Below are 576,716 nucleotides of genomic sequence, written 5' to 3'. Positions count from 1 at the left end.
AATACTTGGTCGGGAATCCTTTGGCAGAAATGACTGCTTCAATGCGGCGTGGCATGGAGGCAATCAGCCTGTGACACTGCTGAGATGTTATGGAGGCCCAGGATGCTTCAATAGCGGCCTTAAGCTCATCCAGAGTGTTGGGTCTTGCGTCTCTCAACTTTCTCTTCACAATATCCCACAGATTCTCTATGGGGTTCAGGTCAGGAGAGTTGGCAGGCCAATTGAGCACAGTAATACCATGGTCAGTAAACCATTTACCAGTGGTTTTGGCACTGTGAGCAGGTGCCAGGTCGTGCTGAAAAATGAAATCTTCATCTCCATAAAGCATTTCAGCCGATGGAAGCATGAAGTGCTCCAAAATCTCCTGATAGCTAGCTGCATTGACCCTGCCCTTGATGAAACACAGTGGACCAACACCAGCAGCTGACATGGCACCCCACACCATCACAGACTGTGGGTACTTGACACTGGACTTCAGGCATTTTGGCATTTCCTTCTCCCCAGTCTTCCTCCAGACTCTGGCACCTTGATTTCCGAATGACATGCAAAATTTGCTTTCATCAGAAAAAAGTACTTGGGACCACTTAGCAACAGTCCAGTGCTGCTTCTCTGTAGCTCAAAAGTGGCTTTACCTGGGGAATGCGGCACCTGTAGCCCATTTCCTGCACACGCCTGTGCACGGTGGCTCTGGATGTTTCCACACCAGACTCAGTCCACTGCTTCCTCAGGTTCCCCAAGGTCTGGAATCGGTCCTTCTCCACAATCTTCCTCAGGGTCCGGTCTCCTCTTCTCGTTGTACAGCGTTTTCTGCCACATTGTTTCCTTCCAACAGACTTACCATTGAGGTGCCTTGATACAGCACTCTGGGAACAGCCTATTTGTTGAGAAATTTCTTTCTGGGTCTTACCCTCTTGCTTGAGGGTGTCAATGATGGCCTTCTTGACATCTGTCAGGTCGCTAGTCTTACCCATGATGGGGGTTTTGAGTAATGAACCAGGCAGGGAGTTTATAAAAGCCTCAGGTATCTTTTGCATGTGTTTAGAGTTAATTAGTTGATTCAGAAGATTAGGGTAATAGGTCGTTTAGAGAACCTTTTCTTGATATGCTAATTTATTGAGACAGGTTTTTTGGGTTATCAGGAGTTGTATGCCAAAATCATCAGTATTAAAACAATAAAAGACCTGACAAATTTCAGTTGGTGGATAATGAATCTATAATATATGAAAGTTTAATTGTAATCATTACATTATGGTAAATAATGAAATTTAACACTATATGCTAATTTTTTGAGAAGGACCTGTATATACCTCACAGGAGCCCATACCTTCTGCCGGCTCCAATACTATATACCTGACAGCAGCCCATACCTTCTGCCCGCTCCAATACTATATACCTGACAGCAGCCCATACCTTCTGCCCGCTCCAATACTATATACCTGACAGCAGCCCATACCTTCTGCCCGCTCCAATACTATATACCCGACAGCAGCCCATACCTTCTGCCCGCTCCAATACTATATACCTGACAGGAGCCCATACCTTCTGCCCGCTCCAATACTATATACCCGACAGCAGCCCATACCTTCTGCCCGCTCCAATACTATATACCTCACAGGAGCCCATACTTTCTACCGGCTCCTATACTATATACCTGACAGCAGCCCATACCTTCTGCCGGCTCCAATACTATATACCTGACAGCAGCCCATACCTTCTGCCGGCTCCTATACTATATACCTGACAGCAGCCCATACCTTCTGCCCGCTCCAATACTATATACCTGACAGCAGCCCATACCTTCTGCCGGCTCCTATACTATATACCTGACAGCAGCCCATACCTTCTGCCCGCTCCAATACTATATACCTGACAGCAGCCCATACCTTCTGCCGGCTCCTATACTATATACCTGACAGCAGCCCATACCTTCTGCCCGCTCCAATACTATATACCTGACAGCAGCCCATACCTTCTGCCGGCTCCTATACTATATACCTGACAGCAGCCCATACCTTCTGCCCGCTCCAATACTATATACCTGACAGCAGCCCATACCTTCTGCCGGCTCCTATACTATATACCTGACAGCAGCCCATACCTTCTGCCCGCTCCAATACTATATACCTGACAGCAGCCCATACCTTCTGCCGGCTCCTATACTATATACCTGAAAGCAGCCCATACGTTCTGGCATTTTCCCTAGTGAGCGGGTGGTATGTGCAGTGCAGTCTGCAGTCAGGACCTGGCAGGGGCCCATACATTTTACAGACAGTAATACCATACAAACTAGGGGTTTTGAATGAACACCCACCCGCCCAGTGACGCATGCGCAGTTTCCCATTCCTGACTGAGGCGTGGAGCTTTGTAGCTGTCATTCCAGCCGTTACCTTGGGAACCTGTGATGTCATCGTCACCCACCAATCACAATGCGGAGAGCTGCGTTCTCGAGGCAAATTTGAAAAGTTACTGTCTGCGACTGAGGACTGGAAACGGTTGTGTCAGAAGCGGCTGAGCCTCGTATACAGCGCAGAGCGGAGCGCCGCCGCCATGAGGAGAAGGTGAGCGGTAATTAGCTCATTAGCATTTAACCCGCTAGGTGCCGGCCGGTCCTGTGTCTGTATGAGCTGCCGGACACAGAGCATATAGGTGTGCGGAGGTCAGCGCCCGCTGTAGGGGCACGGTGCAGGTGTGCGACATGGTCACGTCTTGTGTCATCGACAGCTGTGATGGTACCAGGGGCCCAGTGCCACCTCCCGCCCTGCTGGCAAGGTGTGATCATAGTACGGGGCTGGCATCTCCCGGTTATTAACTTATGGTGGTTAATATCCGTGTATGTGGCCTGGTGTGGAACCACAAGTCCCAGCACGGGCACACATCATCCTGGTGCAGGTTGTACGCTGTGGGGCTCCATGCCACTCCCCCGAAACCGGGGCATAAAGACGTGATTGTAATACAGTGTGGCTGCATTCTGTGCTAATGAGGCCGGGAGTCGCCACCCAGGCAAGGTACAAAGGGGCAGGAGGGTGCAGTGGGGGGGCACAGGGCAGAATGGTACAGTGTGGTGGGGCACAGGGCAGAATGGTACAGTGTGGTGGGGCACAGGGCAGAATGGTACAGTGTGGTGGGGCACAGGGCAGAATGGTACAGTGTGGGGGGCACAGGGCAGAATGGTATAGTGTGGGGGGCACAGGGCAGGAGGGTGCAGTGTGGGGGGCACAGGGCAGGAGGGTACAGTGGGGGTGGGGCACAGGGCAGGAGGGTACAGTGTGGGGGGCACAGGGCAGGAGGGTACAGTGTGGGGGCAGGAGGGAGCAAGGGTTAGATGACACAAGGGGAATATGGGCATGATGCCACTGTGCACAGGGGGAATATGGGTGGAGGGGGTCACCTGTCGCCCAGGGACAACATGGTCCCTTTGTGCAGAATGTAGAGGCGCTGATTGTAGTCCCTGCTCTGCCCTGACTTTCCCTGCAAACATTGACCACAGAGGCAGTCACCCAGCTTTCCCAGAGTCCTGAATCTGCTGAGGGCTGAGTCCTACAGAGGAGACCCCACTGTGCAGCTATCAGCTCGTCTATAGGGGGCGGCCATTGCTGCTCAGGAATGTGACTCCTGGGTAAATATTAACACTAATGTAATGTACTTTGCAGCCTGGTCATCTTGTGCGGCCCTGCACGGTGTGTGATCATTGTCATATTGCTGAAGGAGAACCTGTCTACAGATTTTGTCAGTAGGCACAGTGCTGCCACTGGTATTCGGCCCTCCGAGTGTGCTCTCAGTACAGTCACTCAGGCCAGGCTGGTACAATGTGACTTGTATCATTGTGTTGGGTCATGCCTGGAGTCACTATGATGTCACCTGGGCCTTGTCATCACGAACTGCCCGAAGTCCTGCACATTCAGTGAACCGTTGAGTATCTACCTAAGATCTAGTGGTGGTCTACCCATCAGTAGGCGGTGGTCTACCCATCAGTAAGTGGAGACACTTTGTTTAGGATCTCACTTTTGTCACAAGCGCCATCACTTTTACCGGAAGTAAAAGCGCAACTTACAGCTGTTTCTTTCTGTTAGAATGATAAACAATAGTGATGAACGAATATACTCGTTACTCGAGATTTCCTGAGCACGCTCGGGTGACCTCCGAGTATTTTTTTTTAGTGCTCAGAGATTTGGTTTTCTTTGCCGCAGCTGAATGATTTACATTTACATGGTTGTAGATGACGAGGAAAAAGCTAACATATTAAACACCTTCTTCTCCACGGTATTCACGGTGGAAAATGAAATGCTAGGTGAAATCCCAAGAAACAATGAAAACCCTATATTAAGGGTCACCAATCTAACCCAAGAAGAGGTGCGAAACCGGCTAAATAAGATTAAAATAGATAAATCTCCGGGTCCGGATGGCATACACCCACGAGTACTAAGAGAACTAAGTAATGTAATAGATAAACCATTATTTCTTATTTTTAGGGACTCTATAGAGACAGGGTCTGTTCCGCAGGATTGGCGCATAGCAAATGTGGTGCCAATATTCAAAAAGGGCTCTAAAAGTGAACCTGGAAATTATAGGCCAGTAAGTCTAACCTCTATTGTTGGTAAAATATTTGAAGGGTTTCTGAGGGATGTTATTCTGGATTATCTCAATGAGAATAACTGTTTAACTCCATATCAGCATGGGTTTATGAGAAATCGCTCCTGTCAAACCAATCTAATCAGTTTTTATGAAGAGGTAAGCTATAGACTGGACCACGGTGAGTCATTGGACGTGGTATATCTCGATTTTTCCAAAGCGTTTGATACCGTGCCGCACAAGAGGTTGGTACACAAAATGAGAATGCTTGGTCTGGGGGAAAATGTGTGTAAATGGGTTAGTAACTGGCTTAGTGATAGAAAGCAGAGGGTGGTTATAAATGGTATAGTCTCTAACTGGGTCGCTGTGACCAGTGGGGTACCGCAGGGGTCAGTATTGGGACCTGTTCTCTTCAACATATTCATTAATGATCTGGTAGAAGGTTTACACAGTAAAATATCGATATTTGCAGATGATACAAAACTATGTAAAGCAGTTAATACAAGAGAAAATAGTATTCTGCTACAGATGGATCTGGATAAGTTGGAAACTTGGGCTGAAAGGTGGCAGATGAGGTTTAACAATGATAAATGTAAGGTTATACACATGGGAAGAGGGAATCAATATCACCATTACACACTGAACGGGAAACCACTGGGTAAATCTGACAGGGAGAAGGACTTGGGGATCCTAGTTAATGATAAACTTACCTGGAGCAGCCAGTGCCAGGCAGCAGCTGCCAAGGCAAACAGGATCATGGGGTGCATTAAAAGAGGTCTGGATACACATGATGAGAGCATTATACTGCCTCTGTACAAATCCCTAGTTAGACCGCACATGGAGTACTGTGTCCAGTTTTGGGCACCGGTGCTCAGGAAGGATATAATGGAACTAGAGAGAGTACAAAGGAGGGCAACAAAATTAATAAAGGGGATGGGAGAACTACAATACCCAGATAGATTAGCGAAATTAGGATTATTTAGTCTAGAAAAAAGACGACTGAGGGGCGATCTAATAACCATGTATAAGTATATAAGGGGACAATACAAATATCTCGCTGAGGATCTGTTTATACCAAGGAAGGTGACGGGCACAAGGGGGCATTCTTTGCGTCTGGAGGAGAGAAGGTTTTTCCACCAACATAGAAGAGGATTCTTTACTGTTAGGGCAGTGAGAATCTGGAATTGCTTGCCTGAGGAGGTGGTGATGGCGAACTCAGTCGAGGGGTTCAAGAGAGGCCTGGATGTCTTCCTGGAGCAGAACAATATTGTATCATACAATTATTAGGTTCTGTAGAAGGACGTAGATCTGGGTATTTATTATGATGGAATATAGGCTGAACTGGATGGACAAATGTCTTTTTTCGGCCTTACTAACTATGTTACTATGTTACTATGTATCTGTTAGCCAGCATAAGTACATGTGGGGGTTGTCTGGTTTCTAGGGAATCCCCACATGTACTTATGCTGGCTAACAGATGTAAATCATTCAGCTGAGGTGAGGGAAAACTAAATCTCCAAGCACTAAAAAATACTCGGAGGTCACCCGAGTGTGCTGGGGAAATCTCGAGTATATTCGCTCATCACTAATGGACAACCTGAGGGGAACCACATGGACTCCATTATAGTCCATACAGCCCATCTGGCTCTGGTTCTGTCCATCATGGGACATATCCATTTTTTTTTTTTTTTATCAGTTAAAGGGAATCTGTCAGAGCGTGATTGTTCAAACCAAGCAAAGCACGTTATAGGGGACATATCGCTAATAAAAGGTGCGGATTTGACACGTTTTTTTAATGCGGATTTTATGTGTTTTTGTTGCGGATTTTTCTGTGTTTTTTTTACCCCTGCGGATTTATATAATGGAAGGGGTCAGAAACGCTGCAGTTCCGCACAAAAGTAGCAGCATGATCCGCTGCATTTTTCATGTGGATTTTTCCTCACCATTAGCACAGTGTTTTTTTTTTTCATTGATTTACATTGTACTGTAAATCACTTTGCGGAACTGCAGCGTTTCTGCGTGGAAAAATCCGCTGCGGATCCGCACTAAATCCGCATCGTGTGCACACAGCCTAAAGGTCCATTTTTTGTTTGTTAGGGCTATGTCTCTACACGGTGCTGTGCTTGGTTTCGGCAGTCAGTTTGTGCTCACAAACTCCACAGAACTCCTAGCATTAGTGTGAGCCCGGCCTTACTATGGAAGCCCAGTGCCTCTGGGATAATGTGTTTTAGGAACGGTCTCTGTAGCCTGATAAACACTATGTGACGGCCTGTAGCAGCCATTATTATGTTTCGTATCCCTGGGAGCTGATCCATCCATCCATCTGCTCTGCAGGGTTGGGTAGAGGAGCGGAGAGAGCTGACTCTCTCCTTGTGAATGTCTCCAGCCTTGTGCATTGTCCCTGGTGAGACCCAGCACAAGTGGTCGGGGTGGGTGCAGAATCCCAGAGCTGACCTTACACAATGCCTAGCCATTCTGCAGAGCTGCCGCACCCAGGTACTGGCTTATCTAGGGTGAGATCCCACACTGCGGAGAAGAGTACACGGATGACATTTGATCTGTCTGTCGTTAACATTGTCATTTATTTACTCTCTGGTGGCAAAAATTGATGAAAGTCAGCTTCCAAACACTGATGATCAACGGTCTGTGTTTTTTACCTATGAAACAAATCACGGACATCTGAATAAGGCCTCACTAAGGGTATGTGCACACGTCAGGATTTCTTGCAGAAATTTTCCTGACAAAAACTGGACATTTCTGCCAGAAATCCGCATGTTTTTTTCGCGTTTTTGGTGCGTTTTTTATATTTTTTTTCCCAAATGCATAGAATAGCGGGAAAAACGCAGAAAATCCTCAAAATTAATGAACATGCTGCTTTTTTTACCGCGATGCGTTTTTTTTGCGGAAAAGAAAACGCATCATGTGCACAAAACATGCAGAATGCATTCTAAATTATAGGATGTATAATGTATGCATTTTTAATGAGTTTTTATAGCGTTTTTACCGCAAAAAAAAACCACGAACGTGGGCACATAGCCTAAGAGATGCAGGTTTTTGTTTTTTCAATGACCGGTGACAAGCACACCCCTTCTTAAAGTGTGGACAAAGCCTGAGTGTTTTCCTATAAGGTTCCCCAGGAGGCAGCCATAGATGCCACTAAGGCTGGGTTCACATTGCGTTAGTGGGTGTCCGCTGACGGAATCCGTTACATGGCGCAATTAACGCTATTTAACGGATCTGTTAGCGCACCCATTGACCCAATGTAACTAACGTATGCCATTTTTGGCATGCGTCAGCGATGTCCCGTTATTTTCTGACGGACCTCGAACGCTGCTTGCAGCGTTCGAGGTCCGTTTCTCGCTAAATGCGATCCCTTTTTAGACATTGCGTTAGCGCATTCCGTTAGCGTATGCGCTAAACGGATTGCACTAACGCAATGTGAACCTAGCCTTACAGGTGACAGATCTGTAGCAGAAATCTCTGAAAGAAATCTGTTCCTTACATCAGAACAGGGATATTTCTGCAGCATATGCAGTTTTTTTTTTTTTACAAAGTTAATTCAGATTTATTTGAAAAACACCAGAAATTTCTGCAAATGAACCCTTGGACTCTGTTCACACCCTTATTTTTGAGCAGATCGTCTCCATAATCCTCCTCAAAAACAGTTCAAAAACACCTCCCATTCTTTTCTATGGCACATCCACTTTGCTTTCTTTCAGATATGGAGTTTGTTGAGCTTTTTTTTTTCTTTTTCTCAAATAATTTTTTGACAAGTGATTGGTGGGGGGGAAAAAATCCATATCTTTTCATTGAAGCGGATGGAACCTGCTCCCAGTTGGGCACTGGCCAATCAAAAGGCTGCACTAACAGATTCAGGAAAAAAAATCTTCAAAACCTCTTCAGGAAAAAACAAACATTTTTTTGCTTTAAAAACTGTGAATATAGCCTAGGTCATAAGGATATTTTTTGGGGACAAGTCCTCAAGGAGCGAGGTGGTTATTGAGAATCTTGGCTATTTCTCATTTTACGTCTGGTCTTTTTTATGTTTTCTGTGTTTCTCAGTAACTAAACAGTGCCTTTAAGTTCCAAACCAAAATCTCCATGCATTGCTGTATGTATGGTGGCACATAGCCCTTGTAGATCCTGTAGGTCTGCATGTTCTGCCATGTGGGGCCTCAGTTGGAGATGTCTCAGCAAAAACTGTTCCCCTAATCTCCCCTTTATTATGTAGTGCAAAGGTTTTAAAATGGTAATGGTGTCTTCCCTGGTTTCAGCTTCGCTCTCATGCTCTTTTGACCACGTAACCTGAAAAACTAGCCAGATCACACAGTTTGTGTGTGGTGCTTTCTCAGTGTGAGCCTACAGTGTGAGTTTTAGGTTCTCATAGACCTAAAACTGGAAAAGCAGCACTGACCTACACAGTGTGAGCTGGCAAAGCTGAAGAGTAGTCATGTGGGCCAGAAGAGGACTTGAGCGGCCCTGGAAACTGGGGAAGACTGCAAACTGGAAGTACCGTAGTGTAATACACTTATTTATCCCATACCTTACATATGGTAATTAAGAGGATTTAGGGACCAATTGTCCTTATACTTCTTTAAGTATTTATTTCTCCTATATTTTATTATTTCTCGTATAGAAGAACTTTTTAGAATGTTGTGGTGCTGCAATTCCATGCATTTTAAGATCCCAACAATCGGCCCCCCACTAATTAGAAAGGGATTACTTATCCTACTAGTGCAACCTCTTCTCATTCCCCATGTTTGGCCTCGTTAAATAAAAAAAGCTTATACTCCCCTCCCATGCACCAGTGGTGTTGGCACTTACATTCCCGGGTATCATTATGACCCGTGAGCCCTGCACCCAATCTGCTCCGGTGTCGCTGTCTCTTCCTTCGGACAAATTGAACTTCGAGTGGAAGCATGAGAGCAGCCGCAGCCCTGACAACCTCTTGATAACCGCACTTATAAGTTGGAAGACAGGGCCAAACATGGAGAGTAAAAAGGAGTTGGCCAAGTAGTGAACAACCTCTTTCATAAAAAATAAAAGTCAAAGATTATTGACCTAATAAAATTGCTTCTGTGCTCCCCGCTGGTCCATCCTCCAGTGATGTCTGGCTACCACTGGCACTGCTGTGATGATGTCCTGGACTGCTTGCATGACTATACAGCTGATTACTGGTCTCATGTACGTGCTAAGGCTGGTGATCGGTTAGAAATCACCAAAGCAATCTTGTGTGGAAAAACGTAACTTTTATTCCATCCTTAAATTTACTTGGCAGCAAGAAAAAGCAACCTTTCAGCCATATTTGGCTTTTTCAAGCCAGAGTAACAATGATGAAAAATACAGCTACTCATTGTAACTTGGGGCCGCTGGATTTCTACTGTGTCTTTTGATCTGGTGGGAGGTCAAACTGAGTAAGGAGAAAAACTCCGCAATAGTGCCTGAGATCTGCCCAGCAGAGAGCACCGGGGTGTGGTGGATTTATCGGGAAAGCCATGTGTTATTGTTTTCTGTACATTTCCGATCCTGCACCCTAATTGGGGGTCTCTGAGGGAATAGTTGACTCTTTCTGCTCAGGCTCTCAGATCAATAACTCTTTTTTGACTTAAACATTTACTCATCATGGCGTTTGGACTTAAGACCGTAAGCTTCCAGTGTAGTCGGCATTCACCTTCTGCAGTGGACTGTGAATAACATGTGCATTAAAGGGCTTTCCCAACCTTTCCAAATTCTGCTTCAATGAACGTTAAATAGTAAGTCTGATACCTACTGTTGGATTTCTAATGGCTTTGGTGCCCCGTTGCCCTCTGAGCCTTGATACTCTCGGTTGCCTTTCGACCATCCTGCTTATTTTCATAGCTAAGCCAGCACCTGTTCTGCAAGGTATAAACCATGAAGAAGGCTCGCCTAGCTATTGAAATTAGCCGTCAGCCAGCCCCCTTCACTCACTGCTTCTGTCACGTTCCTGCCCCTGTAGTGATCTCGCTTTCTATCCAGTAGAACGTTGGAGACAGGTTAGACCCGTGCTATGGCCGTCTGAAGGTGGCCTCAGGTCGTATGGTAAGGGGATCTCCAATGCTCCTTTTCCCAGGTTGAAGAATTGTGCGATGTGAACTTGTCCTCTCCAATGTGAGAGGTTATTGATAAACCTGAATAGATCCTTCTCTGCAAGACATAATGAAAAGGGAATGTGAGATGACACTTTATGTATTACAGAAATAAACTGGTGGAATATTCGGAACCTAGGTAATTTCAGGAACAATGACTTTGATATGGCTTTTTTGCAGGGAAGTGGACACATATATTCTCTCTTGAGGTTTGGTTGGTTCAGGTGTAAATTGAATATTATTATTATTTATTGTTATAGCGCCATTTATTCCATGGCGCTTTATATGTGAGGAGGGGTATACATAATGAAAACAAGTACAATAATCTTAAACAATACAAATCATAACTGGTACAGGAGGAATGAGGACCCTGCCCGCGAGGGCTCACAATCTACAAGGGATGGGTGAGAATACAGTAGGTGAGGGTAGAGCTGGTCATGCAGCGGTTTGGTCGATCGGTGGTAGCTGCAGGTTGTAGGCTTGTCTGAAGAGGTGGGTCTTCAGGTTCTTTTATATAAACCTTTCCAGACAGACAATGAGGAGTGACGTGATCTTGTTACGGGTGGAGCAGAGCGCTGTTACAGTGTCAGTGCGGCCGTTACATTCCTGTGTCATGTGCTCATGTTCTGTGCACAATGTGATTAGTGTGCGCCGTCTTGTATCATTCCTTCCATTACTCATGATCTTCACTATAGTTCCAATATTAATTCCTCATTCAATCACGAGACTCTTAAATATTTTCTGCACAGAATGTTTTGGTCCACACACAGGCATCCACCTGGCGTCTAACAGACTGCTCTCTTATACAGTGGAAGATCACCTGAGAAATGGCGATGTGTGTGTGATGTCGGCTCCGACCCAGATGTGATCATAGTCTGGTGCAGGTCTCACAAGCAGAGACCTAAACGTTCCAGCAGGGCGAGCGCTGGCAGGAGAGCTGACACTCTGAAGTATACAGGGAGGACACTAGAGATATGGCAGGAAGAGGCTTTTTGTAAGGGAGGGCTTTTCAGCCTTTTTCTTCTGTGGCCTCACCAGCCTCTCAGCATTGCTGATTCCTAAGCTTCACCATTGCCAGTAGCTCATGGCAAAACAGTTACCCAGATTTTTCTTTAAGGGAACAAGTCGTGTAAAAATTAAATGCTAGTAACCTGCTGATGTGGGGTTAATCTGCAGGTTTCTAGTGTTCTGAAGGTGCCCAGCTACCAGGAGATGAGCTTCAGGCTATGTGCACACGTTGTGGATTGGCCGCTGCGGATTCGCAGCAGTTTTCCCTGAGTTTACGGTACCATGTAAACCTATGGAAAACAAAATCCGCAGCGCACATGCTGCAGAAAAAAGAACGCGTGGAAACGTAGCGTTGTTTATTCTGCAGCATGTCAATTCTTTGTGCGGATTCTGCAGCGGTTTACACCTGCTCCATAATGGGAAACCACAGGTGGAATCCGCAAAGAAATCGCGGTAATTCCACAGGAAACCTGCAGAACAGGTTACCTGCGGATTTACCAAAATCAGTCTGGAAAAATCCGCAAGACTTTCTGCAAACATGTGCACGTGGCCTTATGCTGTGTGCACACGTTCAGGATTTTTCACATTTTTTTTTCGTTATAAAACCGCGAAAAAACCGCATACATTAAGCATCCTATTATTAGAATGCAATCCGCAATTTTTGTGCACATGTTGCGTCTTCTTCCACGGCTGAATCGCATTCTGGAAAAAAACACAGCATGTTCATTCTTTGTGCGGAATCGCGGGGATTCTGCACACATAGAAATGCATTGATCCGCTTACTTTCCACATGTGGCTATGCCCAACATGCGGGAAGTAAGCGGATCTTGTGCAGTTGGTACCCAGGGTGGAGAAGGGGAGACTCTCCCCCACGGACTGGGCACCATATAATTGTAAAAAAAATGAATTAAAATAAAAAATCGTGATATTCCCACCTTCCAGCGTCCCCCGTAGGCTTCCAGCTCCTTGCGATGCTCCTGTTCCCAGTAATGCCTTGCGACAATGACCTGTGATGACGTAGCGGTCTCGTGAGACCACTACGTCATCTGGGGTCATTGCCACGAGACATTACTGGGAAAAGGAGCATCGCGAGGAGCTGGAAGCCTACGGGGGATGCCGGAAGGTGAGAATATCACGATTTTTCATTTTTTTTAAATTATTTTTAACATTATATCTTTTACTATTGATGCTGCACAGGCAGCATCAATAGTAAAAAGTTGGTCACACTTCTCAAACACTATGTTTGACAAGTGTGACCAACCTGTCAATCAGTTTTCCAAGCAATGCTGCAGATTGTGTGGAAAACGCTAGCATTCTGCAAGCTAATTACGCTTGTAAAACGCTAGTGTTTAGCGGGAATACGCATGCCAATTCCGCATGCGATATACCCGCGGCAGGAGTTGCGGAATTGCTGCTGCAATTCTGCAACGTGTGCACTTAGCCTTATTCCTTCCGGCAGCGTTTGGCTCTCAGTCATAGGGATGCGGCCGGCGTTGCTTCAGTCACCGCGCAGTATACAGTGAGCAGCAGCTGTAACCGCAGCCCGGCACTGACTGACAGCCGGCGCTGATGCAGGAATCCCTCTGTGTATAGCAGAGGCTGTAGCGCCATCATCCTCTCACCAACTCATTCAGGTGAACATATAAACGGTCATGGAGAGCCAAGGAGACCGCACGTGATCTCATTATAGCCGATGCACATGGACTGATTTCTGCCTGGAAACAATCAGCATGCATTACTCTTGTCCTTTTTTTGCCCCAGAATAACACCTGCAATGTAAAGGCCGCTCCGGCACCCGTCCGCTGTGCTCATGGAGCCAGTTCAATACTACTGAATGAGCAATAAGGAGCCACTACGTGACGAAATAAGAGATTTGTAAATCCAGGGAAGGCAGCAGTTCTGATAAAGATGCCTCAAAGTTTGACATACAATCCCATTCCTGGGTGTAGGCTTGTCGGAGGGTCATTAGTGGGGCGAGTCCTGTGAATTCTTTCTGCCTTCCCTCTCCTGGTCACAGCACAGTTCTAGCTGCTCTTGGTCATGGCGCTGTCTCCACGTCGCTGGCTGACCGGTAACCTTCTTGTCTCTTGTGTGTTGTAGCGAGGCGATTGCTGCAGAGTCTGTAGCCTGCTTAAATTCTGCATTAGCGCGTCTTCGAGATATCTGGGAAGAAATTGGAATACCAGAAGACCAGAGGTTGCAAAGGACAGATACCGTCAAGAGACACATAAACGTAAGGACTAAATTCACTTTTATTAAGAGAGAATACTCACAAATTTATTGTAAATTTGTATCTTGAGGTTCCCACAGAATAAAAAATTTGTCCTATATTTAATCATCGTATTACAGAGGTTTCCCCCAGGAGGATTGGATTAGGGGAGAATATCTCCATAATACGGGGTCATACAATCAGGTGTAGGGGGGCTATGCTGTTGTATAGGCTCCATGCACACTGCTTGGTCACGTTAGTTAGGCTGGAGTCACACCAGTTTATGGCATCGGAGGCGATATACTAAGGACCCTCGGCTCCTGCTCTGCGGCGAGTGTGAACCGTGTGTCTGCTCTGATCCTCTCGCATGACAGAATGGGAGCACAGGTGCGGAGGAGACGGAGAAAGTAATTCTGCGGTAATCGCACTGCACTCTGCTGACATCCGAGTGCAGTACGATGTTTCACACACACTGATAGACTTGTATGGGTGCATGCGATCCAATTCTCGCAGTATGCTGTGATTGTTTTCGTAGGCTGAATCAGCATGAGCACATAATTGCAGATGTGCACTGCCCCATAGTTTAACTCCGGACCGAGTGCAATCCGATATTTTTTTTTTTTAATCGGATTGCACTTGTCCGATTATTTGTTTATGTCATACATGGTGATTATCAGAGTTTGATGGATGATTAGTATTCTTATTACATTTTTAATGGTCTTGACTGGATTTTGGGGAGGCCGTACTATAACGAGGAATTGTTGCCTCTCCTGACTTGTCTGCTTAGTAACTACTTGTAGTATTTGTGAGATAACAATTGTGAAGTCTCTATTCCAGACCTCTGTGCTGTTCCTCTGATTGTCCTCATAGAAATGTATGAATGAAGTGACAAGTTTGGGTGTGTCCAGCATAGCCTGACTGTCCAATCAGTGATAGAAAGTAAATCATCTTCCCGCTACACAGACGGTAGTGCCACAATGTATCAACAAGAGACTGCAAAGTTCAGTGCACAAAATCCTTCAGGAGGGCACTCCTGGACACACAGCATGTGAAAATGAAACGGGGGAGGTAGGAAAGGATTTCATCCAGCACCAGTTAAGTAAGAACATATTGTTTATTGTAGAGTTTACGCCATTAAAAAATGGAGCAACTAGTATTCAGTCCGAGACGCGCAAGGTTCATATGTTCGCTACTTTGACAATTTTTTAATGGACCACTAAAATTCTGAAAAGAATAAAGTAATCGAAAAAAAACAAAGCACTATCTAAGTGTAGTGAGTGTGTACTGGTGTTAAGATAAATGCTTATGTATTTGCACTCCCCTATATCCATTGTGCTAATAGGCACAGATCTAGGAATGGTTTGAATGCCACATGAAATCCTTCGTCCTATGCTGCCATTCCAGTAGGTCATACAGGTCACGTCATTATATTCCTTTCAAAATATTTCCATACCATGAGATGATTGTTAATAAGATGAAAATTCTGGTAGGTCACACAGGCAGGTTCCCAGCAACGAGGATCGCCTTATCGTGGCTGCTGGATACACGTGAATTGGCCAAATTATGCGCTAACCAGAATTTTTCCTCTTGTTAACAATTTTTTAACGGAGTAAGATCTACAATGCACATATTTAACTGAGGATATTTCTTCCACAGTGCTGGATGAAATCCTTTCCCATCTCAGTTGTTTCATTTTCTCTGATGCTGATAATGTTGACATGTGCAGGGACAAGTCCATATGACAGGCAGAATGGTAATGCCCAGTTGCATATTTATAAATAAAAACCAAGGAGGAATAACAGAGGAACAGCATAATGTAAAAGAGTACTTCAGAAATGGTCATTTCTGGTCAAGAGGGCCTGTCGCTTGCACAATTCCCCTGAGCTCTCAGATTCTCCTGTTCTTGTCCATTTTGCACTATATTGCTCCATTGCAGAGATGTTCACGTTTGTTCCTTCTAGAGTGCAATATGTGAAATCTCTGCTTGCGGTCCAACTGTCCATTTTTCAGCCCTCCCTCCCAGATGCTGTCAATCACCGCATGGCAACTGATCTAGCAATCCTAGACACTACTGAACTATGGCAGCATCTGGGAGGGAGCGTGAAAGTGCATGTCCCCAGAAAAGTAGTAGAAGTATGTAATACCCAGTCGGTTTACACATAGTGTGATCCAAAAGCGACAAAAGAGCAGCAGAAACGGTGGAGTGCGGGGATTTTAACTCAATATTTTTGAGCAATTGAAAGGTCCTTTAGAAGATTTCAGATGGCGGTAGAATAAGTGTTTTACAGTATGACCTCTATGTATTAGATCCTTCTAACACAAATGATTGAAGAGGAGGAAAGGTTGAAGGATCGTCTGCAAAAAAGCATTGATGTCTGCCGAAAAGAACTGAATGGTCTTTGTGAGGAGCTGCACCTTCCTCCATTTGAAGTAAGTATATAATGTCTAGTATGGGAAATCTGTTCTTAAAAGGATTGTCCACTACCTGGACGGCCCCTACTCGTTCTGAATGTTTTGTGCCGATAAATTAAAAACACGTATACTCATTATGGTGCTTGCGGTGTTCCAGCAGTGTCGGCCCCCGCACTCCTGGGGCTCATGTGGTTGTTATGACATGAGCCCTGCGCCCAATCAGCACTGGCATCGCAATCCTTGCCATCTGACATATCGAATGTCAAAAGGAAGTCGGCAGGTGCTGCTGCTCTGACCTTGATGTTTGATTTGTCGGGGACAGTGAATCCAGCACTGATCGGGTGCAGGGCTCATGTGTCATCCTCACATGAGTGTTGGGTACACGAGTGCCGAGACGCTGGAATGGCACCGGAGGGGGGGTGAGTATAAGTGCTTTTATTTTATCGGCCCCAAACATTGATTGAGAAGGGTTTGTCCAGCAGTGAACAACCACTTTAAGAAGTGAATTGTAGACCTCAATGTCATCAGTATGTATGACTTGTCTTGGGCTGACCTAAAGATCATTTTGTATCAGCCCAGGATATGCGACCAACAATAAATTATTATTATTATTTATTTATATAGCACCATTGATTCCATGGTGCTGTACATGGGAAGGAGTTACAAATATCACATACAGTAAACAAACTAACAATGACATACTGATACAGAGGGGCGAGGACCCTGCCCTTGCGGGCTTACATTCTACAGGATGAGTATTGTAGAATGAGTATAGTAGTATAGTATATGTAGTATTGAAAATGAGTATTGTAGAAATCAAGGCCGCTTGCTCAATTTCCTCCTCTGTAGAGTTCGGGGGGCAGTCTGCCATTCCACAGAAATGAATTTGGATACCACTGAAAGGTTTCCTCATTAAAACATTGCTATGTTAAAGGGGTTGAACAAAAAAGTTTACTATTCTAAATATAAATATATAAAACTTGTATTATGAAAGCTGTCCTCAGTAGCTGCCATTGATGGATCCTGTCCTTTCCACTTTATGCTTTAGTTCGACACAGGAGGAAGTGTCTTGTGTCCTCACATCATCAGTTGTGTGTGTGACGGGGTCGGCCTCCTTCGTTATTACCATGGCTGCATAGACAGAGACCGGTCCTGGCTTATTAGCCCCCTTCACAAGCAAGAAAGCGTTTTCTATGTCCTCTTGTCATCAGTCTGGGATGGGCAGAATATCCCCAGATCAGGACATCTATAGATTATTAGCTTCTATATATTTTCTAGGTGGTGACCCTATTATTACAGCAGTCTGAGGGACACCTGCGCATGACATTTCACATTTTTAACGGTTTAATTACATTTTGTTCTGAAAAGCATAGTTGTGAATTGGTGTTGAGACCTTGGTTCTTTCTTTTTTTTTAGGAAGATGAGGAAAGCACCATCTTGCAGGTGGAGAAGGATTTACGTACACGAGTAGAAGTCATGCTGAAACAAAAGCAGGAAAGAATGCAAGAGCTAAAACAGTTAAAGCAGCGTGATCAAAGCTTGTGTGACATCCTGTGTACGCCGTCCTACTTCATAGACGGCCACCGCGTGCCAAGTCTGGACGAGCTGGATCAATTCAGGAGACATTTGTCAGCACTTTCTGCAGAAAAGGTTCACGCACATACTTTATGACAGCGTTTGTATATATAGTACAGACCAAATGTTTGGACACACCTTCTCATTTAAAGATTTTTCTGTATTTTCATGACTATGAAAATTATAAATTCACACTGAAGGCATCAAAACTATGAATTAACACATGTGGAATTATATACTTAACAAAAAAGTGTGAAACAACTGAAAATATGTCTTATATTCTAGGTTCTTCAAAGTAGCCACCTTTTGCTTTGATGACTGCTTTGCACACTCTTGGCATTCTCTTGATGAGCTTCAAGAGGTAGTCACCAGGAATGGTTTTCACTTCACAGGTGTGCCCTGTCAGGTTTAATAAGTGGGATTTCTTGCCTTATAAATGGGGTTAGGACCATCAGTTGTGTTGTGCAGAAGTCTGGTGGATACACAGCTGATAGTCCTACTGAATAGACTCATAGCTGCTTTTTTCTTGCCATAATACAAATTCTAAGTAAAGAAAAACAAGTGGCCATCATTACTTTAAAGGGAACCTGTCACCCCGTTTTTTGAGATTGAGCTATAAATACTGTTAAATAGGGCCTGCGCTGTGTGTTCCTATAGTGTATGTAGTGTACCCCGATTCCCCATGTATGCTGAGAAATAACTTACCAAAGTCGCCGTTTTCGCCTGTCAATCAGGCTGGTCAGGTCGGGAGGGCGTGGTGACATCGCTGGTTCTTCCTCAGCTTTACGTTGGTGGCGTAGTGGTGAAGACACAGCGCGCGATCTGCGCTGTCATCCCTTTCGTCGGTGGGGGCGGCCATCTTCCTGGGGCCGCGCGTGCGCAGATCGAGTGCTCTGCTGCACGGGGCTTCAGGAAAATGGCCGCGGGATGCCGCGCGTGCGCATTAGAGATCGCGGCGGCCATTTTCCCAAAGCCGAGATGCAAACTCGGCTTTGGGAAAATGGCCGCCGCGATCTCTAATGCGCACGCGCGGCATCCCGCGGCCATTTTCCTGAAGCCCCGTGCAGCAGAGCACTCGATCTGCGCACGCGCGGCCCCAGGAAGATGGCCGCCCCCACCGACGAAAGGGATGACAGCGCAGATCGCGCGCTGTGTCTTCACCACTACGCCACCAACGTAAAGCTGAGGAAGAACCAGCGATGTCACCACGCCCTCCCGACCTGACCAGCCTGATTGACAGGCGAAAACGGCGACTTTGGTAAGTTATTTCTCAGCATACATGGGGAATCGGGGTACACTACATACACTATAGGAACACACAGCGCAGGCCCTATTTTACAGTATTTATAGCTCAATCTCAAAAAACGGGGTGACAGGTTCCCTTTAAGAAATGAAGGTCAGTCAGTCTGAAAAATTGGGAAAAGTTTGAAAGTGTCCCAAGTGCAGTTGCAAAAAACATCAAGCGTTACAAAGAAACTGGCTCACAGGAGGACCGCCCCAGGGAAGGAAGACCAAGAGTCACCTCTGCTAAGTTTATCCGAGTCACCAGCCTCAGAAATTGCAGGTTAACAGCAGCTCAGATTAGAGACCAGGTCAATGCCACACAGAGTTCTAGCAGCAGACACATCTCTACAACAACTGTTAAGAGACTTTGTGCAGCAGGCCTTCATGGTAAAATATCTGCTAGGAAATCACTGCTAAGGACAGGCAACAAGCAGAAGAGACTCGTTTGGGCTAAAGAACACAAGGAATGGACATTAGACCAGTGGAAATCTGTGCTTTGGTCTGATGAGTCCAAATTTGAGATCTTTGGTTCCAACCACCGTGTCTTTGTGCGACGCAGAAAACGTGAACGGATGGACTCTACATGCCTGGTTCCCATCGTCAAGCATGGAGGAGGAGGTGTGATGGTGTGGGGGTGCTTTGCTGGTGACACTTTTGGGAATTTATTCAAAATTGAAGGTATACTGAACCAGCATGGCTACCACAGCATCTTGCAGCGCCATGCTATTCCATCCGCTTTGCATTTAGTTGGATCATCATTTATTTTTCAACAGGACAATGACCCCAAACACACCTCCAGGCTGACCAAGAAGGAGAGTGATGAGGTGCTACGCCAGATGACCTGGCCTCCACAGTCACCAGACCTGAACCCAATCGAGATGGTTTGGGGTGAGCTGGACCGCAGAGAGAAGGCAAAAGGGCCAACAAGTGCTAAGCATCTCTGGGAACTCCTTCAAGATTGTTGGAAGACCATTCCTAGTGACTACCTCTTGAAGCTCATCAAGAGAATGCCAAGAGTGTGCAAAGCAGTCATCAAAGCAAAAGCTGGCTACTTTGAAGAACCTAGAATATGACACAATTTCGGTTGTTTCACACTTTTTTGTTAAGTATATAATTCCACATGTGTTAATTCATAGTTTTGATGCCTTCAGTGTGAATGTACAATTTTCATGGTCATGAAAATACAGAATTTTCTTTAAATGAGATGTGTCCAAACTTTTGGTCTGTAATGTGTGTTAATATATATATATATATATTTTTTTTTTTATATATTTTTTTATGATTATTTTTTAACTCCCTGACACCATAGGACCTGCGTGAAGCCGAATTTGTGAAAACCAAGAAACACATAATTGTGTGTATGGAAGAACTGGATCACTTACCTGACACAAGTTTCGAGAGGGATGTGGTGTGTGAAGAAGAGGAGGCCTTCTGTCTCTCCAAAGAAAATCTTGCAGCTTTACATCAGCTACTTTTTCAGGTCAGAGCCTAATTTTTCCCTGTTTACTTTTAAATTCCATTTATCATTTTTATGGCAAACAATGCTAACAATGTCTTGTTTGCAGTTAGAGGAACAGATCCAACAAAATAAGTCCTTATGTGAGGAACTGCGGGCCAAAATAGCTGAATTATGGGAAAGACTTCAGATCTCTGAAGAGGAAAGGGAGGCTTTTTCAGTTCATATGACTGGATCGAAAGGAAAAACCATAAAAGCAGTAAGAATTCTTTCAATAAATGTTTTTAATGTGTCGGGTTAATAACTCCTATCTTTTGGCCAAATATGGACAGTACTTTTTATTTTATCGATTAAAGGGAATCTGTTGCCTGGTTTTTGCTATGTAATCTGAAAGCACTATAATATAGGAGCAGAGACCCTGATTCCAGGGATGTGTCATTTACTAGACTGTATTGAAACAGCAAATCGGTGTTTTGTCAGCAGTAGATTATTACTACAGGACAACTGCCCTCATGCCTCCTAGTCCAGCCTCGCCCCCAGCACTGATTACCAGCTCTCTGTCACTATGCTTTGTACACAGAGAGCTGTTGGCCAACAACTGAGATCTGCAGCAGAGAAAACTGACTCTATCATAACTGCTGCACCTAGTACACTAAGTGATACATTACTGGAATCGGGGGGTCTCTGTCATTACCTAATGTTGCTGTCGGATTTCATAGTAAAAACCTGCTGACGGATTTCCTTTAAATAGAACCTGACAGCTGGTAAATACTGCCTGATCCACGGGATGCATATATTGGAAAGTAGCTGCGCGATTTCAGCTATATATGTTTAACTCTGAATCACTAGCCAGACATGCTGTTCCTGGCAGCTAGTCTCCTGTCAATCACTGGCAGCGGCGGGAGAGGCCGTCGCCTGTCCGACAGAGGCCGTCGCCTGTCCAACATGTCTTTTGTGCAGCTCCGTGTCAGAATTAAACATGTGGCTCAAATCGTACAGCCAGTGATACCTGATGCCCAATCCACGGGCTGCATGTATCACCTCTCAGGTTCCCTTTAGCAGTTTGAGAAATCTATTTGCTCCATTTACCCCTTGTGTACCTGCTTTATCTTCTTGGCAGAACATCTTCCGCTTTACAGATTGGTTTCTTGCATCCATGATCCTTCTGTATCGAAGAGTCTTGTGCCCAAGATGTTAAAAATTCGGGAAAGTGAAACCACACGGCAATTGTACACAAAGGTTTCTTCACATAGATCAAATGTAACGTGGTTGTGTGTTTTCCAGTTACAAGATGAATTGGATCGTCTACAGGAGCTGAAGCTGCAGAATATTAAAAATGTTATTGAAATCATTAGAGCAGAGCTGTCGTCCTACTGGGATAAATGTTTTTATAGCAATGAACAGAGGCAAGCCTTTGCTCCGTTTTATGACGGTGAGATTGCGCATCTTCTTATTTTCCCCAGCTTTTTAAATCTATTTTAGTTTTGGATTATTCTAATTGCTGGCAGAATGTTACTGAAAGCTACTTGTCTCTTAGAGGACTTCAGCGAAGAACTATTGTGCCTTCACGATGCCGAAATCGAACACATCAAGCAGTATTATGAGACGCACAAAGAGATGTTTGAGGGGGTTCAGAAATGGGAAGAAAATTGGCGTCTATTTCTGGAGTTTGATGTAAGTAAATTCTATTGCGTGTTTAATGGTGTTTGCACTGTTGATCCCCTTATAGATCATTGATGCATTTATATGTATCCCCCAAACTTGTTATAGTTTTGATGTTTTTTTTGTTTGTTTTATGAGAGATTTATACGTTTAGTAGATAATGTAGCTATTAAGATGGATATTGATTATTTTTAGTTTTTTTTTTTTTTTTGTAATTTAGAAAAAGACGACAGACCCCAACAGGTTCACAAATCGGGGAGGGAACCTCCTAAAAGAAGAAAAACAAAGGGCAAAGTTGCAGAAAATGCTTCCAAAAGTAAGGAAACCCACATTAACACCTATTTAGTCCAATAGTCTTTTTCATGCACCACTGGCACTCCGTGCTGACTTGGTTAGACCCCCACACACCCAAGGTCAAAAGCCATAGAAAATGCCAGATTTTGAAGCACCAGAAATTCCAGCCTTAAAAATCACATGGTGAAATACAGTCGAGGTAGACAAGTGAAGCAACGTTTCACCCCAAAGGGGTACTTACAATTGCTCATTTTGCCTGTCTACCCAGATAATTCTTTTTTTTTTTTCCTCTGATCTATGTAGATATGCCTGACAACTCATACAGGCAAAATTGACCTCCTGTTTCTACATAGAGCTTAGAAGGATTCAGCTAGTCAGTTCTTAATCACGTGATGTCATAGACCTAAAGGAAAAGAGAAGAATTAGCTGGGTAGAAAGGCAACATGAGCAATTAGAAGTACATGTGTGTAAATGCCCTTCCATGCTGGCTAAATCCATACCTTGTTTGTAGTATTTTTAATTTGGAAATCCTAGAGAAATCCAGGCTTAAAGGTTTAATTGCAAGTGCAGGGGTGGGGGTGAACACTGCACTTCCAGCTCTCCTGTCTCTCTCCCCATTTCCCTGCCGGCCTTTTGTTTCTGGAGGACAGGTCTCATAGTGATGAGCGAATATACTCGTTACTCGAGATTTCTCGAGCATGCTCAGGTGTCCTCTGAGTATTTTTTAGTGCTCGGAGATTTAGTTTTTATTGACACAGCTGAATGATTTCCATCTCTTAGCCAGCTTGATTGCATGTGGGGATTCCCTAGCAACCAGGCAACCCCCACATGTACTTATGCTGGCTAACAGATTTAAATCATTCAGCTGCGGCAATAAAAACTAAATTTCCGAGAACTAAAAAATACTCGGAGGACCCCCGAGCGTGCTTGAGAAATCTCGAGTAACGAGTATATTCGCTCATCACTAGTCTCTCGTCTTACCAGAAGGGACAGCACATGACAAGTTCCCTTTGTGTCTTCTGAGGCCAGAATTAAAATAATTAAAATCAAAAGAGAAGGAATCGGTTCCTAAATGCTTTACTGCTGTGGCCATGGATTGGCTGCAGTGGTCATGCGCCAACCTTATTGGAAGGGGGAGACTGACGGGGAACCTAGGCAGTGCTGGGGAGGAGCAGGAGAGGATCGGTATGTAGGCATGTGTTTTTGTTTTTTTTCTCACCAACCACTCGCTGTGCTAGCTAGTTTGTGAAATTAGAACAACTAAATGTACAACCCCTTTACTATAAAGCACATATATCACTTATAAAATATCTAACCATCTGGCTTGTTTCCTCTTAGCTGGAGGAGGAGCTGAAGGGTCGCATTGCAGCATGGGAGGAGGAACAAGGGAAGGAGTTCTTCATGAATGGAAAGAAGTTTATGGACTATGTCTCAGAGCAGTGGAATCAGCTTCACATAGAGAAAGAAAGAGAGAAGCAAGAGCGGGTGAGAAGACGTATTCCTCAGCATAGTATGCCCGCACGGTCTCTGATAACGTGGCCTCTGATTTGTGGCATCTCCATACCTTTAGGCTATGTTCACACGTATAATGGTCCACTGTGGATTTTCCGCAGCGGATTTGATAAATCTGCAGGGCAAAAACGCTGCATTTTTGCTGCGGATTTACTGCGTTTTTTCTGCAAATTTCACTGCGGTTTTACAACTGTGGTTTTCTATAGGAGCAGCTGTAAAACCACTGCGGAATTCGAGGAAAGAAGTGACATGGTGCAGAATGTAAACCGCTGCATTTCCGTGCAGTTTTTTCCGCAGCATGTGCTCAGCGTTTTTTGTTTCCCATAGGTTTACATTGTAATGTAAACTCATGGGAAACTGCTGCGGAAACTCTGCGGACACGCAGCGTTTTCCGCATCGTGTGCACATACCCTTAGTATCCAGCATGCTGCACAGCGCCATGTACAGAACATAGGTGATTTGTTTAGGTTCATGTGTTTAACAATCTGTTTTGTTTTGATGCAGTTAATGAAAAAGAGTCGTCAGCTAGAAGAGGAAATGTTTTATGGAAGCGCCCCGAGAACCCCGAATAAGCGAAGAGTGCTTGGGACAACTACACCAAGTAAAGTGCGCAAGGTCCGCTCCACGCTGTACTGCGCTCATGATAGTGTAACCTTCCGTGTAGTGACATGTAACACTCTCCATACAGTGTGCAGTGAAGAGAAGTTTTTTTTTTATCTGGACGAGATTTTCAATGTCCAATTATTCAAATCCTATGAGAGGATCATCCCTTTTAGAAGACTCCATTTTATTTTATATTTTTTCCCCAACAGCATTTTCTCAATTTGTGGCTATGACCAGACTTAACACTGGCATGAGTTATAGGGGAGTTTCTGGAGATAAAAAAAGTATTAAGTATTCACATGGAAATACTTTTAGAAATCTAAAACTGACATCCATAGCACAGTTTCCTATCATCATCTGCTAACTAGTGGGACACTGGTTTTGCTCCTTAAAGGGGTATTCCTATCTCCAAGATCATATCCCAATATGTAGTAGGTGTAATAATAATATTACCAAATACCGCCACTTAGGCTAGGTTCACATTTGCGTTCAGGATGACTGCATACTTTCTCTCTTCTTCCTCCCTGAAGCTCCGCCTATGCCCAGCCTACTTCTGTATGCATCCTGCGTACCTATCTTTAACATTGGGTACGCAGGGACATGCATTGTATGCGGATGCGTCCGCATGTGGCGATTTGACGCGTGTGGCGACCGCACGGAAACACAAAATTTTATAGAGCATAGCTGTGTCATTGCAAGCAGCTCTCATCTCACAGCACTGTCTGTGCAGGTCTCACACAGAATAGGCCAGGTCTGATCATCTCTAGAACAATTTTTTTTTTATTTTTTTAATCTCATTAATGATGCCTCCTGCTTTTGATTGGTCATACTCATGCAGGGACAAACGTAAACTTTCGCTGGTTGAAGGGGAACTTAGAATCTAAACTTTACAAGCTAAAATCTCTACAAAGGAGATGAGGAAAAAAAGTTAAAAATGACTCTTTGTTAAACTCTGCAGCCAATATTCCATGATTTGGTCAGTTTAACATGCTCAAACAGGTAAAAGACCCTCTTTTTTAAGAATAAAGGATCCACAGCACTATTATCCACCTGATGTGCAGGGAAACGACATCACAACTCTTTTTAAGAAAAGTGTATTTTCAGGTTATAAGAAGCCCATTAATTAAACCTGATACCTAAGCTGCGTTCATGATGCTGACAGAATGCTTGCACTGCCATCCATCCTCCACACCAGTGTAGTGAATACGGAGTATGACTATATATTAACAAGTTACGTTGCGATGCATGTGCCGTTTGTTCCTACCTATTCTTTGCACTAACTTGCTTGCTTCTTCCCCCTCAGCTTAATGGCACATGTGTTACCAATTCTACCAACACCACGCTACGTTCTGCATTCGGTGGAACAATGTGCCACTCGCCTGTGTCACGTCCACCTCCCAGTGGCGGGAAGGTCAGTTGATCTCATTAGTATAATTTTAGAGTCTTATTGTATTTATCTATCACCTTCAGCTGCCTAGCTTTGCATGTCTGCATTTCATGAAGCTTATGCTGTAGTTTTACATATAAATTTAAGTGTACCTCCATGGGAGGCCTGTGCCAAATGTCCCTGCCCGCTTCTGTAAGCCTGGTCCTAACTTCTAGCCCGAACTTCCCTTGTGGTCAGCAGATTTAGCTGGCCAGAACATCTGATTCTTGGCCAGCCAAGTTTTCTGATATTTATTTTTTGCAACCTGTTCTGTGACTGAGACTGCTCCACTCCTTGCTGTGACCCTAACGACTCAACATAGCTCTGCTGAAAAACCTCCACTCTCCAGACTAATTTAGTGATAAGCAAAACAAGCCACTTTAGATTTGCACCAAATAGAATTTTCTGAAGGAAAAAGGATGTCATCTTTTTATATTACATATTTTATATGTTTATATTACATAAGATAACGGGGTGGATTGAAATATGCTTATCTTAAATTATTTTTATGTTTAACACGTACATACATACAACTTTGGTTAATGATATCACTTCTTCTTTTTAGCCTGGATTGCCTATCCGAACTCCAACCAGATCGTTCAAGACTCCACAAGCAAGGAGACTGGAAAAGAATAAAGAGAACATGTCGCAGTTAAATGGAACCGCCATGAGCGGTGGGTGCCTACTCACAATTCCTGCCCAGCGTAACCTCAGCGTTAATTCTGTTGCCAGCACCTATTCTGAGTTTGCGGTAATTCACCTTTTCTTAGACAAAACACAAATAACAACAGCAGAACAGTCAGGGAGGGGGTCTTAAAAAGAAAACTAGCATCAACAAACTATTTAAAGGGAACCTGTCACCCCGTTTTTTCAGATTGAGATAAAATACTGTTAAATAGGGCCTGCGCTGTGCGTTACAATAGTAAGAGAAGAGAGTTTGCATCTCGGCTTTGGGAAAATGGCCGCCGCGATCTCTTTTGCGCACGCGCGGCATCCCGCGGCCATTTTCCTGAAGCCCCGTGCAGCAGAGCACTCCATCTGCGCACGCGCGGCCCCAGGAAGATGGCCGCCCCCACCGATGACAGGGATAATGGCGCAGATCGCGCGCTGTTTCTTCACGTGCGCACAGGGGATTCGGAACTTGGACATGCGCACACCACTACGCCACCAACGGAAAGCTGGGGAAGAAAAGAGCGATGTCACCATGCCCACCTGACCTGACCAGCCTGATTGACAGGCGAAAACGGCGACTTTGGTAATGTATTTCGCAGCATAGGTGGGGAATCAGGGTACACTACATACACTATTGTAACGCACAGCGCAGGCCCTATTTAACAGTATTTTTATCTCAATCTGAAAAAACGGGGTGACAGGTTCCCTTTTAAAGAAGTGCAGAGTTGTCTGTGATGCCCTAGCCAAATTTTTTGATTTCTCACCCTTGAAGGGGTATTCTTATGTTATTAAATTGCTTATAATTAGTTAGGCAGCATGAAAATAAGCAAATGTGAAACTGACTTGCTTTTTCTGTCTGCTGTCATTCCCCTGCAATGAGAGCTTTTATCTTACGTAGTGTACAGCTTGTTTCCATGGAGGTTGGCCACCAGGGTGTGGCCATTGTATGCACTAGCTACATTACAGGAGAGGAGTTAACTCCTAAGATCCCAGTTAGATTTCTCCAGCAGTTAGATGCTCACCACACTCTCCCTGCATTTCAGCTCCTGACCAAGCTGCCTTTATCAATCCTGCATAATCACAATCCCTTTTCCCCAGTCTGGCCAGTTTCCAATTTTGTAATGTAAAGTAAAGACATGATTGTAATGACTTTTATATACAGATTAAATGGATACCCTTGTTGAAGAAATCCACTTTGTTGTTCTTCTTTAATCACCATTTGACGTTTTCTGTTAATTAGAGTTCTGTGCGCAGAGGCTGGAGTGTACTCCTCCATTTCTGTGCTTCCCTGGCCCCTCTACCTGCCTCAGGTCTTTGAATGACAGGTCACTGCTGAGATTTCAGAGGAGGCAGATGATTCAGACTGTACGCAGGCTGACGGGATGGGGAGTCGCAGACAGGCAGGAGAAGATCCAGTGCACAGTCCAGACCCTGTGCACCGAAATCAAATTAGCAGAAAACGTCAAAAGCTGATTTAAAGAACAACAAAGTGGATTTCTTCACCAAATATATCAATTTAATCTGCATTACAGTGCTATTACAGGCATGTCTTTACATTGCAAAATCATGGTGATAGGTTTTCTAAATGTACTGTAATCTCTATATGCAAATTTAATGATAACTGCGTAGACTCAGAACAATGAAAATAGCAGCAGGAAACTGACCAGAACTGTGTCAGGGAGGAGTGTCCCTCCGCATCCAAGAAGTAGGGGGACTGCAGAGCCATGAACGGCACAAGAGACAACTTTAGAATACACCTTTTAAGCATTTATAATATTCTCAAAGAAAGAAGTAAATAATATTGAGCGGTCATTCTGATATTGCCCTTCTAATGTAGAGCAGTAAGTGTTTTACCTCTAAAATGCTCCCTTTACTGGAGAGAATCCTACAGACACCGGAAACACTGCTTACATTCTTGCATACTGTTTGGGTAGACTTGCTCTTAAGTCCGGCTTGCTACTGTATTACTATAACTACTTTATGAAGGTTTCATAGTGGAAAGGAAAATATAAACCAATGGTTATTGCGACCTTTTAGAGGGGGTTACTGGTATTTACCAAAATTAGGCTAAAGATAGTATTTGAGATTAAATAACAAGAACCATTACATACATGGTGAATCCTGCCTGGTTCTCCTTGCTGATCTCCGTTTATCTCCCTGTAGTGGTCATGTTCCAGCCACTCACATCATGACCGCTGCAGCCAATCATTGGTCTTAGAGAAGGGCACTAAACCACCAGGATCAAAGTTTGGCTACAGTGGAAGACTGCATTTGTCTGCTGTAGGGAGGTGAATAGAAACTGGTCAGGAATGGTGGAACAGCAGGGAGTTCATCAGGTAGGGGATGGTGCTTTCTGCCATTTTTCTACCATTTATTTAAATTTTACCTTAATAAATTTTAAGTTTTGTTGATCCCTTAAGGCTATATTCACACTTTGCGGTTTTTACCGCGGAACCGCAGCGATTTTGATGCTGCGGGTCCGCAGCAGTTTCCATAGCGTTTACAGTAACATGTAAACCCTATGGAAACCGCTGTGCACATGCTGCGGGAAAAACTGCGCGGGAACGCAGCGGTTTACAACCCGCAGCATGTCACTTCTTTGTGCAGAATCGCTGCGATTCTGCACCCATAGGAATACATTGAACCGCTTACTTCGCGCATGGGGCTGTGCCCACGTTGCGGGAAGTAAGCGGATAATGTGCGGTTCCTACCCGGGGTGGAGGAGAGGAGACTCTCCTCCAGGCCCTGGGAACCATATTTGGGGTTAAAAAATAAAAAATCATGTTATACTCACCCTCTGAAGTCTTCAGCGCTGCACGCGGCCGTCCGGTCAGAGTTGCTGTGCGACCAGGACCTGCGGTGACGTCGCGGTCACATGACCGTGACGTCACGAAGGGTCCTTCTCGCACAGCATCTTTGGAACCGGACCGCCGGGTGCAGCGTCCAGGAGATCGGGACGTCAGAGGGTGAGTATAACCAATTTTTATTATTTTTAACATTACTATTGATACTGCATATTGCTGCATATGCAGCATCAATAGTATAGGCGGAAACCCGCAGCGGAAAACGCGGAACAAACCGCGATAAATCTGCAGGGAGAACCGCAGTTGTTTTGCCCTGCAGATTTATCAAATCCGCTGCGGGAGAACCCGCAGAAGGACAACGCAAAGTGTGAACATAGCCTAAAACCTATTTGAAATGATAAAACAATGTAAAAAACACATTACTATTAGTAATACAGACGTTAGGGTAGGCCATTGATGATCTGCCCCGTTTTACCGTAGTATGTTCACTCATGGCCCCGCAAATTAGTCGTCATACAGCAACATCCACAAAAATGTAACGCTATGGAGCTGATAGTTTTCTCGTTTCATTATGTCGGCACATGTTGTAGCATTGTTCTGTCCTGGCACATTTTGGACTGGTGACTTGGAGCAATTCTTAACCTTTCTTGTACCAACAATCCATTTTGAATTTACTAGGAACGTTTGAGGTCACAGACCGAGCTAAATGAGAAATCAGTCCCACAGAGTAGACAAATGCTCACAGCAATGGTGACAAGGGGTAATCAAACGTACAATGGGGATGAATTCAATGTCCACCGTCCAGAAGAGAACTGTGGCTTATGGCTACGTGGCAATGAGCCCCCTTAGGGTAAAGGCCCGGGGCACTGCCATAGCACTTGTGTATTCTTCTATTAAGGTAGTTCTACCTAGCATAATAATGGCGATAATGTAAGTCACATAATAAAATAACAGAACCCTTCTATAGACCCTTAAAATGGGCGAGGGCATTGGCATTTAGGGGTTCACAGACCTGCACGTTTTACAGTTGACATCGGGTATAAGGATATTACGTTATCACACAGAAAACACATTGTAAATGCACAAGACCAAATGTGTTGGCTAATCTCTCCATGTTCTCACCCGTGTTCTGTTTATAGAGGGACTCCACACATATTGACTCCACAGCCATAATCTCCAGGTCTGTATCCTACACATACCTGGTGCATGCAGGTGGGAGCTGCTGTTTCCCCTAAGGTGTCATCTAACCTGTCTAACCCTCTCTCTGGCTACCCACAGTGGTGGAGGGGTAAAGTGAGCGGGATATTAAGTGACCTCCATCTTTAACTCCAGGCATATATCACATAAGGCAGCACCCCACCTCCTCTGCTCACCGCAGTGACCTTCCTTATATTGTATGGAATGTAGATTATTTCTAGGCAGAGTCTCGGACCTGACTGTGTCGCTGTTTTTGTAACATGAGTTTTGTTTACTGTAGTATTAACCTTCTGTGTAACGGCTCTATTAACATGACTACCTGTGTTATTGTGTATTAATGCCGCTCTCTATTGTCTTATCTCTGCTTTTCTCACGATCTGTCACATCATCGTTATGTCCATTTCTCTTTTTGCATTGCTACATTGCCCCTAACCCTTACCACATAACCAACTCAGTGTATTAAACCTGCCCTTATAAAGGAATCTGTCAGGAGGTTTTTGCTTCTGATTGATTCCAGTGATGTTACTTAATCTGATGACAAAACACTTATTTTATATTGAAACAGCGACACAGCACGTTATCACTGCAGGACTAGTTGTTTGGTGTCTCCTAGTCCTCCTGCTCTGTGTAGCCCCGCCTCCGCCATTTATTAGCAGCTTTCTGTCAATGCGCGGTGTGCACAAAGCTGCCAATAAGTGGCGAGGGCGGGGTTACATAGTGCTCAGCATTCAGAGCACTGCTAGATCTGCAGCAGAGATGCGATGGCATGCAGACCAGCAAATGAAACATCACTGGAATCGGCTTCTCATCCCCTACATTATCTTGCTTTCAGATTACATAATATAAAACCTGCTGATTGATTTTCTTTAAGCACTGTTTTCCGTTTTTTACCACCTATATTATTGGCCTAGGCTTTTTTTTTTTTTTTTTATGTACCCATTTCTTTCTCATCATATTCATTGTTAGAATGAACTGTCGCTAGCACCACCGCCGTATCATTGCTTTTGGTAAAAGTGACAAATCTGCAGGGTGCTGGGTTTTAGAACGGAGTCATCACCATGAAACCCAACAGACCCACTCTTGTCATACAGGGGATCCTTCAGATCCTCGTGCCTTTTCTTATAAGTAGAGTGAACACAGTCTTGGGTACATTCATGCGCTGTGTATATTTTTATTAGATATTTTTTATTGGGCAGCACACTGATCCATTGAGTACATCATATTCTAGTCTCCAACAACAGATCAGTATAGCGCCTGCCCCATGCTCGGAGTTTCCCAGGTCTCCTTCTCAGGTCCATCATTTTTCCAGACATGTGATGGATTTGTGAGACTCTGGGTCTGCGGGTAAATGCTCCATAATAGGGAATTACCTGTGACCTAATAGTGCTGACATCAGTGTTATATGGAAGGTTTGTTAGACACGTGTGACCATTGTGTATGTTATTTCCCCTCGTCACATTGGTACATGGCTCTTCAGGATTTGATCACAAAGTCCTACAAAATCTTTGATGTAAAGAGGGTGGCAACATCTGACATCTTAATACACGTGCCTGCTTTACTGTACGGTCTATAGTCCCTGGTGTATTACAGCAAATAATCAGTAAGACTGCAAGAAACGGAGAGCCTTCTAACATTCCTGAAAGGACTATCCAGAACCGCACATTTCAGAAATGTTTGATGTACAAATCCCCCAAAAGAAATAAATACAGAATCTTTCTGGAACAGAAAAGTTAGGCTCCGTTTACTCTGCTTTTGGATGGTCCGAATATCATTCAAAGAAAAACACCGCTCAGACTTGATGCACCTGTATGGTTCGATGGGACCTTTACCGATTTGTTCCATTAGCACCGTCCCTGATATCAGAAGCCACGACTGCAGGGTAAACGGAGCCTAATTCCTTCTTGACATTTTATGTTTCTGGTAAGCTGTTACCAATGGCTTAAAAGGGGTTGTCTCATCTTTGAAATTCTGTTTGCAAAGTGCTTCTTATTTTACTCTTAATTTTATAATTTTCTGACTGTTGCCTTGGTTACCGGCCACCTCTGCAGTCTGTGGTAGCCGGCCCACTTGGCACTTTCAGCCGCTTTGCTATAAAGCGTTCACGTGACGCTGGGGGGCTGCTTCCTGCCGGCTTCAGTGCCCCTGTAAAGCTGGCTTTGCTTGCAGGATCACAGAACCAGCGACTCAATCATATACCGATGGTCCAAACTGTCGGTCATCAGGAGTGGCCCACCCACCCCGGCAAGCAGCTCCTGGAGATAGATGAGAAGACCCTTTTAAGCATCTGACCCCAATTTCATGAGCATTTTTCTTATACCTGCTTTGCATTCCCCCCTCTACCATGGTGCTCTTTTCTTGTACTTTTTGTCCAGCAGTAATTCATTTTTTTTCCTCCTCTTTTACAGCGAGAACTTTCAAAAGCTACAAGACCTAACGCCAACCCCCGAGTTCTGAACTCCACCATAACACACATGTAACACGCTGTCCAGACATCAGAGGACTGAGCTGGCCCTAACGACACGTGTACAGTCTGCATCGCTGTGAGGGGCCACAGTGTGTATATTAAGGTGGTCTCCCAGGATGAAGGCTGCTTCCCAGGACTCTGCTTTTGAGGGGGAACCTGCGCCAAAGTCCTTGCTAAATTTTGCACTGTAAATTCATCTCTTTTAGCCTCTGTTAATAAATGGCATCTGATCTTTCGGTGACCTCAGAAGATTGTCCGATCTCCCAGCCGGTAGTTAGCAGTGATATATTCTGTACTCCGCTTCTGCTTCTGCCGTCACCACGAGGTTGCATATTATATTTGTTTGTATATACGGTTCTTGGTTCGGCGACTATTATGAACACTTTGCACATGTATTTTCTTTTTCACTACAGAGGTGTCACAACATAGGTTTTATTTTTTAAATGTTAACGTCTTGTGGAAATGGCGTCTTTGGACACGTTTTAACACTACTTTATATACCTTTTTTTTTTTTTTTTTTTTTTTTTACCTCTCCCCCTCGGTGCCGGGACAGATCTAAGCTAGGAGTGACAAAGTAATACTACGCTGATCGAGAAGTCCATAGAGATGACTGGACCTAATGGGAATATACAATACAAAAACATTGAATAGTCTAATTTTAATTCTTTTTTTATTTATTTTTACCGCAAATTATCCCAGGTTGGCTGCAGCAATGCGCCCAATATCTGAGAGTCCAGGTCCCATAGGACCGTGATCACGGCTGGAACAGATCAGCGAGGGCCGTCCATGATCACCCAGGACCTTTATTTTATAAGCTGGCTTTTTATACAGCAATTTTTAACTCTGCAGTAACTCCATAATGTGTAAGAGTTACAAATCAGTAGAGCTGATGCTACATTAAGAAATGTCTGACTCTGGGTAATGAATGTTGGAACGCTTATATCAGTGCAGGCCCTGATCACATCTATTCAGAGTCTCCTTCACGGATCCAGCCATAAAACTGGTCAGAATAGCAGAGCATGACTGGTAGAACAAATGAAACCAGACAGACCCCTTTTATAGTCAAGGGGTCCAGTACTTTGGTTATTTTTATATTTCTGTTCCCATAATGGAACAAGAATACAGAGATGTGAACAGAGCCTTATTTTACACTTAAAGGTAACCTGTCAGCCCCCCAACACAGCAACATTCACCTATGTATGAGCAAATTCCCAGCCTGACCAGCCCTATATAATGTTGTTACGTGAAAACAAGGTATAAAAAAAATATTTATAATGTCTCCGTTTGCCATGATAATGATTGGCTGTGACTAGTAGATGGGGTGTTGGTTGCCGCAGACTAGTTAGTCAGCCCTCTTTCCATGTTATCACGCCCCTGTAGGTGTGATAACGTATTTTGCACGAGCGGCCTCATTGCCACTCATAGTAATCTCACGCATGCACGACGCTCATTCCGGCAGCGCCATTGTGTCTCCGAAGTCAGGTGTATGCTTCTCCGCTTCACACTGTGCATGACCGGAAGCCATCTTCTAAACTTCCGGACAAGCACCGTGCGTCAAGCCCTCATTATCATAGCAAATGGGGACATATACCTTGTTTTCACTCAGTAACATTATACAGGGCACTTGCTCATACATGGGTGAATGCTGCTGGGTTGGAGGACATGGGGGGCTGACAGGTTACCTTTATCAGTTTGTTCAGACATTTCTTAAAATCCAATTATGAGAAATCCGGGCCGGATACCTGGTGCAGGGTGTGACGTGACATTGGGTCTCTAATTGGTGTTTTCCATTCTCTGGCGTACAGGTTCTCCATAAGGCCTGCACAATGTGTCCGCTTCGCCCTGGGTTTTAATGACATGTATAGAAAAATGTAAATATCTGGCCCCAGATTAGGCATCCTATATCAGTAGGGAATAAGTTACAAATGGCAAAACTTGGAAATGTTATAAAAATAAAAAAAAATGTGTATTCTTCATGGTTTTGAAGACCCATTCCACAGCATCATTTAATGAAAAAAATACCTATCTTGGGGTAATGTGCCTGATGTATTGCTTTGGACATTTTGTACAGGTCTTGTATAGTAAATTAAATCTACCATGTTAAAGCGATCTCTGGTGATGACCATTTGTTTCCTGTGTGTGCGGTCTTCTCCCATCACCGCTGCTCTTTTTTTATTATCGGTGTCTATGGGTATTTAGCCTTTTAAAGAGCTTCTGTGATCAGGTCAAAAGTGGCCCGCTCTTACTTTATTCCTGCTACTCCTCCGAGTAATACTTTTTCTCCTACGCCTCATTGGGGGACACAGGACCATGGGTGTTATGCTGCTGCCGCTAGGAGGACACTAAGTAAACAAAAGATTAACTCCTCCTCTGCAGTATACACCCCTTCACTGGCTACAATTTCACCAGTTCTTGCTTAGTGTCTGTAGGAGGCACTTGGGTCTTTTTCAGACCCCAACTTTTTTTTTTTTTAATCTTTAATTTTATTTAAATTTTTATTTATCTAACGGAGTGAAGGGGGCGACGGAGTCTTTTTTTTAATTTTTTTTATAGGGCCCGCTCTCCCCCAGAACCAGCAACAGGCGAGTATATCTCCCCGTCCCTCTCCTGCGACGATGGAGCACGCCAATTTTTACTGGGGCGACGGTTCCCATCCTGGGTCCGAGCTCCCTTCCCCCCTGCTAAACGGCGAGCACAGAGCCCGCTCTGACGTCTCTCCGAGGGCCCCACAGACAAGGCCCACACTATGGCGATGCATACGGCTATTCCAGCGCCCTGCAAGACCTTCAGGAAGGCGCCAGCGTTACTTGGCAGAGGATCTGAGTGGAGTGCACAGATGACGGGGACCGCCGACCGGAGGGCTCTGTAAGTACACATCCCTCCTGCCCCCCGAAGCTCCAGGGAGGCGCCGGCGTTACCTGCGGGAGTCCCTGGGGAGAGACGCCGGCGGTCGGGGGCCTGCGGTGTCAGCGTCGCTCCTCGCAGCCGCCTCCGCCGCGCATGCCAAAAAATTTTGCTTTTCAGCCGGAGTAGGCCGCAGTGGGCAGGTCCCTCCCACAGCCGTAGCCCCGCCCCCCCTTATCGCCTTATCGGCGCTTCTCGTCTGGGACGAGAGGCGCCCTGCAGATCTTGGGGGCCATATTGCTCTACCTCTCTGCAAGGAGCCCAGCACTCCAGGAACTGCCACGGTTAATTCCTCCCCGGGACACAGGCACAGGATCGTGGGTAAGCTGCTTCAAGAAAGCTTAACCCCTTCCCTGCGTATACTGCCCGCTCTGTCTCCAAAGACACTATGTCTCAATCCAAGGAGACTAAAAAGGGTAACAAGAAGCACACAGTATTTTTCACTGTATGTGTCACTTGCAATGCGGCCCTGCCCCGAGCTCACACTAGCCCTTTGTGTGCGGATTGTGTCCCGGCCTCTGTGCAGCCGCCGATACCGCCGCCGACCCTGTGGAGCCTAGTCTCCCTGAGTGGGCAGCTTCTCTGTCACGATCTATGGATTCTCTAGTCAGGGTGGTTGATTCCCTCCGTGCCCCCCCTTCAGGTCGGTCCACGGTGGATACGGGCGACGGTACGGATCCGTCCACCAGCAGGGGGCGTAAGCTATCTCCTCGGGGTTCCAGAAAACGGGCCCATGTTTCTTCCCCTGACCACGGGCCACTTGGTTTTTCAGCGTCGGCGACCTCTGCGTCCCGGTCCCCTTCCCCAGACAACCCAAACGACTCTGAATATGAGTCCGACGATTCTTACGTTCAGGATTTCTCCCCCTCCCAAGAGACACTCGATTCTCTCATAGAGGTGGTTAACCAGACCCTGAAGGTGACCGAGGAATCCGTAGCTACGCCCGAACACGTGGTGTCGTTCAAAAAGACTAAACGTGTCCAAAAGTTTTTTGTCACTCATCCTGAGTTCAAGGAAATTGTACAAAAACATAGAGATCGTCCCGACAAACGTTTCATGGGTCAAAAGCCCATAGAGGCCAAATATCCTTTTTCTCAGGACCTAATCAAGGACTGGCTGCAGTCCCCCTCAGTCGACCCTGCTGTGTCACATCTCGCTTCCAAAACCATCCTGTCCCTGTCAGACGGCTCCTCTGTTAAGAACCCCTCTGACTGCCAGATTGATTATCTGGCTCGCTCCGTCTTCGAGGCCACAGGATCTTCCCTCTTTCCTTCCTTCGCTGCCTCTTGGGTGGCTAAAGGTACCGTCACACTGAACGATATCGCTAGCGATCCGTGACGTTGCAACGTCCTGGCTAGCGATATCGTTCAGTTGGACACACAGCAGCGATCAGAATCCTGCTGTGATGTCGTTGGTCGCTGCAGAAAGTCCAGCACTTTATTTGGTCGCTGGACTCCCTGCAGACATCGCTGAATCGGCGTGTGTGACACAGATTCAGCGGTAACCACTGGTAACCAGGGTAAACATCGGGTTACTAAGCGCAGGGCCGCGCTTAGTAACCCGATGTTTACCCTGGTTACCAGCGTAAAAGTAAAAAAAAAACCAAACACTTCATACTTACCTTCCGCTGTCTGTCCCTCGGCGCTCTGCTTCTCTGCCCTGTGTAAGCACAGCGGCCGGAAAGCAGAGCGGTGACCCGATGTTTACCCTGGTTACCGGCATCGTTGGTCGCTGGAGAGCTGTCTGTGTGACAGCTCTCCAGGGACCAAACGGCGACGCTGCAGCGATCCGGATCGTTGTCGGTATCGCTGCAGCGTCGCTCAGTGTGACGGTACCTTAAGGCTATGACCGCTTGGGCCGAGACGCTTTCCTCGACCATGCAAGCTAGAGACCTTCCTCGTGAAGCGGTCAACCTGGCTAACCAGATAGTCCAGGCTGGGGACTTTGTAGTCAATACCTCAATTGACGCAGCCAATTGCACGGCACAAGCAGCTGCGAATGCAATCTCCATCAGAAGAGCTCTGTGGCTCAGGGATTGGCGAGCAGATTCGGCCTCCAAGCGTTCCTTGACATCTCTGCCTTACCAGGCTGGTCGTTTGTTTGGAGAAAAACTAGACCAATTCATCTCGGATGCCACCGGGGGAAAAAGTAAATTTCTGCCCCAACAAAAGCCTGCCCGGCCGTTTCGGTATCAACAACCATCCCGATTTCAGCCTTTTCGTAACAATACCAACTGGTCTTCCACTCCCTCTACCTCCTCATCAGGACAAGGCACGCGCAGTGGCCGAGGTTCCCAGGTCTTTTACAGACCTAACCGTAATTGGAAACCAAGACCACCCGGGCCTAAGGGATGCACATCCCATAGATCCTACACGCAATGACTCCTTGCGTCCTCCGGGGGGCACCAACAGGGTAGGAGGGCGTTTACTTTTGTTCCGCCAGGCCTGGCAGTCGTTTCTGACGAGTGGGTCAGGGAACTGGTATCCACCGGATACAACCCCCCAAAGCCCCCCCCCCCCCGAAGCGCCTCTTCCAGTTTTGCCCTCCAAAATCAAGGACAACAGCTCTTCTTCAGGCCATACGGGCACTTCAGGGGGACGGAGTCATCATTCCAGTTCCCCTAGACCAAAGGTTCAAAGGGTTCTACTCGAACCTATTCATGCTCCTAAAGAAGGACGGATTGCTCCGTCCGATCCTGGACCTAAAACTGCTAAACAAATTTGTAAAAATCCGTCACTTCAGAATGGAATCCCTCCGATCTGTGGTCGCGTCCATGGAAAAAAGAGAAATCCTGGCGTCCATAGACATCAAGGATGCTTACCTCCACATCCCAATCTTTCCTCCGCATCAACAGTTCCTCCGCTTCGCATGTCGTGGAGAGCATTTCCAATTTGTGGCCTTGCCTTTCGGTCTCGCCACCGCCCCCAGGGTCTTCACGAAGGTCATGGCGGCTGCCATGGCCATTCTTCATTCCAGGGGAGTGGTGGTACTTCTGTACCTGGACGACCTACTAATAAAAGGTCCTTCTTACCCAGCCTGCGAAGAGTCCGTCGCTCTCACGGTGGATACTCTTTCTCGCCTGGGTTGGAAGATAAACTTCGAGAAATCCTCTCTGATTCCGGCCCCGTGAATTTCCTTCCTTGGAATGACTCTGGACACTTCTCGCGGTCTGGTCATCCTCCCTCAAGACAAGGCCTTGGCCTTGCAGCAGGGAGCCCAAAGTCTTTCCCGTCCAGTCTCCCACTCCATCTGGTTCAGCATTCGCATTCTCGGGCAGATGGTAGCTGCCATGGAAGCGATTCCATTCGCGCAATTTCACCTCCGTCCTCTCCAGCATGCGCTGCTGTCGGCGTGGGATGGCAATCCGTCCTTCCTCGACCGCCGCTTCATCCTGTCCCCACGGGTCAGAAAGACCCTCAGGTGGTGGACGTTGAAGTCCTCCCTAACCCAGGGAAGATCCTTTCTCCCTGTGCAGTGGCTGGTGGTGACCACCGATGCCAGCCTCATAGGCTGGGGGGCGGTTTTCAACCATCACACAGCTCAGGGGCGGTGGTCCTCTCGAGAATCTCGCCTTCCCATCAATCTGGAGATACGAGCTATCAGATTAGCATTGCTCCAGTTTCATCACCTTCTGGCGGGTCGCCCAGTCAGAATCCAGTCCGACAACGCCACGGCTGTGGCGTACATCAATCGTCAGGGGGGAACCTGCAGCAAGATGGCTATGCTCGAGGTGTCCCACATTCTGCACTGGGCGGAATCCAATCACTCGCCCATCTCGGCGATTCACATTCCAGGTGTGGAGAATTGAGCGGCGGGCTTCCTCAGCCGCCAGGGCCTCGCCTTGGGCGAATGGTCTCTTCACCCGGAGGTTTTTCAGCAGATCTGTCATCGCTGGGGGACTCCGTATGTGGATCTCATGGCATCCAGGTTGAACAACAAGGTTCCACAGTTCTTTGCTCGGTCACTCGACCCACGGGCCATCGGAGCAGACGCCCTGGTCTTACCTTGGCACCAGTTCCGTCTCCCGTACATTTTTCCCCCTCTTCCCCTGCTGCCCAGGGTCATCAAGAAGATCAGGGCAGAGGGGATACCAGTGATCCTCGTCACGCCGGACTGGCTGCGCCGGGCATGGTACGCGGAATTGGTTCAGCTGGTCGCCGACGCCCCCTGGCGACTTCCAGATCGCGTGGATCTTCTCTCACAGGGCCCCATTTATCACCAGAACTCAGGGGCCCTGTCTATGACGGCCTGGCCGTTGAATCCTGGATTCTAGGCCAAGCGGGTTTCACTCCCAAGGTGTCTTCCACCATGATCAGGGCTAGGAAACCTGTTTCCATGCGCTGTTACCACCGTATCTGGCAAATTTTCTTCTCATGGTGCGACGCACAGGGGCGATCCCCTCTGGTATTTTCTATCCCTGCCATATTGGAATTTCTTCAGTCTGGACTAGAGTCGGGACTTGCCCTTAGCTCTCTAAAGGGTCAGGTTTAGGCATTGTCTGTCTTTTTCCAGTGAAAGATTGCCAATAGATTGCCGGTGAGGACTTTTTTCCAGGGAGTCTCCCACGTGGCGCCTCCCTACAAAATGCCCTTGGATCCGTGGGATCTTAATTTAGTTCTCGGAGCTCTCCAGGAGACTCCCTTCGAACTGCTACAGAACGTTTCCCTGACCTTCCTCTCCTGGAAGGTAGTGTTCCTAGTGGCCATTACGTCCATCAGGCGGGTTTCGGAGTTGGCTGCACTCTCCTGCCGCCCTCTGTTTCTAATTTTTCATTCGGACAAGGCGGTATTGAGGACTTCTCCCGCTTTTCTGCCCAAGGTCGTCTCTTCTTTCCACCTCAATGAGGAGATTGTTCTGCCTTCGTTCTGTCCCGCACCGGTCCACCGCATTGAAAAGGCTCTGCACACTCTTGATGTGGTAAGAGCTCTTCGTCTGTACGTCTCACGGACGGCTCCCTTCCGCACGTTGGATGTCCTGTTTGTTCTTCCAGAGGGGCCAAGGAAGGGTTCTCCTGCTTCCAAAGCTACTCTAGCATTGGTTTTTGACATAGTTTGTCATTTGTTCATGCTCCTACTGCTTTACTACCGAACTGGTGAAATTGTAGCCAGTGAAGGGGTGTATACTGCAGAGGAGGAGTTAATCTTTTGTTTACTTAGTGTCCTCCTAGTGGCAGCAGCATAACCCATGGTCCTGTGTCCTCCAATGATTGGCTCGGAGAAAAAGATTTTATGGTGAGTACACAAAAATCTCCTTTTTTGAAAAAAAAAAAAAAAAATTTCATTTTAGCCTTTTTATTTACAGATCATTTTTCTGGTCTTTACCAAGGGAGCGTGGCTCACAGGAGTCTGGGAACGTCTTTGAGTTGCTCTGCATAATTAGAAGAACGCAAACAGCAGCAAATAAAAGGGTCCAGACCTCTGGAACAGTATGGCAGCACTCGGGGGGCAGAGGGTATATAATAAAAACTGGCCTGTAGACCTGGTAGCAAGTCCGCTTTAATACTAATAGATACAGATGTCATAACTGATTCCAGAATTGCTCATACACAGCTCGTCCAGAACTGCCACCCCTTTTACTTGTTACATCAGGGCTTTACATTGCCCCCATATTGTATAGCAATCTTTACTAACATTTTCTGCATCACTACTGAACTTAAAGGTTATGTTTCTTTCTATTTTATAATTGTATCATGTCTGAACTAGTGCTGAGCCCTTAGTTTTTGGAAGCTTTGTGCACGGTAAGTGGAGCACAATCTGACTATTCGGCATGAAACTATGGCACTCACACATACAATATTCATTGGGAGCTTTCCTTGTAAAATCTGTAGTTACCGGTACATTGTTTCAGTGCAGCCACTTGGCAGAGGCAAAGTTTAGTGTCTTGAGTTCATCAAAGACCAGATCTAAGCTTTGAATTCCCTTGTGAATTGTGCATCACAATGAAATAAAAAGGGGGAAGGTGGACGGGTTAATTCCATCTCACCGGGTGTGTGAATAAAGCCTCCGTCGTAGGCTGCGTGCACAGACTCCAGCCGGGCAGCATTTCTGCACCTAATTACTTAAAGGGCCACTGTCACCCCCCTCCAGCCGTTATAAACTAAAAGAGCCACCTTGTGCAGCAGTAATGCTGCATTCTAACAAGGTGGCTCTTTTAGTTTTGTGTTCAGGTATTACTAAAATAAAGCGCTTTGAAACTTTGCAAAAATATCTCTTTGTCCACAATCCCCAGCTTGAACGGTACTCTGCCGTCACTCACATCTTCAGGGGCTTTCGGCGCCGCCCCCTCCGTGCGGTTTTCTCTTCAAATCCGGCTGTAAGGCGGGGACCTGGGTGACAGTCTGACACACGCAGTGCGCATGCCCAGGAATCCCAGCCCCGCACTGTGCATAATGCATAACACAGTGCGGGGCAGGGATTACCGAGGTGGGTGGCCGCACTGCCCGCACGCGCAGTCTGCAAGCCTGGCTGGGATGTCAGACCGCCAGAGCTTACTGCGCCTGCCCCACAAAGATTTACACAGCGCAGGCGCCGGATTTGAAGAGAAAACCGTGCAGAGGGGGCAGCGCCGAAAGCCCCTGAAGATGAGTGACGGCAGAGTACCGTTCAAGCTGGGGATTGAGGACCCGCCTCCGTGGACAAAGATAGGTATTTTTGCAAAGTTTCAAAGCGCTTTATTTTAGTAATACCTGAACACAAAACTAAAAGAGCCACCTTGTTAGAATGCAGCATTACTGCTGCACAAGGTGGCTCTTTTAGTTTATAACGGCTGGAGGGGGTGACAGTGGCCCTTTAAGATAGGTTACTTACATTTTTTCCATTGTGTTTTTGTGCACATTTTTTTTTTTTTACATGCATTTTTTTGTCTCTTTTTGGGGTCTCATGCTTTAAATAAAACTGAACTGCTTTGATTTTGTTACTTCCTGGTATTTGGCTGTGACAAAACTTTGATATATGTAAGTGCGGGTTACATGCATTTTCTTTAATGCATTTATGCCATGAAACATGCCAAAAACACGTGTTTTTTTTTTTATATCTATAAACCCTGTGGCTTTTCCGTATCTAATGCAAGTCTATGGGGAAATTTACATAGAAAACTCGGCGAAACCGCATGAGAAATTGACACGTTGCAGATTTAAAACATGCACCACAGGTCAGAGGTTCCCTGAAAAATCTCCACAGGAAAATTGTCAATTGCAGCATCACAAAGTTTCAGATCTATGATATTTGAGGTGAAAGGTGAGGATGTTCACATGATGTGTGATCAGCTTGTGATTTACAGCTGACCTAGTGCAAAACTGTAAAAATGAAGATCTGTGGTTTGTAGCAGTCAGAAAGGCCGTACTGGGGGGGCCCACGGCACTTAAGGGGAGGCCACCATGACGGGGTTACTTGGGACCTGGGGAGCTGGAGCAGTTAGAAGGAATACAGATGTAAGGGTTAACTGGAACTCGAGGGGTGACTTAAGGGGCATTTTTTGAATGTAAGGGGTGGAACTAGGGGACTGCGGGGAGGGGGCACATAAAAAGGGGCACGCTCCTCACGCAGGCATCCATTTTAGGTACCTGCGTGACAAGTGAGGAATCTGTCACACTTACCAGCATGGATGTTGAAGCGATCCTCCAGCGTCTCCGGACGGCAGCCAGCTCTCAGGGGACCGACTGGCTTAATGCTTCGGTGAACAGCCTCCTCCAGGGTATATCCGTGCCACCTTCCCAGGCACAGCAGGACGGGCGCCGGCCGCGGAGGTCTAGGCCTCCGGCGCGCCTAAGCCCTGACGTGATCCCCAGGGCCCGGCGCCGAAATAGGAGCCCCTCTGCGGACCCTCCGGTAAGCAGCGCTGTTCCCTCCACCTCACAGCGCGGCGCCGGGAGGAATCCTCCAGTGCGGCGGGGCCTACAACGGGGGGGTGGATCCTTCCTCCCCTCCTTCTGTGTCCGGGCGACGTGGGGCGACAGGAGCAGGAGCCGGAACTGCGGCCGCCAGCATGTCCGCTGACGCCGCTCAGCGTGGGAGGCAGCGACAGCCGAGGAGATTGGGGGTCAGGTGCGGTGGCCCCTCAGCGCCGGGGATTATGCGGGCGGCAGTCGGCTGGCCCTGGCATCAGCGTGCGGCCTTCTGCAGCGCACAGCTCTGGAGTCTTCAACGCAGCTGCGCCCTCTGCTGGTGGTGGCCTGGATATTACAAGTTCAGCGCCCTCTGCTGGTGTTGGCCAGGATTTTCCTGCATCAGCGCCCTCTGCTGGTGATGGCCGGGATTTTCCTGGATCTGCGCCCTCTGCTGGTGATGGCCGGAACTTTCCTGGATCTGCGTCCTCTGCTGGTGGTGTCGGAAATTTTCCGGATTCCGGCAGGCGACATTCCGTCGCTTCGGGAGGCAGTGCCGGGGACGTATCAGTGGCAAGGAGCCGCACATCTTCCATCGGGCGGCACGATGCTGGCTCGGCCTATTCCCCTTCCGCAGCACCAGGGCAGTCGACGGCATCACCGGGTCGCCAGGATGCGGATACGGCCGCCAGGAGTTCGGTGGGCAACATAGCGGATCAAGCCGATCGGGATTCAGGACACCTTCGGCTGGGAGATGGATCTTCGGCTGCTGGGCTCACAGCACCCAGGCAGCTAGGTGAGAACATTTTTCCCTATCTTTAATATGCCAGGCATAGTTTCCCCTGAAGCTAGGAATACTGACATTACTTCAGGAGTTGCTAGCGGGGGTATGGGTTTAATCCTTAGAGGTTTAGGGGAGCTAGCGGGCTTGTGGGGGTCCGGTCTTAGCAGGGGGTCTTTGCCGTCAGCTGCTTGGTTGGGAAATACGGGGTCGTTTGAGGGGTCTAGACAGTTGTCTGAGGTTACGGGTACATCCAGCAGTGCGGGTCCTGCGTCAAACACTGGGAGCTCATCAAGGGAGAAGGACGGAACAGCACCAGCGCTATCCATAGGGCCCGGGTCAGGAATTGATGCATCAGGTGAAGGAGCTTTGCAGGATAAGGAAAAGGAGGATGTCCCGCAACTAGACGATGCGGCTAGAGGGGAGGTCTATGTCTGCTTCGAGGGCCCGTTAGGGGCACATTTAAAACAGGAGGTTGGGGAAAAAATCTGGAAAGGGGAGTATATAGAAATATTTTCTCTTTTACCCCTAGAGATTTAATTTGGATAGACCTAGAAGGGAGGACTCTAAAAAAGAAGATGAGCAGAAACAGAGATATAGGCTGATTCCCAGATCATTTTCAAATTGGCTGCAAGCTTTCGCTATTATGGCTAGCGTAATCGGGGAGAAGGCCCCGGAAAATTGCTCGGCGTTATTCTGTTACTTAGATGCCATAGGGGAGGCTTACAGGACCTACGGGGGACAGGGTTGGTTACGCTATGACGAACAGTTTAGTCAGCGTAAGGCTTTTAGGCCAAGTATCAGGTGGGATCACAAGGACATAGCGTTGTGGATGAGAGTTATGGTCCCGTCCCGTTTAGGTCAGACCAGCCAGCCTTTTCACGGGGGCGCCGGGAGTTCAGGGCAGTCAGGACACTCGGCGGCTTTGCAGAAGGGACTGTGTTTCGCCTTCAATGATGGGGTATGCAGATTCGGGAGCAAGTGTAAATTTAGGCACGGGTGTTCATCCTGCGGGGGGGTGCATAGCGCTTCAAAATGTTTCAGGGGTAACAGGCAAAAAGTTGGAGATTCAGCTGACAAAAGGGGTGACTCCGGTGCAGTGGGTCGTGATGGAGGCCTTTCTAAGTAGATACCCCGATAGGTCAGCTGCAGTTTTATTGCGCGACGGTTTTAAGGAGGGTTTCAAAATTCCTTATGTTGAGCAGGATGTTAGTTTAAAAAGAAAAAATTTGAAATAGGCGTTACAATTCCCGGAGGTCGTGTCGGAGAAGTTGAATAAGGAAGTTGCTCTGGGAAGAATGGCAGGCCCGTTTGTCGCCCCCCCCCCCCCCCCCAATTGCAAATCTGAGGGTGTCACCTCTTGGCGTGGTCCCTAAAGGTACCTTCACACTAAACGACGCTGCAGCGATCCAGACAACGATCCGGATCGCTGCAGCGTCGCTGTTTGGTCGCTGGAGAGCTGTCACACAGACAGCTCTCCAGCGACCAACGATGCCGGTAACCAGGGTAAACATCGGGTTACTAAGCGCAGGGCCGCGCTTAGTAACCTGATGTTTACCCTGGATACCATCCTAAAAGTAAAAAAAAACAACCACTTCATACTTACCTACCGCTGTCTGTCCCCGGCGCTGTGCTTCTCTGTACTGGCTGTGAGCACAGCGGTCGGAAAGCAGAGCGGTGACGTCACCGCTGTGCTTTCCGGCCGCTGTGCTCACAGTGAGTGCAGGAAAGCAGAGCGCCGGGGACAGACAGCGGTAGGTAAGTATGTAGCGTTTGTTTTTTTTTTTACTTTTAGGATGGTATCCAGGGTAAACATCGGGTTACTAAGCGCGGCCCTGCGCTTAGTAACCCGATGTTTACCCTGGTTACCAGTGAAGACATCGCTGAATCGGTGTCACACACGCCGATTCAGCGATGTCAGCGGGAGAGCCAGCGACCAAAGAAAGTGCTGGCCCTCTAGCCCCGACCAACGACATCACAGCAGGATTCTGATCGCTGCTGTGTGTCAAACTGAACGATATCGCTAGCGAGGACGCTGCAACGTCACGGATCGCTAGCAATATCATTTAGTGTGAAGGTACCTTAAGAAAGAACCTAATAAATTTAGGTTAATCCATCACCTGTCGTTTCCGAAGGGATCTTCGGTTAATGATGGTATTGATCCCAAGTTGAGTTCGGTGTCGTACTTATCATTCGATTCAGCGATGGAGTGGGTTCGAGCATGTGGAAAGGGGGCTAAGCTGGCAAAAACCGACATCGAAGCGGCCTTTCGTTTGTTGCCAGTTCATCCTGACAGTTTGCATTTATTGGGTTGTTTTTGGGATGGCGGCTTCTATGTTGATCGTTGTCTTCCCATGGGTTGCTCGATTTCATGTGCTTACTTTGAGGCTTTCAGGACGTTCCTAGAATGGGTGGTGAAAGATGTGTCTGGGATACGCTCATGTTCGCACTATCTGGATGACTTTTTGTTTATAGGGCCAGCAGAATCAGCAGATTGTTCGATTTTGTTGCATACAATGGAGAGTGTGGCAAAAAACTTCGGGGTGCCTTTAGCGGAGGATAAAACAGTTGGTCCGGTGACAGTGTTGAGCTTCCTAGGCATTGAAATTGACACGGTAGCAATTGAATGTAGGCTACCTGCAGACAAGCTTACCGCGTTGCGCCAAGATGTGGTTAATACGATTGGTTTGAAGAAGATAAATTTGCACAGTTTGCAATCGTTGTTAGGGAAATTGAACTTTGCATGTAGGATCATGCCGATGGGTCGAGCGTTCTGCCGCCGCCTATCCTTGGCAACAGTAGGGGTAAAGTCCCCTTTGCATTTCATCAGGATAAAGAAAGAGTTTCGGGACGATTTGAAGATGTGGGCGGATTTTCTTGACGAGTACAATGGCAGATCTCTGTGGATTCAGCCTGTGGCAGATGCTACCTCCTTGGGCATTTTGGTGCATGTCATTGAAATGAGTGGCTTTGGTCTTTTCTTTCATGGTAGCTGGTCAGCAGCGGCTTGGCCAGAAGAATGGAAGGAGGAGGGGTTAACAAACAACCGGCTACTGTTGCATTTGTTCCCCAAGGGTAGTTGCGTTGGCCCTGTGGGGTGACAAATTGAGGAATTTGAAGATTTCTTTTCATTGTGAGCATGTTGGAACGGTGACAGCGGTAAACTCGTTGTCAGCGGCTACGGCTCAAGTAGTGATGGTCTTGCAGCACTTGCTTTTCCTGGGTCTTAAGTTTAACTTATGGATTGTATCTGAAGTTAGCTTGTCAGCGCCTGATCCAATAGTTGTTGCTCTTTCTCAATTTCAGTGGCAGCTTTTCCGGGATTTGGCACCACAGGCGGAGAGCGCGGGTCTGGATTGTCCAGTGGAATTGTGGAACTTGCCGCCATGGCCGTAACAGAGTTATTTACCAAATCGCTCGCGGATTCATCTTGGTCTCATTATAATCAGGCTTGGAGCTTGTGGGAATCCTGGATGTCAAGTATGGATCAGGATATGGAGGAGGAGTATGGTTTGTTGTTGTTCTTAGGTCATCATTGGGAGGCAGGTTGGTCTGTGACACGTTTGAATAAGTTTTTGGCGGGGCTAGCCTTCAACCTTAAATGGAGGGGGGATAAGGATATAACGAAATCCTTCTTGGTTCGGCAAGTTATTCGGGGTTGGAAGAAAGGCTGGAAGGCTTCGGACGGTCGGCGACCCGTGTCTTATGAGGTGCTCTCAGCCATCGAGCGGAAGTTACAGGAGGTGTGTGTTTCTGAATGGGAAGTGGTTCTGTTCCGTGCAGCCTTTTCTTTGGCCTTCTTTGGGGCATTTCGGTTAGGTGAGTTGGTTAGCCCGTCCGTTAGTAAAAAAGGTATTTTGTTAAGAGAAAACGTGGATGTCGAAGGGAATAAGGTGGTGGTGTTTATTAAGGCTTCAAAAATGGACGTGTATGGGAAAGGGTGCAAAGTGGTGTTGTTCAATGTTGAAGGATCCCCGGTGTGCCCGGTGGCATCCGTGAAGAAGTACATGGCAAAGGGCGGGGTGTTAGACGAGCCATTCTTGGTGCACGAAAATGGGTCTTTCTTGTCCCGTTTTCAGTTTATTTCTGTTTTTAGGAAATGTTTGGCGGCAGCGGGCTTACCTGCAACACAATATAGTAGTCACTCCATCAGGATCGGGGCAGCGACTGAGGCCGCTAGGTGGGGCCTTGGTGAGGATGTGGTTCGGAGAATTGGGAGGTGGGAATCTTCAAGATTCCGGTCGTATGTTCGCCCAAACCTATTGTGAGTTAGAAGCTGTGTTAAGTTAATTGTTGCCTTTCTTTCTGTGTTGCAGGGCCTGATCCGATGCTCGTCTGGATCATGGGGCATTCGTTTGTTGTTTGTGCTGCGTTGCGTGCTGCGAAGTCCGGACTGTCGTCAATTGGGTCTTTCTCGAGAGACTGACTTTACGATGGATCGGTAAAAGGGGGATGTGTGGAAGGAATGGTTACCTGAATTTCATCGTTTTGTTAGACTGGATAGAGTGCCGGAGATCGTGGTGATTCATTTAGGGGGGAATGATTTGGCTAAACGGTCTTGTAGGGAGCTGATTAAGGATATTAAATTCGATATCCTGAGGTTCTGGGTCATGTTTCCAAAAGTGTTGTTGGTGTGGTCCGACATCATTCCGCGTAAAAGATGGAGAGGTGCTAGATCACATGAGGGGGTGAACAGGGCCTGGATCAAAATAAACAGGGCCATATCTCGGTTTATGGTGAGGAATGGCGCGTTGGCCGTGAGACATGTGGACTTGGAATCGGGTCAAGGAGCTTACTGGAGAGCTGATGGCATGCACCTGAACGTGGTGGGAAATGATATGTGGTGTTTGGCTATCCGCAGTGGCATCGAATTAAGCTTGAAGGTGTGGAGGGACATGAATGGCTAAGGTGTCAGGCCATTCGTGTTCGTGGCGGGGGTGGAGGTCCTCGAAGTCGGTGGAAATGGTAAATCGTGGTTCAATGGGGGGGGAGATCTTGAGAGGTCCTGGACACCCCATGAGAGAATTTAACAAGGCGCGGTACGGTTATCCCGCGTGAGGTGGATTTATGGGCCCCTGGCATGGGGGTGGGTTCGGTGGACCAGGATTGGTTGTTATCTATCCCTGAGCTGGTGCTTTACGGCTGGGGGTAAGACTCATCCTGGGCTGAACATTGTGGAATTTTTGGGATACTGAGTTTTATAACTTTGGGGCTTCGAGGACCGCCCCTCCTATTCTGGGTTGTTATAAAAGTTCTGTTATCTTTTATTTAATAAAATGGCTGCTGTGGCCAATTAAATACAACATATGTCTCCATCTGCTGTTTTGAGTACGTTAGAAGTTTATTCTTTAGATTGTTAAGAGGCCTGTTTAAGGGGGTTGGGGTAATTTTTCCAGGTCACGGAACTCACGTATACCCTATGTCAAGAAAGGCCGTACTGGGGGGCCCACGGCACTTAAGGGGAGGCCGCCATGACGGGGTTACGTGGGACCTGGGGAGCTGGAGCAGTTAGAAGGGATACAGATGTAAGGGTTAACTGGAACTCGAGGGGTGGCTTAAGGGGCATTTTTTGAATGTAAGGGGTGGAACTAGGGGACTGCGGGGAGGGGGCACATAAAAAGGGGCACGCTCCTCACGCAGGCATCCATTTTAGGTGCCTGCGTGACAAGTGAGGAATCTCCCACCCACCCTCCCTTTTTTGGTTAGGGTAATGGGGGGGTGAAGTCGGCACGTGGGCTTTTGGAGTATTGTTTTAAGAGGCGCCTAAATGTATTTATTTTGTTATGTGAATGCTGTCAGGGTATTGTCACGGCAGTTGGCGGGGGTGGAGGTCCTCGAAGTCGGTGGAAATGGTGAATCGTTGTTTAAATGTGGGGAGGATCTTGAGAGGTCCTGGACACCCCATGAGAGAATTTAACAAGGCGCGGTACGGTTATCCCGCGTGAGGTGGATTTATGGGCCCCTGGCATGGGGGTGGGTTCGGTGGACCAGGATTGGTTGTTATCTATCCCTGAACTGGTGCTTTACGGCTGGGGGTAAGACTCATCCTGGGCTGGACATTGTGGAGTTTTTGGGATACTGAGTTTTATAACTTTGGGGCTTCGAGGACCGCCCCTCCTATTCTGGGTTGTTATAAAAGTTCTGTTATCTTTTATTTAATAAAATGGCTGCTGTGGCCAATTAAATCCAACATATGTCTCCGTCTGCTGTTTTGAGTACGTTAGAAGTTTATTCTTTAGATTGTTAAGAGGCCTGTTTAAGGGGGTTGGGGTAATTTTTCCACGTCACGGAACTCACGTATGCCCTATGTCATGTCATTATCAGCAATAGATAGATCTAGTCTGCTCTCATCTCTCACCGATTCTGCCTTACTCCTCCCACCAGCCCAGAACAGCAGCACAATGCATGCAGAAACAGCAGCAGTATGATCCAGAGGAGCCATCACTGCTATCAGTACCCACAAAAGAATCACTATTATCTGTGGAGTTACATGGGACTGCAGGTCAGATCTAATACATTATCTCAGTGGGAGCCAGGGTGGATAAAAATCAATGTTTTTTTTTTTTTTTTTAATCAAAAAAATCGGATTTTTTTTATTTAAATCGGATTTTTTTCAATAAACTGCTTTTTGAGGAAAATATTTTACCATCCAAAGGTTCTTCCATCATGAGATAAAGCTGAGTTGTTTAACTCAGTAGAATAAAGGCTGTATATGTGTAACATTCACAATGCCATGCTCTTCCAGAGGTTTCTGTAGGATTAGTGGGCAGTTTCTCTCCTATATTATCACAGACGCTCGCTTTACTTACGCAGTTCTCAAAACTGAATTTGACTCCGCAGAGGTCCCAGCCTCTTCTTCACGGCAAAAAATGTTACAACATGAACAGAGTTGAGAAAAAGACCTTAATCCTATTGTTCTACAAACCTATGAATACAGAATCAACCCCTTCAGTGCCAAGTCCAAGAAGTTAGACAATATGTTTCTGATTGTTTGGAGTGGAATAGATCTGCACAACACAAGAAGAATGTGAATCTAAGTGTGAGGAGGAGGAAGGGCAAGCAGACAAGAAAATGAAAGTGAAACTTTGAGCACAATACTGCAGCATAGCCACAGACAGACAAGTCTGGATCTGTTTGTGTGTACGATCTGAGGTTTATTACATTCTTTCCTTATAATGGCAGCAGGCCGTAAAAGAGACCCAGTTTGGGAATATTTTAATGAAGCTCCTTCGCCTATCGGTAAGGCAGGCATGCGTGCAAAATGCAAACGATGCAACAAAGAGATGCAAGGCCTGTTGGCGCGAATGAGGCAACATCATGAGAAGTGCGGTGATGAAGATGACCAAAGAAACACTTCTGAACAGGCAGGATCTTAAGGTTGGTAAACATTTTTATTGAATCCTATTTCTAAAGACTGAACTGTCATGTGTGAGAAAAATTATATTTCTTATTATTACTGCATGTTACTGTCATTTGGTACAGTTATGAAGAAAAACAAATATTCCTTTTGGGGCAGGGGCAGTGATGTGTTGTGTACAATAAGCAGAAATTGTATAAACAATAAAATAACAGCATTGACTTTTTTTGTCTAGGGGAATTCATGGATTCTGGAAACTATCCACCTCCAAGATCACCATCATCCTGTTCTACAGTTTCAGAGTTATCCATCCAGGATAGTGCTTCATTAGCAGCAGCATCATCATCAGACACCCACAGCCACATATCACCATCACCCAAAAGGAAGAAAAAACCTTTACCTCCTGGAACCACCATAGATAGGTTTGTGATAAGAACTAGCAGATTAGAAAAAGAGTTGATTGATGAAAAAATTGCCCAGTTTATTTATGCAACGAACTCTTCTTTCCGTCTGACTGAGAACCCACATTTCATTAATATGGTTCAGTCACTGAGACCAGGATACAGTCCACCCAGCAGAGCTGATGTTGCAGGGAAACTGCTGGATCAAGTGTATGACAGAGAAATGGAGCAATGTGCAACAGCTCTGGAGGGTAAAATTGTTAACCTAAGTATTGATGGGTGGAGTAATGTCCACAATGATCCTATTGTATGTGCTTGTATAACAACAGAAGAAGGTAAAGTCTTCCTTGCACAAACAACTGATACGTTAGGAAATGCACACACAGCAGAATACTTACAAGAAGTGGCAGTATAAGTTTTCACTACATGTGAACAAAAATTCAAATGTCTAGTACGCAGTTTGGTCACTGACAATGTTGCAAACGTATCCAAGATGAGAAGAGATTTAGAAGAGCAGGGAGGGAATACAAAGCTGCTAATAACATATGGTTGCAGTGCTCATTTGCTGCACCTCTTAGCCAAAGACTTAAGTGTTCCAGAAATAAAGGCTAATGTTGTTGAAATTGCTAAATACTTCCGTAATAATCATTTTGCTGCAGCAGCTCTGAAAAGGATGGGTGGAACCAAGCTAACGCTCCCACAAGATGTTAGATGGAACTCTGTGGTGGACTGTTTTGAGCAGTATATCAAAAACTGGCCTATTCTGATGACACTTTGTGAAGAAAATCGAGATAAAATAGATGGCACTGTCACGGCCAAAATCCTCAACATTGGGCTTAAGAGAAATGTTGAACATATGCTGAGCTTCCTGAAACCCATCTCTCAAGCTTTAAACAAAATACAGAAAAATAGCTGTTTTATTGGGGATGCTGTTCAAATTTGGAAGGAACTGAGTGAACACTTAAAAACAGAACTACACATGGACAGAATTAAATTACAAGCAGTAAACAAACAAATGGGACAAGCACTGAGTCCAGCTCATTTTTTGGCAAATATTATCAATATCCAAAATCAGGGTCAAAACCTAAGTGCTGAGGAAGAGGAGTTAGCTATGACATGGGTATCCAGCAATCATCCATCTTTAATGCCAACTATAATAAACTTCAGCGCTAAGGGGGAACCATTCAAGAAATATATGTTTGTTGAAGATATTTTAAGGAAGGTCACACCAGTAAACTGGTGGAAGTCACTTAAGCGCTTGGATTTAGAGACTGTTCAAGTAATGATTTCACTTTTAACAGCAGTAGCTTCTTCTGCAGGCGTTGAAAGAATATTCTCTTCCTTTGGACTCATTCATTCTAAATTGAGAAATCGGTTGGGACCCAATAAAGCAGGAAAGCTTGTTTTTCTTTTCCAGATTATGAATAGGAACAAAGAAGAAGATGATGATGATGAAGATGACGACAAGTGAGCTACAGAGGACAGAAGGGACAGTAGTATTTAAGTTTTTCATGTGTCGGCTGGGCTGACAGTCTAAGTTTCTTATAATATATATATTTTTTGTTTAGCCAAATTAGTTAACAAACATGGATGTTTGTTTAAGCAAATAACTTATGCTGTAATGTTGTTATTGTTTCAGTTGAATAAATCTATTTAAATTGTTATTAAGGTCAGGATTATTTTTCTCCTTCCTAAGTACAACAGAACAGTGGTGTCCAAATATGAATGATTAAACCATTAAACTGGGGAGAAAAAAGTAATATAAAAAGTGATTCTAAAAATCTTTATCTACTTGCATGTTAAAGTAGCAAGTGTCATGTCTCACGACTTAGGAAATCATTCAATGTTTGCATTGCTTGTGTTCGATCCTTCTTTCTAGGCAGAAGTTGCCTTTCCCTGTATTTTGGCCCAACTTTCTCACTGTAGTCCTGTGATGTATGTTTGTTCTCGCCCTTATTCTCCATTTTGTCATCATTCCTCCATCTGTATGCATCCTACTACATGTCCTCTGTTGAATATTCCTTTTTACCTGCTACTTTCATCATAATACAAGAATTTCAGTTAAAGCAACCCTCTTTTCCTGGAGTCTTCTTACATGAGATCGTGGCTGAGTTAAGCTGTCCGATTAACCCTCCGTCACATACAACTGATCTGACAGGCGCTTCTCTTTTCCTTTCATTTCTCCTTCCTCACCAGATTGTGAGGAAACCCCCTCCCTCCAGGTAGTCTCCTGTCTCTTGAAGGTCTGTGAAACCTGATATCACAGTTGCATTTCAGAGCTTCAGGGGAGAGGATATAGCTGCACAGATCTCTCAGGCTCATTGTATGTGAATATGTCACATTCAGTAAGGTTGGTATTTTATGTTTTTATTAATCACAATAGTTTATTTAGCTTGTTTTATGAATGTATAGCACAAAATGTGAGGATATTTCATAGAAATAAGGGAGATTTTATAAAAGAAAGTGTGCTGCTCAGGCATATACAGTAGTTCCCTAACATATTCCTTCTCTTGCTTCAGATTATCTGCTGAAATGGAGAGGAAAATGTACAATTTATCCAAACAACTTGATGTTGAGGAAGTAACAAACATGCTGTTAGATGATCGAGACCTTGTCATAAAGCAATTTGCCTGACACATGCAAAAATGGTGGGTAATTCTTGCTATTTGCTCTGCAAGTGTGACTTTTCTGGGGAAGCCTCAGCATCTACTTCTGATTGAATATGTTTTTAATAGTACTTAAGGTACCTTAAAATTAAGTTTGTGTACAAAAATTTTCTTTGTACATATTTTTGAGAGAGTCGAACTGGGGACTATTTGGCGGGAGTTTTGAAAAGTTTGTATTTCATAGTTATTAGTTTTATGTTAAGTAAATGTTATTTTTTGCAACTGATTATGTGTAGTCTCTTTTATTACATCCCTATGAAGGTCACTGATCACTTTTAGAGCACTGAAATTGCAAACATTAGATATTATAGGTATTTTTCCAGCAGGCGCCTGACAGGCACATTGTATGTGAACTCGTTAGTCCGAATATTGTATGTGACGGAGGGTTAATCGTTATGAACGTGAGTACAGGTGAATACGGAAGCGCCTAAAAAGAAAGGTCTATCCAGACACCACTACGTTCTACATATCCATGAGTCAGAATAGTAAAAAGGAATAGCCTGCCTTCAGAGACAGTAACTCAAGGTCTGTGCTGAACCTCAGTGGAAAAGGACATTTCCCAGATAGATAGTAACCCAGTTCCCAGCCAGACCCCAGCGTGCATAGAAGCACACACTGCAGATAAACAGGAAGAAGTATAACCCTCATCCTCCACTCTTCCTGCCTGCAATCAAATCATGTCTGAAGCAAGGAATACAATGTCCCTACCAGACTTACAAACACAGGAAAGAGACCCAGATCCCCATCCACCAGCTAGTGAAAGGGGAAAACGTACAGTCAAACCTACATGGAAAGTCATGGAGAATTTAGAGACTGCAAAATGTGTCGTATATAGTGATGTGTCTTCACTGTGGGAGAAAGTGCTGAATCACATAGACACTGTATCAAGGCCTGCTTCTCATGAGTTACCACTTGAGGGAGCCCTAGAACAATTATGCACAGCATACCAAATGTATATGGAGAAGACTGACCAATACATTATTCTCCTGAAAAAACTGAATCTGCCAGAGACTTTAAACGAATTGCAAAGTTTCCAGCAGCTTAATTCTGAAAGAGACTGCACCGTACGTGACATTAAAACCAAGTTAGAGGCTAAAATTGCACGGACACCAGATGCATCAACTCGCTCATCTAAATTGTCCAAGCACTCAAAACGCTCATCTAGGTCAAGTTCATCAAAATATTCCACTCTCAGCGAGCAGCTTATAAGAGCACGTGCTAAGGCAGAAACGTCTAAGATACAAGCTGCCTTTGCGCAAAGGAGAGCAGAAATGGATGCAGCCACAGCACAAAAGAGAGCAGAAATGGATGCGGATGCAGCACGCAAGGAAGCTATGGAGAAGGAATGTGAGCACGCGACAGCCATGGCAGAGTTAAGGATCCTGGAGCGAGCTATCAGTGGGAGTCAAAGAGACAGCATCAGTTTGTGTGAAGTGGAGGCAGAAGACCCTATCGAACGCACAAGAGACTACGTGCTAAGCCAAAATGGCGAACCGCAGATCATTACTAACATTCCTGATGGCGTTCATGCTTCTCCAGGGCACCAGGATGCCGATCCACTTGCAGAACCCTGCATTCGAGGTCAGTACAATGCTCCCAAACTTGAACTTCCTTCGTATTCCAGTATGCGCCAAGACCCCGCATCTCACCAAACTCCACAGGCTAATATCTACACGCAACCCAATATGCCGGCAGGTCATTATACTCTCGACAACCGCGCAGTGCCAGCTCCGCATGTAGCAGAGACTATACCCACCAAAGCAGTTGCTGGACTAAATGCATATGCCACTCCATACTTACCCACGTTTCAAGGCCAGGACGTCTCCACCCCTATGTACAACACTACTCAGCCTACATTCGTGCATCCTAAGTCAGAAAGAACAGACATGTCCGACTTCGCAAGGTACATGATTCGCTGCGAACTTACTAAAACCGGTCTCACAAGGTTTGACGACCAACCTGAAAATTACAGAGGTTGGAAAAATGCCTTTAGAACCGTAACTAGTGACCTTGGCATCACTGCTACCGAAGAGCTGGACCTGCTAATCAGATGGCTAGGACCACAAACCACAGAGCGTGTTAAGAGACTCAGGTCTGTACATATCAGTAATCCAAAGGCTGGTCTCATGGCTGCATGGGAAAGACTAGAGAAAAACTTTGGCAGTCCAGAAGCCATAGAGGATGCACTGTTCAAGCGATTACAGAGTTTTCCAAAGATATCAAGCAAAGACAGTTCAAAGTTCCTAGAGCTCAGTGACTTGCTGTTAGAGCTCCAGCTGGCCAAGGCAGACACCCACCTACCTGGCCTCAGCTACCTGGACACTGCCCGTGGAGTAAATCCCATTATCTCCAAGCTACCGTACAACGTACAAGAAAAGTGGACTACACTAGGGTCAAAATACAAGAAAGACCATCAAGTGTCATTTCCTCCATTCTCCTACTTCTGTGAGTTTATAAAAGACGTGGCAGAGCGTAAGAACGACCCAAGCTTTTCCTACGAAGAATCCAGTGGTCCAGCTTCACCTCCTTCTAAATACGTCAGCGCACGCTCGAATGACAGAAACCGCAGGGGTCCAGTGTCAGTGAAGAAGACGGATATTCTTCCCTTACCAACATCAGCCCCAGGCAAGAGTAACAAGGGTGAAAGGATAGAGAACCCAAATCGTGAATGTCCCATCCACAAGAAGCCACATCCCTTAAAAAAGTGCATCGGCTTCAGGAAGAAACCGCTCTAAGAACGTAAGGAGCTTCTAAAGAAGTTCGGGGTATGCTACAGATGTTGTGCTTCTACTGAACACCTTGCTAAAGACTGTAAAACTACAATTAAGTGCATGGAGTGTGACAGTGAGGACCATGTACAAGCACTCCACCCATTCCGTCCTGATTCTACACTTACTCCTTCCCCCACCACGAGCCATGGTGGGGAGGACGCAGCTCAAACTGCAAGCCATACCACAATATCTTCTTCATGCACAGAAGTCTGCGGAGAAGACCTCTGGGACAAGTCCTGTGCGAAGATTTGCCTGGTGAACGTGTATCCCAACGGTCACCCAGAGAAAGCTGTGAAGGTGTATGTCCTTCTGGATGATCAGAGCAACCGATCACTTGCAAGGTCAGAACTCTTTGATATGTTTAACTTAAAGGGAAATGCTTACCCTTACACCTTAGGTACCTGCAGTGGTTTTACAGAGGTTTCTGGGAGAAGGGCCAGTGGTCTTACAGCGACATCTCTCGAGAACACCGTCGAGATACCGTTACCTACACTGGTCGAGTGCAACCAGATTCCATCCAATCGAGAAGAGATCCCAACGCCAGAGGCTGCTCTTCATCATCAACATCTCAAGAGGATAGCAAACAAGATACCAGCCCTCAACAACAATGCAGATATCCTGATTCTGCTGGGCAGAGACATTCTCCGGCTGCACAAGGTACGTCAGCAAATTAACGGACCACACGATGCACCATTTGCCCAACGCTTAGATCTAGGCTGGGTAATCGTAGGCAATGTTTGCATACACAAGATGAAGAGACCTAACAACATCTCCTCTTACAAAACACACATCTTGTCAAATGGTCGCAGCACCCATTTCCAACCATGCCCACATCACTACTGGGTGAAAGAGAAAGTGAGCAACACCAAGTGGCAACAAGAATCCTTCAACAACACGAACACGCACCAGCCTTGGGATGAAAACCTCGGGTCATCAGTGTTCGACTCTACAAGTAGTGACAACAAGTTGGCACCCACAAGGGAAGATAAAGAATTCATAAAGGTTATGGATAAAGAATTTGCTCAAGATGACTCCAACAGTTGGGTAGCTCCTTTACCCTTTCGTTTCCCAAGAGTGAGGTTGCCGAACAACCTGCAGCAAGCAACTGCAAGGTTCTCATCCTTAAAGCGTACCCTAAAGAGGAAACCAGAGATGGAGAAGCATTTCATTGACTTTATGCAGAACATCTTTGACATAGACCATGCTGAACAAGTCATCATCAGGTGTGTGCAACAAGAAGAATATTCACATGAGATTGGCAGTATTACCAAGGGAGTCAGTGTGTCCAAAAACAGCACCCTACTCGACTTGAACCCAGTAGTCGATCATCTCAAGTTTCTAAGAGTGGGTGGACGTTTAAGTAAATCAGACCTATACGATAAGGAGCAGAACCCTATCATCATTCCAGGTCGACATCACGTCACTACTCTGTTGATTCGGCACTATCACGAATGAGTACAGCACCAAGGCAGACATCTTACCGAAGGTGCCATCAGGTCTGCTGGCTTTTGGATGAAAAGGTGCGTCTCCTCAGTTCTCCATAGATGTGTCAAGTGTCGAAGGTTACGAGGAAAACACCAACAACAACAAATGGCGAACCTCCCAGCAGATCGACTGAGCACGGACCAACCGTTCTCATACGTTGGTGTAGACGTCTTCGGGCCATGGTCGGTTGTTACCAGGAAAACCCGTGGAGGAGCCGCGAACAGTAAGCGGTGGGCTGTCCTATTTACCTGTCTCAGTATCCGTGCAGTTCACATCAAGATAATTGAATCCATGGATACTCCCAGCTTCATCAATGCCCTAAGAAGATTCTTTTCCATCCGGGGACCTGCCAAGCAACTCCGGTCCGACTGCGGCGCAAACTTTGTAGGAGCCTGCAAGGAACTGCAGTTTGACACCTTCTTGTCCGACAATGGATGCACTTGGGTATTCAACCCTCACACTCTTCACACATGGGTGGATCTTGGGAACGCATGATTGGTGTTGCACGAAGGATCCTCGACTCCATGTTGCTGGACCATAAACTTCCCCTTACTCATGAAGTTCTGGTCACTTTCCTCGCAGAAGTGTCAGCCATAATAAATGCTAGACCTTTGGTTCCAGTATCATCCGACCCCGATGCTCCAGCGATCCTTACTCCAGCTACACTTCTTACACAGAAGACTGGAGCTGCTACAGTTCCGCCTGGGAATTTCGATAACAAGGACATTTACAAACGTCAGTGGAGGCAAGTACAACATCTGGCTAACGTGTTTTGGCATCGCTGGAAGACTGAATATTTGCACTTGCTTCAAAACCGTCACAAATGGCAGACTCCCAGTCCCAATCTCCAAGAAGGAGACCTCGTTCTCTTAATGGACAAAGAGGCTCATCGCAATGACTGGCCAATGGGACTTATCGCCAAGGTCCTACCCAGTGAGGACGGAAAGACTCGTAAGGTAGAAGTTAAGGTGACAAAAGGGGGCTCTACCCGAACCTTCTTCCGCCCGGTCACTGAACTCGTGCTGCTTCTACGAAAGGAGGACATCACATGAACTGAACATGCTCCTGGACGTTGCTCACGGCGGGGAGCATTCCTCCTCGTCCCCCAGTTTTATTGAATATTGACATTTTCCATTGGATTGAACTGTTAACATTCCCATTGAATTCTGGGTTGGTGGAAGAGTTGGCATGTTTGCGGCTTCCCCAATCTGAAGATGGGTTTAATATATTTGGACTTATCTTTCGGTTTGATCTACGGGTCGACAACAACGAGTTTGGACTTTAAAATCTTTGATGTTTATTATTGCATGCATGTTTTCTTTCCTCTTGTTTTTTCAGGTTCGAACGACTTCGAAGAATTACGGACATCGTGAAATCCAAGGACTTCAGATGGGGAGTGTCATGTCTCACGACTTAGGAAATCATTCAATGTTTGCATTGCTTGTGTTCGATCCTTCTTTCTAAGCAGAAGTTTGCCTTTCCCTGTATTTTGGCCCAACTCTCTCACTGTAGTCCTGTGATGTATGTTTGTTCTCGCCCTTATTCTCCATTTTGTTATCATTCCTCCATCTGTATGCATCCTACTACATGTCCTCTGTTGAATATTCCTTTTTACCTGCTACTTTCATCATAATACAAGAATTTCAGTTAAAGCAACCCTCTTTTCCTGGAGTCTTCTTACATGAGATCGTGGCTGAGTTAAGCTGTCTGATTCATCGGTATGAACGTGAGTACAGGTGAATACGGAAGCGCCTAAAAAGAAAGGTCTATCCAGACACCACTACGTTCTACATATCCATGAGTCAGAATAGCAAGAACTAGTTTAGGTAGAAACTTTGATTTAAATCACTGATTTAAATCAAGCCTTACTGACTAGTGATTTAAATCGTGATTTAAATCAGTTAGATTTAAATCAAATCCACCCTGGTGGGAGCCCACCAAAAGCAGGGTGCTGCTGGCAGAGATAGATGGTCCTGGAAGCCCAGAAGGCACTGCAGAAAGGTGAGATTCTATCAGAGGAGTGGAAGTGTCATAGCAGCACTGCTCTCCCATTGACTTCAGTGGCAGGGAATCTGGGGCCTGCATTTCCTTCCCTGTCCACTTATGACTACCAAGAGTAAGAGTGAACAGATCCTGTGTAGTTTTGTACCATACACATATACTGCAGGTGCAGGCAGGCATAGGATGGAAGGAAATGCAGAGAGGATTTGAATAAGGGTCTCTAGGCCCAGACACACCACAATGAGAGTGGAATAAGGGTCTCTAGGCGCAGACACACCGCGCTGAGAGTGGAATATGGGTCTCTAGGCTCACACACCACACTGAGAGTGGAATAAGGGTCTCTAGGTACAGACACCGCGCTGAGAGTGGAATAAGGGTCTCTAGGCCCAGACACACCACACTGAGAGTGGAATATGGGTCTCTAGGCCCACACAGAGTGGAAATGCTTTTAGCAAAGTGGAATGACAACTCGTAAGAACAGAATCCGTACTCTGGGACTAGGGATGAGTGAACCGAACCTGGAGAAGTAAACTGGGCCCAGAGACCTTTGTTGAAATCCATTCTGCATTTCCTTTGCTGCCTGTGTTGTGCTGTATTGTATTTCAATGGAGCCCATGGAAGTCAAGGACAATCACCCGGCAGCTAATTATTTGCAGGTTTGCAATGATTGTTTAACCCCTTCATGACCTTGGGATTTTTCGTTTTTCCGTGTTCGTTTTTCACTCCCCTCCTTCCCAGAGCCATAACTTTTTTATTTTTCTGTCAATTTGGCCATGTGAGGGCTTATTTTTTGCGGGACGAGTTGTACTTTTGAACGACATCATTGGTTTTAGCATGTCGTGTACTAGAAAACGGGAAAAAAATTCCAAGTGCGGTGAAATTGCAAAAAAAGTGCAATCCCACACTTGTTTTTTGTTTGGCTTTTTTGCTAGGTTCACTAAATGCTAAAACTGACCTGCCATTATGATTCTCCAGGTCAGTACGAGTTCATAGACACCTAATATGACTAGGTTATTTTTTATCTAAGTGGTGAAAAAAAATTCCAAACTTTGCTAAAAAAAAAAAAAATTGTGCTATTTTCCGATACTCGTAGCGTCTCCATTTTTGAGGATCTGGGGTCGGTTGAGGGCTTATTTTTTGCGTGCCGAGCTGGCATTTTTAATGATAGCATTTTGGTGCAGATACGTTCTTTTGATCGCCCGTTATTGCATTTTAATGCAATGTCGCGGCAACCTAAAAAACGTAATTCTGCCGTTTCGAATTTTTTTCTCGCTACGCTGTTTAGCGATCAGGTTAATGCTTTTTTTTAATTGATAGATCGGGCGATTCTGAGCGCGGCGATACCAAATATGTGTAGATTTGATTTTTTTTTATTGATTTATTTTGATTGGGGCGAAAGGGGGGTGATTTAAACTTTTATATTTTTTTTATTTTTTTCACATTTTTTTAACTTTTTTTTTAAACTTTTGCCATGCTTCAATAGCCTCCGTGGGAGGCTAGAAGCAGGCACAACGCGATCGGCTCTGCTACATAGCAGCGATCTGCTGATCACTGCTATGTAGCAGAAATGGAGGTGTGCTGTGAGCGCCGACCACAGGGTGGCGCTCACAGCCACCGGTCATCAGTAACCATAGAGGTCTCTAGGACTTCTATGGTTACCATCCAGACGCATCGCCGACCCATGACGTCATTTCCGGCCGCCCGGCCGGAAGCGGTAGTTAAATGCCGCTGTCTGCGATTGACAGCGGCATTTAACTAGTTAATAGGTGCGGGCAGATCGCGATTCTGCCCGCGCCTATTACGGGCACATGTCAGCTGTTCAAAACAGCTGACATGTCCCGGCTTTGATGCGGGCTCACCGCGGAGCCCTGCATCAAAGCAGGGGATCTGACCTCGGACGTACTATCCCGTCCGAGGTCAGATAGGGGTTAATAAACAAGTTGTTATTAGAACTCCTTAATACACTGTTCTTAAACTTGTGGATAGTTTTCTGTGAGGGCAAATTTTGCTGACATTCTGTGCCATAGAGCAGAGGTCCCCAACTCCAGTCCTCAAGGCCCACCAACATGTCATGTTTTCAGGATTTCCTTAGTCTTGCCCAGGTAATAATTGCATCACCTGTGCAATGCAAAGGAAATCCTGAAAACATGACCTGTTGGTGGGCCTTGAGGACTGGAGTTGGGGACCTCTGCCATAGAGCATATCCCCTATAACAGAGGTGTCAAACTGCATTCCTCAAAGGCTGCAGACAGGTCATGTTTTCAGGATTTCCTTGTACTGCACAGGTGATAATTTAATCACCTACACACATAATGATTGCAGCACCTTGTGCAAAGCTAAGGAAATCTTGAAAACACGCATGGTTTGCGGCCCTCGAGGAATGCAGTTTGACACCCCTGCCCTATAACTCTATATTATTCTCCTGCCCTGCAGAGCATCTCATGTATGCATGCATACTATCGCCCTGTCCTGCAGAGCATTTAACCTATAATGCTATACAGGGCTGGTTTTAGCACTGCCCGCATAGTATATAACGCAGCCTGCATAGTATATAGCACAGCTGACACAGTATGTAGCACAGCCCGCATAGTATATAACGCAGCCTCCCCCATAGTAAATAACAACCCGCACATGAGGGTGTAAACATACAATCCACACTGAGGGGAAAAAAATTTTTTTGCACTGGGGGTTCAAAAGATGCCATGGTAGGAATGCATACAGTGTGCACCGACAGGCAATAAGATTGGTATTTGGTTTTGAAATAAGGACATGTCTGTGTTTAAATGGAGATACTGTGCTGGTCGGAGTTGGTGATACAGTGGAAATGCTGAGATAGATATATCCAAGCAAGGAGGATTTATAGCCAACAGAGGGTTCGGAAACAAGTCCGTTGGTGGCACAGCTGTGCCTGCAGATCAGGCAGTTTCCCTGGAGTGGCTGCAGGAGCCAGCGTTGGTGGCTAAGTGGGAGATGCTGACACAGACGTGTCTGAGCAGAAGGAGCAGCTCTGCCCCCAACAAACTTGTTTCCAAACCCTCTTTTGGCTATAAATCTTACCTTGGCGTCTTTTGGACCACAGTGCAAAAAAATGTGTTTCCCTCAGTGTGGATTGTGTATATACACCCTCATATTTATCTACCTCAACGATGCTACATGTTCAAATTCTAGAAAAGAACCTACGAAAGGCGACATTGTGATCAAGGCCACTGATTGGCTGAAACGTTAATATTTTCCTGTCCCCTCACTTTTCACCAATAAATTACCCACTTGAAGCAAACCTTCTCCTGTACGAGTGCAGTGATTATAAATGTTATTATCGATGGGACTACTGGCCCCGTTCACTAGCGCCGTCACCTCCACAGAAGTCGAGTGCTAGCCTTCTTTTCCGCATAGTATATTTCAATGCGGGGGAGTCGGCGCTGGCAGCAGGTGGGCCCCCCGACTCACAGCGGCCCCATAGCGGCTGCATGATGTGCCGCTAGCTGGGGGAGCGGGGACCCTAGGCAGCCGCCTGGTCTGCCTGCCCCTAACACCGGCCCTGATTCTACACTATTCTCTGTCCTGCAGAGCATCTCACCTATAATTATATATTATTCTTCTGCCCTGCAGAACATCTCACGTATACATGCATACTATCCCCTGGTCCTGCAGAGCATTTAACCTATAATTCTATACTATTCTGTCCTGCAGAGCATTTAACCTATATCTCTTTGCTATTCTCTGTTCTGCAGAGCATTTCACCTATAATTATATATTATTCCTCTGCCCTGCAGAGCATCTCACGTGTACCTGCATACTATCCCCTTGTCCTGCAGAGCATTTAACCTATAGAGCTTTGCTATTCTCTGTCCTGCAGAGCATCTCATCTATAATTCTATATTATAATACTGCCCTGCAGATCATCTCACCTATACAAGCATACTATCCCCCTGTCCTGCATAGCATTTAACCTATAATTCAGCCTGTGGGCATTTTTCACCTTGCACCTCAAATATCATAGATCTGAAACTTTGTGATGCTGCAATAGGCAATTTTCCGTGTGGGCAATTTTCTGGTCACCCAGGTTAGATTATGCTTAATAAAATAAAAGCGCAGAGGGTAGGAGAGGGCAGGAGATTTCTATAAATCCCATCCACTTTACTGGAACTATAAGATGCTGCGTTGGTGCTGCAGCAAAAATATTCAGTGTCAGAATGTAACCAAAAGCTGGTTGTGGGAACTTTGCCTTAAGGGGGATGTTGACTGCAGTTTTTTTCCTATTTAATCTGAGAGTCTGATTCCAATTATGTTATTTGCTCCGCTGCTTGCTGTAGTTTCAATACAATGAGTGTTTTATCAGCAGGAGATTATCACCAGTGGACTATTTGTCACCTGCAAGCCAGTCCAGGTAATATGTAACCCTGCCCCATCACTGATTGGCCACTTCCTGTTTATACTGGCAGCTTGCTGACATTGTACAATCGGGCTGCACCTGATGCTCTCAGATAACATAGCAAAACATGCTGACAGATTCCCTTTAAGAATCCATTGAAGGTTATTTCATAAGACCACATTACCCCCATAGAAGTACTAATAACGACACTGGTATTTACAGCAGCAAGGCTGAAAACTTGTGAAAATGTTGCTACTTGTCTTTTACTACTGTGCACACTGATCATACACACAGAAATATCTCTACTTATTTAGTTAATGAAACCAAGTAACTGTGAGTGATATGACATAACTATTAGTGATGAGAGAGTATACTCGTTACTCTGGTTTCCCCGAGCATGCTCGGGTGGTCTCTGAGTATTTTGGCGTGCTCGGAGATTTAGTTTCGCTGCCCCAGCTGCATGATTTGCGACTGCTAGACAGCCTGAATACATGTGGGGGTTGCCTATTTGGTAGGGAATTGACTGACTGACTGATAAGAGGAGGTAGACAGACATATATTTTTTTTTCCTCTGAGATAAACTGATGAACCTTTGACTAAACTGTCAGATTTTCTCGTACTTTGCTTCTCCATTGGGTAAAATTATAGTATCAGTGGCACTGCTCCATATTGTCACTTATGTATTTTGTGCATGTCTTATCAAATTAGTTAAATCAGCAACATTTCTAAAGCAGGCTGTATAGACATTTAGAACTAACATAGGAATATGCCCACCAGCATAATGTTGGCCCAGCTTTGCCCGGGCGTAGTAACCAACTGTGGTTAGTTATAGCACCTTACGTCTCTCATTTTCCCCATCACACCTGTCATTTTCCGATCACTCCTCATTTTGCACTCACACCTCTCATTTTCCCCTCAGTATATACCTGTATGTCATCTCCCCCTGTATATAGTATATCCTGCTCTGCGGCTTGTGTTGCGTCTCACAGGTTTAGCAGTGACATTTTGTTGAAGCAAAAGTTGTTGTTTTTTGAAACACAATATTAACCCCTTAACGACTGCCGATACGACTTTAACGGCGGCAGTTAAGGGGCCTTATTCCTCCTGCACCTCATGCTCCATTTTACACAGCCTCCTCCTGCACCTCACGCTCCTCCTTTATACACAGCCTCCTCCTGCACCTCACGCTCCTCCTTTATACACAGCCTCCTCCTGCACCTCACGCTCCTTTATACACAGCCTCCTCCTGCACCTCACGCTCCTCCTTTATACACAGCCTCCTCCTGCACCTCACGCTCCTCCTTTATACACAGCCTCCTCCTGCACCTCACGCCCCTCCTTTATACACAGCCTCCTCCTGCACCTCACGCCCCTCCTTTATACACAGCCTCCTCCTGCACCTCACGCTCCTTTATACACAGCCTCCTCCTGCACCTCACGCTCCTCCTTTATACACAGCCTCCTCCTGCACCTCACGCTCCTCCTTTATACACAGCCTCCTCCTGCACCTCACGCCCCTCCTTTATACACAGCCTCCTCCTGCACCTCACGCTCCTCCTTTATACACAGCCTCCTCCTGCACCTCACGCCCCTCCTTTATACACAGCCTCCTCCTGCACCTCACGCCCCTCCTTTATACACAGCCTCCTCCTGCACCTCACGCTCCTCCTTTATACACGGCCTCCTCCTGCACCTCACGCTCCTCCTTTATACACAGCCTCCTCCTGCACCTCACGCTCCTCCTTTATACACAGCCTCCTCCTGCACCTCACGCTCCTCCCTTATACACAGCCTCCTCCTGCACCTCACGCCCCTCCTTTATACACAGCCTCCTCCTGCACCTCACGCCCCTCCTTTATACACAGCCTCCTCCTGCACCTCACGCTCCTTTATACACAGCCTCCTCCTGCACCTCACGCTCCTTTATACACAGCCTCCTCCTGCACCTCACGCTCCTCCTTTATACACAGACTCCTCCTGCACCTCACGCTCCTCCCTTATACACAGCCTACTCCTGCACCTCACGCCCCTCCTTTATACACAGCCTCCACCTGCACCTCACGCTCCTTTATACACAGCCTCCTCCTGCACCTCACGCTCCTTTATACACAGCCTCCTCCTGCACCTCACGCTCCTTTATACACAGCCTCCTCCTGCACCTCACGCTCCTCCTTTATACACAGCCTCCACCTGCACCTCACGCTCCTCCTTTATACTCAGCCTCATCCTGCACCTCACGCTCCTCCCTTATACACAGCCTCCTCCTGCACCTCACGCCCCTCCTTTATACACAGCCTCCTCCTGCACCTCACGCTCCTCCTTTATACACAGCCTCCTCCTGCACCTCACGCTCCTTTATACACAGCCTCCTCCTGCACCTCACGCTCCTCCTTTATACACAGCCTCCTCCTGCACCTCACGCTCCATTATGCACAGCCTCCTCCTGCACCTCACGCTCCTTTATATACAGCCTCCTCCTGCACCTCACGCTCCTCCTTTATACAGAGCCTCCTCCTGCACCTCACGCCCCTCCTTTATACACAGCCTCCTCCTGCACCTCACGCTCCTTTATACACAGCCTCCTCCTGCACCTTACGCCCCTCCTTTATACACAGCCTCCTCCTGCACCTCACGCTCCTTTATACACAGCCTCCTCCTGCACCTCACGCTCCTCCTTTATACACAGCCTCCACCTGCACCTCACGCTCCTCCTTTATACACAGCCTCCTCCTGCACCTCACGCTCCTCCCTTATACACAGCCTCCTCCTGCACCTCACGCCCCTCCATTATACACAGCCTCCTCCTGCACCTCACGCTCCTCCTTTATACACAGCCTCCTCCTGCACCTCAACATCCTTTATACACAGCCTCCTCCTGCACCTCACGCTCCTCCTTTATACACAGCCTCCTCCTGCACCTCAAGCTCCTCCTTTATATACAGCCTCCTCCTGCACCTCACGCTCCTTTATACACAGCCTCCTCCTGCACCTCACGCTCCTCCTTTATACACAGCCTCCACCTGCACCTCACGCTCCTCCTTTATACACAGCCTCCACCTGCACCTCACGCTCCTTTATACACAGCCTCCTCCTGCACCTCACGCCCCTCCTTTATACACAGCCTCCTCCTTCACCTCACGCTCCTTTATACACAGCCTCCTCCTGCACCTCACGCTCCTCCTTTATACACAGCCTCCTCCTGCACCTCAAGCTCCTCGTTTATACACAGCCTCCACCTGCACCTCACGCTCCTTTATACACAGCCTCCTCCTGCACCTCACGCCCCTCCTTTATACACAGCCTCCTCCTGCACCTCACGCTCCTCCCTTATACACAGCCTCCTCCTGCACCTCACGCTCCTTTATACACAGCCTCCTCCTGAACCTCACGCTCCTTTATACACAGCCTCCTCCTGCACCTCACGCTCCTTTATACACAGCCTCTTCCTGCACCTCACGCTCCTCCTTTATACACAGCCTCCTCCTGCACCTCACGCTCCTCCTTTATACACAGCCTCCTCCTGCACCTCACGCTCCTCCTTTATACACAGCCTCCTCCTGCACCTCACGCTCCTTTATACACAGCCTCCTCCTGCACCTCACGCTCCTCCTTTATACACAGCCTCCTCCTGCACCTCACGCTCCTTTATACACAGCCTCCTCCTGCACCTCACGCTCCTCCTTTATACACAGCCTCCTCCTGCACCTCACGCCCCTCCTTTATACACAGCCTCCTCCTGCACCTCACGCTCCTTTATACACAGCCTCCTCCTGCACCTTACGCCCCTCCTTTATACACAGCCTCCTCCTGCACCTCACGCTCCTTTATACACAGCCTCCTCCTGCACCTCACGCTCCTCCTTTATACACAGCCTCCACCTGCACCTCACGCTCCTCCTTTATACACAGCCTCCTCCTGCACCTCACGCTCCTCCCTTATACACAGCCTCCTCCTGCACCTCACGCCCCTCCATTATACACAGCCTCCTCCTGCACCTCACGCTCCTCCTTTATACACAGCCTCCTCCTGCACCTCACGCTCCTTTATACACAGCCTCCTCCTGCACCTCACGCTCCTCCTTTATACACAGCCTCCTCCTGCACCTCAAGCTCCTCCTTTATATACAGCCTCCTCCTGCACCTCACGCTCCTTTATACACAGCCTCCTCCTGCACCTCACGCTCCTCCTTTATACACAGCCTCCACCTGCACCTCACGCTCCTTTATACACAGCCTCCTCCTGCACCTCACGCCCCTCCTTTATACACAGCCTCCTCCTGCACCTCCCGCTCCTCCTTTATACACAGCCTCCTCCTGCACCTCAAGCTCCTCGTTTATACACAGCCTCCACCTGCACCTCACGCTCCTTTATACACAGCCTCCTCCTGCACCTCACGCCCCTCCTTTATACACAGCCTCCTCCTGCACCTCACGCTTCTCCCTTATACACAGCCTCCTCCTGCACCTCACGCTCCTTTATACACAGCCTCCTCCTGAACCTCACGCTCCTTTATACACAGCCTCCTCCTGCACCTCACGCTCCTTTATACACAGCCTCCTCCTGCACCTCACGCTCCTCCTTTATACACAGCCTCCTCCTGCACCTCACGCTCCTCCTTTATACACAGCCTCCTCCTGCACCTCACGCTCCTCCTTTATACACAGCCTCCTCCTGCACCTCACGCTCCTTTATACACAGCCTCCTCCTGCACCTCACGCTCCTCCTTTATACACAGCCTCCTCCTGCACCTCACGCTCCTTTATACACAGCCTCCTCCTGCACCTCACGCTCCTCCTTTATACACAGCCTCCTCCTGCACCTCACGCCCCTCCTTTATACACAGCCTCCTCCTGCACCTCACGCTCCTTTATACACAGCCTCCTCCTGCACCTTACGCCCCTCCTTTATACACAGCCTCCTCCTGCACCTCACGCTCCTTTATACACAGCCTCCTCCTGCACCTCACGCTCCTCCTTTATACACAGCCTCCACCTGCACCTCACGCTCCTCCTTTATACACAGCCTCCTCCTGCACCTCACGCTCCTCCCTTATACACAGCCTCCTCCTGCACCTCACGCCCCTCCATTATACACAGCCTCCTCCTGCACCTCACGCTCCTCCTTTATACACAGCCTCCTCCTGCACCTCACGCTCCTTTATACACAGCCTCCTCCTGCACCTCACGCTCCTCCTTTATACACAGCCTCCTCCTGCACCTCAAGCTCCTCCTTTATATACAGCCTCCTCCTGCACCTCACGCTCCTTTATACACAGCCTCCTCCTGCACCTCACGTTCCTCCTTTATACACAGCCTCCTCCTGCACCTCACGCTCCTCCCTTATACACAGCCTCCACCTGCACCTCACGCTCCTTTATACACAGCCTCCTCCTGCACCTCACGCCCCTCCTTTATACACAGCCTCCTCCTTCACCTCACGCTCCTTTATACACAGCCTCCTCCTGCACCTCACGCTCCTCCTTTATACACAGCCTCCTCCTGCACCTCAAGCTCCTCGTTTATACACAGCCTCCACCTGCACCTCACGCTCCTTTATACACAGCCTCCTCCTGCACCTCACGCCCCTCCTTTATACACAGCCTCCTCCTGCACCTCACGCTCCTCCCTTATACACAGCCTCCTCCTGCACCTCACGCTCCTTTATACACAGCCTCCTCCTGAACCTCACGCTCCTTTATACACAGCCTCCTCCTGCACCTCACGGTCCTTTATACACAGCCTCCTCCTGCACCTCACGCTCCTCCTTTATACACAGCCTCCTCCTGCACCTCACGCTCCTCCTTTATACACAGCCTCCTCCTGCACCTCACGCTCCTCCTTTATACACAGCCTCCTCCTGCACCTCACGCTCCTCCTTTATACACAGCCTCCTCCTGCACCTCACGCTCCTTTATACACAGCCTCCTCCTGCACCTCACGCTCCTCCTTTATACACAGCCTCCTCCTGCACCTCACGCTCCTCCCTTATACACAGCCTCCTCCTGCACCTCACGCTCCTTTATACACAGCCTCCTCCTGCACCTCACGCTCCTTTATACACAGCCTCCTCCTGCACCTCACGCTCCTTTATACACAGCCTCCTCCTGCACCTCACGCTCCTCCTTTATACACAGCCTCCTCCTGCACCTCACGCTCCTCCTTTATACACAGCCTCCTCCTGCACCTCACGCTCCTCCTTTATACACAGCCTCCTCCTGCACCTCACGCTCCTCCCTTATACACAGCCTCCTCCTGCACCTCACGCCCCTCCTTTATACACAGCCTCCTCCTGCACCTCACGCCCCTCCTTTATACACAGCCTCCTCCTGCACCTCACGCCCCTCCTTTATACACAGCCTCCTCCTGCACCTCACGCTCCTCCTTTATACACAGCCTCCTCCTGCACCTCACGCTCCTCCTTTATACACAGCCTCCTCCTGCACCTCACGCTCCTCCCTTATACACAGCCTCCTCCTGCACCTCACGCCCCTCCTTTATACACAGCCTCGTACTGCACCTCACGCTCCTTTATACACAGCCTCCTCCTGCACCTCACGCTCCTTTATACACAGCCTCCTCCTGCACCTCACGCTCCTCCTTTATACACAGCCTCCTCCTGCACCTCACGCTCCTCCCTTATACACAGCCTCCTCATGCACCTCACGCCCCTACTTTATACACAGCCTCCTCCTGCACCTCACGCCCCTCCTTTATACACAGCCTCCTCCTGCACCTCACGCTTCTTTATACACAGCCTCCTCCTGCACCTCACGCTCCTTTATACACAGCCTCCTCCTGCACCTCACGCTCCTTTATACACAGCCTCCTCCTGCACCTCACGCTCCTCCTTTATACACAGCCTCCACCTGCACCTCACGCTCCTCCTTTATACACAGCCTCATCCTGCACCTCACGATCCTCCCTTATACACAGCCTCCTCCTGCACCTCACGCCCCTCCTTTATACACAGCCTCCTCCTGCACCTCACGCTCCTCCTTTATACACAGCCTCCTCCTGCACCTCACGCTCCTTTATACACAGCCTCCTCCTGCACCTCACGCTCCTTTATACACAGCCTCCTCCTGCACCTCACGCTCCTTTATACACAGCCTCCTCCTGCACCTCACGCTCCTTTATACACAGCCTCCTCCTGCACCTCACGCTCCTCCTTTATACACAGCCTCCACCTGCACCTCACGCTCCTCCTTTATACACAGCCTCATCCTGCACCTCACGCTCCTCCCTTATACACAGCCTCCTCCTGCACCTCACACCCCTCCTTTATACACAGCCTCCTCCTGCACCTCACGCTCCTCCTTTATACACAGCCTCCTCCTGCACCTCACGCTCCTTTATACACAGCCTCCTCCTGCACCTCACGCTCCTCCTTTATACACAGCCTTCTCCTGCACCTCACGCCCCTCCTTTATACACAGCCTCCTCCTGCACCTCACGCTCCTTTATACACAGCCTCCTCCTGCACCTTACGCCCCTCCTTTATACACAGCCTCCTCCTGCACCTCACGCTCCTTTATACACAGCCTCCTCCTGCACCTCACGCTCCTCCTTTATACACAGCCTCCACCTGCACCTCACGCTCCTCCTTTATACACAGCCTCCTCCTGCACCTCACTCTCCTCCCTTATACACAGCCTCCTCCTGCACCTCACGCACCTCCTTTATACACAGCCTCCTCCTGCACCTCACGCTACTCCTTTATACACAGCCTCCTCCTGCACCTCACGCTCCTTTATACACAGCCTCCTCCTGCACCTCACGCTCCTCCTTTATACACAGCCTCCTCCTGCACCTCAAGCTCCTCCTTTATATACAGCCTCCTCCTGCACCTCACGCTCCTTTATACACAGCCTCCTCCTGCACCTCACGCTCCTCCTTTATACACAGCCTCCACCTGCACCTCACGCTCCTCCTTTATACACAGCCTCATCCTGCACCTCACGATCCTCCCTTATACACAGCCTCCTCCTGCACCTCACGCCCCTCCTTTATACACAGCCTCCTCCTGCACCTCAAGCTCCTCGTTTATACACAGCCTCCACCTGCACCTCACGCTCCTTTATACACAGCCTCCTCCTGCACCTCACGCCCCTCCTTTATACACAGCCTCCTCCTGCACCTCAAGCTCCTTTATACACAGCCTCCTCCTGCACCTCACGCCCCTCCTTTATACACAGCCTCCTCCTGCACCTCATGCTCCTTTATACACCGCCTCCTCCTGCACCTCACGCTGCTCCTTTATACACAGCCTCAACCTGCACCTCACGCTCCTTTATACACAGCCTCCTCCTGCACCTCACGCCCCTCCTTTATTCACAGCCTCCTCCTGCACCTCACGCTCCTTTATACACAGCCTCCTCCTGCACCTCACGCCCCTCCTGTATACTCAGCCTCCTCCTGCACCTCACGCCCCTCCTTTATACACAGCCTCCTCCTGCACCTCACGCTCCTTTATACACAGCCTCCACCTGCACCTCACGCTCCTTTATACACAGCCTCCTCCTGCACTTCACGCCCCTCCTTTATACTCAGCCTCCTCATGCACCTCACGCCCCTCCTTTATACACAGCCTACTCATGCACCTCACGCCCCTCCTTTATACACAGCCTCCTCCTGCACATCACGCTCCTCCTTTATACACAGCCTCCACCTGCACCTTACGCTCCTTTATACACAGCCTCCTCCTGCACCTCACGCCCCTCCTTTATACACAGCCTCCTCCTGCACCTCACGCCCCTCCTTTATACACAGCCTCCACCTGCACCTCACGCTCCTTTATACACAGCCTCCTCCTGCACCTCACGCCTCTCCTTTATACTCAGCCTCCTCCTGCACCTCACGCCCCTCCTTTATACACAGCCTCCTCCTGCACCTCACACCCCTCCTTTATACACAGCCTCCTCCTGCACCTCACGCTCCTCCTTTATACACAGCCTCCACCAGCACCTCACGCTCCTTTATACACAGCCTCCTCCTGCACCTCATGCCCCTCCTTTCTACACAGCCTCCACCTGCACCTCATGCCCCTCCTTTATACACAGCCTCCTCCTGCACCTCACGCTCCTCCTTTATACACAGCCTCCACCTGCACCTCACGCTCCTTTATACACAGCCTCCTCCTGCACCTCACGCCCCTCCTTTATACACAGCCTCCTCCTGCACCTCACGCCCCTCCTTTATACACAGCCTCCTCCTGCACCTCACGCTCCTCCTTTATACACAGCCTCCACCTGCACCTCACGCTCCACCTTTATACACAGCCTCCTCCTGCACCTCACGCTCCTCCATTATACACAGCCTCCTCCTTTATACACAGCCTCCACCTGCACCTCACGCTCCTTTATACACAGCCTCCACCTGCACCTCACACTCCTTTATACACAGCCTCCTCCTGCACCTCACGCTCCTCCTTTTTACACAGCCTCCTCCTGCACCTCACGCTCCTCCTTTATATACAGCCTCCTCCTTTATACACAGCCTCCACCTGCACCTCACGCTCCTTTATACACAGCCTCCACCTGCACCTCATGCTCCTTGATACACAGCGTCCTCCTGCACCTCACACTCCTTTATACACAGCCTCCTCCTGCACCACACGCTCCTCCTTTATACACAGCCTCCTCCTGCACCTACCGCCCCTCCTTTATACACAGCCTCCTCCTGCACCTCACGCTCCTCCTTTATGCACAGCCTCCTCCTGCACCTCACGCTCCCCCTTTATACACAGCCTCCTCCTGCAACTCAAGCTCCTTTATACACAGCCTCCTCCTGCACCTCACGCTCCTACTTTATACACAGCCTCCTCCTGCACCTCAAGCTCCTTTATACACAGCCTCCTCCTGCACCTCACGCTCTTCCTTTATACACAGCCTCCTCCTGCACCTCACGCTCCTCCTTTATACACAGCCTCCTCCTGCACCTCACTCTCCTCCTTTATACACAGCCACCTCCTGCAACTCACGCTCCTTTATACACAGCCTCCTCCTGCACCTCATGCTCCTTTTTACACAGCCTCCTCCTGCACCTCACGCTCCTCCTTTTTACACAGCCTCCTCCTGCACCTCACGCTCCTCCTTTATACACAGCCTCCTCCTGCACCTCACGCTCCTCCTTTATACACAGCCTCCTCCTGCACCTCACGCTCCTCCTTTATACACAGCCTCCTCCTGCACCTCAAGCTCCTCCTTTATACACAGCCTCCTCCTGCACCTCAAGCTCCTCCTTTATACACAGCCTCCTCCTGCACCTCAAGCTCCTCCTTTATACACAGCCTCCTCCTGCACCTCAAGCTCCTCCTTTATACACAGCCTCCTCCTGCACCTCACTCTCCTCCTTTATACACAGCCTCCTCCTGCAACTCACACTCCTCCTTTATACACAGCCTCCTCCTGCCCCTCATGCTCCTTTTTACACAGCCTACTCCTGCACCTCACGCTCCTCTTTTAAACACAGCCTCCTCCTGCACCTCACGTTCCTCCTTTATACACAGCCTCCTTTATACACAGCCTCCTCCTGCACCTCACGCTCCTTTATACACAGCATCCTCCTGCACCTCACGCTCCTCCTTTATACACAGCCTCCTCCTGCACCTCAAGCTCCTCCTTTATACACAGCCTCCTCCTGCACCTCACGCTCCTCCTTTATACACAGCCTCCTCCTGCACCTACCGCCCCTCCTTTATACACAGCCTCCTCCTGCACCTCACGCTCCTCCTTTATACACAGCCTCCTCCTGCACCTCACGCTCCTCCTTTATACACAGCCTCCTCCTGCACCTCAAGCTCCTTTATACACAGCCTCCTCCTGCACCTCACGCTCTTCCTTTATAAACAGCCTCCTCCTGCACCTCAAGCTCCTTTATACACAGCCTCCTCCTGCACCTCACGCTCCTCCTTTATACACAGCCTCCTCCTGCACCTCACGCTCCTCCTTTATACACAGCCTCCTCCTGCACCTCACTCTCCTCCTTTATACACAGCCACCTCCTGCAACTCACGCTCCTTTATACACAGCCTCCTCCTGCACCTCATGCTCCTTTTTACACAGCCTCCTCCTGCACCTCACGCTCCTCCTTTTTACACAGCCTCCTCCTGCACCTCACGCTCCTCCTTTATACACAGCCTCCTCCTGCACCTCACGCTCCTCCTTTATACACAGCCTCCTCCTGCACCTCACGCTCCTCCTTTATACACAGCCTCCTCCTGCACCTCAAGCTCCTCCTTTATACACAGCCTCCTCCTGCACCTCAAGCTCCTCCTTTATACACAGCCTCCTCCTGCACCTCAAGCTCCTCCTTTATACACAGCCTTCTCCTGCACCTCAAGCTCCTCCTTTATACACAGCCTCCTCCTGCACCTCACTCTCCTCCTTTATACACAGCCTCCTCCTGCAACTCACACTCCTCCTTTATACACAGCCTCCTCCTGCCCCTCATGCTCCTTTTTACACAGCCTCCTCCTGCACCTCACGCTCCTCTTTTATACACAGCCTCCTCCTGCACCTCACGTTCCTCCTTTATACACAGCCTCCTTTATACACAGCCTCCTCCTGCACCTCACGCTCCTTTATACACAGCATCCTCCTGCACCTCACGCTCCTCCTTTATACACAGCCTCCTCCTGCACCTCAAGCTTCTCCTTTATACACAGCCTCCTCCTGCACCTCACGCCCCTCCTTTATACACAGCCTCCTCCTGCACCTCACGCTCCTCCTTTATGCACAGCCTCCTCCTGCACCTCACGCTCCTCCTTTATACACAGCCTCCTCCTGCACCTCACGCTCCTCCTTTATACACAGCCTCCTCCTGCATCTCACGCTCCTCCTTTATACACAGCCTCCTCCTGCACCTCATGCTCCTTTTTACACAGCCTCCTTTTGCACCTCACGCTCCTCCTTTTTACACAGCCTCCTCCTACACCTCACGCTCCTCCTTTTTACACAGCCTCCTCCTGCACCTCACGCTCCTCCTTTTTACACAGCCTCCTCCTGCACCTTACTCTCCTCCTTTATACACAGCCTCCTCCTGCACCTCACGCTCCTCCTTTATACACAGCCTCCTCCTGCACCTCACGCTCCTCCTTTATACACAGCCTCCTCCTGCACCTCACGCTCCTCCTTTATACACAGCCTCCTCCTGCACCTCACGCTCCTCCTTTATACACAGCCTCCTCCTGCACCTCACGCTCCTCCTTTATACACAGCCTCCTCCTTTATACACAGCCTCCTCCTGCACCTCACGCTCCTTTATACACAGCCTCCTCCTGCACCTCACGCTCCTCCTTTATACACAGCCTCCTCCTGCAACTCACGCTCCTCCTTTATACACAGCCTCCTCCTGCACCTCAGGCTCCTCCTTTATACACAGCCTCCACCTGCACCTCACGCTCCTCCTTTATACACAGCCTCCTACTGCACCTCACGCTCCTCCTTTATACACAGCCTCCTCCTGCACCTCCTGCTCCTTTTTACACAGCCTCCTCCTGCACCTCACGCTCCTCCTTTATGCACAGCCTCCTCCTGCACCTCACGCTCCTCCTTTATACACAGCCTCCACCTGCACCTCACGCTCCTCCTTTATACACAGCCTCCTCCTGCACCTCAAGCTCCTCCTTTATACACAGCCTCCTCCTGCACCTCAAGCTCCTCCTTTATACACAGCCTCCTCCTGCACCTCAAGCTCCTTTTTACACAGCCTCCTCCTGCACCTCACGCTCCTCCTTTATACACAGCCTCCTCCTGCACCTCATGCTCCTTTATACACAGCCTCCTCCTGCACCTCACGCTCCTTTATACACAGCCTCCTCCTGCACCTCATGCCCCTCCTTTATACACAGCCTCCTCCTGCACCTCATGCTCCTTTTACACAGCCTCCTCCTGCACCTCACGCTCCTCTTTTATACACAGCCTCCTCCTGCACCTCACGCTCCTCCTTTATACACAGCCTCCTTTATACACAGCCTCCTCCTGCACCTCACGCTCCTTTATACACAGCATCCTCCTGCACCTCATGCTCCTCCTTTATACACAGCCTCCTCCTGCACCTCAAGCTCCTCCTTTATACACAGCCTCCTCCTGCACCTCACGCTCCTCCTTTATACACAGCCTCCTCCTGCACCTCACGCTCCTCCTTTATACACAGCCTCCTCCTGCACCTCATGCTCCTTTATACACAGCCTCCTCCTGCACCTCACGCTCCTTTATACACAGCCTCCTCCTGCACCTCACGCTCCTCCTTTATACACAGCCTCCTCCTGCACCTCATGCTCCTTCTTACACAGCCTCCTCCTGCACCTCACGCTCCTCCTTTATACACAGCCTCCTCCTGCACCTCACGATCCTTTATACACAGCCTCCTCCTGCACCTCACGCTCCTCCTTTATACACAGCCTCCTCCTGCACCTCATGCTCCTTTTTACACAGCCTCCTCCTGCACCTCACGCTCCTCCTTTATACACAGCCTCCTCCTGCACCTCACGCTCCTCCTTTATACACAGCCTCCTCCTGCACCTCACGCTCCTCCTTTATACACAGCCTCCTCCTGCACCTCACGCTCCTTTATACACGGCCTCCACCTGCACCTCACGCTCCTTTATACACAGCCTCCTCCTGCACCTCACGCTCCTCCTTTATACACAGCCTCCTCCTGCACCTCACGCCCCTCCTTTATACACAGCCTCCTCCTGCACCTCACGCCCCTCCTTTATACACAGCCTCCTCCTGCACCTCACGCCCCTCCTTTATACACAGCCTCCTCCTGCACCTCACGCCCCTCCTTTATACACAGCCTCCTCCTGCACCTCACGCTCCTCCTTTATACACAGCCTCCACCTGCACCTCACGCTCCTTTATACACAGCCTCCTCCTGCACCTCACGCTCCTTTATACACAGCCTCCTCCTGCACCTCACGCCCCTCCTTTATACACAGCCTTCTCCTGCACCTCACGCCCCTCCTTTATTCACAGCCTACTCCTGCACCTCACGCTCCTCCTTTATACACAGCCTCCTCCTGCACCTCACGCTCCTCCTTTATACACAGCCTCCTCCTGCAACTCACGCTCCTCCTTTATACACAGCCTCCTGTTGCACCTTACGCTCCTCCTTTATACACAGCCTCCTCCTGCACCTCATGCTCCTTTTTACACAGCCTCCTCCTGCACCTCACGCTCCTCCTTTATACACAGCCTCCTCCTTTATACACAGCCTCCTCCTGCACCTCACGCTCCTTTATACACAGCCTCCTCCTGCACCTCACGCTCCTCATTTATACACAGCCTCCTCCTTTATACACAGCCTCCTCCTGCACCTCACGCTCCTTTATACACAGCCTCCTCCTGCACCTCACGCTCCTCCTTTATACACAGCCTCCTCCTGCACCTCACGCCCCTCCTTTATACACAGCCTCCTCCTGCACCTCACGCCCCTCTTATATACACAGCCTCCTCCTGCACCTCACGCTCCTCCTTTATACACAGCCTCCACCTGCACCTCACGCTCCTTTATACACAGCCTCCTCCTGCACCTCACTCTCCTTTATACACAGCCTCCTCCTGCACCTCACGCCCCTCCTTTATACACAGCCTTCTCCTGCACCTCACGCCCCTCCTTTATACACAGCCTCCTCCTGCACCTCAAGCTCCTCCTTTATACACAGCCTCCTCCTGCACCTCACGCTCCTCCTTTATACACAGCCTCCTCCTGCTCCTCAAGCTCCTCCTTTATACACAGCCTCCTCCTGCACCTCACGCTCCTCCTTTATACACAGCCTCCTCCTGCAACTCACGCTCCTCCTTTATACACAGCCTCCTCTTGCACCTTACGCTCCTCCTTTATACACAGCCTCCTCCTGCACCTCACGCTCCTTTTTACACAGCCTCCTCCTGCACCTCACGCTCCTCCTTTATACACAGCCTCCTCCTTTATACACAGCCTCCTCCTGCACCTCACGCTCCTCCTTTATACACAGCCTCCTCCTGCAACTCACGCTCCTTCTTTATACACAGCCTCCTCCTGCACCTCACGCTCCTCCTTTATACACAGCCTCCTCCTGCACCTCACGCTCTTCCTTTATACACAGCCTCCACCTGCACCTCACGCTCCTTTATACACAGCCTCCTGCTGCACCTCATGCCCCTCCTTTATACACAGCCTCCTCCTGCACCTCACGCCCCTCCTTTATACACAGCCTCCTCCTGCACCTCACGCTCCTCCTTTATACACAGCCTCCACCTGCACCTCACGCTCCTCCTTTATACACAGCCTCCTCCAGCACCTCACGCTCCTCCTTTATACACAGCCTCCTCCTGCACCTCCTGCTCCTTTTTACACAGCCTCCTCCTGCACCTCACGCTCCTCCTTTATACACAGCCTCCTCCTGCACCTCACGCTCCTCCTTTATACACAGCCTCCACCTGCACCTCACGCTCCTCCTTTATACACAGCCTCCTCCTGCACCTCACGCTCCTCCTTTATACACAGCCTCCTCCTGCACCTCACGCTCCTTTATACGCAGCCTCCTCCTGCACCTCATGCCCCTCCTTTATACGCAGCCTCCTCCTGCACCTCCTGCTCCTTTTTACACAGCCTCCTCCTGCACCTCACGCTCCTCCTTTATACACAGTCTCCTCCTGCACCTCACGCTCCTCCTTTATACACAGCCTCCACCTGCACCTCACGCTCCTCCTTTATACACAGCCTCCTCCTGCACCTCACGCTCCTCCTTTATACACAGCCTCCTCCTGCAGCTCACGCTCCTTTATACGCAGCCTCCTCCTGCACCTCATGCCCCTCCTTTATACACAGCCTCCTCCTGCACCTCATGCTCCTTTTTACACAGCCTCCTCCTGCACCTCACGCTCCTCTTTTATACACAGGCTCCTCCTGCACCTCACGTTCCTCCTTTATACACAGCCTCCTACTTTATACACAGCCTCCTCCTGCACCTCACGCCCCTCCTTTATACACAGCCTCCTCCTGCACCTCACGCTCCTCCTTCATACACAGCCTCCACCTGCACCTCACGCTCCTCCTTTATACACAGCCTCCACCTGCACCTCGCGCTCCTTTATACACAGCCTCCTCCTGCACCTCACGCCCCTAATTTATTCACAGCCTCCTCCTGCACCTCACGCCCCTCCTTTATACACAACCTCCTCCTGCACCTCACGCTCCTCCTTTATACACAGCCTCCACCTGCACCTCACGCTCCTCCTTTATACACAGCCTCCTCCTGCACCTCACGCTCCTCCTTTATACACAGCCTCCTCCTGCACCTCACGCTCCTTTATACGCAGCCTCCTCCTGCACCTCATGCCCCTCCTTTATACACAGCCTCCTCCTGCACCTCCTGCTCCTTTTTACACAGCCTCCTCCTGCACCTCACGCTCCTCCTTTATACACAGTCTCCTCCTGCACCTCACGCTCCTCCTTTATACACAGCCTCCACCTGCACCTCACGCTCCTCCTTTATACACAGCCTCCTCCTGCACCTCACGCTCCTCCTTTATACACAGCCTCCTCCTGCACCTCACGCTCCTTTATACGCAGCCTCCTCCTGCACCTCATGCCCCTCCTTTATACACAGACTCCTCCTGCACCTCATGCTCCTTTTTACACAGCCTCCTCCTGCACCTCACGCTCCTCCTTCATACACAGCCTCCACCTGCACCTCACGCTCCTCCTTTATACACAGCCTCCACCTGCACCTCGCGCTCCTTTATACACAGCCTCCTCCTGCACCTCACGCCCCTAATTTATTCACAGCCTCCTCCTGCACCTCACGCCCCTCCTTTATACACAACCTCCTCCTGCACCTCACGCTCCTCCTATATACACAGCCTCCTCCTGCACCTCACGCCCCTCCTTTATACACAGCCTCCTACTGCACCTCACGCTCCTTTATACACAGCCTCCTCCTGCACCTCACGCCCCTCCTTTATACACAGCCTCCTACTGCACCTCAAGCTCCTCCTTTATACACAGCCTCCTCCTGCACCTCACGCCCCTCCTTTATACACAGCCTCCTACTGCACCTCAAGCTCCTCCTTTATACACAGCCTCCTCCTGCACCTCAAGCTCCTCCTTTATACACAGCCTCCTCCTGCACCTCACGCTCCTCCTTTATACACAGCCTCCTCCTGCACCTCACGCTTCTCCTTTATACACAGCCTCCTCCTGCACCTCATAGTAACATAGTAACATAGTTAGTAAGGCCGAAAAAAGACATTTGTCCATCCAGTTCAGCCTATATTCCATCCTAATAAATCCCCAGATCTACGTCCTTCTACAGAACCTAATTGTATGATACAATATTGTTCTGCTCCAGGAAGACATCCAGGCCCCTCTTGAACCCCTCGACTGAGTTCGCCATCACCACCTCCTCAGGCAAGCAATTCCAGATTCTCACTGCCCTAACAGTAAAGAATCCTCTTCTATGTTGGTGGAAAAACCTTCTCTCCTCCAGACGCAAAGAATGCCCCCTTGTGCCCGTCACCTTCCTTGGTATAAACAGATCCTCAGCGAGATATTTGTATTGTCCCCTTATATACTTATACATGGTTATTAGATCGCCCCTCAGTCGTCTTTTTTCTAGACTAAATAATCCTAATTTCGCTAATCTATCTGGGTATTGTAGTTCTCCCATCCCCTTTATTAATTTTGTTGCCCTCCTTTGTACTCTCTCTAGTTCCATTATATCCTTCCTGAGCACCGGTGCCCAAAACTGGACACAGTACTCCATGTGCGGTCTAACTAGGGATTTGTACAGAGGCAGTATAATGCTCTCATCATGTGTATCCAGACCTCTTTTAATGCACCCCATGATCCTGTTTGCCTTGGCAGCTGCTGCCTGGCACTGGCTGCTCCAGGTAAGTTTATCATTAACTAGGATCCCCAAGTCCTTCTCCCTGTCAGATTTACCCAGTTTACTCCATGCTCCTTTTTACACAGCCTCCTCCTGCACCTCACGCTCCTCCTTTATACACAGCCTCCTCCTGCACCTCATGCTCCTTTTTACACAGCCTCCTCCTGCACCTCATGCTCCTCCTTTATACACAGCCTCCTCCTGCACCTCAAGCTCCTCCTTTATACACAGCCTCCTCCTGCACCTCACGCTCCTCCTTTATACACAGCCTCCTCCTGCAACTCACGCTCCTCCTTTATACACAGCCTCCTCCTGCACCTCAAGCTCCTCCTTTATACACAGCCTCCTCCTGCACCTCACGTTCCTCCTTTTTACACAGCTATCTCCTTTATACACAGCCTCCTCCTGCACCTCACGCTTCTTTATACACAGCCTCCTCCTGCACCTCACGCTCCTCCTTTATACACAGCCTCCTCCTGCACCTCACGTTCCTCCTTTATACACAGCCTCCTTTATACACAGCCTCCTCCTGCACCTCACGCTCCTTTATACACAGCATCCTCCTGCACCTCACGCTCCTCCTTTATACACAGCCTCCTCCTGCACCTCAAGCCCCTCCTTTATACACAGCCTCCTCCTGCACCTCACGCTCCTCCTTTATACACAGCCTCCTCCTGCAACTCACGCTCCTCCTTTATACACAGCCTCCTCCTGCACCTCAAGCTCCTCCTTTATACACAGCCTCCTCCTGCACCTCACGTTCCTCCTTTTTACACAGCTATCTCCTTTATACACAGCCTCCTCCTGCACCTCACGCTCCTTTATACACAGCCTCCTCCTGCACCTCACGCTCCTCCTTTATACACAGCCTCCTCCTGCACCTCATGCTCCTTTTTACACAGCCTCCTCCTGCACCTCACGCTCCTCCTTTATACACAGCCTCCTCCTGCACCTCACGTTCCTCCTTTATACACAGCTATCTCCTTTATACACAGCCTCCTCCTGCACCTCACGCTCCTTTATACACAGCCTCCTCCTGCACCTCACGCTCCTCCTTTATACACAGCCTCCTCCTGCACCTCACGCTCCTCCTTTATACACAGCCTCCTCCTGCACCTCACGCTCCTTTATACACGGCCTCCACCTGCACCTCACGCTCCTTTATACACAGCCTCCTCCTGCACCTCACGCTCCTCCTTTATACACAGCCTCCTCCTGCACCTCACGCCCCTCCTTTATACACAGCCTCCTCCTGAACCTCACGCCCCTCCTTTATACACAGCCTCCTCCTGCACCTCATGCTCCTTTATACACAGCCTCCTCCTGCACCTCACGCCCCTCCTTTATACACAGCCTCCTCCTGCACCTCACGCCCATCCTTTATACACAGCCTCCTCCTGCACCTCACGCTCCTCCTTTATACACAGCCTCCACCTGCACCTCACGCCCCTCCTTTATACACAGCCTCCTCCTGCACCTCACGCCCCTCATTTATACACAGCCTCCTCCTGCACCTCACGCCCCTCCTTTATACACAGCCTCCTCCTGCACCTCACGCTCCTCCTTTATACACAGCCTCCACCTGCACCTCACGCTCCTTTATACACAGCCTCCTCCTGCACCTCACGCTCCTTTATACACAGCCTCCTCCTGCACCTCACGCCCCTCCTTTATACACAGCCTCCTCCTGCACCTCACGCCCCTCCTTTATACACAGCCTTCTCCTGCACCTCACACCCCTCCTTTATACACAGCCTCCTCCTGCACCTCAAGCTCCTCCTTTATACACAGCCTCCTCCTGCACCTCACGCTCCTCCTTTATACACAGCCTCCTCCTGCTCCTCAAGCTCCTTTTTACACAGCCTCCTCCTGCACCTCACGCTCCTCCTTTATACACAGCCTCCTCCTGCACCTCACGCTCCTCCTTTATACACAGCCTCCTCCTGCAACTCACGCTCTTCCTTTATACACAGCCTCCTCTTGCACCTCACGCTCCTCCTTTATACACAGCCTCCTCCTGCACCTCACGCTCCTCCTTTATACACAGCCTCCTCCTGCACCTCATGCTCCTTTTTACACAGCCTCCTCCTGCACCTCATGCTCCTCCTTTATACACAGCCTCCTCCTGCACCTCAAGCTCCTCCTTTATACACAGCCTCCTCCTGCACCTCACGCTCCTTTATACACAGCCTCCTCCTGCACCTCACGCTCCTCCTTTATACACAGCCTCCTCCTTTATACACAGCTTCCTCCTGCACCTCACGCTCCTTTATACACAGCCTCCTCCTGCACCTCACGCTCCTCCTTTATACACAGCCTCCTCCTGCAACTCACGCTCCTTCTTTATACACAGCCTCCTCCTGCACCTCACGCTCCTCCTTTATACACAGCCTCCTCCTGCACCTCACGCTCTTCCTTTATACACAGCCTCCACCTGCACCTCACGCTCCTTTATACACAGCCTCCTGCTGCACCTCATGCCCCTCCTTTATACACAGCCTCCTCCTGCACCTCACGCTCCTCCTTTATACACAGCCTCCACCTGCACCTCACGCTCCTCCTTTATACACAGCCTCCTCCTGCACCTCACGCTCCTCCTTTATACACAGCCTCCTCCTGCACCTCACGCTCCTTTATACGCAGCCTCCTCCTGCACCTCATGCCCCTCCTTTATACACAGCCTCCTACTGCACCTCAAGCTCCTCCTTTATACACAGCCTCCTCCTGCACCTCAAGCTCCTCCTTTATACACAGCCTCCTCCTGCACCTCATAGTAACATAGTAACATAGTTAGTAAGGCCGAAAAAAGACATTTGTCCATCCAGTTCAGCCTATATTCCATCCTAATAAATCCCCAGATCTACGTCCTTCTACAGAACCTAATTGTATGATACAATATTGTTCTGCTCCAGGAAGACATCCAGGCCTCTCTTGAACCTCTCGACTGAGTTCGCCATCATCACCTCCTCAGGCAAGCAATTCCAGATTCTCACTGCCCTAACAGTAAAGAATCCTCTTCTATGTTGGTGGAAAAACCTTTTCTCCTCCAGACGCAAAGAATGCCCCCTTGTGCCCGTCACCTTCCTTGGTATAAACAGATCCTGAGCGAGATATTTGTATTGTCCCCTTATATACTTATACATGGTTATTAGATCGCCCCTCAGTCGTCTTTTTTCTAGACTAAATAATCCTAATTTTGCTAATCTATCTGGGTATTGTAGTTCTCCCATCCCCTTTATTAATTTTGTTGACCTCCTTTGTACTCTCTCTAGTTCCATTATATCCTTCCTGAGCACCGGTGCCCAAAACTGGACACAGTACTCCATGTGCGGTCTAACTAGGGATTTGTACAGAGGCAGTATAATGCTCTCATCATGTGTATCCAGACCTCTTTTAATGCACCCCATGATCCTGTTTGCCTTGGCAGCTGCTGCCTGGCACTGGCTGCTCCAGGTAAGTTTATCATTAACTAGGATCCCCAAGTCCTTCTCCCTGTCAGATTTACCCAGTTTACTCCATGCTCCTTTTTACACAGCCTCCTCCTGCACCTCACGCTCCTCCTTTATACACAGCCTCCTCCTGCACCTCACGCTCCTCCTTTATACACAGCCTCCTCCTGCACCTCACGCTCCTTTTTACACAGCCTCCTCCTGCACCTCACGCTCCTCCTTTTTACACAGCCTCCTCCTGCACCTCACGCTCCTCCTTTTTACACAGCCTCCTCCTGCACCTCACTCTCCTCCTTTATACACAGCCTCCTCCTGCACCTCACGCTCCTCCTTTATACACAGCCTCCTCCTGCACCTCACGCTCCTCCTTTATACACAGCCTCCTCCTGCACCTCAAGCTCCTCCTTTATACACAGCCTCCTCCTGCACCTCAAGCTCCTCCTTTATACACAGCCTCCTCCTGCACCTCACGCTCCTCCTTTATACACAGCCTCCACCTGCACCTCACGTTCCTCCTTTATACACAGCCTCCTCCTGCACCTCACGCTCCTCCTTTATACACAGCCTCCTCCTGCAACTCACGCTCCTCCTTTATACACAGCCTCCTCCTGCACCTCACGCTCCTCCTTTATACACAGCCTCCACCTGCACCTCACGCTCCTCCTTTATACACAGCCTCCTCCTGCACCTCACGCTCCTCCTTTATACACAGCCTCCTCCTGCACCTCCTGCTTTTTACACAGCCTCCTCCTGCACCTCACGCTCCTCCTTTATACACAGCCTCCTCCTGCACCTCACGCTCCTCCTTTATACACAGCCTCCACCTGCACCTCACGCTCCTCCTTTATACACAGCCTCCTCCTGCACCTCACGCTCCTCCTTCATACACAGCCTCCTCCTGCACCTCACGCTCCTTTATACACAGCCTCCTCCTGCACCTCATGCCCCTCCTTTATACACAGCCTCCTCCTGCACCTCATGCTCCTTTTTACACAGCCTCCTCCTGCACCTCACGCTCCTCCTTTATACACAGCCTCCTCCCTTATACACAGCCTCCTCCTGCACCTCACGCCCCTCCTTTATACACAGCCTCCTCCTGCACCTCACGCTCCTCCTTTATACACAGCCTCCACCTGCACCTCACGCTCCTCCTTTATACACAGCCTCCACCTGCACCTCGCGCTCCTTTATACACAGCCTCCTCCTGCACCTCATGCCCCTCCTTTATACACAGCCTCCTCCTGCACCTCACGCCCCTCCTTTATACACAACCTCCTCCTGCACCTCACGCTCCTCCTTTATACACAGCCTCCACCTGCACCTCACGCTCCTCCTTTATACAGCCTCCTCCTGCACCTCACGCTCCTTTATACACAGCCTCCTCCTGCACCTCACGCCCCTCCTTTATACACAGCCTCCTCCTGCACCTCAAGCTCCTCCTTTATACACAGCCTCCTCCTGCACCTCACGTTCCTCCTTTATACACAGCCTCCTCCTGCACCTCATGCTCCTTTTTACACAGCCTCCTCCTGCACCTCACTCTCCTCCTTTATACACAGCCTCCTCCTGCACCTCACGCTCCTCCTTTATACACAGCCTCCTCCTGCACCTCACGCTCCTCCTTTTTACACAGCCTCCTCCTGCACCTCACGCTCCTCCTTTATACACAGCCTCCTCCTGCACCTCAAGCTCCTCCTTTATACACAGCCTCCTCCTGCACCTCACGCTCCTCCTTTATACACAGCCTCCACCTGCACCTCACGCTCCTTTATACACAGCCTCCTCCTGCACCTCACGCTCCTCCTTTATACACAGCCTCCTCCTGCACCTCACGCTCCTTTATACACAGCCTCCTCCTGCACCTCAAGCTCCTCCTTTATACACAGCCTCCACCTGCACCTCACGCTCCTTTATACACAGCCTCCTCCTGCACCTCACGCTCCTCCTTTATACACAGCCTCCTCCTGCACCTCACGCTCCTTTATACACAGCCTCCTCCTGCACCTCAAGCTCCTCCTTTGTACACAGCCTCCTCCTGCACCTCACGCTCCTCCTTTATACACAGCCTCCTCTTGCACCTCACGCTCCTCCTTTATACACAGCCTCCTCCTGCACCTCACGCTCCTTTTTACACAGCCTCCTCCTGCACCTCACGCTCCTTTTTACACAGCCTCCTCCTGCACCTCACGCTCCTTTTTACACAGCCTCCTCCTGCACCTCACTCTCCTCCTTTATACACAGCCTCCTCCTGCACCTCACGCTCCTTTATACACAGCCTCCTCCTGCACCTCACGCTCCTTTATACACAGCCTCCTCCTGCACCTCACGCTCCTCCTTTATACACAGCCTCCTCCTGCACCTCACGCTCCTTTATACACAGCCTCCTCCTGCACCTCAAGCTCCTCCTTTATACACAGCCTCCTCCTGCACCTCACGCTCCTCCTTTATACACAGCCTCCTTTTGCACCTCACGCTCCTCCTTTATACACAGCCTCCTCCTGCACCTCACGCTCCTTTTTACACAGCCTCCTCCTGCACCTCACGCTCCTTTTTACACAGCCTCCTCCTGCACCTCACGCTCCTCTTTTATACGCAGCCTCCTCCCACTCCTCCTTTATACACAGCCTCCTCCCGCACCTCATTTATATGCAGCCTCCTCCCGCACCTCACGATCCTCCTTTATACACAGCCTCCTCCCGCACCTCACGCTCCTCCTTTATACACAGCATTTTTCTGCAGCACAGCTTTTCTCCTTTAGGCTGCTGTCACACTAGCAGTATTTGGTCAGTATTTTACATCAGTATTTCTCAACCAAAACCAGGAGTGGGTGATAAATGCAGCAGTGGTGCATATGTTTCGGTTAGACTTTTCCTCTGATTGTTTCACTCCTGGTTTTGGCTTACAAATACTGATATAAAATACTGACCAAATACTGCCAGTGTGACGGCAGCCTTACATTCGCCTCCTCCGGCAGTATCTCACACTCTTCTTCTGCAGCTCCACACTTTTCTCTTTTAGACCTCGTTCACACATTATTTTGTCAGTATTTTTACCTCAGTATTTGTAAGCTAAAATTTGGAGGAAAAGTTTATTAGAAACACGTCACCACTTCTGTATTTTTCTCCCACTTGTCGTTTTGATAAATACTGAGCTAAAATACTGACCAAATACTGAATGTGTGAATGTGGCCTTATGCACAACCTCCACCTACAGCACCTCAGTCTTCTCATACTGCAGCAGCAGCTCACGTCTTTCATTTTCCCCCTCACATCTCTATTCATAAGGCTTCTCCCTTTCCCTTGACATCATACTTCACAGGAGCAACTCCATTCTAGACACGACTGAGCTAGATGTGGCCTGTGGCTGCTATGTGGGAGGAAAAAGTGGTAGAAAAAGGTGCACAAGCAACCGGGATAACCGCAGCCTTGAAAGGATTGATAAGAAAAGGCCATTCAAAAATTCAGGGGAGATTCATAAGGAGTGGACTGCTGCTGGAGTCATTGCTTCAAGAGCCACTACACACAGCCGTATCCAGGACATGGACTACAAGTGTCGCATTCTTTGTGTCAAGCCACTCATGAACAATATACAATGCCAGAAGCGTCTTACCTGGGCCAAGGAGAAAAAGAACTGGACTGTTGCTCAGTGGTCCAAGGTGTTGTTTTGAAATTAAAGTAAATTTTGCATTTCATTTGGAAATCAAGGTCCCAGAGTCTGCAGGAAGAGCGGAGAGGCCACAATCCAAGCTGCTTGAGGTCTAGTGTGAAGTTTCCACAATCAGTGATGGTTTGGGGAGCCATGTCATCTGCAGGTGTAGGTTCACTGTGTTTTATCAAGACCAAAGTCAGCGCAGCCATCTACCAGGAAATTTTAGAGCACTTCGTGCTTCCCTCTACCGACAAACTTTCTTTAGATGGAAATTTCATTCTCCAGCAGGACTTGGCACCTGTCCACACTGCCAAAAGTACCAATATCTGGTGTAAAAATAACAGTATATCTGTGCTTGATTGGCCATCAAATTCTCCTTACCTTAACCCCATAGAGAATCTGTGGGGTATTGTCAAGAGGAAGATGAAACACCAGACCCAACAATGCAGATGAGCTGGAGGCTGCTACCAAAGCAACCTGGGCTTCCATAACACCTCAGCAGTGCCACAGGCTGATCGCCTTCCATGCCACGCCGCATTGATGCAGTAATTGATGCAAAAGGAGCCCCAACCAAGTATTGAGTGCATTTACTGAATATACAATTCAGTAGGCCAACATTTCAGATTTTAAAATCATTTTTCAAGCTGGTGTTATAAAGTATTCTAATTTACTGAGATAATGACTTTTGGGTTTTCTTTGGCTGTAAGCCATAAACATCAACATTAACAGAAATAAACACCAAGTAGATCACTCTGTTTGTAATGACTGTATAATATAGGAGTTTCACATTTTGTATTGAAGAACTGAAATAAATTAACTTTTAGATATTCTAATTTTGTGATAAGCGCCTGTAAATATACATTTTTTGGTGCTAGAGTGGTGCCACTAGTTCAAGTTCTTTTACCCTATTATACTCACCAGCCACCATCTCCTGCTCTTCCTGGTGCCACTCTACATCTGATCCGCTATCTTGTAACCACAATTTCTGATTGATCTGAAGTCAGACATATTGGTCACAATCTCTCATTGTCCTGGCTCTCATAGACTTACATTGACTAGTCACTTCTGGATTGAGTGATCCAGCTGGTCACAAACTGCAGAAGATGACAGGGCGGTGCCGATAAATAAAAACGACAACTGGCAAGTGGAAGACTTCGGGGCAAGGACCTTACATTAACGGCACCACTCCAGTGCTAAAATGAAAACAAAAATGCTGAAGTGGTGCTTTAAGCACAACATTAACCCCTTACCGGCATCGGACGTACTATACCGTCCGATGCCGGCTCCCCTGCTTTGATGCAGGGCTCCGCGGTGAGCCCGCACCAAAGCCGGGACATGTCAGCTGTTTTGAACAGCTGACATGTGCCCGTAATAGGCGCGGGCAGAATCGCGATCTGCCCGCACCTATTAACTAGTTAAATGCCGCTGTCAAACGCAGACAGCGGCATTTAACTACCGCTTCCGGCCGGGCGGCCGGAAATGACGTCATCGCCGACCCCCGTCACATGTTCGGGGGTCGGCGATGCGTCTCCATTGTAGCCATAGAGGTCCTTGAGACCTCTATGGTTACTGATTGCCCGTCGCTGTGAGCGCCACCCTGTGGTCGGCGCTCACAGCACACGTGCAATTCTGCTACATAGCAGCGATCAGCAGATCGCTGCTATGTAGCAGAGCCGATCGTGCTGTCCCTGCTTCTAGCCTCCCATGGAGGCTATTGAAGCATGGCAAAAGTTAAAAAAAAAAAGTTTAAAAAAAATGTGAAAAAAATAAAAAAAACATAAAAGTTTAAATCACCCCCCTTTCGCCCCAATCAAAATAAATCAATAAAAAAAATATCAAATCTACGCATATTTGGTATCGCCGCGCTCAGAATTGCCCGATCTATCAAATAAAAAAAAGTATTAACCTGATCGCTAAACAGCGTAGCGGGAAAAAAACTCGAAACGCCAGAATTACGTTTTTTTGGTCGCCGCGACATTGCATTAAAATGCAATAACGGGCGATCAAAAGAACGTATCTGCACCGAAATGCTATCATTAAAAACGTCATCTCGGCACGCAAAAAATAAGCCCTCAACCGACCCCAGATCACGAAAAATGGAGACGCTACGAGTATCGGAAAATGGCGCAATTTTTTTTTTTTTTAGCAAAGTTTGGAATTTTTTTTCACCACTTAGATAAAAAATAACCTAGTCATGTTTGGTGTCTATGAACTCGTAATGACCTGGAGAATCATAATGGCAGGTCATTTTTAGCATTTAGTGAACCTAGCAAAAAAGCCAAACAAAAAACCAATGTGGGATTGCACTTTTTTTGCAATTTCACCGCACTTGGAATTTTTTTCCCGTTTTCTAGTACACGACATGCTAAAACCAATGATGTCGTTCAAAAGTACAACTCGTCCCGCAAAAAATAAGCCCTCACATGGCCAAATTGACGGAAAAATAAAAAAGTTATGGCTCTGGGAAGGAGGGGAGCGAAAAACGAACACGGAAAAACGAAAAATCCCCTGGTCATGAAGGGGTTAAAATTACTTATGGAAAGTGGCAAATGGATCGGCTATCTAGTGTCAACTAACAAGACTGAAGTATTCCTGAAGATATTTTTTGCAGACAAACATCACCAAGGATAACTTACTTGTCACAAGAGCACTTTAAAAATTGATCAATTTTTAAAAATACCATGGATATTTTCTTTTCTATCCAGAGATTGGTTTTGCTTGAGCCGGCTTTTGTGACTTATTAGAGCATGTTCCCATGTGACACATTGGTGTGGATTTTGAGTGTGGTATTTGCATAGAAAATAAACAATGCAAGTAAATAAGGTTTTAAAAACCCAAATCAAAACCTGGAAATGTGTTAATTTTCATGTCTGCAGCATGTTCTATAATGGAATTCACACCTGTCTTATCTTGAAACACAAATGAAAATATGGCCATTATAGATTTTAATACGTTTTATTTTCTCCTTTTACAAGCTAATTTCAAATGTACTATTTTTCTTGCTTGTTTCTTTAGCCAATAGCACCTTCACCCATCCTCCTCACCATTGGCCACGTTCTCTACCAGTCACCTAGCTCGCTCTCCCAACTTGTAACTGTTTTATCATTGACGTTCCATGTTTTCTGCTGTAAAAAGAAGCGAGGAGCCTGGTGGGGAACATTGGTATAGGTGAGGGGTTCCACTAGCTAACAGAATTCCTTGGTTACTCATCGTAAAATCTGTTTCTCGGAGCCTTCATTGGGGGACCCAGTAGACCATGGGTGTATACTGCTGCCACTAGGAGGCTGACACTGCACAAAAAAGTTAGCTCCTCCTCCGCAGTGTACACCCCACCGACCGGCACCAAGTTAATCAATTAGTGAGAAAGCAGTAGAGGGAGCATCATATAAAAGGGAGAATATAAATCAAAACCCAAAACTGTAACAATAGAAAGAAAACAATACAATTGTCTAACATTGGTGGGTGGGGTGTCCCCCAATGAAGGCTACAAGGAACAGATTTTACGGTGAGTAACCCAAAAAGTCCTGTTTTCTCTATTACTTCATTGGGGGGGACACATGAAACCATGGGACATCCCAAACCAGTCCATGGAGAGGGAAAACAATACAAACTTCATTAAGATATGATGCTTGCAAGATTGTCCTACCTAAGCTGGTATCTGCTAAAGTGAGGGTAGGAACTCTGTAGAACTTGGCAAATGTGTGAATAGAAGACTATGTCGCCGTCTTGCAACGTTCTAAGTTGGATGCCCAATAGCGAACAGCCCAGGAGGCATCCACCACTCGGGTAGAGTGGGCCTTAATCCCACGGGGAGGTGTTCTATTCTTAACCTGGTATGCCTCCAAGATAGCCACCCAGAACCAGCAAACAATCGTGACCTTTGATGCTGGAAAGCCTCTGTTACTGAAGGTTCTCGAAAAGATAATCGGTTTTCCAGAAATAAGTGGTTCTGGAAAGGTGAGGGTGAATCATCCTGGCCAGGCAAGTCAGTAGTCTGGGCTGAGAGACCAGAGCCCTGAAAACCTACTAGTATCTTGTCCACATACGAGACGCCTCTTCTGATTAGTAGGCCTGGCTTCACTGTTGTGGTGCAATGCAAATATGGCAAGGCCATAGTTCGGTTTTAAATAGATAATTCACAATTTTTTTTTTGAAAAGTAACAAAATAACAAATGTGATTATTTGATCAGAAATAGATTTATTGATTTAACATCATAACACAAATGACAAAAATCGAAGGACTATCCTAGTTCTGCTTGAATGAAAAGAATGGAATATAAATAAGCAGTGCATGGAAACATGAATGAAGAAAACATGGAACAAGTCAAATGTGAACAATTGCAGACAACCCAGGGAATGTATAGAGCTCGGACAGTGGAATAGTAATGGCAGTACGTACTTTTCATGTGCTAAAGCAAAATAAGTCATTTTATAAAATGCAAGGTGTATGAGGTCATGCAGCAGCCAGTAAGTGCACGTGGCTCTCAGCATTACTTCGCCTAGTACCACAAAGACAGCCCCTTGAAATGGTCGGTGTCGCGCACTAGATGCATTTATTCTTGGTACACCCTAAAGCAATGCGGTTTCTGCATAATTATTAGAAAGTGCAGCGAGTTATCTGCATGTGAACTGTCTGAACTTGACATATCGGAAAGGCACAATACTGAAAGTTCATTTATTTACACCAATTTTCATTTCCCACAAAGACGTAACCGTCCTGACAATACATCATGATTGTAAATAGTCAATTCTTATGATCACTCCTGTAATTATCATAATGATTGGGATAAAATAGTTAAGGGTGAAACTCTATTAACAAATATTTGTAGGGAAAAAAAACTTCACACTGCTTCCCTTCACACTGCTTCCAAATAAAATGTGATCCTGGCATTATGTATTACACTAGAGATAAGCAAAAAGTCTCACTGAGCTGCTACAGAACCCACTTTTGTGCTCCTTGGCAGCATCCTGGCTATCTCTTGTAACCTCTAGATTCCAGTGACATACATTACGACTATGCGGGGGTCCTAGTAACCACAAGAGGCATCTGGACCAGGATAGTGTGAATCTTTTTGCTTATCTCTATATATATATATATATATATACCACTATCTATGCCCTCTCCTGTTGCTGGTTATATTGGATAGGTGCCAATCTATTCATCTTATACAGGTGCATGCCCACCCATAGGGATATGTATTCTCACTGGTGACAGGGAAATTAATCAGACACCAAGGGTGGCAGCTAGTCTCCCAGAAGAAAATGATTGGGCATGTTGAAATCCAACTGCCCAATCCTTCAGGCATGTCTTGTCAGCTGAAGAGCCTCATACACATTATTATTGGTCTCACAAAATTCGGTGGGTTTGGTCACCATTAATCCATTGTATATGGCTAGCTTACACTATAGCCTGGAGGGATACCAGGCCTGTGCAAACCTCTTGCAGGGCATCTTTTATGCAATTTTGCTGAATATATATTGATATTGTAATTAGCTTGTCAGCCAGTAGAACAAGCACTATTGTACTGTGTGACCTGGAAGGCTATTTGGAAAGGAAAAAGCTTGGAAGAAAGGCTTGACTGCGCCCACCCCTTAGATTCAACAGAATGTATGTCGTATATTTTGATTACGCTGGCGCATGCCATCTGAAGGATGCGCAAAGCTTATTAAGGAGATGCACGTCTCTTGATGAAAAGTTTGATGGAGTAAGATGTGCCAAATTTTTTAGATTAGCGCACAAAACAGCCATCTTGGATGAAATCCATAGTCCTTTGAAATAAGGCAGCCTATGGTTTAGGTGGTATGAACCTGCTGACAGTTCCCTTTATTTGTCTCTTCTCAATTCTGCAGTTATTACCTTGGAGCTGTACAGCGTTAAGCAAGGAGTCAGTTTGGACTCTTTCCTGCAAAAATACAACCACTTAAAAAAAAACAAAAAAAAAAAACCCAACATCTAAAATGTATTTCCATTCCTGACTCATAACAGGGCTGATTATTGCTGACACTTTAATGAATAACCCAGACGGTACAGCAGCAAGAACTGCCCTAATGTGCTCAAAATTGCTGCAATTACATTAGCAGAAGGTACAATTTAGAAGAAAGAATTCAGAATGTAAAAAGTGCTATTTCTTTGGGGGGGAAAAAGCCTTTTGTAAGGTCACAAAACTCTGTATATTAAGACATATATTTGTAAACCATGGGTAAATGTTTACCTCCATGATCGCAACAAAACCACTCCGCCTTCAGCTAGGAAATTACTTGGTCACTGATTTTCATTTTACTGCACAGATTGGATTAAGTCAGAATGACCGAAGTATGTAAAAGGGTTTATATTCATGTAGAGTTGAATAATGAAACCGTTTCCAACATTACCTTACACTGTGGGTTTCAATCTCTTAATGTTTGAGATCACGGTTTGCTGTCTGTGAATAGCAAAATGTAAAAAATCTCTGCATAGAATGATAAGAGAGTAAACCAAGAGCGAGTCTTGAAGACTTAGTCCTTACTAGTCAGGTTGGGCTTAATAAGTCCATACTCAACAGCTTTGTTTAAAGACTCTTGTGCAGCTCGAGCCACAGGCCGCTTCTTTTCGTCTTCTTCGTTTTTTGCAAGAACAGTAAGAATTTCAAACATTTCGCTCTCCATCAACTTCTCTGCCAACGCCTTGTCTGCAGTCATCATGTTTAAGACCGTGACAGATCCACGATGCTGAAGCTCTGTATTCTCACTTAGAAGCAGGGTCTGAAGAATCTCTAACCAGTGGTCAGTCTGCAATGAGAAAGTTCACCAGTGATCGCAACATCAATAGCAGGCAAACTTTGTGGGGGTAGTCATCTACACTAGAGTTCTACAGTCAAAAAGTCACTAAACCAGTTTGCCCCTTTAGTGCCAGCCCCTAGAAAAATGTGTGGCTTGGCAAATAAAGCCGGGTCAACAAACTCTTGTCCAATTTAGTATAAGCTATGCCAGAAAATCGAACAGTGTAGAGAAAAGCTCTACCAGCTCACTGCTAGCAAAGAGTTCATTTTCTGGTGGATGGACAGTCCCAAAAATGCATCACATTCATTAAATAGGTTGTCCACTACTTTCCTTTCCTTGGGAAATGTGCAGGCGCACAACAAAGTGCAGGCGCCCGATGCACCATGGTGGGGCTAATCGTTTAACTACACCTTTTCACCTAATCATTTTCCAGCTATTGCTGGCTCTAGAAAGCCCTGTCAATAAAAGAATGGGAAGGTGGGTGAAAATGGAGGAAAAATACCGTAAGTACGTGGGAATGTGCAGTTAATTGTTTCTCCACACAAGGGCGCACCGAGCATCTATACTTGGTTGGAATAGTAACTGCACTAATACATTTGGTGCACCCTATTCCAAACTGCCATGTTGAACACCAATCCTGGGAAATACAAGTGTGCACCTTGTCTACAGATGTGACACATGTTCAGTATTTGCAGCAGAACGTTCTGCACCAAATGAGATTTCTAAAATCTCAGGCACAAGCTGCTTTATTTTTCCTTGCAGATTCTGCAGCATGTCACTTCGTTCAACGTTTTTGCAATGTTTTTCAATCATTCAAATGAACGGAGAAAAAAAAGCACAACAACCAAAAAGATTATACGCAGCATTTTTCCTGACAAAAGATGCATTTTTAGTGCAGTAATTTCTACTGCAAATATTTAACTTGTGCACCAACTAACATGCTGAAAGGCAGGAATACATCCAATAAAGATGTGTTACAAAGAATCAATTTTACATTTGCCAACTATAGGGCCGAGATTTAATTTTAGCCTAAATCTTCGGCTTAATCTACTGTAGAATTAGCATTAAAAGCTTTAGCTAATCCTTCCAAGGTAATTATGGTTTTGTATTCTTTACAGCTACTACATACTGGTCTAAGAACAGATCGCTCACACGTTCACCATCTGCTATGCTCCTCCAAGTGCAGCAGATAATACTCTACATATTAATCTGTGAAAGGTAAAGAAGCCAGGGGTTACACAGCTAGCATCCCAAAAACAACTCTCTGTGCTGGCTGTCTTCATGTCTAGAGTGAGACAAGACCAATATTTGTGCAGCACTGAAGCATCTAAATTCCTATTTTGCATCTGTGTTCTCTAAGAAAGCAATTGTAACATCAACTGAGCGTCACTGTGCCTGAAAAGGAATAAAAGAATCCACACTATCCATAAAGAAAGAGATGGTCAGGGAACTGAAAAGAGTTAGTGGAAATTGCAGAACCACTAGCCAAAATCTTTGAAAAAATCCTGGAGAACAAGATAAGTCCCAGAAGATGGGAGAAGGGCAAATGTTGACCCTATCTTCAAAGAAAGGAAAGAAGAGGAAGCCAGAAAACAACAGGCCAGTGAGCCTTACTTCTATACCAGGAAAGATCTTTAAACAAATTATTAAACAGTACTTATCCAAGTAAGTACATGGATAAGAATAAAAGCAACCGAATTGAAAGTGTTTCTGCGCTCTCTGGAATTACCGTATATACTCGTGTATAAGCTGAGATTTTTAGCACTTTTTTTGTGCTGAAAACTCCCCCCTCGGCTTATACACGAGTCACTGTCCAGAAGGCTAGCGGGGGAGGGGGAGCAGCATGAGCCGGCAGCAGAGACATCATACGCACCCTCTTCGTGCCGTCGCTGAACGTCCCTGCATCTCCGTTGTCCCGATGCTGCAGCACTTCCTGTGCTGAGCAATCACGTGGTACCGCTCATTAGGGTAATGAATATGCCTGCGTCTCCACTCCCATAGGCGTGGAGCGCATATTCATTACCTTAATGAGGGGTACCAATGGAGATGCAGGGACGTGCAGCGACCATGCGAGGAGGGCGAGTATGACAGGGGAGGACGGGGGGGAGCCAAGCCGAGCCATGCATACGAGGGGACGGGGAAGGGGGGGAGCCCAGCCATGCATACAAGATGGGACGGGAGGAGCCATGCATATAAGAGGGGGAGCCACACAGAGCAGGACGGGACGGGGGGAGCCACACATAGCAGGACAGGGATGAGGGGACAATACATGCCCGGCTTATACTTGAGTCAATAAGCTTACCCAGTTTTCCGTGGCAAAATTAGGAGCCTCGGCTTATACTCGACTATATACGGTATGACACAAGTTATAGCAGATAAAATTGCAGGTTTATTGTTGACGTGTTTCAGAATCCACTGACTCCTTCCTCAGGACAACCATACAAAAATATTGACTTTTTTTTATGGTTGTCCTCAGGAAGCAGTCAGTGGACTCGTCGACAAACTGGCAATTTTATCTACTATAACTTGTGTCATAATTCCAGAGAGTGCAAAAACACTTCCAATCCACTTTTACTGAAATTCTATAGAAGCTGCTGCATCTGGTCTTTAGACTCTTAAAGGGTTGCGTCTCACACAACCTTACATGGTGAGCGGTTTTACCTTTCATTCATGTAAACTCTAAACTGGATAAGACCCTATTGCGCTCTTGCATTTCTTTACAGTACTTGGATAAGAATAAAATAATTAACAAAAACCAGCATCGATTTGCAGCAAACAAATCATGCCAGACCAACCCAATTTCCTTCTATGATGGAATCAGTGACTGGGTGGATCAGGGAAATGCAGTAGATATAGTATATATTGACGTCAGCAAAGCATTTGATAAAGTATCTCATACTATTCTTATTGAAAAAATGACCAAGTATTGGATTGACAAGGCTACGGTTAGGTGGATTCATAACTGGCTTAGTGATAGTACTCAAAGAGTGCTAATAAATGGTTGCGCATCTAATTGGAAGAGTGTTTCAAGTGGGGTACTAGAGAGCTGTGTCCTGGCCCCAGAGGTGTTCAACATTTTCATAAATGATCTAGACAAGGGAACTGAAGGTAAACTAAATAAATGTACAGACGATGCAAAGCTAGGAGTGATAGCTGATACTAGAGAAGACAGAGAAAGGATTCAGAAGGATCTAGATAAGCTTGAACAATGTGCATTAACTAATAGAATGGTATTGAACAGGGAACAATGCAAGATTATACATCTGGACAGGAAAAAGGAAATTACATTAAAGAACGGGAGGAATAGAACTAAGCAACAACACGTGTGAAAAAGACTTGGGTATACGAATAGATCACAGACTGCACACGAGTCAACAGTGTGATGCAGCAGCAAAAAAGGCAAACACAGTTCTAGGATGTATTAAGAGAAGCTTAGTTTAGATCACATGAAGTAATTATCCCCCTCTACTCCTTGGTCAGGCCTCATCTGGAATACTGTGTCCAGTTCTGGGCACCACATTTTGAAAACAGATATTGAAAAACAGGAGCAAATTCAGTGAAGAGCTACCAGGATGGTTAATGGACTGCAAAGTATGTCCTACAGGCAATGGTTAAAGGATCCAGGAATGTTTACCTTGCAAAAAAGACTAAGAGGATCATCCTTATTCTCATTTGCACATGGAAACACGATAAGCAATAGAATGAAACAAAGTGAGAAAACACATAAGATAATCAATGGCCCCGTCAGCGCATAAGTCCAAATCCCGTTTGCTACTGAACAGGTGCCTAAACGCAATGTGAAAACACCATAAAAGGTACCGTCACACTCAGCAACTTTCCAACGATCACGACCAGCGATACGACCTGGCCGTGATCGTTGGAAAGTCCTTGTGTGGTCGCTGGAGAGCTGTCACACAGACACATCTCCAGCGACCAATGATGCCGAAGTCCCCGGGTAACCAGGGTAAACATCGGGTTACTAAGCGCAGGGCCGCGCTTAGTAACCCGATGTTTACCCTGGTTACCATTGTAAATGTAAAAAAAAAAAAAAAAACACATACTCACATTCCGGTGCCTGTCACGTCCCCCGGCGTCCGCTTCCCTGCACTCCTCCTGCATCCTGTGTAAGCGCCGGCCGTAAAGCAGAGCGGTGACGTCACCGCTGTGCTCTGCTTTACGGCCGGCCGGCGCTGACACAGGATGCAGGAGGAGTGCAGGGAAGCGGACGCCGGGGGACGTGACAGGCACCGGAATGTGAGTATGTGTTTTTATTTTTTTACATTTACAATGGTAACCAGGGTAAACATTGGGTTACTAAGCGGCCCTGCGCTTAGTAACCCGATATTTACGCTGGTTACCAGTGAACACATCGCTGGATCGGCGTCACACACGCCGATCCAGCGATGACAGCGGGTGATCCAGCAACAAAATAAAGTTCTGGCCTTCTAGCTCCGACCAGCGATGTCACAGCAGGATCCTGATCGCTGCTGCGTGTCAAACACAACGATATCGCTATCCAGGACGCTGCAACGTCACGGATCGCTATTGTTATCGTTGTAATGTTGTTCAGTGTGAAGGTACCTTAAGAAGCAAACCAAACACATCTGGTTACGGGTTATCAAACAGTCTAACTAAATGTCTGCGTCAACAAAAAGGTCAACCTCAATCTAGTGGCTAAAGGATGAAGAGTGTTCGTTGGGTTAAAGGGTGTAAATATGAAATTGGGCATTAATGATAAATACCATGAGTCCCATTGTGAATACAATTTTTCCAGTCTCTTACCACTTGTGTGACCCTCTGGCAAATCTTTGGTTCCAAAGAAGTCAACATTGCAAGAGTTCCAGCAGCGGCGCGGCGTAGACGCTCATCATCTTCACCACTGTACAAAACTATTAATTTCAGTCGATCGGATCCCTCTACCATGAACAGTTCTTGCACCTAGAGAAAGGTCAGCTGCTTGTATTTAACACAGATCTGGGTACTTAATTCCAAAAAGCCTCAAATAATACAAGATGTTCAGGAAAAAAAAAACAACACTTTTCTTGAACTGATTTTGGAGCAACATGATTGCTTCATCTTTCTTGTCTAAATCTAAATGCTGCTGCTTGTAGAACTACTGAAAAGCTCCTCATAATGGGAGGTCAGATGAAAGACACAGTAAAAGGCATAATTTTTCTCATATGTGACCACATGAACAGTAATGCAAAGAATATGGAAAGTTACTGAACTGGTGCAAATTTAAAGAGAATCTGTCACCCCCAAAACTCAAACCACTTCTCCAATGCAGGCAGCGCTCCAAAGCAAGCACCATCAATCAGCATAAGAGCACCCCTCATTACTTATGTAATAAAAATCTTTTAATATGAAAGTAAAATTGATGAAATCTGTACTGCAAGGATGATTTAAAGTCCTCTATATGAAGGGACAAGTGGTTTGAGTTGTAGGGGTGACAGATGCCATTTATAACTATAGCAGCATTATGTTGCCCGAACCAAGGGCAGGATGAATCTGAGTATGGCTACATTATTGCAGATGTGTACGTGTTACACTGGAATGTTGTAGTGTTTCAGAGAAAACAAACTGTGAAAAGCTGTCTCTGTGTTTCAGAAGACTAGTCTGAGGCAGGTCCGGGGGTCCTCTGCCCTAGATAGACAGGTTTCTCACTATACGCACACATAGGCAGACAATAGTGATGAGCGAACGTGTTGGGATAAGGCATTATACAAGCATGCTTGGGAGCTAAATGAGTGACTTTGGCGTACCCGAATAATATGCTCGAGTCACCGTGGCTGCATGTCTCTAGGAGGTTTGACAGCTGCAACACATGCAGGGATTGTCTAACAAAGAGGCAATCTATGCATGTGTTGCGATTCTCAAACATGCAGGTACGGGGACTAGGAACATATTTTCCAAGAGCACTGAAGACACTCAGCACACGAGCATGAGCAGATAACGCCTTATCCCAGCACGTTTGGTCACCACCAGCAGACACCGGTCAGTTATTGGAAGTAGAGAGAGAAGCTGCTGGGACCTGCCTGCAAATAGTCATCCAAGACACAGTCCATGGTCGCCTCTTGATCATTCAATGGAAAGCATACAGGGATGCAATAAGGCCATTATCTCATTCATTCCGCCCATAGCTCGGCAGCATGAGTCAGCTGCTAGGATTCCCTATATAACAAAGCTCTGTAAACCACGAGAAACTATGGTGGAGATTTACTAAGCTAAGAGCACTAGAACAACGGCTTCTTGTGACTAGCAACATATTTATGATCTGTTCTGAACACTGTTCATGCCTTTTCTGACAAAGGAAAGTGGTATAACCACAAAGATTTGGCTTAATGTGCAAAAATATGCCAACATTTTGGAGTAAATTTCTGGCACAAAGTAAACCAGTTAGCTGGTAGCCTAACCAATTAAGGATGCACCAAATTCATCAAAACAGCATGAAGCACTGGGATAAATATGGAGACAAGCCCAAGTTTGCCCAGGGTACCAATTAGTCAGCATTAATGAATATGCCTCCTCATGTAAAAAAGGAATAACCCATTACAAATCCATATTCCAGAATTGCTATATAACGGTGCTGAATCACAAATCATCAGCCAGTGTGACCAGACAAATACGAGTACGTGGTAACTTACTGGGACAACTGTTTAGGGGAACATATCAGAAACTGCAACCTGCCTGGAGTCATCTACAGTATATGACTGAGATCCTTTATAAGATAAGCCAGTCAATCCCTTTACGACCGCAACGTGCTGCTCCAGCAGCGAGAAATCACATTTTGAAGATGTCTGGAAGTGTTTTTTTGGCATGAATTCACTCACAGCTCTTTAGACTCAGCTGTATTCCCAAACTGTTTATCTCCGGCTTTGTCTGTGTAGAGGCCACATTGTGAACATGTACTTAGGGTACCGTCACACAGTGAAATTTTGATCGCTACGACGGCACGATTCGTGACGTTCGAGCGATATATCTGTGACGTTCGAGCGATATCGCAATGTCTGACACGCTCCTGCGATCAGGGACCCCGCTGAGAATCGTACGTCGTAGCAGATCGTTTGAAACTTTCTTTCGTCGTCTAGTGTCCCGCTGTGGCGGCATGATTGCATGGTGTAACATATATCGTATACGATGTGCGCATAGTAACCAACGGCTTCTACATCGCACATACGTCATGAAATTATCGCTCCAGCGTCGTAGATTGCAAAGTGTGACAGCAGTCTACGACGCTGGAGCGATATTGTTACGACGCTGGAGCGTCACGGATCGTACCGTCGTAGCGATGAAAATTGCACTGTGTGACGGTACCCTTACGCGCTGCATGCCTACCAACTTAAATTCCATCACCAAAAGAGACAGTGAAGTCACGAACACGATCAGATAAAATACAAAATATCTTTATTATAAATATTGCCAGGATAATTCCATACATTTAAAATAGAGTAATCTCATATTACAATTACCATAACAGGAACACATGGGCTACTTGCACAGTGAACAAGTCTGTAAGAACATGTTCACACACCACCAAGAAACCTGAAGACACAAAAGAGAATAGTAAAACCAAAAACACTCAGTTTGAAAAAATGTTTGCAGTAATCCGCAAGTGCTAGTAAAAGATGTAAATAACAGGGTATTTGGTTGATACGTTTTTTGCAAAAAATGTATACTAAGCTGCTCTACCAATCTTCACGGTATACCCTTATCAGAGCAGTCCTAACTAATGTATGCAATCCCTATCTGATGTATTTAAAAACCTGATCATCTGTATATAACCTGTGTGAACAGGGTTCAGAGAGGAAGACAAGACTGGGGAGTTCCACCACTCCTCTTGGGCTATCTGCACAAAAGCTGTTCTACCCTGTATGCACACATGGATTTTTCCTCTCTGAACCCTGTTCACACAGGTAATATACAGATGATCAGGTTTTTAAATACATCAGATAGGGATTGCATACATTAGTTAGGACTGCTCTGATATGGGTATACCGTGAAGATTGGTAGAGCAGCTTAGTATACATTTTTTGCAAAAAACGTATCAACCAAATACCCTGTTATTTACATCTTTTACTAGCACTTGCGGATTACTGCAAACATTTTTTCAAACTGAGTGTTTTTGGTTTTACTATTCTCTTTTGTGTCTTCAAATTACCATAACAGTATAACTAACCATATATGTATGCAACAGGGATGACTCAACACCTCTGCTGCTATAGGACTACAAATTACTAGCAACCAAGACCAAACATAGAGAAAGTGACCTATATATCACACTGGTAAGTAGTACCCTAGAGTATGAGTAACAATAACATGTATAGAGATAATATCAAAATACTCCTCACTATAAAGCTGCTACATATACCATACATAAGCCCAGTATAGATAAACTACATATCAAATATCACCTAATACCAAATATATGGACCGTGCCTATGATATAATAAGGCAATTACCTGCAGCCATAGTGATAGGAGGTATACCAGCGGGATAGCGGTCACAGAGGCCCCTCGACGCGCGTTTCACTGACACGGCAGCTTCGTCAGGAGGTAGCTAGCACACTGTGTGGCGCCCATTATATAATGGCCATAATTACCATAGTGCCTGCAGCTGTAACGGCGCGTCCCCGGCATGTTGTCGCCCAGCGATGAGCGCACCGCTCTGGGATCACATCTTCCGGCCACATGATCCGGTCAGCTGACCGGACCCGTAACCAGGACAACGCGATGCCTATGTAGAGCGCCGACACTCATCCCAGGCCACAGCGCATGCTCGGGTCGCGCTCAGATCTGCACAGGTAAATTAACTAACAAATAACAACAGAGAACAAAAGGTTGTCCTTCCAAGTACAACAGGAAATGCTGATGCTACAAAATTAGTGGTTTTAAGCTCTTAATTATATCGTGTTCGTGACTTCACTGTCTCTTTTGGTGATAGTTGTATCTTTGTGAAGAGGATCACAACATATAGTTTCTTTGTTAGAGGAACATTTTCGGTTATATACAACTTAAATTCCAGTTCATTATAGTGCTTTGGCACAAAGCACTATATTGTAATCCGATCGTAGTTAACTTCTTATTATAGTGCTTTTGTAAAAAGCACTATATTGTTATTCCACCGTAGACAACTTATTATTATAGTGCTTTTGTAAAAAGCACTATATTGTTATTCCCCCGTAGACAACTTATTATTATAGTGCTTTTGTAAAAAGCACTATATTGTTATTCCCCCGTAGACAACTTATTATTATTATTATTATTATTATTCAGTCCGCGATTAATGCGGCCCAAACCGCTGCACGCACAGACTCCAGTGAGGTGTCATTTCGAAGCCAGCGTCCCCAAGAGGTGTGCTAAGTATTTTTCGTGTCGATCGGATTTGTAGCTTTGGCGCAATTTGCGTTTTTCCCCTGATTGGAATGCAATTTCTCAATGGGTAAATTTTCCCATAAGGTAAAATGGCTGTTTTCTGAGGCAATTTCAAACTAACTGCCAACTGCCACCTGGCTGATTAGCTCAGTGCTGTGTGCAGTCACACCCAGTTACTATGGCAACGCCTACGAACTCTACATGACCCCACCAGGACACAGTTTTGCCAGATAATATCAGCTCTTAAAGTGACCAACCCACCAAATTGTTAAATTGTTACCTGAGGTGTCCAGCCCACCAAATAGGAGGCAGAGGGGCCCCGACCACCAAATCGGAGGCAGAGGGGCCCCGACCACCAAATCGGAGGCCGAGGGGCCCCGACCACCAAATCGGACCCTGAGGGGCCCCGACCACGAAATCGGACCCTGAGGGGCCCCGACCACGAAATCGGACCCTGAGGGGCCCCGACCACCAAATCGGACCCTGAGGGGCCCCGACCACCAAATCGGACCCTGAGGGGCCCCGACCACCAAATCGGACCCTGAGGGGCCACGACCACCAAATCGGACCCTGAGGGGCCCCGACCACCAAATGTGACCCAGAGTGACCCCGCCCACCAAATGTGACCCAGAGTGACCCCGCCCACCAAATCGGACCCAGAGTGACCCCGCCCACCAAATCGGACCCAGAGTGACCCCGCCCGCCAAATCGGACCCAGAGTGACCCCGCCCGCCAAATCGGACCCAGAGTGACCCCGCCCGCCAAATCGGACCCAGAGTGACCCCGCCCGCCAAATCGGACCCAGAGTGACCCCGCCCGCCAAATCGGACCCAGAGTGACCCCGCCCGCCAAATCCGACCCAGAGTGACCCCGCCCGCCAAATCGGACCCAGAGTGACCCCGCCCACCAAATGGGACCCAGAGTGACCCCGCCCACCAAATGGGACCCAGAGTGACCCCGCCCACCAAATGGGACCCAGAGTGACCCCGCCCACCAAATGGGACCCAGAGTGACCCCGCCCACCAAATGGGACCCAGAGTGACCCCGCCCACCAAATGGGACCCAGAGTGACCCCGCCCACCAAATGTGACCCAGAGTGACCCCGCCCACCAAATCGGACCCAGAGTGACCCCGCCCACCAAATCGGACCCAGAGTGACCCCGCCCACCAAATCGGACCCAGAGTGACCCCGCCCACCAAATCGGACCCAGAGTGACCCCGCCCACCAAATCGGACCCAGAGTGACCCCGCCCACCAAATCCGACCCAGAGTGACCCCGCCCACCAAATGGGACCCAGAGTGACCCCGCCCACCAAATGGGACCCAGAGTGACCCCGCCCACCAAATGGGACCCAGAGTGACCCCGCCCACCAAATGTGACCCAGAGTGACCCCGCCCACCAAATGTGACCCAGAGTGACCCCGCCCACCAAATGTGACCCAGAGTGACCCCGCCCACCAAATGTGACCCAGAGTGACCCCGCCCACCAAATGTGACCCAGAGTGACCCCGCCCACCAAATGTGACCCCGCCCACCAAATGTGACCCCGCCCACCAAATGTGACCCCGCCCACCAAATGTGACCCAGAGTGACCCCGCCCACCAAATGTGACCCAGAGTGACCCCGCCCACCAAATGTGACCCAGAGTGACCCCGCCCACCAAATGTGACCCAGAGTGACCCCGCCCACCAAATGTGACCCAGAGTGACCCCGCCCACCAAATGTGACCCAGAGTGACCCCGCCCACCAAATGTGACCCAGAGTGACCCCGCCCACCAAATGTGACCCCGCCCACCAAATGTGACCCAGAGTGATCCCGCCCACCAAATGTGACCCAGAGTGACCCCGCCCACCAAATGTGACCCAGAGTGACCCCGCCCACCAAATGTGACCCAGAGTGACCCCGCCAACCAAATGTGACCCAGAGTGACCCCGCCCACCAAATGTGACCCAGAGTGACTCCGCCCACCAAATGTGACCCAGAGTGACCCCGCCCACCAAATGTGACCCAGAGTGACCCCGCCCACCAAATGTGACCCAGAGTGTCCCCGCCCACCAAAGGTGACCCAGAGTGACCCCGCCCACCAAATGTGACCCAAAGTGACCCCGCCCACCAAATGTGACCCAGAGTGACCCCGCCCACCAAATGTGACCCAGAGTGACCCCGCCCACCAAATGTGACCTCGCCCACCAAATCTGACCCCGAGTGGCCCCGCCCACCAAATCGGACCGCGAGTGGCCCCGCCCACCAAATCGGACCCAGAGGTGCCCCGCCCACCAAATCGGACCCAGAGTGACCCCGCCCACCAAATCGGACCCAGAGTGACCCCGCCCACCAAATCGGACCCAGAGTGACCCCGCCCACCAAATGTGACCCAGAGTGACCCCGCCCACCAAATGTGACTCAGAGTGACCCCGCCCACCAAATGTGACCCAGAGTGACCCCGCCCACCAAATGTGACCCAGAGTGACCCCGCCCACCAAATGTGACCCAGAGTGACCCCGCCCACCAAATGTGACCCAGAGTGACCCCGCCCACCAAATGTGACCCAGAGTGACCCCGCCCACCAAATGTGACCCAGAGTGACCCCGCCCACCAAATGTGACCCAGAGTGACCCCGCCCACCAAATGTGACCCAGAGTGACCCCGCCCACCAAATGTGACCCAGAGTGACCCCGCCCACCAAATGTGACCCAGAGTGACCCCGCCCACCAAATGTGACCCAGAGTGACCCCGCCCACCAAATGTGACCCAGAGGTGCCCCGCCCACCAAATGTGACCCAGAGGTGCCCCGCCCACCAAATGTGACCCAGAGTGACCCCGCCCACCAAATGTGACCCAGAGTGACCCCGCCCACCAAATGTGACCCAGAGTGACCCCGCCCACCAAATGTGACCCAGAGTGACCCCGCCCACCAAATGTGACCCAAAGTGACTCCGCCCACCAAATGTGACCCAGAGTGACCCCGCCCACCAAATGTGACCCAGAGTGACCCCGCCCACCAAATGTGACCCAGAGTGACCCCGCCCACCAAATGTGACCCAGAGTGACCCCGCCCACCAAATGTGACCCAGAGTGACCCCGCCCACCAAATGTGACCCAGAGTGACCCCGCCCACCAAATGTGACCCAGAGTGACCCCGCCCACCAATTGTGACCCAGAGGTGCCCCGCCCACCAAATCTGACCCAGAGGTGCCCCGCCCACCAAATCTGACCGAGGTGCCCCGCCCACCAAATCTGACCCAGAGTGGCCCCGCCCACCAAATCTGACCCAGAGTGGCCCCGCCCACCAAATCGGACCCAGAGTGGTCCCGTCTACCAAATCGGACACAGAGTGGCCCCGCCCACCAAATCATCCCCTGAGGGGCCCCGCCCACCAAACCAGCGCCTGAAGGGCACCCAAGTGTGAAAGTCTTGCAGGGGCAGCCCGGGCACCTTTACAAAGCACTATCTGTAGTTCCTTCAGGAAATACCCATCTAGTTATTATTATTATTATTCAGTCCGCAATTAATGCGGCCCGAACCGCTGCACGCACAGACTCCAGTGAGGTGTCATTTCGAAGCTTGCGTTCCTGGCAGGTGTGCTAAGTATTTTTCGTGTCGATCGGATTTGTAGTTTTGGCGCAATTGGCGTTTGAAAATTTTGTCTCAATGCATTTCAATGGGGAAATGGCTGATTTCTGAGGCAATTTCAAAATAACTGCCAACTGCCACCTGGCTGATCAGCTCATTGATATGCGAAGTCAGACCCAGTTACTATGCCGACGCCTACGAACTCTACATGACCCCACCAGGACACAGTTTTGCCAGATAATATCAGCTCTTAAAGTGACCCGCACACCAAATGTGACCCTGAGGTGCCCCGCCCACCAAATTGGACACAGAGTGACCCCGCCCACCAAATGTGACCCAGAGTGACCCCGCCCACCAAACGTGACCCAGAGTGACCCCGCCCACCAAACGTGACCCAGAGTGACCCCGCCCACCAAACGTGACCCAGAGTGACCCCGCTCACCAAACGTGACCCAGAGTGACCCCGCCCACCAAATGTGACCCAGAGTGACCCCGCCCACCAAATGTGACCCAGAGTGACCCCGCCCACCAAATGTGACCCAGAGTGACCCCGCCCACCAAATCGGACCCAGAGTGACCCCGGCCACCAAATGTGACCCAATGTGACTCAGAGTGACCCCGCCCACCAAATGTGACCCAGAGTGACCCCGCCCACCAAATGTGACCCAGAGTGACCCCGCCCACCAAATGTGACCCAGAGTGACCCCGCCCACCAAATGTGACCCAGAGTGACCCCGCCCACCAAATGTGACCCAGAGTGACCCCGCCCACCAAATGTGACCCAGAGTGACCCCGCCCACCAAATGTGACCCAGAGTGACCCCGCCCACCAAATGTGACCCAGAGTGACCCCGCTCACCATATGTGACCCAGAGTGACCCCGCCCACCAAATGTGACCCAGAGTGACCCCGCCCACCAAATGTGACCCAGAGTGACCCCGCCCACCAAATGTGACCCAGAGTGACCCCGCCCACCAAAGGTGACCCAGAGTGACCCCGCCCACCAAATGTGACCCAGAGTGACCCCGCCCACCAAATGTGACCCCGCCCACCAAATGTGACCCCGCCCACCAAATTGGACCGCGAGTGGCCCCGCCCGCCAAATCGGACCCAGAGGTGCCCCGCCCACCAAATCGGACCCAGAGTGACCCCGCCCACCAAATCGGACCCAGAGTGACCCCACCCACCAAATCGGACCCAGAGTGACCCCGCCCACCAAATGTGACCCAGAGTGACCCCGCCCACCAAATGTGACTCAGAGTGACCCCGCCCACCAAATGTGACCCAGAGTGACCCCGCCCACCAATTGTGACCCAGAGTGACCCCGCCCACCAAATGTGACCCAGAGTGACCCCGCCCACCAAATGTGACCCAGAGTGACCCCGCCCACCAAATGTGACCCCGCCCACCAAATGTGACCCAGAGTGACCCCGCCCATCAAATGTGACCCAGAGTGACCCCGCCCACCAAATGTGACCCAGAGTGACCCCGCCCACCAAATGTGACCCAGAGTGACCCCGCCCACCAAATGTGACCCAGAGTGACCCCGCCCACCAAATGTGACCCAGTGACCCCGCCCACCAAATGTGACCCAGAGTGACCCCGCCCACCAAATCGGACCCAGAGTGACCCCGCCCACCAAATCGGACCCAGAGTGATTCCGCCCACCAAATGTGACTCAGAGTGACCCCGCCCACCAAATGTGACCCAGAGTGACCCCGCCCACCAAATGTGACCCAGAGTGACCCCGCCCACCAAATGTGACCCAGAGTGACCCCGCCCACCAAATGTGACCCAGAGTGACCCCACCCACCAAATGTGACCCAGAGGTGCCCCGCCCACCAAATGTGACCCAGAGGTGCCCCGCCCACCAAATCTGACCCAGAGTGGCCCCGCCCACCAAATCTGACCCAGAGTGGCCCCGCCCACCAAATCGGACCCAGAGTGGTCCCGTCTACCAAATCGGACACAGAGTGGCCCCGCCCACCAAATCATCCCCTGAGGGGCCCCGCCCACCAAACCAGCGCCTGAGGGGCACCCAAGTGTGAAAGTCTTGCAGGGGCACCATTACAAAAGCACTATCTGTAGTTCCTTCAGGAAATACCCATCTAGTTCTTCTTATTATTATTATTATTCAGTCCGCAATTAATGCGGCCCGAACCGCTGCACTCACAGACTCCAGTGAGGCGTCATTTCGAAGCCAGCGTTCCTGAGAGGTGTGATAAGTATTTTTCGTGTCGATCAAATTTGTAGTTTTGGCGCAATTTGCGTTTGAATTTTTTTTTCCCCTCATTGGAATGTATTGTCTCAATGTATTTCAATAGGGAAATTTTCCCATAGGGTTATAATGGGCTGATTTCTGAGGCAATTTCAAAATAACTGCCAACTGCCACCTGGCTGATTAGCTCATTGATATGCGCAGTCAGACCCAGTTACTATGCCAACTCCTACGAACTCTACATGACCCCACCAGGACACAGGTTTTGCCAGATAATATCAGCTGTTAAAGTGACCCGCCCACCAAATCGGCCCCTGAGGGGCCCCGCCCACCAAATCAGCCCCTGAGGGGCCCCGCCCACCAACCCGGCCCCTGAGGGGCCCCGCCCACCAAACCGGCCCCTGAGGGGCCCCGCCCACCAAACTGGCCCCTGAGGGGCACCCAAGTGTGAAAGTCTTGCAGTGGCAGCCCGGGCACCATTCCAAAGCACTATCTGTAGTTCCTTCAGGAAATACCCATCTAGTTTCTTTTGGTTTTTGTATAGCCGCACTAGCAGCACCCTGGCTGATTGCTCCAGTACATGGCCACTGACCTGTCAGTCAGCCAGGGAGGGTGCCGCTAGGTAGGAAGTAGAGGGTGAGGCTGAAAAACTAGAAGTGTATTGTCATCATGCTCCATAGATCTTCCAGGAATAACTCCAAAATGTAATTTCTCGCTGCTGAATTCATAAAGGGATCTACTGGCTACTCTTTTAGAAGCTACACAATCGTAACAATGGTTTGGGGATGGGGGTGACAGGTTCCCTTTAAATGGTATTCAAACGGCTCTTGTGTGTTTCCCCACAGTATATGTCAGGAGGCCTCTGCTGGTGAATGGGGCTTGGGGGAACCTTTACCATATACAATGAGAGCTTTCTGAACATATTCATAAAAACACAAATGAGACCAGAGCCTTACAAAAGGGCTTGAACCATCTGTGCCTCGCAATAATATATGTGAACGGTATTCATCCTCAGCATGAAATAACCTAGTCTGGAAACATTACTTTTTTCTGATGTAAGTAGATCCTACCTCTTTGCTCATGGCCATGTTACACATACACTCAGTAGCAGCTACACGAATCATTTCATGCTCTTCAAACATATAACCCTCAATCATGGGCACTGCCTTCTCCTTTATGATCTTACTCCTGCAGAAAACATTGCAAACCAGTAATCATCTGTTATTAAGTACTATGACATATTGTACCACCAATTGCAGACAAAAGTGGTCTGTGACCAGCGATAAATGTTACACATTACCCACCTCAGTCTTTCACTGATCCCTGCAAGGTTTGTTAATGCCATCAGGGACTCAAAATTCTGCAAGCCGGTGCAATTAAGGTGAAGTAGGCTGACCAGGGGTCGAACAATCTCATAAATCTGTTGGAAAAAGGAAAATGGATGATGGGGAATAAATAATGCTCCCAATAGTACTTGTCCTGTATCTGCTGTGGGAACTAAAGACTAGGCATGTTGAAATCCAAGGTTCAGTGGACCGCCAATTCACTGGGGAACACAATTTTTTAGGAGTTAGGTCAGACAACTGTTCTTAACTAATTTGTGGATGCTGAATCCAGAAATGATCTCAGTTTTTCTCTATCACGTCAAGTTTTTGAACTATAAGATTTTTGTCTTCTCAAAAATTAGTAAACTACTGTACCTAAAAAGTGTTGTTTTTTTTTTAAATAGTACAAATAGGCATTTACGACGAGAGGAAGAAGGAGCAGACATGATCTGAAACAAAGGAAATATGTACATGTGTAAATAAAACACTGAGATGGAAAGTTACAAGCTTTGAAAACGAACAAAGAAAAAAATCATAAAAGATATATAAATTACAACTAAGCGCCCAATGTAAAGAGAAAAGCTATCACAAATCCTATTTATTCCTACTATGATAATTTTTTTGTGTAAAGATATTGATAATTATGATGTATTGGGAGCTGCACACACCTCTCACCACACTGTCTCAGTTGTGACTACTCTTACAAGTTGCCACGTAGCTCTATATGAGTCGAATTGTAATCAGATAACAAGTCTTATTACAGATATCAGTGCAATTGTGCTTCTCTGGCAGGTAAGTTGTGGAGGAAAAACTTGACGTGCTAGAAAAAAACTGACTACATTTTTGGAATCAGCATGCCAATTTTAGTATAAATCAGCTCAAAAACCTAACTCAACAGAAATTTTTTTTCAAATTGTTCCCCTGTGATTGGGTAGGGCCACTTTGTAGTGACTTGCTCCTAGACGGCTGTGCTACCATTAGTATTGGCAATACACACATATGGGCTAAATTACAGTCAAGCATGTCTGCCTGACCACCAAACATGGACAAACCAATGGCACTTGTAATCACTTTCTCATTTTACACATATATTGTGAAGACCCCAAAAGAAATAATTTCTTTTATGCTTTTTCATCATTGACAACAGCTGGGATACACAAGCACATATAACTTCATTGCCAGCTCAATGTAGCAAGTGTCAATGCAAATATCTATCAACATTAATAAACACCGGAGAAAATAATATTGAGGTCAATTGTAGCCCACATGCATTGGGTACCTTTCCTTGTCAGATACAGAGGTGTTCACAGAGACCCCCAGACCAGATGAATTGAGGTGCAGTCCAATTATTTGGATGTTGTCGGCAGCTACCTACCCTTTCCCCTGGAAATGCAATTTCGGGGTTAGACGTGATTGTTATCTTAGCCAGCGCTTGAGCCGCCTTTGTTTTTCCAATTTCTGTTCCTTCTAAAGCCAATGGTAATAAAGCCTGTAACAAATCAAGCATAAGAGATTCTATCCAGTAGTGGAGCATATCTACTAACAGATTTATATATGTGACCACAGGGTTAACCAATACTTAGGCCCCGATTCATCAAGTGCATTATTTTGTTGTTTTTTTAAGGGAATCTATGGAAAATACTCACTCCACCCAAACTGTTAACACGATTTATGTTGCTTCCTGAGAGATAAATGTCAGACACAACTTTACTTTAGTATTCTCTTACTCCCTCAACAAAAATTAAAAAAAAAAAATCACTGTTTTAAAGTTATATGCAAATAAGGCTGAAGTGCTCTGGGAGCGATTGGAGCACTCCCAAGTTTTTGCCTCCCTGGCTCTTTTCCTTGCCTAGCGCTGCCTTCTTCAACTTGATTGACATCTCACCGAATCTGTAGTCAAGCAAGTGAGTGGTCAGTCAAGCAGAGAAAGATGGCAGGGGGTGAAAATAATGCCAGAGAAGCAGAGGTTTGGGAAGTGCTCTGATCATGCTCAGAGCACTTCAGCCTCATCTACATATTAATTAACACAGCAAATTTTCAGTCAGATAACAAAAGATTGCAGAAATAATAGGTATGGATGCAATTATCTTTCAGAGAGCAACAAGGCCATATTAACATTTTTTTTTAGGGGAAAGCAGGCTCTCTGCCAACAAGTTAAGATGGTTTTCTGTCTTCTTTCAGCTTCAAAGAGGAGTCTTGCTCCAAATTAATCAAAGTGGCATACAATGTTTTATGAACTTAGCACAAGTTAAAATATGGTGTGTTTTTTTTTTTTTTAAATACTTTAAAGATCCAGTCACCTCTGAGACAGCCCAGCTCACTCTCATCTGGCTCTTCTCAGCGCTGCTAGAGATGATTGACAGGTCTGTCTCTCGCCATGTACACGCAAGGGAGGGACCTGTGAATCATCTCTAGCAGGGCTCATAAGAGCCAGCCAGGGGCAGAGCCAGACTAGTCATCTCAAGCTTTGGTCCCCAGGCAGATCTTTACAGTACCTCTCTCTGAAGCTCTGGAGCAATTCATAGAATAATACACCTGCCTACAATCATGCTGCAAGGCTGCCTACAGATGAGACATGAATCAGAGCCAATTAAATAGGCCACCATCCCTGTTCGTATAAGTGCAGTGTGTAGGTGTACATTCACACTGTGGCCAATAACAGACAAAATACATAAAAATAACAGGTCACTTAGTTGACACTATTTTGATCAAAAGAGAGTAAAGGCCATTCCACCGCGACAAGGTGTACCCAATGATGGACCCTAACGCTAGTATCTCACCTTGCTATTTGCAAGCGCCCCAGAATAAACGGGGGAAGAGCAGGACCCAGACTTGACTGTTTTGCAGCTGCCGTGCAAAGTTAGATATACATAGCGAAGAGAGATGCTAAATTTAGGGACCATCCTGTTCGGGTACACCTTGTCGTGGCGGGATAGCTTTTACGCTTTTTTGTTCAAAACAATGTCAACTAAGTGCACTGTGTTATTTACATGTACCATTATTTATTATTTACTTACTACAGGATATTTGCTCATTGTACTCATCCTTGGTTTAGGCCAGTGTTCCACAACTCTGGTCCTCAAGAGCCATCAACAGGCCATATTTTCAGGATTTCCTTAGTATTGCCCAGGTGATAATTGCAATATTTGGGCAGGGAAGAATTCAATCACCTGTGCAGTATTAAGGAAATCCTGAAAACATGATCTATTGCTGGCTCTTGAGAACTGGAGTTGGGGGAACACTGGTTTAGGCAGTATGAATCGCCTGACAGGATGCCTTTAACATGTTGGACACTGGTCTTCAACTGCACAAAAAAAGGTCAGACTGATTTTGCACTGTAGTGGAGTGCTGCACAAAAAGGCTCTGGAGTGCTCCATAAAAAAAGGCACTGAAGTACTACATAAAAAAACAGGATTTTTGGTTGCTTACCGTAAAATCTGTTTCTTGGAGCCTTCATTGGGGGGACACAGGAACCATGGGTGTATGTTGCTGCCACTAGGAGGCTGACACTATGCATAAAAAAGTTAGCTCCTCCTCTGCAGTGTACACCCCTCCGACTGGAATTATGAACTTCAGTTAGTGAGAAAGCAGTAGGAGAAAAAACAATAAGGTTGAAATAACATAACCACAAACATGAGAACTGTAAACATGAGAACAGTCATAGAACACAGAACAACAGAAACTGAATAATATGGGAGGGTGCTGTGTCCCCCAATGAAGGCTCCGAGAAACAGATTTTAAGGTAAGCAACCAAGAATCCTGTTTTCTTTATCGCTTCATTGGTCGACACAGGAACCATGGAACGTCCCAAAGCAGTCCCTGGGGAGGGAAAAACAGACTTCCATCAGGTCAGAGGACTCCCCACTGCCGCCTGCAAGATCCTTCTGCCTAGGCTGGCGTCCGCCGAAGCATAGGTATGAACCATGTAAAATTTGGCGAACGTGTGGATGGAAGACCAGGTTGCCGCTTTGCAAAGCTGTAGGGCGGAAGACCTGTGGTGCACCGCCTAGGAGGCGCCGACTGCCCGGGTAGAGTGAGCCTTAATCCCAGGAAGGGGCACTCTGTTCTTGACCCAGTAAGCCTCCAAAATTGCCGTTCTGATCCAGCGAGCAATAGTCGCTTTGGAAGCCGGCAGGCTTCTACGCGTGCCATCAGGAATGACGAAAAGGGAATCCGTCTTCCGGAAAGTGGCCATTCTAGCCAGGTAGATCCTCACCGCCCTGACAAGGTCCAGCTAGTTCAACGATCGCTCCAGAGGAGGAGTCGGAGCTGGACAAAAAGAAGGTAGGACGATGTCCTCGTTGAGGTGGAAGTTGGATACCACCTTCGGAAGAAAGGAAGGCGGAGGCCTCAGGACCACCTTGTCCTGGTGAATAACCAGGAAAGGAGGCCGACAAGACAGGGCCGCTAACTCTGAAACATGCCGGATAGAGGTAATGGCCACAAGAAAGGCCACCTTCCATGAAAGGAATGGCAGGGAAACCTCCCTGAGAGGCTCAAAGGGGGAACCCCTCAGAATAAGATCCCATGAAGCCACAGGAGCCCTGTACGGAGGAACGGCATGGGCTACTCCCTGAAGGAAGGTCTTGACCTGTGGCCGAGAAGATAACGTCTTCTGGAAGAGGATGGAGAGAGCGGTAACATGGCCCTTTAGGGAACTAAGGGCAAGGCCAGCATCCAGTCCTGCCTGAAGGAAGGCCAAAATGGAAGGAAGAGAAAAGGACATAGGTGAAACGCGGTTGGACTCGACCCAACGGAAGTAAGCCTTCCAGGTACGATAGTAGATCCTGGAAGACTAAGGCTTCCTAGCCTGGATCATAGTGTGAATCACCCAATCGGAGAGGCCGGACGCTCTTAGAACTGCGGTCTCAACAGCCACGCCGTCAAAGTGAGCGACCGAGAATTCGGGTGGCAGATCGGACCCTGAGACAGCAGATCGGGTCTGTCTGGAAGCCGCCAAGGGGCGTCCGTGAGAAGATTGACGATATTCGCAAACCAAGATCTCCTGGGCCAATCCGGGGCAATCAGAATGACCGGCACCCCTTCCGCCTTGATCTTTTTCAACAGCTTGGGAAGCAGAGGAAGGGGTGGAAAAAGATAGGGGAGCCCGAACTGTGACCAAGGAATGGCCAGAGCATCGAAGCCCACTGCGAGAGGATCCCGGGACCTGGAGACAAACCGATGGACCTTCCTGTTCATTCGGGACGCCGTGAGGTCCACATCCGGAGTCCCCCATTGAAGACAAATCTGCTGGAAGACCTCTTGATGCATGGACCATTCCCCTGCCGGGAGGCCCTCGCGGCTGAGGAAGTTGGCGGCCCAATTGTCCATGCTGGGGATATGCACCGCAGATATCTCCGGGACCGTTGCCTCTGCCCAAAGGAGGATCTTGGATACCTCAGCCGAGGCCAGAGAACTCTGAGTCCCCCCCTGGTGGTTGACATATGCCACTGTTGTGGCATTGTTCGTCTGGATTAGAATTGGCAGACCTCTGAGAATCCTTTCCCAGTGAAGAAGAGACAGGAAGATGGCCCGAATCTCGAGGACATTGACCGGCAGAGATGACTCCTGCGCCGACCAACGACCCTGAACAGTCAGGTGACAAAACACCGCACCCCAGCCGAGAAGACTGGCGTCCTTCGTCACCACCTGCCAGTGAACTGGAAGGAAGGACCTGCCCTGGGAGATGAGAGGTGACGTCAGCCACCAGTTGAGAGACCGTTTGACCTGGGGCGAATGCTGAATCGGACGATCCAGGGAGAAGACAGACCTGTCCCACTGTGAAAGAATAGCCTGCTGAAGAGGTCTTGAGTGAAATTGGGCGAACGGAATCGCTTCCAATGTTGCAACCATCCTCCCCAGAACCTTCATGGCCGATCGGAAGGAGGGAAGCCGAGGACCCTGGAGCAAGCGAACTTCCCGACGAAGGATGGATCTCTTGTCTTCAGGAAGGAAGACTCTGGTCTGGCGAGTGTCGAAGAGCATGCCCAGAAATACAAGGCCCTGAGAAGGAATAAGACAGGACTTCTTCCTGTTGACAAGCCACCCGAAACGGGCTAGAGTGTCGAGGACAATGGACAGATTGTCGTGAGCCTGAGAAAAGGACGGAGCCTTGATGAGGATGTCCTCAAGGTACGGAAAAAAGTACCAGGCCTCTGACCCTCAAGATGGCTATCAGCGCTGCCATGATCTTCGTGAAAACCCTGGGAGCGGTTGCGAGACCGAACGGCAGAGCGACAAACTGAAAATGGTCCTGATGTACTGCAAAATGCAGGAATCTGTGATGTTCAGGGAAAATCGGGACATGGAGGTAGGCGTCCTGGATGTCTATGAAGCACAGAAATTCCTGTGCCTCCATGGAAGAGATACCCTGGTGAGGTCCGCCACAGATTGTGATAGAGATGAAGCCCACCCTGGGATTGGGGCCTCACTATCACCCGGGACAGAAGGAGGCTCCTGGGCAGTGGACACAGTGGGATTGCTGCAGTCCTGACAGAGGGAAGCGGACTGTCCTGAGGGAAGTCTGCATTTACAAGAAGAACACACAAAGTGTTTTACCAAAGCAGAGGAAGCAGAAACAGGAGGACGGGAACATTCTCCCTTAGAATTAGACATGTTGGACAGGCCCACTAACAGATGCCAAAAGGTTGGGGGACAGGATAGCAGAGGAGAGTGTCAGTCTGCAGAACAGAGCTACTCAAGGCAGTCCTGAGGTCAGCTTCCGGCAGTAGGGGCTGTGAAGATGGGAGACAGGTCCTGCAGGGGAATCACCGCCGAATCTAAAAGCCGGAAAATAGCGACCGCCGGGAAGGTTCAGGGCCAAACATGCACACTGCTGAGGGAGTGGAGTAAAGAAGTGCAGAAACCCGCTCTCTGGGGGAGGGGGGCAGAGTCCTCTGCACGATCCAGGAAGAAAGGATGTCGCTGATAGGAGCCAGTGCTGGAGCCAGAGGAAGTGGGTGAAGCGATCCGGGAGGACCAAGATGGTGCCGAGCGCAGTCTGACCAGAAGCAGGGAGGAGTGGGTGGAGCTATGTGCCGGGCGCAGGCAGAGAAAGATGGGCGGGAGAAAAGCCCGCCCGATTAGAGAGGAAGAGGGGCGGAGTCAAAGCGCCAGACTAGGCCCCGACAGAAGCCGGGGCCTCGATTAGAAGCCAGTGACCGCAGAGGGAGGAGCGGCGCGGAGGCCCAAAAGAGAGGACGAGAGGCGGACAACGCCGGGCTAGGCCCAGCAGAAGCCGGGGCCCAGACCATGAGCAGGCGACCGCCGGGAAGGAGACGCGGCGCAGAGATCCTGTAAGGTCTCGGCGCTGTAGCAGAGAATACCCCCTCCCCGAGAGGCCCAAAGAGATCCAGGGCGAGGTAAGAGCCCTGGGGCCCCCAAGCTGTGAGTCACAGTAACTTTTAGATACTTACCCTCTTCATCTTGCACTCGTCGTAACTTCTCCACCTGGGGAAAGCGAGAGATACCTCAGTATCCAGGGAATGTAAGAGACGTCCCGAGTGGGAGGGAGACGGGGATAAGACTATTCCGAGTCTTGGTCCTGCCGGTCAGACGTATGAAGATATGGGGTGGCAGTACACGCTGTACTTATAGTCTCTCTGTGGGAGTACAATAGTGCCCATTCACTGTATCCCTCCGTCATGGGTACCTAAAAGGGAACGACGCACACTGAGGTTGTTTTTGGTCTAATGAAAGACCAGTGTTCACCTCCTACTGACACTAAGCTAAACTGAAGTTCATAATGCCAGTCGGTGGGGTGTGCACTGCAGATCAGGAGCTAACTTTTTTTGTGCATAGTGTCAGCCCACTAGTGGCAGCAGCATACACCGATTGTTCCTGTGTCCCCCAATGAAGCGACAGAGAAAAGGCACTGGAGTGCTACATAAAAAAAGGCACTGGAGCGCTACATAAAAGGTACTGGAGTGCTACTGTGCAAAAATTAGAGAGAAAAAAAAAAAAAAAAAGAATGATGAATCTGGGCCATAATAGCACTAAGGGTTCTGCTGGTATCATAATAAATTGTCTACCATTCATTTAACCTTCTGTAGTCATCTCGTTTTCTTTTGGGTGTTCAATTGCTGATCAACATCTGAAATGTTAGAATCTGTGAGATGCGCCTTTTCTTTGCTAGTTCTACTTGGTTTTTAGTTGCTTTACATCTTTTGGGGACACATTACTGAAAACTATAATACAATGTTCACTTTCCTAACTAGAACACAGCAGCAGATCTATTCCCAGTCACTTTAATTATAATCAGAACGAGAGAACTCATTACCTTTCCTCCTCCTTGAGCTACTACATTCCCTCGGTCTTCAGATTTTTCCACTAAAGCCAAGAAAACCCTAGAGGGAGGCGACAATTATTTTTTAAGACAGATTGTCACTATCACAGATTTTGCAGACATTTTTACATTGGATAGTATGATCGGTATACAGTTTAGATGTAATCATTTAGTTGCTACCAGGGAAGCAGACTGTGCAGGCATCCGCCTCAGGTGACACTGAGGGGCTAGGGGGGGGGGGCAAAAATTATGTATTTAGTCCAAATTTAATTTAGTAGAATCATTAGAAGTTGTTTTTCTGTAAACCTTTTGTATGTGCCATAGAACGAGATTTGGCCCAGATGTGACACTTGTATTTGAATCTCATGGAGGTCATACTCGCTTTCCCTGTACATTATCAATTGAAGTCATTTAATAGGAACAATTATGGTTTGCATCTATAAAATCTGTCCTGGTCATGGAGAGCTGTGTGGAGTACCGATGTAGAAGGATAGGACTTTATTTCCTAAAAGTGAGCAATAACTGTAAGCAAAAATGTTGAAAACAGGGTAATTGATAAAGAATATTAGAATATTGTTGAACCTTCTTTTATACAATAAATATAATATTTCTGCTAAAAAGGCTTCCAGACCAAAAGACTTATCCATGCTGTATAAACAATAACTTTCTTACGCATTTTGTGTATGGATTCCTCACCATGTCCAAGTTACAGGTTCAGGGAAGGTGATTCTTATATCTCCAATATACAAGGGTGCTGTGATATAAGAAAAACTGTTGTTCTAGGCAGGATTTTAAGGGAGTGATTTTGAAAAGTGTGCAGTTGTGAAGGGAAAAGGACAGGTCAGTACATCTCCAAAACAGGAGATCTGTCTATGCATCTGCACTGACTGAGAAGGGGGCTGGCTTAGCTACTGAAATGAGTGGTCAATCACCCCCCTTCACAAACACTGGTCATGCGCTAACACCAGAAACTCACTCCTTGGCAGAGCACAAGCCGGAAGATGAGCAGCTGAACCAGAGCGATCTGGGCACCAGGTTTACGTTATATAATTTACCTTTTTATTTAACACATTTCTGAATATTTTTTCTTTCGAAGCAGCTACTGTGTTGGTGCCAGATACCACAGGACATTAGCGGTCTTGTGGAATCCACGGCTCACAGTGTTATTGTGGAGACTACACAATATAAGGAAGGTTGTTTTTTTCTATGGCTGCTTGGTTTACAATGATCACCTATATTGACATAATACAGATAAAAACCTTTAGCTCATTTTTTTTCTGTTTTGTGACATCTGATAAAGAAGTACAAGTATTACCTTGAGATCAGTTCCCTTGATGAATCTGTTAATGCTGGGCTTTCATTCTTCACCATGCAGGCTAGAGCAGACACCACCCCGGCTACCAAGAGCTTGCGGACCCTCGCCTCAACAAAATCTTTCTTGTCCTGACATTGCGCAGGAAAAAAACGTTGTTACATTATGTAAAAGGGTCACTGATATGTCATAGTATGCTTACAGCAATGGTTGTCTCCTCACCTTCGGATGCTCCTCAGGAACATGCTGTTTGGCATACTTAGCCAGCTCTAACATTTGGGGGTCTACTTCCTCTCGGTCGTAGCTGTTTGTACAGTTCACGAGGGTGGATGCAACAGCAAAAATCACAGTCTTGTCTTGTGACTAGGAAAGGAAACAAGTGTGCTACATTGTACATTTCTAAAAAAAAATTAAAGGGAACCTGTCACCCCGAAAATCGCGGGTGAGGTAAGCCCACCGGCATCAGGGGCTTATCTACAGCATTCTGTAATGCTGTAGATAAGCCCCCGATGTTACCTGAAAGAGGAGAAAAAGACGTTATATTATACTCACCCAGGGGCGATCCCGCTGCTGGTCAGGTCGGATGGGCGTCTCCGGTCCGCTGCGGCGCCTCCCATCTTCATTACAAGACGTCCTCTTCTGATCTTCAGCCACGGCTCCGGCGCAGGCGTACTTTGCTCTGCCCTCTTAAGGGCAGAGGATAGTACTGCAGTGCGCAGGCGCCGGAAAGGTCAGAGGCCCGGCGTGTGCGCACTGCAGTACTTTGTCTGCCCTCAACAGGGCAGAGCAAAGTACGCCTGCGCCGGAGCCGTGGCTGAAGATCAGAAGAGGACGTCTTGTAATGAAGATGGGAGGCGCCGCAGCGGACCGGAGACGCCCATCCGACCTGACCAGCAGCGGGACCGCCCCTGGGTGAGTATAATATAACGTCTTTTTCTCCTCTTTCAGGTAACATCGGGGGCTTATATACAGCATTACAGAATGCTGTAGATAAGCCCCTGATGCCGGTGGGCTTAGCTCACCCGCGATTTTCGGGGTGACAGGTTCCCTTTAAGTGACTTTTCTCTATGAACAAATTTCACAACCCACTGAATTAGCTCTCTAACTAAACTCCTTAGTCCTTGCACCATTTTTTTTTTTTTTTTTTAGGGAAAATAAACAAAAAAGTAGCATTTTTAAACTGTTGTAAAAAAAAAATTAAGGTTAAGCGATTTTTTAATAAGAATTTTTGGTGGCATTTTCAATTTTGCGCTTAAAATGTGGGAGATTTCTTCAATTTTTCCAGCACTGTAAAAAAATGGCAAAGAAAACAAGATTTTGGGTACTCACCATAAAATCTTTTTCTTGGAGCCTTCTTTGGGGGACACATTAGGCCGAAAAAAATTAAGTTCTCCCCAGCAGTATATACCCATCAACTAGAACCAAACTAATCAGTTAGTGAGAAAGCAATAGGAAGGAGAAACAGAGATAACGTTAACAAACAAGGGAACAACTGCTGTGTCCCCAATAAAGGCTCTGAGAAAAAGATTTTACGGTGAATATCCAAATCTTGTTTTCTCTATCGCTTTCTTGGGGGACACAGTAAACCATGGGACATACTAAAGCAGTCCCTCTGGTGAGAGAAATAGCTACTCACAGATCTAAGACTAGTCCACTGCAGCACGCAGAACCTTCCTGCCCAGGCTGACATCAGCCGAGGCATAGGTGTGAACTCTGTAGAACCTGGAGAAGGTATGGATCGAAGACCAGGTGGCGGCCTTGCAGACGTGCAATGCAGAGGCCTCATGGTGAACAGCCCAGGAACACATGTGGAAGTGAGCAGTGACCCCAAGTGGGGGTAGTATTCTCTTCACTCGGTATGCTTCCAAGATGGTAGAATGAATCTACCAGGCAATGATAGTGGGGAGACCTCTACGAGGACCTTCAGGAATCACGAAAATAAGAATCCGAACGTCTGAAAGATGCGGTCCTGGAAATGTAGAAACGTAGACCTTTGACAAGATCCAGTTTGTGTAGAGACGGCTCCAGAAGACAAGAGGGAGACGGGACAGAAGGAAGGACGATGTCCTCATTGAGATGTAAAGGAGAAACCACTTTAGAAAGAAAGGATAGAACCAGACATAGGTCAACTTGTCCTCGTGGAACACAAAAAAAGGCAAACAGGAAAGAGCTGCAAGTTTGGAGACACGTCTGATGGAGGTGATCGCCACAAGGAACGAAACCTTCTACTCCCAGGAGGGAGAAAAGTCCCGAATATGTTCATAGGGTTAACCCTGAATAAAGGACAAGACCAAATTGAGATCCCACGGGTCTAGGGGAGGGCGATAAGGAGGGATGGAATGAGGAACTCCCTGCAGGAAAGTCTTGATTTTGGAGCTAAAGGCCAAGTTCTTCTGGAAGAGGATTGAAAGATCAGAGCCCTAACCCTATAGAGAGTTGAGAGATGAGACAGAAACCAGGCCAGACTGGGGGAAACCAGTAAGGAGGGACGATAAAAGGACAGCGATGTGACCCGACTGGTCTCGCACCATCGAAGAAAGGCTTTCCAAGTGGAGGTATATGAGTAGGAAGCCTGTTTTCTCGCTTTGATCATGGTCTGAATAACCTGGTCTGCGAACCCTGTGGCTTTCAAGAATGCGGCTTCAACAGCCATGTTAAATTGAGAGACTGTGAATTCTGGTGGAAGAAGGGAATCTAGGGAATAAGATCTAGATGAAGTCAGAGCTTCCAGGGAATGTATGCGAGAAGATTGATTATCTCCACGTACCAGGCTCTACGGGGCCAGTCTGGGGATGTGAGGATGACTGAACACCCTCCGGTTTTATCTTCCTGAGGAGCTTGGGAATTAAAGGAAGGGGGAAAACAGATAAGGGAGCCTGAGCTGAGCCCAGGCTATTGCCAGAATGTCTGAGTCAATCACTAGGGGATTGCGAAACCTGAACAAGAACTACAGAACCCTGTTGTTTATTCTGGAGACCATCAAGTCAACGTCATGAGTGCCCCACCGGAGACAAATCTGGGAGAAGACAGTCGGATTTAGAGACCAACCACCAGCGGACAGACCCTCGCGGCTCAGAAAATTAGAAGCCCAGTTGTTCACCCTGGAAATGTGTACTTTGGAGAGAGAGTACATTCTGCTAGGCTCAAACCAGTATGCACTACACCTCTGACATAAATGGTCAGCTCTGCGTCACGCCCTGGTGGTTTATGTACGCCACAGCTGTGGAGTTGTCACATTGGATTCAGATGGGGCGGCCCACAGGTCCTGCCAAGGAAGGAAGCTAGGTAAATGGCTCTGATCTCCAGAAGGTTCATGGGAAGAGAAAATTTCTGGTCCTTCCAGCGGCCCTGAGCTATGAGATCCCGAAAGACAGCTCCCCAACCCAGGAGACTGGCTTCTGTCGACATGTTCTCCCACCAGATCAGTAGAAAGGATCTTCAGTGATGGATGAGGGGAAAGGAACTCCACCAAGTCAAGGATTCTCTTACCCAAGGTGGGAGAACAATAGTCTGGTCCAGGGACGTGATTGACTTGTCCCAATGTGAGATAAGAGTTAGCTGAAGAGGATGGGTGTGGAACTCAGCAAATGGAATTACTGCCATTGCCGCCACCATCTTGCCTAACAAGCTCATGCGGAGCCAAAAAGAGCAAGGGTCTCCAAGAATACCGAGAAGGGGCAGAGACCTTTTCCTTGGGAAGAAAGACCCTTGCGCAAACGGTGTCAAAATCCATGCCTAGGAATACTAGGTGTTGGGTCTGGATCAGAGAGAACTTTAATCTATTGATGATCCAAGATGAGCAGGGACAAGGTTTTGTCCAGATAAGGAATGGATATAATTAGTGATGAGTGAGTGTACTCAGGTGGTCTCCGAGTATTTGTAACTGCTCGGAGATTTAGTTTTTGTTGACACAGCTGCATGATTTATGGCTGCTAGCCAGCCGGAGTACATGTGGGGTTTGCCTGCTTGCTAGGGAATCCCCACATGTATTCAAGCTGTCTATCAGCTGTAAATCAGTGCTCGGGAAAACACAAGCAACGAGTATACTCGCTCATCACTAGATATAATCCCTCTGATGCATAGTATAGCCATTACTGCGGCCATAACCTTCGTAAAAACCCTGGGAGCAGTGGCTAGGATAAAAGGAAGGGCCGTACATTAGTCATGAGAGTCCTGCACCGCGAACTGGAGGAATCCATGGTGACCTGGAAAAATAGGAATGTCAAGGTAAGCATCCTAAATGACTAGCAAGTAAAGGAACTCCCCTGGTTCCATAAAAGCTCTCCGAAAGCGGAGAGATTACATCCTGAAATGGCGGAAGAAGATGTACTTGTTCAGTCATTTGAAGTTCAGTATGGGACAGCCTGATCCATCCTTCTCAGGAACTACAGATCCCGGAAAGCAAGGGATTTTTTCTTTGGTGGTTGAGACATGAAAAAAACAGTTTTGAGGGAGAAAAAATCTATTTTGTAACTGAAGTAAATTACCTATGTGACCAGGCGTTGACGACCACATAAAGTGAAGCGTCCTGGAACAGAAGCAGACGGCCACCCATCCTGGGAGAAACTCCAGGTGGGGGAGGCAGGTCATGCGGAGGACAACCTATTGGATGTAGAAGACCTGTGGTGTTGACCGCAGGAACACCCGGAAGGCACCAGTTTGAAAAAAGGCCTTTTCCTCGCTTGCCATGCAGGGGCCTTTTCCTGATGGTTGAAACCTCCGGAATTGGGGAACTGACAAAAAGAGCGAAAATATAGTGTACGCTGTACCAATCGGCAGATGTCTGAGCTTTTTGCTGGGGGAGCAAGGTGCTCTTTCCCCTTTAACATCAGAAATTATCTGATCTAGCATAGCCCCGAAAAGCCACAGGTCCAGAAAGGGAAGACTGGTGAGGGACTTTTTAGACGCAGAGTCTGCATCTCACCCTTTAAACAAAAGGACCTACGAACGGCCACGACGTTGCTGGATAGCAGAGCAGCACATCCAGCGGCATCGAAGCGGTGGCAAGATTTATGCATGGGCAATCTGATCTGCCAGATGGGCTAATTCATCAGGGGGGGGCCCAGACACAATAACCTGATGAAAGCATTTAGCCCAAGCAAAAAACCCTTAAGACACCCAGGTGGCGGCAAAGGATGGACAAAGTGCCATTCCAGAATCCTCAAAAATAGATTTAGAAAAAGACTCAACATGTCAGTGTGGTCCTTGAGAACGGCCCTGTCAGGGAGGAGAGAATAGTGTTAGAAAATAAACGAGACACAAGAGGAAGGGGGGGGGGGGAATCTACCGCCGGAAGGTCCAACAAGGCTATAATAAGGGTCAGCAGTAAATGGATATACAGTGGGGAAAATAAGTGTTTGATACACTGATGATTTTCCAAGTTTTCCCACATACAAAGAATGGAGAGGTCTGTAATTATTATTGTAGGTACACTTCAACTGTGAGAGACAAAATCTAAAAATTTAAAAAAAAATCTCACATTGTAATATTTTTAAATAATTAATTTGCATTTGCAATTTATTGCATGAAGTAAGTATTTGATAAAATAGAAAAACAGAAATTAATATTTGGTACATAAACATTTGTTTGCAATTACAGAGGTCAGACTTTTCCTGTAGTTCTTGACCAAGTTTGCAGACACTGCAGCAGGGATTTTGGCCCACTCCTCCACACAGATCATCTCCAGATCTTTCAGGTTTCGGGGCTGTTGTTGGGCCAAATTGGGTTTCAGCTCCCTCCAAAGGTTTTCTATTGGGTTCAGGTCTGAAGACTGGCTAGGCCACACCAGGACCTTGAAATGCTTCTTACGGAGCAACACCTTAGTTACTCTGGCTGTGTTTCAGGTCATTGTCATGCTGGAAGACCTAGCCTCGACCAATCTTCAAGGGAAGGAGGTTGGCCAAAATCTTGCGATACATGACCCCATCCATCCTCCCTTCGATATGCTGCAGTCTTCCTGTCCCCTTTGCAGAAAAGCACCCCCAAAGTATGATGCGAAGTGTAGGATTACAGGAGGAGCAGAATGAGATCGAAAGGTCCAAATTAGACATATATGTAAAAAGGGTTCCAGGTATGAGGCTGGTGTGGGGAGGCCTGTATGTCTATAGTAGAAGAGCCTACCCGTTCCTGAAAAGGCACAGACCAGATAAGAATGGAGAAGGAATTGACCACAGGAGCACACAAATGGAGCAGCGCTGGAGACCGGGATCTGATGACTGGAGAGAGAGGAGATGCAAGAGGAGGAAACCGATGAATACCGCTGAGAAATGGCGCCAGAAGAGGAGCTTAAAGTGCGCACCTTAAGCTGGATAGGCTGGAAAGAAGAATGCAGAAGATAGGCTGCTGCACTGGAGGCGCCCAGGGAGCAAGACGGGAAAAACGCCTGCAGGTGAGCACTGTTCGCTGGCTGGGAGGCGAGGCCTAATGGAGGAGTAGGCCTTGGTGAAGCCATGGACTACATTTTGACAGCAATTCACCAGAGAAGCCTGTGAACGCGGTCTGAAAAAAAACAAACAAAAAGCTGCGGTGCCGTGAAAAACCTTCTGAGGTCTTCAAGGCCCGGAACCCCACTGCCTGCAACACTGAAAGGAAGATTATGGGTCGAGCACAGAGCATTTCCATCTAGGTATGAGAGTATTTGAGAGCCGCTGTGCTGTCAACTTTCGTTCTGACTACTTCATATCATAGAAGATGTTCATCGAGATCTCTTTGCAGTCACTGGAATAGGTACATTTTCAATCAGTACACATCTCATTATGGTGGGCGAGCAGGCCAGAAATAGATGGCAAGGACCAGTCTGCCTGTTCCTCTGTGCAGATGCCCCAAAAACTCTCGATGTGTTGGGGGGGGGGGGTAGGGTCATGCCTGCTAGAGGGTACAATGTGGATCAGACCGCACTGTTAACTCAGTCCCTAGGTGGCATGAGAATGTGAGCAATTACACCCTGTTGCTTGTATTCACAAGTTACAACTCAAAAAAAAAAAAAAAAAGAAGAAGAAAAATAATTAATGAAACACAACAAAAAGGTAAAGACGGGTCTGAGTGCAGAACTGTGTCTGCGTCGTTTGTACTAAGCGAAAGTGAAAAAAGCAAAAACACAGTATATAGAGTTTTGAATAATTTACCGTAGACTTTGCCACATTCTTATTAAAAAAAAAAGACACTAATCAGAATGGTACAAGGACACTTCAACATGTATCATGCCCAACACAACCCACGTGATCAATGCAGTCAATGACCATTATTTGACAGCAGTGATTATGTTTCCTGGTGGCCCACCCATGCAGAACTTCAGCCAGCACTGGGGGCTTACACATGTAAGGTATGCTTATTGTAAAGCATTCGCTACCCCTGGCCTATTTAGTTTACTTTTTAAAAAGAACATAGCCTTTATGTTTTTTGGCAAGAACTCACTGTACAATGGTGGGGGAAATAAGAGTGTTGGTACTTGTGAGGGGCACTTAGTGCTGGACAGCCCGCCTGATCTAACAGTATGGATGCAACTAATACCCTGTTGGTGCACTTGGCCTTTTCTCAGTGATGTGAAGCTACAGCATATAGCAATAGCAGATCAAAACGGATTTAAGCTGCACATCTCACATCTATAACAAAGTCATAGAACACCTTTGTATTCTGAAACAGCAATCAATGGGCTTACAGACATCAGTAACTTGAGAATAACAAGGGTATGGAGATAACATACCTTTGCCAGACTGAACATTGCTTGCATAGCTGCCTTATCTTCTACAAACTCCTCTTTCACATCGGCATCAAACGTTAAATAGGCCAAGCCTTCCACAGCCCAGCGTCGGGTGCTGGCCTGGATGCCCTCATTGCACAGCCACCTGCAGGGTAGTGCAGAGAATACAGACCTTTGTCTTACCCCTTATTCACATATGTGTTGTGCAGAGAAGTAATGGATATGTAACTCACTTCCGGCACTGCTTTGCAAGCTTAAGAGTGGAGCCTTCCGCAAACTGTTTCATGCTGAAGTCAGTTCCTCCTGCTGATCCCAACTTACAGAGACCCTACACAGGAATATCACACAGCTTGTTATCAGACACTAAAGAGCAGAACACAGGTCCATCTTCAGTGTAACACACTCACCACCAAGGCTCGGATCCGGATAGCATCATTTTCATTTTTCTTGTATATGTCTTTGAGGAGCGTCACCCCATTGGCAGTGATGAAGGAGGCTCTCTTGGCTTTTCCAGCAGCATGGATGAGCGCTTCTACGGCCACCTGCTGATCAGTCTCTCGTTCTGAGGCGCAGAGAGATATAACGCTGTCCATTATACCAGAAAGCTCTAGAGTTCGGTTTCCAGCATCAAAAGGTCCTTGTAAGAGGCATGAGACGGTCTGTATGGCACGCAGCTTTCCGTCCATACCATGCTTCTCAAACAGGCTCCTGGGTATAAAGAAATGCAAAGAGAAAGTCATTCAGGAATCAAAAGATGCAACTTTTGTAACATCCTATAAATTAAATAAAGTACTTAGGATTAAAAAAAAAAATGCCAATATATTTCCTTTTCAGTAATAAAGGGGTTGTCCTATTAGTGCAGATAGCTGCCATTGATACGAGATGTAAGACTCTTGGTCAGCAGCTGGCAGAGTCTATGGCAAGGACAGATACAATTACAATGGTGAAATAGAAAACAGGCATGATTGCTGGCACCAACCAATCTCAGCACAGTCTTCACTTCATCACCCCAGCATAAAGGAAATACACTGGAGCTCTGAAGAGTTGATTCTAGCAACGAGGTCACATATTTTTTTTTAAAGGAAAGGTAAAACTTTTCTACTGAGTGATTTTGCCAAAAGAGGGATTTTTGGTTCTTACCGTAAAATCTCTTTCTTGGAGCCTTCTTTGGGGGGGACACAGGTAACCATGGGTGTATGCTGCTGTCGCTAGGAGGCTGACACTATGCAAATAAAGAAAAATAACTCCTCCCCGGCAGTATACACCCTCCGACAGGCACCAGGCAACTCAGTTGGTGCAAAAGCAGGAGTAGGAACAAGTATAAACAACTCAACCTATGTACCAACCCAAAACAACGGCACGTTGGCCAATACGGTACAACATAAAGGGAGGGTGCTGTGTCCCCCAACGAAGGCTCCAAGAAAGAGATTTTACAGTAAGAACCAAAAATCCCTCTTTCTTTCTCGCTTCATTGGGTGACACAGGTAACCATGGGATGTCCAAAAGCAGTCCCCCAGGGCGGGATAATAAGAATAGAGAACTAGGTCGGCCGGTGCGAAACCTCCGCCTGAAGTATCTTCCTACCCAGGCCTGCATCCGCAGAAGCCTGAGTGTACACCTTGTAGAATTTCACAAAGGTGTGGATGGACGACCAAGTTTCAGCCTTGCAAACCTGCGAAGCCGTAGCTTGGTGACGAACTGCCCAAGAAGCTCCCACAGCCCGGGTAGAGTGAGCCCTCACCCCCGGGGGAGGCTGTTTGTCTTGAACACGGTATGCCTCCAGGACCACCGAACGGATCCAATGAGCAATTGTGGACTTAGAGGCGGGGAGCCCCTTCTGACGACCTTCCGAGATGACAAACAGAGGGTCGGACTGACGAAAAGGAGCAGTTCTGGCAAGGTAGACTCGGATAGCCCTGACCACATTCAAATTGTGGAGAGATTTCTCCAAAGGATGAACTGGGGAAGGGCACAAAGGAAGGAAGGACGATGTCTTCATTGATGTGAAAAGCCAAAACCACCTTTGGCAGAAAAGAAGAGACAGGCTGAAGGACAACTTAGTTTATGAAGGACCATAAAGGGAGAACGACAGGACAATGCCGCCAACTCGGAAACTCTCCTGATCGAGGTGATGGCGACTAAAAAAGCTACTTTCCAGGAAAGAAGCGAAAAAGAGATGTCCCGAATCGGTTCAAAAGGTGTACACTGGAGGGCACAGAGCACAAGGTTGAGGTCCCAATGAGCGACCGGAGGATGGTAAGGAGGTGCAACATGAGCAACCCCCTGAAGGAAGATTCTCACCTGTGGGAGAGAAGCAAGGTCTCTTTGACAGAGAATTGACAAGGCAGAAACCTGACCCTTTAACGTGCTCAGGGAGAGGTTCAAATCTAGACCCGACTGAAGAAATCCGAGAAGTGCAGGAAGGGAAAAAAACATAGTGGATAGACCGTTGACGTCACACCATCGGAAAAAGGCCTTCCAACATCTATGGTAGATATGGGAAGATACCGGTTTCCTAGCTGTTATCATGGTTTGTATGACACGTTGAGAAAACGGCCATACCATTAAACTCAGAGACCGAGAAAAGGGTTTTTCGGGTGGAAAAGTGGACCCTGCGATAGAAGATCCGGACGGTCTGGGAGCCTCCAAGGTACGTCCGATAACATGTTCATTAGCTCCGCGTATCAGGCCCTGCAGGGCCAATCTGGAGCTACTAAGAGAACGGGAACCCCCTCTGACTTTATCTTCTTTACGACCCTTAGAAGCAAAAGGGAAGAGGCGGCAACAGGTAAGGCATCTGAAACTGGGCCCACGAGATCACGAGAGCATCGCAGCCGACGGCCCTCGGATCCCGGGATCTGGATACGTACTGGAGAACCTTGTGGTTTGCTCGGAGGCCATTGGGTCGACGTCCGGCACGCCCCACCTTTGGCAAATCTGGTCGAAGACAGCGGGCAGAAGAGCCCACTCGCCTGACATGAGCCCCTGACGGCTGAGAAAGTCGGCTTCCCAAGTGTCCACCCCTGGGATGTGGACAGCTGATATGGAGGGAACGTGGTTCTCCGCCCAGCGCAGAATTTTTGCCACCTCCGTCATGACTTGCTTGCTGTGAGTCCCTCCCTGATGATTTATGTAAGCCATAGCTGTGGCGTTGTCCGACTGAATGCGGACCGGTTTTCCCGAAAGGAGGGGCTGCCAGCGGAGGAGGGCTAGAAAAATTGGACCCTTTCCAAGGTGATTGTCGAGATAGGGGATTACGAGAATCCCCTTCGACCGAAGGATGCCCATGACTGCCGCCATTACCTTCGTAAAGACTCTGGGGGCGGACGCCAAGCCGAAAGGAAGAGACGTGAATTGGAAATAGAATAGAGAAAAGCTGACCGCACCACCAATCTTGCACACTGTGAACACTCTGGCTAATTAGCTGCAGCTGGCCTGCTGATCTCGGGTGCTTCAGCCAGAAGAAAAATGCTGACATAGATCATATCCAAGGAGAAAAAACGGCAGCACTCACCGATCTTCAGTGCAGGTTTCTTTATTACAACATCATCTTCACGGCACGGGGATGTATATACAGAGGAATGTGGAAGCTTAAACGACGGCCGTCGTTTAAGCTTCCACATTCCTCTTTATATACACCCCCGTGCCATGAAGATGATGTTGTAATAAAGAAACCTGCACTGAAGATCGGTGAGTGCTGCCGTTTTTTCTCCTTGGACGTGAATTGGAAATGTTGGTCCTGGATCGCGAAACGAAGGAAGCTCTGATGCTGAACACAAATCCCAATATGCAGATATGCATCCCGAATGTCCACAGAGCACAGGAATTCTCCCGGTTCCATGAGGCGATCACCGAATCCGGAGGTGGCGGTTCAACCATTTGAGGTCCAAAATCGGGTGAAGAGAGACGTCTTTTTTCGGAACTACAAATAGATTTGAGTAAAAACCGGAAAACCGCTGGTTGGAAGGTACTGGGACGATTACCCCTGAGGCAATAAGGGAATCGACCGCCTGAAAAAGCCCTGGGACATGGGAGGGCTGTTTGGGTGGGCGGGAGAGAAAAAAACGTCTTCGTGGGGCGACGAAAATTCTATTTTGTAACCTGATGTGACAATCTCCCTGACCCAGGCGTCGTTGACCACAGATAACCAGGGCTCTGTGAGCAGAAGAAGCCTGCCTCCCACCCTGGAAAGATTTCCAGGCGGGGGTGACCAGTCATTTGGAAGAAAATCTGTGGTCGCGAGAACTGGAAGATTTGGAGGATTGGCCTTTAACGCTCCAGTGAGGGGTAGACCTGAAAAAAAGGCTTCCTTCGGTCCCTTTGAGTGGAAGACCGGTCATGCTGAGAGGCACGACTCTGCAGAGCCTGAAGCAATGTGGTCAGTTAGGTTATCTATAGACTACATCATAGATTGCGACATCTGAGTGACCCCTTTCCGGCATGGCAGACACCGAAGTATTGGCAGGGGCTTCTTGGGGCTCTGACACAGTAGTCTGAGTGCAGCCCTGGCAGTGCGGGTACGTGCTGCCACTGGGGGGGAGCAGTCCCGCAGGCTGTGCAGAATGCATAATAGCAGTTCTGCCTGGTTTTCTTGGACCTTGAGCCCGGCATAGTGCAAAAGGGCTGGCTATGCAGAGGACCTTACAGAGGTAGCTATGCAGAGGAACCTATAGGGGAGCCTTATAGGGAATATAGATTCACAGCCGAGTAAAAACAACCCAGCTGTGATCTTACCCCACCAGTTTGCCCCTAGGTCCAGCACCGAAAGAACCACAGTCCCATGCCCCCCGGAGACTGGCTGGCCTGGTCCTGCTGACCGGGAGATGCAGGGTTAATCCTTGCTGCAGTAGAAATGGCCGCTGAGGAGAAGAGGAAGGGGGAGAAGGGGCGGAGAGCTGAGGAAAAAGGCGGCAAAGCTGTGTAAAAACGCGCCCTTTCTGTCTCGATCCGCCCCCTCTATGACACCGTAGAGTGTCATATTTGTCATCCGGGGGCGGGCCGGGGGGCAGAGAGGAGGCGGCAGCTTCAGTTAGGCCGAAGCTGCGGCCTAAATTAGATGCCTGATGCCCAGAAAGGCTCCAGGCCGGCGCGAAAGTCCGGGAGGGGGGGGGGGGTCGAATCTGAACCGGACCCCCCCCCCGGATTTAAAGGCAGGATAGCGGTAGGGCTATAAGCGGAAAGGGGGGGGGGGGGGGCCTGTAAGGCAGTATAGAGTTGGTGCTGCCGCAGAGACAGGAGTGCAGGAAGCCCTGTCTCTTTTGTGCCATGCCTGCCTGCACACCCCCCAGCCCCGACAGGAGCCCGCAGCTGGGCTGGGGTCCCTGGATGCAGGCGCAGTGTGCTGGCCAATTGCTGGGAGCTGTAGAATGCTGCCTGTACAGGCCCTACCTGAGGCGTCTCAACCTAATGCCCCCAGAGGGGAATTAGGGAGGGTACTCTTGTCATCTTCAGGGGCCTTTATCCTCACCTCGACCTCAACCCAGAAACCAAAAGGAATTGGGGAAGGAGGAGTCTCGACTTCGAACCAGCACCCGAGGGACTGGGGAAGGAGCGACATGGGGAATAGCCATCTCCACTTCAACCGGGCACCCCGTAATAGGGGGCCGAGGAAGGAGCCATGCCGGGAGTCTCGCAGGAGACCCACTTTTATCCATCTGTAATCCGTCGGAAAAAAACAGTAAAAAAATCTTAGGTGTGCCTCCTACGCGACACGAAGCAAAAACTGGAGAAGGCCGACGCCGTCCAGGGGTGTATACTGCAGAGGAGGAGCCACGGTTAATCTTTTTTCAGATTATGCATAGTGTCGCCTCCTAGTGAACAGCAGCATAACACCCATGGTCCTGCGTCCCCCAATGAGGCGACAGAGTAAGCGCAGACTGCGAGCGTCTGCTCGTGCAGAGAACGTGCCAAACAGTGGGGCGTGGCCGGCTGAAGAGAAACCAAGCGCCCGACAGGCCGGCAGGGAAAAGGGGGGTGTGTCCGCAAGAAGCGCGGCCAATACCAGCGCTGGGCTGCAAGAAAGGTGTGTCCAGCGCTGGGGATGAGGAAGAAGAAGGGGCGCGGCCTCCCGGGGCAGAGACTTGCCGGAAAGGAATATGGTGGAAAAAACGCGCTGCTAGGAAAGAGGCGTGATATTTAAATAAAAGAGTGTCCGATGGCCCCCGAATCCCCTAGCCCGGTAACGGAGCGCCCGTGCAGCGGCGACTGCTGCTGGATAATAAGGTTAGGTGCCCCTGCATGGAGATTGCGACGATGCAGGGACTGGGAAGGGGGAGGGGGCTGCTGTTACTTGAATATCTTCCTACCTGAAGATGAGGAACTCATCAGGATCCCTTGATGGCAGAAAGGGTCCTGGAAGATGTGGTCCTCCTTCCCGCGCTATATCAACCGGCGTAGAAGATGGCGTCAACCCCTTAAAAGGGGGGAGGTCACCGCAGGTGACCACAGTCTTCCTCTCAGCCCACTCCAAGGAGAGGGATGAGGGGGGAAAAAAGGCAAGGACTGGCCACCGAAAGTAAACATGAACACCCCAGGGTGACATGAAACAAAGTCCTGCCCAGCGGATCCGTGAGGGTGCGATGTGGGCGATACCACACTGCTCTCTCGGTCGCTTAATGCGGGGAATCAGGGTGAGAAACTTTGCACCCTGTAACCCCCAGACGTGTATCTGAAACGAAAGGGAAAAAGATTAATAAACACACACAATCCCTGAAAGAAAAATAAATGTGGATCTGGTGTTAGATCCAGGTCCGCCTCCTACAGACACTAAGCAAAAACTGAGTTGCCTGTCCGAGGGTGCATACTGCCTGGGAGGAGTTATTTTCCTTTTTTGCATAGTGTCAGCCTCCTAGCGACAGCAGCATACACCCATGGTTACCTGTGTCCCCCAATGAAGCGAGAAAGAAAAGGGCTTTATATCTGATTGCTGAGGGTGAAGGGGGTCCTTCTGCTGGGACCACAACTGACCATTGGAACTGGCCGCTATTCTCAATGCACGACTGAGGTGGAGAACTTTGCATAAAGCGACAACATGGGACGCATGAGTTGCGTTTGGTGACTGTCCGTCCTGTTGGCGGCTATGCAGAAAGTTCTTGCAGCCAGTTTGTGCCGTGTGTGGTCCAGTCATAGGCTGCACTTGTCATTACGAGCTGACTACCTCCTTACCGGACATAATCCTCACACAGCTTGTGGAAATTCTCTCGTTCAGCGTCACATTTAAGGTCATCAAAAAGCTTGTTTAGCAATACAGAAGCGCTCATTCTTGTGGTCTCTGTAACCGCCAGACTGCCAGAGATCTCTACCAGTGAACCTCCGACTTCAAGGATTTTCTTTAAACCTAAAGCAAAGAAAAGATTCCTTTACAGAGCACATTGCAAAAAAAAAATAATCAGCTGTTCAGCGAATGCATCCCAATATGTATAGCAACATATCCACACTAGTTGTTAAAAAAAATACAAAAATACACAATATAAAAATTATAATCTAAAATATATAAAATATCTAAAATATATACATACATTTTACTTAATCTAATTTTTTTTCTTTTTGTACAAGCAATATTGAATTGTATGTAAAAAGCATAAAACCATGATCTATATTATATACCGCATTTCAGACAGTTGTATATTTTATACACACACACACACATATAAGACATTTTTATACAGCTGTGTCTCTGGCTATCAGATATAAAATCAGTAATAAAGAAGAGAGGAGAGACACAAAAAGTGCAGTCAATGAGTTCCTGGTATCCAGGTCAGTTGGCCTTGGAGGATAGTAAATAAAATGCAGGGTGGGCTTTTTTTTTTTTTTTTTTCTTGTGGTACCCATCACACCATTCATCATAGACTCCCAGCCATGCACAACACTTATAACATTTCCAAAGTGGTATAGAGTATGCGTACCATTGTCTATCACCCACAACGTCATGCCATTGTTGGGATCCCGTAGTGATTTTCGAGGCACCACCTTTATGAGAAGGTTTAGGGAGTTCTCTCTGCCATGTGACGAGACGCTTGCTTGGGTCAGCATTTCTAACAGATGATGAATCATTGACTTCAGCTCCTTCGATGGATCTTCAATAAATAAAACATATTGTGTAACCCATATATAAGGGCAGACATATCTTCCTCTTTATGGTCATTATAGCACTTAAAAGCCTTTACCCAAAATGACTGCTCCTTCCTTCCCACGAACATCCTTAGTCATGCCTTCTTTCAGAGCATCAAACATTGCATGGAGGACACTGCAAGCAGCAAGAGACACCGGCTCATTGTCCATGGCCATCACTGCACAGAACGTCTCCATTCCCACAGCGCCCAGGACAGATACTGTCTAGACATACAAGAGGACAAAACTATACAACATGACCGAGAGTCATAAATCTGTCTGCAATAATATGAGCATTTCAACATATTAGTCCAAAAGAAAAAAATCAAGAACACATTCACCATACTATTACGGGGGCGTGTGAAGAATCTTTATCGAAACGCGCGTAGGGGTAACGTGCCGGTCTTGTGTGTTTGCAGAGGTAATTATGGCTCTTCATTAGGTTACTGCTGGGGTCTCCATGTGTAATACTTTTGTCACACTGAGTGCACAGAATTCGGGTGCATCTGTATATATGGTCCTTTGGCCATAATTAGATTGTGGTTTATTTGCAGTACTGATATAAACGACATAGGCCATTTTATAGCCCTTTTATACACTGTTACCAGCACCTGAGCACAACGGGTTTTCCCTAGCAACCATTTTGAGCATAAATATATATTTTAGCCACAGGATATAGGTCACATGACTAAATGGAAATGTTCTTTATAGATATCTTTAATACTATCATTGGCTAAATACCTGCAATGCACTTAGCACCGGTTATTGGATTTGAGGCATTTTTTGTTGTATTGTGATGTGTAAAAAAATATATTTTATTCTATTTATTATTAATAAATTTCAAATTTTTGAACATAAACATTCTGTGGCCTTGTTAATATATCTGTTGGGCTTTTGGTGTAATAATAATATAAGCATGTAGCAACAAAAATGAAGAATATGATTATTCCATATACATTGCATCCCAATATCTATCTAATAATACACTTCTTCATATGTCAGACTAGTCTGCAGATATTTCTAAATCACGCCCTCAATATATAATAAACCGGACTACACATAATACACAGTTGATTGTAGAACTCTTATATTAGTGTGAATCGTGTCATTTCAGGAGAGTGTGCACATAATACTCCATGGCGTAAAGAGCTGCTATACTGAAGACATTAATTATTAATGGAAATAAAAGCAATAAGTGCAAACGCCAATCAGCAATAAAATCTTGACAACGTTAGGCTACGGGCATTTACAACTTTAGGCTATGGGTACAAGCGACAATTCTCTCTTCCGAGAAAATCAGGTCAATAATGTAAATGCAACTCAGATAGTACTCTAATCAAAGTTTGACCAGAGTGTGATCTGATTCTCTCGGATAAGAAGATAGAGACATTTTTTTCTCTCTATCTTCTCCATTCTGTGAATTCGCGGAAATCTGACTGCACTCAGATGTCATCCGTATACAATCCAATGTTTTCCACGCACTCATAGCGACTTAAATGGATGAGTGCGTTCCGATTTGCGGAGCCACTCGAAGCATGATGCCATTTTATTCTCATGCCGAATTGGTATAAGAAAAAAAAAAAAAATGCTGATCAGCACTGCCACACTGGACCGAGTTCTACACTCGTGTGAGCGAGCGTTTATGAGAAGTATTTGTTCACAGAGTATGCGTCTTCTAGTGTAACACTGAACTAAACTTTAAAGTTTAATGATCAACAGGAGAAGAGAAAAAACTCTTTCGAACATCTTCCATTCTACATTAGTACTTATAAGCCAAAGCCACACAAGGACCCGAAACACAGAAGAGGTGCAACTCTTCCCATTATCAATTCTCTCTATCAGTTTCCATGCCTGGCTTTCTTTGGTTTGCAAATTTTAATGCAAAATATTGACCAGAATGTGCTGAATGATTTCTACATATAACTTGGTCCTGTGTTCTCCTGGATATACAGCCCCATATTCTGGACCCCTGCAGCTACTTCTACCAATGAGTAGAATATGGTTTATCTATCTCACACCGGCCATATGTGAACATACCCCGATGCCTATACTTATGTGATACTTACTAATATAGCACTTTAACTACACTTCCCGTAAATATCTTGAGAATAACCAAGTTGTGATTTATGGGACATTTGTTAACTAGATCTTAAAAGAAACTGGACAGAGATTCATCCGGCCCAAACCTCGGGCAGCAGGAATCAGAGGCTATGGCAGCAATGTTTCCGAAAAAACATACTTTGTAAAGACGGCTGGGGATTAGTGATGAGCAAACGTGCTCGGATAAGGTGCATCTCAACTAAAAGCCCAGATCCTTAGATCAAGAACAGAACACACATTTATAGGACATCTCATAACTTTCCCAAATTCCTATCAAAACAATTACAGCACATCCTGCACGGAACTACTGAACCAAATTTATTATATAATTTTAGGAATCGGTCCATTTTATACCGATTCGAACTCCGACTCCACTACTCCAAATTCACAGCCCTAATCAAAACATCTTATCTACCCCAAAATGGTATCAATAAAAACATCAGCTCTGAGCACAAAAAATAAGCCCATACACAGCCCCAGATCCCGAAAAATGAAAAACATTAACGGGTCTTGGAATATGTCAACAAAAGCAGAAAAAAGTTTGACAATTTTTTGATTCTTTGTTTTTCACCACTTAAAAAAAAAAAGAAAAAAAAAGCACATTGTTCAACTGCACTTTTTTTTTTTTTACAGTTTTACCGCACTTGGAATTTATGTACCCATATTCCAGTACACTATGTGGCAGAACGAATGGTGTGATTCAAAAGAACAATTTGGTCCGCCAAAAACAAGCCCTCATACGGCTATATGGCTGCAAAAAGTTATGGATCTTGAAAGCAGGGCAGAAAAAAAAACCAAAAACATGAAAAATTGCCAGTGTTAAAATGAAGTAGTATTCTGCAATAAAGGCTATGGACATGAAGAGGTTATATATCGTTGTCCCCGGACAGTATGTTCTCGATGCATAGATAGTAGAAATACAGATTTTTGTGCAGGTGAGCAAGCGCTTATTTTCCCAAAACATTGTGTTAAAAAAAATATATATATATATATATATGCCGGCTGCATGTTCTCAGAGTCCTACAATTCAGCTTGAAAGTCAGAGTGAAATCTTACTCGAGACTGATGACCAGTGCAGAGCCCAACTAGTGTCCTCAATGCCGCCAGCACCATGTCTGATTTTTTAGTTTCTAACATCTGCTGCAAAAGACGGACCCCATCACTCTGAAATATCTTCTCTGCTCCAGCGTCTTCTCGAGCCAAGACTACTAAATTTTGTGCTGCCTGCAAAAGTAAGGCATAGAATTTACTATCCTCCTAGGGCAGCATGACTTCCCATCATCTCCCAATCTATCACTACCTTCTGTTGCTTATCCACATCTTTCTCTTCAGGATCGAGCAAAATATGAAACATCTGGTCCACCCGAGAGTCTGTAGAGGACATGAGCCGCACCTACGGAAAATAATTTAAGATATTAGAAAAAGCAAAAGCATACTTATATTGCCTATGTAGAACAACTTAGATTATAAGTATAGGATGAAATCAGACGTCATTTACAGCTTAGGCAGTATTCACAAGGAGGTTTATGAGTAGTGGATCTGCTCCAAGATTGGTACTCCGTGACTAGAAAAATTGGCCTATTCATTTCAGTACTGTTATGTGATAAGTTTGAGAGTTTTTTTTCTTGAAAACGTTTTTAAAAACGCCTGGTGGGGGGGGGGGGGAGAGGGGGGGGGTATGACTTGTAAATCGAGGTGAGCGGACACCTGCATGTTTGGGTCTACTTGAACAGTTAAAAAAAAGTTTGGGTTCAAGTACAAGAACAGTACCGAAACCACATTCACTTGAATGGGGGGCCCGAACATCCAGTGTTTGCCGCACTGTCATTCACATGTCTTCGTGATTGGCAGCAAAATCATTGCAGCTGGCTAAACAGCAGCGGATCCCACGCTGTCAAATGATAGTGTGAGCCTGCAACTGTGATCGTAGATAAAAAGTTTACATTCGGTCACTGGCATCGGGCTAATGGGACCAAGATGCGGCCAATGAGGCCGAGAACCACTGAGGAATGAGCTGCTGGGAGAGCAGCATCAGTGAGTAGCGGTGACCTCATCGAGGTTACCATGGGTCACGGAGGATGCGTTCCCAGCTGGGCCAATGAACTGCGGTGACCTCCCTCCGGTGAAATCTCAGCTAGGACAGTGAGAAAGTCTCACAGTGCAGAAGTGAGTTCACCCAAGTTCAAATTCACCGCAGTGAAATTCTCAGGGTGAACTCGCCTCTGCACCATGAAACTTTTTCTCATTGTGCTAGTGGTGATTTCACTGAAGGTTGGTCACCACAGTTTATTGGCCTGACTGGGAAATCAGCCTCAGTGACCGTGGTAACCTCGATGAGGTCACCGCTGCTGCGTTCGCAGCATTTCATTTCTTAGTGATTCTCAGCATCTTGGCACCATCCAGGTTAAAATCTAGTAATCCCCAGACATGCATTACGGCATGGGACAGAACGACCGAGAGGTGAGGGATATTTTTGCTTTATTACAGGAGACAAGGGATTCAATGGGATGGGCGTTAGGCGAGTATAAGCGTGTTTGTTATTTCTAAATAAAAAAAAAAAAGTGTGTTTTGTCTTTATTTCAAACAAATGACTATGCTGGCTGTGTGTTTATTTACACTATACGGTACCTATAGGATTAGTAATGGATAGGTATCTTATAGACGAATTACCATTACTAATCCGTGGGCTTGATGTTACCGGACAATACAAAGGTGACATCAACCCCACAAATATGATCCCCTCTTGCCACCGCTACTGGGCAAATGAGAAGAGACGGGCAAAGTGCCAATTCTAATAGATGCACCTTTCCTGGGTGGCTGCAGGATGCTATTTTTAGGTTGGGGGCCAACATGCATGGCCCCTTGCCAGCCTGAGAAAAGCAGCCCTCCAGTTGTCAGTTTTGCCTGGCTGGTAATCAAAAATACAGGGGAACCATTTTTTTTTTTAATTACCATATTGAGTTAAGGTACCGTCACATTTAGCGACGCATGTAGAGGAGCTGCAGAGACACCATCACGTGTTTCTCAACGCAGGCAGTGAATAGCCAGGCCTTTCCCCGGGAAGGAACAACCAAGGGAAGGGCAGCATCCAATAAAGGAAACAGCTGTCTGTGGATGGATACCATGCTTGGCATAGGTGGTTTTCCTTTATTGGATGTTTTCCTTTATTGGATGCTGCCCTTCCCTTGGTTGTTCCTTCCCTGCGCTTAGTAACCCGATATTTACCCTGGTTACCAGTGAACACATCGCTGGATCGGCGTCACACACGCCAATCCAGCGATGATAGCGGGTGATCAGCGACCAAAAAAAAAAGGTCCTGATCATTCCCAGCGACCAACGATCTCCCAGCAGGGGCCTGATCGTTGGTCGCTGTCATGTATAACGATTTCGTTAACGATATCGTTGCTACGTCACAAAAAGCAACGATACCGTTAACAAAATCGTTATGTGTGAAGGTACCTTTAGAGCTCAGGCTGATGAACATTTTCATCAGCCACTGACTGCTCTCGCTGTTATTAATGGCAGCAGCAGTCCCATCAGCGGAAGCCAGTGACTGAAGGTACACTTTTTACCTCCGATCACAGCTGCAGGCTCATGTCATTTGACAGCGTGGGAACCATGGCTGTCTGATCGGCGATAAAGATTTTACCGCTGAAGCAGTATTTGCCGCGCTGTCATGCACATGACAACACAACAAACACCCGGTGTACGGGGGCTCAAACCCTAACAGTAACATAGACTTCCGGCCCAAACAGTTGGTGTTTGGTACAGACGCTGAACTTTACTGCTCGGATTCGTCCATTTCTACTTGTAAGGCTATGTGCACACAGAGTTTTAAGACTGTGAAAAAAACGAGTTTTTTTTTTTTTTTTTTTTAGTAGAAATCAGTTCAGGAAATTTTCCTTCTTTGGGGTGATTTTGAGGAGTTATTTAATGTCATGAAATGGTTTTGCAGTTTCTCAAGCATTTTTGGAGTTTTTTCCTGAACCATTTGTTTTTGCAGACTTTTTATTGGACAGTGCCTAGTTTGGGTGGATTCCATCAGAAGACAGGATAAACCATTTTAAATTGATTATTATTCTTTTTTCATAAAGAAAGTATTTGTCTGTAAACTGAATACCTTCTCCTGTGTCTGGACTCCTAAGTTCCTCACAGCATCCTGAAACACCTTATTTTTTGGTTCCAGAGTGAGACATCTCCGAAGATCAAGTATGGCCTGGTCTAATTTGCCTAATTTCTCCAAAGCTTGACTGCGCCTGAACAAAGCCTTCACATCACCTCCATCCACCTCAATTGCTGTCAAAAGAGTAAACTAATGTTAGTGAAACTGTCCATGGACTCGTCCCAGATAACCAAAGCTCAAGAAACCAACAGAACAGGATATGAAGAGAAGATTGTGTAAGGATGAAACTTTAGTTGTGGGTTTCCAAAAAAACAAAACAAAAAACAAATCACAACAGACGATGATGGTTTTGGTGCAAACATAAGGCCATTTGGGAAAAATTGAATGACATTGTATGAGCTCGCAGTATGTGCATTTCTAATACTTCACTTCCACTTACCTTTTGATGCATCTTCTTCCGCCTTTGCATAATCCTCCTGGAAAACACAGACATCTATATAACTGCCAATAACTCTGGACAATAGCGGCTCTGCCTTGGCAGGAGGAAACTGTGATAAAAGAAGGATGATCCAACCCAACGGACATGCAATCTTCTTTAGTCAAGTAGGTATCAGAGGGCGACTGGCAAAACATTCATAACTGAGGATGCTGCGGCACCTGAAACACGTAGATGCCATCTTTGTTTTTAACAAGAATGCTTTACCAGTCGTCCTCTGTATGATAACTACTTGAATAAAGAAAATTGCATGTCCGTTAGGCTGGGTTATCCTTCATCAAGTAAAAAGTAAAAGCTGTTCTATCAGAGCTGTACCCAGCAGTATGGTCACTTAGGCTACGTTCACACTAGCGTTCTGCTAGTGTGCGTCGCCTTAGCGTCGGGCGATGCAGCGGCAACGCACGCGTCATGCGCCCCTATGTTTAACATGGGGGACGCATGCGTTTTTGTGTGCTGCGTTTTGCAACACTTGCGTCTTTTTTGCCGCTAGCGTCGGACCAAGAAAACGCAGCAAGTTGCATTTTTCTTGCGTCCGATTTTCGCCAAAAAACGACGCACGCGTCGCAAAACGCAGCGTTTTTGCGTGCGTTTTGCCGCGTTTTTGTGTGCGTCGTGCGTTGCGTCGCCGACGCAGCGGCGCGCAACGCTAGTCTGAACGTAGCCTTAACTACTCTCTACTGCAATCTCATCATCCCCATCCTCCGCTGTGTACCCAGCACTCACATTAGTGCAGGGTGTGCATCAACTAGGAAGACACATGGTTGTTCTAACAATCTGACTAATGACTGCACAATCTTCTGTGTAAAAACAGTGGTGTAGAATAAGGTCCCTTAAAGGGGTTGTCGTTAATCTCGGTACTGATGGTGCTGGATATGCCAGTTGATGATACACAGCACGAATCATATGAGCACAGCTGAGTTGCATGCTCCATACACACCTACTGTGAACGGTGTGTGCTGCCCGATTTTTGTAGCCATTTTACTCATTAGGTCAGATGCAAAAAAAAAAAGTTGGGGTGGGGCAGTATTGGGACACTTCCCATGGATGCGAGCGCAGCCTCAGTGTAAGCTCCATTTTCCCTGTGATGTCTTCCCACTCACGCCAGGTCTTTGGTGTGTACATACCAGCTTCAGGTGGCAGGCGGCGCGGTTCCTATGAAGTACGGCTGCATCCTTCTTATCCGTGGATAGCTTCAGTGCTTTTGTGTAACATGACAGTGCTGTTTCGAAATCTCCAGATTTGAAGTGCATGTTACCATCTTCTCTGAGGTTTTCTGAATTCATCTATGGAAAGAGTCCAACATCAAGACGTGACAAAGCCAAGTAAGATACGGTACATTATTACCAGATCACGAATGGTTAATGTGCAGTTCACTGACAGGAAGAGTAATAAAGGATTTACATGGGTCTCCCAAGAACGGAGGTTTATTTTTTGATAAGCTGTCCAGGAAAAAAAAAGTCTAATTAGCCACTCTGGCCCTTAGTAGTGATGGGTTAACTTCAACGGTAAAAATCGGGGGCCGTGCACGGACGTCTGTGTTACTATTCGTGGTTGGCAGCCCAAACAAAACTTGTTGAAAGGCTGCAACGCAGCCAATGAACAAGCTTTTCCTGTGTGGGCACTTCCAGCTCAATCACAGTTATGTCAAGTCTTGGCATGGATGTGATTGGCCAGCACAGTATGTACAAAACAAAACAAAAAAAAGGGGGGGTCTCTCCTATTCTTGATAACCAGCCCAGGTAAAGCTGAAAACCAGCCAAGAAAAAGCTATCAAAATAGAGGGGTCCCCATGCTTTTTTTAAATTATTTAAATAAATTAAAATAAAACGGCATGTGGTCCCCCCAATCTTTGATAACCAGCCAAGCTGAAGCAGTCCAGACAGCTGGTAGCTGTTATTCTCAGACCGGGAAGGGGCCATGGACATTGGCCCACTCCAACATAAAAATAGCAGCCCCCAGCCTCCCCAGAAAAGTGCATCCGTTAGATGCGCCAATTCTTGTACTTTTCCCGACTTGACCTGATGAATTGACAAGTGGAGTAATAGCTTTGTGGTATATGTCAGCTGTTTTATGTCCGCTAACACCAAGCCCAGGGGTTAGTAATGGAGAGGCGTCTAATTAACTCACAAATATATTTATTACTATGGACAGGCGCCGGCTGGTGAATACTCTTATCAGTGTTGCCTGCTCTCATTGCTATCAGAGAGATCAGGAATGAAAGCAGTACTCCTCAGCGTATGCCTAACCAACAGTAACTTTTTCAGCTCTAGTAACAGGGATAAAGGGGATGGGGGAACTACAATACTCAGAGATATTAGCAAAATTAGGATTATTTAGTCTAGAAAAAAAGACTGAGGTGCGATCGAATAACCATGTATAAGTATAGTAAGGGGACAATACAAATATCTCTCCGAGGATCTGTTTATACCAAGGAAGGTGACGGTCACAAGGGGGCATTCCCTGCGTCTGGAGGAGAGAAGGTTTTTCCACCAAACACAGAAGAGGATTCTTTACTGTTAGGGCAGTGAGAATCTGGAATTCCTTGCCTGAGGAGGAGGTGATGGCGAACTCAGTCGAGGGGTTCAGGAGAGGCCTGGATGTCTTCCTGGAGCGTAACAATATTGTATCTTACAATTATTAGGTTCTTTAGAAGGACGTAGATCCCTATTATTACAGACCCTCTCATCCCTTGGCATCACAGACTTGGCCCTATCCTGGATCTCATCATACCTAACAGACCGGACATTCAGCGTCTCCCACTCACACACCACCTCCTCACCTCGCCCCCTATCTGTCGGAGTCCTACAAGGTTCAGTCCTTGGGCCCCTGCTCTTCTCCATTTACACCTTTGGCCTGGGACAGCTCATAGAATCTCATGGCTTTCAGTATCATCTCTATGCTGGTGACACACAGATCTACATCTCTGGACCAGATTTCACCTCCTTACTAACCAGAATCCCTCAATGTCTGTCCACTATTTCATCCTTCTTCTCCACTAGATTTCTCAAACTCAACATGGACAAAACAGAATTCATCATCTTTCCCCCATCTCACGTGACCCCCCCAACGAATCTATCCATTACAGTAAATGGCTGCCCACTCTCCCCAGTCCCACAAGCTCGCTGCCTCAGGGTAATCCTTGACGCTGATCTCTCCTTCAAACCACATATCCAAGCCCTTTCCACTTCCTGCCGACTTCAACTCAAAAATATTTCACGGATCCGTACATTCCTCAACCAAGAATCTGCAAAAACCCTAGTCCATGCCCTCATCATCTCCCGCCTCGACTACTGCAAACTCCGGCTCTGTGGCCTCCCCTCTAACACTCTCGCACCCCTCCAATCTATTCTAAACTCTGCTGCCCGACTAATCCACCTGTCCCCCCCCGCTATTCCCCGGCCTCTCCCCTCTGTAAATCCCTTCACTGGCTTCCCATTGCCCAGAGACTCCAGTACAAAACCCTAACCATGACGTACAAAGCCATCCACAACCTGTCTCCTCCATACATCTGTGACCTCGTCTCCCGGTACTTACCTACACCCAACCTCCGATCCTCACAAGATCTCCTACTCTACTTCCCTCTAATCGCCTCTTCCCACAATCGTATACAAGATTTCTCTCGCGCATCACCCCTACTCTGGAACCCTCTACCACAACACATCAGACTCTCGCCTACCATCAAAACCTTCAAAAAGCACCTGAAGACCCACCTTTTTTGACAAGCCTACAACCTGCAGTAACCACTGATCGACCAAACCGCTGCATGACCAGCTCTATCCTCACCTACTGTATCCTCACCCATCCCTTGTAGATTGTGAGCCTTCGCGGGCAGGGTCCTCTCTCCTCCTGTACCAGTTATGACTTGTATTGTTTAAGATTATTGTACTTGTTTTTATTATGTATACCCCTCCTCACATGTAAAGCGCCATGGAATAAATGGCGCTATAACAATAATAATAATAATTTATTCTGACGGAATATAGGCTGAACTGGTCTTGCTAATTATGTTACTATGCATTGTCACACAGATGACAGCATGGGAACCACTGAATGCTTGGGTCTCCCATTCATTTGAATGAGGACTGTGTTCGGATACTGTTGTGGAACCCGAACAGAACTTTTTTTTGCTTGTTTAAAGTTCGGCAGAACCTGACAGACCCGAACATCCACAGGTCTACCCATCGCCTGCAAAGTGGCATTGTGGAGGAGTAGGAGCACTGGTGCAGCACGTACAGATACACTCTAGTCAAAGTCACAGATGGGAAGAAAAGTAGAGCTGTGCGGCACCCGTCAGGCCATGTGACTTCTTCATACTCCTCCTCACTACGGCCATGGGCCAAAGTCCTACTTACTAGTGATCTTTGGGAATCTCAAGCTAAGTTCCCATGATGCGCATTTGGTGAGTTTGAGACGTTGCAGATCACTTGTGTAATCTAAATGAGTCAGATATATTTTTTTATTCCCATACTACTGTTTTGATGAAGTCATAATCAAGTATTTTTACTTTACTGGCTTGAAAAGACTTTTTTCTCAATTACATAACATCCCTTTACATTCAGGTCTATAAATGCGATAGTGACTGCGCTCTCCTCCTACTGAGTGTGCCGGTCAGGCTTCTCACAGGACTGCGGGGACCCACAATCTTCTGTCCTCGGGGGTCCTCACACCGATCAGACATTGGCCGGTCAGGCTTACCACAGGACTGCGGGGACCCACAATCTTCTGTCCTCGGGGGTCCTCACACCGATCAGACATTGGCCGGTCAGGCTCCCACAGGACTGCGGGGACCCACAATCTTCTGTCCTCGGGGGTCCTCACACCGATCAGACATTGGCCGGTCAGGCTCCCACAGGACTGCGGGGACCCACAATCTTCTGTCCTCGGGGGTCCTCACACCGATCAGACATTGGCCGGTCAGGCTCCCACAGGACTGCGGGGACCCACAATCTTCTGTCCTCGGGGGTCCTCACACCGATCAGACATTGGCCGGTCAGGCTCCCACAGGACTGCGGGGACCCACAATCTTCTGTCCTCGGGGGTCCTCACACCGATCAGACATTGGCCGGTCAGGCTCCCACAGGACTGCGGGGACCCACAATCTTCTGTCCTCGGGGGTCCTCACACCGATCAGACATTGGCCGGTCAGGCTCCCACAGGACTGCGGGGACCCACAATCTTCTGTCCTCGGGGGTCCTCACACCGATCAGACATTGGCCGGTCAGGCTTCCACAGGACTGCGGGGACCCACAATCTTCTGTCCTCGGGGGTCCTCACACCGATCAGACATTGGCCGGTCAGGCTCCCACAGGACTGCGGGGACCCACAATCTTCTGTCCTCGGGGGTCCTCACACCGATCAGACATTGGCCGGTCAGGCTCCCACAGGACTGCGGGGACCCACAATCTTCTGTCCTCGGGGGTCCTCACACCGATCAGACATTGGCCGGTCAGGCTCCCACAGGACTGCAGGGACCCACAATCTTCTGTCCTCGGGGGTCCTCACACCGATCAGACATTGGCCGGTCAGGCTCCCACAGGACTGCAGGGACCCACAATCTTCTGTCCTCGGGGGTCCTCACACCGATCAGACATTGGGAATGAGGCACAACCAGGAGCCGGTCACCGAGAAGCAATGGATCACTAGTGTCCCAGCCAGCATCGCCCCATTAATAAGTGGGTGTCTGGCCATAATGGTGCCCGTGCCAATGCCGCAGTGATGCAGGGAACATCACACAGTCACTGGTGGTCTCACAGTAATAATGGGGCTAAACAGTCACCGCTCTATCATCCATCACTACTCCAAAGAGTCATGTGACAAAAGTCGCATCAAAGTCGCATATAAATCGCAGGCGGCGCCGAGTGCATGAATGTGAGAAGTCCAGGACATTTAGCACCAGGCTTCTCTATGGAGCCGGATGTGCAGGGACACAACCGACAGCGCCGCACATTATCTCCACATCCGTCCTCGCCCACCGCGCTCCAGTTCTCACCTTGTCCGAGTTGGTCTCCCCCATCTCCAGGTGACGATGTAGGCCGGAGCCGCGCTCTTTCCCAGCTGCCGTACCCCGCTGTCACCTCACTGCAGCCGGCTCTCTGCAGCCCGTGCCTGGCTCCGCCCGCCGTGACGTCAGTACAAGCGCCTGCCAATACCTAATATGGCAGTGCTGTCACCTGCCCGGCCCAGATGTGTGACAATGCCGGGACCGCACACACAACTGTGGGCCCCGCACATGCGCACTGTACACGCACGCGCCTTTCCAGATGTGACAGATGCAGAATTGCCGACATTCGAGATTGGACATCTGGAAGATTGTAAAGAAGGAAGCAAAAGTGACCCCAGCACCATGTACTATCTTAGCCCCCTTCTCACTGGCTTCTTCCCCACTCTCAGTGGCCCTGTCAGGGCTTGTGTCTATATCCCCCACTAAACAGGATTCGGACTCATGAGCCAAGGGGCACATAGATGATAATGGTGGCGGTGGCGTTAGAGTGAACATGCGCTCTGTCATGCATCATTTTCGGGCTGTATACAACTACTGGAGGCGGACACACAGACAGAGTCCAAGCGTTCACCCCAGTAGGCGAATACGCCCGAAAATAATCCACAGTAGAGTTCACTCTGCCACCAGCATTATTGTGTATGGCCTGGTCACCGCATACGTCCGAATCCTAAATTTGGAGTGTTCAGACGCAAGCCCCAACAGGGCCACTGAGCGTGGGGAAGAGTCCAGTGTGAAAGAGCTCTATTTGGGCACACACCCAACCATCAGATGGGGAAGGGAAGCCGTCAGCACGATCTCACCCCCAAAACTATTTACTGTTAAGTTCATATATATTTGGACAGAGACAACATTTTTCTAATTTTGGTCAAAGGAGCTCTCCATGCAGGTGAAACAAGCCATCCTTTAGCTGCGAAAACAGAAAAAAACCATCCGAGAAATTGCTACAATATTAGGAGTGGCAAAATCTACAGCAGTTTGGTACATCCTGAGAAAGAAAGAAAGCACTGGTGAACTCCTCAATGCAAAAAGACCTGGGCGCCCACGGAAGACAACAGTGGTGGATGATCGCAGAATAATCTCCATGGTGAAGAGAAACCCCTTCACAACAGCCAACCAAGTGAACAACACTCTCCAGGAGGTCGGCGTATCAATATCCAAATCTACCATAAAGAGAAGTCTGCATGAAAGTAAATACAGAGGGTTCACTGCACGATGCAAGCCACTCATAAGCATCAAGAATAAAAAGGATAGACTGGACTTTGCTAAAAAAAATCTAAAAAAGCCAGTGTTAGGTCTCGAGTTCCCACTTCTGCACAGGGGGAATCTCGAGCCGTCTCCGCTGCGGTCTCCCATTCCTATCCAGCCGCAGTGGAGTCTGCTCAGCAGGGACGTCGGTCCCAGCGTCTTGCTCGGTCTCACTATGTACAGAGCGTTACTGCTGCTTCTTCAGCTCCTGCCATTAAAGTCAGTGCTGGTCAGCAGCGAGCGGACTTCTCTGGGACTAAGTCCTTGTTTGCGCACACTGAGCATGCCCAGGGCAAGATCTCCCGTTGGAGATCGAGGGTCACGTGCTCAGGCTCTGCAGCACATTCCATTGGTCCTCTTGGCAGGTCTTGGAAGGGCAAAGTTTCTGTGGCCACTTCCTGTCCTGCAACTATTTAAACTGCGCATGACCGCACAGCCATGCGCTAGTGTACAATTATTATGTGTGTGTGTAGATGGATGTATGTCGATGGATGAAAGCTCCTAAGTATCCCTCCCTAGAGTTGTTGACTGCTCGCGGATGATGGTAGCTCTCTAGCGCCCGACTATCCATCTGTATGTTACACACATCACAGCGACCTTTAGCTGTGCCTGCCAGTACGGCGCCGTGCGCTTGCCTTGCGCTTTCCATACCCAAGCCTGGGTGGTTAGTGGCGTCCGTTAGTGCGGCATCACACGCACTCTTGTGCTCATATATTTCTATAAGGTTCTCTACACACCCAGTTGCGGTGTTGTGCCAGCAAGGGTCTAATCGGACTTCAATCCCTTTTGGGGTTAAGTTCGCTGACTACTTGCTCGCGCTCTATGTGCGGTACCGCGGTCCTGTGACTTAACAGGATCGCTTTCTTCACGCTGGGTGAGGTTGAACCCACGTGTGTATAATTTAAAGTACCGCCATATAGTCTGTCATTTACTAGCAGCGGGTTTCGCCTGCACGGTGGACCCCGGACTGCGAACGCATCTATATCAGCTTTCTTGGTGCGTTCCGCCAGTCCTAACAGCCAGCACAGTTCTGGAAGAACATTCTTTGGACAGATGAAACCAAGATCAACTTCTACCAGAATGATGGAAAGAGACAAGTATGGCAAAGGCGTGATACAGCTCATGATCCAAAGCATACCACATCATCTGTAAAACACGGCGGAGGCAGTGTAATGGCTTGGGCATGCATGACTGCCAGTGGCACTGGGTCACTAGTGTTTATTGATGATGTGACACAGGACAGAAGCAGCCGAATGAATTCTGAGGTATTCAGAGCCGAACTGTGTGCTCAGATCCAGCCAAATGCAGCAAAACTGATTGGTCATTGTTTCATACTACAGATGGACAATGACCCAAAACATAAAGCCAAAGCAACCAAGGAGTTTATTAAAGCAAAAAAGTGGAATATTCTGGAATGGCCAAGTCAGTCACCTGATCTCAACCCAATTGAACATGCATTTCACTTGTTAAAGACTAAACTTCAGACAGAAAGGCCCACAAACAAACAGCAACTGAAAACCACCGCAGTGAAGGCCTGGCAGAGCATCAGAAAGGAGGAAACACAGCGTCTGGTGATGTCCATGAGTTCAAGACTTCAGGCAGTCATTGGCAACAAAGTACTTTTCAACAGGAGAAGTTGCACCATACAATTTGTTGTGCAATTTTTCCTGAGTACTCTGATAACCAATATGTGGCAGAAACCTACTGTTTGGGCACACAGCAGGGCTTGGAAGGGAAGGAGCGCCATTTAACGTTTTGAAAGCAAAATTTGCTGGAATAATCAGCGGATACCATTTTGCGTATGGAGAGCCCCTGATGTGCCTAAGCAATGCAAATCCCTTACAAGTGACACCATCTTGGAAAATAGAAACCTCAGGAAATTAATCTAGATGTGTGGTGAACACCTTGAACACCAAGGTGCTTCTCAGAAGTTTATAACATTGAACTATAATAATAATAACTATGAAAATTAAAACAATCACATTTTTCCCATGAAAATGTTTTTTAGCCCCACATTTTTTATTTTCATAAGGGTAACAGGAGAAATTGCATCATACAATTTGTTATGCAATTTCTCCTGAATACGTCTATACCCCATATGTGGGGGAAAGCTACTGTTTGGGTGTATGGCAGGGCTCAGACAGGAATGGGTGACGTTGTGGAATGCAGACTATGATGGAATAGTGTGCGGGTGTCATGTCATGTTTGGAGGGCCCCTGGTGTGCCTAAACAGTGGAAGTTCCCCACAAGTGACTCCATTTTGGAAACTAGACCCCTCAAGGAATTTATCTAGACAAGTGGTAAGCACCTTGAACCCCCAGGTGCTTCACAGAATATTACAATGTTGATCTGTGAAAATGGAAAAAAAATTCCCACAATGCTGTAGTTTTAGCTCCCAATTTTTTCATTTTCACAAGGATAGCAGGAGAAAATGGACCCCAAAATTTGTTGTGCAATTTCTCCTTAGTACACCGATACCACATATGTTGTCGAAAACCACTTTTGAAGCACAGTGCAAAGCTCAGAAGGGAAGAAACGCCATATTGGAGTTGGAGATTTTGCTGGACTCTGAGGTGCCAGAACAGAAGAAACCTCCCATATATGACCTCATTTTACAAACTACACACCCTAATTAATTCATCTAGGGGTGCAGTGATTATATTGACACTACATGTGCCTCACAGATTTTTCCATATTTCATCCCACAGAGTCAGGTGATGTTTTTTTTTTTTGCTTGATGAGTGGACGTTTCAATTGATACCATTTTCAGTCACATGACACTTTTTGATCGCATTCTATTCTGAGTTTTGGGAGACAGAATGAACAAAGACCAGCAATTGAGGAATTGTTTTTTGAGGGTTTTTTTTTATACCATTCTGCATGTGGTAATATTGATAAGGAAGCTTTATTCTTCTGGTCAGTACGATTGCAGTGATACCCCATTTATATTTTTTTTCATGTTTTGGAGCTTTTACACAGTATAAACTATTTTATAGAAAAAATAATTGTTTTTGCATCGCTGTTTTCTGAGAGCTATAACATTTTATTTTTCCACTTGAAAATCAAGGTCCCAGAGTCTAGAGGATGAGTGGAGAGGCCACAATCCAAGCTGCTTGAGGTCTAGTGTGAAGTTTCCACAATCATTGATGGTTTGGGGAGCCATGTCATCTGATGATATTCTCACTGTGTTTTAACAAGACCAAAGTCAGCGCAGCCGTCTACAAGGAAATTTTAAAGCACTTCATGCTTCCCTCTGCTGACAAGTTTTTTGGAGATGGAAATTTCATTCTCCAGCAGGACTTGGCACCTGTGCCCACTGGCAAAGCTACCAATACCTTGTTTAAAAACAACAGTATCACTTTGCTTGATTGGCCAGCAAACTCACCTGGCCTTAACCCCATAGAGAATCTGTGGGATATTGTCAAGAGAAAGATGAGAGACACCAGACCCAACAATGCAGACGAGCTGAAGGCTGCTATCAATGCAACCTGGGCTTCCATAACACCTCAGCAGTGTCACAGGCTGATCACCTCCATGCCACGCTGCATTGATGCAGTAATTAATGTCAAAGGAGCATCGACCAAGTATTGAGTGCATTTACTGAATATACTGTACAGTAGGCCAACATTTCGGATTTTTAAATCATTTTTTTCAAGCTGGTGTTATAGAGTATTCTAATTTACTGAGATAATGACGTTTGAGTTTTCATTGGCTGTAAGCCATAATCATCAACATTAACAGAAATAAACTCTTGAAATACATTACTGCAGTGTGCAGGCGCTGGGCCTCTCTGATCTTTCTCGGCGCCTGTACTTTGCTCTGCCTATATGTTTCCATCCTGCCCTATGATACTGCACCATGTGTCTCCATTCTGTCCCATGATCCTGCCCCATCTGTCTCCATCGTGCCCCATCCATCCCGATGCGGGCCCCCTCTGCTCACCAGGCCCCCACCAGGCAGTAATGCCCTGATTGCGGCCCTTTTTATCCACCAACGATGACTGTTCTTCACTCGAGTCACATCGTCTGGCTGACTAGTCATTTAGAGAGTCTTGTCAGTAGACCAATCAGAGGACTGGGTCAGATGCCAATCAGAAGTCCTGGAATCCTATAAATTCTAATTATTTTTGTTCTCGTTCTGTTTTTATCACTGTGTCCATTATTACAGTTAGGTCCAGAAATATTTGGACAGTGACAGAATGTCCATGATTTGGGCTCTACATGCTACTATATCGAAACAACTGAGGTGCAATTGAAGTGTACACTTTCAGATTTAACTCCTTCACCCCCAAGCGCCTGTTTTCACCTTCGTGACTAGGCCAAATTTACAATCCTGACCAGTGTCACTTTATGTGGTAATAACTCTGGAACGCTTCAACGGATCCCAACCGTTCTGAACATGTTTTCTCGTGACATACAGTAGTGTACTTCATGAAAGTGAAGTGTAATGATTTCTTTGATATGACTTGCATTTATTTGGAAAAATCGGAAATTTGGTAAAAAATTTGTAAAATGTAGCAATTTTCAAATTTTAATTTTTATGCCCTTAAACCAGAAAGATACGTCACACAAAATAGTTAAAAAATAATATTTCCCACATGTCTATTTTGCATCAGCACAATTTTCGGAACATAATTTTTTTTGTTAGGACATTTTAAGGGTTAAAAGTTGACCAGCGATTTCTAATTTTTCCAACAAAATTTCCAAAACCATTTGAAGTGACTTTGAGTTATTCTCCAGAGGTAGCTGAGACCCCGCAGAACATGATTCGGGTCGGTTTTTATCGTCCTCAGTGTTGCGATCGCCGTTATTTATAGAATAATGTCAACCGCAAAAAGAAAGTCCGATTTCCCATTTATTTCTCTCTCCTCTGATATGATCTATCACATCAGAGCAGAGAGAAATAGCGTCCCCCGGGCCCCCCGATACATCGTGCACCCCCCCCGGTCTTGTCCCCCGGCCCTCGGCATCTTGTTCCGGGAAGAAAGTGGCAGGCGCATGCGCCGTGCGCCCTCCGAGATCTGCCGGCTGCCACACAGCAACAATAGGAGATTTTTTCCTATTGGTTCATTGTGATCACTGTGATAGACCTTATCACAGTGATCAAAATATAAAAATGTAAATCAAACCCCCCTTTATCACCCCCTTAGTTAGGCAAAAATAATAAAATTTAAAAATTTATTTATTTCCATTTTTTTATTAGGGTTGTGGCTAGTGTTAGGGTTGTGGTTAGGGTTGAGGCTAGGGTTATTGTTGAGCTATAGTTACGGTTGGGGCTAGGGTTATGGTTGGGGCTAGGGTTAGGGTTGGGGCTAGAGCTAGGGTTAGGATTGGGTTAAGGTTGGGACTAGAGTTAGAGTTAGGGTTGGGGTTAGGGGTTTGTTGGGGTTATGTTTTTGGTGTTGGGGTTAGGGCTGTGTTAGGTTTGGAGTTAGAATTGGGGGGTTTCCACTGTTTAGGTATATCAGGGAGTCTCCAAACTTGACATGGCGCCCGCCATTGATTCCAGACAATTTTGCACTAAAAAAATCAAACAGTGCACCTTCCCTTCTGAGCGCTGCTATGTGCCCAAACAGTGGTCCATTTTCTCCTCATCCCTGTGAAAATAAAAAAGCTTGGTTCCCAAATACATTTTTTGTGAAAAAAGATAAATGTTCATTTTTTCCTTCCACATTGTTTAGTTCTCGTGAAGCACCTGAAGAGTTAATGAACTTCTTGAATGTGGTTTTGCGCACCTTGAGTGGTGCAGTTTTTATTATGGTGTCACTTTTGGTTATTTTCTGTTATATTGACCCCCCAAACTCACTTTAAATGTGAAGTGGTCCCTAAAACCTAAAAAAATGGTTTTGTAAATTTGCTTAGAAAAATTTTAAATCGCTGGTCAACATTTAACTCTTCCTAACAAAAAAAAAATTATGTTTCCAAAATTGTGCTGATGTAAGGTAGACATGTGGGAAATGTTATTTATCATTTTCTGTGACACAACTCTCTGATTTAAGGACACAAAAATTAAGTTTGAAAATTGCTAAATTTTTGCCAAATTTCAGTTATTTTCATATATAAACGCAAGTCATATCGAAGAAATGTTACCACTAACATGAAGAACAATATGTCACGACAAAACATTAAGTACAAAATTGGCTCTGTTACAAAAGGCTTAAAGTAGCAAAAATTTTGGTGCCAGATATGGCGTCATCACCATATCAAAAACCATCACCATATCTAAGTACATTGTATTCCGGCTTTTTACTCAACCTTGAACTCGGACATGAAGTGTATGGATATAAGTTCTGTATAGATTGCATCCTTCCTGTGATTTGTGTGGCTTTAGTGGAGGATTTCACCTAATACAAGGTTGAGGCCGGGGTGTGCGCTTCTCGAGGAGATGTGCATCCCGGTTTTTACTGTTTGGGTGGCCCCACTGTATGTACACGCACTCAGGTCTTTTGCTATTGGAGAGAATCTCTTATATGGTATGGAGCGACCCCGTTAGGGCAGTGGGGTACTCGGAGCCGGGCCCTTCGGTTCTCAAGGGGGATGTCACGGTGGCTGACCCGGTCCGTGGCCCTAGGGGCGTCCGTTGATAAAAGGGGGAAAGGTCTTTAAAGGGGAAATGTTCGTGACGGCACCTGTGGTATTCGGTCAGGGTGACCGACGCTGCTTAGGGGTCCGCTGGGGTGATGTTATGGCAGCTAGATGGTATACCTTCCCACAGGTGAATTATGTCCCCAGGGCTTCCCAGAGTGTAGATGGTGAATGGTGGATGCTGTAAGGCAAAGTGAATAACGAGGACACAAGGTTGCAGTCTCTTTACCTTTACTGAAGGCTTCAGCGTCCACAGTCCAAAGCACCAGATCACAGGGTAGGCAGAGTCCGGCCGGTCTGAAGGCAAATCCAAAGTCCCCTTATCCAGGTGGAAATCAGTAGCCTTCCTCTAGCTCCTGAGTGTTGTAGTCCCTCCCTGCTGAGCTTCTCGGTGAGGTCCTCACAACTGATGTTGGTGTTCTAGATGTTATGTCTCTTTCTCTCTGTCCCCCAGATGGTATGGATAGGACAAACCCATATGACTGATGGCCTGAGGCTTTTTACAGGGACCCTACGACGCCCCAGCCCCCACAAGTTGCCACCGTGCCTCCTGGGTATGGGTCGGGCAACTAATATGGAACTAGCTGTCCTGCCAGTCTCTGAAGCAAGGCTCCCTTGGTGGTCTGGCTTCTGCACCTCAGAAGGAGGCAGCCTTTTATAGGGCAGAACTCCTTCTGGTTTTCTCTCCTTTCGCTATGACTTTGTTTCTCACTCTCAGCAACGCAATTCCCTTCGTGTTCTTTCTTAGAATGCTGCCGCACGTGGGGCAGGCGCAGCTCCGTGGCCTTCTATCTAGGCCTCTGACAGGATCCCACCCCTGCCATGGACCTCTCTGTCTGCAATGGTTTGATGTTCCTCCTTTCCCCCTGTCTGCCTGACAGGTGCTGCCTGGGTGAAGCCCAGACAGCTTCTGACTTGGTCAATCCCCAGCCAGCTTCTGCCTGGGTCAATGCCCAGTCAGCTTCTGTCTAACTTCCTATCCAAGCCACCAGTTTTACCCAATTGTGAGGAGTGCCCTAATAGATAGGAGCATAGCTCCCCCTGGTGGACTGGAGTGTGAAGTGTGTTGTGTGGTTTGTGATACCTGGTAAGGTATATTGCCATCAGACTTAACATCACTCCCCCTGGTGGAAGAACGACATTACTGCAACGACCAGGACCCTGGGGCGTTGCAGCTGCAGGTACATTTCTGGGATGCCAATACTGTGAGGTCCCCTATATATCAGTATTTGAACACTTGACATGTGTTGTTTTTTTTTGCAAGATATGGCAGTAGAATTGCTCTGATGTTTTGCGCACAAACACTATGGAATCTCTTGAGGCAATTATGCCCTAGGCGCATGCGTAGTCTGGCTTGGTCGCAGCGTCAATAGTTAAGATGGCAGAATATGTGCCTTTATATCTTCTGCGCATGCGCGGGATGGCACCGCTTTTTGTCTAATGGATGTGATTTCCTGACATGCGCGGTTAGAACTGCAGGACGCCGAACAGCGCGTGTGTTTACATATTCTGAGTGGGGTGAGCCATGGCTATGATGATTTCATTAACAGAATACAGCTGTACGCTGATTGTTGGTTGGCTTGTAAAAATTTTTTATATGAAGTTCACTATATGCACTTTACGGCACTATATTTCATGTTGATGTAATTGAATTTGATACAAGTCACATTTTGCACGTTTTTTGTATTACTATATATGATCGAATATGCTCTTTTCAATGGGATTGATCTTAAGCTTTGTAATTACTTGCACCCTATATATACTTGTCACATGCACCTATTCATTGCTTGAAAAAGGTTCACATCTACCAGACCCGAAACGTTGCTGAGATGGGCTAATAAAAGTAGCTCCTGCTTTTTCCACTACTAATGATATGCTGCCTCTGTTTTTTGGATTCCTACATTTGAGGTTTGGCCTATGCCTGGGGGGCTCTGCACCCGACTCTATTTTTCTATTTTCGCTTTTGTGTTTTTTGTGCTGCATTCATCAAAGCAAAAGGTGGCTACTTTGAATTACCTAGAATATAAGACATATTTTCAGTTGTTTCACACTTTTTTGTTAAGTATATAATTCCACATGTTTTAATTCATAGTTTTGATGCCTTCAGTGTGAATTTACAATTTTCATAGTCATGAAAATACAGAAAAATCTTTAAATGAGAAGGTGTGTCCAAACTTTTGCTCTGTACTGTATATGTATTAAAAAGATATGTTATATAGGGTAAAAATTTAGGAAAAGGTTCTAGGAAAGAGGAGGCATGGAAAACTCACATAATAAAATAATTAGCAGAGAGATAATATGATTATAGATACATAGAACTGAATGTACTGCATTAATGAAAGCAGTCTTTTTATATAAAAGATTATTTTGATTATTAGCCACAAAATGGTGTTCAGAAATATAAAGTGCTTGTGTAAGAAACTGCTGAAGATGCAGTTAGAAGAAGCAGGTCGAAACTTGCGCGTCGGGGCCGGAGACAGAAGCTCCAGTAAACTTCTCCTTACAGTAGCTGACTTTTTGAGGTATATTAGTGAATTTATTTCCCACTTTGTGCTTAGCTCCATGTCAGAGACCTTCTCTACTTGCTGCTTTACCACTGGCTTATCAAGCATCTAATTTTCCACTCTGGCCTGTCTCTGTGCCAGAGACCTGTCCTTTTTGCAGCTTTATCAAGGGCTTAATACAGCAACTCTGCTACTGTATATACCGTAGTCTATAAGTACCTATTACTGCTGCTTTTAAGGACTAGGTCTCTGACACTGATTCAATATTTTCTTCTAACTGCATGTTCAGCAGTTTCTTACACAAGCACCAGCACTTTATATTTTTGGACACCATTTTGTGGCTAATCATCAAAATAATTTTTGATATAAAAAGACTGCTGTAATTGATGCAGTACATTCAGTGCTATGTATCTATAATCATATAACCTCGCTGCTAATTATTTTATTATGTGAGTTTGCAAATTGAGATTTTGGTTTTGGCTTTTATCCTAAGTCATGTAGCAAGGCTCGTTAGGGAGTCGATATTGACTTTTAGGATTGACACTTCCAGTAGGTGGCACTAGATTTCTAGTCCTCTTCCTCTCTGAAGAGACAATTTGCATAACACCTAAAATCATGACATTTTTGCGGAACTCTGAGTTAAGCCATTTTTTTGTGACTTTTCAAAGCTTTATATGCCAGCATCACTTTGAGTAACTGGGTTTGTTATGTTGAAAACACAAGATGTGTTAATAAGTAGATTGCCACAACTTCATACAAATTTCTTTCATTTTATTATGATCCATATCAATATTGAAATCCATAAATTAGTTTCCAATGGTTATTGCTAGAAATCACAAAACGGCATGTTCACCAGTTCTGAAGTACCCCTGCCTCAGTTACTTGGGAACAAGGCTCCAGGCCTATATTTTACATGGAATGATGATTGGTAAATGATTTAGCAGCAAGTGGCATATTGCTCCCAGGGCTGTGCTTACTTCATTTTCAGCTCTCATTCCTGCAGTTTACCTGCTGTGCCGTATCATTAACAACATAAATATCAAATATCCTTCAATTAATTAGTAAAGTTCAGGAATACAATTTTTTTTGATGAGCCGCCTTGTCGGAGAAATGTGCTGTTCTGTCTAAGAGTGATCAGAAGAATTAAGGTTGCTGAGGGCACATTTCGCTACCTTTGGATTCATAAGATTCTAGACTAATAGGCGACGTGCATCACATTACGAGGGTTCTGTACTCTTTCACCACAATGGCTTTGCACTAAGCTGAGAAATATTTAGCTATGAGAAGGTTAAAAAGCATCTACCTCCATAAAATGACCCAGTGATTGCGCCTTGTGGACATTCTGACCTGCTGTAAGGCACAGAGAGGAGCGATCAGCCACCAACTCGTCCCTTCTCCCGACATTAGCAGTACTCTACTATTTCTGATAATTGTATCCACATGTTTATTGGTATAATTTGCTGTAAACCCCTGATCCAAAAGGACAAAATGGATGGGCAATAAACAATATATTGCAATGTTTCCTAGTTTACAAGTCATAGATATATTTCAAATTGTGTCTAAAAGTTAACCTTTACTTTAAATGGAAAGTGTCAGCAGGTTTTTTGCTATGTAATCAGAGAGCACCCTAATATAGAGGCAGAGACCCTGATTCCAGGTATGATAAAACCACTTTTTTCTCTTTACGTGGCAATAGTCAGAATGTTGAGCTGTGCATAACCGCGTCCACTGGACTGATTGACAACTTCCTGTGTACACTGTGAACACTCAGGAATCTGCCAATCAGTGGTGGCGGCGGGGTTACACACATCAGCCTGACTGGCCTGCATGTGGGACCTAGTCAGGCAGTCATAATCTCCTGCCGATTAAACACTGATTGTATTTAAACTACATGGGGAGAACTAGATGGACTTAAAAGTCTTACTTCAACCTTAAATACTAAGTTACTATGTTACAGCACACATCCTAATAAGTGACAGGTCCCTGGAATCAGGTTCTCTGCTCCTACAATATGCTGCTCTCAGATTAAGGGTATGTGCACACGATACGGAAAATGCTGCGGATCTGCAGCGTTTCCGCAGCTGCGGGTCCGCAGCAGTTTCCCATGAGTTTACATTACAATGTAAACCTATGGGAAACAAAAAACGCAGCGTTTTTGCCCTGCAGATTTATCAAATCCGCTGCGGAAAAATCCACAGTGGACCATTATACGTGTGCACATAGCCTTAATAGCAAAACTATGTTGACAGATTCCCTTTAAAGGGAAGCTTTCATTTGATTCTTGGTGCCTGGCACCCAGGAACATTGGCACCCAGGAATGATTGAGCATCGCCTGAAGAGCTGGTCCGGGACTATTTATTTTATTTACGTTATTTTCTTATATATCACCATTACTTTCCACAGCACTTTACAGAGATTATCACAACTGACCCCATTGGTACTCACAATATAATGTCACTATCAGTATATCTATGGAGTGTGGGTGGAAATAGGAGAACCCGGAGGAAACCCACGCATGTAAACACATGGTAGAGACCTGTCTATCTACTATTGTAGAGCTAGGAAGCCAGGCTATGATTCATGCTACCTGTGGTTTGGCCAGCATGATTCAAGTGATAGTTTTGACATTATTCACCATAACCTACGGGGTTATGAAAGATAGTTCGGAAATGCTAGATTCAAGTTTACCAAGTTATCTAAAACTATATTGTTGAACGAATGCTTAATATCAAATTATTGTAAAAGGAAGGTTACATTTCAAAATGTAAGATAAATGTAAAAATATTATTTTATGATGGGTATTCAACATAAATAAAACACTTTAAGATTTAAGTTGATCTATTGGCAGATTTCTCAATACAAATTGCATGCAGTATTAACTAGATCTATGGTGTACTTACTTTGAAAAACTATTTGTCAGAATGGCCGTACAATCCACCCAGACTAACTGACATCTCCTCAGTGTCCCTCCTCCTCAGCTACTGAATCTCCATCGACACAGTGTGATTGACAGCTCTTCAGTGTCCCTCCTCCTCAGCTACTGAATCTCCATCCACACAGTGTTATTGACAGCTCCTCAGTGTCCCTCCTCTGCTGCTGTTGAATGTCCATTCACCCAGTGTGATTGACAGCTCCTCAGTCTCCCTACTCTGCTGCTGCTGCTGAATATCCATCCACTTATTGTGATTGACAACTCCTCAGTGTCCCTCCTCTTCTGCTGCTGAATATCCATCAACCTAGTGTGATTTCCATCTCCTCAGTGTCCCTCCTCTTCTGCTGCTGAATATCCATCCACCTAGTGTGACTGACAGCTCCTCAGTGTCCCTCCTCTTCTGCTGCTGAATTTCCATCCACCTAGTGTGATTGACAGCTCCTCAGTGTCCCTCCTCTTCTGCTGCTGAATATCCATCCACCTAGTGTGATTGACAGCTCCTCAGTGTCCCTCTTCTGCTGCTGAATATCCATCCACCTAGTGTGATTGACAGCTCCTCAGTGTCCCTCCTCTTCTGCTGCTGAATATCCATCCACCTAGTGTGATTGACAGCTCCTCAGTGTCCCTCCTCTTCTGCTGCTGAATATCCATCCACCTAGTGTGATTGACAGCTCCTCAGTGTCCCTCCTCTTCTGCTGCTGAATATCCATCCACCTAGTGTGACTGACATTTCCTCAGTGTCCCTCCTCTTCTGCTGCTGAATATCCATCCACCTAGTGTGATTGACAGCTCCTCAGTGTCCCTCCGCTTCTGCTGCTGAATATCCATCCACCTAGTGTGATTGACAGCTCTTCAGTGTCCCTCTTCTGCTGCTGAATATCCATCTACCTAGTGTGATTGACAGCTCATCAGTGTCCCTCCTCTTCTGCTGCTGAATATCCATCCACCTAGTGTGATTGACAGCTCCTCAGTGTCCCCCTTCTGCTGCTGAATATCCATCCACCTAGTGTGATTGACAGCTCCTCAGTGTCCCTCCTCTTCTGCTGCTGAATATCCATCCACCTAGTGTGACTGACAGCTCCTCAGTGTCCCTCCTCTTCTGCTGATGAATATCCATTCACCTAGTGTGATTGACAGCTCCTCAGTGTCCCCCTTCTGCTGCTGAATATCCATCCACCTAGTGTGACTGACAGCTCCTCAGTGTCCCTCCTCTTCTGCTGCTGAATATCCATCCACCTAGTGTGATTGACAGCTCCTCAGTGTCCCCCTTCTGCTGCTGAATATCCATCCACCTAGTGTGATTGACAGCTCATCAGTGTCCCTCCTCTTCTGCTGCTGAATATCCATCCACCTAGTGTGACTGACAGCTCCTCAGTGTCCCTCCTCTTCTGCTGCTGAATATCCATCCACCTAGTGTGACTGACATTTCCTCAGTGTCCCTCCTCTTCTGCTGCTGAATATCCTTCCACCTAATTGGATTTACAGCTCCTCAGTGTTTCTCCTCAATGCTGAGATCTCACACTGCTCCATACAAGCTGCAGCTGTCAATCAGGTTGTGTGGGTGAAAACTGAAGACATCTGGACTTTTGAGCTATTTTATAGCTGGACTCTTAATATGCTCTTTTTCATAGTGGGATTATACAGCCATTTGGACATGGATTTTAGAAATCTGTTTAATAATTGATGCTGTTCACATTACATAACCTGACAACAGATCCACTTATAATAGGCTAAATAGGTTACACTGTAAATAGCCTGTAGTGGCTGCATAAAACTCTTTTAAATAGTTTATGTGAACTCATTGTGGTCTCCTCAGTATTTTACCAACAGAGTACAGGAGATATCTAGTAAAAGTGTAGGCTGCCCCCTTATCACATCGCTGTAATGAACCCTCGCCATTATAGTTTGATGTATTTCCCTATGATTTGTTACACTTTTTATGCTTTGGTCCTTTACAAAGCAGAATTTTAAAGCACAAAAGAATTAAACAATGCGCCCTACCTTTCCCAGTTTGTTAATATTGTGCTATGCAGAGGAGGAAATGCATAATTGATGCAATACAAAAACATCAATTATGCAATTTCTTAGCACTAACTAATGTAGAGTATTTTAGCTTAGTGTTGAGCGAGCGGGTGGACGTTAGAACGCTGTGCCGTTCAGCACTGTTGGCTAAACACGTATGTCGTACATTCTTAGAGCGGATTCATCTCTACATTCATCTGACAGGTGTACATCCAATAGCCCAGTGTGGCAGAATAAATGGAAATGTTGTCCTCATAAGGCTGCTGATTGTCATATCGAGAAGTAAATATATCCTTTGTTTCTAGTGAGCGGAGCAATATTTCTCAGTCATCCATTGTCAATCCGCCCCTGCATCTTCCTCACACATTGCCTTCTAAAGGTCTGTGCTCGTCATGTCTGGCATCTGCTGTCATTCTTGCTGTTGCACCTTTGTGCCTTTGCTGAACATCGTTTCCCAGGCTTCTCTGGAATATAGGAAGGATTAGATGCTTCCCAATCCACGTGTGACTCAACATGTTGTGGAAAGCTGTCTTATTGAGTCTGTAGTAATAGAGGAAGTCTACAATCATCAAGGAAAGGATTAAGAGTCCGTAGAAGCCAATGCCAAGAAGAGGAAGGGGGCTCCTAGGAAAATGACAAGAAAAGTCAGATGACCTCAGATGTAAATATGTCTGATCACGGTTCTGTGTCATCTATACAATACAACATGTTAACTTGCTGTTCTTGTTACATGTCACACATTAATGGATGGTCGCATGATAAGTACTGATGGTGTAATCTGAGGACAGCGTGAGGCAGGGGTTAAAACACTGAACTCAACGGTGTGTCACATGTCAGGCTGTGTGCTGTTGTTTACTTACATTGAACGTTTTATCACCTGGTGATTATTATTGTCTGAACTACAGTAGCTATAGCAGCATTTGCACGCTAGTCTGACTCTGCCTCTTCTGCGATAAGCAGCTCACTGACAATAGGCAATGTACACATTGAGCCTGGTGTGGGTGGGGGCAGCTTTCTCAGCTCTGCTATTGCTAAATCTAAAAGCTCTGATTGTGTGAGAAATGATACATTGTACAATTCAGAGTCTCTATGTCTACATCAGGCTGCACTCAGAGGAGAATAACCAAAAGAGAATGATGCTACAGCTGAATTAAAAATTACAGTCTTTATTCCGAACAGGTAATTTCCCTTTTAAAACAACAAAGTCATATAGATAAATATAATGACATAACAATTGAAATGGAGGACGACACACAAGTACCACGTACATGCCAAGGAAGGACCGAATAAGATTGATATACAAAACAGCCAGTACTAATTGTAATATATATACGTAATGGTCTACACACAGCTGTATGCAATAAGAGCACATCAAAAATACCATAAGTAGTCAGAGGGATTATCGCATGCATATATCCACCACTATAATAAGTGGGATATATATGTGTGAATAAGAATGGCTGAAACTCCACAGGGTAATCAAGTTATATCAGAGTGTATAGGCAAAGATAAATATAATGAAGTGCAGAGTGCATTGTGCAATTTATGACTTAATGTCTATATACAAATAAGTACCATTGGCAAGGGGTACTTATGATCTAATGTAAGGGGGTCTGTTCAACAACATTTCTCACCCTTCAGCTGATCTTGATGGGCATGTGTCTTTTTTTGAACTGTACTATGTGATTATGTCACTATGTAACATACAATATTGGCTTTGCTTTTTTTCAACAATTTTGGTTAGAAAAGCAGATACGGACCACCTGTTTGCAGCTAACATGCCCATTTTATGAGTCTGGAGTTCAGGTATGCTTTCTTACCACTTTTGACACCTAAGCTCCAATTGTCTGACTGCCCATACTGGCCCATGTTCATTGCTCCATACACATATACTATAGTTACTTTACAATCACCCCAGAACGTCAGGGCTGCATTCTGTATTCTGGCCATACCTAGAGATATACGTGGCAAGCTTCTCTGACAGGTTGACTTTCATCACGGACTCAAACTCTTCTTGGTTACAGCAGTACTTCAAGGATTCGTTTCCCGGCCAGCAGCAGTACATGTGTTCTTGAGAGTCACTTAATCGCGGACAGTAAAATCCTGAATGGTAGACGTCACCCTGCCCAGGATAACCCTCACAAGTCCGCACATTAACCGTCGAAGCTAGAAGACAGATGAAGACTGGTTATTACTCAAAGATAATTAAGACCCACCATCATTATATTGGTCTTCCGTCATTGATTTGGCCTTTAGTAAAGGTCACAGCTTCTTATACTAATTGTAGAGATAGCATTTAATGGGGATCCATCTATCTACCCATCAATTTTGTATCTTATTTATTTTAGATCTCTTCTAGTGCCCCCTGCCATTTTTTCATTTACTGTGAAAATAAGAGCTGCATTTTTTATGATGCTACAAATATAACAAAGCCTTGAGAAAAATGCTATTAGTTAAATTACATATTGCTTCAAATTTGTGTTAGACTTTTAGGAAGAAATTTGAATGTAAAACTCCAGTATTTTTGTTTATGTTTTTTAATTTTATTATCAGTTAGATATGTAGAGTGGATGCAGTAAAATACTAGTCACTGCCAGTTCTAGCGCCGATCCGGTCCTGTCCTGCACCATATGCCTGCAGCTATGACTAAGGCTACTTTCAACACATCAGGTTATCAGTGTCCGGCTAAATCTGGCGAATGTTGGAAAAACTGGATCCGGCGCAGATTGTGAAAAACGGTTTTTTTTTAATGGATCGAGCTAGCCTATCTAGATTATTGGATAAGAAAAAAATTTGGAGCATGCTCAGTTTAAAAAACCAGATCAGGCCGCTGGATCGCTTTTTTCCGGATCCGGCAACTTCCGGCTCCCATAGGCTTCCATTCTAGCAAACAGCCGGAAGCGCTGCAAAATGTTGCAGTGGACGTTTTTTCAAGAAACCGGAAGCGGCAGATTTGGCGGATCCGGCGAAAAGCGGACAAAACGCAATGTCATCTGGTGCAATCCGGCACTAATACAAGTCTATGGGGAAAAAAACCTCATCCGGCGGCAAAATTCGCCTGATCCGGTTTTTTTAAATTTAGCCGGATTTAGCCTGACGGCGAAAACCTGATGTGTGAAAGTAGCCAAACAGGCTCTCTACAGCATCTTCTGTGTGACCGGAAGTTACTTTCTCAATGTAAGTCTATGAGACTCAGACCGTTGCATCCGTAGACTTACAATAAAAGAGTAACTAACAGACCACGGTGTGAGTTGGTTAGCCGAAAGTGCAGTTACATGACACAGGAGAAAACTGGAACAGTGCTGGAAACGGGAGAAGACGGCAACCAGAAGTATTTTAATGCATGTACCGTACATATATTAGTGATGTTAGTAGTATTTTACCCATATAGCGCCATTAGTTTAACAGCACTTTACAGATATCATCATCACTGCCCCATTGGGGTCACAATCTAAATTCCCTATCACTATGTCTTTGGAATGTTGGAGGAAACTGGAAAACCCAGAGGAAACCCACGCAAACACTGGGAGAACGTACAAACTCCTTGCAGATGTTGTCGTAGGTGGGATTTAAACCCAGGACTCCAGCGCTGCAAAGCAAAAGTACTAACCACTGAGCCACCTTGATATCTAAGGGATTAATAAAATTAAAAAAAAAAAGCTGAAATGGGACTTTGAATGTTCCCAGTAGCATTTCTGCAATGTGTAGAAATCATTTCTACTGTATTTTTTTTAAAGTTTTTTGGGGGGATTATATTTCCTAAAAACAGGAAATGGTGCAAAAACTAACCATCAATCACCTGGTAATTCCTCCTGCACTCCACTCCCTCCATTCCGGTGGTTCCTGTTGATAATATGCAATGATGTCACATCCATTATTCACATTTCCACTGCAGCAAATCATAGACCTCAGCAATCACTTGTAAGTATCACCGCTGAGACCAGTGATTGTCTGCAGCAATTACCTCAATGATGGACACAATGTTATCACTGCAGGACTAAAGGAGACCACTAAAGCAGAGTTATTGGGGGATTTTAATGGGTTAGTAATTCTTATTTTTATACTCCCTGCAATTTAAATCAAAGACAACCCCGTTAGAGGGTTGGGAAGTGCGGTTATAATGTGTGAGCAGGGCTGGCTCCAGGTTTTCGTGGGCCCCGGGCGAAAGAGTCTCAGTGGGCCCCTGTAACACATGCCACATGATACACAGACACGGCAGAGAAATATAGGTATAGCACAATGCCAAAGATTTCACTTACTTCCTACATTACATAAGTGATATCTATAGCTCAGAAACTGGACAGGAGAGTCCTTTATTTATTAGTATGGGCACCACATAGTGCTCCATACAGAATAATGAGCCACATATATTGCTCCAAACAGTATAATGAGCACCATACAGTGCTCCATACAACATAATGGACCCCATATAGTGATCCATATAATATTATGGACCCCATATAATGCTCCATAGAGAATAATGTGCCCCATATAATGCTACACACGGTATAATGAGCCCCATATAATGCTCCATACAGTATAATGAGCCACATATAATGCTTCGTACAATATAATGGCCCAGATATTATGCTCCATACAGAACAATGAGCCCCATACAATGCTTAATATAGAATAATGTGCCCCATATAACACTCCATACAGCATAATCAGCCCCGTATAATGCTCCATACAATATAATTGACCCCATATAATGTTCCATACAATATAATGACAAAGAAAAAGAGAAAGGGTAGACTAAAAATGGTATGCACAACCCCAAATATAAAGACAATCGGTAGCTACATAAAGCAAAGCACCTTTATTAAACACCTCAAAAAACATGTTAAAAACATTTAAAATCAAATATCCAAATCCCTATACCCACCATATCCCACAATAAATGACAGTCCCATAATACAATATGTTAACAATAAACATATATCCTACCCTAGGTGCACCTAATCAAATGTGCTCTCCTGCAAAATGTGCCTATACAGGCCGCAAAGGACTTGACCACAATATGTCGGTATCTACTGCTAATAACCAGAAAATGCAACATCAATGCCATACATGGTCCTAGGATAAAAATGTGGTGGCATGCTATATAACAGCCGTGGATACAACCTGTCCTGCGTAAATTCTGGTATATGGAGATGCAGCGATGTCAAAAGGCACAGGGCACCACAGGGGTTAAATCCACATAGAGCCAGGGAACAAAAGAGCCCCAAAATGGCCCTGAGGTAGGAGGAGGATATGGTGGGAGCACACCCATACAATATAATGGACCCCATATAATGTTCCATACAGAATAATGAGCCCCATATATTGCTTCATACAGAATAATGGACCCCATATAATGCTCCATACAGTATAATGAACCCCATATAATGCTCCACATAGCATATTGAGCCACATATAGTGCTCTATACAGTATAATGAGCCCCATATAATGCTCCATACAATATAATGGACCCCATATAATGCTTCACAAAATATTATGGACCCCATAATAATGCTCCATACAGAATAATCTATGTAGACTTACTCTATGCGAATGTCAAGAATGCTTATTCATCGTCTACCCTGCCGCCCTTGGGGAAGTCTGATCACAATCTTGTACTATTGTCACCAGTCTACCAACCTGTTGTTAAAAAACAGCCGGCTACCTTTAAATCAGTTAGAATGTGGTGTCCAACAAATGAACAGGCTTTGCAGGATTGCTTTCATCTTACAGACTGGGATGTGCTGCTTGGGACAATGGATACAAATGTTAATGAAGTGGTTGGCAGAGTGACTGACTACATTAACTTCTGCACTGATATGCTGGTGCCGACTAAAAAGATTAGGTGTTTTGCAAACAACAAGCCATGGATAACAAAGGAATTGAAGCATTTGCTCAACAGGAAAAAAAAGGCATTTAAAGTAGGTGACAAAGAGGAAATTAAAATGATACAGCATGAATTGAAGCATAAAATAAAGGAGGCCCAGGAAGCCTTCAGAATTAAACTTGAAAATAAACTGTCCCACAATAATACCAGAGAGGTTTGGGCAGGAATGAAATTACTGACTGGGCTTAAGCTGAGGCCTGAAAATGATCCAGGAACAATGGACAAGGCTAATGAGATGAATGAGTATTTCAACAGGTTCAGCAGTACATGTGTACATGTGCCAACTGATAGTGGAGGGGACCTGGGTGCAAATTCTGCAACATCGATATTGGAGGATGAGCAGACTAATTTTAGAGTATCCGAAAATGATGTGAGGAGGCAGTTTAAGTCACTTAACATTGATAAAGCTGCAGGACCTGATGGACTCAGCTCACGTGTCCTTAAAGTTTGTGCAGACCAGCTGTGTACTGTCTTTACGCGCCTATTTAATGGAAGTATACAAACACAGAGGGTACCTGTGCTATGGAAAACTTCCTGTCTGGTGCCGGTACCCAAGACTTCTTTTCCTGCAACCCTAAATGACTATCGTCCTGTAGCCTTAACATCTCACGCTATGAAGGCCTTGGAAAGATTAGTGCTTGCTCACTTAAGACCAAGGGTCAATGCTTTTATCGATCCCCTTCAGTTTGCCTACCGACATAGATTGGGGGTGGATGATGCTATTCTTTCTCTGTTACATAGGGTACATTCATTTCTGGAGATTGACGGAACCACGGTGCGAGCGATGTTCTTCGATTTCTCGAGTGCATTTAACTCCCTGCAGCCACTTTTACTACACAAAAAGATGACTGATATGAAGGTTGAGGAGGGGATGAGAAATTGGATAACTGACTACCTATCAGATCGGCCACAGTTTGTACAGATGGGAGCAGTTGTGTCAAGCAGATTACTGAGCAGTGTAGGTGCCCCCCAGGGAACGGTGCTTGCACCCTTTCTATTCACACTGTATACTTCAGACTTTCAGTATAAATCTGAACTTTGCCACCTTCAAAAATTTTCGGATGACTCCGTGGTTGTGGGATGCATTAGGGGGGATCAGGGGGATGAGGAATACAGAAGTGTGGTGTCGAATTTCGTGGATTGGTGCAATGGTAACTATCTGCAACTAAATGTTAAGAAAACTAAGGAGTTGGTGGCCAACTATAGCAGGATTAAGTTGGAATGCTTACCGATCACTATTGCTGGTCAGGAGGTAGAGCAGGTGGAGAGTTACAAATATTTGGGGGTCCATTTGGATAGCAAACTGGACTGGAGATGCCACTCAGAGTTTGTCTACAAGAAGGGGATGAGCAGATTGTATTTCCTAAGGAAACTGAGGTCTTTTAATGTGTGCAGCAAAATGTTAGAAATGTTCTACCAATCTGTAGTGGCAAGTGCCATCTTTTTTGCAATCACGTGCTGGGGTAGTAGTGTGCGGGCCTCTGATGCTAATAAGCTGAATAAGATTATCAAGAAGGCAAGTTCTGCTGTGGGCTGTAATCTGTACTCTTTTGGGGAGGTAGTGGAGAGAAGAACTCTGAAAAAGTGTATGGCAATTATGAACAATAATGCACATCCATTATATGAGCTATTCATGAGACAGAAGAGCACCTTCAGTAACCGGCTAATACTTCTGAGGTGTAAGAAGGAAAAATATAGGAAATCGTTTGTGCCAACTGCCATGGGAATGTACAATAATAACATTAGGGTTAAACCACCAAGGTGAATGTCTACTTATTTCTCTACATTTCAGTTCACTCGTTGTGTATGTCCTATTCTAATGTATAATGTTCTTCTGTCAACAAACTGTCATGTCAACTATGTAATTCCTTTATGATTTTTATGATTTAAGTTGTGCTGCTGTGATACCATAATTTCCCACGGGATCAATAAAGTGTATCGTATCGTATCGTATCGTAATCGACCCCATATATTGATCCATACATAATGAGCCCTATATAATGCTCCATACAGTATATGATGGGCCCCAAATAGTGCTCCAGTATACGATTGGCTCCATATGATGCGCCATATTTAATGGGCTCCATATGATACTCCATATATAATGGGCACCAAATGATGCTCCAGTATATGATGGGCCCCATATGATGCTCCATATATAATGGTCCCCATATGATGCTCCATATATAATGGCCCCCTTATGATGCTCCAGTATGTGATGGGCCCCATATATTGTTGGCCCCCTTTGATGCTCCAGTACATGCTGGGTCCCATATAAAGCTCCATATATAATAGGCCTCATATGATGCTCCAGTGTATGATGAGCCCCATATGATTCTTCAAACATAAAAAAATGAAACACTTCTCCTCGCTGGCCACGTTTCTGCTCTGGACTATTCAGGCAGAGGGCGCACAGACGTGACATAATCACGCCCCCACTAACCTGAAACGTTAGAATCAGAGGACGTGGAAGACACTGCAGCACAGGAACGGGGAAAGGTAAGCATTGCAAGTATCGAGACCCCAAGCAAGTGGGGGGCCCACTTGCAGGTACTGGCCCTGGGCTCCCATAGTGCGCCGGTGTCCCAACAGCGAGTGGGCCCCTCCGCCTGCTCAGGGCTCTAGCACTTGCCCGGGTTTTGTTAATCCTGGAAATCTCTTTCAAATATGTCCAAAATTCAGATGTCATTTACCCAATCCACCCACCCACTATTCTGTCAATAAACATGCATTTCTAGGTTGTTTCTAATACAACTCTAGATTTTAATCTGTAGAAACAACAAATATTGCTCCATCATGACTGTAGTCAGCATATATAGAACTTATTGTCATCATTACTTGCACAAGTTTTTGACTAATAGGAGTCCCCCATTGACAAGCAGTGGGACACAAGGTTTTAGCCTATGTTCACGCTGGGCGTTTTTTGCTGCTTTTTTAATGCTTTTTTATGCTCATTTTCAACTGCATTTTACAGTACAAACTATGTCTATGAGATTTCAGAAAACTCATGCACACAGCTTGGTTTTCTTGTCATCAGTATTTTGTGCTTTGCATGTTTTTTTTGGACATAGAGCGTGTTACTTCTTTCAGTGATTTTTCAGCAATTTTCACCCATTGGAAAGTATGAAAGAAACGCACCAAAAATGCAGCAAAAAAATGGAGCAAAACCTGTTTTTGTTGCAGCTTCTTTCTTGCCAAGCATTCAGGTTTTGGTGCGGAAAAAAACAGCAAAAACGCCCAGTGTGAACTTACCCTTACACCACTTTATCTTAAGCAATCAATTGTGTTCTGGGAAGAATTAGGGTAGCATGGCACTATAACAGGGAAAATGAACCATTATGCCATGACCAGGGCTGGACTGGCCATCGGGCAGTTCTGGCAAATGCCAGAAGGGCCGGTGGCAGTCGTGGTCTGCTCGCCAGCGCCAACTCCCCGCCACCGACTCACCCCCGCCACTGCCGCCGCATTCAACTATACTGGTGTCTATGACACTGGTACAGTTGAATGCTCCCTCTCCCATCATTCCCCGCTCTGCCTCGCGCTGACACTGCGGGAGCGCGATGACGTCATATCATCGCGCACCTGCTGTGTGTCGGGTGGGCAGACTGCAGCTGCTGAGACTGGAGCCGGGAGCAGTGCGGGGCACGAGGAGAGGTGAGGAGAGTGTTTTTGTTTGTTTTTAAATATATCACTGAGTGATAACTGGATTGTGGGGCTATTGGGGGGGGCTGTATTACATTCTATGGGGGCTGTGATGTATTACATTCTATGGGGGGGATTTATTACATTCTATTGGGGCTGGCTGCATTACATTCTATGGGGGGCTGGCTGCATTACATTCTATGGGGGCCTGGCTGCATTACATTCTGTGGGAGCTGGCTGATTTACATTCTATGGGGTTGGCTGCATTACATTCTATGGGGGCTGTGCTGCATTACATTCTATGGGGGGCTGGTTGCATTACATTCTATGGGGGCTGGCTGCATTACATTCTATGGGGGCTGTGCTGTATTACATTCCATGGGGGCTGTGCTGTATTACATTGTATGGGGGGCTGGTTGCATTACATTCTATGGGGGCTGGCTGCATTACATTCTATGGGGGCTGGCTGCATTACATTCTATGGGGGCTGTGCTGTATTACATTCCATGGGGGCTGTGCTGCATTACATTCTATGGGGGGCTGGTTGCACTACATTCTATGGGGGCTGGCTGCATTACATTCTATGGGGGCTGTGCTGTATTACATTCCATGGGGGGCTGTGCTGTATTACATTGTATGGGGGCTGTGCTGCATTACATTCTATGGGGGCTGTGCTGCATTACATTCTATGGGGGCTGTGCTGTATTACATTCTATGGGGGCTGTGCTGCGTTACATTCTATGGGGGCTGTGCTGCGTTACATTCTATGGGGGCTGTGCTGCGTTACCTTCTATGGGGGCTGGCTGCATTACATTCTATGGTGGCCTGGCTGCATTACATTCTATGGGGGCTGGCTGCATTACATTTTATGGGGGCTGGCTGCATTACATTCTATGGGTGGCTGGCTGCATTATATTCTATGGGGTATGTGGTGGATTACATTCTATGGGGGCTGTGCTGTATTACATTCTATGGGGGCTGTGCTGTACTACATTCTATGGGGGCTGTACTGCGTTACATTCTATGGCGCTCGGAATATGTTGGGGCTATATAAATAAAATTATTATTATTATTATTATGGGGCTGTGCTGCGTTACTTTCTATGGTGGCTGTGCTGCGTTACATTCTATGGGGCTGTGCTGTATTACATTCTATGGGGGCTGTGCGGCGTTACATTCTATGGGGGCTGGCTGCATTACATTCTATGGGGGCTGGCTGCATTACATTCTATGGGGGCTGGCTGCATTACATTCTATGGGGGCTGGCTGCATTACATTCTGTGGGTGGCTGGTTGCATTACATTCTATGGGGCATGGCTGCATTACATTTTATGGGTGGCTGGCTGCATTACATTCTATGGGGGGCTGGCTGCATTACATTCTATGGAGGCTGGCTGCATTACATTCTATGAGGGAGGGCTGTATTACATTCTATGGGGTGCTGTATTATATTCTATGGAGGGGCTACATTATATTCTATGGGGGGCTGCATTTTGCTCTATGAGGGGGCTACCATATATTATATATGCAGGGGCTGCATTATACTATATGAGGGGGCTGCTTTATATTCTCTGGGGGGTTACATTATACTCAGTGGGCTACAATATATTCTGTGGGGTGGCTGCATTATACTCTGGGGTCGCATCATTATACTATACGTGGGCTGCATTATACTGTATCGAGGACTATGTGGAATACATTATACTATATGAAGAACTATGGGGTGCATTATACTATGGGAAGTGAATTGTACTACATTGATGACAATGGTGGTGCATTATACTATATGGAGCACTATGAGGAATGTATTATACTATTTGGAGGACTGAGGAATGTATTATACTATTTGGAGGACTGAGGAGTGTATTATACTATATGGAGGAATTGCAGTGTATTTTAATATAAGGAGGACTATGAGGAGTGTATTATACTATATGGAGGACTATGGGGAGTGTATTATACTATACGGAGGACTGAGGAGTGTATTATACTATATGGAGGACTGAGGAGTGTATTATACTATATGGAGGACTGAGGTGCATATTCTAATATATGGAGGATTATGGAGTGTATTATACTAAACAAGCAAAATGCTGCCTTTTCATCGAGTGATTGGATTGTTTATGTGGGAACAGAAATCCTTGTTCTCAGCAGCACATCGCCGGTGTAAACTGTAGATGTGCTGCTGATAACATGATACTATATGGGGACAGATTGTTCTAATTGTGATTGTTCTGTTCCCTTCATTCTTTCTCAGTTGGTGTAAAGAGGCCGGGAAACAAGTGAACGACTTCAGTATTGTCGATCACACTCGATTAGTGGCCTAAGATCAATGCATGTAAATACAGCAGAAATGCTTCGCAGGGAGACCAGGCAAGGATGATGACAGTTGCAGTTAGCACCCGGCGCCTGGGAATAGCGCTAACTCTACTGCTTTTCCCAGCCACCAGAGCATTTAATACTGGTATGTGTAATGATTTTAGGGTTGATGTCAGTTGCATAATGTCAGCTGCTATCAATCCCTGGTGTAAGTAATGGAGAGGTGTCTATCAGACACCCCCACTACTAGCCCAGACCTGGCGAGTTCCAGCGACTCTGAAGAGCGGTGACGGTAGTAACAATACCGCTCTTCACAGTCGCCGAGCTCAGCCCAAGACCCAGAATATCTGAAGAGCGGTGACGTTACTGATGTCACCGCTCTTCAGCGTCACCGGGTCTCGTGCTGCGCAGCGGAACCGAAAGTGGCTGTAGGCAACGTTTATGGAGCATCAAAATGAGGTTTCATAGTCTTTGGTCGTCTCATCCCTTCATTATCTACGAGATCCAGTTATGTAGGTAAAGTAGCGGCTTTTCTTGGTACTGCTACTAAAAAGCAATAATTAGGACTGAGCTGTAATGCTGGATACACCTGTGATTATATGTTATATAGTCGTGTTACACTCCCCTCACTTCTTGTAACCTACAAGTGTACAAAGATATTATACAGTCACCATGTGACAAGTGGGCCTGTGTAACTTCAAATGCCAGGCCTGAATTTTAGTCCCAGTCCGGCACTGGCCATGACCATCAAAATAATGTGGAGGTATGGCAGGTTGTGAGAGATGTGGCCAGTAGATGAGAGTGCTAAACGCCAGCCCTCTTTCAATGTTTATTTTTTCCCTATTCTGTTTCTAAGATTATAACATATTTGTCAAATTGTTTTAAATGATTACTATAATTTCAGCAAACTTTGCATAAATCAATAGTACAGGCAAATATTCAAAATGTTGTAATGTATCTTATCAGAGAATTCTGCTTCTTTCTCCACTTTTGACTACTTTTTTACCCTCTTCTTGCCTCCTGACCTCACTATCCCTAACAACAATAGCTCAAATCCATCTTGGTCAAAGCAAGAGGAATTGTCATCACAGTGAGGTGTCAGGATACAGCTCCAATTATACTGAAGAGAGAAACAGAGGAAAACGCGACCATAAAGTCCATATACAAAATATGTAGTGAATAAGTATTGATTTTACTAAATTACATCAGGTGACAACAATTGAACATAAAACAATGTAAATAGAATGATTAAAAAACTATGTTAAAAACAGGGCTGCACATCCAGATATACAAAAGATAGTAGTCAAGAAGGAGAAAGAGAAAATGTACTTTGGTGACTAGTAAATCACAGTACTAAGAGTTAAGTAGTTAGATAGAAATAAATCTGTTATGCATTTGAAGATTTAATTGAGGTAGTAAAAGTAGCTGTAAAGTGTTTGTGCAAAATGGCTGTAATAAGTATCTCTACTAGTTCAGGATGTAAGTACTTATAATCACAGTACTGGAGGATGGCATGGGAGTGTGGTGGTAGGAAATGTTATCACTACCGCATAGTAAGTACATCAGTTGGTGGTGTACAAAAAGTAGTGAATAACACTAGTTGTAATGAATGTACTTACAATGGCAGAGAAGGTTCCCTCTCCTGGATGGTGTCCACCCCGACGCGCGTTTGGGCAATCTGCCTTCGTCAGGGGAAATAAGCCAGTAAGCCAGGAGAAATAGACTGTTATCTATATGTTGAGTTTTGAATGCATGTGTTTCTTTATGTTGGTCAAGAAAAACAGACTTTTGTTTGTATAAGCCTGTAATATTGACTTGTAAGTTGACGTTCCTTGTAACATCTTGTGCTGTTATCCTGGATAATGGAGACACAGGATAATTGAACAAGGATGTTTGCTGATATGTTGATTACACATTGTCCAGACCAGCTAGCTTGTTGACTTGCAGAACAGAGGAGTAAAAAACTATGCAAATAGATTACATTATCAAACAATGCGAGTTGATCTCGTCTCCATTCTTCACCTTTACGTCTGGATGCTGGCTTGAAGGATAGTTGTTAACTATAAAAAGAGGATATGCTGTATGTGCCTCTGTAACAGATACCTCCATATACAGGTATACATCCAGTCATCCAGACAGCCAAGAGATCCAGACACCCAAACACTCTACAGGATGTCAGCTTTGGGACCACGGCCCCAGCTGGAAGAACACAGAACTGCTTCATTGGCCATCACTGAACCCTCAGACACGAATAATCCAGGTTGGGACAATCAGGTCACCTGGCCACATACCTCACTGCTCTCAGTTACCTTCCTAAGCTTGTCATTACCTCCTCTCTGCAGGGGCCCACCAAAAGCAGGGTTCCACTGGTGGGGGTAGTCAGCCCTGAAAGCAGTGGAAGGGTGAGACTCTGTAATTTGCACCATCTTGGGTATTTGCTGGGACTATTCTATATGTTATTGCCTGTTGGTGGTTCAATAAATCGTTGCCACACTGCTTTATCCCCACCCTGTGTTGTCTGAATAGTGTTCTGCCCTCAAAAAGAGAGAGCGGGGGTTAAGTGGTATGAGCCCTGGTCCATGCAGTCTTTCTAAAGACAGCCGAGCCAGCAGATGAGAGCACCCACTGACCCTGTGTTTCCACAATAATGTAAAATTGCAATTACACACATACGTAGATAAAGTTAAAATGCAATGTTTGTGCATAGATTGTTTTCAAGAAGAAATTAGTCTCTGATATAAATTTCCATCCAGCTAATAGACTACTCCAATTGCTTGAAATTCATCCAACAGATCCACATAGCAGCCAATTCAGATATATGTAAGAAATGCTGAAGCACACATTATCATTACCAGTGCTCTATTCTTAATAATTACAGATTTGCTGTCATTACATGTGGCGCTTAATCCCATCATATCCCAATGACCTGCAGGAGTTCCTCCAACTCAGCGTCACCATGTAGAAAATCCCCATGCCTGAACCGTGATCCACAGATAGACTCATGAATATCACAATTACTGCTCTGTTATCAAGTATTACATTTAAGCTAATTTGAGATCAAGACTAGGGCATTTTTCTCATCATCTTTAAATTAATGTGACTGGCTCACCAAAACTGCATGGTGGAAAGTTGAAAATGATATTCTCATTTATAATCTGAATATGAAATACATGCAGATTTCCAGTGCCATTTCGAAAGTGAAAATCATTAGAACAGATATAAAGAAACAATAATTAAATAATATTGGTATATTTATACTATTTAGTCACCATTACGGAAATATCCGAGACACTCCATAGAGGTTTGTCAATATCCACCATCACTAGGGAGGGTTTACATGCCAACAATCTTAGCACAATCAGGCTCATTTGGATCTCATCCGGAGATAATTACTACAATAAATGATCTGTAGTGACTGTTCTCAGTTTACAATAATCACTGCTGTTGGAGTGGAAATTAATCTGAAATAAATGCCCTCCCATTGTTAAACCCCAATCATGGCTATTAAGGAATCGTATGCAATTTAATGTAAAATGTTGGCCTTGTTTAGGTTTTGAGCAGAATAAGTTTTATCACATGTGGCTTTGGGTATGTTTCTATGATAACCACTCTGTATATTTTACATCTACTTCTATTGTATCTACTTGTCTATCCATATAAGTACAACAATCTTCAAAAAACACATTATCAATCCAGGCTGGGGACAAATGGTACATAGTCCCCCCTAAGTAAATCTACCAAATAAATAGTAGAGTACTCCCATAATAGACCTGAAGAGCAAGGCAAAAAACTGGAGTCAACAAAAACCCACAAACAAAGGAATAAATAAAATTAACTTTTATTAAATAAATGTTCAAAAATGTATACATTGTCATCAATAAAGAAATACAGTAAAGGTCTAATAAAGCAATGCAAAATATATACCGTAAGTGATATTGGCAAGCACAATATAGACCAGTTCCTATAGGAGCACTTAGAAATAGGCAAAACAGTATATACAATAGTGATAGAAACAAAGTGACAGTGACATAAAGTGCCATATGCTGCTCAGTATATAATGTAGTGCTTACCCATGATAAGGGAGGATTTTGATGAACGCACCACAGCTGCCCTGACGCACGTTTCATGCTGTGCTTTCTAGAGGGGAGGTGTGACCTTATTGCAGTCCTGCTATATATATATATATGTATGTATATATATATATATATATATATACCCCTGAACCTCAGGTGCTGCGTAAGGCCGGTTTCACACGTCCAGATAATTCCGGTACCGGAAAAAAATCGGTACCGAAATTATCCGTGTCCGTGTGCTCCTACGTTTCTGTGGCACATCAGTGTGTCACACGTGCGGCACACGTGTGCCGCCCGTGTGCCCACTGGGTACCACACGCACCATGCTGGGTACCACACGTACCAGCATCTGGTGCTAAAGCCGCGATTCATATCTTCCCTGCAGCAGTGTTTGCTGTAGAGAAGATATGAATAATAGAGTTTAAAATAGGGGTGGAGCCGCATATTCATTACTGTAATAAGCGCACAGGGGGTGGGAGAGGGCAGATTACCGGCAACTTTATTTTAAAAACAAAAATAAATAAAAAAAATGATTATTCATTCCTTCTTTCCAGCGAACACTGCTGGGAAGAAGGGATGAATACCGGCTTCAGCACCGCACGCAGGGGACAGCGCTTAACTCTAGCGCTGTCTCCTGCACGGTCCGTGTAGTCCTCAGTCGGCACACGGGCGGCACACGGCTGCAGCACATGTGCCACACTGATGTTCAACGTAAGCACATGGACACACGGAAACGGATAATTCCGGTACCGATTTTTCCGGTACCGGAATTATCTGGACGTGTGAGACTGGCCTTAGGGGTTTTTTTATGTTGTTCTGTTCAGGGGCAGACATATCAGTGGTGCAACCTGTGTGGCCGCACAGGGGTCCAAAAGGTAAGTGGGGCATTTCTACCTCCAAATCAGGTGCAATTTTGCATTTTAGGAGATCTTGGGTTGCAAAGGGCCCATACAGTATATAGTTCTTGAACAAGGGCCCTTTTCTGTCTGTGTCCGCCAGTGTCTGAATTGGTGGGAGGGAAGGACCCGGCAGGGATCGGCTCTTTGGCGCCATCACTTGCCTCAGGTCAGTCAGGGATCTGCACCGAGGGCAAATAGTCGCCGGAAAGGCTTCCCTTATAGGTACGAGTTAGTGAGGCGCTCCCAGTGAGGGGGGATATACAGTGCCTTACGAAAGTATTCAGCTCCCTGCAACTTTTCATCCTTTTCCCACATATCATGCTTCAAACATAAAGATACCAAATGTTAATTTTTGGTGAAGAATCAACAACTAGTGAAACACAATTGTCAAGTTGAACGAAATTTATTTGTTATTTTAAATTTTTGTGGAAATTCAAAAACTGAAAAATGGGGTGTGCAATATTATTTGGCCCCTTTACTTTCAGTGCAGCAAACTCACTCCAGAAGTTCATTGTGGATTTCTGAATGATCCAATATTGTCCTAAATGCCTAAATATGATAAATATAATCCACCTGTGTGTAATCAAGTCTCCGTATAAATGCACCTACTCTATGATAGTCTCAGGGTTCTGTTTGAAGCACAGAGAGCATCATGGAGACCAAGGAACACAGCAGGCAGGTCCGTGATACTGTTGTGGAGAAGTTTAAAGCTGGATTTGGGTACAAAATGATATCCAAAACTTTAAACATCCCAAGGTGCACTGTACAAGTGATCATATTGAAATGGAAGGAGTATCATACCACTGCAAATCTACCAAGACCAGGCCGTCCCTCTAACCTTTCATCTCAAGCAAGGAGAAAACTTATCATAGATGCAGCCAAGAGGCCCATGATCACTCTGGATGAACTGCAGAGATCTACAGCTCAGGTGGGACAGTCTGTCCATAGGACAACAACCAGTCACACACTGCACAAGAGTGGCAAGAAGAAAGCCATTTCTCAAAGATATCCATGAAAAGTATTGTTTAAAATTTGCAACAAGCCACCTGGGAGACACACCAAACATGTGGAAGAAGGTGCTCTAGTCAGATGAAACCAAAATCGAAAATTTTGGCATCAATGCCAAACGATATGTTTGGCGTAAAGGCAACACAGCTCATCACCCTGAACACACCATCCCCACTATCAAACATGGTGGTGGCAGCATCATGGTTTCGGCCTGCTTTTCATCAGCAGGGACAGAGAAGATGGTTAAAATTGATGGGAAGATGGATGGAGCCAAATACAGGACCATTCTTGAAGAAAACCTGTTTGAGTCTGCAAAAGACCTGAGACTAGGATGGAGATTTGTCTTCCAACAAGATAATAATCCCAAACATGTCCTAGCTCTTTTAATTAAAAGAAAACAATGAACCTGTGGAATCCCAAGGGTGGGGGCACATTTCAGGAGTGTCCTGAGCTTAAAATCCAAAATGGATTCTCCCGTGTCCCTCAAACCTCCCCGCTTTAGAGGGCGCTAGAGGGCATCAAATTCCTGTGTTCCCCAAAGCCCCCGCCTCCCCCTTGATGCAGAAGGAACAGGCAACACACTTATAACATTGCTAGCAGTAGACAAATCAAGACACAGTGGGGGACCAGGACTTGGGGTCTCAGTAACCACATACTGTGACACTTGCTGCCTCAAATCCGTCCCAAGTAAAACACTTGCGGGAATATTCGCCGACACTCCCACCTCCCTCATTCTCTTCCTGTCGCCCCAGTACAGATGAACCCTGGCGATGGGCAGTACTAGTTCGATGCCTCCAATCCAGGAGACAGCGAGGGTTTTAATGGGTAACAAGTCCTGGGAGGACGCCATCTCGGGCCGCACGAGGGTCAATTTGGCGCCGGTGTCCCACAGTCCCATAGCGGAGGCATGGTTTACAGTGACAGACTGGTAATTGTCACGGGGCTTCCCACCATCCCAACCCATACACATGACAGGGAACAGTTTTGGGGATGAGGACAGGGCCTTGGGGGGCTGGGGACACATGGTTGGTTGCAGAGGTGACACCTCCTAGGTTTTGCCCCTGGTCTGCAGAGGGAAACAGAGGGTGGAGCCCCTTGCATTCTAGCAGCTGGGAAAACAGGTAGGATGAATCTTACTCCCTTTCCAGGTGCTGTGGGGGCCCACTTGGCTTCAGGGGCCCAGTTATTGGCATATTCATCTGCCAGGGCGGCTGTAGCAGCAGCCTCCTGTGGTTTCCGGTCACGGAGGTACTTTTGAAGATCCTCTGGGCAGTTCCACAAGAATTGTTCCATGACAAATGCCTCCTGGATCTCCTGGCCGGTGGTGAGCTCCAGACCCTTGGTCCAGTGCTCTGCAGCTCTCATAAGGGCCCGCATGTGGTTGGCCCACATGTCCTTGGGACCTTTTTGCAGGCTCCGGAACTTCCTGTAGTAAGACTCCAGAGTGAGGTTGAACTGCTGGATCAGGGTTTATTTGATGCTCTCATAGTTCTGTTCCACCCTGGCAGGCAAGTCCTCCAAAACTTCAAGAGACTTACCCCTCAAACAGGGGGTCAGGTACTTGGCCCACTGATCCGAGGCCAGATGGTGCTGTCGGCAGGTCCGCTCAAAGGCTCGCAGAAAGGAGTCCAGGTCTCCATCCTTCTCCAGCAAGGGGAGATCCACTTAGAACTGTGGCTGGCCGATAACTTTGCGTCCAAAGCTCTGAATGGATTGGTTGTACCACCACTGGATTCCGCTGGATTTTATCGGCGCATAGAGACTAAATATGACTACCGTATGTAATTACTGCTAGCTATGCTTTATAACGCCAAAATCCAGAGTCCTACAGGTGGCTAAATAATATGGGCACGTGGGGAAAGGAACGCCGATTCGGAATATGTGCTCGGCTCATCAAAGAGATATTGCATTCTGTTATTATAGGTCATTTTCCAGATTCCATACCTCATAGCCTTGCTGTGCAATGTGCTTGGTCACACAAAGAGGTTCAGTTTGCTATGGCTGCAGAAGAGTTCGCACCCTTGTGTTAACAGTGTCAAAAGAGCTTATCCTAGCTCTTTTAATTTAAAGGAAACAATGAGCCTGTGGAAGCCCAAGGGTGGGGGCACATTTCAGGAGTGGAAGGAGATGTCCTGAACTTAAAATCCAAAATGGATTCTCCCTTGTCCCTCACACCTCCTTCATATGTCCATTTGAAACACGTACGTGAATAAACTGTAGCAGTGTCATTGGAGCTTTCCATCAGTGTGTCATCAGTGTGTCTGTGTTTGCCATGAATATTTTTCATGGATGGAAAAAGAAATACATAAATGATAAAGCTTCTCCTATACTTTGCAATGTTGCACACAGATGACACACAGATGCCACCATCATGCTGTACAAGTTTTTCACAGACCCATAGACTTGTATTGACACTAATCATCCATGCTGTTGGGAAAAAACATGTCTCCTTGTGTTTTGCATGGACGGTCCATGTAAAAACAAGAACAAGTGCAGAGCAGCATAGGTTATAATGGGTACATGCAGGCTCGGACTGGCCCACAGGAGAACAGGAGAATCCTCTGGTAGGCCTCCGTGAAGGAGTACTAATGAGTATTACACTTGATTCACAAAGTGCAGAAGTAGGTATAATCGAATCACTTCATTAAACAAGCTAGTCAAGTTAATATTACATAGAAGCAAAAGTAAATTTGTGAAGATAGTATTCTGCTACAGATGGATCTGGATAAGTTGGAAACTTGGGCTGAAAGGTGGCAGATGAGGTTTAACAATGATAAATGTAAGGTTATACACATGGGAAGAAGGAATCAATATCACCATTACACACTGAATGGGAAACCACTGGGTAAATTTGACAGGGAGAAGGACTTGGGGATCCTAGTTAATGATAAACTTACCTGGAGCAGCCAGTGCCAGGCAGCAGCTGCCAAGGCAAACAGGATCATGGGGTGCATTAAAAGAGGTCTGGATACACATGATGAGAGCATTATACTGCCTCTGTACAAATCCCTAGTTAGACCGCACATGGAGTACTGTGTCCAGTTTTGGGCACCGGTGCTCAGGAAGGATATAATGGAACTAGAGAGAGTACAAAGGAGGGCAACAAAATTAATAAAGGGGATGGGAGAACTACAATACCCAGAAAGATTAGCGAAATTAGGATTATTTAGTCTAGAAAAAAGACGGCTGAGGGGCGATCTAATAACCATGTATAATATAAGGGGACAATACAAATATCTCGCTGAGGATCTGTTTATACCAAGGAAGGTGACGGGCACAAGGGGGCATTCTTTGCGTCTGGAGGAGAGAAGGTTTTTCCACCAACATAGAAGAGGATTCTTTACTGTTAGGGCAGTGAGAATCTGGAATTGCTTGCCTGAGGAGGTGGTGATGGCGAACTCAGTCGAGGGGTTCAAGAGAGGCCTGGATGTCTTCCTGGAGCAGAACAATATTGTATCATACAACTAGGTTCTGTAGAAGGACGTAGATCTGGGGATTTATTATGATGGAATATAGGCTGAACTGGATGGACAAATAACATAGTAACATAGTAACATAGTTAGTAAGGCCGAAAAAAGACATTTGTCCATCCAGTTCAGCCTATATTCCATCATAATAAATACCCAGATCTACGTCCTTCTACAGAACCTAATAATTGTATGATACAATATTGTTCTGCTCCAGGAAGACATCCAGGCCTCTCTTGAACCCCTCGACTGAGTTCGCCATCACCACCTCCTCAGGCAAGCAATTCCAGATTCTCACTGCCCTAACAGTAAAGAATCCTCTTCTATGTTGGTGGAAAAACCTTCTCTCCTCCAGACGCAAAGAATGCCCCCTTGTGCCCGTCACCTTCCTTGGTATAAACAGATCCTCAGCGAGATATTTGTATTGTCCCCTTATATACTTATACATGGTTATTAGATCGCCCCTCAGTCGTCTTTTTTCTAGACTAAATAATCCTAATTTCGCTAATCTATCTGGGTATTGTAGTTCTCCCATCCCCTTTATTAATTTTGTTGCCCTCCTTTGTACTCTCTCTAGTTCCATTATATCCTTCCTGAGCACCGGTGCCCAAAACTGGACACAGTACTCCATGTGCGGTCTAACTAGGGATTTGTACAGAGGCAGTATAATGCTCTCATCATGTGTATCCAGACCTCTTTTAATGCACCCCATGATCCTGTTTGCCTTGGCAGCTGCTGCCTGGCACTGGCTGCTCCAGGTAAGTTTATCATTAACTAGGATCCCCAAGTCCTTCTCCCTGTCAGATTTACCCAGTGGTTTCCCGTTCAGTGTGTAATGGTGATATTGATTCCCTCTTCCCATGTGTATAACCTTACATTTATCATTGTTAAACCTCATCTGCCACCTTTCAGCCCAAGTTTCCAACTTATCCAGATCCATCTGTAGCAGAATACTATCTTCTCTTGTATTAACTGCTTTACATAGTTTTGTATCATCTGCAAATATCGATATTTTACTGTGTAAACCTTCTACCAGATCATTAATGAATATGTTGAAGAGAACAGGTCCCAATACTGACCCCTGCGGTACCCCACTGGTCACAGCGACCCAGTTAGAGACTATACCATTTATAACCACCCTCTGCTTTCTATCACTAAGCCAGTTACTAACCCATTTACACACAATTTCCCCCAGACCAAGCATTCTCATTTTGTGTACCAACCTCTTGTGCGGCACGGTATCAAACGCTTTGGAAAAATCGAGATATACCACGTCCAATGACTCACCGTGGTCCAGTCTATAGCTTACCTCTTCATAAAAACTGATTAGATTGGTTTGACAGGAGCGATTTCTCATAAACCCATGCTGATATGGAGTTAAACAGTTATTCTCATTGAGATAATCCAGAATAACATCCCTCAGAAACCCTTCAAATATTTTACCAACAATAGAGGTTAGACTTACTGGCCTATAATTTCCAGGTTCACTTTTAGAGCCCTTTTTGAATATTGGTACCACATTTGCTATGCGCCAGTCCTGCGGAACAGACCCTGTCGCTATAGAGTCACTAAAAATAAGAAATAATGGTTTATCTATTACATTACTTAGTTCTCTTAGTACTCGTGGGTGTATGCCATCCGGACCCGGAGATTTATCTATTTTAATCTTATTTAGCCGGTTTCGCACCTCTTCTTGGGTTAGATTGGTGACCCTTAATATAGGGTTTTCATTGTTTCTTGGGATTTCACCTAGCATTTCATTTTCCACCGTGAATACCGTGGAGAAGAAGGTGTTTAATATGTTAGCTTTTTCCTCGTCATCTACAACCATTCTTTCCTCACTATTTTTTAAGGGGCCCACATTTTCAGTTTTTATTCTTTTACTATTGATATAGTTGAAGAACAGTTTGGGATTAGTTTTACTCTCCTTAGCAATGTGCTTCTCTGTTTCCTTTTTGGCAGCTTTAATTAGTTTTTTAGATAGAGTATTTTTCTCCCTATAGTTTTTTAGAGCTTCAATGGTGCCATCCTGCTTTAGTAGTGCAAATGCTTTCTTTTTACTGTTAATTTGTCTTTTAAAATGTCTTTTTTCGGCCTTACTAACTATGTTACTATGTTACTATGTTACTTGTGTCAGGTTATTTTTGCATGTAGCTGAACAATGGGCCCCAAGGACCAATCAATGTTACTAGTGGGCCTTTGCCAACCCAGTCAGATACTGGGTACATGTGGCATTGGTGAAAAAAATGCATGCCACACGTACTGCAAACATGGACATGTGAAGGAGGCCTTATAGTCTGCTAGAAGCCACCTTGTATCATCCCCCCAAATTACAGAATAACCTGAGCAGTCCATCACCCCCAAGACCTGCTGTGGCTCCGATGACCTGTAAAACCCAATTACTAGAATTATCTCCCTTATCGGAATATGTTCATGGGCAATTTCCAGAGAGCACTGGCCAGGGTATTATTTAATTAATTAGAAGTTATGCTTATGCCTTACTAATGAACAGCCCATCCCTCATTATCTTTATTATGGAAAAAAAACCTTAGTTGGCAAAGACTAATTATTAAATGGTATTAAAAGGAAGCAATCACCGCAGGCATATAATAGTGTGTATCCTGGACCTGCCATGTGACTCGCTTACTGACAAGGTATACATAATCTAGCATAGATTTACATAATCACAGAAAATATATAAAAATGAAGCATAAAGCAATTAGTGCCATTACTCTAGTACAGGTTTAGTTTCCCTGTAGGGTCATACAGTGCTGGCATATATTAAAAGGAAATCTGTCAGAAGGATTACACCGGGATGACCTCTGAGCTCAGTGACTGGCTGCAGCGCTGTCGACATGATGTTATTGTAGCAGCCTTTACACAATCACCGAAGAAGCAGTGCGAGGCAGTGCTGCACCCCGGGAGGGGGGTGAGTAACAGCTCAATTTCATTTTGTTTTCCTTCTTGAGCCTTTAGGCTATGTTCGCATTATAAACTTTTGGTGAGCTTTTGATGTGGCAGAATTTTTGCACCTATTATTTAAATTAGGTTACTTGCATTTTTGTGTGCGATTTTATCGCGTTTTGATGCTGCATTTTGTGTCTCTGTTTGTTGTCGCAATCTTTAAATAAAGCTGCCTTGATTTTGAAACTTCCTGGTATTTTGATTTAATTGAACTTTATTGCTATAGTTTGGTGCGAATTACATGTATTTTTTATGCAATTTTTGCTGCGGAAATGCATTATAAACACATGTGCATTTTAATTTAAATGTATGGGGAAAATCTGTGCAGAAAACTCAGTGTACCCGCGAGAGAAATTGACATGTTGTGGATTTGAAAAACGCAGTCAGTGTATGCAGCGTAAATAAGAAGCACAGTGGTAAAAGAGTTTTCTATAAATCCCATCCACTTTGCTGGAACTGTAAGACCCAGGGAAAATACTTAGCGTCAAAAACGCAATAAAAGCTCATCGTTGGAAAGTAGCCTTAGGCTGGTCCCTCTTGCAACTGCAATGCGAGAAACTCGCGCAAGTCTCTCGCCTCAAAACCTGGCATTGCTGCCAGCGGTTCGGACTGGAGCGTTCAGCTGCATTGAAATACATGCAGCCGCACACTCCGGTCCCGAGTGCCGGCAGCAGTGCCGGATATTGAGGCGAGAGACTCGTGTGAGTTTCTCACATTGCAGTTGAAATTACAAGTGGGACACCGGCCTTATAGTCTAACCTTGTAATTCCCCACCAGCACAGTATCAGCATCCTAAAAAAGCTTTCTATCACACCCTTATTACAGGAAGGCAGTTTTGCTAAATATGAATGTCACTAGATGATGGCCCGATTCTAACGCATCGGGTATTCTAGAATATGCATGTCCACGTAGTATATTGCACAGCCCACGTAGTATATTGCACAGCCCACGTAGTATATTGCACAGCCCATGTAGTATATTGCCCAGCCACGTAGTATATTGCCCAGCCACGTAGTATATTGCCCAGCCTAGCCACGTCGTATATTGCCCAGCCACGTAATATATTGCCCAACCACGTAGTATATTGCCCAGTGACGTAGTATATTGCCCAGTCACGTAGTATATTGCCCAGGCACGTAGTATATTGCCCAGTGACGTAGTATATTGCCCAGTGATGTAGTATATTGCCCAGTCACGTAGTATATTGCCCAGTGACATAGTATATTGCCCAGTGACGTAGTATACAGCACAGAGCCACGTAGTATATTGCACAGCGACGTAGTATACAGCACAGAGCCACGTAGTATATTGGCCAGTCACATAGTATATTGCCCAGCTACGTAGTATATTGCCCAGCCACGTATGTCACAGGTTAAAAAATAAAAAATAAACATATACTCACCTTCCGAGGGCCCCTTGTAGTTCGGTCACATGACCGTGACGTCATGGCAGGTCCTTCTCGCGCAGGCGCGCAGGGTCTGTGATGACGTCGCGGTCACATGACCGTGATGTCATGGCAGGTCCTTCTCCCAGACACGGCACCGGAACCTGCCGCTTGCATGGAGCGGTCACCGGAGCGTCGTGAAAGGTGAGTATATACTGATTTTTAATTTTTTAAAATTATTTTTAACATTAGATGTTTTTACTATTGACGCTGCATAGGCAGCATCAATAGTAAAAACTTGGTCACACAGAATAGCGGCGGTAACGGAGTGAGTTACCCACGGCATAACGTGGTCCGTTACCGCTGGCATTAGCCCTGTGTGAGCGGTGACTGCGGGGAGTATGGAGCAGGCGCTGACTGCAGGGGAGGGACTAATCAGACTGTGGCCGTCACTGATTGGTCGCGGCAGCCATGACAGGCAGCTGGCAAGACCAATCAGCGACTTGGATTCCATGACAGACAGAGGCCGCGACCAATGAATATCCGTGACAGACAGAAGGACAGACAGACAGAAAGAAGGAAGTGACCCTTAGACAATTAGATAGTAGCACATCAACTATAAAGTACGGTAGCTTGCCTGGTCACACGGGCTGAACTTAGTCCAGGGACAAACTGAGGCCACGTTCACATGTTCAGTATTTGGTGAGTTTTTTACCTCAGTATCTGTAAGCCAAAACCAGGAGTGGGTGATAAATACAGAAGTGGTGCATATGTTTCTATTATTCTTTTCCTCTGATTGTTCCCTCCTGGTTTTGGCTTACAAATACTGAGGTAAAAAACTCACCAAATACAGAAAGTGTGAATGTGGCCTAACAGTAATCACACTCAAATATCCATCAAATATCTTTGTCCGCCTCCCACTAGTGCTTGAAGTCTCATTCATGTATGTGAGCTGTGTCTTAGTTGCACATATGCAGTGAAGTAAGGTGTATGTCTGTAGTTTCAATTTTCCGCCGCATGCCCAAAGAGAAGACAGCTCACGCACATGATTGGCATTGCAAGCAATGGAGTCGAGGTGATCAGGGACTTGTCAGACGTCATTCACACCTCTTTGTTCCTGAATGAGGAGCAGCCCCTGTGAACCACTGAAGCTACTTTATATATGACATATGGTGTTATTAGACTATGGCCCCAATTTTTAAAAGTTTTCCATGCCAGAAAAAAAATTGACATGAACAGCTTTGAAAAGTCGTAAAATATTTGCTCTTCACGGGGTTAGGCAATTATTTTGTGACTTTTCTTGTTTTTATGCCATTTGTGTTGGAGCTGAGGTGGGACGATGGCTGAGGATCCACCACCCCTCAAATTCACGAGGAGCGATGGCATTCCTTACACCACACATCTGTCACCAATACATTAAGAGATGTGAGCCTCTTAGTGGACCAGGCGCCTCGCACCCCACCCCACTACCTCATCACGACCTATGTTTTTTTTGCAAAACAAATTACTGTGTCTACTTGCTAGAATAAGGGCATGATAGGAAGCCGTTCTGTGAGGCTGATACGGCCCTGATGGTGGATTCCTGCTGACAGGTTCCCTTTAAGTCTGAGTTTCTACTATAGTCACCCCAATTATTCAGTGCTACAACCCTGCGTCTGTCACTTCTTGTCTCAGTCTAATAACTAAACAAAGGTAAGAATACAGGTTAAATAACATTTCTCGCCATTATAGCTGCGTATGACGTCAAGGATCTGAATACATGAGGGAACAAAACCAGATCTGATAATGGCAGAACTGGCGTCAGCGATTCTCTTGTGTAGTCAAAAATGTTTCCATACAGAGAGGAGGAGTGAAATCAGCAGATACCTTTCCAGAGATAATTGAGGAGCAGCACACTCAGGCGAAGCAGGTTAGCTGAATTCAGCCGCTTCATCTTCTCAGGAGTTCCTGTGTGCTGTGGACATTGTTTGCCAGAGCAGTGGGGTTGGAAGAGGGATACAAAGAAACCACAAGCAACATTATCTTTTGCATCCATTACCTGTGACAATAAACAGAGAACAAATGCCATTAAGGCTTGCCACATGAGCAAATACATTTTATTGTTCCAGTTCAATTAGTTTCTCTTTTAAAAACAATAGTCCCTAGAACTCTTCTGGGTGCGAGCGTTTTATTCCAGCAACATTACTTACCTGGCAGGTCACCATTCAGGGATTACCGTACATTTCATTCTGGTACATGAGTGATCTACTGCTGGGCACCACACAGTTAGCTTAAAGGTACCGTCACACTAGACGATATCGCTAGCGATCCGTGACGTTGCAGCGTCCTCGCTAGCGATATCGTCCAGTGTGACAGGCAGCAGCGATCAGGCCCCTGCTGTGCTGTCATTGGTCGGGGAAGAAAGTCCAGAACTTTATTTGGTCGCTGGACTCCCCGCAGACATCGCTGAATCGGCGTGTTTGACACCGATTCAGCGATGTCTTCACTGGTAACCAGGGTAAACATCGAGTAACTAAGCGCTACATACTTACCTACCGCCGTCTGTCCTCCAGCGCTGTGCTCTGCACTCCTCCTGCACTGGCTGTGAGCGTCGGTCAGCCGGAAAGCAGAGCGGTGACGTCACCGCTCTGCTTTCCGGCCGCTGTGCTCACACAGACAGTACAGGAGGAGTGCAGAGCACAGCGCTGGAGGACAGACAGCGGTAGGTAAGTATGTACTGTTTGTTTGTTTTTTACTTTTAGGATGGTAACCAGGGTAAACATCGGGTTACTAAGCGCGGCCCTGCGCTTAGTTACCCGATGTTTACCCTGGTTACCGGCATCGTTGGTCGCTGGAGAGCTGTCTGTGTGACAGCTCTCCAGCGACCAAACAGCGACGCTGCAGCGATCCGGATCGTTGTCGGTATCGCTGCAGCGTCGCTAAGTGTGACGGTACCTTAAGGAAGTATTGTACCTGTTTATGTATGAGGGCGGCTATCTATCTATCTATCTATCTATCTATCTATCTATCTACAGTTGAAAGCAGAAGCTTACATATGTTATATAAACAAACACATATGCATGTTTTTTTCAATATCTGACATGAAATCAGAATAAGGCTTTCCCGTTTTAGGACAATTAGAATTACCATAATTATTAATATTTGCCAAATGCCAGGATAATGAGAGAGAGAGAATGTTTTAAGGCATTTTTATTACTTACTGCAAAGTCAAAAGTTTACATACATTTCATACGTATTTGGTACCATTGCCCTTAAACTTAAAGGGACACTGTCAACTGAATTTGGAGGGAACAATCTTCAGCCATGGAGGCGGGGTTTTTAGGTTTTTGATTCACCCTTTCCTTACCCGCTGGCTGCAGTATTGGATTGAAGTTCATTCTCTGTCCTCCATAGTACACGCCTGCGCTAGACAAGATTGCCTTGCGCAGGCGTGTACTACGGAGGACAGAGAATGAACTTCAATCCAATATTGAAGCGAGGAAAGGCAAGTTTAGGACCTGGTATAAGAGAGATGCCGTAAAGTGGCTACCAGGTACACATAAAATTGGCCATTTTTATGCCGCCTCCTAGTCACAGGTGTTTTAAATACAGCAGGTCCATTACCCCTCCATAGAGAGAGAGAATTTTAGTCTAAGAAGAGGTTTCACAGGTACCCATTCAGATGGAGACGTTTATTCTCAGCGAGGAAAGGCAAGTTTAGGACCTGGTATAAGAGAGATGCCGTAAAGTGGCTACCAGGTACACATAAAATTGGCCATTTTTATGCGCTAAACGCTCTCATTTTTCATATTTCTAGTGCAGTAATGCAGTTCAATTTTCATGTTTTATGTTTGCATGTTTTAGCGCTGCAGTGTGCTGCCTTATTTATTTGTCTCTGTGGATATTGACACAATGTTACCACAGTGTACCTCCGTGCCGTTAGTTCGGTACGGAGGGTCTTTTTGCCCCCTTTGCGTGGTTTTTGTAGGGTTTTGTGTTGACCGCAAAGTTATCTTTCCTATCCTCGCTCTGTTCAGAAAGTTGGGCCTCACTTTGCTAAATCTATTTCATCTCTACGTTTGTCTTTTCATCTTAACTCACAGTCATTATATGTGGGGGCTGCCTTTTCCTTTGGGGTATTTCTCTGAGGCAAGGTAGGCTTATTTTCTATCTTCAGGCTAGCTAGTTTCTCAGGCCGTGCCGAGTTGCATAGGGAGCGTTAGGCGCAATCCACGGCTGCCTTTAGTGTGGTTGGAGAGGATTAGGGATTGCGGTCAACAGAGTTCCCACGTCTCAGAGCTCGTTCTTGTTTTTTGGGTTATTGCCAGGTCACTGTATGTGCGCTGACCTCTATGTCCATTGTGGTACTGAATTACCTTTCATAACAGTACTGGAGGCCCAAAGTACTAATGATTCTCAATAGAGGGAAAAAAGAAGTTCTGAGACCATTTTTTTTTCTCTGCACTGTGTTTTGCCTTTTTTTTCCCCTAGACATTTGGGTGGTTCAGGACACAGGTGTAGCAATGGACATTAAAGGTCTGTCTTCATGTGTGGATCAGCTCACGGCAAGAGTACAAAGTATTCAAGACTTTGTGATTCAGAATTCTATGTTAGAACCGAGAATTCCTATTCCTGATTTGTTTTTTGGAGATAGAACTAAATTTCTGAGTTTCAAAAATAATTGTAAACTATTTCTGGCTTAGAAAACCTCGCTCCTCTGGTGACCCAGTTCAACAAGTTAGGATCGTTATTTCTTTTTTGCGTGGCGACCCTCAGGACTGGGCATTTTCTCTTGCGTCAGGAGATCCTGCATTAAGTAATATCGATGCGTTTTTCCTGGCGCTCGGATTGCTGTACGATGAGCCTAATTCTGTGGATCAGGCAAAGAAGAATTTGCTGGCTCTGTGTCAGGGTCAGGATGAAATAGAGGTATATTGTCAGAAATTTAGAAAGTGGTCCGTACTCACTCAATGGAATGAAGGTGCGCTCGCAGCTATTTTCAGAAAAGGTCTCTCTGAAGCCCTTAAGGATGTCATGGTGGGATTTCCTATGCCTGCTGGTCTGAATGAGTCTATGTCTTTGGCCATTCAGATCGGTCGACGCTTGCGCGAGCGTAAATCTGTGCACCATTTGGCGGTATTACCTGAGCTTAAACCTAAGCCTATGCAGTGCGATAGGACTTTGACCAGAGTTGAACGGCAAGAACACAGACGTCTGAATGGGCTGTGTTTCTACTGTGGTGATTCCACTCATGCTATCTCTGATTGTCCTAAGCGCACTAAGCGGTTCGCTAGGTCTGCCACCATTGGTACGGTACAGTCAAAATTTCTTCTGTCCGTTACCTTGATCTGCTCTTTGTCATCGTATTCTGTCATGGCATTTGTGGACTCAGGCGCTGCTCTGAATTTGATGGACTTGGAGTATGCTAGGCGTTGTGGGTTTTTCTTGGAGCCCTTGCAGTGTCCTATTCCATTGAGAGGAGTTGATGCTACGCCTTTGGCCAAGAATAAGCCTCAGTACTGGACCCAGCTGACCATGTGCATGGCTCCTGCACATCAGGAGGTTATTCGCTTTCTGGTGTTGCATAATCTGCATGATGTGGTCGTGTTGGGGTTGCCATGGCTACAAGTCCATAATCCAGTATTAGATTGGAAATCCATGTCTGTGTCCAGCTGGGGTTGTCAGGGGGTACATGGTGATGTCCCATTTCTGACTATTTCGTCATCCACCCCTTCTGAGGTTCCTGAGTTCTTGTCTGATTACCGGGATTTATTTGATGAGCCCAAGTCCGATACCCTACCTCCGCATAGGGATTGTGATTGTGCTATCGATTTGATTCCTGGTAGTAAATTCCCAAAAGGTCGACTGTTTAATTTGTCTGTGCCTGAGCACGCCGCTATGCGGAGTTATGTGAAGGAGTCTTTGGAGAAGGGGCATATTCGCCCGTCATCGTTGCCATTAGGAACAGGGTTCTTTTTTGTAGCCAAGAAGGATGGTTCACTGAGACCTTGTATAGATTACCGCCTTCTAAATAAGATCACAGTTAAATTTCAGTACCCCTTGCCATTGTTATCTGATTTGTTTGCTCGGATTAAGGGGGCTAGTTGGTTCACCAAGATAGATCTTCGTGGTGCGTATAATCTTGTGCGTATTAAGCGAGGCGATGAGTGGAAAACTGCATTTAATACGCCCGAGGGCCATTTTGAGTATCTAGTAATGCCATTCGGACTTGCCAATGCTCCATCAGTGTTTCAGTCCTTTATGCATGACATCTTCCGAGAGTACCTGGATAAATTCCTGATTGTGTACTTAGATGACATTTTGATCTTCTCGGATGATTGGGAGTCTCATGTGAAGCAGGTCAGAACGGTGTTTCAGGTCCTGCGTGCTAATTCTTTGTTTGTGAAGGGATCAAAGTGTCTCTTTGGTGTTCAGAAGGTTTCATTTTTGGGGTTCATCTTTTCCCCTTCTACTATCGAGATGGACCCTGTTAAGGTCCAAGCCATCCAAGATTGGACTCTGCCGACATCTCTGAAAAGTCTGCAAAAGTTCCTGGGCTTTGCTAATTTTTATCGTCGCTTCATCTGCAATTTTTCTAGTATTGCCAAACCATTGACCGATTTGACCAAGAAAGGTGCTGATGTGGTCAATTGGTCTTCTGCTGCTGTGGAAGCTTTTCAAGAGTTGAAGCGTCGTTTTTCTTCTGCCCCTGTGTTGTGTCAACCAGATGTTTCGCTTCCGTTCCAGGTCGAGGTTGATGCTTCTGAGATTGGAGCAGGGGCTGTTTTGTCGCAGAGGAGTTCTGATTGCTCGGTGATGAAACCATGCGCCTTCTTTTCCAGGAAGTTTTCGCCTGCTGAGCGAAATTATGATGTGGGCAATCGAGAGTTGCTGGCCATGAAGTGGGCATTCGAGGAGTGGCGTCATTGGCTTGAAGGAGCTAAGCATCGCGTGGTGGTCTTGACTGATCATAAGAACTTGACTTATCTCGAGTCCGCCAAGCGGTTGAATCCTAGACTAGCTCGTTCGTCGTTGTTTTTTGCCCGTTTTGACTTTGTGATTTCATACCCTCCGGGCTCTAAAAATGTGAAGGCGGATGCTCTGTCTAGGAGTTTTGTGCCCGACTCTCCGGGTGTATCTGAGCCGGCGGGTATCCTCAAAGAGGGAGTAATTGTGTCTGCCATCTCCCCTGATTTGCGGCGGGTGCTGCAAAAATTTCAGGCTAATAAACCTGATCATTGCCCAGCGGAGAAACTGTTTGTCCCTGATAGGTGGACGAATAAAGTTATCTCTGAGGTTCATTGTTCGGTGTTGGCTGGTCATCCTGGAATCTTTGGTACCAGAGAGTTAGTGGCTAGATCCTTTTGGTGGCCATCTCTGTCGCGGGATGTGCGTACTTTTGTGCAGTCCTGTGGGATTTGTGCTCGGGCTTAGCCCTGCTGTGCTCGTGCCAGTGGGTTGCTTTTGCCCTTGCCGGTCCCGAAGAGGCCTTGGACACATATCTCTATGGATTTTATTTCAGATCTTCCCGTCTCTCAAAAGATGTCAGTCATTTGGGTGGTCTGTGATCGCTTCTCTAAGATGGTCCATTTGGTACCCTTGTCTAAATTGCCTTCCTCCTCTGATTTGGTGCCATTGTTCTTCCAGCATGTGGTTCGTTTACATGGCATTCCAGAGAATATCGTTTCTGACAGAGGTTCCCAGTTTGTTTCGAGGTTTTGGCGAGCCTTTTGTGGTAGGATGGGCATTGACTTGTCTTTTTCCTCGGCTTTCCATCCTCAGACTAATGGCCAGACCGAACGAACCAATCAGACCTTGGAAACATATCTGAGATGCTTTGTTTCTGCTGATCAGGATGACTGGGTGTCCTTTTTGCCTTTGGCTGAGTTCACCCTTAATAATCGGGCCAGCTCGGCTACCTTGGTTTCACCGTTTTTCTGCAACTCTGGGTTCCATCCTCGTTTCTCTTCAGGGCAGGTTGAGTCTTCGGACTGTCCTGGTGTGGATACTGTGGTGGACAGGTTGCAGCAGATTTGGACTCATGTAGTGGACAATTTGACTTTGTCCCATGAGAAGGCTCAACGTTTCGCTAATCGCAGACGCTGTGTGGGTCCCCGACTTCTGGTTGGGGACTTGGTTTGGTTATCTTCTCGTCATATTCCTATGAAGGTTTCCTCTCCTAAGTTTAAACCTCGTTTTATTGGTCCGTATAGGATTTCTGAGGTTCTTAATCCTGTGTCTTTTCGTCTGACCCTTCCAGATTCTTTTTCCATACATAACGTATTCCATAGGTCATTGTTGCGGAGATACGTGGCACCTATGGTTCCATCTGTTGATCCTCCTGCCCCGGTTTTGGTGGAGGGGGAGTTGGAGTATATTGTGGAGAAGATTTTGGATTCTCGTGTTTCAAGGCGGAAACTCCAGTATCTGGTTAAGTGGAAGGGTTATGCTCAGGAAGATAATTCCTGGGTCTTTGCCTCTGATGTCCATGCTCCCGATCTTGTTCGTGCCTTTCATATGGCTCATCCTGGTCGTCCTGGGAGCTCTGGTGAGGGTTCAATGACCCCTCCTCAAGGGGGGGTACTGTTGTGAATTCTGTGGCAGAGCTCCCTCCTGTGGTCACAAGTGGTACTTCGGCTGATTCTCTCTGTGAGCTTCCGTTGGTGGAGGAAAGTGGTACTGCGGCTTCTGAGTTTCCTTCCTCAGGTGATGTGGTGAAGTCGTTAGGTGCTGCTCTATTTGACTCCACCTGGTGCTTTGATCCTGGCCTCCAGTCAATGTTCTAGTATTGGACCTGTTTCCTCCTGGATCGTTCCTGTGGCCTGCTGCTCTGCATAGCTAAGTTCCTCTTTGCTATTTGTTTGCTGTTTTTTTCTGTCCAGCTTGTCAATTTGTTTTTTTTTTCTGCTTGCTGGAAGCTCTGGGACGCAGAGGGTGTACCTCCGTGCCGTTAGTTCGGTATGGAGGGTCTTTTTGCCCCCTTTGCGTGGTTTTTGTAGGGTTTTGTGTTGACCGCAAAGTTACCTTTCCTATCCTCGCTCTGTTCAGAAAGTTGGGCCTCACTTTGCTAAATCTATTTCATCTCTAAGTTTGTCTTTTCATCTTAACTCACAGTCATTATATGTGGGGGCTGCCTTTTCCTTTGGGGTATTTCTCTGAGGCAAGGTAGGCTTATTTTCTATCTTCAGGCTAGCTAGTTTCTCAGGCCGTGCCGAGTTGCATAGGGAGCGTTAGGCGCAATCCACGGCTGCCTTTAGTGTGGTTGGAGAGGATTAGGGATTGTGGTCAACAGAGTTCCCACGTCTCAGAGCTCGTTCTTGTTTTTTGGGTTATTGCCAGGTCACTGTATGTGCGCTGACCTCTATGTCCATTGTGGTACTGAATTACCTTTCATAACACCCTCCATAGAGAGAGAGAATTTTAGTCTAAGAAGAGGTTTCACAGGTACCCATTCAGATGGAGATGTTTATTCTCAGCGAGGAAAGGCAAGTTTAGGACCTGGTATAAGAGAGATGCCGTAAAGTGGCTACCAGGTACACATAAAATTGGCCATTTTTATGCGCTAAACGCTCTCATTTTTCATATTTCTAGTGCAGTAATGCAGTTCAATTTTCATGTTTTATGTTTGCATGTTTTAGCGCTGCAGTGTGCTGCCTTATTTATTTGACTATATATGAGTTGGCAACTCTAGGTTCAGCACCTGTTCACACTTAGTCTATGTTTGGATGTGACGGTCAGTCTTTTGAAATGTATTCTTTAGCCTTTTGACTGAGCACTCCGCCTCCTAGTCACAGGTGTTTTAATTACAGCAGGTCCATTACCCCTCCATAGAGAGAGAGAATTTTAGTCTAAGAAGAGGTTTCACAGGTACCCATTCAGATGGAGACGTTTATTCTCAGCGAGGAAAGGCAAGTTTAGGACCTGGTATAAGAGAGATGCCGTAAAGTGGCTACCAGGTACACATAAAATTGGCCATTTTTATGCGCTAAACGCTCTCATTTTTCATATTTCTAGTGCAGTAATGCAGTTCAATTTTCATGTTTTATGTTTGCATGTTTTAGCGCTGCAGTGTGCTGCCTTATTTATTTGACTATATATGAGTTGGCGACTCTAGGTTCAGCACCTGTTCACACTTAGTCTATGTTTGGATGTGACGGTCAGTCTTTTGAAATGTATTCTTTAGCCTTTTGACTGAGCACTCCGCCTCCTAGTCACAGGTGTTTTAATTACAGCAGGTCCATTACCCCTCCATAGAGAGAGAGAATTTTAGTCTAAGAAGAGGTTTCACAGGTACCCATTCAGATGGAGACGTTTATTCTCAGCGAGGAAAGGCAAGTTTAGGACCTGGTATAAGAGAGATGCCGTAAAGTGGCTACCAGGTACACATAAAATTGGCCATTTTTATGCGCTAAACGCTCTCATTTTTCATATTTCTAGTGCAGTAATGCAGTTCAATTTTCATGTTTTATGTTTGCATGTTTTAGCGCTGCAGTGTGCTGCCTTATTTATTTGACTATATATGAGTTGGCGACTCTAGGTTCAGCACCTGTTCACACTTAGTCTATGTTTGGATGTGACGGTCAGTCTTTTGAAATGTATTCTTTAGCCTTTTGACTGAGCACTCCGCCTCCTAGTCACAGGTGTTTTAATTACAGCAGGTCCATTACCCCTCCATAGAGAGAGAGAATTTTAGTCTAAGAAGAGGTTTCACAGGTACCCATTCAGATGGAGACGTTTATTCTCAGCAAGGAAAGGCAAGTTTAGGACCTGGTATAAGAGAGATGCCGTAAAGTGGCTACCAGGTACACATAAAATTGGCCATTTTTATGTGCTAAACGCTCTCATTTTTCATATTTCTAGTGCAGTAATGCAGTTCAATTTTCATGTTTTATGTTTGCATGTTTTAGCGCTGCAGTGTGCTGCCTTATTTATTTGTCTCTTTGGATATTGACACAATGTTACCAGCTTCGGCCATCATCTTCACAAGGTCTTTTGCTTTTGTCCTTGGGTTGATATGCCCATGTCGGACTAAAGCACATTCAACCTGTCTCCTTCCAGAGCGGTATGATGGCTGGAAATTCCCATCTTGTTGGTACTTGCATATAATTGTTTGTACAAATAAACGAGGCACATTCAGGTATCTTGAAATTGTACCCAAGGATGAGCTAGACTTGTGCAAGTCCACAATTCTCTTCCTGATATCTTGACTGATTTCTTGAGATTTTCCCATGATGCTGCACAAATAAGCAGTGTATTTCAGGTGTGCATTAATATACATCCACAGCTGTGTCTCTAATTAACTCAGATGTTGCCAAAAAACTTATCAGAAGCTTCCAAATACATGACATCATCATATGGGAAGTTTTTGAATTGTTTAAAGGCATAGTAATCTTAGTGTGTGTAAAATTTTGACTTTGCAGTAACTAATAAAAATGCCTTAATATATTCTCTATCTCAATATTCTGGCATTTGGCAAATATTAATAATTATGGTAATCATAACTGACCTAAAATGGGAAAGGTTTATTCTGATTTCATGTCAGATAATGAGGCATAGCCCCCTGAGGAAGCCGACACAAAATACTCGTTGGGGCTGGTGGTGTGTCATCCTATACATAACATCATGGGTAAGAGCCTGCGGGGACATGGTGGGGCCTGACTTGATTAGGGTTGGATTGATTACAGGCACAAGCTTACTATGACGTAATCATACCTCTCCTACTATCTTCTAATGTCTCTTATATTATCGTTAACGATATCGCTATGTGTGACGGTACCTTTAGGTCTACGTAAACCCCATTTGATGTAATATGGTTGTACATGCCGCTCTTTACCTGATCTTATCTCTGTATTTTCTCTATAATTGATTCATTTTCTGCTTACATGTACTGATATATATTTTATGTTTATGTAATAAACTTATACCTTTTTATATGCATCACATATTGGATGTATTGCTCAGTTTTTTCTGTTGTTTTGCTCAGTTTTGGAGCATCCCCTTTTTTTGTCCTGCACAGGCCCTTCCACATGGGTATACGATCCCTTTAGTCATGGATTCTGTTATGGTCTTTATTCTTATATGTGGTTTAGTTATTGCAGTTCCACTTTATTGATTTCATTCATTGTCCATTGTTCTGCATGGATCCATGTTATATAAAGCGATCATGTATTCCTCTTTGCCATCATGATCATGCTCTCTACTCCGGTGATGTTTTAGCCTATCATGTCTCATTTTTAATCCTACTTTTATATGTATACCAATAAACTCAAATATTTCATCTACCTGTCTAAAGCTGTATTTACATGATAATTATACAATCTAAACACACTAACGATCACTGGACGAAAACGCTCTATTGTTGGGTGAAATTATTTTTTGGTTCTCGGCAGCGCATCTTCCTCAGTAAACAGGTACTGTGCTGCAGAGAACAATGGCAGCCTGTTACAAATGGCAGTCTATGGCAGGTCATTCAGTGTGCATCTGATGTGCGGTCTGCCTGTGGAAACAAGCTAGGAAACAGTCACCGATCTCAGAGGCATATCTGGGGGGGGGGGGGCAGCCGGGGCATGTGCCCCGGGCGCAGCTGGCAGGGGGGCGCAGTCGGGCCATCTAATGTGGCGGCTCACAGTGTCTCCCCTGGCAGCTGCATTCTGCCGCCCCCTCGGACTGGGAGTCAGCTGTTCTCTGTGCCGACTGTCAAGCTGACAGCCGGCACAGAGAAGCTACAGCGCGCCGGCTCCCAGTATTCAATTTTACTCGTATCTTACAGACACGAGTACAATTGATTATCTGACTGCAGTGCCTAGAACGGAGGTGATTTAGGGAGGTAATGATGTCACTGGAAGGGGTGGGGCCTCCTTCAGTCCAGTGAAGACACGATAGCAGGAAGCTGCTGAGGCTGCTAGAGGACCGAAGGCCTGCAGCATGGAGCGTTGTGAGGAAATTACCGAGGTGTGTTGGGAATGGGGGGTGATGAGGGGCTTTGTAGTGGATGATAAGAGGCTGTGTTGGGAATGGGGGGGGATGATGAGGGGCTGCGTGGGAAATAGGGGGATAATGAGGTGCTGTGTGGGGAATAGGGGGTGATGAGGGGTTGTGTGGGAGAAGGGGGGTGATGAGGGGTTGTATGGTGGTGATGGGGGGCTGTGTGGGGAATGGGGGGATGAGAGGCTGTGTGGGTGATGATGAGGGCCTGTGTGGGGAATGGGAGGGGATGATGAGGGTCTGTATGGGGGATGATGATGGCCTGTGGGGAATGGGGGGATGATGAGGGGCTGTGGGATTAGGGGGATGATGGGGGCCTGTGTGGGGGTGATGAGGGGGAGATGGGGGAGATGAGGGGCTGTGGGGGGATGAGGAGATGGGGGGTGATGAGGGGCTTTGTAGGGAATAGGGGATTTATTGTGTGGGGAGAATTGGAGTGGGGATGGGGGGATTTAATGTGTGGGGGAGATTTGAGGACACAAAATGAAGAGCAAAGAGGGAGATGGGGGGCATATATGAGGAAACAGTACGAGGGAATGAGGGCATGTATGAGGAAACATGTATGTGGGTGATGGGATGTGTGCAGACATAGTATGGGGAGTCAGGTGAGCAGGCAGTGTAGAAAGTGAGGGGTAAATATATGAGGAGACAGTATGGTGAACAGGAGGGATGTGAGAGGAGACAGTATGAGGAGGGAGGGGAATAGTGTGAGGAGACAGTATGGGGGTAGAAAAGTGAGTGGGCACAGAATAGAAACTGAGTAGTGGGGGCGTAGCATGGAGGGACAGTGTAAGGGCACAGCCAGGAGGGGACAGTATACCAGGAAGGGGGAGTGTGATGAGAGAGTACAGTATAAATACTGGGTCCTATAGAGGGGACACAGTGTGAGAGGACAGTGTGAAGAGGGAGGCCGGTATGGAAAGGAGAGGTCAGTGTGAAGAGCATGTACCATAAGAGGGACAGTGTGGGTGTCAATTTTTGTGCAGACAATATAGTAAGGGGCAATTTTTTATTCAGGAGCATTATAATGACACTTGTATCTTTAAGGGCATCATGTGGAGATTTTCTGCAAAAGAGCGGAGAAGATAGAAATTTGCAGAGACGAGCTGTGAATGAGAAAACTCATCATGGGATCTGGACAAGATGAAGAAAAGAAGGAGAACGACTCCAGAGATGACGTCATCTATCAGGTACCTGGATGTAAAATGTTATTTGTGATACTAACTAATTCTCATGTTTTTATTTATGTTAGGAGCATTAAAGGGGATGTCCATGTTTGTAATGAGTCTGCAGTCATTCTTTGTGATTGCAGACTTCTGACTTCTCACAGTGCGCCCTGCACGCTGTCAGGATTCTCTCGTGCTGGCAATTTTACATACGTGCAGTCACATGCTGACTAGACATGTGTGGCCTCACTCAATGAAAATGAACTGAGAGAGTCTGGGCACGTCTAGTCGGAATGTGGTCAGAAGTATACAAATCACATGCTTGTGCTGACATGACCGTCCACCGGCAAGGGAGAATCCTAAAAGTGTGCAGTGCATTAGTTGTGAGAATTCAGAAGCTGCGATGTCAGGATTCAGCTCTGCAGGTTCCAGTAGTCGTCACATGGACGCTTCACTCATATGCGACTTTCATACTTGTGGTCCTGTGACAACGAGCTTCTCTTCTGCTTCTCTCAGTTTTTCACTGAACATTGAGAGCATTAGGGAGAGGAGCTCGTGGGCACATGACTAAGGCTGGGGTCACACTGGCGACTTAAATGGACGAGTGCAATGCGATAAAAAAATCGCATTGCACTCGGACCAATGTTAAATTATGGGGCAGCTCCCAGCAGCCGACTTTTTGTCGGCCATTTTCCTCGGTCCGAGACAATCGCAGCATGCTGCGATTGTCACGGACACTCGGCCAACTCTCGGCTCACTTGCACCCATATGAGCCTATGGGTGCGAGTGAGACAGCGCACACCACTCGGATATCATCTGAGTGCTGTGCGTTATAAGCGGACCCCAGCAATGGAGGAAATGGAGAAATTAGTTTCTCCGCCTCCTCCGCAGCTGTGCTCCGATCCTCCCTGTGCGAGAGAATCGGAGCACAGACGCATGACACTCGGCTCCTGCTCGCAGCAGAGCAGGATCTGGGGGTCATTAGGATCTCGCATCGGATGTAATACGTTAGTGTGACCCCAGCCTAAGTGTGAAAATCCCATATGTCCTGGGGGGGCGCCAAACTGAACTCTTGCCCCGGGTGTCAGAAACCCTAGATACACCTCTGACCGATCTGCAAACAATTACCTGACCGTTGCTGCCAGTGGACTAGTATATACAGACACTAACTATCCTCATCTTTGTATTTAATCTGTCACTCTCTATTCTTCATATATCATTTTATAGAGCATTTTACAAAATCAAATAGCCTGAACAGTAAATAGGCTTCAAGCATTCGAAATATTATAGTTGGCTTTAACAGAACTGTATAGTTAAAAGGGGTTGTCTAATCTTCTTACATACGTAAAATGGCAAAGTGTTTATAAAAACAAGCAACTTTGCAATTTACTTGCTATTAAATTTCCTCCCTGTTTTCACGAATGGAGGGATTTTTACTTTTAATGTTTACTGCTCGTTGCCTAGGTTACTGTCCACTGCTGTAGTCTAGAGGCGGTCGGTCTCTTAGACAAGTTGCACAGTGATTACAAGCTTTTTTTTCTATAGATTTTGCAAGTGCTGCTCTCCAGCTTCCTAGATCGCTGCACTTTCAACCCTACAAATCTGCCTCTGTTGGAAGCATCGGAGAGCACAAAGTTTGGGCCAGAGACTGAACTATGCCACTGGTCCGAACTGGGAGTCATCCTGATTCCAGAGATTTGTAACTTAAGGTACCGTCACATTTAGCGACGCTACAGCGATCTAGACAACGATGCCGATCGCTGCAGCGTCGCTGTGTGGTCGCTGGAGAGCTGTCAAACAGACAGCTCTCCAGCGACCAACGATGCCGGTCCCCGGGTAACCAGGGTAAACATCGGGTTACTAAGCACAGGGCCGCGCTTAGTAACCCGATGTTTACCCTGGTTACCAGCGTAAACGTAAAAAAACAAACAAACACTACATACTTACATTCCGGTGTCTGTCCCCCGGCGCTGTGCTTCTCTGCACTGACTGTGAGCGCCAGCCGGAAAGCACAGCGGTGACGTCACCGCTGTGCTCTGCTTTCCGGCCGGTGCTTACACAGTGCAGGGAAGCACAGTGCCGGGGGACAGACACCGGAATGTAAGTATGTAGTGTTTGTTTGTTTTTTTACGTTTACGCTGGTAACCAGGGTAAACATCGGGTTACTAAGCGCGGCCCTGCGCTTAGTAACCCGATGTTTACCCTGGTTACCAGTGAAGACATCGCTGAATCGGCGTCACACACGCCGATTCAGCGATGTCTGCGGGAGTCCAGCGACGAAATAAAGTTCTGGACTTTCTGCTCCGACCAACGATGGCACAGCAGGATCCTGATCGCTGCTGCGTGTCAAACTGAACGATATCGCTATCCAGGACGCTGCAACGTCACGGATCGCTAGCGATATCGTTCAGTGTGAAGGTACCTTCACTGGTCTGCTTGGTTTCATTTTGATAAAATGTCTGTTTTATTTGCTATAGACCTATCAGTCCTCTGAATGCTGAGCTCTGTATAACCCCACCCAACACTGATTGGCAGATTTCTGTCTATCCACAGTGTACAGAGAAAGCTGCCAATCAGTGGTGTGGGCGGGGTTATACAGAGCTCAGCATTCGGAAAACTGATAGATCTGTAGCAGATAAAACAGTGATTTTATAAAAAGTTGCAGCAAGTAGCCCAGTAAGTGACACATCACTGGAAGCAGTGTTTCTGCCCTACAGTATATCATGCTGCTCTAAGGTGGGGTAGTAAACACCTGGTGAAAGATTCCCTTTAAACTTTCAAAATTTATTATATAGCCATTCAAGAATGGATTTTTACAATAAGTACATCAGGCTCATCCGGTCTAAGAAGTGTGCACAGTATCATTCACACTACAGCTGCTGAACTGAAGTATCTAATTTTAATGAAAGAGACAATACTACGTCAGCTAAGCAGTGGCTGTCACAAGAGAAGGAACTTCAGACAAACTGATCTATGCATGGTTCTGCTGGAAAAGATAAGTAGTGCCCAGGTAGCAGCTCATCTCTCTACAATTGTCAGCTTCTGACATGAGAATATAATGTTTACACAGATATTGACAGACATGTCCACCGACAAATAGTAGGATAATAGAAGTATTAATATTAGTTAAAGAGAATCTGTCACCAGGTACCTAAATTAAGAGCCGCATGATTTAGGAGCAGAGACCCTGATTCCAGTGATATATATCACTTACTGTGCTGCTTGCTGCAGTTTTGATAAAATCAGTTTTATCTGCTTTAGATCTACTAGATATCCAGCTGCTGAGCTCTTTATAATCCCGTCCACATCACTGATTGACAGCTTTCTGTCTGCACTGTGCATAGGCTGAAAGCTGGCAATCAATTGTGGGGACAGGGTTATACGGCGCTCATTAATTTAGAAGGACTACATGGCAGCAGGTTCACTAGTCCTCCAATAATAATCTCCTGCTGATGAAACAGTTATTTTATCAAAACGGCAGCAAACAGACCAGTAAGTGACACATTGCTGGAATCAGGGTCTCTGCCTCTATGTTATGGTGCTCTCAGATTAGATAGCAAAAAGCTGGTGACAGATTTCTTTGAAGATGGAACTTGTACTACACGCCGGAAAGGTCCAAAGCTAAACAGTTTGTTTAATTAAAATTAATGTTAAAATCAAAAGTGCAATAGACAATACCGTAGATTTTTTCACATATTCAGATCATAAAGTAATACTGTAATCTGCGGCACAAACACATCAGACGCAGTGCCATTTCAGTCAGGAATATGGTCTGACCAAGCAATAGCCATGATAAAGGGGAGCAGGTGAAAGGGTTAAACCCCTGATGGAGCCAACAATGACAATTCTGGGGAACTCTGGGGATGTCTTTCTGTTTAGCAGAAAATTATTACAGTGGTGATGAAATGATATCGTTAGCTATGCTGTATATCTATATAGCAGGCCACATGGGAAGGGAACCCTAAACAGTGACAGGTAATAATAAAGAATAATGTTATTTATATAGCGCCAACATATTCCACAGCAATGTACAACTAAGTGGGAGATGTAGTCTTGTCATTTCAATCATCTATATATAAGGCACATTCCATAATGAGCAGCACAAGAGATGACTGATATTAAAAAAAATTATTTAAAAAGTTGATTTTTCTAACCCTTTTTCTGCCACCCTGTAGGGTGCACAAGCAAGATCTGCATTTACGGTCTGAAGGAAATGCAGCAGCTTTTCTCTACAATCAGTAGGCAGCAATTCCAGTAATGACAGCGACAGGCACAGGGTGCACTAGGATGGAGACTTACGTGGAGCACCGAGGGATGGCTGGAAATCCATTCTCTTCGGACCGCTCCTTTGTTGAGGCAGCCTTGAAGAGATCTCCGCCACTTTGTTATGTGCAATGGAAGGAGAGGTGTTTTGTTCTGTCTGGTCCTGACCTTTGCCCTTCCCACTCCCACACAAAACCAAAAAAATCAAAAGTCTGTGACTGCTAGCCCCCTCTTCTGTAAAAGTCATTTATTAAAATGTATTCAAGGTCTAAACGCTTTAATTAAGCCCGGACTGAAGAAGCGGATCTCGAAGAATGACACTGCTGGCTGCAAGGCTCAGCCTTTGTGGGATTTTAGGGAAAACTCTGGACAGGAGGGATTAGATTGTCAACTCTTCGGGACACAGGGAACAGATTACAGTGTTTAAAAAAGAGAATTCATAGAAAAATGCAGGAACAAATTCTTTGGATAGAAAGGTTTTGGTGATTTAGGTGCAGATTATCCCCAGAGACATATGGACGTGGTGGCACAGGTGTGTGGGTGGAGGGGGTGCACTACCTGCCTCACTGACCTTTGGATGGTCACTACCTGCCTCACTGACCTTTGGATGATCACTACCTGCCTCACTGACCTTTGGATGGTCACTACCTGCCTCACTGACCTTTGGATGGTCACTACCTGCCTCACTGACCTTTGGATGGTCACTACCTGCCTCACTGACCTTTGGATGGTCACTACCTGCCTCACTGACCTTTGGATGGTCACTACCTGCCTCACTGACCTTTGGATGGTCACTACCTGCCTCACTGACCTTTGGATGATCACTACCTGCCTCACTGACCTTTGGATGATCACTACCTGCCTCACTGACCTTTGGATGATCACTACCTGCCTCACTGACCTTTGGATGGTCACTACCTGCCTCACTGACCTTTGGATGATCACTACCTGCCTCACTGACCTTTGGATGATCACTACCTGCCTCACTGACCTTTGGATGATCACTACCTGCCTCACTGACCTTTGGATGATCACTACCTGCCTCACTGACCTTTGGATGATCACTTTATCTCTAGGTGCTGTACATTTAGCACAAATATTCATTTACAACAGAGGAAACATTACTTGTCTTCTAAGAGCATTACATAGCTTATTTCATGCCACAAATAATATTTACTATTGGGAAATTTTGAAGTGAAATCATGTCGTTAATAAAAATATCGGGATAAAAAAATAATTGGGGGAATCCTCTACCTTTTTTTTGTCTATTTAATAATTTACTTAATAATAATTAATCCAATTTAAAGGCTGCTTTATGGAAAAAAAAAACATATAAGGCTATGCATGTAATATGATGTATGATTATGATAGGAGCACACATATAAGGCTATGCAATGCATGTAATATGATGTATGAATATGATAGGAGCACACATATAAGGCTATGCAATGCATGTAATATGATGTATGATTATGATAGGAGCACACATATAAGGCTATGCAATGCATGTAATATGATGTATGAATATGATAGGAGCACACATATAAGGCTATGCAATGCATGTAATATGATGTATGATTATGATAGGTGCACACATATAAGGCTATGCAATGCATGTAATATGTATGATTATGATAGGAGCGCACATATAAGGCTATGCAATGCATGTAATATGATGTATGATTATGATAGGAGCGCACATATAAGGCTATGCAATGCATGTAATATGATGTATGAATATGATAGGAGCACACATATAAGGCTATGCAATGCATGTAATATGATGTATGAATATGATAGGAGCACACATATAAGGCTATGCAATGCATGTAATATGATGTATGAATATGATAGGAGCACACATATAAGGCTATGCAATGCATGTAATATGATGTATGAATATGATAGGAGCGCACATATAAGGCTATGCAATGCATGTAATATGATGTATGAATATGATAGGAGCACACATATAAGGCTATGCAATGCATGTAATATGATGTATGAATATGATAGGAGCACACATATAAGGCTATGCAATGCATGTAATATGATGTATGATTATGATAGGTGCACACATATAAGGCTATGCAATGCATGTAATATGTATGATTATGATAGGAGCACACATATAAGGCTATGCAATGCATGTAATATGATGTATGATTATGATAGGTGCACACATATAAGGCTATGCAATGCATGTAATATGATGTATGATTATGATAGGAGCGCACATATAAGGCTATGCAATGCATGTAATATGATGTATTATTATGATAGGCTATGCAATGCATGTAATATGATGTATGATTATGATAGGAGCGCACATATAAGGCTATGAAATGCATGTAATATGATGTTTGATTATGATAGGAGTATATAGAATAACGTACCTTCCATGTACCGGCCTCATTGCTCGGGCTGTTCCTGACGCAGCATGGCCCCTCGTCATTCTCCTGGAGTTCCCGCTTACTCAATCCCCTGTAGTTAGGAACTTCTGTTCGGAAACTTGTCCCCCAGAAGCCATAATTTGACTCCAATCCCACCAAGTTCCTTCAGAGACGTTTTTGGAGGAAAAGACAAAGCAGTGACCTCAATTACACGACACAGTTTTCGGCATTTCTTTTTGAAAATGTTTAAAAAAAATCCATTAATATGGAGGAAATCCTCCCTTGCATCTGCATACGAGCTGAGTGCAGCTGCTTTTCTGGTTTCTCTAGGGGACTGAGCTTAACAGCAAAGTGTTTTGCACAAATTGAGTCACTGTGGGGACCTTAATTCAGCCCGGGGCCTTCTATTTAATTTTTAAACTTATCCAGTTTCTATGGATATATGTACTTTATATGAGGCGGCAGAAACAAATGCAAGCGTAGAAGTTTTGTGTGTGTTTGTATGCGTGCCCCTTTTAATTCAATAACTGCTTTTTAAAAAATGGATCTGGCTTAGTGATGTAATTGATGGTTTGTTTCCACTCGCAGCCTGCCAGCCCTTGATAATTACTCCTCTGGGAGAGATGGAGGTACTGTAAGTGCAATACAGCCTTCCATCAGTGGAGAATACTTGCTCTCCATAGCAACGGAAGGGATTCCAAACTGTAGCTGGTCCTGATGCTGCGGGTTTTGGGAGACTGGCTCCAGGTAGTTAGAAGAAAGAGAAGGGTCAGTAGAAGCGGAGCTGGGATCAGTATACATAAAGCGATAACACAAAGCTCCAGTCCTTGTCACATGAGCCCCACAGGGACACTTTAGCTCCTCAGCTGCTCCTGTTTACGGAAAAACAAAACCTGACTGTAGACGCCTCCTGAAGTGCCTGATTAGATTTTCCATACTATGGAAAATATTGTAATTAAGAGCAGTGAATTGTACCTCTGTTCCCTTGACAAGTACAAAATTGCAATACCTACCATAGCCACAGGGGGAAGTATGCACCAGTTTAAAGCCCGGAGTAGACAATGCAAATGCTGCTATGCTCTCCCAAGCTCTGCGATCCCTTTAAAGGGAACCTGTCACCCCGTTTTTTGAGATTGAGCTATAAATACTGTTAAATAGGGCCTGCGCTGTGCGTTACTATAGTGTATGTAGTGTACCCTGATTCCCCATGTATGCTGAGAAATACATTACCAAAGTTGCCGTTTTCGCCTGTCAATCAGGCTGGTCTGGTCAGGTGGGCGTGTTCACAGCGCTCTTTTCTTCCCCAGCTTTCCGTTGGTGGCGTAGTGGTGTGCGCATGTCCAGAGTTCCGACTTCCCTGCGCCCACGTGAAGACACAGCGCGCGATCTGCGCTGTAATCCCTTGCATCGGTGGGGGCGGCCATCTTCCTGGGGCCGCGCGAGATGCAAACTCGGCTTTGGGAAAATGGCCGCCGCGATCTCTAATGCGCACGCGCGGCATCCCGCGGCCATTTTCCTGAAGCCCCGTGCAGCAGAGCACTCCATCTGCGCACGCGCGGCCCCAGGAAGATGGCCGCCCCCACCGATGCAAGGGATTACAGCGCAGATCGCGCGCTGTGTCTTCACGTGGGCGCAGGGAAGTCGGAACTCTGGACATGCGCACACCACTACGCCACCAACGGAAAGCTGGGGAAGAAAAGAGCGCTGTGAACACGCCCACCTGACCAGACCAGCCTGATTGACAGGCGAAAACGGCAACTTTGGTAATGTATTTCTCAGCATACATGGGGAATCAGGGTACACTACATACACTATAGTAACGCACAGCGCAGGCCCTATTTAACAGTATTTATAGCTCAATCTCAAAAAACGGGGTGACAGGTTCCCTTTAATCAGTTAATTGGCAGCGATGTCAAGAGTTGTACCATCACCAATCTCTTAATGATGGCTCACCCTAAAGACTACATGCCAGATGTAGCCATGGTTAAAAGAACAGCACCATCATGGCACAGAAAAGTGCAATCTGACAGCTAACTTTAGATCAATGTTAACGTAATTTACGTAAATGAGAACTTTCTGAGAAAAGTTATCAACATGGCTCATTATTTGTATAGTTAATTTTGGCTACATCTGTTGTTGATACTGTTGCTCACAATTATTATTTTTTGGGTGCATGTGTATATTCCCTCACCATCCTGATGCTTATCTATAGTAGGTGTAATAATAATATTATTAGCAAATATCTCCAATTAGAGATGTAGTATAGTTTTTCTGATTCGCTATGTCGCTTCCCTCATGTGCAGGCATTGCAGGACCTTAGGTATCCATGGTTACGACCACTGCTAAAGTGACAGTTACTTAGTTACTAGTGGTTGCAACAATGGATACCAAAGGTCCTGCAAAGCTTGCACATGAGGAAAGAGGCATAGAGAATCAGAAAACCTACACCACATTTCTAATTGGAGGTATTTGCTAATATTATTGTTATTACACCTACTACATATTGGGACACGATCTTGGAGATGGGATTACCTCTTTAATGTTGTCAGGCAGAAATATCTATAGAGGTGTTGTGATGTTCTGATTTCTTTCAGTCTACCTTTTTACAGTCAAAATGGTTGGCAAGAAGCATATCATTACATTACTAAACTATGTGTATGAGAGTGGAATGGTGCTTGAAAGTGTGTGCCCCTTTTATAATTTTTCATGTTTCTGTATAAATTTGACCTAAAGCTACATCAGAAGTCCTAAAAGTAGATAAAGAGAACCAAATCAAGCAAAGACTTGTAAAATGATCCAATATCACGTTTATGAATTGAAGAAATATGTGAACCTTTAAGATAGCAAATCATTTGAAGGTGAAATTAGAGTCTGACAATTTCAATCAATAATAATAATAATCTTTATTTATATAGCGCCAACATATTCCGCAGCGCTTTATAGTTTAACAGTTTCAAACACAACAGTCATAAGTAACAACGTTAACAATACAATAATTAAAGCAAAATAATCAATGGGTTGACAATGAGTTGTAAGTGGGTGACCTGTTTTATTTAAAGAACAGAGATCTATCAAAGTCTCATCTTCACAACGCGTATATAGAAGTGTATCTTGGCATATACAAAGGATTTTCCTGAGGATCTCATAAGAAGTATTGATGCTGATCAGGCTGGAAAAGGTTACAAATCCATCTCTAAAAGGTTTGGACTCCATCAATCCAGTCAGGCAGATTGTGTACTAATGGAGGAAATTCAAGACTATTTTCAGCCTCTCCAAGGTGTACCAACAAAGATTGCTCCAAGTCAGCAAGGTCAGAAAAGTACCCAAGGTACCTTCTAAGCAACTAAAGGCCTCTCTCAGTTTGAAGGAGTTAACTGAAGAATGATGCTGTGCATGGCAGGTTTGCAACAAGAATGCCACTACTTTTCAAAGAAAACTTTTCTGCCCATTTTCAGTTTGCTAAAGATCACCTGGATAAGGCAGAAGTCTACTGGAACAAAATTTTGTGGACAGATAAGACCAAAATAGTGTCTGGCTTTCATAAGAAGTGTTTTGTTTGGTGAAAGAAAAACACTGGATTACAGCATAAAAACCTGATACCATCTATGAAACCCTGTGGTGGTTGTATCATGATTTGGGCTTGTTTAGCTGCATCTCGGCCAGGACAGCTTGCCATCATTGATTGAACAATTAATTCTGAATTTTGTTTGCAAATTCTAAAGGAAAATGGCAGGACCTCTGTAGAAAAGCCGAATTGCAAGAGAGTGTGGGTCATGTAGCAAGACAAAGAAAGCACATAGGTCATTCTACAAAAGAATGGAAAAAGCTAAGCAATAGTTAGAAAAGACCTTTTGTTAAAATTATTATTTTTTCTTACATGTATTTTGTTTTATTTGGCTGAGTATTTTTTAATTCTATGATCTGTAAAAAAAAAGTAATCTTGCAATTCTAAGGCTATGAAGTTCACAAGTTGCGTTTTTGCTGCTTTTTTAGTGCAAATGTTAAGCTGCGTTTTACAGTACCAGCAAAAGCTATGAGATTTCAGACATCTCATGCACACACATCGTTTTTTTTTCCTGACTGAATTGGAGAACTGCTGTGTTTTTGAAAAGTGCACGTCACTTTTGTCATCGTTTTGCAGCGTTTTTTCACCCATAGAAAGCAATGAGTAAGGGTATGTTCACACAATCAGTAATTGCTACAAGTTTGACGCTGCGTACTTATGCAGCGTCAAACCCACAGCACCCAGCTGTTACAGTGTACTGGATGAGATTTCAAGAAATCCCATGTCCACAGACGCCCACGGCTCACTTGCGTAGATGGACGTGGCGCTTCTCTCCAGACTGCAGCACATCAATTTATTTTGCAGTGAACACATGCAGACTCACCTGTGTTGAATAGACGGCAGTGCTTTGGACGCAGTGAACATGCACTGCGTCCAAAGTGCTGCCAGTTCTGCATCATTTGTCAGGTTTAATAAGTGGGATTTCTTGTCTTATAAATGGGGTTGGGACCATCAGTTGTGTTGAGCAGAAGTCTGGTGTATACACAGCTGATAGTCCTACTGAATAGACTGTTAGCTGCTTTTTTCTTGCCATAATACAAATTCAAAGTAAAGAAAAACGAGTGGCCATCATTACTTTAAAACATAAAGGTCAGTCAGTCCAAAAAATTTCTGCAAACTGTGAAAGTGTCCCCAAGTGCAGTGGCAAAAACCATTAAGCGCTACAAAGAAACTGGCTCACATGAGGACTGCCCCAGGAAAGGAAGACCAAGAGTCACCTACTGAGGATAAGTTTATCCGAGTCACCAGCCTCAGAAATTGCAGGTTAACAGCAGCTGAGATTAGAGACCAGGTCAATGCCACACAGAGTTCTAGCAGCAGACACATCTCTACAACAACTATTAAGCGGAGACTTTGTGCAGCAGGCCTTCATGGTAAAATATCTGCTAGGAAACCACTGCTAAGGACAGGCAACAAGCAGAAGAGACTTGTTTGGGCTAAAGAACACAAGGAATGGACATTAGACCAGTGGAAATCTGTGCTTTGGTCTGATGAGTCCAAATTTGAGATCTTTGGTTCCAACCACCGTGTCTTTGTGCGACCCAGAAAAGGTGAAAGGATGGACTCTACATGCCTGGTTCCCACGGTGAAACATGGAGGAGGAAGTGTGATGGTGTGGGGGTGCTTTGCTGGTGACACTGTTGGGGATTTATTCATAATTGAAGGCATACTGTTCCATCATGGCTACCACTTCATCTTGCAGCGGCATACTATTCCATCTGGTTTGCGTTTAGTTGGACCATCATTTATTTTTCAACAGGACAATGACCCCAAACACACCTCTAGTCTGTGTAAGAGCTATTTGACCAAGAAGGAGAGTGATTGGGTGCTTCGCCAGATGACCTGGCCTCCACAGTCACCAGACCTGAACCCAATCGGGATGGTTTGGGGTGAGCTGGACCGCAGAGTGAAGGCAAAAGGGCCAACAAGTGCTAAGCATCTCTGGGAACTCCTTCAAGATTGTTGGAAGACCATTTCTGGTGACTACCTCTTGAAGCTCAACAAGAGAATGCCAAGAGTGTGCAAAGCAGTCATCAAAGCAGAAGGTGGCTACTTTGAAGAAAAAGAACCTAGAATATAAGACATAATTTCAGTTGTTTCACACTTTTTTGTTAAGTATATAATTCCACATGTGTTAAGATGCCTTCAGTGTGAATTTACAATTTTCATAGTCATGAAAATACAGAAAAATCTTTAAATGAGAAGGTGTGTCCAAACTTTTGGTCTGTACTGTATATATTTATGCCGTGTCACGCACAAATTATACGCACATGGCACTGCAGTGCAGACACATACTTCTCTATGATGAATGAAGCACCGGACCTTTGGGCCTGAACGTTACCGAAGGTCCTTTAGCTTCCTCGGATTTAGCTATTACCAAAAGAAGATGGCATCCTTGGTGCAAAAGTGCTGAGTGGGCTGGCTTCCCTAACACTAAGTACAGCCGCGCTGATGTGGCGGAAACTAACGGAGCCAGGAGCTCATTCCCCAGAGCAGAGGCTGGCTGAGGGCAGGTGACAGTCTGCGGGATGCATACTTAGTCCTCAGCCTCCTGTGGATGTGAAGCTGCTGTTCTGTCTGTGGTGCCCGGAATGTATTGTGTATTGAGGCCGAGTGCCCTCTTATCCACTGTACTGCCCCGTGGTTGGTGCTGAGACCGAAGGTGCTCACCCCATGTGTTATCAGCCAAAGGGCGGTGCTGTCCTGGCTGCTGTAACACCCTCGCTCAATGATGAGAAGAGGCAGTGGCCAGTGGCATAGAGTCCATGCCTCAGCTGAGCTGCCTGGCAATCTGTACACACAGACCCCACCGTCACATCACTTCTACTGAGCAAACAAACAGTGAAATATAAGACTGTAGGGTCTGGCTGTAGTCTACGCGCTCTCGGCTGTACAGCCCCACCATAGTTTGCATGCTCTCGGCTGTAGGGTCTGTTTGTAGTCTGCGCGCTCCCAGCTGTAGGGTCTGTTTGTAGTCTGCATGCTCCCGGTTGTAGGGTCCACTGTGGTCTACGTGCTCCTGGCTGTAGGAGGTGGTGGCCAGGTTTGGAGGGGTCACCACAAGCAGAGGCCAGAGCCAGAGGGGTCACCACAGGCAGGGGCAAGAGTTGGAGGGTCACAACAGGCAGGGGCTAGGATTGGAGGGTTCACAACAGGCAGGGGCTAGGGTTGGAGGGGTTACTACGGACAGGGTCCACGGTTAGAGGGGTCACCGCAGAAAGGGGTCAGGGTTGGAGGTGTCACCACAGGCAGGGGCTAGGTTTGGAGGGGTCACCACAGGCAGGTTGGAGGGATCACCACAGGAGACAGAGAAGCAGGAGGGCACCACATATCAATTCAAGCAGGAGAGTTCACCATGGACTTGGGGAAAGACATTACAAAAACAAGAAAAGATCATGCCCATACAGATGGGAACACCTCACAATATGTATAAAAATTCAATGCTTTATTGGTAGAAAAATGACACACAGCACAAAGAACATGTTCTTTGTGCTGTGTGTGTCATTTTTCTACCAATAAAGCAGAAAGAGAGGTGTTCCCATCTGTATGGGCATGATCTTTTCTTGTTTTTGTAATGTCTTTCCCCAAGTCCATGGTGAACTCTCCTGCTTGAATTGATATGTGGTGCCCTCCTGCTTCTCTGTCTCCTGTGGTGATCCCTCCAACCTGCCTGTGGTGACCCCTCCAAACCTAGCCCCTGCCTGTGGTGACACCTCCAACCCTGACCCCTTTCTGCGGTGACCCCTCTAACCGTGGACCCTGTCCGTAGTAACCCCTCCAACCCTAGCCCCTGCCTGTTGTGAACCCTCCAATCCTAGCCCCTGCCTGTTGTGACCCTCCAACTCTTGCCCCTGCCTGTGGTGACCCCTCTGGCTCTGGCCTCTGCTTGTGGTGACCCCTCCAAACCTGGCCACCACCTCCTACAGCCAGGAGCACGTAGACCACAGTGGACCCTACAACCGGGAGCATGCAGACTACAAACAGACCCTACAGCTGGGAGCGCGCAGACTACAAACAGACCCTACAGCCGAGAGCATGCAAACTATGGTGGGGCTGTACAGCCGAGAGCGCGTAGACTACAGCCAGACCCTACAGTCTTATATTTCACTGTTTGTTTGCTCAGTAGAAGTGATGTGACGGTGGGGTCTGTGTGTACAGATTGCCAGGCAGCTCAGCTGAGGCATGGACTCTATGCCACTGGCCACTGCCTCTTCTCATCATTGAGAAGGTACTGAAGGTACTGAAGCTTCCGCCTCGAAAACGAGAATCCAAAATCTTCTCAACAACATATTCCAACTCCCCATCGACCAACACAGGGGCCGGAGGATCAACAGAGGGAACAACGGGCTCCACATATTTCTGCAACAAAGATCTATGGAAGACATTATGAATAGCAAAAGAGGCCGGAAGCGCCAGGCGAAAGGACACCAGATTAATAATCTCAGAAATACTATAAGGACCAATAAATCGAGGCTTAAACTTAGGGGAAGAAACCTTCATAGGAACATGACGGGAAGATAACCAAACCAGATCCCCAACCCGAAGCCGGGAACCAACACACCGACGACGGTTAGCAAAACGTTGAGCCTCCTCCTGAGACAGCACCAAATTGTCCACCACATGAGCCCAAATCTGCTGCAACCTGTCGACCACAGAATCCACACCAGGAAGGTCAGAAGGCTCAACCTGCCCAGAAGAAAAACGAGGATGAAAACCAAAATTACAAAAAAAAGGCGAAACCAAAGTAGCCGAACTAGCCCGATTATTAAGGGCAAACTCGGCCAATGGCAAAAAAACCACCCAATCATCCTGATCAGCAGACACAAAGCATCTCAAATAGGTCTCCAAGGTCTGATTAGTTCGCTCAGTCTGGCCTTTTGTCTGAGGATGAAATGCAGAAGAAAAAGACAAATCAATGCCCAGCTTGGCACAAAAGGCCCGCCAAAACCTAGAAACAAACTGGGAACCTCTGTCGGACACAATATTCTCCGAAATACCATGCAAACGTACCACATGCTGAAAAAACAACGGAACCAAATCAGAAGAAGAAGGCAATTTAGGCAAAGGCACCAAATGAACCATCTTAGAAAATCGGTCACAGACAACCCAGATAACCGACATCCTTTGGGATACAAGAAGATCGGAAATAAAATCCATAGAAATATGTGTCCAGGGCCTCTCGGGGACCGGTAATGGCAAAAGCAACCCGCTACCGCGGGAACAGCAAGGCTTAGCCCGCGCACAAATCCCACAGGACTGCACAAAAGAACGCACATCCCGCGACAAAGAAGGCCACCAAAAGGACCTACCAACCAAATCTCTGGTACCAAAAATCCTAGGATGGCCAGCCAACACAGAACAATGAACCTCAGAAATCACTTTACTAGTCCATCTATCAGGAACAAACAGTTTCCCCACTGGACAGCGGTCAGGTTTATCAGCCTGAAATTCCTGAAGAATCCGTCGTAAATCAGGGGAAATGGCAGAAAGGACCACCCCTTCCTTCAGAATGCCGACCGCCTCAAGAACCCCAGGGAAATCAGGAAAAAAACTCCTAGAGAGGGCATCCGCCTTAACATTCTTAGTACCAGGAATGTACGAGACCACAAAATTAAAATGGGAGAAAAACAGGGACCATCGAGCCGTTTGGCAGACTTGAGGTAAATCAGATTCTTATGATCGGTCAGGACCACAATACGGTGCTTGGCCCCCTCAAGCCAATGTCGCCACTCCTCAAATGCCCACTTCATAGCCAACAACTCTCGATTGCCGACATCATAATTGCGTTCCGCACACGGTTTCATCAAGGACCCATCAGAATTCCTCTGAGACAAAACGGCCCCTACCCCAATCTCAGACGCGTCAACCTCAACCTGAAATGGAAGAGAAACATCTGGCTGACGCAACACAGGGGCAGAAGTAAATCGGCGTTTAAGCTCCTGAAAGGCAGAAACAGCCGCGGAGGACCAATTTGTCACATCAGTGCCTTTCTTTGTCAAATCGGTCAGAGGTTTAACCACACTGGAGAAGTTGGCAATGAAACGACGATAAAAATTAGCAAAGCCCAAGAATTTCTGAAGGCTCTTCACAGATGTGGGCTGAATCCAATGATGAATGGCCTGAACCTTAACCGGATCCATTTCAATAGATGAGGGAGAAAAAATGAAGCCCAAAAAAGAAACCTTCTGCACTCCAAAGAGGCACTTCGACCCCTTCACAAATAAAGCATTACTACGGAGGATCTGAAATACCAAGGTACTGACCTGTTTCACATGAGACTCCCAATCATCGGAAAAAATCAAAATATCATCCAAATATACAACCATGAATTTATCAAGATAACTCCGAAAGATATCATGCATGAAGGATTGGAACACAGATGGGGCATTAGAGAGTCCGAATGGCATCACAAGGTATTCAAAATGGCCTTCGGGCGTATTAAATGCAGTTTTCCATTCGTCACCCTGCTTAATACGAATAAGATTATATGCCCCTCGAAGGTCTATCTTGGTAAACCAGCTAGCCCCCTTAATCCTAGCAAACAAATCAGTAAGCAAAGGCAAAGGGTATTGAAATTTGACCGTGATTTTATTCAAGAGGCGATAATCAATACAGGGTCTCAAGGAGCCATCCTTCTTGGCAATAAAAAAACAACCTGCTCCCAATGGTGAAGAAGATGGCCGAATATGCCCCTTCTCCAAAGACTCCTTAATATAGCTCCGCAAGGCGGCATGTTCTGGCACAGACAGGTTGAAAAGTCGACCCTTAGGGAACTTACAACCTGGAATCAAGTCAATAGCACAATCACAGTCCCTATGCGGTGGAAGGGAACTGGATTTGGGCTCATCGAATACATCCTGGAAATCTGACAAAAACTCAGGAATTTCAGAAGAGGGGGAAGAGGAAATTGACATCAAAGGAACGTGACCATGAACCCCCTGACAACTCCAACTAGTCACATACATAGATCTCCAATCTAACACCGGATTATGTTCCTGTAACCATGGAAAAACCCAGCACAATATCATCATGCAAATTATGCAACACCAGAAAATGACAATCTTCCTGATGGTGTTGAGGGAGGATCTAAAGTGATCCTTCACGGTTGACTCAGTGATTTCCAAATTAATCTACAGGGCGTTGCCGGCAACTGAAAATGACCAGACGGAGACTCGTGCCTCTGTATGGGGGATCGAGCAGATTTCTGGGCCCCCGTTTATTGTGTATGAGTTTTCATAGTCATAGAAATTATACTTCAACCAATCAGCATAAGAACACGCTCACAGTTCTTAACCTATTAGAATACAGGAAAAACTTAACCCATGAGGATACAGGAAAAATGGAAACTACAGATATGGTCATGTCTTTTTGGCATAAAAAAGATATTAACAGATGCCTCAGTCTTGTATAGCGATACACCCACGAGTCTCTTATCTGGCTCAAGTTAGAACACTCAAGGTCTTTATACCAATTATAAATCATAGCCTAGTTGAATAACAAAATGTTATCTTCGTGAGAAACAGGACAGAGTTACTTCATAGCAGCTGTAACCTTCTACCTAAGTAAATAACAGAATTTATCTTTATCCAACAAGAAAATGGAGTTAAAGCACAAAATGGAGAATCTTTCATAATTTGTTCCTTCACAATGGGCTGGCGCCATGCGCATGGTCAGCTGTGTCCGAAACTGAGGTTTATTTTTAGCCAACGGTGTAGCATCAATGCCCCTTAAAGGAATAGGGTTCTGCAAAGGCTGCAAGGGGAAACCACAACGTCTGGCAAATTTTAAGTCCATTAAGTTCAGAGCGGCGCCTGAATCCACAAATGCCATGACAGAAAATGATGATAATGAGCAGATCAAGGTCACAGATAACAGAAATTTAGGTTGCGCAGTAAACAGAACTAGCGATTCTCTTTGTACGCTTAGGGCAATCAGAAATAACATGAGCAGAATCGCCGCAGTAAAAACACAACCTATTCTGGCGCCTGAATCTTAGACGTTCAGCTCTAGACAAAATCCTATCACACTGCATAGGCTCCGGGCTCCGCTCGGAGGACAACGCCACAGTGTGCACAACTCTGCGCTCGCGCAAGCGCCGATCAATCTGAATGGCCAGAGACATAGAATCACTCAGACCAGCAGGCGTGGGGAACCCCACCATAACATCTTTAACGGATTCAGAAAGACCCTTTCTGAAAATTGCCACCAAGGCATCCTCATTCCATTTAGTCAGTACAGACCATTTTCTAAATTTCTGGCAATTCGATTCTGCCGCTTCTTGACCCTGACACAGGGCCAACAAGATCTTCTCAGCTTGATCCACAGAATTAGGCTCATCATACAATAACCCCAATGCTTGAAAGAACGAATCAACATTAAGCAAAGCAGGATTGCCAGTTTCCAGGGAAAATGCCCAATCCTGTGGGTCACCATGCAGCAGGGATATGATAATTTTAACCTGCTGAATGGGATCACCAGAAGACCGATGCAAAAAAACAGGTTACAGTTATTTTTGATCAGTGCCATAGGCTGATCGCCTCCATGCCACACCGCATTGATGCAGTAATTGATGCAAAAGAAGGCCCAACCAAGTATTGAGTGCATTTACTGAACATACATTGCAGTAGGACACATTTCGGATTTTAAAATAATTTTCCAAGCTTGTGCTCTAAAGTATTCTAATTTACTGAGATAATGACTTTTGGGTTTTCATTGGCTGTAAGCCATAAACATCAACATTAACAGAAATAAATGATTGAAATAGATCACTCTATTTGTAAAGGTACTGCATGCACCAGTGCAGAGTTAGCCTTTCTGACCTAACAGGAAAACAAAATAAAAAAACATAGCTTATGGCACAGTCTGTGTTGCTGCTGGAATCTGCCCAATCAGCAAAAAAACATAAAAAGGTCTAACTTTCCTTATCACGTGCCCACACAGCTCTGGAGCTCTGATCTCTAGGCACGCCCAACCCTGAATGAGCCAGAAGGCTGTGTATATACCTTTTGGACTCCATTCTGGGGTAAAGATATGGTAAACAGCCTCCCACTCACGCTTCAGCTGTTCACTAAAAATAGCCATTAATATGGCCGATTAAACCCTCTCAGCAATTAGCGTGCTTGAGCATTTTCCTAGGTTCATATCACTTAAACTAATAACCTCAATGATACATATATTACCTCTATTACTTTGCCAGTGACTTTGTCACATATCCCTTCCACCCCTCACCACCCAAAGCCAGGCAACTCTGAAAAACGGTTCTGCTTAAGCAGTTCTCGGCACTGTTGCTTTTGGGCCGATGACAGTGTCTCTGCCACTGTGACATCCTCCATCTTGGCTTCAGGATTAGTCTCCAGGCATGCAGCTTCCACCAGTTCCCTGTCTCGCCACAGTTTAAGCAGGTTAATGTGGTACACCCGGTAAGATTTTCTTCTCAGTGGCTGGTGGACCTTGACGTCACTTAGCTTTTCGACCACCTCTCATGGCCCCTGCCACTTGGCCAGGAACTTACTTTTGACCTTGGGGATCAACACCAACACCTGGTCTCCAGGGCTAAATTATCTCAGCTTCACTGTCTGATTGTAGAACCTTGCCTGGGTCTTGAGTGCTTGAATGAGCTCTTCCTCACAACTGGTATCACCTTGACAATGCTGTCTTGCATCTAGGCCACGTACTCGATGATACTAAAGTGGGGTGCAACCTTTGCTTCTCAGGTCTCCCTTGCAATATCCAGAAGTCCATGAGGGTGCCATCCGTATTATTGCTCGAATGGTGAGAACCTCGTAGTGGCCTGTGGAACTTCCCTAATAGAGAACAGCAGGTTCGGGAGTAGGCAATCCTAGCCTCAACCATCCTTGTCCAGAACCTTCTTAAGCATGGACTTCAGGGCTTCTCTACCAGGCCGTCCATCTGCGGATGGTAAACCGAAGTCCTGAGTTGTGTAATCATGAGATCCTTAGATAACTCTGTCATTACTTTAGACATGAACGGCATTCCTTGGTCCATCAGGATATCCTTTAGCAGGTCTGTCCAGTAGAAAATATGGACTAGGTCTCGGGCAATACTCCTGGTGGAGGAATTTCTGAGTGGTACTACCTCTAGGTACCATGTTACATAGTTCATGACAACCAGGATATATTGGTGACCTCTAGCGGACTTCACTAGGGGCCCGACAAGGTGCATGGCAATCCAGTCAAATTGGACGTCTATAATGGATTGCACTTTTTTTGCAATTTCACCTCACTTGGAATTGTTTTCCCATTTTCGAGTACATGACATGCTAAAACCAATGGTGTCGTTCAAAAATACAACTCCCTCAAAAAGAAAAAATCCTCCAGATAATCATAACTAGTCGTAACGCAATTGTATGCACATAAGACCCAAAACAAATTTAATGTAGAGCAGACTCACTGACTGAGCATTTGGAAAAAGGAGAACCAAAACTACCATAAATATTAATATTTTTATTCGAATACAAAAAGACACATAAATGCAACAGAACACATTAAAATGGTAAAGTGAATGAGTAAATGGCATATGCAGTAACCAGAATACCCAAAGAAAAAAATAAGCCCTCACATGGCCATATTGACGGGAAAATAAAAAAGCTATGGCACTGGGAAGGAGGAGCGAAAAACAAAAACGCAAAACTGAAAAAAGCGCCGGTCATTAAGAGGTTAATCATATAGAAATGTTGTGGAAGGAACTGGAGCGAGCAGTTCATGGGAGAAAAACTTCTCCAGGCCTACATGCAGAACTACTTAACAATTACAATAAACCTTTAAATACAGTTCCATAAAGGGGTCACACCAGATACTGAAGGCAAAGGTTCACATACTTTTGCCACTCAACAGACATGTGATATTAGATCATTTTTACTCAATAGAAAAAAAATCTTGATTAATTTGTTTGATTTCTTTGTCTAGTTTTAAACTAACACAAACATATGATCTATTTTACTTTAAAATTATGAAGAAATATGGAAATTTCTGAAGGGATCACAAACTTAAAGCAGCACTTATGCAGTAAGGGTAGAGACACATGAAAGAGTTCTTTTAAACTAAAATCTATTTTATTGGATTACTGCTAATTTACTTTCCCTCTAAAATCATTGAGTACCGTATATGCTGCTGGTATCTTCTGTTTGTAATGCTCATAGAAAATGGACAATCAATGTACTTAGTGTAATATTCTTTTCCCAGAAATCTCTAAATGGGCAGCGCTGTGTGCTAAAACATAGCTGTCAGCATTTTATATTTGTGGTGTGGAAATGGTTTAAATCAAAATTTTAACTCCTTCCCGACATGGCGCTCATCCATTTTGGGGTTTTAATTTTTACCTGCCTCTCTTCCAAGAGCCATAACTAATTTTTTTCTCACCATAAGGTGATATGAGTGCGTTTTGTGGGCTGAGTTGTAGTTTTGAATGTCGCCATTTATTCTACCATTCAACGTAGTCGAAAATGAGAAAAAAGTGCATCAAATTTTCAAAAAGAAACTATGTAAATTTATCAATTAATTTTTGAGTTTTGTTCTTCAATGTATGGTAAATTTGACTTGTTAACATAATTCTCCAGGCCAGTATGATTATAGCAATACCAAACTGATGTAGTTTTTTTGTTTTTATTTAAAAAAAAAAAATCAGAACTTCGTCCTAAAAACATTTTGCTTCTGTCGCCTTTTTCCGAGACACATAACGTTTTCATTTCTTAAAAAGACACCTAAGCATATATCCTAATGGAAACCATTTAAAGAATATATAAACACCAATATAAGAAGGCTCCACACCAGAGCAAATTCAATAAAAGGATATTTTTATTAACAAATCACAAAAATATAACAACAATATAACTCAAAGGTGAGGACCACAAAACAGACAGGAAAGAAAAAAGTGGATACACCTGGAGACAACCTGTATATATATATAGAGTCACAGATATCACTTGTGACTAACCACGATAATGCATATTTATTTATTAGGCATAATATGTAACGTAGGAAATCCTATCTCACAAATATAATGCACCCCTACACATACTGGGTCAACATGTTTGTGACCATAGTATACCTATAGAAGAGTGATACTCATTCATCAGGCCAAACAGAAGGGGCTAACTAAACACATTCATATATAAACACAGCATTAGCATGATAATTACCAAAGGTGACAGAGGGAGTCTCCAGGCGTCCACCACACCCGACGCGCGTTTCGCACTGAAATGCTTCGTCCAGGGGGACCCTATATGACTCTATATATATATATACAGGTTGTCTCCAGGTGTATCCACTTTTTTCTTTCCTGTCTGTTTTGTGGTCCTCACCTTTGAGTTATATTGTTGTTATATTTTTGTGATTTGTTAATAAAAATATCCTTTTATTGAATTTGCTCTGGTGTGGAGCCTTCTTATATTGGTGTTTATATGTTTTCATTTCTTAGTAGGTAAAACTGTGTGATGGCTTTCTTGGGTGCTGAACTGATTTTTAGTGATACTATTTTTGCTTAGATGCAACATTTTTATTGCTTCTTATTGCACCTTTTTAGCAAAGTTGAGAAAAAATTTAGATTTCTGGCTTTTCAATTTTCTTCACAATACTCCGTTTAACAGTCAGATTAATTAATTCTATATTTTGATATATTTCTGACGTGGCAAAACCAAATACCGTATATACTCGAGTATAAGCCGACCCGAGTATAAGCCGACCCCCCTAATTTTGCCACAAAAAACTGGGAAAACTTATTGACTCGAGTATAAGCCTAGGGTAGGAAATGCAGCAGCTACCGGTGAATTTAAAAAATAAAAATAGATGCTCCATACCGTTCATTATTGCCCCATAAGATGCTCCATATAAAGCTGTGCCACATATAATGCTCCATACTGTTCATTATTGCCCCATAGATATGCCATATAAAGCTGTGCCATATAGTGCTCTGCACCGTTCATCATTGCCCCATAGATGTGCCATATAAAGCTGTGCCATATAGTGCTCTGCACCGTTCATTATTGCCCGATAGATGTGCCATATAAAGCTGTGCCATATAGTGCTCTGCACCGTTCATTATTGCCCCATAGATGTGCCATATAAAGCTGTGCCATATAGTGCTCTGCACTGTTCATTATTGCCCCATAGATGTGCCATATAAAGCTGTGCCATATAGTGCTCTGCACCGTTCATTATTGCCCCATAGATGTGCCATATAGTGCTCTGCACCGTTCATTACTGCCCCATAGCTGTGCCATATAGTGCTCTGCGCCGTTCATTATTGCCCCATAGATGTGCCATATAGTGCTCTGCACCGTTCATTATTGCCCCACAGCTGTGCCATATAGTGCTCTGCGCCGTTCATTATTGCCCCATAGCTGTGCCATATAGTGCTCTGCGCCATTCATTATTGCCTCATAGCTGTGCCATATAGTGCTCTGCACCGTTCATTATTGCCCCATAGCTGTGCCATATAGTGCTCTGCGCTGTTCATTATTGCCCCATAGCTGTGCCATATAGTGCTCTGCGCCGTTCATTATTGCCCCATAGCTGCCATATAGTGCTCTGCGCCGTTCAGTATTGCCCCATAGCTGCCATATAGTGCTCTGCGCCGTTCATTATTGCCCCATAGCTGCCATATAGTGCTCTGCGTCGTTCAGTATTGCCCCATAGCTGCCATATAGTGCTCTGCACCATTCATTATTGCTCCATAGCTGCCATATAGTGCTCTGCGCCGTTCAGTATTGCCCCATAGCTGCCATATAGTGCTCTGCAACGTTCATTATTGCCCCATAGCTGCCAGATAGTGCTCTGCGCCATTCAGTATTGCCCCATAGCTGCCATATAGTGCTCTGCGCCGTTCATTATTGCCCCATAGCTGTACCATAGAAAGCTGTGCCATTGCTGCTGCTGCAATAAAAAAAAACGCCATACTCACCTCTCTTGCTTGCAGCTCCCAGCGTCCGGTCCCGGCGTCTCTCCGCTCTGACTGATCAGGCAGAGGGCCCCGCGCACACTATATGCGTCATCGCGACCTCTGACCTGCACAATCAGAGCGGAGACACGCCGGGAAGATGGAGCGACGCCCGGCGTGTGGAACGAGGACAGGTGAATATTACATACTTACCTGCTCCCGGCATCCCGCTCCCTCTGCCTGTCACACGGTCTTCGGTGCCGCAGCCTCTTCCTCTATCAGCAGTCATCAGCACCGCTGATTAGAGAAATGAATATGTGGCTCCACCCCTATGGGAGGTGGAGCCACGTATTCATTTCTCTAATGAGTGGTCCCACATGACCGCTAAAGAGGAGAAGAACTGCAGCACCGAAGACCGTGGGACGGCAGGGGGAGCGCCAGGATCGCCGGGACTAGGTGAGTATGCCTCAGCGCCCTCTCCCCCTCACCCGCCGACCCTGCCGCCCACCGTGACAAAATTTTGGGCTGAATATCTCGGCTTATACTCGAGTATAAGGGGACCCCTGGACGAAGCATTTCAGTGCGAAACGCGCGTTGGGTGTGGTGGACGCCTGGAGACTCCCTCTGTCACCTTTGGTAATTATCATGCTAATGCTGTGTTTATATATGAATGTGTTTAGTTAGCCCCTTCTGTTTGGCCTGATGAATGAGTATCACTCTTCTATAGGTATACTATGGTCACAAACATGTTGACCCAGTATGTGTAGGGGTGCATTATATTTGTGAGATAGGATTTCCTACGTTACATATTATGCCTAATTAATAAATATGCATTATCGTGGTTAGTCACAAGTGATATCTGTGACTCTATATATATATATACAGGTTGTCTCCAGGTGTATCCACTTTTTTCTTTCCTGTCTGTTTTGTGGTCCTCACCTTTGAGTTATATTGTTGTTATATTTTTGTGATTTGTTAATAAAAATATCCTTTTATTGAATTTGCTCTGGTGTGGAGCCTTCTTATATTGGTGTTTATATGTTTTCATTTCTTAGTAGGTAAAACTGTGTGATGGCTTTCTTGGGTGCTGAACTGATTTTTAGTGATACTATTTTTGCTTAGATGCAACATTTTTATTGCTTCTTATTGCACCTTTTTAGCAAAGTTGAGAAAAAATTTAGATTTCTAGCTTTTCAATTTTCTTCACAATACTCCGTTTAACAGTCAGATTAATTAATTCTATATTTTGATATATTACTGACGTGGCAAAACCAAATACCGTATATACTCGAGTATAAGCCGACCCGAGTATAAGCCGACCCCCCTAATTTTGCCACAAAAAAATGGGAAAACTTATTGACTCGAGTATAAGCCTAGGGTAGGAAATGCAGCAGCTACCGGTGAATTTAAAAAATAAAAATAGATGCTCCATACCGTTCATTATTGCCCCATAAGATGCTCCATATAAAGCTGTGCCACATATAATGCTCCATACTGTTCATTATTGCCCCATAGATGTGCCATATAAAGCTGTGCCATATAGTGCTCTGCACCGTTCATCATTGCCCCATAGATGTGCCATATAAAGCTGTGCCATATAGTGCTCTGCACCGTTCATTATTGCCCGATAGATGTGCCATATAAAGCTGTGCCATATAGTGCTCTGCACCGTTCATTATTGCCCCATAGATGTGCCATATAAAGCTGTGCCATATAGTGCTCTGCACCGTTCATTATTGCCCCATAGATGTGCCATATAAAGCTGTGCCATATAGTGCTCTGCACCGTTCATTATTGCCCCATAGATGTGCCATATAGTGCTCTGCACCGTTCATTACTGCCCCATAGCTGTGCCATATAGTGCTCTGCGCCGTTCATTATTGCCCCATAGATGTGCCATATAGTGCTCTGCACCGTTCATTATTGCCCCATAGCTGTGCCATATAGTGCTCTGCGCCGTTCATTATTGCCCCATAGCTGTGCCATATAGTGCTCTGCGCCATTCATTCTTGCCTCATAGCTGTGCCATATAGTGCTCTGCACCGTTCATTATTGCCCCATAGCTGTGCCATATAGTGCTCTGCGCTGTTCATTATTGCCCCATAGCTGTGCCATATAGTGCTCTGCGCCGTTCATTATTGCCCCATAGCTGCCATATAGTGCTCTGCGCCGTTCAGTATTGCCCCATATCTGCCATATAGTGCTCTGCGCCGTTCAGTATTGCCCCATAGCTGCCATATAGTGCTCTGCGTCGTTCAGTATTGCCCCATAGCTGCCATATAGTGCTCTGCACCATTCATTATTGCCCCATAGCTGCCATATAGTGCTCTGCGCCGTTCAGTATTGCCCCATAGCTGCCATATAGTGCTCTGCAATGTTCATTATTGCCCCATAGCTGCCAGATAGTGCTCTGCGCCATTCAGTATTGCCCCATAGCTGCCATATAGTGCTCTGCGCCGTTCATTATTGCCCCATAGCTGTGCCATAGAAAGCTGTGCCATTGCTGCTGCTGCAATAAAAAAAACGCCATACTCACCTCTCTTGCTTGCAGCTCCCAGCGTCCGGTCCCGGCGTCTCTCCGCTCTGACTGATCAGGCAGAGGGCCCCGCGCACACTATATGCGTCATCACGACCTCTGACCTGCACAATCAGAGCGGAGACACGCCGGGAAGATGGAGCGACGCCAAGCGTGTGGAACGGGGACAGGTGAATATTACATACTTACCTGCTCCCGGCATCCCGCTCCCTCTGCCTGTCACACGGTCTTCGGTGCCGCAGCCTCTTCCTCTATCAGCGGTCATCAGCACCGCTGATTAGAGAAATGAATATGTGGCTCCACCCCTATGGGAGGTGGAGCCACGTATTCATTTCTCTAATGAGCGGTCCCACATGACCGCTAAAGAGGAGAAGAACTGCAGCACCGAAGACCGTGGGACGGCAGGGGGAGCGCCAGGATCGCCGGGACTAGGTGAGTATGCCTCAGCGCCCTCTCCCCCTCACCCGCCGACCCTGCCGCCCACCGTGACAAAATTTTGGGCTGAAAATCTCGGCTTATACTCGAGTATATACGGTATATGTATTATTGGAGTGATACAAACTGCAAGATGTTCAGTTTGTCTGATTTTTCTCTTTATAGGTATATTTTTGAGTAAAATGTAAATTGTTCTTTTATTCTATAAACTTCTGACAACATGTCTCTGAAGTTCCTAGCAATACATTTTGTATTTAGTTTCAGAAAATGAGAAATGTTCAAAATAACAAAAAATGCATTGCTTACAGACCTCAAATAATGCTAAGAAAATAAGTTCATAATAATTAGAAACAACAATACTAATGTTTTAACTCTGGAAGAGTTCAGAAATCAATATTTTGTGGAATAATCATGATTTTTAATCACAGCTTTCATGTGTCTTGGCATGCTTTCCACCAGTCTTTCACACTGCTTTTGGGTGACCTTATGCCACTCCTGGTACAAAATTTAAGCAGTTCTTCTTGGTTTGATGGCTTGTGATTATTGATCTTCCTCTTGATTACATTCCAGAGGTTTTCAATGGGATTCAGGTCTGGAGATTGAGCTTCCCATGACAAGAATTTGATGTGGTGGTTCTTCATCCACACATTGATTGACCTAGCTGTATGGCATGGCGCATTGTCCTGCTGTAAAAAAACAGTCCTCAGAGTTGGGGAACATTGCCTGAGCAGAAGGAATCAACTGTTTTCCAGGATAACCTTGTGTGCGGCTTGATTCATACGTCCTTCGCAAAGATTAACCTGCCCAATTCCAGCCTTGCTGATGCATCCCTAGATCAAAACCGATCCTCCACAGTGGGTGCAAGACACTGTGGCTTGTACGCCTCTCCAGGTCTCCGTCTAACCATTAGACGACCAGGTGTTGGGCAAAGCTGAAAAATAGACTCATCAGAGAAGATTACCTTACTCCAGTCCTCTATGGTCCAATCCTTATGGTCTTTGGCAAACTTCAGCCTGGCTCTCCTTTGCTTCTCATTGATAAAATACTTTTTCCTACCTTTACATGATTTGAGCCCTGCCTCTAGGTTTAGAGAAAGGAATGCTAGATGAGCTCACCGTTGTAGGCATCCACCATCACATAAGTTTCAGAGGTCTAGCAAGCCCCTTGGCCCGGGCAAATAAATCCAATATAACGACAAAAAAAATTGGCGCCTCCGATAAAATATTGGCAGCTCTATTACACTTTCATTAAGGTTATGAGGTTACAAACACCAGACCACTGTTCAGTTCATGACCTGATTTTAATCAGCAACACCGGCTTTTTTATCACTGTATTGGATTTAGCTAAAAGAATGCAGACACATATAGGGAACAGTACAGGAACAACTTAATCCGCAAGAAGCCAGCAGGCTTGATGGTTACAGAGAAGATTGAGAGGCAACAGCCATAATGGTTGCAACAATCTCACAGGGGAAAATGGCTGCAAAACAGGTAAATAGCTGATATAAGCAACAACAGTGGATTTGCACTTGCAACACTATGTAGCCTTTTGGAACTCTCAGTGAGACTCTATATAAATCATAGAACACTTGTCTCTCCTGTAGTACTGGCCCACTGGAGGGCTGGAGAATCCGCCAGTGGACCCTGGCCTCTTTTTTTCAGAGGTGTCCAGATCTCACAACTGCTATGATGCCCCAGAATCTAATCTCTGAATCCCATTCACCCAGTGCCACCATCTAAATTTCAATGGTATCTGCATTCTAAAGTTGCAGATTCCATGTAATACCATGATGGAGGAGAAAGATGATGGCTCTCTCCTCTATCATTCAGCTTCTGCACCGAATGGATGTGACACGTGGGATGAACTCAGCAACATTTTTTGTTTTAATTATTGTATTAGTAATTACTTGTTTGGGCCCCATTTTTTACATAAGGAGCTAAGGGATCCATACTGTGTATAGGAGAGCTGTGGGGCAACATAACTTTATAAGGAGCAGTAACAACCTCAAACTGTATATAGGGTGATGTGAGGGCCTTAATACTGGGCATAGGAGAGCTGTGGGGTCCCCATACTGTATATAAGGAAATGTTGAGGAATCATAGTGTCACAGGGACTACATCATCAGAAGCACCAACAGTGCAGAAATACACCAGAACCACCAATAGTACAGAAATACAATATAGCAACCACATGAATACAGACCTAAAACCACAATTAGTATCGAAATACATCACCAGAAGCATCATCAGTACAGGAATACATCCCAAAATTGATTATCAGTACATGACTTCATCACCAGAACCATCATCAGTACAGAAGTAGAACACCAGAAACACCATCTGTACATAAGTATTTAATCACAACCATCAGCAATGAATACATCACCAGAACAACCATCAGTACATGAATGTATCACCAGAACCACGTCTGTGCATAAATACATCACCAAAACCACCATCAATACATAAAGACATAACCAGAGACACATAAACACCATGTATATGAATACACCATTAAGCTTGGTACACTGATCAATCATGGCAGTTATAACATGGCAGTTAGACAGGGCAGGAGACAGGTAAGACAATTAAATAAATCTATTCCCTGTTCATTTGGAACAGAACAAATATGCACCATATGCATTTGTATAATCTATATACTTGCTGCTGCATTCACTCACATTCACCGCCCTTGCACTAACTCTTTAGACTCCATCCATATTGGCCCCTCACTCCTTTCCTCACCTATTTATAGCACTCACGCTCTGTTCACATTGCTAAACAGCGCAGATCCATTGAGTCCCACCATCCAACACACGAGATGCTCTCACAAATCACTTAACCATCTGCTCACTCTTTCTATCCTCCTCCTAGTTGCAGGAGACATCTCTCCTAACCCCAGCCCCCCATGTTATAGCAAATCTAACCTCCCAACTGCTACATTCAGAAACCCTCTAACCTTATTAATATTCCCTGCATGCCTTCTGTCTCTTTTAATTGTGCCCTTTGGAATTCTCGCTCAGTGTGTAATAAACTCCCCTTCATCCATAACTTCTCCTTTTCTGATTCTCTTAACCTTCTAGCTCTTACTGAAACCTGGATCCAGCAGTCAGACACCACCGCTGCTGCTGCTCTTTCATATGGTGGGCTACACTTTTCTCATACCCCAAGATTGGACAACAGAGCAGGTGGAGGTGTTGGTCTGCTCCTTTCACCCAAATGTACTTTTCAGGTTATCCCCCAAGTACCCTCATTTGTCTTCTCTTCTTTTGAGGTCCATGCGGTCAGACTCTTCATCCCCGAGTGGCGGTGGTGTATCGTCCTCCAGGTCCCTCCCATCAGTACCTGGGTCACTTTGCCACCTGGCTTCCACACTTTCTCTCCTGTGACATCCCCACCCTTATCATTTGTGATTTCAACATCCCCATTGCTTTTCCCCTCTCCCCATCTGCTACTCACCTTTTATCTCTAACCTCCTCCTTTGACCTCTTGCAGCATACTAACTCTCCAACTCATGAAGACGGATATTCCCTCGACTTGGTCTTCTCCCGGCTTTGCTCAGTGGATTATTTCACAAACTCCTCTCTCCCACTCTCTGACCACAACCTTCTTTCATTCTCTATCAAGAACTACCATCCCGCCCAGGTCACCCCCACTTTCCACACTTATAGAAACATACAGGCCATTAACATCCAGAAACTCATGAAGAACTTGCAGTCCTCATTGGCCCCTATCTCCTCCCTCTCATGTCCTGATACTGCACTGAAGCATTACAATGAAACCCTGCAAAGTGCCCTGGATGAAATTGCACCTCCAATACATAGAACAACTCTGCACAGATGGTGACAACCGTGGCACACGCTGCAAACACTTTTCCTGCAACGGTGCTCCAGGTGCGCCGAACGCCTGTTGAGAAAATCTAATCTACCTGAAGATTTCATCCATTATAAGTTTATGCTTAAAACGTCAAAGAAAAAATTGACCATATCAGACAGGAAATTATCTCCCAATCTCCTCATACCATGCACTGTCCTCCCTCCCCCACTGCATCTAGCTCACTCTCTGACTTTGAACCAGTCACAGAAGAAGACGTAATCAGGCTCCTTGCATCTTCTCGCCCGACCACTTGCACCAGTTACCCCATTCCTGCACATCTCCTCCAGTCCCTTCCCCCTGCTATCACCTCTCTCCTAACAAAAATATTCAACCTCTCTCTCTCTTCCGGTATCTTTTCCTCCTCATTTAACTTACTTAAAAAAAACATCCCTCGACCAAAACTGTGCTGCTAACCACAGACCTGTCTCTAATCTTCCCTTCATCTCTAAACGCCTCGAATTCCTGGTCCACTCCCGTCTTATCCGCTATCTCTCAGATGACTCTCTTCTCGACCCTCTTCAATCTGGTTTCCACTCTTTACACTTCACTGAACTGCCCTCACTAAAGTCTCTAATGATCTACTAACAGCTAAATGTAATGGTCACTACTCCATGCTAATTCTCTTGTATTTCTCTGCAGCATTCAACACTGTGGATCATCAGCTCCTCCTCACTATGCTCCACTCCATTTGCCTTAAGGATACCGTTCTCTCCTGGTTCTCCTCCTATCTCTCTGACCGCTCTTTCACTGTATCTTTTACTGGCTCCTCCTCTCATCTTCCCCTTACTGTTGAGGTTCCTTAAGGATCAGTCCTAGGCCCCCTCCTCTTTCTCATTGTATACTGCCCCTATTGGACAAACAATCAGTAGATTTGGGTTCCAGTACCATCTCTATGCTGATGACACCCAATTATACACTTCTGCTCCTGATATCTCACCTGCCTTTTTAGAAAACACCAGTGATTGTCTTACCGCTGTCTCTAACATCATGTCCTCCCTCTATCTGAAACTGAACCTGTCAAAAACTGAACTCCTCGTGTATACTCCCTCTACTAACCTACCTTTGCCTGACATTGCCATTTCCGTGTGTGGTTCCACCATTACTCCCAAGCAACATGCCCGCTGCCTTGGGGTCAGGGCCGTATTTAGAGTTTCTGCTGCCCTAGGCACTTTTAGTGCTGCCTCCCCCTTTGGTGAGTATGACACTATCGGCAGTGACTTTGGCAAAAATCGCTGATGTGAAAGTCGCCTTTTGCAGCAGATCCGACAGTTTTTCCGCATCTGCCGCGTAATGGATCACTTAGGGCAACACTGCGTTCGGCCTCATTCATTCCCTATGGGACTTACAGACATGTGCGGCTCTTGCGGTTTTGCCGCCATCCGGCAAATGCGGTACTTGCAGCAATGAGAAAAAACACTACTAGCAGTGTTTTATGTATCATCGTAAGTGCAAAACCGCAATTGCCGCACATGTTCGCAAGTAGCCATCATTACCTGTCCCTGCACCTTGCTAGCTCATCCCTATCCAACCCTCCCTGACCTATAACTACACTATAAAGCTTCAGAAAAGCAATTTATTAACTGACATATTCCTATGATAATGAGGGCTCTAGGCTACGGCGTAGACTGGGACGGGCAGTGTCCGGGTCTCCATCCTCTCTGTGCACACCCTCAGTCCCTGCCTCACTGCCTGTGCACAGACATCCCTCCACCGCACCCGGTAATCACCGCTCGCAGTAGCATACCAGCAGAGGTGTATCTAGGGTTTCTGGCACCCGGGGAAAGAATTCATTTTGGTGCCCCCCCTCCGCCAAGGACATATGTGATTTGCACACTCAGTCATGTGCCCACGAGCTCCTCTCCCTAATGCTCTCAATGTTCAGTGAAAAACTAAGAGAAGCAGAAGAGAAGCTCGATGTCGCAGGACCATAAGAGTATGTGTCCACGTTCAGGATTGCATCAGGATTTGGTCATGATTTTTCATCAGTATTTGTAGCCAAAACCAGGAGTGGAACAATTAGAGGAAAACTATAATAGAACCATATGCTCCACTTCTGTATTTATCACCCACTCCTGGTTTTGGCTACAAATACTGATGTAAAATACTGACCAAATCCTGATGCAATCCTGAACGTGGACACACACCCTAAGTCTGAAAAATCGCATATGAGTGACGTGTCCATGTGACGACTACTGGAACTTGCAGAGCTGAATCCTGACATCGCAGCTTCTGAATTCTCACAACGCATGCACTGCACTTTTAGGATTCTCCCTTGCCGGTGGACGGTCATGTCAGCACAAGTATGTGATTTGTAGACTTCTGACCACATTCTGACTAGATGTGCCCGGCCTCGCTCAGTTCATTTTCATTGACGGAGGTCACGCATGTCTAGTCAGCACGTGATCGCATTAATGTAAATCCCCAGCATGAGAGAATCCTGACAGCGTGCAGTGTGCACTGTGAGAATTCAGAAGTCTGCAGTCACAAAGAATGACTGCAGACTCATCACAAGCCTGGACATCCCCTTTAAAAGGGACTCTGTCACCTGAATTTGGAGGGAACAATTTTCAGCCATAGGGGTGGGGTTTTCGGGTGTTTGATTCACCCTTTCCTTACCCGCTGGCTGCATGCTGGCTGCAATATTGGATTGAAGCTCATTCTCTGTCCTCCATAGTACACGCCTGCGCAAGGCAAGATTGCAGATTGTGCAGGTACAGTATGTACTACGGAGGACAGAGAATGAGCTTCAATCCAATATTGCAGCCAGCATGCAGCCAGCGGGTATGGAAAGGGTGAATCAAACACCCGAAAACCCCACCCCTATGGCTGAAAATTGTTCCCTCCAAATTCAGGTGACAGTGTCCCTTTAAATCTCCTAACATATATAAAAACATGAGAGTTAGCATCACAAATAACATTTACATCCAGGTACCTGATAGATGACGTCGCCTCTGGAGCAGTTCTCCTTTTCTTCATCTTGTCCAGATCCCATGATGAGTTTTCTCATCCACAGCCGTCTCTGCAGACTTCCATCTTCGCCGCTCTTTTGCAGAAAGTCTCCACATGACGCCCTTAAAGATACAAGTGTCATTATAATGCTCCCAAATAAAAAATTGCCCCTCACTATATTGTCTGCACAAAGTATGACCCCCACACTGTCCCTCTTATGGTACATGCTCTTCACACTGTCCTCTCCTTTCTATACCAGTCCCCTCTTCACACTGTCCTCTCACACTGTGTCCCCCTTATAGGGCCCAGTATTTATACTCCATATTTATACTCCATCCTCCCACACTGCGTTCATGCCTCCCCCATCCTCCCACCCTGCGTTCATGGCTCCCCCATCCTTCTCCCCTGCAAGCATGGCTCCCCCATCCTCCCACTCTGCGTTCATGGCTCCCCATCCTTCTCCCCTGCGTTCATGGCTCCCCCATCCTTCTCCCCTGCGTTCATGGCTCCCCCATCCTCCCACTCTGCGTTCATGGCTCCCCCATCCTCCCACTCTGCGTTCATGGCTCCCCCATCCTCCCACTCTGCGTTCATGGCTCCCCCATCCTCCCACTCTGCGTTCATGGCTCCCCATCCTTCTCCCCTGCGTTCATGGCTCCCCATCCTTCTCCCCTGTATGCACGGCTCCCCATCCTTCTCCCCTGTATGCACGGCTCCCCATCCTTCTCCCCTGTGTGCACGGCTCCCCATCCTTCTCCCCTGTGTGCACGGCTCCCCATCCTTCTCCCCTGTGTACATGGCTCCCCATCCTTCTCCCCTGTGTGCACGGCTCCCCATCCTTCTCCCCTGTGTGCACGGCTCCCCATCCTTCTCCCCTGTATGCACGGCTCCCCATCCTTCTCCCCTGTGTACATGGCTCCCCATCCTTCTCCCCTGTGTGCACGGCTCCCCATCCTTCTCCCCTGTGTGCACGGCTCCCCATCCTTCTCCCCTGTGTGCACGGCTCCCCATCCTTCTCCCCTGTGTGCACGGCTCCCCATCCTTCTCCCCTGTGTACATGGCTCCCCATCCTTCTCCCCTGTGTGCACGGCTCCCCATCCTTCTCCCCTGTATGCACGACTCCCCATCCTTCTCCCCTGTATGCACGGCTCCCCATCCTTCTCCCCTGTATGCACGGCTCCCCATCCTTCTCCCCTGTGTGCACGGCTCCCCATCCTTCTCCCCTGTATGCACGACTCCCCATCCTTCTCCCCTGTATGCACGGCTCCCCATCCTTCTCCCCTGTATGCATGGCTCCCCATCCTCCTCCCCTGTGTGCACGGCACCCCACTTTTTTCCCTGTCATACTTACCTCTCACCGGCGCGCAGCACAGAACTTCCTGGCATCTCAGCGTCTTCCTTCCTGTCTTCAGCGGTCACATGGTAGCGCTAATTAAGGGTGATGAATATGCGCATATTCATCACCCTTAATGATCGGTACCATGTGACCGCTGAAGACAGGACGGCGCTGAGACGCAGTTGCAGCCACCGCTGGAGGAAGGTGAGTATTACGTCTTCAGGGAGGGAGGGAAGGGGGCGGGAAGGAGGGAGGAGGGGGGGGCGGGAAGGGGGGAGGGAGGAGGGGGGGCGGAAACTTGACCCCGGAGTTTTATAAAATAAAAAAAAAAAAAAAAAGGAAAAAACCTAGCTCAAGGGCGCCCCCCCGCATCCCGCCGCCCTAGGCACGTGCCCTCAAGTGCCTAGTGGCAAATACGGCCCTGCTTGGGGTCATACTTGATTCCGAGCTTTCATTCACCCCTCACGCCCGATCACACTGGCTCGCTCTTGTTATCTGCACCTCAAAAACATTTATAGAATTTGACGTTTTCTTACTTTCTACTCTGTAAAAACTCTTATTGTTTCTCATATTCATTCTTATCTGGACTATTGCAACTCTCTACTAATCGGCCTCCCTCTTACCAAAATCTCCCCGCTCCAATCTGTCCTGAATGCTGCAGCCAGAATCATATTCCTCACCAACCGTTATTCCGATGCCTCTACCTTGTGCCAGTCATTACACTGGTTACCCATCCACTCCAGAATCCAGTACAAAACTATTACCCTCACCCACAAAGCCCTCCATGGCTCAGCACCACCCTATATCTCCTCCCTGATCTCAGTCTACCACCCTACCCGTGCTCTTCGTTCTGCTAATGACCTGAGGTTAGCATCCTCAATAATCAGAACCTCCCACTCCCATCTCCAAGACTTTTCACGTGCTGTGCCAACTCTTTGGAATGCACTAGGTTAATACGATTAATCCCCAATCCCTACAGTTTTAAGCGTGCCCTAAAAATGCATTTGTTCAGACTGGCCTACCGTCTCAACACATTAACCTAACTATCCCTGTGTGGCCCATTCAAAAAACTTAAACCATAATCAGGTTCCTCGCATCATGTTTCTCATACGCTTTATGTATTTAATACCCCTCTGTATCTGTACTGTTACATACTTAGGCTAATAACCGGTTCATGCAGCATTACATGAACACCCGATTCTTACACTATGGCTGGTCCGAACAACGAAAGCAATTGTTACCATCCACCTCTCGTGTCTCCCCTTTTTCTTCATAGATTGTAAGCTTGCGAGCAGGGCCCTTATTCCTCTTGGTAGCTGTTTTGATCTGTTTTATTGTTATACTGTAATGTCTATTGTCTGTACAAATCCCCTCTAAAATGTAAAGTGCTGCGGAATATGTTGGCGCTATATAACTAAAAATTTATCATTATTATTATTATTATTATTTTAATCACAGTGTCAGATCAGCCCCATTGTATCATTTGAACCTACAACTTTCAGCATGTCCTTAACAATGGTAAGTAGGTAATTGGAGTTGTTGCTGATGTAAGAGGGTAGTGCTGTTATGGACAGTAACACGCTGCCACTTTAAGAGACAGCACCCCCTTGTCTGGTGCGATGGAATGTCCTGCTTCCCCCTGCTATAGACGGTGAAGATAAACTGCCCTAGGATGAGGGGAGGAGTTGAGCCTGAACTGTGTGTGTGAGCTGAAGCTGCTAGAGAGAACTGGAGAACTGTGTGCTGTTTGCTACAAGAAAGGTCCCACAGCTTGGGACGAAGTTTACTTGTGAAATTTGCAAGACTTTTCCTGGTACAGCAAAGGTGGCTGTTCTGTGCTAGTTTGTTAGTTTGTGAAGCCATGAAGATACTGAGAAAGGGACTTACAGTTTCCAGGAGCATCCCTAGGATCCAGAAGCAAGGAGAAGACCACGTTTCACAGAGCTGACAGAAAGCCGTGCGCACCACCATATTGGACTTCTGGAGGCCCCCTGGGACTGGACCTGAGTCCCCAACATCACCGTGAGTCTGTTCCTGTTTGGTGCGCCTGTTAGGGCCTAGTGTAGGCTTCAGTAGTCAGTGCACGGGAGCCATGTGGCCTGCTTAGTAAAGGCCAGGGAGGTTATACGTAGAATAGCATCGTTATTTGTTAATTTTTTAAACTTGCTTGTGAGACATATTCTGAGTCTGTAATAGTTGTAGCACTGTGCTATTTTACAGGAAAGATAACACATGTACATTGTCTTTTGCCATTGTAAACCCCTGTTTGCATCTTCCTCGTTCCCTTCATTCCTTGCCTTCTAATAAATCAACCCTTTGTTGTTTGCACCTCATCTTGTGTACAGTAGTCTTCCTGCACAGTGGTGGTCCCCCGGCCATCGCTTCACTGACAGCCATCATCAGACTCAGTACTGATGAGAAATATTTGTTTACACTAGTCTATTACCTCAACTCACTAATCTAACTATCTCCTGTTCTCTCATCCACGCATTTGGTCGCTCTTTGCACCTGTACATGTAGAGATACTGGCTGCTGACTGGTTCATGCAGTGCTATTTGAATGCCAATATCATACTTATGGCTGGACCTTACACAAAAAATAAACATTTACTTCCAGGTATCTTATTTTTTAAGTTCTCTCCGAAGGGAGTTATTCACTTTCTTTTTTTCTCCATAATTCCCAAGCAGAATGCCCATTGTCTCAGGTTTATATTTGACTCAGATCCTTCTTTCACTCCTTATGTCTGATCACTTGCCTGCACATGTCTCTTGTGCCTCAAAAACATTGCTAGAATTCAATCTTTTTCTTACCTTTGACTCTGCAAAATCTCTTACTGTTGCTCTGAATCATTCTTGCATACTGCAACTCTGTACTAATTGGTCTCCCTCAAACTAAACTCTCCCCTCTCAAAGCTGACATGAATGCAGCAGCAAGAATCATATTTCTATCCAACTGCTACACTGATGCCACCACCATATATCAGTCTTTGCACTGGGTGCCCATCCGCTGCACAATAAAATATAAACTTAGCCCTCTTACACACAAAGCTCTCCACAGTTCTGCACTATGCTACATTTCCTCCCTCATCTATGTCTACCACCCTACACGTCCTCTCCGTTCCGCTAATCACTTAAGCCTAAAATACTTTATAATCCAAACCTCTCACTCCTGTCTTCAGGGCTTCTCCAGCTAATCTTCTTCAGGTACTGTAATGTAAGGAGATGGACATATTACCCTGCTCTTTCTTGAAGACATCATCGCTGTATATGATGTGATGTGTAATCTGAGTAATGTCCTGTGTCTTGTGTACATCTTATATCATGTGAAGTGAAAAATGTTTTAGTATGTAATGTGCTAATGTAAGGAATTATAATGTGTGGCGCCCCTAGGGGTATTTGCCACAAAAACAGTTACTGACACTAAATACAAATACTAAAATAGCAAGACTGCACTACCACCTCCGGCCAGAAGGGGGAGCTCCAGAGACTCCCCTTGATCCATTCTGGTCTGAGAGAAGAACTGGCAGTTGGGCTAAGGAGCTGAAAGTGAGAGGTCATACAACTGAATTTCTAACAGTCCTATGACGGTTTCCAGGCCCAAATCACCGGCCTGAGGAGAAAAGGGACGGAGAAAAAGGACATTGTGAGAACCGGGTAGCATTAATCACTACCCAGAACAGGCGCAAAGACGGATACCGGATCCGTGGCTGTATTCATTATATATAATACAGCAACCGGAAAAACGTGAGGTGATATCAGCTTCACTAGGGCCGGACGCAGCAACAGACACAGAGTTCAGCGGTACTCCTGGAGGGGGTAAGCCGATAAAAGGACTCGGGTTGCCCGTCGAACCAGGACCCGGAGGGGACAGATTGGGCCGGCAGCCAGTTCACATACAGCAGCAGGGCCACACAGAAACTGCGTACAATAAGAGGCGAAGACCCCGGCAGGGTCAAAGTAACTCAGAGTTCCCATACAGACTCCGGTGACAGGACTGGTTGTAAGTCCCTTTATGTTGAAGTAAACTGGTTAAACGTTTCAGTGCCTCAGACTTTCATTTGGACAATAGCTATCTATCCAGGATCAGGATCATCACCGCTGAGAGAACCTGCTGCTGATCAAGTAAGTGCCTGTTCCCTCATGATACCCCTTACACTGTGCATTGCCTGAGGCCACAGCACCGGGTCAAGCCACCCGTGACATCTCCGTCAAGAGACAGACCCCATTGGTCCGGTGCTGGGTACCCCGGTCTCCTGGGCGTCACAATTGGCGTCACGAACAGGATTCAGCCAGCCCGTATACCGGGTATTGTGTGCCGTGATTGGAGCCCAAAACTGTGAAAACTTGGATGAAAAATCTTGAAAATTGACTTTATTAAAGAAAATTCCATTTCCCATTAAAAACTATTGAAAGTGACTTTTCCCCATTGGTTATAATGGAGTAAAGATGGCCGCCATCACCTCATAACCGTTAGGCACGAGACTGTTAATTGAGCTACGCCATTACCTGAGCCCCAGTCTGACTGAAAAACTTCAGAATCCGCCATTACAGAGCGCGCGGCGCGCGGGAGCAGCAGGGGGCGTGTCATTGTGGGCGGCACCAAGCTGAGCGCTCTGACGTCAGAGCAAGGGGAAAACAAATCCTGCTGCACAGCGGAACAAATCTACACTATCCCGACGGAAGCAGAGGACCGGAAGGGTCCGGATTAACTAAGGGGGCACAGTATGTCGCAGCACGGAGACGCCGCAGCACCCGGCGACGCTAATGCAGCTGAAAGACAGAGTGTCGATAGAGAGTCCGGTAGGGCAGCGGTGCAAGGAGCGGCGCCCATCATGCCGGTGCTGATGCCATATACCCCGGGTGGCCCGTGGCTTCCAATGTATGAAGGTGAGCCTAATACCCTTGACGATTTCAGAGAAAAGATGCTGGCCCATTTTGACATGTTCCCCGTGGGTGAAGTTCAGCGTGTTAGTCTCCTGATGATGCAGTTAAGTGGCCATGCTAAGCGAGAAGTCACAGCATGGGCAGCTGATCTAAAAGGCACTGTTGAACGCATATTTGCTGGATTAAAAGCTACATTTGAAACCACTGCCGGCAGCAAAGCTAAAGTACGATTCTTTAATTGCAAACAAAAAGCTAATGAGGGCGTGAGAGACTTTGCCTTAAACCTGCAGGAAGCCCTTAAATCACTTACACTGGCTGAACCCATTTTTAACATCGGAGCGGAAAAACTGCTAAGAGATCAATTTATTGAGGGACTCTACACCCCTTCTCACCGGGGGCATGTGAGTATGCTTGTTTTTAAGAACCCTGAATTGACATTTGCCCAATTGCCCAATTAAAGGAGAGCGCTATACGTCTCCAGCTGGCAGAGGCACCTCGGGATCAGGATCCTGTGCAACCCATGGCAGAGGCACCTCAACAACAGGGAGTGCAAGTGACCTCAGCTATGTCCGGGGCCATTGCTAAGCCCCTGGGGCCCAGTACTAATGAGGCTCTTCAACAAAAGCTTGACTCTTTAACTGATGTTGTTGCTTCAATGGCTAAAACCATGCAGGAGATGAGAGGACCCAAGATGGAGTTGAGAGGATGTTCCATGGATGAGACCCCGGAGATACCCGACATGGAGAGGACGACCCCGCGACCGCTACCAACCGGATGGACAGCCCATTTGCCGCCGTTGCCAGCAGCCAGGCCACTTTGCACGAGATTGTGATTTAAATGGGAATCCCCTGGGAATGCGGGCCGCTTCACAGGAATGAACTTTCAAGGCCCAACACCCTGGCATGACAGGTACATCGGAGCACGACCCATTATCCCTATCGTGCTGGACAGAATTCCCCTCAACGCTTTGCTGGACACAGGTTCCCAGATTTCATCTATACCGTATATCCTTTATAAGAGGTACTGGGCTGATGCAGATATTGATAAAGGGCCCTCTGATGTTGAACTAGATATATGGGCCAGTAATGGTAAGTTGGTACCGAAACTAGGATTCAGGGAGATGACCATAAAGATTGGTAAAGTAGAATTGAAGAAACAGGGTATAATTGTTGTTGATGTTGACCGGCGGAACTGTGAACCAACTGTATTGATAGGAATGAATGTGTTAGAGAACTGCTTTGCCGAAGTTATTTCTGTCTTACAGCAAATTGCTGAAACTGCCCAATCCTACCAGCAGAGAGTTCTCCAGAGGGAAATAAAAGTATTGATGTTAAGGCAACAGGTAGAAGTTGCAGGTGGAGAAATCGGCAGTGTGAGGGTAAGTGATCCAACGTCTATTGTAATCCCACCAAAAACAGAAATGCTGGTATGGTGTAGAGCAGCCATTGGTACTAAGGGACGAGATTATCAAGCCTTAATAGAACCAGTGTACACCGACAGCAGGCCCACTATACTCACAGCACGAGGGGTAGTCGAGGTACACCGGGGACGAGTGCCGGTACGACTTTTGAACTGTGGAGAGGAAGAGGTCACTTTGCCAAGGTATGCTACAGTGGCAAAGCTATATACTGTTGACAACAATGCCATCACAACCATTGAGCCCTTAGAACCAACCTGTCAGGTGGAAGTCAACGGCTCAGATGGAGAATTGGAGGATTGGTGCCAACAGCTACACGTGGGCATAAATTCAACACCTACCCATCAAAAACAAGGGGTGTATAGGCTAGTGACGGAATATGAGCAAGTCTTCAGTAAACACCCATTGGACTTCGGACGGATAGAAGGGGTAGAACACACAATCCCCACCGGTGACCATCCCCCAATAAAAGAAAGATATAGACCCATACCGCCCGCTCACTATCAATGTGCAAAAGATATGCTGAGGGAGATGAAACAGGCCGGGGTAATAAGAGACAGCTGTAGCCCCTGGGCGGCCCCTCTAGTGATTGTCAAAAAAAAGGACGGAACCATGAGAATGTGCGTAGACTACCGGCGGATTAATAACATCACCCACAAAGACGCCTACCCCTTGCCTAGGATAGAAGAGTCCTTGACTGCTTTGAAATCTGCTAATTATTTTTCCACCTTAGACTTAACAAGCGGGTATTGGCAAGTCCCTGTGGCTGAGAGAGATAAGGAAAAGACGGCATTCACCACACCAATGGGTCTATGTGAATTTAATCGCATGCCATTCGGACTCTGCAACGCATCCGGTACCTTCCAGCGGTTGATGGAATGCTGCCTCGGACACAAGAACTTCGAGACCGTCCTCCTGTACCTAGATGATGTGATTGTCTACTCAAAGACTTAGGAACAACACTTAAAAGACCTGGCAGAAGTGTTCGAAGCCTTATCCAGGTATGGCATGAAAATCAAGCCATCCAAATGTCACCTTCTCAAGCCAAAGGTACAGTACCTGGGACACATCGTGAGTTCGGAGGGAGTAGCACCGGATCCCGAGAAAATAAGCGCCATAAGGGATTGGCCAAGACCTACCAATGCAAAAGAAGTGAGGCAATTCCTGGGATTGGTGGGTTACTATCGCAGATTTATAAAAGGATTTACCAAGTTGGCAGCACCCTTGCAAGACGCCTTGGTAGGGCAGACGAAGAAACCTTCAAACCGAAACCCTCCTTTTCAGTGGAACGACGAAAGGGAAGACTCCTTTGAACAACTAAAGAAGGCACTAACCGGAGAAGAGGTTCTGGCATACCCAGATTACCATCAACCTTTCATCCTCTACACCGATGCCAGTAATGTGGGACTAGGAGCGGTGCTGTCACAAAAGCAAGAAGGTCGGGAGAAAGTCATCGCCTTTGCAAATAGAAAGCTCCGGCCAACTGAAAGAAATTCAGAAAATTACAGCTCCTTCAAATTAGAACTACTGGCAGTAGTTTGGGCTGTGACTGAACGTTTCAAACACTATCTGGCCGCTGCAGAATTTATTGTCTATACTGACAACAATCCGTTGACCCATCTGGACACAGCCAAATTAGGTACGTTAGATCAGCGATGGATAGCCCGGTTATCTAATTACAACTTCGTGATCAAGTATCGAGCAGGTCGCAAGAATGGAAATGCCGATGCCCTATCCCGGATGCCACACTTGAGAGATGTAGAAGAAGAAATGGGGGAGCTTGAAGAAATTGAGCTACCAGCCTTCCATCATCCCAAGGCAAAACATCATCAGTCAAGTACCTATCAGAAACAACAAGAGGTGAATTTTAATCCGTTAGCACACCATAGATGGGCTGACACCCAAGACAGCAATCCGGCTGTGAAGTTGGTGAAGGAACTGCTGACTGAGCAAAGTGCATATCCCTATGAGGATGCCCCAGAAGAGACGCATCAACTCTGGAAAGAGAGAGGCAAAATGTTCCTGTATCAAGGGAAGCTCTGTAGAAGGTACACCAATCCGAAAACACATGAATTGGTTTGGCAGATTATCGTGCCTAAACAAGATGTGAAGATGGTCCTCGAAGCTTACCATAATGGTGCTGGTCACTTCGGTTGGAAAAAGTTAGAAGTACTTCTAAGAGAAAGATTTTATTGGGTCGGGATGAGAAAATCAATCGAACAGTGGTGCAGAAATTGTGGCCCGTGCAACCTCAGAAGAAACGATCAAAAGAACCAAAGAGCACCACTGCAGCCCATAATCACCAAACAACCACTTGAACTTGTAGCCATAGACCACGTGAAGTTGACACCAAGCCGGTCCGGCTATGTCTATGCCTTGACCATCGTGGACCATTATTCACGCTTCTTGGTAGTAGTACCCGTAAAAGATCTGACAGCAAAAACAGCAGCCAAAGCATTTCAAACATACTTTTGTAGACCCCATGGATATCCGGAACAGGTTCTCACCGACCAAGGTATAGCCTTTGAATCAGAGATCTTCAGAGAATTCTGTAATATGTATGGTTGCAAAAAGATCCGGACGACGGCCTATCATCCACAAACAAACAGCTTATGCGAGAAGATGAACCATATTGTAATAGACCTACTAAAGACTTTACCTGAGACAGAAAGGAATCAATGGCCAGAGAAATTGCCTGACTTGGTGGATCTGTATAACCATGTCCCGGTGAGCTCCACCAACTGCACCCCAGCTTACCTTATGCGTGCAAGACCCGGCCAATTACTAATCGATCTATAAATGGGAATTCTGAAACCAGACGCAGAAGTTCAAGACTCCAATTGGGATATCATACGGCAAAAGCAGTATCGCCAAGTGCAAGAGAGTGTGGAAAGAAGCCTTCAGCAAACTAGAGAAAGACAAGAGCGAACTTTCAACCAGAATGCTCTAGCGACCCCATTAAGACCGGGTGACCAAGTGCTCAAGAGGAATCGTCGAACCAATAAACTAGACAATAGGTGGGAAGCCGTACCCTACACAGTTTTACCAACAAGAATGGATAATCCTAAAATGTGTCTCATTAGCAAAAACGGAGGCTTAACATCTGTACTAGTGTCAAGAGACAATCTTAAATTATGTCCGGAAGCATTGAAAGAGCCAGAAGTTGTCCAGCCAGAACCAGAAGTTATTCAAACCCGTCGTTTTTCTTCTGCCCCTGTGTTGTGTCAACCAGATGTTTCGCTTCCGTTCCAGGTCGAGGTTGATGCCTCTGAGATTGGAGCAGGGGCTGTTTTGTCGTAGAGAAGTTCTGATTGCTCGGTGATGAAACCATTCGCCTTCTTCTCCAGGAAGTTTTCGCCTGCTGAGCGTAATTATGATGTGGGCAATCGAGAGTTGCTGGCCATGAAGTGGGCATTCGAGGAGTGGCGTCATTGGCTTGAAGGAGCTAAGCATCGCGTGGTGGTCTTGACTGATCATAAGAACTTGACTTATCTCGAGTCCGCCAAGCGGTTGAATCCTAGACAAGCTCGTTGGTCGTTGTTTTTTGCCCGTTTTGACTTTGTGATTTCATACCTTCCGGGCTCTAAAAATGTGAAGGCGGATGCTCTATCTAGGAGTTTTGTGCCCGACTCTCCGGGTGTATCTGAGCCGGCGGGTATCCTCAAAGAGGGAGTAATTGTGTCTGCTATCTCCCCTGATTTGCGGCGGGTGCTGCAAAAATTTCAGGCTAATAAACCTGATTGTTGCCCAGCGGAGAAACTGTTTGTCCCTGATAGGTGGACGAATAAAGTTATCTCTGAGGTTCATTGTTCGGTGTTGGCTGGTCATCCTGGAATCTTTGGTACCAGAGAGTTAGTGGCTAGATCCTTTTGGTGGCCATCTCTGTCGCGGGATGTGCGTACTTTTGTGCAGTCCTGTGGGATTTGTGCTCGGGCTAAGCCCTGCTGTTCTCGTGCCAGTGGGTTGCTTTTGCCCTTGCCGGTCCCGAAGAGGCCTTGGACACATATCTCTATGGATTTTATTTCAGATCTTCCCATCTCTCAAAAGATGTCAGTCATTTGGGTAGTCTGTGATCGCTTCTCTAAGATGGTGAATTTGGCACCCTTGTCTAAATTGCCTTCCTCCTCTGATTTGGTGCCATTGTTTTTCCAGCATGTGGTTCGTTTGCATGGCATTCCGGAGAATATCGTTTCTGACAGAGGTTCCCAGTTTGTTTCGAGGTTTTGGCGAGCCTTTTGTGGTAGGATGGGCATTGACTTGTCTTTTTCCTCGGCTTTCCATCCTCAGACTAATGGCCAGACCGAACGAACCAATCAGACCTTGGAAACATATCTGAGATGCTTTGTTTCTGCTGATCAGGATGACTGGGTGTCCTTTTTGCCTTTGGCTGAGTTCGCCCTTAATAATCGGGCCAGCTCCGCTACCTTGGTTTCACCGTTTTTCTGCAACTCTGGGTTCCATCCTCGTTTCTCTTCAGGGCAGGTTGAGTCTTCGGACTGTCCTGGTGTGGATACTGTGGTGGACAGGTTGCAGCAGATTTGGACTCATGTAGTGGACAATTTGACTTTGTCCCATGAGAAGGCTCAACGTTTCGCTAATCGCAGACGCTGTGTGGGTCCCCGACTTCGGGTTGGGGACTTGGTTTGGTTATCTTCTCGTCATATTCCTATGAAGGTTTCCTCTCCTAAGTTTAAACCTCGTTTTATTGGTCCGTATAGGATTTCTGAGGTTCTTAATCCTGTGTCTTTTCGTCTGACCCTTCCAGATTCTTTTTCCATACATAACGTATTCCATAGGTCATTGTTGCGGAGATACGTGGCACCTATGGTTCCATCTGTTGATCCTCCTGCCCCGGTTTTGGTGGAGGGGGAGTTGGAGTATATTGTGGAGAAGATTTTGGATTCTCGTGTTTCAAGGCGGAAACTCCAGTATCTGGTTAAGTGGAAGGGTTATGCTCAGGAAGATAATTCCTGGGTCTTTGCCTCTGATGTCCATGCTCCCGATCTTGTTCGTGCCTTTCATATGGCTCATCCTGGTCGTCCTGGGAGCTCTGGTGGGGGTTCGGTGACCCCTCCTCAAGGGGGGGGTACTGTTGTGAATTCTGTGGCAGAGCTCCGTCCTGTGGTCACGAGTGGTACTTCGGCTGGTTCTCTCTGTGAGCTTCCGTTGGTGGAGGAAAGTGGTACTGCGGCTTCTGAGTTTCCTTCCTCAGGTGATGTGGTGAAGTAGTTAGGTGCTTCTCTATTTAGATCCACCTAGTGCTTTGATCCTGGCTTCCAGTCAATGTTCTAGTATTGGACCTGTTTCCTCCTGGATCGTTCCTGTGGCCTGCTGCTCTGCATAGCTAAGTTCCTCTTTGCTATTTGTTTGCTGTTTTTTTCTGTCCAGCTTGTCTATTTGTTTTTTTCTGCTTGCTGGAAGCTCTGGGACGCAGAGGGTGTACCTCCGTGACGTTAGTTCGGTACGGAGGGTCTTTTTGCCCCCTTTGCGTGGTTTTTGTAGGGTTTTGTGTTGACCGCAAAGTTACCTTTCCTATCCTCGCTCTGTTCAGAAAGTTGGGCCTCACTTTGCTAAATCTATTTCATCTCTACGTTTGTCTTTTCATCTTAACTCACAGTCATTATATGTGGGGGCTGCCTTTTCCTTTGGGGTATTTCTCTGAGGCAAGGTAGGCTTATTTTCCATCTTCAGGCTAGCTAGTTTCTCAGGCCGTGCCGAGTTGCATAGGCAGCGTTAGGCGCAATTCACGGCTGCCTTTAGTGTGGTTGGAGAGGATTAGGGATTGCGGTCAACAGAGTTCCCACGTCTCAGAGCTCGTTCTTGTTTTTTGGGTTATTGCCAGGTCACTGTATGTGCGCTGACCTCTATGTCCATTGTGGTACTGAATTACCTTTCATAACAGGCCAGGTTGGATACATATAGGGGCCCAGGATTATTATATGGGGGTGGCAGGACAAGGGACCAGGATGATATATTGGGTGCCAAGTTGGATATATGGGGGAGCCAGGTTGCATATATATGGGGGGCCAGGATGGATTTATGAGGGGGGCAGGACAAGGGACCAGGATGCATATACAGTATATGGGGGGCCAGGGTGCATATACAGTGCCTTGCGAAAGTATTCGGCTCCCTGGAACTTTTCAACCTTTTCCCACATATCATGCTTCAAACATAAAGATAGCAAATGTAAATTTTTGATGAAGAATCAACAACAAGTGGAACACAATTGTGAAGTTGAACGAAATTTATTGGTTATTTTAATTTTTTTTGGAAATTCAAAAACTGAAAAGTGGGGCGTGCAATATTATTCGGTCCCTTTACTTTCAGTGCAGCAAACTCACTCCAGAAGTTCATTGTGGATCTCTGAATGATCCAATGTTGTTGCAGCGCCCCAGAGTCCTGGTCGTTGCAGTAATGTCGCTCTGCCACTAAGGGGAGTGATGCTATGTCTGATTGCACTAAAGGAGTTCACCTGACCAGGTATCACAGTCACACATTACACTTCACACTCCGGCCACAAGGGGGAGCAAAAGGCTCTATGTATTAGGCCACTCCTCACACTTTGGTAAAACTGGGGGTTGGACAGGAAGTTAGGCAGAAAGCAGCCCGGGAGAGCTCGGGAGAGGACCTGTCAGGAGTGGGAACCTGGCAGGTACTTAGCAGAAAGGACAAATTGTACGGAGTCGCGCCTGCACTACCTTGCGGCATCCTAAGGAAGGACACGAAGCGAAGTATATTGTGGAGAAGTGAGAAGCGGGATCATAGTACGTAGGAGATAGAGCCAGAAGGAGTCGTGTCCCTAAGACTGTGGCAACATCCTTCTGAGGCGCGTAGCCGGTGGCCGGAGCACCGAGGAAGTAACGGACTCCACGCATTACTTCAAACAGCGGACAGGACAGTTAATTACAGGTTGGCTGTCTACCTTAAATCACCTACACGGACATAGGAGGCAATCGTGGGAGAGGGGCGTCTCTAGGGTCCCAGAATAACTCCAGGCCTACCTGTCATACGGGTGCGTCCTATCCATATTATCTGGGGGACGGAGAGAGAAAGAACGGATGCGACAGTTGTGAGGACTATCCCGTGGTGCTTAGCAGGGAAGGACTGCAACATACAGGCGCTAGAAGGTAGACACTGATCCCCACCTGCAAAGGGAACTCTGGATGTGCCTTCGGACCGGCCGGACTCAGCCAGCCCTGTTAGCAGTGCTCTGGATTGCGGATTCCAAAGCCTTCAGTAAAAAGATAAAGAGACTGCAACCCTGTGTCCTCGTTATTCCTCGCACCTTGCACCACGCACCATCACCTTTCATTGGACGCCCCTTAGCAGGGTCACGGACCGGGTCTAGCCACCGTGACAACCCCGGACCAAGGGGTGCTTCAACTTGGCGTCACGAACATGATGTACTTAAGCCTAAAGAATCAGGTCATGTGTGCCTTGGAACTGTGATTGAACTGTGACTTGTTGCAAAGACTGTGTATCGCTATTTGCCGCCAAAAATCTGCCATTGCCACGCCGTGTGGAGCGCAAGGGGAGGAGCCATAAGTTTGTGGGTGGAGCCGGCTGGAAAAGAGCACGGAGCAGGAGGAGCCAATCCCGGAAGAAGAACCCCGACCCCGGCGCCGATCCCGGAAGAAGAACCCCGACCCCGACAGGTTAGCAAGGGGGGAAGAAGGGCCATGTCGGATCCCGGAGGAGCGGAGGCGGCAGCCACAGCTGCAGACTCGGGAGCACTTCCAGATTCCGTGGTAGACGCAGCCACGGGTCTGGTGTCACCGCCGGATGCCGCGGGGCTTGCCGCTCCCATCAAACAGCCGGATACTGCCGCCGCTACAACGGCCATAATGCCCTTCTCTATGCCGTACCTACCAGGAGCCGCCTGGCTCCCGCGATACTCCATGGAAGCCCATACGTTAACTGACTTTAAAGAGGTGATTTGTAGCCTGCTCGAGTTTTATCCCTTGACAGAGCCTCAGAAAGTTCATATGATAACCGGCCAACTCTTTGGAGCGGCATTGAGGGAAGTGAAGTCCTGGCCCGTTGCGGACAAGAAAACTGCGCAACAGGTATTTGCAAAGCTTAAAACCACCTTTGACACCCGCACCGCTACAGAAATTAAATTGACGTTCTATGGGTGCAAGCAGAGGCCGCAGGATAGCTTACGGGACTATGCCCTTAATCTTCAGGAGGCGTTGCGGGCCATCAAGCAAAGTGACCCAAACAGCATGCAAGATGAAGATACACTCCTGAAGGAGCGGTTCATCGAGGGGCTCCTGTGCAGTAACCAAAGGGCCCAGCTACACTTCCTGGCCATTCAGAATCTAGACCTGACTTTTGCGCAATTCAAAGATAAAGCCATCCAGGCACTACCAGAGCGACAGCCCAGCCGTGCCACACTTCCCAGGCGTCAAGTCCTCACGTACCACCAGGAGGTGGCGCCGGACGCACCCGTTTCTGCCGAGGCCGATGCCCAGACCCTGGAAGACGACTCCCTTGCAGTACTGCGCCTCCAGATACAGGAGCTGACCAAGAGCGTTGCTGCCCTAACCCGGACCGTCCAATCCCTACAGGAGGCCCCCGTGGAGAAGATCCAGTTGGCTTCCAGACCGGAGAATGTCCCCTGGCAGCGATCAAGGAGAGTTCCGTCGACCAGAGGCAGAGACGACGACCGCTTTCATCGGGATGGACGACCTATCTGCCGCCGCTGCCACCAGGTGGGCCATCTTGCAAGGTACTGTCAGTTAAACGAGCAACCCCTGGGGCAGAGGGCCAACCCCCAGGAGTAGAACGGTCAGGCCCGCAAAATTGGACAGCCAAATACATCGGAGAGCGACCAGTTCTCCCCATCGTGATCGATGGTATCCCCATGAACGCTTTGCTGGACACTGGTTCCCAGGTGACAACTATGCCCTACATTCTTTATAGACGTTATTGGGAGGACACCAACATTACCCGTGGCCCTGATGATGATTTTACCATAATAGCTAGTAGTGGTCAGCCGCTGCCGCAAGTGGGGTATAAAGAGGTCACTATTAAGGTGAGGCGGGTAGAATTGGAAGCCCAGGGAATTGTCATTGTTGATATTGACCGACGTGAACGTAACCCCATGATGACCATCGGTACTAATGTCATAGAAAATTGTCTTGCAGAAATTATTGTTTTGTTGCAGCAGGTACCAGAGACAGCTGGTTACAGTGAACAACGTGCCTTGCAGAAAGAAATCAGAGCCCTAATGCGGAGACAGCAGGTGGAGCTGACTGGTGGTGAAATTGGCCAGGTCACAGTGAGTGATTCGAACCCCATTGCAATACCTCCCAGGAGTGAAATGTTAATATGGTGTCGGGCAGCCATAGGCCTTGGGGGTAAAGACTATCAGGCCCTGGTAGAACCTGTGTATTCGGAGAATAGGCCTACCCTCCTGACAGCCAGAGGGGTGGTTGACGTCTGCAAGGGGAGGGTGCTGGTACGTGTCCTTAACTGCGGGGAGGAAGAAGTCCACCTAACTAAATATGTCACACTTGCCAAGCTGTTTACTGTTAATAATAGCGTGATACAGGCACCCGGGCCCTTGGCTCCATCCAGACCGGCGGACAACGGCTCTGCAGAGCAATCGAAATATTGGTGTCAAGAATTACATGTGGGCACTGATTCTACTCAATCTCACCAGATACAAGAGGCCTACAGGGTGGTTCACGAGTATGAGAGGGTATTCAGCAAACATCCCCTTGATTTCGGGCGGGTAAAAGGGATTCAACATCACATCCCCACAGGAGATCACACACCCGTAAAAGAAAGATACCGTCCTGTACCCCCAGCTCATTATCAGTGTGCCAAGGACATGTTGCGAGAGATGAAGGAGGCTGGGGTAGTGAGAGACAGCTGTAGCCCCTGGGCAGCTCCATTAGTCCTCGTTAGGAAGAAAGATGGCACCATGAGGATGTGTGTGGATTATAGGCAATTAAACCGCATTACACATAAGGATGCATACCCCCTGCCTAGGACAGAGGAGTCCTTGGCTGCTTTAAAGTCTGCTAATTACTTCTCTACCTTGGATCTCACCAGTGGGTACTGGCAGGTTCCCGTGGCAGAGGCAGATAAGGAAAAGACAGCCTTCATGACGCCGATGGGTCTCTGCGAGTTCAACTACATGCCCTTCGGATTGTGTAACGCCCCGGGGACGTTCCAGAGGATGATGGAGTGCTGTTTGGGACACAAGAACTTTGATACCGTGCTGCTATATCTGGACTATGTCATTGTCTTCTCTAAGACCTATGAAGACCATTTGAAGCACCTGGCCGAGGTGTTTGAAGCGCTGTCCAATTTTGGCTTAAAGGTGAAACCGTCCAAATGCCATCTGCTAAAACCCAAAGTGCAGTACCTGGGCCATGTGGTGAGTGCCGAAGGAGTGGCCCCAGACCCCGACAAGGTCACGGTGATCAAAGACTGGCCACAGCCCGGTAACCTCCATGAAGTCCGGCAGTTCCTCGGGTTGGTAGGCTACTACCGGAGGTTTATCAAAGACTTCACCAAGAAGGCCGCGCCATTGCAAGACCTGTTGGTGGGCCAACCCAAGAAACCCAAGGGTAAGAATACCCCGTTTGATTGGAACGACGGACTGGAAGGATCGTTCACCTGCTTAAAATCGCCACTGACGGGAGAAGAAGTACTAGCCTACCCTGAATATAACCAACCGTTTGTATTGTATACGGATGACAGCAACGTGGGGCTGGGAGCTGTGCTGTCCCAGGTCCAGAAGGGCAAGGAAAGAGTAATCGCTTACGCCAGCAGGAAACTTCGCCCCACTGAAAGGAACCCAGACAACTACAGTTCCTTTAAGCTGGAGTTCCTTGCCATCGTTTGGGCCGTGACGGAGAGGTTCACGCTCTACCTGGCCTCAGCAAAATTCACCGTCTTCACGGATAATAATCCACTAACGCACTTGGACACAGCAAAACTCGGTGCCTTGGAGCAGCGGTGGATGGCCCGGTTGTCCAATTACGACTTCACCATCAAGTACCGGGCGGGGCACAAAAATGTGAATGCTGATGCATTGTCCCGAATGCCTCATTTGCCCGAAACGGGGGAAGATCCAGAAGCATTTGAAGAAGGCAACCCAGTGTTCCCATCAGGTGGAGAACAGGCGCAGAAATAAACGGGGCGTCCCGTTGAATTCCCTGCCCCATCACGGGTGGACAGAGAACCAGGATGGTGACCCTGCGGTCCATCGGGTGAAAGAGCTCCTGACGCAGGCAGGTTTGCATCCCGGCCCGGATGATCCACCAGAGGCATTACAGTTGTGGAAGGAGAGGGGCAAACTGTTTATTCACGAAGGCAAGCTGTGCCGAAGGAGCATCGAGCCCCGCACTCATGAATTGGTATGGCAGATCGTGGTCCCAAGACAAGATGTGCCAATGGTCCTGGGAGCATACCACGATGGGGCAGGACACTTCGGATGGAGGAAGCTGGAGATGCTACTCCGTGGGAGGTTCTACTGGATCGGCATGAAGAAAGCCATCGAGAAGTGGTGTCGAGAGTGTGGCCCCTGTAGCCTACGCCGGAAGGATCGTGACAGCCAACAGGCTCCCTTGCAGCCCATCATCACCACCAAACGGCCGCTCGAGTTGGTCACGCTGGATCACGTAAAGCTAACACCTAGCCGGTCAGGTTATATCTACACTTTCACCATTGTGGACCACTACTCCAGATTCCTGGTATTCGTGCTGGTCAAAGATCTAACAGCAAGGACGGCTGCCAAAACCTTCCAGCAGTACTTCTGTAGACCCCATGGATACCCGGAGAAGGTGTTGACCGATCAGGGACCAGCATTTGAAGCGGAGGTGTTCCAGGAGTTCTGCAATTTGTACGGGTGTAAGAAGATCAGAACCACGCCGTAACATCCACAAACCAACGGGATGTGTGAGAAGATGAACCAAGTGGTGATCGACTTACTGAAGACCTTACCTGTAGAGGAGCGGAACTTGTGGCCCACAAAGTTACCAGACTTGGTAGATATGTATAACCACATCCCGGGGAATTCCACCAGCTGCACCCCAGCGTACTTGATGCGAGGAAGGTCTAGCAAGTTACCCGTCGATCTGGACATGGGGGTCCTGACCCCTGAAGATATATCGCCAGATGCGGATTGGGATACCGAAAGGCAGCAAAGGTACCGCAAAGTACAGGAATGTGTAGAAAGAAGTCTCGCTCAAGCCAGACAAAAACAAGAAAGGGACTACAACCAGTATGCTCCCGCGGCTCCATTGTCACCTGGTGAGCAGGTACTCAAACGAGAGAGGAGACTACACAACTTGATGATCAATGGGAAGCGGAACCGTATACCATTCTGCCCTCTGATTTCGACAATACGAAGGTCTGTCTCATCAGCAAAGACGGAGGGGAAACCTCAACTGCCATATCCAGAGACCACCTGAAAATATGCCCTGATAAGCTGAGAGATGGGGAAACAGATCCCGGGACTTCTCCGCCCGTGGAAGAGGAGAAGATGATAGACACTGTTCTTGGCGATTTTCCCCAGTCTTGGACTCAAATAAATCAGGCCATTGTGGTACCTGTCTTAACGTTTCGTCAACTGAGACCGCCAGAACTAAATGTGGTGCCAGGTCATCCGGACCCGCAAGCGCAGCCGACCCCACCAGAAGATGCGATGCCAACAGTCGAACCAGCAGGCCCTCCCTCTGCCATCGGTGAATCTGCCATGCCCACCATTAGTAGTGGCAGCTCTGAGGACTCCAGCATGCCAGTGCTGCCCAGACTCACTAGAAGTGTAGCTAGAAGACAGTGCACTACACCAGCGATAGCAAGCGTAGCGGGCCCTGTCAGGCCAATAGCAACCCCTGCGCTGCGGAGGTCTATGCGTAGCACCAAGAATCAGACTCCACTTCGCTATAAAACTTGGAGATATTAACGATAGTTGCTATTTGGTTGAAAATGTTTGTGTAAATACCTGTGTTAGGCTGGAGTCACACTAGCGAGTTTTACGGACGTATGAGTGCAGAAAATACGTGCGTAAAACACGCCTAACAAACGTCCCAATTATTCTCTATGCCCAGGGCCGTATTTAGAGTTTCTGCTGCCCTAGGCACTTTTAGCGCTGCCTCCCCCATTGGTGAGTATGACACTATCGGCAGTGACTTTGGCAAGAATCGCTGTTGTGAAAGTCGCCTTTTGCAGCAGATCGGGCAGTTTTTCTGCATCTGCCACGTAACGGATCACTTACGGCAACACCGTGTTTGGTTTCATTAATTCCCTATGGGATTTGCGGTACTTGCTGTGATCTGGGAAATGCGGTACCATACCTCCCAACTTTTGAAGAAGGAAAAAGGTGTAAAGGTTGCGTGCGCCGCGGCAAATTTTAGGCCACGCCTCTGACCACACCCATTTCACAACTAATCACACCCATATCCAAGTCCCAACCACACCCATTCAGCACTGCTGATCTCACTGTTTCATATACAATAATTAAAACCAAAAAAATATGGCCACGCAGTGCTCCATACTGTATAATGGCCACACAGTGCTCCACATACTGTATAATGGCCCTACATGATGCTCCATACTGTATAATGGCCACACATGATGCTCAATACTGTATAATGGCCCCACATGATGCTCAATACTGTATAATGACCGCTCATGATGCTCAATACTGTATAATGGCCGCACATGATGCTCCATACTTTATAATGGCCCCACATGATGCTCAATACTGTATAATGACCTCACATGATGCTCAATACTGTATAATGACCGCACATGATGCTCCATATCCATACTGTATAATGGCCGCAAATGATGCTCAATACTGTATAATGACGTTACATGATGCTCAATACTGTATAATGACCGCACATGATGCTCAATACTGTATAATGACCTCACATGATGCTCAATACTGTATAATGACCTCACATGATGCTCAATACTGTATAATGACCGCACATGATGCTCCATACTGTATAATGGCCGCACATGATGCTCCATACTGTATAATGGCCGCACATGATGCTCCATACTGTATAATGGTCGCACATGTTGCTCAAAACTGTATAATGACCGCACATGATGCTCAATACTGTATAATGGCCGCACATGATGCTCCATACTGTATAATAGCCGCACATGTTGCTCAATACTGTATAATGACCGCACATGATGCTCAATACTGTATAATGACCGCACATGATGCTCAATACTGTATAATGGCCACACATGATGCTCAATACTGTATAATGGCCCCACATGATGCTCAATACTGTATAATGACCGCACATGATGCTCCATACTGTATATTGGCTGCACATGATGCTCCATACTTTATAATGGCCCCACATGATGCTCAATACTGTATAATGACCTCACATGATGCTCAATACTGTATAATGACCGCACATGATGCTCCATACTGTATAATGACCTCACATGATGCTCAATACTGTATAATGACGTCACATGATGCTCAATACTGTATAATGACCGCACATGATGCTCAATACTGTATAATGACCTCACATGATGCTCAATACTGTATAATGACCTCACATGATGCTCAATACTGTATAATGGCCGCACATGATGCTCCATACTGTATAATGGCCGCACATGATGCTCCATACTGTATAATGGCCGCACATGATGCTCATACTGTATAATGGCCACACATGATGCTCCATACTGTATAATGACCACACATGATGCTCAATATTGTATAATGACCGCACATGATGCTCCATACTGTATAAGGACCTCAAATATTGCTCAATACTGTATAATGGCCATACATGATGCTCCATACTTTATAATGGCCCCACATGATGCTCCATACTGTATAATGACCTCACATGATGCTCCATATTGTATAATGACCGCACATGATGCTCCATACTGTATAATGGCCATACATGATGCTCCATACTGTATAATGGCCCCACATGATGCTCCATATTGTATAATGACCGCACATGATGCTCCATACTGTATAATGGCCATACATGATGCTCCATACTTTATAATGGCCCCACATGATGCTCCATATTGTATAATGGCCATGGCTCATATCCCCCCCCCCTCCTGTATGCATGGCTCATAATTTCCCCCCCCCGTATGCATGGCTGATGGCTCATAATTACCCCCCCTGTATGCATGGCTGATGGCTCATAATCCCCCCCCCTGTATGCATGGCTCATGGCTCATAATCCCCCCCCCCTGTATGCATGGCTGATGGCTCATAATTCCCCCCCCTCTCTCCCTATGCATGGCTGATGGCTCATAATCCCCCCCCCCTCCCTATGCATGGCTGATGGCTCATAATTCCCCCCCCCTCCCTCCCTATGCATGGCTGATGGCTCATAATTCCCCCTCCTCCCTCCCTATGCATGGCTGATGGCTCATAATTCCCCCCCCCTCCCTCCCTATGCATGGCTGATGGCTCATTATTCCCCCCCCCCCCCCATGCATGGCTGATGGCTCATAATTCCCCCCCTCCCTCCCTATGCATGGCTGATGGCTCATAATTCCCCCCCCCCCTCCCTCCCTCCCTATGCATGGCTGATGGCTCATAATTCCCCCCCTCCCTCCCTCTCTATGCATGGCTGATGGCTCATAATTCCCCCCCCTCCCTCCCTATGCATGGCTGATGGCTCATGGCTCATAATTCCCCCCCCTCCCTATCCCTCCCTCTGCATGACTCATCTCTCCACCCCCTCCCCCGCTCCTTCTCCTGGGCCATCTTGCATGGTGCGGGTGGCCTACCATCCTCCCCCCGCCCCCCATACTTACCTGTCAGCTGCCTGTCCCACACGCCGCGCCGACATCCCTCCGACTCCGACTCTGTCCCGCCGCAGAGCCTTCTTCCTGAGTGAGCGGTCATGTGGTACCGCTAATTAAGGTCATGAATATGCGCATATTCATGACCTTAATTAGCGGTACCACATGACCGCTCACTCAGGACGCGCTACAGACGCTGAGACCAGGCATCGCTGCAGCAGGTGAGTATCGTCTTCAAGGAGGGTGGGTGGTACTCGGAGGCGGGGGGACTCGGAGACTTGAAGGTGGGGGGACTCGGAGGTGGGGGGGACTCGGAGGCTGGGGGGCGGGGCCGTCGGTCGCGTTTTTGACCCGGGAGTTATAAAAAAACAAACAAAAAAAAAAACACCTTGCTCAGGTGCCGCCCCCCGCAATGTCGCCGCCCTAGGCACATGCCCTCGCGTGCCTAGTGGCAAATACGGCCCTGTCTATGCCCCTGCTCCTATCTGCCGTATTTTACTGATCAGTATTATACGGCTTTCTACGGCCGTAGAAAATCACAGCATGCTGCGTTTGTCACCGTATTGCGCAAAAAAAATGCCAATGAAAGTCTATGGAAGCCAGAAAAATACGGATTACACACGGACCAGCAGTGTGACTTGCGAGAAATACACAGCGGTGTTAGAGAGAAAAGCTGGCAATTCAGTGCGGTGTACAGTAAAATCACACTGACAGCTTACAATAGAATAGGTAGAATAAATGTGTACAAATAGAATAGGTATATATATATATGTATATATATATATATATATATGTCAGTGAGACACATATATGTATATATAGTATTACTTCATACAGCGCTAGATAGCTTTAAAGCCGGTAATTCAATTACCGGCTTTTGCTATCTCCTTCCTAAACCCGACATGATATGAGACATGGTTTACATACAGGATACCATGTCATATCACCTTTTTTTTTGCATATTCCACACTACTAATGTTAGTAGTGTGTATATGCAAAATTTGGCCGTTCTAGCTATTAAATTAAAGGGTTAAATGGCGGAAAAAATTGGCGTGGGCTCCCGTGCAATTTTCTCCGCCAGAGTAGTAAAGCCAGTGACTGAGGGCAGATATTAATAGCCTGGAGAGGGTCCATGGTTATTGGCCCCCCCTGGCTAAAAACACCTGCCCCCAGCCACCCCAGAAAAGGCACATCTGGAAGATGCGCCTATTCTGGCACTTGGCCACTCTCTTCCCATTCCCGTGTAGCGGTGGGATATGGGGTAATGAAGGGTTAATGCCACCTTGCTATTGTAAGGTGACATTAAGCCAAATTAATAATGGAGAGGCGTCAATTATGGCACCTATCCATTATTAATCCAATACTAGTAAAGGGTTAAAAAAAACACAACCACATTATTAAAAATTATTTTAATGAAATAAAAACAAAGGTTGTTGTAATATTTTATTCTACACTCAATCCAATCACTGAAGACCCTCGATCTGTAACAAAAAAATAAAAATAAACCAACAATATCCATACCTTCCGCAGATCTGTACCGTCCAACGATGTAAATCCATCTGAAGGGGTTAAAATATTTTGCAGCAAACAGCGGCAGGACAGTTAATTACAGGTTGACTGTCTACCTTAAATCACCTACACGGACATAGGAGGCAATCGTGGGAGAGGGGCGTCTCTAGGGTCCTAGAATAACTCCAGGCCTACCTGTCATACGGGTGCGTCCTATCCATATTATCTGGGGGATGGAGAGAGAAAGAACGGATACGACAGTTGTGAGGACTATCCCGTGGTGCTCAGCAGGGAAGGACTGCAACATACAGGCGCTAGAAGGTAGACACTGATCCCCACCTGCAAAAGAAACTCTGGATGTGCCTTCGGACCGGCCGGACTCAGCCAGCCCTGTTAGCAGTGCTCTGGATTGCGGATCCCGAAGCCTTCAGTAAAAAGGTAAAGAGACTGCAACCCTGTGTCCTCGTTATTCCTCGCACCTTGCACCACGCACCATCACCTTTCATTGGACGCCCCTTAGCAGGGTCACGGACCGGGTCCAGCCACCGTGACAACCCCGGACCGAGTACCCCGCGGCCCTGTGTCTGGGGGTGCTCCATTGTCCTAAATGCCTAATGATGATACATATAATCCACCTGTGTGTAATCAAGTCTCCGTGTAAATGCATCTGCTCTGTGATAGTCTCAGGGTTCTGTTTGAAGCACAGAGAGCATCATGAAGACCAAGGAACACATCAGGCAGGTCCATGATACTGTTGTGGAGAAGTTTAAAGCCGGATTTGGATACAAAATGATTTCTAAAACTTTAAACATCCCAAGGAGCACTGTGCAAAAGATCATATTGAAATGGAAGGAGTATGATACCAATGCAAATCTACCAAGACCCGGCCGTCCCTCTAAACTTTCATCTCAAACAAGGAAAAGACTGATCAGAGATGCAGCCAAGAGGCCCATGATCACTCTGGATGAACTGCAGAGATCTACAGCTGAGGTGAGGCAGTCTGTCCATAGGACAACAATCAGTCATACACTGCACAAATCTGGCCTTTATGGAAGAGTGGCAAGAAGAAAGCCATTTCTCAAACATATCCATAAAAAGGATTGTTTAAAATTTGCAACAAGCCACCTGGGAGACACACCAAACATGTGGAAGAAGGTGCTCTGGTCAGATGAAACCAAAATCGAACTTTTTGGCAACAATGCCAAACGATATGTTTGGCGTAAAGGCAACACAGCTCATCACCCTGAACACACCATCCCCACTGTCAAACATGGTGGTGGTAACTTCATGTTTGGGCCTGCCATTCTTCAGCAGGGACAGAGAAGATGGTTAAAATTGATGGGAAGATGGATGGAGCCAAATACAGGACCATTCTTGAAGAAAACCTGTTTGAGTCTGCAAAAGACCTGAGACTGGGACGGAGATTTGTCTTGCAACAAGACAATGAACCCAAACATAAAGCAAAATCTACAATGGAATGGTTCACAAATAAACGTATCCAGGTGTTAGAATGGCCAAGTCAAAGTCTAGACCTCAATCCAATCGAGAATCTGTGGAAAGAGCTGAAAACTGCTGTTCACAAACGATCTCCATCAAACCTCCCTGAGCTCGAGCTGTTTGCCAAGGAAGAATGAGCAAGAATTTTAGTCTCTCGATGTACAAAACTGATAGAGACATACCCCATGCGACTTGCAGCTGTAATCGCAGCAAAAGGTGTCGCAACAAACTATGAAGTTAAAGGGGCTGAATAATATTGCACGCCCCACTTTTCAGTTTTGAATTTCCACAAAAATTTAAAATAACCAATAAATTTCGTTCAACTTCACAATTGTGTTCCACTTGCTGTTGATTCTTCACCAAAAATTTACATTTGGTATCTTTATGTTTGAAGCATGATATGTGGGAAAAGGTTGAAAAGTTCCAGGGAGCCGAATACTTTCGCAAGGCACTGTATATGGCGGGCCAGGAAGCATATATGGGGCAGCCAGGATGGATATATGGGGGGCCAGGATGGATATATGGGAGGGTAGGATGGATATATGGAGGGCGGCAGGATGGATATACAGTGGGGCAAAAAAGTATTTAGTCAGTCAGCAATAGTGCAAGTTCCACCACTTAAAAAGATGAGAGGCGTCTGTAATTTACATCATAGGTAGACCTCAACTATGGGAGACAAACTGAGAAAAAAAAATCCAGAGAATCACATTGTCTGTTTTTTTAACATTGTATTTGCATATTATGGTGGAAAATAAGTATTTGGTCAGAAACAAAATTTCATCTCAATACTCTGTAATATATCCTTTGTTGGCAATGACAGAGGTCAAACGTTTTCTGTAAGTCTTCACAAGGTTGCCACACACTGTTGTTGGTATGTTGGCCCATTCCTCCATGCAGATCTCCTCTAGAGCAGTGATGTTTTTGGCTTTTCAATTGGCAACACGGACTTTCAACTCCCTCCAAAGGTTTTCTATAGGGTTGAGATCTGGAGACTGGCTTGGCCACTCCAGGACCTTGAAATGCTTCTTACGAAGCCACTCCTTCGTTGCCCTGGCGGTGTGCTTTGGATCATTGTCATGTTGAAAGACCCAGCCACGTTTCATCTTCAATGCCCTTGCTGATGGAAGGAGGTTTGCACTCAAAATCTCACGATACATGGCCCCATTCATTCTTTCATGTACCTGGATCAGTCGTCCTGGTCCCTTTGCAGAGAAACAGCCCCAAAGCATGATGTTTCCACCACCATGCTTTACAGTAGGTATGGTGTTTGATGGATGCAACTCAGTATTCTTTTTCCTCCAAACACGACAAGTTGTGTTTCTACCAAACAGTTCCAGTTTGGTTTCATCAGACCATAGGACATTCTCCCCAAACTCCTCTGGATCATCCAAATGCTCTCTAGCAAACTTCAGACGGGGCCCGGACATGTACTGGCTTAAGCAGTGGGACACGTCTGGCACTGCAGGATCTGAGTCCATGGTGGCGTAGTGTGTTACTTATGGTAGGCCTTGTTACATTGGTCCCAGCTCTCTGCAGTTCATTCACTAGGTCCCCCCGCGTGGTTCTGGGATTTTTGCTCACCGTTCTTGTGATCATTCTGACCCCACGGGGTGGGATTTTGCATGGAGCCCCAGATCGAGGGAGATTATCAGTGGTCTTGTATGTCTTCCATTTTCTAATTATTGCTCCCACTGTTGATTTCTTCACTCCAAGCTGGTTGGCTATTGCAGATTCAGTCTTCCCAGCCTGGTGCAGGGCTACAATTTTGTTTCTGGTGTCCTTTGACAGCTCTTTGGTCTTCACCATAGTGGAGTTTGGAGTCAGACTGTTTGAGGGTGTGCACAGGTGTCTTTTTATACTGATAACAACTTTAAACAGGTGCCATTACTACAGGTAATGAGTGGAGGAAAGAGGAGACTCTTAAAGAAGAAGTTACAGGTCTGTGAGAGCCAGAAATCTTGATTGTTTGTATCTGACCAAATACTTATTTTCCACCATAATATGCAAATAAAATGATAAAAAAACAGACAATGTGATTTTCTGTTTTTTTTTTTTCTCAGCTTGTCTCCCATAGTTGAGGTCTACCTATGATGTAAATGACAGACGCCTCTCATCTTTTTAAGTGGTGGAACTTGCACTATTGCTGACTGACTAAATACTTTTTTGCCCCACTGTATATGAGGGGGCCAGAATGCCTATATGGGGGGCCAGGATGGATTTATGGGGGAGGGGCAGGACAAGGGACCAGGATGGAGATATGGAGAGCCAGGATCCATATATATATTGGAGCCAGGATGCATATGTATAATGGGGGGGCCCAAGATGGATATATGGAGGAGGGGGGCAGAACAAGGGACCAGGATGCGTATATATGGTGGGCCAGTATGCATATATGGGGGTTAGGATGGATATATGGGGAGAGGCTAGGAGGATGGATATATATGGGGGGCCAGGTTGCATATACTGTATGTGGGACCAGGATGGATATATGAGGGTAGGACAAGAAACCAGGAAGCATATATATGGGGGGCCAGGAAGGATATATGGGGGAGCCAGGACAAGGGATCAGGAAGGTTACAAGGGGGTCCAGGAGAGATATATGGTGGAGCAGGACAAGGGACATAAGAGGGGCCAGTATGTATAGCTGGAGAAGCAGCTATAAATTTCGATCAGCTTCACAATTGTGTTCCACTTGCTGTTGATTCTTCACCAAAAATTTACATTTGGTATCTTTATGTTTGAAGCATGATATGTGGGAAAAGGACAAGGGACATATGAGGGCCAGTATGTATAGCTGGGGAAGCAGGATGGATATCTGGGAGCCAGGCTGGACAACGAACATAGGGGGCATATTATAACATAAAGGGGGCCAGGCTGGGGCATATTATAAAATATAGGGAACCAAGCTGGGCGAGATTATTAAATAAAGGGGGCCAAGATGAGGGACTTACTTACTGTTTGAGGGCCAGAATAAGGAACATGCTATATTAGTTTATGGTGACAAGTTGGGAACATAATTTCTTTAGGGTCCAATTAAGGACATTATTACTACTGTAATATAATTTACTTTTTAGGAAACGGTTTTCCATGGAGGGAACAAAAGTGAGGTCCTGTTACTGTGCAGGGTGGCACTACGTCGCTTTTTTTCTTCAACTGACGTAGTGTAGAATTCAGGGAAAAAGTGGGGAAAGTGCTCTGGAAGCGATGAGCTATTGATGACTGTGTGTTATTTTTTTGCAGAGACAAGTCCTAGCTGAAGAAGTGATGGCGGTCTGTGCTGGTTGAATGGTTGAAGAAGAAAAACGAAGATGAAGTACTTCAACTACAGACGTCACTGTATTACATGTACAGGGACACTATACACCACTAGATGGTTGCCCGATTCTAACGCATCGGGTATTCTAGAATATGTATGTCCACGTAGTATATTGCCCAGCCATGTAATATATTGCCCAGCCATGTAGTATATTGCCCAGCCATGTAGTATATTGCCCGGCCACGTAGTATATTGCCCAGCCATGTAGTATATTGCCCAGCCATGTAGTATATTGCCCAGTGACGTAGTATATTGCCCAGTGACGTAGTATATTGCCCAGCCACGTAGTATATTGCCCAGCCACATAGTATATTGCCCAACCATGTAGTATATTGCCCAGCCACGTAGTATATTGCCCAGCCACGTAGTTTATTGCCCAGCCACGTAGTATATTGCCCACCCACGTAGTAGATTGCCCAGTTACATTGTATATTGCCCAGTGACGTAGTATATTGCCCAGTGACATAGTATACAGCAGAGCCACATAGTATATTGCCCAGTTACGTAGTATATTGCCCAGTGACGTAGTATATTCTCCAGTGATGTAGTATACAGCACAGAGCCACGTAGCATATTGCACAGCCCATGTAGTATATTGCCCAGCTATGTAGTATATTGCCCAGCCACGTATGACACAGGTTAAAAAAATAAAAAATAAACATATACTCACCTTCCGCAGGCGCGTTGTAGCACTGTCGCCTGTGTGGGGTGCAGTCGGCATCTTCCGGTCCCAGGATGTGCGTGACCGTGTCACGGTCACATGACCATGATGTCACGGCAGGTCCTTGTCGTGCAGGACCTGTCATGACGTCGCGGTCACATGACCGTGTAGCGGTCACATGACCATGACGTCACGGCAGGTCCTTTCCGCGCAGGCGCGCAGGACTTGTGATGACGTCGCGGTCACATGACCATGACGTCATGGCAGGTCCTTCTGCCAGACCATCCGTGCAACCGGAACGTGCCGGTTGCATCGCGAGGAGCGGGAAAGGCGGCGTAGGTGAGTATATAATCATTTATTATTTTTTTAATTATTTTTAACATTCAATATTTTTACTATTGGCGCTGCATAGGCTGCGTCAATAGTAAAAAACTTGGTCACACAGGGTTAATAGCAGCGGTAACGGACTGCATTACACCGCGGTATAACGCGGTCCGTTACCGCTGCCATTAACCCTGTGTGAGGGCAGACTGGAGGGGTGTATGTGGGCGACGGGCAGTGAGTGTGGGGAGTAAGGAGTAGCCATTTTCTTCCAGACTGTGCGCATCGCTGATTGGTCGTGGCAGCCATGACAGGCAGCTGCCGAGACCAATCAGCGAACGAATAACCGTTACAGACAGAAGGACAGACGGCAGTACCCCTTAGACAATTATATAGTAGATATTCTGTGTACAGAGCTCCTGTGTATAATGTCACTGGTGATCACTGTATTACCTGTACACTATATGCTATATACAGAGCTCCTGTGTATAATATCTCTGGTGATCACTGTATTACCTATACACTTACATTATATGTAGAGCTCCTGTGTATAATGTCACTAGTGATCACTGTATTATCTGTACACTGACACTATATACAGAGCTCCTGTGTATGTCATTGGTGATCCCTGTATTACCTGTATAGCTGCGAATCAAGGAAAAGTCATTATTATGGGGGACTTCAACTACCCTGAAATAGATTGGGGAACAGAAGCCTGCAGTTCCAGCAAAGGTAATAGGTTTCTGACAACTATGAGAGACAATTACCTTTCATAACTGGTTCATGACCCAACAAGAAAGGGGGCACTGCTAGACCTAATATTAGCCAACAGGCCAGACCGCATATCAAATATAAGGGTTGGGGGTCATTTGGGGAATAGTGATCACAAAATAATAAGTTTTCATGTATACTTTAATAAGATGTGTAGTAGAGGGGTTACAAGGACACTAAACTTCAGGAGGGCAAATTTCCAACGGATGAGAGATGATCTTGGTGCAATTAACTTGGACGATATCCTGAGACATAAAAATACACAAAGAAAATGGGAGACGTTTATTATCATCCTGGATAGGACCTTTGCACAGTATATACTGTATGGGAATAAACATACTAGTAATAGGTGGAAACCAATATGGCTAAATAGAGCTGTAAGGGGCGCAATAAGTGACAAAAAGAAAGCATTTAGAGAACTAAAGGAAGTAGGTAGTGATGAGGCATTACAGAAATATAGAAAATTAAATAAATTCTGTAAAAAGCAAATCAAGGCAGCAAAAATTGAGACAGAGAGACTCATTGCCAGAGAGAGTAAAAATAATCCCAAAATATTCTTTAACTACATAAATTATTATTATTATTTATTATTATTTATACAGCACCATTTATTCCATGGTGCTGTACATGAGAAGGGGTTACATACAAATTACAGATATCACTTACAGTAAGCAAACTAACAATTACAGACTGAAACAGAGGGGTATTGACCGTGCTCTTGTGGGCTTACATTCTACAGGATAGTGGAGATGGGGACAATAAGTTGAGGGTTGCAGGAGCTCCGGTGTTGGTGAGGCGGTAGCTTCGGTAGTGGAGAGGAGGCAGCAGGGTCAGTGCAGGCTGTAGGCTTTCCTGAAGAGGTGTTTTTTCAGGTTCCATCTGTAGGATCCGAATGTGGTTGATAGTCGGATATGTTGGGGCAAAGAATTCCAGAGGATGGGGGATATTCTGGAGAAGTCTTGGAGGCGGTTGGGTGAAGAGCGGATAAGTGTGGAGGAGAGAAGGAGGTCTTGGGAGGACCGGAGATTACGTGAGGGAAGATATCGGGAGATTAGTTCAGAGATATATGGAGGACACAAGTTATGGATGGCTTTGTAGGTCAGTATTAGTAATTTGAACTGGATATGCTGAGGGAATGGGAGCCAGTGAAGAGATTTTCAGGGGGGAAGCGGAGGAGTGGCGAGGAGAGAGATGAATTAGTCGGGCAGCAGAGTTAAGAATGGACTGGAGAGGTGCAAGGGTGTTAGCAGGGAGGCCACAGAAAAGGATGTTGCAGTAGTCAAGGCGGGAGATGATGAGGGCATGCACAAGCATTTTAGTAGATTGAAGGTTGAGGAAAGGACGGATTCTGGAGATATTTTTGAGCTGGAGGCGACAGGAGAAGAAAAGAGTTTGGATGTGCGGTTTGAAGGACAGGGCAGAGTCAAGGGTTACTCCGAGGCAGCGGACTTCCGGTACGAGGGAAAGCGTGATGTCGTTAATTGCGATAGATAGGTCAGGTATGGAAGATCTATGAGATGGAGGAAAGATAATGAGTTCAGATTTGTCCACATTGAGTTTGAGGAAGCGAGAGGAGAAGAAGGAGGATGTGGCTGATAGACACTCCTTGATTCTGGACAGCAGAGAGGTGACGTCTGGGCCAGAAAGGTAGATCAGAGTGTCATCAGCATAAAGGTGGTGCTGGAATCCATGGGACTTTATGAGTTGTCCCAGGCCAAGTGTATAGACTGAGAAGAGTAGGGGTCCTAGAACAGAGCCTTGGGGGACTCCAACAGAGAGAGGGTGGGATGAGGAGGTAGTGTGGGAGTGGGAGACGCTGAATGTGCGGTTGGAAAGGTATGAGGAGATCCAGGATAGGGCGGAGTCTTTGATGCCAAAGGAGGAGAGGATCTGTAGTAGGAGGCAATGGTCAAATGTGTCAAAAGCAGAGGACAGGTCTAGAAGGAGGAGTACAGAATATTGTCCGTTAGCTTTGGCTGTAAGTAGGTCATTAGTGATTTTGGTCAGGACTGTCTCAGTTGAGTGATGGGGGTGGAAACCAGATTGTAGATTGTCAAAGAGCAAGTTAGATGAGAGGTGGGAGTGCTGGTTAGGATGTTGGAAGCAATATTGCGATATTGGGCGATAGCTGGACATAGCTGTTGGGTCGAGGGTTGGCTTTTTAAGGATAGGCGTGATTATGGCATGTTTGAAAGCAGAAGGGAAGGTGCCAGAAGTTAATGATAGGTTGAAGAGGTGGGTTAGGGATGGGATAAGTGTGGTGGTGAGGTTGGGGAGGAGGTGGGATGGGGTCAAACGCACAGGTGGTGAGGTGCGATTTGGAGAGGAGGCAATTAAGCCCCCCTTCAGTGATCTTGGAGAGGCAGGTTATGGGGTTTGGGCATTGGTCTGGTATACAAAGGGGTTGTCGTGGTTGAACAATGAAGAATTGCCTTGTTTGGTCGATGTTATTTTTAAAGTGTGTTGCAAAGTCCTCAGCAGAGATGAGGGATGTTGGAGGGGGCAATGGGGGGTGGAGGAGCGAGTTAAAGGTTTTGAATAACTGTTTGGGGTTGTACGATAGGGAAGATACGAGGGTTGTGAAGTGGGCCTGTTTAGCAGAGGTGAAAGCAGATTTGAAAGCGAGTGTTGCCTGTTTGAATGCAGTGAAGTCGTCTTGCGAATGTGTTTTCTTCCAATGCTGCTCTGCAACCCTGGACAGTTGCCGGAGCTTTTTAGTGGTGTTATTGTGCCAGGGTTGTCTATTGATAAGTCGCACTCTGCCATGAACGAGAGGGGCGACCGTGTCAATAGCTGATATGAGAGTGGCATTGTAGAAAGCAGTGACACTGTCTGTGTCGTGGAGTGATGATATGGATGCCAGTGGTAGGATAGAGTCAAAGAGCGTGTGCGAGTCGAGGTGTGCAAGGTTTCTACGGGGGTGCGTATGTTGCTGGACATGGGTGACCGATGAGGAGGACAGGGATGAGAAAGTGAGCAGATGGTGGTCGGATAGAGGGAAGGTGGTGAAGTTAGATAGAGAGCAGAGACAGGTGAAGACCAGGTCAAGTGTATGTCCGTCTGTGTGGGTGGCTGAGGAGGACCACTGAGTAAGTCCAAAAGATGAAGTAAGGGACAGAAGTTTGGAGGCTGTTGACTGAGGGGTATCAGTGGGGATGTTGAAGTCACCCATGATGATGGTGGGAATATCAATAGAGAGAAAGTGAAGAAGCCAGGTGGAGAATTGGTCCATAAATTCATTGGCCGTGTCTGGAGGTTGGTATATGACGGCCACTTGGAGGTTGGAGGGAGAGTAGGTGCAGACAGAGTGGACTTCAAAAGAGGGGAGGATAAGGGAGGGTAGAGGTGGGACTGGGTTAAAGGTGCAGTTAGAAGAAAGGGGAAGACCCACTCCTCCACCATGTCTGTTGCCGGGACGAGGGGTGTGGATGAAATGGAGGCCGCCGTGACACAGCGCAGCAGGCGAGGCGGTGTCAGAGGGTGTTAGCCTTATTTCTGTGAGGCAGAGGAAGGCAAGCTTGTGAGAGAGAAAAAGGTCATGAATCACATGAAGCTTATTGCAGATTGAGCGGGCATTCCAGAGTGCTCCAGAGAGAGAGAGAGAGCAGGGGGGTGGGCGTCAAGGGGCACGGGTTTTATGTTGGAAAGATTGCGGTAGTTCGTATTAGATAGGGAGCGATAGGAGGGGGTAGTCATGGGAGGTATGAGCTGTGGGGGTCCAGGGTTGGGAGATATGTCGCCAGCAGTGAGGAGAAGCAGAGCAAGGGAGAGCGGGTGGGAGAAGGAGAGTGGGCGACTTGTTTTATGTTTTATTAGGACAGATTTGAGGTTGAGGAGCAGGTCAGCAGAGGAGGACAGGTTGGTAGGTAAGAGGGAAGGGGAGATGATTATTTGGTTAGGGGGTGCTGGGGTTTGTGGATAGCGAAGGAGAGAAAGGATTAGTGGAGCAAACATTGTAAGGGCATATGTAAACATGGTGAAGGAGTAAGATGGGTTAATAGAAAAGCTAGATTCAAGTAATAAGAAGTGCTTACTCAGCAGACATACATAAAAGAGACTGATACATAGAGAAGGATCCTGATACATAGTAAGAAACTAAAAAATGATAGTGTTGGTCCCCTTAAAAATAGTCTGGCTGAAATGGTGGATGAGGATGAGGAAAAAGCCAGTATGCTAAATGACTTTTTTTCATCAGTATTTACACAAGACAATCCCATGGCAGACAATATGATCAGTGATAACAAAAAATCCCCATTAAAGGTCACCTGCTTAACCCAGCAGGAAGTACGGCGGCATCTAAAAATCACTAAAATTGACAAATGTCCAGGCCGAGATGGGATACACCCCCGAGTACTGCAGGAATTAAGTACAGTCATTGATAAACCATTATTTTTAATCTTTAACCCCTTCATGACCTTGTGATTTTCCATTTTTCCGTGTTCCTTTTTCACTCCCCTCCTTCCCAGAGCCATCACTTTTTTATTTTTCTGTCAATATGGCCATGTGAGGGCTTATTTTTTGCGGGACGAGTTGTACTTTTGAACGACATCATTGGTTTTACCATGACGTGTACTAGAAAATGGGAATAAAATTCCAAGTGAGGTGAAATTGCAAAAAAAGTGCAATCCCACACTTGTTTTTTGTTTGGCTTTTTTGCTAGGTTCACTAAATGCTAAAACTGACCTGACATCATGATTCTCCAGGTCTGTATGAGTTCATAGATGCCAAACATGTCTAGGTTATTTTTTATCTAAGTGGTGAAAACAAATTCCAAACTTTGCTAAAAAAAAAAAAAAAAAAAAAAAAGTGCCATTTTACGATACCCGTAGCGTCTCCATTTTTCGTGATCTGGGGTCGAATGAGGGCTTATTTTTTGCGTGCCAAGCTGATGGTTTTAGTGATACCATTTTGATGCAGATACATTCTTTTGATCGCCCGTTATTGCATTTTAATGCAATGTCGCAGCGACTAAAAAAACGTAATTTTGGCGTTTTGAATTTATTTCTCGCTACGCCATTTAGCAATCAGGTGAATCCTTTTTTAATTGATAGATCGGGCAATTCTGAATGTGGCGATTTCAAATATGTGTATATTTGATTTTATTTTTGTTGTTTTATTTTGAATGGGGCGAAAGGGGGGTGATTTAAACTTTTAAATTTTTTTTATTTATTTCAAATTTTTTTTAACTTTTTTTTTTTTACGTTTGCCATGCTTCAATAGCCTCCATGGGAGGCTAGAAGCTGGTATAGCCTGATCGGCTCTGCTACATAGCATAGCAGCGATCATCCGATCGCTGCTATGTAGCTGAATTACAGACTTGCTATGAGCGCCGACCACAGGGTGGCGCTCACAGCAAACCGGCATCAACGACAGTAGAGGTGTCAAGGAGACCTCTAGTTGTCATGCCGACACACCGGTGACCCGTGATCATGTGACACGGGTCACAGGTGAGTGCATTTCCGGCCAGATGTCCGGAAGCGCTTGTTAAATGCCGTGGGCGGATCGCAATTCCACCCTCGGCTATTGTGGGCACATGTCAGCTGTTCAAATCCTGATCCTGTACTATCCTGACGCATCGCTGACCCCCCGATCAGGTGACGGGGTTCGACGATACGCACATTTCCGGCCGCACGTCCGGAAGCGGTAGTTAAATGCCGCTGCCAGCGTTTGACAGCGGCATTTAACTAGTTAATAGTGGCGGGTGGATCGCAATTCCACTCGCCGCTATTGCGCACACATATCAGCTGTTCAAAACAGCTGACATGTCGCGGCGGCTTTGATGTGGGCTCACCGCCGGAGCCCACATCAAAGCAGGGGATCTACCCTCGGACGTACTATCCCATCCGAGGACAGAAAGGGGTTAAAGACTCCATAATAACAGGGTCTGTACCACAGGACTGGCGTATTGCAAATGTGGTGCCAATATTCCAAAAGGGGACAAAAACTGAACTCGGAAATTATAGCCCAGTAAGCTTAACCTCTACTGTGGGTAAAATCCTGGAGGGCATTCTAAGACATGCTATTCTGGAGTATCTAAAGAGGAATAACCTCATGACCCAATATCAGCATGGGTTTACTAGGGACCGTTCCTGTCAGACTAGTCTGATCAATTTCTATGAAGAGGTAAGTTCTGGACTGGACCAAGGGAATGCAGTGGACGTAGTGTATATGGACTTTTCAAAAGCTTTTGCTACGGTGCCACACAAAAGGTTGATACATAAAATGAGAATAATGGGGATAGGGGAAAATATGTGTAAGTGGGTTAAGAGCTGGCTCAGGAATAGGAAACAAAGGGTGGTTATTAATGGAGCACACTCGGACTGGGTCGCGGTTAGCAGTGGGGTACTACAGGGGTCAGTATTGGGCCCTCTTCTTTCTAACATATTTATTAATGACCTTGTAGGAGGCATACAGAGCAGAATTTCAATATTTGCAGATGACACTAAACTCTGCAGGGTAATCAATACAGAGGAGGACAATTTTATATTACAGAATGATTTATGTAAACTAGAAGCTTGGGCTGATAAATGGCAAATGAGCTTTAATGGGCATAAATGTAAGGTCATGCACTTGGGTAGAAGTAATAAGATTATTATTATTATTTATTTATATAGCACCATTAATTCCATGGTGCTGTACATGAGAAAGGGGTTACATATAGAGTTATAGATATCGTTTACAGTAAACAAATTTACAGTGACAGACTGGTACAGACGGGAGAGGACCCTGTCCTTGCGGACTTACATTCTATGGGATAGTGGGGAAGAGACAGAAGGTAGGGGCGAGGCGGCGGCTCTGGCGATGGCGAGGCGGCGGCTCTGGCGATGGTGAGGCAGCAGAATGGTTATTGCAGGCTGTAGGCTTTCTTGAAGAGATGGGTTTTCAGGTTCCGTCTGAAGGAGCCGAGGGTGGTGGATAGTCGGATGTGTTGAGGCATGGAATTCCAGAGGATGGGGGATATTCGGGAGAAATCTTGGAGGCGGTTGTGTGAGGAACGAATAAGTGTGGAGGAGAGTAGGAGGTCTTGGGAGGATTGGAGATTACGTGAGGGAAGATATTGGGAGATTAGCTCAGAGATATAGGGAGGGACAGGTTGTGGATGGCTTTGTAGATCAGTGTTAGTAGTTTGAACTGGATTCGTTGGGGAATTGGGAGCCAGTGGAGGGATTCGCAGAGGGAAGAAGAAGGGGAGTAGCGAGGAGAGAGGTGGATTAGCCGGGCAGCAGAGTTGAGGACAGACTGGAGTGGTGCAAGAGAGTTAGCGGGGAGGCCACAGAGGACGGTGTTGCAGTAGTCGAGGCGGGAGATGATGATGGCATGCACAAGAGTTTTGGTAGATTGTGGGCTGAGGAAGGAACGGATTCTGGCAATATTTTTGAGTTGGAGGCGACAGGAGGTGGCAAGAGTTTGGATGAGCGGTTTGAAGGACAGGGCAGAGTCGAGAGTTACCCCGAGGCAGCGGATTTCAGGTGCGGGAGAAAGCGTGATGCCGTTTACCATAATAGATAGGTCAGGTAGGGGGGATACGTGAGATGGGGGAAAGATGATGAGTTCGGTTTTGTCTATATTGAGTTTTAGGAAGCGAGAGGTGAAGAAGGAGGATATGGCTGACGCACACTTCAGGATTCTGGACAGCAGAGAGGTGACATCTGGGCCAGAGAGGTAGATCTGAGTGTCGTCCGCATACAGGTGGTACTGGAAGCCGTGGGACTTTATGAGTTGTCCTAGGCCAAGAGTATAGAAGTAAAAAAGTAGGGGCCCTAGGACAGAGCCCTGAGGGACTCCAACAGAGAGAGGGCGGGATGAGGAGGTGGTGTGGGAGTGGGAAACGCTAAATGTGCGGTCGGAAAGGTATGAGGCAATCCAGGACAGGGCAAGGTCTTTGATGCCAAGGGAAGTAAGAATCTGTAGCAGTAGGCAGTGTCGAAAGCAGAGGACAGGTCAAGAAGGAGGAGGATGGAGAACTGTCTGTTAGCTTTGGCTGTAAGTCATTAGTAATTTTTGTCAGGGCAGTTTCGGTGGAGTGGTGGGGGTGGAAGCCAGATTGGAGGTTGTTAAGGAGAGAGTTAGATGAGAGGTGGGAGGAAATTTGAGCATGGACATGCTGCTCAAGGAGTTTTGAAGCAAACGGGAGCAGTGATATGGGGCGGTAGCTGGGCATAGCAGTTGGGTCAAGGTTAGTTTTTTTGAGGATGGGTGTGATGGTGGCATGTTTGAAGGCCGAGGGGAAGGTACCAGAAGATAGCGATAGGTTGAAGAGATGGGTTAGGGCTGGAATGAGCATGTTAGTGACGTTGGGGAGCAGGTGGGAGGGGATGGGGTCAAGTGCACAGGTGGTGAGGTGCGATTTGGAGAAGAGGCGAGTAAGTTCTCCTTCAGTGATGTTGCAGAGGGAGGTTATTAGGGAAGGGCAGAGGTCTGGTATATGGAGTGGTTGGGGTGATGGAACTGTAAAGGTTTGCCTTGTTTGGTCGATCTTGTTTTTGAAGTAGGTGGCAAAGTCCTCGGAGGAGATGAGGGGAGTTGGAGGTGGCAGTTGTGGGCGGAGGAGGGAGGTAAATGTGCTGAATAGTTGTTTTGGGTTGTAGGATAGTGAAGATACAAGGTTAGTGAAATAGGTCTGTTTAGCGGAGGTGAGGGCTAATTTGAAGTCAAATGAAGCTTGTTTGAAAGCAGTGAAGGCGTCTGGCAGGCGTGTTTTCTGTATAACTATGTGCTTAATTGTAAAACACTGGGCAAAACCGTCAATGAAAAAGACCTGGGTGTATGGGTGGATGACAAACTCACATTTAGTGGCCAGTGTCAGACATCTGCTACAAAGGCAAATAAAATAATGGGATGCATTAAAAGAGGCATAGATGCTCACGAGGAGAACATAATTTTACCTCTATACAAGTCACTAGTTCGACCACACTTAGAATACTGTGTACAGTTCTGGTCTCCGGTGTATAAGAAAGACATAGCTGAACTGGAGCGGGTACAGAGAAGAGCGATCAAGATTATTAGAGGACTGGGGGCCTGCAATACCAAGATAGGTTATTATACTTGAGGCTATTTAGTTTGGAAAAACGAAGGCTAAGGGGTGATCTTATTTTAATGCAGTGGCGTATCCAGGGGGGGGGGGGGCAGCTGGGGCATGTGCCCCGGGCGCAGCCGAAAGGGGGGGGCCAGCAGGCCGCCTGTTGATGCGGCGGTCCAAGGAGGCTCCTCGTCAAATTGACAGCCGGCTCAGAGAAAGTGCTGCGCGTTGAATCCCAAATGACTCAGCGGTGTAACTACCCCACAGCAGAGCCCCTCCACCGCAGAGAGCCGCACACCACAGCTGTTGCTGCCACTGCTCTGTGCGCACAGGACCTGTGATGAGGTCACAGGAGGGGAGGAGTCAGGAGTCACATGATGAAGGGCCTCCGTGTAGTGCAGGACTCTGCTGGTTGGCATGGTGCTGGACGAGGGTAAGCTTTTGTGTGGGGTCAGGAGTGGTTTGTGTGGATGTAGTAGAGCCGTGTATGTACGAGGTGTACAGAGCGGAACTGGGTGTGTGCAAGGTGTATGGAGCGGAGTCGTGTATGAGGTGTACGGAGCGAAACTGAGTGTGTGCAAGGTGTATGGAGCGGAGCCGTGTGTGTACGAGGTGTACGGAGCGGAGCCGTGTGTGTACGAGGTGTACGGAACAGAGCTAACTGTGTACGAGGTGTACGGAGTGGAGCCATGTGTGTATGAGGTGTACGGAGCAGAGCTGGCTGTGTACGAGGTGTACGGAGTGGAGCCGTGTGTGCAAGGTGTATGGAGTCATGTGTGTCTATGAGGTGTATGGAGCAGAGCTGGGTGTGTGCAAGGTGCATGGAGCAGATCCGTGTGTGTGCGAGGTGTACAGAGCGGAGCCGTATGTGTACGAGGTGTATAGAGCGGAGCTGTGTGTGTACGAGGTGTACAGAGCGGAGCCGTGTGTGCGAGGTGTACAGAGCAGAGTCGTGTGTGTACAAGGTGTACAGAGCGGAGCCGTGTGTGTGCGAGGTGTACAGAGGGGAGCCGTGTGTGTGCGAGGTGTACAGAGCGGAGTTGTGTGTGTACAAGGTGTACAGAGCAGAGCCGTGTGCGTACGAGGTGTACAGAGCGGAGCTGTGTGTGTATGAGGTGTACGGAGTGGAGCCGTGTGTGCAAGGTGTATGGAACGGAGTCGTGTGTGTCTATGAGGTGTATGAAGCGGAGCCGCGAGGAGTACGGAGCAGAGCCGCATGTGTACGAGGTGTACGGAGCAGAGCCGCGTATGTACGAGGTGAACGGAGCAGAGCCACGTGTGTACGAGGTGTACGGAGCAGAGCTGCGTGTGTACAAGCTGTACGGAGCAAAACCACGTGTGCACATGGTGTATGGAGTGGAGCCACGTGTGTATGAGGTGTACGGAGCAGAGCCGTGTGTGTACGAGGTGTACGGAGCAGAGCCGTGTGTGTACGACGTGTACGGAGCAGAGCCGCATGTGTACGAGGTGTACGGAGCAGAGCCGCGTGTGTACAAGCTGTACGGAGCAGAGCCGCGTGTGTACAAGGTGTATGGAGTGGAGCCATGTGTGTACGAGGTGTACGGAGCGGAGCCGTGTGTGCAAGGTGTACGGAACACAGCTGCGTGTGTAGGAGTAACTAGGTGTGGCCATTATACTGTATGCAATATGTGTGTGTGTTTGTGCGTGCGTGCATGCGTAGCGCTGCGGGTGAATGTGCAGAGACGTAAATGGTTTTGCGTGTGTGTGTACGGGGAGGAGAGGTGAGGGCAATGATGGGGCTGACAGGGAGAGTGCCATAATTGGGATGGAGGGGGAGGAGGAAATGATGGATGTGGTGGAATGGGCCATGATGGGGGTGGGGGGCAGGAAATGATGGAGGTGGTGGAATGGGCAATGATGGGGGTGGGGGGAGGAAATGATGGAGGTGGTGGAATGGGCAATGATGGAGGTGGAATGGGCAATGAAGGGGGTGGGGGGGAATGATGGAAGTGGTGGAATGGGCAATGATGGGGGTGAGGGGAGGCAATGATGGAGGTGGAAATTGGAATGGGCAATGATGGTGGTGGGGGAGAATACAATGATGGTGTGGAGGAGGAAATCATGATGGAGGTGGTAGAATGGACAAGGATGGTGGTGGTGGAAAGCACACTGATGATATTGGAGGGGGAGAAAATGATGGAGGTGGTGGAATGGGCAAGTATGGTGATGGCGGTGGAAAGGACAATGATGGTGGTGGAAAGGGCAATGATGGGGATGGTGGGGGGAGAGAAAATGATGGATATGGTGGAAAAGGCAAAGGAGGAAATGATGGAGGTGGTGGAATGGGAAATTATAGGGTGGTGGGGGAGAAAGCAATGATTGCGGTGGTGGAGAAGGCAAAGATGGAGGTGGTGAAGAGAGCAATGATGGGATGGGGTAGAGGAGAATAATTGGCATATATGAGGAAACAGTACAGGAGAATGGGGGGCATATCTGAGGAAACAGTATGGGGGATGGGTGCAGACAGTATGAGGAGCGAACGGGGGAATGTATGTGGACACAGTATGAGTAGCGATGTGAAAAATGTATGTGGGCAGAGTACGGGGAGTGAGGGTGATGGGATGTGTGCAGACACAGTATGGGAAGTCAGGTGAGCAGGCAGTATAGAAAGTAAGGGGGGAAATATATGAGGAGACAGTATGGTGAACAGGAGGGATGTGAGAGGAGACAGTATGAGGAGGGAGGGAAATAGTGTGAGGAGACTATGGGGGAGAAAAGTGAGTGGGCGCAGAATAGAAACTAAGTAGTGGGGGCGTATCATGGGGGGACAGTGTGATGGCACAGCCAGGAGGGGACAGTATACAAAGGAAGGGGAGAGTGATGAGAGAGTACAGTATAAATACTGAGGCCTATGGGGGACACAGTGTGAGAGGACAGTGTGAAGTGGGGGCCAGTATGGAAAGGAGAGGTCAGTGTGAAGAGCATGTACCATAAGAGGGACAGTGTGGGGGTCATATTTTGTGCAGTCAATATAGTGAGGGGCAATTTTTTATTCAGGAGCGTTATAATGACACTTGTATCTTTAAGGGCATCATGTGGAGATTTTCTGCAAAAGAGCGGAGAAGATGGAAGTCTGCAGAGACGGCTGTGGATGAGAAAACTCATCATGGGGTCTGGACAAGATGAAGAAAATGAGAATGACTACAGAGACGACGTCATCTATCAGGTACCTGGATGTAAATGTTATTTGTGATACTGACTAACTCTCACGCTTTTATTTATGTTAGGAGCATTAAAGGGGATGTCCAGGTTTGTGATGAGTCTGCAGTCATTCTTTGTGACTGCAGACTTCTGAGTTCTCAAAGTGCGCACTGCACACTGTCAGGATTCTCTCATGCTGGAGATTTACATTAATGCGGTCACATGCTGACTAGACATGTGTGACCTCATTCAATGAAAATTGACTGAGAGAGTCTAATCGGAATGTGGACAGAAGTATACAAATCAGATGCTTGTGCTGACATGACTGTCCACCGGCAAGGGAGAATGCTAACAGTGTGCAGTCAATTAGTTGTGAGAATTCAGTAGCCTGCGATGCCAGGATTCAGCTCTGCAGGTTCCAGTAGTCGTCACATGGACACTTCACTCATATGTGATTTTCATACTTATGGTCCTGTGACAACGAGCTTCTCTTCTGCTTCTCTCAGTTTTTCACTGAATATTGAGAGCATTAGGGAGAGCGGCTCGTGGGTACATGACTAAGTGTGCAAATCGCATATGTCCTGGGGGGGGGGGGGGGGGAGGGGGGGAGGGAGGCGCCAAAATGTATTTTTGCCCGGGGTGCCAGAAACCCTAGATACGCCTCTGTTTTAATGTATAAATATATGAGGGGACAATACAAAGACCTTTCTGATGATCTTTTTAATCATAGACCTGAGACAATGACAAGGGGGCATCCCCTACGTCTGGAGGAAAGAAGGTTTAAGCATAATAACAGACGCAGATTCTTTATTGTAAGAACAGTGAGACTATGAAACTCTCTGCCGTATGATGTTGTAATGAGTGATTCATTACTAAAATTTAAGAGGGGACTGGATGCCTTTCTTAAAAAGTATAATGTTGGGGGGCGTGGCCTGTCTGCCGATGGAGTAGGTCGCACAGAGCGGGAGCTCCTCAGCCAGGAACCTTAAAGCGGCACATTTCTACCTCTCCGGTGTCCTCGTTTGCCTCCACGACATCGGTACTGGCTCCCGGTGCGTCGGTGAGTGTATGGGGAAATCCAGAGCTGGCACCCGTGACCCCTCCAGGAGAATTCCTGACTTCTTTGCGGCCACCCCACAGCCACCGCCGGTATCCAAGATGGCGCCGTCCTCCCCCAGGCCTTCCCGCTCTTCACAACGCAACACTCAGGCGTCGCAGTCGGGCGCTGCGGCGTCGCATACAGGCGGAGCAGCGTCACATCCAGGCGGAGCAGCGTCGCATTCAGGCGGAACAGCGTTGAATTCAAGCGGTACGGCGTCTGATTCGGCCGACGGTCCGGTGACCGCTTCTCTCCTCAAAGGTCTACTTGGAGACCTCAGAACCTCCATCCAAGAGGATATGCGCACTATGCTGGCTGAGCTAAGAGGGGAGGTGGCGGAGCTGGGTAATCGCACGGACCGTTTGGAACGCAAGATGGCGGAGCTAGTCTCTTCTCATAACGAACTCTGGGACGCCCATGAGACCCTGCAAACCTTGGCCGCTAAAACTCACTCTAAAGCCCTGGACCTGGAGGATAGGTCCAGGAGAAATAACGTCAAACTTAGAGGCATTGAGGAATCTGTCCTGGCAGGGGATTTGAAGCTATTTCTGCAGGACTTTATGGCGGCAGCCCTACCGCAGTTCGCGCCAAAGGACTTCATAATTGACCGCATGCATAGGATCCCTAAACCCTCTGGCCTGGGGCCCTCCATCCCCAGAGATGTGCTTGCACGCATACACTTTTTCGAAATGAAGGAGGACTTTCTACAGGCCCTGAGGAGGAACCCAGCTCTTCCTGAAAGATTTGCAAGCATCTCAGTCTTTCCGGATCTCTCCCCGGGTACTTTGGCCCTGCGGAGGGCCTTTGCCCCCTATACTACCATCCTCAGAGAGAAGGGCATCCTGTACCGTTGGGGGTTCCCTACCAAGCTGCTCATCCGCAAAGACGGATCAATCACCACCTGCCTAACTCCGTCCCACGCAGCTTCTGCTCTCTCTAAATGGGGACTCCCGACCTCAGACCCCTCGATCTCCGTGAACCTTTCTAAGCCTGGAGCTGGCGGAGGTCTCAGGGCTCGCATCACACCGGACTGGGAGGTGGCCTGAGCCCACTGCAACTATGGTTCCTGGCTATTTTCCCGCACGGATACACTTGGTTTTTCCTTTTTCTTTTTTCTAAGCTGCGTTGGTTTCTCTCTTGAGAGTTCCTGCAGCATTTGTTTGCCCCACAGGTGAACTGTTTTTCTGATTCTCACCTTCTGGACTCAGGGTATCCCTGAATGGACCTCGGTCCACTGGTTTATTTGTCGTATGTCTTGTTTGTTTCCCTATTTCTCTCCTCCCTGTTCCCGGTCTGCCCTTACTTATGTCCTAGTCTATTGGCCACATGTTTTCTATGCCTTTGCACAGGCTATCGGTGTCCGAGGATTGTAAAACTGTTTTTATGCCTTTTCAATGAGTATCTCACTGTATTCAATTAACGTTAATGGCCTCAATTCACCGGGCAAGAGGTCTGTGGTCTGGCGTCAGTTGGGCAAATCCCGTCATGATATTTTATGTCTTCAGGAAACTCACTTGCTGGAATGTGATAATCCCAGAATGCAATCAGGTTTATACCCGCATCAGTTTTTCGCTAATGGCCCGTCTAAAAAGGCGGGAGTAGCCATTTTTTTCAGCAGGTCCAACTCCTTTCAGCTGGTTCGCTCTATAGCGGATCCGCTGGGGAGATTCATTGTGGTTCTATGTCTTATTAATAATGCCCCCTATACTATTGCCTCGATTTACGCTCCTAACGTAGGGCAGCTTAAGTTTCTGGAGGGCGTTTTCAAAACTCTACACGATATCCAACACGGTCACAAACTGATTGCTGGTGACTTCAATGCCCCAATGTCTAGAGTTCTTGACTGCTCTGCCTCTTCCCTGACTAGATGCGAGATCGGGCCTCTAACTGACTCTTTCCACTTGCATGATGTCTGGCGATATCTGCATTGCGGTGAGAGAGATTACACATTTTTGTCTCCCAGACACGGTTCCTATAGCAGGATTGATTTTGTGCTGGTGAATGACGTGGCTCTTCCTCACTGCATCTCATCGGATATAGGCAGTATCACCTGGTCGGACCATGCCCCGGTGTCCCTTACCCTGAAAGACCCCTTGGCCATCAGACCCCCTGCGTACTGGCGTCTCAATGCCCATCTCCTTGCTGACCAATCCAACTCCCAATGTATAGAGGAGGCCTTGGGGGAATTTTTTGCCTCCAATGATACTCCCGACATAGGTGATGACACCCTCTGGTTCGCCCACAAGGCGGTAATCAGGGGTCATTTCATTAAGCTGGCGGCAAAGGCTAAGAGGAAGTATAATGCGGCCCTCCATTCAGCCCTGGACGAATTATCTCGTCTGGAGTCTGCTCATAAACTATCTCCTACCCCAGCGCTTCTCTCTGACCTTTCTAAAGCCCGAATGCATGTTCGTAACCTACTCCTCCACAAAGCTGAGAAGGCCCTGAGGAAAACTAGAGCCAAATTTTACACAATGGGGGATCGAGCGGGTGCTGTTCTGGCCAGACGTGTTAGGAAGAGAGAGGCTCAATCCAAGATCCCATTTTTGCTCAGGCCTGACGGCTCCCAGGTTCGCAACCCGATTCAGATTGCTGAGGAGTTTGCATCTTATTATTCCTCTCTCTATGACCTCGGGTCTGACCCAGGGATTCCCCAGCCTTCGCGGGAGTCAATTTTGGCGTTCTTGGAGAGGGCTAATCTCCCCTCGGTCACCCAGGAGCAGCTCTCTTTCCTAAACGCTCCCATCGTCGAGTCTGAACTCTCGCAGATTGTTAGAGAGGCCAATAAGAGTTCCTCCCCGGGGCCTGATGGCTTTTCTTTCCTTTACTATGCTCAGTTCTTCTCTGTCCTCTCGCCCTATCTTTTGCGCCTTTTTAATAATTGGTTGTCGGTTGGCAGTATTAGGGCGGAGGGGTTGGAAGCTTCCATTGCGACTCTCCCCAAACAAGGGAAACCCACAACATCTCCGGGGAACTTCCGCCCGATAGCACTTTTAAACTGCTACGTTAAGATTTATGCTAAAGTCTGGGCCAACAGATTATTCTCGGTCCTTCCTAGTCTCATCCACCCCGACCAAGTTGGGTTTGTTCCTGGCAGACAGACCAGGGATGGCACCAGGCGTCTGATAGATCTCTTGGATGTGGTGGAGAGGGGGAGCCTCCCCAGTATATTTCTGTCGCTTGATGCCGAAAAGGCGTTCGACAGGGTGCACTGGGGTTATATTGAACTCACACTGGAGAGATTTGGGCTCACCGGGCAGATTGGCAAAGCGGTTATGGCATTATATTCCAATCCATGCGCGTCGGTTCGATCGGCGGGATTCGGGTCTCGGATATTTCCTATTCGGAATGGTACTCGTCAGGGCTGCCCCCTCTCCCCTATCATCTTTGCTCTGGTCATGGAGCCTTTGGCTGCCATGGTCAGGCAGAGCGCGGACATAAAGGGAATCGCGGTGGGGGGATCTGAACATAAAATCGGTCTCTATGCCGACGACGTGGTCCTGACCTGCACCTCACCCTTAACCTCACTGAATGCGATCACTTCCATCCTTTCTGAGTTTTCGGCGGTTTCATATTATAAGCTTAATCTGACCAAATCCACAATTTTTCCTCTTTTCCTCCCCGCCCCCTTCAGATTCAAATTCAATCTCAATATGCGTTTATTTGGGCTCCCTTGGGCTTTACGTACCTAGGCATCAGGATAACTAAGCTAGATATCATAGTCCGTATGAATTGTGAAGAAACTCTTTCGGAGGTTAGGAGGGGCATGGAGCAATTGTCAAGTGCGTCCCTCTCATGGATGGCCCGCATACAAATGGCGAAAATGCTATTCCTTCCCAAAATAATGTACCTTTTTCGGTGCCTCCCCCTTTTCATCCCCTCGAAGTTTATTTCAGCTTTTCAATCCCTTATAGACCGGTTTATTTGGAATAAGAAGCCCCATAGGGTCAAGCGTCGGATCATGTCCCTACCGTACTCTGTGGGGGGGTTGGGAACTCCCGCGGTGCAGTCTTACTATAGGGCGGCGATCCTTGAGCCCCTTAAAATATGGTGGGAGGGGAACTCATGTTTGCCCTGGTTTCTGATTGAATCTCATTTTGCCCCCAAAAACTCGCTTAGATTGCTCTTGGAGCTTCAACTGCTTCAAGTTCCTCTTGTGGGCCCCTGTCTCCGTTCTATTAGGAATGCTTCTAAACTATGGGCGCTGCTTAGCACTTCCCATCTAATTTTCATGTTTGATTATGTTTCTTTGCAGGCTCTGGAGTGTGCCATCGGCCACATTTCTCTTTCCTCCTGGACGAGGCGTGGGGTGCTTCGGGTGGCGGACCTTTTTGGCTCGGACGGCATTTTGTCTTTTGAGGACCTCTCAGGGAGATTCTCCCTTACTAAGTCTGACTTCTTTCAATACCTGCAGATCCGCAGCTTTCTCAGGTCATGTCGGCCATTCGGGGCGCCCCCGCCCTTGACAGAGGATCCGGCCCATAGATTCTTCAGACCGGCTACTATTGTGCCACATGGCATCTCCATAATCTATAAAGCCCTCATTTCATTTGGTTCTACTGACAAGCTTCCTTTTATGTCTTCCTGGGAGTCCGCACTGGGTTTTGAGGCCCCCCTGGAGGATTGGCAATTTGCTATGGTTCACCCTTCCAGGTTCTCGTCTTGTCTTGGCCACTTGGAGCAGGTGAAAAAAATTCAGCTCCACTGGTACCTCACCCCCGTCCACCTGGCGAAGGTTTTCCCAGCTTCCTCCCCTCTCTGCTGGAGGAAATGTGGTGCCTTGGGGTCCTCCTCTCATATCTGGTGGTCGTGCCCGCAGATTCAGGTCTTCTGGCGCAAAGTGGAAGCTCTGATTGTTGATCTGACCCGTCTCCCCCTTGTGCTGAGTGGTCAGCTCGCTGTTTTAGGCATCTCCCTCATTGATCTCCCTTCCCCCCTTCGGCCCATAATTTCTAATATCCTAGTTGCCGCTAGACAATGTATCGCGAAGCATTGGAAGTCCTCGGATGTCCCTTCCAGAGCAGAGCTGATCTCCAGGATCGACTTACACTTCTGCTATGAGGCTATTATGGCTCAGGGTCTATCGAGGAGAGCTAGGGTCCTCTCGTGGTGGGATCCCTGGACGTCCTCGGCATATATATCCCAGTCTGCTCTCTCCCTTATTTAAATTGTATGCTTCTCTAATTCTGTTGTTTTTTTGTTTTTTTTTTCTTGCTTTATCTGACACTGTATTTGTGTATCTTGTAGTGATTACATTGTGGTCTTCAATATGTTATGCATTGGACCTTTCCCCTTATCCCCTTTCCTCCCCCCCCCCCCCCTCCCCGTCTTCCTCTTTCATTCTCCCTCTCCCCCCTCGCCCTGAAGTTTTCTGATGTGTTGTTTAACATGTAAAATTTTCAATAAACATTGATTGGTTTAAAAAAAAAAGTATAATGTTACAGGTTATATACAGTGGGGCAAAAAAGTATTTAGTCAGTCAGCAATAGTGCAAGTTCCACCACTTAAAAAGATGAGAGGCGTCTGTAATTTACATCATAGGTAGACCTCAACTATGGGAGACAAACTGAGAAAAAAAAATCCAGAAAATCACATTGTCTGTTTTTTTAACATTTTATTTGCATATTATGGTGGAAAATAAGTATTTGGTCAGAAACAAAATTTCATCTCAATACTTTGTAATATATCCTTTGTTGGCAATGACAGAGGTCAAACGTTTTCTGTAAGTCTTCACAAGGTTGCCACACACTGTTGTTGGTATGTTGGCCCATTCCTCCATGCAGATCTCCTCTAGAGCAGTGATGTTTTTGGCTTTTTGCTTGGCAACACGGACTTTCAACTCCCTCCAAAGGTTTTCTATAGGGTTGAGATCTGGAGACTGGCTAGGCCACTCCAGGACCTTGAAATGCTTCTTACGAAGCCACTCCTTCATTGCCCTGGCGGTGTGCTTTGGATCATTGTCGTGTTGAAAGACCCAGCCACATTTCATCTTCAATGCCCTTGCTGATGGAAGGAGGTTTGCACTCAAAATCTCACGATACATGGCCCCATTCATTCTTTCATGTACCCGGATCAGTCGTCCTGGCCCCTTTGCAGAGAAACAGCCCCAAAGCATGATGTTTCCACCACCATGCTTTACAGTAGGTATGGTGTTTGATGGATGCAACTCAGTATTCTTTTTCCTCCAAACACGACAAGTTGTGTTTCTACCAAACAGTTCCAGTTTGGTTTCATCAGACCATAGGACATTCTCCCAAAACTCCTCTGGATCATCCAAATGCTCTCTAGCAAACTTCAGACGGGCCCGGACATGTACTGGCTTAAACAGTGGGACACGTCTGGCACTGCAGGATCTGAGTCCATGGTGGCGTAGTGTGTTACTTATGGTAGGCCTTGTTACATTTGTCCCAGCTCTCTGCAGTTCATTCACTAGGTCCCCCCGCGTGGTTCTGGGATTTTTGCTCACCGTTCTTGTGATCATTCTGACCCCACGGGGTGGGATTTTGCGTGGAGCCCCAGATTGAGGGAGATTATCAGTGGTCTTGTATGTCTTCCATTTTCTAATTATTGCTCCCACTGTTGATTTCTTCACTCCAAGCTGGTTGGCTATTGCAGATTCAGTCTTCCCAGCCTGGTGCAGGGCTACAATTTTGTTTCTGGTGTCCTTTGACAGCTCTTTGGTCTTCACCATAGTGGAGTTTGGAGTCAGACTGTTTGAGGGTGTGCACAGGTGTCTTTTTATACTGATAACAAGTTTAAACAGGTGCCATTACTACAGGTAATGAGTGGAGGAAAGAGGAGACTCTTAAAGAAGAAGTTACGGGTCTGCGAGAGCCAGAAATCTTGATTGTTTGTTTCTGACCAAATACTTATTTTCCACCATAATATGCAAATAAAATGTTAAAAAAACAGACAATGTGATTTTCTGGATTTTTTTTTCTCAGTTTGTCTCCCATAGTTGAGGTCTACCTATGATGTAAATTACAGACGCCTCTCATCTTTTTAAGTGGTGGAACTTGCACTATTGCTGACTGACTAAATACTTTTTTTCCCCACTGTATACTAGATTCCTTGATAGGGCGTTGATCCAGGGAACTAGTCTGATTGCCATATGTGGAGTCGGGAAGGAATTTTTTTCCCCAATGTGGAGCTTACTCTTTGCCACATGTTTTTTTTTTGCCTTTCTCTGGATCAACATGTTAGGTTAGGTTATGGGTTGAACTAGATGGGCTTAAAGTCTTCCTTCAACCTAAATAACTATGTTACTATTTTACTATATACAGAGGTACTGTGTATAATGTCACTGGTGGTAATAACAGTGTTGTTAGTATTGTGGCTTGTATTCATGATCAATATTGTTGTATTTGGTCACTATGTGGTGGTAATTTGTGGTCTGGTCATGGTGTGGCAGTATTTCTCCTTGTATGTGGTATTATTTGGTCCCTATATGCTGGTAATGTCATATTATTCGGTCACTATGTGGTGGTAATATGTGGTCTGGTCAAGGTGTGGCGGTATTTGTCAATTGTATGTAGAATTATTCGGTCACTATGTGGTCTGGTCATGTTGTGGTGGTATTTCTTCCCTGTATGTGGTAGTATTGATCTTGGTATAGGGGATTGTGTTGTGTATAGTGGTCATTTGTTCTCTCTGATAATAATTAGGAGAAGATTCTTTATTTCCATTAGAAATTAAATACTTGGAACACAACGGCGGAGATGCGCATACAGGGGTTTTCATGTAGAAAAAAGTAATTACCTATCCCCAGGATAAGTAATGATGTATTGATTGGTGTGGGTCTGACTACTTGGACCCATACATCAAAATGTGGAATGTTTTATCCCCATTAGACTGGAGTGGTATGTCCGACTTGACCACTGATCCATTCATTTCCTCAGTGGCTGCACTTGTTTAGCTCTAGAAGCCCCAAAGAGAATGAATGGAATTGCGGTCAGATATCCCACCTGCCGCTCCATTTTAAAATGGGGATAAGTGTCCTATCAACGATAAAACTTCCTTATTCTTCCGATCGGTGTAGTTTTTAATGGTCGGACCTAGGCGATCAACTATCCTGTGAAGCCCATGGATCAGTGATAACATGTTTTAACAAAAGAACCCCATTAATGTAAACTACTGTAATTATACATCCCAGTTATGGGGGCGCACAGTAGATGTGAAGGAGCTGCCTGTGTTTTACAGCCGATGCTCCACTATAATGGGGTTAACGACTGACAAATATTTGCATATAGCTGTAAGGTGGGCCTGGTGGCCCACAGACACCCCAGTCTGACCCTGAATGTAGGGGAAGGTGCTTCCCCAGCAACAGACACAGGGGGAGAGCTTAGTGCTAGGACAAGAGACCTGCTTCCTGAAGCTAGTGAGAGCAGTGCGAGAATCTGAACTGCACAAGAGCTGCCTTGTGGGTGAACTATAGCAAAGGAATTATGATGTAGCGTGATTAGGAATTGACCAAAGAGGCAGAGTGGCCTTCTGCCTTAATGGGGTCCTTGTGTAGGACGACATGTCACAAGGAACCCTGAGCTTGAGAAACGCTGAACGTACGGATCTAATGAGGACTGAGATGGTGGGGCTAATGAGGGTCCTGAGCAATAGATCCAGAGCGTCCATAGCGATAGGACGCAGAGCCGCCGAGCAGGTATAGAGGAACTCGCTGAACTGTACTGTGGTGACAAGCTAGGCTGTGACAAAGTAGAGCAAAACAGTGTGCTACACCGGCCCTGGAGTAGACTACAGTGGAAAGATGGAGTCAGTGCGAAGTTTTCTTAATGTGAATGAAAACTGCTTAAGACTGTGTACTCGCTATCCCTTGTATATAACCCTCAAGTTCAGTAAAGTTGCCATGTTTGAACAGAAGTCTCCTTTGCTAATCTGTGGAACTCGTGGTCCTGGCAAGCCAATACCATCGACTACCGACAGCCTGCATGGACACAAGGCCTTCACAACACTAACATCCAGCCAGAACCCACAATTGCCTGTACGATGCCAAAGCGAGTGGGGACAGAATCTTGCTCATGACTACCTCGCTTTGGCATCTTACAGTATCATGCTGAATCCTAACAGTGTGTAGTAAAGACTCGGCTATCACGTAATTGCTCATATACGATTTGCATACTCGTGCTCACGTGCAAACTAAGCTATCTCCCTGCTTCTCTTAATCCTTTAAAATTATCATTCAGACAAGCAGGAAAATTACCGTATTTGTCAGACATTAAGATGCACTTTTTCCCAAAAAATTTTTTTGGGAAAAAGGGGGTGCGTCTTATAGTCAGAATGTACTTTCAGTTAGCCTGGTGGCAGCAGGAGTTGGGTGATTCTTCCAGTGGTTTGACGCAGCAGGGCAATGGTCTCGCTCCCTGAGTCCCATCCCAGCCTGGTGCGGCTGGTTTGGCGGTGTGCGGTGGGCTCCAGCGACATTTTGTGAAAGCGTGGAGCCCCCAAAATTCTATTGTCTTGATGTTATGGTCTCTGGGAAAATGGCAGCTGGAGGCGGCTCATGCAGTTTGAGATCTCGGCTCCGAGATCTCCTTGCCGAGATCTCAATCTGTGCAGGCGCCGCCTCCGGTGGCCATTTTCCCGGAGGACACAGCATTGAGGCAGTAGAAGTGCGGGGGCTTCGGGCTTTCACAAAATGTCGCCGTAGCCCCCGCAACGCCACGCAACGCTGAACCTGCAGCACCAGACTGAGATGGGATTTCCCGGCAACCACCGCATTGCAGCAATGGATGTGCGGGGGCTCCGGGCATTCACACAATTTCACCACAGTCCCCCGCACCTCCAAACCTGTGCACCAGCCTCGGTCATATCATCACCAGACCACCAAACACCCCCTGTGACTCCGCTCCACCAGCACTGCCGATCCCCCGCTGGTAAGCTGAATTCAAGACTGCAAAACGGACCCCCATTTGACACATTAATCTTTTGTTCCCATTTTCCTTCAGAAAATTTGGGGTGCGTCTTATGGTCCGGTGTGTCTTATAGTCCGAAAAATACGGTAGTTAGTCTGCATGTGGCCACAAATATGAACATCACATATGAGCGATCACATAATTACCTATCAAAGCGGCAATCAGTCACATCCTAATATTTTTTATTTTATCGCAATACTATAAGATACATTGCCTGATGAAAATTAGCCCTGATCTCAAAAAAATTGCTATGCATTGGTTTTGTAAAGATAAAAGTTGAGCCCTCAGAATCTAGTCCTCCGGTGGGTCCAATGTTCCACAGTTCAAAACTGCCCGTCAGAATGAATTACAACCCTAAAATGCTACTTCAACCTTATACTGCGAGGAATACGTTTAAGAAATATAACTTTGAGCACCGAAAACGCTGCATGTGACCCTTGGGATGCTGATTAGGCCAGGAGGGATGTCTGTAGGGATCTGGCCATAGTCATCCCCATGTTTATACTGGCAATTGGATGCAGAAAGTTGTGTTTAAATGTCTTTTTCAGATAATGGAGCAACTAATAATAGAGACATGTTTCTAAAACTTATTTTTGAAAGTATGAAGCTGTGGTGGTGCTTTAAGGGTACAATTACGGTAATTATGAGAACATCCCTTTAACATCAGTCTGACTGGATTGCCCAGGCCACTCTCGATTACAGCAGTCTCAATGTGTAGTCTAGATCACTATCTATACTTGTCCTAATATACCATTAGTGTACCACTTCAAAATACATATAACGTCCCAACCTGCAAATTGGACCTCACAGGTAAGAACAAACATATGCTAAGAATACATTAAAATATTTCATTTTATTCAGAAAATATATTAAAATATGTACCATAAAAAATTGAAAACCCGAATCATTAATATTTTAAATGTAGCAAAAGGGTCACATAGACTTACAGTTAATCATGGGACCTGTCGCGGGCGGATGCGGTTTAGCTTTCGCTCCCACGTCACCAGGCCATCACGAAGTGGGGCGTGCATCCCAGGTGGTAATGGAATGTGGACCCGCTGGACCATAGAGGGGGACTAGGGAAGGGCAGCGACCGGGGTCTGTGGCAGCTGAGTATGTCACCACATGCAGGACTAGATGACACCACACAACTTCAAGAAGAAACAAAGTTTACTACATAAAGTCATCATACAGAACACAAGACATAACAATGCTAGGCTCCTGATTCCGCACATCAAGGAAAGGTGAACATCACAGGTCTGCAGATTTCAAACGATGGCAGGAGGTCACCATGATTTGATGCAGTCCAGGGTCATCTGGCACGGGCATATCAGGAGACCCTCTCTCTCAGGCCTCAGGCATAGCGTAGGCACAGCAGGAGAACATCGGACACCGACCTCGGACAGACATCATCACATCAGAAGGACCCCAGGGCACAGGCAGGACATCGGGACACAGGCAAAACAAAGACAGCACGGATCCAGGAACACCGATATGGAAGCTCAAGACATCGGCTGGTCAGATCCAGGACACACAGGCAGAGCCGTCACAGAGAAAAAAGACTGGAGACTCCCCAGAATCACGGAGGAGGAGCCCATAAAGGAACATGAGCGGGACAGACACTGAAACACGGGCTGGACCATGGGCTTGATATCAAGACACCGGCTGGACATAGGGACACAGGCAAGCACAGACAGCACAGGTCCAGGAGCATCGACATGGCAGTTCAGGACAACAGCTGGTCAGATCCAGGACTCACAGGCAGAGCCATTACCAGGAAGCAAGACTGGAGACTCCCCAGGAACACAGAGTAGGAGCCTGTCCGGGTACACAAGTGGGACCGATTCTAAAACACCGGCTGGTCCACCAGGACCATGGACTTGATATTTGGACACAGGCTAGACATCTAGGACAAAGGCAGGACATCTGGACTCCGGACAAAAAGACACAGCTCCAGGCAGTCAGCAGCCTCCGGATATTGGACACGACCTAGAAAGGAACTCAAGCGGTATGGTGCAAGCACCGCAGGATCAGATCAGAGCTGGACAGAACTAGCATCGCATAATAAGCTGAGCACAGCGTGGTAGATACTCAGCAGGAACACCGGACTCCATCTTCAAAAGACGAACACAGGTTAATCTTCAAGATACAGGTCTCTAGAAACTCAGTCACTGGGTACATGGTACAAGACACAGAAAGACTTCAAGAATATCACACAGCAGGAATCCACATTCGAGGGCAAGGACTTTGGTACCAACACATAGACAGAACGGGTCCAGGGACAAAGACATCAGCTTTCTTAGAACTGATAGCAGGCAGAACAGGAGCTGAAGACCAGGCAGATCAGAAGCAACATGGAGGACAAAACACACATGGCTAGGTTCTGCAACCTAATGAGAAGCTCTGGCCATGCCCAACAGGGAAGAAGAACTTTAAATAGGAGCTGCCCCTCAGTAATAGGATGGGGACAGCAATTCAAGTGCACACACAGCCCCTAATAAAAGCAGGAAAGGTGTGGTTGTGCGCACACTAAGCACAGACAGAAACCAGTACAGCATAGCCAGCACAGGAACTGAGGTTTAAAGCACCTGGCAGTGGCTGCAAGCCTGGACACATGTGGAAAGTCATGCACTAGCTGCAGAGGACCTCGCAACCCGCGGATAGCTTCCACAGCGGCAGCCAGGGACGGAACACGCAGATGGTCGTGCAGAGGAGCAAAGACATTACAACACATGTACGGCTACGCAGCAGAGCAGGGAAATGATCAGCATCCATACAGGTAACAGACAACAATATCCCAGCTGATTAGGAGAAAAGGAGCAAAGGGTAAGAGGACAGACAGGCAGAGTAACGCCGGGGAAATGAGGCACAAACACACCAGCGTTACAGGACCGTATCCACATGTTGTGTGCAGCAACCCCGATGCCGCCGTTTCGCCAGTGCTTCTTCTAAAGGGCATACCTTGGAAGATGGACTAGCAAAACAGCATTGTCGGGGCTGCTAAAAACCTCATGTGGATATGGTCCCATGATTAACTGTAAGTCTATGTTACCCTTTTGCTACATTTAAAATGTTAATGATTCAAATGTAAAATCTATGATTGCACTAAGCACTTTGCATTAGGCTATGTGCACACGTTGCGGATTAGGCTTAGGAATTTCTGGTGCGGATTCTGCCTCTCCTGGCAGAAAACGCACCTGTGGGTTTGTCACGTTTTTTGTGCGGTTCCGCAGCGTTTTTTGTGCGTTTTTGCTGCCGTTTTCTTGCGGATTTGCTGCGTTTTTTACCCCTGTGGTTTTCTATAATGGAATGGGTACAAAAACGCTGCAGATTCACAAAAAAGAAGTGACATGCTACTTCTTTTAAACCACAGCGTTTCTGCAGCGGATTTCCCGCAAAGTGTGCACAGCATTTTTTTTTCTCATTGATTTACATTGTACTGTATATCAATTGCGGATCTGCAGCGTTTCTGCACTGCAAAAAACGCTGCGGATCCGCAGAGAATCCGCAACATGTGCACATAGCCTCACTCTGGCCAGCACTTGCACCTTATTTAAACATCTCATAGATTTTACTTCTCATAATTGATTGCAGTACTGATGTTCCGATAGCAGGAATTCTGTACTATACTGATATGCACTGCACTTAATCTGATACACTGGGTTGCCAACTGCATTTGATTCTCTGTATCTGATTTAGGAGAGCATTCTTTGTCATGCATATTGTTTCATATGGGATTTGTTCCATATTTGTGATAGGTTTTCCCTGTTTTTTTATGGTACATATTTGAATATACCGTATTTTCTAAATAAAATTAGATATTTTAATGTATTCTTAGCATATGTCTCTTCTTACCTATAAGGTCCAATTCGCAGGTTGCGGCGTCATACACAATCTATAACAGCATATACAAGGAAACATTCATTTAATTTCCAGTCTTTTTGGAGCGTAGTATAGCTGGTATGTTCATACTTTAGAACAGAGGTCCTGAACCTTTCTGACCATGAGAGGAACATTCAGCTCTGACAGATGTCACGAGCCACGTCCAGCTCCTGCCCCACTCACAGTAGTGACACCCAGAGCCCCCTTTACCGTTATTATGACTAGTGGGGATCTAATTTCTGTTCACCCAGACACCGATAGGCCCTACTCATAAAGTATCTGCAACACCAAGCAAAGCTATACAGCCTTAGGGTTCTTGTCCAATTAATACACAAATGAACATTGCGCCTGATAACTGTTTTGCGTGTAAGCTGATATGTAATAAGCGCATGCAAGCTTCCTGCCACACGAGACACATGGCTGGCTTATGATTAATTAATGCATACTATCTGCAGGTCTCACACAATCACTCAGCATTGTCTCACCAGTGGATGGCGGATAGAAGCTAGAACAGAATTATAGATGTGAAAAATAAAGTGTAACATGTTAGTTTGGAATATTTTTTATGCCAGTGTAGTGATGTAAGGAGATGGACATGCTTTCCACATTCCCCTCAAATAAATAAGTTTATTGTTGTAAAATGTTATGTGATGCAATGTGACCTGTGATGTACAGTGGGGCAAAAAAGTATTTAGTCAGTCAGCAATAGTGCAAGTTCCACCACTTAAAAAGATGAGAGGCGTCTGTAATTTACATCATAGGTAGACCTCAACTATGGGAGACAAACTGAGGAAAAAAAATCCAGAAAATCACATTGTCTGTTTTTTTTATCATTTTATTTGCATATTATGGTGGAAAATAAGTATTTGGTCAGAAACAAAATTTCATCACAATACTTTGTAATATATCCTTTGTTGGCAATGACAGAGGTCAAACGTTTTCTGTAAGTCTTCACAAGGTTGCCACACACTGTTGTTGGTATGTTGGCCCATTCCTCCATGCAGATCTCCTCTAGAGCAGTGATGTTTTTGGCTTTTCACTTGGCAACACGGACTTTCAACTCCCTCCAAAGGTTTTCTATAGGGTTGAGATCTGGAGACTGGCTAGGCCACTCCAGGACCTTGAAATGCTTCTTACGAAGCCACTCCTTCGTTGCCCTGGCGGTGTGCTTTGGATCATTGTCATGTTGAAAGACCCAGCCACGTTTCATCTTCAATGCCCTTGCTGATGGAAGGAGGTTCGCACTCAAAATCTCACAATACATGGCCCCATTCATTCTTTCATGTACCCGGATCAGTCGTCCTGGCCCCTTTGCAGAGAAACAGCCCCAAAGCATGATGTTTCCACCACCATGCTTTACAGTAGGTATAGTGTTTGATGGATGCAACTCAGTATTCTTTTTCCTCCAAACACGACAAGTTGTATTTCTACCAAACAGTTCCAGTTTGGTTTCATCAGACCATAGGACATTCTCCCAAAACTCCTCTGGATCATCCAAATGCTCTCTAGCAAACTTCAGACGGGCCCGGACATGTACTGGCTTAAGCAGTGGGACACGACTGGCACTGCAGGATCTGAGTCCATGGTGGCGTAGTGTGTTACTTATGGTAGGCCTTGTTACATTGGTCCCAGCTCTCTGCAGTTCATTCACTAGGTCCCCCCGCGTGGTTCTGGGATTTTTGCTCATCGTTCTTGTGATCATTCTGACCCCACAGGGTGGGATTGTGCGTGGAGCCCCAGATCGAGGGAGATTATTAGTGGTCTTGTATGTCTTCCATTTTCTAATTATTGCTCCCACTGTTGATTTCTTCACTCCAAGCTGGTTGGCTATTGCAGATTCAGTCTTCCCAGCCTGGTGCAGGGCTACAATTTTGTTTCTGGTGTCCTTTGACAGCTCTTTGGTCTTCACCATAGTGGAGTTTGGAGTCAGACTGTTTGAGGGTGTGCACAGGTGTCTTTTTATACTGATAACAAGTTTAAACAGGTGCCATTACTACAGGTAATGAGTGGAGGAAAGAAGAGACTCTTAAAGAAGAAGTTACAGGTCTGTGAGAGCCAGAAATCTTGATTGTTTGTTTCTGACCAAATACTTATTTTCCACCATAATATGCAAATAAAATGATAAAAAAACAGACAATGTGATTTTCTGGATTTTTTTTTCTCAGTTTGTCTCCCATAGGTGAGGTCTACCTATGATGTAAATTACAGACGCCTCTCATCTTTTTAAGTGGTGGAACTTGCACTATTGCTGACTGACTAAATACTTTTTTGCCCCACTGTATTCTGTGACTTGTGATGGGCGTTAAAGGTTTTAGTAATACTGATAGCATGTGTAGTTTGACAATAGAGATAGTGAGAGATAGTGAGAGTTAATGTTTGGGACTAGCCCTGAGTGGGAGGGATAGAGTTGAAGGGAAAGTAAAAATTTCCTGTTAAGACAGTCATATGGGGATTGGACTGCATAGAAAGGGGACCTAAGGTGAAGGAAAGCGATGGTGAGATCTGGAGCAGAAGTGACTAAAAAACAGTAATCGATTGGCCTATACAGGACTGAGCAGATGAGACGAGTAGAAAGACCCACTCATGGATTCAACAGCTTCAGAGAGCTTAAAGCCATCTTTGGCCATACTGGCACACTAAGGGGAGAGAAGAGTAAAGGACTCTAACTAAGCTTGCTAAGCTAAGCTGCAAAGTTGAGCTGGGTTGTGGCCAACCACTGGATACAGAGGACAAGTAAAGAAAGGAAAACAATAGAAGAGAGAGGAATGAATCTGTGTGTTGAAAAATGCTTTGAGTTGGAAAGGAAATCTTCATAACACTGTGTGCCCTCTATCTCTTGTACAGGTCCTTCTCAAAAAATTAGCATATAGTGTTAAATTTCATTATTTACCATAATGTAATGATTACAATTAAACTTTCATATATTATAGATTCATTATCCACCAACTGAAATTTGTCAGGTCTTTTATTGTTTTAATACTGATGATTTTGGCATACAACTCCTGATAACCCAAAAAACCTGTCTCAATAAATTAGCATATTTCACCCATCCAATCAAATAAAAGTGTTTTTTAATAACAAACAAAAAAACCAACAAATAATAATGTTCAGTTATGCACTCAATACTTGGTCGGGAATCCTTTGGCAGAAATGACTGCTTCAATGCGGCGTGGCATGGAGGCAATCAGCTTGTGACACTGCTGAGATGTTATTGAGGCCCGGGATGCTTCAATAGCGGCCTTAAGCTCATCCAGAGTGTTGGGTCTTGCGTCTCTCAACTTTCTCTTCACAATATCCCACAGATTCTCTATGGGGTTCAGGTCAGGAGAGTTGGCAGGCCAATTGAGCACAGTAATACCATGGTCAGTAAACCATTTACCAGTGGTTTTGGCACTGTGAGCAGGTGCCAGGTCGTGCTGAAAAATGAAATCTTCATCTCCATAAAGCATTTCAGCCGATGGAAGCATGAAGTGCTCCAAAATCTCCTGATAGCTAGCTGCATTGACCCTGCCCTTGCTGAAACACAGTGGACCAACACCAGCAGCTGACATGGCACCCCACACCATCACAGACTGTGGGTACTTGACACTGGACTTCAGGCATTTTGGCATTTCCTTCTCCCCAGTCTTCCTCCAGACTCTGGCACCTTGATTTCCAAATGACATGCAAAATTTGCTTTCATCAGAAAAAAGTACTTGGGACCACTTAGCAACAGTCCAGTACTGCTTCTCTGTAGCTCAAAAGTGGCTTTACCTGGGGAATGCGGCACCTGTAGCCCATTTCCTGCACACGCCTGTGCACGGTGGCTCTGGATGTTTCCACACCAGACTCAGTCCACTGCTTCCTCAGGTTCCCCAAGGTCTGGAATCGGTCCTTCTCCACAATCTTCCTCAGGGTCCGGTCTCCTCTTCTCGTTGTACAGCGTTTTCTGCCACATTGTTTCCTTCCAACAGACTTACCATTGAGGTGCCTTGATACAGCACTCTGGGAACAGCCTATTTGTTGAGAAATTTCTTTCTGGGTCTTACCCTCTTGCTTGAGGGTGTCAATGATGGCCTTCTTGACATCTGTCAGGTCGCTAGTCTTACCCATGATGGGGGTTTTGAGTAATGAACCAGGCAGGGAGTTTATAAAAGCCTCAGGTATCTTTTGCATGTGTTTAGAGTTAATTAGTTGATTCAGAAGATTAGGGTAATAGGTCGTTTAGAGAACCTTTTCTTGATATGCTAATTTATTGAGACAGGTTTTTTGGGTTATCAGGAGTTGTATGCCAAAATCATCAGTATTAAAACAATAAAAGACCTGACAAATTTCAGTTGGTGGATAATGAATCTATAATATATGAAAGTTTAATTGTAATCATTACATTATGGTAAATAATGAAATTTAACACTATATGCTAATTTTTTGAGAAGGACCTGTATATATTCCCTACCTAGTTCCTGTTCAGTAAAAAAGTTTATTTTCAAATGGTGGTCTGCCTCATTGAACTGTCCAACATCTGGTCCTGGCAAACCAACAACATCGGCTACATGTGGCCTGCACGGGCGTAATGCCCTCACAGCACAAGTCCACACACCCAGGACCCTCACTTTCATGTAACGTGCTGGGACGAAACAGAAGAGTACCTTACCCACGGCTACCACCCTGTACCATGTTACAGTGACACTGAACGTTGAAAAATTGTAAGTAATGCGTTATATGTAGAAATATTGTTTCTTTAAAAAAAAAACAAAAAAACATTTGAACCCCATTTTAGTTTGAATATAGAAAATAAATTTACAAAGAATAGTAATTTAACATATATTTTACTTCGGCTATTGTGTACTGTTCCTAAATTACAGCTTGTGTGATATTCAGCAGCTCAATTAAAGGGCACCTGCCATATCCCAAATCGCTATTGACCTGCCAAATTGAGATCTCAGCTACCAAGAGGAAATTAATGTTACTCCTTCCGACAGCCTCCGGCTTTTAAGGTACCGTTACACTAAACGACTTACCAACGATCACGACCAGCGATACGACCTGGCCGTGATCGTTGGTAAGTCGTTGTGTGGTCGCTGGGGAGCTGTCACACAGACAGCTCTGTCCAGCGACCAACGATCAGGGGAAAGACTTCGGCATCGTTGAAACTGTCTTCAACGATGCCGAAGTCCCCGGGTCACCAGGGTAAACATTGGGTTACTAAGCGCAGTTTCAGTCACTGCTCGGTACATAGTGAGCAGCAGCTGTAACAAGGCATAGCACTAACTGACAGCCAGCTCAGCACTGATGCCATACAGAGCTAGCTGTCAGTCAATGCCAGGATGAGGTTACAGCCACAGCTCACTGTATACTGAGTGGTAACTGAAGCCCCCGGCTACTCCTCTATGACTGAAAGCCGGAGACTGTCTAGAGGAATAAAGTTAATCAGGCAGCAGAGTTAAGGAGTGACTGGAGAAGTGTGAAAGTGTTAATTGGGACGCCATAAAAGGGGATATTACAGTGGTTAAGGTGGGAGGTGATGGAGGACAAGCACTAACATTTTAGTAGATTCAGAGTTGCGGTAGGGAAGAATTCTGGAAATATTTTTGAGTTGGAGGCAGCTGGATGCAGTAAGGGATTAGAATTGTGGTTTGAAGGGCAAGCCAAAGTAAAGGGTTGCTTTGGGGTAGCGGACTTGTGATTACAGGGTAATATAATTTACAGTGATAGATCAGGTGGGGGGGGTTATGTGAGATGGAAGAAATATTGATCAGTTTCATTTTGTCCACATTGGGCTTTAGAAGACCTGATGAGAGGAAGAGGCATCTGAATGATAGACACTCTAGGATTCTGGCCAGCAGAGAGGTAACAAATAGGCCAGAAGGCAGGGACAAACATAGAAGGCATGTGGACCCAGAGCAGAAGTTCTAATTACCCCTTCCCCCATATAAAATAAAATAAGAGCATAGGTAACATAAGAGCATATCTCACAACTTGTCAGCCTTTTCAAACGAATTATCCTCCTATTGAAACCGATTCCCCTTTTATTGTACCCATAAAGTATTATGACAACAAAAGTGTCCCACGAACACTGTATACCTCCAGATTGGATTCTTCCACAGTACCCTTTACACACAGTTTGATGACCCCACTGTACCCCCCTTAACTACCCCAGCAAAGCATGGTGACCTGTTGTGAATTCTGTTGTCAAGCTCCCTCCTGTGGTCATGAATGGTACTTCGGCTGGTTCTGTCCATGGGCTTCCTCTGGTGGTTGTGAGTGGAGCTGCGGCTTCTGAGTTTCCTTCTACAGGTGACGAGGTTAATTCGTTAGCTGGCTGCTCTATTTAACTCTACTTAGATCATTGCTCCATGCCACCTGTCAATGTTCCAGTATTGGTCTAGTTCTCTCCTGGATCGTTCTTGTGACCTGTCTTCCCAGCAGAAGCTAAGTTCCTGCTTGTTTTTCTCTGGTTTGCTATTTTTCTGACCAGCTTGCTATTTTGATTTTTGTCTTGCTTGCTGGAAGCTCTGGGACGCAGAGGGAGCGCCTCCGCACCGTGAGTCGGTGCGGAGGGTCTTTTTGCGCCTTCTGCGTGGTCTTTTTGTAGGTTTTTGTGCTGACCGCAAAGTTACCTTTCCTATCCTCTGTCTGTTCAGTAAGTCGGGCCTCACTTTGCTAAATCTATTTCATCTCTGTGTTTGTAATTTTTATCTTTACTCACAGTCATTATATGTGGGGGCTGCCTTTTCCTTTGGGGAATTTCTCTGAGGCAAGGTAGGCATTATTTTTCTATCTCTAGGGCTAGCTAGTTTCTTAGGCTGTGTCGAGTTGCATAGGGAGCGTTAGGAGCAATCCACAGCTGTTTCTAGTGTGTGTGATAGGATTAGGGATTGCGGTAAGCAGAGTTCCCACGTCTCAGAGCTCGTCCTATATAATTAGTAACTATTAGGTCATTCCGTGTGCTCTTAACCACTAGGTCCATTATTGTCCTTACCACCAGGTCATAACAGTACAGGTGGCCCAAAGTATTAATGCATCTCAATAGAGGGATAAGAGAAGTTCTGAGACCATTTTTTTTTCTTTGCAGTGTGTTTTGTCTCTCTTTTCCCCTTTACCTCTGGGTGGTTCAGGATACAGGTGTAGATATGGACATTCAAGGTCTGTCCTCTTGTGTGAATAATCTCACTGCAAGGGTACAAAACATTCAAGATTTTGTGGTTCAGAATCCGATGTTAGAGCCTAGGATTCCTATTCCTGATTTGTTTTTTGGGGATAGATCTAAGTTTCTGAATTTCAAAAATAATTGTAAATTGTTTCTTGCTTTGAAACCCCGCTCCTCTGGTGACCCCGTTCAACAAGTGAAAATCATTATTTCTTTGCTACGTGGCGACCCTCAAGACCGGGCATTTTCCCTTGCGCCAGGAGATCCGGCATTGCGTGATGTTGATGCGTTTTTTCTGGCGCTCGGATTGCTTTATGATGAACCTAATTCAGTGGATCAGGCAGAGAAAATCTCGCTGGCTCTGTGTCAGGGTCAGGATGAGGTAGAAATGTATTGTCAGAAGTTTAGGAAGTGGTCTGTACTCACTCAGTGGAATGAATGTGCCCTGGCAGCAATTTTCAGAAAGGGTCTCTCTGAAGCCCTTAAGGATGTCATGGTGGGATTTCCCATGCCTGCTGGTCTGAATGAGTCTATGTCTTTGGCCATTCAGATCGATCGACGCTTGCGTGAGCGTAAAGCTGTGCACCATTTGGCGGTATTATCTGAGCATAGACCTGAGCCTATGCAATGTGATAGGACTTTGACCAGAGCTGAACGGCAAGAACACAGACGTCGGAATGGGCTGTTTTTTTACTGTGGTGATTCCACTCATGCTTTCTCCGATTGTCCTAAGCGCACTAAGTGTTTTGCTAGGTCTGCCATCATTGGTACGGTACAGTCGAAATTTCTTTTGTCCGTTACTCTGATTTGCTCTTTGTCGTCCTATTCTGTTATGGCATTTGTGGATTCAGGCGCTGCCCTGAATTTGATGGACTTGGAGTTTGCTAGGCGCTGTGGTTTTTTCTTGGAGCCCTTGCAGTATCCTATTCCATTGAGAGGAATTGATGCTACGCCTTTGGCCAAGAATAAGCCTCAGTACTGGACCCAATTAACCATGTGCATGGCTCCTGCACATCAGGAGGATATTCGCTTTTTGGTGTTGCATAATCTGCATGATGTGGTCGTTTTGGGGTTGCTATGGCTACAGGTCCATAATCCAGTATTGGATTGGAAATCTATGTCTGTGTCCAGCTAGGGTTGTAAGGGGGTACATGGTGATGTTCCATTTTTGTCTATTTCGTCATCCACCCCTTCTGAAGTCCCGGAGTTTTTGTCGGATTACCGGGATGTATTTGATGAGCCCAAATCCAGTGCCCTACCTCCTCATAGGGATTGCGATTGTGCTATCAATTTGATTCCTGGTAGTAAGTTTCCTAAGGGCCGACTGTTCAATTTATCTGTGCCAGAGCACGCCGCTATGCGGAGTTATGTAAAGGAATCATTGGAGAAGGGTCATATTCGCCCGTCGTCGTCACCAATGGGAGCAGGGTTCTTTTTTGTGGCCAAGAAGGATGGTTCTTTGAGACCTTGTATTGATTACCGCCTTCTTAATAAGATCACAAATTTCAGTACCCTTTGCCGCTGCTGTCGGATTTATTTGCTCGGATTAAGGGGGCTAGTTGGTTCACCAAGATATATCTTCGTGGTGCGTATAATCTTGTGCGTATTAAACAGGGCGATGAATGGAAAACCGCATTTAATACGCCCGAGGGCCATTTTGAGTACCTGGTTATGCCATTCGGGCTTTCCAATGCTCCATCAGTATTTCAGTCCTTTATGCATGACATCTTCCGAGAGTACCTGGATAAATTCCTGATTGTATATTTGGATGATATTTTGGTTTTCTCGGATGATTGGGAGTCTCACAAGAAGCAGGTCAGAATGGTGTTCCAGGTCCTTCGTGCGAATTCTTTGTTTGTGAAGGGGTCAAAGTGTCTCTTTGGAGTTCAGAAGGTTTCATTTTTGGGTTTCATTTTTTCCCCTTCAACTATCGAGATGGACCCTGTTAAAGTCCAGACCATTTATGATTGGACTCAGCCGACATCTGTGAAGAGTCTGCAAAAGTTCCTGGGCTTTGCTAATTTTTATCGTCGCTTCATCAGTAATTTTTCTAGTGTTGCTAAACCGTTGACTGATTTGACCAAGAAGGGTGCTGATGTGGTCAATTGGTCTTCTGCGGCTGTGGAAGCTTTTCAGGAGTTGAAGCGTCGTTTTTCTTCTGCCCCTGTGTTGTGCCAGCCAGATGTTTCGCTTCCGTTTCAGGTCGAGGTTGATGCTTCTGAAATTGGAGCAGGGGCTGTTTTGTCGCAAAGAAGTTCTGATGGCTCGGTGATGAAACCATGTGCCTTCTTTTCTAGAAAGTTTTCGCCTGCTGAGCGCAATTATGATGTTGGCAATCGAGAGTTGTTGGCCATGAAGTGGGCATTCGAGGAATGGCGTCATTGGCTTGCAGGAGCCAAGCATCGCGTGGTGGTCTTGACGGATCACAAGAATTTGACTTATCTCGAGTCTGCCAAACGGTTGAATCCTAGACAGGCTCGTTGGTCGCTATTTTTCTCCCGTTTTGATTTTGTGGTTTCGTAGCTTCGAGGCTCTAAGAATGTGAAGGCTGATGCCCTGTCAAGGAGTTTTGTGCCCGACTCTCCGGGTGTTCCTGAGCCGGCGGGTATTCTCAAAGAGGGGGTAATTTTGTCTGCCATCTCCCCTGATTTGCGGCGGGTGCTGCAAAAATATCAGGCTGATAGACCTGACCGTTGCCCAGTGGAGAAACTGTTTGTCCCTGATAAATGGCCTGGTAGAGTTATCTGTTATGAAAGGCAATTCAGTACTACAATGGACATAGCGGTCAGAGCACATACAGTGATCTGACAATAACCCAAAATCATAGAACGAGCTCTGAGACGTGGGAACTCTGCAGACCGCAATCCCTAATCCTCTCCAAACAACACTAGAGGCAGCCGTGGATTGCGCCTAACTCTGCCTAGGCAACTCGGCACAGCCTGAGAAACTAACTAGCCTGAAGATAGAAAATAAGCCTACCTTGCCTCAGAGAAATACCCCAAAGGAAAAGGCAGCCCCCCACATATAATGACTGTGAGTTAAGATGAAAAGACAAACGTAGAGATGAAATAGATTCAGCAAAGTGAGGCCCGACTTTCTTAACAGATCGAGGATAGAAAAGGTAACTTTGCGGTCTACACAAAACCCTAAAGAAAACCACGCAAAGGGGGCAAAAAGACCCTCCGTACCGAACTAACGGCACGGAGGTACACCCTTTGCGTCCCAGAGCTTCCAGCAACAAAATAGACAAGCTGGACAGAAAAAATAGCAAACAAATAGCAAAGAAGAACTTAGCTATGCAGAGCAGCAGGCCACAGGAATGATCCAGGGAAAAGCAAGTCCAACACTGGAACATTGACAGGAAGCCAGGATCAAAGCATTAGGTGGAGTTAAGTAGAGAAGCACCTAAAGGTACCGTCACACTAGACGATATCGCTAGCGATCCGTGACGTTGCAGCGTCCTGGCTAGCGATATCGTCCAGTGTGACAGGCAGCAGCGATCAGGCCCCTGCTGTGCTGTCGCTGGTCGGGGAAGAAAGTCCAGAACTTTATTTGGTCGCTGGACTCCCCGCAGACATCGCTGAATCGGCGTGTGTGACACCGATTCAGCGATGTCTTCACTGGTAACCAGGGTAAACATCGGGTAACTAAGCGCAGGGCCGCGCTTAGTAACCCGATGTTTACCCTGGTTACCATCCTAAAAGTAAAAAAAAAACAAACACTACATACTTACCTACAGCCGTCTGTCCTCCAGCGCTGTGCTCTGCACTCCTCCTGCTCTGGCTGTGAGTGTCGGTCAGCCGGAAAGCAGAGCGGTGACGTCACCGCTCTGCTTTCCGGCCGCTGTGCTCACAGCAAGTACAGGAGGAGTGCAGAGCACAGCGCTGGAGGACAGACGGCTGTTGGTAAGTATGTAGTGTTTGTTTTTTTTTACTTTTAGGATGGTAACCAGGGTAAACATCGGGTTACTAAGCGCGGCCCTGCGCTTAGTTACCCGATGTTTACCCTGGTTACCAGCATCGTTGGTCGCTGGAGAGCGGTCTGTGTGACAGCTCTCCAGCGACCAAACAGCGATGCTGCAGCGATCCGGATCGTTGTCGGTATCGCTGCAGCGTCGCTAAGTGTGACGGTACCTTTACGACCTCACCAGATCACCTGAGGGAGGAAACTCAGAAGCCGCAGTACCACTTCCCTCCACCAACAGAAGCTCACAGAGAGAATCAGCGCGAAGTACCACTTGTGACCACAGGAGGGAGCTCTGCCACAGAATTCACAACAGTTATCTCTGAGGTTCATTGTTCGGTGTTGGCTGGTCATCCTGAAATCTTTGGTACCAGAGATTTGGTGGCTAGATCCTTTTGGTGGCCTTCTTTGTCGCGGGATGTGCGTTCTTTTGTGCAGTCCTGTGGGACTTGTGCTCGGGCTAAGCCCTGCTGTTCTCGTGCCAGTGGGTTGCTTTTGCCCTTGCCGGTCCCGAAGAGGCCCTGGACGCATATCTCTATGGATTTTATTTTGGACCTCCCTGTCTCTCAAAAGATGTCGGTCATTTGGGTGGTTTGTGATCGCTTCTCTAAGATGGTCCATTTGGTACCCTTGTCTAAATTGCCTTCCTCCTCTGATTTGGTGCCATTGTTTTTCCAGCATGTGGTTCGTTTACATGGCATTCCGGAGAACATCGTTTCGGACAGAGGTTCCCAGTTTGTTTCGAGGTTTTGGCGAGCCTTTTGTGCTAGGATGGGCATTGATTTGTCTTTTTCCTCGGCTTTCCATCCTCAGACAAATGGCCAAACCGAACGAACTAATCAGACTTTGGAAACATATCTGAGATGCTTTGTTTCTGCTGATCAGGATGATTGGGTGTCCTTTTTGCCTTTGGCTGAGTTCGCCCTTAATAATCGGGCCAGCTCGGCTACTTTGGTTTCGCCGTTTTTCTGCAATTCTGGTTTCCATCCTCGTTTCTCTTCAGGGCAGGTTGAGTCTTCGGACTGTCCTGGTGTAGATACTGTGGTGGATAGGTTGCAGCAGATTTGGACTCATGTGGTGGACAATTTGACATTGTCCCAGGAGAAGGCTCAACGTTTCGCTAACCGCCGGCGCTGTGTGGGTCCCCGACTTCGTGTTGGGGATTTGGTTTGGTTGTCGTCTCGTTATGTTCCTATGAAGGTTTCCTCTCCTAAGTTTAAGCCTTGCTTTATTGGTCCGTATAAGATTTCTGAGGTTCTCAATCCTGTGTCGTTTCGTTTGACCCTTCCAGCTTCTTTTGCCATCCATAATGTATTCCATAGGTCATTGTTGCGGAGATACGTGGCGCCTGTGGTTCCATCCGTTGATCCTCCTGCCCCGGTGTTGGTTGAGGGGGAGTTGGAGTATGTGGTGAAGATTTTGGATTCTCGTGTTTCAAGACGGAAACTCTAGTACCTGGTGGAAGGGTTATGGTCAGGAAGATAATTCCTGGGTCTTTGCCTCCGATGTTCATGCTGCCGATCTGGTTCGTGCCTTTCATTTGGCTCGTCCTGGTCGGCCTGGGGGCTCTGGTGAGGGTTCGGTGACCCCTCCTCAAGGGGGGGGGTACTGTTGTGAATTCTGTTGTCAAGCTCCCTCCTGTGGTCATGAATGGTACTTCGGCTGGTTCTGTGTTATGTAGGCAATCCAGTGACACAGTGTGCCAGCAATCAGAGCACATACAGTGATCTGACAATAACCCAAAAACAATAGAACGAGCTCTGAGACGTGGAATCTCTGTAGACCGCAATACCTGAACCTATCCTAAACACAACTAAAGGCAGCTGTGGATTGCGCCTGTCACTACCTATGCAACTCGGCACAGCCTGAGGAGCTGACTAGCCTGAAGATAGAAAAACAAGCCTGACTTGCCTCAGAGAAATACCCCAAAAGGAAAAGGCAGCCCCCCACATATAATGACTGTTAGCAAGATGAAAAGACAAACGTAGGGATGAAATAGATTCAGCAAAGTGAGGCCCGATATTCTAGATAGAGCGAGGATAGCAAAGAGAACTTTGCAGTCTACAAAAAACCCTAAAGCAAAAAACCACGCAAAGGGGACAAAAAGACCCACCGTGCCGAACTAACGGCACGGCGGTGCACCCTTTGCGTCTCAGAGCTTCCAGCAAAAACGAATAGACAAGCTGGACAGAAAAAGTAGCAACAAAAGCAAAAAGCACTTATCTAAGCAGAGCAGCAGGCCACAGGAAAGATCCAGAAGCTCAGGTCCAACACTGGAACATTGACAAGGAGCAAGGAAGACAGAATCAGGTGGAGTTAAATAACAAAGCAGCCAACGAGCTCACCAGAACACCTGAGGGAGGAAGCTCAGAAGCTGCAGTACCACTTGTGACCACAGGAGTGAATTCAGCCACAGAATTCACAACAGTACCCCCCCCTTGAGGAGGGGTCACCGAACCCTCACCAGAGCCCCCAGGCCGACCAGGATGAGCCACATGAAAGGCACGAACAAGATCTGGAGCATGGACATCAGAGGCAAAAACCCAGGAATTATCTTCCTGAGCATAACCCTTCCATTTAACCAGATACTGGAGTTTCCGTCTAGAAACACGAGAATCCAAAATTTTCTCCACAATATACTCCAATTCCCCCTCCACCAAAAGCGGGGCAGGAGGCTCAACAGATGGAACCATAGGTGCCACGTATCTCCGCAACAACGACCTATGGAATACATTATGTATGGAAAAGGAGTCTGGGAGGGTCAGACGAAAAGACACAGGATTGAGAATCTCAGAAATCCTATACGGACCAATAAAACGAGGTTTAAATTTAGGAGAGGAAACCTTCATAGGAATATGACGAGAAGATAACCAAACCAGATCCCCAACACGAAGTTGGGGACCCACACGGCGTCTGCGATTAGCGAAAAGTTGAGCCTTCTCCTGGGACAAGGTCAAATTGTCCACTACCTGAGTCCAGATCTGCTGCAACCTGTCCACCACAGAATCCACACCAGGACAGTCCGAAGACTCAACCTGTCCTGAAGAGAAACGAGGATGGAACCCAGAATTGCAGAAAAATGGAGAGACCAAGGTAGCCGAGCTGGCCCGATTATTAAGGGCGAACTCAGCCAACGGCAAAAAGGACACCCAATCATCCTGGTCTGCAGAAACAAAACATCTCAGATATGTCTCCAAGGTCTGATTGGTTCGTTCGGTCTGGCCATTAGTCTGAGGATGGAAAGCCGAGGAAAAAGACAGGTCAATGCCCATCCTACCACAAAAGGCTCGCCAAAACCTCGAAACAAACTGGGAACCTCTGTCAGAAACAATATTCTCAGGAATGCCATGCAAACGAACCACATGCTGGAAGAACAAAGGCACCAAATCAGAGGAGGAAGGCAATTTAACCAAGGGCACCAGATGGACCATTTTAGAAAAGCGATCACAGACCACCCAAATGACTGACATCTTTTGAGAAACGGGAAGGTCAGAAATGAAATCCATCGAAATATGTGTCCAAGGCCTCTTTGGGACCGGCAAGGGCAAAAGCAACCCACTGGCACGTGAACAGCAGGGCTTAGCCCTAGCACAAATCACACAGGACTGCACAAAAGTACGTACATCCCGTGACAGAGATGGCCACCAGAAGGATCTAGCCACCAACTCTCTGGTACCAAATATTTCAGGATGACCAGCCAACACCGAACAATGAAGTTCAGAGATAACTTTAGTAGTCCACCTATCAGGGACGAACAGTTTCTCCGCCGGACAACGATCAGGTTTATTCGCCTGAAATTTTTGCAACACTCGCCGCAAATCAGGGGAGATGGCAGACACAATGACTCCTTCCTTGAGGATACTCGCCGGCTCAGATGAACCCGGAGAGTCGGGCACAAAACTCCTAGACAGAGCATCCGCCTTAACATTTTTAGAGCCCGGAAGGTACGAAATCACAAAATCGAAGCGGGCAAAAAATAACGACCAACGGGCCTGTCTAGGATTCAAGCGCTTGGCAGACTCGAGATAAGTAAGGTTCTTATGATCAGTCAATACCACCACGCGATGCTTAGCTCCTTCAAGCCAATGACGCCATTCCTCGAATGCCCACTTCATGGCCAGCAACTCTCGGTTGCCCACATCATAATTACGCTCAGCAGCCGAAAACTTCCTGGAAAAGAAAGCACATGGTTTCAACACTGAGCAACCAGAACCTCTCTGTGACAAAACCGCCCCTGCTCCAATCTCAGAAGCATCAACCTCGACCTGGAACGGAAGAGAAACATCTGGCTGACACAACACAGGGGCAGAACAAAAACGATGCTTCAACTCCTGAAAAGCTTCCACAGCAGCAGAAGACCAATTAACCAAATCAGCACCCTTCTTGGTCAAATCGGTCAATGGTTTGGCAATGCTAGAAAAATTACAGATGAAGCGACGATAAAAATTAGCAAAGCCCAGGAATTTTTGCAGACTTTTCAGAGATGTCGGCTGAGTCCAATCCTGGATGGCTTGGACCTTAACCGGATCCATCTCGATAGTAGAAGGGGAAAAGATGAACCCCAAAAATGAAACTTTCTGCACACCGAAGAGACACTTTGATCCCTTCACAAACAAAGAACTAGCACGCAGGACCTGGAAAACCATTCTGACCTGCTTCACATGAGAGTCCCAATCATCTGAGAAGATCAAAATGTCATCCAAGTAAACAATCAGGAATTTATCCAGATACTCACGGAAGATGTCATGCATAAAAGACTGAAACACAGATGGAGCATTGGCAAGTCCGAACGGCATCACTAGATACTCAAAATGACCCTCGGGCGTATTAAATGCAGTTTTCCATTCATCTCCTTGCCTGATTCTCACCAGATTATACGCACCACGAAGATCTATCTTAGTGAACCAACTAGCCCCCTTAATCCGAGCAAACAAGTCAGATAACAATGGCAAGGGATACTGAAATTTAACAGTGATCTTATTAAGAAGGCGGTAATCAATACATGGTCTCAGCGAACCATCCTTCTTGGCTACAAAAAAGAACCCTGCTCCCAGTGGTCATGACGATGGGCGAATATGTCCCTTCTCCAGGGATTCCTTCACATAACTGCGCATAGCGGCGTGTTCAGGCACGGATAAATTAAATAATCGACCTTTAGGGAATTTACTACCAGGAATCAAATTGATAGCACAATCACAATCCCTATGCGGAGGTAGGGCATCGGACTTGGGCTCTTCAAATACATCCTGATAATCAGACAAGAACTCTGGGACCTCAGAAGGAGTGGATGACGAAATAGACAAAAATGGAACATCACCATGTACCCCCTGACAACCCCAGCTGGATACCGACATAGAGTTCCAATCCAATACTGGATTATGGGTTTGCAGCCATGGCAACCCCAACACGACCACATCATGCAGATTATGTAGCACCAGAAAGCGAATAACTTCCTGATGTGCAGGAGCCATGCACATGGTCAGCTGGGTCCAGTACTGAGGTTTATTCTTGGCCAAAGGTGTAGCATCAATTCCTCTCAACAGAATAGGACACCGCAAAGGCTCCAAGAAAAACCCACAACGTTTAGCATAATCCAAATCCATCATATTCAGGGCAGCGCCTGAATCCACAAACGCCATGACAGAATACGATGACAAAGAGCATATCAAGGTAATGGACAGAAGGAATTTGGATTGTACAGTACCAATGATGGCAGACCTATCGAACCGCTTAGTGCGCTTAGGACAATCAGAAATAGCATGAGTGGAATCACCACAGTAGAAACACAGACCATTCAGACGTCTGTGTTCTTGCCGTTCAACTCTGGTCATAGTCCTATCGCACTGCATAGGCTCAGGTTTAATCTTAGACAATACCGCCAAATGGTGCACAGATTTACGCTCGCGCAAGCGTCGACCGATCTGAATGGCCAAAGACATAGACTCATTCAAACCAGCAGGCATAGGAAAACCCACCATGACATCCTTAAGAGCCTCAGAGAGACCCTTTCTGAACAAAGCTGCCAGCGCAGATTCATTCCACAGAGTGAGTACTGACCACTTCCTAAATTTCTGACAATATACTTCTATATCATCCTGACCCTGGCACAAAGCCAGCAAATTTTTCTCAGCCTGATCCACTGAATTAGGCTCATCGTAAAGCAATCCGAGCGACAGGAAAAACGCACTGACATTACTCAATGCAGGGTCTCCTGGCGCAAGAGAAAATGCCCAGTCCTGAGGGTCGCCGCGCAAAAAAGAAATAATAATCAAAACCTGTTGAATAGGATTACCAGAAGAATGAGGTTTCAAGGCCAGAAATAGCTTACAATTATTTTTGAAATTAAGAAACTTAGTTCTATCACCAAAAAACAAATCAGGAATAGGAATTCTTGGTTCTAACATAGATTTCTGATCAATAGTATCTTGAATCCTTTGTACATTTGTAACGAGATTATCCATTGAAGAGCACAGACCCTGAATATCCATGTCCACACCTGTGTCCTGAAACACCCAAATGTCTAGGGGAAAAAAAAGACTGAACACAGAGCTGAGAAAAAAAAATGATGTCAGAACTTCTTTTTTCCCTCTATTGAGAATCATTAGGTTTTGGCTCCTTGTACTGTTATGTAGGCAATCCAGTGACAGAGTGTGCCAGCAATCAGAGCACATACAGTGATCTGACAATAACCCAAAAACAATAGAATGAGCTCTGAGACGTGGAATCTCTGTAGACAGCAATACCTGAACCTATCCTAAACACAACTAAAGGCAGCTGTGGATTGCGCCTGTCACTACCTATGCAACTCGGCACAGCCTGAGGAGCTGACTAGCCTGAAGATAGAAAAACAAGCCTGACTTGCCTCAGAGAAATACCCCAAAGGAAAAGGCAGCCCCCCACATATAATGACTGTTAGCAAGATGAAAAGACAAACGTAGGGATGAAATAAATTCAGCAAAGTGAGGCCCGATATTCTAGATAGAGCGAGGATAGCAAAGAGAACTTTGCAGTCTACAAAAAACCCTAAAGCAAAAAAACACGCAAAGGGGGCAAAAAGACCCACCGTGCCGAACTAACGGCACGGCGGTGCACCCTTTGCGTCTCAGAGCTTCCAGCAAAAACGAATAGACAAGCTGGACAGAAAAAGTAGCAACAAAAGCAAAAAGCACTTATCTAAGCAGAGCAGCAGGCCACAGGAAAGATCCAGAAGCTCAGGTCCAACACTGGAACATTGACAAGGAGCAAGGAAGACAGAATCAGGTGGAGTTAAATAACAAAGCAGCCAACGAGCTTACCAGAACACCTGAGGGAGGAAGCTCAGAAGCTGCAGTACCACTTGTGACCACAGGAGTGAATTCAGCCACAGAATTCACAACAGTTCTGTCCATGGGCTTCCTCTGGTGGTTGTGAGTGGAGCTGCGGCTTCTGAGTTTCCTTCTACAGGTGACGAGGTTAATTCGTTAGCTGGCTGCTCTATTTAACTCCACTTAGATCATTGCTCCATGCCACCTGTCAATGTTCCAGTATTGGTCTAGTTCTCTCCTGGATCGTTCTTGTGACCTGTCGTCCCAGCAGAAGCTAAGTTCCTGCTTGTTTTTCTCTGGTTTGCTATTTTTCTGTCCAGCTTGCTATTTTGATTTTTGTCTTGCTTGCTGGAAGCTCTGGGACGCAGAGGGAGCGCCTCCGCACCGTGAGTCGGTGCGGAGGGTCTTTTTGCACCTTCTGCGTGGTCTTTTTGTAGGTTTTTGTGCTGACCGCAAAGTTACCTTTCCTATCCTCTGTCTGTTCAGTAAGTTGGGCCTCACTTTGCTAAATCTATTTCATCTCTGTGTTTGTAATTTTCATCTTTACTCACAGTCATTATATGTGGGGGCTGCCTTTTCCTTTGGGGAATTTCTCTGAGGCAAGGTAGGCTTTATTTTTCTATCTCTAGGGCTAGCTAGTTTCTTAGGCTGTGTCGAGTTGCATAGGGAGCATTAGGAGCAATCCACGGCTGTTTCTAGTGTGTGATAGGATTAGGGATTGCGGTCAGCAGAGTTCCCACGTCTCAGAGCTCGTCCTATATAATTAGTAACTATCAGGTCATTCCGTGTGCTCTTAACCACTAGGTCCATTATTGTCCTTACCACCAGGTCATAACAGTGACCCCAACACAGTATAATCCCCAACTGTGACTTCCATGCAGTATAAGCCAACATGCAGTGTACTTGCTCCCTCACTGTATAAAGGCTCCCACTAGCTTTCCAAACAGTTTCATGGCCCCCCACACAGTATGATGGACTCCACACAATCCTTCTCACTGTATAATTGCTTGCATACACTATAATGATCCCCAAATAGCCATCCATAAAGTATAAAGGCTCTCTCATGGCCCTGCAAATATAATGGTCCCCACATAGCCTTCCATATAGTATAATAGACCCCACATTGCCTTACATATAGTATAATACATCCACCATAGTCCTTCATATGGTATAACAGGCCTCACATAGTGCTCCATATAGTATAATGCACTCCCCATAGTCCTCCATATAGTATAATGCACAGCCATAGCCCACCATATAGTATAATGCACAACCCATATTCCTCCATATAGTATAATGCACTCCCATAGTCCTCCATATAGTATAAAGCATCCCCATGTAGAAAAATGCACCCCCATAGTCCTTCATACAGTATAAAGCATCCCCAATTATACTTCATAAAATTAATGTGCTTAGCACAGAAATTGGCCAATTCATGTGTGCCCACAAGCCATGATAAGGCGCCCTTTCTCTGGTAGAACCTAATCCTAATATTTATCAAATATGCCTCTCCTAGGCTAAATTCTACAAGTAAGCTAAAAACTACAAGGCTGGCATGTCGGTACTGGTGGGCACACATGACTTGGCCAAGTTGTTCAATAAACACCTTCATTTTGTAAGTACATTTTGCATAGCAGTAAGGCAGTTTATATTGAATATGTGCAATGTTTGCATGCATCTTATAAAAAGTATCCTGCTGTATTCTTTAGTTTGTATATTATGCAGTCATAGCAGTTTGCACATGTTTTCTGTTAGGTGGTGTAGTCATCTCATTCATCATTACACGCAGAATTGCAATGATTGGTATTGGTTATATATAGATCATCTTGGTTCCACTTCTCACAATAGGTGATCAAGGCTCATTCTTTATTGGTCAAAGCTCACTCTTCCTCCAAATGACCTCTATACTAAACATGAATAGAAGCTACACAAGGAGAACACTGGAGTATATGGGTTAAGACTAGTAATTTTATTTCATATACAAAAAGTCAATAGATCATGCATAAATACATACAAATAGAATATAAAGTGCATCAGAATGGTTGAAAAAGACAGACATCCCCCGGAATGCCTTGCCCAGCAACTCAGTATACATAAAGGCAGTGAGCCGCTGATAATATGTCACCAGAAACTCCAATAGTATATAAGGTGTAGCAGCGGCGCTTACCTGTATGGAAGGGAACCCATACTGATGCACTTTATATTCTATTTGTATGTATTTATGCACGATCTATTGACTTTTTGTATATGAAATAAAATTACTAGTCTTAACCCATATACTCCAGTGTTCTCCTTGTGTAGTTTAGATATGGAGTGGGTGCTTCTTTTGCCTTTGGGTTTCTTTACACTATTTAGTGTTTGAGTTCCCATTTTCAAGATGTTTTCTGGCTTTGCTATTATGAATAGAACACTGTAAAAATCGCAATGATCATCTAGCTCCATGGTTCCCCATGTTGTTGCTGTACTTTCACTTTTTAATATTCAATGTTGGTCCCTATCTACTGTTTTTAAGGTTTTAAGGAGGGTCTATTGACCTTGTGATCTTTCCAGGTTAGATTTCATCCTAATGAACATGTTGTTATTCTTGATGTTACATACATGGATGGGCTCAGCGCATACAGTTATATGAAAAAGTTTGGGCACCCCTATTAATCTTAAGCTTAATGTTTTATAAAAATTGTTTTTTTGCAACAGCTTTTTTAGTTTCATATATCTAATAACTGTTGGACACAGTAATGTTTCTGCCTTGAAATGAGGTTTATTGTACTAACAGAAAATGTGCAATCTGCATTCAAACTAAATTTGACAGGTGCATAAGTATGGGCACCCTTATCATTTTCTTGTTTTAAATACTCCTACCTACTTTTTACTGACTTACTAAAGCACTTTTTTTGTTTTCTAACCTCATTGAGCTTTGAACTTCATAGCCAGGTGTATGCAATCATGAGAAAAGCTACTTAAAGTGGCCACTTGCAAGTTGTTCTCCTGTTTGAATCTCCTCTGAAGAGTGGCATCATGGGATCCTCAAAACAACTCTCTAATGATCTGAAAACAAAGATTATTCAACATAGTTGTTCAGGGGAAGGATACAAAAAGCTGTCTCAGAGATTTAACTTGTCAATTTCCACTGTGTAGTAAGGAAATGGAAATGTAGAAAGGAAATGGAAGAACACAGGTACAGTTCTTGTTGAGGCCAGAAGTGGCAGGCCTAGAAAAACATCAGAAAGGCAGAGAAGAAGAATGGTGAGATCAGTCAAGGACAATCCTCAGACCACCTCCACGCAGCAGCAGAATCAACTTACTGCAGATGGTGTCACTGCATCGGTCAACTATACAACACACTTTGCACAAGGAGAAGCTGTATGGGAGAGTGATGCGAAAGAAGCTGTTTCTGCAAGCACGCCACAAACAGAGTCGGCTGATGTATGCAAAAGCACATTTGGAGAAGCGAATTCCTTTTTGGAAGAAGGTCCTGTGGACTGATGAAACCAAAATTGAGTTGTTTGGTCATACAAAAAGGCGTTGTTCATGGCGGCCAAAAAACACAGCATTCCAAGAAAAACACTTGCTACCCACAGTAAAATTTGGTGGAGGTTCCATCATGCTTTGGGGCTGTGTGGCCAATGCCTGCAACCGGGAATCTTGTTAAAGTTGAGGGTCGCATGGATTCCTCTTAGTATCAGCAGATTCTTGACAATAATGTTCATGAATCAGTGACAAAGTTGAAGTTACGCAGGGGATGGATCTTTCAGCAAGACAATCATCCAAAACACCGCTCCAAATCTACTCAGGCATTCATGCAGAGCAACAATTACACTGTTCTGGAACGGCCATCCCAGTCCCCAGACCTGAATATCATTGAACATCTGGGGGATCATTTGAAGAGGACTGTCCATGCTCAGCGACCATCAAACTTAACTGAACTGGAATTGTTTTGTAAAGAGGAATGGTCAAAAATACCTTCATCCAGGATCCAGGAACTCATTAAAAGCTACAGGAAGCGACTAGAGGCTGTTATTTTTGCAAAAGGAGGATCTAATAAATATTAATGTCACTTTTCTGGTGGGGTGCCCATACTTATGCACCTGTCAAATTTTGTTTGAATGCAGATTGCACGTTTTCTGTTAGTACAATAAACCTCATTTCAAGGCAGAAACATTACTGTGTCCAACAGTTATTAGATATATGAAACTAAAATAGCTGTTGCAAAAAAAACAATTTTTATAAAACATCAAGCTTAAGATTAATAGGGGTGCCCAAACTTTCATATAACTGTATGTATAGAATATTGTTCAGGAAGGATACTTGCTAGTACCATGCCCGCTAAGCAACACGTGAAATGAAGTTCATGGCAAAACTAGGGACTTCACACATGTCAAAAGATGGAAGTCCATGTTTGCGATGCTGCCGCACTAATAAAATACTCTTTGTAGTGTAGTAATGTCACTTTTGCAAAAATGCCAGCCCATGTACAGTCTTGTGCAAAATGTTTAGGTTGTTGTGCTGCAAATTAAGAGTGCTTTCACAAACTGAAGTGTTATTGGTTTGTACCTATCAATTCACAAAATGTAAAGTCACTTAAAAGAGAAGTCTAAATCAGATCAATATTTGGTGGGAACAATATTTCCTTTCAAAAAAACATCAATTCATCTAGTTGTACTTGCACACAGTTTTTGAAGGAACTCAGCTTGGAGCTTGATCCAGAGATCGTAGAAAATTTCCCACATTTCTTTTAGCATTGAGGACACCATTAATCTTAACCAAATCCCCAATTCCACTGGCTAAAATGCAGCCCTAAACCTGCAAGGACCCTCCATCATGCTTTACTGTTGCCTGCAGACACTTATTATTATGCCACTCTCCAGCCCTTCGGTGAACAAGCTTACTTCTGTTACAGTCAAATATTTCACATTTTGACTCATGAGCCCAGAGCATTTCCTGACATTTTTTGAACCACGGTTCCTATGCTTTTGTGTATAATTGAGTTGCTTGGCCTTTTTTCCATGTTAAAGTTTCCTATGAAGACAACTTCTGTCCAGACTTCTTCGAACAGTAGACTGGTATAGTTAGATCTTACAGGTTACTACAAGTTCTGAACGGATAGCACTGCTGGACATCTTTCAATTTCAAAGGGAAGTAAGCAAGACGTGTCTTTCATCTACTGCACTGATTTCTTGGACGACGACTGCATCTACAGTTTTTAATTTTGACAATTTCTTGGTGCTTCTTAAAAGATACTGAATAACATTTTGAAACCTCAGTCTCCTTTGAAATATTTTACTAAGAGCGACTTTGCCGATGCAGTACAACTACCTGGTGTCTTGTTCCTGTGCGCAATCTTACTAATGCCTATTACCTGTGACCTCCTACATATCTGTTTCTGTTTCAGTCAATGTCTATGTTTCACTCTAAATATGAAAGTCATGTTCATTAAAAATCGTCTGGACATATAAACTTATGACAACCTTTGACACACTCAGTGCAGGGATGAATGGGTTGCATGGATGTAAGTCTTTCTATATATCAACTAAGGAATGTGCTCTTCAGACCTTGTGGAGCATCACAACTCGACCAGACCTCAATCACAGGACAATAAAACTTTCACACTCCTTATCTATGAACTGTTCCAATAATTATAGCTACAACTGTTTATCCCTCTCCCATATTGGTAACTCTGCTTCACGTCACCTATCTTATCTATTGCATTATGCATGTGCCCTGTTGTGTATAAATATGTGATTTTTCAGATGTTGTGCTAATCTATGCCTGATGAAGAGACCTGTGTAGTCTTGAAAGCTTGCAATTTGTTACCATCTTTTCAGTTAACCATTAAAAGGTATCAACCACTGAGGATTCTCAAATCTTAATATTTTTCTATCTACTTGCTAACACAGTACAAAGATACAGTATATATCTTTCCTGTATTTAAATATATTATGCCATTCATTTTTAAGGATGCTGTTGACATCTAGTGGTGCAAGGCCATAGAAAATCAGGGCCAAAAAGAATAATGAATATCATGTCATAATTAACTCACAGTGCAGAATTGGAAATATTTCATTCACCAGGCATATCTTTAAATAAGAACATTTCATCTCCAAAATGTCTCCATTCAGAAAATGCAACATAAAGCTGCCCACTTCGATGTAATTTTATTTTGAACTTTGCTATTAACCCCTCTGTGACCTTAGACGTACTATCCCGTCGAGGTGCCCTGGGCTTATCTGACCCTGGATGGGATAGTACGTCATAGCGATCGGCAGCGCTCACGGGGGGAGCGCCGCCGATCGCGGCCGGGTGTCAGCTGCTTATCGCAGCTGACATCCGGCACTATGTGCCAGGAGCGGTCACGGACCGCCCCCGGCACATTAACCCCTGGCACACCGCGATCAGAGATGATCGCGATGTGCCGGCGGTGCAGGGAAGCACCGCGCAGGGAGGGGGCTCCCTGCGGGCTTCCCTGAGCCCCCCGCAGCAACGCGATGTGATCGCGTTGCTGCGAGGGTCTTACCTCCCTCCCTCCCTGCTCCAGGCCCGGATCCAAGATGGCCGCGGATCCGGGTCCTGCAGGGAGGGAGGTGGCTTCACAGAGCCTGCTTAGAGCAGGCACTGTGAAGGCTGCAGTGCTGCTAGTCAGATCAGTGATCTGACAGAGTGCTGTGCAAACTGTCAGATCACTGATCTGTGATGTCCCCCGCTGGGACAAAGTAAAAAAGTAAAAAAAATTTTTTCCAAATGTGTAAAAAAAAATAAAAAAAAATATTCCAAAATAATGAAAAAAAAAAAAATATATATTATTCCCATAAATACATTTCTTCATCTAAATAAAAAAAAACCAATAAAAGTACACATATTTAGTGTCGCCGCGTCCGTAACGACCCGACCTATAAAACTGTCCCACTAGTTAACCCCTTCAGTAAACACCGTAAGAAAAAAAAAAAAAAGAGGCAAAAAACAACGCTTTATTATCATACCGCCGAACAAAAAGTGGAATAACACGCGATCAAAAGGACAGATATAAATAACCATGGTACCGCTGAAAACGTCATCTTGTCCCACAAAAAACGAGCTGCCATACAGCAACATCAGCAAAAAAATAAAAAAGTTATAGTCCTGAGAATAAAGCGATGCAAAAATAATTATTTTTTCTGTAAAATAGTTTTTATCGTATAAAAGCGCCAAAACATAAAAAAATGATATAAATGAGGTGTCGCTGTAATCGTACTGACCCGAAGAATAAAACTGATTTATCAATTTTACCAAACGCGGAACGGTATAAACGCCTCCCCCAATAGAAATTCATGAATAGCTGGTTTTTTGGTCATTCTTCCTCACAAAAATCGGAATAAAAAGCGATCAAAAAATGTCACGTGCCCGAAAATGTTTTCAATAAAAACGTCAACTCGTCCCGCAAAAAACAAGACCTCACATGACTCTGTGGACCAAAATATGGAAAAATTATAGCTCTCAAAATGTGGTATTGCAAAAAATATTTTTTGCAATAAAAAGCGTCTTTCAGTGTGTGACGGCTGCCAATCATAAAAATCCGCTAAAAAACTCGCTATAAAAGTAAACCAAACTCCCCTTCATCACCCCCTTAGTTAGGAAAAAATAAAAAAAATGTATTTATTTCCATTTTCCCATTAGGGCTAGGGTTAGGGCTAGGGCTAGGGTTAGAGTTAGGGCTAGGGTTAGGGCTAGGGTTAGGGTTAGGGCTAAGGTTAGGGTTAGGGCTAGGGTTAGGGTTGGGGCTACAGTTAGGGTTGGGGCTAAAGTTAGGGTTAGGGTTTAGATTACATTTACAGTTGGGAATAGGGTTGGGATTAGGGTTAGGGGTGTGTCAGGGTTAGAGGTGTGGTTAGGGTTACCGTTGGAATTAGGGTTAGGGGTGTGTTTAGATTAGGGTTTCAGTTATAATTGGGGGGTTTCCACTGTTTTGGCACATCAGGGGCTCTCCAAACACGACATGGCGTCCGATCTCAATTCCAGCCAATTCTGCGTTGAAAAAGTAAAACAGTGTTCCTTCCCTTCCGAGCTCTCCCGTGTGCCCAAACAGGGGTTTACCCTCACATATGGGGTATCAGCGTACTAAGGACAAATAGGACAACAACTTTTGGGGTCCAATTACTCTTGTTACCCTTGGGAAAAAACAAAACTGGGGGCTAAAAAATAATTTTTGTGGGAAAACAAAAAGATTTTTTATTTTCACGGCTCTGCGTTATAAACTGTAGTGAAACACTTGGGGGTTCAAAGTTCTCACAACACATCTAGATAAGTTCATTGAGGGGTCTAGTTTCCAATATGGGGTCACTTGTGGGGGTTTTCTACTGTTTAGGAACATTAGGGGCTCTGCAAACGCAATGTGATGCCTGCAGACCAATCCATCTAAGTCTGCATTCCAAATGATGCTCCTTCCCTTCCGAGCCCTCCCATGCGCCCAAACGGTGGTTCCCCCCCACATATCGGGTATCAGCGTACTCAGGACAAATTGGACAACATTGAGGGTCCAATTTCTCCTGGTAACCTTGGAAAAATACAAAACTGGGGGCTAAAATATAATTTTTGTGGAAAAAAAAATATTTTTTATTTGCACGGCTCTGCGTTATAAACTGTAGTGAAATACTTGGGGGTTCAAAGCTCTCACAACACATCAAGATGAGTTCCTTAGGGGGTCTACTTTCCAAAATGGTGTCACTTGTGGGGGGTTTCTACTGTTTAGGTACATTAGGGGCTCTGCAAACGCAATGTGACGCCTGCAGACCATTCCATCTAAGTCTGCATTCCAAATGGCGCTCCTTCCCTTCCGAGCCCTCCCATGCGCCCAAACGGTGGTTCCCCCCCCCACATATGGGGTATCAGCGTACTCAGGACAAATTGGACAACAACTTTTGGGGTCCAATTTCTCCTGTTACCCTAGGGAAAATACAAAACTGGGGGCTAAAAAATAATTTTTGTGGGAAAAAAATTTTGTTTTATTTTTATGGCTCTGCATTATAAACTTCTGTGAAGCATTTGGTGGGTCAAAGTGCTCACCACACCTCTAGATAAGTTCCTTAGGGGGTCTACTTTCCAAAATGGTGTCACTTGTGGGGGGTTTCAATGTTTAGGCACATCAGTGGCTCTCCAAACGCAACATGGCGTCCCATCTCAATTTCTGTCAATTTTGCATTGAAAAGTCAAACGGTGCTCCTTCCCTTCCGAGCTCTCCCATGTGCCCAAACAGTGGTTTACTGCCACATATGGGGTATCAGCGTACTCAGGACAAATTGGACAACAACTTTTGAGGTCCAATTTCTTCTCTTACCCTTGGAAAAATAAAAAATTGGGGGCAAAAATATAATTTTTGTGAAAAAATATGATTTTTTTATTTTTACGGTTCTGCATTATAAACTTCTGTGAAGCACTTGGTGGGTCAAAGTGCTCACCACACATCCAGATAAGTTCCTTAGGGGGTCTACTTTCCAAAATGGTGTCACTTGTGGGGGGTTTCAATGTTTAGACACACCAGTGGCTCTCCAAACGCAACATGGCGTCCCATCTCAATTCCTGTCAATTTTGCATTGAAAAGTCAAACGGCGCTCCTTCCCTTCCGAGCTCTCCCATGCGCCCAAACAGTGGTTTACTGCCACATATGGGGTATTAGCGTACTCAGGACAAATTGGACAACTTTTGGGGTCCATTTTCTCCTGTTACCCTTGGTAAAATAAAACAAATTGGAGCTGAAGTAAATTTTTTGTGTAAAAAAGTTAAATGTTCATTTTTATTTAAACATTCCAAAAATTCCTATTAAACACCTGAAGGGTTAATAAACTTCTTGAATGTGGTTTTGAGCACCTTGAGGGGTGCAGTTTTTAGAATGGTGTCACACTTGGGTATTTTCTATCATATAGACCCCTCAAAATGACTTCAAATGAGATGTGGTCCCTAAAAAAAATGGTGTTGTAAAAATGAGAAATTGCTGGTCAACTTTTAACCCTTATAACTCCCTAACAAAAAAAAAATTTGGTTCCAAAATTATGATGATGTAAAGGAGACATGTGGGAAATGTTACTTATTAAGTATTTTGTGTGACATATCTCTGTGATTTAATTGCATAAAAATTCAAAGTTTGAAAATTGCGAAATTTTCAAAATTTTCGCCAAATTTCCGTTTTTTTCACAAATAAACACAGGTACTATCAAAGAAATTTTACCACTATCATGAATTACAATATGTCACGAGAAAACAATGTCAGAATCACCAGGATCCGTTGAAGCGTTCCAGAGTTATAACCTCATAAAGGGACAGTGGTCAGAATTGTAAAAATTGGCCTGGTCATTGACGTGCAAACCACCCTTGGGGGTAAAGGGGTTAAAGAAACTCATTTTTTTCTCAAAGCATACTCAAAAATATAAATAACACAAAAATGTAAAACAATTTCTTTACATTAGTTATTTATTTACGGTACGTTGTTTAGCTACAGATTTGTAAAACCAAACTCCATTCCAGGAGTGTTTCTATATGCTACTTATCATGTCACCCTCACAGAAATCCAAGCCTCTGAGATACGTGGAGATGTTTGACAGGTTGTAGTCACTGGTTGAAAAAATAAATTTATCTAAAGAGCCAGTAATTAACTAGTTATGAAGACCCAACTAAAAAAGCCCCATATTGTATCTCAAATTCATGGACCAAAGACATGAATGAGTGGGCACTGAGGTTTATGAGAGTAACATTGCTTTATAGAAGGATACAATGTATATTCAAAGAATGACAAAAGGAAAAATATCCATGCTACATAATATATACTTCAGCGCGCGGATGTTCGGCATTCCCATAAAAGTGAATGAAGCAGCAGTGGTATGATCAACAACTGCTCCATTCACATGGAGCTCTTCAGAGTCTTGGTTCTCGGGAATTGTGTGTGTTCCAACAGCCTAACCCACCAGAAATCGATTCTGCATTATGAAGTTTTTACGTCTTCTCTAAATTTCTAAACCTGAGTGTGCACCTGTGAGTATTCAAAACAAAGACCCAGTAGATCTCCATAGATCTCTCTTGGAGAGGAAGCTTTAAGTATATGAAGATGTGGTGGGCACCTCTCCTCTTAGATTTTCTTTGTTTGCCTGAAGGGTTCCTTTAAAAGAATTTCCATAAGCTAAAACCTCAGTGAAAATTGATTTACATCTTCTAAAATGAAATTTGTTTTTACGTACAGTATGTCAATGCTTACTTTGGAAAAAATATTCAGTTTGTGTATCAGGGACTGCTCCTAGTTTCAGATTATGTTCCTCCCAGTGACACATGCTAAATCTGAGGTCTGTGTGTCCAGGATGCCTCCACTAGCTCTCAAGTTTATCAGTGCTGCTTTATTCCTCGACTGATTTTGCATACTACATTTTTGATAGATCACTCCTCACCTGATACTAAGGATTGTGTGATAATCCTCCCCTTCTGTCATGCAGAATATCTAAGGGTTCTGCCTTGGTTTCAGGCACAGATGCACCCCTCTTTCTTAATGTCTTTTTATTATACAGATTCTCATAACCTACATACTGTGTGATCAGAAATCCCTGAAAACATGGCTACATATCTCCATTTTCTACTCTGATCTGCCAAATGCATCCAATCCCACCATTTTGCTGCCATCACTAAACAAAAGTGAAGGGGACTAGCCAGAAAGGTAAAGGAGTTACAATATTTTGTGGATTGTAAGACGCATCCCAAATTTGTTGGGTGGAAAATAGGAAAACATTTTTTTACATAAAATGGCGGTGAGTCTTTTAGTCCGTTTTAACATTAGCTTATCTGGGGGCCAGTTGAGTGGAGTCACAGGAGGCAGAGTCGCTGCTTCAGACAGCCGGTGGCAGCAGGAGCGGGGCAATGCTGCGGTGCCTGGGCTCGGATAAGATGTCGGTGAGCGGAGCCCAATCTTCCGTAGATTTCCCTGTGGTGGGCTTCGGGTAACTGCCCGCCTCCCGCTGCGCATGCGCAAGTTGAGCTCTTTTTTGATACAACGCCAGAGGACATTTTCCCGAAGCCCATAACAGGCGAATCTACAAAAAAGGGGACTCCTCTCAGTGGCGCCAACATCTTCTGAGAGCCCAGGCACAGCAGCATCGCCTCCCGTTGTCGGCTTCTTGAAGCAGCGACCCTGTCCACTGTGACCTTGCTTCACCACCGCCGCTGCCCCTGGTAAGTTCACTTTGGATTAGAAGACGCACCATATTTTCCTCTCCAATTTGGAGGAAAAAAGTGTGTGTCTTATAACCCGAAAAATACAGTACATAAACTCCACAAAAACACAATTGTAGGACATCTTTAATGAAGATTATTTAGAGAGTTAGGCATCTAAAGACAACTAATAATGTTCAGAAATACTATTTATCTGTGGATTTACAGGTAAGCTACATAAATAGCATTTAAATCATGTCTAGCCAGCTTACTGGATCAGTGGCTACAGGGAAAAAATTAAGATTTATTCTCTCTGCAGCCACAAGTTTTTAGTTATTGGGCTAATGCAGGGAGCTGTTACAGTCACAGCTCACCATACTGTGATCGTTGCTGCAGTATTTCCTTAGCCCTGATTGACAGCCTGCTCTACACACACATTCTGCATACACATGCTGCAGAGCAGGCTGTCCATCAATGTGACAGGGAGTGACTATCGCAGTATACTCAGGAGTGACTAACCGCTCCATGCCAAGCCCGATGACTGAAAACTAGCGGCTGCAGGGCAAATAGAAATGAAATTTCTCCCTGTAGCTGCTGCTCCAGTAAGCTGGCTACATAACAGCCCCCTGCTATTGGTTGCAGGGAGAATAAAACTTTAATTTCTCCCCAGAGCTGCTGCTCCAGTAAACTACATGGGATTTAAACACTATTTACCTACAGATTACTACTATATATGCAGATAAATAGAATCTCTGGTCATAACTGGTTCCCTTTAAGAAAGAAACAATTTTAAATATTTATTTGAAAGCCGTCTATACCCTTTAATGTTGGTGAGTCTAATGTTCTGTAGCCGCATGTGTTAGAGTATATATTTTATCCCATAGGGAAAGTTTATTTTATATAAGGTTTTTATATGCTCATGCCTTACATTAGACATCTGAATATCACTGTAGTGTTGACGTTCATCAAGTGAAACAACAATTCCATACTCTCTGGGATGGTATCAGATCTGTATTTATGACCACAGTTACCGAAAAAGATATTCCCATCATTTCACATGTCATTATACCATACTTCTCACTGCTTCTTTGCCATAATCGTTTTTCTTCGGTGCTACAGTATAAAAAAAGACAGATAACATATGGAAGAATACTGACAATGGTGGAGACTGACAACATTTCTATTCTAGGCTTAATATACCATCTAGTCAATAATTCCCCTCGGGATTTTTGGAAACATATTCTTGTTGACCTGTCTGCAGCATTTAATGGCACAGGGGAAATTGCTTTGAGTTTTCTTCTCCGTTGAGGACTGTCAGATAGTGGCAGGAATCGGTGAGGACATGTTCTTAAAAAGTCCAGAAATAAATAGTTTTTCTTCTTAAAAAGCAAGTTTATCATAAATAGCTTCTGTTCTGTCGGTAACGTATAATCTAGATGTTTAACTCCTTGAGTGCTAAAAGAGTCTGAAACACACTTTTCTCTTTGCAATAACTAAGCTTACAGGGTTATTTTGGTTTGTCCCAAATGCCGCAGTGGGCTTTTCCAGCTACAGAACGAAATGTGTTGCCCTTGAAAAAAGTACACACTGTTGATGAACCATCCAGCTCTAGTCCTTGGCTTGTGTGCAATGGGATCATTTGTCCCACATGGCTGATGTTAGCTGAATCGCAGACGATAAGTGGAAATTTCCATTGGGTCCATGCTGAGTGTGGGGTTGCTGCTGTTCAAATTGGGAGCTAGGGAATACATCAATGTCAAGGACATAGCTTGCATAAGTCCTACTTCTAGCCCCATGAACAGACCTCCAAGAGACAACTAGAAAAAAAGGCAGAATCATGGTTACATAGAGTGCAGAAAGTCAAATGTCAATCACATGCAAAATCCCAAAAATAATTATTTAGCTTTATGAACAAAAAAAAAAAAATATAGCCTGAAAAAAATGAAAACAAAAGCAGGACTCCAAATGCTCAGTGTCAAAGATGATGGACCCTTTATTCACATGATGCGACATGTCAGCCTTGCTCTCTAAGGTTTTACATCAGGATTTGTAAGCTAAAACCAGGAGTGGGTGATAAATACAGAAGTGGTGACGTGTTTCTATTATACTTTTCCTCTGATTGTTCCACTCCTGGTTTTGGCTTACAAATACTGAGGTACAATACTGACCAAATACTGAACATGTGAATGTGACCAATGAGGCTGGTTTAGACACTGAACTAAACCAGAGGTGGAGCCCCCTTTAAGCACAGCATTGGTTTTAGGCTGATACAGGAAGATCTCTCCTGTGTTGAATAAAAGCTGGAAGTGGAGCTGCAAGGACCCAGGACCGAAGCTTATATCTTGACATTGGAGAAACCTTTGTATTTTAAGTATATTAGTAAGTTATATATACAGTCCTGGTCAAAAGTGTTGGAACCTTTGAAATTGTTCCAGAAAATTATTGAAATTACACGTTTTGTTACATACTGCACATGTTTATTTTCCTTGTCTGTATTGGAACAACTCAAAAAAACTGAGGAAAAAAAAGGTAAATTAGACATCATTTAAAAAAACAAAAATGGGCCGGACAAAATTGTTGGCACCGTTACAAAATTATGGGTAAACAACTTTCTTTCAAGCATGTGATGCTCGTTCAAACTCACCTGAGGCAAGTAACAGGTGTGAGAAATATGAAAATCACACCTTAAATCAGTTAAAAAGTGGAGAAGTTGACTCAATCTTTGCATTGTGTGTCTGTGTGTGCCAAACTAAGCATGGAGAACAGAAAGAGCAGAAGAGAACTGTATAAGTACTTGAGAACCATGGACATGGATGGCAGAGAAAAATTGATGAAAGGTTGCAATGCAAGATAGTGTGGATGACGGATAAGCAGCCTCAATCAAGATCACAAGAAATTCAAGCTGTCCTGCAGGCTCAGGGTGCATCAGTGTCAGCACGAACTATCTATAGACATTTGAATGAGGAACCCACGCAGTTTGCCAAACTGTACATGAGTAAGCCAAAATCCTTCCGGAAAAGTGCCTTGTGTTCAGATGAGGCCAAAATAGAGCTTTTTGGTAAAGCACATCATTTTACTGTTTACAGAAAACAGAATGAGGCCTGCAAAGAAAAGAACACAGTATCTACAGTTAAATATGGTGGAGGTTCAAAGATGATGTTTTGAGGTTTTTTTGCTCTCTTGGGCACTGTGTGCCTTGACTGCGTGCAAGACATTAAGAAATCTGAAGATTAACAAAGAAGTTTGAGTCGCAATGTGTCAGAAAGATGGGTTTGTGTCCTAGGTTATGTGTCTTCCAGCAGGACAATGACTCAAAACATACTTCAAGAATCACCCAGAAATGGATGGAAACAAAGCGCTGGAGAGTTCTGAAATGGCCAGCAATGAGTCCGGAAGTAAATCCCATTGAACAGCTGTGGAGACATCTTAAAATTGCTATTGCGAGAAGGCATCCTTCAAATATGAGAGACCTGGAACAGTTTGTAAAAGAAGAGTGGTCCAAAATTTCAGTTGAGAGGTGAAAACTTGTTGATAGTTATAGGAAGCGATTGATTGAAGTTATTTATTATTAGGGTGTGCAATCAAATATTAACCTCTTACTGACATCGGACGGGATAGTACGTCCGATGACAGTATCCCCTACTTTGATGTGGGCTCCGGAGGTAAGCCCACCTCAAAGTTGGGACATGTCAGCTGTTTTGAACAGCTGACATGTGCCCGCAATAGCCGAGGGTGGAATTGCGATCCGCCTGCAGCTATTAACTAGTTAAATGCCGCTGTCAAACTCTGACAGCGCCATTTAGCAAGCCCATCCGGCCATCTGGCCGGAAATGTGCTCACCGGTAACCCGTGTCACGTGATCGCGGGTCACCGGTGTGTCGGCATGACAACCAGAGGTCTCCTTGATACCTCTACTGTGGTCGGCGCTCATAGCAAGTCTGCAAATCAGCTACATAGAGGCGATCTAAGCATAGCTTCTATGTAGCAGAGCTGATCAACTTGTGTTAGCTTCTGGCCTCCCATGGAGGCTATTGAAGCATGCAAAAAGTTAAAAAAAAAAAGTTTTTAAAAATATGGAAAAAAATAAAAAAATCATAAAAGTTCAAATCACCCCCGTTTCGCCCCATTCAAAATAAAACAATAAAAATAAAATCAAACATAGACTTATTTGGTATCGCCGCGTTCAGAATCACCTAATCAATAAAAATAAGGATTAACCTGATCACGAAACGGCGTAGCAAGAAAAAAATCAAAACGCCAGAGCTCCTTTTTTTTGGTCGCCGCGACATTGCATTAAAATGCAATAACGGGTGATCAAAAGATCGTAACTGCACAAAATTGGTATAATTAAAAATGTCAGCTCGGCACGTAAAAAGTAAGCCCTCACCCAATCCGAGATTACGAAAAGTGGAGACGCTATGGGTTCCGGAAAATGGCACAATTGTTTTAGCAAACATTGGAATTTTTTTCACCATTTAGATAAAAAGAACCTAGACATGTTTGGTGTCTATGAACTCGTAATGACCTGGAGAATCATAATGGCAGGTCAGTTTTAGTACTTAGTGAACCTAGCAAAAAAGCCTAAACAAAAAACAAGTGTGGGATTGCACGTTTTTTGAAATTTCACCACATCTTGAATTTTTTTTTCCGTTTTCTGTTACACTACATGGTAAAACCAATGGTATTGTTCAAGAGTACAACTCTTCCCGCAAACAATAAGCCATAACATGGCCACACTGGTGGAAAAATAAAAAAGTTATGGCTCTAGAAATAAGGGGAGCGAAAAACAAAAATGCAAAACAAAAAAAAATCTCCGGTCATGAAGGAGTTAAATGAAAGGTGCCAACAATTTTGTCCGGCCCATTTTATTTTTTTTATTGAAATTAGGTCCAATTTGACTTTTTTTTCCTTTTTTTGTGTTGTTCAAAACACACAAGCTCCTTCCCCACCATCCTGTAGAATGGTAAACCTCCCCTGCAAGAAATAAAATAATAAAGGGGGGTCTCATGGCAACATAGACCTGGAACAAAGCACTTTTATTTAGATGTCTGTCAATTGTATTGGCCTTCAGGCCGGGGTCAATTTAAGGTCAACATTAGTGATGAGCGAGTGTACTCGTTGCTCGGGTTTTCCCCCAGCACGCTCGGGTGATCTCCGAGTATTTGTTAGTGTTCAGAGATTAAGTTTTCATCGCCTCAGCTGCATGATTTACAGCTACTAGATAGGCTGAGTACATGTGGGGGTTGCCTGGTTGCTAAGGAATCCCCACATGTAATCAAGCAGCTGACACTATGTGCTAGGACCAGTCACGAACCGCCCCCGACACAAACATGATCGCAGTGTTCCGGCGGTATAGGGAAGCATCGCGCAGGGAGGGGGCTCCCTGCGTGCTTCCCTGAGAAGCCCGGAGCAAAACGATGTGATTGCGTTGCTGCGAGGGTCTCTTACCTCCTCCTCCCTGCAGCAGGCCCGGATCCAAAATGGTCGCGGGGCTGCATACGGGTCCTGCAGGGTGGTGGCTTACCAGTGCCTGCTCAGAGCAAGCGCTGGTAAGCCTGCAGAAGTGCACGTCAGATCGCTGATCTGACACAGTGCACAGCAAAGTGTCAGATCAGCGATATTACACTATAACATGATGCCCCCCCCCCCAGGGCAATGTTATAGTGTAAAAAAAAATATTCACATGTGTAGAAAAAAAAAAAAATCCAAAAAAAAATCCTAAAAAAAAAAATGTATTGTTCCTATAAATACATTTCTTTATCTAAATAAAAATAAAACAACAAAAGTACACATATTTAGTATCGCCGTGTCCGTAACGACCCGACCTATAAAACTGTCCCACTAGTTAAACCCTTCAGTGAACACCGTAAAAAAAAAAACCGAGGCAAAAAACACTTTATTATCATACCGCCAAACAAAAAGTGGAATAACACGCGATAAAAAAGATGGATATAAATAACAATGGTACCGCTGAAAACGTCATCTTGTCCCGCAAAAAATGAGCGCCATACAGCATCATCAAAGAAAAAATAAAAAAGTTATAGTCCTCAGAATAAAGTGATGCAAAAATAATTATTTTTTCTATAAAATAGTTTTTATCGTATAAAAGCGCCAAAACATAAAAAAATTATATAAATGAGGTATCGCTGTAATGGTACTGACCCGAAGAATAAAACTGCTTTATCCATTTTACCAAACGCGGAACGGTATAAACGCCTCCGCCAAAAGAAATTCATGAATAGCTGGTTTTTGGTCATTCTGCCTCACAAAATCGGAATAAAAAGCGATAAAAAAATGTCACGTGCCCGAAAATGTTACCAATAAAAACGTCAACTCGTCCCGCAAAAAACAAGACTTCACATGACTCTGTGGACCCAAATATGGAAAAATTATAGCTGGTAACGCCAAAAATATTTTTTGCAATAAAAAGCGTCTTTCAGTGTGTGACGGCTGCCAATCATAAAAATCCGCTAAAAAACCCGCTATAAAAGTAAATCAAACCCCCCTTCATCACCCCCTTAGTTAGGGAAAAGTAAAAAAATTAAAACAATGTATTTATTTCCATTTTCCCATTAGGGTCAGGGCTAGGGTTAGGTCCAGGGTTGTGGCTAGCGTTAAGGCTACAGTTAGGGTTGGGGCTAAAGTTAGGGTTAGGATTACATTTAGGGTTGGGAATAGGGTTGGGATTAGGGGTATGTCAGGGTTAGGGGTGTGGTTAGGGTTACCATTGGGAATACGGTTAGGGGGTATGTGTTATGACCTGGTGGCCTAGGAGCAGCATGAGACGGACTCTGGAGAAGGTGGTCCCTGTACTGACCGCAAACCCTGAACCTAGCAGCGCAACTAGAAGTAGCCGTGGGGGTACCTAACACTCCCTAGACCCCTCGGCACAGCCTAAGATCTAACTACCCCTAAAGACAGAAACAGGAAACCTATCTTGCCTCAGAGAAAATCCCCAAAGGATAGATAGCCCCCCACAAATATTGACTGTGAGAGGAGAGGGAAATAACATACGCAGATATGAAATCAGATTTTAGCATAGGAGGCCATACTAGCTAAAAAGAAAGAATAGAACAGAGTACTATGCGGTCAGTATAAAAACACTAGAAAATATCCACTGCAGAAAATACGGATCACCACATCTGACTAAAGACATGGGGGGTATATCTGCGGGGAGCACGGTGGCACAGTGGATAGCACAGCAGCCTTGAAGCGCTGGAGTCCTGGGTTCAAGCCCCTCTAAGGACATCTGCAAAGAGTTTGTATGTTCTCTCCGTGTTTGCGTGGGTTTCCTCCGGGTTCTCCGGTTTCCTCCCACATTCCAAAGACATACTGATAGGGAATTTAGACTGTGAGCCCCAATGGGGACAGCGATGAAAATGTGTGCAAACTGTAAAGCGCTGCGTAATATGTTAGCGCTATATAAAAATAAAGATTATTATTATTATTATCTCCAGAGAAATAGCTAGGCTGCAAAAAAAACTTCACGGACAAAGCTGGACAAGCCAAAAACATGAAAATGCACAGAACTTTAAGGTCCACAGCAGGTGGACAGCAAAAACAAAGCCAGAACTTATCTTTGTAGAAAAGCACAGCAAACTGGAGAGACCAGCAGGGAAGTGAATCCTTCCAGAACAATGGACAACTGGCACTGACTAAAGGATCCTGCAAAGCTATATACCCCAGTCAGTTTTGCAATTAGTAGATACACCTGTCCACTCCTGCAGTCCAGGCACAACTGCATTACCCTCTACAACCACCGGAGGGAGCCCAAAAGCTGAATTCACAACAGTCCCCCCCCTTGAGGAGGGGTCACCGAACCCTCACCAGAGCCCCCAGGCCGATCAGGATGAGCCCGATGAAAGTCACGAACCAAATCAACGGCATGGACATCAGAGGCAGAAACCCAAGAATTATCCTCCTGGCCATAACCCTTCCACTTGACAAGGTACTGAAGCTTCCGCCTCGAAAAACGGGAATCCAAAATCTTCTCAACAACATATTCCAACTCCCCATCGACCAATACAGGGGCCGGAAGATCAACAGAGGGAACAACGGGCTCCACATATTTCCGCAACAAAGATCTATGGAAGACATTATGAATAGCAAAAGAGGCCGGAAGCGCCAGGCGAAAGGACACCGGATTAATAATCTCAGAAATCCTATAAGGACCAATAAATCGAGGCTTAAACTTAGGGGAAGAAACCTTCATAGGAACATGACGGGAAGATAACCAAACCAGATCACCAACCCGAAGCCAGGAACCAACACACCGACGACGGTTAGCAAAACGCTGAGCCTCCTCCTGAGACAGCACCAAATTGTCCACCACGTAAGGCCAAATCTGCTGCAACCTGTCGACCACAGAATCCACACCAGGAAGGTCAGAAGGATCAACCTGCCCAGAAGAAAAACGAGGATGAAAACCAAAATTACAAAAAAAAGGCGAAACCAAAGTAGCCGAACTAGCCCGATTATTAAGGGCAAACTCGGCCAATGGCAAAAAAGCCACCCAATCATCCTGATCAGCAGACACAAAGCATCTCAAATAGGTCTCCAAGGTCTGATTAATTCGCTCAGTCTGGCCATTTATCTTAGGATGAAATGCAGAGGAAAAAGACAAATCAATGCCCAGCTTGGCACAAAAGGCCCGCCAAAACCTGGAAACAAACTGGGAACCTCTGTCGGACACAATATTCTTTGGAATACCATGCAAATGCACCACATGCTGAAAAAACAACGGAACCAAATCAGAAGAAGAAGGCAATTTAGGCAAAGGCACCAAATGAACCATCTTAGAAAATCGGTCACAGACAACCCAGATAACCGACATTCTTTGGGAAACAGGAAGATCGGAAATAAAATCCATAGAAATATGAGTCCAAGGTCTCTCAGGGACCGGCAATGGCAAAAGCAACCCACTAGCACGGGAACAGCAAGGCTTAGCCCGCGCACAAATCCCACAGGACTGCACAAAAGAACGAACATCCCGTGACAAAGAAGGCCACCAAAAGGACCTACAAACCAAATCTCTGGTACCAAAAATCCCAGGATGGCCAGCCAACACAGAACAATGAACCTCAGAAATCACTTTACTAGTCCATCTATCAGGAACAAACAGTTTCCCCATAGGACAGCGGTCAGGCTTATCAGCCTGAAATTCCTGAAGAACCCGTCGCAAATCAGGGGAGATGGCAGAAAGAATCACCACTTCCTTCAAAATGCAGACCGGCTCAAGAACCCTAGGGGAATCAGGAAAAAAACTCCTAGAGAGGGCATCCGCCTTAACATTCTTAGTACCAGGAATGTACGAGACCACAAAATCAAAATGGGAGAAAAACAGGGACCATCGAGCCTGTCTAGGATTCAGCCGTTTGGCAGACTCGAGGTAAATCAGATTCTTATGATTGGTCAGGACCACAATACGATGCTTGGCCCCCTCAAGCCAATGTCGCCACTCCTCAAATGCCCACTTCATAGCCAACAACTCCCGATTGCCGACATCATAATTGCGTTCCGCAGGCAAAAACTTTCTAGAAAAGAAGGCACACGGTTTCATCAAGGAACCATCAGAATTCCTCTGAGACAAAACGGCCCCTGCCCCAATCTCAGACGCGTCAACCTCAACCTGAAATGGAAGAGAAACATCTGGCTGACGCAACACAGGGGCAGAAGTAAATTGGCGTTTAAGCTCCTGAAAGGCAGAAACAGCCCCGGAGGACCAATTCGTCACATCAGCGCCTTTCTTGGTCAAATCGGTTAGAGGTTTAACCACACTGGAGAAGTTGGCAATGAAACGATGATAAAAATTAGCAAAGCCCAAGAATTTCTGAAGGCTCTTCAGAGATGTGGGCTGAATCCAATCATGAATGGCCTGAACCTTAACCGGATCCATTTCTATAGATGAGGGAGAAAAAATGAAACCCATAAAAGAAACCTTCTGCACTCCAAAGAGGCACTTTGACCCCTTCACAAATAAAGCATTATTACGGAGGATTTGAAATACCATCCTGACCTGTTTCACATGAGACTCCCAATCATTGGAAAAAATCAAAATATCATCCAAATATACAACCATGAATTTATCAAGATAACTCCGAAAGATATCATGCATGAAGGATTGGAACACAGATGGGGCATTAGAGAGTCCGAATGGCATCACAAGGTATTCAAAAGGGCCTTCAGGCGTATTAAATGCAGTTTTCCATTCGTCACCCTGCTTGATACGAATAAGATTATATGCCCCTCGAAGGTCAATCTTAGTAAACCAGCTAGACCCCTTAATCCTAGCAAACAAATCAGTAAGCAAAGGCAAGGGGTATTGAAATTTAACCGTGATCTTATTCAAGAGGCGATAATCAATACAGGGTCTCAAGGAGCCATCCTTCTTGGCAACAAAAAAGAACTCCGCTCCCAACGGTGAAGAAGATGGCCGAATATGCCCTTTCTCCAAAGACTCCTTAATATAGCTCCGCATGGCGGTATGTTCAGGCACAGACAGGTTGAAAAGTCGGCCCTTAGGGAACTTACAACCTGGAATCAATAGCACAATCACAGTCCCTATGCGGTGGAAGGGAACTGGATTTGGGCTCATCGAATACATCTTGGAAGTCAGACAAAAACTCAGGAACTTCAGAAGAGGGGGAAGAGGAAATTGACATCAAAGGAACGTGACCATGAACCCCCTGACAACCCCAACTAGTCACAGACATAGATCTCCAATCTAACACCGGATTATGTAGCTGTAACCATGGAAAACCCAGCACAATATCATCATGCAAATTATGCAACACCAGAAAACGACAATATTCCTGAGGGGCTGGCGCCATGCGCATGGTCAGCTGTGTCCAAAACTGAGGTTTATTTTTAGCCAACGGTGTAGCATCTATGCCCCTCAAAGGAATAGGGTTCTGCAAAGGCTGCAAGGGAAAACCACAACGTCTGGCAAATTCTAAGTCCATTAAGTTCAGAGCGGCGCCTGAATCCACAAATGCCATGACAGAAAATGATGACAATGAGCAGATCAAGGTCACGGATAACAGAAATTTAGGTTGTACAGTACTGATGGCAACAGAACTAGCGATTCTCTTAGCACGCCTAGGGCAATCAGAAATAACATGAGCAGAATCGCCGCAGTAAAAACAGAACCTATTCTGACGCCTGAATGTTTGACGTTCAGCTCTAGACAAAATCCTATCACACTGCATAGGCTCAGGGCTCCGCTCAGAGGGCAACGCCACAGTGTGCACAACTCTACGCTCGCGCAAGCGCCGATCAATCTGAATGGCCAGAGACATAGAATGATTCAGACCAGCAGGCGTGGGGAACGCCACCATAACATCTTTAATGGATTCAGAAAGACCCTTTCTGAAAATTGCCGCCAAGGCATCCTCATTCCATTTAGTCAGTACAGACCATTTTCTAAATTTCTGGCAATACAATTCTGCAGCTTCTTGACCTTGACACAGGGCTAACAAGATTTTCTCAGCCTGATCCACTGAATTAGGCTCATCATACAACAACCCCAATGCCTGAAAGAACGAATCAACATTAAGCAAAGCAGGATTGCCAGATTCCAGGGAAAATGCCCAATCCTGTGGGTCACCATGCAGCAGAGATGTGATGATTTTAACCTGCTGAATAGGATCACCAGAAGACCGGGGTCTTAATGCTAAAAACAGTTTACAGTTATTTTTGAAACTCAAAAATTTGGATCTGTCACCAAAGAATAAATCAGGAGTGGGAATCTTAGCTTCTAAGGCAGGAGTTTGAACAATGAAATCTGAAATACCCTGTACCCTAGCAGCAAGCTGATACACCCGAGAAACTAACTCCTGAACATTCATGTTAATACTAGACTCCGTAGCCACCCAGAGGTAAGGAGGGAGGAAAATACCAAACAGGCTAAGGAAAAAAAAATGGCTCAAAAGCTTTCCGCCCTTCTTCTGAGATGCAATTAACTCATTGTTGGCCAGTTGTACTGTTATGATCTGGTGGCCTAGGAGCAGCATGAGACGGATTCTGGAGAAGGTGGTCCCTGTACTGACCGCAAACCCTGAACCTAGCAGCGCAACTAGAAGTAGCCGTGGGGGGTACCTAACACTCCCTAGACCCCTCGGCACAGCCTAAGATCTAACTACCCCTAAAGACAGAAACAGGAAACCTATCTTGCCTCAGAGAAAATCCCCAAAGGATAGATAGCCCCCCACAAATATTGACTGTGAGAGGAGAGGGAAATAACATACGCAGATATGAAATCAGATTTTAGCATAGGAGGCCATACTAGCTAAAAAGAAAGAATAGAACAGAGTACTATGCGGTCAGTATAAAAACACTAGAAAATATCCACCGCAGAAAATACGGATCACCACATCTGACTAAAGACATGGGGGGTATATCTGCATCTCCAGATAAATAGCTAGGCTGCAAAAAATCCTTCACGGACAAAGCTGGACAAGACAAAAACATGAAAATGCACAGAACTATAAGGTCCACAGCAGGTGGACAGCAAAAACAAAGCCAGGACTTATCTTTGTAGAAAAGCACAGCAAACTGGAGAGACCAGCAGGGAAGTGAATCCTTCCAGAACAATGGACAACTGGCACTGACTAAAGGATCCTGCAAAGCTATATACCCCAGTCAGTTTTGCAATTAGTAGATACACCTGTCCACTCCTGCAGTCCAGGCACAACTGCATTACCCTCTACAACCACCAGAGGGAGCCCAAAAGCTGAATTCACAACAGGTATGTTTGGATTAGGGTTTCAGTTATAATTGTGGGGTTTCCACTGTTTAGGCACATCAGGGGCTCTCCAAACGCGACATGGCGTCCAATCTCAATTCCAGTCAATTCTGTGTTGAAAAAGTAAAACAGTGCTCCATTCCTTCCGAGCTCTCCCATGCGCCTAAACAAGGGTTTACCCCAACATATGGGGTATCAGCGTACTCAGGACACATTGGACAACAACTTTTGGGGTCCAATTTCTCCTGTTACCCTTGGGAAAATACAAAACTGGGGGCTAAAAAATAATTTTTGTGGAAAAAAAAGATTTTTTATTTTCACGGCTCTGCGTTATAAACTGTAGTGAAACACTTGGGGGTTCAAAGTATTCACAACACATCTAGATAAGTTCCTTGGGGGGTCTAGTTTCCAATATGGGGTCACTTGTGGGGGGTTTCTACTGTTTAGGTACATTAGGGGCTCTGCAAACGCAATATGACGCCTGCAGACCAATCCATCTAAGTCTGCATTCCAAATGACGCTCCTTCCCTTCCGAGCTCTGCCATGCGCTCAAACGGTGGTTTCCCCCCACATATGGGGTATCAGTGTACTCAGGACAAATTGGACAACAACTTTTGGGGTCCAATTTCAACTGTTACCCTTGGGAAAATACAAAACTGGGGGCTATAAAATAAATAATAAATAATAAAAATAAAATATAAAATAATTTTTGTGGGAAAAAAATAATTTTTATTTTCACGGCTCTGCGTTATAAACTGTGGTGAAACACTTGGGGGTTTAAAGCTCTCACAACACATCTAGATGAGTTCCTTAGGGGGTCTACTTTCCAAAATGGTGTCACTTGTGGGGGGTTTCAATGTTTAGGCACATCAGTGGCTCTCTAAACGCAACTTTTGGGGTCCAATTTCTTCTCTTACCCTTGGGAAAATAAAAAATTGGGGGCGAAAAGATCATTTTTGTGAAAATATATGATTTTTTATTTTTACGGCTCTGCATTATAAACTTCTGTAAAGCACTTGGTGGGTCAAAGTGCTCACCACACATCTAGATGAGTTCCTTAGGGGGTCTACTTTCCAAAATGGTGTCACTTGTGGGGGTTTCAATGTTTAGGCACATCAGGGGCTCTCCAAACGCAACATGGCGTCCCATCTCAATGCCTGTCAATTTTGCATTGAAAAGTCAAATGGCTCCTTCGCTTCCGAGCTGCCATGCGCCCAATAGTGGTTTACCCCCACATATGGGGTATCAACGTACTCTGGACAAATTGTACAACAACTTTTGGGGTCCATTTTCTCTTGTTACCCTTGCTAAAATAAAACAAATTGGAGCTGAAGTAAATTTTTTGTGAAAAAAAGTTAAATGTTCATTTTTATTTAAACATTCCAAAAATTCCTGTGAAACACCTGATGGTTTAATAAACTTGAATCTGGTTTAGAGCACCTTGAGGGGTGCAGTTTTTAGAATGGTGTCACACTTGGCTATTTTCTATCATATAGACCCCTCAAAATGACTTCAAATGAGATGTGGTCCCTAAAAAAAATGGTGTTGTAAAAATGAGAAATTGCTGGTCAACTTTAACCCTTATAACTCCCTAATAAAAAAATGTTGGTTCCAAAATTGTGCTGATGTAAAGTAGACATGTGGGAAATGTTACTTATTAAGTATTTTGTGTGACATATCTCTGTGATTTAATTGCATAAAAATTAAAAGTTGGAAAATTGTGAAATTTTCAAAATTTTTGCCATATTTCCATTTTTTTCACAAATAAATGCAGGTAATATCAAATAAATTTTACCACTATCATGAAGTACAATATGTCACGAGAAAACAATGTCAGAATCACCGAGATCCGTTGAAGCGTTCCAGAGTTATAACCTCATAAAGGGACAGTGGTCAGAATTGTAAAAATTGGCCTGGTCATTAACGTGCAAACCACCCTTGGGGGTAAAGGGGTTAAAGAGAACCTGTCAGCAGGATTGTGCACAGTAACCTACCCACCGTGTTAGGTCGGCGCTGTTATACTGATTACAATGGTACCTTGGTTGCTGAAATCCGTTTTGTGCTTGTTGTTTAATCTTTATTTTCAGTTTTGTGGTAATGATATGCCCATGCTCCGGGGGATATATATATATATATATATATATATATATATATATATATATATCACAAAAGCAGGCAGCACTCCATGTTCTTAAAGACAATATGCAGGTGTTTATTGAGCCAACATCTCCATGCTGGAGATGTGGGCTCAATAAACACCTGCATATTGTCTTTTAAGAACATGGAGTGCTGCCTGCTTTTGTGATATATATGGATTGAAAACAACCAATGGGCGGGTTGTCTGGGCTTTGCACCCGAAGATAAGTAAAGGATTTGTGCTGTTCCAATTTTTTTTCTATTTTTTTCTTATATATATATATATATATATATATATATATATATATACATATATATATATATATATATATATATATATATATATATATATATATATATATATATATATATGTTTTAATAGGTTCAATAACTTTTTTCTTCTGTGAATCTTTACTCAATGTGCACATTAAAAGACATGAAAAGTACAAGTGTATGTCCCTTCATATATCTCAGGATCCACTTACAAGGACATTGGCACAATACGACCGTCGTTCGGAAAACTTTTACTGATTTGCGGTCGTTTAGTTACCGATTTACACCAGCAGACAAAGGTAAACAAGCTTTTTCAATAGAGCTCATTGACAATTATCTTGCCGTGTAAATGCTACAGTGAAATAAAATGACTCATTTATAGGTTTCCCACTTACAACCAGTGGGTGAAAATCGTTAAAACTCAGATTACCTTTCCTTGACTTGTGGAGCAATTAAATCCAAGATTCTTTGCTTCCAGTCCACAGTCAAATCCTTTTCGGTGTAAAATTAATGCAGTGTCAAGAGAAGGTATTCCATCATCCTGCAAAACATCAGAGAATCTTACAGACTATGCTTTAAAGTATATTTTCATGTCAATGAGTACTTGCAATAAACAGATTAAATAGTTTGACTTTGCATTTATTAATCCATTTAATAAAAGGCAATAAATAAGCAGAGAAAATATAGTCACCTCAGCTTGCAGTGTTCTCAGATTAAGGATGTGAATGTCACATGGTAGAGTGGCAAAAAGTGGCATGAAGGATTTAAGTGCTGGTCCGCTTTTTTCATTAGTCACGGGCATCACTAAGACTTCATTGTTTAGATGCATGGACGTCATGTGACTGAGGAGTGACGGAAAGCTAACTGGATGGTTTTCTCGACTCTGGAAAAAAATACAATAGCTGGCAGTAACAAATCTGTTCTAGCATTTCTACACTATGCTTTATGTGAATGAATAATTATTTTAGAAAGGATTACCAGATACAGGTGACACTCAGGAAAGGGCACATGGGTTAAATACATAGGAAAAAATTATATAACATAAAGTGCCTCAATAAGCAAATTGCTAATATACAGAAATATATATCATTAAAATAACTCAAGACCAATCAAAATGTAATTAAAACTCAGGTTCTCTTTAAAGGGTTATTCTCAACATCTGTCTGGAGAAGCACACAGCTCTCTAGCCTCTTCACTTAGTAGTTTCTGGGCAGGCGCGGACATTCGTCATTGAGTGGCAGTTCTGGTTCAATTGTATAATTCTTTTGCTAATCTAATTGTGCTACTGTGACAACTGTTTTCACTATATTTTCACGTAGAAATGAATGGACCTTTAAACAAGCACACAGCTCACCAAAAAAGAACTGCTCTTTTGACAGTTGGGGGCTGGTGATTTTGCAAGACTAATATCAGAAATTTGGGCAGGAGCTGACAGGTAGAGGGAGGTAAGAAGCTGTCTAACTGCTATTTAGAAATTAATGGGCTGGAAAGAGATGTCTTGTATTTCAGGAGTTAACTCCTCAGCCAGAAATGCAACTACTGTGCATACTCTTCTAGGCTCTGATGGACAACTTCCTTGGCAACAAGCTGTAAGCAATTTAAGACAAAAATTCTCATAGCAGGAGAATGTCAAAAGGAAATCTTATTATTTTCATTCAGTCTAACGATTCCATTATCACAACAAGAGAATAATAATAATAATCTTTATTTTTATATAGCGCTAACATATTCCGCAGCGCTTTACAGTTTTGCACATATTATCACTGTCCCCCGATGGGGCTCACAATCTAAATTCCCTATCAGTATGTCTTTGGAATGTGGGAGGAAACCGGAGTGCCCGGAGGAAACCCATGCAAACACGGGGAGAACATACAAACTCCTTGCAGATGGTGTCCAAGGTGGGATTAGAACCCAGGACTCCAGCGAAGAGAATAACCCTTTAAATTGTGTGAAATACAAATCCTTTAAAGTCTGACTCGCAAATTTGATCTAAGTAGTCTCAGGCACCCCTTCACACGTATGTGTTTCCGAAATGTGTGGCGTCCGTTTTCACACATACCGGAGACACATACACACGCACACCCATTATAATCTATGGTGCTGCTTACATGTCCGTATGAACCACACAGAGACATGTCTGCTATTTACTATCAACACGGATCACATAGACCCATACAAGTCTATGAAAACGTACTGCATATGGATGACATCCGTGTGCCGTCCGTGTGACATGTGCCGAAACTACAAAGCATTCAAGAAATGACAGATTTTTAAGTGATGTGCAAAGATGATAGATAGATAGATAGATAGATAGATAGATAGATAGATAGATAGATAGATAGATAGATAGATAGATAGATGGTCAAAATTGTTGGTACCAATTGTTTAATGACAGAAAAATCCAAAATGGTCACAGAAATAACTTGAATCTGACAAATGTAATAATAAATAAAAGATCTATGAAAATGAACAAATGAAAGTCAGACATTGCTTTTCAACTATACTGCCAAAGAATTAAAAAAAAAAATAAAACTCATGACATAGGCCTGGACAGAAATGATGGTACCCTTAACTTAATATTTTGTTGCACAACCTTTTGAGGCAATCACTGCAATCAAACGATTCCTGTAACTGTCAATGAGACTTCTGCACCACTCGACAGGTATTTTGGCCCTAGAGCAAACTGCTCCAGTTGTGTCATGTTTGAAGGTTGCCTTTTCCAGACGGCATATTTCAGCTCTTTCCAAATATGCTCATTAGGATTTAGGTCAGGGCTCATAGAAGGCCACATCAGAATAGTCCAATGCTTTTCACTTAGCCATTCTTGGGTGTTTTAGCTGTGTGTTTAGTGTCATTATCCTGTTGCAAGACCCATGGCCTGCGACTAAGACCAAGCTTTCTAACACTGGGCAGCACATTACCCTCTAGAATGCCTTGATAGTCTTGAGATTTCATTGAACCCTGCACAGATTCTAGACACTCTGTGCTAGATGCAGCAAAGAAGGCCCAGAAAATAACAGAGTCTCCTCCATGTTTAACAGTAGGGACATTGTTCTTTTCTTGATACGCCTCATTTTTCCATCTGTGAACATAGAGGTGATGTGCCTTGCCAAAAAGTTCCGTTTGTGTCTCATCTGTCCATTGGACATTCTCCTAAAAGCTTTGTGGCTTGTCAACATGTAGTTTGGCAAATTCCAGTCTGGCTTCTTTATAATTTTTTTTCAACAATTGTGACTTCCTTGGTTGTCTTCCATGAAGTCCACTCTGACTCATACAACGACGGATGGTGCGATCTGAAACTGATGTTCCTTTAGCATGAAGTTCACCTTTAATCTGTCTGGAAGTTTTTCTGGGCTCTTTTGTTGCCATGCGTATTATCCATCTCTTTGATTTATCATCAATTTTCTTCCTACGGCCACGTCTACAGTCCCATGGATCTTAAATTTCTGAATAATATGTGCAACCGTAGTCACAGGATCATCAAGCTGCTTGGAGATATTATAACTTTTACCTTTAACATGTTTGTCTATAATTTTCTTTCTAATCTCCTGAGACAACTCTTTCCTTCGCTTCCTCTGGTCCACGTTGAGTGTGATACACACCAAGTCACCAAACAGCACAGTGAGTTTCGGTAGCCCTATATACAGGCCTACTCACTGATTCCAGGATTGTAGACACCTGTGATGGTAATTAGTGGACACACCTTGATTTAACAAGTCCCTTTTGTCACATTATTTAAAGGGAACCTGTCACCCCGTTTTTTGAGATTGAGCTATAAATACTGTTAAATAGGGCCTGCGCTGTGTGTTACTATAGTGTATGTAGTGTACCCCGATTCCCCATGTATGCTGAGAAATACATTACCAAAGTCGCCGTTTTCGCCTGTCAATCAGGCTGGTCTGGTCAGGTGGGCGTGTTCACAGCGCTCTTTTCTTCCCCAGCTTTCCGTTGGTGGCGTAGTGGTGTGCGCATGTCCAGAGTTCCGACTTCCCTGCGCCCACGTGAAGACACAGCGCGCGATCTGCGCTGTAATCCCTTGCATCGGTGGGGGCGGCCATCTTCCTGTGGCCGCGCGTGCGCAGATGGAGTACTCTGCTGCACGGGGCTTCAGGAAAATGGCCGCGGGCAGCCGCGCGTGCGCATTAGAGATCGCGGCGGCCATTTTCCCAAAGCCGAGATGCAAACTCGGCTTTGGGAAAATGGCCGCCGCGATCTCTAATGCGCACGCGCGGCTGCCCGCGGCCATTTTCCTGAAGCCCCGTGCAGCAGAGTACTCCATCTGCGCACGCGCGGCCACAGGAAGATGGCCGCCCCCACCGATGCAAGGGATTACAGCGCAGATCGCGCGCTGTGTCTTCACGTGGGCGCAGGGAAGTCGGAACTCTGGACATGCGCACACCACTACACCACCAACGGAAAGCTGGGGAAGAAAAGAGCGCTGTGAACACGCCCACCTGACCAGACCAGCCTGATTGACAGGCGAAAACGGCGACTTTGGTAATGTATTTCTCAGCATACATGGGGAATCGGGGTACACTACATACACTATAGTAACGCACAGCGCAGGCCCTATTTAACAGTATTTATAGCTCAATCTCAAAAAACGGGGTGACAGGTTCCCTTTAAAGGAGTACCATCATTTCTGTGCAGGCCTATTTCTTGAGTTTTATTTTATTTTTTTAAATCTGTCAAAGCAAGGTTGAAAAGCAATGTCTGACTTTCATTTGTTCATTTTCATAGATCTTTTTTTTATTACTACTTTTGTCAGATTCAAGTTATTTCTGTGACCATAGTGGGGTTTTCTGTCACTAAACGAGGAGTACCAACAATTTTTACCACGTGTGTAGATAGATAAATAGATAGATAGATAGCTATTAGGTGATGTCAGTAATGTTACCGCTCTTCACAATCGCTGGGTCATGCAGAGGCCAGCGAGAGACCCGGAATGTCTGAAGAGCAGTAATGTTACTGACGTCACTGCTCTTCAGTCACTGGGTCTCGCGCTATGGGACCCGGAAGTGGCTGTAAGCAAAGGCTATGGAGTGTCAGAATTAGGCTCTGTAGCCTTGTTTGTCGGAATCGGTGGACTACGTTGGACCGCAGTGTTTTGTTTTTTTCTTGAAAGAGGGAAAGTATCAGGGGAGGGGTGGGTATTAATTAAAATGAAGTATTTTTTTTTAAATTATTTCTGGGTTAGTAATGGGGGTGTCTGATAGACAGGGATTGATGCCAGCTGTGTTTTTAGAACAGCTGACATCAACCCAAAGCACAATTACCACAATTGCCAGCGTACCAGGGCATTTGGGAAGATCTAAAGCGAAGTGCCAAATTTGGAGCATTTAATGGATATGTCACTTCTGGGGCGGCTGCGGGCTGGTATTTTGAGGCTGGGAAGGGCCCAATGACCATTGATCTTCCCAGCCTGATAATATCAGCACTTAGTTGTCTGATTTACCTTTGCTGGTTTAAAAAAAGAGGGTATACCCCACCTAATTTTTTACATTTAATTCATTATTTATTTATGTGGCTTAATAGAAAGCTCTACTATTATCTACCTAATTATCTATCTATTATATTTATACATCTGAAGACACAAAAGAGAATAGTAAAACCAAAAACACTCAGTTTGAAAAAATGTTGCAGTAATCCGGATTTTTCCTCTCTGAACCCTGTTCACACAGGTTATATACAGATGATCAGGTTTTTAAATACATCAGATAGGGATTGCATACATTAGTTAGGACTGCTCTGATAAGGGTATACCGTGAAGATTGGTAGAGCAGCTTAGTATACATTTTTTGCAAAAAACGTATCAACCAAATACCCTGTTTTTTACATCTTTTACTAGCACTTGCGGATTACTGCAACATTTTTTCAAACTGAGTGTTTTTGGTTTTACTATTCTCTTTTGTGTCTTCAGGTTTCTTGGTGGTGTGTGAACATGATCCTACAGACTTGTTCACTGTGCAAGTAGCCCATGTGTTCCAGTTTCCATAATTGTTCTCTTGTGTCTACAAGACTGGGGAGTTCCACCACTCCTCTTGGGCTATCTGCACAATAGCTGTTCTACCCTGTATGCACACATGGATTTTTCCTCTCTGAACCCTGTTCACACAGGTTATATACAGATGATCAGGTTTTTAAATACATCAGATAGGGATTGCATACATTAGTTAGGACTGCTCTGATAAGGGTATACCGTGAAGATTGGTAGAGCAGCTTAGTATACATTTTTTGCAAAAAACGTATCAACCAAATACCCTGTTTTTTACATCTTTTACTAGCACTTGCGTATTACTGCAACATTTTTTCAAACTGAGTGTTTTTGGTTTTACTATTCTCTTTTGTGTCTTCAGGTTTCTTGGTGGTGTGTGAACATGATCCTACAGACTTGTTCACTGTGCAAGTAGCCCATGTGTTCCAGTTTCCATAATTGTTCTCTTGTGTCTACAAGACTGGGGAGTTCCACCACTCCTCTTGGGCTATCTGCACAATAGCTGTTCTACCCTGTATGCACACATGGATTTTTCCTCTCTGAACCCTGTTCACACAGGTTATATACAGATGATCAGGTTTTTAAATACATCAGATAGGGATTGCATACATTAGTTAGGACTGCTCTGATAAGGGTATACCGTGAAGATTGGTAGAGCAGCTTAGTATACATTTTTTGCAAAAAACGTATCAACCAAATACCCTGTTTTTTACATCTTTTACTAGCACTTGCGGATTACTGCAACATTTTTTCAAACTGAGTGTTTTTGGTTTTACTATTCTCTTTTGTGTCTTCAGGTTTCTTGGTGGTGTGTGAACATGATCCTACAGACTTGTTCACTGTGCAAGTAGCCCATGTGTTCCAGTTTCCATAATTGTTCTCTTGTGTCTACAAGACTGGGGAGTTCCACCACTCCTCTTGGGCTATCTGCACAATAGCTGTTCTACCCTGTATGCACACATGGATTTTTCCTCTCTGAACCCTGTTCACACAGGTTATATACAGATGATCAGGTTTTTAAATACATCAGATAGGGATTGCATACATTAGTTAGGACTGCTCTGATAAGGGTATACCGTGAAGATTGGTAGAGCAGCTTAGTATACATTTTTTGCAAAAAACGTATCAACCAAATACCCTGTTTTTTACATCTTTTACTAGCACTTGCGGATTACTGCAACATTTTTTCAAACTGAGTGTTTTTGGTTTTACTATTCTCTTTTGTGTCTTCAGGTTTCTTGGTGGTGTGTGAACATGATCCTACAGACTTGTTCACTGTGCAAGTAGCCCATGTGTTCCAGTTTCCATAATTGTTCTCTTGTGTCTACAAGACTGGGGAGTTCCACCACTCCTCTTGGGCTATCTGCACAATAGCTGTTCTACCCTGTATGCACACATGGATTTTTCCTCTCTGAACCCTGTTCACACAGGTTATATACAGATGATCAGGTTTTTAAATACATCAGATAGGGATTGCATACATTAGTTAGGACTGCTCTGATAAGGGTATACCGTGAAGATTGGTAGAGCAGCTTAGTATACATTTTTTGCAAAAAACGTATCAACCAAATACCCTGTTTTTTACATCTTTTACTAGCACTTGCGGATTACTGCAACATTTTTTCAAACTGAGTGTTTTTGGTTTTACTATTCTCTTTTGTGTCTTCAGGTTTCTTGGTGGTGTGTGAACATGATCCTACAGACTTGTTCACTGTGCAAGTAGCCCATGTGTTCCAGTTTCCATAATTGTTCTCTTGTGTCTACAAGACTGGGGAGTTCCACCACTCCTCTTGGGCTATCTGCACAATAGCTGTTCTACCCTGTATGCACACATGGATTTTTCCTCTCTGAACCCTGTTCACACAGGTTATATACAGATGATCAGGTTTTTAAATACATCAGATAGGGATTGCATACATTAGTTAGGACTGCTCTGATAAGGGTATACCGTGAAGATTGGTAGAGCAGCTTAGTATACATTTTTTGCAAAAAACGTATCAACCAAATACCCTGTTTTTTACATCTTTTACTAGCACTTGCGGATTACTGCAACATTTTTTCAAACTGAGTGTTTTTGGTTTTACTATTCTCTTTTGTGTCTTCAGGTTTCTTGGTGGTGTGTGAACATGATCCTACAGACTTGTTCACTGTGCAAGTAGCCCATGTGTTCCAGTTTCCATAATTGTTCTCTTGTGTCTACAAGACTGGGGAGTTCCACCACTCCTCTTGGGCTATCTGCACAATAGCTGTTCTACCCTGTATGCACACATGGATTTTTCCTCTCTGAACCCTGTTCACACAGGTTATATACAGATGATCAGGTTTTTAAATACATCAGATAGGGATTGCATACATTAGTTAGGACTGCTCTGATAAGGGTATACCGTGAAGATTGGTAGAGCAGCTTAGTATACATTTTTTGCAAAAAACGTATCAACCAAATACCCTGTTTTTTACATCTTTTACTAGCACTTGCGGATTACTGCAACATTTTTTCAAACTGAGTGTTTTTGGTTTTACTATTCTCTTTTGTGTCTTCAGGTTTCTTGGTGGTGTGTGAACATGATCCTACAGACTTGTTCACTGTGCAAGTAGCCCATGTGTTCCAGTTTCCATAATTGTTCTCTTGTGTCTACAAGACTGGGGAGTTCCACCACTCCTCTTGGGCTATCTGCACAATAGCTGTTCTACCCTGTATGCACACATGGATTTTTCCTCTCTGAACCCTGTTCACACAGGTTATATACAGATGATCAGGTTTTTAAATACATCAGATAGGGATTGCATACATTAGTTAGGACTGCTCTGATAAGGGTATACCGTGAAGATTGGTAGAGCAGCTTAGTATACATTTTTTGCAAAAAACGTATCAACCAAATACCCTGTTTTTTACATCTTTTACTAGCACTTGCGGATTACTGCAACATTTTTTCAAACTGAGTGTTTTTGGTTTTACTATTCTCTTTTGTGTCTTCAGGTTTCTTGGTGGTGTGTGAACATGATCCTACAGACTTGTTCACTGTGCAAGTAGCCCATGTGTTCCAGTTTCCATAATTGTTCTCTTGTGTCTACAAGACTGGGGAGTTCCACCACTCCTCTTGGGCTATCTGCACAATAGCTGTTCTACCCTGTATGCACACATGGATTTTTCCTCTCTGAACCCTGTTCACACAGGTTATATACAGATGATCAGGTTTTTAAATACATCAGATAGGGATTGCATACATTAGTTAGGACTGCTCTGATAAGGGTATACCGTGAAGATTGGTAGAGCAGCTTAGTATACATTTTTTGCAAAAAACGTATCAACCAAATACCCTGTTTTTTACATCTTTTACTAGCACTTGCGGATTACTGCAACATTTTTTCAAACTGAGTGTTTTTGGTTTTACTATTCTCTTTTGTGTCTTCAGGTTTCTTGGTGGTGTGTGAACATGATCCTACAGACTTGTTCACTGTGCAAGTAGCCCATGTGTTCCAGTTTCCATAATTGTTCTCTTGTGTCTACAAGACTGGGGAGTTCCACCACTCCTCTTGGGCTATCTGCACAATAGCTGTTCTACCCTGTATGCACACATGGATTTTTCCTCTCTGAACCCTGTTCACACAGGTTATATACAGATGATCAGGTTTTTAAATACATCAGATAGGGATTGCATACATTAGTTAGGACTGCTCTGATAAGGGTATACCGTGAAGATTGGTAGAGCAGCTTAGTATACATTTTTTGCAAAAAACGTATCAACCAAATACCCTGTTTTTTACATCTTTTACTAGCACTTGCGGATTACTGCAACATTTTTTCAAACTGAGTGTTTTTGGTTTTACTATTCTCTTTTGTGTCTTCAGGTTTCTTGGTGGTGTGTGAACATGATCCTACAGACTTGTTCACTGTGCAAGTAGCCCATGTGTTCCAGTTTCCATAATTGTTCTCTTGTGTCTACAAGACTGGGGAGTTCCACCACTCCTCTTGGGCTATCTGCACAATAGCTGTTCTACCCTGTATGCACACATGGATTTTTCCTCTCTGAACCCTGTTCACACAGGTTATATACAGATGATCAGGTTTTTAAATACATCAGATAGGGATTGCATACATTAGTTAGGACTGCTCTGATAAGGGTATACCGTGAAGATTGGTAGAGCAGCTTAGTATACATTTTTTGCAAAAAACGTATCAACCAAATACCCTGTTTTTTACATCTTTTACTAGCACTTGCGGATTACTGCAACATTTTTTCAAACTGAGTGTTTTTGGTTTTACTATTCTCTTTTGTGTCTTCAGGTTTCTTGGTGGTGTGTGAACATGATCCTACAGACTTGTTCACTGTGCAAGTAGCCCATGTGTTCCAGTTTCCATAATTGTTCTCTTGTGTCTACAAGACTGGGGAGTTCCACCACTCCTCTTGGGCTATCTGCACAATAGCTGTTCTACCCTGTATGCACACATGGATTTTTCCTCTCTGAACCCTGTTCACACAGGTTATATACAGATGATCAGGTTTTTAAATACATCAGATAGGGATTGCATACATTAGTTAGGACTGCTCTGATAAGGGTATACCGTGAAGATTGGTAGAGCAGCTTAGTATACATTTTTTGCAAAAAACGTATCAACCAAATACCCTGTTTTTTACATCTTTTACTAGCACTTGCGGATTACTGCAACATTTTTTCAAACTGAGTGTTTTTGGTTTTACTATTCTCTTTTGTGTCTTCAGGTTTCTTGGTGGTGTGTGAACATGATCCTACAGACTTGTTCACTGTGCAAGTAGCCCATGTGTTCCAGTTTCCATAATTGTTCTCTTGTGTCTACAAGACTGGGGAGTTCCACCACTCCTCTTGGGCTATCTGCACAATAGCTGTTCTACCCTGTATGCACACATGGATTTTTCCTCTCTGAACCCTGTTCACACAGGTTATATACAGATGATCAGGTTTTTAAATACATCAGATAGGGATTGCATACATTAGTTAGGACTGCTCTGATAAGGGTATACCGTGAAGATTGGTAGAGCAGCTTAGTATACATTTTTTGCAAAAAACGTATCAACCAAATACCCTGTTTTTTACATCTTTTACTAGCACTTGCGGATTACTGCAACATTTTTTCAAACTGAGTGTTTTTGGTTTTACTATTCTCTTTTGTGTCTTCAGGTTTCTTGGTGGTGTGTGAACATGATCCTACAGACTTGTTCACTGTGCAAGTAGCCCATGTGTTCCAGTTTCTATATTTATACATCTTCAACACTTAAAAATCAGTTATTTCTTGAATAAATTATACTTTGGTTTGTGTCACATGGACAGCACACAAGTACACGGATGTTGAAAACGAAGCAGATGGATGGTCAAAATGGAACATCCCATACAGATGTGTTTTTATACTCATGTGTGACAGGACTTTGTGGATCATATGTACATGCAATATGGCACCAAATAACCTTAGGGTAGCATAAACCTGTAATATTACATTCATAAACTATAAGCTCAAATTTTATACTGCAACACAAAGACTTTTCTGGAATTTTTGTTGAATCCATCAAAAACAAAATGTCATGGTCTGCTAAGTTTCTGGGATTAGGTGGTTTTAGGGTTAACATGGATGGCCTCACTCTGGGATTCTGGAAGGCTTCTTATAGCTTCATTGTGGGGCCATTCCCTGTCGCTTAAACTCTGACCCTTGGCCGAGTGTGTTTGACCCTGTTTTGGTTTGTGCTATGTTATGTCTGTCTGGTTCTGATTTGGCTCTGTCTCTGTTACGAGTTTTGACTGTCTGTTTTGTACTGCGCTGACCTCTCTGTGTATGACCTCTTGGCTACGTCCTGACTACCCTCTACCTGCTTCTCTTGTACTGCGCTGCCCTCTAGGTGTATGACCCCTTGGCCACGTCCTGACTATCCGTTTTGTCTAATCCCTTGGTAACCCTGTCCCGTAGTTACCTTTCTAGGAGTTTTCCTTCAGCTCCTAGCTCTCTGGAGCTTAGGCCACGCCCCCAGGAGTCACATGCTTAAGGTCTTGTTTGTCTGAAGCACACATCTTCACCGCTGCTGCCCCGCCCCACAGGTATCTTTGGGCATAGTTTGTTTTACTCAGGACACGCGCACTGGCTCAGTGAGCAAGTGCAGTGCGGTGTTCCTGACACAAAACAATTGCATGCCTCCCTGGATAACATACCGTATGTTAGAAAAGAGTATCCCGTTAAAACGGCTGTTCCAGGAGTTAAAAAAAAAAAATCCTTAGAGGAAGGGAATAATGTAAAATAAAGAAATAAGCATTATTTCGCCTGTGAATCCCCCACATTTCCGGCAATTATGATGTGCCATATATCAGCCACCTGACCACTGCAGCCAAAAAGTTGTCTCAATGGTCTTGTGCTGAATATGTAACCATCGCGACTGAAGCCACTGATTCCCTGCAGCAGTCAGGTAACTGATGTACATGACGCTAGGAACCACCAGAGCAGGCTGACCCGTAAATTTTAATAGATGTCCTTGATACTTGATTCCGAGCTTTCATTCACCCCCCACATCCGATCACTGGCTCGCTCTTGTTATCTGCACCTCAAAAACATTTCTAGAATTCGACCCTTTCTTACTTTCGACTCTGCAAAAACTCTTACTGCTTCTCTTATTCATTCTCGTCTAGACTATTGTAACTCTCTACTAATCGGTCTCCCTCTTACCAAACTCTCCCCGCTCCAATCTGTCCTGAATTCTGCAGCCAGGATCATATTCCTCACCAATCGTTATACCGATGCCTCTACCCTGTGCCAGTCATTACACTGGTTACCCATCCACTCCAGGATCCAGTACAAAACTATTACCCTCATCCACAAAGCACTCCATGGCTCAGCACCACCCTACATCTCCTCCCTGGTATCAGCCTACCACCCTACCCGTGCCCTCTGTTCTGCTAATGACCTGATGTTAACATCCTTATTAATGAGAACCTCCCACTCCCGTCTCCAAGACTTTTCACTTGCTGCGCCAATTCTTTGGAATGCACTACCCAGGTGCATACGATTAATCCCCAATCCACACAGTTTTAAGCGTGCTCTAAAAACGCACTTGTTCAGACTGGTTTACGTCTCAACGCATTAACCTAACTATCCCTGTGTGGCCCATTCAAAATTTTTACCATAATCAGGTTCTTCGCGTCATGTTCTCATACGCATTATGCAGTTAATAGCCCTCTGTGTCTGTACTGTTACATACTTAGGCTTATACCCGGTTCATTCAGCATTACATGAACACCCGAGCCTTACACTATGGCTGGTCTGAACAACAAAAGCAATTGTTACCATCCACCCATCGTGTCTCCCCTTTTCCTTATAGATTGTAAGCTTGCAAGCAGGGCCATCATTCCTCTCGGTAGCTGTTTTGATCTATGTGTTTATTGTTATGCTGTAATGTCTTTTGTGTGTACAGATCCCCTCTAAAATGTAAAGTGCTGCGGAATATGTTGGCGCTATAGAAATAAAATTATTATTATTATGTTCTTAGCTGCAATGCCTGAACACTTACAAAAAGATACCCCTACAAGATGAATGCTTTTAATGAGGGGTTCTAACGTTTTACAGTTGCTAGCTCTGTAGACCATCAATTTGAGTTGTCCAGTCTAAAAAATGACTTCATGTAACATTCTGAAGTTGTTAAGGTGGTCTCAAATTGTTAGTGAAATAAATAAAAAAATTATTTAATTGGTGATCAGTCTTTGCAGCAAAATATAAAAAGTGCCTCTCAGTCAGCTCCGAACCATCAAGAAGTAATAAAAGTAGAGTTGAAGACTAAATCCATCCTGAAAACAAATCAACATTGTCCATGAATAAAAGGGAATACAATAAAAGATAAGGAGCTTATTAAAAAGTATAAAAAGCTGAATACACAAAGCTTTCATGAGAAAGAAATAGGCACAAAAGGCAGTTCAAAAGAAAAGGACCAGAACTGGGTCACAGCATTATCTGGAAAAATAACTACATAATGAAGAGAAGAACCTAGCATTTTTTGTCTAAGTTGGCCTTCCAAACTGTGTAGTGTGGTGAGGTAATGGCCACAATAAAATCACTAGTTCTCAGTGAACAACATGTGTTGACAGCTGACACAAAATCACCGACTCCTTGTGTGGATATTACAGGGACACAGAGGATTTAGCCGGCGGCACACAAACTAGGCTACGGCGCGTCCACAAAGCAGATAACTATACTACAAGAGCACATCACTACACAGCCATTCAGCGGTACTCCCTGGAGAGAATTACCTCAGAGCTGACGGTCTTCATGATGGAAAAGGCCAGTTTTCTAAACCAGGAAAGCAGTTTAGAAAGGAAGCTGGAAAGCTGGGCAGAGGTGTTATGGTAAACAGGGGAATAATGAAATGGAAGAGGTAATAAATGGATGGACATGGATGGGAAAATGTCATAAACAAAGTCAGCGATGCTTCACAGATCAATAAGAGGATGATATACTTTAGGGCATGGGAGGATGTGTGGTAGAAACACTCGGATGGAGGAGAATTCTAGATCATAAGATCAAAACACGGTGGTAAGATTAGGAAGGGAGTCACAAAAGAGTGCAAAAAGATGGAAGTGAAAACATGCATCTTACACATTACATCACAGAGGAAAACGGGGAGCTTTGGTAGAACATATATTTTTTCATTACTTCTGCTTTTGGCAATTTAATAGTACCTACCCTGGCATTGAGCATAACACAAGCCCATGCATGGTTGTTACCTCAAAGGCTCTTCATGGCAGAGAACCACTTACTAAGGCCAGAAGTCAGCGTGATGGAGGCACCAAGGTTTTAATTTTCCCTATAAAAAGTATATTTCTGTCTATTTTCCCTTAAGACTTGGAATAAGGCACTAAAGGTCTGTATATTTGCTACCTAGCTTAGTATCAGAGGGACTAACTGAACTGATGTTCCATTAAGTTTCACTGTTATTTCATGATGTTTTACTGGTAATAATATGGCTTTGGTTCTGATATTTTGGTTGTGATGAAAAATCTTGTTTTTATACAGTACAGACCAAAAGTTTGGCACACGTCATTTAAAGATTTTTCTGTATTTTCAGGACTATGAAAATTGTACATTCACACGGAAGGCATCAAAACTATAAATTAACACAAGTGGAATTATATACTTAACAAAAAAGTGTGAAACAACTGAAATTATGTCTTATATTCTAGGTTCTTCAAAGCAGCCACCTTTTGCTTTGATGACTGCTTTGCACACTCTTGGCATTCTCTTGATGAGCTTCAAGAGGTAGTCACCGGAAATGGTTTTCACTTCACGGGTGTGCCCTGTCAGGTTTAATAAGTGGGATTTATTGCCTTATAAATGGAGTTGGAGCTATCAGTTGTGTTGTGCAGAAGTCTGGTGGATACACAGCTGATAGTCCTACTGAATAGACTTTTAGAATTTGTATTATGTCGAGAAAAAAGCAGCTAAGTAAAGAAAAACGAGTGGCCATCATTACTTTAAGAAATGAAGGTCAGTCAGTCTGAAAAATTGGGAAAACTTTGAAAGTGTTCCCAAGTGCAGTGGCAAAAACCCTCAAGCGCTACAAAGAAACTGGCTCACATGAGGACCGCCCCAGGTAAGGAAGACCAAGAGTCACCTCTGCTTCTGAGGTTAAGTTTATCCGAATCACCAGCCTCATAATTGGCAGGTTAACAGCAGCTCAGATTAGAGACCAGGTCAATGCCACACAGAGTTCTAGCAGCAGACACATCTCTACAACAACTGTTAAGAGGAGACTTTGTGCAGCAGGCCTTCATGGTAAAATAGCTGCTAGGAAACCACTGTTAAGGACAGGTAACAAGCAGAAGAGACTTGTTTGGGCTAAAGAACACAAGGAATGGACATTAGACCAGTGGAAATCTGTGCTTTGGTCTGATGAGTCCAAATTTGAGATCTTTGGTTCCAACCACCGTGTCTTTGTGCGACGCAGAAAAGGTGAACGGATGGACTCTACTGTACATGCCTGGTTCCCACAGTGAAGCATGGAGGAGGAGGTGTGATGGTGTGGGGGTGCTTTGCTGGTGACACTGTTGGGGATTTATTCAAAATCGAAGGCATACTGAACCAGCATGGCTACTACAGCATCTTGCAGCGGCATGCTATTCCATCCGGTTTGTGTTTAGTTGGACCATCATTTATTTTTCAACAGGACAATGACCCCAAACACACCTCCAGGCCGTGTAAGGGCTATTTGACTAAGAAGGAGAGTGATGGGGTGCTACGCCAGATGACATGGCCTCCACAGTCACCAGACCTGAACCCAATCGAGATGGTTTGGGGTGAGCTGGACCGCAGAGTGAAGGCAAAAGGGCCAACAAGTGCTAAGCATCTCTGGGTACTACTTCAAGATTGTTGGAAGACCATTCTCTGAGACTACCTCTTGAAGCTCATCAAGAGAATGCCAAGAGTGTGCAAAGCAACCATCAAAGCAAAAGATGGCTACTTTGAAGAACCTAGAATATAAGACATAATTTCAGTTGTTTCACACATTTTTGTTAAATATATAATTTCATATGTGTTAATTCATAGTTTTGATGCCTTCAGTGTGAATGTACATTTTTCATAGACCTGAAAACACAGAAAAATCTTTAAATGAGAAGGTGTGTCCAAACTTTTGGTCTGTACTGTATATCTCTAGTCAGAGTATTGATAGGGTTAAGTTCACACCTGTTTTTTCATCCTTATAGATGTTAACCGATATATATAACCCACCCTCTCTTTATTTGCTTTTATGCCACGATTAAGGATGCTTGCTTGCTTCCGAAACTGTTTGCTTTATTCTACAATTTTTTTTACTTGGATTATGAAGTTTTAGGGCTAGTGCACATGACTGCATTTTCGTTCCAAGTGCGATCTGACAAAAGATCTGATCACACTCGGACCAATGTTATTCTATGGAGCCGTGAACATATCCAATTGCATCCTCAGAGAACGTCTGAGGAAAAATTGCACCATGCGCGAGTTGGATCTGATTATCAGATCGCACTTGGTCATGCGAGTTAATGAGTCCGTGTAAACAAACATACTGCACTCGGATGATGTCTGAGTGCAGTTCGATTTTCACAAACTTACAGGATGGAGAAGATGGAGACATTTTTTTCTCCTCATCTGAGAAAATTGAATCACACTATGATCACCAAATTACCTAAGTTGGATGCATTGTCAAGAAGCCGTCTGTACATCAAGGGTTTGTGCTACTACGGAGGAGGTGAGCTGGCTGCCTTTTTTCTTTTATTGTTGCTCTAATTGACGAGACAACATAAATAAACTCTGAGTCTGCAGATAAAAACCAAAGGCAACCAAAGTTGAAATTTTATTGGGTAGGGAAGACTTGAGGTTTTATAATTTTGACGCTCCTGAAGTAGGAAATTGTGGATTGGCTTCCTAGTATTAAACAAGTTTTTCTTCTAAAAAAGGAAAACTTTTTTTGTAGAAGATTTAAAGTGTTTGTCTTGTTACAACTGCCTTTTGAAAATGAAGATGGTGATCACTTGTTGTTTGGCCAAGAGAATTGCGGTCAGCCTTACTCAATGACATACAGATGGCACAAGTCCACCAGATCAAGAGCCAGTGATACTAATGTGCAGACCTTCTAGACTAATTTCAAGAAACTACTGCTGTAAAGTATCTACCTAACTGTAATGAGTGAATGGGAAGCGATAGTGGACTGCAGCTCTCCGCATGCTTTGCCATCCAACCTTAGCCTGCACGAAGGTCGCACAGCTCTTTACAGTATTTTACCTTAGTTCCGGGTGATCTTTTCTCCAACAGGAGGCGAAATCGATTGCATGTTCGTTTGTTGTCTTTCAAACCTTGACCAAGACCACGATTGTCATCTTGCATCAAGCGTCGGTCCAGAATGATCTCGAGTTCACCTGCAAGACAGAGAAAGGACAATAATGGCCAATTTGTTTTATAAATTAATATTGTTAGCCATTTAAAGCCAAGTAATATCAATAGCAGCGTTTCATGTGATCAATGTTGTGGCGCTGACAGATGGTGCTCAGATTTAACGATTTTGATTTTCATAAACAGAGGAAACTCCAAGTGATTAATTAGCAGAGAACACAGCGCTTCTCCTCACCACTCTTCAGGCTGGATACCCCCAGGGCTTGGGCCGTGTGTAGCGTTAATCTGTTCTGCTCATCCTGGATGTATGCCATCACCGGCATTGGGTAGAAGTTGGCTTGCAGTGGAAGTTTTTTGAAAAACTTTCTAGTTTGGATCTACATTAAAATAAGAACAAGAATATGTCTGATTTTAGGGAAATCTACAGTAAGAATATTGACAGTTATACTGAGAATAATTTATTTACAACGAACCATACCACACGTGTGTGTATCTCCTCCTTCTTAATGTCAAGGATCTCTAACAGCGTAATGCACAAACATTAGACAGGACTGCTCTATTATGGGTATACCTTGGCGATTGGTGGAGCAGCTTAACATACTTTTTTTTGCAAAAAAAAGTATTAACTAAATACCCTGTATTTTTTCATTTTTTGACTAGCACTTGCTTATTTACTGTGACTTTTTTACAACAGAGTATTTTTTTACCTCTCTGTGCGCTTTTGTGTTTTCAAGTTCTTTGGTGGTGTGAACAGGTTCCTACAGACTTGTTCGCTATGCAGGTGGCCCATATGTTTTTGGTTTTACAAACAAAAGAAAGTAGGATATTCTTTAACCCCGTACAGCAAGTGTGGAGGGGGCTCAGGAGCTAGCTCCCTCTACACGCAGTAGAAGCGGGATAAATTCAATAAAAATAATCTGGAGTGATATCTGTCTATGGTTTTTAATAATTTGGATGCTGCTATCAATCTCTAAATTGCACAGAACCCAGCATACATACACACCGGCTCCCGTCGATACGGAGCAATCAATCAAGTTAAAGAGGCTGGTGCTAGGCGGGGAAACAACATTGGGAAGCAGAGACTCATGAAGTGCTCTGTCAGGTCCAGAGCACATAATGTATCATTTGCATTTGAATGAAAACCCTGATAGCTTGGGAACGCAGCAATACACATTTACATTTCGAAAACCTGCATGAACATATACAGTTTATCACAAAAGTGAATACACTCCTCACATTTTTGTAAATATTGTATGATATCTTTTCATGGGACAACACTGAAGATATGACACTCTGATACATCTAAATAACTCAACACACAGCCATTAAAGGGAACCTGTCACCCCTAAAATCGACAATGAGCTAAGCCCACCAGCATCAGGGACTTATTTACAGTATTCTGTAATGCTGGAGATAAGCCCCCGATGTATCCTAAAAGATAAGAAAAAGAGGTTAGATTATACTCACCCGGAGGTGGTCCCGCTGCGGTCCAGTCCGGGGCCTCCCATCTTCTTACGATGACGTCCTCTTCTTGTATTCACGCTGTGGTTCCGGCGCAGTACTGCAGTGCGTAGGCGCTGGGCCTCTCTGACCTTTCCCGGCGCCTGCGCACTGCAGTACTTTGCTTTGCCCTCAACAGGGCAGACAAAGTACGCCTGCGCAGGAACCACAGTGTGAATACAAGAAGAGGATGTCATTGTAAGAAGATGGGAGGCCCCGGACCGGACCGTGACGCCCATCGGACCAGACGGCAGCGGGAACACCCCTGGGTAAGTATAATATAACCTGTTTTTCTCATCTTTCAGGATACATGGGGGGCTTATCTACAGCATTCCAGAATGCTGTAGATAAGCCCCTGATGCTGGTGGGATTAGCTCATAGTCGATTTTGGGGGTGACAGGTTCCCTTTAATATCTAAACGGATGGCAATAAAAGTGAGTACACCCCAAATGGCCAAATTCTGCCCAAAAAGGCATTTTCCCTCCCGATGTCATGTGACTCACTAGTGTTACAAGGTCTCAGGTGTGAACGGGAAGCAGGTGTGTTACATTATGTGTTATTGCGCTCACACTCGCTCATATTGGTGACCGTAAGTTCACCATGGCTCCTCATGGCAATGAACTCTCTGAGGATCTGAAAAAAGGAATATTTACTCTACATAAAGATGGCCTAGGATATAAGAAGATTGCCAACACCCTTTGAGCACAACTGTAACACTTGTATTCTGTTCTTTTACTTGGAGGCAGAGATATTAATAGGGAGGTAAAAAGAACCTGAAAGCCGTTGAGGTCAGTGAAGAAGGTGTCCTCGCTCTGGATGTCAGTGCTGATTCTCATGGCAATCTCTTTATTGACATGATCACGGATGTCAATGAGGGAACTCATATCTACAGAAAGGCCGTCAGTTCCTGTAAGGGAACACAGTGCTGACAGTAAGTACAAACATCGGAACGCCGGAACATGTACTGAATTTCTTTCCCTTTCCACCACACTTAATCTCATCATGCTGACATACGCTCTAACAGTTTTGGCTCCATTACTTCTCACTCTCCTTCGCTATCCTCAAACCCCAGCACCCCCTAACCAAGTAATAATCTCTCCTTTCCTCTTGCCTCCCCACCTGACCTGCTCCTCAACCTCAGATCTCTCCTAATAAAACACAAAACAAGCCGCCCACTCTCCTTCTCCCACCTGCTCTGTCTCTCTCTGCTTCTCCTCACTGCTGGTGACATATCTCCCAACCCTGGGCCCCCACAGCTCATACCTCCTATTACTACCCCCTCCTATCGCTCCCAACCCAATATAAACACCCGAAATCTTGCCCACCTCAAATCCATGCCCATGACGCCCACCCCCCTGCACCCTCTCTCTGGATCACTATGGAATGCCCGCTCCATCTGCAATAAACTCCACGTGATTCACGACCTCTTTACCTCTCGTAATCTTTTCTTTCTGGGCATCACCGAAACATGGCTGATACCCTTTGACACAGCCTCCCCTGCTGCACTATGTTACGGTGGCCTCCACTTCACCCACACTCCTCGCCCTGGCAACAAACATGGTGGAGGAGTGGGCCTTCTCCTTTCTTCCAACTGTACCTTTAACCCAATCCCACCTCTATCCTCCCTTATCCTCCTCTCTTTTGAAGTCCACTCTGTCCGCATCTACTCCCCCTACAACCTCCAAATGGCCATCATATACCGACCTCCGGGCCCGACCACTGCCTTTATTGACCAATTCTCCACCTGGCTCCTTCACTTTCTGTCTGCTGACATTCCCACCATCATCATGGGTGACTTCAACATCCCCATTGACACCCACCAGTCAGCAGCCTCCAAACTCCTGTCCCTTACTTTATCCTTTGGACTTACTCAGTGGTCCTCCTCAGCCACCCACACATTAGACCTGACTGGACACACATTAGACCTGGTCTTCACCCGTTTATGCTCCCTATCTAACTTCACAACCTCCCCTCTATCTGACCACCATCTACTCACTTTCTCATCCCTGTCCTCCTCACTTGTCACCCATGTCCAGCACCATGCACACCCACACAGGAACCTCGCACACCTAGACACCCACACACTCTCTGACTCTATCCTACCACTGTCTTCTATATCCTCACTCCACGACACAGACACTGCTTTCTACAATGCCACTCTTGCATCAGCTATTGACACGGTCGCCCCTGTCATGCATAGCAGAGTGCGACGAACCATTAGACAACCTGGCACATTAACATCACTAAAAAGCTTCGGCAAGTATCCAGAATTGCAGAACGGCGTTGCAAGAAAATGCATTCGCAAGATGATTCCACTGCACTCAAACAAGCAACACTGGCATTCAAATCAGCTCTCACCTCTGCTAAACAGGCCTACTTCCCAACCCTCGTATCTTCCTTATCCCACAACCCCAAACAGTTGTTGTTCAACACTTAACTCCCTCCTCCGCCCACCACTGCCCCCTCCGAGTCCCCTAATCGTTGCCGAGGACTTTGCCTCGCACTTCAAAAATAAGATAGACCAAACAAGACAAGTCTTTGTTGTTCAACCACCACAACCCCTTTGTATAAGAGACCAGTGCCCAAACCCCATAATTTCACTCTCCAAAATCTCTGAAGGGGAGCTTGCTCATCTTCTCTCCAAATCACACCTCACCACTTGGGCACTTGACCCCATCCCATCCCACCTTCTCCCCAACCTCACCACCACACTAATCCCATCCCCAACCCATCTCTTCAACCTATCACTAACTTCTGGTACCTTCCCCTCTGCCTTCAAACATGCCACAATCACACCTATCCTCAAAAAGCCATCCCTTGACCCAAGTGGAATGTCCAGCTATCGCCCCATATCTTTGCTCCCAAACTCCTTGAGCAGCACGTCCATGCTGAACTTTCCTCTCACTTTGCATCTAACTCTCTCTTCGACAACCTACAATCTGGCTTCCGTCCCCACCATTCCAATGAGACTGCCCTGACCAAAATTACTAACGATTTACTTACAGCCAAAGCTAACAGACAATTCTCTATACTCCTCCTCCTAGGCCTGTCCTTTGCCTTCCACACAGTTGACCACTGCCTCCTACTACAGATCCTCTCTTCCTTTGGGGTCAAAGACCTTGCTTTATCTTGGATCTCCTAATACCTTGCCAACCACACATTTAGCGTTTCCTACTCCCATACTACCTCTTCATCTCGCCCCTTCTCTGTTGGAGTCCCCCAAAGGCTCTGTCCTAGGACCCTTACTCTTCTCAATCTATACATTTGGCCTGGGACAACTCATAAGGTCCGATGGCTTCCAGTACCATCTATATGCTGATGACACTCAGATCTACCTCTCTGCTCTCCAGAATCCCAGAGTGTCTATCGGCCATATTCTCCTTCTCCTCTCGCTTCCTCAAGCTCAATGTGGACAAATCTGAACTCATTATCTTTCCTCCATCACACATATCTTCCCTACCTTATCTATCTATCAAAATAAATGAAATCACACTTTCCCCTGTCCCCAAAATCCGCTGCCTCGGAGTAACCCTTGACTCTGCCCTGTCCTTCAAACCGCACATCCAAGCTCTCGCCACCCCCTGTCACCTCCAGCTCAAAAATATTTCCAGAATCCATTCCTTTCCTCAACCCACACTCTACCAAAATGCTTGTGCATGCCCTAATCATCTCCCACCTCAACTACTGCAACATACTCCTCTGTGGCCTACCTTCTAACACTCTCGCACCCCTCCAGTCCATCCTTAACTCTGCTGCCCGACTATTTAATCTCTCTCCTCGCTACAATCCTGCTTCCCCTGTTTGCAAATCCCTTCACTGGTTCCCAATTTCCCAGCGTATCCAGTTTAAATTACTAACACTAACCTACAAAGCCATCCATAACCTTTCTCCTCTGTATATTTCCACACTAATCTCTCAATATCTTCCCTCACGTAATCTCTGGTCCTCCCAAGACCCACTTCTCTCCTCCACGCTTATTCGCTCCTCACCCAATCGATTCCAAGACTTCTCCCGAATATCACCCATCCTCTGGAATTCAGTACCCCGACACGTCCGATTTTCCACTACATTTGGATCCTTCAAAAGAAACCTGAAAACCCACCTCTTCAAAAAAGCTTACAGCCTGTAAAGACTACATGGCCACCTCAACACCATTGCAGCTACTGCAACCCTTGACCCACTGTCTCCTTCCCCATAATCCTATAGAATGTAAGCCCGCAATGGGCAGGGTCCTCTTCCTTCTGTACCAGTCTATCATTGTTAGTTTTGTTTACTGTAAGTGATATTTGTATTTTGATGTAAACTCTTCTCATGTACAGCACCATGGAATTAATGGTGCTATATAAATAAATAATAATAATAATAATAATCACAGAGAAAAAGTGATGCTAAATCATATTATTCACAAGGTGTCACCACTATATTGCATACATAATGTGGATCAAGAATGAGACCTTCAGTTTTACAAAACAAAAGCAAAGCTTAAAAGCAAACACTTTAAACTCCTATGGTTTAATGTCAACCCCATATGAGGCTCCCCACCTAGTCCTGTGGATGTGTTGGCATATTGAGCTTTGACGGTGGATTTTTCTGAAGTAAAAATGTAGTACCTTGTCAGGAAAATTGCAGAATGCACGATGCTTGTTTCTCATTCATTACTGATGTACGTTTAGGTGTGATTCTATGCATTCATTTAAATGGGTTAAAAATGCTGCAAAAACACTAATAGTCGTCATGCTACATGTTTGAAAAAACACATTTATTGTTAAAAACCTAAGAAAAAAATAAGCAGCATGTGGATGAGATTTCGAGAATTGCATTAATTTTGCTGGTACTGTAAAACGCTGTGTGTTTACGCATGAAAAAAAAACATAAGGGAAAAACGCTGCACATACTCAATGTGTGAACAAGTCCAACAGCTCCACTACTGCTTTAAAGTCAGGATACAATGACCCTGACAAATTAGTTCTCTAAATTATATTACCGTACATATTTTTTGTCTTAAAAGAAAACCATTGGTCTCTCACTTACTGGCACTGCAGCTATAAGGTAAATGCTGTCCGGAGAATATAATTGTAAGAATTTGACTACTTTGATAAAATGCTTGCCTTGAATAATAAACTGATTTATTATTTAAGTAAGGAATCAATGATATTATTTGCTTTGTTAGAGGCAGGGTATCATCAGAAAATGATTTATCGTTTAAATCAGATTTTGATAAATATTGTTACGTCTGTACTGTAGTTGTCCAGAGTTGTTATGACTCCCTCAATTTTCAGAGAATATCTTCCACATTGCATTAATAAAAAGCCAGTATATATTAAGTATATATTAAGCGTAACAAACACTGACCTGGTAAATTATAGACCCTCATAGTTTGCTGAACATGTTGAAAATGGCAAGTCACTTCTGAAATGAAAGGACCCTCAATTACGCGTACCACAGGAGGGTCTTTTGGCGTGTACAGCTGTAAGATAAGGTAAGGTTAATATATTTACCTATAGCCGGCAGTCCTGTACGTATGGACAGTTCAGAGATAAGACGCCCTACTGAAGGTAGAACAGTGACTAGTTATTTGTAAGTGATGGATATTTATATATTAAGATCCTCGGCTGCTGTGAGAGTGACAGGCGGACACTCAGGAAGGGAGAAGTCTGCAGGAAACACTCAGGAAGGGAGAAGTCTGCAGGGGACACTCAGGAAGGGAGAAGTCTGCAGGAGACACTCAGGAAGGGAGAAGTCTGCAGGGGACGCTCAGGAAGGGAGAAGTCTGCAGGGGACACTCAGGAAGGGAGAAGTCTGCAGGGGACACTCAGGAAGGGAGAAGTCTGCAGGGGACACTCAGGAAAGGAGAAGTCTGCAGGGGACACTCAGGAAGGGAGAAGTCTGCAGGGGACACTCAGGAAGGGAGAAGTCTGCAGGGGACACTCAGGAAGGGAGAAGTCTGCAGGGGACACTCAGGAAGGGAGAAGTCTGCAGGGGACACTCAGGAAGGGAGAAGTCTGCAGGGGACACTCAGGAAGGGACAAGTCTGCAGGGGACGCTCAGGAAGGGAGAAGTCTGCAGGGGACGCTCAGGAAGGGAGAAGTCTGCAGGGGACACTCAGGAAGGGAGATGTCTGTAGGGGACACTCAGGAAGGGAGAAGTCTGCAGGGGACACTCAGGAAGGGAGAAGTCTGCAGAGGACACTCAGGAAGGGAGATGTCTGTAGGGGACACTCAGGAAGGGAGAAGTCTGGAAGGGAGAAGTCTGCAGAGGACACTCAGGAAGGGAGAAGTCTGCAGGGGACACTCAGGAAGGGAGAAGTCTACAGGGGACACTCAGGAAGGGAGAAGTCTGCAGAGGTCATTAGAAGTCATAGAAAGTGCACCTCAATGTTCTGCCTGATTACTACAAATTCTTAACCTGTGCAATGTGCACCCCATGAATACCGGCACTAAGGGGCTCTTGCACTAGCCCAATAATATACTTTAGTCCGTAGTGCAGCAGATGATCCAAGCCTTTGGGGGATTCCGATATAATTTATTTGAATCAAGAGTCACTATGTTTACAAACATTGAAAAACTGATGAATAACAGAGAATTGGCAAAATACTAATATTCTAAGAAAACATGCTGCAGAATTGTTATTTCATGGGTAATACAAGTATTTAGCACTAATATTGTCCCCTAATATAATCTCCAGCATGCAGAATAAGTGAGTATATTTATTATAAACTCTATACCTTGGCATCTCCATCAGGTAGGAAGAGGTAAGCTCCACTTTTGTCCTTGGATGTGCGAGTTCCATAGATGAGAAATTCCATGCTAACTTTCTGTTCCTGCTCCTCTCCAGCTCGTTTAATGCCCTGCAACAATCAATAAATAATGATATGAATCCCGGCTGCAGAAAGTTCTGACCTATTCATCGCAAGCATGCAGAAATGAAATCTCAACACAGTATTATTCACCAATATCACTATATCAAGTGCTCTATACTTATAAAAAGTTATATATAGGCTGTAGATCACACGAGCAGCTATAAATATACAATGCCTTGAAAAAGAATTCATACTCCGTGAACTTTTCCAAATTTTTTCACGTTACGCCCCCAAACTTAGAGATATATTTGCTTGGGATTTTATGTGATATATCAACACTAAGTAGCATGTATTTGCAAAGTATAAAGGAATTAATAAATGGTTTTCTAAATATTATAAATCTGAAAATTGTGAAGTGCATTACGATTTAGTCATCTAGAGACTGCAATTTTGGCCCATGCTTCTTTGCACACCAGCTCTAGCTCAGTGAGATTGTAAATCCCATTGAGAATCTATGGCAAGACTTGAAAACTGCTGTTCACAGATGCTTTCCAGCCAATCTCCCTGAGCTAGAGTGCAAAGAAGAATGGGCACAAATTTCAGCCTCTAGAAGTGCAAATCTGGTAGACACATACCTCAAAAGAATTGCAGTAGTAATTGCAGCAAAAGAGGCCTACAAAGTATAAGACTACAGGGAGCTGAATACAAATGCACGTGCTAATACTTGATACTTCGTGCTGGTAAATCATATAAAATCCCAATAAATTTGTGGGTGTAATGTAAAAATATGTGGAGACCATAGACAGCTATGGATATATACAGAGTGTCAATAACATAGAGTGACATAGTAACATAGTAACATAGTTAGTAAGGCCGAAAAAAGACATTTGTCCATCCAGTTCAGCCTATATTCCATCATAATAAATCCCCAGATCTACGTCCTTCTACAGAACCTAATAATTGTATGATACAATATTTTTCTGCTCCAGGAAGACATCCAGGCCTTTCTTGAACCCCTCGACTGAGTTCGCCATCACCACCTCCTCAGGCAAGCAATTCCAGATTCTCACTGCCCTAACAGTAAAGAATCCTCTTCTATGTTGGTGGAAAAACCTTCTCTCCTCCAGACGCAAAGAATGCCCCCTTGTGCCCGTCACCTTCCTTGGTATAAACAGATCCTCAGCGAGATATTTGTATTGTCCCCTTATATACTTATACATGGTTATTAGATCGCCCCTCAGTCGTCTTTTTTCTAGACTAAATAATCCTAATTTCGCTAATCTATCTGGGTATTGTAGTTCTCCCATCCCCTTTATTAATTTTGTTGCCCTCCTTTGTACTCTCTCTAGTTCCATTATATCCTTCCTGAGCACCGGTGCCCAAAACTGGACACAGTACTCCATGTGCGGTCTAACTAGGGATTTGTACAGAGGCAGTATAATGCTCTCATCATGTGTATCCAGACCTCTTTTAATGCACCCCATGATCCTGTTTGCCTTGGCAGCTGCTGCCTGGCACTGGCTGCTCCAGGTAAGTTTATCATTAACTAGGATCCCCAAGTCCTTCTCCCTGTCAGATTTACCCAGTGGTTTCCCGTTCAGTGTGTAATGGTGACATTGATTCCCTCTTCCCATGTGTATAACCTTACATTTATCATTGTTAAACCTCATCTGCCACCTTTCAGCCCAAGTTTCCAACTTATCCAGATCCATCTGTAGCAGAATACTATCTTCTCTTGTATTAACTGCTTTACATAGTTTTGTATCATCTGCAAATATCGATATTTTACTGTGTAAACCTTCTACCAGATCATTAATGAATATGTTGAAGAGAACAGGTCCCAATACTGACCCCTGCGGTACCCCACTGGTCACAGCGACCCAGTTAGAGACTATACCATTTATAACCACCCTCTGCTTTCTATCACTAAGCCAGTTACTAACCCATTTACACACATTTTCCCCCAGACCAAGCATTCTCATTTTGTGTACCAACCTCTTGTGCGGCACGGTATCAAACGCTTTGGAAAAATCGAGATATACCACGTCCAATGACTCACCGTGGTCCAGCCTATAGCTTACCTCTTCATAAAAACTGATTAGATTGGTTTGACAGGAGCGATTTCTCATAAACCCATGCTGATATGGAGTTAAACAGTTATTCTCATTGAGATAATCCAGAATAACATCCCTCAGAAACCCTTCAAATATTTTACCAACAGTGGATATAAAAAGTCTACACTCCCCTGTTAATATGCCTGTTTTTTGTCATGCCAAAATTCATAAAGTTATTTCAGAACTTTTTCCACCTTTAATGTCTCCCATAATCTACATAAAGCCATTGAGAAACAAACCGAAATCATTTTTAGGGGTAAAATATAAATAACAAAACTAAAATTATGTGGTTACATAAATGTGAACACCGTCTCATAATTGGGGATGTGATTGTGTCCCGAATTAGCCAAGCACATGTAAATTCATGTTAAATAGTAGTCAGTACACAGCTGCCATTATTTTCAGTGATTCTGATTAACCCCAGTTTAGCTGTTCTAGTAGGATTTATCAGACATTTTCTTAGTTGCATTTTACAGACAGCCGATGGTTCATACACAGTAGTGATGAGCGAGTATACTCACTCATTGCTAATAAACAGCATACAACACAGCAAAGGCATCTCATTGTTGAAAGTTATCAGTCAGGAGAAAGATACAAACATTTTCTCAAGGCATTAAATACACTATGGAACACTGTGAAGATGGTCATCAAGAAGTTGCTTAACCCCTTAATCCCTTTCTGACCTCGGACGGGATAGTACGCCCGAGGTCTGATCCCCCGCTTTGATGCAGGGCTCTGGCGGTGAGCCTGCATCAAAGCCGGGACATGTCAGCTGTTTTGAACAGCTGACATGTGCCCGCAATAGCGGTAGGTGAAATCGTGATTCACCCGCCGCTATTAACTAGTTAAATGCCGCTGTCAGCGTTTAACCAGCGCTTCCGGCCATCCGGCCGGAAATGAGCTCATCGCTGACCCCCGTCACATGATCGGGGGTCAGCGATGCATCAGAATGGTAACCATAGAGGTCCTTGAGACCTCTATGGTTACTGATCACGGCTAGCTGTGAGCGCCACCCTGGGGTCGGCACTCATAGCACACCTGCAATTCAGCTACATCTGATGATCGCTGCTATGTAGCTGAGCCGATCGAGTTGTGCCAGCTTCTAGCCTCCCATGGAGGCTATTGAAGCATGGCAAAAGTAAAAAAAAAAGTAAAAAAAAAATGTAAAAAAAATATAAAAGTTTAAATCACCCCCCTTTCGCTCCATTCAAAATAAATCAATTAAAAAAAAATCAAACCTACACATATTTGGTATCACCGCGTTCAGAATCGCCCGATCTATCAATAAAAAAAGGATTAACCTGATCACTAAACGGCGTAGCGAGAAAAAAATTAGAAACGCCAGAATTATGTTTTTTTGGTCGCCGCGACATTGCATTAAAATGAAATAACGGGCTATCAAAAGAATGTATCTGCACCAAAATGGTATAATTGAAAATGCCAGCTCAGCACGCAAAAAATAAGCCCTCACCCAACCCCAGATCATAAAAAAAATGGAGACGCTACGGGTATCGGAAAATGGCGCAATTTTTTTTTTTTAGCAAAGTTTTGAAGATAGATAAAATAGATTCAAGACATGTTTGGTGTCTATGAACTCGTACTGACCTGAAGAATCGTAATGGCAGGTCAGTTTTAGCATTTAGTGAACCTAGCAAAAAGCCAAACAAAAACAAGTGTGGGATTGCACTTTTTTGCTATTTCACCGCACTTGGAATTTTTTTCCCGTTTTCTAGTACACGACATGCTAAAACCAATGATGTCGTTCAAAAGTACAACTTATTTCGCAAAAAATAAGCCCTCACATGGCCATATTGATGGAAAATAATAAAGTTATGGAAAGGAGGGGAGCAAAAACGAACACGGAAAAATGGAAAATCCCAAGGTCATGAAGGGGTCAAGGACCAGGGGTATTTCCGTTTTTGCGTCTCCTATTTTTGCTCCCCTTCTTCCTAGAGCCATAACGTTTTCATTTTTCTGTCAATATAGCCATGTGAGGGCTTGTTTTTTGTGGGACAAGTTGTACATTTGAATGACATGATTGTTTTTACTAGTGTACTGAAAAAAAGGAAAAAAATTCAAAGTGCAGTGAAACTGCAAAAAAGTGCAATTCTACAATTATTTTTTAGTTTTTTTTTACAATGTTCACTAAATGCTAAAACTGACCTGCCAGTGTGATTTTCCAGATCATTTCGTATTCGTAGATACCAAATATGTATATGTATATGTCCATTTTTCATGATCTGGGGCTGGGTGAGGGCTTATTTTTAGCATGGCGAGCTGACGTTTTTATTGTTACCATTTTGGTGTAGATATGATGTTTTGATCGGCCGTTATTGCATTTTAATGCAATGTTGCGGCGACCAAAAAAAGTACCGTAATTCTGGCACTTTGATTTTTTTCGCGCTACACCGTTTACCGATCAGATTAATTCTTTTTATATATTGATAGATCAGGTGATTCTGAACAAGGCGATACCAAATATGTGTATTTTTTATTTTTATTTCATTGAGTAATTTTGAATGGGGGGTGATTTAAACTTTTATATATTTTTTTGTTTTTATATTAAAAAAAAGATTTTTTTCACTTTTTACTAGCTTCAATAGTCTCTATGGGAGACTGCAAGCTGCGATCTTCTGATCACTTGCGTGATTGTGCTACACACAGCATGGCTGCAGCCCTGCTCTATGTAGCAGAAATGCTCACTTTCTATGAGCGCCGACCACTGGGCAATCTGGCTATGACAACCACAGAATTCTGCTGCAGACCCCAGTTTGTCATGACAACCCACCGTCGACCCGCGCGCTGATAGGCGTGGTTTGTAACACGCTTCCAGTGCGTGCATGTTAAATGCCGCTGTCAGAGATTGACAGCGGCATTTAACATGTTAACAGCTGCGGGTGGATCGTGATTCCACCCGCAGATGTTCGGGGCACATGACAGCTGATCTGATCAGATCAGCTGTCATGCGCCGGAAAAGGTGCGGGCTCATCGCCGGAGCCCACATCAAAGGGGGAGGCACCCAAAGATGGACCCTGCACGTCATTGTGTGTTAAGGGGTTGAAGGGAATGTGTCAGGTGATTTCAGGGTTCTATCCTAATAGTATCCTGAAACAGGGCTTGGGCAGCCATTTCAGGATATGCAATTTTATATTTCTCTACGTGGCCCCCTTGTCTTGCTGTAAGCGCCCGACAAATTTATTGTCTCACGCCGAGAAGTCAAGCATATTCCAATACAGTGACCCCTAATTACATGAACCTATACAACCCTCAAAACATGAAATCCCCCCCCAAAATGAGCTATTGGATAAACTATCAAACCAGAGTTGAGAAACAAGGGCCAATGTAGCTTAGATTTTGGCACAGTAATAGAGGTATTGTAGCCCTGGATCAATGCTTCTGTAGAGGAATATATGTGTAATATGGCATATAATATGGCAGGAAACGCTCTCCATATGTAGTAGTGATAACATATAGAGGTGTTATGCCCATTTACTCACCTTCATTAGACCTGTGACACCAGAAAACCACACCTGAATGTACTGATTCTCCACATAGAAATCGTCTGTGCTCGTCTCCAACAGCTTCACGGAAAATGTGTCCTGTTTCTTCATGTTTAGGTCTCTTCCATGTAAATAGACTCGGACGTTGGATTTGAGGGTAGTGTGTGTGTCAAATGACATGTAAAGCTGAAAGACGCTCAGTCCGAGAGCTGGTAACCGGACAGTGAAGGACACCTATCGGAAAGGAACAGACTTCATGATCAAACATTTACATGAAAAATCAGAATGAGATCTTTCTGATCTAGATCTAATTAAATGCTGACTTACAGTAAATCCAACTTACATAATAAATATATGCACTGCTATAGGAAGGGGGTGATCAAGAAAATTACACTCCATCAGAATAACCTAAAGTATTTGAAAAACATATAATTACCGTAGGTTTTCTATGACAGGCCATCCAGAGAGATTTAGTAATATATAACGTTTTGATCCCAGAAGACAGACCTTCATCAGATACGGATTGCTGTGAGATTTAGGCCACATTCATACATTCAGTATTTGGCATTTTTTACCTCAGTATTTGTAAGTCAGAACCAGGAGTGGGTGCTAAATACAGAAGTGGTGCATATGTTTCTATTTTACTTTTCCTCTGATTGTTCCAATTCTGGTTTTGGCTTACAAATACTGAAGTAAAATACTGACCAAATACTGAATGTGTGCATAAAGTGCCTTGCGAAAGTATTCGACCCCCCTGGAACTTTTCAACCTTTTCCCACTTATCATGCTTCAAACATAAAGATACCAAATGTTAATTTTTGGTGAAGAATCAACAAGTGGAACACAAATGTGAAATTGAATGAAATTTATTGGTTATGTTACATTTTTGTGGAAATTCAAGTGAGGCGTGCAATATTATTCGGCCCCTTTACATTCAGTGCAGCAAACTCACTCCAGAAGATCACTGTGGATCTCTGAATGATCCAATGTTGTCCTAAATGCCTAATGATAATAAATATAATCCACCTGTGTGTAATCAAGTCTCCATATAAATGCATGTACTGTTGAAATGTTGTGTACCTTGGGCATGGAATAAATTTTTTCACCTTTCTTCTAAGCTATGGAGTGTGGCCTATATCTCTTGCATCTATTTATCTATCCATCAATGTTCTCCCCCTTAGGAGGGGTGGTGATAAGGAAAAAATATTGAAAAGAAGTAATTTAAATGGATCTATAGATTAAATTCCCTAAAACCTAACGGTCTCAATATGGATTTTAAATTACTGGTACATACTGTATTATGAATTCATGGTTTCCTTTCCCATATGATATTTCTTCTTTGAACTTATAGTATAGTAAGAGCTAATTCTATGTTATTTAATTATCAATATTATGTACATATACACTTCTCAATAAATAAAGGGAACACTTAAACAACAAAATATAACTCCAAGTAAATCAAACTTCTCCATCTCCAAAAAGCTTTTCGGCAGAGGGAAACATGAAGTGCTCCAAAATTTCCAGGTAGACGGCTGTGCTGACTTTTGGTCTTGATAAAACACAGTGGACCTACACCAGCAGATGACATGGCTCCAGAAACCATCATTGATTGTGGATACTTCACACTAGACCTTGGAAATCGAGGTCCCAGAGTCTGGAGGAAGAGTGGAGAGACAGACAATCCAAGCTGCTTCAGGTCTAGTGTGAAGTTTCCACAATCAATGATGGTTTGGGGAGCCATGTCATCTGCTGGTGTAGGACCACTGTGTTTTATCAAGACCAAAGTCAGCCCAGCCATCTACCTCTGCCGACAAGCTTTTTGGAGATGGAAATTTCATTCTCCAGCAGGACTTGGCACCTCTCCGCACTGCCAAAAGTACCAATACCTGGTGTAAAAACAACAGTATCACTGTTCTTGATTGGCCAGAAAACTCGTCTGACCTTAACCCCATAGAGAATCTATGGCGTATTGTCAAGAGGAAGATGAGAGACACCAGACCCAACAATGCAGATGAGCTGAAGGCTGTTATCAAAGCAACCTGGGATTCCATAACAACTCAGCAGTGCCACAGCCTGATTGCCTCCATGCCACACCGCATTGATGCAGTGATTGATGCAAAAGGAGTCCGACCAAGTACTGAGTGCATTTGCTGAACATACATTTCAGTAGGCCAACATCTCAGACGTTAAAATAATTTTTTCAAGCTGTTATAAAGTATTCTAATTTACTGAGATAATGACTTTTGGGCTTTCATTGGCTGTAAGCCGTAATCATCAACATTAGCAGAAATATACACTTGAAATTGATCACTCTGTTTGCAATTACTCTATCTAATACATGAGTTTAAATTTTTGTTTTGAAGAACTGAAATAAATTAACTTTTTGATGATATTCTAATTTTGTGATATGCACTTGTAGACATAGGAACGCTGTCTCTTTAAATTTTCCACTGGTTTATTAAAGTACAGCATAAACCAGCACAGGGTTGGCATTTCTGGCCTAATGGGAAAACAAAACAAAAACAAATGGCACAGTCCGTGTTGCTGCGAAGATCAGCTCGCTCAGGAAACAATCATTAAAAAAGGATCAACTTTCCTTTTCCTCAAATACAGCTCTGAATGAGCCAGAAGGTTGTGTATTTAACCTCTTAGTCCAGTCAAAATACGAAAAAAAATACTTTACCCTGAATAAATTCCAAGAAAGCGTTTTATAGTTTTTTTTGGTAGTATTACATGTAGGGAAAAACATACTAAAAGTTTACCAAGATAGGGCTACCACAAAGGGTCCAAATGTGACGTCAAAGAATATGGCCGCCAAAGCTGTAAAATGTTAAATGCGACTCGCCTTGCAGTGTCTATCAAATTGTCCACCTCTTGTCCACCAAAAGAAACGGATTATCCGCTCACTCTCGTACCAGTAAACTATGGCTGAATTACTAACAGATGGTTGGAATAGCAAGGGAGCTTATCGAGGCAGATCGTACAGGATGGCTGATGCACCTTCATGCTGTAGCCTAATGTTTTCCCATTCTTGCAGCTGTTGGGCATGGGAACTATGTGAAGGCCGCCTACCTTTACCTCCAGTCTATGATCACTCTGGAAGATGATATGCCACCAGTCTTCCATGGATTTATGAATGGCTTGCATGTTGTAAGGCGGACTGATCAGTACTGGGCAGGCCTGGGTGGCGACCTAGTCATCGAGCAAGCTCTGATGTACACCCTAAAAACTGCAGGAGGACTCAACAGAGGAAGTGGAATGTCCGAACATCAGAGGGCCTTGTGGACTCGGTCTGTGCCAGTGTCCTCTTCCTACAGTGATGCAATGCAGGGTTTCACTCGCCAGAGCTTTGTCACCAGTGAACAACACAAGGAGGCAAGAACGTCAAGGACGAGAAGTGATTGTGAAGACCTGGAGAAAATTGTAGATAAACTCAAGACCTTTTCACCTTTCTCTGATGAAGTGTCTCTTTGCAACATTATCACCGGTGTCAATGCAAATAAGGATGTGAATCTTCATAACCTGTTCACCATTGGCAGAGAAATAGTGGCAAAAATGGAGGGTCAATCACTGTTTTGAGTTAAGTACAAGCGGTCAATGAAAGCCAAGACCCTGGCATCCAGTGAGGCTATTGACATTGATAAGGACAAAACAATAGACCCCGCTCTTTTGTTCCAAAGGTTTCTTGTGGTGTCTCAAACTGCTGATCTTTCCCTTGATGAGGTGATGGCCTATGAACTTTCACCATACCCACGATCCCTCTTTGAGGCAAAACATCTCTTACGCAAACCAAACAAAGCACAATTGATGGCTGCTATAAAAGAACAGAGTTCACATGACGCAGTACTCAAGGATGTACCCGAAGTGGAACATTATGTTCTTGACGGAGGTTCTCTTCTCCATCGACTGAAGTGGTCAGAAGGAAAGACATATTGTTCAATCGCTGAAGACTATGCATCTTTCACACTAAAGCACTATGGTAAGGCTACGATAGTATGATGGTTACATTGGAGGACCAAAGACTAATGACATTACCCATCAGCGACAGCGCAAAAAACAAACAAGTAACAAAGTGAACATTGCTGAAGGAACAAAATTTGTCGGGAAAAAGGAAGACTTCCTTTTGAAAGTGTAGAGAACAAACAGTCTCGTATCAATCTCGTTTCACAGCGCATGAATGACAGAGGTTGCCACATAATACAATCAGAGGGGGATGCAGATGTGGAGATTGCTAAGGCAGCAGTGTCAATGTCATCCAACAAAAGTACTAGTCTCATTGGCGAAGATACAGATCTTTTGGTGTTGTTACTTCATCACGCGTCAACCAGCGATGGCAGCAAGCTTTATTTCTACTCAGATAAAGGGATTCCTGCAACAGTATACGACATTAAGGTTATGAAGAAGTTCCTGGGAAACCATGCCTGCAGCAGTCTTCTGTTCCTTCATGCGTTCACGGGTTGCGATACCACTTCCGCGGTTTTGAAGGGAGACTCGGTCTTAAATAGCTATGCTAAAATCTTTTCCACACCTAACAAAAACAGAGCTGAGATTGAAGACGCTGGGTGTAAAGCGATGGTGGCATTGTTTGGGGGCAAACCTGGAGACAATCTGTCTGCAATCAGGTATTCTACTCTCTGCAAAAAAGTTGGTTCAGCCAAAATCTTTGTTACACCTGAACGACTGCCACCGACCTCCTCTGTAACGAAGTATCATGCCCTTTGGAGTTACCTCCAAGTCATGCTTTGGATGGACAATGGTGAAGCCATGGACACTACTGAATGGGGATGGGAATTGCAGAACAACAGTCTAGTTCCAGTGATGATGGATACTTCACCCGCGCCAGAAACACTTCTGAAAATAATTCACTGCAATTGTTCTCGTGGTTGTAGTACACTTCGGTGCACTTGCAAAAGACACAGACTTACCTGTTCACGGGTATGCGGACCATGTCAAGAAGGGCATTGTGACAATATGAGTGAGGAAGCAGTGTCTGATGATGAAAATAGTGACTATTGACCTGACACGCTTATTCAGTGATGAAGTAGGTCTTAAAATGCACTGTGTATTAATTCTATAATTTGTAGAAATGTACATGTAAGTCATGACATCATGGATGATGTCATGACCTCGCCTGTCCATGTACAGTACAGACCAAAAGTTTGGACACACCTTCTCATTTAAAGATTTTTCTGTATTTTCATGACTATGAAATTTGTACATTCACACTGAAGACATCAAAACTATGAATTAACACATGTGGAATTATAAACTTAAAAAGTGTGAAACAACTGAAATTATTTCTTATATTCTAGGTTCCTCAAAGTAGCCACCTTTTGCTTTGATGACTGCTTTTCACACTCTTGGCATTATCTTGATGAGCTTCAAGAGGTAGTCACCGGGAATGGTTTTCACTTCACAGGTGTGCCCTGTCAGTTTTAATAAGTGGGATTTCTTGCCTTATAAATGGGGTTGGGACCATCAGTTGTGTTGTGCAGAAGGCTGGTGGATACACAGCTGATAGTCCTACTGAATAGACTGTTAGAATTTGTTTTATGGCAAGAAAAAAGCAGCAAAGTAAAGAAAAACGAATAGCCATCATTACTTTAAGAAATGAAGGTCAGTCAGTCCGAAAAATTGGGAAAACTTTGAAAGTGTCTCCAAGTGCAATGGCAAAAAGCATCAAGCGCTACAAAGAAACTGGCTCACATGAGGACCGACCCAGGAAAGGAAGACCAAGAGTCACCTCTGCTTCTGAGGATAAGTTTATCCGAGTCACCAGCCTCAGAAATCGCAGGTTAACTGAAGCTCAGATTAGAGACCAGGTCAATGCAACACAGAGTTCTAGCAGCAGACACATCTCTACAACAACTGTTAAGAGGAGACTTTGTGCAGCAGGCCTTCATGGTAAAATAGCTGCTAGGAAACCACTGCTAAGGACAGGCAACAAGCAGAAGAGACTTGTTTGGGCTAAAGATCAGAAGGAATGGACATTAGACCAGTGGAAATCTGTGCTTTGGTCTGATGAGTCCAAATTTGAGATCTTTGGTTCCAACCACCGTGTCTTTGTGCGACGCAGAAGGGGTGAACGGATGGACTCTACATGCCTGGTTCCCACCGTGAAGCATGGAGGAGGAGGTGTGATGGTGTGGGGGTGCTTTGCTGGTGACACTGTTGGGGATTTATTCAAAATTGAAGGCATACTGAACCAGCATGGCTACCAAAGCATCTTGCAGCAGCATTCTATTCCATCCAGTTTGTGTTTAGTTGGACCATCATTTATTTTTCAACAGGACCATGACCCCAAACACACCTCCAGGCTGTGTAAGGGATATTTGACCAAGAAGGAGAGTGATGGGGTGCCACACTAGATGACCTGGCAAGATGATGGTTTGGGGTGAGCTGGACCGCACAGAGTGAAGGCAAAAATGCCAACAAGTGCTAAGCATCTCTGGGAACTCCTTCAAGATTGTTGGAAGAACATTCCCGGTGACTATCTCTTGAAGCTCATCAAGAGAATGCCAAGAGTGTTCACAGCAGTCATCAAAGCAAAAGGTGGCTACTTTGAAGAACCTAAAATATAAGACATATTTTTAGTTGTTTCACACTTTTTTGTTAAGTATATAATTCCACATTTGTTAATTCATAGTTTTGATGCCTTCAGTGTGAATGTACAATTTTCATAGTCATGAAAATACAGAAAAATCTTTAAATGAGAAGGTGTGTCCAAACTTTTGGTCTGTACTGTAGCTAGTATAAAACTTTGTATAAAAATTGTTATATGAAAATATATAGTATACAAAATGCAAACTCTTCTGTAACCTAAAGCTACAGCTTTGAAATATGGAAATATTCGTTATTTTTAGTGCGATGGCTGTCATCGTCTTATGACATCATAGTTAGGACCTTTGTGGTGATCAATTTTTGGAAAACTTTTAATATGTTGTTCCCCACATATAATAGTAATAAAAAAAATCATAAAACGCTTTCTTGGAATTTGTTCCGGGTCAAACCTTATTTTGACTGGACTATCTGGACTCCAACCTGGGCTGGAGATAAGGTGAACAGGCTCCCACCTACTCTTCAGCTGTTCACTAAACCTAGCCCTAAACATGGCTGATTAACCCCTCTCAGCACTTAGTGTGCTGCAGCATATTTCTAGGTTCTTATCAATGAAGCTAATAACATCAGTGATATATATGTAATAAATATATTTATATTTATTAAGTTATTTAGTGCATAGAGGTGCACTTGTATATAGAGCTCTAGGTCTATGTACAATGTGCATATAAATAAAGAGAGGCATGTAGAGATGTAGCCACGGAAAATTCTTCTCCTAGGAAATACAGTCTGCTCATAGTAAACACTATGCTAGACTTTGTGAGTTTGAGTCCAGGAGGAGGCCAAACTTCAAAGAAAGCAGAGAATTAATTTCTGCACACAGGGCCACCATCAGGGCATTACTGCCCTGACTGGCATATGGGGCCCGGTGGGCAGAGGGGGCCCGCATCAGGCCCTGTCTCATCTGCTCACCGGATCCCCCCTACAGGTGCTGCGGCACGCTATTGACGTGCCACCAGCCAATTGGAGGCTGGCAGCTGACTTGAGCTGGAGCGCGCACTTCGTCGGCGTCTGACGTCATTGTCAGCTGCCGGCAAATGCGCGCTTCTGATGCGTGGAGGGAGTGAGCGTCGCCAGCCGTAGGAGCGCGGCCAGGTAAGAACTCGTGTTTTTTTTTTTTTTGAGAGCGGCGATCCAGGGGGCCCCGAGGCAGAATGCTGGACGCACTGGGGGCAGAAATGCTGGGCACACTGGGGGCAGAATGCTGGACACACTGGGGGCAGAAATGCTGGACTCACTGGGGGCAGAAATGCTGGACACACTGGGGCTGAAATGCTGGACACACTGGGGCAGAGATGCTGGACACACTGGGGGCAGAAATGCTGGGTACACTGGGGGCAAAAATGCTGGACACACTGGGGCAGAGATGCTGGACACACTGGGGCAGAAATGCTGGACACGCTGGGGCAGAAATGTTGGACATGCTAGGGCAGAAATGCTGGACACGCTGGGGTAGAAATGCTGGACACGCTGGGGCAGAGATGCTGGACACACTGGGGCAGATATGCTAGACACACTGCGGCAGATATGCTGGACACACTGGGGCAGAGATGCTGGAAAACACTGGGGCAGAATGCAGGACATACTGGGGCAGAGATGCTGGACACACTGGGGCAGAGATGCTGGACACACTGGGGCAGAGATGCTGGACACACTGGGGCAGAGATGCTGGACACACTGGGGCAGAGATGCTGGACACACTGGGGCAGAGATGCTGGACACAAGGGGGCAGAGATGGTGGACACAAGGGGGCAAAGATGCTGGACACACGGGGGCAGAGATACTGGACACAAGGGGGCAGAGATGCTGGACACACGGGGGCAGAGATGCTGGACACACGGGGGCAGAGATGCTGGACACACGGGGGGCAGAGATGCTGGACACACGGGGGCAGAAATGCTGGACACACGGGGGCAGAAATGCTGGACACTGGGGCAGAAATGCTGGACATACTGGGGCAGAAATGCTGGAGACACTGGGGGCAGAAATGCTGGAGACACTGGGGGCAGAAAGCTGGAGACACTGGGGGCAGAATGGTGATACGGGCATGATTGGAGACACTTGGCTGAATGAAAGACATGGGGGCATGATTGGAGACACTGGGGGCAGGATTGGAGACAGATCGTGCAGGATCATGGGGCGGGATGGATACGATGGAGACAGATGGGGCAGGATGGGGAGATCATATGGGGCAGGATGGGGAGATCATATGGGGCGATCATATGGGGCGATCATATGGGGCAGGATGGGGAGATCATATGGGGCAGAATGGATACTCATGAGGGCAGGATACGAGAACATATGGCTGGAGCCAGGAATGAGACACATGGGGGCCAGGATGGGGGATATTATTACCATAGGGGCTAATCAAGGGATATTATTACTGCAGTGACGTATTTATTTTATTTTTTGGGTATACTGTTTTAAAAATTGGGGGGTAGGTGGGCAGTCCTGTTACTGTGTAGAGTGATACTATGTCGCCTTTTTTTCTTCATGTGGTGTAATGTTGAAGTTGGGAAAAATTAAGTAATGTGTTCTGCAAGCGGAGCTTGAGATATCTGTGTTATTTCCTGCAGAGACAAGTCCTGGCTGGAAGAAGTGATGGCGGTCTGTGCTGGATGAAAGTTGAAAGATGAAGGACTTCACCTAGAGATGTCACTGGTGACTCAGTGTGTTACCTATACACTGACACTATACATAGTAACATAGTAACATAGTTAGTAAGGCCGAAAAAAGACATTTGTCCATCCAGTTCAGCCTATATTCCATCATAATAAATCCCCAGATCTACGTCCTTCTACAGAACCTAATAACTGTAAGATAAAATATTGTTCTGCTCCAGGAAGACATCCAGGCCTCTCTTGAACCCCTCGACTGAGTTCGCCATCACCACCACCTTAGGCAAGCAATTCCAGATTCTCACTGCCCTAACAGTAAAGAATCCTCTTCTATGTTGGTGGAAAAACCTTCTCTCCTCCTATACATTGTATACTATATACAGAGCTCCTGTGTATAATGTCACCAGTGATCACTGTATTACCTATACATTATATACAGAGCTCCTGTGTATAATATCACCAGTGATCACTGTATTACCTGCACACAGACACTGCATACTAAGTACAGATCTCCTGTGTATAATGGCACTTATGGTGATGGTATTGTTTTTTTTTATTACTGATCAGTATTGTAGTATTCGGTCACTTTGTGGTGGTAATATGTGGTCTGGTCATGGTGCGGTGGTATTTGTTCCTTGTATGTGATATTATTCGGTCACTGGTGGTAATATGTGGTCTGGTCATGGTGCGGTGGTATTTGTCCCTTGTATGTGCTATTTGTTCACTATGTGGTAATAATATGGTGTCTGGTCATGGTGTTGTGGTATTTGTTCCTTGTATGTGATGTTATTCGATCACTGTGGCGGTAATATGTGGTCTTGACATGGTGTAGCGGTATTTGTTCCTTGTATGTGATATTATTGGTCATTTTAAAAATTGAAAAATAAATAAAGATATACCTAAATTGTATTGCATATTTTAACAAATATTTAATAGGTTACAGTAGAGTAGCGCCAGGCCAAAAGAGTCTCCGTGTTATGGTGGCGGCTTAAAAAATCTTTTGGCCAAAACAAAAGCTGCCGGCTATATGTGTGATCTGTTGATGGGAACTGTTAATGTGTGATAGGTAAGAAGTGGAGTTTTTCCAAGAGAGAGCAGTGGGACTGTGGACAGTTCGATGGGTGGAGCGTGGAGGCGGGGCTGGGGTGGAGCCTGGGCGGAGTCTCAAGGGGGCCCCGAAAAATTTGCCAGTATGGGGCCCCGAAATTTCTAGTGGCAACCCTGTCTGTCCACATAGAGCTATAGAATGGGACGGCACTAGAACGATACCATATACAGCAGTCAGGACTTGAGATGGGATCCAGAGTATTAGGCGTCACGCTTACTCCGGGGTATGAGGTGCTCAGCGGCTGAAAACTAATAGTTCATTTGTACTCATAAGTAAGAAAATATGCGGCACTCACCCCAAATTCTGCAGTGGAAAGCGTGAATTTTAATGGAAAACTTCAACAGATAAACATCCGTTACAACATAAGGTAAGCAGGAGGGTGCGGTGTTGGAGCTTGGACGACGGCCGTTTCGCACAGCAGGTGCTTCAACGGGTCCAGAATTTCTAGTGGCAACCCTGTCTGTACATATGCACAAGTGTCTGTGCCAGAGGAGCAGGAGACATCACTGAGCTGCACAGACTGTCCTCACTTCCGCTAAAGCTGAGATATAACCTGACATTGTAGGACAGAGGGACATCTCCCCCAATCCAGGACTGTCTAGCTGGATCTGGGATGGTTGGGAGGTATGCCAGTTTCCTATTGACACATGGGTACTATAAGGCCATGTTCACACAGTGCGTTTTTTACTGCGGAACCGCAGCGGTTTTGCCGCTGCGGTTCCGCAGCTGTTTTCCATGCAGGGTACATAACAATGTAACCCTATGGAAAACAGTCACTGCTGTGCACATGATCCGGAATTTCGTTTAAAAAGCCGCGCAGAATAGCTGCGGCAAAAAAGAAGGAGCATGTCACTTCTTTTTCCTGAACCGCAGCGGTTCTGCACCCATAGACCTCCATTGTGAGGTCAAAACCGCAGTAAAACCCGCAGATCAAAAATATATCTGCGGGTTTTACTGCGATTTGATGTGCAGAACCGCTGCAGCAGGAAGTGCGGGGGAGCGGGCGGAAGTGCGTGGGCGGAGTGTGGCTGCCCCCCCGTGCTCCGATCCCGCCCCCCGTGCTCCGATGCCCCCCCCGTGCTCCGATCCCCCCCCCAGTGCTCCGATGCCCCCCCCGTGCCCTAATCTCCCCCCCTTATACTTACCCGGCGTCCCGGTGTCCGTCCGGCCGTCTTCTCCCTGGGCGCCGCCATCTTGCAAAATGGCGGGCGCATACGCAGTGCGCCCGCCGAATCTGCCGGCCGGCAGATTCGCTCCAAAGTGCATTTTGATCACTGAGATATAACCTATCTCAGTGATCAAAATAAAAAAATAGTAAATGACACCCCCCCCCCACTTTGTCACCCCCATTGGTAGGGACAATAAAAAAATTAAGATTTTTTTTTTTTTTTTCACTAAGGTTAGAATAGGGGTAGGGGTAGGGTTAGGGTTAGGGGTAGGGTTAGGGGTAGGGTTAGGGTTAGAAAACTGCATAAAAAAAAGGGATCAAAAAACGCATCAAAAAAGGACAAAAAAGGACCAAAAAAAGGACCTGCGTTTTCTGCCAAGAGCTGCAGTTTTTTAAAAAAACAGTCCTGAAAAAAAAAGGATGGAAATCCTGAACGTGTGAACATACCCTAAAGCATTCCTGTAAACAAGGCCGAGTGTCAGCATAGGCAAGATGGCTGCCCCAATAACCATGTGCAGAAAATAAAAATAAAAACAATGCGCAATTAGAAAATTAAAAAACTGATAAAGAAAAAAATATATAAATCAGTACCTGGCTATAATTTGAAGTACAAAATCCAAGTGACACATTCCGCACATGGTATCTTGGGAAGCCATCACAGCTGGTTGTCTCTAGTCTGGGACTGACACTGAATTCTAGGTTGACAAATACATTTACTCTGAGGTGTACCACGTGGTCACTTTATAGGTATTTAGTTTAACAGAGAATTATCAGTATGCGCTTGATTTTCTGATTTTTGCATCCAATGGCTACCATGTAGTTCATCCATCCCTGCTGCATTCATGTGCAGCGATGATTAGAAGTCTGGTTTGATTGCATTCACTACAGGAAGACTGAGGATGTCTGCAACCTATCTGCTAGGGCTGCTGCTCTGCTTCATCAGATGGGCTGCTATGTAAGAGCACGACCCAGCAGACAAGTCTGTAGCCTAAGGGTATGTTTCCACGTGCAGGAAACGCTGCGTCAGACACGCAGCGTCCAGATGTTACAGCATAGTGGAGGGGATTTAATGAAATCCCGTCTCCACTATGCGTGGTAACACGCACGCGGCGGCCCTGCGACTCCGGAAATGCTGCGCGTCTTTTCAGATCGCAGCATGTCCGTATATCTTGCGGCGATGCTGCGTCGCCGCAAGATATAGCACAGGGCCCTATGCGATGGGTGCGATGATGCCGGATGTGTGCTGTGAACACATCCGGCATCATCGCGTCCCAGAAGGGGGCGGGGCTTAGCGCAGAGCGGCAAAGCCGCTCCGACGATACCGCTGGCCATCCTGATCGTGGACACGCAGCCTAACACTAATACACACTTGCTTCTGCTTCACCTATTTTAACCCCTTAGTGGCGACGAATACATCTTTTTACTGACCTGAGATGTAAGAGAATAGCATTCCCCGACAGGTGACAATCCAGCAGCTGTCGGCTGTACACTATAGCTGACAACAAACTGCATCAGTCACCATTAGTGCTGGCACCAACCATGGAAGTTTAACCCTTTACATGCTGTCAATGGTGAATACAGCATTTAGATGATTAACGGAGTGTGGGCGCTCCCTATTTAACCTCATCAGTGCCCTGAGATCATGATTGTGTGGTCCTGATGTTTGCCATGGCAATTCATGGCCAAATAGCGGCCTTAGAGTCTGCCGGCTACAGTGGTCTGTTCAGAAGTTAGCGACATTTTCGTGGTAAAAATAAATAATTTCATTCCTGCAAGGCCACTTTGCATAAGCACCTCAAGGGTTAATAAACTACCCGACAGCAATTTTGAATATATTGAGGGGTGCTGTTTTTCATATGGAATCATTTTTACAGGTTTTACAATGTATAAGACCCCCAAATTCACATCAAATCTGGATAGGGCCCTAAAAAAAGATGTTTTGAAAATTTCTTTGAACAAAACGAAAAATCGCTGCTACATTTTTTTAACTGTCTAAAATTCTTACAAAATAAAATAGCATTTTAGAAATGCTATTTATTAATGTTTTTGTGTAGTATGACTATCTGGATTAAAGGGATAATCATTCAAAGTTTTAAAATTGCAATTTTGTTGAAATTTTTGATATTTTTATACATAAACGCAAAACATATTGACCTAAATTAACCATTATCATAAAGTATAATGTGTCACGAGATAACATTCTCAAAATCACTGGAATTTGTTGAAGCATTCCAGGGTTATTACCACATAAAGTGACACTGGTCAGATTTTAAATATTTGGCCTTGTTAAGGTTACGTTCCCAGAATGAGTACTTGGGGCTTTTTTGATGTTGTAAATATTCTACAACATTTCTACACCAATTAGCAAAATTAGATTACTTGGATATTTTAATGGGTAATTTTTACATGCTTTTTTATTGAGTTTTTTTCTCTTGCAGTTTTTGCCTCTTTTTGGTATGTCATGTTTTCAATAAATTGGTTTTAGATACTTCTTGTTACTTAGTGTTCATAAATAAAAGCACAGTGGGCATAATAGTTCTATAAATCCCATCCACTTTGCTGGAACTATAAGATGCTGCGAAAATACACAACAGAAAAACACTCACCCCAAACTCATGGTGGGAACGTAGCCTAACCCTTTCTATTTTCAAATTAGATAGTAAAGCAAAGCAACAACAGTCCGAAGCAGACCATTAAATGATGAGAGAAAGACAACCATGTATAATGGAAACATACAGCTCAAACTCCATTACCAAAAGTCTTCCTGACCTGGAAAACATCAGGGTTCATGTCCGTCAACGTCTGCCATACTGGACTAAGCTGAATGCCCATTGGCTGGCCTTCTTCTGTGAGTACGCGTACATGAGGTGTGTTCACCAAAACAGAGACCACGCACAAGCGATTCTGCTCTACTGGGTTAAAGATGACTATATATCTAAACCAAAAAAAAGAGAAAAAGATAGCTGAATACAAGAGTGAACAGTGGCCCCAGTATGTCGGCAGTATCGCATGCCAGGAAAGATTAGACCTGTCTTATGAGTCATAAACATCTGAATTATCTCTCCTGGCTAATTTATTATTTAATGGTCCTTAAATATCTGCCCACAACTGCTACAAATTATCCTAATACACAGAAAGCGCATCCTGCCAGAGAACGGATACTGAAGCTGCTGTAAACACTGTATAAAATGGAATAGTCTATGCCGACTACCTGTCTGCAACACCGTACCTTGGAGATGTACCTAATTTAATAACGGTTTTCTCTGGCAATGTTTCCTGGGTCAATCGGCTGTCATCCTGAAAGTGAAAATTCATAGATTAATATGGAAATACCACTTAAAAATACCTAAAAAAGTGTTTAATACAGCATCAGGAATTTGTATGGGACATTCCCGATCCACTATCTTTTGACCGCAACTTCTTAGTGACTGCAAGTCAGAGGTAACGGTCACAAGCTCTCAATGCAGATCTATGAGAGCCAGAACGAGGTTCTCGTAGGCTTATATTGGGAAGTGATCTCCAGCTCACTCAGCAAACACTGAAGGGATCCGGCAGGTCACAAACTACAGAAGATGACCGGAGCGACGTTAATAAATGACGGCAACTGTTAAATATGAGACCAAAAATACTTGTGTTTCTTGTCTGTGACTTGCAGTTGCTCAACAATTTTACAGATGCAATTGTAACAAAAAATCCATCAAATTGAATATAAAAATCCAATACTTTTGCGATTCTGTGTTGCAGCAGGTTGCAGCCCATAGGAAATCATTAGATGTGATATCCCAATGGGATACTGCGATTTCAGTGTCACGCACACATGTGGCCGTGTAGCTCTAGGCTAAAAGGTTCTTCCCAAATGTAAAATCTCCCATTTAGTTTGTGGTGATGACCATCTCAGGACTGCTATCGAATAAACATATTCTTCATCCATATTTTATTCAATGTACATTGTGGAATCAATGTTATCTGTGGGGCTTTTCACACAGCCACAAATAATAGACTCATATGTTACACAGCACGTGTTATTTTTGTCCATTCTGAAGGTACAAAATTGGAGTCTAGTGCACTCCATATTGTAAAGGGGATGTCCTATGTGTTTCCTGCTCACTCCCAGAAGTCAACCAAGGTACATTACGGACTGCTGTCATCTACCGAAGAAAAGATGACACAGAAGGAATATGGTTGACAACAAATGCATTCATGTCTGAAAGCTCTTTATAGACTAAAATAGACATTTTACATCTATTGCAGTCTAACAAGTCTAAGAGAAGCACACGCTGCATTTTATAAAAAGCAAGGCTTGTATGTTATGGTTGTGTGAAAGGTCCCATGGGTTGAAGGGTTGTCCAGGCTTTTGAAATTGATGACTGGTTCTTAGAATAGTTCATCAGTATAGAGTTGGTGGAGGTCCGACATCTGACACCCTCACTGATCACCTGCTTTCAGTTCCGGTGGTGGCTGGGTGTAACAGTGAATTGCGCTGGAATAGCAGAGATCACTTCACTGCTTAGAGGCCATTGCCAAGAACATCTTAGATCAAACTGAAGTGAATAGGAACTGAGCTGCAGTTCTGTAGACAGGCCACTGTAGCTGAAAACAGATAATCAGTGAGAGTATCGGGGTTTGAACCTCTACCAAATCTATGATGATGAGCTATTTTAAGGGCTCGTGCAGTCAATGTGTAGTTTCAGTCCGAGTACGATCTGTCAAAACATCGGATCATACTCAATTTAATATCTATCTAATAATAATGTAGAGCAAGTGATTTTAAAAATCTTTAAAATACATGTTACAAAAGAAATCCGAAAGAAGCCTTTCAAAAACTCTTCTAGAAGATGTCACCATATGCAGTTTCTGAAGGAAATCAATATTCAGCACAACACACACTGAATACAGCATTCTAATGGTGAGTGTAACACAATGTGCCCGGTCCTGGCTGAACACCTCAGTCTTCAGCTCATGGTGAGCTCTGTCAGTTCTTGGGTTATCCACGCACAGCTCCTTCTGCCTGTCAGTTGGTTCCTGTGAGCGCAGGGACATCGGCACTTCTCATTGTCATTCTGTCGGTTGATGGCTCCTCTACGGCCTGTGAGTGATGGAAATTTCAACAAATGTCCATCAGGACAATCAATAACACTGAGAAGTGCTAATGTCACTGAATTCCCAGGAACCAGCCGACAGGCAGAAGGAGCAGTGTGGTAACACTGAGGAGAAGTGCTAATGTCACTGAATTCCCAGGAACCAGCCGACAGACAGAGGAGCAGTGTGGTAACACTAAGGAGAAGTGCTAATGTCACTGAACTCACAGGAACCAGCTGACAGGCAGAGGAGCAGTGTGGTAACACTGAGGGGAAGTGCCAATGTCACTGAACTCACAGGAACCAGCTGACAGGCAGAGAAGCAGTGTGGTAACACTGAGGAGAAGTGCCGATGCCACTAAACTCACAGGAACCAGCTAACAGGCAGAGGAGCAGTGTGGTAACACTGAGGAGAAGGGCTAATGTCACTGAACTCACAGGAACCAGCTGACAGGCAGAGGATCAGTGTGGTAACACTGAGAGGAAGTGCTGATGTCACTGAACTCACAGGAACCAGCTAACAGGCAGAGGAGCAGTGTGGTAACACTGAGGAGAAGGGCTAATGTCACTAAACTCACAGGAACCAGCTGACAGGCAGAAGGAGCAGTGTGGTAACACTGAGGAGAAGTGCTAATGTCACTGAATTCCCAGGAACCAGCCGACAGACAGAGGAGCAGTGTGGTAACACTGAGGAGAAGTGCTAATGTCACTGAACTCACAGGAACCAGCTGACAGGCAGAGGAGCAGTGTGGTAACACTGAGGGGAAGTGCCAATGTCACTGAACTCACAGGAACCAGCTGACAGGCAGAAGGAGCAGTGTGGTAACACTGAGAGGAAGTGCTGATGTCACTGAACTCACAGGAACCAGCTGACAGGCAGAGGAGCAGTGTGGTAACACTGAGGGGAAGTGCCAATGTCACTGAACTCACAGAAACCAGCTGACAGGCAGAGGATCAGTGTGGTAACACTGAGAGGAAGTGCTGATGTCACTGAACTCACAGGAACCAGCTAACAGGCAGAGAAGCAGTGTGGTAACACTGAGGAGAAGGGCTAATGTCACTGAACTCACAGGAACCAGCTGACAGGCAGAAGGAGCAGTGTGGTAACACTGAGGAGAAGGGCTAATGTCACTGAACTCACAGGAACCAGCTGACAGGCAGAAGGAGCAGTGTGGTAACACTGAGGAGAAGGGCTAATGTCACTGAACTCACAGGAACCAGCTGACAGGCAGAAGGAGCAGTTTGGTTACACTGAGGGGAAGTGCTGATGTCACTGAACTCACAGGAACCAGCTGACAGGCAGAAGGAGCAGTGTGGTAACACTGAGGGGAAGGGCTAATGTCACTGAACTCACAGAAACCAGCTGACAGGCAGAAGGAGCAGTGTGGTAACACTGAGGAGAAGGGCTAATGTCACTGAACTCACAGGAACCAGCTGACAGGCAGAGGATCAGTGTGGTAACACTGAGAGGAAGTGCTGATGTCACTGAACTCACAGGAACCAGCTAACAGACAGAGGAGCAGTGTGGTAACATTGAGGAGAAGGGCTAATGTCACTGAACTCACAGGAACCAGCTGACAGGCAGAAGGAGCAGTGTGGTAACACTGAGGGGAAGGGCTAATGTCACTGAACTCACAGAAACCAGCTGACAGGCAGAGGATCAGTGTGGTAACACTGAGAGGAAGTGCTGATGTCACTGAACTCACAGGAACCAGCTAACAGGCAGAGGAGCAGTGTGGTAACACTGAGGAGAAGGGCTAATGTCACTGAACTCACAGGAACCAGCTGACAGGCAGAAGGAGCAGTGTGGTAACACTGAGGAGAAGGGCTAATGTCACTGAACTCACAGGAACCAGCTGACAGGCAGAAGGAGCAGTGTGGTAACACTGAGGAGAAGGGCTAATGTCACTGAACTCACAGGAACCAGCTGACAGGCAGAAGGAGCAGTTTGGTTACACTGAGGGGAAGTGCTGATGTCACTGAACTCACAGGAACCAGCTGACAGGCAGAAGGAGCAGTGTGGTAACACTGAGGGGAAGGGCTAATGTCACTGAACTCACAGAAACCAGCTGACAGGCAGAAGGAGCAGTGTGGTAACACTGAGGAGAAGGGCTAATGTCACTGAACTCACAGGAACCAGCTGACAGGCAGAGGATCAGTGTGGTAACACTGAGAGGAAGTGCTGATGTCACTGAACTCACAGGAACCAGCTAACAGACAGAGGAGCAGTGTGGTAACATTGAGGAGAAGGGCTAATGTCACTGAACTCACAGGAACCAGCTGACAGGCAGAAGGAGCAGTGTGGTAACACTGAGGGGAAGGGCTAATGTCACTGAACTCACAGGAACCAGCTGACAGGCAGAAGGAGCAGTGTGGTAACATTGAGGAGAAGGGCTAATGTCACTGAACTCACAGGAACCAGCTGACAGGCAGAAGGAGCAGTGTGGTAACACTGAGGGGAAGGGCTAATGTCACTGAACTCACAGGAACCAGCTGACAGGCAGAAGGAGCAGTGTGGTTACACTGAGGGGAAGTGTTAGGCTATGTGCACACGTAGGAAGGGGGCTGCGGGTTCTCCCGCGGGTTTTCCCGCAGTGGATTTTATAAATCTGCAGGGCAAACCCGCTGCGGTTATCCCTGCAGATTTATCGCGGTTTGTGTTGCGGGTTCCGCTGCGGGTTTAATCCTGCACTTGTTTTGCTATTGATGCTGCATATGCAGCATCAATAGTAATGTTAAAAATATTAAAAATAATGATATACTCACCCTCTGACGTCCCGGTCTCCTCGGCGCTGCATGAGGCGGTCCGGTTCCAAAGATGCTGTGCGAGAAGGACCTTCGTGACGTCACGGTCATGTGACCGCGACATCACCGCAGGCCCTGCTCGCATAGTAACCTGAGACCGGACGGCCGCGTGCAGCGCTGGGAGGTGAGTATATCATTATTTTTTATTTTAATTCCTTTTTTTTTTTTTTACACAAATATGGTTCCCAGGGCCTGGAGGAGAGTCTCCTCTCCTCCACCCCTGGTACCATCTGCACATTATCCGCATTACTTCCCGCATGGTGGGCACAGCCCACAGATAATGTCACTGAACTCACAGGAACCAGCTGACAGGCAGAGAAGCAGTGTGGCAACACTGAGAGGAAGTGCTGATGTCACTGAGCTCACAGGAACCAGCTGACAGGCAGAAGGAGCAGTGTGGTAACACTGAGGAGAAGGGCTAATGTCACTGAACTCACAGGAATTACTTGTTCTACATTATTATTTAATAAAAATTAAAAAAGTTATGTTTGAAGTAATCATCTAGGCATAGATTACACTGGTCTACAAAAAAAAAAAAGTTTTTTCTGGCATGGACTTTAAGAACAGTTTTAGACTAATTTGAGGGTGCTGAATTCAAATCTGATCTTATAATTTCTCTATCACATCACATTTTTGCGCTATAGGTATATAGCCCATTTTCATGAATTCCAGGATAAATATAAGTAGTGTATGAAAAGTGCCGGTTTATACGGTTCAGTAAGGTAAATTTAGTTTTCATTTAATCTCCCAATAAATGTGAGAATATCTTTGAACATGCATAATTTCCATTTGTTATGATAAGAAAGTAAACAAACAGTTTTCAACGTACACAACAGTCGTGTGCAGGTACTGTTTTATTTATTGACATTTTCAATGAATTTGATATTTATTGTTTTTATCCTGCTGTTTTTCTGTTTTTTGTTTGTGAATCAATACCTAAGGTGTGTGTGTGTGGGGGGGGGGGGGGGGGGGGAGGCAGAAATTCAATGAACAACTCAGGTAGCTAACAACTTTTATCTTGTATTTCTCTGCAGGATGTTTTGCTGATCTAACAATGGCCTCTACATCTCGCAGAAGACAGTGCTCAAGTGATCCAAATATCTTATGTTACATCTGTGGAAACTTTACTGTGAAGACTCAGAGGCGCAACATTTCTGACTTTGTTAAGAGGGTGTATTTTCCGTACTTCAAAGTAAAACTTGGAGACCAAGACAAGCATTGGGCTCCTCACAAAGTGTGCAAAGCCTGTACTGAGAGCTTGAGATCATGGTCTCAAGGAAAGAATGCTAAACTTCAGTTTGGAGTTCCTATGGTTTGGAGAGAACCAAGCAATCATTTAGAGGACTGCTATTTCTGCCTTGTCGATGTAAAAGGTTTTAATAAGAAAAACAAGCAATATTTGCAATACCCGAGTATCCCTTCAGCTATTCGACCAGTTGCCCATAGTGAAGACATACCTGTTCCAAAATTTACTGCACTTCCAGAAAACGTTGACACAGAACTCTCCTCACATTGTCATACTGATGAAGAAGACAGTCCAGATATTTTTCAGCCATGTGATGAAGATTGTGACAAACTCATTCTGTTTACTCAGTCTTCTTTTAAGGATCTGGTTAGAGATCTTTACCAAAAAAGTCTGCTGAACTATTGGCTTCAAGACTACAAGAGAATCGAATGTTGAAACCCGGTACAAGTGTCTCATTTTATCATAACAGGGAAGCAGAACTGCGTAAGTACTTCCATTCAGATGGCCAGCTTGTCTATTGTACTGATGTTGAAGGGCTACTTCTCTTTATGGGACTTCCAGCATATGAGTCAAGGGATTGGAGGCTTTTTATTGATAGTTCCAAAAGAAGTTTAAAATGTGTTCTGTTACACAATGGAAATAAGTATGGCTCTGTACAATAGGTCATTCTGTAAAACTTAAAGAATATAAAAACATCAAGATTGTTCTACAGAGGTTACAATATAATGTTCATGGGTGGTTAATTTGTGTTGATTTGACAATTGTTAACTTTCTTTTGGGTCTGCAAGGAGGGTACACAAAACACCCTTGTTTTCTGTGCTACTGGGACAGTAGAGCTACAGCAGAGCATTGGGCGAAAACTGAATGGCCTCAGCGACAGAGTTTGGCATCTGGCGATAAGAATATCATCAATGATCCTAGTGGATAGGAAGAACATTGTCTTTCCTCCCTTACACATAAAACTTGGATTGATGAAGCAGTTCGTCAAAGCTCTCAATCACAGTGGAGAATGCTTTAACTACATATGTTCAACTTTTCCTGGTCTTAGTGAAGAGAAGAAAAAGGCTGGAATATTTGATGGACCTCAAATAAGAACACTTAGGAGAGACCCAAATTTTATCACATTAATGAATGAGACAAAAGAAAGAGCTTGGAATGCATTTTGTAATGTGGTGCAGAATTTTCTAGGGAATAAGAAAGCAGACAACTATGAAGAGATTGTGGAAGAGCTACTAATGAGTCTGCGAAATCTTGGATGTAGAATGAGTATCAAGATTCACTATTTACACAGCCATTTGGACTTTTTTCCAGAGAACCTTGGGGATGTGAGCGAGGAACAAGGGGAGCGTTTTCATCAGGACATTAAAACAATGGAAGAACAGTATCAAGGCCGGTGGGACTCACATATGATGGCTGACTATTGCTGGAGCTTGATGAGAGACAACCCAGAAGCTGTACATCACAGATCAGCCAAGAAAAGAAAGTTCAAATAACTGCTATTTGTCATTCATCTATGTGCCATATATATGTGTTTTTATATTTTGTAGTTTAATTCTGTAAGTATATTTGATTTGCTGTACATAGACTTTGTAATTTTTGTTATTCCTTGATTAAAAATATACAAAATGTAGTACCGAAAATCATGTGTTTTTATCATAAAACATTAGGAGTAATTTTCATCAAAAATTGAAAATATCTCGAAATCCTGATGTGATAGTCAAAAACGGAGTTCATATTAGTAATCAGCAGCCAAAATTGACTTAAAATATGTGTTAAAACCTTTTGCCAGAAAAATTACGTTGACCAGTGTTATGGAACGGTTATTAATGCAAATTCCTACAGGCATACTTCACCAAGAGTGGACCAATGATTTCTCACAATGACCATCAGAGCATAACATACATAAAAGCTATATACATTTTTTGTGTTGTGATTTTGATCTACTCCGATTTTTTAAAGCAAGCAGGTCCCACATTACAAAAAGACTTATACAACATGGTATAGCTGTTTACACCGGGGTCAGTCATGCAACTGTACAGGCATTTGCAATAAAATGTAATGTCAAACGCAACATATCCCGTGTCTTACAGAACAGAGACCACAGTCCACTTTATCTGCACATTTACTTCTAGACAATCACTATGCTGCTCCGTTCCTATGTACACCATAGCAGGGTAGAAATTGGAGCCTGCACAGAACATTACATCTAATTATCATAAAATATATGTGTGTATAGTGGTCAGTCCTAACACAAGGGCTTGAGAAACATTTTACTATTTTCCATCTTCTTTGAAGCCTCAATGGGACTTATTAAATCTCCTTGACATTAAAAAGAAACACACCCTAGAGCCATCTGGTTATGTCTGTAATACAATTACCGTGCTGAAGAACGGCACAGAGTGATCATAGTGATACTTCTCCTTGTCTGCCATAACGAGGTAGTGAGCTGCATTAATTAAGATACGTTTCAAGTTCATCAATGAATGGAGTAACCTGGGAGAGAAGTAGGAACATGCTCAGTTCTGACATGCGGAAAGTCTCTGCCAAATACAGATAAGGTTTAGCACAAAACAACTCCTGGATATGTCACCATTTAGAATGAAGTTCAAGAAAGTTAAAGAAATTTTTAAAGCGGGATTAAATGAGTTGAACACTACTTGGACAACCCCTTCTCATTCCTCATGGGAATGAGGTCACGTGTCATACAACTGCACGAGAGCCAAGGGACCGCGAGTGTTGACACCACAGGAACAAAGCGGGCACAGGAGGTGAGTATAAGCTTTTTTATTTTATCAGGGCCAATGGTGGGGAGTGAGAAAGGGTTGTACTAGTAGTGGACAACCCCTTTAAGTAAGGCTAGAAGTTACCAGGTCATTTACAGGGACAGACTGATGTTCCTTGGACTCACTAAGGCCTCTTTCACACTTCAGTCTTTTGGCGTCAGTTTGAATCTGTTGTTTTCGTCAAATAGCGGATCCGGCATTTTTTTTGCGGATCCGCTATTTTCCCATAGACTTGTATTAGCGACGGATTGTGGCGGATGGTCGTCCGTTCCATTCGCCATGTGACGGATCCATCGAAATTTGGCGGACGTCGTCTACACATTGACGGACATTGCACCGTTTTTTGTCTGCGCCGAAATGGCGGTTCGCGACAGATCCGTCGCGTCCGCCATTTCCTAGAATGGCCGCGTCTGGACGACGGATCCGTCGCGACCGTCATTTGGCGGATCCGTTGCCCCAATCCGCTTTTTCAATTGAGCATGCTCCAAAAAGTAGACACTTTTCCCAGATACACGGATGCGTCAAAAAAACGGATCCGTTGGAACCGTTTTAGCAACAATTTTGACGGATCCGTCGATCCGTCACGATGTCGGAGCAGACTGACGCCAAACAACTGAAGTGTGAAAGAAGCCTAAAGCAGATGATTCGGAGAGTTAACGTTCCACCTAAACAAACCACGTCCATGTCCAATTACATTGTAAGCTTTCTTGTCATTATTGCACACACAGGACACATACTTAATAGGATCTACTTGGTTCTTTATGACTTCAACTTTATGCAATATTATTATTGTATTCACATTTACAGCATTTCACATATGGTAAGGTTTTAATACTACAGGTTAGGACTATCCCAAATAGGTGGTGGGATGGTTTTTGGTTAAAAATCCAAATTATGTTCACTAAGCACCCCATGTTATTTTCATGCACTATTGCTATTTATTTACTGCATAGTATTTGCTAATTTTGTTTTTGTCTTTCTAGTGGACAGTGTCAGTGACAGTGTGGACATGTTGCATGCATACCAACTTATATTCCAGTTCATCCCTTCAGAGTTTTGTTTCAGGTTTTTGCACTCTGTGCAAATAATGGGGTGGCCTCCCTTTTCTTTGAGCTGGACATTACATTTGCAGTTGGGGAAATAAGTATTTGATCCCTTGCTGATTTTGTAAGTTTGCCCACTGACAAAGACATGAACAGTCTATTATTTTAAGGGTAGGTTACAGTAATTTTAACATTGAGATATAGAATATCAAAAGTAAAATCCAGAAAATCACATTGTATAAATTATATACATTTATTTGCATTTTGCAGTGAGAAAAAAGTATTTGATTCCCTACCAACCATTAAGAGTTCTGGCTCCTACAGACCAGTTAGACGCTCATAATCAACTCGATACCTGCATTAAAGACAGCTGTCTTACATAATCACATTTATAAAAGACTCCTGTCCACAGACTCAATTAATCAGTCAGATTCTAACCTCTACAACATGGCCAAGACCAAAGAACTTTATAAGGATGTCAGGGACAAGATCATAGATCTGCACAAAGCTGGAATGGGCTACAAAACCATAAGTAAGACACAGGGTGAGAAGGAGACAATTGTTGGTGCAATAGTAAGAAAATGGAAGAAATACAAAATGACCGGGGCACCATGCAAAATCTCACCATGTGGGGTATGCTTGATCATGAGGAAGGTGAGAGATCAGCCTAAAACTACATGAGGGGAACTTGTTAATGATCTCAAGGCAGCTGGGACCACAGTCACCAAGAAAACCATTGGTAACACATTTCGCGGTAAAGGTTTAAAATCCTGCAGTGCCCACAAGGTCCCCCTGCTCAAGAAGGCACATGTGCAGACTCGTCTGAAGTTCGCCAATGAACACCTGGATGATTCTGTGAGTGACTGGGAGAAGGTGCTGTGGTCAGATGAGAAAAAAATTGAGGTCTTTGGCATTAACTCAACTCGCCGTGTTTGGAGGGAGAGAAATGCTGCCTATGACCCAATGACCCTCTGTCAAGCATGGAGGTGGAAACATTATGCTTTGGGTGTTTCTCTGCTAAGGGCAGAGGACTACTTCACCGCATCAATGGGAGAATGGATGGAGGAGCCATATGCTGTAAAATGCTGAGTGACAACCTCCTTCCCTCCACCAAGACCTTAAAAATGGGTTGTGGCTGGGTCTTCCAGCAAGACATTTGACCCAAAACATACAGCCAAGGCAACAAAGGAGTGGCTCAAAAAGAAGCACATTAAGGTCATGGAGTGGTCTAACTTGTCTCCACACCTTAATCCCAAAGAAAACTTATGGAGGGAGTTGAAGCTCTGAGTTGTCAAGCGACAGTCAGTCTTAATGATTTAGAGATGATCTGCAATGAGGAGTGGACCAAAAGTCCTCCTGAAATGTGTGCAAACCTCATCATCAACTACAAAAAAAGTCTGACTGCTGTGCTTGCCAGCAAGGGTTTTGCCACCAAGTATTAAAGGGAACTTGTCACCCCCCCTCAGGCGTTTGTAACTAAGGCTACTTTCACACTTGCGTTGTGCACTGCACGTCGCAATGCGTCGTTTATGAGAAAAACGCATCCTGCAAAAGTGCTTGCAGGATGCGTTTTTTCTCCATTGACTAACATTAGCGTCGCATTGCGACACTTTGCCACGTGTCGCAACCGTTGTGTGAGTTGCGCCGTGTTGTGGCGGACCGTCGGCAGCAAAAAGTTACATGTAACGTTTTTTGCAGCGTTGTGTCCGCCATTTCCGACTGTGCATGCGCGGCTGGAACTCCGCCCCCGCCTCCCCGCAACTCACAATGGGGCAAAGGATGCGCTGGAAAAATGCATCCGCTGCCCCCGTTGTGCGGCGCATTCACTGCTAGCGTCGGTACGTCGGCCCGACGCACTGCGACGGGCCGAGTACGACGCTAGTGTGAAAGTAGCCTTAAAGAGCCACCTTGTGCAGCACAAATGCTGCATTCTGACAAGGTGGCTCTTTTAGTTATGATGCCTGCACACGCTGAAATAAACGTTTATAAAATGTGCCCCCTCTTACCCTGAAATGTTCCCGGAGGCGGGTCTTTCCCTCCTAATCAGACGCATCACAGCTGTCACTTTGGGTCTGTGCGCGCCGGGCGCTGCCTCCTCTTGCTGCATTATTGTCCCCGGCGCCTGCGCTGTAAGTACAAAGGGCAGCACCACTGCGCATGCCTGGAAAAAAAAATTTCATGCGCAGGCGCCGGGGACGATAATGAAGCAAGAGGAGGTGGCGCGCATCGCGCACAGGTCCGGAGTGACGGCTGTGCTGCGACATGTGGGAGACTCCCCAAATGTATGGAGGAAGGAATTATGGTCAGATGAGACCAAAACTGGACTTTTTGGCCACCAAAAAACACTATGTCTCATACTGTATATAGAGAGGCTATGTGGGGGCTCATACTGTATATAGGGGCTCTTACGATATATAGGGGCTGTGTGTGGGCTTATACGCTATATAGGGGTACTGTCTGCGAGCTTATACGGTATATAGGGGGATGTCAGCGTACTTTATTCTGTTCAATATTAAGTGATACAAATAATATCAATCTAATTATAATTTTCTGTTGGAAGCTTCCTTTAAAGAGGATTAACCGGGACTATTTCATTATTTTACTATGGGTGTAAGAACTGACACTGAGGTAGTTGCTAACTACCTGTCTGCTGTGTTCAGCGCCGATCTCTGCTGACTCAGAGGGGTCACAGACCGAACTGCGAGTAGCCGGCTGTCAGTCACAATGACGTCGGCAGTCACGCCCCATCGACAGAGCGGCCCAGAATAGAAAAAGCTGCTCTGTTGACGCGAGTAGCTGACCTGCTGGCAGGAGTGGACGCTGAGTAAAACAGTGAGGTAGTTTTAGGCCCATAGTGAAGAAACAAAAAATAGTCCTGGACAAGCCCTTTGACGAGATTACACTTGATCACTTGCAACGGTCAACTCCTTTCCCTTTTCTTCACACTAGTTTTACCATGTTTCTTTCATTGCTTTTAGTAAAACAAGAAAGTAGTTCAGATACATTGACACAGGATCCACTTTTAAGTATTACCTAAGCTGACTCAATCTTTGGTGTTTCCTTACCGTACACCGTAGTCAACAACGACCGCTTCCTTTGCTGTGCCAGTGATGGCATCATGGTGCTGGAACAAGCCAAGGTTGCGCCTGGCATCGGTTAGCAAAGCATAATCAGAGAGAGGATATTTACTTTCCAGGCCTGCGCGTCTTGCGTGGTTTATGGCCAGAGTGTACAAGATTTCTGCCCCTCTGAAAATGTACACAAAACATATGATACAATAAGTCTGCCATCTTCAGATACCAAATAAAGCGAGTGCCACAGTAACAGCAATGTGTTATATTCCACCTATTTTGATCTTTAGTTAGATGTATTTTTAACAAATAACCCTGGGGCTAAAGGTAATCATCTCATATTGGAAAAAATGACAAAGACAATTTATCTACATATAAATTTACACAGGCTTAAGCAATATAACGTTTCTTTTTAAAGGGTTTTAAGGATTAGAAAAAAGTCGGCTTTTTTTTCCCCAAAGAATGGCACCACTGTTGTCTGAGTGCTGCATTAAGCATTGAAACATTGCCCAGCTCGCTAGCTTAGAATTATTTTTGGCACTTTACATCTTTTTTGTCCCTACCGTATATGTGACTCCAGCACCCTGTCCATGCTCTTGTAGAAAGGTCTTGATGTATAGTAGCCAGTCCAATAGTGATCCTCTCGGTCAGCATAAGAGAAGAAGTCTCCAGTGAGGACAGGGAAGTCAGGAGGCCTCATCCCAGGGGTTACCCCCATCTTCTTATATAGAGCGTCAAAATAATCTGACAAAGTTCCAAACTGAGCCTGTAGAGGGAGCCACAGTTATTAGTAAAGAAACTATAAGGCCAACACACATTTCTCAGATTAGAGATGAAAACATGCAAATGTTTGAATTTATAGAGGGGGATTAATTAAGACTTGAGTTTTATATACTGAAAAAAATCCCGCTGTGGTAAAATGCCCTGGACGTCTTAAACGACGCATGTGTCTTAATGAATTTGGCAAATCTTGGGCTGACAATAACATCAAAGACAGGAACGAGCTGGGGTACATTTCCACTATCAAGAGGTATTCCCATCTCCAAGATCCTATCCCAATATGTAGTAAGCATAATAATAATATTAGCAAATACCACCAGCTAGAAATGTAGTCCAGCTCTTCTGATAAGCGATGTCACTTACCTCATGTGCAGGGCATTACATTAGTTAGATATCCATGGTTACGACCACTAATAACTAAGAGTCGCTATATTGGTGGTCGTAACCATGGATATCTAAGCTACTGTAATGCTCTGCACATGGGGCAAATCAAATAGTGAATCAGAAGAACTATACTATATTTTTAATTGGCGGTGTTTGTTTATATTATCTATATATATAATTGCCTAAGGGTTTTTCCGTCTGTCTGTCTGTCTTTCTGTCTGTCTGTCTGTCTTTCTGTCTGTCTGTCTGTCCTGGAAATCCCGGCTCTCTGATTGGTCGAGGCCCGCCAGGCCTCGACCAATCAGCAACGGGCACAGCGACGATGATGTCATAAAGGACGTAGAAATCCCACATTTCTGATTCAGCGACGGGCACAGTATCGACGTAGATGTCATAATGGTTGCCATGGCGACGATGATGTCATAAAGGTTGCCTCGACCAATCAGCGACGGGCACAGTCTGCCGCGAATTCTGGAATCATCATTGTCCATATACTACGGGGACATGCATATTCTAGAATACCCGAAGCGTTAGAATCGGGCCACAGTCTAGTTATTAATAATAATACATCTACTACATACTGGAATGGGATCTTGGAAATAGGAATAGCCCTTTAAGTCATTCTGTTGGACCACTTTTGGCAATGCTTTCCCACTAAGGGAAGATTTGTTTTCCATTTTTTTTAAAGGGACACAAAATTTAAATAGCCTCTGAGCAAATGTGGCCTGCGGTAAAATGTTAACGCTTTTCCCTATTTTACGCATTAACTGGCACACATGCACTGATAAATCCCCCACAAAGGCTGCATAGTGGAATGTCTCCCAGCATTGGACTAGGTGAGTAATCCATTCAATATACCTCTGCTTGCTCTGTAATCGGGCCCGGGTAACAGTCGGAGGGGTGAGCATGCAGAACAAAATGTTTCAGTCTTTTCTATTCACTTCGCTGCTACTAATAAAGCCCTTTTTAACAACTGCCATGGAGGCATATCACAGCTGATACATTGTTGCACTCTTACTTTAACATGGAGATCGGAGTGGGAGTTCATGTAGTCAAAGAGCTTCTGGTAGTTTAAGAACTGAGCGTCCCACTCCTGCATTTTATCGTATCGGAAGTCATCGCCTAAAGGCACCAGGACCACCTTACTGCGGTACAGCTTGGATTTCTTCCTATACTGATCCAGAAGGAGGTTTGCCCTGTGATAATAAGGAGGATTTCTAATAGAATGACTATAATAACATGATTACAAACTAATGGAAACAAGGCTACAATCGAGTGTTATTTCTATATAGAAAAGTCCTCAGAAGTTATCACCTTCTAACAGAAAAGATAATCAATCTAACGTGGTACAAAGATATTTTCCCTGTAAGTTTTATCATTAAAAGTCTAATTAAAGGCAGTTTTTCAGCACAAAATGACTGTTCAACCAGGCACAGGTGCTCAAAGTACCCTTGGCATAGTCAAACAGTACAATGCACCTTGCTACCTATTTATTCTTCCTTCGCTGGCTGACAGCTCTGGCTTTCCTTACAGGAGCCAGATAGTGATGAGCGAGTATACTCATTGCTCGGGTTTTTCCGAGCACGCTGAGGTGGTCTCCGAGTATTTGTGAGTGCTCGGAGATTTAGTTTTTGTCCACGCAGCTGCATGATTTATGGCTGCTAGAGAGGCTGAATACATGTGGGAATTCCCTAACAAACAGGCAACCCCCACATGTACTCAGGCTGTAGCAGTCTCAAAACATGCAGCTGGGGCAACGAAAACTAAAATCTCCGAGCACTCACAAATACTCGGAGACCACCTGAGCGTGCTCGGAAAAACCCGAGCAATGAGTATACTCGCTTATCACTAGAGCCAGAGATATGTGGAAAACAATTAGGTGGGAATGAGCAATGAATTACTTGTCTCAGTAAGGGTGCACTGAGCGCCTATGCTTGGTTTGAACAGTCATTTTTTGCATACTCCTTAATCTGAGAAGATAGAAGACAATGTCGGCATTACTACAATCTTCTAACAGCTTGTCCCAGCAGTATAAACCCATGATCAAACGTAAACTTTAGTATAGTATCTGACTTTTGCTTCAGTAATTATGGGTAAAAACGAAAACTTGTGGGCAGGAGTCCAAGGGGTAACATTTCGCCTTCTGGAGAGTGACAAGCCAAGCCTGGCATGTCAGAGTGAGGGGCTCATAAGTCATGCATGCTCCTCTGCTGGGAAATTAAATGTGCAAATTGTCTCTCTCTGCAAACGGCCCCTGAGGCTGCATTCAGCTTCCTGCAGGGCTCCTGAGCTCCCAACATGATCGTGACCTGGTCCATGGAAGAAGTGGGGCCACTGATGACAGTGTTTTTTTTTACAGCTAAATGTACGTCCTCAAAATGCAGATTTAATTGTAAAGTGCTGTGGAATATGTTCCAGGTGCCATTATTATACGATGGAGCCAGAATGGAGGACATTATTATAGTAAGGGGGCCAGGATGGGGAGACATTATTTCGGGATGGGTAACATTATTACAGTAAAAGGGCCAGGATGGGGGACATTGTTACATGATTGCGGACAGGATAACAGACATTATAACAGAATGGTGGCCAGAATTACTGTATGGTGCCAAAAGTAAGACTATATTATATGGGGCCTGTTGGTGGACCATAAAAATGTAAAGATATAAAAACTCAAAACATAAAGCACGCTAAGGCTGATTTCACATTTGCGTTTACCTGATCTGCGGCTGGCTGCGGACTTCCTCCGTGAAGCCCCGCCCTCGGCCGCACCTCTGCCGCTTGCTCCGCCTACTTCTGCATGTGGCCTGTATGCGGCCTGCGTACCGATCTTTAACATTAGGTACGCAGGTCGTGCCGCTATATGCGGATGCTTCCGCATGCGTCGTTTTGACGATGCGGCGACCAGCGTAGGACGCAGCCTGTAGCAATTTTTTTCCTCGCATCGTCAAAATGACGCATGCGGAAGCATCCGCATACAGCCGCACGACCAGCGTACCTAATGTTAAAGATAGATACGCAGGCCGCATACAGGCCACATGCAGAAGTAGGCGGAGCTAGCGGCGGAGGTGCATTAATGCACTTTAAGCCTGTGACTGTCACTGGTATGAATCACCCGTTTTTGTGTCTATGGATATGAAGATGGGCTTTGGATTTATGTGCTTTTAACGAAAATGGAATAAAAGGTATTTTTTATGGACATCACCCACGCTGTTTTTCCTCCTAATGTTAAAGGTAGGTACGCAGGCCACATGCAGAAGGCGGAGCTAGCGGCGGAGGTGCGGCCGAGGGCGGGGCTTCACAGAGGAAGTCCGCAGCCCACCGCAGATCAGGTAAACGCTAGTGTGAAACTAGCCTAACAAATATTTTGCTACTAAAAATGCTGTTTTATGTAAAAACTAAATTACACTAAAAAAGTACACATGTGGTATTGCAGTATCCGGAAGGACACAAGCTATAAAAATAAACCATAACTCATATAAACACTATTAAAAAAATATAAAAAACACACCAAAAATGTAGTTTTTTCATTATACTGACACACAAAAAATTGAATAAATAGTGATCAAAAAGGCAAATAGAAAAAAATTGTATCATTAAAAAAAATAATCTGGTCTCGTAAAGAATGTGGCCCTCAAAATTATTTTTTTTTCTATGTGCAGCTCAATTACAAGGCCAGGTTTGTGCCCCATGTTCTAGAATATAGAAATAAATTCGGCTTCCCGCACCCTCCCTAGTGACAAATGACGTACCGTTCAGCCACATTGGACTCCGTGATGGCTTTTGGTGGTGTCTTCCAAGGGCAATTAATCCTTCCTCCTGGCAAGCGCCTGAAATCAAACTGGCAGCATATTTTGGGATCTGGGCCACATGTATGAGGCACGTCGTAGCTGTAAAAGGGCATCATGTGGCAAAAGATATCAGTCTCGGAATCTGCGTCTGTGAATGGGGGAGAAATAACATGTTAAAACAAAACTAATGCTAGTATTATGTTTACAACCCCTTCCCATCACAGTCATTTTTCATTTTCTTGGGTTCCATTTTTTTTATCCTTAGTTTTTAGAAGTCCAAACTTTTTCTTCTACCGTCAACATAGTCCTATGGATGCTTGTTTTGTTAGGAACTTTGTAGTGTCACCATCTTGTATTGAACATTGGAAAAAAGAAAAGTGTATGTCGAAATGAAAATGTAAAAAAAAAACAGCAAAAAATCAGCCATGACTTTTGTCATGGTGTTCAGTGTGTCGTAAAAATGACTATTAACTTTATTTTGCAGGTCAGCACAATAAAGGCAATACCAAATGTATATGTTTTTTACCTATACCAAATATTTATGGCTTTTCAACTAATCAATTTTACATAATAAAAACTTGGAAAAAATATCATTTTGTTTGTGTCTCCATATTCTGAGAACCGTAACCATTCATTTTTCCAGTGATGGAGCTTTGTGAGGGCTAGTAGTTTTGTTAAATGCACTGTTGTATTTATTGCTACCATTTTAGCATACATATGACTTTTTTTGATTACTTTTTATTCCAATTTTATAAAGGCATTTCTGGAACGATATTATATTCCGCTTAATATAAGGGATAAATAATGTGATCTTTTGAATAGTTCGGACTTTTATGGATGCAGCACTACCAATATGGCTGATTACAATTTATTGTTTTCACTTTCCTACGTGATCTAGTTGAGCAAACACTGGTCCAACAGTCACATCAGTAGCCCATGGCCGTCAGACCAGAATCCTGCAAACTTCATCCTTCATGAAGGTATCCCCCCGCACTTCTGATTAGTGGGGCAAGGCACTATGTCACTGATATTGATTGATGCAGGCATCACATCAGAAGATACCGGCAGGTAGGAGGAGGGTTTGTTTTTTTTTTCAACTGTTTTGGTCCCACTAGTGTTCATTGTTTTAACACAATGGATTCCCTCTGTATTATGCCAATCAGCAGTAAATTAAGAAAGCTAAACACATTTACACAACACAAGTCTCCTCCAATCATTCTCTGCATGGATGTGGAGGCCGCCTCACCAGCCATATACAGGAACCCAATTCTCCACATAGGTGCTGATAATATGTCTGATATCTAAATTGACATTACCCTTTAATGGAACTAAGATTGTTATCCTGCACTTCTATATGTTCTTACCAGTTAACCATTCTAATCAAAGTTTTTATCCTCTTAACATACTGCAGCATTATTACACTTACAATTGCGTATTTTGCCTTTCTACCCAGATAATTCTTCTCTTTTCTCTGCTCTATGTAGAAACAGGAAGCCTCTTCTCCCTGCAGGAATCATTCCCCTCTTCATCTCATGACCCATGTGCTATCCCTTCTTTTGCAGTGACTTGTGCCTCATACAGAGACAATTGACCTCTTGTTTGTACATAGAGCTTAGAAGGATTTAGCTAGTCAGTTTTTAATCATATGATATCACAGACCTAATGGAATAGAGAAAATTTTACAGGGTAGAAAGGTAAAATGAGCAATTGTAAGTACACAGTACTATATTATATGACTGCAATATATTAAAAGGATAACCCTTTTGATGGGAGTGCTTCTTTAGAAGTGTAAGAAAAGTAATTATGCAACGGACTTAGCAAGAACATTTATCAGTCTTTTGCAAAATATGAAAAAGAAATCAGTTAAGTGGAAAATCAATCCTTTCATTTTTCTAAAGGTGGCCGCTATTGTGCACTTATACAGTCAGACAATCTGGAAACACATCTGCTGAGTACATGACAATTCTCCAGACCCACATGCTTAGGACTAGTGCCAAGGAAACGCTGGTGCTTTCTTACCCCATGTCTGTCTCCACATAAACTCCAAGCTTCGAGTGGCTGCAAAATGTTTCTTAATAGAGTAATGCACCCGCTGGATCAGCATGCTGGTTATATTAGAGAGTTTTAAAAGGTACGGCATGGTAGAACTGTGTCCAAAAGGATCCACTGCCCACCCTGACCTTGGAATGACACCTACAATAAAGAGATTTTTTTTTTTTTAAATCAACCAAAAAAAAAAAACAAATTAGTAAAATAAAAATATATAAAATGTCTAATTAACTTCATAAATGTCACTGCTTATATAATAAACATGCAAATCCCATTATTTAGTAATCAGTTCATAACCAACGGTATGAGTGTCTATTTCAAAGAAGCTTTTTGATATTCTCTTAAATTAATGAGCATAGTTTCTTTGTTAGGTCCTCTGACAAGGAGCTGAATTAGAAATTGGGCTCTACACAGCACCCAATTAAGACAATGAATGGGTCATTGTGTACTGCACAAATGAGACAGGTCCTTTATAGGGTCTGTTGCTCCTAAAGAAATTTTGAGGCATAGGTAGAATTATATTATATTACTATTCCCTGACAGCAAGAGAAATTTCGTTAACTCTAAAAAATATTAAAGGAAATCTGTCATTATGTTTTTGCTGCCCCATCTGAGAGCAGCATGATGTATTGGCAGAGAACCCGATTCCAGCGATGTGTCACTAACTGGGCTTCTTGCTGTAATTTTGATAACATCACCGTTTTCTCTGCTGCAGATCTAGCAGTTCTCTGAATGCTGAGCTCTGTATAATCCCGCCCACACCATTGACTGACAGCTTTCTGTGTACACTGTGCATAGGCAGAAAGCTGCTAATCTGTGGTGCGGTCAGGGTTATACAGAGCTCTTGAATATGGAGGCCTATCTGGCAGTAGGCTTACTAGTTCACTAGTAATAATCTCTTACTGATAAAACAGTGACTGTATCAAACTACAGCAAACACTCCAGAAAAAGACAATTTGCTGGAATTAGAGTCTCTGTTTCTACATTATGCTGCTGTCACAAACCTGTTGTGAGTTTTCACAACAATGACATTTATTACCCATAATATAAATGTCAAATGTCTGATCTCTGGTTTCGCCACCAATCACTAAATCGGAAATCCTGAACCTTCTCCAATAAGGAGCGGCATGGCGGTGAACACGCACGGTTGTTCCATTTAGCATCTATTGGGTTGTCAGACTGCAGACTGCTGTACTCGGCTGTTTTCTCAGTTTTATAGACAATGAATGGAGTCGCAGCGCATGAGCGTGACCACACCACTGCACTCAGTCTCAGACACCGGAGGGGAAGGCCCGGGGCTGAGGACACAGTCCTAGTGATCGGCAGGGCGACCAGGTGGATAGATGATTAACGTCATTCACGGATCAAAAATCTTTATGCCTTATTTACAAAGACTGAAAAATCACTTTAAAGATTTTGAAATGAAATTGTGGTGACTGATCATTGTGAGTAATTATACAATCTATTATATAGATTATATTATATAAAAATCTACAGCACAAGCCATTCTTTCTTCATAGATCTCGTAATTGCACCTTTATCAGTTTACTACTAGCATCAGTGTTTAACATTTCCTTCTACATAGATAGGGTTACGGTGTCAGCTATGAAGCCTTATTCATTTGTAATTCTTGTTTGCGAAGCAATTAACTAGCCTCAAAATGTGAATGTATTTAGTCCTATGTGAATTCATACAGAAAAGGGCAGAATACGGGTGTAACCACTGCATTATTTTTAATGTGTATAGCCTCCTTTGTTAGCTGCTATAAAGACATGAAAATGCACGTATATTGTTTGCTGTAAACCTCGCTAGCTCATCCTATGGAAGCTTTTCTCTCTTTAGACCAACGTCTGCTCCTCACAATATCCTCTCCACTTAACAAAAGGATAGAAATCCTGAATCTTTCCTTCATACATTTTTCTGGATGCTTCAGATAAATGAAAGGTATAAATCTGTCAATAGAAGAAATTGGTCATCTAGAGATAAAAGAGCCAGAAAATAACAGCTGTAGAGCTGCTCAGATGACCATATATATTGTAGTCACTACGCAATATCACATTTAGGTCAGCACCTGCGACCACCAGTAGACTGAACTCAATGAGTATTTCAAACCAAGTCGGTCATAGAAAATATTAAAGGGAACCTGTCACCCCGTTTTTTGAGATTGAGCTATAAATACTGTTAAATAGGGCCTGCGCTGTGTGTTCCTATAGTGTATGTAGTGTACCCCGATTCCCCATGTATGCTGAGAAATAACTTACCAAAGTCGCAGTTTTCGCCTGTCAATCAGGCTGGTCAGGTCGGGAGGGCGTGGTGACATCGCTGGTTCTTCCTCAGCTTTACGTTGGTGGCGTAGTGGTGAAGACACAGCGCGCGATCTGCGCTGTCATCCCTTTCGTCGGTGGGGGCGGCCATCTTCCTGGGGCCGCGCGTGCGCAGATCGAGTGCTCTGCTGCACGGGGCTTCAGGAAAATGGCCGCGGGATGCCGCGCGTGCGCATTAGAGATCGCGGCGGCCATTTTCCCAAAGCCGAGATGCAAACTCGGCTTTGGGAAAATGGCCGCCGCGATCTCTAATGCGCACGCGCGGCATCCCGCGGCCATTTTCCTGAAGCCCCGTGCAGCAGAGCACTCGATCTGCGCACGCGCGGCCCCAGGAAGATGGCCGCCCCCACCGACGAAAGGGATGACAGCGCAGATCGCGCGCTGTGTCTTCACCACTACGCCACTACGCCACCAACGTAAAGCTGAGGAAGAACCAGCGATGTCACCACGCCCTCCCGACCTGACCAGCCTGATTGACAGGCGAAAACTGCGACTTTGGTAAGTTATTTCTCAGCATACATGGGGAATCGGGGTACACTACATACACTATAGGAACACACAGCGCAGGCCCTATTTAACAGTATTTATAGCTCAATCTCAAAAAACGGGGTGACAGGTTGAGCCCTGAAGACACTAGTCTTGCAATCTAAGCTGCCTTGAAATAGAATTGCCTAATTGACATAGAGGAAATTACATACAGTTGGGAAGGGACCAATCTAATCAAAATTCATTTTGAAGCCCAGACTCCCTTGTCCAGAGAGGTAATTAAGACAGGAAAGGTCTTTTCAGTGGGTTGGATGACAAAAGGGACATGTGCACAGATAGAGAAGTGAGAGTCTTTTGTCCCCAGTAAATACATCCTATGTTGACATTAAAGGGAACCTGTCACCCCGAAAATCGCGGGTGAGGTAAGCCCACCGGCATCAGGGGCTTATCTACAGCATTCTGTAATGCTGTAGATAAGCTCCCGATGTTACCTGAAAAAGGAGAAAAAGACGTTATATTATACTCACCCAGGGGCGGTCCCGCTGCTGGTCAGGTCAGATGGGCGTCTCTGCTTCGCTGCGGCGCCTCCTATCTTCTTTTCATGACGTCCTCTTCTGATCTTCAGCCACGGCTCCGGCGCAGGCGTACTTTGCTCTGCCCTGTTGAGGGCAGACAAAGTACTGCAGTGCGCAGGCGCCGGGCCTCTGACCTTTCCGGCGCCTGCGCACTGCAGTACTATCCTCTGCCCTCAAGAGGGCAGAGCAAAGTACGCCTGCGCCGGAGCCGTGGCTGAAGATCAGAAGAGGACGTCTTGTAATGAAGATGGGAGGCGCCGTAGCGGAGCAGAGACGCCCATCTGACCTGACCAGCAGCGGGACCGCCCCTGGGTGAGTATAATATAACGTCTTTTTCTCCTTTTTCAGGTAACATCGGGGGCTTATCTACAGCATTACAGAATGCTGTAGATAAGCCCCTGATGCCGGTGGGCTTACCTCACCCGCGATTTTCGGGGTGACAGGTGCCCTTTAAACTTTTGCTCCCGTCAAGGGAAATGCTACGTTCACACCAAACTTTATGTCTCTGACGGAAATTTATGAATATTGGAAAAATAATTTTCTCATAAATGCGTCACCTGCCTATAAGTCTCAAATCTATATTGGCCAGACCGCTGACACCAGCCACGTCATGTTTACCATCTATTAAAAAGGTAAAATCGCTATAAACAATATGGCGGTGACCTCGAACTTCTGTGATCCTTAGGAGGGATAATATTGTTAATATTGGGAATTTCATAAAGTCCTGATGGGCTCAGTACATTCCAAAACCCGGCCCACGTGAGGTCATCATGGCTGAGTATGTCGGTGTAACTCAGGTGCTGATAAAAGGTCCAGACCAATTATAATCTGGCTTCCTGTAGAGAGATACACATTGGCGTATGCATGAATACCGTTCACTGAACGTCTCCAATCAAAGTGCTTTCCTTCACTACACTGAATCATTTCTGTGATTGGCGTAGTAAGTTCTTTTGTTAATCCTGTTTTTTTTTATGTAACTGTATATGCTGTATTATTTTGTCCCTTTTGTAAAATCTTTTGTATTTTTTTTTATAAACACCATCGTTCTGTATTAAATATAAATGTAACAGTTCTGTTACTTTTGCTCTGTAAACCGCACCCGAAGCAATAAGCTACCAGAACGTCTAGTCAGCCTGTATAAAAAAAATGACTTGTGGTGGCAACCAGCAGTTCTTGGATTATCGTGGAGCTAGCCGTGACTGTACCAGAGTTATATACACATGGTCCATGCGTTTGAATCGGAGGTGTATATACGATACGCTCACTATTAGTTTCTGAATAACCAACCTATGTGGAAACAGCCGCAGCCTCCTCCGTTAATCGTCAGTCAATCGCATAATTGTTCGTACGATAGGGGGCAGCAGAGGGCTGTTCGGGACACAAAGATAATTGCGTGGGTGGTTCAGTTGCAACCCCCCTGGTGTCGAACCTTGACAATTTGTGGCAGTGGTGGGGATCTGTGTGACCCCTCTGGTGCCAAACCTTGACAATTGGTGGCAGTGGTGGGGATCTGCGTGTCGTTCCTTCACAAAGTGCTAATAATCTGCTATGGGTATCTTTAAAATTAGGGATTTTTAGTACCGTATATACTTGAGCATAAGCCGAGATTTTCAGCCCACTTTTTTGGGCTGAAAGTAACCCTCTCGGCTTATACTCGAGTCATACCGAGGGGTCGGCAGGGGAGGGGGAGCGGGGGCTGTGTAATAATACTCACCTGCTCCTGGCGCGGTCCCTGCACGTCCCTGGTTCCCCGGTGCCGGCAGCTTCTTCCTGTACTGAGCGGTCACATGGTACCGCTCATTACAGTAATGAATATGGACCCGACTCCACTCCCATAGGGGTGGAGCAGCATATTCATTACTGTAATGAGCGGTACCATATGACTGCTCACTACAGGAAGAAGCTGCCGGCGCCCGGAGAATCAGGGACGTGCAGGGACCGCGCCAGGAGCAGGTGAGTATAACTCAGTGCGCAATATTCACCTGCTCCACGTTCCACCGTCAGCGCCGCTGCGTCTTTCCCGTCCTCTGCATTGACGCTCAGGTCAGAGGGCGCGGTGACGCGATTAGTGTGCGCGTCGCCCTCTACCTGAACAGTCAGTGCAAAGGACAGGGAAGATACAGAGGCGGTCAGCGATTGAACGGGAAAGGTGAGTATAGCAAGTGCCGGGGCCTGAGCGACGAGAGGGGAGTATGTAATTTATTTATTTTTTTATCGCAGCAACAGCATATGGGGCAAATATCTACATGGAGCATCTTATGGGGCCATGTGTAGCGTTATAAGGGGGCAATTATCTTTATGGAGCTTCTTATGGGGCCATGTGCAGCATTTTATGGGGCAAATATCTGTATGGAGCATTTTATGGGGCCATGTGCAGCATTATATGGGGCAATTTTCTGTATGGAGCATCTTATGGGGCCATGTGCAGCATTATATGGGGCAATTATCTGTATGGAGCATCTTATGGGGCTATGAGCAGCGTTATATGGGGCAAATATCTAAGGGGCCACGTGCAGCATTATATGGGGCAATTATCTGTATGGAGCATCTTATGGGGCCATGTGCAGCATTATATGGGGCAAATATCTGTATGGGGCCATGTGCAGCATCATATGGGGAAAATATCTGTATGGAGCATCTTATGTGGCCATGTGCAGCATTATATGGGGCAAATATCTGTATGGAGCATCTTATGGGGCTATGTGCAGCGTTATATGAGGCAAATATCTGTATGGAGCATCTTATGGGGCCATGTGCAGCATTATATGGGGCAATTATCTGTATGGAGCATCTTATGGGGCCATGTGCAGCATTATATGGGGCAAATATCTGTATGCTGTATGCAGCATCTTATGGGGCTATGTGCAGCATTATATGGGTCAAATATCTGTATGGGGCCATGTGCAGCACTATATGGGGCAAATATCTGTATGGAGCATCTTATGGGGTCATAATCCACATTTGTGCAGCATTATATGGGCATATTTTAATATGGAGCATCTTATAGGGCCCATCATAAACTGTATGGCGCATTATATGGGGCGTATTTTGTATGGAGCATCTTATGGGACCCATCATGAACTGTATGAAGCATTATATGGGGCTCCTGATTCAATATGGATATTCAAAAACACAACCTACTGATGTCTCAATTAATTTTACTTTTATTGGTATCTATTTTTATTTTTGAAATTTACCAGTAGCTGCTGCATTTCCCACCCTAGGCTTATACTCGAGTCATTAAGTTTTCACAGTTTTTTGTGGCAAAATTAGGGGGGTCGGTTTATACTTGGGTTGGCTTATACTCGAGTATATACAGTACATTATTTTAATGAGTATGATTACTTTGGTAACAAACTGAAATAATGGTTTACAGTCAGAGAAATCCAGTTACAATATTACTTTTATTATCACACTTTAAATTCAGGGCATATAGTACTGTGCAAAAGTTTTAGGCAAGTGTTGAAAAAATGCTGCAAAGTATGCTTTAACCCCTTCACCACCAAGCGATTTTCTGTTGTTGTTTTTTCCTCACCTCCTTTCAAGAGCCATAACTTTTTATTTTTCTAGCTATGTAGCCGTATAAGGGCTTTTTTGTGGGATGAGCTGTATTTTTGAATGACACCATTCGTTCTGCCACAAAGTATACTGAAAAACGAGGAAAAAATTGAAAGTGCTGTGAAATTGCAAAAAGTGAAATTCTGAAATATGTTTTTATTTAGTTTTTTATTTACCATTTTGAAGTTGTAGTAAAACTGAACCGGCAATATGATTCCCCAGCTCAGTGCTTGTATGCAGATACCAAACAGGTGTAGGTTTTTTTTTTTTTTATTTAAGTGGTGAAAAAAAAATCTAAATTTTACTGTTGTCGCCATTTTACGAAGCCTTATTGTTCTCATTTTTCTGAATCTGGAACTGGGGTCTGATATAATTTTGGGGTAGATATGATGTTTTGATCAACTTTTATTGCATTTTAATGCAATGCTATGGCAACAAAAAACACTTAACTAACCTACAGCAACTTAAACTTAACCTAAAAAAAATATTTTCTCATTACACCGTTTACCGATCAGATTAATTTATTTTATATATTGATAGATCAGACAATTCTGAATGCGGCGAGACTCCACCATGTTTCACTGTTGCTTGCAGACACTCATTACTGTACTCTCTCTAGCCCTTGTGGGATAGCTAGTGAATTGAGTGCCTCGTGAGGCAACACAGGAAGTGTTTCCATTTAAATGTCCATGCTGGTTTATTGGTGCTTCATAAATCAGTCACAAGCAAATAAAAATAAAATAAATAAACAGTTTATCAGTGCAGGCAAAATAAAGTAAGCAATTCTTGACTGTCTACTTAGAGCCAGTCCAAATCACACAGACTGGATAGCATCCAGTACATTGGCTCAGTCTGGATATAACACTCAAGAGGCATTTTCCCTCCACACACACAACGACCATGTGTCAAACAACAGACTCCATTTTAACATGTGAACTACACCAAGGTGGGGTATGTAGGCAGCCAGACCTGCCCATTTTTCAGGCTTGCCGTTAAAACCTCGCCCTGATGCACCAAACAAACCTCTAAGTGCTATGTGCACTAATGCAATACTCCAGGTTTACATCATAGATTACAACCACCTCTGTGATACATACCTCCCATTAACTATGTGTCTGGTATCCACCTTACTACCTACATGAACAAACAGTCTTGTGGTGCAGCCAAATATTTTACATTTAACTTATTAGTCCAGAGCACCTGCTGTCATTTTCTCTGCACTCTGGTTAATATGATTTTGATCATAGTTGAGTCTTGTGGCCTTATTTCCCAGTCAAAGGTATGATTTTTGGCTGTAATTCTTCTATACAGACCCTTTCTGGCCAGACATTTACAAACAGTAGAAAGGTAGAGTTGGGTTCTGAGCTGATGGCACTGCTGAACATCTTTCAGTTTTAAAGAGAAGTAAGCATGGTGTAACTTTCATCTGCTGCACTAAGTTTCCTTGGCCAACCACTTTGTCTACAAACCTCAACATTGCCCATTTCTTGGTGTCCTCAATGCTAACAAATGCAGGCAGATCCATCATGCAATACCATCAGGGAGGCATCTGATTGGCTCCAAATTTATTCTGCAGCACTACAATGACCCAAAACACAGCCAATGTCATTAATATCTATATTCAGTGTAAAAAAAGAAAAATGACTCCAGGAAGTGATGATATGGCCCCATAAAGGCCTTGATCTAAAAATCATAAAGTCAGTCAGTCTGGGATTAAATGGAGAGCTAGAAGGATTTGTGCAAGCCTACATCCACAGAAAGTCTGTGGTTTGTTCTTCATGATGTTTTAAAGTGCAAGTGTACCTAGATGAATTGATTCCTTGATACCGTTTTAAAAGCAAAGGGCGGTCACACCAAAAATTGATTTGATTTAGATTTTTCTTTTGTTCACCCACTTTGCATTTTGTTAAATCGATAAAAATAAAGAAAAACACTTCTATTTTTGAAAGCCTTTCAGACTTTGAGTCATTTTTCCATGCCAGCCGAAAACTTTTGTTCACTTGCATATACGTCAAATGGCTTTTGCCTCACGGTGCAGACACCAGTACATGTTGCTCATCTCTACTGTTCTCCTGTTCTCCAAACGAATGATTTCACCAAATCCAAGAACCATATTTGACATAAAACTGCTACCACTTTAAAAAGAATGTACTATTATTACACTCACAAGAGTTTAAAACAAGCAAGCTTGCTAACCTCAAAATTACAAGGTGAGACAAGTTCCAACCCAACCTTGGGTTTTGGCCTTTTATCTTTTTCCAAAACATACTTGATTTTACCATTTCAACATTTTCTCACTATGACTAAAATTTCTCATTTTGGAAAAAATTTGCAAAGCCAAATCTTTTTATATATAATCAGAATGCAATACATTTTTATTATACTTTGTATAAGTTTTTATTTTTTCCAAGTATTAGTCTATATCAGGGTTAATTTAGATAAACGCAACAAACATTCATATTGATCAGGTTTTTTTTTGGTTTCTAACTCTTGTGAGTATAAAATCATAGCAGTTACATTTTTAGATATCCATTTGTGCTGTCCATTGTGTCTGTGAAAACATGGTTTTTTTTTATTTGTCTTTTTGGAAAATATCAACACAAGTCAACATTACAAATTAACAACCATTTGGTGTCTGTCTCGTGGAGTTTAACACGACATTCTCTGAAGAAGAAGTTTAGTTTGCGGGAACTGCATACAGACATCGTTTGGACTGGTGAGGTGAACATTTTAGTTTTACATGCAGGATTTTCTGGACTCCATTCATGGACCACACCATCCAATGATCTGATGGGAGACACGTGCATTAAATTGTTCTATTTATTTATTTGTTTTTAACATTCTTACCAATATTTTTACTGAGCCACTGATGACCTTCTATCATCTGGTCAATCATAGCAAAATAGTGAGTATTGGCTTCATCAGGCATCACCCAGCCACCAGTTGTCATTTCCAGTTGCCCATTGGTAACTAACCTAATGAAAACAGATGCATTGGTCAACAGAGCTGAAGATGAAAGAAATGAGGATTAGGAATATATACATAGGTATAAATGTGTGTGAACTGCTTTTCTAAACATGACAGTTGAAGAGTAAGTTATAGAATTAGGGAAAACGTGGTCCTGTTCTGCGCTGCTGAATCACCGGAGTCCAAATGTATTAATAATTGTGGTTTCAGAGTTTCACAGAACTCCTTCATCAGGAAATACCACGCGAGTCCTTGTAAAAATGTAATGTAAAAATCTATCTTAATATATACTAAGTAGATATTTTACCTATAAATTGACAGTGAAAGATCTATAAAGGAGAGAAAAAAAGATTACTCTCATAAGATGTACGGTATTACAAAATTCCTTTTTTTCATGTGTACTATTCATTTCTGAAATAAAAATGTAAACAGTTATTCTTTAAAGAAGTGCTCCAACAAAATTTTTATCACCTAAGCCTGTCTAAATGAATATGTAGTGCAGTGTAAATGAGGTAATATACACCCTGATAGCAATCTTGCCCGATTTCCAGCGCAGCTCCGGGCCTCTTCTCACTCACATGACTTATATTCTGACTTTCCGATCACATTGGGGTCTATAGGTGAGCCGAAAGTCACTTTTAAAGTGTAAGACTACGGAGCATCAGGCACCAATGACTTATGCTGCAAAAGCGACTTATACTCACACATAGACTCTATTGTGTTCAAGCAAATCGGAATAGAAATCACATGACCAAGAATAGGATTGGATCTCCACTGGAAACCAGGGAAGTTGGCGATCAGTAAATATATTACCGCACTTGCACTACATTTCAACATTTTCAAGCACTGAAATTTTTCATGGGGAGTGCTTCTTTAATAAGTATTCTGACAATAGTTACTTAAAAGGGTGGTCAAAAACAAACATTGACTTTAATCCTAACTCTCTGTCAATTTAATGTAATAATCTAATAGCTTTTCCACTATACTGGTACTTTAATTAAAAAGTCCCTATCATTCCTTATCTAATTTTTCTTAACTGTTTTCTTTTTTTTCCTTCTTCCAGTTTTATCCCATTTCATTTGGGAATCCCAAGGGCATACTAGGATACTCAAATGAGACGTCATCAGGGAACAGAGGTTGTGATTACCTTCGCAGCCTTTGCTCCGACACTGAAATTAAGTGTCACCACTGACATCCATTTCAGTGGCTGGGCTCATCCCGATTCTACTGAGCATGAGTCAGTTCTTAATTCCAACACATGCTCACTACGAACTCCCTTGTCATTGTGCGAGATTACTTTATATGCATAGTGACAGTGCACTTCCTTACTGGATCTAATGGGAAGTGACAAGCCAGCAAAAAGCGCACTGTCAAGTGCACATTGTACAAAGTGAACTCGGCGAGCAAGAAAAGCAGATGTCAGCCCTGCTTCCAATTGTGATCCTGCTTTTGGGCAGGGCTGGCTTCTTCTTTCCGCGTTCTCTGCTTACAATATGCAGACTCTGCCCCTGATGATGTCCTCATTTGAGTATCCCAGCATGCATTGGGGATTCTCAAACAAAATGCCATCAAACAGGAAGTAGGTAGAAAAAAATTAAGCAGTTAAGATGGGGACTTTTTAATTAAAATATATAACAAAACCTATCGGATTGTTACATTAAATGGACATATAGGATTAAAATGAATGTTAGTTTCAGACCACCCCTTTAATTCAGAGGATTTGCCATTATTGTCTATAAGGTAAAAGTCCCTGACAAGATTTCAAGTCCAGCAGAGCCTGGCTGACATGAGAAGGAAAGTGACAGCACAATCTATGACTACACTTTCCTTATAATCTGTGTGGAGTTAAAGAAACAGCTGTGCAATCTGTCACTTACATCAATCTCTATCTAGAATATTCCTATCCTCATTACCTCCACATCTATTAAGGACAGAGTTTCTAAAAAAAAAAAAAAAAAAAAAAAAAAAAGAACACAGATGTTTCTAATTACTTCATTGTCAATGCTCAAGTTCCTGGAACAGTAGGTAGAAATCTGACAGAAATCCTTCACTTTCTTGTTCTGGTAGTGGTTGTCTGGAGCATTTAAGATTGTTTAGCTAACAGAAACCTACAGTTGAAACCAGAAGCTTATATACACTATATAAAGACACACATATAAATGTTTTTCTCAATATCTGACATGAAATCAGAATAAACCTTTCCCATTTTAGGTCAATCAGGAATCGGATTACCATAATTATTAATATTTGCCAAATGCCAAAATAATGAGAGAGAAAGAATGTTTTAAGGCATTTTTATAACTTACTGCAAAGTCAAAAGTTTACATACATTTCATTAGTATTTGGTACCATTTTTGCCCTTAAACTGAATGACTTGGGTCAAACGTTTGGTATATCCTTCCACATGCTTCTCACAATAGTTGGTCGGCATTTGGTCCCATTGCCCCTGACAAAACTAGTGTAACTGATCCAGGATTGTAGGTCGCCTTCCCCCACCGGCCTTTTCAGCTTTGCTCATAAATTTTCAATAGGATTGTTGATCAGGGTTTTGTGATGTCCACTCCGAAACATTGAATTTGTTATCCTGAAGCAACTTTATTACCATTTTGGCAGTATGCTTCGGGTCATTGTCCATTTGGAAGACCCATTTTCACCCAAGCTTTAACTTCCTGGCTAATGTTTTGAGATGTTGCTTCAGTATTGCCACATTTTCTTCTTTTCTCATGATGACATCTATTTTGCGAAGTGCCCCAGTCCCTCCTGCAGAAAAACAACCCCACAACATGATGCTGCCACCCCCATGTTTCACAGTTGGGATGGTGTTCTTAGGCTTCCAAGTTTCTGACTTTTTCCTCCAAACGTAATGATGTTCATTATGCCCAAAAAGTTCAATTTTAGTTCCATCAGACCACAGGACATGTCTCGTACTTGCTTCACTGTGGATATTGACACAATGTTACCAGCTTCCGCCATCATCTTCACAAGGTCTTTTGCTTTTGTCCTTGGGTTGATATGCACATGTCAGGCCAAAACACATTCTTTTCTGGGACACAGAACCTGTCTCCTTCCTGAGCATTATGATGGCTAGACATTCCCATCTTGTTTTTGTACTTGTGTAAAATTGTTTGTACAGGGGGGCGTGGCCTGAATGTCCATGTGAGCGGACGTGTGGCAGAGCACTCCCGCTACTAACACTATAATTATCCTCATAAGCCGCAGCTGAGCGGCGATTCACGGCGCTTACCGGCTGCAGGAGAGTCCCGGGAGTGCGGAGGTGAACAGCGGCGGCCCCGAGGTCAGCAAGAATGACCAGGAGGAGGCAAAGAGATGCAGGAGCCGGCGAGACTGGGACCGGCCAAGATGGCACCGACGCCAGGGAGAAGGCGGGGAAGGACAACACGGCGTGCCAGAAGAGAATGGCGGCGGCGGCAAAGCTCCAGCAGTTTGCTAGAGTGGAGGCCGCAGGGAGCGCAGGAAAAGCAGAGGAGGACGCCGGAGCAGACACAGAAGGAGAGGAGGAAAGCCCAGCAGAGGAGCAGGAGGTACAACAGGGGAGCAGGGATGGTGACATGGCGGTGGTAGTAGGGGGATCTGAAGATAAGGAGCCAGGAGCAGAGCCCACCCTTAGAGACGTTTTTGCACTGGTGTCATCATGCAAACAATCCCTGACCCAGCAGCTACAGGAGGTCAAGGGGGATACAGCCCAGATAAATGCAGCCCTGCAAAAGATTGACAAACGTGTGGGGGCTGTGGAGGAAAGGGTGAGCACGGCAGAAGATCATATAGTGCAGCTGCAGAAAGCGGAGAGGAAGTTTACTCAAGCAATATCGGAGCTAGCTGCAAAAAGTGAGGATCTGGAAAATAGGTCCAGAAGAAATAACATTCGTATAGTGGGTGTCCCTGAAAAAACTGAGGGGAGGAATCCCACGGAGTATATTGAAAGCTGGCTCCTTGAGACTTTTAGTGATGCAGCACTGACAAAAGTATTTGCGGTAGAAAGAGCCCACAGGGTCCCACCGAAACCACCTGTCCCTGGAGCAAGTCCCCGTACCATGCTTGCCAAAATCCTAAACTACAGAGACAGAGACATTATCCTGAGGAAGGCTAGAGACATGACGGATCTGACAATTGGAGGTCAAAGAATCGCTATCTACCCTGACTATTCCGCCCTGGTACAGAAACAACGGATGATGTTCACGGGTATCAAGAGACGGCTGAGGGAACTGGGAGTGCAATACTCCATGATGTTTCCGGCACGACTGAGAGTGGTGGCGTTGGGTAAGATTCATTTTTTCCAGACGCCGGAGGACGCTAACCAGTTGATAGATCTTAACGCTAAAAGGCTTAAAGGGAAAGGAGATTGAAAATGCGGGGTGGGTTGGTCGGGAGGTATTTTACTTGCTTTAAAAAGGGGAAAAAGAGATTGACTGACAGTACATTGGTAATTGAGATGTGAAGGTTTGAGGGTGGAGCTGGGCATTACTCAGGGAACGCACTGGGAGTGCTGATGCGGCGGAGAAGTACGAGGGAGGAGGGGTGTGCAGCGTACTAAAAGTTTATTTAGTTTTTTGCAGTTGTAAGTTAATACATGTTGAAATATTTTCTTCTTCTAAGAACTGCGCCGAATTCTATTATAAACGGTAGCGGGAGGCGGAAGGAGAAGGTTACGTTAACAAGAGTGTTCGCAATGGGTGATGGTGCCCAACTCTTGATAAGAGGCAGAATGTATAGTATTGGGGGGGGGGGGGGGGGGGTGTGGGGGAGGGGAGGTAGGGGTAAGGGATGGGAGGGAAGTTAGACAGCTCAGAACTGAGAGTAATGACATAACTGAAGATGATGAGTCACATAATAGGGGACCGCTTTAAGATACTGAGTTGGAATGTGAGAGGTCTGGCGGATAAGTCTAGGAGAGCTGAGAGCTTGCAGTATGCGAAGGATCAACGGGCCTCTATGATATGTTTGCTAGAGACGCACTTGATACGGGAGAAAGTGGACGTACTGAATAGACGATGGATTCAGAAGGGGTATCACTCTACCTTTTCGACGTACTCAAGGGGTGTGTCAGTGTTGGTGCCGGTGGGAGTGCAGTATGAAGAGGTGAAGGTATGCGTGGATGCTGAGGGTCAGTATGTGGTGATACAATGTATATTGTATGGAGTGAGAGTGTGTGTTGCGGCAATGTATATTCCACCTCCATATTCAAGTAAGAAGATCAGGGAGGTGTTGGAGAAGGTGGAACGATGGGGACCGCTACCACTTTTAATTATTGGGGATTTGAACAATATTTGTGACGACTTTTGGGATAAAAATAAGAACACCCATAACAGGTCGGAGGGGCACACTACAACATTTGGTACCTATGTGCGTGAAATAGGCATGATTGATCTATGGAGAGTTAGACATGTTGGGGAGAGAGGGTACTCGTGTTACTCGCCGGCTCATGCTACGCTATCCAGAATTGATATGGCGCTGGGTAACCGCCTGTTAGACACAATGGTGGGGGAGGTGCGCTATCTGCCGAGGGCCCTTTCGGATCACAGTCCAATTGAGGTGGAGGTCAGGTTGTTGGGGACACGGACCGCAAGCGGGAGAGAATGGAAGATCCATCCTAACTGGTTACAGAGTATTGACTTGGAGGGTATAGGGAAGGAGGTGACGGAATTCTTTGCTTTAAATGATGGGAGTACAGATGCTCTAACTGTTTGGGATGCAATGAAAGCGTACCTGAGAGGGCGACTATTTAGAGACATTAGTAGGTGTAAGCGGAAGACAAGGGAGGCAGAGAGAGTGGCGGTGGAGGAGCTGAAGGCTGCAGAGGACGAGATGGTAGTGTTGGGGACCTCCGAGGCAGAGAAAAGGTTGAGAACAGCGCAAACTCATATGGAAAATATTCTGCTGGGAAAAGCTGAAAGGAAGTGGGAGTTTCAAAGGGTGACTTATTTTCAGGAGGGAGAAACAGTGGGACACATGCTATCGGTGGTAGCCTCTGCTCAGCGTAGTACCTCGTATGTACATTCGTTGGTTTCAGATGGGGGGAGCAGGATATCTGAAACACCTGAAATTATAAAGGTCTTTGCGGACTTTTATGCGGACTTATATTCCTCCAGGGTCAATGAGTCAGTCGGAGATACGGAGACTTTCTTGGAGAGTCTGGGTCTCCCGAAATTGAGTGAGGAGGATAGGGTGAGCCTCGATGCCCCTATCACCGAGGAGGAACTGAGTCGGGCGCTGAAGTCTATGGCCAATGGGAAGGCACCTGGAGTTGATGGGTTACCAGCCGAAATCTATAAAAGCTTGGGGGAAGTGTTGATTCCCAGATTAAAGTTAGTACTGGAGGAGGCTGGATGCCAAGGGTATCTCCCAGCATCTATGAGGGAGGCTATTATAGTGGTTATTCCGAAGGAGGACAAAGATCTGGGGAAACCTGAGTCATATCGCCCAATCTCTCTGTTAACCATCGATGTCAAGCTCTTGGCGAGGGTGTTAGCTTTCCGTTTGTCCAGTGTCATTACTAACCTTGTACATCCGGATCAGTCCGGCTTTATGCCTGACAGGTCTACAGCGGTTAATCTGCGGAGGCTGTATATGAATCTGCAGCTGAAGTCTGACAACTGTGGCCGAAGGGTCATTGCATCCTTGGATGCCCATAAGGCATTTGACAGTGTGGAGTGGGGATATCTCTGGTGGGTGTTGAAGTGTATGGGTATTGGACCGCAATTTGTGTCGTGGATTCAACTGCTATATTCATTACCAACAGCTGGAATCAGAGTGAATGGGGAACTTTCTCAGCCTATAAAGTTGGCCAAAGGTACGAGGCAGGGATGCCCACTGTCGCCCCTTCTGTTTGCCCTAGCGGTGGAGCCACTGGCCGCCAAGATCCGACAGTCGGATGAGGTCCTTGGGTTCAGATATGGGAGTGTTGAAGAGAAGATTGCGTTATATGCAGACGACATCTTACTGTTCCTGGCGGACCCGGACGACGCCTTGAAAGGGGCCATCGAGATCATTGAAAAATTTGGAGCCTTGTCGGGACTGAGGATAAATTGGGATAAATCGGTCCTCTTTGAGGTGGATGGGGTGGAGGAGAGTGGAAGTGAGCCATTGGGAGAGGGGCGGCTTAAGGTGGCATCCCTTTTTAAATACCTGGGAATATGGATCTCGATGCCAGTTACAGAGTTTTTGTATAGGAATTTGACTCCTCTCATGGGCGTTCTTAAGGCAAAAGTAGATGCGTGGAATAAATTACACCTATCGGTGGTGGGTAGGGTTAATCTTATTAAAATGGTTCTGATGCCCAAAATACTCTACGTCCTACATAACGCGCCAGTTTGGATTCCACGTGGGAAGTTCCGGCAGATTAATGCTCTTTTTAGAAGCCTGATATGGGGGAGGCAATACCCACGTATTAGCCTGGAGACGCTTCAGCGACCCAAGGAAGATGGGGGTTTGGCTTTGCCCAACCCTGAGTTATATTTTCTTGCAGCCCAGAGTCAGCATTTGAAGGGCTGGGCGCGGGAGGCGTCTTCCAGTGCGGTACAACACTTGATGGAGGGGGTGACAAACCGACAACCGGTGGCGCAGTGTCTGGAGGATGGCTCCTTGGGCGTATTGGGGAAATTGTATCCAACTATGTTTTTGATACATAAATTATGGACCAGACTGCGACAGATTTGGGGGGTTACGGGACTGACTAAATTCACACCGATATGGCATAATAATAATTTGGTTGAGTTTGCGGCTCTTGGAGTGCTGACAGAGTGGCAGGCCAAAGGAATCCATTTGGTTGCTCAGATAATCTAACAACGGGTGTTAAAGTCCTTTTCGCAGCTGCAGGGGGAGTTTGGATTGAGACCGACTGGGAAGTATCAATATGCCCAGATGAAGCACGCTTTTAAAGCTCAAAACAGGGGCGATGGTATTGAGATCCAAGAGGACATAGTCCTAGAATACGTGTGTGGGGAAGGGTCCACAAGGGGAGTCATTTCCACCCTTTATAAGGACCTACTGCATGCATATTTGCTGGATTTCCCTCTAAAAGCGAGAGCTAAATGGGAAAGAGATTTAGGCCCAATGGAGAATGAAACCTGGGAGTTGGTGTTGGAGTGGGTTCCACGAGTGTCACTAAGTGAGCCGTATAGACTATCGCGGCTGTACATCTTGCACAGAGTCTATAAATCACCGGAAGTATTGCACAGAGCGGGGTTGCGTGCTGACTCTGAATGCCCGAGATGTAGGACTGAGAATGCAGGAATATACCACATGATGTGGACATGTCCAAGACTGGTTGCTTTTTGGCTGGTGGTACTGAGCCGTGTGGAAGGGGCGTATAAATGCAGAGTGCCGAGAGATCCGATGGTATGCCTACTGGGATATGTGGAGGAAATTAGAGTGGATAACACCTGGAAGATAGCAATAGCTAGGCTATTATATATGGCTAGGAAGGTGATAGCAAGGAACTGGATCAAGGAGGAGCCGCCTACAAGGGGTGAATTCCTGAAATATGTTAAACATGGTCTCAATCTGGAAAAGGGGGTCTACAAAAGACGTGGGAAAACAGAAATGTTTGACAAATTGTGGTCTCCGTGGCTCGAGCTGGGATGAGTGGGAAGGGGAAATGGGCGAATGAAGACCTCTGAAGGGGGGAGATTGCTAGAGGAATAAGCGGTCATAAGTGAGTCAAGCGGCTCAAAGAGCCATCAAAACTGATAACAAAAGTATAATTGGGAAGGAGCTGTCATGGGAGGGGGAGGTTCGGGGTTTGTTGGGATTGTTGGGGGTTTGGAAAATGAAGAAACTTTGTAATATATTGGAAAATGCATAAAATGTAGTGTTCATGTTTATTTTCAATAAAAATCTATTTAAATAAAAAAAAAAATTGTTTGTACAGATGAACAAGGCACCTTCAGGTATCTTGAAATTGTACCCAAGGATGAGCCAGACTCGTACAAGTCCACAATTCTCTTCCTGATGTCTTGGCTGATTTCTTTCTGAGACTTTTCAATGATGCCACACAAATAAGCAGTGTGTTTAAGGTGTGCATTAAAATACATCCACAGGTGTGTCTCTAATTAACTCAGATGTTGACAAAAAATCAGAAGCTTCGAAACACATGACATCATCATATGGGCAGTCCAGAATTGTTTAAAAGCATAGTAATCTTAGTGTATGTAAACTTTTGACTTTCCAGTAAGTAATAACAATGCCTTAAAACATTCTCTCTCTCTCATTATTCTGGCATTTGGTGTTATGATCTGGTGGCATAGGAGCAGCATGAGACGGACTTTGGAGAAGGTGGTCCCTGTACTGACCGCAAACCCTGAACCTAGCAGCGCAACTAGAAGTAGCTGTGGGGGGTACCTAACTCTCCCTAGACCCCTCGGCACAGCCTAAGATCTAACTACCCCTAAAGACAGAAACAGGAAACCTATCTTGCCTCAGAGAAAATCCCCAAAGGATAGATAGCCCCCCACAAATATTGACTGTGAGAGGAGAGGGAAATAACATACGCAGATATGAAATCAGATTTTAGCATAGGAGGCCATATGTTGTGAATTCCATTCTTGGGCTCCCTCTTGTGGTTTCAAGTGGTATGGCTGCTCCTTGGATTTAGCTGTCTTCAGCTGCTTCCACTGATTGTCTTTTCTGCTCGGCTATTTCTGCCTGGCTCTTTCTTCAGCCAGTGCCACTTGTAAATGGTTCCGGTTGGATTCACATCTCTTTGGATTTCCCTGTTATCCTGACCAGTTCAGCAAAGTTAAGTCCTTGCTTGCTCTTTTCTGTCCACAGGTTGTGGACTTATCCGTTCTGTGCTTGCTATGTTTGTCCAGCTTGTCAGTATGATTTAATTCTGTTGCTGGAAGCTCTGGGAAGCAGATTTACCCTCCACACCTTTAGTCAGGTGTGGAGATTTTTGTTATCTCTGCGTGGATTTTTGTAGTGTTTTATACTGACCGCACAGTATTCCATCCCGTCCTCTCTATCTAGCTAGACTGGCCTCCTGTGCTCATCCTGGTTTCATTCTGTGTATGTCTTTTCCCTCTCCTCTCACAGTCATTATTTGTGGGGGGCTAATCTATCCTTTGGGGATTTTCTCTGAGGCAAGATAGCTTTCCTGTTTCTATCTTTAGGGGTAGTTAGCTCTTAGGCTGTGACGAGGTGCCTAGGGAGAGTTAGGAGCATCCCACGGCTACGTTGAGCTTAGGGACTGCAGTCAGTACAGATACCACTTCCTTTAGAGCTCGTTCCATGTTGCTCCTAAACCACCAGATCATAACAGCCATACTAGCTAAAAAGAAAGAAAAGAACAGAGTACTATGCGGTCAGTATAAAAACACTAGAAAATATCCACCGCAGAAAATACGGATCACCACATCTGACTAAAGACATGGGGGGGTATATCTGCATCTCCAGAGAAATAGCTAGGCTGCAAAAAATCCTTCACAGACTAAGCTGGACAAGACAAAAACATGAAAAAGCACAGAACTATAAGGTCCACTGCAGGTGGACAGCAAAAACAAAGCCAGGACTTATCTTTGAAGAAAAGCACAGCAAACTGGAGAGACCAGCAGGGAAGTGAATCCTTCCAGAACAATGGACAACTGGCACTGACTAAAGGATCCTGCAAAGCTATATACCCCAGTCAGTTTTGCAATCAGTAGATGCACCTGTCCACTCCTGCAGTCCAGGCACAACTGCATTACCCTCTAAAACCACCGGAGGGAGCCCAAAAGCTGAATTCACAACAATTTGGCAAATATTTATAATTATTGTAATCCTAATAGATCTAAAACTGGAAAGGTTTAATCTGATTTCATATCAGATATTGAGAAAACATGCACGTGTCTTTTTATATTGTGTATGTAAACTTCTGGTTTCAACTGTATCTAGTATTCATAGCAGAATTATAAACGGCAGATGAGGGAGGTTTCTAATGCAGCAATCTCCATCCCAGTGAAAGGCAAGTCAACTTAAAGAGAATCTGTCACCAGGTTTATACTATGTAATCTGAGGAAAGCATGATGTAGGGGTTAAAACACAGATTTCAGTGATGTGTCACTTATTAGGCTGTGTGCTGTGTATGTATAATTAAGGTTTCATTGTCAGGATATTATCACCGCTAGACTAGGTCTCATGGGACTGCTTGTCCAACTTCGCCCCTTCCTGTGATAATCAGCTCACTGTCAACAGACTATGTACATACAGAGCCTGGTGTGGGCAGGGTCAGCTTTCTCAGCTCTGCTGCAGTCTCAGAACGATGAAAAAAACAACCCAAATGAAATTCACTGGGATATAAGTTGGTGTGCATGCAGCATGTAACTGCATGTTCACACTGGCCACTAAACAGACAAAACCCAAGATAGAAACATAATAAGCAAATACCCTGAAGCAGGTACGGACTGGGGCTGAAATTCAGCCCTGGCATTTAAAATCACACAGGCCCATGTTGGCCCCGTCCCCAAGCACCAGATGGGGATAAATTACTAATATTTGCCTGGATGGAGGAAACACCGGATTACGTACCGGTAATGCTCTTTTATAGAGCCACGACAGCACCCACTTGAGAGAGGGGATCCGCCCCTAGGAACAGGAAACCTTATGGAGAGAATAAAAGGGGCGGTCCCCCTCGCTCCCACAGTTGGGTTTACAGAGATTGCGAGGAACCGCCCACCAGACTTTAGTAGGTCATTAAATATCATCGTTTATAACTAGTTAACTTAAGTATGGCTAACTACAAGAACCAAACACCCTTAACCGTGCTTCTAAAATAAAAAATCTATAAGGGTGGGAAGTGAAGGGGTGCTGTCGTGGCTCTATAAAAGAGCATTACCGGTACGTAATCCGGTGTTTTCTCTTCGCCACAACAGCACCCACTTGAGAGACTTTCAGAGATAGTCATTTGGGAGGGATCACCGTGTTAAGGACTGATCTACCGAAGGACAAGTCAGATGAAGAAGATAAGTCCAATCTATAGTGATTATAGAAGGTAGTAGGAGAAGACCAGGTTGCGGCCTTACATATCTGTTCTAATGGAACCTCCGCTCGTTCAGCCCAGGATGATGCAATCGCCCGGGTGGAATGTGCTCTTACGGTCTCAGGCGGATTCTCCCCTTTGGATGAATAGGCCAGACATATCGCATCTCGAATCCACCGAGATAAAGTACCCTTCGTGATTCCAGCTCCTTTTCTATGACCCTGGAACGAAACAAAGAGAGCCCTGCTCTTCCTCCAGGCGCTAGTCCTATCTAAATAGGCTAATATGGCTCTCCTCACATCTAATGTGTGATATCTTTGTTCTTCCTGACTTGTAGGGTTATCATAGAAGGAGGGAAGGTAAATTTCTTGTGTTCTATGAAATTTGGTGCATACATTGGGTAAGTATGAAGGGTCTGTTTTAAGGACAACTCTGTCTGGAAAAACTGACATAAAGGGAGGATCTATCGATAGTGCCTGTATGTCACTTACTCTTCTTGCTGACACTAAGGCGACAAGAAGCGCTGTCTTGAGGGAGACATGTTTTATGTGAGCTGAATGTAGTGGCTCAAAGGGATGGTCTGTAAGAGCTTCCAGAACTAAATTAACATCCCAAGGTGGTACATGGGGAATTCGAACTGTCTCTGACCTCTGGCATGCTGCAACAAACCTGGCTACCCACTTATTACCTGCGATATCGTGACCATATAAAGCTGCTAGCGCAGAAATGTGTACTTTTAAGGTACTGACCGCCAGACCTAGATCGCGCCCTTTTTGTAGAAATTCTAGAATCGTAGGAATATGAATTTCATTTCATAGGGCCGTTGGGTAGAGGTTTAAATATTTTTTCCACACTCTTGCATAGATGGAGGTAGTGGATCTTTTTCTACTTAGCAGTAGAGTGTCAATCACTTTATTTGAGAAACCTCTCATCTTTAGCAGCTGCCTCTCAAGTTCCAGGCTGTCAACCGTAGACCTTTCACCTGAGGATGGTTGAAGGGGCCCTGGGAGAGAAGATCTCGATCCTCTGGAAGGATCCATGGGTCTGAGATTGACATGGCTCTCAGCCAGGAAAACCATGGCCTCTTGGGCCAGAATGGAGCAATTAGGACCACGTTTGCTCTGTCCTCCCTTATCTTCCTGATCACTGTCGGAAGTAATATCAGCGGGGGAAAGGCATATGCCTTCTTGAATACCCATGGTACCTGTAGGGCGTCGAAGATATCTGGATTATCAGATCGGAACAATGATGCGAATTTTTTGACTTGCCTGTTTTGTCTTGTCGCAAAGAGATCTATTTCGGGAGTGCCCCACTTTTTTATTATCATACAAAAGATACGGCGATTTAGAACCCATTCTCCTTGATGGAGAGTGTGGCGACTGAGGAAATCTGCTCTCGAATTGTCGATTCCTCTCACATGTAGCGCTGAAATGGACAGAAGGTGTTCCTCTGCCATGGCTAGAATATCGTTGGCTATAGACATGAGTCCTTCCGATCTTGTTCCTCCTTGATGGTTTATATAGGCTACTGCTGTCATGTTGTCTGAGAAGACTCTTGTATGTGTTCCGTGTAGCTGCGGAAGAAATTTAGATAAGGCATGATAAACAGCCTTCAGCTCTTTTTTATTAGAAGAATCATCTGATTCTGTAGGAGACCACAGACCTTGCACTATTTGATCTTCTAAATATGCTCCCCACCCACTAGGACTAGCGTCAGTGAAAATAGTTTTTGATGGTTTTACCACCCAGGGGACCCCACTGGAAAGATGATTCGGATTTAACCACCAAGTGAGAGATTGTATCACGTCTGTCGTTAAGGAAATAAGAGCATCTAATCGGCCAAGTAATCTTTCTTCCTCACGAAGTATTGTATACTGTAATTTCCTGCTATGGAATTGGGCCCATGGAACAGCCGAAATACAGGAAGTGAATGAACCAAGAAGGGACATACCTTCTCTTAGGGAAATTAGAGGGTGGTTAATCACTGATTGTACTTTGTTTATGATTGATATCTGTTTTGACTCGGGAAGAAAGCACATTTGATTTGTAGAGTCTAGAATAATTCCTAAAAATTTTTGCTCAGTTGTGGGGGATAATCTAGATTTTTCCCAATTCACCAACCACCCTAACCCCTGCAAGGATGAAATTGAATCAGACATGCGTTGATGACATTGAGAAAGAGAGTTCCCGACTATCAATAAGTCATCCAAATAGGGTATTATGAGGGTGTCTTTTAGCCTCAAATACGACATTACTTCTGACATTAGTTTTGTGAAAACTCTAGGGGCTATTGATAGTCCAAAGGGCATTGATGTGTATTGATAATGCCGTATCTGACCTTTGACCATAACTGCCACCCGTAGATATTGTTGATGCTCTCTGAAGATTGGCAGATGATAGTATGCATCTTTTAGGTCAAGGACTGCCATGAAGCAATGGGGAAACAGAAGCTTGACAGCTGACCGAATGGATTCCATTTTAAACGTTTGGTTCTCTAAGAAGACGTTTAGTCTCTTGAGGTTAATTATTGTTCTATATGATCCGTCAGGTTTTGAAATCAAAAATAAAGGGGAATAAAATCCCCTTCCTTTTTGATGAAAAGGGACTTCCACTAATACTCCTTTGGACAGGAGAGTTATTATTTCCTGTTCCAAGGCCTCTTGTTGTGAAGGTGAACCTAAGGAGGTCAAACAAAACGAGTCCGGCGGAACTTGAGAAAATCTTAGTTTTAAGCCTGTAGTTATAAGGCTAGTTGCCCATGAATTAGATGTTATTGCCAGCCATTGTGCGGAGAAGAAGGACAACCTACCACCAACGGGTAGATCTGTCCTAGCGGGGTTTATCCTCAGGTTTGAAGGGGCGTTTTCCGAAGAAGGCTCCCTTCTGCTTAAAGTCCTTATTAGCCCAACGGTCCTGGTTTTTATAGTCCCGTCTCCTGTTGAACATGGGCTTTCGGAATGCTCGCCTATAAGATGGAAGATAAGCGTTATTAGGGAACCCTTTCTTCCTCTCACCCGCTTTGGTAAGAATTTCATCCAATTGAGCACCAAACAGGTACTCACCCTGGCAGGGCAGACCACATAACTTGGACTTTGTTTGTGGATCGCCTTTCCACCCTTTTAGCCACAAGGCGCGGCGAGCCGCGTTAGTTAGTCCTGCTGATTTGGCTGCTAGACGGATGGAATCAGCCGAAGAATCTGCCAAAAAGGCAGTAGCTCCTCTAATTAATGGAATGGATGACATGAGTTTATTACGGGAAAGGCCACCTTTTAAGCCTTCTTCCAGATCATTCAACCAAACCATCATGGATCTGGCAGTACATGTGGCAGAGATAGCTGGTCTAAAGGCTCATGTACAGGATTCCCAAGCTCTTTTTAAAAGGGAGTCTGCTTTTCGATCGAGCGGGTCTTGCAGGGATCCTGAATCTTCAACAGGTAATAAAGATTTTTTAGAAGTGGATGCCACTGCCGCATCAACTTTTGGGGCCTTTATCCATTTGGTGAAATCATCATCATTAAAGGGATAGCGACGTTTTGAGGAAGACGGCAACCCTCTTTGCCCCTGGCTTTCCCACTCTTTTTTAACTAATTCCTTTATTGCAGGAATAACCGGAAAGGAAGGTTTCTTTCTCTCGGACAGGCCAGCAAACATCACGTCCTGTGGTGTTTTAAGGGTCTTAGTATCTTCCATACCCATGGTGTTACGTACTGATCTGACTAAATTGTCAATGCTTTCTGTAGGGAAACATGTATCCTGTTCACCTTCCGAGGATATAACCTCTTGAGAACTGTCCGACTCCTTATCCTCAACCTCAGATGACTGTTCAGATATAGGCGAGCTGTGTTTCTTCCTACTTCCAGGAATTTTATCCGAGTCTCGAAAGGCTCGCAACTCCTCCCTTATCATAGTACGTATATCATCCGACCTTACTGAAGACTCCTCTCGTAAGGTGGATTCGATGCAAGAGTGGCATAACTTTTTTAGGTAGGTATCCGGGAGCGGCTGAGAGCATAAGGCACATTGCTTATGTTTTGATTTCCCTGTTCTTTTAACCTAGGGAATTAGATGAGAGAGGGAGTATAATCAGCTTAAAATAGGGCAGACATACACTCACCCCTGAAGCTGTCATAATACCGGCTGGAGAGGAGGAGACGGAGGCACAGATGGAGGAACCGACCGGTCCGATCTCTTTTCCCTGGCGCTCTTGGAGGATGATCTGCGGCTGCTAGTCCGGCTTCCTGGTGTGACAGCGTTAACCTCAGACGAAGGCAACATTGTCTCTTGAGGAGATGCCATAGTGGACGCCGGGAATCAGCGCCGGCGTCCTTTTGTTATGGGGGCCGCCATCTTCTTCCTGTCGCACCCGGAAGTCCGGGTTGCGACTCTGCTGTGCGCGCCTCTGCCGTGCGCGCCTCTGCTGTGCGCGCCTCTTGCTGTGCGCGCCCGCGCTCCCACCAGCAATTGCGCAGGCGCCGTCCTCCTCCTCCTTCACCCCGGAAGTTGTAGTAATACTTCCGGGGGAGAATTTACTGGGCCCTACGCCGCCTGTGCGCCACCCGAGGCTGGCGTCACAGGATCTTACCGCAGCGGTCCGGGCCGCAGGTCTCGCTGGATGCCTCTCCGTGAGCCAGGCGACTCCCCGATCCTGGCCTCACGGTACTTGCCAGCAGAGGGGGGAAGCTGCCACAGGACCCCCGACGCTGCTTCCAGCTCTAGAGCCCTTGCCGTCCCTGTTAAGGTAAACCGCGCAAGCGGCATCCAGGCTGGGGATCCTCTTCTCTCCAGGTCTCCCGTAGGAACAGGAAACCAACTGTGGGAGCGAGGGGGACCGCCCCTTTTATTCTCTCCATAGGGTTTCCTGTTCCTAGGGGCGGATCCCCTCTCTCAAGTGGGTGCTGTCGTGGCGAAGAGAAAAGTAAGATTTTCTAAAGCCCAATATTTCTAATGATACCCATGATCTGCTGGGGTAAGTGATGGAGTAAGCGACTTTGTGCTTCATCACAATTCTTAACAGTATGGGTGTCTTGAAAACACTTATTCTTTTAACAACATTGCAGACAAGGCAGCCCATGGCCAGACAGGCCCTTCTGGCATTTGCCAGAATTGTCAAATGGCCAGTCCGGCCCTGCCCTGAAGTAAATGAATAAACAGCAATAGTTTATCAAGATAATATAGGGTACTTAAGTAACATAATTTTAATAAAAAAAATGAAAAAGCCATCCCACCACGTCACGGTGACCCTAATCGGGACGGTGCTAATCTCTAATATTAAAACCTTACCATTTATCAAGTGACATGCATGTGGATAAGGGCAGAGAAGGACTGAACCAGGCTTAGTAGACACACAGCCAAGGGGAACCACATGAATATAATGTACAGCTCAAAGTAAAGGCAGACCACACCTTTGTATGTACAAAATGCAAACAAACTAGAACAAAAACTAAGGAAATGTTGCTGTTTATTCAGTTTGATTGCACCATATACATATAAAGGTGTGGCCTGTGTTTTCTTTGAGCTGGGCATTATAACCCCTGATGAAGCGGTAGGGACGCAGCATTGGAGCGGTGTGAGGGGGTTATGATATGGCCCAAGCTTTAATATACATTGCTCTCAGCATTTTACATCACGGCCTGTACCTGTATTGCACTTTCAGTGCCCTAGTAGTCTGCTGTGGTTCTGATTTGCCATTTATGACTGACACTAATGTTATTTATTTCATTATCCTACTGTCTATGTGGTTTCATTTCCAATAACAAAATGATTCACTTCCAATCTTATATTTCTTTGTATTATTCTATATATTAGGATTCTAGTCACTGTACTCTTGACCTCTTTACACTACCTCACCCTATTTTGGGTCACTATGTATTGTCTATGACATCATATTAACACAGGAAGATTTTGAAAAATCATCTTGATTTTTTATCTTTGGACATACCCATCCCCCTCTTATTCCTTTTATATATTTTAAATATCCTTGTGTTTATGTTGTTTTTTTAATTAGGTTTTTTTTTTTAATAAAATTGTTATTTTATACACATTGCTCTATTGAATACGTTTTTAGGGTTTTTGAATATTAAGGTGTGGCCTGTCCTTTCTTTGAGTCGTGCATTATATGCATGTGTTTCCCCATGGCTGTGTGTCTACTAGCCGGACTCAGTTTTTCTCAGCCTTTATCCACATGTACGTTAATTGACAAATGGTAAGGTTTTAATGTTATATGTTAGGACTCTCCTGATTAGGGTCACCATGAAGTGGTGAGGTGGCTTTTACATTTTTTTTTATAAAAATTATGTTAATTAAGTACCCTATATTATTTTCATGCAATAATGCTGTTTATTAATTTACTGCAGGGAATTTGCTTATTATATTTCTATCTTGGGTTTTATCTCAGAACTCTGCTTGAGTCACAACTACTGTACCCAGTAAACTAAGTGACATCACTGGAATCAGGGTCTCTTTTTTCTATATTAAGTTGCTCTCGGGCCAGTCTCACACATCCAGATATTTACGGTACCGGAAAAAACGGTCACGGAGCTATCTGTGTCCGTGTGTGCACGTAGGCCATCCGTGTGTCATCCATGTGCTATCCATGTGTTCGTGTTTATCGTCCGTGTGCTGTCCGTGTATTGAAACAATTTGTTTGAATTTTAACCCTATGACTTTAAAAAAAAGCACACGGACGGCATCCGTGTGCGGTACGTGTTCCCATGCACCCGTTGACTTTAATGGGCCCGTGTGATCCGTGCGCTCCCACGAACATTGACATGTCTCTCTGTTTTGCACATGGGCACACGGTCCGTGAAAACACGCTGACATCTGCAGAGACACATTTATTCTAATGTGTCTACGTGTGTCAGTGTCAACAAAAAATGAGAAAAGCACATGAGGAATAAGTGCAGGATAGAAGTTATGCTGATACATATGCTAATGAAGACTGGATTCACACAGACATCCAGCCTATATTACAGGGAGAGACACTCCCACAAAATAAAAATCTGAAACTTACATCAGGCTACATATTGCATATTAGTCTGAAAATTAATGAAAAATTGAAGATTGCAGACTTAAATTTAGAGCAATTTTATTAACTAAAGGTAACCACTAACATAAGGGAAAACATTATTTTCCATGTTAATGGTGTCCATAGCCTTTAAGGCTGGTATACCACTTTCACCTCTACATACATTACATTACATTACATGTAATAAATGTAATCTGGAAAAATTGAATATGTTTTTCTTTTTTTTCATAAAATAGTAGACCAGTCGGCAGAAATCCTCTGATGCTACGATTAAAACAAGTCTGATTGAGATAACATAATAGTCTAGGGTTCCTTAAAACGTCCCAAGCCTTTTGAGGGTATTTTTGGTGGAGTTTTAATTTAAAGACATTTTGCATATGTATTTTTCATGTTTTTCAAGTGCTTATTTTGAAGTCCGATAAAGAAACTTATGAGAAAATGAATCTAAAGTCCTCAAAGTAAAATCTCCAAATACAAAAGATGCAAAACAAAACACTATTAACAACGCGTTTTTCACAAAAACGTGGTGCGTGAATTCGGTCTAGACCTATAGAATAAAAATCCCAGACGTGATAGCGCGTTACCTGCGGACTGCTGCCCTCTTCTGCGAATTAATGTTGTCCCACCACTTTGAAAAGAAGGAAATCTCCGACCAGATGAACCTACGACGAGGGTCTTCTTGTAGCTTCACTACCATGTTGTTCAGAATGTGCTGAGTCTGGTCATAGTAATATTTATCAAATGTTTTTATCCAACCTACAATGTAAGAAAGTAAGACAGCGATTAGACTGATTCACACAATTGTCATTGAGTAAACAGTCCCTCTAAGAAACACATATTATGAAGGGACAGCCAACCCAATCTACGCATCATGTTCCATGCAATTAAACGACATTTAGAGCTCCTTGAACTTCCAGAAACATTTACATACATACCACACATGTAAGCCGTGCCTATATCAGTTTTCTCCTAGTATCAGGGCTCCTTTAACATTTCCTTTGTTATAATAAGGATTACAGTCAGCTATGAGGCTTAGATTGCCGTATGCTTTAACTACCCTCAAAATGTGAAAATAATTTGTCCTATGTGAATTCATACAAAAAATGTCCAAATACAAATACTTATATCATTATTAGTAAGTAGAGCCTTCTTTGTTAGCTGCCATAAAGAGACACAACAATACTTGTATGTAAACCTCGTTATCTCCCTCCTCCTATAGAAACTCTTCTCCTTTTATACTAACGTCTGCTCCTCTCCTCTGTGCAGAATAAAAGGATCGCCATCCTGAATCTTTTCTTCTTGTATTGTTCCGTATGTGTCATATAAATAAAAGGTATGAATGTGGCAAATAGAAGAAAGTGGTCGTCTAAGGACAGGTTAGTACAACAAAGCATAAAAAATATAAAAAAAATGTTTTCAGAACTGTTCAACTGACCATATAGATTGTAAGTAGCGCCCAACATCACCTTCAGGTCAGCAATGCGCACAGACATAGACTGCACTCAATGAATGTGACCACAGAAGCCTTAAAGGGAACCTGTCACCCCCAAAATCGAAGGTCAGCTAAGCCCACCAGCATCAGGGGCTTATCTACAGCATTCTGGAATGCTGTAGATAAGCCCCCGATGTATCCTAAAAGATGAGAAAAAGAGGTTAGATTATACTCACCCAAGGGCGGTCCCGGTCTAGTTCTGGTCCGATGGGCGTCGTGGTCCGGGGCCTCCCATCTTCTTACGATGACGTCCTCTTCTTGTCTTTATGCTGCGGCTCCGATGCAGGCGCACTTTGTCTCCCCTGACCTCTCCCGGCGCCTGCGCACTGCAGTACTTTGCTCTGCCCTCAACCACAGCGTGAATACAAGAAGAGGACGTCATCGTAAGAAGATGGGAGGCCCCGGACCACGACGCCCATCGTACCAGAACTAGACCAGGACCGCCCTTGGGTGAGTATAATCTAACCTCTTTTTCTCATCTTGCAGGCTACATCGGGGTCTTATCTACAGCATTACAGAATGCTGTAGATCAGCCCCTGATGCCGGTGGGCTTAGCTCACCTTCGATTTTGGGGGTGAAAGGTTCCCTTTAATAAGAAACTATAAGAATCATATGTAAGTATGGGGCTTGGGAAACAATAGATGTATGGGACTTTGATACTATTATCATAGCCTGACATAAGCATAGATAATAAGTATCAGTAGAGGTCTGACCTCTGGAAACCCCACCGATGAGCTGAATAAAGAGGCGCTCACTGGAGTAAAGCCTTGCTCAGACATCTTTTCTTTACATAAGATTGGATCATCTTTAAACAAGGTGCTGGTTCTAATTTTCAGCCACTTGTTTCATGTGTCCATTGTGGCATTTTTGTAAAGAGCACATGGATGACACATTGATGGCATCTGACTGCCGATTTTGGGGCGGTGGGGGACACTCCAATAACGAGGTCCACATGTAAGTACTTTTCCTGCCTGTTGGCCATTTACTGTATGTTCAATCCATTAGGATATTTTATTTATTGTGCACTACTAATACAGGCCCTTTTTTGCAGGTTCAATTTATATATTTTTCATGTTGCATGGTGCAGTTTTTACCCTAATGAGTGCTCTCTCTCTTGCCCCCAGAGCTTTTTTCGGTTTTGCGTTTTCATTTTTCTTTCCCCTCCTTCCCAGAGCCATAACATTTTAATTTTTCTGTGAATATGGCCATGTGAGGGCTTATTTTTTGTGGGACAAGTTGTACTTTTAAAAGATACCATTGGTTTTACCATATCATGTACTATAAAATGGGAAAAAAATTCCAAGTGCGGTGAAATTGCAAAAAAAGTGCAATCCCACACTGGTTTTTTGTTTGGCTTTTTTGCTCGGTTCACTAAATGCTAAAATTGACCTGCCATTTTAATTCTCCAGGTCATTACGAGTTCATAGACACCAAACATGACTAGGTTATTTTTATTCTAAGTGGTAAAAATAAATTCCAAACTTTGCTAAAAAATAAAAATTGCGCCATTTTCCGATACCCGTAGCATCTCCATTTTTCGTGATCTGGGGTCAGGAGAGGGCTTATTTTTTGCATGCTGAGAGGTCGTTTTTAATTATACCATTTTAGTGCAGATTCGTTTTTTGATCGCCCGTTATTACATTTTGATGCAATGTCATGGCGACCAAAAAAACGTAATTCTGCGGTTTTGAATTTTTTTCTTGCTACGCCGTTTAGCGATCAGGTTAATCCTTTTTTTATTGATAGATCGGGCAACACGCGGCGATATCAAATATGTATAGGTTTGATTTTTTTAATTGTTTTATTTTGAATGGGGCGAAAGGGGGGTGATTTAAACTTTTTTTTTTTTTTTTTTTCATATTTTTAAAAACTTTTTTTTTTATTTTTGCCATGCTTCAATAGTCTCCATGAGAGGCTAGAAGCTTCCACAACTCGGTCAGCTCTGCTACAGAAAGGCGATGCTCAAATCGCTCCTATGTAGCTGAATGACAGCATTGCTATGAGCGCCGACCACTGGGTGGCGCTCACAGCAATCTGGCATCAACAACCATAGAGGTCTGCAGGAGACCTCTGGTGACCAGAGTCAGCGGTGGACGCATTTCCCGCTGGATGGACGGAAAAGCGATTATTAAATGCCGCTGTTAAGAGTTTTTGACAGCGGCATTTAACTAGCTGTTCACCGCCAGATCCCGCATCAAAGCGGGGGCTCTGCCATTAGACGGAATAGTACGTCCGATGGCAGAAAGGGGTTAAGCACATATTTCTTCACTTTAAGTACTTTTTCTTACATTTTGGTCATCTGTAGTTCTGACTGCTTGGATTCTAACCCAGTTACTATACTCAGACAGACCTCCATAGTGTAATCTATGAAGTTGGTTATGATGCTTCACGTGCACTTTATTTCATGAGTGTGCTTTCCCTGCATGTAAGCTTAGCAGCCTCTGTGTTTTATTGTTGTTTCTAATTTTAATGTACCTTTAATAAATAATAATTTTAGGATTATACTCTGTGGGTGTCAGGGCCCGTTTTTTCTTGTGTTATATCCAGTTTATGACTTTTCTTCCTCAATATTCACGTAGTATGGGTATTTGTGTTAAATACTTCACTTGGTCCATGTGTCCAGTGGCATTTTTTAAAGAGCACGTGGATGACACAGCGATGGCATTCGAGTGAAGACTTCTTGACTAATGCATTCACTTTAACAGGCAATTCTGATCTATAAATCAGGTAAAAAACAGACATGTCAGGCTGCAAAAAAAAAATGACGTGAACATGTCCTTACATTATGTTTGTGTTCTTTTTGTGAAAAACACATGTTAAAACCAGATGTGAGTGCAGAATTGAAGATTTTGTAGCGGCCGTGTAGCTCACTGTTCAGTCCTGTCTAAGTGAATAAAGACAAGGGAATATGTTCTCTAGATCCTTATTCATTCATTCAACGCGTTTCAAAGTCGGGTTGACTCCTTCGTCAGGTACATTACCTGATGGAGTCAACCCCACTTCGAAACGCGTTGTATGAGTGAATAAGGATCCAGAGAACATACTCCCTTGGAAATGTCATCATCCGGCATTGTGCCAGGTTACAACCAAGGCAGCTGAGAATATACAATCCTTTGCTGGCTGTATTCTATATTGACAAAAAATGTGTGACCCGGCGATGAATAATCCACATGGTCCATGACTAAGGCCTTGTTATAGGCCGAAACATGTTGTTCTAGATGTCCACTGGTTTGATCTGACTGCATGGGCTTTTTTACATTTTTTTTATATTTCTCAACAAAATGGTTCGGTTTCGGTTTCAGAAAAAGGGGCTCCTAAGATTCTGCTTAACTGCTGCACGCACTGTGATCCTGAGACAATGGAAATCATCCCAATCTCCGAATATGTCTGAATGGGTCAAGGAGACGAGCAGCCTCCAAAAGTATGGAGGAATTGTCAGCTGACGTTAATGGTTCAATGGAGAAATATCTGCAGGTTCAGAGTCCTTGGATTATGTATATGGACTCTCAGGATTTTCAATCCCTCTTTTCAAAGCCATAAGGAAGATAGATTCAGAGGCGTATCTGGGGGGGGGCAGCCGAGGCATGTGCCCCGGGCACAGCTGGCAGGGGGGCGCAGTCGGGCCACCTAATGTGGCGGCCCGCAGTGTCTCCCCTGGCAGCTGCATTCTGCCGCCCCCTCGGACTGGGTTTCAGCTGTTCTCTGTGCCGACTGTCAAGCTGACAGCCGGCACAGAGAAGCTGCAGCGCGCCGGCTCCCAGTATTCAATTGTACTCGTATCTTACAGACACGAGTACAATTGAAGATCTGACTGCAGTGCCTAGAACGGAGGTGATTTAGGGAGGTAATGATGTCACCGGAAGGGGCGGGGCCTCCTTCAGTCAAGTGAAGACACGATAGCAGGAAGCTGCTGAGGCTGCTAGAGGACCGAGAGCCTGCAGCATGGAGCGTTGTGAGATTACCGAGGTGTGTGGGGAATGGGGGTGATGAGGGGCTGTGTAGTGGATGATAAGAGGCTGTTTTGGGAATGGGGGGATTATGAGGTGCTGTGTAGGGAATGGTGGTGATGAGGGGTTGTGTGGGAGAAGGGGTGATGATGAGGGGCTTTGGGGGAGAAGGGGGGTGATGAGAGGCTGTGTGGGTGATGATGAGGGCCTGTGTGGGGAATGGGAGGGGATGATGAGGGTCTGTATGGGGGATGATGAAGGCCTGTGGGGAATGGGGGGATGATGAGGGGCTGTGGAGAATGGGGGGATGATGGGGGCCTGTGTGGGGGTGATGAGGGGGAGATGGGGTCGATGAGGGGCTGTGGGGGGATGAGGAGATGGGGGGTGATGAGGGGCTGTCTAGGGAATGGGGGATTTTTTGTGTGGGGAGAATTGGAGTGGGGATTGGGGGATTTAATGTGTGGGGGAGATTTGAGGACACAAAATGAAGAGCAAAGGGGGGGATGGGGGGCATATATGAGGAAACAGTACGGGGGAATGAGGGCATGTATGAGGAAACATGTATGAGGGTGATGGGATGTGTGCAGACATAGTATGGGGAGTCAGGTGAGCAGGCAGTGTAGAAAGTGAGGGGTAAATATATGAGGAGACAGTATGGTGAACAGGGGGGATGTGAGAGGAGACAGTATGACGAGGGAGGGGAATAGTGTGAGGAGACAGTATGGGGGGAGAAAAGTGAGTGGACACAGAATAGAAACTGAGTAGTGGGGGCATAGCATGGAGGGACAGTGTAAGGGCACAGCCAAGAGGGGACAGTATACCAGGAAGGGGGAGTGTGATGAGAGAGTACAGTATAAATACTGTGCCCTATAGGGAGGACACAGTGTGAGAGGACAGTGTGAAGAGGGAGGCCGGTATGGAAAGGAGAGGTCAGTGTGAAGAGCATATACCATAAGAGGGACAGTGTGGGGGTCATATTTGTGCAGCCAATATAGTGAGGGGCAATTTTTCATTCAGGAGCATTATAATGACACTTGTATCTTTAAGGGCATCATGTGGAGATTTTCTGCAAAAGAGCGGAGAAGATAGAAATTTGCAGAGACGACTGTGGATGAGAAAACTCATCATGGGGTCTGGACAAGATGAAGAAAAGAAGGAGAACGACACCAGAGACGACGTCATCTATAAGGTACCTGGATGTAAATGTTGTTTGTAATACTAACTAATTCTCATGTTTTTATTTATGTTAGGAGCATTAAAGGGGATGTCCAGGTTTGTGATGAGTCTGCAGTCATTCTTTGTGACTGCAGACTTCTGACTTCTCACAGTGCGCCCTGCACGCTGTCAGGATTCTCTCGTGCTGGCGATTTTACATACGTGCGGTCACGTGCTGAATAGACATGTGTGGCCTCACTCAATGAAAATGAACTGAGAGAGGCCGGGAAAATCTAGTCAGAATGTGGTCAGAAGTATACAAATCACATACTTGTGCTGACATGACTGTCCACCGGCAAGGGAGAATCCTAAAAGTGTGCAGTGCATTAGTTGTGAGAATTCAGCTGTGACAACGAGATTCTCTTCTACTTCTCTCAGTTTTTCACTGAACATTGAGAGCATTAGGGAGAGGAGCTCGTGGGCACATGACTAAGGCTGGGGTCACACTGGCGACTTAAACGGACGAGTACAATACGTTAAAAAATCGCATTGCACTTTGACCAATGTTAACCCCTTCACCCCCGGAGCTTTTTCCGCTTTTTCATTTTCGTTTTTTGCTCCCCTCCTTCCCAGAGCCATAACTATTTTATTTTTCCGTCAATATGGCCATGTGAGGGCTTATTTTTTGCAGGACGAGATGTACTTTTGAACGACACCATTGGTTTTACCATGCCATGTAACAGAAAACGGGAAAAAAATTCCAAGTGTGATGAAATTGCAAAAAAAGTGCAATCCCACACTTGTTTTTTGTTTGGCTTTTTTGCTAGGTTCACCAAATGCTAAAACTAACCTGCCATTATGATTCTCCAGGTCATTACGAGTTCATGGAAACCTAACATGTCTAGGTTATTTTTTATCTAAGTGATGAAAAAAAAATCCAAAGTTTGCTTAAAAAAAAAAAAAAATTGCGCGATTTTCCGATACCTGTAGCGTCTCCAATTTTCGTGATCTGGGGTCAGGTGAGGGCTCATTTTTCGCGTGCCGAGCTGGAGTTTTTAACTATACCGTTTTGGTGTAGATACGTTCTTTTGATCGCCCGTTATTGCATTTTAATGCAATGTCACGGCGACCAAAAAAACGTAATTTTGGCGTTTTGATTTTTTTTCCTTTGTTTTTATTGATAGATCGGGCGATTCTGAACGCGGCGATACCAAATATGTGTGTGTTTGATTTTTTTTTAATTGTTTTATTTTGATTGGGGCGAAAGGGGGGTGATTTGAACTTTTATATATTTTTTATTTTTTTTATATTTTTAATCACTTTTTTTTTAATTTTGGCATGCTTCAATAGCCTCCTATGGAGGCTAGAAGCATGCACAACTCGATCGCCTCTGCTACATAGAGGTGATGCACAGATCACCTCTATGTAGCAGAAATGCAGGGTTGCTTTGAACGCCGACCACAGGGTGGCGCTCAAAGCAATCGGCCATCAACAACCATAGAGGTCTCAAGGAGACCTCTGGTTGTTATGGCAATGCACTGCTGACCCCCGATCATGTGACGGGGGTCAACAGTGCGAGCACCTCCAGCCGCGTGGCCGGGAGCGCTAGTTAAATGCCACTGTCAGCGCTTGACGGCGGCATTTAACTAGTTAATGGGCGCGGGCGGATCGCGATTCCGCTCGCGCTCATTGCGCGCACATGTCAGCTGTACAAAACAGCTGACATGTTGCGGCTTTGAGGTGGGCTCACTGCCGGAGCCCACCTCAAAGCAGGGGATCTGCCAGCTGACGTACTATTCCGTCAGCTGGCAGAAAGGGGTTAAGCTATGGGGCAGCTCCCAGCAGCCGACTTTTTGGTGGCCGTTTTCCTCGGTCTGAGACAATCACAGCATGCTGCAATTGTCACGGACACTCGGCCGAGTCTCGGCTCACTCGCACCCATATGAGCCTATGGGTGCGAGTGAGACAGCGCACATCACTCGGATAACATCCGAGTGATGTGCGTTATAAGCGGACCCCAGCACTGGAGGAGATGGAGAAATTAGTTCCTCCTCCGCAGCTGTGCTCCGATCCTCCCTGTGCGAGAGAATCGGAGCACAGACGCATGACACTCAGCTCCTGCTCGCAGCAGAGCAGGAGCCGAGGATCATTAGGATCTCGCGTCGGTTGTAATACGCTAGTGTGACCCCAGCCCAGCCTAAGTGTGAAAATCCCATATGTCCTGGGGAGGGGGGGGGGGGGGGGGGGAGGCGCCAAACTGATGTCAGAAACCCCAGATACACCTCTGGATAGATTGAACAATACGGGTTAGACAGATGTCATTATAGGGGTGCAAGTTGCCCCCTTTGATATCAGACTTCATGGTTCCCCCCCCCTTTTTTTTTCTCTCTCTTTCCTCTCCCCCCTTATTCCTCTTCTTCATCTCATTCTTTCCTTTCGTGTTTATACCATTATTAGTTGGAGTGATCTAGCTTCTCTTGTTTGGGTCGCTCTCTTTCAGCGGAAGTCGGCAGCTGACAATGTGCTCACTACTAAAGAGCGAGCAATGAATACTCACTGCCCTCCATGCACATAGTCCCGGCACGCAGAGCAGCGAATATTCTGGCAGCTGTCATTCTGCTTGTAAGCAGCGCATCACGTCTCTGCCATTCACTGCTTAAAAGTATAAAGCAGCTGCTGGCACTGGAACAAGATGCTGCGAGGGAGAGCAGGAAGCTTAGTCTAATGGTTTGGTTTTTTAATGTTTTTCTGATGGGGCCACGCATACCAGAATGCGGATGGGGGCCAATCATACCAGGATAAAGATAGGGCCATGTATACCAGGACAGAGAGATGGGGTCGTGCATACTAGGATGGGAGCTTATCATACCAGGCTAATGATGGGGCCATGCATACTGGGACGGAGATGGAGGCCATGCATACCAGGATAAAGATGAGGAGGACCATTCCTACAAGGCTAGAGATAAGGGGGACATGAATACCAGGTTGGGGATGAGGCGGCCATGCACACCAGAATAAGGATAAGGGTGCCGTACATGTCGGGATAGGGATGAGGGAGCCATGCATGCCAGGATAGGGATGAGGGAGCCATGCACATCAGGATGGAAAAGAGGGCCATGCATACCAGGGTAGGGATGAGGGGGCCATGCATACCAGGATAGGGATGAGGGGCCCATGCATACCAGGATGGGGATGAGGGGACCATATATACCTGGTATGCATGGCCTCCATCTCCGTCCCAGTATGCATGGCCCCATCATTAGCCTGGTATGATTAGCTCCCATCCCAGTATTATTATTATTATTATTATTAGTATGCACGACCCCATCTCTCTGTCCTGGTATACATGGCCCTATCTTTATCCTGGTATGATTGGCCCCCATCCGCATTCTGATATGCGTGGCCCCATCAGAAAAACATTAAAAAACCAAACCATTAGACTAAGCTTCCTGCTCTCCCTCGCAGCATCTTGTTCCAGTGCCAGCAGCTGCTTTATACTTTTAAGCAGTGAATGGCAGAGACGTGATGCGCTGCTTACAAGCAGAATGACAGCTGCCAGAATATTCGCTGCTCTGCGTGCCGGGACTATGTGCATGGAGGGCAGTGAGTATTCATTGCTCGCTCTTTAGTAGTGAGCACATTGTCAGCTGCCGACTTCCGCTGAAAGAGAGCGACCCAAACAAGAGAAGCTAGATCACTCCAACTAATAATGGTATAAACACGAAAGGAAAGAATGAGATGAAGAAGAGGAATAAGGGGGGAGAGGAAAGAGAGAGAAAAAAAAGGGGGGGGGGGAACCATGAAGTCTGATATCAAAGGGGGCAACTTGCACCCCTATAATGACATCTGTCTAACCCGTATTGTTCAATCTATCCAGAGGTGTATCTGGGGTTTCTGACATCAGTTTGCATGCCAGGATAGGGATGAGGGAGCCATGCACATCAGGATGGAAAAGAGGGCCATGCATACCAGGGTAGGGATGAGGGGGCCATGCATACCAGGATAGGGATGAGGGGCCCATGCATACCAGGATGGGGATGAGGGGACCATATATACCAAGATAGCGGACATTAAGTTCAGAACTGACCACATTTTTTGCTTCAATTTTTTTTACTAATTTCCTCCTCTAAAACCTAGGTGCATCTTATGGTCTGATGCGTCTTATAGTCCGAAAATACAGTAACTAGTTGACAGCCGCGAGTGGATCGCGATTCCATCCTTAGATGTTGCGGGCACATGTCAGCTGTATATATCAGCTGGCATGTACCCGGGAAGGTGCAGGCTCATTGCTGGAGCCCTCACCAAATATGGGGAGTTTGACATCGGCGTACTATTACGCCCGATGTCGGTAAGGGCTTAATACGTCACACAAAAGCCTTTGTTGGTGATGACAGATTCAAGAAGCCTTCTGCATGGAGAAACTAGTTGCATGCATTGCTCAGGTTTGATTTTGACCCATTCTTCCACACAAACAGTCTTCAAATCCTGAAGGTTGCATTGGCTCCTTCTATGAACGCTGAGCTTTAGTTCCTTCCATAAATTTTCTATTGGATTCAGGTCAGGTTATTGGCTGGGCCATTCTAGCAGCTTTATTTTTTGTCTCTGAAACCAATTGAAAGTTTCCTCTACTGTGTGTTTGGGATCATTGCCTTGCTGAAATGTCCACCTTTGTTGCATCTTCATCATCTTGGTAGATGGCAGCAGATTTTAATCAAGAATGTCTTGGTAGACTTGTCCATTCTTTCTTCCTTCAATTACAGGTCCTTCTCAAAAAATTAGCATATAGTGTTAAATTTCATTATTTACCATAATGTAATGATTACAATTAAACTTTCATATATTATAGATTCATTATCCACCAACTGAAATTTGTCAGGTCTTTTATTGTTTTAATACTGATGATTTTGGCATACAACTCCTGATAACCCAAAAAACCTGTCTCAATAAATTAGCATATTTCACCCATCCAATCAAATAAAAGTGTTTTTTAATAACAAACAAAAAAACCATCAAATAATAATGTTCAGTTATGCACTCAATACTTGGTCGGGAATCCTTTGGCAGAAATGACTGCTTCAATGCGGCGTGGCATGGAGGCAATCAGCCTGTGACACTGCTGAGATGTTATGGAGGCCCAGCATGCTTCAATAGCGGCCTTAAGCTCATCCAGAGTGTTGGGTCTTGCGTCTCTCAACTTTCTCTTCACAATATCCCACAGATTCTCTATGGGGTTCAGGTCAGGAGAGTTGGCAGGCCAATTGAGCACAGTAATACCATGGTCAGTAAACCATTTACCAGTGGTTTTGGCACTGTGAGCAGGTGCCAGGTCGTGCTGAAAAATGAAATCTTCATCTTCATAAAGCATTTCAGCCGATGGAAGCATGAAGTGCTCCAAAATCTCCTGATACCTAGCTGCATTGACCCTGCCCTTGATGAAACACAGTGGACCAACACCAGCAGCTGACTGTGGGTACTTGACACTGGACTTCAGGCATTTTGGCATTTCCTTCTCCCCAGTCTTCCTCCAGACTCTGGCACCTTGATTTCCGAATGACATGCAAAATTTGCTTTCATCAGAAAAAAGTACTTGGGACCACTTAGCAACAGTCCAGTGCTGCTTCTCTGTAGCCCAGGTCAGGCGCCTCTGCCGCTGTTTATGGTTCAAAAGTGGCTTTACCTGGGGAATGCGGCACCTGTAGCCCATTTCCTGCACACGCCTGTGCACGGTGGCTCTGGATGTTTCCACACCAGACTCAGTCCACTGCTTCCTCAGGTTCCCCAAGGTCTGGAATCGGTCCTTCTCCACAATCTTCCTCAGGGTCCGGTCTCCTCTTCTCGTTGTACAGCGTTTTCTGCCACATTGTTTCCTTCCAACAGACTTACCATTGAGGTGCCTTGATACAGCACTCTGGGAAAAACCTATTTGTTGAGAAATTTCTTTCTGGGTCTTACCCTCTTGCTTGAGGGTGTCAATGATGGCCTTCTTGACATCTGTCAGGTCGCTAGTCTTACCCATGATGGAGGTTTTGAGTAATGAACCAGGCAGGGAGTTTATAAAAGCCTCAGGTATCTTTTGCATGTGTTTAGAGTTAATTAGTTGATTCAGAAGATTAGGGTAATAGGTCGTTTAGAGAACCTTTTCTTGATATGCTAATTTATTGAGACAGGTTTTTTGGGTTATCAGGAGTTGTATGCCAAAATCATCAGTATTAAAACAATAAAAGACCTGACAAATTTCAGTTGGTGGATAATGAATCTATAATATATGAAAGTTTAATTGTAATCATTACATTATGGTAAATAATGAAATTTAACACTATATGCTAATTTTTTGAGAAGGACCTGTATATGAAGTTTGCCAGTGCCATAGGCTGAAAAACAGCCCCACACCATGATGTTCCCAGCGCCAAACTTCAATGTTGGTATGGTGTTTTGGGGGTGATATGCATTGCCTTTTGGCCTCCAAACATTATATTTATTATGGCATCCAAAGAGTTCAATTTTGATCTCATTTGACCAGACTATATTTTTTCAGTATTTGACAGGCTTGTCTAAATGTTGTTGAGAAACCTTTAAATGCGTTTGAACATGCTTGTTGTTCAGCAATGGAGTGTTGCTTGAACAGAGTGCATACAGGCAATGACGGTTGAGTGTATTATTATAGTTTTTTTTCCAACAACAAGGATTTGGATTCCTGGACCACGGTGTGAATTACTGGTATGATGGACTCCTCGCCAGAGACGGACTACACCTCAACAAACCTGGGAAACACACATTCGCCAGAAGACTCGCTACACTCATCAGGAGGGCGTTAAACTAGAAGAAGAGGGGACGGGAAGAAAAACATTAGACTCGAACAAAGACGACCCAGGAAAACATACTCAGAAGGGAGGTAAGAACATTTCTAAAACAATCCACAGTGAGGAGATTGGAACAAAACAAAATCCTCTAAACTGCATGCTCGCAAACGCCAGAAGCCTGACAAACAAGATGGAAGAACTAGAAGCAGAAATATCTACAGGTAACTTTGATATAGTGGGAATAACCGAGACATGGTTAGATGAAAGCTATGACTGGGCAGTTAACTTACAGGGTTACAGTCTGTTTAGAAAGGATCGTAAAAATCGGAGAGGAGGAGGGGTTTGTCTCTATGTTAAGTCTTGTCTAAAGTCCACTTTAAGGGAGGATATTAGCGAAGGGAATGAGGATGTCGAGTCCATATGGGTTGAAATTCATGGAGGGAAAAATGGTAACAAAATTCTCATTGGGGTCTGTTACAAACCCCCAAATATAACAGAAACCATGGAAAGTCTACTTCTAAAGCAGATAGATGAAGCTGCAACCCATAATGAGGTCCTGGTTATGGGGGACTTTAACTACCCGGATATTAACTGGGAAACAGAAACCTGTGAAACCCATAAAGGCAACAGGTTTCTGCTAATAACCAAGAAAAATTATCTTTCACAATTGGTGCAGAATCCAACCAGAGGAGCAGCACTTTTAGACCTAATACTATCTAATAGACCTGACAGAATAACAAATCTGCAGGTGGTTGGGCATTTAGGAAATAGCGACCACAATATTGTGCAGTTTCACCTGTCTTTCACTAGGGGGACTTGTCAGGGAGTCACAAAAACACTGAACTTTAGGAAGGCAAAGTTTGACCAGCTTAGAGATGCCCTTAATCTGGTAGACTGGGACAATATCCTCAGAAATGAGAATACAGATAATAAATGGGAAATGTTTAAGAACATCCTAAATAGGCAGTGTAAGCGGTTTATACCTTGTGGGAATAAAAGGACTAGAAATAGGAAAAACCCAATGTGGCTAAACAAAGAAGTAAGACAGGCAATTAACAGTAAAAAGAAAGCATTTGCACTACTAAAGCAGGATGGCACCATTGAAGCTCTAAAAAACTATAGGGAGAAAAATACTTTATCTAAAAAACTAATTAAAGCTGCCAAAAAGGAAACAGAGAAGCACATTGCTAAGGAGAGTAAAACTAATCCCAAACTGTTCTTCAACTATATCAATAGTAAAAGAATAAAAACTGAAAATGTAGGCCCCTTAAAAAATAGTGAGGAAAGAATGGTTGTAGATGACGAGGAAAAAGCTAACATATTAAACACCTTCTTCTCCACGGTATTCACGGTGGAAAATGAAATGCTAGGTGAAATCCCAAGAAACAATGAAAACCCTATATTAAGGGTCACCAATCTAACCCAAGAAGAGGTGCGAAACCGGCTAAATAAGATTAAAATAGATAAATCTCCGGGTCCGGATGGCATACACCCACGAGTACTAAGAGAACTAAGTAATGTAATAGATAAACCATTATTTCTTATTTTTAGTGACTCTATAGCGACAGGGTCTGTTCCGCAGGACTGGCGCATAGCAAATGTGGTGCCAATATTCAAAAAGGGCTCTAAAAGTGAACCTGGAAATTATAGGCCAGTAAGTCTAACCTCTATTGTTGGTAAAATATTTGAAGGGTTTCTGAGGGATGTTATTCTGGATTATCTCAATGAGAATAACTGTTTAACTCCATATCAGCATGGGTTTATGAGAAATCGCTCCTGTCAAACCAATCTAATCAGTTTTTATGAAGAGGTAAGCTATAGGCTGGACCACGGTGAGTCATTGGACGTGGTATATCTCGATTTTTCCAAAGCGTTTGATACCGTGCCGCACAAGAGGTTGGTACACAAAATGAGAATGCTTGGTCTGGGGGAAAATGTGTGTAAATGGGTTAGTAACTGGCTTAGTGATAGAAAGCAGAGGGTGGTTATAAATGGTATAGTCTCTAACTGGGTCGCTGTGACCAGTGGGGTACCGCAGGGGTCGGTATTGGGACCTGTTCTCTTCAACATATTCATTAATGATCTGGTAGAAGGTTTACACAGTAAAATATCGATATTTGCAGATGATACAAAACTATGTAAAGCAGTTAATACAAGAGAAGATAGTATTCTGCTACAGATGGATCTGGATAAGTTGGAAACTTGGGCTGAAAGGTGGCAGATGAGGTTTAACAATGATAAATGTAAGGTTATACACATGGGAAGAGGGAATCAATATCACCATTACACACTGAACAGGAAACCACTGGGTAAATCTGACAGGGAGAAGGACTTGGGGATCCTAGTTAATGATAAACTTACCTGGAGCAGCCAGTGCCAGGCAGCAGCTGCCAAGGCAAACAGGATCATGGGGTGCATTAAAAGAGGTCTGGATACACATGATGAGAGCATTATACTGCCTCTGTACAAATCCCTAGTTAGACCGCACATGGAGTACTGTGTCCAGTTTTGGGCACCGGTGCTCAGGAAGGATATAATGGAACTAGAGAGAGTACAAAGGAGGGCAACAAAATTAATAAAGGGGATGGGAGAACTACAATACCCAGATAGATTAGCGAAATTAGGATTATTTAGTCTAGAAAAAAGACGACTGAGGGGCGATCTAATAACCATGTATAAGTATATAAGGGTACAATACAAATATCTCGCTGAGGATCTGTTTATACCAAGGAAGGTGACGGGCACAAGGGGGCATTCTTTGCGTCTGGAGGAGAGAAGGTTTTTCCACCAACATAGAAGAGGATTCTTTACTGTTAGGGCAGTGAGAATCTGGAATTGCTTGCCTGAGGAGGTGGTGATGGCGAACTCAGTCGAGGGGTTCAAGAGAGGCCTGGATGTCTTCCTGGAGCAGAACAATATTGTATCATACAATTATTAGGTTCTGTAGAAGGACGTAGATCTGGGTATTTATTATGATGGAATATAGGCTGAACTGGATGGACATATGTCTTTTTTCGGCCGTACTAACTATGTTACTATGTTACTATGTAATTGTACCTGCTGATTACAGTTCTTTCTGTAGCTCTTCGCAGGTTACAATTATTTTCAATACTCTGCCTGAAATCTGGCAGGAGTGTTGTGAATTCTGTTGTCGAGCTCCCTCCTGTGGTCGTGAATGGTACTTCAGTGAGTTCTGTCCGTGGGCTCCCTCTGGTGGCTGTGAGTGGAGCTGCTGCTTCTGAGGTTCCTTACACAGGTGACGTGGTTTATCCTTTGGTTGGCTGCTCTATTTAACTCCACTTAGATCGTTACTCCATGCCAGCTGTCAATGTTTCTGCATTGGTTCAGTTCGCTCTTGGATCTTTCTGGTGACCTGTCTACTCCAGCAGAAGCTAAGTTCCTGATAGTATCTAATTCGTTCATTGTTTTCTTGTCCAGCTGGATATCATGATTTTGTCTTGCTAGCTGGAAGCTCTGGGATGCAGAGTGGCATCTCCGCACCGTTAGTCGGTGCGGAGGTCTTTTTTGCACACTCTGCGTGGTCTTTTGTAGTTTTTTGTGCTGATCGCAAAGCTACCTTTCCTATCCTCTGTCTATTTAGTAAGTCTGGCCTCCCTTTGCTGAAACCTGTTTCATTTCTGCGTTTGTGACTTTCATCTTTACTCACAGTCAATATATGTGGGGGGCTGCCTTTTCCTTTGGGGAATTTCTCTGAGGCAAGGTAGGCTTTATTTTCTATCTCTAGGGCTAGCTAGCTCTTAGGCTGTGACGAGGCGCCTGGGGAGTGTCAGGAGCGCTCCACGGCTATTTCTAGTGTGTGTGATAGGATTAGGGATTGCGGTCAGCAGAGCTCCCACATCCCAGAGCTTGTCCTGTGTGAGTTTTAACTATCAGGTCATTCCGGGTGCTCCTAACCACCAGGTCATAACAGTACAGCTGGCCTCAAAGTATTAATGCATCTCAATAGAGGGATAAGAGAAGTTCTGAGACCATTTTTTTTCCTTTGCACTGTATTTTGTCTTTCTTTTCCCCTAAATCTTTGGGTGGTTCAGGACACAGGTGTAGATATGGACATTCAAGGTCTGTCCTCTTGTGTGGATCATCTCACTGCAAGGGTACAAAACATTCAAGATTTTGTGGTTCAGAATCCGATGTTAGAGCCTAGAATTCCTACTCCTGATTTATTTTTTGGGAATAGATCTAAGTTTTTGAATTTCAAAAATAATTGTAAACTGTTTCTAGCTTTGAAACCCCGCTCCTCTGGTGACCCCGCTCAACAAGTAAAAATCATTATTTCTTTGTTGCGTGGTGACCCTCAAGACTGGGCATTTTCCCTTGCGCCAGGAGATCCTGCATTGCGTGATGTTGATGCGTTTTTTCTGGCGCTTGGATTGCTTTATGATGAACCAAATTCCGTGGATCAGGCAGAGAAAATCTTGCTGGCATTGTGTCAGGGTCAGGATGAAGCGGAGGTATACTGTCAGAAGTTTAGAAAGTGGTCTGTGCTTACTCAGTGGAATGAATGTGCCCTGGCGGCAATTTTCAGAAAGGGTCTTTCTGAAACCCTTAAGGATGTCATGGTGGGACTTCCCACGCCTGCTGGTCTGAATGAGTCTATGTCCTTGGCCATTCAGATCGATCGGCGCTTGCGTGAGCGCAAAGCTGTGCACCATTTGGCGGTGTTCTCTGAGAATAGGCCTGAGCCTATGCAGTGTGATAGGACTTTGACCAGAGCTGAACGGCAAGAACACAGACGTCGGAATGGACTGCGTTTTTACTGTGGTGAATCCACTCATGCTATCTCCGATTGTCCTAAGCGCACTAAGTGGTTCGCTAGGTCTGCCACCATTGGTACGGTACAGTCTAAATTTCTTTTGTCCGTTACTCTGATTTGCTCTCTGTCGTCCTATTCTGTTATGGCATTTGTGGATTCAGGCGCTGCCCTGAATTTGATGGACTTGGAGTTTGCCAGGCGCTGTGGTTTTTCCTTGGAGCCCTTGCAGTATCCTATTCCATTGAGAGGAATTGATGCTACGCCTTTGGCCAAGAATAAACCTCAATACTGGACGCAATTGACCATGTGCATGGCTCCTGCACATCAGGAGGATATTCGCTTTTTGGTGTTGCATAATCTGCATGATGTGGTCGTTTTGGGGTTGCCATGGCTACAGGTCCATAATCCAGTATTGGATTGGAAATCTATGTCTGTGTCCGGCTGGGGTTGTCAAGGGGTACATGGTGATGTTCCATTGTTGTCAATTTCGCCTTCCACTCTTTCTGAAGTCCCTGAGTTTTTATCAGATTACCGGGATGTATTTGAGGAGCCCAAATCCGGTGCCCTACCTCCTCATAGGGATTGCGATTGTGCTATTAATTTGATTCCCGGTAGTAAGTTTCCTAAGGGCTGACTGTTTAATTTATCTGTGCCAGAGCACGCCGCTATGCGGAGTTATATAAAGGAATCCTTGGAGAAGGGTCATATTCGCCCGTCGTCGTCACCATTGGGAGCAGGGTTCTTTTTTGTGGCCAAGAAGGATGGCTCTTTAAGACCTTGTATTGATTAACGCCTTCTTAAGAAGATCACAGTCAAATTTCAGTATCCTTTGCCGCTGATGTCTGATTTGTTTGCTCGGATTAAGGGGGCTAGTTGGATCACCAAGATAGATCTTCGAGGGGCGTATAATCTTGTGCGAATTAAACAGGGCGATGAATGGAAAACAGCATTTAATACGCCCGAGGGCCATTTTGAGTACCTGGTTATGCCATTCGGGCTTTCTAATGCTCCATCTGTGTTTCAGTCCTTTATGCATGACATCTTCCGAGAGTACCTGGATAGATTCATGATTGTATATTTGGATGACATTTTGGTCTTTTCGGATGATTGGGAGTCTCATGTGAAGCAAGTCAGAATGGTGTTCCAGGTCCTTTGTGCGAATTCCTTGTTTGTGAAGGGGTCTAAGTGTCTCTTTGGAGTTCAGAAGGTTTCATTTTTGGGTTTCATTTTTTCCCCTTCTACTATCGAGATGGACCTGGTTAAAGTTCAGGCCATTTATGATTGGACTCAGCCGACATCTGTGAAGAGCCTACAGAAGTTCCTGGGCTTTGCTAATTTTTATCGTCGCTTCATCGCTAATTTTTCTAGTATTGCTAAACCGTTGACTGATTTGACCAAGAAAGGTGCTGATGTGGTCAATTGGTCCTCTGCGGCTGTAGAGGCTTTTCAGGAGTTGAAGCGTCGTTTTTCTTCTGCCCCTGTGCTGTGCCAGCAAGATGTTTCGCTCCCGTTTCAGGTCGAGGTTGATGCTTCTGAGATTGGAGCAGGGGCTGTTTTGTCGCAAAGAAGTTCTGATGGCTCAGTGATGAAACCATGTGCCTTCTTTTCTAGAAAATTTTCGCCTGCTGAGCGCAATTATGATGTTGGCAATTGAGAGTTGTTGGCCATGAAGTGGGCATTCGAGGAGTGGCGACATTGGCTTGAAGGAGCTAAACATCGCGTGGTGGTCTTGACGGATCACAAGAATTTGACTTATCTCAAGTCTGCCAAACGGTTGAATCCTAGACAGGCTCAATGGTCGCTCTTTTTCTCCCGTTTTGATTTTGTGGTTTCATACCTTCCGGGATCTAAGAATGTGAAGGCTGATGCCCTGACAAGGAGGTTTGTGCCTGACTCTCCGGGTGTTCCGGAGCCGGCGGGTATTCTTAAAGAGGGCGTAATTTTGTCTGCCATCTCCCCTGATTTGCGGCGCATGCTGCAGAAGTTTCAGGCTGATAGACCTGACCGTTGTCCAACGGAGAAACTGTTTGTCCCTGATAGATGGACTAGTAGAGTTATCTCTGAGGTTCATTGTTCGGTGTTGGCTGGTCATCCTGGAATCTTTGGTACCAGAGATTTGGTGGCTAGATCCTTTTGGTGGCCTTCTTTGTCACGGGATATGCGTTCTTTTGTGCAGTCCTGTGGGACTTGTGCTCGGGCTAAGCCCTGCTGTTCTCGTGCCAGTGGGTTGCTTTTGCCCTTGCCGGTCCCGAAGAGGCCCTGGACGCATATTTCCATGGATTTTATTTCTGATCTCCCTGTTTCTCAAAGGATGTCGGTCATTTGGGTGGTTTGTGATCGCTTCTCTAAGATGGTCCATTTGGTACCCTTGTCCAAATTGCCTTCCTCCTCTGATTTGGTGCCATTGTTTTTCCAGCATGTGGTTCATTTGCATGGCATTCCGGAGAACATCGTCTCGGACAGAGGTTCCCAGTTTGTTTCAAGGTTTTGGCGGTCCTTTTGTGCTAAGATGGGCATTGATTTGTCTTTTTCTTCGGCTTTCCATCCTCAGACTAATGGCCAAACCGAACGAACTAATCAGACTTTGGAAACATATCTGAGATGCTTTGTTTCTGCTGATCAGGATGATTGGGTGTCCTTCTTGCCTTTGGCTGAGTTCGCCCTTAATAATCGGGCCAGCTCGGCTACTTTGGTTTCTCCTTTTTTCTGCAATTCTGGTTTCCATCCTCGTTTCTCTTCAGGGCAGGTTGAGCCTTTGGACTGTTCTGGTGTGGATACTGTGGTGGACAGGTTGCAGCAGATTTGATCTCATGTGGTGGACAATTTGACATTGTCCCAGGAGAAGGCTCAACGTTTCGCTAACCGCCGGCGCGGTGTTGGTCCCCGACTTCGGGTTGGGGATTTGGTTTGGTTGTCATCTCGTCATGTTCCTATGAAGGTTTCCTCTCCTAAGTTTAAGCCTCGTTTCATTGGGCCATATAAGATTTCTGAAGTTCTTAATCCTGTGTCATTTCGTTTGGACCTTCCAGCTTCTTTTCCCATCCATAATGTGTTCCATAGGTCGTTGTTGCGGAGATACGTGGTGCCTATGGTTCCCTCCGTTGATCCTCCTGCCCCGGTGTTGGTCGAGGGGGAGTTGGAGTATGTGGTGGAGAAGATTTTGGATTCTCGTGTTTCAAGACGGAAACTCCATTACCTGGTCAAGTGGAAGGGTTATGGTCAGGAAGATAATTCCTGGGTTTTTGCCTCTGATGTTCATGCTGCCGATTTGGTTCGTGCCTTTCATTTGGCTCATTCTGATCGGCCTGGGGGCTCTGGTGAGGGTTCGGTGACCCCTCCTCAAGGGGGTGGTACTGTTGTGAATTCTGTTGTCGAGCTCCCTCCTGTGGTCGTGAATGGTACTTCAGTGAGTTCTGTCCGTGGGCTCCCTCTGGTGGCTGTGAGTGGAGCTGCTGCTTCTGAGGTTCCTTACACAGGTGACGTGGTTTATCCTTTGGTTGGCTGCTCTATTTAACTCCACTTAGATCGTTACTCCATGCCAGCTGTCAATGTTTCTGCATTGGTTCAGTTCGCTCTTGGATCTTTCTGGTGACCTGTCTACTCCAGCAGAAGCTAAGTTCCTGATAGTATCTAATTCGTTCATTGTTTACTTGTCCAGCTGGATATCATGATTTTGTCTTGCTAGCTGGAAGCTCTGGGATGCAGAGTGGCATCTCCGCACCGTTAATCGGTGCGGAGGTCTTTTTTGCACACTCTGCGTGGTCTTTTGTAGTTTTTTGTGCTGATCGCAAAGCTACCTTTCCTATCCTCTGTCTATTTAGTAAGTCTGGCCTCCCTTTGCTGAAACCTGTTTCATTTCTGCGTTTGTGACTTTCATCTTTACTCACAGTCAATATATGTGGGGGGCTGCCTTTTCCTTTGGGGAATTTCTCTGAGGCAAGGTAGGCTTTATTTTCTATCTCTAGGGCTAGCTAGCTCTTAGGCTGTGACGAGGCGCCTAGGGAGCGTCAGGAGCGCTCCACGGCTATTTCTAGTGTGTGTGATAGGATTAGGGATTGCGGTCAGCAGAGCTCCCACATCCCAGAGCTTGTCCTGTGTGAGTTTTAACTATCAGGTCATTCCGGGTGCTCCTAACCACCAGGTCATAACACAGGAACACCTGTGTTATGATCTGGTGGCCTAGGAGCAGCATGTGACGTACTCTGGAGAAGGTGGTACCTGTACTGACCGCAGACCCTGAACTTAGCACCGCAACTAGAAGTAGCCGTGGGATGTACCAAACACTCCCTAGACACCTCAACACAGCCTAAGGACTAACTTCCCCTAAAGATAGAAACGGGAAAACTATCTTGCCTCAGAGAAAATCCCCAAAGGATGGACAGCCCCCCACAAATATTGACTGTGAGAAGAGAGGGAAATGACATACGCAGACTGAAATCAGGATTTAGCAAAGGAAGCCTTGCTAGCTAAAAAGAAAGAATAGGACAGAGAACTATGCGGTCAGTATTAAAACACTAGCAAATATCCACCACAGAAAATACAAAACTCCACCTCTGACTAAAGACATGGAGGGTATATCTGCATCTCCAGAGATACAGCTTGGCTGCAAAAAATCCTAACACAGACAAAGCTGGACAAGACAAAACATGAAAATGCACTGAACTATAAGGCCCACAGCATGTGGACAGCAAAAACAAAGCCATAAGTTATCTTTGTTGAAAAGAACAGCAAACAGGAGAGACCAGTCTGGGATGTGAATCCTCCAAATACAATGGACAACTGGCACCGACTAAAGGATCAAGCAAGACTAAATAGCCCAGTTCAAATTGCAATTTGTCCAAGTGGACACACCTGATAAATGCTGCGATCCAAAGACAGCAGCACTACCACTCATAACCACCGGAGGGAGCCCAAGAGCAGAATTCACAACACACCTGGTCATGGCTGGTAAATGGTGAAATGATTTTCTCTTCACTTCCAGATTATGGCCCCAACAGTGCTCACGGGAACCTTCAGTAGTTTAGAAATTCTTCTGTAACCAATGGCATGAGTAAATTTTGCAACAATAAGGTTGCAAAGGTCTTGAGACAGCTCACTGGTTTTATATATTATGAGATGTTTCTTGTGGACACCTTGGTAATGAGACACCTTATTCTAGGCCATCAGTTGAACCAGCTGATATTGTTCACTATGTGGCAGGATCAATTTCTAATTACTGATAGATTTCAGATGATGTCATGATTTTCCATAGCTTTTTGCACCTCTCTTTCTTCATGTGGTCAATACATTTTCCCTGTGTAATTTCTCATTATTACACATAACTTTATTTATGGACATCTGTGGTTTGATTCCTTTCCCTGTGTGGATTGGATGGGTTGTTACTGACATTTGGTGAGAATTTCATGTCAATAGCACCTTTAAGAAATATATTTACTTAGAAAATCAGTGACGTGTTCAATACTTATTTCACCCGCTGTATACAATATGTACAGTATATATCTGTCATTTACTGTTACAAGGACAGCGGTTTAATTGTAGTTAAAATCTTTATTAGCAGGATATCGTATCGTATACTGGCCACACATGGAAAGATATCCAAGATTTTATACTTATGGTTGATGAGGAATCTCCAGGGCAAATCCAGGCATAATTACTCTTCACATACAAGAATTAGACCACACCACCTTTTTTAGTGGTTTGTAATAAATTTTGCTATGGGAATTCTGTAGTAGGAGAAATCATTCCAATTTTTGAAGCAAATCATTTTTCTTCCAGAACGGCAAAAAAAGAAATCTTTTGTAAATCAATTTCTAAGTCTCAGGATATCAACCACAGCGAGAAGACTCGAGAAGACAGCTTGAAAAATGTATTCCAAGGGTGAAGCAACAGCTCATTCATAGTCACAGAACATCCTAGAAGAAGTTTCAGTGAACTAAAGAATTATGCAGCCTCTAAAGTATTCATTACTACACAATGGAAAGAAGACTGACCAGAAATGAGAATCAGGGAAGAATAACAAAGAAAAGAATGGCATCTAAGAATAACACTCCTGTTCTTTATTCCCTTGCAAAAAAAGTCTTCATGATGATCTGCAAACTTTTGAGATAATGCTCTTTGGAGAAATAAGAAACAGAAGGAATTTATTAGGCAAAAAAAGCTTTTAATTATTGCAAACTATCAAGGAAATGTCAACAACAACTCTTAGGGCAGGTGTAGATAACCAAAGATTCTCTAAAGGTACCTTCACACTCAGCGACGCTGCAGCGATACCGACAACGATGTCGATCGCTGCAGCGTCGATGTTTGGTCGCTGGAGAGCTGTCACAGAGACCGCTCTCCAGCGACCAACGATGCTGGTAACCAGGGTAAACTTCGGGTTACTAAGCGCAGGGCCGCGCTTAGTAACCCGATGTTTACCCTGGTTACCATCGTAAAAGTAAAAAAAACAAACACTACATACTTACCTTCTGCTGTCTGTCCCCGGCGCTGTGCTTTCCTGCACTGACTGTGAGCACAGCGGCCGGAAAGCAGAGCGGTGTGAGTGGGCAGAAATCAAGACTGCAATCAGATGTTATCTGAGTGTAATTCGATGATTTCCACAAACTCATTGACTTGTATGGCTGAGTGTGATTCCAATAGAAGATCAAAGTCAGATGTGTGCAGCCCCATTAAATAACATTGGTCAGGGTGCGATCTGATATTTTGGCAAATAATACGGATGTCTGCATCGGCCCTTACAGTGTAGAAAAATCACGTGGGAATTATTACTTCTGAAAGATCAGGACAAAATTTGTTAAAAGAAATCTGAATTTAAGTCAAATTTAGGAGTCCGTGTATTACGGTACAAGTACAAATGGACTGGCTGCAGGTCTCCCAAACTCCATAGCCTCATATATGCCTAAGGCCGGTTTCACACGTCCAGATAATTCCGGTACCGGAAAAAAATCGGTACCGGAATTATCCGTGTCCGTGTGCCCCTACGTTTCTGTGGCACATCAGTGTGGCACACGTGTGCCGCCCGTGTGCCCACTGGGTACCACACGCACCGTGCTGGGTACCACACGTACCAGCACCTGGTGCTGAAGCCGCGATTCATATCTTCCCTGCAGCAGCGTTTGCTGCAGAGAAGATATGAATAATAGTGTTTAAAATAAAGATCTATGTGCCCCCCCGCCCTCCCACCCCCTGTGCGCCCGCCCCCCCCCCCCCCCCCCGCTGTTCTGAAAATACTCACCAAGCTCCCTCGTTGGCTGTTGCTGCTTCCTGTTCTGGCCGCATCTTCTCCTGTATGCGGTCACGTGGGGCCGCCGATTATAGTAATGAATATGCGGCTCCACCCCTATGGGAGGTGGACCCACGTGACCGCATACAGGAGAAGATGCGGCCAGACCAGAACAGCGGGGGGGGCGCACAGGGGGTGGGGGGGCGCACAGGGGGTGGGAGGGCGGGGGGCACATAGATCTTTATTTTAAACACTATTATTCATATCTTCTCTATAGTAAACGCTGCTGCAGGGAAGATATGAATCGCGGCTTCAGCACCAGTGGAGGGGACAGCGCTTAATGTAGCGCTGTCCCCTGCACGGCACACGGACTGCATACGGACAACGTCCGTGTGCGGTACGTGTTTTACATGGACCCATTGACTTTAATGGGTCCGTGTAATACGTGCGCTCCCACGAACACTGACATGTCTCCGTGTTTGGCACACGGAGACACAAAAAATCGATGACATCTGCACAGATGCATTGATTTTTATCTGTCTACGTGTGTCAGTGTCTCCGGTACGTGAGGAAACTGTCACCTCACGTACAGGAGCCACTGACGTGTGAAACCGGCCTTAGAGGCATTTGTCTTCAGGGCAGGAGACCCACAGCCAGTCTGTGCATTGTGGTTCGTACATGAATCATGATACAAGGACATCTGAATTTGGCTTTAAAGAAAAATTCTTCTGCAGAAAGTCTTGATATCTGCCCTAAAGCTCAAACTAATGGATAAGCGGTCTAATGTGAAAGCATTAAAATATAAAAGCAACTGTTATAAGGAAACCATAACTGAAGCTTTGGATTAGCTTTGTCAAAGTCCTAATTTAAACACAATAGAGTTGCTGTCACTAATCGTTAACTTTTTTTGTAAAAAAAAACAAAAAACTGCTAATTTAAAGTAAAAAAAAAAACAAAAAAAAAATAAAGTAGTTCTGTAAAGATGAAAAGCTAAAATGACTCAAAAGTAATGTGAAAGGCGGATGACTGAAGTCCATAATGGAGATTATTGCTGCCTAATGTGGTCTAATAAATCAAGGGCCTCCATCACAAACTGTCAAAAACGTAAGACAAAACAGTGCAGCATGCTGCGTTATTTTTTCCAATAAAATTAAAGATACTATGTTGGAAACCTGATGGACCAATTATAGTCAATACGATATGTCAGGAGTTGTTCATGTCTGTCAAGTAAGGGGATCTCCACTGCCTTTATATTCAGTTTTTTGTTCCTGAGACAGAACAGAAATATGAGAGCATTTTTCCACTGATGGAGCTGATCACGTTGTAGCATTTCGCATACTACGTGTCTTGGGGGACACTCGCTTGGCACGGAATTCAAGCACTCAGGCACGGTTTTTCCACTTAAAGCAGTCTGTTTGGTTTATTCTCTCCATAAACCATAGAAAGAAGAACAAACGGTAAACAGTCTTACATCAGACAGATTAATCCTCAATGTCCATAGTAGAGCTCCGCTCTCTCTGGTCTGTGGGCACACAGGCTGTGCTATGTCCAGCACGCAGGCTCTACAGCCTAAACACGGTCTCTCTGTAGTGTCCAGCCGGGACACATGGAAGTCTGTCCACACTGGCAGACTCCCAAACACTCACTACCATGTGCAGCTAAACACACCTCCTTTAGGTAGCTTGAAACCACACATCACATGCATTGATCACATGATCATGACATCACTGCAGGTCCTCAACCTCCTGCAGGGGAAAAGGGTACAGTTAGTGCCCCCCACTCAAAGGTGAGGTATATGGGTAGCCAGACCCTCCCATCTCTCATAGCTACCCGCAACCCGGACCCAGGTGCACTAAACGACATCTTTAGTGCTCACATGCACTAAAGACAAAATACTCCGGGTTGCATCGCAGGGAGCATCCATCCCTGTGACACATACCTCCCATTAACCACGCGACCACCAGTCACACCACAACGTTTTATTACGCTTTTTTCCAGAAGTATGATGAAAAAGCATAGTATACCACTGTTTTTTACGGCAGTCACTGAAAGGGTTAACTCGTGTGACACATTTATAGAGGGGTCGTTCCAGAAGCGGCAATACCAAATATGTGTACTTTTTTGTTTTTTTTTTACATTAAAATGTATATTTTTTGGTGTAATATTTTGTAAATTATTTTTAGAATTTTTTTTTCCGTTTTTACTTAGTCTCTCTATGGGACTTTCATTTTTTTCACATTGATAGCAGGTAGCACCAGCATTGCAGTCCATTATACCGGTACAAAAGCTTCATAGGCCATGTTCACCGCATGGTCAAATAAGCTTTCTGTGGTTTGGTGACCTGGGGGTGGTCATGATGACCCTGGGTCACCATGGCGACGATCGGACCCACGTGATGCCGATCTGAAGGCCGAGGGAGCCACTCCCTCCTAAATGTTGCGATCGCTCTCAATACTGGCACCGTTCCTGACTGTCACAGCAGGAGCTCGGCCACTAGCAGCGCCGAGCTACTGCTGTGATTGGGCAGGAGGTGCTGATATTTCAGCACCTCCTGCGCGATCATGCTGTGATTGGTCAGTCAGATTAACTGACAGAGCTCAGCCTCTGAGTGCGGAGACAGAGACGGTGTTTACACGCCGTGAGCGTTTAAAAAAATGACAGGCATAACATGTCATTATGCGGGATCTGACATCCGCTCATTACGTGCTACGTCTGTCATTAGTCGTAAAGGGGTGTAACAATGCTACTCACTTGGTAGCAATCTGAGGTATCACAGGAACCGTTTCTATTTAAGGTCTGGCTGGTTTATTTCAGTCCTCATAAACCACATCACAGGAAACTGAAATACAGCCCTTGTCAGGCATAAAATAAAAACAAAACGCAACAAGTCCATACAACAGTGCTGGTTAGTCTGCCTGGCTTAGAACCCTGCTTCTTAGTCCTTTAGAAAAAGGCACTCAGTCCAGGAGATCTACACACCTCCATATACACAGTCATGTGTGAGACAAACAGCTCCCAATTTACAAAGAGAACCACACCCAGGGGTGGAGATATGGTGAGCAGCCGTCTCTCCCAAGATTATCACAATCAATCTGTCATGGCCGATTAATCCATTTTATCCTACATGTACTAAAGCATTACTGCAAGTTTATCTTCCAACCAATAGGTGTCTGACAGCCACCTTACTGGGGTTAATTGTTTATTTTGCAGCGACAGACTCCATATATCAATAACAGTGTATTCTGTCCTTAGACATTTATGACATATCTACAGCATTACAATATTACAGATGAACGTCCTACCTTCAGGACAGGATTTCCCTGACCATTACCTGACCGTACAAGGCAGATCATACGACCACATCTGGGCTGAGAATGAATGTGTATGTGTGCATGTATATGTGCATGTGTGTGTAAGGCGCGCCTGCATAAGACATAAGCTTGATCCCAACATAAAGAATCTCAATGGACTGGACACACTTCATAGAAAAAGAACACTCAGAGTAAATCTTCACAAGTAAATGTGGGCAGATTCGCTGATCTCTTTGAGAGTGTTTAGCCTCAGGGTCTTTACCAAAGGTGCACATGGGATTACTGTGTTACTTTTAGCTTTATGGTTATATATATATTTTTTATTTGACAGCTTGACTTAGTATTCTGCCAAGATGTGAAGGTTTAATGTGCCTGGCATAGAAAATGATAGCACTAGAAAATTCATCATTGTTTGCCTCATAGAGGTGAGGTGAGGCAATCTCTTCTGATAATACGTTCCTCAACATTGAAATTGCAACACCAAGATGGAAAAGACAAGTAATTCTGGAAATCACAGGATGGACAAACATGTTAATGATATGCAAATGATTATATAGTATCGAGTATGAGCACAATGTGCAGAAATTCACGCTTACACGCCTTGGCTGCTATCAATGAGGTTATTAATGGTTGTCGGATTCTCTGCCACATTAAATGAACTTGGCCACACAAATTAAGAAGATCCACTTCTGGCTTCTCACTTTGCAATTGCTGATCAATGATGTCCCTGATGTGCTCCATAGGAGACAAGTCCAGAGACACTGCAGGCCATGGCAGCAGGTTTCGGCCACGTAGGCTGGTCGCAATAAAAGCAACATGCTGACTGGTATGATTGTGGTGAAAAACAGCCAATGGCAATTAATGAGAAATAGCTGTACCACTGGTTCCATGATCAAATCAAGTTCATGTGAAGCAGTTAGTGTACTTGGAATGAAGGCTAGATGGGTCCGGCTACTGTACATTATGCCACTTCACACTATAATCCTGGAAGTAAGACTTGTGTGATGTTCCCTTTTAAAGGCCTTTTCATTAATTTGCCACAATATCTCCAAGCCAATCTCCGGCTATCATTGCGTTCAGGACAAAAGTGGGGCTCATTGCTGAAGAGGTCATTTATGTATTTATTTTTGCTCACTTATATATAGATCCAGTAATTCCACAGTGCTTTACAGACCCCATTGGGGTCACAATCTAAATTCCCTATCAGTATGTCTTTGGATTGTAGAAGTAAACCAGAGTACAGGAGGAAACACACAAAAACATGGGGAGAACAAACTCCTTGCAGATGTTGTCCTTTGTGAGATTTAAACCCAGGACCTCAGTTTTGCAAAGCAACAGTGCTAACCACTAAGTCACTATGCTTTCTGCACTATGGTAGCCTTTGATAGCATGCAGTCATGAAGAAGCCTTTATGAGGGAATGTCACATTGGTCCTACACTCAGGATTATAGTGTGGGTGGCATAATGTATGCAGTCTTCATTCCAGGTACATTACTATCTTGATGTTACATTGATTTGGTGAAGGAAGTAGTGGTACGGCCATTTCCCATGAAATGTTTTTCAACATGACAACACCAGGCTGCACGTTGCTTATGCTACTGTGAGCAGACTGTGTGGCCTCAATGCCTCGGTGACGCACACGGTTGGTAAGCACAGTCCTACTCACTGCGTGCACCGCTCTGCTCCCCCCATTGTCAGACCATTTTGATGAGCTGCTTTGTACAAACACTTCCAGCACTACAACATCTTCCTATTGCTAGAGAGTCTCCATCCAGCTATAGTGAGGCACAGCCAGACTCTGCAGTAACTTAAAACTACTGTGTCCTGTAAAGTTTTGCTTTCTTTGCCTATTCTTTGCCAGCAGTGGGTATACGAGGCAGCTCCTCCCTCCACACCTTGCCAGAGCTTAGGTTCTAATTGCAGTCCAACACTTGTTTCCTGTCTCTCTCTCTCTCTCCTTTGTGCTTTGTTTTGTGCCTATGACCCACAGGTCAGTTGTTGCAGGTCTGGGGACTGGCCTGGAGTAGCACCTGGTGACTACCCTAATGGCCCAAGTCTATTCTCATCATTGGAGGCTATAATGAAGATCAGGTAGTCCCTTAATTTTGCCCCCCAGGGTAAGCACGGCCAGTTGCACAGTGGGTACACACCTATGCAAGGGAGTGATTGAGCCCCTCTATAAATGTATATGACAGATACCATCACAAGAGCTCTACATGACATAGTCCCTTTAATACAGCATCAATAGATAGAAGTAATCAAAAGTGATGCTCTATAAGCTAAGATGTCACCTAATACATTTTACATGATTGTCGCAGGAACCAACTGGCAACATAGCAATCTGGTGGTGAAGTCACTGGAGGAGCAAAATCATTGAATGTAAAATTTTGTGTGACGATTAACTCATTTTACTGTTTTTCCTGTCAAATAATATTTTTGAACGATTTTTATTCAGATATATATTTATTTTTCATGCTCTGATGCTTCTGCCTGACTTAACATTTCATTTGACAGAAAATTAAATGTCAAGATATAAGAATTTGAAAAAAGAGAAAACAAAGCTTCAAGCTTTTTATACCACATGACAGCACTGCCCTATTTTCCATTTCACAGGACTCAGGTTAGTTTCTCGGGAATTTCGAGTCCCTGAACATAAGTGATAAGTAGGTGTCATTTGTGTAATAATTATTTTAATCTTAAATCAACTGCTGTAAGTAACACCAATTAAAGGGGTAGTCCAGCCAAAACATTACAAAATGTAAGCATCAGCCTGGCATAAAAATGAGAAGTGACTTCCTGTAAGAAGAGAGATGTGATGAGCTGTGGGAATAGGAGCCATTGTGATAGTTTTGTTGTTTGTTTCTTTTTAAAATTTATTAGATTGGAAAACCACTTTAATTAGGCTGTTTCATCGAGACAACCCATAATAAGGCATATGGGTAGCAACTGTAAGAGCTTCAACTCTGGCAGGCTTCAGTCATCCATATAATATATGGATGACAAAGTATTTGACTAAACAACATGTAATATACCTTTCGCCTACTTTAAATGTTTGGGGGGTAATGTACAAATGATGTGGGTGGAGTGAAGAATCATTTTTAGCATTTTAGCTATTTATCAAAATGTATTCAAGCAGTTATACAATCAATATGGACTTAATGTTCGACTCTCAGCTTTAATTTGAGGGCATCCACATCCTAATTGGAGTAAGGGTTTAGGAATTACATCTCTTACATATGTAGCTGCCTCTTTTTAAAGGGAACAAATGTAATTGGACAATCTCAAAAGCTCATTAATGGTATGCATGGGCTATTCCTTCGTTAATCCATCATCAATTAAGAAGCTAAAATCTCTGGCTCCGATTCCAGGTAAGACATTTTCATTTGAATGCTGCTGCTGCTGTGAACCCACAACATGCAGTCAAAAGAGCTCTGAATGGAAGAGAAACAGATCATCATTTTGAGTGAACAAATCAACAGTTTGGTACATTCTGCAATAAAAAAAGAGCGCACTGGTGAGCTTGGGAACTCAAAAAGGTCTGGACATCCACGGGAGACAACAGTGATGATAACAGAAATCTTTCCATAGTGAAGAAAAATCCCATTGCAACATTCATGTAAGTGAAGAATACTCTCGAGGAAGTAGGTGTTTCAGGGTTTAAGTTTACCATAAAGAGAAGACTTTGTGGTGGCAATCATAGATTGTTCCCAAGGTGAAAAACATTAATCAACCTTAAAAATAGAAAGGCCAAATTAGACTTTGACAAAAAACATCTAAAGAAGCCGATACAGTTCTGAAAAAGCATTCTTTGGACAGATGTACCTAAGATCGACCTATACCATAATGATGGGAAGAAGAAAGTATGGCGAAGACTTGTGACGGCTAATGATCCAAAGCACACTATATCCTCTGTAAATCAAGATGGAGGCAGTGTGATGATATGTCCATGCATGGCTTCCAATGGCACTGGGTCACTAGCGTTTTTTTATGAAATGACTGAAGACACAAGCATCCGTATGAATTTCAAAGGATACAGGGCTATATTTTTTGCTCAAATTCAATCAAATACAGCAAGGTTGATTGGACGTCGCTTCACAGTACAGATGGACAATGACTCAAAACATACTGTAAAAGCAAGCCAGGAGTTATTTAAGGCAAAAAAGTGGAATTTTCTGCAATATCTGAGTCAATCACCAGATCTCAACCCCATCGAGCAGCATGTCACATAGTTAAGACAAAATTTAAGGTAGAAAGACCCACAAACAAGCAACAACTGAAGTCAGCTGCAGTACAGGCCTGGCAAAGCATCACAAAGGAGGCAACCCCGCATTTGGTAACGTCCAAGGTGTACAGACTTCAGGCAGTCATTTCCTGCAAAGGATTCCCTACAAAGTCTTAAAAATAAATGTTTTATTTATGTGTGAAAGTTAATTTGTCCAATTACTTTTGACCCTTTGAAATATGAGGCTTTGTAGAAAAATGGTTGCAATTCCTAAACATTTCCCATGATATTTTTGTTGAAACCATTTAAATAAACCTGAAAGTCTACACTTCAATTGCATCTCTGTTGTTTCATGTTAAATCCAAAACATTGGCCTGCAGAGCACAAATCACAAAGATTCAGTCACTGTCCAAATATTTCAGGATAATTGCATGATGAAGTTGGAGTCATGGCTAGAGTGTGCAAAAGTAGGAAGATTTAGAGAGGGAGTCAAAAGTTTGCTCTGCCGACTCCGACCCTATTTGTAACAGTCTATTAAATCATTAATTAAGCCACTCTTACCAGTTAATAGAATCTCTAAATGGACATTAAAAATAATCTGGTCTGGTCATTTAGCAATAATGCCAGATCGGTTAAAATGAGAAATGTTTCAAAGCCACTTCATACATTAATTTTTCTCACACACAAGAAAAGCAGACCAATTATTTTGGTCAGAGTTTGATCAGAGTGCGGTCCATGTGTCATCACAGTTTTTCTCGTACGTGGATAAAAAAGAAAACAGGTTTCTCCACCTCTCCTTGAGAGGTGGTGAGTTCTCCTTCAGGAGAGGTGCTGAGTTCTCCTTCAATGGAAGTCTTCAAATAGAGGCTGGACAGACATCTGTCTGAGATGGTTAGAGAATTCTGCACTCCATTAGACACAATGACCCTTGCGGTCCCTTCCAACTCTAACATTCTATTATTCTATGATCCTAGGTAACAGTCAGTGATTTTTTTTCACAGAACCATAGACTTGCATTGCCAATTTTAATCCAACGCTTGGATCAAAATCTGACATGTCTCCATGGAAATGTGAAAAATCACGCATACGTGAATGTACCCATAGACTATCACAGGTACAGGTGCTATCCGTGAAAACCATGACCAGGATGTCGCAACGATCGGAACCCCGCGTCATGCCGCGGGGTCTTCGATCCAAAAGCAGAGGGGCTGTCAGACCTCTGCCGACTCCCAGAATGCTGTAATCACGTTCGATCGCAGCATCTCGGGAGTTAAAAGTGCCGGGAACAGTGTGCGACCGCTCCTGGCACTTAGTGCCGGGTGTCAGCTGTCAGAATCAGCTTACACCCGGCGGCGATCGACGGCACACCACCTGTGTGCGCGGGAGGTCAAAATGATGTAATAATCTATCCTGGCCAAACAGACCCAGGGCACAAGGACTGATTATTACATCTGATGTTAGAAAGGGTTTAATAGTAATAAACACCGGAAATCTTTGATTAACAGCTAAGGTTGTTAACGTGAACTTCAAGTTCCCTGTTGTTGTTTGAACCTTAGTCCATGCATAGTTGGGCCTGCCCAGCTCTAGTTTAAGCCATTATTGACATCCTTCATTACAGGTATTATTCCTTTTATACTATGAAGAATACTAGACAGCTTTTAAAGAAATCACTAACGGTCGTTTTTCTTATTACTTCACTTCTTTGCAATTTCCAGTGCATATCCTAAACCGGTTGTCTCAAGTCTACAAGTTATCGCTTATATATTGGATAAGGTATAACTTCATGATCACTTAGAGTCCAACCGCTGCGACCTCCACTGTTTCCTAGAACCACGTAGACTATGTGTTAATGTAGTAGTGGTCAATCAAGTGCACACCCCCTCCATTCATTCTTAATGGGATCGCCAGAGAAAGCCGAGTGTTGCACTCGTCTGGTTTTCGACACTCCCGTTACAATGAATGGAGAGGATATGTGCGTAATCAACCACCAATCTATTCACATGAGCTATTCAGAGCCCTGGTACCCAGATCGGTGAGGGGCCAAGTGGTCAGACCCATAGAGATCGGGAAGTTATCCTTAGGAGTTAACTTACTAAATTGAGACAACCTCTTTAAAGGTGCACAAACACATTAAACTAACCTTGGCCAACCCACCGATATCGACGGGTTCAGTAGACTGTGTAATGTATAAGGGGGTTCCTGACAAATGATTGTCAGGGGAGATTGTGATCTGGTATGTCCGATTTTGGACTACCGATCCATTTGTTCTCTAAGAGATAAGTCGCTCTTAAGTCTGGCAGCAGCTCTCTAATAGAGAGCACTGGAGCGCTCGGCCAGCTGAGCGCTCCAGTGTACAGAAGAGTCAGGCGACATAGCTTCAGGCTGAATGATCGTCCGACAGGTATCTACAGGGGGCTTTAGGCATCCTCTGACAAGAGGAAAGAATTTTCTAGTCAATAATATAAGGTACCATATTTCCTTTTGGAAAGGACCTGCTCTTCGCCTCCATACATCTTTATGAAAGAACTGGCATAATAATAAAACTGCCTTATCATAAACTGTGACCCAAGGAGGGAATCATTAGTTAGTTTGTACTAAGATGTAAAACAATTCACCCCTGAATAGAAGCGGAGGATCACCTGGCAGACAACATGGCACCTTTCTTTAACAGAGGATGTTTTGTGATCTCTCTTGGCCAACTAGCTGAGAGGTTCGCTCTGTTTAACAAGTAGTGCCCTAATTTACTGCTCACCAATAAAACACCGAAAGTCAATAATGTTGTTTCCAAGTTCAAAATGCAAAGGAAAAATAATAAGTAATTTAGTGACAGAAAGACAAAAACGAGGATTTACGTCTTCTAAAAATAAGTCCCTGAAGTCTCTTTAGCGTCATTTTTAGATATGCTTTGCATTTTGTGTGTTATCTTGGTTTAATAAATGACAACCTGCAATAGCAGCCGTCGCAATGCCCAGGGGAGTTGTCAGTCAGCTAGTAACAGAGAGCGGCATGCATGTCGTTCTGCATTGTAATCTAGTGACAGGCCTTCTACCTGTGTATCTATACGGCTGACAGTTCTGTACCTGTGGAACGTACACCGACTTATGGAAGGATGCATCAGTATTCTCTATATACACCAATTAGAATATTTGCCACATATATGCAAAAAACAAAATGCCACATCAATTCAGTCAGTGCTCTCAACAGTGCGCTGGAAGGACTGAATAGAACTCCACGCTTCAGCGGTGTCAGAAATCTGATCGCTCCTGACAAACTCCAGGATGCTCAGCAACAAATCAAAAATGGTCCTTTGTTAAGGTTGCTGGAGAATTACGGGTTAATCTATATTCCCGGTGACTATGTCTCAAAGCTTAATCAATATCATACAACATTCTGACATATGGCATCACAACACCTAAAGAAAAAAAACAGTTTACCCAAACCCACCAGTACAAAGAGACCATTCGGCAGAATAATGCAGCCCACACGTAGGTAGAAATCTTATCTCTTCTCTTACCGGGATCATTGTGTGAATGAGGCACGACGAAGACCTGCAGAGGCTCTGATTCCCATTCTGCTGGGTCATAAGTAATGTCAAACCCTTGTTTCCACACTCCTCCGTCAACATTGTCAAAAGGCAACTGTGTGTAGATATCCAGCATCTGAAACACAAGCATTGAGATAAGTCCATTAGCAAGAACCTCAGAAAAAATACAAAAGCTTCCATATAGCAAAAAAGTCCATAGCATGTCATATGTCATATGTTAGATAGACAGTTCCTTTAATAAAATGTTTATCCACCATAATTTGAACCTAAGCTGACGAGTGAAGTGGTAAGTTTGTGTTTTCACTTCACTATTCTGAGAAATGTTTTCCCTTGGAAAATAGGTTTTATATTGAAGAGGATCTGCCACTTGCTCAAAAATAAAGAGTTAAATGCCTTCTAAAAATCCCTGAGCTCCCCTGATTTTACTGATCTTTTCCTTTTTCTCTGCATTACTCTACTGCAGAAGTAGTCACTTTTGATTCTTCTTGAAAACATTATGAGAAATCTCTGCTTTGCAGTCCAACTGGGCATTTTTTCAGTTTTCTCTGGAGGCATACGCTTTCATCCCTCACGCCCAAACACTGCCAATCACAGTTCAGAAGGTTGTCTACCAGCCCATGAGCTGGCAGATTTTAGAAGGCAGGGGTGAAGGCGCACACCCCTAGAGAAGGCCGTAAAGACTCCTGGTTGGACTGCAAGAAGAGTTTTCACAAGAAAAGAAGAAAAAATGTGAATATTTCTGTAATGGAACGACACAGAAAAAAACGGAGAGGATCAGAAAAATCAGGTGAACTCAGTGATTTTTACAAGGTATTTAACTCAAGTTTTGTTGAACAAATGACAAGTCCTCTTTAATACAGGAGCACAGTCTGTTCCGGAGTTTGTTCTCCTTTAACATATGTTTGCTCTTTTTCTATGTACTCCATTTTCCACTCGACTCCCAAACATTATAGGTCAAAAGGCTACATATGAAATTGGTCTAAGCAAATAATGTAAATGTGAGCATACCTAGTTTTCCACGTCCCTTACACTACAGCAGATGTGAAGAAATATACTTAGTATATAGTGGTGTCAGATTGTATAGAGGTGTAATATATTACTAAACATATATATCGTATATACTCAAGTATAAGCCGACCCGAGTATAAGCCGACCCCCCTAATTTTGCCACAAAAAACTAGGAAAACGTATTGACTCGAGTATAAGCCTAGGGTAGGAAATGCAGCAGCTACCGGTGAATTTCAAAAATAAAAATAGATGCTCCATACCGTTCATTATTGCCCCATAAGATGCTCCATATAAAGCTGTGCTCCATATAATGCTCTGCACCGTTCATTATGGCCCCATAGATGTTCCATAGAAAGCTGTGCCCCATATATAATGCTCTGCACCGTTCATTATTGCCCCATAGATGCTCCATATAAAGCTGTGCCACATATAATGCTCTGCATCGTTCATTAAGGCCCCATAGATGCTCCATATAAAGCTGTGCCATATATAATGCTCTGCACCGTTCATTATAGCCCCATAGATGCTCCATATAAAGCTGTGCCCCATATATAATGCTCTGCACCGTTCATGGCCCCATAGATGCTCCATATAAAGCTGTGCCCCATATATAATGCTCTGCACCGTTCATGGCCCCATAGATGCTCCATATAAAGCTGTGCCATATAGAATGCTCTGCACCGTTCATTATGGCCCCATAGATGCTCCATATAAAGCTGTGCCCCACATATAATGCTCTGCACCGTTCATTATGGCCCCATATAAAGCTGTGCCCCATATAGAATGCTCTGCACCGTTCATGGCCCCATAGATGCTCCATATAAAGCTGTGCCATATAAAATGCTCTGCACCGTTCATTATGGCCCCATAGATGCTCCATATAAAGCTGTGACACATATAATGCTCTGCACCGTTCATTATGGCCCCATAGATGCTCTATATAAAGCTGTGTCATATAGAATGCTCTGCACCGTTGATTATGGCCCCATAGATGCTCCTTATAAAGCTGTGCCATATGGAATGCTCTGCACCGTTGATTATGGCCCCATAGATGCTCCTTATAAAGCTGTGCCCCATATATAATGCTCTGCACCGTTCATTATGGCCCCATAGATGCTCCATATAAAGCTTTGCCATATATAATGCTGCTGCTGCTTCAATAAAAAAAAAAATCACATACTCACCTCTCTTGCTCAGGACGCCGGCACTTTCAATATTTACCTGCTCCTCGTGCAGCTCCGGCTCCAGCACTGACGCTCAGCAGAGGGCGCGCACTGACTACGTCACCGCGCCCTCTAACCTGAGCGTCACTGCCATTTCTGTAATGAGCGGTACCATGTGACCACTCAATACAGGAAGAAGATGCAGCGCTGGAAGAATCCGGGAGTGAGTATAACTAGACAGCCCCCGCCCTCCGTCCCCTGCCGACCCCCATGTATGACTCGAGTATAAGCCGAGAGGGGGACTTTCAGCCCCAAAAAATGGGCTGAAAATCTCGGCTTATACTCGAGTATATACAGTATGTTACAAAATCAGTTTTAATAAATCAATCTTTCTCAAAATGTGCCATCAAGACTTTTTTTTACTGTATAGGAAAGTATAGTTTGCTACCCTTACCGATGGAGAGCACCACAGTAAAAAATTATACCTCATGGTATACTTTTTTTGGTAATTGAAATTATTTGCCAAAATGTGTTAATGTGTGCCTGTACACTGGTGAACATTACAGCACTCATGATATATACCTCTGCTGAAAGGAAACACAATAGGTGTGAACAAAACCTAAAACATATAGTTCTAGCTTTACCTGTAAATCGGTCTTCTGCCCTTTTTGACCCACAGCAAATTGGCAGTCTTGGGGGGAAATAGAGTAGAAGCTGGGTCGGGGGTCTGGCGGAATTACCCAGGTTCCATTAGACGTGTGATACGGCAGCAGGAGGGGCTGCCCATCAGCATTCGCCGTCAACTCCAACACAGAATCTTTAATGTGACTAATGATCTCATGGTTCTCCTCCAGAAGTTGCTCAAGCTGCTCAATTCGATTCTGTAGGACGGAAATCTGACTCTGTGGTGAAAAAAGTTATTGTTTTTATGTAAATACTGAATCGGTGGAAAATGTGTTTTTTTATATATTACATTAAAAAAATGTCCCTATCTCCTGCCAGTCTACTAGTAATACCTTACTGAAGCTTATTTATCGCAATATTTGAAAAGCAAAGAGTACTGAAAACAGGGATGGCTCATCAATATGCGATTGGTGACAATCCAACATTCGGCACCCCTACCAGTCAGCAAAAGGAGTCGGCCACAGCAGTTTCAGGAGCACAGCATTTTCTTCACATCGGGATCTGTGGAAGTGCTGTGCGCGCGAAACAGCTGTCATTCTGTGGTCATCATGATCTCCTTGTCCATTTGGTACATGTCCTAATAAAGACTTTATTGTTTTACCGGGCTGGGTGAGTGCAAACCTTCTTTTTTCCTTTTTTTCCTGGATTTTCTTCACTGCAGCACTGATCAGAGAGACGTACACCTCTACCAGTCACACAGGATGACTATACTATGTGAGGCCACTGTGATGCAGTGACCCCTGTGGCAGCTAGGGAGCGCTGTGTCTGCTCCTTGGGATATGCATGGAGGCGTATCTGTGGTTATAATGGTGGTGAAACAGTGACTGGCAGAATTTTAAGTGGCCGATATGTGTCGCAGAGGGAGTCGGCGCGGTAAGTCTGAAGTAATGTTGTTGTTCTGGGACCTTTAGTCCTACAAGTAAATTGTGTTGTTTGGATAGTTGTGAAGGGAGACTTACTGGGCTAGTTATGAGAGATGGGTTGGTCAAACTAGCCACACACACACACTCCCACCTGTGGGAGGGGTTACAGCTTCATAATGTGACCAGGGTGTTGGTCACATGGTCTCTGAGTGTGGACCTGAATGGTCTATGCTCGAAGGTCCTAGAGAGCCTATGTGTTGGGAGTGTCGTCTCCCTGTAGAGCACGTGGTGGGGCTTTGGACCTGGTGGCCTGGGGCGTTGGACATACGTCCTGAATAGCACCTGGAAGGGTCACATGCCTGTGTGTTGGACGGTCCCCGGTAGGGACGGATGTCCTGAATAGCGCACTGAGTAACCTGTGTTGGAATTCCTGGGAGTAGGCTTCCTGAAGAGCACAACCTGTGTTGGATGTCCTGGGAGTAGGAGTCCTGAAGAGCACATGCCAGTGTGTTGGACGGTCCCAGGTGGGATGGACGTCCTGTATAGCGCACAGTGAGACTGTGGTCCTGGATGGTCTGTGTTGGAAGCTCCTGTGAGTGGAGTCTTCCTGGAGCACCTGAGAGACCGTGGACCTGGATGGTCTGTGTTGGGGAAGCTACCGACCTCCGGTGGCTCTGGACTAACTGATGTGTGCCTGCCAGGCAAGTTGGTGAACCCCGTAAGGCAGCTTCCCTGAGAGAGAGAGGACTAATAGGAGGTCAGCGTGTGGAGCAGGAGCTCCAGAAAGGTAACACCCAGCAAGGGGGGCTATCATAACGGCAGAGACGTATCTGCCAGTGGAACAGACTATTGGTGCTTGTTGTGTTCCATCGATAGTGATGAACTGTGCGGTCTCCCACGGTAACTGGATGAAGTGAGGTCCAGCGTGTTTAGAGACGGCGAACCAATGTCTTGTGTGCTATATGACACGGACATTGACATGGCGTACGGACACCTCCGGGAACTAGTCAAGGAGGGCTAGCGGGTGTAGTGTCTGAACTGTGAGTTAAAGCCGTATATGAAATATCTGAGTCAAAGCTGCAACTTAATGTCACTGCAATGTTGCAATGTTGGTGCCTGTTGGGTTCTATGGAGTTTACAAGGAACTGAGCATGACTCGGTTTATGTTGCTATAATAAACCGCATGGACTGTATTTGTGCTAAAAAAAAACGTGCCTGTGTGACTGAATCCCGTTGCTAAGCGAGTGTCCCCCTACACATGCAGTAAGCACAATCTCACACCATCCTATCAACCATATATCCCAGAAAGCCACTTTAAATTGCCTGTAAGTTAAAATTTCTGTATGAACAAGCAGAAATCCAGTGTAAACCACGGGAGAGGAACAGAGCAGCAGCCTGAGGCGCTGATGAGACTGCAGCTTGGCCCACCTTAGACACCACTAGACAATATAAGTCAGCTGAAGGCACTAATATCCTAACTATGCTACGTTTTTATCCAGTAGTCTGTTCTTGTCAATTAGACTGACTGAGACACCGAGATGCCAGGTCAATGTGCCCCTAAGCATTCATATTTCTGGCCTGATTCTCCGTTCCTATGTGGATGTGGTAGTTTTTAGTATAAAGATAGAGCTGGTCACATTCTAGGAGCCTGGTAACCAATGTAGCTATATATGCTACCACTATAGAACGTTCACAGCTGTTTCCTATAAGGCATCATCTACTAAAGGGCCACACAATCAGCATCATGGGGATTCCCTTATCATTGCTTGCATGAGGACTTAGACCAATGGTCAATATAAAATTTTGGCCATATTAGGGGTATAAAAACCTGCCTTTACTACACTTGTGCAAAAGCAGCCAAAGGTCAAATTACCTGCTGGAGTGATCTACATCGAAGGCTGTCATCTGCTTCTGGTCTATCACTGAATATTAATCTATATATATAATTGTCTAAGGGGTACTTCCGTATGTCTGCCTGTCTGTAATGGAAATCCTGCATCGCCCATTGGTTGCGGCCGCCAGGCCGCGACCAATCAGCGACGGGCACAGCCCGGCCGAGAATTAGCCCCTCCCTACTTCCGTCCAGTCAGTGCCCGGTGCCCGCTCCATACTCCCCTCCAGTCAGCGCTGACACAGGGTTAATGGCAGTGTTAACGGACCGCGTTATGCCCCGGGTAACGCGCTCCGTTAAAGCTGCTATTAAGCCTGTGTGACCAACTTTTTACTATTGATGCTGCCTATGCAGCATCAATAGTAAAAAATCTAATGTTAAAAATAATAGAAAAACAAAAAACCTGCTATTCTCACCTTCCGTCGTCCGCCGATGCGTGCGCGGCTGCCGCCAGCTTCCGTTCCCAGCGATGCTTGGCGAAATTACCCAGAAGACTTAGCGGGAACGGAAGCTGGCAGTAGCAGCGCGCGCATCGGGACAGCTTCGCTGGACGCCGGTGGGGGAATATATAACTATTTTTTATTTTAATAATTTTTTTTAACAGGGATATGGTGCCCACACTGCTATATACTACTTGGGCTGTGTTATATACTGCGTGGCTGCTATATACTACGTGGGCAGTGTTATAAACTGCGTGGCTGCTATATACTACGTGGGCTGTTATATACTGCGTGGCTGCTATATACTACATGGGCTTTGTTATATACTACGTGGGCAGTGTTATATACTGTGTGGGCTGTTATATACTGCGTGGCCACTGTTATATACTGCGTGGCCACTGTTATATACTGCGTGGCCACTGTTATACACTGCATGGCCACTGTTATATACTGCGTGACCTGTATTATATACTGCGTGGCCTGTGTTATATACTGCGTGGCCTGTGTTATATACTGCATGGCCTGTGTTATATACTGCGTGGGCTGTGCTATATATTACATGGGATGTGTTATATACTACGTGGCTGTGTTATAGACTGCGTGTCTGCTATATACTACATGGCTCCTATATACTACGTGGCCTGTGCTATATACAACCCCTGGCAAAAATGATGGAATCACCGGCCTTGGAGGATGTTCATTCAGTTGTTTAATTTTGTAGAAAAAAAGCAGATCACAGACAGGGCACAAAACTTAAGTCATTTCAAATGGCAACTTTCTGGCTTTAAGAAACACTAAAAGAAATCAAGAACAAAAAATGTGGTATTCAATAATGGATCCTTTTTTTTACCAAGCATAGGGAAAAAAATATGGAATCACTCAATTCTAAGAAAAAAATTATGGAATCATGAAAAACAAACAAAAAAACATTCAGAAACATCACTAGTATTTTGTTGCACCACCTCTGGCTTTAATAACAACTTGCAGTCTCTGAGGCATGGACTTAATGTGTGTCAAACAGTACTTTTCATCAACCTGGCTCCAACTTTCCCTGATTGCTGTTGCCAGATCAGCTTTGCAGGTTGGAGCCTTGTCATGGACCATTTTCTTCAATTTCAACCAGAGATTTTCAATTGGATTGAGATCCAGACTATTTGCAGGCCATGACATTGACCTTATGTGTCTTTTTTTCAAGGAATGTTTTCACAGTTTTTGCTCTATTGCAAGATGCATTATCATCTTGAAAAATGATTTCATTGTCCCCATGTTATGGAAATTTGGTTTGGATAAATCTATCCCTGTGTGTGCTGCTGCCGTTCCCAATTAGACTGAGTATTTTGAGCGCTCATCAAGAATGAGACTGCACACCATTGTGACAATAACATTCCACCAATGATGATCATTTATTGTACATACATGGATTTATAATTGCATATAGAAAGGAGGTGGTTAGTTAATTACCATATTGTCTAGCTCCTCTGTTATTGGTTATCTAAATATATATGGAATATTGTGATTAATGCACATATGAATGCTGATTAAGCAACTAAAATGTAGCTGTCACATTTACCCTGCTATTCAGCAGTATTCTTAGACATTAGATCAAAACATCTGGACTAAGTTCCGGTTTTTGGGTGTCTGGAAAGTACCGAGGAACCATCTGGCCTAGCTCATGTGGTCAAGTTTAGCAATTGATTATAAACTAGCTGAGTATATACAGTGCCTACAAGTAGTATTCAACCCCCTGCAGATTTAGCAGGTTTACACATTTGGAATTAACTTGGCATTGTGACATTTGGACTGTAGATCAGCATGGAAGTGTGAAATGCACTGCAGCAAAAAAGAATGTTGTTTCTTTGTTTATTTTTTTTTTAAATTGTGAAAAGTCTTTCACAGAATTATGTTTGGTTCCCCTAAAGTATTAAGAAGTAGTTCAGGCACAAAGAACAATGAGCTTCACATGTTTGGATTAATTATCTCTTTTTCCAGCCTTTTCTGACTATTTAAGACCCTCCCCAAACTTGTGAACAGCACTCATACATGGTCAACATGGGAAAGACAAAGTAGCATTCCAAGGCCATCAGAGACAAGATCGTGGAGGGTCACAAGGCTGGCAAGGGGTACAAAACCCTTTCCAAGGAGTTGGGCCTACCTGTCTCCACTGTTGGGAGCATCATCTGGACAGCCTTTGAAAGTTTCCTCCCGTGCCGAGGCCAGGCTTGTCCGAAGAGTCAAGGCTAACCCAAGGATAACAAGGAAGGAGCTCCGGGAAGATCTCATGGCAGTGGAGACATTGGTTTCAGTCAATACCATAAGTAACGTACTCCACCGCAATGGTCTCCGTTCCAGACGAGCCCGTAAGGTACCTTTACTTTCAAAGCGTCATGTCAAGGCTCGTCTACAGTTTGCTCATGATCACTTGGAGGACTCTGAGACTTACTGGTTCAAGGTTCTCTGGTCTGATGAGACCAAGATCGAGATCTTTGGTGCCAACCACACACGTGACGTTTGAAGACTGGATGGCACTGCATACGACCCCAAGAATACCATCCCTACAGTCAAGCATGGTGGTGGCAGCATCATGCTGTGGGGCTGTTTCTCAGCCAAGGGGCCTGGCCATCTGGTCCGCATCCATGGGAAGATGGATAGCACGGCCTACCTGGAGATTTTGGCCAAGAACCTCCGCTCCTCCATCAAGGATCTTAAGATGGGTCGTCATTTCATCTTCCAACAAGATAACGACCCAAAGCACACAGCCAAGAAAACCAAGGCCTGGTTCAAGAGGCAAAAAATCAAGGTGTTGCAGTGGCCTAGTCAGTCTCCTGACCTTAACCCAATTGAAAACTTGTGGAAGGAGCTCAAGATTAAAGTCCACATGAGACACCCAAAGAACCTAGATAACTTGGAGAAGATCTGCATGGAGGAGTGGGCCAAGATAACTCCAGAGACCTGTGCCGGCCTGATCAGGTCTTATAAAAGACGATTATTAGCTGTAATTGCAAACAAAGGTTATTCCACAAAATATTAAACCTAGGGGTTGAATAATAATTGACCCACACTTTTATGTTTAAAATTTATAAAAATTTAACTGAGCAACAAAACTTTTTGGTTTGTAAGATTTATGCATCTGTTAATAAATCCTGCTCTTGTTTGAAGTTTGAAGGCTCTAACTTATTTGCATCTTATTAAACCTGCTAAATCTGCAGGGGGTTGAATACTACTTGTAGGCACTGTAGATATATTTGCGTTTATATGAGTATATATGATTATAAAGAGTATACATGCAAGTGAGATCTACATGATATATATATATTTCCATCACACCAAAACATCCTTTCAATTGATGAGATAAGAAAAGTGTCCGAAATATCAACATAAACTTGTGCATTTACTGAAGATGTAATGACAGCCATCTCCCCAGTGCCTTTACCTGACATGCAGCCCCATATCATCAATGAGTGTGGAAATTTGCATGTTCTCTTCAGGCAGTCATCTTTATAAATCTCATTGGAATGGCACCAAACAAAAGTTCCAGCATCATCACCTTGCCCAATGCAGATTCGCAATTCATCACTGAATATGACTTTCATCCAGTCATCCACAGTCCACTATTGCTTTTCCTTAGCCCATTGTAACCTTTTTTTTCTGTTTAGAGGTTAATGATAGCTTTCGTTTAGCTTTTCTGTATGTAAATCCCATTTCCTTTAGACGGTTTCTTACAGTTCGGTCACAGATGTTGACTCCAGTTTCCACCCATTCGTTCCTCATTTGTTTTGTTGTGCATTTCTTGTTTTGGAGACATATTGCTTTACGTTTCTGTTCTTGATGCTTTGATGTCTTCCTTGGTCTCCCAGTATGTTTGCCTTTAACAACCTTCCCATGTTGTTTGCATTTGGTCCAGATTTTAGACACAGCTGACTGTGAACAAAAAACATCTTTTGCAACATTGCATGATGATTTACCCTCTTTTAAGAGTTTGATAATCCTCTCCTTTGTTTCAATTGACATCTCTCGTGTTGGAGCCATGATTCAAGTCAGTCCACTTGGTGCAACAGCTCTCCAAGGTGTGATCACTTTTTTTTTAAATGCAGACTAATGAGCAGATCTAATTTAATGCAGGTGTTATTTTTGGGTATGAAAATTTACAGGGTGATTCCATAATTTTTTCCTCAGAATTGAGTGATTCCATAATTTTTTCCCTATGCTTCGTTAAAAAAGTAACCATTACTGACTACCACATTTTTTGTTCTTGATTTCTTTTAGTGTTTCCTAAAGCCAGAAAGTCGCCATTTGAAATGACTTTAGTTTTGTGCCGTGTCTGTGATCTGCTTTTTTTATGCAAAATTAAACAACTGAATGAACATCCTCCAAGGCCAGTGATTCCATAATTTTTGCCAGGGGTTGTACTACTGTATGTGGCTGCTATATACATACATACATATGCTAGAATACCCGATGCGTTAAGGTACCGTCACACATAGCGACGCTGCAGCGATACCGACAACGATCCGGATCGCTGCAGCGTCGCTGTTTGGTCGCTGGAGAGCTGTCACACAGACAGCTCTCCAGCGACCAACGATGCCGGTAACCAGGGTAAACATCGGGTAACTAAGCGCAGGGCCGCGCTTAGTAACCCGATGTTTACCCTGGTTACCATCCTAAAAAGTAAAAAAACAAACACTACATACTTACCTTCTGCTGTCTGTCCTCGGCGCTCTGCTTCTCTGGTCTGGCTGTGAGCGCCGGGCAGCCAGAAAGCAGAGCGGTGACGTCACCGCTCTGCTTTCCGGCTGACCGACGCTCACAGCCAGAGCAGGAGGAGTGCAGAGCACAGCGCTGGAGGACAGACGGCTGTAGGTAAGTATGTAGTGTTTGTTTTTTTACTTTTAGGATGGTAACCAGGGTAAACATCGGGTTACTAAGCGCGGCCCTGCGCTTAGTTACCCGATGTTTACCCTGGTTACCAGCAAAGACATCTCTGAATCGGTGTCACACACGCCGATTCAGCGATGTCTGCGGGGAGTCCAGCGACGAAATAAAGTTCTGGACTTTCTTCCCCGACCAGCGACAGCACAGCAGGGGCCTGATCGCTGCTGCGTGTCAAACTGGACGATATCGCTAGCGAGGACGCTGCAACGTCACGGATCGCTAGCGATATCGTCTAGTGTGACGGTACCTTTAGAATCGGGCAACCATCTAGTATTATAATAATATCTACAGTAATCCAGATTATTTTCTCATGTAGCTTATGTATGATTATCGCTAAAGAATTAGATTAGGGCTAGGCCTCAATATAAAGCTACAACATAGCTCTGCTAATTACCGTAACAACTAATAAATGTGGTCACACTGCGACCCGTAGATCAGCATACCTGCAAAATAATAGCTGGAAAAACAAACTATCGAGCTACAAAGCAATTTCATTCATTATCATTAGTCGTAATTTAAGGAGCGCGGTTTTGTGATCGTAAAGATACATAGATATAGATCGATAATAGATAGATAATAGACAGATGTAGATAGATCTATAGATATATAGCAGATAGATAATAGATAGATGTAGATAGATCTATAGCTAGATAGATAATAGATAGATAGATGTAGATAGATCTATAGATAGATGATAGATAGATAGATGTAGATCTATAGATAGATAGATAGATGTAGATAGATCTATAGATAGATAGATAATAGATAGATAGATGTAGATAGATATGTAGATAGATAATAGATAGATATAGATAGATCTATAGATATATAGCAGATAGATGTAGATAGTGTAGCGGGGACTGCCATGCTGGAGTACCTCTTTCAGTACCACCCCGTGTTTCAGGAGGTCCACTCTGCTTTGGCTGGAGTCGGAATGAAGGAGGCTGGCTAGAATTCCATGATTACATGGGCGCATATAAAAGATCACTGTGTCTCCACATAATTCCAGTATGACAACACTTTACTCACAGGATACAGAATATATATAACACAGATACGGAGGGCGGGCCAATTGAAAAGCGGCAGGCCAGACATACATTACCATAGCCGCAGGTGGCCAGAGCCTGCCGATATTTACTGTGGGAATTACAAAGGTGGGGACGGTCAAAAGGGGAATATCTTGTCCTCTCTGCCCAGGGGCGCAGCCTGTGGGCTAATGCATTAGGGACATGCATCTCACCTGGAACCTATTATACATACAGCATGGCCAAAAGTATTGAAACCCCTGCAATTCTGTCAAATAATACTCATTTTCTTCCTGAAAATGATTGCAAACACAAATTATTTGGAATTATTATCTTCATTTAATTTGTCTTAAATGAAAAAACACAAAAAGAATTGTCCTAAAGCCAAATTGGATATAATTCCACACTAAACAAAAAAAGGGGGTGGACAAAAGTATTGGCACTGTTCGAAAAATCATGTGATGCTTCTCTAATTTGTGTAATTAACAGCACCTGTAACTTACCTGTGGCACCTAACAGGTGTTGGCAATAACTAAATCACACTTGCAGCCAGTTGACATGGATTAAAGTTGACTCAACCGCTGTCCTGTGTCCTTGTGTGTACCACATTGAGGATGGAGAAAAGAAAGAAGACCAAAGAACTGTCTGAGGACTTGAGAAACCAAATTGTGAGGAAGCATGAGCAATCTCAAGGCTACAAGTCCAGCTCCAAAGACCTGAATGTTCCTGTGTCTACGGTGCGCAGTGTCATCAAGAAGTTTAAAGCCCATGGCACTGTGGCTAACCTCCCTAGATGTGGACGGAAAAGAAAAATTGACAAGAGATTTCAACGCAAGATTGTGCCGATGTTGGATAAAGAACCTCGACTAACATCCAAACAAGTTCAAGCTGCCCTGCAGTCCGAGGGTACAACAGTGTCAACCCGTACTATCCGTCGGTGTCTGAATGAAAAGGGACTGTATGGTAGGAGACCCAGGAAGACCCCACTTCTTACCCAGAGACATAAAAAAGCCAGGCTGGAGTTTGCCAAAACTTACCTGAAAAAGCCTAAAACGTTTTGGAAGAATGTTCTCTGGTCAGATGAGACAAAAGTAGAGCTTTTTGGGCAAAGGCATCAACATAGAGTTTACAGGAGAAAAAAAGAGGCATTCAAAGAAAAGAACACGGTCCCTACAGTCAAACATGGCAAAGGTTCCCTGATATTTTGGGGTTGCTTTGCTGCCTCTGGCACTGGACTGCTTGACCGTGTGCATGGCATTATGAAGTCTGAAGACTACCAACAAATTTTGCAGCATAATGTAGGGCCCAGTGTGAGAAAGCTGGGTCTCCCTCAGAAGTCATGGGTGTTTCAGCAGGACAATGACCCAAAACACACTTAAAAAGCACTAGAAAATGGTTTGAGAGAAAGCACTGGAGACTTCTAAGGTGGCCAGCAATGAGTCCAGACCTGAATCCCATAGAACACCTGTGGAGATTTCTAGAAAAGGCAGTTTGGAGAAGGCACCCTTCAAATATCAGGGACCTGGAGCAGTTTGCCAAAGAAGAAAGGTCTAAAATTCCAGCAGAGCATTGTAAGAAACTCATTGATGGTTACCGGAAGCGGTTGGTCGCAGTTATTTTGGCTAAAGGTTGTGCAACCAAGTATTAGGCTGAGGGTGCCAATACTTTTGTCTGGCCCATTTTTGGAGTTGTGTGTGAAATGATCAATGTTTTGCTTTTTGCTTCATTCTCTTTTGTGTTTTTTTCATTTAAGACAAATTAAATGAAGATAATAATACCAAATAATTTGTGTTTGCAATCATTTTCAGGAAGAAAATGAGTATTATTTGACAGAATTGCAGGGGTGTCAATACTTTTGGCCATGACTGTATGTATAATAGGTTCCAGGTGAGATGCATGTCCCTAATGCATCAGCCCACAGGCTGCGCCCCTGGGCAGAGAGGACAAGATATTCCCCTTTTGACCTTCCCCACCTTTGTAATTCCCACAGTAAATATCGGCAGGCTCCGGCCACCTGCGGCTATGGTAATGTATGTCTGGCCTGCCGCTTTTCAATTGGCCCGCCCTCTGTATCTGTGTTATATATATTCTGTATCCTGTGAGTAAAGTGTTGTCATACTGGAAATATGTCTAAATATGTGTGTATTTTTCGAACAGTGCCAATACTTTTGTCCACCCCCTTTTTTATGTTTGGTGTGGAATGATATCCAATTTGGGTTTAGGACAATTCTTTTTGTGTTTTTTCATTTAAGACAAATTAAATGAAGAAAATAATACCAAATAATTTGTGTTTGCAATCATTTTGAGGAAGAAAAATAGTATTATCTGACAGAATTGCAGGGGTGTCAATACTTTTGGCCATGACTGTACATATAACTGCACAACATAGTCTTGGTGCGGTGGGGTTCCGTAACAGATAGATCTATTGATAATTAGACAGATAGATAGATAGATAGATAACATTAATTCATCTAAGATCTGTGAAATCAGGTGTTTTGTGATATGATATGTTCTTCCTCCTCCAGCACAGATCAAGGAAAAAGAGGTCGTGCAAAGGTGTATGGGAAAAAAGGCATTATGTAAGCACATTGCATACATCACAGCAGAATATGTGTCACTGCTCCATAAAAGTGAAATATGGAGATTAGACAGTAAGTAAAAACTGAAGGTCATAAATGTATCATGGTAAAGCCTGTCTGGAAAGTTACAGAGTTACTTAGGGCAGAAGAGACTTGTACTGAACTCAGGATTCAATGTTATATTGTAAATATTTTCTAGGTATATACCACAGTGTATATATATGGAAGATATAGAATATACCATAGTCTATATACATGGGAGATATAGTACCACAGTGTATACACATGGGAGATATAGTACCACAGTGTATATACATGGCGGATATAGAATATACCACAGTGTATATACATGGGAGATATAGTACCACAGTGTATATACATGGGAGATATAGAATATCCCACAGTGTATATACATGGGAGATATAGTACCACAGTGTATATACATGGGAGATATAGTACCATAGTGTAAATACATGGCGGATATAGAATATACCACAATGTATATATATGGGAGATACAGTACCACAGTGTATATACATGGGAGATATAGAATATACCACAGTGTATATACATGGGAGATATAGTACCACAGTGTATACACATGGGAGATATAGTACCATAGTGTAAATACATGGCAGATATAGAATATACCACAGTGTATATACATGGGAGATATAGTACCATAGTGTAAATACATGGCGGATATAGAATATACCACAGTGTATATACATGGGAGATATAGAATCTACCACAGTGTATATACATGGGAGATATAGAATCTACCACAGTGTATATACATGGGAGATATAGTACCACAGTGTATACACATGGGAGATATAGTACCATAGTGTAAATACATGGCAGATATAGAATATACCACAGTGTATATACATGGCAGATACAGTACCACAGTGTATATACATGGGAGATATAGAATATACCACAGTGTATATACATGGGAGATGTAGAATATACCACAGTGTATATACATGGGAGATGTAGAATATACCACAGTGTATATACATGGGAGATATAATACCAAAGTGTATATACATGGGAGATATAGAATATACCACAGTGTATATACATGGGATATATAGTACCACAGTGTATATACATGGGAGATATAGAATATACCACAGTGTATACACATGGGAGATATAGCAGTGTTTTCTGTGGATGCTGAAATAAAATTCCTTGGAAGGTTCAATAAGCAAATGACCTTCAGTTCTTTGTTCGCAGTCCTCCATGTCTTTATGTGGTAACGCTTAATGATTAAACATTGATTGGGATTTTCTCATACCCTGGGAAAGTTGCCTCCGTTCTGTCTCCTGGGAGGGTCGTGTTGCACTTTGTCCAGCATAAGATATAAAGAGAAGACGGCCACACAAAAGATGGCCGCTCCACACACAGTCACCTGCTTCTTCAGTTTCATCCCTGGGAGCTGTAAGGACAGACCTGGAAGAAGATCACACAAACCACATCCTTACAGATCTGATTTATATAATAGTTTGCAGAAGATTTGCAGATATACATTTTTTTCATTCAGCATTCCAAAAAGACAACCAATAGAGGATTATATACGGTAATTACATTCTACACCCCAAGCCATTTATCAACTTGCTTAGATTTTAATGAGCTCCACAGTCATATAGCAAGTTGATCCCTTTATGACCCCAGAGTGATGCTCCAGCAGCAAGAAATCACGTATTAAAGTTCTGTATATATGTGTGTGTGTCAGTGCATTGGGACGTGACGATGCCCGTAAAGCTCTCCAGCCTCGCGCTGTATTCCCTGCCATGTACTGGAGTCAATGACCTGTCAGTCAACCAGAGGACGTGCGCTAGGCTGTGCATACAGCGCGAGGCTGACAAGCTGTAAGTGCATCGTGATACCTCTATGCACTTCCTGAAAAACAGAACTTCAAAACGTGATTTATTTCTTGATGGTAGAGCTTTGGGGTCATAAAGGGATCAACTTGCTTATCATTTAAAGGGTTATAAAGTCATATAAATGGTTTGGGGGCATAGAAGATTCTGACAGGTTCCCTTTAACATTCTATCGGATATAAACATATCAATATAAATTTGACTTAAGAAAGCCTCTACATTGCAGCTGTATCATGGGCTCCTGACAACCGCTATGTGAGACTAAGCCTTGGACCTTGAAACTTCTGGTGGCCAGAAATGTATAATTTACCTTTCAGTATACGTACCCACAATCCGGAATAGCAGCGTTTTGGAGACGGCTCACCTGCGTTGCGACCAAAACGCTGCGTTCTAGGTTACAAGCACAGTAGACGGGATTAATAGAAATCCCATTCCCGCCGCGCTTCTATTTGACGCTGCATAAACTCACCCGCTGTGTGGGTTTACGACCTGCAGCAAGCCAATTATTTGCATTGGAGAAGATAGCCTTCTCTGCGTAGTCTCACCCATAACCATTCAATAGATGCGGTCAATCCGCATGGCTCAATGAACACGTGCAGATTTACCTGCGTGATTGGAATGCAGCATTTTCGATGCAGCGTAGATATGTTGCATCCAAAACGCTGCTATCACTGGATCGTGGGCACATAGCCTAAAGCTGTGTGAAGAAAAGCAATGCGTTTGGAGCTTTGTGCTAGAAAAAAAAGAGTCACGGAACTCAAGTAAAGCACCAATCCATCATGGAAGTGGTCTCGATAATGTAAGCTCCCTGCCCCTAGTAACACACTTGACAGTCGCCATCTTCTGCTCCTCCCTAGGCAGCTCGCTCCCGATCCGCCAACTTCTGATTGTCCGGAAGTCAGAGGTAATAGTCACATGCTCTCAACATAAGTCTATGAGAGACTTGTTCTGGCCCTGTTCCGGCTAGTATGGACTTACGCTGAGTTGTGACTTCCGGATTGCCCACCAAATGTTGGAGTGGTCCGACAGGTCACAAACTTCAGAAGACGACCGGCGCTGTGCCCATAACAGATGAAGATAGAAGGCAAGTATATTACTGGGGGCAGGGAACTTAGATTAGTGCCACCACTCTGGGGGTGAAATTAAAAATAATGCTGGAATAGTGCTTTAAGAAGCATTAATAAATATTAAAATAATTAATATTGGCGTTACCATTCAGATATATGTAGCTCTTTTTCACAAAAATGTATGAGGTTAGAGAATTTATGTTTAAATTATGTACATTATGCTGTCAAAAATGTATGTAAGGTGCTATTTTCAGCGCACCCATGGCAATCTGAGCCGTCTTTGAAAGTAGGATTTTCTGTAAGACATAATTGCTTGTAAGACAGATCCCACATGTGCCCCCATGTGCCAGATCAAAAATTACTCGTTTGTCCAGAGCTTCCACTTTGTCATTAACCCCTTCATGACCCAGCCTATATTGACCTTAATGACCTGGCCATTTTTTTACAATTCTGACCAGTGTCCCTTTATGAGGTAATAACTCAAGAACGCTTCAACGGATCCTAAAGATTCTGAGAAAGTTTTTTCATGACATATTGAGCTTCATGTTAGTGGTAAATTTAGGTCGATAGTTTTTGCGTTTATTTGTGAAAAAAAAACGGAAATTTGGCCAAAATTTTGAAAATGTCAGAATAAAAATTAAAAATTTGAAAATTCCGTTAAACCAGAGAGTTATGTGACACAAAATAGTTAATAAATAACATTTCCACATGTCTACTTTACATCAGCACAATTTTGAAAACATTTTTTTTTTCCTAGGAAGTTATAAGGGTTAAAATTTGACCAGCGATTTCTCATTTTTACAACAAAATTTACAAAATCATTTTTTTTTTAGGGACCACCTCACATTTGAAGTCAGTTTGAGGGGTCTATGTGGCTGAAAATACCCAAAAGTGACACCATTCTAAAAACTGCACCCCTCAAGGTGCTCAAAACCACATTCAAGAAGTTTATTAACCCTTCAGGTGTTTCACAGCAGCAGAAGCAACATGGAAGGAAAAAATGAACATTTAACTTTTTAGTCACAAAAATGAACTTTTAGCAACACTTTTTTTTATTTTCCCAAGGGTAATAGGAGAAACTGGACACCGAAAGTTGTTGAACAATTTGTCCTGAGTACGCCATACCCCATATGTGGGGGGAATCACTGTTTGGGCACACGACAGGGCTCGGAAGGAGTACCATTTGACTTTTTGAATGAAAAATTGGCTCCAATGTTTAGCAGACACCATTTCGCGATTGGAGAGCCCCTGTGTGCCTAATAATTGGAGCTCCCCCACAAGTGACCCCATTTTGGAAACTAGACCCCCCAAGGAAAATATCTAGATGCATAGTGAACACTTTCAACCCTCATGTGCTTCACAAATTGATCCGTAAAAATGAAAAAGTACTTTTTTTTTTGCCTCAATATTTTCGTTTTCACATGGGCAACAGGATAAAATGGATGCTAAAATTTGTTGGGCAATTTCTCCTGAGTACACCGATACCTCACATGTGGGGGTAAACCACTGTTTGGGCACACGGCACGGCTCGGAAGGGAAGGAGTGCCATTTGAGCGCCAAGGAATTTATCTAGATGTGTGGTGAGCACTTTGAACCCCCAAGTGCTTCACCGAAGTTTATAACGCAGAGCCGTGAAAATAAAAAATCATTTTTCTTTCCTCAAAAATTATTTTTTAGCCCGCAATTTTTTATTTTCACAAGGGTAACACGAGAAATTGGACCCCAAAAGTTGTTGTCCAGTTTGTCCTGAGTACGCTGATACCCCATATGTGTGGGTAAACCACTGTTTGGGCGCATGGCAGAGCTCGGAAGGGAGTACTGATGGCTTGGAATGCAGACTTTGATGGAATGGTCTGCGGGCATCATGTTACGTTTGCAGAGCCCTGATGTGCCTAAACAGTAGAAACCCACCACAAGTGATCCCATTTTGGAAACTAGACCCCCCATGGAACTTATCTAGATGTGTGGTGAGCACTTTGAACCCCCAAGTGCTTCAACGAATTTTATAAGGCAGAGCCGTGAAAATAAAAAATCATTTTTTTCCCACAAAAATAATTTTTTAGCCCCCATTTCTTTATTTTTGCAAGGGTAACAGGAGAAATTAGACCCCCAAAGTTGTTGTGCAATTTTTCCTGAGTACGCTTATGCCCCATATGTTTGGGTAAACCACTGTTTGGGTGCACGTTGGGGCTCGGATGGGAGGGAGCACCATTTGACTTTTTGAACGCAAGATTGGCTGGAATCAATCGTGGCGCCATGTCACATTTGGAGACCCCCTGATGTGCCTAAACAGTTGAAACCCCTCAATTCTAACTCCAACACTAACCTCAACACACCCCTAATCCTAATCCCAACTCTAACCATAACCGTAATCACAACCCTAACCCCACACACCCCTAACCACAACCCTAACCACAACACACCCCTAACCCTAATCCCAACCCTAACCACAAGCCTAACCCTAACCCCAAAACACCCCTAACCCTAATCTTAACCCTAACCCTAATTTCAACCCTAACTCTAGTTCCAACCCTAACCCTAAGGCTATGTGCCCACGTTGCGGATTCGTGTATGGATTTTTCCTCACCGTTTTTGAAAAATCCGCAGGTAAAACACACTGCGTTTTACTTGCGTATTTACCCCGGATTTCCAGTATTTTTTGTGCGGATTTCACCTGCGGATTCCTATTGAGGAACAGGTGTAAAACGCTGCGGAATCCACACAAAGAATTGACATGCTGTGGAAAATACAACGCAGCGTTTCCGCACTGTATTTTCCGCACCATGGGCACAGCGGATTTGGTTTTCCATAGGTTTACATGGTACTGTAAACGTGATGGAAAACTGCCACAAATCCGCAGTGGGCAAACCGCACCGTGTGCGCAGAGCCTAATTCTAACCCTAATCCTAATTCTAACCCTAACACTAATTCTAACCCTAATCCTAATTGCAACCCTAACCCTAGTTGAAAAATAAAAATAAATATATATTTTTTATTTCATTATTTTCCTTACCTATGGGGGTGATAAAGGGGGGCTTTATTTACAATTTTTTTTATTTTGATCACTGTGATCGATTCTATCACAATGATCAAAATGTACCTGGAATGAATCTGCCGGCAGCTGTCAGTCGGTGGCGGGGGCAGATCGTGGTCTCCAGCCATGGCCGATGATATTGCAGCATCGGCCATGGCTGGATTGTAATATTTCACAAAGTTTCATAGGTGAAATATTACAAATTGCTCTGATTGACTGTTTTACTGTCAACAGCCAATCAGAGCGATCATAGCCACGAGGGGGCAAAGCCATCCCCCCTGGGCTAAAGTACCACTCCCCCTGTCCCTGCAGGTCGGGTGAAATTTTAGTTAACCCTTTCACCCGATCTGCAGGAACGCGATCCTGCCATGATGCCACATAGGCGTCACAGGTCTGATTGGCACAGACTTTCATGACGCCTATGCGGCGTCACAGGTCAGGAAGGAGTTAAAAGAACCTTAGTACTCGGCATGTACATGTTCATTAATACTGATCATTCTGCTTCCTTATCCTATATATGTAACATTACAGTAAGCATCCCGAATAATAATATACAGCCAGCTTGAAAAATGGGTATGTTTGATATTACATAAATGAAGATAATAAAATCTGGGACAAATTTCTGAACAAATACTGTGGCATGTAAAAGTGTGTAAAAGTGTGGACACCCCTGGCAAAAATTTCTGTCACTGTGTGAACAGTTAAGCAAGCTGAAGATGAAATAATCTCTAAAAGGCTTAAAGTTAAAGATGACATATTTCCTTTTTATTTGGGGGAAAAAAAATATACAGTGAAGGAAATAATTATTTGATCCCTTGCTGATTTTGTAAGTTTGCCCACTGACAACGACATGAACAGTCTATACTTTGAAGGGTAGGTTAATTTTAACACTGCAAGATAGAATATCAAAAATAAAATCCAGAAAATTACATTGTATAAATTATATTTATACAATGTATAAATATACAGGAGAAGGCTATAAGAAGATAGCAGAGCTTTTTCAAGTTGCCCTTTCCTCAGTTTGAAATGTAATTAAGAAATGACAGTTAACGGTAACAGTGGAGGTCAAGATAAGGTCGGGAATACAAAGCAAATTTTCAGTGAGAGCTGCTTGTAGGACAGCTAGAGAGGCAAATCAGAACCCCCGATTGACTGTAAAAGACTACAACGATTTAGCAGACTCGAATTGTGGACAGTGGTCTACTGCAGGGGTGTCAAACTGCATTCCTCGAGGGCCGCAAACCGTGCATGTCTTCCTTAGCATTGCACAAGGTGCTCGAATCATTCTCTGTGCAGGTGATTAAATTATCACCTGTGCAATACAAGGAAATCCGGAAAACATGACCTGTTTGCGGCCCTTGAGGAGTGCATTTTGACACCCCTGGTCTACTGTTCAGAGACACCTGCACAAATATGGCCTTCATGGAAGAGTCATCAGAAGAAAACCTCTCCAGTGTCAGCTTAAAATTCAGCATCAGAAGGAAAAGAACACCCATGGCAAAATTCACAATAGCCTACCTCAAAAGGCAGAAGTTGAAGGCTTTACAATGGCCCTCACAGTCCCCTGATCTGAACATCATTGAAAATCTGTGGCTAGAACTCAAAATAGCAGTGCATGCAAGACCACGCAGGAAACAATTTTCCAAGGAAGAATGGATGAAAATCTCTCAAAGCAAGAATTTAAAGACTCTTGGCTGGCTACAAAAGGCATTTACAAGTTTTAATAATTTCAAAAGGGGGTGCTAACCAAGTGGGGTGTCCAAACTATTGCATAGGTCCATTTTCCTTTTTGTAATTTTTAAAATGTAAAAGATAAAAATAAATAAACTGGGTAAAAAAAGTATTTGATACACTGACGATTTTGCACGTTTTCCCACCTACAAAGAATTTAGGGGTCTGTAATTTTTATCGTAGGTACACTTCAACAGTGACAGATACAATCTTAAAAAAATCAAGAAGATCACATTGTATGATTTTTAAATACTTAAATTGCATTTTATTGCATTTGATTACCTACCAACCAGAAATAATTCTGGTTCTCACAGACCTGTTAGTTTTCTTATTACCATAGTCCTAGATGTTAGGGCGTTGAACACTTCAAAAATCATAAATAAACATTATCTATTAAGGGTGAGTACCATAAAGACAAAAAGTGATTTCTAGCTGAGTTTAAAAAATAAATATCTTTATTAAATAACATTAAATTTATGGGGAAAAAAACACTAAAAAGATAGGACAAATTGGCCTCCATAAAGGGAAAGAAGCAGCTGTTTGGGTTAAATGGGTATAAAATGAGGAAAAATTGAGGGAATATGCTTAAGATATTATGCAGACACTGCTGGAAATATGAAACAGTATTAGGAGCCCCAGTGGATAAAAATATTCCAAATTAGGGTAAAAGTATACCTAAATAATGATTTAAAGCAGTGTGGTTGATGCCAGCAATTTTTGCCCGGGGGGACAATGGGGGTTGGATCATAAAAGCTGGAAATAATACAATTCCCTTTGAAAAGAAGTTTCCTCCAATATTACCCAAAATTCACATTTGCATACACACTCCATATGGCGGCATAGTTTCAGAAGTATTTATCATAGATATAAAGTAATTGCTTGTACCTGAAGGACAATGGTGCAGAGTTTAGAGGGAATGTGGGGCTGCTGTCTTCCCTGCCATTTCGCATAGTGCTTTTTCCAGGGGCGTGTTTTCATGGTACCTACCCATAATAGATTATGTTTATTTCTTTTAGTTTTTCTTTAAGAAGCACTCCTACTCTGCACTGATTACCTGCATTAATTGCACCTGTTTGAACTTGTTACCTCTATAAAAGACATCTGTTCACACACTCAATCACACTCAAACCTTTACTCCATGTCCAAGACCAAAGATCTGTCTAAGAACACCAGGGACAAAATTGTAGACCTGCACAAGGCTGGCATGGGCTACGGGACAATAGGCAAGCAGCTTGGTGAGAAGGCAACAACTGTTGGCACAATTATTAGAAAATGGAAGAAACACAAGCCGATTGTCGGTCTTCCTCTGTCTGGGGCTCCATATAAGATTTCGCTTCGTGGGGTAAGGATTGTTCTGAGAAGAGTCAGGAATCAGCCCAGAACTACACAGAAGGACCTGGCAAATGACCTGAAGAGAGCTGGGACCACAGTCTCAAACATTATCATTAATAACACACTACACCGTCATGCATTAAAATCCTGATGGGCACGCAAGCTCCCCCTGCTAACCCCAGCACATGTCCAGGCCAATTTGAAGTTCACCAATGACCAACTGAATGATACAGGGGAGACATGGGAGAAGGTCATATGGTCAGGTGAGAACAAAAAAGAACCTTTTGGCATCAACTTCATTTGCCGTGTTTGGATGAAGAAGAAGGATAAGTATAACCCCAAGTGCATCATTTCAACCGTGAAGCATGGTGGAGGAAACCTCATACTTTGGGGGTGCTTTTCTACAAAGGGGACAGGATGACTGCACTGTATTGAAGGAAGGATGAATGGGGTCATGTATTGCAAGATTTTGACCAACAACCTCCTTCCCTCAGTAAGTGCATTGAAGATGGGTTGTGGCCGAGTCTTCCAACATGACAATGACCTGAAACACACAGCCAGGGCAACTAAGGAGTGGCTCCATAAGAAGCATTTCAAGTCAAGGTCCTGGAGTGGCCTAACCAGTCTCTAGACCTGAGCCCAATAGAAAATCTTTGGAGGGAGCTGAAACTCAATGTTGCCCAGAGACAGCCCCGAAACCTGAAAGATCTGGAGAAGATCTGTATGGAGGAGTGGGCCAAAATCCCTGCTGCACTGTGTGCAAACTTGGTCAAAAACTACAGGAAATGTCTGACCTCTAATTACAAACAAAGGTTTCTGTACAAAATACTAAGCTTTGTTTTCTATTGCATCTGTGGCACCCCTAGGGGTATTTGCCACAAAAATAGTTACTGACAGTAAATGCAAATACTAAAATAGCAAGACTGCACTACCACCTCCGGCCAGAAGGGGGAGCTCCAGAGACTCCCCTTGATCCATTCTGGTCTGAGAGAAGAACTGGCAGTTGGGCTAAGGAGCTGATAGTGAGAGGTCATACAGCTGAATTTCTAACAGCCCTATGACGGTTTCCAGGCCCAAATCACCGGCCTGAGGAGAAGAGGGATAGAGAAAAAGGACATTGTGAGAACCGGGTAGCATTAATCACTACCCAGAACAGGCGCAAAGACGGATACCGGATCCGTGGCTGTATTCATTATATATAATACAGCAACCGGAAAAACGTGAGGTGATATCAGCTTCACTAGGGCCGGACGCAGCAACAGACACAGAGTTCAGCGGTACTCCCAGAGGGGGTAAACCGATAAAAGGACTCGGGTTGCCCGTCGAACCAGGACCCGGAGGGGACAGATTGGGCCGGCAGCCAGTTCACATACAGCAGCAGGGCCACACAGAAATTGCGCACAATAAGAGGCGAAGACCCCGGCAGGGTCAAAGTAACTCAGAGTTCCCATATAGACTCCGGTGACAGGACTGGTTGTAAATCCTTTTATGTTAAAGTAAACTGGTTAAACGTTTCAGTGCCTCAGTCTTTCATTTGGACAATAGCCATCTATCCAGGATCGGGATCGTCACCGCTGGGAGAACCTGCTGCTGATCAAGTAAGTGCCTGTCCCCTCATGATACCCCTTACACTGTGCATTGTTTGAGGCCACAGCACCGGGTCAAGCCACCCGTGACATCCCCCTCAAGAGACAGACTCCATTGGTCCGGTGCTGGGTATCCCGGTCTCCTGGGCGTCACAATTGGCGTCACGAACAGGATTCAGCCAGCCCGTATACCGGGTATTGTGTGCCGTGATTGGAGCCCAAAACTGTGAAAACTGGGATGAAAAATCTTGAAAATTGACTTTATTAAAGAAAAATCCATTCCCCATTGAAAACTATTGAAAGTGACTTTTCCCCATTGGTTATAATGGAGTAAAGATGGCCGCCATCCCCTGAGGTAATCACTTCATAACCGTTAGGCACGAGACTGTTAATTGAGCTACGCCATCACCTGAGCCCCAGTCTAACTGAAAAACTTCAGAATCCGCCATTACAGAGCGCGGTGGGTGGGAGCAGCAGGGGGCGTGTCATTGTGGGCGGCACCAAGCTGAGCGCTCTGACATCAGAGCAAGGGGAAAATCGATCCTGCTGCACAGCGGAACGAATCTACACTATCCCGACGGAAGCGGAGGACCGGAAGGGTCCGGATTAACTAAGGGGGCACAGTATGTCGCAGCACGGAGACGCCGCAGCACCCGGTAATGCAGCTGAAAGACAGAGTGTCAATAGAGAGTCCGGCAGCGCAGCGGTGCAAGGAGTGGCGCCCATCATGCCGGTGCTGATGCCATATACCCCGGGTGGCCCATGGCTTCCAATGTATGAAGGTGAGCCTAATACCCTTGACGATTTCAGAGAAAAGATGCTGGCCCATTTTGACATGTTCCCTGTGGGTGAAGTTCAGCGTGTTAGTCTCCTGATGATGCAGTTAAGTGGCTATGCTAAGCGAGAAGTCACAGCATGGGCAGCTGATCTAAAAGGCACTGTTGAACGCATATTTGCTGGATTAAAAGCTACATTTGAAACCACGGCCAGCAGCAAAGCTAAAATACGATTCTTTAATTGCAAACAAAAAGCTAATGAGGGCGTGAGAGACTTTGCCTTAAACCTGCAGGAAGCCCTTAAATCACTTACACTGGCTGAACCCATTTTTAACACCGGAGCGGATAAACTGCTAAGAGATCAATTTATTGAGGGACTCTACACCCCTTCTCACCGGGGGCATGTGAGCATGCTTGTTTTTAAGAACCCTGAATTGACATTTGCCCAATTAAAGGAGAGCGCTATACGTCTCCAGCTGGCAGAGGCACCTCGGGATCAGGATCCTGCGCAACCCATGGCAGAGGCACCTCAACAACAGGGAGTGCCAGTGACATCAGCTATGTCTGGGGCCATTGCTAAGCCCCTGGGGCCCAGTACTAATGAGGCTCTTCAACAAAAGCTTGACTCTTTAGCTGATGTTGTTGCTTCAATGGCTAAAACCATGCAGGAGATGAGAGGACACAAGATGGAGTTGGCAAACTGTAGAGAGGATGTTCCATGGATGAGACCCCGGAGATACCCGACATGGAGAGGACGACCCCGCGACCGCTACCAACCGGATGGACAGCCCATTTGCCGCCGTTGCCAGCAGCCGGGCCACTTTGCACGAGATTGTGATTTAAACGGGAATCCCCTGGGAATGCGGGCCGCTTCGCAGGAATGAACTTTCAAGGCCCAACACCCTGGCACGACAGGTACATCGGAGGACGACCCATTATCCCTATCGTGCTGGACGGAATTCCCCTCAACGCTTTGCTGGACACAGGTTCCCAGATTTCATCTATACCGTATATCCTTTATAAGAGGTACTGGGCTGATGCAGATATTGATAAAGGGCCCTCTGATGTTGAACTAGATATATGGGCCAGTAATGGTAAGTTGGTACCGAAACTAGGATTCAGGGAGATGACCATAAAGATTGGTAAAGTAGAACTGAAGAAACAGGGTATAATTGTTGTTGATGTTGACCGGCGGAACTGTGAACCAACTGTATTGATAGGAATGAATGTGTTAGAGAACTGCTTTTCCGAAGTCATTTCTGTCTTACAGCAAATTGCTGAAACTGCCCAATCCTGCCAGCAGAGAGTTCTCCGGAGGGAAATAAAAGTATTGATGTTAAGGCAACAGGTAGAAGTTGCAGGTGGAGAAATCGGCAGTGTGAGGGTAAGTGATCCAACGTCTATTGTAATCCCACCAAAAACAGAAATGCTGGTATGGTGTAGAGCAGCCATTGGTACTAAGGGACGAGATTATCAAGCCTTAATAGAACCAGTGTACACCGACAGCAGGCCCACTATACTCACAGCACGAGGGATAGTCGAGGTACACCGGGGACGAGTGCCGGTACGACTTTTGAACTGTGGAGAGGAAGAGGTCACTTTGCCAAGGTATGCTACAATGGCAAAGCTATATACTGTTGACAACAATGCCATCACAACCATTGAGCCCTTAGAACCAACCTGTCAGGTGGAGGGCAATGGCTCAGATGGAGAAATGGAGGATTGGTGCCAACAGCTACACGTGGGCATAAATTCAACACCTACCCATCAAAAACAAGGGGTGTATAGGCTAGTGACGGAATATGAACAAGTCTTCAGTAAACACCCATTGGACTTCGGACGGATAGAAGGGGTAGAACACACAATCCCCACAGGTGACCATCCCCCAATAAAAGAAAGATATAGACCCATACCGCCCGCTCACTATCAATGTGCAAAAGATATGCTGAGGGAAATGAAACAGGCCGGGGTAATAAGAGACAGCTGTAGCCCCTGGGCGGCCCCTCTAGTGATTGTCAAAAAAAAGGACGGAACCATGAGAATGTGCGTAGACTACCGGAAGATTAATAACATCACCCATAAAGACGCCTACCCCTTGCCTAGGATAGAAGAGTCCTTAACTGCTTTGAAATCTGCTAATTATTTTTCCACCTTAGACTTAACAAGCGGGTATTGGCAAGTCCCTGTGGCTGAGCGAGATAAGGAAAAGACGGCATTCACCACACCAATGGGTCTATGTGAATTTAATCGCATGCCGTTCGGACTCTGCAACGCATCCGGTACCTTCCAGCGGCTGATGGAATGTTGCCTCGGACACAAGAACTTCGAGACCGTCCTCCTGTACCTAGATGATGTGATCGTCTACTCAAAGACTTACGAACAACACTTAATAGACCTGGCAGAAGTGTTCGAAGCCTTATCCAGGTATGGCATGAAAGTCAAGCCATCCAAATGTCACCTTCTCAAGCCAAAGGTACAGTACCTGGGACACATCGTGAGTTCGGAGGGAGTAGCACCAGATCCCGAGAAAATAAGCGCCATAAGGGATTGGCCAAGACCTACCAGCGCAAAAGAAGTGAGACAATTCCTGGGATTGGTGGGTTACTATCGCAGATTTATAAAAGGATTTACCAAGTTGGCAGCACCCTTGCAAGACACCTTGGTAGGGCAGACGAAGAAACCTTCAAACCGAAACCCTCCTTTTCAGTGGAACGACGAAAGGGAAGACTCCTTTGAACAACTAAAGAAGGCACTAACCGGAGAAGAGGTTCTGGCATACCCAGATTACCATCAACCTTTCATCCTCTACACCGATGCCAGTAATGTGGGACTAGGAGCGGTACTGTCACAAAAGCAAGAAGGTCGGGAGAAAGTCATCGCCTTTGCAAGTAGAAAGCTCCGGCCTACTGAAAGAAATTCAGAAAATTACAGCTCCTTCAAATTGGAACTACTGGCAGTAGTTTGGGCTGTGACGGAGCGTTTCAAACACTATCTGGCCGCTGCAGAATTTATTGTCTATACTGACAACAATCCGTTGACCCACCTGGACACAGCCAAATTAGGTGCGTTAGAACAGCGATGGATAGCCCGGTTATCTAATTACAACTTCATAATCAAGTATCGAGCAGGTCGCAAGAATGGAAATGCCGATGCCCTATCCCGGATGCCACACTTGAGAGATGTAGAAGAGGAAACGGGGGAGCTTGAAGAAATTGAACTACCAGCGTTCCATCGTCCCAAGGCAAAACATCATCAGTCAAGTACCTATCAGAAACAACAAGAGGTGAATTTTAATCCGTTAGCACACCATAGATGGGCTGACACCCAAGACAGCAATCCGGCTGTGAAGTTGGTGAAGGAACTGTTGACTGAGCAAAGTGCATATCCCGATGAGGATGCCCCAGAAGAGACGCATCAACTCTGGAAAGAGAGAGGCAAAATGTTCCTGTATCAAGGGAAGCTCTGTAGAAGATACACCAATCCGAAAACACATGAATTGGTTTGGCAGATTATTGTGCCTAAACAAGATGTGAAGATGGTCCTCGAAGCTTACCATAATGGTGCTGGTCACTTCGGTTGGAAAAAGTTAGAAGTACTTCTAAGAGAAAGATTTTATTGGGTCGGGATGAGAAAATCAATCGAACAGTGGTGCAGAAATTGTGGCCCGTGCAACCTCAGAAGAAACGATCAAAAGAACCAAAGAGCACCACTGCAGCCCATAATCACCAAACAACCACTTGAACTTGTAGCCATGGACCACGTGAAGTTGACACCAAGCCGGTCTGGCTATGTCTATGCCTTGACCATCGTGGACCATTATTCACGCTTCTTGGTAGTAGTACCCGTAAAAGATCTGACAGCAAAAACAGCAGCCAAAGCCTTCCAAACGTACTTTTGTAGACCCCATGGATATCCGGAACAGGTTCTCACCGACCAAGGTACAGCCTTTGAATCAGAGATCTTCAGAGAATTCTGTAATATGTATGGTTGCAAAAAGATCCGGACGACGGCCTATCATCCACAAACAAACGGCTTATGCGAGAAGATGAACCATATTGTAATAGACCTACTAAAGACTTTACCTGAGACAGAAAGGAATCAATGGCCAGAGAAATTGCCTGACTTGGTGGATCTGTATAATCATGTCCCGGTGAGCTCCACCAACTGCACCCCAGCTTACCTTATGCGTGCAAGACCCGGCCAATTACCAATCGATCTAGAAATGGGAATTCTGAAACCAGACGCAGAAGTTCAAGACTCCAATTGGGATATCATACGGCAAAAGCAGTATCGCCAAGTGCAAGAGAGTGTGGAAAGAAGCCTTCAGCAAACTAGAGAAAGACAAGAGCGAACTTTCAACCAGAATGCTCTAGCGACCCCATTAAGACCGGGTGACCAAGTGCTCAAGAGAAATCGTCGAACCAATAAACTGGACAATCAGTGGGAAGCCGTACCCTACACAGTTTTACCAACAAGAGTGGATAATCCTAAAATGTGTCTCATTAGCAAAAACGGAGGCTTAACATCTGTACTAGTGTCAAGAGACAATCTTAAATTATGTCCGGAAGCATTGAAAGAGCCAGACGTTGTCCAGCCAGAACCAGAAGTTATTCAACCCATACAGGTTCAACCAGTAAAGGAAAAAGAAGAGGAAGTGTATCACACCTGTATAGGAGGCTTTCCCAAAACCCTACTAACATACCATGGTGCAGTAGTGGTTCCCATGGTGGCCTTTTACCCAACACCGAACCCAATACCAGAAGTCCCAAGACAGGAAGAGGCTGGCCCCGTACTACAGGAGGTTCCAGGCCAGGAAGAACAGATTCCTGATCAGAGTAATCCCATTCACGGTGGACTTGCCAACTCCATAGTCATGGAATTATATTTAGCAGAGCGGGCAGATACTACATCCGCAGTAGACAGTAGTACACCACATGAAGAGATACCGCTATTACGTAGATCACAGCGTAGTACCCAGGGTCAATTACCGGCCAGGTATGCAGATTACCAACTATAAAGCTCATAATGTGAATTGTATATATGTTATGCCGTATATAGTTAAACAGAAAATGTAGTATAGTCATTGTTATCAGTCTGCAACGTTTAAGCCCAGTGCCTACAGAGACTTGTCTGTATGAACTTCTTGCATATTCTTGAACTTTTTATCAGCCCGGAGGCACTAAATCAAAGCTCCGGAAAGACTGCTTTTTGAACTTTGCTTTTTGCTCTTTTTGAACTTTTTTTAGACTTTATATTGATAACTCCGTTGGAAAAATGGAACTAAATTCTTGGACACAAAGTGCAGTGCCTTTCCTAGTACCTTCAAGGATAGAACTGTATTAATGGACGCTATTTGAAGTGACTTTTTACAGAACTATATTTTTGTTTCCTTGAGTGGTTTTTGTAACTTTTCATTTTTAAGACTCTGTACATATTAATTGTTATTTCAAAATGTTATTGTCCCACAGTCCCGGAGTACTGTTCTTAACTAAGGGGGAATGTGGCACCCCTAGGGGTATTTGCCACAAAAATAGTTACTGACAGTAAATGCAAATACTAAAATAGCAAGACTGCACTACCACCTCCGGCCAGAAGGGGGAGCTCCAGAGACTCCCCTTGATCCATTCTGGTCTGAGAGAAGAACTGGCAGTTGGGCAGTTGGGCTAAGGAGCTGATAGTGAGAGGTCATACAGCTGAATTTCTAACAGCCCTATGACGGTTTCCAGGCCCAAATCACCGGCCTGAGGAGAAGAGGGATAGAGAAAAAGGACATTGTGAGAACCGGGTAGCATTAATCACTACCCAGAACAGGCGCAAAGACGGATACCGGATCCGTGGCTGTATTCATTATATATAATACAGCAACCGGAAAAACGTGAGGTGATATCAGCTTCACTAGGGCCGGACGCAGCAACAGACACAGAGTTCAGCGGTACTCCCAGAGGGGGTAAACCGATAAAAGGACTCGGGTTGCCCGTCGAACCAGGACCCGGAGGGGACAGATTGGGCCGGCAGCCAGTTCACATACAGCAGCAGGGCCACACAGAAATTGCGCACAATAAGAGGCGAAGACCCCGGCAGGGTCAAAGTAACTCAGAGTTCCCATACAGACTCCGGTGACAGGACTGGTTGTAAATCCTTTTATGTTAAAGTAAACTGGTTAAACGTTTCAGTGCCTCAGTCTTTCATTTGGACAATAGCCATCTATCCAGGATCGGGATCGTCACCGCTGGGAGAACCTGCTGCTGATCAAGTAAGTGCCTGTCCCCTCATGATACCCCTTACACTGTGCATTGCCTGAGGCCACAGCACCGGGTCAAGCCACCCGTGACATCCCCCTCAAGAGACAGACTCCATTGGTCCGGTGCTGGGTATCCCGGTCTCCTGGGCGTCACACATCAAATATTTATTTCATGCAATAAAATGCTAATTACTTATGTAAAAATCATAAAATGTGATTTTCTGGATTTTTTTAAGATTTTGTCTCTCACAGTTAAAAGTGTACCTACAATAGAAATTACAGACGTCTCCATTCTTTGTAGGTGGGAAAACTTGCAAAATCGGCAGTATATCAAATACTTATTTTCCCCACTATATTTTTTTTTTGCAGAAAGAACAAAAGGAAATGTGTCATTTTTAATTTTAGGCATTTTAGAGATCATTTCGTCTTCAACTTGATTAACTGTTCACAAAAACAGTAATTTTGACCAGGGGTGCCAAAACTATTACATGCCACTGTAGGCATCATGCCCTAAAATCTGCACTGACTGTTCTGCTGTTTCTGAATGGGGTTTTGTTAAATCACATATACTTGAATTGATTTGCTAAAGATGTACAACATATATCACACCACCGGACACCCATCCTATATGGCCTCATGCTGATTGGATTAATTCTTCCGAACCAGTCGATATCAGAGGGAAAGGGTGACTATCAATCTAGTATGGGGGCCTCTTTACTCTCCCCAGCTGACGATGTTGGGGAAGAGGAGCACTCGGCCTGTTTATTGCCACTAAGTATCACTTTATATCTGTACTTGTTCAGATTCTGGCTGATCACCGGTTCATGCAGCATTGCCTGGAATGTCCCATTTATTATAATGATGGCGGACTACAAGCACTTTTTTCCCTTTCCTCATAGATTGTGGCTTGTGAGCAGGACCCTCATTCCTCTTGGTAATGAATTATGTGATAGTGATACTGTGCAATGTCTGACACTGTCTGTACAAGTCCCCTCCGAGTTGTAAAGCGCTGTGGAATATGTGGGCGCTATAGAAATAAAACCTATTATTATTACCGTTGATCCTTTTGTTTGGTGGAGATAAGCCGCTGCCAGAAGCTTTCCTCTGTATAGAGAGGTAGCTGTCAGCCATACAATCGTTTGGCTTAAAGCGATCTAATGAGTATAATCAGCTTAAAGAGGTTATCTCAAGTTCTTAAAGGGAGTTTGGCACCCTCAATAGCAATATTAAACAATCTACACAGTGGTGTAGAAGAATTAGCCCTATAAAATCATACTAGTACTGCACCTGCAAATGAGGGGCTTTCCGTGCACAATTGGCATGGCTGAGGCCTGGACGTTGCATCCCCTCATTGGGGCGTCCCACGCTTCAGATAGACAGTACTCGCCTTTCAGACAGTGTGATGTGTGTGCATGTGCACCGACACTGCCTCAGCCCACAGTGTCAGTGTACGTTCTCCCTAGCTCCTCTTTACGAACGCCACTCGCTACACTTCTGGGTTTCTCATACATTAAGCGATGTCCGCAGAGAGAAGCCTGCCTACAGTATGTGCAGACTCACAAGGATACGGTGTGTGTGGTGCAGCTCAGGCGGAGTCAGTGCGCATACATCTAGGCTGAGTTCAAACAGTGCGCGCTCTTGGAAGCAGAGGCGGGGCAAGTTCCCACCATGCAAAATGATAGGGCACAATGGTGTACGGAGACTTTGGCCACGCACTAAAGACTCCTTACTTGCATGTGAAATAAAATTATTTTTCTCTTTTCTCAGGCACTGTAACGCTAACAGGTGCCAGTTTGATCTTTAGAGTGGCATAGTCCCCTATACGGCTATATAAATCATTAAATATTGAAATCAGGGGTGACAAACTTTCATTAAATTGGTAAAATTGTAAATTGCTTGTGAAAACAAAGAATTTTGCAACTTACGGTACATCTTATTGCATTCCCATGAACAGAGGGATTTTCCAATTTATAGTGTATTTCTCTTTGCCTACGTTACCAGCCATCCTACGGTCTCAGAGTGGTCGGTTGCCATGGTGACAGCCACATTCCACTCAGAGAGAGGATCATAGGCCACATCCAGAGTCCAGAGCTGCTCTTCGGTTTGCCAAATGTAGTGGTAATGCACCAAATTGGCAGACATCTACAAGCCACACATCATGATTCTGCAAGCCCCATGTGTCTCCCGAGCCACAGATTGGGGATCCCTGCTTTACAGCCTGCTCATACCACTCTGAAGTAAGCTGAATACGGCCAGCCTCACTCCCCATTATTATTTTTTCCATGTTGCAGATGCAACGCGGCCTATGTTAGCAGCCAGAGAGGACTGTCTGAACTGTCAATTTTCGGGAGTGCACCGCCACCAGGAACTTGTGAGGCAGAGTGGTGCGCTCTTAAAGATAACATCTCCTGTAAGGCTACGTTCCCAAGATGAGCTTTTAGTACGGTATGTTTTTTATTTATTTCTTTATTAAATAAATTGCATAAGATAAAACAAAAACCTAAGGCACTGCTTTTGGGGCATTTATGCCATTAAGTATCTTTTACAGTTGCACAGTTCCAGCAGAGTGGATGGGATCTATAATTTATAGAATCTCCTGCCCTCTGTGCTTCTTTGTAATACAGCGTAAACTAACCTGCGGTGCGAGTTTTATTCCTGCAGCATGTCAATTTCTCTTGTTGGTACATGAGTTTTCTGTGTGGAATTTCCCAATAGACGTGCATTAGGTGGGCAAATTCCACATGTAAAAACCCACATACTAGGAAGTATTAAAAAAAGCATTTGTATTTAAAAGGGGTTGTCCACTACTTTAGCACTGATAACATATCCTTAGGACAGGTCACCAATATCTGATCAGTCGAGGTCAGACACCCGGTAATCCCGCTGATCACCTGTTCCCCACGGCCACTATCAGAACTCGGCCAGCTCCATGAATGAGCATTACCCGACACCGAGAACCGCTGATAGGTGGAGGTGTGCCGGGTGTCGGACCGGTCACACATTAATAAACTATCCTAAGGATAGGTCATCATTGCTGAAGTAGTGGACAACTTTTTTAAAAGCATGACACACCAACAAGAGACAAAAACCGCAGAGTCAAAAATGCAAACGCACACAAAACTGCAACGAAAATCTCAAGTAACCTAAGGGTCTTTTTCTTACAACCATTTCTCTTGTTTGTGTCTCCAATATCCATTTGCATACTGGCCATAACAGATAAACGATTTGTATACAAAGACATGTATGGAAGCATGATATCAACTATGGCAGCAGTATCTCTAGGCATTTCTGTTGGAAAATCAAACCATGTGAAGGAGGACTAAGAACAAAAATATGCTGCAAAAACAAGCGATACAACAGTACATTAAAGCTATATTGTTATTTATTAAACTAAAAAAAAGATATGGTAACAAAAAGATACATTAGCACACTTTTAACTGAGCAGTTATAGTCAATGTACATAGAGCGTTCCCGTTTATGACATACAACATTTTGGGCATGTGCACACAGGGCTGAGTAAGATCGAAAAAAATCCATATCCACTGTCCTGCTAATACACACAGCAAACTTTTTTGCCTGGAAAATCCAAGGCACATAAACAACAAGGGGTAAAATTTGTGATTTTTGTCCTCGCTCACTAATTGTGCGGTCTCCAAATAAAATGAAGTTTCAAACAAATACGTATATCACCTACAACAGGTGGAAATTATACACATTTTGATGTAAATTCATGTCTGCTTTTCACACTGTCAAGGATATAAAAATGTGAGAAAGCATGCACAATCTACCTCCTTTAGGCCGGTTTCACACGTCAGTGGCTCCGATACATGTGGCGACAGTTACCTCAAGTAGCGGAGACACTGACACACGTAAACCCATTAAAATGAATGTGTCTCTGCAGATGTCAGTGTGTTTTCACGGACCGTGTGTCCGTGTGCAAAACACGGAGACATGTCAGTGTTCGTGGGAGCACACGGATCAAACGAACCCATTAAAGTCAATGGGTGCGTGTAAACACGTACGGCACACGGATGCCGTCCGTGTGCTGTCCGTGTGCCGTCCATGTGCGTTTTTGAATTCATAGGGTTAAAATGGAAAAAAAATGTTTAAAAGAACGGACACGGACACACAGACAGAACACTGACAGCACATGGACAGCACACGGACGAGAAAAACGGACACAAGAACAGCACACGGATGACAGACGAATGGCCTACGTGCACACACGGACACTGATAGCTCCGGGACCATTTCTTCACATACCGGAAAAATCTGGAAGTGTGAGACTGGCCTTACTTTGATAAAATAAAGCCAAACATTTAAGGCCAAATATATATCTTTAGCTAGGTGCTAGATTTAGTGACGCTATTCTCATAATCATTTTTAGCAGAGGTAAAATATACTCTAAACTCCCCCGAATCGACAGTACTTACTGCTGCATGTCCCTGCGCAACAGTAACAGTGAAAGAGTTGGGTTATATTCATATCGCCCTGACAACTTCTGTTCTGGATGAAAGCCACATCCACAACATAACAGATCACACGGGCACTTATATCCGTGTCCATTAGGGCTCTGCAGCTTTGTCAGAAGGAATAGTGATGTATGTCCTACTATTTTTGCAATCAAATCTTATGGAATCCACAAAAGGAACCCCAACAGAATTACATTTTTTTCCATGAGTATCACAGCTTCTGGCCAGGGGTTAAAACAAAAGAGAGTATACAGACAGGACAGCAGGGAGTCACAGCTGCAGATTTCTGTGAGGTAAAACATGTTCAAACACAAGCAGGAAGAATCAGCTGTGATCCCATCCTGTCCTGTCCGTATACTCTATTGCTTCCTTCCTTACTCAGGAGATGTGGTATGGTCAGACCATGTTCCTGTACGGCAGTGTTCCCCAACTCCATTCCTCAAGAGCCACCAACAGGTCATGTTTTCAGGATTTCCTTTGTACTGCCCAGGTGATAATTGTATCACCTGTGAAATACTAAGGAAATCCTGAAAACGTGACCTGTTGGTGGCTCTTGAGGAATGGAGTTGGGGAACACTGCGGTGAGACACAGCCATTACACAGTACACAGCAGAGGCACCTTTATAAGATTATCTCGGCACAGGAACATTTTCTTTTAACACATCCGATTATGCAACTTAATTTCATTTCAAGATCTATTTATTACAATGTACTTTGTTCATGGGAAGTGTCCCTTAACGTGGACCTATCATCAGGCCAAAAGTGGCCAGTTTTTACTCTCGTTTTATTCTCATTGCTCCCCATAATATTCACTTTTGTTTTTTTCAAATCCACCATATGGTTCCAAGGATATGGACCTCTGTAGTGCTAATTTTTATAGTCTTTACCAAGGGGGCTATTCTCTGGACGTGTCTTTAGGCTGCTCTGTGTTATTACACTGGGACCCACGTCCCCTTGTCAAAGATGAGGTGTGAGCTATGGATCTACTATGTAGTGCCATCCACAAATGGCAACTTACAGTCATAGCTGTATACTTCCAAAGTGCCAGACAGCATGCTAGCCACAGTGCCGTATACAGAGTAAGTATTAGTAACTTGACAAACTAGTAGCTTGTTGTTTTTTTCAAGAATTAGATGGCTATATATAAAAAAAAAAACGCTAAATTGAAGGCAACTGAAATAAAACAACCTTGCACTATTACCCCTATTTTCAGCATTAAGTGTGCAATATGTACTATTGTAAAATACGGTAAATGCAATGGATACCCTAGAGTTTTACAGGTAAAAAAAATAAAGTTTTTTTCATATTTTCTTTAAAGTAGATACAGGAAATGTGATAAGATATTCTTATAATAAACCTGTCCTTTAAAAACACATAAAAGTAGCCAATGCTTTAATAATGTATAAGGATCCCAGTGACATATATTTACCCTGGCTTGGGCCAGACAAATTTATTCTTTTAATTTACATCAGTGTTTTAATGACTATCTTGGGATTTTCTTTTATCGCTAATTCAGTAATTATTGCTCATAGAGAGCAAAAACTAATTTACTCGGTTAATTGTATTTCTTTTAAAGTTTGACCCTATAAAATAAATAAATGACCTTCGTAAATGTTGGGCTTGTATCCTAGCAGAGTTCCAAATGCAGCACATCTTAGAGGTGGAGCATGAAGAAAAGACGGCACGCGGCCTTCTTGCCAGTTCAAGCATCGCTTGTGCCCTACTTAGTATAATCCCATGTTAATGATAGGCAGAGGGTAGGGGATATATTTAGCTGCAGTCTTGGATCTGTGACAAGCACATGCTACACCAGGTAGGGGGGTGCAAAGCTCGTACCAGCATGTTCACAAGTTCTTATCTGTATTATCATTGGGCCAGGATTCCGCAATATTAGGCTATGTACACACGTTGCGGATTTCGATGCGGAACCGCAGTGTTTTTGGATGCGCGGAATTGCATCAAATCCACAGTGTAGTGCACAACCAATGTTAATCAATGGGAAATCTAGAATTGGTGTGCATATGCTGTGGAAAAATCCGTGCGGATTTGCAGCGTTTTATTTTCCACAGAATGTCAATTCTTTTTGTGGATCTGCAGTGTTTCTGCACCCATTGACTACCATTGAGTAAGGCACATCTGCAGCAAAACCGCCGGTGTAAAAAAGTCTGCGGATTTGCTGCAGATGCGCGAGCGAAAAAAAGCCGGAGGAAGAGTGTGTGGGCAGAGACTATGTGTGTGCGGAGAAGATGTGCGTGTCTGTCTGCGGGTATCTGTGGGCGTCTGTGTGTGGGGGTCTACAGGGGTGTGCACTGCTGTGTGTGTGGATGTCTGTGTGTAGGCAGGCATCGTTCGATGGGACTACTAGTCCCATCTGGCTATGTCTGCTGTCACATAGAACAGTGACAGCACTAGCCGATGATGGGATGGTAGTAGCCCCATCAGACGATGCCGTTGTTCAGTTGTAAAAAAAAAAAAAAAAAACACATACAGTATATACGTACAGACCAAAAGTTTGGACACACCTTCTCATTTAAAGATTTTTCTGTATTTTCATGACTGTGAAAATTGTAAATTCACACTGTAGGCATCAAAACTATGAATTAACACATGTGGAATTATATACTTAACAAAAAAGTGTGAAACAACTGAAATTATGTCTTATATTCTAGGTTCTTCAAAGTAGCCACCTTTTGCTTTGATGACTGCTTTGCACACTCTTGGCTTTCTCTTGATGAGCTTCAAGAGTTATTCACCGGGAATGGTCTTCCAACAATCTTGAAGGAGTTCCCAGAGATGCTTAGCACTTGTTGGCCCTTTTGCCTTCACTCTGCGGTCCAGCTCACCCCAAACCATCTCGACTGGGTTCAGGTCTGGTGACTGTGGAGGCCAGGTCATCTGGCGCAGCACACCATCACTCTCCTTCTTGGTCAAATAGCCCTTACATAGCCTGAAGGTGTGTTTGGGGTCATTGTCCTGTTGAAAAATAAATGATGGTCCAACTAAACGCAAACCGGATAGAACAGCATGCCACTGCAAGATGCTGTGATAACCATGCTGGTTCAGTATGCCTTCAATTTTGAATAAATCCCCAACAGTGTCACCAGCAAAGCACCCCCACACCATCACACCTCCTCCTCCATGCTTCACGGTGGGAACCAGGCATGTAGAGTCCATCCGTTCACCTTTTCTGCGTAGCACAAAGACACGGTGGTTGGAACCAAAGATCTCAAATTTTGACTCATCAGACCAAAGCACAGATTTCTACTGGTCTAATGTCCATTCCTTGTGTTCTTTAGCCCAAACAAGTATCTTCTGCTTGTTGCCTGTCCTTAGCAGTGGTTTCCTAGCAGCTATTTTACCATGAAGGCCTGCTGCACAAAGTCTCCTCTTAACGGTTGTTGTAGAGATGTGTCTGCTGCTAGAACTCTGTGTGGCATTGACCTGTTCTCTAATCTGAGCTGCTGTTAACCTGCGGTTTCTGAGGCTGGTGACGGGATAGTACGTCATATGCGATTGGCCGCGCTCACGGGGGGAGCGCGGCCGATCGCGGCCGGGTGTCAGCTGACTATCACGTATATTATGGAGCAACGTGGCACAGCTGTGAGGTGCACAAAGAAGGTTCCCAAACCAGTGACTATTAAAAATAAACTTTGGCACTCAACTTTAGTATGTCGTAAATTTTATTAGCAGCCACTCGTACAGACGTTTCGGTCAGTATTATTGACCTTCTTCAGTGTACTTATAGTCAAAGGTAGCAAGAGTGTAGCTCAAAATGTAAGTAAGGTCCTAGTGTAAGTTTACAGGGAAGGTCCTAATGTAGATCCCGTATACAAGTCACAATGAGGGTCATGTGTAGGGAAAATCCAATGGTGGCTCTTGACCAAACAAGTGTGTTGTATGGATCTAACAGGTGGACCAAAGAACACCTCTTGCCCAGAATCGGTAGTAACTATATGCGGACCATAGAAATGGAGCAGGAATATGTTCCTGTTCCAGGACGGATGGTGGTGATGAACGCGGTGTCCACCGCTAGTTCTGTGTGATCCATACAACACACTTGTTTGGTCCATATTTAGCTACGGCCGATCCTGGGTTAGAGGTCTCCTTTGGCTCACCTGTTAGACCCATACAATACATTTTACTCTCATAGGTTTCAGTTCTATTTACCATAGTCAAGAGCCACCATTGGATTTTCCCTACACATGACCCTCATTGTGACTTGTATACGGGATCTACATTAGGACCTTCCCTGTAAACTTACACTAGGACCTTACTTACATTTTGAGCTACACTCTTGCTACCTTTGACTATAAGTACACTGAAGAAGGTCAATAATACTGACCGAAACGTCTGTACGAGTGGCTGCTAATAAAATTTACGACATACTAAAGTTGAGTGCCAAAGTTTATTTTTAATAGCTGACTATCACAGCTGACATCCGGCACTATGTACCAGGAGTGGTCATTGATCGCTCCCGACACATTAACCCCCGGCACACCGCGATCAAACATGATTGCGGTGTTCCGGGGGCATAGGGAAGCATCGCGCAGGGAGGGGGCTCCCTGCATGCTTCCCTGAGACGATCGGTACAAGGCGATGTGTTCACCTTGTACCGAGCGTCTCCTCCCTGCAGGCCCGGATCCAAAATGGCCACGGGGCTACTTCCGGGTCCTGCAGGGACTACTTTCGGGTCCAGAGCAGGCGCTGGTAACCAAGGAGCCCTGCATGTCAGATCGCTGATCTGACACAGTGCTCTGCAAAGTGTCTGATCAGTGATCTGTCACTATACAGTGATGTCCCCCCTGGGACAAAGTAAAAAAGTTCAAAATTTTTTTTTTTTAGATGTGTAAAAAAAAATTTTTTTTAAATTCCTAAATAAAGAAAATATATATATATATATATATATATATTGTAGCATGGCTAAAGGGTTTGTGGTCGATGGGAGGTATGTGCCACATAAGTGCCTGATTGCTGTAATGTAGCCCGGAGTATTCCTTTCTTGCACATAATCTTGTATATGTGTTTCAGGACCTGTGGTAATGTCAGACCACATGGCTAATCATGTGATGGGTTACTGGGTGGGGGTTAGCTCTTTATAAGACTGGCTAATCCTTTACACAGCAGATATGTGTGGAGGTGAAACCCTCCTGAGTGTGTTACGGCTTCAGGACTGAGCCGGATGAACTGGACACTTGCTTTTCTTTGCCTGAACCAAAGGCCCATTTTGCTTTCTGTTATTTGCCACATGGTTTACGAAGCAATAAACCCAGTGAACTTTAAAGGAACACGTCTCCTGAGTGTCAGCCGTCGCAGCTGAGTGAGTGAAATCCTTACAATTGGTGGAGACGTGCGAGCAGCGTTCCCAGCGGAGACGTGAGTTTATTTTTGAATGTCCTGGGTCAAGGCTGTTGCAAGCCAGCAAGCATTGCCGGAGAAAATGGAGGACCTGCTGAAACACTTGGTCCAGATGCAGTCACAGCAGGAGCAAAGGCAGCAAGAGACCAACAGGCTGTTGATGCAGCAGATACAACAGAGCCAGCAGAATGCCGACGAGCTGATCGGACTGGTTGAGAGATACCAAGGGTTGGAAGGCTCCTTCGGGAGGCAGCCCATGCCGTACTGGGGGTCCCAGAAGGCAGCTGAGTCCCAAAAAGGGGTGGTGCGTCCAAGGTCACAAAGGGCGGGGGAGGTGGTGCCCAAGGTCCCCACGGGTGATATTATTTGTTGGAGGTGCCATAAGCCAGGACATATAGCTGCCCGTTGTTCCCAAACCACTGAGCAGATGGACTGCAGCATGGGACGCCGTTGTTCATACTATGCGTATCCAGCCTGTAGTGTGAACTCTCCATCCAACGAGGGACCTCAAGCGTGTCCCGTAAAGGTGAACGGTCGAGCAGTAACGGCACTATTAGACTCGGGGAGCCTAGTGACCCTGGTGAGGGCCACTTTTCCTCTCCACCTGCTCCCAGGAAAGAAGGTCGGAGTGCGCTGCATACATGGTGATGCAAAGGACTACCCTATGGCCAGGGTGGACATTGAAACGGCATGTGGCACTGAGTCCCACATAGTCGGCGTGGTTCAGGACTTGTTGCACCCTATAATTATTGGCCGGGATTTCTGTTTGTTTTGGGATTTGTGGGGAAATGGTTCTGAGCTCCCTGGCAGGGAACCAGTGAACCCTGGAAGGGTATCACCACACCCAGAGGCAGACAGTTTTCCTTTTTGTGTTCTGGTTGGGGATGAGGAGGAAGTATCCCCTACATCTGACATTCTGGAGTTAGAAGTTACCGGTGAAAATTTTGGGACTGCCCAACATAGGGACCCCACTCTGAGGGAAGCCTTTAATAATGTCACAGTTATTGACGGGGTGGTACAGGAGCCGGGGGCAGACACAAGATTTCCCCATTTTCTGTTGAGGGGGGAGTTGTTGTACCGTGTCACGAAAATACGGGAGGAGTTGGTAGAGCAGTTGATAGTGCCGGGTCCGTATAGACGGAAAGTGTTGGACATGGCCCATTCACACATCTTGGGTGGACACCTGGGGGTGGAAAAAACGCAGGAACGGGTTGTGCAGAGGTTCTATTGGCCTGGGTGTCACCGGGAAATAGTGAACTATTGCAGATCCTGCCCTACATGTCAGCTAACTGCTCCTACTCCTCATTTCCGGAACCCCCTTGTGCCACTGCCCATTATTGAGGTACCGTTCGAGAGAATTGCCATGGACTTGGTCGGTCCCTTAGTTAAATCAGCTCGGGGCCATTAGTATATATTAGTCATCCTGGACTATGCCACACGCTATCCTGAGGCAATTCCCTTGAGAAATTCTTCCTCAAAAAGCATAGCCCGCGAGTTGGTCCATGTCTTTTCCCGGACAGGTCTGCCAAAGGAGATCCTGACTGACCAGGGTACACCTTTCATGAGCAAGGTGATGAGGGAGTTATGCAAAGCCCTGAAGATCTCCCAGTTGAGGACCTCGGTGTACCATCCCCAGTCAGATGGCCTTGTTGAGAGGTTTAACAAGACCCTAAAGAGCATGCTGAGAAAAGCTATAGAGAAAGACGGTAGAGACTGGGATTGTCTCTTACCCTATCTGATGTTTTCCATTCGTGAAGTTCCACAGGCCTCCACAGGGTTCTCACCGTTTGAGCTTCTATATGGCCGACATCCACGAGGACTCCTGGATATAGCCAAGGAAACCTGGGAGGCCGAAGTCACACCCCACAGAAGCGTCATTGAGCATGTGGCCCTGATGCAGCAGAGGATTGCAAAGGTGATGCCTATCGTGAAAGAACACCTTCTCCAAGCACAAGAAGCTCAAGCCAGGGTCTACAACCGGTCTGCAAGAGTGAGGCAGTTCAATCCGGGAGACCGAGTTCTTGTGTTAGTTCCAACGGTGGAAAGCAAGTTCTTGGCCAAATGGCAAGGGCCATATGAGGTTGTCGAGAAACTTGGTGAGGTAAATTATAAAATTCACCAACCAGGAAGACGGAAACCATTCCAAGTTTACCATGTCAACCTCATCAAGCCATGGCAAGATAGAGAGCCGACAGCAACTCCATCATTGTTAAGCAACCCAGAAGGTGAGGTTGGAGCGGTTACTATAGCAGAGACGCTATCAAAGACCCAGAAACAGCAGTGCCGGGAGTTACTCCAGAAAAACAGGGACCTGTTTTCAGAATTGCCAGGATACACGAAGGTCATAGAGCACGAGGTCCTAACAGAGCCACATGTGCGGGTGAATGTGAAACCTTATCGTATTCCTGAGGCTCGTCGAGAAGTTATCTCCAAGGAAGTGGAGCGTATGTTGAGGCTTGGGGTCATTGAGGAATCCAAGAGCAGTTGGTCGAGCCCAATTGTCCTGGTCCCAAAACCTGATGGAGAGTGGAGGTTTTGCAACGACTATCGGAAGTTGAATAAAGTCTCCAAGTTCGACGCTTATCCCATGCCCCGTATTGATGAGCTCATCGAAAGGCTTGGGCACGCCAGATATATATCCACCTTGGATTTGACAAAGGGGTATTGGCAGATCCCCATGGCACAGGAAGCCAAGGAGAAGACGGCCTTTTCGACACCTGATGGATGCTTCCAATATGCCCGGATGCCGTTTGGCCTACAGGGAGCTCCGGCGACCTTCCAGAGGGCTATGGATAGAGTCCTTGCACCCCATAAGGCCTACGCTGCTGCGTACCTAGATGATATCGTCATCTTTAGCCCGGACTGGGAGAGTCATCTGGAGAAAGTCCAAGCGGTGTTGGATGCTATAAGAGAGGCCGGATTTACTATAAACCCGAAGAAGTGCGCCTTGGGTAAAGAAGAAGCTAAGTACCTTGGATACATAGTGGGTCATGGAGAAATAAAACCCCAAATCAATAAAGTGGAGGCAATCCAAACATGGCCAAAACCAGTTTCCAAGAAACAAGTTAAAGCCTTCCTGGGAATCATGGGATATTACAGGAGGTTCATCCCAAACTTCGCCACGATGGCTGCGCCTCTGACTGACCTGCTAAAAGGGACAAAATCAGTAATGGTTAAGTGGTCCGAAGAAACAGAGTCAGCCTTCCAAGAGATGAAAAACGCTTTGTGTAAGCAACCCGTTCTGATGGCCCCAAACTTCAAGAAAGAGTTTATTCTTCAGACAGATGCCTCAGATGTTGGGGTGGGAGCAGTCCTTTCCCAAGAACTACATGGGGAGGAGCATCCTGTTCTCTATCTGAGTAGGAAGCTGTCCTCATCTGAAAAGAACTACTCAGTCGTTGAGAAGGAGTGCTTGGCCATAAAATGGGCAGTGGACACATTGCGGTACTATCTGCTGGGACGTAAATTTAGACTGGTATCTGACCATGCCCCGCTTAGGTGGATGAGAGAAACGAAAGGAAGAAATGCTAGAGTCACCCGTTGGTTCTTAGCCCTGCAGGACTTCAGTTTCCATGTGGAACATAGGGCCGGAAAGCTGCACGGTAATGCGGATGCCCTATCGAGAATCCCTTGTTTAGTGGGGGAAAGTGCCAAGCCCCACGGCTTTAGGCAGAGGGGGGAGGTATGTAGCATGGCTAAAGGGTTTGTGGTCGATGGGAGGTATGTGCCACATAAGTGCCTGATTGCTGTAATGTAGCCCGGAGTATTCCTTTCTTGCACATAATCTTGTATATGTGTTTCAGGACCTGTGGTAATGTCAGACCACATGGCTAATCATGTGATGGGTTACTGGGTGGGGTTAGCTCTTTATAAGACTGGCTAATCCTTTACACAGCAGATATGTGTGGAGGTGAAACCCTCCTGAGTGTGTTACGGCTTCAGGACTGAGCCGGATGAACTGGACACTTGCTTTTCTTTGCCTGAACCAAAGGCCCATTTTGCTTTCTGTTATTTGCCACATGGTTTATGAAGCAATAAACCCAGTGAACTTTAAAGGAACACGTCTCCTGAGTGTCAGCCGTCGCAGCTGAGTGAGTGAAATCCTTACAATATATATATATATATATATATATATATATATATTGTTCCCATAAATACATTTCTTTATCTAAATAAAAAAACAATAAAAGTACACATATTTAGTATCGCCGCATCCGTAACGACTCGACCTATAAAACTGTCCCACTAGTTAACCCCTTCAGTGAACACCGTAAAAAAAAAATTTTAAAAATGAGGCAAAAAACAACGCTTTATTATCATACCGAACAAAAAGTGGAATAACACGCGATCAAAAAGACAGATATAAATATCCATGGTACCGCTAAAAACGTCATCTTGTCCCACAAAAAACGAGCCTCCATACAGCATCATCAGCAAAAAAGTAAAAAAAGTTACAGTCCTCAGAATAAAGCGATGCAAAAATAATTATTTTTTCTATAAAATAGGTTTTATCGTATAAAAAGCGTCAAAACATAAAAAAATGATGTAAATGAGGTATCGCTGTAATTGTACTGACCCGAAGAATAAAACTGCTTTATCCATTTTACCAAATGCGGAACAGTATAAACGCCTCCCCACCCAAAAGAAATTCATGAATAGCTGGTTTTTGGTCATTCTGCCTCACAAAAATCGGAATAAAAAGCGATCAAAAAATGTCACGTGCCCGAAAATGTTACCAATAAAAACGTCAACTCGTCCCGCAAAAAATAAGACCTCACATGACTCTGTGGACCAAAATATAGAAAAATTATAGCTCTCATAATGTGGTAACGCAAAAAAATATTTTTTGCAATAAAAAGCGTCTTTTAGTGTGTGACGGCTGCCAATCATGAAAATCCGCCAGAAAACCCGCTATAAAAGTACATCAAACCCCCCTTCATCACCCCCTTAGTTAGGGAAACATAAAAGAATTAAAAAAATGTATTTATTTCCATTTTCCTATTAGGCCATGTTCACACGTTCCTGATTTCCATCCTTTTTTTTCTGCACTAAAAACCGCAGCTCTTGGCAGAAAACGCAGGTCCTTTTTTTGGTGCATTTTTGGTGCGTTTTTTGATGCGTTTTTTAGTGCGTTTTTTTATGCAGTTTTCTATGCAGAGTCTGTGTTTTCTAGGGAGATTTTAGGGTTAAAATGGCTGAAAATACCCTAACCCTACCCCTAACCCTACCCCTACCCCTAACCCTACCCCTATTCTAACCTTAGTGGGAAAAAAAAAAATCTTTATTTTTTTATTGTCCCTACCTATAGGGGTGACAAAGGGGGGGGGTCATTTACTTTTACTATTTTTTTTATTTTGATCACTGAGATAGGTTATATCTCAGTGATCAAAATGCACTTTGGAACGAATCTGCTGGCCGGCAGATTCGGCGGGAGCACTGCGCATGCGCGCGCCATTTTGGAAGATGGCGGCGCCCAGGGAGAAGACGGACGGACGGACACCGGGAGGCCGGGTAAGTATAAGGGGGGGAGATGAGGGCACGGGGGGGGGGCGTCGGAGCACGGGGGGATGGCATCGGAGCATGGGGGGGTGGGATTGGGGCACGGGGGGCAGCCACACTGCAGCGGTTCTGCACCACAAACCGCAGTAAAACCCGCAGATATATTTTTCATCTGCGGGTTTTACTGCGGGTTTGACCTCACAATGGAGGTCAATGGGTGCAGAACCGCTGTAGTTTTGCAAAAAGAAGTGACATGGTACTTCTTTTTTACCGCAGCTATTCAGCGCGGCGTTTTTTCCCGATTCCCGCATCATGTGCACAGTGGTTCCTGTTTTCCATAGGGTACAGTGTACTGTACCCTGCATGGAAAACAGCTGCGGAGCCGCAGCAGCAAAATCGCGGCGGTTCCGCAGTAAAAAACGCACTGTGTGAACATGGCCTTAGGGTTAGGGCTAGGGTTGGGGCTAGGGTTAGGGTTGTGGCTAGGGTTGGGGTTAGGGTTGGGGCTAGAGTTAGGGTTGGGGGTAGGGATAGGGCTACAGTTAGGGTTGGGGCTTAAGTTAGGGTTAGGACTAAAGTTAGAGTTAGGTTTTGGGCTAAAGTTAGGGTTAGGGTTGTGTTGTGAATTCTGTGGCAGAGCTCCCTCCTGTGGTCACAAGTGGTACTTCGGCTGATTCTCTCTGGGAGCTTCCGTTTGTGGAGGAAAGTGGTACTGCGGCTTCTGAGTTTCCTCCCTCAGGTGATCTGGTGAGGTCGTTAGGTGCTTCTCTACTTAACTCCACCTAATGCTTTGATCCATGCTTCCTGTCAATGTTCCAGTGTTGGACTTGTTTTTCCCTGGATCATTCCTGTGGCCTGCTGCTCTGCATAGCTAAGTTCTTCTTTGCTATTTGTTTGCTATTTTTTCTGTCCAGCTTGTCTAATTGTTTTGCTGGAAGCTCTGGGACGCAAAGGGTGTACCTCCGTGCCGTTAGTTCGGTACGGAGGGTCTTTTTGCCCCCTTTGCGTGATTTTCTTTAGGGTTTTGTGTAGACCGCAAAGTTATCTTTCCTATCCTCGCTCTGTTAAGAAAGTCAGGCCTCACTTTGCTGAATCTATTTCATCCCTACGTTTGTCTTTTCATCTTAACTCACAGTCATTATATGTGGGGGGCTGCCTTCTCCTTTGGGGTATTTCTCTGAGGCAAGGTAGGCTTATTTTCTATCTTCAGGCTAGTTAGTTTCTCAGGCTGTGCCGAGTTGCATAGGCAGAGTTAGGCGCAATCCACGGCTGCCTCTAGTGTTGTTTGGAGAGGATTAGGGATTGCGGTCTGCAGAGTTTCCACATCTCAGAGCTCGTTCTATTATTTTGGGTTATTGTCAGGTCACTGTATGTGCTCTGACCGCTATGTCCATTGTGATACTGAATTGCCTATCACAACAGTACAGGAAGCTTTAAGTGCTAATGATTCTCAATAGAGGGAAAAAGAAGTTCTGAGACCATTTTTTTTTCTTTGCACTGTGTTTTGCCTTTTTTTTCCCCTAGACATTTGGGTGGTTCAGGACACAGGTGTAGCAATGGACATTAAAGGTCTGTCTTCATGTGGGGATCAGCTCACGGCAAGAGTTCAAAATATTCAAGATTTTGTGGTTCAGAATTCTTTGTTAGAACCGAGAATTCCTATTCCAGATTTGTTTTTTGGAGATAGAACTAAATTTCTGAGTTTCAAAAATAATTGTAAACTATTTCTGGCTTTGAAACCTCGCCCCTCTGGTGACCCAGTTCAACAGGTTAGGATCGTCATTTCTTTTCTGCGTGGCGACCCTCAGGACTGGGCATTTTCTCTTGCGTCAGGAGATCCTGCATTAAGTAATATCGATGCGTTTTTCCTGGCGCCTGGATTGCTGTACGATGAGCCTAATTCAGTGGATCAGGCAGAAAAAAATTTGCTGGCTCTTTGTCAGGCTCAGGATGAGATAGAGGTATATTGCCAGAAATTTAGAAAGTGGTCCGTGCTCACTCAATGGAATGAATCTGCGCTGGCAGCTATATTCAGAAAGGGTCTCTCTGAAGCCCTTAAGGATGTCATGGTGGGATTTCCTATGCCTGCTGGTTTGAATGAGTCTATGTCTTTGGCCATTCAGATCGGTCGACGCTTGCGTGAGCGTAAATCTGTGCACCATTTGGCGGTATTACCTGAGATTAAACCTGAGCCTATGCAGTGCGATAGGACTTTGACCAGAGTTGAACGGCAAGAACACAGACGTCTGAATGGGCTGTGTTTCTACTGTGGTGATTCCACTCATGCTATCTCTGATTGTCCTAAGCGCACTAAGCGGTTCGCTAGGTCTGCCACCATTGGTACAGTACAGTCAAAATTTCTTCTGTCCGTTACCTTGATCTGCTCTTTGTCATCGTATTCTGTCATGGCGTTTGTGGATTCAGGCGCTGCCCTGAATTTGATGGACTTGGAATATGCTAAGCGTTGTGGGTTTTTCTTGGAGCCCTTGCAGTGTCCTATTCCATTGAGAGGAATTGATGCTACGCCTTTGGCCAAGAATAAGCCTCAATACTGGACCCAGTTGACCATGTGCATGGCTCCTGCACATCAGGAGGTTATTCGCTTTCTGGTGTTGCATAATCTGCATGATCTGGTCGTGTTGGGGTTGCCATGGCTACAAGCCCATAATCCAGTATTGGATTGGAAATCCATGTCGGTGTCCAGCTGGGGTTGTCAGGGGGTACATGGTGATGTTCCATTTCTGTCAATTTCGTCATCCACCCCTTCTGAGGTTCCAGAGTTCTTGTCTGATTACCGGGATGTATTTGATGAGCCCAAGTCCGATGCCCTACCTCCGCATAGGGATTGTGATTGTGCTATCAATTTGATTCCTGGTAGTAAATTCCCAAAAGGTCGACTGTTTAATTTATCCGTGCCTGAGCACACCGCTATGCGCAGTTATGTGAAGGAATCCCTGGAGAAGGGGCATATTCGCCCGTCATCGTCGCCATTAGGAGCAGGGTTCTTTTTTGTAGCCAAGAAGGATGGTTCGCTGAGACCTTGTATAGATTACCGCCTTCTTAATAAGATCACTGTTAAATTTCAGTACCCCTTGCCATTGTTATCTGATTTGTTTGCTCGGATTAAGGGGGCTAGTTGGTTCACCAAGATAGATATTCGTGGTGCGTATAATCTGGTGCGAATCAGGCGAGGCGATGAATGGAAAACTGCATTTAATACGCCCGAGGGTCATTTTGAGTATCTAGTGATGCCATTCGGACTTGCCAATGCTCCATCAGTGTTTCAGTCCTTTATGCATGACATCTTCCGAGAGTACCTGGATAAATTCCTGATTGTGTACTTGGATGACATTTTGATCTTCTCGGATGATTGGGAGTCTCATGTGAAGCAGGTCAGAACGGTTTTTCAGGTCCTGCGTGCTAATTCTTTGTTTGTGAAGAGATCAAAGTGTCTCTTTGGTGTGCAGAAGGTTTAATTTTTGGGGTTCATCTTTTCCCCTTCTACTATCGAGATGGATCCTGTTAAGGTCCAAGCCATCCATGATTGGACTCAGCCGACATCTCTGAAAAGTCTGCAAAAGTTCCTGGGCTTTGCTAATTTTTATCGTCGCTTCATCTGCAATTTTTCTAGTATTGCCAAACCATTGACCGATTTGACCAAGAAGGGTGCTGATTTGGTCAATTGGTCTTCTGCTGCTGTGGAAGCTTTTCAAGAGTTGAAGCGTCGTTTTTCTTCTGCCCCTGTGTTGTGTCAACCAGATGTTTCTCTTCCGTTCCAGGTCGAGGTTGATGCTTCTGAGATTGGAGCAGGGGCTGTTTTGTCGCAGAGAGGTTCTGATTGCTCAGTGATGAAACCATGCGCTTTTTTTTCCAGGAAGTTTTCGCCTGCTGAGCGAAATTAAGATGTGGGCAACCGAGAGTTGCTGGCCATGAAGTGGGCATTCGAGGAGTGGCGTCATTGGCTTGAAGGAGCTAAGCATCGCGTGGTGGTATTGACTGATCATAAGAACTTGACTTATCTCGAGTCTGCTAAGCGTTTGAATCCTAGACAGGCTCGTTGGTCGCGATCAAAAAGACAGATATAAATATCCATGGTACCGCTAAAAACGTCATCTTGTCCCACAAAAAACGAGCCTCCATACAGCATCATCAGCAAAAAAGTAAAAAAAGTTACAGTCCTCAGAATAAAGCGATGCAAAAATAATTATTTTTTCTATAAAATAGGTTTTATCGTATAAAAAGCGTCAAAACATAAAAAAATGATGTAAATGAGGTATCGCTGTAATTGTACTGACCCGAAGAATAAAACTGCTTTATCCATTTTACCAAATGCGGAACAGTATAAACGCCTCCCCACCCAAAAGAAATTCATGAATAGCTGGTTTTTGGTCATTCTGCCTCACAAAAATCGGAATAAAAAGCGATCAAAAAATGTCACGTGCCCGAAAATGTTACCAATAAAAACGTCAACTCGTCCCGCAAAAAATAAGACCTCACATGACTCTGTGGACCAAAATATAGAAAAATTATAGCTCTCATAATGTGGTAACGCAAAAAAATATTTTTTGCAATAAAAAGCGTCTTTTAGTGTGTGACGGCTGCCAATCATGAAAATCCGCCAGAAAACCCGCTATAAAAGTACATCAAACCCCCCTTCATCACCCCCTTAGTTAGGGAAACATAAAAGAATTAAAAAAATGTATTTATTTCCATTTTCCTATTAGGCCATGTTCACACGTTCCTGATTTCCATCCTTTTTTTTCTGCACTAAAAACCGCAGCTCTTGGCAGAAAACGCAGGTCCTTTTTTTGGTGCATTTTTGGTGCGTTTTTTGATGCGTTTTTTAGTGCGTTTTTTTATGCAGTTTTCTATGCAGAGTCTGTGTTTTCTAGGCAGATTTTAGGGTTAAAATGGCTGAAAATACCCTAACCCTACCCCTAACCCTACCCCTACCCCTAACCCTACCCCTAACCCTACCCCTATTCTAACCTTAGTGGGAAAAAAAAAAATCTTTATTTTTTTATTGTCCCTACCTATAGGGGTGACAAAGGGGGGGGGGGTCATTTACTTTTACTATTTTTTTTATTTTGATCACTGAGATAGGTTATATCTCAGAGATCAAAATGCACTTTGGAACGAATCTGCCGGCCGGCAGATTCGGCGGGAGCACTGCGCATGCGCGCGCCATTTTGGAAGATGGCGGCGCCCAGGGAGAAGACGGACGGACGGACACCGGGAGGCCGGGTAAGTATAAGGGGGGGAGATGAGGGCACGGGGGGGGGGGCGTCGGAGCACGGGGGGATGGCATCGGAGCATGGGGGGGTGGGATTGGGGCACGGGGGGCAGCCACACTGCAGCGGTTCTGCACCACAAACCGCAGTAAAACCCGCAGATATATTTTTCATCTGCGGGTTTTACTGCGGGTTTGACCTCACAATGGAGGTCAATGGGTGCAGAACCGCTGTAGTTTTGCAAAAAGAAGTGACATGGTACTTCTTTTTTACCGCAGCTATTCAGCGCGGCGTTTTTTCCCGATTCCCGCATCATGTGCACAGTGGTTCCTGTTTTCCATAGGGTACAGTGTACTGTACCCTGCATGGAAAACAGCTGCGGAGCCGCTGCAGCAAAATCGCGGCGGTTCCGCAGTAAAAAACGCACTGTGTGAACATGGCCTTAGGGTTAGGGCTAGGGTTGGGGCTAGGGTTAGGGTTGTGGCTAGGGTTGGGGTTAGGGTTGGGGCTAGAGTTAGGGTTGGGGGTAGGGATAGGGCTACAGTTAGGGTTGGGGCTTAAGTTAGGGTTAGGACTAAAGTTAGAGTTAGGTTTTGGGCTAAAGTTAGGGTTAGGGTTGTGTTGTGAATTCTGTGGCAGAGCTCCCTCCTGTGGTCACAAGTGGTACTTCGGCTGATTCTCTCTGGGAGCTTCCGTTTGTGGAGGAAAGTGGTACTGCGGCTTCTGAGTTTCCTCCCTCAGGTGATCTGGTGAGGTCGTTAGGTGCTTCTCTACTTAACTCCACCTAATGCTTTGATCCATGCTTCCTGTCAATGTTCCAGTGTTGGACTTGTTTTTCCCTGGATCATTCCTGTGGCCTGCTGCTCTGCATAGCTAAGTTCTTCTTTGCTATTTGTTTGCTATTTTTTCTGTCCAGCTTGTCTAATTGTTTTGCTGGAAGCTCTGGGACGCAAAGGGTGTACCTCCGTGCCGTTAGTTCGGTACGGAGGGTCTTTTTGCCCCCTTTGCGTGGTTTTCTTTAGGGTTTTGTGTAGACCGCAAAGTTATCTTTCCTATCCTCGCTCTGTTAAGAAAGTCAGGCCTCACTTTGCTGAATCTATTTCATCCCTACGTTTGTCTTTTCATCTTAACTCACAGTCATTATATGTGGGGGGCTGCCTTCTCCTTTGGGGTATTTCTCTGAGGCAAGGTAGGCTTATTTTCTATCTTCAGGCTAGTTAGTTTCTCAGGCTGTGCCGAGTTGCATAGGCAGAGTTAGGCGCAATCCACGGCTGCCTCTAGTGTTGTTTGGAGAGGATTAGGGATTGCGGTCTGCAGAGTTTCCACATCTCAGAGCTCGTTCTATTATTTTGGGTTATTGTCAGGTCACTGTATGTGCTCTGACCGCTATGTCCATTGTGATACTGAATTGCCTATCACAACAGTACAGGAAGCTTTAAGTGCTAATGATTCTCAATAGAGGGAAAAAGAAGTTCTGAGACCATTTTTTTTTCTTTGCACTGTGTTTTGCCTTTTTTTTCCCCTAGACATTTGGGTGGTTCAGGACACAGGTGTAGCAATGGACATTAAAGGTCTGTCTTCATGTGGGGATCAGCTCACGGCAAGAGTTCAAAATATTCAAGATTTTGTGGTTCAGAATTCTTTGTTAGAACCGAGAATTCCTATTCCAGATTTGTTTTTTGGAGATAGAACTAAATTTCTGAGTTTCAAAAATAATTGTAAACTATTTCTGGCTTTGAAACCTCGCCCCTCTGGTGACCCAGTTCAACAGGTTAGGATCGTCATTTCTTTTCTGCGTGGCGACCCTCAGGACTGGGCATTTTCTCTTGCGTCAGGAGATCCTGCATTAAGTAATATCGATGCGTTTTTCCTGGCGCCTGGATTGCTGTACGATGAGCCTAATTCAGTGGATCAGGCAGAAAAAAATTTGCTGGCTCTTTGTCAGGCTCAGGATGAGATAGAGGTATATTGCCAGAAATTTAGAAAGTGGTCCGTGCTCACTCAATGGAATGAATCTGCGCTGGCAGCTATATTCAGAAAGGGTCTCTCTGAAGCCCTTAAGGATGTCATGGTGGGATTTCCTATGCCTGCTGGTTTGAATGAGTCTATGTCTTTGGCCATTCAGATCGGTCGACGCTTGCGTGAGCGTAAATCTGTGCACCATTTGGCGGTATTACCTGAGATTAAACCTGAGCCTATGCAGTGCGATAGGACTTTGACCAGAGTTGAACGGCAAGAACACAGACGTCTGAATGGGCTGTGTTTCTACTGTGGTGATTCCACTCATGCTATCTCTGATTGTCCTAAGCGCACTAAGCGGTTCGCTAGGTCTGCCACCATTGGTACAGTACAGTCAAAATTTCTTCTGTCCGTTACCTTGATCTGCTCTTTGTCATCGTATTCTGTCATGGCGTTTGTGGATTCAGGCGCTGCCCTGAATTTGATGGACTTGGAATATGCTAAGCGTTGTGGGTTTTTCTTGGAGCCCTTGCAGTGTCCTATTCCATTGAGAGGAATTGATGCTACGCCTTTGGCCAAGAATAAGCCTCAATACTGGACCCAGTTGACCATGTGCATGGCTCCTGCACATCAGGAGGTTATTCGCTTTCTGGTGTTGCATAATCTGCATGATGTGGTCGTGTTGGGGTTGCCATGGCTACAAGCCCATAATCCAGTATTGGATTGGAAATCCATGTCGGTGTCCAGCTGGGGTTGTCAGGGGGTACATGGTGATGTTCCATTTCTGTCAATTTCGTCATCCACCCCTTCTGAGGTTCCAGAGTTCTTGTCTGATTACCGGGATGTATTTGATGAGCCCAAGTCCGATGCCCTACCTCCGCATAGGGATTGTGATTGTGCTATCAATTTGATTCCTGGTAGTAAATTCCCAAAAGGTCGACTGTTTAATTTATCCGTGCCTGAGCACACCGCTATGCGCAGTTATGTGAAGGAATCCCTGGAGAAGGGGCATATTCGCCCGTCATCGTCGCCATTAGGAGCAGGGTTCTTTTTTGTAGCCAAGAAGGATGGTTCGCTGAGACCTTGTATAGATTACCGCCTTCTTAATAAGATCACTGTTAAATTTCAGTACCCCTTGCCATTGTTATCTGATTTGTTTGCTCGGATTAAGGGGGCTAGTTGGTTCACCAAGATAGATATTCGTGGTGCGTATAATCTGGTGCGAATCAGGCGAGGCGATGAATGGAAAACTGCATTTAATACGCCCGAGGGTCATTTTGAGTATCTAGTGATGCCATTCGGACTTGCCAATGCTCCATCAGTGTTTCAGTCCTTTATGCATGACATCTTCCGAGAGTACCTGGACAAATTCCTGATTGTGTACTTGGATGACATTTTGATCTTCTCGGATGATTGGGAGTCTCATGTGAAGCAGGTCAGAACGGTTTTTCAGGTCCTGCGTGCTAATTCTTTGTTTGTGAAGAGATCAAAGTGTCTCTTTGGTGTGCAGAAGGTTTAATTTTTGGGGTTCATCTTTTCCCCTTCTACTATCGAGATGGATCCTGTTAAGGTCCAAGCCATCCATGATTGGACTCAGCCGACATCTCTGAAAAGTCTGCAAAAGTTCCTGGGCTTTGCTAATTTTTATCGTCGCTTCATCTGCAATTTTTCTAGTATTGCCAAACCATTGACCGATTTGACCAAGAAGGGTGCTGATTTGGTCAATTGGTCTTCTGCTGCTGTGGAAGCTTTTCAAGAGTTGAAGCGTCGTTTTTCTTCTGCCCCTGTGTTGTGTCAACCAGATGTTTCTCTTCCCTTCCAGGTCGAGGTTGATGCTTCTGAGATTGGAGCAGGGGCTGTTTTGTCGCAGAGAGGTTCTGATTGCTCAGTGATGAAACCATGCGCTTTTTTTTCCAGGAAGTTTTCGCCTGCTGAGCGAAATTAAGATGTGGGCAACCGAGAGTTGCTGGCCATGAAGTGGGCATTCGAGGAGTGGCGTCATTGGCTTGAAGGAGCTAAGCATCGCGTGGTGGTATTGACTGATCATAAGAACTTGACTTATCTCGAGTCTGCTAAGCGTTTGAATCCTAGACAGGCTCGTTGGTCGCTGTTTTTTGCCCGTTTTGACTTTGTGATTTCGTACCTTCCGGGCTCTAAAAATGTGAAGGCGGATGCTCTGTCTAGGAGTTTTGTGCCCGACTCTCCGGGTTTATCTGAGCCGGCGGGTATCCTCATGGAAGGAGTAATTGTGTCTGCTATCTCCCCTGATTTGCGGCAGGTGCTGCAAAAATTTCAGGCTAATAAACCTGATCGTTGTCCAGCGGAGAAACTGTTTGTCCCTGATAGGTGGACGAATAAAGTTATCTCTGAGCTTCATTGTTCGGTGTTGGCTGGTCATCCTGGAATCTTTGGTACCAGAGAGTTAGTGGCTAGATCCTTTTGGTGGCCATCTCTGTCGCGGGATGTGCGTACTTTTGTGCAGTCCTGTGGGATTTGTGCTCGGGCTAAGCCCTGCTGTTCTCGTGCCAGTGGGTTGCTTTTGCCCTTGCCGGTCCCGAAGAGGCCTTGGACACATATCTCTATGGATTTTATTTCAGATCTTCCCGTTTCTCAAAAGATGTCAGTCATTTGGGTGGTCTGTGATCGCTTTTCTAAGATGGTCCATCTGGTACCCTTGTCTAAATTGCCTTCCTCCTCTGATTTGGTGCCATTGTTCTTCCAGCATGTGGTTCGTTTGCATGGCATTCCAGAGAATATCGTTTCTGACAGAGGTTCCCAGTTTGTTTCGAGGTTTTGGCGAGCCTTTAGTGGTAGGATGGGCATTGACTTGTCTTTTTCCTCGGCTTTCCATCCTCAGACTAATGGCCAGACCGAACGAACCAATCAGACCTTGGAAACCTATCTGAGATGCTTTGTTTCTGCCGATCAGGATGACTGGGTGTCCTTTTTGCCTTTGGCTGAGTTCGCCCTTAATAATCGGGCCAGCTCGGCTACCTTGGTTTCGCCATTTTTCTGCAATTCTGGGTTCCATCCTCGTTTCTCTTCAGGACAGGTTGAGTCTTCGGACTGTCCTGGTGTGGATACTGTGGTGGACAGGTTGCAGCAGATTTGGACTCATGTAGTGGACAATTTGACCTTGTCCCAGGAGAAGGCTCAACTTTTCGCTAATCGCAGACGCCGTGTGGGTCCCCGACTTCGTGTTGGGGATCTGGTTTGGTTATCTTCTCGTCATATTCCTATGAAGGTTTCCTCTCCTAAGTTTAAACCTCGTTTCATTGGTCCGTATAGGATTTCTGAGGTTCTTAATCCTGTGTCTTTTCGTCTGACCCTTCCAGATTCTTTTTCCATACATAACGTATTCCATAGGTCATTGTTGCGGAGATACGTGGCACCTATGGTTCCATCTGTTGATCCTCCTGCCCCGGTTTTGGTGGAGGGGGAATTGGAGTATATTGTGGAGAAGATTTTGGAATCTCGTGTTTCTAGACGGAAACTCCAGTATCTGGTTAAATGAAAGGGTTATGCTCAGGAAGATAATTCCTGGGTTTTTGCCTCTGATGTCCATGCTCCCGATCTTGTTCGTGCCTTTCATGTGGCTCATCCTGGTCGGCCTGGAGGCTCTGGTGAGGGTTCGGTGACCCCTCCTCAAGGGGGGGGTACTGTTGTGAATTCTGTGGCAGAGCTCCCTCCTGTGGTCACAAGTGGTACTTCGGCTGATTCTCTCTGTGAGCTTCTGTTGGTGGAGGGAAGTGGTACTGCGGCTTCTGAGTTTCCTCCCTCAGGTGATCTGGTGAGGTCGTTAGGTGCTTCTCTACTTAACTCCACCTAATGCTTTGATCCTGGCTTCCTGTCAATGTTCCAGTGTTGGACTTGCTTTTCCCTGGATCATTCTTGTGGCCTGCTGCTCTGCATAGCTAAGTTCTTCTTTGCTATTTGTTTGCTATTTTTTCTGTCCAGCTTGTCTAATTGTTTTGCTGGAAGCTCTGGGACGCAAAGGGTGTACCTCTGTGCCGTTAGTTCGGTACGGAGGGTCTTTTTGCCCCCTTTGCGTGGTTTTCTTTAGGGTTTTGTGTAGACCGCAAAGTTATCTTTCCTATCCTCGCTCTGTTAAGAAAGTCGGGCCTCACTTTGCTGAATCTATTTCATCCCTACGTTTGTCTTTTCATCTTAACTCACAGTCATTATATGTGGGGGGGCTGCCTTTTCCTTTGGGGTATTTCTCTGAGGCAAGGTAGGCTTATTTTCTATCTTCAGGCTAGTTAGTTTCTCAGGCTGTGCCGAGTTGCATAGGCAGAGTTAGGCGCAATCCACGGCTGCCTCTAGTGTTGTTTGGAGAGGATTAGGGATTGCGGTCTGCAGAGTTTCCACATCTCAGAGCTCGTTCTATTATTTTGGGTTATTGTCAGGTCACTGTATGTGCTCTGACCGCTATGTCCATTGTGATACTGAATTGCCTATCACAACAGGGTTGGGGCTAAAGTTAGGGTTGGGGCTAAAGTTAGGGTTAGGGTTGGGGCTAAAGTTAGGGTAAGGGTTTCGATAACATTTACAGTTGGGATTAGGGTTAGGGGTGTGGTTAGGGCTATGGTTGGGATTAGGGTTAGGGGTGTGTTTGGGATAGGGTTTCAGTTAGAATTGGGGGTTTCCACTGTTTAGGCACATCATGGCTCTCCAAACGCGACATGGCGTCCGATCTCAATTCCAGCCAATTCTGCGTTGAAAAAGTAAAACAGTGGTCCTTCCCTTCCGAGCTCTCCCGTGCGCCCAAACAGGGGTTTACCCCAACATATGGGGTATCAGCATACGCAGGATAAATTGGACAACTATTGGGGTCCAATTTGTAACCCTTGGGAAAATAAAAATTTGGGGGGGGGCTAAAAAAACATTTTTGTGGGAAATTTTTTTTAATTTTCACGACTGTGTTATAAACTGTAGAGAAAAATTTGGGGGTTCAAAGCTGTCAAACACATCTAGATAAGTTCCTTGGGGGGTCTAGTTTCCAAAATGGTGTCACGTGTGGGGGGTTTCTACTGTTTAGGTGCATCAGGGGCTCTGCAAATGCAACGTGACACCTGCAGACCAATCCATCTAAGTCTGCATTCTAAATGGCGCTCCTTCCCTTCCGAGCTCTGCCATGCGCCCAAACGGTGGTTCCTCCCCACATGTGGGGTATCAGCGTACTCAGGACAAATTGGACAACAACTTTTGGGATCCAATTTCTCTTGTTACCCTTGGGAAAATAAAAATTTTGGGGGGCTAAAAAAAAACATTTTTGTGGGAAAAAAATTAATTTTTATTTTCACGACTCTGTGTTATAAACTGTAGTGAAACATTTGGGGGTTCAAAGCTGTCAAAACACATCTAGATAAGCTACTTAGGGGGTTTAGTTTCCAAAATAGTGTCACTTCTGGGGGGTTTCTACGGTTTAGGTGCATCAGGGGCTCTGCAAATGCATTGTGATGCCTGCAAACCAATCCATTTAAGTCTGCATTCCAAATGGCGCTCCTTCCCTTCCGAGCTCTGCCATGTGCCCAAACGGTGGTTCCCCCCCCACATGTGGGGTATCAGCGTATTCAGGACAAATGGCACAACAACTTTTGGAGTCCAATGTCTCCTGTTACCCTTGGGAAAATACAAAACTGGGGGCTAAAAAATAATTTTTGTGGAAAAAAAATGATTTTTTATTTTCACGGCTCTGCGTTAAAAACTGTAGTAAAACACTTGGGGCTTCAAAGTTCTCACAACACATCTAGATAAGTTCCTTGGGGGGTCTAGTTTCCAAAATGGTGTCACTTCTGGGGGGTTTCTATGGTTTAGGTGCATCAGGGGCTTTGCAAATGCAATGTGATGCCTGCAGACCAATCCATCTAAGTCTGCATTCCAAATGGCGCTCCTTCCCTTCCGAGCTCTGCCATGCGCAAAAACAGTGGTTTACCCCCACATGTGGGGTATCGGCGTACTCAGAACAAATGGCAAAACAACTTTTGGGATCCAAATTCTTCTCTAACCCTTGGGTAAATAAAAAATTGCAGGCGAAAAGATCATATTTGTGAAAAAATATGATTTTTTATTTTTACGGCTCTGCATTATAAACTTCTGTGAAGAACTTGGTGGGTTAAAGTGCTCACCACACATCTAGATAAGTTCCTTAGGGGGTCTACTTTCCAAAATGGTTTCACTTGTGGGGGGTTTCAATGTTTAGCCACATCAGGGGCTCTCCAAACGCAACATGGCGTCCCATCTCAATTCCAGTCAATTTTGCATTGAAAAGTCAAATGGTGCTCCTTCTCTTCCGAGCTCTGCCATGCGCCCTAACAGTGGTTTACCCCCACATGTGGGGTATCGGCAGTACTCAGAACAAATGGCACAACAACTTTTGGGGTCCAATTTCTTCTCTTACCCTTGGGAAAATAAAACAAATTGGAGCTGAACTACATTTTTTGTGAAAAAAAGTTAAATGTTCATTTTTTTTAAATATTCCAAAAATTCCTGTAAAACACCTGAAGGGTTAATAAACTTCTTGAATGTGGTTTTGAGCACCTTGAGGGGTGCAGTTTTTAGAATGGTGTCACACTTGGTTATTTTCTATCATATAGACCCTTCAAAATGACTTCAAATGTGATGTGGTCCCTAAAAAATATTGGTGTTGGAAAAATGAGAAATTGCTGGTCACTTTTAACCCTTATAACTCCCTAACAAAAAGCATTTTTGGTTCCAAAATTGTGCTGATGTAAAGTAGACATGTGGGAAATTTTATTTATTAATTTTACATGACATATCTCTGTGATTTAAGGGCATAAAAATTCAAAGTTGGAAAATTGCACAATTTTCTAAATTTTTGCCAAATTTCTGCTTTTTTCACAAATAAACGCAAGTTATATTGAAGAAATTTTACCACTAGCATGAAGTACAATATGTCACGAGAAAACAATGTCAGAATCGCCAAGATCCGTTAAAGCGTTCCAGAGTTATAACCTCATAAAGGGACAGTGGTCAGAATTGTAAAAATTGGCCCGGTCATTAACGTGCAAACCACCCTTGGGGCTTAAGGGGTTAAGCTATAAGTCTGTAATCACTCTATGTGACTGCAGACTTGTGAATCCTCACATTGTGAGCACAGCACGCTGTATGGGTTCTCAGATGCAAATGCAGGGAGCGGGCGGGTGGGTGACTGCAAGTATGCGATATGCATACTACCGACCACATTCCAAAAACATGGGAGCAGCCTCGCTCAATACAAGTGTACTGAGGAAGGCCGGAAAAAGTGCAGTCGGAATGAGGTCGGGAGCAACTATATCACATACTTTGGTCACATGACAACCCATTCCCTCTGCTGGCACTGGAGAATCCTCACAGTTTGCAGTGCGCGTAATGTGAGGATTCCCAAGTCTGCAGTCCCATACAGAGAGTGCAGACTTGTAACATAGGACTTGTAGCTTAAGACCAGACAACATCTCTGTTGAACTCTTCTCACAGTATCTAATGTGTGGACTGGTCAGTGAAGATGACCAACAGAACACACAAAAACTGGTGTGTGAATGAAGCCTAACCTTATATGTACCAGAGGATGAAAAGGAAAGACTTGCAATGTGATCGTAACTCCCCTACATGTCCCTGTAGTATACCAGAGAGGACCGTCCTGGAGACAGCTAAGCACTTTGAGTTCTTAGGTGCTACCTGTGCTTCTGCATATTACTCAACGCTTAATGTAGTAAAGCAAGAAATGTTCTTGGAATTGATGACATGCCAACGTTAATGACTTATGCATGGGATATTAAGTTGTAACTGTTGTTGTGAATGGTAAGCATCAGACAATAGAGTGATACAACACTGTCAAATGAGGACAACTTCAATTATGAATGAGTTAGGCCATAACTGCGCAGCTACTTCTGCCCCCACAGATACCAGCTCTGGGCGGGACATTCAAGAATCTGGACCTTTTCTGTAGGCTCCATGCAAGAAATCATCAGCTAAAGTAGCTGATCAGCTGTCAATTAACGGCCAAGGTTGGCCAGTGTAAATGCAGTGTAAGCCCCCATACACAGACTAATGTCGGCCGAATTTGACGATATCAACGGGTTTAGAAGACACTCTAATACAGAGGTGGGGAACCTCAGGCCCCAGGGCCATTTAGTGCCCTCGATGACCTTTTATCAGGCCCCGAGCAGATTCTCAAAGACCGCATTCTTGGGGAGGGAGGTGTATTTTGATTACAACCAGCTCATTAATTTCTTCTAGCTCTGTTAGCACACACACACAGTGTTCACTACTGAACACTGAAGGGCATGCAATGAAAGATTACGTCCTGAAACCAGTGTCAGAGTCAGGATGTACTTTGTGGGCGGAATTTGTACGGCCCCCGAAGGATGGTATAAATATCCAAATGGCCCTTGGCAGAAAAAAAGATTCCCCACCCCTGCTCTAATATATATGAGGGTCCCGTACATATGATTGTTGGGGGAGTTATGGATCTTGCATGTCCGATCTTGGACTACAGATCCTTTTCTGTCCTGCAGCGACATTGTTCCAGCGATGTGGGAACCAACGTTCTGGGTGAGTAACGTGTCTTGCTGCGTCACATATCGGCTGTGGCTCGTTGGCTCAAGCTCATCAATATTCCATCAGAATGCACTGAGGAAATCGTAAAGGACCGTAGCTGAAGAGCAGACGCTCATTGGCTGCAGCTTGCATGTGGCACAACAAGTCACGTCACTCACTGAGAACAGTGGTGCTGCCATTGCTGGAATGGCACCACTTCCAGAGTCGAGTATAGATTGTTTTTAGTTTAATTAGGGTCATGATTTGATTCAGATTGGGTTGTCCATTGGTGGACAACCACTTTAAAAAGAATAAGTGTGGAATGCAAGAGAACCTGAAAGTAGTATGGATTTTAAATCTACAGCATGAATATTTATTTTTTGGATTTTCATAGTAGATTTTTCCCAATGCATAGGGTGAAATCTGCTTCCTATTCAAATAAAAATCTGCATGTGAAATATGCATATTTTTCTGCAAATGCCACAGAGAATCTTCAAATGATTTTTTCCTCTGTAATTTACGTCCTTTGAGTACATTCTGTAATAAAATGTAATAATAATGATGATGATGATGATAAAACATAGGTTATGACACTGCCAATACATCAACTATAATTTATAATCAGTGCCTTGAAATAAAGTATTGATTTACCAACTAAAAGGACATTTCTGTATGATTGCAAACAGTGGCTCACTAGTTTATGTATGTATTTACCCATCAGAGGGGATGCATGGTGTATGGTTTCAGCAATTGTAGATAAAATAAAGTTCTGCGCAGGCGGGATATGTAAAATAGGAGGCAGGTCACTGATGGATCAGTAACCTGTCATTTAAGCAGGAGGCAGATGGAGGGCCCAGAACAACAAGAAGAGACTTAACCTAGTCCTTCCCCATAGTCCACCCCGATGCACAAAGACATCATTACAACAAAACACTAATTACACAAGAACCACAAGACGGATTTCTCCACCGCAGTTATCATTATATTCAGTATTACAGCACTAATATGGAGCTGTCTGTAGTTTACATACTGTGGCAAAATCATGCTGATAGGTTCTCTAACATTTTACTTAATATTTATCAAAAACACATAAACGTATAAAGAATAACTAAATATGAGGAAGGTAAGCACGAACCCGCATCTAAAATATTATTATTGCACTGACTAAACTTTAGTCTTGCACTGGATTTATCACTTAGGGTGGAAAGGTGATATTCCTGAAGAGATGGTGGTGTTAGGTTTTGACTCATGAGGTCAAGGGAAAATCATGTGATACCAAGAAAATAGCAAAGTATCCATCTCGGATATTCATTCTAGACATGAGAACCATCCGTTCCAGATTTTGGTATGCTTGTCTAGTTTGTCCACCATGATTGCTATTTTCTTAATCTTTCAATTCTACATATTATGTTGAGCCATTCCTTAACACACGGTGTTATATTGTCTTTCCAGTATCTTGGAATTAGGATTTTGGCAGCATTGAGAATATGGAAAGTAAGGGAGGAATTTATAGCTGCTGTTTGTACATCGAATAGGTTTTGGATAATTTGTGTTCCTGTTACAAAGACGTTTGTATAGTATAGAATTTGCTCAATCTTGAGCCCAAAATTGTTTGCTATGGATACAATATAGTTAAATACGGTATGTAAATAATCTCCAGCACAATGGAGAACATTTGGGAACAATTCTATGTGCAAGTTCAGGTGTTTTGTACCACCTGGTCACTAGCTTATAATAGTTCCACAGTGATCACCACTGATGGGAGCGGAGGATTAAGCAGCTAGACCTCTGCAAACACCAGATTTTGCCGAAACCATACACCAGCTCGGAGATTTTTACAGGGTATTTTGTTTACAAGTGACAGGTCCTCTTTAAGAAACGGCGAGCCGCTTCAAGCAAGAAATGAATGGAGCATAAGTAATATCTAGCCTATGGTGCAAGAAAAAGGCCTAGATGAACAAGCCATCATAGAGCAGTATGTTGGCCATTTTCAAGTGACTTATTTTTAGTACAAGACTGTAGACGCACAAGAACTAGCAATATGCAAGCTGTTCATTCCTCTGGAACCGAGCCCACTGACGCCTGAACAACTCTTAATGTAGTGATTGTTGGAGACGCACTGACAGGTCGCACTAAGCTAAATTACTAACCTATATTTGGATGGAAATGTGCAGTTTACAATCGGTAATCACACAAAGCCGTAACCTCATGTGATCCGGACTGTGGGCACCATGAACACTGGCACCACTGGTAACTATAGGGAAGCTTTGCAATTTCCCGCAGCGGAAGTAATAGCCATAACATGCAGGGTCACTTGGAATTTGAGGTCCGCAGTATATGGAAATGCAAGATACTAGTAATAAGACCTCAAACAGATCACGGTCTGTCTTTTACCACCAGCCTGTGAGACATTCTGCTGACCTTGTATTCCCTGCAGATCTGTGTCTAGAAGTGGATACCCAAGTCAGGAGCCTGTAGCAGCAGATAGTCTGGTGCCTTAGACTTTGTTCATCAAGTAGGTCGCCAAACACATGTATGGATGTAAAATGCTTGTCTGGGACCTACATCGATCTCTAGAGCAGAGTCCCCCAACCCTTATCGCTGGCTAATGCATCCTGAAGGAGAATGAATGGACTGTCCCTCTGACAACCAAGCATGCTCGCTGGGCCAAATCCTATTTACGCAACATTCATGGTCACTTCTCCATTCATTCTCTAAGGGTACCGTCACACAGTGGCATTTTGATCGCTACGACGGCACGATTCGTGACGTTCCAGCGATATACTTACGATCTCGCTGTGTCTAACACGCTCCTGCGATCAGGGACCCCGCTGAGAATCGTACGTCGTAGCAGATCGTTTGAAACTTTTTTTCGTCGTCTAGTGTCCCGCTGTGGCGGCATGATCGCATGGTGTAACAAAGGTGTGCACGATATTGTATACGATGTGCGCATAGTAACCAACAGCTTCTACATCGCAAATACGTTGTGAATTTATCGCTCCAGCGTCGTGCATTGCGAAGTGTGACTGCAGTCTACGACGCTGGAGCGATATTGGAGCGATGCTGGAGCGTCACGGATCGTGCCGTCGTAGTGACCAAAGTGCCACTGTGAGACGGTGCCTTAAGAGGTAGGGAATCTATCAGACATCTGAGACATATGAGAGGATCCCAATACCCCATTACATATAAATACACTTATAGAGCTGCCTTCTGTGCGCAAAGGTATTTGTAATGTCATTTAGGTGCAACAAAATCCTGCCAGAAGCCCATGCCTCACCCTTGTCCTATATTGGGCACCTATTATATTCAGATCATAATTTGAGCCCTGAAGCTGCTCTCTTTAGTGAATCAGTTTACTAAAAGTTTTGATAAATTCACATTTGTATCTAAGGAAATTGACAACAACCAAATCGCCTAAAAAAAGAAAAAGGGAGTTAATGACCTATTAAGCAGAGGTTACACCACTTGTAGCTTCATGTCTTGTGCTGCTTCCAGAGCTTCTGTCTGCAGGCTATGTGGGGAACAGTTCAGACTTGCACTAGTGATGTACGTTCCCAATCTTCTACACCGGTAACGCTGGACTCGATATATTCACCATGTTTAGTCTCCCCCTTTGAGCACTAATAATAATTGCATTTTAATCATTAGTTCGCACTGCAGATGTTCGTGATTCACATAGCTCCAAGTCCCACAATGGTCACATACGCACTAAATAAACAGCTAAAGAGCAGGTTATGCTTCTCAGCATCTAATTTGCAGGATTTTAAAGCAGAGAGGACTCAGCATGTACACGTAATTACCATCACAGAAACCTTGACATAGAAAGCAATTGATCCAGGATTATAGTGTTTATTGTAATTATTGCATCTTTCTGCACTTCAGCCATGGCTGGACCGAATGGGCAGATTGCAGACTAGGCCAGGAGTATGGCCAAAATGATTGTGCCCCAATTTTTGTGCACAGATTTACTAATAAAGATTATGCCGTAGACAAATGTGCAGATTTCTCAGCAGTAATGAGAAGACATTTCTTGTCTGGCTCTTCTATTAATGAGTTTATAATAACAAGAGATTCTATTTTGCAAGCAATCTTTATATAAATGAGATATATCTGGGTTACACTTGGCATGGATGGATCTACTGAGGGCTGATTACGAGACCACACAAAACGGTTGATGTGCAGCCGTAACCAAACGCAGTTTTATATATAAAAATAAAATGCAGTTAGGCTGGTTTCACATTTGCGTCTGTGCGCTCTGCGTTTCATCCGCATTGATCCGCATGCGTCCCTATCTTTAACATGATGTGCGCCTGGACATGCCTTTGCGTGCGTTCGCTTGCGGATGCGTACTCATGCCTCATTTCGAGGTGTGCGGCAGGGTCTGGCCAACGCAACATGTTGCATTTTTGGAGGTGTAAAAAATCCGTCAAATAAGCACAGGCATGTTCATGCACATGAGTGCTTTAAACGCATTACTGTCTATGGGAACGCATGCGTTCGATGTGCTTTCGTACTTTAGATTGCGCATGTCCAGAAACTGACGCCCAATGAGACACACCCTCCTGGAAATATCGAACGCATGCGCATAAACAACGCAAACGCAGGTAAAAACACATACAAATGCATGTACACGCAGTGGATTTTTTTGCCGTCATGCGTAAGCTGATGCAGATAATAAATGCTGTGTAAACACGCATTTGCATGTGTTTTCGCATGAGTTTGCATTTTCAGATGATACGCTGTGCACATATATGCAAATGTGAACTTAGCCTTATTCAGGCTGGTTTCACATTTGCGGAGGGCTGAGTAGTTCACTGATGCACCTCTTCCACTCAGCTCCGCTTACGTCGGCATATGTCCTGTGTACCTATCTTTAACATTGGGTATGCAGGACATGTGAATGTATGTGAATGCCTCCACATGATTCGTTCTGACGCTGTGTCGAACTGCGCAGAACACATGTTGCAATTTGTTGTGGTCGGCGCAGCGTCAAAACGACACATGCGGAGGCATCCGCATACATTCACATGGCCTGCATACCCAATGTTAACCCCTTCCCGACCTGTGACACAGCGTATGCGTCATAAAAGTCGGTGCCAATCCGACCTGTGATGCATATGCTGTGTCACAGAATGATCGCATCCCTGCAGATCGGGTGAAAGGGTTAACTCCAATTTCACCCGATCTGCAGGGACAGGGGGAGTGGTACTTTAGCCCAGGGGGTGGCTTTGCCCCCACGTGGCTACGATCGCTCTGATTGGCTGTTGAAAGTGCAACAGCCAATCAGAGCAATTTGGAATATTTCACCTATGAAAAGTGGTGAAATATTACAATCCAGCCATGGCCGATGCTGCAATATCATCCGCCATGGCTGAAAACACTGATCTGACCCCCCCACCACCACCGATCTCCTCCCCAGTCCTCCGTTCTGTGGTCCACTCCCCTCCATCCTCCTGTCCGCTCCCCCCGTCCTCCTGTCTGCTCCCCCGTGCTCCGATCCCACCCCCGTGCTCCGATCCACCCCCGTGCTCCGATCCAACCCCCCTGTACTCCGATCCACCCCCGTGCTCCGATCCCATCCCTGTGCTCTGATCCAACCCCCCATGCTCTGATCCACCCCCTGTGCTCCGATCAACCCTCCGTTCTCCTTTACAACCCCCCCTGTGCTCTGATCCACCCCCCTGTGCCCCCAGGTACATTTTGATCACTGTGATAAAACCTATCACAGTGATCAAAATAAAAAAAATAGTAAATGAAACCCCCCCCCCACCCCCCTTTATCACCCCCATAGGTAGGGACAATAATAAAATAAAGAAAATATATATTTTTTTTTTCCCACTAGGGTTAGGGTTAGAACTAGGTTTGGGTTAGGGCTAGGGTTAGGGTTAAAGTTAGGGTAAGGCTATATGATAAAGCAACCAAGAAAAGCAGACACGCAAACGGAGCGCACACCCAGAAAAATGAAAGCTGAGTAGCAACAAATTACAAAAAGTTTATTGAAAACAGAGACACATACACTAGAATAAAAGCATGTTAAAATATAACAACCACACCCCTGGTCCCATGGTAAATACTCGTGAAAGACAGCCCAAGACACATATAGTAATATATGTGCTATACAAGCCAACAATAATGGCAACCAAAAAATACCTATATATGAAAATCAATAATTAGACAGCATATAAAGGAGACCTGTAAAGTGGGGAATGAAACCCCCTAAGCCCTATAAAAATGTGGCTCAATAATTAAATAATACAGATATAATAGTACAAACCTATAAAAGAGCACAGAGGGTCTGGGCGTCCCCAGATACCCCCACTATGAATGAGTAGCCCTGCTATGGAAGACAAGCCTGTAACTATCAAGGGACCATAATAGGAAAAAAAAAAAAGGGGATAATACCAGCAAAAGATAAATTAAACCAAAGGAAAAATATAAATATAAAGCAAGGTGGTCAGGTGGGACAAAGATATAACCCAGGCTATAGAAAAGTGCCCACAAGGGTCAGGATATGTGGCAGGTAGGAAAAATACAAGGTATGAGTATAAATCACCCAATCAGGTCATCCGGTCTGCGGTCTGGGCTGTCAGCTGTCAGGAGTAAAGGAAAATGATCCCGGGATCCAGAAAGTGTGGGGAGGCCCCACGCGTATCGCTGCTGAGCGCAGCTTCGTCAGGGTATATGCACACGTATTCTGGTCCTCTGCGGATTATTCCGCAGCGGATTTGATAAATCCGCAGTGCAAAACCGCTGCGGATTTATCGCGGATTTACCGCGGTTTTTCTGCGGATTTCACTGCGATTTTACAACTGCAGTTTTCTATTGGAGCAGTTGTAAAACCGCTGCGGAATTTGCAGAAAGAAGTGAAATGCTGCGGAATGTAAACTGCTGCGTTTCCGCGCAGTTTTTTCCGCAGCATGTGCACAGCATTTTTTGTTTCCCATAGGTTTACATTGAACTGTAAACTCATGGGAAACTTCTGCGGACCTGCAGCTGTGGAAACGCTGCGGATCCGCAGCATTTTCCGCAGCGTGTGCACATACCCTTAGAATTAGGCTATGTGCACACGGTGCAGATTTGGCTGCGGATCCGCAGCGGATTGGCCACTGCGGATTCGTAGCAGTTTTCCATCAGGTTTACCGTTCCATGCAAACCTATGGAAAACCAAATCCGCTGTGCCCATGGTGCGGAAAATACCACGCGGAAACGCTGCGTTGTATTTTCCGCAGCATGTCAATTCTTTGTGCGGATTCCGCAGCGTTTTACACCTGTTCCTCAATAGGAATCTGCAGGTGAAATCCGCACAAAAAACACTGGAAATCTGCGGTAAATCCGCAGGTAAAACGCAGTGCCTTTTACCTGCGGATTTTTCAAAAATAGTGCGGAAAAATCTCACACGAATCTGCAACGTGGGCACATAGCCTTAGGGTTAGGGTTGGAATTAGTTAGGGTTGGAATTAGGGCCAGGGTTGGAAATAGGGTTAAGATTAGGCTTGTGGCTAGGGTTATGGTTATGGTTAGGGGTGTGTTTTGGGGTTAGGGTTGTGGTTAGGGTTGGGATTAGGGTTAGGATTAGGGTTGGGATAAGGGTTAGGGGTGTGTTGGAGTTAGGTTTGTGGTTAGGGGTGTGTTGGGGTTAGGGTTGTGATTAGGGTTATGGCTAGAGTTGGGATTAGGGTTAGGGGTGTGTTGGGGTTAGTTCTGGAGTTAGAATTGAGGGGGTTTCCACTGTGTAGGCACATCAGGGGTCTCCAAACGCAACATGGCACCACCATTGATTCCAGCCAATCTTGCGTTCAAAAAGTCAAATGGTGCTCCCTCCCTTCCAAGCCCCGACGTGTGCCTAAACAGTGGTTTACCCCCGCATATGGGGTACCAACATACTCGGGACAAACTTGGCAACAACTATTGGGGTTCAATTTCTCCTGCTACCCTTGTGAAAATAAAAAACTGCTTGTTAAAACATAATTTTTGAGGAAAGAAAAATGATTTTTTATTTTCACGGCTCTGCGTTGTAAACTTCTGTGAAGCACTTGTGGGTTCAAAGTGCTCACCACATATCTAGATAAGTTCCTTTGGGGGTCTAGTTTCCAAAATATGGTCACTTGTGGGGGGTTTCTACTGTTTAGGCACATCAGGGGCTCTGCAAATGCAACGTGACGCCCGCAGACCATTCCATCAAAGTCTGCATTTCAAAACGTCACTACTTTCCTTCTGAGCCCCAACGTGTGCCCAAACAGTGGTTTACTCCCACATATGGGGTACCAGCATTCTCAGGTCAAACTGGTCAACAACTACTGGGGTCCAATTTCTTCTGTTACCCTTGTGAAAATAAAGAATTGCTTGCTAAAAATAATTTTTGAGGAAAGAAAAATGATTTTTTATTTCCACGGCTCTGCGTTATAAACTTCTGTGATGCACTTAGGGGTTCAAAGTGCTCACCACATATCTAGATAAGTTCCTTGGGGGGTCTAGTTTCCAAAATGGGGTCACTTGTGGGGGGTTTCGACTGTTTAGGCACATCAGGGGCTCTGCAAACGTAACATGATGCCCGCAGACCATTCCATCAAAGTCTGGATTCCAAAACGTCACTACTTCCCTTTTGAGCCCCGATGTTTGCCCAAACAGTGGTTTACCCCAGCATATGGGGTACCAACATACTCGGGGCAAACTGGGCAACAACTATTGGGGTCCAATTTCTCCTGCTACCCTTGTGAAAATAAAAAACTGCTTGTTAAAACAGAATTTTTGAGGAAAGAAAAATGATTTTTTATTTTCACGGCTCTGCGTTATAAACTTCTGTGAAGCACTTGGGGGTTTAAAGTGGTCACCGCACATCTAGATTAGTTTCATGGGAGGTCTAGTTTCCAAAATGGGGTCACATGTGGGGGCGCTCCAATGTTTAGGCACACAGGGGCTCTCCAAACGCGACATGGTGTCCGCTAACAATTGGAGCTAATTTTTCATTCAAAAGTCAAATGGCGCTCCTTCCCTTCCGAGCCCTGCCGTGTGCCCAAACAGTGGTTTACCCCCACATGTGAGGTATCGGCGTACTCGGGAGAAATTGCCCAACAAATTTTAGGATCCATTTTACCCTGTTGCCCATATGGAAATGAACAAATTGAGGCTAAAAAAAATTTTTGGGAAAAAAAATACTTTTTAATTTTTACGGATTAATTTGTGAAGCACCTGGGGGTTCAAAGTGCTCACTATGCATCTAGATAAGTTCCTTGAGGGGTCTAGTTTCCAAAATGGATTCACTTGTGGGGGAGCTCCAATGCTTAGGCACACAGGGGCTCTCCAAACGCGACATGGTGTCAGCTAAAGATTGGAGCCAATTTTTCATTGAAAAAGTCAAGTGGCGCCCCTTCCCTTCCGAGCCCTGTCTTGCGTCCAAACTGTGGTTCCCCCCCCCCCCCCACATGTGAGATATCAGCGTACTCAGGACAAATGGTACAATAACTTTTGGGGTCCAGTTTCTATTTTTACCCTTGAGAAAATAAAAAAATTGTTGCTAAAATATCATTTTTGTGACTAAAAAGTTAAATGTTCATTTTTGCCTTCCATGTTGCTTCTGGATGTCTTTCTGGAGCAGAACAATATTGTATCATACAATTATTAGGTTCTGTAGAAGGACGTAGATCTGGGGATTTATTATGATGGAATATAGGCTGAACTGGATGGACAAATGTCTATTTTCGGCCTTACTAACTATGTTACTATGTTACTATGTTCTGCGGCTGTGAAGCACCTGAAGGGTTAATAAACTTCTTGAATGTGGTTTTGAACACCTTGAGGGGTGCAGTTTTTTGGAATGGTGTCACTTTTGGGTATTTTCAGCCATATAGACCCCTCAAACTGACTTCAAATGTGAGGTGGTCCCTAAAAAAAATGGTTTTGTAAATTTTGCTGTAGAAATGAGAAATCGCTGGTCAAATTTTAACCCTTATAACTTCCTAGCAAAAAAGAATTTTGTTTCCAAAATTGTGCTGATGTAAAGTAGACATGTGGGTAATGTTATTTATTAACTATTTTGTGTCACATACCTCTCTGGTTTAACAGAATAAAAATTCAAAATTTGAAAATTGCAAAATTTTCAAAATTTTAGCCAAATTTCCATTTTTTTCACAAATAAACGCAAAAATTATCGACCTAAATTTACCACTACCATGAAGCCCAATATGTCACGAAAAAACAGTCTCAGAACTGCTAGGATTCGTTGAAGCGTTCCTGAGTTATTACCTCATAAAGGGACACTGGTCAGAATTACAAAAAACGGCCAGGTCGTTAAGGTCAAAATAGGCTGGGTCATGAAGCGGTCAAACTATCTTTATGTTACAGTAAAAATGTAAGGGTAATGACGCTGCCTGGTTTAGTAGAGAGGCAGCTTAAGGAGGTGCTAGCGAGATTGCAGGGAGAGGGAGGATGAGGCCCGCAGGGCATACAGGACCTGAGCTAGGCAGGTCACGTGATCACTGTAGGGATGAGGGGGGCAGAGCTATCGTGTAAGAATGGAGGGTCTACAAAAAAAGCAGGACACAGAGTACTAAGACAGAGACATAGTCAAAGGACAAGCCGAGGTTCGGGAGCCAGACGGGGCAAAACAGATTAGTCGGAAACAAGCCAAGGGGTCAGAAAGCCAGGACAGACAGCGAAGTACAAAGCAGAAAACAGGGGCAGTGGTCAGGGGCAAACCAGGTCATAAACAGCAAGGCACACACGCAGAGAGGAACAACAATTATAGACAAATAACCTGGGTTAGCTATCTCAAACCGGATAGGCGGAAGTATAACTGTCTCAGAACCCAGGAAATACCAGCAATAAATCACCACCCCAGAACCAAAGAGAGGCGGACTAATTTAACCCAGACCAGACCAGAAAGCAGGGCTGTGGAATCGGAGTCATGGAATCGGAGTCGGAGCCCATTTTGGTGGAGTCGGAGTCGGTATAAAAAGGACCGACTCTGACTCCTAAAATATATAACAAATAGGGTACAGTAGTTCAAAGCAATTTGTGGGGAATATTTTTTTCATAAGAATTTGTGAAAGTTATTAAATGTTCTATAAATGTCTGTCCTATTCCTGATCTAAGGTCTTGACTTTTAGCTGAGGTGAATCTGTGCTGCAGTTTATGTTCATGCTAAGTAGTAAAGCTCCTCCTTTTTTCCTCTTAGCTCATGTTTGGAGACATTAGCTGCTCTGATGACTTATATACACTATACGTAGAATATAAGGGGAAAAAATATTTTCTAACATCTCAAATTTGGAAATACAGTAACAGGATCGATGAGGAAATATACATTTGCGTGTGTGTGTGTTCTGGAATATGATTCAGCACAAACATGCTCCCTCCTTTCTGTCTCTCCTCCTCATAGACTGTGAAGAAATATGATGTGAAGCATTTAGTGAGCAGTACCAAGACAAGCCTTGACATTGGAAGTTCATAGTAAAGCAATTTAACAACACATTTTACAAACTTTATACTTATCATCTGTCCTATTGATTTATGCAAAGATTGTTTTATTTATATCCCAAATTATACAGTGCATGATTCCTTATTCTTGCAAGAATTACAATATAATTAATTTTTTTTTTTGCAGGACAAAATTATTTTGAGAGGGAATTTGCATGATTACAAAATGTCTAAGAAGCATCTTTTGAAGTCAGCTGTATTTGAGCATTTCACAGTGACTCGAGATAATAAACATTTTGTGTATCAGTGTATCAGTGACCCAGATGAAAACAAATGCTGTGATGCCAAAATCAGTGCATACTCAGGCAGTAGTAAGAATGCTCCTTCAAGAGCTTCCAATCTAAAAAGACATTTACAACGCGGGCACCCAGACCAAGACGTTTACAAAGCTGTGACTGAAAAAGATTACAGCAGCACCAAGAAACCAGCACTTCCCACCAGACAATGGAGGAGGAAAAAGCGTCTCAAATATCAGTTACAAGATATTTTGTAAGTGACAAAGTTACTGTAACAATGACAGAAGAGGTGTTTAAAGGACAGCTCATCGAGCTTGTTGTGAAGGACTGTGTACCATTATCATAATTTGTACGAACAGCTTTAACGGCTCTTAACGGAGTAATGGATCGCAAACTTGGTGTTTCTCTGGAAAGTGAAAGTATTAGAAAATTAGTGATTGAAGAAGCCCTTAACCAAAAGGAAGATCTTAAAAAAGACTCTCAAGAGACGCTTTGTGTTTCTTAAAATGGATACCTGCACAGGTCACAGAGTGAACTATTTTGCTATCAACGTTCGATATATTTGTGACAACAAATAAATTGTTAGTAAGACACTGGCAGTAAAAGATACTAAAGCTCACCACAGCAGTCGGATTCTCCACACCTTAGTGGAAAACGTTCTGCAAGATTATGAACTCAAAAAACTCAGTTGCTAATGTTGCTAATGTAACTGATAAATGTTCAAACACGGTAAGTACAATTAAACTGATGAATAAGAATAATGAAGGTGAACAGCAGCTAGAAGAAAATTTCACATTCAGTATGTCGGAGATGGAAGGCCACAGTCCTGTTCCCATAACGGAGGAACAAACAAATATTACTACAGAAGAACAGCAAAAATGATTCTTTACAATTAGATGGTCTTGTTGAAGCTGCTTCGCACCTCTTTCCTATTCATCACATGCGCCGTGTTGTGCACAGGCTGCAGCTGGCAATGAGATAGCCTGCAAGAGGGACATGCTGGAACTCTGATTATCAAAGTGAGGAAATAGGCTATTACTGCCAGAACCCTTAAAATTGATTCCATCTTGAAGAGACATGCTGGAAAATGGGCAATTGTGGATCAAGCCACTCGGTGGGGCAGCACCTATTTAATGATTGAGGGATTGCTTGAGCTGAAACCCTTCCTTGTAGATATGGCCCACCCTCAGGTAACACTACATGAAGGTCAATGGACACAGGTGGCTGAATTGAAGGAATTGCTTCATCACCCATTTACAGTGACTAAAAAGTTACAAGCTGAGGATTTAACTCCTGGCATTTTTATAAAGGAGTGGAAGAACTTGTTGTTTTGCCTGTCCCAAAGAGGAGGCTTAATCGCAGATGGCATTGCTGCTTCCATGAAACGGGGAGAGACACTGCTATTAGAAAATAAAATTCTGGCAGCTGTTTATGTGGACCCGAGTCATCGTATATTGCTGGATGATCAACAGCTTACTAAAGGAAAAGAAGCTTTGATTGAGGTAGCAGTTAGGATGAGTGGGCTACAGGACAGCCAAGAGCAAGAGGACTCGGATCCTGCCAGTGCTGCTGCTGTCGTTCCTTCATCCTCATCAGATGAGGAGTTTGATTTTGACAAGTATTTGGATGACATGGAGCAGGCAAAGCGTTACTGCAGGGAAAAAGATTCCACTCCCAAAGAAAACAGATTGACCATATTTCAGCAACATTTTTCACTTGCTCTCGAAGTATAAGAGTTCAATCGTTCATCAAACAGACTGTGCACGAGGCAATTCCTTTACACCCTGATATTGTTAGAGATGTTTCTCATGTGGTTACTGCTTTGCCACCATCCCAAGTTAGTGTAGAGAGGTTGTTCTCTAGCCCTAAAATAATTAGGTCAGATTTGGGGTCATCTAAGAAGGAGCATCTGATGGATGCGATACTGTTTCTCAGAACAAATTGATAAACTGCACAAATGCTATTCAGTACATTTTTGTTGAAAACTGTTTTTTTCCACTTACTGCAGAGTAAATAATACATTGTAAATATGCAAAGCTTTTTTTGTTCTAAAGTTGTATTCCAATAAATATATTTTATGTTCTATCTAAATGGCTTGATTATTGTATCATAATAAAGATTAAAAGCCTGGTTACCCTTTTTTCTACAGTAAATTTATCACTTAAACATGAGCCATGTATGAGGGAGTCGGAGTTGGAGTCGGTGTCATGGGAATTGAGGAGTCGGAGTTGGAGGTTTGGCTTACCGACTCCACAGCCCGGGTGTACATAATGCAGGGGGGTAGAATTGTAAAGTTACAGTCTATTCACTTTATTGCTCCTGGGCCATAATTTTGAATTAGTGACCCATTGAAAGAGTTTCCTACTTTTAGAAAAGTGGACTCCAAACGCACTTATATAGCTAAAATAACAAACTGAGGAGATACTCATCCTCATTGATCCAGCGCTGGCTCCCCACTGCTGTTCAGGTCTCTGTCATTCTCAGGATGACTGTGCATCACTACTGCAGCCAATCACTGAGCTCAGTGGTTCAGCCAAAGTAGACAGAACAAGCAGTAATCTTCTATCTGTTGCCTATGTAGTTGTAAAAGGCACTAGCACACATGGTTCAAAATAAATTAGAAAGTTGCACCTGGTTTCTACTCCAATATCTAAGACCTTACTTAGTTATAGGATCAGTATACTGTGTAAGGCCCCATTCACACGTCCTGGTCAGGAACTGGAATAAACAGTGCTGGTGTGATCCCGTGGTCTGTGTCCATGTGTCATCCATATGTACATGTCTGCTATCCGTGTGACATGCCCGTGTCCATGTGCTGTCCGTATCCGTGTGATGTCAGTAAGCTGTCAGTGGGACAAGTATGGAATGAAATGCAGCATAGAAATTAAAGAGTGTTATGTATTAAAGATGTTTAAATACAAAGATAGATAGTGATGAGGAACATAGATGATATATAAATGATAAAGTCAGAGAGAGAGATACCCGTCAAGATATTTAATAAGCTGTGGCGCTTATTTGGCAGCTTTCCAGGAATCAATGTAAAAAATGGCAGAGTTCCCCCTATTTTAATAACCAGCTAAGAGAAAGCATGCAGCTGGGAGCTGTTCTTATTTGTCTGTGAAGGAACCAATATCCATGGACCTTCTCAGTCTATTAATATCAGCCCCCAGCTGTCTGCTTTGCCTTTGTTGGTTTTTAAAAATGTGGGGGACCCTATAAAAATAAAGTGGCGTTGCCTTTATTTTAAATAACAGCTAAGAGAAAGCAGACAGCTGTGGGCTAATATTAATAGACTGGGAAGGGCTATGGACTTCGGCCCTTTTCCAGACTAATAACACTAGCCCTCTGCCTCCCCAGAAATGGTGCATCCATTACATGCACCAATACTGTCACTTAGACTTGGCTCTTCCAGAGTGCCCTGATGCATTGGCAATCGGAGTAATGGTTTTGAGGTTGATGTCAGCTGTGTAACGTCCGCTGACATCAAGCCCAGGGGTTAGTAATGGAGAGGCGTCTACCAGACACCCCATTACTAACCATGTAGTCAAAATAAGTAAACACACAGACATATAAAAGTCCTTTATTTTTAAAACGGACTCCCTGACAGTTGCACTCTTTTACCCATTTATTGCCAACAAAGTAATCCATAGGGTCCACCATAATCCAAATGGAGGTTCCATGAAGATCCGTGATTCTGCTACATCAGGAGGCTGTGATGAGTGGTGACATCAGTAACACTACCGCTCACCACAGCCACTGCAACACAGAGAGTGGCGTGAGAACCAGAGGCAATGACAAGCGTTGACGTCATTAAGGTTACTGCAGGACACATCTGCGATTCTCATGGTAGCCTCTGTGTGATCCGCCAGCTGTGAACTGCCATGAACTCCGTAAGATAAACGCAGTTCACAGATGCTCACATGCAGAAGACAATCTCTTTCATTGAAAGGCCTTTTTCCTATGCACTCACATTGGGTGAGACATGTCATTTGGGGCTGGGGTGGAGAATCTTCTGTTAAGGGCCATTTGGATATTTATACCCTCATGGGGGTGCCATACTAAATTATCAACTTGAAAATTATCCTGCTATAATTGGTCAAACATTTAATTAACTCACCCCTAATGTGGTGGCTGAAGCTGCTTCTCTTTTGCGCGGCTGTGATGTTAGATTGCACGGATGATGTTGCTACTTGAAACTGCTTTTCCAGATTTGCATCCTTGTGGAGCACAGGCGGTCTGGAGACTATTTGCAATGATAAGTTTTGTAAAGAATTTACAGCAGTAAGTCGTACCGAACACAGATGTAAATTACGCTGCAGGTCTTTTCACAGTGGGAAATTCATCACTGCTCACATTACATTTCATTTGTAGAATTCAAGCAGTGGAAGAAATACAGTTTACATCACATAGAGGATACTAAGACTGCTGTGTATACATCACATAGGAGACATCAGGGCTGGAGTATATACATCACATAGGCTGCAGTGGGGCTGGAGTATATACATCACAGGAGACATGGGGGGACATGTCAGGAGGCATGGGGCTGCGGTAAAGACATCACAGGAGACACTGCTGCGCCATATACATCACAGTAGACATTGGGGTTACGGCATATACCTCACAGGAGATGTGGCATATACAGTACATCACACAAGACATAGAGAAAGACGAAATTAAAGGTCCGTCAGCAGTCAAACCACAGCTGCCGGCCTGAGAACTGTGGCTCACAGGAATCTTCCCTGGGGCTGGAAAAAGTGTTATCGCCAAATGTAAATGACCCCCGGGCCTGAGGATCTCCATCCATGGTCTAGGGCAGGGGTGGACAGTTAATTTGCCTGAGGGACTACATGAGAAACTGTGACTGTTGTGGAGGACCGAACCAATAGGCTGAAAATTAGTTCTGCGACATATTAACATATTCATTATTATTATTTTATATTAATTGTATTACTTAATATTGAGCAGAATTAAGTATTCTGACATCCCCCTATATATCGTTTTTTGCCCCAGCACAACCTCCCAATGTCCAGCATGAGACCCCATAGCCTCCCTGTGTCCATGATATGCCCCCCCATAGCCTCCCCATGTCCAGCATGAGCCCCCCATAGCCTTCCCATATCCATGAAGAGACCCTATAGCCTCCATGTCTAGCAGGAGCTCCCCGTAGCCTCCCCATATCCATGAAGAGATCCCATAGCCTCCCCATGTCCAGTTGGAACCCCCCATAGCATTCCCATGTCCAGCCAAACAGCCCATACATATGAAAAAAAGAAAACCATGCACTCGCTTTGCTCCCATTCCCTCTGCTCCTGTCTCCGATGCACTGACTCTTCACAGTGCACAGCTGACGCAATGAAATGACCTAATTGTGTCAGCTGTTTCAAACGCTAATTGGTGGAAGAACGGCCCCTCCTCCACCAATTAATCGTGGATTCAGACAGCAGAGACTGCCGGACTGGAACAGCCAGAGGGCCAGAGGTGGCCTGCGGGCCGCACTTTGTCGGGTCTGGTCTATGGGGTCTGGACAGGGAGAATCTGCACCTCCTTGCTGCCATGGTTCAGGTTGCATGAGTCAGATGTCAGGTTCCCTTTAATGATAACGATTTCATGTGTGGAGGTTTTCACACCATTTAGCAACTGATACCCGACCGATGTCTTACAGGTCTGCAGGGGAGCCATTTGTCTTTGGCTACCAATGAAGGAAAACCTATAGGATGCTTTTCCTGTTGTACTCGGCCTAAAGCCTGTTGTCTATCGAACAAGAGAACACAAGTCTAAGGGCACATTCAGACCACTGTCTCCACAATAACCATTACACTAAACCATATAACTTCTATGTTCTATTCTTTTTTAATAGAGCCTCGTCTAGAAAATCAAAATAGAACATTCAATGAGTTTGTTGTAGACAGATCTGTAAAAAAAACGGATGTTTTCCATTAAACTCTATTGGTTTATGTGCTGCATGTTTTCACACCGGAAAGGATGCAGATGGGATATGCTGTCATGTGAACATGCCCCTAGGGCCACGCTGTCTGACTGTACTATGTGAAGGGGCTGCATTTGACAATCTGCATGTCTTCTAAACTTAAAACCCTTTTAGTCCTCAATTTAATGACCTCTATCCATATAAAGAGAGTATCAAGACCGTCTATTGTGGTGCCATCACATCCCACCTTACGTTGCCTTTGGAAGTAGCCATAGGGCTCATTCAGACGTCCCTTTTTTACATATGAGTTCTATCTTTGTTTTTTTCACAGATAGGGACAAGTTCTATCATAGTCTGTGGAGTGTTCACATGCCTGTTATTTTTTCAGACAGAGTGATCCGTAAAAATCGCAGAGACATATCTGAATTCGACCTAAATTACAACTTAAACTATGGGTAAGTGAAAAAAAAAAAAAAAAATCGGACAGCACTCGCATGCCATCTATATGATGTCCATTTTTCAAGGGCTGTTCTATAGGAAAAGATTGAGAAACCTTCATCCTTTTTTTTTGCACAAGAAAAACTGATGAAGCGCATGGTAAAAACTGACACTCAGACCAAAGTCTGATGAAAACTGGATCCAAAACACTGACCCTCAAACAGTTTTTTGAGTATGAGAAAAATCATTGACGTCTGAATGAGCCCTTAATCATAGCAAATATGCAATGTGATTCACTGTCAGTGCTTCATTAAATGTGTAACACATATATCTTCCGCATTTCTGCACTTTGTGAATGTGTGTGATGTAGCATCTCCTATATGTGTAGCTGTGAAGAACAGAAACATGATGTAACAGATCTATTCAGAGAAACCTTGTGATTATGAGCAATGTGCATTGTGTGTAGGAGCAGGTCCTGTGTCACATCTTTATGTATCTGCAGATAGAACAGCTGTGAGGCGTTTGTGATCAACGTCGTCTTCGGTTACTGCTGTAGTTTCTTTTATGTTTAGGTAGCGGCAAACTCCATTGTAAGAGCACAGTACATTATCAGCGAGTGTTCCTTCTCTCCCACAGAGACCTAGAAAACATATGTTATCTGGAATAAAATGTGTAAATCATAAGACACCACTAATATATAAAAAGATAATTTCCCCCCAAAGTTCTGGTTAGTACTAATTTCTTGGGATAGAGCATTCCAGAGGTTTGGTGCAACTCGGGAGAAGTCTTGGAGCCGGGAGTGGGAGGTACGGATTAGTGCAGAGGTTAGTCGAAGGTCACTAGTGGAGCGTAATGAGAGGGTAGGCTGATAAACAGAAATGAGGGAGGAGATGTAGGGGGTGCCGCACTGTGGAGAGCTTTGTGGGTGAGAATAAGCAGTTTAAATTGGATCCTATAATGAATGGGTAGCTAATTCAATGACTGGTGAAGAGCAGATATGTCCGAGTACCAGTTAGCCAGATAGATGACCCTGGCTGCTGTATTAAGGATAGACTGGAGAGGGTAAAGTCGAGTGAGGGGGAGGCCAATTAATAGAGCATTACAGCAGTCCAGGCGGTAGTGGATCAGGGCAACAGTGAGGGTTTTTGTTACCTCCATGGTGTGAAAGGGGCGGATTCTAGAGATGTTCTTTATGTGTAATCGGCAAGAGTGGACAAGAGATTGTATATAGGAGATGAAGGAAAGATTGGTGTCAAACATAACACCCAGACAGTGTGTCTGCTGCATAAGCGTTATTGTGGTGCCACACACAGAGACAGAGATCTCAGCTTTAGGGAGGTGAGTAGACGGTTGGAGCAGAAGAAGTTCAATTTTTTAAAGGTTGAGTTTCAGATAGAGAGCGGACACGATGTTTGAGACTTCGGACAGCCACTGGTGTTCTGTAGTACAGCGGGGTTATAGTGTATAGTGTGTATAGTTGTGTGTCATCAGCATAAAGGTGGTACTGAAAGCCAAATTTGCTGATGGGGCCGTGTAGAGAGAGAAGAGGGCCCAGGACTGAACCGTGAGAGGCCCCAACAGTGAAAGGTAGAGGAGACAAAGTGGAGCCAGCGAACGAAACACTGAAGGAGCGGTCAGAAAAATAGAAAGAGAACCAGGAGAAAGCAGTGTCCGTTATGGCTATTGATTGGAGCATAGAGAGTGTCGGAGATGGTGGTCAACAGTGTTGAAAGATGCAGAGAGGTCAAGAAGAATGAGCAGAGAGTGGTCACCATTATGTTTTGCTGTCAAAAGTTCATTGGTCACTTTGAGTGCAGTTTCTGTAGAATGTAGGGGGTAGAAGCCGGACTGTGATGGATCTAGGAGAGAGTGAGTGGAGAGGTAATGGGTAAGGTGGGAGTAGACCAGGCGCGCCAAGAGTTTAGAGATAAAGGAGAGATTGGAGAATGGTCTGTAGTTATTTGTGCAGGGTGGAGAAATGATAGTGTTTGAAAGGAGGGGAAAATACCAGAAGAGAGGGAGAGATTGAAGATTTTAGTTAGGTGAGTAGTGACGACTGGAGATAGAAACTGGAGTAGGTGTGAGGAAATTAGGTCAGTAGTGCACGTAGCAAGACGAGAAGAAGAGAGGAGCCGGGAAACTTCTTCTGTGACCGGTTGAAATGTGGAGAGTAAGCCAGAGGAGAAGGAATTGGAGTTGTGGCACTTGTTGGCTGGGAGCTGATATAGGTTAGCAACTGCTTCTTCTCGAATGGTACCACCACTAATGTCCGTATGAACTGTGCTTATGGAAGTTGTCCAAAGACCACAGGGGATACATAAATCTGAATCTTACTGTCATGACTCTGGATAGACTGGTTCTGGCTCCTTCCTGGCAGGGCTGTGGAGTCGGTAGGCTAAATCTCCGACTCCAACTCCGACTCCTCAATTTCCATGACACCAACTTTAACTTCAACTCCAACTCCCTCATACATGGCTCAAGTTTAAGTGACAAATTTACTGTGGTAAAATGGTAACATCAGGCTTTTAATTATTATTATGATACAATAATCAAGTCATTTAGATAGAACACACACTATATGTATTGGAATACAACTTTAGAACAAAAAGCTTTTTCATATTTACAATTTATTAAACACTATGAAGTGTAAAAAAAAAGGTTTTCAACAAAAATGAACTGAATAACGTTTGTGCAGTTTATGAATTTGTTCTGAGAAATAGTATCGCCTCCATCAGATCTTCCTTCATAGACTACCTCAAATCTGACCTAATTTTTTTAAGGCTAGAGAACTACCTCTCTACACTAACTTGGGTTGGTGGCAAAGCTGTAACCACATGGGCAACATATCTAACAATTTCATGGTATAAAGGAATTGCCTCGTGCACAGTTTTGATGAACGATTGAACTCTTCTACTTCTTGGAGAGAAGGTGAAACACGTTGCTGAAATATGGTCAATCTGTTTTCTATGGGAGTGGAATCTTTTTTCCCTGTGGCAACGCTTTGCCTGCTCCATGTCATCCAAATACTTTTCGAAATCAAACTCCTCATCTGATGAGGATGAAGGAAAGGCAGCAGCAGCAGCACTGGCAAGACCCGAGTCCTCTTGCTCTAGGCCATCCTGTAGCCCACGCATCCTAACTGCTACATCAATCAGAGCTTCTTTTCCTTTAGTAAGCTGTTGATCATCCAGCAATATACGACGATGACTCGGGTCCACATAAACAGCTGCCAGAAGAATTTTATTTTCTAATAGCAGTGTCTCTCTCCATTTCATTAAAGCAGCAATGCCATCTGGAATTAAACCTCCTCTTTGGGACAAGCAAAACAACAAGTTCTTCAACTCCTTTATAAAAATGCCAGGAGTTAAATCTCAGCTTGTAACTTTTCAGTCACTGTAAATGGGTGATGAAGCAATTCCTTCAATTCAACCACCTGTGTCCACTGACCTTCATGTAGTGTTACCTGAAGGTTGGCCATATCTACAAGGAAGGGTTTCAGCTCAAGCAATCGCTCAATCATTAAATAGGTGCTGTCCCACCAAGTGGCTTGAACCACAATTGCCCCTTTTCCAGCATGTCTCTTCAAGATGGAATCAATTTTAAGGGTTCCAGCAGCAGTAGCCAATTTGCTCACTTTGCTAATCAGAGTTCCAGCACGTGCCTCTTGTAGACTATCTCTTAATGCCAGCTGTAACGTGTGCACAACACAGTGCATGTGATGAATAGGAAAGAGGTGTGAAGCAGCTTCAACAAGACCATCTGATTGTAAAGAATCATTTTGCTGTTCTTCTGTAGTAATATCTATTTGTTCCTCCGTTATGGGAACAGGAATGTGGCCTTCCATCTCCAACATACTGTGGTGTTGCGCCTACTGTTTGTGTTGGGGGACCCTTGCTTGGCAGCATATTAACGTAGTCAGGCACGGTTTTCCACACAAAACAGTCCATACGATTAATTTAAACGTCATAAACTGCACCGTAAGCCAGGTTGCACATCACCGCCTTACATATAGTCAATTACTTAATCAGATATGGCTTTACAAAGCATTCTCTAGTCAAGCCTGTCTCTCTCCAGTCACCGGGTGACTGCACAGTTCATTAACTCTCCTTTGTCAGTGCACATAGGTCTTTCCCCATCCCCAGGGTTACCTCTCAGGAGCTCCTGCTCCACAGGCTGACTCCTTGTCAATCCAAGGTCCTCAACAGGACGGCGTCTTTCTCAGTGTAGGGCCATCCCAGGCTCTGCACACACATGTGGCCTATCCGGGTGCTATTAAGGATGTTTGTCCAACACCCAGGCTACAAGGTCCAAAGCCCCACAACGAACTATTCAGGGAGCTAGCACTCCCAACACATAGGCTTTTCCAGGACCTTGTACATGGACCATACAGATCCAAACACTCTCCACCATGTGACCAAACCCTGGTCACATTATCTAACTGTAACCACCCCCATAGGTGGGAGGTGTATGTGTGGTTAGCGAATTCCCGCCCAGCTCTTTGATTAACCCTATAAGTCCCCATTATAAGTAAACACATAAATAATAATAATAATCTTTATTTATATAGCGCCAACATATTCCGCAGCGCTTTACAGTTTAAAACACAAATGTCATAAGTAACAACGTTAACAATACAATAATTAAAGCGAAATAAGACGACCCTGCTCGTGAGAGCTTACAATCTACAACTTGTGAAACTATAAGTCCCAGCATAACCAAATAATTTTGGGCTTACAGCGCGGAGACCCACTGCGACACATACCGGCCATTTACAATAATGTCAGTCCCTAATTCACTATCATAATTATGCCTCCAAGCGCATCCTGAAGAGCACACAGAGCGCCCCCTGGCTGTAACATGGGTTACTGCATCACAATACTGAATGTGAAATGTTCTTCTAGCTGCTGTTCACCTTCATTATTCTCATTCATCAGTTTAATTGTACTTACCGTGTATGAAGCGCTATCAGTTACAATAGCAAGAACCTGTTTTTTTTTAGTTCATAATCTTGAAGAACATTTTCCACTAAGGTGTGGAGAAACTGGCTGCTGTGAAGAGCTTTAGTATCTTTTACTGCCAGCGTCTTAGTAACAATTTTTTTGTTGTCACAAACAATAACGAACATTGATAGCAAAATAGTTCACCCTGTGACGTGTGCAGGCATTCATGTTAAGAAACACAAAGCGTCTTTTGAGAGTCTTTTTAAGATCTTCCTTTCGGTTAAGGGCTTCTTCAATCACTAATTTTCAAATACTTTCTCTTTCAAGAGAAACACCAAGTTTGTAGGCCATTTCTCCATTAAGAGCTGTAAAAACTGTTGTGCAAATAATGATAATGGTACACAGTCCTTCACAACAATCTCCATGAGCTGTCTTTTAAACACCTCTTCTGTCATTGTTACAGTAACTTTGTCACTTACAAAATATCTTGTAACTGATGTTTGAGACGCTCTTTCCTCCTCCTTTGCCTGGTAGGAAGTGCTGGTCTCTGGTTTCTTGGTGCTGCTGTGATCTTTTTCAATCACAGCTTTGTAAACTTCTGGGTGGCAGCGTTGTAAATGTCTTCTTAGATTTGTATCACTGCCTGATTTTGGCATCACAGCATTTGTTTTCACCTGGGTCACTTATACACTGACACACAAAATGTTTTTTTATCTTGAGTCACTGTAAGATGCTCAAATACAGCTGACTTCATAAGATGCTTATTAGATATTTTGTAGTAAATGCGCTCTCAAAATGATTTTGTCCTGTAAACAATAAGGTATATTGTAATTCTTGCAAGAATAGGGAATCATGCACTGCATAATTTAGGATGTAAATAAAACAATCTTTGCATAAATCAATAGGACAGATAATAAGTATAAAGTTTGTAAAATATGTTAGATAGCTTTATGCTGAACTTTCAATGTCAGGCTTGTCTCAGGGTACAGCTCACTAAATGCTTCACATCATATTTCTTCACAGTCTATGAAGAGGGGAGGAGGGAGGAAGCATGTTTGTGCTGAATCTTATTGCAAAACACACACACAAATATTAATGTTCTCATCGATCCTGCTATTGTATTTCTGAAATTGAGATTTTAGAAAACAGTTTTTCCCCTTATATTCTATGTATAGTGTATATAAGTTATCAGGGCAGCTAATTTCTCCAAACATGAGCTAAGAGGAAAAACAACTAAAACATCAAGAATACAGAGACAACATGTACTGGACTATTGATTTATGCACAGTTTACTGAAAGTTTAGATGTGCTTTGAGAAGTACTTGCCTTAATTCTGCTTTCCTGTTCATTCCAGAAGTACTGAGATATATGTACGCATTCCTTCCCTGTGTGTTTGTTATTTTCCCCTTATCTGTAGAGGAGGAGCTTCCTTACTTATCATGAACATAAACTGCATCACAGATTCATCACAGCTAAAAGTCAAGACCTTAGATCAGGAATAGGACAGACATTTATAGGAAATTTCATAACTTACCCAAATTCTTATGATAAAAATATTCCCCACAAACTGCATTGAACTACTGTACCCAATTTATTATATATTTTAGGAGTCGGTCAATTTTATACCGACTCCACCAAAAAGGGCTCAAACTCTGACTCCACAACTCCAACTCCACAGCCCTGCTAGTTACTACACATCATGTAACATCACGCCAACACAGGATCCTTGTAAAGGCCACAGAATGACGTAAGTTCTTAGGCCCTGGTCAGGCTGCAATGGAGTACCGGCGTGGATGACGGATCCAGGCCCTGCGAATATTTTTTATCTTCCATTGAACTTTATATTCATCTACTAGAAACATATCCTAATGTCTATGGGGACCAGTTAACCCCTTAAGCCCCGAGGGTGGTTTGCACGTTAATGACCGGGCCAATTTTTACAATTCTGACCACTGTCCCTTTATGAGGTTATAACTCTGGAACGCTTCAACGGATCTTGGCGATTCTGACATTGTTTTCTCGTGACGTATTGTACTTCATGTTAGTGGTAAAATTTATTCGATATGACTTGCTTTATTTGACAAAAAAAAGGAAATTTGGCGAAAATTTTGAAAATTTTGCAATTTTCCAACTTTGAATTTTTATACCCTTAAATCACAGAGATATGTCATGCAAAATACTTAATAAGTAACATTTCCCACATGTCTACTTTACATCAGCACAATTTTGGAACCAAAAGTTTTTTTTATTAGGGAGTTATAAGGGTTAAAAGTTGACCAGTAATTTCTCATTTTTACAACACCATTTATTTTTTTTAGGGACCACATCTCATTTGAAGTCATTTTGAGGGGTCTATATGATAGAAAATACCCAAGTGTGACACCATTCTAAAAACTGCACCCCTCAAGGTGCTCAAAACCACATTCAAGAAGTTTATTAACCCTTCAGGTGTTTTACAGGAATTTTTGGAATGTTTAAATAAAAATGAACATTTAACTTTTTTTCACACAAAATGTATTTCAGCTCCAATTTGTTTTATTTTACCAAGGGTAACAGGAGAAAATGGACCCCAAAAGTTGTTGTACAATTTGTCCTGAGTATGTTGATACCCCATATGTGGGGATAAACCACTGTTTGGGCGCATGGCAGAGCTCGGAAGGAAAGGAGCGCCATTTGACTTTTCAATGCAAAATTGACTGGAATTGAGATGGGACGCCATGTTGCGTTTGGAGAGCCCCTGATGTACCTAAACATTGAAACCCCCACAAGTGACACCATTTTGGAAAGTAGACCCCTTGAGGAACTTATCTAGATGTGTGGTGTGCACTTTGACCCAACAAGTGCTTCATAGAAGTTTATAATGCAGAGCCGTAAAAATAAAAAATAATATTTTTTCACAAAAATGATCTTTTTGCCCCCAATTTTTTATTTTCCCAAGGGTAAGAGAAGAAATTAGACCACAAAAGTTGTTGTGCAATTTGTCCTGAGTACGCTGATACCCCATATGTGGGTGTAAACCATTGTTTAGGCGAATGGCAGAGCTCAGAAGGGAAGGAGCGCCATTTGACTTTTCAATGCAAAATTGACTGGAATTGAGATGGGATGCCATGTTGTGTTTGGAGAGCCCCTGATGTGCCTAAATATTGAAACCACCCACAAGTGACACCATTTTAGAAAGTAGACCCCCTATGGAACTTATCTAGATGTGTTTTGAGAGCTTTGAGCCCCCAAGTGTTGCACTACAGTTTATAACGCAGAGCCATGAAAATAAAAAAAAATTTTTTTCACAAAAATGATTTTTTTAGTCCCCAGTTTTGTATTTTCACAAGGGTAACAGGATAAATTGGACCCCGAAAGTTGTTGTCCTATTTTTCCTGAGTACGCTGATACCCCATATGTGGGGGGGAAGCACTGTTTGGGCGCATGGCAGAGCTCGGAAGGGAAGGAGCGCCATTTGGAATACAGACTTAGATGGATTGGTCTGCAGGCGTCACGTAGCATTTGCAGAGCTCCTGATGTACCCAAACAGTACAAACCCCCCACAAGTGACCCCATATTGGAAACTAGACCTCCCAAGGAACTTATCTAGATGTGTTGAGAACTTTGAACCCCCAAGTGTTTTACTGCAGTTTACAACGCAGAGCCGCGAAAATAAAAAAATCTTATTTTTCCCACAAAAATGATTTTTAGCCCCCACATTTTTATTTTCCCAAGGATAACAAGAGAACTTGGACCCCAAAAGTTGTTGTCCAATTTGTCCTGAGTATGCTGATACCCCATATGTTGGGGTAAACTCCTGTTTGGGCGCACCGGAGAGCTCGGAAGGGAAGGAGCACTGTTTTACTTTTTCAATGCAGAATTGGCTGGAATTGAGATCGGACGCCATGTCGCGTTTGGAGAGCCCCTGATGTGCCTGAACAGTGGAAACTCCCCAATTATAACTGAAACCCTAATCCAACAACACCCCTAACCCTAATCCCAACGGTAACCCCAACCACACCCCTAACCCTGACACACCCCTAATTCTAATCCCAACCCTAATCCCAACCGTAAATATAATCCAAACCCTAATCCTAACTTTAGCCCCAACCCTAACTTTAGCCCCAACCCTAACCCTAACTTTAGCCCCAACCCTAACCCTAACTTTAGCCCCAACCCTAACCCTAACCTTAGCCCCAACCCTAACCCTAACTTTAGCCCCAACCCTAACTTTAGCTCCAACCCTAACCCCAACCCTAACCCTAGCCCTAACCCTAGCCCTAACCCTAGCCCTGATGGGAAAATGGAAATAAATACATTTTTTTAATTTTACTATTTTTCCCTAACTAAGGGGGTGATGAAGGGGGGTTTGATTTACTTTTATAGTGTTTTTTATATCGGATTTTTATGATTGGCAGCTGTCACACACTAAAAGACGCTTTTTTTATAGCAAAAAAGTTTTTGCATCTCCACATTTTGAGACCTATAATTTTTCCATATTTTGGTCCACAGAGTCATCTGAGGTCTTGTTTTTTGCGGAACGAGTTGACGTTTTTATTGGTAACATTTTTGGACACGTGACATTTTTTGATCACTATTTATTCCGATTTTTGTGAGGCAGAATGACCAAAAACCAGCTATTCATGAATTTCTTTTGGGGGAGGCGTTTATACCATTCCGCGTTTGGTAAAATTGATAAAGCAGTTTTATTCTTCGGGTCAGTACGATTACAGCGATATCTCATTTATATCATTTTTTTTATGTTTTGGCGCTTTTATACGATAAAAGCTATTTTATAGAAAAAATAATTATTTTGGCATCGCTTTATTCTCAGGACTATAACTTTTTTCATTTTTTGCTTATTATGCTTTGTGGCGGCTCGTTTTTTGCGGGACAAGATGACGTTTTCAGCGGTACCATGGTTATTTATATCTGTCTTTTTGATCGCGTGTTATTCCACTTTTTGTTCGGCGGTATGATAACAAAGCGTTATTTTTTGGCTCGTTTTTTTTTTTTTTTCTTACGGTGTTCACTGAAGGGGTTAACTAGTGGGACAGTTTTATAGGTTGGGTCGTTACGGACGCGGCGATACTAAATATGTGTACTTTTATTTATTTGTTTATTTTTTAGATAAAGAAATGTATTTATGGGAATAAATTTTATTTATTTATTTAGTAATTTTTTTTTTTTTTTTACACATGTGGAGACTCTCGGTACAAGGAGAGCACATCACCTTGTACCGATCGTCTCAGGGAAGCACGTGCGCGATGCTTCCCTGCACCGCCGGCACATTGCGATCATGTTTAATCGCGGTGTGCCGGGGGTTAATGTACCGGGAGCGGTCCGTGACCGCTCCTGGCACATAGTGCCGGATGTCAGCTGCGATAGGCAGCTGAGAGCCGGCCGCGATCGGCTGCGCTCCCCCCGTGAACGCGGCCGATCGCGTATGACGTACTATCCCGTCGGTGGGAATTAAAGCCCACCCCACCTCGACGGGATAGTACGTCATATGGGATTGAGGGGTTAATACCCAGAGGTGTGAGAAATATGCTCTTGTTTTTACACGTGCAAAACAGCTTGAGTACATAGTGCCGACCTTCTGGACTAAAAATACCCAGAAGTGAAATGTAGATTGGCCATAATGGCGTTTTTCCCAATGCTTTTGTTTCTGTTAGTAGCAAGCGAGATACCTGGTGATCATTTAACTCCCTTGCATTTTCAGATGAGGGGAATATCCATGCAAGATTTGTCAATTACTTACAGAGGCATAAACTCACAATAGACCGGGCGGCCAAGATCTTGCGCGGTGTCTTGTAGGGTGCATGCAAGGACAGCTTCATATGTCCCTAGAAGGAACAGGGTGATCCAGCTTTAGGCTATGTTCCCACAATGAGCTTTTGGTGACACTGCAGAATTTCGACACTATTTCTGCATTTATCATTTAAATTAGGTTACTTGTGGTTTTTCATAGTGTTTTTAAGTCTCATTTTTGTTTCTTTTTGGTGTCGTGCTTAAAATAAAGCATTTGCGCTTTTTACCTGCGGCTTTTCCACATCTATTGCAAGTCTATGGGGGAAACCCACACATAAAACTCTGCGTACCCACCAGAGACATTTATATGCTGCGGATATAAAACACGCACCGCAAGTCAGTTTACACTGAGTAAAATAAAAGTCCAAGAGGGCAGAAGATTTCCAAACATCGCATCCACTGTGCTGGGACTGTAAGATGCTGCGTTTTTGAAAATATGCACCAAAATCTCATTGTGGGAAGGTAGCTTAAGTGACCAAGACCTAAACTGCATGGCATGGAACAAGAGGAACTGGATGCCAGTCACTTCTGCGACCACTCTCCTTATAGGGCAACATGGCGATTGGAGAGAAGAAGAAACACTACTGGTCTCGTGCCGTCCATACATTCACCTCTCTATCCACCATGTTATGTAACATTTCCCCTGCAGGGTCTGCTTGGCTGCATGATCCGCTGACAACATTTATTTCATCCATGAGTGGAAGAAGCCAGATCTGTTGTGATCAGCTGATTGCTGCTGCTGCTATTCCAAACAAAAAGGATTTTTTTTTTCTTATGAGACAACTTCTTTAAAGGGGTTGTTGAACCACACGATTTAAGAAAAAATCTTACAATGGTCTAAAATAAATATATGAATAAAATTCCCTTTACAAATTACCTGGAGCCTGGAGAACAAAACCATAGGTGGATCAGGGGCATGTTGGCAATGATGCCGGAGGGGTTTGCTAAGATCTTTATTACTCCTTTTGCTTTTTTACACCATTGTGAGCGGTTTATAAAAATGATTGTGGGATTGGTCAACCCCTTTAATGATTGCCGTTCTTTGCGTGTTGCTAAAACATCAATGCACATTGGTGCTTCTGTTCTATCAGATCAGGGATCTGCATTAAAGTATAACGCAAATAAACAATAATTGTAACAATCCGAACTATTTTACTACAGAGAAGTGTTGAATTATTAAACATTGGAAAATGTAATACATGTTTTATTAAACAAGTCATGAAAATCTTCTATAAAAGCTTCAGATAATCAGATCTCGCCATGCACCAAAAAGTACTTTCTACCGTAATGACCCAAAATCGGAGATTTTCATCACTGTCACGTTAGACAAACACAATAACAGTCATGCCACAAGTGGCACATTTCAGCCTGGTCTTTGGAAGCTTCTGCTGGATGAATGCACATAGGGATTGCTACTCGCCTTAAATAAGGACTCTTCAAGCCTATCAGCAACAAAAAGATGTAATGGTGTTCTGGAGAATCCGACACAGATGTTAGTATTCCCAGCAACCCGCGTGGAGATTTACTGCAGTCCCATACCTCTGTTCAGCAAATCCTTAGGAACCCACTAATCTAACAGCTGGCACTTCACCCAGCTCCAAGAGCCGCCAATGTATACAGAGCACACATCTCCAGCATGGGTCCTGCATCCTAGGGGCCCGAAACAGAAGGCGGAGAGGCTCAGAAGTGGGATCCGGTAATGTCAGTCACACGTACTGGTACCAGCACTAATGGGGCTTCTCAGAGCTGGAGGTATGCCAGATTAAGGAATGATCAGTAACCCCACTGGACCGGCATGGTCACACTCTCCCCAGCCTGAAATGGCAGCTTCCAGGGAACAATAGAGTGCGGTCAATGCAGAAGTCACTATTACTAACAAACCGAACAGGGAAATCATTGAGAAAAACATTGTAACTGTATGCAGTGACATAGGGATCACCATTACTGATCACTGTATGGAATCACATAGGGATCACTATTACTGACCACTGTATGGAATCACATAGGGATCACTATTACTGACCACTGTATGGAATCACATAGGGATCACTATTACTGACCACTGTATGGAATCACATAGGGATCACCATTACTGACCACTGTATGGAATCACATAGGGATCACTATTACTGATCACTGTATGGAGTCACATAGGGATCACTATTACTGACCACTGTATGGAATCACATAGGGATCACTATTACTGATCACTGTATGGAATCACATAGGGATCACTATTACTGACCACTGTATGGAATCACATAGGGATCACTATTACTGATCACTGTATGGAATCACATAGGGATCACTATTACTGACCACTGTATGGAATCACATAGGGATCACTATTACTGATCACTGTATGGAATCACATAGGGATCACTATTACTGACCACTGTATGGAATCACATAGGGATCACTATTACTGACCACTGTATGGAATCACATAGGGATCACTATTACTGATCACTGTATGGAATCACATAGGGATCACTATTACTGATCACTGTATGGAGTCACATAGGGATCACTATTACTGACCACTGTATGGAATCACATAGGGATCACTATTACTGATCACTGTATGGAATCACATAGGGATCACTATTACTGACCACTGTATGGAATCACATAGGGATCACTATTACTGACCACTGTATGGAATCACATAGGGATCACTATTACTGACCACTGTATGGAATCACATAGGGATCACTATTACTGATCACTGTATGGAATCACATAGGGATCACTATTACTGACAACTGTATGGAATCACATAGGGATCACTTTTACTGACCACTGTATGGAATCACATAGGGATCACTATTACTGATCACTGTATGTAATCACATAGGGATCACTATTATTGATCACTGTATGCAATGACATAGGGATCAATATTACTGATCACTGTATGGAATCACATAGTGATCATCACTATTACTGATCACTGTATGCAATGACATAGGGATCACTATTACTGACAACTGTGTGCAATGACTTAGGGATCACTATCACTGATCACTGTATGGAATTACATAGGGATCACTATTGCTGATCACTATATGCAATGACAAAGGGATCACTATTACTGACCACTGTATGCAATGACATAGGGATCACTATTACTGACCACTGTATGGAATCACATAGGGATCACTATTACTGACCACTGTATGGAATCACATAGGGATCACTATTACTGATCACTGTATGCAATGACAAAGGGATCACTATTACTGATCACTGTATGGAATCACATAGGGATCACTATTTCTGATCACCGTATAGAATCACATAGGGATCACTATTACTGACCACTGTATGGAATCACATAGGGATCACTATTACTGATCACTGTATGGAATCACATAGAGATCACTATCACTGATCACTGTATGCAATGACATAGGGATCACTATTACTGATCACTGTATGGAATCACATAGGGATCACTATTACTGATAACTGTATGGAATTACATAGGGATCACTATTACTGATCACTGTATGCAATGACATAGGTAACACTATTACTGATCACTGTATGCTATGACATAGGGATCACTATTACTGATCACTGTATGCAGTAACATAGGGATCACTATTGCTGAACACTGTATGCAATGAATCGGAGCCAGCAGCCATGATGTCCCCCAGCAGTTATGGGGTTAAGCTTAGAGAATTGCTGGGACTGGCAAATGGAGTGATGGGTCACACACACACATTGGGTCCTGCCACCCAGCAGAAAGTAAACAGATTAGTTACCCCGGTAATGCCCCCTCCTGGTCCTGGAGTGGGTGCTTCTCCTGGGATTCTCCACGTTGCTTTATTCCAGTGTGTGCCAGGCCTCAGTCAGATGGGTGTCCGGTGCGGTCCGTGCCCACATGCCCGTGTGCTCACATGCCCGTGTGCCCAGCTCTGTCAGTGCGGAGAGGCTTCACATGCAGGCAGAGCACTAGGAGGAGTCCATTCCTGCCGTGTCAATCCCTGCTCTGCCCTCAGCTCCTGTTACACCTGCAGCTGATGTGCTCCTGTCACCCGGAGAGCCGCGGCCATAGGGCTCGCTCGGTGCCCGCTATGCCAGGCTGACAAACTTGCTCCTATGAGACGTACATGGATGCTGAGTGCCGGCTCCCGGTCTGTGCACATCCCCGGCACCGAGGAGGGAGGATCACAGGTGGAGCGCCAACACCGTCAGCCGGTGCAGCTATGGCGGCAGGATGCCCGGTGCCCCCATCCCAGCAGCTGCTCACTTCCCTGACACCCGCTAGCTGCTGGATTATTGCCAAGGTCCTTGATCCCTTTGTTTAAAGTGACAGCGACACAAGAGAAGCCTGAGAGCCTCCAGCGCCTGCGACAGGGCCAGGAGTGAGGAGCATCTAGCGGACAGGAGGAATGCCTGCACCCACCGAGCGTGCCGGGGACGGGAGGAATGCCTGCACCCACCGAGCGTGCCGGGACGGGAGGAATGCCTGCACCCACCGAGCGTGCCGGGACGGGAGGAATGCCTGCACCCACCGAGCGTGTCGGGGACGGGAGGAATGCCTGCACCCACCGAGCGTGCCGGGGACGGGAGGAATGCCTGCACCCACCGAGCGTGCCGGGGACGGGAGGAATGCCTGCACCCACCGAGCGTGCCGGGACGGGAGGAATGCCTGCACCCACCGAGCGTGTCGGGGACGGGAGGAATGCCTGCACCCACCGAGCGTGCCGGGGACGGGAGGAATGCCTGCACCCACCGAGCGTGCCGGGGACGGGAGGAATGCCTGCACCCACCGAGCGTGCCGGGGACGGGAGGAATGCCTGCACCCACCGAGCGTGCCGGGGACGGGAGGAATGCCTGCACCCACCGAATGTGCCGGGGACGGGAGGAATGCCTGCACCCACCGAGCGTGCCGGGGACGGGAGGAATGCCTGCACCCACCGAGCGTGCCGGGGACGGGAGGAATGCCTGCACCCACCGAGTGTGTCGGGGACGGGAGGAATGCCTGCACCCACCGAGTGTGCCGGGGATGGGAGGAATGCCTGCACCCACCGAGTGTGTCGGGGACGGGAGGAATGCCTGCACCCACCGAGTGTGTCGGGGACGGGAGGAATGCCTGCACCCACCGAGTGTGCCGCGGACGGGAGGAATGCCTGCACCCACCGAGTGTGTCGGGGACGGGAGGAATGCCTGCACCCACCGAGTGTGCCGGGGACGGGAGGAATGCCTGCACCCACCGAGTGTGCCGGGGACGGGAGGAATGCCTGCACCCACCGAGTGTGCCGGGTGTTGTGAATTCTGCTCTTGGGTTCCCTCCAGTGGTTGTTGATGGTAATGCAGTTATTCCTGAGCAGCAGTCTTGGACAGGTGTTTCTGCTAATTGCAATTCTAACTGGGGTATTTAGCTGTGCAGGACTCATTAGTCCTTGCCAGTAGCCAATGTTCCTTTGGAAGTGTTGGTCCTCTGCCTGGCCTCTCCTGCTTGCTGCCAATTCAGCTAAGATAAGTGTTTGCTTCATTTTTTTAGACACACTGCTGTGTGTTTATTTTCTGTGCTTATCTTGTTTCTATTTTGTTCCTGCTAGACTGTGCCTGATGTTTTTCTCAGTCTAGTTGGACTCGCTGGAGTCGCAGATATACTCTCCACATCTTTAGTTAGGTGGTGGAGTTTTTGTATTTTTCTGCTGTGGATAGTTTGTAGTTTTTTATGCTGACCGCATAGTATCCTGTACTATCCTTTCCTATCTAGGTAGAAGTGGCCTCCTTTGCTTATCCCTGGTTTCTGTCTGCGTGTGTCTTTTCCTCTCCTACTCACAGTCATTATTTGTGGGGGGCTACCTATCCTTTGGGGATCTACTCTTAGGCAAGAGAGTTTTCCCATTTCCATCTTTAGGGATATTTAGTCCTTAGGCTGTGTCGAGGTGTCTAGGTCTGGTTAGGCACACCCCACGGCTACTTCTAGTTGCGGTGATAGGATCAGGGTTTGCGGTCAGTAAAGTTACCACTGCTCCAGCGAAGGTCATTTCATGCTGCTCCAAGGCCACCTGGTCATAACAGCCGGGGAAAGGAGGAATGCCTGCACCCACCGAGTGTGCCGGGGACAGGAGGAATGCCTGCACCCACCGAGTGTGCCGGGGACAGGAGGAATGCCTGCACCCACCGAGTGTGCCGGGGACGGGGGCTGCTCAGAGCCTGCAGGAGGAATGCCTGCACCCACCGAGTGTGCCGGGGACGGGAGGAATGCCTGCACCCACCGAGTGTGCCGGGGACAGGAGGAATGCCTGCACCCACCGAGTGTGCCGGGGACAGGAGGAATGCCTGCACCCACCGAGTGTACCGGGGACAGGAGGAATGCCTGCACCCACCGAGTGTGCCGGGGACAGGAGGAATGCCTGCACCCGCCGAGTGTGCCGGGGACGGGGGCTGCTCAGAGCCTGCAGCGGGCAGGAGGAATGCCTGCACCCACCGAGTGTGCTGGGGACGGGAGGAATGCCTGCACCCACCGAGTGTGCCGGGGACAGGAGGAATGCCTGTACCCACCAAGTGTGCCGGGGACAGGAGGAATGCCTGCACCCACCGAGTGTACCGGGGACAGGAGGAATGCCTGCACCCACCGAGTGTGCCGGGGACAGGGGACAGGAGGAATGCCTGCACCCACCGAGTGTGCCGGGGACAGGAGGAATGCCTGCACCCACAGAGTGTGCCGGGGACAGGAGGAATGCCTGCACCCACCGAGTGTGCCGGGGACGGGAGGAATGCCTGCACCCACCGAGTGTGCCGGGGACGGGGGCTGCTCAGAGCCTGCACCCACCGAGTGTGCCGGGGGCTGCTCAGAGCCTGCCGCCCCCCGAGGCTACAGACCCCCAACCACACGATGAAGAACAAAGAGAAAAGCCAAAATAATCAGACTCCTCTCACCAACAAATGGCCTCATCAATATTAACATTTTACACAAATTCATATTTCTGTATAAAATGTCTAATAATATTATTACTACATCAGCATTTACCTTATTTCCCGTCGGTGAAACAGCAGCAGAACAGTATGCACCGCAGAACAATACTTATATGGCGACAAAAGGGTCTCACAATCTTCACCTCAGAGGTCACTTACCTACCAGGCCATGGCCGCAACAAAGACGCATCCACATAAGGGCTCACCTAGACGAGCGTGTAATCGGCCCCCTGCGGTGGTCACGCGGACCCATTGTAGCCAGTGTGCCAGTACTTATGGCCAGCTGTCCACATGGCTAATAGCATGGAAAAAAACATCACAGTGTGCACCACTATGGTATGCATACACTACGGATGAGCACATTGAGACCGTCACGTCAGCAATTTGTGGTCACGACTGGCCCGGTTTTCAATACTGTCGTTTGAATCCGGCCTAAGGGCCCATTCTTATGGAGTCATGGGGACTCTGCCTCGCAGCATGGGTGCTGTGGGACCCCAGGTCGCCCGCCTGCTGGTGCACTGTCACCGTGATGGTGGGTTGCGCACAACGCCGCACCTTTCAGGCTAGGGACCTACTGAGAGGTTC

The 576,716-nt window shown here is 45.1% G+C and overlaps 4 protein-coding genes across 10 annotated transcripts; 1 reads left to right on the top strand and 3 right to left on the bottom strand.

Annotated features, from left to right (window-relative positions):
* The first annotated feature begins 2,454 nt into the window (after window positions 1-2,454).
* Window positions 2,455-35,363, top strand: PRC1 (protein regulator of cytokinesis 1). 6 transcript variants are annotated; one of them, XM_069766164.1, is made up of 15 exons: window positions 2,455-2,558; window positions 13,785-13,917; window positions 16,201-16,323; window positions 17,722-17,955; window positions 20,474-20,644; window positions 20,730-20,879; window positions 21,905-22,052; window positions 22,158-22,294; window positions 22,503-22,598; window positions 23,915-24,061; window positions 24,593-24,703; window positions 25,995-26,102; window positions 26,683-26,791; window positions 30,733-30,773; window positions 33,196-35,363. In XM_069766164.1, exons 1-14 carry the CDS (start codon window positions 2,548-2,550, stop codon window positions 30,750-30,752), a joined length of 1,698 nt encoding a protein of 565 aa, XP_069622265.1. In that variant the 5' UTR covers window positions 2,455-2,547; the 3' UTR covers window positions 30,753-30,773; window positions 33,196-35,363. The 6 variants fall into 6 exon arrangements, with proteins under 6 accessions (XP_069622265.1, XP_069622261.1, XP_069622263.1 ...); XM_069766160.1 differs by having other exon boundaries at window positions 26,683-26,868; XM_069766162.1 differs by lacking the exon at window positions 25,995-26,102 and having other exon boundaries at window positions 26,683-26,868.
* Window positions 35,364-94,963: 59,600 nt separating this feature from the next.
* Window positions 94,964-152,283, bottom strand: UNC45A (unc-45 myosin chaperone A). 2 transcript variants are annotated; one of them, XM_069766157.1, is made up of 20 exons: window positions 152,144-152,283; window positions 147,279-147,437; window positions 146,098-146,134; window positions 145,656-145,831; window positions 142,836-142,928; window positions 142,592-142,759; window positions 139,492-139,660; window positions 139,231-139,401; window positions 138,491-138,662; window positions 131,734-132,034; window positions 131,560-131,654; window positions 131,330-131,471; window positions 123,850-123,990; window positions 123,631-123,758; window positions 122,310-122,376; window positions 115,407-115,520; window positions 114,011-114,126; window positions 113,777-113,894; window positions 102,327-102,482; window positions 94,964-97,553 (listed from the first exon to the last, which is right to left on the bottom strand). In XM_069766157.1, exons 1-20 carry the CDS (start codon window positions 152,165-152,167, stop codon window positions 97,281-97,283), a joined length of 2,820 nt encoding a protein of 939 aa, XP_069622258.1. In that variant the 5' UTR covers window positions 152,168-152,283; the 3' UTR covers window positions 94,964-97,280. The 2 variants fall into 2 exon arrangements, with proteins under 2 accessions (XP_069622258.1, XP_069622260.1); XM_069766159.1 differs by lacking the exon at window positions 102,327-102,482 and having other exon boundaries at window positions 97,146-97,553.
* Window positions 152,284-166,968: 14,685 nt separating this feature from the next.
* LOC138676656 (protein shisa-like-1a) lies at window positions 166,969-195,120 on the bottom strand. The gene is made up of 3 exons (XM_069766156.1): window positions 194,952-195,120; window positions 169,395-169,608; window positions 166,969-168,066 (listed from the first exon to the last, which is right to left on the bottom strand). The coding sequence occupies exons 1-3, from the start codon at window positions 195,118-195,120 to the stop codon at window positions 167,802-167,804; spliced, it is 648 nt and encodes a 215-aa protein (XP_069622257.1). The 3' UTR covers window positions 166,969-167,801.
* A 135,265-nt stretch (window positions 195,121-330,385) lies between these two features.
* Window positions 330,386-573,578, bottom strand: MAN2A2 (mannosidase alpha class 2A member 2). The gene is made up of 23 exons (XM_069766155.1): window positions 572,960-573,578; window positions 492,981-493,135; window positions 479,911-480,168; window positions 477,066-477,210; window positions 441,213-441,384; window positions 421,515-421,642; window positions 411,695-411,868; window positions 409,637-409,823; window positions 406,903-407,080; window positions 405,284-405,486; window positions 404,715-404,897; window positions 400,202-400,316; window positions 391,924-391,991; window positions 391,464-391,629; window positions 377,180-377,416; window positions 371,494-371,616; window positions 370,122-370,236; window positions 365,543-365,676; window positions 363,505-363,646; window positions 363,162-363,295; window positions 346,097-346,288; window positions 345,836-345,946; window positions 330,386-332,071 (listed from the first exon to the last, which is right to left on the bottom strand). Exons 2-23 carry the CDS (start codon window positions 493,110-493,112, stop codon window positions 331,913-331,915), a joined length of 3,456 nt encoding a protein of 1,151 aa, XP_069622256.1. The 5' UTR covers window positions 493,113-493,135; window positions 572,960-573,578; the 3' UTR covers window positions 330,386-331,912.
* Window positions 573,579-576,716: the final 3,138 nt, after the last annotated feature.

Source organism: Ranitomeya imitator, chromosome 4 (assembly GCF_032444005.1).
Source record: "Ranitomeya imitator isolate aRanImi1 chromosome 4, aRanImi1.pri, whole genome shotgun sequence".
NCBI lineage: Eukaryota > Metazoa > Chordata > Amphibia > Anura > Dendrobatidae > Ranitomeya > Ranitomeya imitator.
The sequence above is the reverse complement of the archived record's forward strand: the minus strand, read 5'-3'. Positions and strand labels throughout refer to the sequence as shown.

Coding starts and splice junctions, on each gene's coding strand:
- UNC45A (XM_069766157.1), bottom strand. CDS start 152,167: ATGGGGGAGACCAACTCGGACAAG. Junction 139,661..142,591: donor GCACTGGTCATCAGTCTCGA/GTAAGATTTCAC, acceptor TTGTATGTCTAG/ACAGTATCTGTCCTGGGCGC. Junction 131,472..131,559: donor CTTGCAAAGCAGTGCCGGAA/GTGAGTTACATA, acceptor ACTACCCTGCAG/GTGGCTGTGCAATGAGGGCA.
- PRC1 (XM_069766160.1), top strand. Junction 20,645..20,729: donor TACATCAGCTACTTTTTCAG/GTCAGAGCCTAA, acceptor TCTTGTTTGCAG/TTAGAGGAACAGATCCAACA. Junction 22,295..22,502: donor GTCTATTTCTGGAGTTTGAT/GTAAGTAAATTC, acceptor TTTGTAATTTAG/AAAAAGACGACAGACCCCAA.
- MAN2A2 (XM_069766155.1), bottom strand. CDS start 493,112: ATGAAACTGAAGAAGCAGGTGACTGTGTGTGGAGCGGCCATCTTTTGT. Junction 409,824..411,694: donor TATGTGGAGACAGACATGGG/GTAAGAAAGCAC, acceptor CCCCATTCACAG/ACGCAGATTCCGAGACTGAT. Junction 391,992..400,201: donor CTGTGCCGTTCTTCAGCACG/GTAATTGTATTA, acceptor TTTCACTTTCAG/GATGACAGCCGATTGACCCA.
- LOC138676656 (XM_069766156.1), bottom strand. CDS start 195,120: ATGGATGCAAAAGATAATGTTGCTTGTGGTTTCTTTGTATCCCTCTTC. Junction 169,609..194,951: donor CCTCAATTATCTCTGGAAAG/GTATCTGCTGAT, acceptor TCTGTCTTCTAG/CTTCGACGGTTAATGTGCGG. Junction 168,067..169,394: donor CTTGCCACGTATATCTCTAG/GTATGGCCAGAA, acceptor TCATTTTCCTAG/GAGCCCCCTTCCTCTTCTTG.